Below are 508,053 nucleotides of genomic sequence, written 5' to 3'. Positions count from 1 at the left end.
CAGGAATTTCCGTGAACATCTTGGTGCTTCAACAGCGGTCCTTGTATTCTTTGAATTTTAGTAGGATTTTATAAAGTTCTTGAGAGACTTCGCAAGAGTTTTGTGAACTGTCTTTTTTACAACCATATACTATCAGGTCTATTTTATAAGTCGAGTCGATCAAACACGACTCGACTGGTGTCACTGTCGACCAAAAATTTCACGCGACACGACTCTGCTACTCGAATTTTTTGACAGCTGTCACTCCATGTGACAGGATTACAATGGTAGTCAACGGGTAACTTGCTTTGTTCGACAATGACGAGTCACATGAATAAGTTCGATTCACAAAATAGGCCCCTATAATTCGTTCTACTTAAGCATATACATTTATTTGTAAAAATGAGTCATAAAAATTGTTGGTCTAATTCAAGATATTGTTCGTGACAGGAAACTAATTTTCTGCCAATTACTTTGTTTTCTCAGCAACGCTCAAGTCGACGCTTTGAAGAATTTGTACAATGAATCCTTGCTTGGTGATATTGAAGTCATTTTTTTGTGAGACTCCTAGAAATTCTTGAATACTAAACAAATTAATTGGAAACAACTGGAACTAATATGTAATAAGTACGTAGAGGACCTTCCATGAGAAATGATTAAAAGAATATCTCATGCATTCTCTGGTGGTTCAAGAGATTTTTTGAGGAATTCTTGGAGAAAGCACTGAAAAGTACAAAACTAGTGCATGAAGAAATTCCCGTAGGAATTCTCAGAGGAATCTCTTCAAAGCACATGGTTGAATACCTGAAAAGTTCGTGAAAAATCACGAAGGACTTTTTTTGTGAGTTTTTTTGCTACAATTCTTGTTTACTGGATTACAATAAGAATGAGTCTTCTTTGTAGCAAAAATCAAAATTCACAAATATCACTGATGTTCCGCGAAATAAAACAAAATAACAAATAAATAAAATCAATACAAATCTGTGAAAACTACGATATTTGTGAAATTCATTATTATTGCGACCATCTGTAAAACAAGTGTTTGCTAAGCCCCCACCAGAAAAAAAATCCTAGCTACGCCAATGGTGCTTACACATTGAGAATACTACTGATCTGAAGTAGCGCCTGTTGGTTCCCTGTGTAATAGGGTACTGATATTTATGATAAAAACTTGTTTTTATTAAATAACACTACAAAGCATGTTCTTGCAACTACTTTGGCAAATTTTTCCGCTCAAAAAACGGTTACATCCTTTTTAAATTTTAATTTAGAAAATGGGTTCAAATTTGAACCATTATAATTTCGATCATGTTTGACGGCTTTTTTAACACTAGGATTGTTGCCATCTGACTTTTCGGAGGGAACACGGAAAACAAAATAGACCCAAAATTTGAGTTTGAACCAAGGGGTGTGATAAAATTTCAAAAATCAGAAAAAAATTATTTTTTGCCATAAACCAACGAAAAGCATTCGAAAATTGAGTGTCTGGCCTAAACTTAAGCGTTTGGCACTAAAATTGAGACAGGGCTTCAGAGCTCTATTACAGCTGTTCTTAAAATATCGAAGTAGAATCTGACGGTGGCCAATCATGCTCATGTAAAAGTAACCTAAGTAACGAAAAAAACTTAACAACTACCGAAAAGCTAAACATACCATATAATTTGCAATTGGATTAGATGGACAAATTGATGCGAAGATTTGCGAAAAAGTTACACGTCTTCTCAGTGAGAATCAAACTCACGACTAATTTGAACATCTAGTCACCCTAGAAACGTGTTTCTGGTTACCTCTTTCACTGTTTTGTTTTGATTCTGCGTTCCGTTCCACAGCGTTCCACCTCACTTCACTCCGTTCCATGAGCTAAATGACGTTTGAACCATTTTTAACGATGTGCAAATTAGCGGGGTACAGATTATAAAGTGTTCAGATTTAATGTGGTCAAACGAACGGGGGTACCCGGTATTTAACTGTCCTATTGATTGTACGACATTTCCCAGAAACCCATTCCCCAGAATGACGTTCCCAAGAAAACCATTCCCCAGAATGGAACATTCCTAAGAAAAAAATTATAGGAAATTTTTGGGCTGTCAAAATCCTGGTAAATGGTAAATAGTGAACTCAAATAACTGGAAAATTTAGGGAAAATCAAATTTAAGCTTTTATAGCTCAAATTTTTGTTTTCTTTTTTTAACTACAAAACTTCTTGTTTGTTGCAGTCTTGAGAATCTTCAAATTAATAAATCAAGAAATTCCAGTTCATTACAGCGCCAACTATGGTCGGAAATGTTATTAGAACCGTTTGGACAATTTTCATGTATTTGGATAACTTTCTCCTTACAAATTTCAAGCTCATAAAAACCCCACCTTAGAGTTGATGCATGCTGCTCCGCATCCATCCTCTAATTGATTAAAGTAGTTTGCTGTAAAAAGGAATTATCAAAGACAAAGAAAATTTACTAGTGTTTTTATATTTCATTATTCTTCATAATAACGAACACAATAAACCTAGGCAGAACAGCCAATGTTCAAAAGAAGGGAGAATATGCTATGAAAGCAAAAAAAAACAAATTCCATCAATTTATTTCGTGAATATAAAGAATATTACAGTGATACAAGTCCCCTAAAATACAATTAGAAAGAACGGTCAATTTTAAAAGAAGGCAGAATAACTATGTTCTCTCGCTATCGATGCAAAAACAGACTTGTTTACGGTGTGCGAAGGAATGTGCGCGAAATCATTTCACGCAGAATGTGTTGGACTGACCGAATCGGATGTGTGTGCTTTATCGAGCAACGTCATTTGGCTCTGCAACCCTTGCATGAAAGTGTATTGTCGAATAAGAGAGAGAAGTTCAACAGATGTGGCAACTAATACCGATGCCTCAGATGCCGACTTGCCGCCGAGGACTATTGTGGATGACGTCACCGAGCTGAAGAACACTGTAGCAGATATTGTCTGCACACTGGCAAAGCTCGCCCAGAAGTCTGATTGCCCGTCAACGCACCACTGTTCATCGCCCATCTCATCGTTCAATCTTTTCGATGGGACTAACGAAATAGGCTGCAGCACAAAGCGAAAGGAGAACCTACAGGAAGACGCGGTTCCACTCAATTTTGGGCCCCCTCTAGAGTCGACTACCGAGGTGCTCGACGAAGATGTGTTTGCTCTGTATTTGACTAATATAGACAGATGCACTACCGAAGACGACATCAGCTTAATGATATCGCGACAACTTGGCATTCCGTTGTCTAGCTGCTTGGACGTTGTTAAATTATTGCCAAAATGGAAAAATGTTAACACGCTTGACTACGTGTCATTCAAGATTCGATTGAATAAGAGTTTGAAAGCAACGGCAATGAATTCATCTACCTGGCCAAAAGGAATCAAGTTTAGGGAGTTTGTATGTCGATTGAACGAAACTTGGAAACCTGTATAAAATGTCTGCTTATTGTTATATGAATGTAATTGGCTTGTTATGTGATGAGTAAGAATATGTAAAATGATTTTCAAGATTTGTATGTTTTGTGAATACGGTGTTAATTGATTTTGTTGTTTGTTATTGGATAATGTTGTATAGGTTAAGTTATTCAGTCTGTACGACATAATGTCGAAGACGGTGAATAAATAAATAAATAAATAAATAAAACAAATAATTTTTCGAATAGCTTGGGTAAAGTTTGATCATAAAACATAGTATAACATACATATTTAAGAGCAGTTTATCTTAAACAGTTTTGCTACTTTTTCAAGAATGTCGGTTCCCCGAACGCCAGTTCACCAAATACTCCGTTTTCCCGAATAGCCCAATTCCCCGAAAAGTTTTTAGCTTCCATAATAGCCATAACTTTTTGTGCTCCAAGGTGATGAACGAACCGGTCATCTGATATGCCCAATTATCTGAAGTAATTTCTGAAAAGTTTGTGGAACTCTTGAATTTCTTGAACGACTTCTCCGGAAAATTTATAGGGTGATTCTTGAAAATAAGTTTAATATATATGAAGCTCCTAAAAGTTCATGAGCAATTTCTTTAAGGTGAAACTCCGTTGAATCCGTAAATTTCTGTGTGAAAGTAGTGGTACACAAGAAATATTCTAGTAGCTGGTGGTAATAGTGAAGTTATAATTAATAACACGTCGTTGCCAGTTATCACTTCATCAGTTTGAGTTTTTTTTCGCTTCGACTAAATAATATTGCTTGATGTCGTACTTAATCATCAACATTCCTGCCAGCACTGCAAGCGGTCAGTGGTTCTGCAAAGTTTTAAGTTGTTTTCTTCAGAAATCAACTAGAAAGAGTTCTTTGATAAACAAGTAGGGTAGATGCACCGGTTTTGGCCATACGCCAGTTGTGGCCATAGTGGATTATACACCGTTTTACATAGCCAATCAGCACGAAACCTTATGTGTGCAGTAGATCACATTCATGTGAAAGAGCTACATTCATTTACTTGTCCAAATTGATTCAAAACATAAGAAAAACAATTAATTTTCCTTATAATTTTAACTCCCATAAACCTAATTTGGCCAGGGCACTCCTAATTTGGCCACTCTCATAAGAAATCAATGCAATTGGCCAATTTAGGAACCGAAGTTAAATCTCTGGCCGAAACTGGTTCCGTTGGCCTATATTGACCAACGGGATTTTCAAAGCGAAAAAATGGTTTTGGCTCAGTTTTGATATTTTACACATATAATATGGATTGAAAGCTTGCATTTGACATATTTGTTGTATCAATACGGCTTCCCATTCAGTTTTTATTGACATTTTCTCTTAGGCTGGCCAAAACCGGTGCTTTTACCCTAATGGAAGTAAACTATGTACGATGTTCTGCGTGAAGCGAAAATGATACAATTGTGCGAAAAATTTCCTCCGTTTGCAAGTGAATAAGTGTAAACAAACGTAGCAAAGTGTGCCGCTCGTATTGAAATTAGCATGATTTGTGAAAGTTTGACTAGTTACGAGTTACCAAACTATAAAAATTGTAAGGGAGCAGTGTTCAGATGAACCTTTAGCACAGTACTTCCCAAACTGTGCGCCGCGGCGCCCTGGTGCGCCGTAGCACTTCTTCAGGGGCGCCGCAAGTTAACTCATGATTAAATTTGATATCTTCCCATTATCTTAGAAAACCTCTCAAATTTTCGAGAAAATAAGTACTGGTCAGACTCGTTTAAAGAAAACCGTTCTTCGACGACTTTTAAACAAATTATATCTGTTTTCATCGACTGTCATTGGAACATTCATTGTTGAGAACTTTTGAACTCGTTTTTAGAATTTAAGGCCTACCGCACAGTGTCGTCAAGCATTGTGCTGAGCAATGATACTTCGATTCCCACTTCATCCGGAAAACTTTTCATAAGGAATGTTTTCCGATTGTGTCAACAGAGCGTTGAGTGCTGGTCCGTTGTCTAAAGTGGTGCTTCTTGCAAGAGACAAAATGGTCCACTGGAAGCATTAAACTGTTGGATGCAATTAGGTTGACTATATTTATTTGATTGACTCAAAACACAGCAATTAAGACTAGTTTTGCTCAGATTGTTAGGTTTGTCACCGTAATTGTTGATAAAATGTATACGTATGTATATGTAAAATGTTATATGTATTATATTTATATTAATGTAATATGTAAAATGCTACAAAGGAATAAAAAACAGAGATGTTACCAAGAGGAGCAAAAAAATGAAAATTTAATTAAACATTTACAGCTCAGAAAATACTAATTTTTGAAGACTTGCTTTCCAATTTATTATACGTTAAATGTCCAATCTTATTTTTTATTTGAGTTTTGAGAACTGAAGCTTCTCTATCACGTTTTTTTTTATCCCATTCCTCTCCTCGCACAATTTATAAGTTTCTAAAAAATTTTTGGCGTTTAGGCATTGATTGTAATTTGTTTGTAAAAATTCCATTTATCCCTAAGGATTAATGTAGCAAAATACTCACTTACTAGAACAGAAGTTTCACGAGTTCACATTTTATTTGCAACAGCATATTTGTGTGAGTAAATGTGCGAAGAAATTGGAGTATTCCAATCAGAGTCAAAAAATGTCAAAGAAAATTTATGTTTACACTTTCTATTGGAGATTTTACTTTGGAAAGCATTGGCAACTACAGTAATCGAACATCAAAATGATAAAGTCAGGTCCACTTTTTTTTCAAAGGGCGATGAAATTTACAAATTACGAATATCATTTGAATTGATATTCATTGACATTTGAAGGCCCTGATCCCAATATCGTTTGAAAATTGGCATTAAAAACTAAACACATTTTTGGTTTCAAAGATAACTTTGGAAGTTGTGCTTAGAAAAGGACACAAAATGTCTATAAATTGCAGCGAACATCACTTTGTGTTTATAGTTTTAATTAAGGTGATCAAAGTATTTTAGAAAGATCGTTATGCGAATATAATTTGGCCATCCACGGCAAAACCAAATGGAAGTGGCCAAATTATATACGCGTAACGCACTGTCCAAAATACATAAAACACCCGAATAATCCTCCATCCAATTATTTTAGTGTTGTTCTGTCTATATTGAAAGTATTATACTTCTGGTATAGATAAATACAAAAAAGGTATCTCATGTATAAGAATGTCCTCAGCCTTCAGATTTTAGCTCCGGTGCGCCGCGCCGTTTCCAGAGAATTGCCAAGGGCGCCATGATCTAAGAAAGTTTGGGAACCTCTGCTTTAGCATTTTGGGAGTGATTAATTAAAGGTAAATGAAATAATAACCAAAGACGTGTTTGTTCGAACTGTGTAATATATGGGCGAACAGTTCGTATTTACAGAACCTCGAACAGTTCGCGCGAATATTGAACGAATGTTTTTGAGCGAACGTTCGTGCATTGCGCGCGTAGTGTAATCAAGGCTTTAGATGGTTTGCCTGAGACAAGCAAATACTTAAAAGGTTTTTTTGGACTCAACTTGTATTCGCTTGAGATCCATAATGATGATTTTAATGAAATAACATTTTGAGTGAATTGATGTCGATGTCCAGAATTCATAGCGTCTGGGAATTCAAATCAGTTCGATAAGTTCATTTTTTAACGACAAAAGATGTAATAAGCGGCTAGCTCAGGGCTTAATCCCAAGGTCGGCAGTCACTTACTGAGAGAAGACCCACAACTCCATTTTCAAAGAAACCACCAACGACGTCACAGGAAAATCAAGTCCTCCTTCCTTGAAATGAATTAACGCAACACAATGAAAGCTACGCTTAAACATATTTATTCAGTGAGAGATACATTGATAAAGGGGGGGGGGGGGGTATCGTTGCGGCCGTTCTGCGGTAAGGTGCGATGGGGCCCATGGGCATGCATGAGAGAGAGAGAGAGAGAGAGAACATATATTCTTGCGGTACTTGCCACTCGATGAGTTTGGGAGCGTGGACACAGGATCCAGGCACGTGGTCCCACCGGCTCGGGTCTATTGGCTTGCGGACGGCCGGGGAAGTGCAGCTACGATTCCTGGGTGGTTACCCATCGTGAAGATCCTTGGTTGGTGAACAGAATACCGGCTGTATGGGTTGCGGAGAAACGGATGTCTGGGACGTTGACCACGATGGATTGTGTCTTAGGGTCGGCTGTTTGCGAGTGAGTTCTTCAAGCAGGGTTCTTCAAGGGTGATCCGACGGACCATTCGGGACGTTGGGTCCGTTTCCTCCAGTGACGTCACGAGACTCGTGTGCGGGGTGGCAACTCATCGGATGTTGGGCTGCCTATGAGCGGGGGTAATCCCACCGGGCCTCACAGTAGTCCTCACCTCCACAACTACGGTTGCCACTTCACCGCCACGTGTGACACGACAATAACTAGGGGCTTGTCGGCCACCAGCCTCGAGCTCGCCACCAACCTTCACTACTCCTTTTCCGGCACGGAAGGCTCGTCCTGCCTTCTTCTTCTTATGAATAACTGGGCCACGTGGAGCAACTTCGTTGGCGATACTGGTTATGGAGCGGCCACGAGCCGTGGATCGGAGTTCAAACTTTCCAGGAGCGGCGGGAGACACTTATGGAGATTCCACTCTCGGCGTGCGGCTGGATCCCGGACACTCGAAATCACTCCGGTGTTCGCGGATCAATGGCTTCCTGTTTTTTCGTAATAGGTAATTCCGTTGCGTTTTCTTGACTTTTCGGTTCGGCGTCTCGTTATCAACTAACTGTTCTCCTCCATTCCCCTTGAACGTTCTCTCTCATTTGACCCTCTCATTCTCTCCTCTCTCTCTCAGTGTCCGGAACTAGGGCTGCCAACAGTGGTAATTTTTAGTGGAGACTTGAGGGTGAAATTTTTCAACGAGGGGTGTTTATATTGACCTATCTGCTGATAAAATTAATTTGAATTCTACTAAACTATGCTATGTACAACAAGAAGACCAAAAAAATTAACAAAACCCTAAACTAGCTAAGGCCTTGAGCCTCTTGCTCCAATCGTTAGATTGTTGCCTTTGGAAACGGTAACAAAGACTATATAAAACCAAATTAATTTATTTCCGTTATTTAAAAATGTATTAAAACAATTCTGGGGAATGTCCAATTCTGGGGAATGGGATTCTGGGGATTCTGGGGAAGGGCGTTCTGGGGAATGTCATTCTGGGAAATGTCCTACAACCGTCCTATTGACCACACATATTAATTTTGAATAAAATTAGTGCATCATGTATTTGCATATTGTAACTACTTTGTTTAATATTTTCATGATTGAAAATCAGCAAATAAAAGAAAAATGAAAAACTCATATTTGGGTATTTTTTCCATAATGTCGCTCAAAATAAAATATTCATTTATGGGTTTTCAGAGTTTACCTATTTATGAGTAGAGCCAACTTCACCCATAAAATGAGTGTGTGCACTTTTTTGGCGATTATGGGTAAACTTTACCCATATTTGGGTACACTGATCTTAGCGTGTAGACAACGGACAAGCATGCTCCAGTGACACAGGCGAGAAACTTTCCTGACGAAAAGTTCTAATGGCTGAAGTGGAAATCGAACCCACATCCAATGACACGATGCGCTTAATTGCCTGACGACACTAACAAATGAGAGGTATATTTCAGCTAATCCAAATTTGGGTTATCACACGGAAGAGCCGAATTGAGTCAAAAAAAGTCAAGGGTGGGTTGATTTGTGGCTCAAGGTATGTGCTGATATTGAGTTTTGCTACCCTATACAAACTGTTTGATGATTTTTCTATGCATACAAATATTTAAAGGTATTAATATAGCCCGTAACATTCGGAATTTCCAAACTTACCCTACCATCAGAGCCGTCAAACTCACTTTTCTCGTATCTTAATCTTCCCGGAAAAGCGTCTGCCTATCGGATCCGATCCTGGATTATGGATTTTGAGATATTGTCTCCAGGATTTCTGATACTTCCTGTTGACGGGAGAACTCTTGTGGATCGTGCTGCGTCGGACAAACTCTGCCACATATAGTAAGCGAGTTGGTAGGTCAGCTCCGTTGACGACCGATGGACAACGGATGATTGCTGTCAGTAAATTCTTCAAACATGTCAGATTTAACTGCAACTGAACGATTTTAACATAACCAGTCAATTCGTTCGCTTCATGGATGCTATGAACTTTGTCGGCTGAATACACTTGGGTTTATTCTACGAGTGACGTGAGGTGAGTATTGTCGGTCTCGTATACCGAGGTGACAATTCTCGACTCGAGTGAAGTGACTCTCCATTTGATTTACACAGCGAGTCACTTCACTCGAATCGAAAATTGTCACCTCGCTATACGAGACCGACAATTCTCACCTCACGCCAGGTGTGTGGGTAAGCGTGAGGCAGGACCGAGGATACAGAGATGCAACCACGAACCGAGCAGTCTCTCGATGAATACAAAAAAGCTCTAAGACATCCAAGAACTTGTTGCCATTTTCGCATTCGTATATCGTGTGGCAGGTACGATTATACTTCTATGCCCAAGTCAAGGAAATTTCCATTACGAAAAGATCCTGGACCGACCGGGAACCGAACCCAGACACCTTCAACATGGCTTTGCTTTGTAGCCGCGGCTAAGGAAGGCCCCAAAGATCTACAACATCTTTTAACTGATTTCTTCGATATATTTGAAAGCAGCTTACGTCCAGAGGATTTATGTTGATAAACTTGTTGAGATCAATTTGTGTCAACCAAATACATTTTAAAATATAAATCTTGCAGTGTATAAGCACAATTTGTTACTAATAAAAAGTTTTAAATTCAGTTCATGTTTAGTAACGTACAAGTCATTCAAAACTTTCCCGAGAAATATTTATTAGTGTTACTGATTGTGTGTTTTGAAAGCAGTAGACTCATGTATTTAAGCTGGATCAATTGTTGAGTCCAACGGACGTTCTTATTTTCATCTACTAACTTCCTGAAATATTTAGTCATTGTATCAACGTCAGTAATAAGTTGCATTTTGTTTCTGCATCTCTAATAAAACGGGGAGGGTATCTGCACCTGCATTGCTGAGAACAAGCATTTTGAAAATTGCAGGTTCGCCCGGCACTTTAAGGATAAATATTACAAAAAAGTTTGAAACCCCAATCTCCCATATTTTTCCTTACAATATGGTTGATGAAAATTGAGTTCTTTAAATTTTCATTTATTCCGGTGGTGGCCCAACAACAATATAATTTTTTTTATAAAACTGGTAAGTTTTATACTGGATAAATTTGGAAAAATGATCTAAACACGATACAATTTTCATGTTGTCGATAAGCAATTCCGATCATCTATTACGTTCTTTGATAATGAAATCTGATGAATTGGCAAAAAATTGCAGCTGTTTAGGACGACTTTCACGAATTGACCATCTTCACGAATATTCCGGATTTTCCGGAGAACCAGGTTACTTACCATCGGAGCCAAGTTATTCCCGAGATGTGTGTAACCATCCCCTCACTGAACGGCACCTCTCTGATAAGATTTAGGTAACTGGGCGACGAATCCAATTAAGAACCAGAGCTATTTGGTCAGCTCAGCGTGAAAAACGGGAAAAAACACAGACATATTTGCATCTCCAAAAAACGGGGAGGGTTTTGGCGGGGCGGCACCAACGCAGAAAGTTAGTACAACTATTCCCCTTCACTAAAAGCCAAAAATCTCGAAAATCAGTTGGAGCATTACTGAGAACGAGCATTTTGAAAATTTTAGGTTCGTCCCGGCACTTTGCGGGTTAACTGAAAAGTGGCAAATAGAACGGTTGATTTTATTAAAAAAATCTATCGCCGTGATCATGACCACGAATTGAATTCACCTATTTTGAACAAGGACTCAAATAGACCCACAGAAACATTGAGATTAACAGGATTGACGATTGACCTATGATCCATTTTTTGTATATGCATTTGCGTGTGGCCGAAATCGAACGGGCACTGTAGTATTGTGCATTTCATGAATTATCTAGTTATTGTGATAATCTTTTAAGGGTGATAGTTATTGTGATAATCGTTTCATGTGGTGCACTTTTTCATGCAATTCTCAAAGAGCACAATGATAGAAATTGGAAAATTTTGTCAGTTCTCTTAGGCGAGTATCTCTCGGGTAAATTAGATAGCTGAAGTAGTTTTTTTCTTATGCGCCATAATACTTATGTGGATGAACAATATGATAAATCTTTGTCTAAATTTATTTGTCAAATCATAGAAAAGAAAGTTGATGGAGGACGTTAAACAATTCGGCCGATAGGAGAAGAGTTATTAATACATTGAAGTGCTATTTTTAGCTTCATCATGTAGATTGTAGATATAGTTTAGTGAACTTCTACAAAATCCCCAATTAAAATTAGTTTAAAATGAATTTGTTCATTCATCAACTTTCTTCGTAATATACGAAGTTATAACGTTCTGTAATATATACCAGTACGTAGATGGTTGGTAAATGGCTGGGCATGGCGTTCCATTGGTGCCACGCGTACCTGAAAGAATAAAATAGACCCCTCTGTGCGGTCCTTAGCCTCCTGCCCAGCAACTCCTATCCTTACCTCCTCGCGGCCGGGGAACGAGTAACCTTGGGGAAGATCAGGTAACCAACCCCCGATGGGAACTTTGGTCGTATGCTGATAGGGAAGAGGGGGTTTGCTTTTGCTTTTGCTTCTGCAAACCTGGAGCGTCTGTACTCCATGTTAGGAGCGGCTGATCATCGTCCGAGTGCCAGAGAAGGACTTTAAGCTAAACTGCGCACTATGGCCCTCCGAACATGGGGGAATGGTCCACCGGGCATCTAGGGGGTTGGTGTCAGGCTCTGCAAGCCAGCCGTAAAAAATCAAGCAACGGATAATCAACGAGAGAATACGAACCGATACAATCGGCGAAGACCACAGCGACGTAAAGGGACTAGCGATTGGATGATCGGTACGTGGAACTGTAAATCTCTCAACTTCATCGGAAGCACACGCATACTCGCCGACGTGCTGAAGGACCGCGGATTCGGCATCGTAGCGTTGCAGGAAGTGTGTTGGAAGGGATCAATGGTGCGAACGTTTAGAAGTAACCATACCATCTACCAGAGCTGCGGCAATACACATCAGCTGGGAACAGCTTTTATAGTGATGGGTGATATGCAGAGGCGCGTGATCGAGTGGTGGCCGATCAATGAGAGAATGTGCAAGTTGAGGATCAAAGGCCGGTTCTTCAACTTCAGCATAATAAACGTGCACAGCCCTCACTCCGGAAGCACTGATGATGATAAAGACGCTTTTTACGCGCAGCTCGAACGCGAGTACGACAGCTGCCCAAGCCACGACGTCAAGATCGTCATAGGAGATTTAAACGCTCAGGTTGGCCAGGAGGAGGAGTTCAGACCGACGATTGGAAAGTTCAGCGCCCACCGGCTGACGAACGAGAACGGCCTACGACTGATAGATTTTGCCGCCTCCAAGAACATGGCCATTCGTAGCACCTATTTCCAGCACAGCCTCCCGTATCGGTACACCTGGAGATCACCTCAGCAGACAGAATCGCAAATCGACCACGTTTTGATCGATGGACGGCACTTCTCCGACATAACCGACGTCAGAACTTATCGTGGCGCTAACATTGACTCCGACCACTACCTGGTGATGGTGAAACTGCGCCCAAAACTATCCGTCATCAATGATGTACGGTACCGACGCCCGCCCCGGTACAATCTCGAGCGGCCGAAACAACCGGATGTCGCCAATGCGTACGCGCAGCATCTTGAGGCAGCGTTGCCGGATGAGGGCGAGCTCGATAGGGCCCCTCTTGAGGACCGCTGGAGGACAGTCAAAGCAGCCATTAACGACGCTGCCGAAAGCATTGTCGGATATGTGGAACGGAGCCCAAGAAACGATTGGTTCGACGTGGAGTGCCAGGAGGTTTTAGTGGAGAAGAATGCAGCGCGGGCTGCAATGCTGCAGCATGGTACGCGGCAAAACGTGGAACGATACAGACTGAAGCGGAAACAGCAAACCCGCCTATTCCGGGACAAAAAGCGCCGCCTGGAAGAGGTGGAATGCCAAGAGATGGAGTTGCTGTACCGTTCCCAAGAAACGCGGAAGTTCTATCAGAAACTCAGCACATCTCGCAAAGGCTTCGTGCCGCGAGCTGAGATGTGCCGTTATAAGGATGGGAGCATCTTGACGGACGGACGCGAGGTGATCGAAAGGTGGAAGCAGCACTACGATGAACACCTGAATGGCACAGAGAACACAGGCATAGAAGGTCAGGACAACGAAGGCAATGGCTACGTCAGCACAGCGGACAGCGAAAGAGAAGTTAAGGATGCCATTCAACAACTCAAGAGCAACAAGGCCGCTGGCAAGGATGGTATCGGAGCCGAACTCATCAAGATGGGTCCGGACAGGTTAGCCGCTTGTCTGTATCGGCTGATAGTCAGAATTTGGGAAACGCAACAGCTACCGGAGGAGTGGAAGCAAGGCGTTATATGCCCTATCTACAAAAAGGTCGACAAACTGGAGTGTGAAAATTATCGTGCAATCACCATCCTAAACGCCGCCTACAAAGTGCTATCCCACATTCTCTTCCGTCGTCTATCACCTACAGCAAACGAGTTCGTGGGAAGTTATCAAGCAGGTTTCATCGACGGCCGCTAGACAACGGACCAGATCTTTTCCGTGCCGCAAATCCTCCAGAAATGCCGTGAGTTCCAGCTCCCTACGCACCATTTGTTCATCGATTTCAAGGCGGCATACGATAGTATCGACCGCGTAAAGCTATGGAAAATCATGGACGAGAACAGCTTTCCCGGGAAGCTCACAAGATTGATCAGAGCAACGATGAACGGTGTTCGTTCGAGTCTCGGCATCGACTACGATAAGGCGATGGACTTTTGTGCCTGTTGTTCAATATTGCGCTTGAAGGTGTTATGCGTAGAGCCGGACTTACCAGTCGAGGCACGATTTTCACGAGATCCGGACAATTTGTTTGCTTCGCAGACGACATGGATATTATTGGGAGAAAATTTCAAACGGTGGCAGATTTGTTCACCCGCCTGAAACGCGAAGCAACAAGAGCCGGGCTAATGGTGAATGCGTCGAAAACAAAGTACATGCTGGTTGGCGGAACTGAGCGCGACAGGACCCGCCTAGGAAGCGGTGTTACGATAGACGGAGATACCTTCGAGGTGGTGGACGTGTTCGTCTACCTCGGATCCTTGTTGACGGCTGACAACAATGTTAGTCGGGAAATACGAAGGCGCATCATCAGTGGAAGTCGTGCCTACTATGGGCTCCAGAAGAAACTGCGGTCAAGAAAGATTCACCCCCGCACCAAATGCACGATGTACAAAACGCTCATAAGACCGGTAGTCCTCTATGGGCATGAGGCGTGGACTATGGTCGAGGAGGACTTGCAAGCTCTTGGGGTTTTAGAACGCCGAGTGCTAAGGACGATCTTCGGCGGCGTACAGGAAAATGGCGTGTGGCGGCGAAGGATGAATCACGAGCTCGCTCAACTCTACGGCGAACCCAGTATCGTGAAAGTAGCTAAAGCTGGAAGGATACGCTGGGCAGGGCATGTTGCAAGAATGCCGGACAACAACCCTGTAAAGATGGTGTTCGCTACGAATCCGGTCGGAACAAGAAGGCGTGGGGCGCAGCGAGCTAGGTGGATTGACCAGGTGCACCAGGACCTGGAGAGCGTGGGTCACAGTCGAGGATGGAGAGAAGCGGCCATGAACCGAGTGAATTGGCGAACTATTGTTGGCGAGGTTTTATCAAGATAATTGATGTAAAGCCAAATAACGAACGAACGAGATAGCTCATAACTGGTTTCGCCACCACATAAAAAGATAAATAATTAAAAAAAAATAACTAAATGGGGAATTTGGATACAATGAGCACGGTACCGATTTTCTTATGCAGTTTTCACTTGAAAAAAAGTTATTCCAGTAGTTCGTAATCAGCATTCCGCATATAATTTAAGAAGTCCTATTCAAAGTCTGTCATATGGGGAATTTGGGCAAAATGAGTATGCTAACGATCTGAGCTATCAGTTTTGATAACAGCGATTAATTTCGTATAACACTGTCGCTTCAAAAGAGTTATTTTAACCCTTATCCTCTCTTGATACGTTTTGATCATTCGTAAAGTGACTCAAAAAATCCTATCTCCGGTATTTCTGGAGCGATTTTCAAAATTTTACCACCAATGCAACCGGTCACTTCTCTAGTTTCCATATGTCATACAGAATATGATATTGGCCACATGGTTCCGGAGTTATTCCGGGGTGCAGTGGGGTAGGTTTTTTCCCGGTTTTTTTTACAAATCAAGTATATTGGCGACTATTTGAATCATTTTTGGTCTCATCGGCCACGTTCCGGAAGTCCTCCGGGCACCTGGTCCTCTCAGGAAAGTGGCCTTACATGGACCGGTTATGAAGCAGAGCTTGCGATATATCAATCTTCAAAATTTCACAAATCAATTATATCGGAGACTATTTCAATCGTATTTGGTCATATCGGCCACTATCCGGAAGTCTTTCGGGCACCTGGTCCCTTCAAGAAGGTGGCCATTTATTGGCCGGTTATGAAGCATGGCTTGCGACATATCAATCTTCAAGATTTCACGAATCAATTATATTGGAGACTATTTCAATCGTTTTTGGTCACATTGGCCACGTTCTTGAAGTCCTCCGGGCACCTGATCGCTTCAGGAAAATGGCCATATATGGAGTGGTTATGAAGCAGGGCTTGTGGTATATCAAACTTCCAGATTTTACAAATCAATCAATTTTTACAAACTCATAAACCGTTTCCTTGTATAAAGCATGTGAAAGCATAGCAAATACCTGATAAAACATGGAGTTTGGCAAAAATAAGAATAGTAACAATGCGTCCAGTAAGTTTTTATTTCTGTACTCACTGACTCAGACTGTTATCGTTAAAAAATGGTACGTCAGTAGCTCATATATTAATATAAGAAATCCTATCAATACCTGATAAATTGGGAAATTCAATTAAAACAAGCATGATAACGATCCGTGCGGTCAGTTTTAAAGCATGCATTTCCTTCCTTATACTGTTTTCGCTTAGAAAACGTTTTTTCAATAGCTTTCTAACGGTTCCCCTGCATATAATATAATGAATCGTATGAAAAACCTGATAAAGGGGATAATTTGCGTAAAAATGGGCATGACAATGTTCCGTGCGGTCAGGTCCTACTCTTGAACTCACATATTTTTACTATTATAGTCTAAAAACCGTGATTTCAATAGCTCATACACAGTTTCCCTGTATATAATGTGAGAAATCCTTTAAAAACTAAATAAAAGTGGGAATTTGAATAAAATAGGCATGATAACAATCCGTGCTGGTGGGGATCAGTCGATATGACGTGGGCTGTTTGTGGCAGCTATTAGCGCTTTTTAAATTTGGAAAGAGTACTGCATATTTAGATTTTGCATGGGAATTTGTTAAAAAAAGATAATCTGGCAATACTGTTGTGGTTTTTGATCGTCTTTTGTTTATTGAGTTCTTAATCAGCTCAATATACAGTATTGGACAAAACATTTGCAACTTTTTCGATTTTCCATACAAAATGACCAACTTTGGTAAGCTAGATCTCAGTCATTTATGAATCGATTTGAAATGATTTTCACAAAACATCAGATATACCTTGAATTTTAACATATATTTTTGTATAAATTTTTTCAATCACGAGTTTATAAGTTATAACGGATTAACTAAAATGTAATTTTCGACGAAAAATTCAAAACAATTTATCTCAAAATCTGATAGCTCCACACAAAAATTGTCTTCAGCAAACTTGTTCATCTCGTTAACAGGTATAACTTTGCTGAAGATACCATGAAGCTATTCCTTCAAAATGTTTAGTTATGTCATTTATAAAAATTCGTCAAAAAATTCACTTTAGTCAAACCGTTACTGCTTTTGACCTTGTGATTGTAAAAATCTCTCAAAAATATATGTTAAAATTCAAGTCATGTCTGATGTTCTGCCAAAATTTCATTCAAATCGGTCCATAAATAGCTGAGATATAGCATACCAAAGTTGGTTTTTTTGTATGGAAAATCGAAAAAGTTGCAAATGTTTTGTCCAATACTGTACCTTAATTTAGATAATCGACCAATAAATTTCTCGTTGCGATCAATGATTGCTTGAGATTATATGTGGAAAATGCGGACCTTTTTAATTTCAAAATTCAATCTCTTAAGTTTGTCACATAACAACTTCAAGAGTTAAGTTGTTTCAACTGTAAAATGTCTGATTAACACGTTGGAGTAATTTTTTTTTTTAAATAAAAAATATTCATTTGTTGAAAAATAATTGTCGATTTAAAGTTTAAAAAAAAGTAGATTTGGCAACACTGTATGAACAACAAATACTTTCTAGATGATTTTCGAATGATTTTCTCCAACAGCACCGAATAATATTTTTTCTGGCTTCGTGAAGCCCAAGCAGGACAGTTCGGTTTTGCGTCGTCCGATAAATTTTGCTCACGGTTTCGCGCTTGTTCTCGTCGCTGGAGATTGTTTTTTCCTGTTTTGGAGCGTCTTGCTGGGTAGGTATTTGGGAAGGCACAAGCAAGACGGTTTGTTTTCGGGACGCCAAGAAGTTTTGCTGTCAGTGTCAGTTGAGGATGGATTACCAACTGGTGAGTTCGTTTCATGCTTGTGATAACACATTTTTTCTTGAAAGCGTAACTTTTAAGTTATATTGATACAAACTTTGTATGGTTCGTCACTATAAGTGTCGGCATTATATTTTTTTCTTATACAATTTCAATAAACATATATTTTTCTCTTTTTGACATTACTAAAAATTATCTTTTGAATTGTTCGACATTGTGAATGTTAACGTATTTTTTAAAACTTCTACCATATCGAGACAAAATGCACAGTAATACTCATATGTAATTTTCAAACAAACTATGTATTAGAGTGGTTCAAAAAATCGTTTTTGCTCCACACCGCTCATTCGATCCTAGATCAAATTCTGAGTGTTCTCCCAAAACTGAGACTGCACAAGTCCTTTAAAGTTTTTATGGGAATTACTATGGGTAAAGCAAGCAATTCATTCAATTGTTCATAGTGTTTGCCCATGTGCTCTTGGGGAATAGCAGTGTAGCAATGTTGCCTGTTCAGAAGTTAAATGAGGACTGCTGAAGAATTTGTGACTGGATATAAATCAATAACTAATTACTGAGGCGTCCGATTTGAAAACGGTCTTCGGCAAAGTTGTAGCTGATGAATGTATCTCACAGTATCAATGTAGATCTAATCCCCAAGAACACATGGGCAAACACTATGACCAAATGAATGAATTGGTTGCATTTCTCATAGTAATTCCCATATAAACTGCAAAGGGCTTGTGCAGTCTCAATTTTCATCCAAATGAGCTCAAATTTTGGGAGGACACTCAGAATTTGATCTAGAATCGAATCAGCGGTGTGGAGCAAAAACGATTTTTTGAACCACTCTACTATGTATAGTTCGTCACTACAAGTGTCGGCATTATTCCTGTTTCATATAATTGAAAATATATAAATGTAATTTTCAGTTTTTGTCATTAATAAAAATCTTTTGAATTGTTCGACATTATAGATGTTGACGTATTTTTTAAAGCTTCTACCAAAAACTTCTCGAGACAACAATACAAAACTAGCTTTAAATATAAGTCGTATATTTCCCCCTTGTTCATGGATCGCATCATCGACCAGAGGTGACTCCCAGATCTTTTCCTCCCTCACTAATAAACGCCCTTCCCGTGGTGATTGTGGAGATGCAGAGGTATTCTCGGTCTCTAGAAGCAACAATCATTACACCCTAACATTCCTTCCCCATCCCAACTGACTGTAAGGACTTGGCCGGCGCCGTTATTGATCAATAATATTAGATCTGCTAAAATTGCACTTCGAGAGTAAGCGGAAACTCCCATCCCTTATTCATTTGGATCGCAGTGCAATTCTTACCAGTTCCGATCAATCACGAAGTAGCAACCATTGCTATTCTAAGCGGTTCAAAGCTGTTTGAAGCCTTTTAAGACGTTTCAATCCTTTTGAAGCCGTTTCAAGCTGTTATAAACCGTGTTGAGCCTTTTAAAGCTGCTTTGAGTTTTTTTAGCCTTTTAAGCTGTGTGCGTTTTGTTTGCCATAGGGAAATTTTGTTACAGTGATCGCATGTAATTATGTGAACGGCTGACTTCAATAAACTGTCGATTGATTCAACTCAAAACCAAACCTTCGTTGGATTGAACGTAGCTTTTTAGTTTTATCGTTATAATCTACGGCTATACGTTTGAGTGTTGTTCGTTCTTGTGTCAGAGTAGTAAGTGAACATCTGTATTGTTCTTGTGTTCTTTTGTCGATGAGTAGGTGTATTGTTTGTCTTGTGGAACCGTTCAAAAAGCCATTGGTAACCGAGTGTGTTATCGAGCAAAAGAATGGATTTACACGTTATTCAACAATGCTACGATGAAGAGAATGTACTCATCTATCTCCCAGTGGTGATTGTTTTCATCCTGGTCCATTCATTTGCTTAGAAACAAGGAGCTACACACTCGGTTACCAATGGCTTTTAGGACGAGATCATAGGTATGCAAGAATTTTCCAGTTTCAAAAATGTAGTCAAGTTCCTTTCTACTACCAGTTTTGAGAATCTGTTCAGGATCGGCACGCTCACCTAAGTTTACATCGGACAGGTAATCTTGGTACTAGAAATTTAGGAAAACCCACAAGCACTTCTCTACCAAACTCCGACTTTATTTCCATCACAGGTTTACTACCTTCTATTTACTCCTTTCCTTAACCCACATATTTTTTTTTTTTTTGCTTATTTTATGACGATTCTTAGCATTACAGTGGGATTCCGTTTTTGGCATGCTCCGTTTTTGGCATGCTCCATTTTTGGCACCCCCCGATTTTGGCAACAAAATGGATCCGTTTTTGGCAACATTTTTTAATTCCATCAAAATTAGTAAATTTTTGTAAAAATCATCGTGTTGTTTTTTTGTTTAAATCATTTGAAAAGCAGGTCAGCTTCACGTTGATCGCATTCCAGGCCTCCATCTCAGTCGATATTTCCTGAAATCCTATCAATAACTAGGGATCCCGTATGCTATTATTTACTGCGGGATGGTCTTGTGTTTGCAATATTTCATGAAATTATTGATCTCTAAAAGTATCTCAGCTAGAATTCCAACATATCTCTCAGGCATTCATACTGTGTAGCCAGCCCACTTGAGTCTGTCGGAAATTCATACACGTAACATAAATCATTCTTTCAGATTTGGAACAATCCGTTTGAACAAAGCACAAGCACTGACACAGGACCAAAAAAGACAGTAGCTACTCTCTGAGTGCTTTATGCCACTTAAAATGCGTCAAAAAATGAACAGAATCATTCAACATTGCAAATTTTATGTGATAAAACAAGTGAAATCGTATGGGCCAGAGCAGAAGCCCGTAAGTGAGGATTTCAAATTTATATTTTTGCGATAAAATACGCTGTTTTATAGCACCACCACAAATGCGAGCTTATGTGCAAACATTACTTTATTTTCACTAAAATCATTAAATCATGCGATAAATATGGTTTAGCTGTAACATGGGTGTATATCTATGTAGATCTCTTCGCGTTAATTATTTAGAACTTTGTACCCTCTTCAGTTGAGATTCTGTATGACGTTCGATTTTTTTGAAGATGATGCAACATTCTATAGAAATGGAATTCAGGCTACGACATACTGTGAGAATTTTTACAGGATGCTAGGCCTTTCTAGTGGGCTTCTGATAATTTTCAATGGATTCTTGAAAATACTGAGCAGGATCTGGGGAGTCTAAGCTGACATTAGGGATTTTTGTGGGATCTTGAGGAGGTATAGTTGTTTATAGTGGATGCTTTGTAAATTCTGGCAGAACCCAGCAAACTCTCCGTAGTTTTTAGGGCGTCCTATGATTTTATAGCGGGATATTGTGGATTTTGAGTATTTCTTGCAAAACCCCAAGGATTCTGAATAGGTTCCTAGCAAAACCTTGAGATAGATAGCATTTGCCTAGAAGGTCCTAATAGACTTTTGAGAATTCCTTTGAAACACTTGACTATTTTCAGCAATATCACAGCTGAATCTTATAACTCTAAGCGATATCCTAACAATTCCAGCGAGCTTTTGGGTATATGCCAATTTCTATCGGGATCCCAGACTAAATCCTCCTGAGCATTCTAAGCTGGTTTCTGTGGATTCCTAACGAGCACCTTAAGACTCAATACGGACGCTTGTGGTTTCATAGCGGCATCCTTTTGATTTTGGTTGATTTCATATGGTTGGTTTATAACATATATCAAGCTAAACTTTTAAAACACAATAGAATTTTTTTCAAATTTAAATCATATGAAGCCTATTTATGTATTCTACGAAATGACGGACCTTATGCGATTCGGGTATGGAAAATTCATTAATTGTTGGGGAAAGTAATTGATCTCAGCCCTTTATGTTTGCCCTTTAAACTGAAGTCAATCGTTCAATATGAGATGCTCTACTTTGCTAGAAACATAATTTTGAAGAGGCATTTTCTACTTGCGAATTTGGCAAATTTGACGCTAGAGCTAAGAATGAATGAATGCATTGTATTTCGATATTCTAACATATTTTTGAGGAAATGTCCAGTTCTTGAATAAAGGCCACTTATGCGATTATTGTTTCTACATGGCACTTACATGCAATAGTATAGAGCTCATAGACATTGATTGAAGACTTTAAACCAATGAAAGTGAAACGTCTGACACAATTGAAATTAACTAACTAACCTACGGAAGTTTTCTTCGAAGTGAACCTTTCCGAAGTTTGGCTGTCATATGTTTACGTAGGGATGATGTAACACCATCCTAATGATGTTTTTAAATAAAAAATTCAAATGAAGAAGTGAGAAAAAAGGGTTCCGATTTTGGCACGGTTCCGTTTTTGGCAACTGAAAATTTCGACTTTGTTGCCAAAAACGGAATCCCACTGTATTAAGCTTGAATACTACACTTATTGTTCAAATATTATTTTTGTTGTGGCTATAGCGGTCATGTGACTCAAATGAAAAGGCAGTCTATAGAGTCTAGTACACGACACTGAAGACGCCCTTAGTTGAGGTCGAAATACGCGTATCTGTCAAATGATACAAACTCTATTGGAATTAAATGATATAGTACTAAATTTGTTTCTTCATCATCTACTTAGTCTATAGAAGATTTTTGCGAGGTGGGTAGGCGTCGCAAGGGAGCGACAAGATTAGATTTTTATTAGGTGGTGAAAATTGAGCAAGCCATTTTAAAGTCGGTAAGCATCGAAGCGTCCTGTGTTCTGCATAGCTTCTCTACTGGAGAAGCGTTGACCCAAAGCTTCGAGCCAACCCTTCTCCAGTAGAGATATTCTTCGGAAGGAATTATTTACTGATTAATGCAACATGAGTTATCGATATAACATATGGCATATGTTTAAACCCATGTTCGATAGTGTAATTATTGTATGATACATAATAATATTAATTACCTTGCAGGCATCATAATAAATTAACGTTCGCTCGTCAATTTTATAGCTTCATTGGCGAATGTATTACATTATTGCATCACAGCATCGCGCTACAACCGTGAACCGACCCACAAGACTGCATATTCGACTGATGATCAGACGAGCCCTCTCGTGATCGACCGCGGGCTATCAACTAAGAGTAGGAAAGTTCATAATGATTTTGGGACCTTCGAGACGCAAGTGCACGTTATCACAATTAAGAGATGCATAGTAATAACCGGCGGAGCGCACGCACCTAAACACAACCGGTTAACCTTCAAGCAGTCTGAGTGCGCGGTGGCAATCGACTCCGGCAACGTGAATGGAAATTCGCGCGTTCTTAATTAGACGGCTACTGCTTCGGTGACGAATGATCGATTAGCGGACACAGTTCTAACTGTCTTCTGCTGGCAACTGTAGTTCTCTCTCGAACAAACGGAACCAAATTACAGACTCACCGATGTGACGGCAGAGCGACTCTGTGCTAATATGGAAGTAAGTGTCAATCTCTGGGGTCTGCTCGAGGGAAACTGACGCGAGATGGCGACGACAGCATCGGATGCCGGTAAACCTTGGACTAGATACTTAGTTGCTTTGGGTACGGTAGCTGAGCGGAGCGAGTCTACGCCATAGTTAGTGTGGCTATCGCATCTGGTTACTACCATTCAGGTCGGAAGACTAAATTTACAATCAACATATGAAGTAAAACGATATGAATGATAGACAAATGTGGATTTCTCGAAAAACGTAGCAAAACAAATTTGAAACTGAAAACTAAAAATGAAAACTGAAAACTGGAAACAAAGAGAATCCCTCTCAGAATTCTGAAGAAAATCTTCTCAGAATTCTTAGAGTATCCCTTTCAGGATTCTGAATAAACCACTCTTAGGGTTTTGAGAGGATCCCTCCCGGGATTCTGAAGGAAACCCTCTCAGTAGGAAACACTACTGAGATAATCCTCCTCAGAATTCTGAGAGAATCCTTCTCAAAATTATCCCTGTAAGGATTCTGTAAGAACCCCTGTCAGGATTCTGAGACAATCCCTCTCAGGATTTTGAGAAAAACCCTCTCAGGATTCTGAGAGAATCCCTCTCAGGATATTGAGAGAATCCTTTTAAGGATTTTGAGAGAATCCTTTTCAGGATTCTGAAAGAATTACTCTCAGGATTCTGAGAGAATCTTTCTCAGCATTCCGAGAGATTCCTGCTCAGGGTTTGGAAGAATCTCTCTCAGGATTCTGAGAGAATCCCTCTCAGGATTCTAAGAAAATCCTTCTCAGGATTCTGAAAGAAACCCTCTCAGGATTCTGAGGGTTTTCTCAAAATTCTGAAAGGGTTTACTTTCAGAATCCTGAGAGGGATTCTCTCAAAATCTTGAGAGGGATTCTCTCAGAATCCTCAGGATTCTTAGAGACTCCTTCTCAGGATTCTGAGAGAACCCCTTTTAAGATTCTGAAAGAATCCCTTTAAGGATTCTGAGAGAATCCCTATCTGGATTCTGAGGAAATCCCTCCCAGGATTTTGAGAAAATCCTTCATAGGATTCTGAGAAAATCCCTTTAGGGATTCTGTAAGAACCCCTGCCAGGATTCTGAGACAATCCTTCTTAGGATTTTAAGAAAAACCCTCTCAGGATTCTGAGAGAATCCCTCTCAGGATTCTGAGAGAATCCCTCTCAGGGTTCTTAGAGAATCCCTCCTAGAATTCTGAGACAATTTTTCTCTGGATTCTGAGAGAATACTTCTCAGGATTCTAAGAGAATCACTCTCAGGATTCTAAGAGAATTCCTCTCAATATTTTGAGAGAATACATCTCAGCATTCTGAAAAAAACTCTCTCAGGATTCTGTGAGAATCCCTCTCTGGATTCTAGGATTCTCTCAGAATCCCTCTCAGGATTCTGAGAGAATCCTATTTAGGATTCTTAAAAAAACCCTCTCAGGATTCTGAGAGAATCTCTCTCAGGATTCTGAAGAAAACACTCTCAAGGTTCTGCAAGAGTCCCTCTAAGGATTCTGAGAGCAAATGTTGAAATTCAGCGTGATATAATTTGTGTACCATCCCTTTCTGACTTCCATATTCCGGTCTCCAATTTCCAATTTATGATTTTTAATTTTGATTTCCAACTTCCCAATTTCTAAGTTTTTTTTTGTTTTCAATTCCCGAATACTAAGTGACAAATTGCAGTACTGATTTCCAACTTCCGACTTACTCTTCCCAATTTCCGATTTCCTATTTCTGATTTCTAATTTACGATTTCCAATTTCCGGTTTTCATTTCTGTATTTACAATTCCCAATTTGCTTTTCCAATTTCCAATTTCCAATTTTCGATTGCCGCTTATATTTACGATTTAAAACTTAAACTTTCCGAATTCCAATTTCAAATGCCCAATTTCTAGTTTCAGATTCTTATTTCTGGATTTCAAATTTTCATTTTCTATTTTCTGTTTTCCGATCAAAAATTTTCAATTTCCAATTCCTTGTTTCCAGTTTCCAATTTGCCGATCTTCAAATTGATTTTACAATTTCTAAGTTTTTTCCAATTTCAGGATTCTAAATTCCAATTTTCACTACACAATTTTCAATTTCAAATATCTAATTTTCAATTTCATATTTTCATTTCTGGGTTTACAGTTTCCTATTTCCGATTTCCAATTCCTGATTTTCATCTTTCGGATTCCAATCAGAACTTGTACTGATTGTCAATTTTTGATTTCCTTTTAAAAGAAACCGACACGTTAATGCTTCCAGTGGGAGATTTGCCATTTGAATAAAGCATTATATTTCAGATTTTCAATTTTTAATTTATATTTTCTGATTTCCATATTTCAGTTTCCAATTCCTATTTTTGATTTTTTATTTCGATTTCCAATTTCGACTTTGAATTTTTAAAATTATAATTTTCTTTTTTCATATTACCAACATCCCATTTACAATTTTTTTCTTCCAATTTACAGTTTCCAAATTCCAATTTCAGATTTCCAATTGTTGATTTCTAATGTCTGATTTCCATATTTCGATTTTCGATATCTGATTTGTAATTTTTGATTGCCAACTCCCAATTTTGAATATCTAATTGAAATATCTGGTATTCAATTTCCGTTCAAATACCAATTCCAAGTTTTTTATTTACGATTTTCAATTCTTGATTTCCGATTCCGATTTCTAGTCTTTCCAATTTTCGATTAGCTGTTTTCCATTTTCAATTCTAAATTAATTTTGTAATGTCTCATTTCCAATTTCTAATTTAAATTTCCAATTCGCTAATTTACAGTTTCCGATTACCAACTTTCAATTTTAATTTTCGATTGCCGTTTGTATTGCCGATTTCCTATTTAATTTTACAATTTACAGTTCACCCTTTCCAATTTCCGATTTACACTTTAAGTTTTCCAATTCCAGATTCTCATTTCGGGATTTACACTTTGCGATTTCCATTTTCTGATTTCCATATTTTGATTTTCAATTTTCGATTTCACAAATAATGATCGCCATTCCGTTTGTTATGCCGGATTTACAATTTTCGATTTCCAATAGTGGATTTCTAATGTCTGATTTCCATACTTCGATTTTCAATTTCTGATTTGTTGTTCTAGATTTCCAATTTTCAATTTTGAATGTCTAATCTTTTATATCCGATTTTCAATTTCTGACCATATAAGTAATTTCCAATTCCCGATTTTTCTTATTAACAATCAATTCTTGATTTCCGGTTTCTTATCTTGGATTCTCATTTCCAATTTTTAATTAACTTTTTCCCATTTCCAATTTCCAAATTTCGATTGCCGTTTATGTTGCCGATTTCCAATTCGATTTTACAATTTCTAAGTTTTTTCCAATTTTAGAATTCCAATTGCCAATTTACAGTTTACGATTTCCGATTTCCGACATACACTACCAGATATCCAATTTCAAATGACCGATTTCTGAGTTCAGATTATCATTTATGGATTTCTAATTCCCGATTTCTGATTTCCATATCTTGATTTTCATTTCTGTATTTCCAATTTCTGATTTCCATATTACGATTTCCGATTTTCAATGTCCAGTTCTAATTTCCTATTTCTAATTATTTATGGCCGTTTATATTGGCGATTTCATAAATTGTATTTTACAATTAATAAGTTTTTCCAATTTTCAGGAGTCTAAGTGCCAATTTACAGTTTCCGATTTTCAGTTTCAAATGTCAAGTTTTTAATTTCAGTTTTTCATATCTGGTATTCCAATTTGCGATTTCTGATTGCCATAATTAATTTTTTTTATTTTCATTTCATTATTTCCAATGTCCGATTTATGATTTCAAGATTCCGATTAAAGATTTGCAATTCTGGACTTACAATTTCCGATTACCAACTTCTTACTTCCAATCCAAGTTCACACATTCCAATTTAAGATTTCCTATTTCCGATTTCCATTTTCCAATTTCCATTTTTTTGTTTCCGATTTCCGGTTTATCATTTCGGATTTTCATGTTTTGATTTTAAAAATCTGATTTTGTAAATTCTGATCGCAATTTTTCTCTTATGGATTTCCAATTTTAGATTTCCAATTGTCGATTTCCAATGTCCGATTTCCATATTTCGATTTGAAATTTGAATATATAACAAATATTTTAATATTTGAATATATAATTTGTAATATCCGGTTTTAATACTAACAAATCACAGTTTTTCAAACAATTCCAGTTCTTGATTTTCGATTCAATTTCTTATTTTGGATTTTTCATTTCCAATTTTTGATTTACTGTTCCCCATTTCAAATTTTTAACTCATTTTATCATTTCTTATTTCCAATTTCTAATTTCCAAATTTACAGTTTCAGATTTCCAATTTCCTATGTCCAACTTTCGATTACCGTTTATATTGCCGATTTCCATTTTGTTTTTCTCAATTGCCAAGTTTTTATAATTTCTGAACTCTAAGTGCCAGTTTACAGTTCACGATTTTCAATTTCCGACTTTTACTTTCTGATTTCCAATTTCCGATTTGTAATATTCATGTTTCGATTTCCGATTTTTATTTTTAGATTTCAAATTTATATTTTCTGTTTTCCGTTTTCAAATTTTAAATTTCCAATTTCTAATTGAAAATTTTTAATTTCCAATTTCCAGTTTGCGGATTATGTTTACGATTTCTAATGTTCAATTTTCCATATTTATCCGGTTTTAATTTTTGGAGTTTCAATTTTCATCCATTCAAAATAAAAAAAAAATGAAATATGGAAATCAGACATCGGAAACTGATAATCCAGAAAAAAAAGATCTGAAATAAGAAATTGGAAATCGGAAATCGGAAACTGTAAATTGCCACTTAGAGTTCTGATATTGGAAAAACTTGGAAATCGTGAAATCAAACTGGAAATCGGCAATATAAACGGCAATCCGAAATTAAAAATTGGACATTGATCCATTGATTGGACAATTATCCAATGTCCAATTTTTAATTTCGGATTGCCGTTTATATTGCCGATTTCCAGTTTGATTTCACGATTTCCAAGTTTTTCCAATATCAGAACTCTAAGTGGCAATTTACAGTTTCCGATTTCCGATTTCCAATTTCTTATTTCAGATCTTTTTTTTCTGGATTATCAGTTTCCGATGTCTGATTTCCATATTTCATTTTTTTTTTTAATTTTATATCTGGATTTTCAATGACTGATTTCTGATTTCCAGGTTCCGATTTCCGATCCACAGTTTTAGACTTACAATTTCTAATTTTCAATACCTGATTTATATCTTTCGGTTTCCAATTTACAAATTCTGATTGCCAATTTTTGATTTCCCTTTGTATTACGGATTTTCAATTATCTATTTTTAATTTCTGTTTTCAATTTCTTATTCCAGGTGTTTTTTATTTCGGTTTCCAATTTTCGACTTTGAATTTTCTAATTTCCTTTTTTCAATTTACTTCCGATTTAAAATTTCTTACTTCCAATTTCCAGTTTCCAAATTCCAATTTAAGTTTTCTGTTTCGTTTTTTTAATTTCATCTCTGGATTTGCAATGACTGATTTCTGATTTCCATATAACAATTTCCGATTTCCAATTCCTGATTTTCTTGTGGTTTCAAATTTACAAATCCTGATTGCCAATTTTCAATTTCCTTCTACATTGTGGATTTCCAATTGTCGATTTTAAATTTCTGATTTTCAATTTCTTATTTTTGATTTTTATTTCGATTTCCATTTTTCGACTTTGAATTAACAATTTCTAATTTTCGATTTTAATTTCTAATTTCAATTTGCTGTTCCTTATTTTCAAACTCCGATTTCCAATTTGAAATTTCTTATTTCAGATTTCCAGTCCACAAATTCTTATTGCCAAATTTAGATTTCCAATTACTTTTTTTTATTTCGGAGTTCCAACTTAGGAGTTCCGGTTTCCAATTCCGATGTCTCATTTCTAATTTTCAACTTCCTATTTCAGATTTCCAATTTCTTGCTTTCAATTTATAATTTCCAAATTTCAATTGGCGATCTGCTATTTCCGATTTTACTAATTATGATCACCTGATGGTTCAATCTCCCTTTTTCTATTCCAGATTTCCTGTTTACGATTTCCAATTGTTCAATGTTCGGTTTCCATATTTCAATTTTCAATTTCCAATTGCCATTTTCGGTTCAATTTTTTGTTTACAATTTTAATTTTTGATTTCCAATTTCCAATTTACAAATTTTCATTGCCAAATATTAATTACCAATTTCTATTCTAGATTTCTAGTAGGTATTCGATTTCCAATTTCCGATTTGTGATATGCATACTTCGATTTACAGTTTTTGATTTCTTATATCAGATTTTCAGTTTCTGATTTCAAACGTCCTTTTCTGATTGCCGATTTCCGATTTACAATTTACAATTTCTCACTTCAGATATCGAGTTTCCGATATCCCACTTCCAAATTTCAATTTCCAATTTCTGATTTTCATTTCTGTGTTTTCTATTTCCGATCTCTGATTTCCATTTTTGGATTTCCTATTTCCTATATTTTTAGATTTAAATTTTCCGATTTCAAATTTACGATTCCGATTTCTAATGATCGATTTCCGATTCATTCTTAGCAAATAGTGGCTTCATATGGCTCAAATGGCTTGAAATGGTAAAAAATCTATGAATCGGACAGAAATAGCGTTAAACGGCTAAAATGGCTACACATGGCTTACAATGCAAAAAACATTTTCAGTTTCCAATTTTTTAATTTCTTTTTTCTAATTTCTAATTTTCAATTCACTATTCCCAATACCCAATTCCAGTTGCCAATTTCCAATTTTCGATGTCTAACTTGTATACTTCATTTTACAATTTCTAAATTTTTATTTTCGTTTTTCGACTTTGATTTTACATTTTCTATTTTTTTTCGATTTCGGAACTCTAAGTGCCAATTACAGTTTACGATTCCCAATTTCCGATTTACACATTCTGATTAACACTTTCCCATTTCCATTTCACAATTTCAAATGTCCAATTTCAGATTTTCATTTTTAGATTTCCAATTTCCGTTTTCTGATTTCCATATTTCGATTTTAAGTTTCCAATTTGCAATTTCTGATTTCTAATTCCTGTTATCTGTTTTCCGATTACTTTTTACGATTAATTTCCTATTTCCATTTTTTAATTTCTAATTTCGAATTTTCTATTTTCAATCTCCAACTCCTATTTCCAATTTCAGAATTTAATTTCATATCTCTAATTTTGAATTTCAATTTCAGAATTCTTAGTGCCAATTTACAGTTTTCGATTTTTATTTTACGATTTCAATTTCTGGATTTCCAACTTCTGATTTTTGAATTCCATTTTTCGGTTTATTTCAGGATTTCCGATTTCTGATTTCCATATTTATTTTTCTAATTTAATTTTAGGATTTCCAATTCACGGTTTCCGATTCATGATTTCCATGGTTCGACTTTAAATTTCCGTTTTTAAATTAGAAAATTATGATTGCCAATTTTAGTTTCTGGTTTTTCTATTCCGGGTTCTTAATTTTCGTTTTCTAATTTCTGATATCCAATTTTTATTCCTAGTTTCGATTTACAATTTCCAATTCCTTATGTCTGATTTGATTTTCAATTACCGTTTTGTAATTTTTGATTTCCTAATTTTGCTCTCAAAATTCCGATTTTAATTACCCAATTTGTGATATCCGATTTCCGATTATATAACAAATTTTCAATTTCCAGTCTCTTACTTCCGATTTTCAATTCTTGATATCCGATTTCCAATTTCCATTTTCTGTTATCTGATTTCTATTTTTAAATTTCGTTCAAATTCTCATTATCAATTATCGATTTCCAATTACCATTTTTTTATTCCGGATTTTCCAATTTTGAAATTCTAATCTCCGATCTCTAATATCTGATTTCAATATTTCGATTTCCAATTTTTGATTTTTAATTGCTGATTTCCTAAAACCGATTTCCAATTGTCGATATTCAATTCGCAATTTCCTATTCTAAATTTTAAATTTCCAATTTCTGGATCTCCAATTCCAATTTATTTTTCTGATTGCTTATTTTTGATTAATTATTTCCGATTTTTGATTCCCGATTTTCAATTAACGATTTACAGTATGTATCCAATTTCTAATATCCGATACCAAAATTCAAATTTCCAAATGCCAGTTTTCAATTTCTCATTTCCCATTTTCTTATATTTAATTTCCAATTTCCGATTTTAAAAATTTCAGGTTTTTAATTTCAATTTACAGATTATCATTTCCAATTTCAAATTCCTTTTTTTTTAATTCGAATTCCAAATTCCGATTTCTAATTTTTGAAATTCATACATATTTCAATTTTCAATTTCCGATTCCTAATTTCTGACTTCCTTTTAGGGAATCACAATTGTTAATTTTAAATTTCTAATTTCTGATTTTTAATTTTGGATTTCCTAATTCCTTTTCTGATTGCCAATTCCCTATTGATAATTTTCGATTTTCAATTCCATATTTCCGATTCTTAACGTCCGGTTTCCAATTTTCGAATTACAATCATTGATTTCCAAATTCCAATCTCAAATTTCTTATTGAATTCAAGGTTTCCAATATTAGATTTCCAGTTTACTATTCTCGTTGTCTAATTTTTGATTTGAAATTTCTACTACAATTCTAGAATTTCTACTTGTTGGATTCCAATTTTCAAAATCCAACTTTCGATTTTCAATTTCCATTTCCTGACTACTTATTTCCAATTTCAAATTTTCTATTTCCGATCTCTGGTTGCTAATCTCCTATTTTTAAAATTTCTGCTTCGCAATTTGCGAATACCTATTTCTAATTTATGATGTCCAATTTACAATTGCTAAGGCTTCTAGTTTTGATCTTAAAATTTATAATCCGAGTAACAATTTAAAATTTTGACTTTCCATTATTCATATTGCAATTCCGACATCCACATTTCTGATTTCTTATTTCAAAATTCCTTTTACAGTGTTGTTTAGCCATAACGTCAAGTATGAATGTTAAAAACAAGTTTTTTCCATGCAACTTAGGCAATGAAGTTGGTAATTTTACTACTACGTGTCTCTTATGAGTTTTTCATCTCTTAGAAATCTCTAACAGAATGTAGTCATCAAAGCCTCACCCTGGCAAGTGCATCCAATAAATCACGCACCCCTCAACTAGGGGTCAGCTTTGGAGAGACAAACAAAAAGTGAGCTAACAAGTAAGTTGTAAGTTTCCTAAATAAGCACATTTGCACGATTCTTGAATGAACCGTTCAAACGGACACAAGCAAACACACAGCCAACCAAGATCGACGACATCGATGTCGTTGTGCTGCAACAATCTGGCAGAACGAAAATATTTACCATATTGCACCTTCTCGAAGCTACGTCGGTACTTGCTAAGAGGTATTTACGAGCCAACCCTTCGCGGTTTGTAAAACAGCCACTCGACAAACGATCAATCAACCAGCCCCACCAGCACCTCTCGTAGGGTCATCCCCAATCAGCGCCATCACGCATGCCAATTTCGCTGACGGATGCCACACAACCCCCCTTTGCCATGTTCGTCGCCATTCGAGCAGTTCTCGACGATTCCCACGCGATCGGAGAGGAAAGCTCCCTCGCTCTGCCCTTTCGGAGATTTTGCGCGGTACATCACGCGAACTGGTTCTCTAACTCCGAAGGCGCTACGGCGCTACTGTTACAGAAATGCAGCACTTGCTGCAGCGAGACAAGCAGGCCTTGATCTTGAAACGCTGTTGTTGTTCTAGCAGCTACCTAGATGAGGGACGTGCGAGCAAAACAAAATGCATTTGACGCAGTGCGCAGATCGATCGCAGCAACCCGCAGAAGATCAAGTGGTTCGTCGCTTATTCACGCGTTGAGCTTACTCGTGGTCGGATCGTTGGTTGTTTCGCGGCGCGGTTTTTCGCCTGGCTCGGTTGCGAATCATAGCGGCAGCGTGCTTGCGTTTGGGACGACGGTTGAAACGATGCGTATTGATAAGTTTTTCTGCGTGGCGGCGGTGGGAGGGATCCTTGCGATGGCTGGAGCCGTTTTCGCACTGTTTTGGGGTGATATCCTGGATGCGATTATTGTGAAGGTGCGTTTCAGTTAAGAAGAATGGGAATTAGTGGGCAGGAAGTCGAAGTTGTGTTTATTCAAATGAAAATGCGAAGTGAATGTTCATCGATACGAGAATGTAACTTATTGTGATGAAAGTGCATTCAGAAAAAAGCCGTTAAGTGGAATGAATTGCAGTAATTGCATAGTTGAACAGCTACTATGCATAGATCGTAAGGAACGTAAAATGATAGGTTTTACGACTTCTATGACTGCTATTGAATAGAACCCGTCGGAAAAATTCAAATTTATAATCGTTTGGAGATAGGTGTTGTCTACATGTGCAATCAATCGCAGTGTGCCATGAATAATGAATACCACAAAAACTGCAGTACACTTTCTCGAACTCTCTACCCGATGAAGATCCTGGTTACTGTGATTGATTTCAGTATACTAAATGTTTCTCGTAAGATATCCTACCCTGAGACGAGACTCGCGAAGATGGTCTTCTTTCTCTGTGATTGCTGAGTTTTTTTCTTATTCCACTTTGTGTTTATACCAATTATGCGCATGCTGTTCAAATCCTCACATGAACCTCTAAGCAAAAAATGATTAAGTTTGCATCACATCGAATCATAAATAGCCATTTGAGTGAAATTTCATACCAGCAAACGTAGCAGATATTAGAAATAATTAATCTTCTGCTTAGATTTATCAGCAACTTTGGTAAAACTGCTCCGCCGACTGAGGTTATTAATAACAGTTTACTTTGAACACAATACTTTTCACTTTTTCAGCCATAAAAACGGTGGGCTGCATTTGACGTTTCGTGAGAGGGGAATCTGGGCTACATATGACGTTGATATTTTTCCTCTTCGCGAGTCTCTCTCAGATCCTACCCAAATTGATAATTCCTTCAATAGCAAGTTTGGAAGTGATCTCTGTAACCAGAGTTGAGCCAGATATCCATAGCGGTAAACGTGCAACTATTCAGAAAGACCACGCTGTAGATCGTGGGTTCCAATCTCGCGTGTCGAAGATCTTTTCGGGTTTGAAATTCACCCGATTTCTCAGGACAAAAACTGGTATAGGAAGCTCTCAATAAATAACTGTGGATGTGCTCATAAACACACTAAGCAGAGAATCAGGTTCTATCTTGGTTGGGACTTAACGCTGGAAAGAAGAAGATGATCTCTTGTTGTTTTACAATATTGCTATGTACATTTGAAACGCAAATATCAAATGCGGGAACACCAAACGCAGTAAGATTTTCTACAAGAAATGCGGTGTCAAGGATATTTTTTCTTGCTAGGTCAGCGGTGATTTTGAAAATCGTTGCTAGGTGTCCTTTGATTGTTTTGTGTTACCACATTTGGAGCACATTTAGTCAACATTTGCATTTCAAAAGCAAACAGCAATACATGATTGCAGTTACATGTTTTTACATACCTACAGCTTACTCGGCATGAAGTTCACCTGAAACTTTATCACTTAATGTTTTGCCATACGAAAGTAAAAAAAAGTGTTAAAATACAACGTAATGCACATGGGGGGTACCGTAGCCTCGAGGTTACGCTTTCGCTTCGTAAGCGGAAGGTCATGGGTTCGATTCCCAATCCTCCCTCATTTGGCATAGTAGTGGCCAAGTGCACGGAGTGCCTAAAAAAACGTAATGCATGATTAGACAGGAATGCTTTATTGTGTCATGAGCATAAGCTTGAGCATGAGAATATATGACCGTACAATTCGTAGTTGCTACTCCGTGATTGACCAGAACAATCCAAGTTCCACAGATATTTAATGAATGGGGCTTGTGATTAGCTTACCATTCTTCAATGTGCACAAATCGAGAGCTCAAATTCTTAAAGTTAATAATGGCGCCGGCCACGTCCTTACGGTCATCAGGGATGGACGGTAATGTTAGTTAGACAACCGTTGTTACTAGAGACCGAGTATACCTCTGACTCTATACAATTTTCATGGGAAGGATATTGGGTTAGTGGGATATGGTAGAGATTTGGGAGTCATCAATGTTTGGTGATGTGATCCATGATTTAGTCACATCTAATTGGAGTCGCGGTATAAATCGATAACCACATTTTACGCCGAAAAAGTGTTCATCACTCGCCCACGCAGGAGCAAGCGACGCGATCAATAGATCCATCGGAAGTTTTGTTTCAGAATTACTGATTTTTTCTTCAAGATACAATGCAAGATTTTTTCAAAATTTCAACAAAGCGTTTTCGTAAGTTAACATCAAGAAATTACTTCTTGTAGCTTTTTTTTCGTGAAGATCGCTAAAAAATCTTTCAGTATTTCCTCCAGGAATTCTTCCTGGTTTATAAATAGATGCTATATAAACTTTACTGCCGTTCTACGGATATTTGTTCCGCGGTCCATAAGGTTTACATAGAACATGGGCATAGGCGTAGAAAGAAAGTTATTTTTTTTTTTGGGTTAACAAGTACACGTCAGTTGTACGTGACCTCCCAGCTGGATTGGAAGGAGGTAGTTTCAGCTGCGGTGATTGATATGCGTCTGAAGATGGCCGAAACGTCACGCAAACGATAAATCAATGTTTTATTTGTTCACCGAAAAACATCAATGAAATAGAAAGATGTAGAAAAAAAGTTTAGTTTGATAGTAAAAATTTAATATTCGTCGAAAAAACTCAAATAATCTAGAGGATTTCAAATTTTGCTAGTTTTTATAGAATAACTAAGTCAAAACCATTTTTTAGATACAAGTGCTGCAGACACAGTTTGGAAACAAATAAATTAGCTTCAAAATCATTTAAAAACCTTTGGAATCGGTTAAGTATTCATGAAGTTATGGTCTTCAAAGATGATTTATCAGTAAAATTAGCAAAAATTAGGTAAAAACAACTTTTCACTAAGACTAGTTTTGATTTTAGACAAACTTGGTGTTTAACAAAAATTTTAACAATTCACTTTTCAAGAGGATGGTGCCAGAATTTTAAAACTTCTTGGAGAATAACTTCACAGAAGGTATTTTTCTATAACTTGGAATTACACCTTCAAGGCGCTTGTGCCACCTCTAATTCTTAATATTTCAAATTCAAACTTTGAGGTTTTTTATGTAATTTGAATTCAAAAGAGCACTGGTTTTGAGAACTTTTGAAAATTAAGCCGCACCGTATGATATAAATGACATAAAAATTTCTCTACGCTTTTCTTTATAAACTACTTCAAAATAATTCTTCAAGCATTTCATCCAGAGACATGAGTTTTTCAAAGAGCTCCTATGAAATTCGTTCAAGAGTTTCTTTCAGGAACTTTTCTAAGGATTTTTTTTCCAGGAATATCTCATGCAGATTCTTTTCTTAATATTTTGAAATAATAATTATTTACTTCGGATTCTGCACATCAACTTTTGGTGGTATTCATAGTTAAATGATAGCAAAAGCTAATTAAAGCATTCGATGTATCCTTGGTAAAATTTCCATTTGAATATATGGAGGAATCCCGAGAGAAAATATTAGTGTTCTACATATGTTCAGATTTTCTTTTAAAAATTCGCAGCACCTTTTCTGAGCAGCTTAATATCAGCTAAAACTGTAACTCAAATTATTTTCATTAGCCTGATTTTATAAGTTTTAACATTGTACTTACGATTGATAGTTTAGATTCTAGGACCTCCTGCCACCAGTGTTCAGTGGGAGTGCACTAGATGATATTTTCTGCTGTATAGAGTATTCCAATTAGGTATTTTCCAATAATTGTACATATAAAGGTTTAAGTTACTTACGCTATATTTCAAGAAGGCTAAGTAGACGTTAACCCCTTAGCTCAAGCTCAATTTTTTTTTTTTCACTATTTAAAAATATCATGTTATTTTTAATTCATAGGTCTAGTTAGATAGTTTTAACAATTTACCGGAAATAATGCTTACGGAAACTAATGATTCACACGTTATTTGAATGAGATTAGTTATAAATTCACTATTTAATTTGATTTCTACACCACAAATTGTATTCCACGTTTGCTTTCCAACAGGTTATGTTTTATTTTGATTCTCGTTCCTTTACTTTACGTATCCATCTAAGACAGGTCAAAGTACAAAAACGAAACCAATTGCCTGTCAAAAAAGACCACTTCTCATTGGTCGTTTTGGCAAGAGCCTACTTTCACATCGTTAAGTTGAATTGCAACAGGTCACTTTGTTGCTAGCCCGGCCGTGTTGCTAGTTCATGGATAAACGTTTGCATCAAACGTTTGGAAATTTTGCATGGAATCTTTTTGGTTCAAATCTATTTATATTCGACATTAAGTTCAAAGCATGTGTTCATACAATACTAAAACATATAAAAAATACCTAATTTAGACCAATATGATGGAAATTATGTCAGTTCTCTATAAATATATCATCGGTTTTGAATTTCAACCTGCGTTTAAAAAATATAGCTTCCTCTATTGCAGTAAATGAATGAAGCGTGCAAAAAACAATCAAATTATGCGCCTTGATATTTGAATTTGTTCATAGGATTTTTTCAAAAAGGATACTAGTAACACTGGCAATTGTATCGTCAAGGTGATCGGCTGAAAAACAACGGGGCAGTCTTAGTTGAGCTGTCACGTCCTGTCTTAGGTATCCATCAAAAACGTCCCATCAACAATGTGCATTGTCTGCTAGACTGTCATGGCCTACCCAGCGGTTTTCAGCACAACATAAAAATGGGTTCCTTCACAAATCAATTTGAGATAGGTATAAGAAAAACTTTGAATTCTTGGAGAATATCAAAATATAACATATCAGTGAATCAAATTATCATCAAAATAGACAAAAAACAAACAACAGAGCAAGCTTGCTCACAACCGTTTGTCACAACTGTTGCAGATAAGGACACAATTAAAAGCAGAATTGTCATGACAATCACACAGCGCAATATTGTTGCAACCTTTTCAATTCGCGATTAATCAGTAATTTTAAACACAAAACCAAATTTGTTTTATGGATTCTGTTTGATAATGTGTCAATGTTTACCAACACGGAGGAAGTTCTCGAAAATTGCAATGCGAAGCCCAGAAAATCGCCGCGCACGTGGTGATCGATCTTTGTCATATTCTGTTCAGGTGATGACAAACTCATGTTGCGGAATAAAATTGTTGCAACAGGAATAGGAGGTGACAATGTCTTTGTTGCTGCGTGTTGGGTGACAATTTATTCACTGTAACATATATAAACTCTTTTTGAAATTCTAGGATTATTTTATAAAGGATCTGTTGGAAATGTCCGAAATCTCTATACAAAATATTTGAGGAACTTTTTGGCATTTTAGAATCCAACATGTTTTTTAAGAAATATCTGAAGTAATTCAACGAATAGCACTGCGGAACAAGCAACAGTACACTACTATTGACTTCATTTCAGGGCACTGAATGCATTGCTGTTTTAAGAAATGTTTTGTTTTTACTAGGATAGGACGTGACAGCTCAACTAAGACTGCCCCTTTGTTTTTTCAGTCGGAAACGTTGACGATATAAAAGCCAGTACCTCCAGTATGGGTTTTAAGCAAATCTTGTGAACAAATTCAAATATCAAGGCTCATAATTTGGTTGTTTCTTGCACGTTTCATTCATTTAGTACTATAGAGGGTGCCAGCATTTTCAAAAATCAGCTTCATATTGAAAACCTGCGTTATTTTTGGAGAAAATTGGCGCAATTTCCATTATTTTACTTTAAATTAAGCATTTTTATTACATGAGCTGTTGTGACCAACAACAAGCCACCGGGGTGCATCATACAGCATCACAACGGTGGACGAACAATGCTGAGGCCACAAACACACCATACTGGCAACACTTTACTCACCTGAATTGAACACTCATACATTAATTCATATTCATACCGAAACAAACAGACATCATTGGATATAGCATAGTTATTCAATCAACTTTATACTTACAATCGAGATCATTCCAGATCACAACATTGAAAAAGCATTATTATTGTTCACCTTCGCATTGTATCATTCTCTGACAGTTCCAGAAGATTACAAATAGGTTGTATAACAGTTAAGCCACAACACATTATTCTTAGCAGAGCAATTTCGGAGAAATAATAAAAACGCGTGTTATCGATAGGAATACAAACTTGGAATGAATCTTTCAATGACATTTCTCATGACGCAGTTCAAGGTACAAAGTATTTATCATTTTAGGTATAGCTTACACTGTATAACAAAGAGTAGGTGAATGTGTGTTAATTATTACCCTCAACATCCTGCCCCAATCAGCTACTCCTACCTCAACTCCTATCATATCCCTGAACTTCCGGAACCGTGGTGCCGGTAACCCCTTCGTTAACATATCAGCAGGCTGCTTATCCGTCGGTAGATACTTCAGCATAAGCTTGCTCCTTTTGATCAACTCTCGCACAAAACAATACTGAACCTCTATGTGTTTCTCTGGTTTGCAACCCAAATAGCATTTCGATTCGATCCTGAAACCAACCGCCACCAGCTCAGTAGAATCAGCAGCAACGAACGAAACAGTCTTCGCACTCACATTTGCCTTTTGCGTGATTTTTTCGATGGAGCTGTTTGTCCCCGTGTCTCCGTTTCGCCTCGCTTGGGGCATTGGAACTTCTTGTGCCCGACACCACCACAATTGAAGCATTTGAGCTTACCTTGCTTGCTGGACTTGCCCGAAAACGCGGCCTCGTTGGAATCGGTTTCCATTCGCTGACCGCGCCGCTTCGCTTCGACGTCGAGGTAATTCCGCCGGACGAGATCCATCGTCATCGTCGTAGTGACCGCATCGTAGGACTCCGGCATCGTGATCATCAAGTGGCAGATCACGTCTTCCTCTTCCATTCGAGCACCAGCTCCCTTCTCTTCCCGGACCAAACGGTCGAATCGCAAAAAGTGGTCTTGCAGTGGTTCGCTTTCGTTGTATTTCATCATCAGCAGCTGCTTTTTCAAAAGGAATCGACTGGTAATGCTTTTCCTTTCGAAAATGTTGTGAAGAGCGTCCCAAATCTTCTTCGGAGAATTTTTATCCTTCACATATTCCAAGTTACTGTCGGCAATCGTCTGGATCAACACCGACCGACATTTGTTGTCCTGCTTCACACGGGCATCACGCTTGATCTTCTTGGCAGCTGTTACCTCCTCCGTCTCCGAGTCCAGAATGTTCCAGAAAGCTTCTTCCTCCGCCTCCGTTTCTACGCAGTGCAGCACTTCCAATTGCTGCAGGTACGCCCGTACCCGGAAGCTACAATTGTTGAAGCCACTTCCATCAAACGGCTTAATGCGAAGTGATTTCTCTTTCACCAGCCCCTTCGCCGATTCACGCAAACGAACCGAAAAACAACTTACGAACCGGACCGGAATCAAATCAAAACTTTTCGGATTTTTCCACTGCTATGGCCGTTTCCGCCGCTGGGACCATAACCTCTTAGCAGAACAATTTCGGAGAAATAATAAAAACGCGTGTTGTCGATAGGAATACAAACTTGGAATTAATCTTTTAATGACATTTCTCATGACGCAGTTCAAGGCACAAAGTATTTATCATTTCAGGTATAGCTTACACTGTATAACAAAGAGTAGGTGAATGTGTGTTAATTATTACCCTCAACAATTATTGCATACAACAATACACCACTAGAACATTCTATGCAATTCGATAGGAAAGAGTGGAGTATAAATAGGACACCATTAGCCATAGGAAATCAGTGTTTGGGACGAATGTCCTTCGGGTTAAAGTCCCTTTCAAACAACAACAACAATAGGAAATCAGTCTGAAATAAACCGTGAACTAGAACGTATCTCTCTCGTATTAATTATTCCCTACCGGATCGTATCCGCGGGAACATGAGCATTGTAGGAACACATGCGATAAACTTGACATCAAATATAAATAGATTCGAAACAAAAAGATTTCATGACAAATTTCCAAATCTTTGATAAACATTCTGATGTATGAACAAGCAATACGGTCGGGCTAGCGACAAAGTGGCCTATTGCAGTCGAACTCAACGATGTAAAAGTGGTCTTTTTTGACAGGCGATTGGTTTCGTTTTTGTACTTCGATCTGACACGTCTTGTCTTAGTGCGTAACAAGCAACGACAATTGACTTCATTTCAGGGCGCTGAATGCATTGCTTTTTTAAAAAAAATGTCCTGTATTTGAGATGTTAACTGCTATATATATATATATATATATATATATATATATATATATATATGGGGAGATCCCCCAGTACCGGACACTTAAGCCACTAAATTCATAATTCGAAAACTATTGATTTTATTGGTTCGTGTTACCCATTTATGATGTATATAATCATTTTTATAGTGTACAAAAATAAATTTGAAAATATAAATATGAATTTTGACAATGCATTTTGATGATGTATTTTAGTACCGAATTGATCGATCTTGAAAGGTGGCACCCAATACCGGACACGATCTGGAAATGCCTCGAATTCTGCAAATTCGAACATCATTGAATGTGAACACTATAGGAATAGTTTATAATTACCAATTCAATGCATTTGCAACATTTACAAGAATAATTTGAGTTTTTCTTAGTTTGCAAGATGCCTATCAAATACCTCTTCCATATATGATGAAAAATAGCACATTTTACGATGTTGTTCTGAATGTACATTCTTTTTAATTTTATTGCATGTTTGATACCATGATCGACGGAACCCATGAAAAATGAAAGTATTTTGAGACACTGACGCAATAATTACAAAGAGATCATATAACAAATCAAGCTGTCCGAATCTGAGGGACAGAGGGTGCTTAACGAAAATTGTAATTTGTCCATATTTAGTTCAATTATGGTACAAAATACATTCATACTATCAAACTAGGATTATGTTCGATCATGCTTGCGTGATCCAAAGTATTTTTTCATATTCGAAATAATTACTAAATAGGCTCAAAATTAAGAGAATACGTCAATTTTTTAAAGATTTTCAAACTTTTCAACTTTTTAAAAAAGGCATGCATATTTCAAGGATGTGTTATTCTACGCAAACATTAGTCTACATAATAGCTTTCTTTTCTGCTAATACACCATCTTGATTGGACCATGATTTCTCAATGTTTCGACTTTGCCCGGTATTGGGTGCTGTCCGGCACTGGGGGATCTATATATATCTATATATATATATATATATATATATATATATATATATATATATATATATATATATATATATATATATATATATATATATATATATATATATATATATATATATATATATATATATATATATATATATATATATATATATATATATATATATATATATATATATATATATATATATAAGTGAAGAAGGGTGTCACCCAGACTAAGTTTTAAAAAAAGAACTTATTCGATCTACTGCCTAAAACGAACTGAACCTTTATTCAATTATTGATTACGATCAAACCTCACTACCTACTGCAATGCTTATGCTGTTGCTGTGGAAGAACTGCTAATGCCGCGGGTCCAAAGGGCTGTGGCTTCGTTTAGTGGTCTCGTTCGGTGGTTGTCCACGTAAATGCTACCTATGTTGTCAGGTGATGAAATGCTGATGCTAGACTACTGTTTCCGTTCTACTAGCTGGGCTATCGTCGTCGGTGTGGTGGACGTCGTCGTTGTTGGTGTTGTTGCCGGGAATGATGAAAATGATGATACACCAATAAAGCGATTGGTGTATGGATGATTGTTGAGGATCGGTAAGGGTTCGATCTTAACTACTCCCCCTTTTGGAGACGATTCGTCCCGAATTGTACTGGTCTCAGGTTTAATTTCTGGTTTGCTTTTAGACTCCATGGATGCTCCAATATGAAGAGATATCTGTCTGCGTTTTCTCGAAATCCATGAAAGACCTGCAACGATACTTAGAAGAAAACATACGGTCGACATACTTAGAGATGTGTATGTCTGAATTTTGTGTTCCTTAGTTAATGCTTCAATCCGATGTCTATTATGGATGTGAATTTCTTCTATATTATTCTGGATTTCCAGGGTCTGTTCATTGATATGTAAACCATCTAATGGCATAACAAATGTCGGTTCTGATTTGTTTGCTTCGACATTTGAGAACTTGGTGCCATTTATTATGACAGAGCAATTGTGGAACTCTATCAAATACGTTCCAGATAAGTTTCGTTTTGAAAGACCACAATTCGATTCGATTTCTGTGTTATTGATGTTTTTAGCGACAAGGTAATTGTCCATGATCGCTTTGATCTCCGTTGATTGATAGCATTTTACGAAAGTACAGTTTCCTGATAGTCCTCTTAGTAGGTTTGAGTAGCATAGGTCGCCGGTGATGTCCTCTAGGCTGCTTAGATTGCACAGCCTTGTCCTTTCGATTCGCAGGCAATCCTTCTTGATGAAATATGTTCTGTTGTCGCTTTGCAAAGCAGTATTAGCAGGAAGTTTTAAAATTTTATCTACTACTGGAAGAGGTTCTAGGAAAAAATGTGTGTACATAGCTTTTTCTATTTTTGGAATTGACACAACAAATATTAGTTTTGAATGGTTATAAAATGCTGACAATTCTAAATATTCATAAATTTGATCTAAACTGTTCGTCCTAATGTTTTGTTCTTCTAATATATCTGAAACAAATCCTAACTCTTCAATTGAAAGTATTTGTTTGGGAATAATGTTAGTTCTTGCTAACTGAATTGATTCAAAAATGTCTTCTAAATGTGATTTAAGGTTGTCTAAGTTGTAATTGATTTTCAAAATTTCTCTAAATAATTTAAAGTTTTTGTTGGTTTCGTTTTCAGATCTAGCTGATATAATGTTTTTAGTTATTTCACTCTGTTGTTGATTTAAACGGTTGATAATGGAATTGATTCTATTTTGGAGTTGTAGATTAATTTTAAGCTGTTCGTTGTTTTCGTTAATAAGTCTTTTGTTCTTGATCTGCAGTTCAAAAATATTTTTCGAAATTTGTTCATAGTCGTTATGGTCCATATTTCCTGTAATTCTTTTTATTCCAGTTCCGAGAAAATTAAATAATCCTCTTTTATTTCTTTGCTTTGGCCGAAGATTATTGAATAAACTGTGAACGGTTCCATATTTCGATTCTAAGATTTCAAACATATCAGTAAAATTTGAGAATGTCCGTATTCCTTGGATATTAGCAAGCAATTTTCTAAAAATAGGTTCGTAATTATCCAGTTCTAGGATATGAAACAATCTGTGATTGCCTATTTTTATAAAACTGTTGCCAGTTTCTATGGTTAAAAGACCGGGGTTTTGTTTGAGATTAATGACGTGGATGGATTGTGGTTGGGATAGCTGAGTAAGGAATGTGGTTGTTATCAGGATATTCCAAATAAACGTCATCTAAAAAGAGAAAACAAATGAAAAAACACATTAGAGATTCTGTGGTGTTACTTTCGGATTCGTCGCAGTTTTTCTTTATGCAATTTTCGACTTAGGATATCTTTGTACGTGTGTTTCCGGTTAGATCGTACTCGCACTTGTTGGTAGCGGTCCTTAATTTTCGACTTCACTCCTTGGATGCGGTTGTATGCCAATTCGTTTTGTTTTAGTTTTGGCGGATCCTCTCGCTTCCTGTTGTGGTACAGATTCTGTGAGTTTTGTGTCTTGGTTAGTTGTACTTGAACTTCGTCGTACAACTTGTCACGAAGTTCAACAAGGCGTTCCATTTCTATCGGTCTCTCCTGTCCATTTTTGGCTGCATATAAAATTTCACGTGGTTTCATGTTGGTAGCTGTATGGATGCTGTTATTGTATAAAGAACATGCGATTAAAAATTTTTCTTTGTTTGACACTTCACCGTATTTGTGTTTATTAGCGTTAAAAATTTCGGTTATTGTCGAATGAAATCTTTCGACTATTCCGTTTGTTTGACTGTGGTTCGAAGGAGTAAAATATTGTTGTATATTGAGATCTGAGAGTAGTCCTCGAATTTCGATGGACTTAATTGCTGGTTCGTTATCCGAGACAATCAAGCTTGGAGTGCCGTACAGTGTTATGTATTTTATTATCGCCTTTCGTATATCCGCAATTGATCTTGATTTTATTGGGATTAATGTTCCATACCTTGTGAACTTGTCTACTACAGATAAAAACAAATTTGGTTGAGCGATGTAGATATCTATGTGAATAATTTCAATGGGTTGTTTCGGTATAGGGGTTTCACCAAATTTAATTTTGTAAGGTTTTCTCTCGTATTTTGCTTTATTACAAGTATCACATAGGATGATGTACTTCCTAACTTTCCTTTTCATATTAGGAAAAAAGAATCTCCTTTTTATCTCCTCCAGATTTTCACGAATACCTCTGTGAGCTGTTTCGTGGGTATCCTCGATAATTGAGTTTTGATCTTCTAAGTTTGGTAGATCAATGAGAATTTTTTGTGATATGCAGAGTTTGAAAGTTTTGCATCTACTAAAATAGTTTTTGTATACAATTTGTAAGGATTGTATCACGTTTTCAGGACACATAATGCAGTTTGATCGTCTGGGATCCATGTATTCTTTCAAAATTCGAATTAAAAGTGGTACACCAAATGTTATTTTCGTAATAGTTCTTCGGTACACACGAGGGAAAATTTCTTCGTATGTCTCAGATTCGTTAGGGTCAATTTTTAAAATGATTTGGTTGTGAAAAAAATTTATTGGTTTTTCTGTACATTTGATGAATTCAGAGTCATCTGTATCAGCAGAATGCACTGAACAGTCGTCTGAGTCGGAATCATCTTCGTTCACGTTGATATCATGTGTTATCCTTGATAGAGCATCAGCGACAACGTTTTGCTTACCGGGTCGGTGTTTTATTTCAAAATCATATTCTAATACTGTAGACGCCATTTAACTAGTTTTGTATTGGGTGTTTTGAGGTTTAGTGCGTATGTTAAAGGTTGGTGATCCGTGTATAATGTAAATTTTCTACCAAAAAGGTAGGGTCTAAAATATTGAGTTGCCCATACGATCGCTAATAATTCTTTTTCTATTGCTGAATATCTTTCTTCGGTTTTCGTCAATGTTCTAGACGCATATGCTACGGGTCTGTCTTGTCCAATAGCACCTTGGGATAGAACGGCACCTAGAGCAAAATTACTAGCATCTGTGGTTAGCACGAATGGTTTTTCGAAATTTGGATATTGAAGGATATCGCTTTGAGTTAAAAGTTTTTTGCATGCAACGAATGTTTTTAAAAAAATATCTGTGTGCTCTACGTGTTCGCCTTTCCTCAGTTGAGCAGTGAGAGGTTTTGTTATTCTGGCGAAATCGCGAACGAATCTACGATAATATCCTAAAATACCTAGAAAGCCTCTTAGTTCTTTCTGGTTTTTGGGGATAGGCCAATTTTGAATTGCTTCGATTTTGCTTGGATTTGGTTTAACGCCATTATCTGTCACAATATGGCCTAGAAATGCCACTTCTTTCTTAAGGAATTCACTTTTATCTAGCTGTATTTTGAGGTTTACTTTTTCCAATGCCATAAATATTTTTGTCAAATTTTCAATATGTTCTTGAAGAGAAACAGAAAAAATAATAATGTCATCCATATAAACAAGACAACATTTTCCAATTAGGTCACGGAGTACGTGATCCATGACACGCTGAAAAGTTGCTGGAGCATTTTTCAGTCCAAATGGCATTCTTAAGTATTCGTATAATCCATGTTCTACGGAAAAGGCTGTTTTCTGGATATCATCTGGGTGAACTTCGATCTGGTGAAAGCCAGATGCTAGGTCCAATGTTGTGAAATATTGGCATTTTCCTAGTTTGTCTAATATTTCGGTTATGTTGGGTAGTGGGTATTTGTCATCTATAGTCTTTTCATTAAGTTTTCTATAGTCGACTACTAATCTCCACTTCTGTTGTCCAGATGCATCTAATTTCTTTGGTACGATCCAAATTGGAGAGCACCAAGGAGACGTGCTAGGACGTATGATGCCTTGAGACAGCATATTAGAAACTTGTTTTTGTACCTCCTCTTTATGACAATAGGGGTACCTGTAGCTTTTTGCATGAACGGGTAGATCGTCTTTGGTTTCTATTCTATGTTTAATGACGTTCGTAAAGCTTAGATTGTCACCTTCCAAATAGAAAACACTTGGAAATTTCGAAATCAAATTGATCAATTTTCGCTTCTCTTCTATGTTTAAATGGTCGATTCGAAGCTGATTTTTCAATCTAGGATCTATTGATGTGTTATCAAATACGTATCCAGGTTCATAATTTTCAACTTTTTGCACTACTTCAAAATTATTCAATTCAGAGAAAATGAGTCGATTAGGGCTGATTTTCACTGGAACTTCACAGCAATTTTTCAAAAGAACTGTAGCTTTGTTGTCTTTTGCTGTGTAGAGTGCTGGTAGAATCATTACTTCGTCTGTTAGAGGAAGTGGATGTTCGACGAAAAAGTCGCCATTCGGTACATTCGTTTTTAGAGGTAATGGAATTTCTTCATATGCATTTAGATTGCGACTAAATGAATCGGGGTATTTTCGAAGCATGTTAACTGATGTAGTAGGGAGTTTGAGAGTATTAGATGAGGTTAAAATTTCTGCTTTTAGATTTCTGAGTGATTCGTATCCAATCAGTCCGTCGAAGTATGGATGGAATTTCAAAGCGTAAAAGGTTAGTGGTTGGTTAAACATTTCGATTTCAACACATTTGTTAATGTTGTGTTTCCCATTGATATTTTTGACTCCTGTAGGTGTACAGTTTTTCAGAAAACATGTACTAATTTTGTCAGGATCCACGTAGTTCTTGTTGGCACCAGTGTCAACTAAAAACTTTAGTTCGCCAAATTTAGTTTTCATTTTTATATAGGGTAGAAAATTATTACTGTTCATGTTTCTGGTGTTTCGGGCAATTCCATCTGAAAATTTAAGGCAGTGATTCCCAAAGTGGGCGAATTCGCCCCCCGGGGGGCGATTTTCAGGTCCAGGGGGGCGATAATTTGTAATTCTGAATCTGGGGGGCGAAAATAGTAGAAAGGGGGCGAAAATTTTGTTAGTATTAGGATATTCATCATAGACAAAATGTGAGCTTTATGGCCGTGCGGTTAGTGTCGTCAGGCATTTGGCCATATCTTGCCAAGGAGTGTGGGTTTGATTCCCGCTTCAGTCCGAGAAACTTTTCGTAAGAAAGTGGTACTTCCTATTAATGACTTTACCGTCCACTGGAAGTATTAACGTGTTGGTGTGGTGTCTTAAAATAACTTGGCTAGATAGTCAATCATCATACGTTAGTATTATCCATTCATTGTTTCTACTTCTAAAACACGAATGTGCATCTAAGAATTTTCCCGATCGATAACGTTGATCTCAATAATTCATGGTTACAGATATCATTAGAAGCATTTTTGAAGTAAAGTATGCGAGAGTTCATAATAATCGTCACACTAAGTTTACTTGCACAAGCTTGGCAATGCAAATCTCTGATTTTTAATTTCATCCGAGATTCAGCTTGCAAAATGCTTTCGTTACGAAGGTTACGAAGCATGATTCACTGATACTGGGTTTGTATTTCCTGAGATTGAATAGCAGGATATAGAGCAACATTGCTTCGATTATTGCAGTTTAGTGAAAAGCCTGTAAACTACGGACTTTTGTTAACGTATTTCAGATAGATTTTGTTGATATTAATTAGTAAAGTAATATAATAGATTTGTTGATTTTTTGAAGTCTATAAATGTGATAGTTTTTACATTACTCATTTATATATATATATATATATATATATATATATATATGCGAGTCGAGAACATGTTTATCACATTTTAAGTACAACACCAGTCAACTTTACATTTTGACCAATTTACGGTACACTTATGCCAAGATGTTGATAAAAACTTCAACATAGCATAGCTTTTAATTTAAATATTTAAACTACGTATCGGTGGGCGGCTGCCACACGAATGCGAAAATGGCAATTTTAGCAAAGAAAGGTCTCAGTCAATAACTGTGGAAGTTCTCATTGAACACTAAGCTGAGAAGCAGACTCTGTCCAAGTGAGGGCGTAATGCCAAGAAGAAGAAGAATCTGGGGGGCGATTCTAAAATATGTTGGTCTCAAGGGGGCGAAAGTCAAAAAAGTTTGGGAAACACTGATTTAAGGTATCACCCTCTGGTTCATTAACGGGTTGTTCTTCGGAACTATTATTGATATTAACTTGCTCATAATTAGTTGCATCATATTGGTAACAGTTAGATGGCTCACTATATTGACCGTAGTAATCGATTGGTTCTGTCCAATTTACTTCATGAAAATTTGGTCTATTCATATAATTTACTTTTAAACTTCTCAATGACTGGTCGATTTCCATTGGAGTGGGTTTTGGAGGACGATAGGTTCCGGAAGGAGGTTTACTAAATTGGTTAGGATTTCGGTTGAATGGATTGGATGGGCCAGGTTGTTGTGGTCTTTGAGAATGATTTGGTTGACTGGGAGAAAATGTACGTTGAAATGGTACTTGAGGTTGGAATGGAGAGAACTGTTGAGGGGTGTGCTGTAGTTGTTGTGGACGTTGGATTGGTGCGACGCGTTGGAATGGATTAGTTTGGATTGGGTAACTTGGAAACGAATTTTGTGTTACCGGAGTTTGCTGAAATCTTGAAAATGGGTTTGAAAATTTGTTTTGAAATTTGTTCCTAGTAGGGACAGGTGGGGTATAAGATTTTTGTTTGTGATAATAAAAGTTTCTTTCTTCAATACATCGTCTTAAAGCATCTTTCAACGATGTGGGACATTGAGCACGGATGACAGTGCCTACCGGTTCATTGAGCCCTGCAAGAAACACTTTCAGGCCTATTTCCTGGTAAAATAGATTTTTCGCGGCTCTTACGTCACTGTTGTGTTCGTTTAAATTTAATTGATTTACCATAAGAGACAACATAAAAGTTATTTCCTTATAGAAATCTTCAATCTCCTTATACGCTTGTGTAATTTTAAACAGGTCCTTAGTGAGAGATACTTCATCTCTTTTGTCGCTGTAGTGTGTAATCAGACTGTTTTTAATTTCGTCCCAGTCTGTGCTAGTGCCATAAAATTCTAGAACATTGTCAGCGTCTCCTATAATTTTGGATCTGATGGCAAGAAGCCATACAGTGTAAGCTGGAGTGTTCTTGACTTTTGAAATTTCAGGCATAAGATCATCAATAGATCTTATGAATGAATGTAATTTAATGGGGTTACCATCAAATGGTGGCAACATCCTGATAATTTGTGGGGTCTGAAGGGCTCGCAAGGCGCCTTCTACCGAATTTTGTTGCTGAACAACAGCGGCTTCTTTTGCAATTGATTGTTGGTGCGTAGCGAACGCTTCCAACTCTGCTATTCTAGAGTCGCGTTGTTGCATTATGCCTATTAATTCTCTGATCTGGGTTTCTAACTCCCCGACTTGGATAGTGATCAAGTCGCGGTTCTCGTCAAACTTTGCCATTTTTCACACTTGAAGTCAAAATTGATTAAAAAAAAATCCTTTCAGAAAATGGTAAAAAAAAAATACAGGTGAAGAGAATTTATGTTTTCTAGGATTTTTGTTTTAAATAAAAAAAAAAGCTAAATTAATTATTTTTCTGTCACTGTAATAGATATTTTTTCTTATATTTTGTTATTTTGATCATTCACTTAAATCACTCTGATAATCACTTATATAAAAAAGCTTAATTCTACTTACGGTTTTATCCGATGTTCCCTCGGATGGTTCGATGTCCGATATTCCCTCGGATGGTTCGATGTCTTCTAGCAGGTGTGAAGCTTCGTTAAAGATGATTTTGGTGTCTCGGTGAACCGCCGGTGCACTAGAATCTGTAGTTTAGGTGTTTCCTCCTTTGCTCTTCGGTAAGCCGCCGATGATTTCGGATAAGAACACTTTTCACTACACTTTAACTACTCCACGCTAGAACTGCCGACTGCGCCAGTGAAGAAGGGTGTCACCCAGACTAAGTTTTAAAAAAAGAACTTATTCGATCTACTGCCTAAAACGAACTGAACCTTTATTCAATTATTGATTACGATCAAACCTCACTACCTACTGCAATGCTTATGCTGTTGCTGTGGAAGAACTGCTGATGCCGCGGGTCCAAAGGGCTGTGGCTTCGTTTAGTGGTCTCGTTCGGTGGTTGTCCACGTAAATGCTACCTATGTTGTCAGGTGATGAAATGCTGATGCTAGACTACTGTTTCCGTTCTACTAGCTGGGCTATCGTCGTCGGTGTGGTGGACGTCGTCGTTGTTGGTGTTGTTGCCGGGAATGATGAAAATGATGATACACCAATAAAGCAATTGGTGTATGGATGATTGTTGAGGATCGGTAAGGGTTCGATCTTAACTTATATATATATATATATATATATATATATATATATATATATATATATATATATATATATATATATATATATATATATATATATATATATATATATATATATATATATATATATATATATATATATATATATATATATATATATATATATATATATATATATATATATATATATATATATATATATATATATATATATATATATATATATATATATATATATATATATATATATATATTAGTTTTGCAGTGGTCAAGGAATCGAAAAAGATCATAAAAAGCTACTTAAAGGCTTGAAAATTCTGAAAATTTCCTTAAAGTATTCCTGAAAAAATCCGAAGATAGTATCCAAAAATTCTGTGAGAAAAAATATTAGATTAATTCCTGGAGTAATTGCTTGAGGTTTGGAGATGTTCTTAGTGAAATTCCTGATCGAATCCTGGCATGATTCTTATAGGCAAATATTTTTAAAGCTAAACGATCACTTCGCCATCTGGTGGCCAGTAAAAGAACCTTCAAAAAGGGGGTTTCGATTGAGAATGCACCGTGTGCAACATAGGAAGGCACTTTTTCTCGTAATAGCTATTTTGTAAATGATCAAGGATCACTGAAAAACAAAATGAACTTTTGTTCCTTCAAAAATGTACAGATGCGGTCGGTGTTCATGTACGTTTAGTAAGAGAAAACAGGAAAATTGGTGTTTGGCAACATAGGTTATAAACTTCTGGATTCTTTGTTAGTGGTTAAATTTGTTGTATAATCACGCGTATCGCATAAACAAAGGGTCAAAATAATTATGCCAATGGAAAATAGTTCAATAATTTATTGATTACGACCTAATTTTTGGGTTGAAAAATTGAATTTTGGACGTAAACAAACCTTTTCAGTGACATTTCTCTCCTTCTTCCCAAGCGACCTCTATGATGGTGGCGCATTATATTTGCCTATAGAAATCTGTTGATACTTTCACCACTTTTCTGGTGGAAGTTGGCTCAGAAAGATCTGGAAGAATTCAAATTGGTGAGAGTTCTGCACGAATTCCAGAAGAAAAGGAATCGCTTGAAGAATCTCTCAAAGAGCATTGGAGCAAATTTCAGAGGCATTTATAAGCGAATTTGTTGTATTGGTCCCAGAAACTACACAAAAAACTAATAAAAGAGGTTTCTGGAGAAACCATTAAAAGAATTATGGAGTTATTCATGGCTCAATCAAAAGAGATTTACCGGGGGCCATTTCTAAGAAAAACATTTTTAGATATTACTGAAGATCTCCGAAAAAAAAAACAATTTGATGAATTTTACAAAGAGTGTAAGAAAAAAATCTTGTACCGATTTCTAAAAAAAATGCATTTTCTAAAGAAGAATTTCGGATGATATTCATGTTTGATTTTAAGAGGCAATGCATTAAGGATGAAGTTTTTCTTAAGAGTTGCTGGAAGTTCCCGGACGCTTTCAAAAAGTGTCCAGACGTATCCAAATGGTATCAAAAGGGGGAATTCTAATCGGTTTTCACTGTTTTCTCAGACGTCTATTATGACCAGGATTGAACAAGAGAAACAGAAAAATTCTGAACAGCACCCAAGGTTTTAACTAAAGGTTTCCAATGTTTTTTTGTAAACCACAGGTGTTTCTAATTGGGTTTAAACCGTTCATAAAATGGATCCTAAAATTCACCCATTCCCAATGGTTTACAAAAAAAAACTCAGGAGAGAAGTTCTCAAGGGTTGTTCATTTTTTATAAAAGAGACTCCTACAAGTTTCCTAGAGGGGTTAAAAAATTGCAGTTGATCTTAACTGGTTTCCAAAAATTGCTAATGGTTTGCAATGGCCTTCAAAGTGATTTTAAGATGCTTGGAATACACTAGCAACACCTTGGAAACCCCTAGGATCCTCTGATTACTCCTGGGGATTTTTTTTATTTCCGTACGGGTTTGGGCCGAAAGGTCACAGATTTTCATGAATTTTTTTTTCAATATATGAATAAAAAAAATGAGAAAAATTCAGGGTCGCCTATTTTCCCGGAAAACTCAGTTGGAAATTTTTTGTTTTCCCCTGACACTGTTTTCTTTGAAAAATCATAACTTAAGAACGAAGCATCATAGAAAAAAAGTTTTTTTTTATGAAAATGAAAGCAAATTTTCTCAGGAATAAAAACATATATTAACTGGAAAAAGTTTTCCACAAAATTTTCCACCGTTGAGAAAATTTGTAAAGAAAAGCAGGTAAAACTATGCTCCAACTCGTGGAAAATTTTCAAAAAAATATTTTTGAGAAGATAATTTCATAATCTTTAATCGCTGAAATTTTGAAATGTACTTTTTTTCGTTTTTCAGTTATGGCCAATTTTGTATTTTTCTCTGAAAAATCATAACTCAAGAAAGAAGCATCGTAGAAACAAAGTTTTTTTTTATGAAAATGAAAGCAAATTTTTTCAGGAATAAAAAAAAATATGAACTGGAAACAGTTTTCAACAAAATTTTCCACCGTTGAGAAAATTCGGCAAGAAAAGCAGGAAAAACTATGTTCCAATTAGTAGAAAACTTTCAAAAATATATTTTTGAGAAAGTAATTTCATAAGCTTTAATCACTGAAATTTTTGAAATGTACTTTTTTTCGTTTTGAGTTATGACCAATTTTGTCCATATTTCAATCGAAGCATCGGAAAAACAAAGATTTTTTTTATCAAAGCAATTGCAAATTTTCTAAAACATCTGAAAAAAGATATGGGATTGGTTTAAATGAAGTATAAGTCGGAATGAATGATATTTTTCATGAAAAATTACGCCGCTAAGAGAAACTGAAAAAGCTGTTTCTGCCTCAATTTTTTACTACACTGAAAAGGGATTTCTTCTTTTCTATGGAACAAATAAGATTATTATTTTTTTTTTAAATATTATTTATTCGATTATTCAGTATATAACTTACATTTCCATCTAAATACTATCTATTTTTTCAACCGGGATGATTGTCTTTGGTTGCTAACACCAGAAGATTTTCGTTTCTTTGTATTATTAAGAACAAAGCATGCTGTATTTTCTTGGTTTTCATGTGCATCTGAGAATTCACTAGCAAAAATGCTTCGTTCGTCTTTTGGTATAAATGAATGATATTTTTTTGTTCCAGGAATTGGAACAAGGTTAGAAAATCTTTCCTGAAGAAATTTTTCAGCCTCTGAATGTCTAGAGATGCTACTATTAGAGAGTCAGCAGAAATTAATAACGCCAAACAATTTTTCGACTGGGCTGTGTCGCAAAAGGTGAAAGACCAATTTAAAAAAGATTGGGAATTTATCTATGCAACTGAAAATGACTATTCAGAGGCTGAAAAATTTCTTCAGGAAAGATTTTCTAACCTTGTTCCAATTCCTGGAACAAAAAAATATCATTCATTTATACCAAAAGACGAACGAAGCATTTTTGCTAGTGAATTCTCAGATGCACATGAAAACCAAGAAAATACAGCATGCTTTGTTCTTAATAATACAAAGAAACGAAAATCTTCTGGTGTTAGCAACCAAAGACAAACTTCCCGGTTGAAAAAATAGATAGGGTATGCGTTCCCTTAGTTGTGGGTGTTCCTATAGTTGCGGTAGTGTCGTTTTCACTGATTTTAATACATTAGCCATAGAGCCGACACTGCCAATCGACTTCTTGGCTTGTTGATACACGGAATAGTTGAAAAGAGCGTTCAAATTGCTTCAAAACTGATGAAATATCACTAAAATTGCTAAAACTTTTCTTGCTTGTACCAATAGTTGCGGTAAAGTGTTCCTATAGTGGAGGATCCCATAAGAAAACAACGGAAAACGCAACTATAGGAACACAAATTAAAAATATACCGCAACTAAAGGAACAGTGTACCAATAGTGGAGGTACTATTTTTCACTGACATGCCGTGGATTACTGCGATGAAATCATTTTTCTCATTAAGTCAAAGGTTGTTACTTCCCGTTACAACATTAACATGTACTTGGGGACGGACCTGGTGTAGTGGTTAGAACACACGCCTCTGACGCCGAGGACCTGGGATCGAATCCCATCCCCGAGATAGTCACTAAAATTTTCAGTGACGTCTTCCTTCGGAAGGGAAGTAAAGCCGTTGGTCCCGAGATGAACTAGCCCAGGGCTAAAAATCTCGTTAATAAAGATAGAAATAGAATTAACATGCACATTCATTGCGCTTTTTGAATTTAGGTGGTTAAACGAAGTTCAATCGTGCTTAGTACCTCCACTATTGGTACATCTACCCTAGTATTAAGATGAAAATGTAAGTTATATCTATATAAATAAAAATGGAATGGTGTTTGTATGTCACGGAATGGCTTACGAACGGGTCAACAAGTTTGGATGATTCTTTCTCCATTTTGTTCGACAAGGGTTCTGACGTGTCTGTGTGAATAAAAGTTCCAGGATATTCACCGGGAAAGTCGGGAAAACGAAAGTGAACGGAACTGTCATTTTGTATGGGACGATTTATAACGGCTTTCAACAGCCTAATTGATGGCAAGACAAAGTTTGCCGGGACCACTAGTACTGAATAATTGAATAAATAAAATTTAAAAAAATAAAAATAATCTTATTTGTTAAATAGAAAAGAAAGAATCCCTTTTCAGTGTAATGAAAAATTGAGGCAGAAACAGTTTTTTTTTTTAGTTTTTCTTAGCGGTGTAATTTTTCATGAAAAATATCATCCATTCCGACTTATACTTCATTAAAACTAATCCCATATCTTATTTCAGATGTTTTAGAAAATTTGCAATTGCTTTGATAAAAAAAATCTTTGTTTTCCGATGCTTCGATTGAAATATGGGTTTTCAAAGAAAAGGCTTATATGGTAATTTTCCACAAAATTGGTCATAACTCAAACACGAAAGAAAAAGTACATTTCAAAAATTTCAGCGATTGGAACATAGTTTTTCCGGCTCTTCTTCACGAATTTTCTCAACGGTGGAAAATTTTGTGGAAAACTTTTTCCAGTAAATATTTTTTTTTAATTCTGAGAAAATTTGCTTCCATTTTCATATAAAAAAAACTTTGTTTCTACGATGCTTCGTTCTTGAGTTATGATTTTTCAAAGTAAGTAGTGTCAGGGTAAAACAAAAAAAATTCCTACTGAGTTTTCCGGGAAAATAAGCGACCCTAAATTTTTCTCATTTTTTTATTCATATATTGATGAGCCCTGCCTGTGGAAAAAGTTTAATGAAAATCTGAGACCCTTCGGCCCACTTTGTACGGAAATAAAAAAAAATCCCCAGCAGCGACTCGAATTCAGCCTTAAATAGCTGAATTTTCAAATTTTTGTTATCCCTACTAAAACACGATACAAATGTCCATTTTGCCTGCACTATGTGGGTAAAACGAACATCATGCAATAAACGTGAGCAAAACAAATATTTTTGAAAATGTTTATTGCCTTACCGAAAATATATCCATTAATGATTGTAACCCATTCATGGAGCCATCCTTAGCCGAGTGTTTAGAGTCTGCGGCTACAAAGCAAAGCCATGCTGAAAGTGTGTGGGTTCGATTCCCGGTCTGTCCAGGACCTTTTCGTAATGGAAATTTTTTGACTTCCCTGGGCATAAAGTATCATCGTACCTGCCACACGATATACGAATGCAAAAAATGGCAACATTGGCAAAGAAAGCTCTCAGTTAATAACTGTGGAAGTGCTCATAAGAACACTACGCTGAGAAGCAGGCTCTGTCCCAGAGGGGACGTTATGCCAAGAACAAGAAGAAAAACCCATTCAAAAAGAATTCTGAAAGTATCAGATTTGACATCATATCATAACGATATTCACCTCGCTGAGAAACCTCAACTTTTCCGAGCTCATCGAAATTAGTTTTTTTTTTTTTGGTAAAAGGTGATCATGTTTCCACCCCTGTTCATTTTACTACCCCTTCCCCTAAATTGAGATAAGCAAGCATTTATAAAAAATGATTTATTAACTCCAGAAAAATGAAAATTTATGGATGTTTCTACTATTTGATAGAAAAGATGTTGGTCTATCTGATGCTGGTTAAAAAGGGCTTATAATAATGTACTTCAAAGCGAAAAACACTTCCTTCCTTAGACGGCGCGTTTTGCCTCCAGTTACCCTACTATTTTAGCTGACTATGCCTGTTCTTAAAAGTACCATGGAATTTCAGAGGAAATTACTATGTTTGTAGTTCATCCCATCCACCTTTCTGGTACATTTGACAGAAATCTATTTCGTCAATCTGATTTCGACTACAGACATGGTAAAATCATGCGCATATGTGGAATGCAGAAAACACAGCGTAACAAAAATGGCATTTTTGCGTGTCTCAAGGATCAAATTATGTGTCTCTAGTAGATTTCGGGTTGCTGAATCTGATGCCATTTTCAGAAATGTTTCAGCACGTCACAATTTTTAGCTGCAGGTCGCCAAAGTTGTATAAAACACTGGTTTTATTGATGTTCACATAAAATTTAAAGTATAATTTATCAAACTTGTTTGTGATCTAATCTACCAAGCATGCTATTTTGCCCATAAACGTTCCATTTGGGATATAATTTGGTTGAAAATGCACGATTAAATTTAGATTAGACCAATTTTTTTAACATGCTTGCTGTCTCCATACAAAATTCTTCGTTTTTCTCATATGGGAAAATACAATACTTTTTTTTCTATCTTTATTAACGAGATTTTTAGCCCTCGGCTAGTTCATCTCGGGACCAACGGCTTTACTTCCCTTCCGTCACTGAAAAATTTTTAGTGAATATCTCGGGGATGGGATTTGATCCCAGGTCCTCGGCGTGAGAGGCGAGTGTTCTAACCACTACACCAGGTCCGTCCCCAATACAATACTTTTCAAAACCGTCAATAAATAACTTTTTCACGTCGAAAGTACTATAAACTTTGTTGATAAGTATTGTTGTACATATAAAGTTTGAATTCTGTGGCAAATTAAGCAAATAAATTGCCTTACAAGCTGGCAAACTTGCATGCATGTAGGCTAAAATAGTCATTTTTTGCATTTTCAACAGCCAATTTCAAAAAAAAACTAGACGTGCTATGATATTTTTGAAAACGGCAATAGATTCAGCAACCCTTTATTCAATTAATAGCGGTATTTTGGTGCTTGAGACAAAAACGTGTTCCGCAGTGAAATTGTCGGTGCGAAAGCGTTATTTAACCCTCTTAAATGAAAGTTTCTACTGCACAATTTTATTGCATCGATTGCACATGAAAATTGTGAACCTCATGAAATACCCAACATGATCATATTACCCCCAGCTCTCCTTACGTTCTTAAATATCGCACATTCCTCTCGAAGTAACGCAAATAATTTATCTCACTGCAAATCTAGTTACACCCATTAGCAAAGCTAATTGATCAAACTCAATCGAACGAGCAGCGATCAAGGTGTCATCACGTTAAAACCTTCCTCCGTTAACTTATAGTTATCCACTCGTGTGCGATCTCTCGTGCCCTCGCCTCGAGCCATCGGTATTCAACAATTGGTTGCGCACGCGAACCGAGTGATTCACTAATCGTGTAGAAAGGTGGTCACCTCTCTTGATTGGACTCTCGCCGAGCGCCGCGTGAACCAGAGTCTCGGGCACGTGCTCTCGACGGAAAACAATGTCACGGCTGGGGGTTTCCCCAAACTCTGGGATCTAGTTCAACTGATCGAACTCAATTGTTTATTACTTCCCATCTACAGGAAAAGATCCTCTCGCCGACGTCGAGAGCGTTTAAACTGTGGAGGCGTCCTCCGGTACCGGTGCAGTGGAGAATTACGCTTTTTAACTGGACGAATGCGGAAGCCTTCCTGGCGAACAAGGTCAGCAAGCCGACTTTCTCCGAAGTCGGACCTTTTCTGTACTCAGGTAAGACCTCTGGTGAAACTCAGTGAATTTCATGAAGCTCAAATGGTTCTTCGTTTCGCAGAGATCCTCGAGAAGGTGGATGCTCGGTTTAACACGAAGAACTCCACTATCAGCTACCGCAGGCGTAGTTATTTCGCTCCGGACGACCTCCTGGACGAGACCCTCCTTACGCGCAGCGTTACCAACCTGAACGTAGTGGCCTTAACTGCCGCAAACCGCGGTAAAACGGAAGGCTACGGTGCTGAACGGGGCATATCCTTCGCCCTGTACAACTTGGATCAGAAAGTCCTAGTGACGCAACAAGCGGGCGAACTACTGTTCGACGGCTACCCCGAACCGATGATCCAGGAGATGTTGGACGTTCTGGGGACCACTCCACAGAATGGTCTGGACGTGGAGGACCGTTTCGGCTGGTTCCGAGCTGTCAACGGGTCCAAGAAGTTCCACGGGTTCTTCAACATGAACTCCGGCAAGGAGGACGCCAGCCGGTACGGGTTGATTCGGCAGTGGAACTACAGGGATCGAGCGGTTCGAACTCAAGGTGAGTGTGGACTGTACGAAGGGTTCACCGGGGAGCTGTTTCCGACGAAGATCCGCCACGATCAGACGCTGAGAATTTTTCTGATGGAACTGTGTCGAGCGGTGAGTTTCGAGTTTGAACGAGAAGAAGAGGTTCACGGGGTTCTGGGCTATCGATTTGTGGCGAATGGGCGAACCATGGATGATGTGTGCGTCGAGGATAGGGAGGCGCTTCCAAGAGGCGCGATCAACGTGACGCAATGTAAGGACGGTGCTCCGCTTTTTGCGTCGTTTCCGCATTTCTTGTCGGCAGATGAATATTACAGAGGGGCGATCGAGGGAATGAGTCCAGATGGAGAACGGCATCAGTCGTTTGTGACCATCGAGCCTAAGACCGGGACGGTTCTGAGGTCATCGCTCAAGTTGCAGATCAACGCTTTGCTGCAGCGTTACAACGGCGTAGCGTGAGTTCTAAGGTTAGATGTTCTCTTAGATTTCTGGTTTTAACATATGTTTTCCAATTTTAGATTATACCAAGACGCCCCTCGGTCATTCGTACCCCTGCTGTGGTACTCGAAAAGTTTCGATCTTCCGCTAGAGGAAGCGGTCAAGCTGCGAAGTCTCTTGGATGTTTCCCAACTGGGTTATCTGGGAGGATTTGCGGTGGCCGCGTTCGGGTTGTTGGTGGCGTTATTGGCGATGGGGCTGAGGTGTGCCATTCGGAGCACGCAGAAGAAGAGTAGAGGCGAAGGTCCAAGGCCGGTGGCCAATGGGGACACTCGGGGGGAGTATGAGTTTGTGCAGAACGAGCAGAACAAGGATAAGGATCGAATAAAGTTGTGATGGGTAAAGATGGGTTGTGTTGATTAGTTTGATGACATTAAGGTTTGGAGATTCAGAGGGATTCGTCCCTGTGAAGTCTTCTGAGAAGATTACAATGAAGCTTTTGTGACATCTTTCTCGTCTGAGAAATTCCCTGTTTGGAAGAATCCATTTTAGGATTATGAGAGAATCCCTCTAAGGATTCTGAGAGAATTCCTCCCAAGATTCTGAGGAAATCCCAATTAGGATTCCGAGAGAATTCGTCACAGAATTATGAGAGAATCTCTCTCAGTAATCTGACAGAATCCCTCTTAGGATTCTGAGATAATCCTATAGGGTAAAAGCACTATATTTCGACCCATGAAACCAGCATAGGAGTGGAAAACTTCTAAGAATCCGGCAAAAATTCATAAACTTATATTCAAATTTGGCAATCGAATAAAAAAACATATTATTTGTTCGTGTATAGCTTCCATCAGATGATATTTCATTGTATTTTATGTAAATTGAGGATAAATGACTTTAACTTTTTGTGCTATTTTTCGACCCATGCATGTGCTAATTCTTGACCTGTGTCAAATTGAAACAATATAATCGGTATATTGTATGAGGAAAACACTATTCTACGAAATTTATATCAAGTTTGTGCTTATCTGAAGGAAATTAATTTATTTTTTCTCTATTTGAGAGCGCTTTTATCATTCAATGGTATTGTGGAAAGTTTTAAACATTGATGTATGTGCGAAAATTATCAATTTATTATAGAATATTATTCGATTACTTTTCTTCTTGGAATTTCATCCCAATAGCAACAGAGTATGCTTTCCATTTTAGTAACAAACTTTAAGATAAGAAGTTCCACAGTTGATATTTGATAGAGCTAAGGAAGGCTCATAAATGCCATAAATACTGGTTTTGTATTCCACTCACATCCTTTGAAGATCTCAATGTGGTTCACATGGTACATTTTACATTTAGTTAATTACGAAGCATATTTTCATTTTCATTTTTCATTTTGCAGAATTACGATGCATATTGAGGGGTCTATTTTATAAGTCGAATCGATCAAAATGACTCGACTGGAGTCACTGTCGATCGAAAAATTCGCTCGACTCAGCTCTGTCACTCGAGTTTTTCGACAGTTGTCATTCTATGTGACTGGATTACTATGGGAGTCGACGGGTGACATCTGAAATATGCATGCTTGCTTTGATCGACAATGAATACAGACGAGTCACATGAATCTGCTCGATTTATAAAATAGGCCCCTGAATGTAAAATGTTTCATCATTTGTGGTATTGCTTGATTAAGTTGTGGACTACGATATTATGATTTAAGTGGAGATGAATCGAAGCCAAACCTCAAAATTTCAAGAGCACAAATCTGGAAAACCGAACATCCGTTCGATCTAAAAACTTAATCGATTGGTCACCACCAGCTAGTGATCAACCGATTAACACAGCAAAATATATGTTGAAAATTTCTTTTTATTTCAATGCACATATTTGAAACATCAAAATTAACTGAAATGTCAACGACAAATCGCTTATTTTTTAATCGAATACACTTTAAATTTACACGATCATGTAACATTCATGCGTCTTTAGTTGAAAATCAAACTTGATGCTTTAACAATAAATGAATTTGGTTTACTTTTACTATCTTCTTCTGTTTACGCTACATTGAGGGCCCTATTTTATAAGTCGGGTCGATCAAAATGACTCGACTGGAGTCACTGTCGACTAAAAAATTCGCTCGTCACGGCTCTGTCACTCGAGTTTTTTGACAGTCCTCACTCTATGCGACTGGATTACTATGGCAGTCAACCGGTGACATCTGAAATATGCATGCTTACTTTGATCGACAGTGATCACAGACGAGTCACTTGAATCTACTCGGTTTACAAAATAGACCCCTGAAATTTAAATATTTTTATCTGTGACTCGCTGGTGGTGACCAATCGATTACATTTTCAGCCCAAACGGATGTTTGGTTCTCCAAATCCGTGCTCTTGAAAAATTGAAATTTGGCTTCGATTCATCTTCACCTTAAACGGATGTTTGTTTCTCCAGATTTATGCTCTTGAAAATTTGAGGTTTGGCTTCGATTAATCTTCACATTGAGCACAACCTGTATGACAAAGGAAAAACGACATTCATGGACACTAATCTATTATTCTTTCATTGAAACAATCTAACGTGGAACAAACTGCATTGCATTCTATTGTTGCGATAGGATATAATACAGCAATAGCATATTTTCATTTAAACATGTAACACCATTTTGTATGTTTTAAACATTTCATTCCATTCTATAGAAGTTCAAATGAAAAACTCAAATTCTTCTTTTAGCACTCGACTTTGACGGGTTTTTAGGGTTCGAATTTATTTTTATGGGCTGTTTCGGTATTTTTTTTCTTTCAAATTTTCCTTGATTCGTTTTGCTTCAGCGTGTTCTTGTTTCTTAATTTTTGATTCTCTCCTCCGTTCCATTCTAACAATCTCGCGATTTTATTTATCATACTATACCAATTCACCTGGAGCATCAAGAAACCCTTTAACATACTCCGACTTTGGGACACGTTTCGCTGGCCATCTCCGTCGCTGAAAGCGGAATATCCGCACTTCAAATTCTGTCTTCTCCTCCATTTATCCAGGACGAGAAACGGACTGCAAATGTTAAATTGAATACATTTAATTGCGGAATTCCATAACCGAGTCTTGTTGACTACCTGATTCTGCTGCCGAATATCGGTTTCCTGCGTAGACTTGCCTGTATTGTTCTGAGCGCTGTGATATATGAATCCATATATTTTTGATGAAATTAAAGCAAGATCCGTGAAAACCGTTGAAGCAAACAATTTAACTCTAACAAAGAGGCACCACCTTTATGAACGTTATTTACTTCTAATGAAGGGTCGAAAACTAAAACACATCACCTGCTGAAATCATGGCATGCTTTTTCGACCGGTCGAAAATTGAAACAGGTCTGGTGTTTCAATTTTCGAACAATTTCAAACGCTTTTTAAAATATATTTTCGCTTATAGATGCACTTAAATCTATACAATTTGCCTAAATTTTATCTCTTTTTATCAAACTGTATCTATTAGGCATCGCTGTGATCAGTTTTTATACAGAGTTGAGTTTTTTTTTTCAAATGTGGCAATTTCTCATAAATGAAAGAAAAAAGGACTGATTCAGACACTGAAAAATCAGATCAATCAATTTAGAATCAAAGATTCGTTATATAAATGCAATTTTTATTGGATTATGACTGGTATAACAGTAGGGGGAGATCCCCCAGTGCCGGACAGCACCCAATACCGGACAAAGTCGAAACATTGAGAAATCATGGTCCAATCAAGATGGTGTATTAGTAGAAAAGGAAGCTATTATGTAGACTAATGTTTGCGTAGAATAACACATACTTGAAATATGCATGCCTTTTTAAAAAAGTAGAAAAGTTTGGAAATCTTTAAAAAATTGACGTATCTTCTTAATTTTGAGCCTATTTAGTAATTATTTTGAATATGGAAAAATACTTTGGATCCCGCAAGCATGATCGAACATAAACCTAATTTGATAGTATGAATGTATTTTGTACCATAATTGAAGTAAATATGGACAAATTACAATTTTGGTTAAGCACCTCCTGTCCCTCAGTTTCGGACAGCTTGATTTGTTATATGATATCTTTGTAATTATTGCATCAGTGTCTCAAAATACTTTCATTTTTCATGGGTTCCGTCGACCATGGTATCAAACATGCAATAAAATTAAGAAGAATGAACATTCATAACAACATCGTAAAATGTGCTATTTTTCATCATATATGAAAGAGGTTTTTAATTGGCATCTTGCAAACTAAGAAAAACTCAAATAATTTTTGTTAATGTTGCAATTGCATTGAATTGGTAATTATAAACTATTTCTATAGTGTACACATTCAATGATGTTCAAATTTACAGAATTCGAGGCATTTCCAGACCGTGTCCGGTATTGGGTGCCACCTTTCAAGATCGATCAATTTGGTACTAAAATACATCATCAAAACTCTATGTCAAAATTCATATTTATATTTTCAAATTATTTTTGTACACTATAAAAATGATAATATTTATCATAAATGGGTAACACGAGCCCATCAAATCAATATTTTTCGAATTATGAATTTAGTGGCTTAAGTGTCCGGTACTGGGAGATCTTCCCCTAATGGCATATTCTAGTGGTATACAAATGTTTCAAAATTTTAAATAGTAATTTAAATACCGTCAAACGGGGTAACTTGCAACAATTTTCAACTTCAAAGCTAAATGGATGAAAATTTGGAGGATACAAATGAGACAAAAAAAAAATGGTACCCTAATCGCCACGTAAAGAATACCACGCGGCAATAATTTTGTCAGTAGTTGGTTTTCTGGGATCAGGAGAGACGAAAAATATACATTTTAAATGCTACCCCTGATGTGGGGTAACATGCAACACACGGTGCTACCTAAAGTAAACTATTGAAAACTTAACACGATATAAGTGTTATTATGATCATTTATTAATTGTCTGCAGTGAAAGCATGACAATAATCAGAAATAGGCTACTCTACTCTTAGAAAACTAATTATTATTGATTATGTTATGAGTAATAAATCAATTCCATTGAAAACTTCATTGGCATTGTGTAGGGTGTCCACACGGGGAAATTTTAGCGTATCATAAGTCTTAAAGTTATTGGAAAATCATTGAAACGTTTGCATGCAACTTTTCTACAAGTACAATGGTATTTTGGGTAACACTTCACATAACTTTTTTTTAATACATATTTAAATTGAAGCGACGTATCACAAAGCGTCTTAAAATGGTGTCTGTTGGTTTTTGACAAAACTTTCATCATATTTCATGCAAAACGTTCCCAGTGGCAGATCTACAAGTTAATTTTTATACAAATTTTCAAAATAATTCATTATTTTCATGCAGAAAATAAAACTAAATCTAATAATAATATGATTTATGTAAATTTCCTAATATTTAGTACCAAATGTGTAATGAATTGACTGAGCTGCAAAAATTTTAATGTTGCTCAACAAATGTACGTTCAATTTTGCTTTTTCATGTGTTTCCTATAACAAAAGGCAAGAAATATCAAACAATTGAGATCAAAATTGCTGTTGCAAGTTACCCCACAAGGGTAGTCAAAAACGTTTTTGAATTTTTATAGTGTTTAACCACCAAAACATCAAAGCTTTTATATTGTCAATTTGTACACTTTTAAGTACTGTAACTGATAGTAAATGCCTCGAATGACATATTTCTACCGTTTGTTTTGTACGAGGAACGTTTTTCAGCATTAATTTCATACAATCCAACGTGTAATATGATTTTCACCTCCAGCAAACCAACCAAATAAGAAACAATTATTATTATCTTTATTAGGGAGATTTTCAGCCCAGGGCTAAGAAACAATACATAAACCCTCGTGAAAATCTTCTGTTGTATATCTAAGGTCAAAAAATGGCGGAATAAATTACAATAATTTAACTTAAGGCTGAACGAAACGACAATTCGGTAACATGTCGAAGTGTTGCAAGTTTCACCCCTATTGCAAGTTACCCCGTTTGACGGTAACGTTTGTTCTATCAATGGGTCGAAAACTAGCACTGGGTCGAAAATTAGATCCCTTGCCCTACTGGCTTCTAAGAAATTCCCTCTCTTAAAGAATCCCTTTCAGGATTCTGAGAGAATCGTTCTCAGGATTCAGAGATTTCCCTCTTAGGATTCTGAGAGAATCTCTTTCAGGATTTCAAGAGAATCTCTCTCAGGATTTGGCAGAATCCCTGTCAGGATGATGTTGAAAGAATCTCTGTCAGGGTTCTGACAGAACCTTATCAGGATTCTGAGAAAATTCCTCTCAGGATTCTGATTGATTCCCTCTCAGGAGTTTGGGAGAATCCCTCTCAGAATTCTGAGAGAGTCTCCCTCAGGATTCTGAGAGAATCTCTCTTAGGATTCTGAGAGAATCTCTCTCAGGATTCTGAGAGAATCTCTCTCAGGATTCTGAGAGAATCTCTCTCAGGATTCTGAGAGAATCTCTCTCAGGATTCTGAGAGAATCTCTCTCAGGATTCTGAGAGAATCTCTCTCAGGACTCTGAGAGAATCTCTCTCAGGACTCTTAGAGAATCTCTCTCAGGACTCTCAGGAATCCCTCTCAGGATTCTGAGAGAATCCCCACTCAGGATTCTGAGAGAATCCCCACTCAGGATTCTGAGAGAATCCCCACTCAGGATTCTGAGAGAATCCCTCTCAGGATTCTGAGAAAATACGTTAGAGGATTCTGAGAGAATCAATCTCAATATTCTGAGACAATCCTTCTCAGGATTCTGGAAAAATCTTTCTCAGAATTCTAAGAGAATTACTTTTAAAATTCTGAGAGAATCTAATTCAGGATTCTGGGAGAATCCTGCTTAAAATTCTGAAAGAATTCTGAGAGAACGCTGCTCAGTATTGTGAGAGAATCCTTCTCAGGATTATGGAAAAATACTGCTCAAGATTATTAAAGAATCCTGCTCAGGACTCTGAGAGAATCCTGCTTAGGATTCTGAGCGAATCTTTCTCAGGATTCTGAGAGAGTCCCTCTCAAGATTCTGAGAGAATCCCTCTCAAGATTCTGAGAGAATCCCTCTCAGTATTCTGAGAGAATCCCTCTCAGGATTCTGAGAGAATCCCTCTCAGGATTCTGTAAGAATCTCTCTCAGGATTCTGTGTGAATCCCTCTCAGGATTCTGAGAAAATACCTCTCAATTTTCTGAGTGAATCCCTCTCAGGATTATGAGAAAATACGTTTCAGGATTCTGAGAGAAATAATCGCAATATTCTGAGAGAATCTAACTCAGGATGTTGAGAGAACCCTGCTCAGGATTCTGAAAGAAGTCTGAAAGAACCCTGGCCAGTATTGTGAGAGAATCCTTCTCAGGATTATGGGAGAATCCTGCTGAAGATTCTGAGAGAAAGCCAGTCAGGATTCTGAGAGAACACCTCTCAATATTCTGAAATAATACCTCTCAGAATTCTTAGAGAATCCTGCTCAAGATTATCAAAGAAAAAAAAATCCTCTCAGGATTCCGGGAGAATGCCTTCTCAGGATTCTGAGAGAATCCCTCTCAGGATTCTGAAAGAATATCTCTCAGTATAATGAGAGAATCCCTCTCAAGATTCTGAGAAAATCCCTCTCATGATTCTGAGTGAATACCTCACAGGATTCTGAAAGAATGCCTCTCAGGTTTTGAGAGAATCCTGCTCAGGATTCTGAGAGAATCCCTCTCGTGATTTTGAGAGAATCCCTCTCAGCACGCTAAACATCATCTGCTCAAAAATGAGTGCCGAGTACACAAAATCGGCCTCTCTTCATGCAGCACAGATTCTGTGCAAAGGTTTGTACACAGTTTTGTGCAAACGGTGGTAAACAAACCGAATGAGTGAAATGCGCACAGAGGAGGAACGCTTGGAATGCAGAATTCGCTTCCATGTTTGTTTTGCTTCTGAAAACATTAAAAAAACATTCCGATTTTAAAGTTTTTCAGAGATTTTTTCATTTGATTAGCCGAAAAAATCCCTGAAAACTCCCCATCTTACCAACGGTCAACTGTTTGCTGCCGCGCGGGAGATGACTGACAGTTCCATTTCCATCGATCCGCGCACAGCCAATGGCCAACACATCGGTTACACATAGCATGAGTGCGACTTACACAGAATTTTAACTCAGCCAGAGAGTCCTGCATTGGTTGCCTCATTCTGTGTAGTTTTAACACATGAGCTGCGTTGAGCAGGCTTAGCGTGTGAGAGAAACCCTATCATGATTCTAAGAGAATTACTTCAGGGTTCTGAGAGAATTTCTTCCTTGACTCTGGGAGAAGACCTCTGGATGCGGAAAGAACCCCTTTCAGAATTCTGAGAGAATCCCTCTCATGATTCTGAGAGAATCCCTCTCATGATTCTGAGAGAATCCCTCTCAGGAGTCTGATTTTTGTGTTGGAAATGTTTGTTGATTGCCTTGATGAAGTTCTGCTCGTAACCGCTGTACTTATTTTGTTGTTGTAAAAAGTGAATTTATTTCATGTTATGATTTGTTATGTGGTCAAATGCATCAAGGCAATGCACGAACTCTCCTGAGTGAGTAAATCAATTTCCCCGAGTGAGAAGGTAAAGAAATTTCCCCGAGAGGGTATAGCAATTCTCCCGGGAGGGTAAACCAATTAACTTGAGAGGGTAAAGTAATTCCTCCGAAATGATAAACTAATTCCCCAAGAGGGTAAAGTAATTCCACTGAGTGATTAAATCAATTCCCCCGAGAGGATAAAGTAACTCCCCCGAGAGGGTAGAGTAATTCTCCCGAGAGGTTAAGGTGAACCGTCTTGGAATACAAAGATGGCCGTCAACATGGCCGACGTGTGCCCCTGCTCACGATTTCAAAGGCACTAAACTGGAGAAATAGTTGTCAAACATTTCTGATCTTCTTATTTTAAGCTTTCTGCTAGTGCACAAAGCCAAAATAAAAAGTTTACTGTTGATGGATGCTTTCTTCGCGAGATTTGTGCCTTTGAAGTTTTAGTGCAATCTCAGGAATTGATTCCAAACTGTTTCATCTTAAATGAATTCCTCCGAGAGGTTAGGGTCCTCCCGTAAGGGAGGAATGAGGAATGAGGGGTGTAAAATGAGAAATGTGGATTGCGGAGTAAGGTATAAGGAGTGAAAAATGAGGAATCAGGAGTGAGGGGTTGGCAGTAAGAAATGGAGAGTAAGGAGTGAAGACGGAGACGTGAGAAATGAGGAACGATGATTGAGGAATGAGGAATAAGAAGTGAGGAATGAGCAGTAAGGAATGAGGAGTGAAGAGTGAGGGATGTGGAGTGAGGAGGGAGGAATGAGAACTGATGCGTGAAGAATGAGGAGTGAGGAAAGAGGAATGAGGAATAAGGAGTAATCCCAGGTAACAATTTGATGCTGTTTAAACGTTTTCACAGCTTTTCTAAACCAGCTTTCATTTGAACAAAAGCTGTTCATTGGAGCTACAACCTTTGGTTCAGCTCATAAACATCTAATTTTGGCGATTTTATCCAGCCTGAAGCTTATTTGTGATTCTTTAAATAGCTGAATAAAAGTTGTACATGCGCTTAAAAGAGTTTATTTATTGAGGATTTTGCCCTCTAATAGACTCACACCTAAATAATTTTGTCCACCAAAATATTCTTCCATCATGTTTGCCATATATTGGATGGCGTCGTAGCTAACAAAACCAACAAGTAACTCACATGTAACGCATTATGTTGGATTGTACATTGAATGCAAGGTGCGTGCTTCTATAAAAGTGCCATATAAACTGACGTGTGAGTATTTATTTTTCCACGTTCAAAATGTGCACGAGAATCTATTCTGAACAATGGTTGCATTCGGGCTGAATAAGCTATATACAGCACAAAGTGAAACGCTGGGGATAGCTGTCAAAATTGTGTTTGTGTTGTGTTTATAAGTTTGCTTCCGAAGTTTGATTTTCTAGTTTGCCCACAAAATCGATTGTAATGAAGAAAACTACAGGTAATTATAAAAAATAAGCTCTTTAAGCTTTAAAATACATTTGGTTCTTTGTATTCCAGAGAATAATGGAAGTTTTGCAGTCGTCGAAACGGTGATAAACGGAAAAAAAATATTTCTACCGTTTCTCAGTGGTGGGTCATGGGAAAATTCCTCATGAGGCCTGACAAAAATGCGAGAGCTCTGATCAAAGATCATTCTTCGATTCCCTTCTCTAAATGGCACAAGGTTCCATGCTATTTGAAAAGAAAGTCTATAAGGACTTTCGCAGAAGCTGAGGCTGAGGCAGCGGAAATATCAGGTCACACTGATTCCGACTCACATCAGCAGCCACCTCCGAAAATTTTTCGCACGAAAGGTGCTGCTAAACAAGGATCAAATCCAGATGTGGATTTTAATGAGATGATGATTAATCAAGGTTATTATGTGTACTATGTTGTTTTTAAATCAAATTAACAAATAGTTTGGAGCACAGTGCCATTAAACGAATTTCCGGAACCAGCACCGGAACCAATGTACTCAATGGTCCTAGCCAAGGTCTTGGTGAAATTGTTCTTAATGTGGAAGAGGTAAGAAGTGAAAATACATTTCGTCGTCAAATTGGGTTGCTTCCATCTTATTATCATTTCTATCGTAACTTTTTAAAAGGGCCAATCTAGCATTGAGAGGGTCTCTTTGTTATAATAAATCTTTAAGCCACATTAACCTCTGTTGCGTGTTTTGTATGAAACGCTAGCCAAGGCCATCGTCTTTCGAGAAAAAAATCTAAATAGCTTTAGCATTGCACCGCGTACTCGAGAAAAAGGACAATCTTTTATTGCTACATAATTCCTTTCTCGCTGCACTTTAATTATTTTGCTTACAACATTATGCTGCTACCTACTTCCCAGAATCTACCATTTTTCAGTAATACTTCAATCGATTGATGAGTTCCAGAGAGTAAAAAGGTCATGATAATTCCTCAAAATATCAACAAAATTGCAGTGGGTGTAAATTCGGTGGCATTATGTTGTAGGTGACACGATTATAGATGGTTTATGAATTAAGTTAGCATTTCTTGATAATTTTCTTTTCAAAAGGTAGCTGCAGTTGTATCGTTGCTAATTTATTTTCAATCTGTTTTTCTGACTAATATCACACATATTAAATTTTCATTGAAATTATTTTTTCAGTTTGGCTTGTATCTTCAACTAAACTAGACGTGCGGGCGTGTCGCTTTAGTTTTTTGCAAGTGATTTTAATTGTTTTACCTTGTTTGTAAGCGTACTTAGTGAGTGTTTCTTACGGGGTATTTAGAGAAGATACCACTGATTGTTTTCGTGTCCACGGGATACCGCATAAACCACGCAAAACGAAAGTTGTACGCGTTTCGATAAACGAAAAAATGCCCCCTTGAGCCGGCTAAACGGCAAGGGGGCCTGTGTTGTGCATCAAATAAAAATTGATGACACTCATCTAGTGGCCTAAATCGGTGCAAACTTAGCAAAAAGTTACCTCTTTGACCGAGTTTAACCCCAAAAAGTGTGTGTGCCAACCGTTGCCGTTTCTGGCGAAGAAAGATTTTATTTCTGCAAGCCAGAAGTACGTAGCCGGGGCAAAGCCGGCAGCTATATCTAGTGACAGTGCTTCATACCACCACTCCTCTGGTGACGACCGTGATAAGTTATACCGCTCCCCGGGTCGGGAGATAGTGGAAGATTGAATTTAGTGTGAAATGACCAGTTCGTTCCCCTGGTGATAGCTTCTTCGGAGTAGCTCATCCCCTCCCCGCGGACCCCCCCCCCTCCCTCACACCCCTCGCCATCAAACTCAAAACTCAAAAACCGGCAAGTGACTTTTCGAGTGATTGTTCGTGTGTAAGCCGCTGTTTATTTTTTCAACGAGGAGCATCAAAAAGCGCAGGTTAGTTGGTGGTGGCGGTAGTTTTTTGAGCCGCCATGGCGGCGAGTTCTTCTGGACCACCCCCCACACCTTAGGGGGATGATTCCACGAGTATTTCCAATTTAGGTAGGGTTGATGGCACGTTCGTTGGCGCGACTCTGCCGACATTCATGGACCCGGAAGGAATGTATGGAGAACTACATCTGCTGAGAATTTCAGGAGTCAATGGCCCTTTACCTAACAGGCCATTCCATATTAGGCGATCCGTGGAGAAGTACGTCGGTGGCAAAATAGAAGGTGCCTTTTCCGAGGCTAACAAGGCAAAATATGCACTAAAGGTGAGGAACCTACGGTAGTTCAACCAGTTGCTGACCATGAAGAGTCTCAACGATGGAACAGCGGTCACGGTTACTGAACACCCGACCCTGAATTCAGTTAGGTGCGTCGTCAGCTGTCGAGATGTCATTGATATGCCCGATGATGAGTTTCTTGAAGAACTCAAAGAGCAGGGAATAAAAGAAGTTAGAAGAATCACCCGAAAGAACGGACAGACTCGTGAAAACACACCGGCGATTGTGCTTACATGTCGCGGTACAAATCGACCGGAAGTAATCAAATTTGGCTATGTTCGTTGCCGGACGCGACCGTATTACCCGAGCCCCATGCAGTGCTTTAACTGCTGGTTATTCGGGCACACTAAGTTGCGCTGTCAGGCCAAGTCGGCAATTTGTGGGACTTGTTCCAAAGATCACCCGATGACTGAGAACAAGGAATGCAGTCTTGACCAGTTTTGTAAGACGTGCAACAGTAATGAACACCGGATATCTAGCCGTTCTTGCCCCCTCTGGCAATTTGAGAATTCCATTCAACGAGTGAAAGTTGACCAAGGCATCTCATACCCAGAAGCCCGTAGAATAGTTTAACAGAATCGTAGTGGGAAATCATTCGTCAAAGTTGTAGGGCCTCCTTCCAATGATGCACTCCAACAGACAAATGAAAGAATCGACCAGCAAACTGCTGTTCTTGCTTCGAAAGACGTGGAAATTGCCAATCTCCGCGCAGTTCTTGCAACCCGGCCAACTCCTCCGGCGTCCATCTCTCACGAGATCGAATCCCTGAAAGCAGTCGTCGCCAGTCAAGCGAAGCAAATTCAACTATTAACGGACCAAATCTCTGTCTTCCTGAAGGCTGTAATGCCGGCTGCCAACATATCCGTTTCGACCGCCTCATCAACAACAACCTCTGTGACACCAACTATCCATTCTGTATTAGCAACCTCTGTGCCATCAACCACTGCCCCCGTAACAGCAACCCCAGTACCACCTTCCAATGCCTCCAATTCTCCTAAAGCCGCTACCACCGACGTATCCGCGGTAGTGACCAAATTAGAACTAACAAACCAACAAAACGATACGCTACTGGAAACCGTTTTTACTGATTCCGACAATACTCCTGCGGAACTCAGTCTAAACGATGAGTTCTTCCAAAATGTACGTATAACAAAATCACCTGGAGGCTCTATATGTGCAAAAATTCACTTATAAGATGTTGCGAAACGGCCTTCTACGTACAAAAGTGGAGGCGATATGCGTGCATATATTATGTGATGAGTAATAACATATAATGCGAGTGTATAAATATTCTACCGAACTAACCTGCAATATTATGCGACTTAACTTATGATAACAAATGATGATTTGACAGCTGCTACGGATTGATCCGACATACTTTGTACGTGTGTACGGGACGAAACAAAATGTACAAATGAACTCAGAAAAGAAGTGTTTTATGCGAGGAAACTCATCAATCTGACGAGTTTATCCACGGTGTTTAGCGAGTTTGATGTAATTAGTACGTATAAACGAGTAGTAACGTGAACTTTCATGCGATTTCTGGTTGTCTGGGTCTCCCCTCGAGCCGAAAAATCCGTGCTTTCGCCACATACTCCTAAAACTACCCTTTCTAGGAGTGCGGCCCCTGGAGCTGCTAAGATAAACTCCAATTCGATGAAGACGCGGAATAAGCGAACTATAAGCACGCTATCTCGCAACGATCTCACAACAGCAGAAAAAATCCAAATTTAAAAGCCCCTCGGATAGCTTAGCGACCATTCCCAAGCCACGGTAAGACCATCAACCCTACTTCCTTTTCACACCGCCGCCCCAACTAAACAAGATAACCATCCATACCTCGCCGTCCCGTCACGAGTCCTCCAACGAACAGCGCAGCGCAGAACAAATGGTTTCAGGTCGTCGGGGCGCCGGCGAACCGGAAGCCTTGCCGGGTCGACCCCGGCATCTGGCCGACCGCAATAGTCTGTTCATTTTCCCTGACAATCGGGGCGCCAGCGTACCGGAAGTTTTACCCCAACCGGAATCGCTGGGCCGACTTCGGCGTCTTGGAAGTGATTCAGATGAAGAGCTCCAGCAAAACAATCACCGCTGCCCGGCTATATCCCCTGGTGGCCGAGGCCCCGTTAGTACGGACGTCTCCCACACCGGAACTGACGGACAACCCTCGGCGCTGGGGGGAGACCTGGAAGAGGGAAGTCTGGCACCTACGCCTGCAACCCTGGACGACGTGGGAAGTCAAGACTTGCAAGCAATAGGGACGCGCCGGGCTCTACCCGCTACCCCTATGGACGACGTGGGAAGTGAAGCTATATTAACGCAAGGAATCGTCCAATCACTCAGCCCCAACAACCAGTCCTATCCGGATGACAGAACAGGTCTACTATCGCCTCTTGCCAACCCTTTTTTTTTCCCGCCGTCGGGACACCCCTGCATCTGGTGGGTTCAACTCCTGGACCTGCCTTATGTGGGGCTCTGTCTTGTTCGAGCAACGACAACATCCGTCACCAAACTCCATACGCCAATAGAAGCAACTCCATTCCAGCATTACCAAAGCCGGCAAAGTTCTGCTTACAGTGGTACATCAATGGCTTCTTCAACAACCTAGGTGACCTTGAGATCCTGACAAGCAACGACCCACCTTGGATCCTGGCTCTACAGGAGATCAATCGTGTTACAATCGAACAGCTCAACCGCTCCCTCGGTGGCAAATACATGTGGACTATGAAGCGAATGGGCAATATCCGCCGCTGCGTCGCTCTCGGAGTGCTAAAATCGATTCCGTTCACCATTCTCAACATCGATTCTCAACTACCAGTAGTCGGAGTTAAGCTCCAGGGAAGTCTTCCAATATCTGTAGCTTGCGTCTACCTACCATGTGGTAATGTCCCTGACCTACGTGGGGAGGTAGAAAATTGCATTCATCAACTCCCGGAACCAAGAATGATCGTCGGTGACCTCAACGCACACCACCCTGCCTGGGGTTGCTCTCGCTCTGACGCTAGAGGCAATAGTTTGCTTGACCTCCTGGAGAACAATGACATAGCTATCCTCAATAACGGCTCTCCCACGTAATTCAAAGGGTTTTATTCAACGGCAATCGACGTTTCAGCCGTTACCCGGTCGGAGGTCCAGGGATTCCGTTGGAATGTTAATGCTGACCCTTACGGAAGCGATCACCATCCTATACAAATCTCGGTAGCCGCGGAGGCTCCCACCACAACTAGACGATCCCGCTGGTTATATGACCACGCAGACTGGGCCGCATACAATAACAGCATAAATGCATCTTTCCGCACCCAACAGCCGAGTAGCATATCCGAGTTCTCCACCGTCCTCGCCCAAGCGGCAATGGTTTCAATCCCGAAAACAAGCAATAAGCCTGGCCGGAAGGCACTCCGTTGGTGGTCTCCAGAGGTAAAAAAAGCTATCAAAGCGCGCAGAAAAGCCCTTCGTGCTATCAAAAGAATGGAGCCTGACCACCCTTATCGAGATGTTACGATTGTCAGATATCGTTTTCAGCGCAACGAATGCCGGCAAGTTATACGGGACGCCAAAAGAGCTTGTTGGGAAGACTTTCTCGACAGTATTAACGCTACTCAAACAACAGCTGATCTTTGGGCCATAGTTATTGCCCTTAGTGGCAAACGAATCGCCGCTCCACCCACACTTATTATTGATGGAAACCTTACTGCGGAACCAACGGCTATAGCGAACGGTCTTGGCAAATATTTCGCTAACCTTGCTGCCTTCGACAGCTACGATCCGGAGTTTATCCGACGATCCGGTGTTACGACCGATGATATAGTAAACTTCAACGTACCTGAGAGCAACATCCAACTTTCCATCAACGAACCATTCTTGGTAGACGAACTGCAATACGCTCTAAGCCGAAGTAAAGGAAAGTCCGCCGGTCCTGATGACATTGGCTACCCTATGTTAAAGAGGCTCGACGGATCAGGGAAATTAGTACTGCTAGAGCTGATTAACAACCTGTGGACCGGTAACACTTACCCACCTGAGTGGCGGGAAAGTCTCGTCGTTCCTATCCCGAAACCCGGAAATCAAATGCGGGAAACAGCAAGCTACCGGCCAATCTCCCTCACTTGCTGCCTTTCGAAGGTAGTAGAGAGAATGGTAAACCGCCGACTAACGCACCACCTACAGCAACATGGTCTACTCGACCACCGGCAACACGCCTTCAGGCCGGGGTATGGAACTAATACCTACTTTGCGGCCCTTGGCGAGGTCTTGCAAGAAGCGAAGCATAAGAACCATCACACCGAGATGATCTCGTTGGACATCTCGAAAGCCTTTAACCGGACTTGGACGCCTTTTGTACTAGAAAAGCTGGTCAGCTGGGGCCTTACCGGTCATATTCTGCATTTTATCCGAAACTTGTTGACTAACCGTTGCTTCAGGGTAGCCATTGGAGACACAAAGTCTGCATCCTTTAAGGAGGAAACCGGTGTTCCGCAGGGATCCGTCATATCGGTAACCCTGTTCCTGATTATGATGGATGGCGTTTTCGAGGATCTCCCTCCTGGAGTCCAAATATTTGTATACGCGGACGATATTCTAATAGTAGTGTCTGGACCGACAATTGCAGCTACACGCAGAAAAGCCCAAGCAGCCGTCTCTCGAGTAGCCAAATGGGCTGCCTCCGTTGGTTTCTCCATGTCGGCTCCAAAGAGCATTCGATGCCACATATGGTCATCCGGGCATAGGATCAGTGGGCCTCCGATCGTCATCAACAATCAAGCTATACCTGTTCGTAAGACAGCAAAAGTTCTTGGAGTCATCTTCGACCGCGGCCTGACCTTCAAGCCCCACTGTGAAGCAGTCAGAGCCAACTGTCGTAGCCGCCTGAACCTACTGAAATCTCTCTCGAGACCGCACCGCAGTAACAACCGAGGTATCCGGTTCCGTGTCGCCGCCGCTCTCATTGACAGTCGACTGTTTTATGGTCTAGAAACCACTTTCCTTGCGGTGAACAGATTAATTGAAACACTGTCTCCCATTTATTACCGCTACGTAAGAATAGTTTCGGGTCTTCTACCATCCACTCCAGCCGACGCAGCCTGCGTCGAGGCTGGCCTACTTCCCTTCCGCTACTTGATCACTGCTACACTTTGTACGAAAGCAGCCGCTTTTGCGGAGAGGACCGCTGGAAACGACAGAATCCGCCTCCTAGAAGAGGCCGACATCCTGCTGGACAGCATAGCCGGCGTGACGCTCCCTCCTGTCGCCAAGATCCACTGGTATGGTGACCGTGACTGGCGCCACTCTTCTCTAAAATTCGACAGCAGAATAAAGGACAATTTCAGGGCAGGAGACTCATCAACACGGTTGCGACAATCCGTCGCCGAGCTCCTACGCTCCGATTATACGACAGATGGTTCCCTCTCAACGCATGGGGTTGGAATAGGCATTGCGGATGACGAGCTCGCAGTAAGCTTAGGTCTTACCGAACAGTGTTCAATATTTTCCGCGGAAGCAGCGGCTATTTTTTACGCAGCTACCAAGCCAACTCCCCACCCGATCGTCATAATCACCGACTCAGCAAGTTGCTTCTTCGCTCTCCAATCGGAAGCTCCCCGCCATCCGTGGATTCAGGGGATAATCCGACACGCACCGCCCGGGGTTACTATTATGTGGGTTCCAGGGCACTGTGGCGTTCCCGGTAATAGTAGAGCCGATCACCTTGCAGGTTCCGGCTTTTCCGGCCGCCGGTATACAACAACAGTACCTCTGGCCGATATTCGACGTTGGGGAAAATCAACGATGGCATGGCAGGCTGAGTGGACAAACGCGCGAGGGGCCTACTTGCGGAAAATTAAAGTGTCGATGCTTGGACAGATACCAAGTCAATGAAGGACCAGAAAGTCATCTCCCGGCTGAGAACCGGCCATACGAGGGTCTCCCACGATCTTGGAGGGACACGTTTTCACCGAACCTGCGAGGTCTGCGAAACAAACAACACAGTTGAACACATAGTCTGTGTATGCCCGCTTTACGAAAATTCCAGGCAGATGAACGGGATTTCAGGCAGCATCCGAGAGGCACTCGGAGACGACTCTCGACTGCTTCGATAATATCTTTCATCAAAGAAGCCGGACTGTACTTTAAAATTTAGTTTTCCTTGACACCATGAGTCTGTGTTTTGCGGCAAACCTTGCTTTAATTTACTTTGTGATTCTCAAACACCTCGGATATCGTCCGTTCTGAACTTTTATTTCAATTCATGTTTTGGTAGTCCCGTGACTACCCTTAATTGTTGTGATGCAATCTTTTAATATGTGGCTATTGTCTTTTTAACTGTCCCACGATTAAATAATAACTGTGTTAAGAGCCTAAAATTAATTCAAAATACTTTGTAGTTTTTTCAGGCGAGTCCTTCTGACTCGTCCTGCTTATCAGACTGGGGATGAACCTGCCTACGGTAGAAAATCCCTCAATAAAAAAAGGAAAAAAAAAATATTAAAATTATTTTTGGCGATGGACTTAAAAAAGAAATATTTGCAAAAATCGATGAAATGAAATCAGAAATCATTCAGGAGGTTTCTAACGTGGTCAATAGAACGATGGAAGCACTGATCACTAAGACTGTCGTTGCTATCAATTGTGATTTCGATCAAAAACTTGCTTTACTGCAACCACAGTACATAAAGCAAGAAGATGTTCTTGTTGATTTTCAATTTGATCCCGTATCATCTGCTATTGAGCTGGAAGAGCTGGATAAAAATCTGAGCGATAAAGCATATGCAAAGGATGTGGTAGGTTAATTGAACAAGATTTATTGCAATCTATTGAAAGTTATTTATTTTTTGAACAGATGACTTACATGAGACGACTGTAACGGAATGAATACGTGTTATCAGCTCATCGATCTCTTCTTCAACAAGAAGTTCATGCCAAGAGGAGAGACCGCTAAGTGCTCCATTCAACAATGCAAAAACATTTTGAATGTTTTTTTTTCGCAATTGTCAAAAGTGTCAATGAACACTTTTCTGTGGCAAGGTTGGAAACGTTTTTTAAGAACGCCACAAAAAACGCTAAGAAAACAAGTGAAACCAAAGGCTTACGCCAGTTGTCAATTCATCATCGTGGACGTCGTCTAAATGTTGCAGCGTTTGAGAGGGCTCATTTCAAGCAAGGTATTATTAAAATTTAAATTCTATCTGGAAATTTTCACTAATAAAAACTTTTTCCATATAAATATCTTGTTTCAACTGTATTCTACTTCTAGCCTCTCATAAATCGTACATCACTATATCTGAGAATCAATATGAAATTAAATCATTTTGTCAATTTTGTTCCCCATTGGATACTCTTTCTTATCTCACACGCAACTGCGCCCATGTGTATGCAACCATTTCATCAACCCCTCGTCCAATTGGAACATTTTATACCAATCATCGCCCTCTTTATACCACTCTGACACTCGCACCTCAGCACTGACAGCGCCGTCACTGCTCGCGCACCTGTCATTTTCTCTCTCCCGCACATACACTCGTGCAATTGCATCCTCTCCCATCATCTTGACTGTCCAATCCCTCGGCCGACGCTCTTCCTTCTCGCTCTCCGGTCAGTGCTTATCACCAATGGGAGCAAGCGAGCCGGCAACAACTGTCAGTTGTTTGTTCTCCAGAAAATCTGCACTCTTCACCACCCACACTCTCTCACGCGGCTGCACGTTTCCTCTCCTCGTCCAGTCCAGTCCAGAGAGAGAGCCCACCTCTAGACTAGAACCAACGGGAAAAAGCGAAAATCGATGATTTTGCTCGCGTCGATTCACGGCTACGGACGGACGGATTACAACAGCGCGACGTCGACGACGGTGTCTGGAAGATAGTTTTATTTTCGGGTTCAATCCGTCGTTTGATACTCGTTTCCGGTGAATTGGTTATCACCTGTCGCGAGTGAGTGTCAAGTGATAGTGTGATTGTCGAAATCGGTGTGAAAAATTGGAATTTGTAACGCTCTGCGAAGCAGCAAAGGTGGTGCTCAAGAGCCTGCTGCGATTTGCTGGTGAGCTGCGAAGAAGACGGAGCCCCACGGAAGCAGGGATGCCAGATTCATCTTGAAGGAGAATTTCCATACAATCGATAATAGGGAAATTTGTCCGATGAAGACCTGGCACTCGCTTGAAGTGGAGCTGATTGGATGATTTCCTCCGCGAAAGTCTTATCAGACGAGAAAGGCTCAGCTACGAAAGTCGCAGATAAATCTGGCAACCCGCTGGCTGGCCCACGAATCGTTCCGTCGGTCGATCCGTGCTGCCAATCGCGAGTGTGAGTGTGTGTGCGTGTGAAAAAATGTCGTGAATCAGCAGCAGCAGCACCTTTGGAGAAGAAGAGTTTCTGGCCAAAGTGTTATCCAGTTCAGATGGGTGATTCCGAGGAAGGTTCGTGACCATTTTCAGCATCCGTAATGGGACCTCCCCAAAGGAAGGTCACTGAGTGAAGAAGTACTCTGGAGATTGCTGGAGCTGCGCCCTCTCTTCGGAAGAAAAAGAAGTGATTCTGTGTCCAAAAAAGTGTCTGGAAAACGGTGTTGGATATCATTACTGAGTTTTCCGGGGGAAAAACAAGGAGTCGTCCTCCGGAAGAGGCTAAGAGTGTTCCTATCTGTCAAAGTGCTTCAGAAAACGTGTGTGTTATGAGTGAGCCAAAGCTGTAAATCAGCCGAAGAATTGTTCCAGCGAGGACGAAGAAGCAGCAGTAAGAAGATATACACTTTATATTCGGCAGTAGCTAGGAAGTGCTGGAACCAGCGAGGCTGGCAGGCAGAATGGCGGCGGACCTTACGAGGCCGCCCTTTAGCGAAATCAAACGGCCGGAAGAGGTGGTCAAAATGTCGATGACGGACAATCTCAAGTTCGCCGTCCTGATCGGGCTGATCGAGGTCGGACAGGTCTCGAACCGGGAGGTGGTCAATACCGTGCTGCACCTGGTAAGTTAGGAATCTCGAAAATCACGGCCGAGGCAAGCGTTCGCGCTGTGTGTTATCACAGAATTTCATCATCAGTCGTCGTCTTCGTCGAGTTGGCTTCTGTTATCTACAAAAGCACCGGACGATGTAAGGCTAATTGGAACGAAGCAACAATACACGGAGAAAAGTGCGACGACTACAGCAACAGCAGTGTCTGGGTACCTGTTCCGATAAGCGAAGGTGCCAACGCTGGAAGTCACAGGCGTGTCTAGACAGAGGCTTAGCGAGTTGAAGTCGAATTCAATATGAATTCCCTTCGCTTACTTTGGCAATGAAATGTCCCAGAATTGGAGACCGTTTCTCAATCTATCGAAGACAGGGGAAGGCTCTGCTTTATATCAATTTGATCCTGCTTTGTTGAATTCCAAAGACAAGAACAACTTGGGGTTCGACGTGGCGTAGTTGGCTACACGTATGCTTCATAAGTGGATGGTTATAAATTTGATTTACACCGCCCAAATCAAATTTTTTGTTGTTTGGAAGTGAACTTACAACTGACCCTCTTCTGAATGACCATTATCTCTATTATTCATTACCGTGTTATGTAGGCACAGTACGCTGTACCTATATAACACTGTAATGAACGATAGACCCCTCTTGATTGACGGACAAGGCATACTCTTCGATCAACCGCTGAAAGTAGGGAGTGCAAACAGGAAAAGTCACATCAAGTCCAAAAATAGATCATGCGAATAAGTCATTTACTAGCATTAGCACAGCAGTTGGACAATCCACGTTCAAGTAATATCCTATAGTGAATTGAGCTAAATTTAGAGTAAGCTATCGAAAAACAATGGCTACAGACCATTGACGGATTTTTTCAAAAAAAATCGACTTGAGTTTTTCAAGAACTTCCATCAAACCCAGCAAGGTTTATGACAAAAATCTCTCTGGGATTCTGTCAAGTGGCAAAAATTACTATAATAAATATAATAGTAATTATTATAGCTCGCATGGAATCCACGTATCAGTAATCGTCAGGAATCCACCAATTATCACAGTGATAATTTGCTAAGTATTCTGGTTTGCAACCATTGAACTATCTTAAAAAAAAATATTTGATATTCTAAAGAATTATCTATTATGGGTTATGTCAATATTACAATTTGAACTTTGCATGCAAGGAAACTTCCAGAGATCTCAGCAATTTTCCGTCAAAAATCACATAGTCATCCGAAAATCTTTTCATATGTTTTCTATTAGCTCAATTCTTCATATATCAATAATTAAGGAGATTTCGGCATCAAGAATAATATCCAGAACCCAGCGAAAATCAGCTATCTCATTAAATAACAGCATCTACCTTAGAATACATTGAAGATTTCAGAAGAAAAAGAATAGAGGAATGTTAGTAAAAGTCTCGTATTCTCTTCGGATTAGACTACGATCAAAATTTTCCAAGAATCACACCAAAAACTGTCAACCGATCTCTGAAGAATTTCAATTGAAACTCAACAGAAATCGACAGATCTTACAATAAATATAGTCGACTCTCCACATCTCGATGTTTTACATCTGGATATCTCTCCCTATGTCGATGATTTCATAGGTCCCTTCAGTCTGCATACATTTTCTCTCTCCATATCTCGATGTGTTTCTGTTGATTTCTTGTTCTCAATTTTCTCTCCGTATGTCGATATGACCAATATCAAAGGTTACTAGACCAAAGTTTTGGGATTCAAAACAAATTAGAAGCGCAAAATGACGTCTGTTTGTGTATTACTTTCTTGGCAACGGAATGTTTTTCAATCTAGTATTCATCAAAAATTTGTTCTTTGTCTCGATCTCTCCCTATCTCGATGGTCCCTTCGATATCAAGATGTGGAGAGGCGACTGTATGTTGCTTTGATGCCGTTACTAATCTCTATATCTGTCCGTTGGTGATTTTGTCTGAAAACCGCTTAAGGTGTGTAGACCGAGGTTTAGCGAGTTAATTACGAATCTGATCATTTACTCTGGATGAAAATTTAACTAAAATAAAACGGTCTCAATATATCGAAGATTTCATAAAGATTGTGGATTATTCGACTATCAGTTAGGGAAAAAGTGATAACCAACCAGTGTATTATGATTTCTGTAGAACCTTCCCATTTTTTACCAAACGCCCAACCGCCAATTACGGATACTGGTGATGAATAAGGCCAGTATAGTGTTGATCAAGAAAATTTACGCTAACCTCCTAACACGAAAAATAGCAACATTTATCACAATCGAGCCCTGAAGAAGATCACAACAATTGGATCGGAACGTTGGCAATGATCTAAAAGTATCAACACTTTTTCCTTGACGGAAAACCGAAAAATCCATACTAAAGGTTACAAATACCGATGCCAAAATTTAATAGATTCATACTGCTGGGTATTCTGCTCAAAAACAATCTGATATTTTCGTCGTAAGCGAATGATCATGGGTTCGATTACAGTCACCCCACGCAGTTGAATCACCCACAATTTATGAATCAGCTGACTTCAAAAGACAAAATTATTATCAAACTTGTCACAAAACATCACAGAATTATTTTTACTGATAAGAAACTATGTGTAAAAATAATTCTGTGATGTTTTGTGACAAGTTTGATAATAATTTTGTCTTTTTAAATCAGCTGATTCATAAATTGTGGGTGATTCAACTGCGTGGGGTCACTGTACCACTCCCGGTATGACAACTGTGCCGGGATAACGCGTCAGTGAACAATTGACTCCTCTTGTGCTCTTAGATTTACTAGGGAAAGGTCGATAGAATAATGCATAAAGACTCTGTGTTGGCATCGGGGCAACAGTCAATTGATTCACGTTCTCATGATGTCCTATGGAAAATTGAGCTTAATTTGGAGTGTGTTTTTGAAAAAAAAAAAATTACACAACTTATACAAAGCTCAAGGCATTGTGGTGGATTAATCAGCTAAAATTTAGTTCAAGAAATCCGATTCGAGTTCATCAAGAACTTCTATCGAATCCAGCAGGGTTTATTACGGAATTACGGAAACAACGTAATAACTCCTCCAGAGTCCTCCAATCATTCCAATAAAAATATCTTCAGAACTTCGCCAAACTCGTCAAAGGCGAAACGTCAGTACAATAGGGATAAAATATAAATAATTTCAACGGAATCCACGAGTTTACTCGTTAGAAATCCGCAAATTATCTGTAAAAGTAATTCGCCGGAACCATGACGAACTCGCCAGGGGCAGGAAGCCACCATTGACTCTGAAATATTTTTTAGATACTATTCCATGGTTCCGTAGTTTCACTTCATGAATTATTCCAGGGGTTTCAATACAGATTTTTCAGGGTTTTATGGGTTCTTTTAAGATATTAACTTAGCAAATCAAGTAATGCTCTTGTACTGGCTCGAATGTTTTGAATACATGAATGATAATACTTAACAAGTGCGACTAATAAAATATATGAACATTTTGATGGCAAAAACAAAATTAGCATTAGCATAAAGAAATTTAAAAAAAATCACCTCCTGTCATCTCGTTCTGCAGGCGGGTTGGCCATTTAAAGTTCAAAATAGAATTTAGATTTCGAAAGGACGTTTAAAAAATCAGATCTATATATATAAATAAAAATGGAGTGGTGTTTGTATGTCACGAAAGGGCTCCCGAACGGGTCAACTGATTTGAATGATTATTTTTCCGTTTTGTTCGTCAAGTGTTCCGACGTGTTTGTGTGTAGTTGGTTGGTTTGACTTTATTAACGAGATTTTTAGCCCTGGGCTAGTTCATCTCGGGACCAACGGCTTTACTTCCCTTCCGAAGGAAGTCGTCACTATAACTTTTACGTCATAAGTGACTATGTCGGGGATGGGATTCGAGTGTTTGTGTGTATAAAAATCCCAGGATATTCACCGGGAAAGTCGGAAAACACGAGCGTGAACGGAACTGTCATTTTGTATGGGACGATACATAGCGTTTGTCAACAGCCTACTTGATGGCAAGACGAAGTTTGCCGGGCCCACTAGTAAGTTATATATTTTATACATAAACAAAAATTTGAATTCGGAATTTATTGGGGTACCTAGGGTATCAACCTTTCGATACTTTTCGACGGCTCAAAATACATGATTTTTTTACTAAGTTGCAATGATGGAAAAAAATCGGCTCTAGCGATCAACAACACAGTATTGGAATAATCTAAGAGGGCCGTTACTCTCGCAGCAGCATGATTTGAACACCTCATTACGCGTGCGTAGAGCAGATATATGAAGCATCCGATGCACTGTTTGTCGTGGGACAAAGAGTTTATCGGATGTTGTTACAAGTAGCGATCAACTTGAATCATGCCGCATTCGCGCTATTATTTATCGCTCAACCAAAGTCCGAATGGTTTTAGAATCACAAACAACATATATGGAGGTAGATCATTAAGTAAAAGTGGAAAAATCCTCGAAATAATCAAACTCTTTTTCGCGAACAGTTAATCGCTAGCACACGTGTAACACGATGCATTATTCGCGGAGCGTAGTTTGTTGTGATAACTTGACGACAAAGAGTTAATCGTTGTTGCTATGATCGCATGATAAAGAACAACGCCAGGCTTCATGGATTTTGTCATGATTACTAGATTTCCATCCTTGCTAAGTTGTGATTAAATATCGTGTCAGGAATTATAGAGAGGGGTTTTCATCGTTTTCGGACACTTGGTTTCAACAGCTTCAACAGCAACAAATGGCTGATTTTAGAACCTCTTCTGCTGTTGTCGTATCATGGCTTAAATTTTAGAAATTTTATGATTTTTCATATTAAAGTGAAATGACAGCATCTCATTTCTGACGTTACGTTCCACTAGATCAGAGCTTGCTTCTTAGCAATGTCACATTTTTGACCTGGGAACTTTCTTTAAGGGGAGACCTTTTTTTCTATTGAAATTTATAGCACCTTTATCGTCGATGCTTCGAATAGGTCTCTTGGAGAAATTCCTGCTTATATGTCTTGTGGAATTGAAGGCATATATTACGACAAAGTAATTGGAAACATTCAGGAAGTAATATCCCTCAGTGTGTAATTCTGAATTGTTGTTCTGAATTGTTGTTTATTTTAAGATGTTTTCGGAACATTCTTACAGAATTTCTAAAACACATTGTCTATAATTGCTTGCATAGAAATTCAAAAGGCAATATTTGACTTAATTGTACAAGTTTTTTTTGTGTAACATCGAAGGAGATTTAAATTATTGATAAAACTATTGGTCAAACAACTGTAATCTTAAAAAAATCTATTTGTAATTTTCTTCAAGTGTTAAACTACAATGTTAGACAGCTAGCTAACAACTTTTCATATGGAACGGTTATCAAATTCTAGCAGGAAATTCTATGTGACCTGACGTTCATCCAAAACAATATCCAAGGATTTTCCTGATTGATTCTTAGAATCGTTCATTCAAATAAAGGTCTTGTGATTTCTGGAAGAGCTCCTCCAAGCACACATTATTATTGTTTTGAAGACTCTTTCAGCAATTCTTCTAGTGCTTTCTTTAGATGTAGCTGTGTTCAAGATTATCTTGAAAAGCACCTCCGAAAATTCGTGTCTCTGAAATCATAAAGGAAATTTTTCAAACTACATGTATTCCACATTAGTGCAAATGATACTCTTTTCAGAGTTCAAATCTTTTGAGAAGTTTCTTATTAAATTTCTGGATTGTAAACGAAATTCCTTGCAAAATTCTTGAAGGGCTTGAAGCAACGTTTGGGAAAAATCGTGTACAAATCAATAATTGATTTTCTGGTCTAATCTTTGAAATAATGCCGAAAGAATTTCAAGAGGAACTCCTGTGCGAATCAAATGGTAATATTTTTAAAGAGTGCTGTGATTAATTCTTACTCCTTCTAATATATTTGAGCGGAATCTCAAAAGAGAAGCAATAAATTAGATTTGAGTGCCTTGTACCTTTCAATTCCACCCTAATTAGATCAACACTGGCTCATAGTTTTTTTGTGATACAGAGCCGCTTATCACACTCAAATAAAACCTATATCACGATTGTACAGTATAAATAGTTTAAGTTAAAATATGTTTGTGCCTCCAGTGCTTTAGATATAAACGTTTTCTAGCTTTTGACAAGTTCAAATGGTCAGCGGTAAGTCAGAGTGGATTAAGTTCAACGCTTGGAAAAATGGATTATTCAGTCGTTAGATGCAAAATTACCTCTACTCCATTTCATTTTAATCTGATTTGATGAATGTTGTAAACTGCACGAGATATGCAACTAATTTACTTATGTTGAACAATACAAAACGATAAAAGTATACAGTCAGAGTGGACCAAGTGCTTTTTTTCATAACAACTTAAACGATCAGTGCACTGAGGAATGCAAGAAATTGCAAGATATCCCAAGTGATTTGTCAGATTTTTTAAAATTGAATGGTTTTTCAACTCATCTATCAATATGAATTAATGAATAATACATAATTTGATGCATCTAATTTAGATTTCTGATTATTTACCACATTTGCATAGGTGATCAAAAATTTTCAGCGCAGATAGAGCGGACTAAATGTCAAAAAGCAATGAACTGATTGATGAAAACATTATTTTTAAGTCGATTCCAGAGTCCGATAGAAGTTTTTGGTAGTTATATAATGTCTGTGTGGAATATCCTAGAACTCGCTTAATGGATCAATTTATTTTGGCCGGTACTGAAGATTTTCACTTAGTTCACTCTGATTGAACGCATATTTCAATGTTCCTGGTCTTCAATGCCCTGACCCAACAAAACTTTAGGTTTCCAGTTCTTCTTCTTCTTCTTGGCATTAACGTCCCCACTGGGACAGAGCCGGTTACTCAGCGTAGTGTTCTAATGAGCACTTCCACAGTTATTAACTGTGAGCATTCTTTGCCAAAGCAGCCATTTTCGCATTCGTATATAATGTGGCAGGTACGATTATACTTGAACCCAGACACCTTCAGCATGGCTTTGCTTTGTAGCCGCGGACTCTAACCACTCGGCTAAGGAAGGCCTCTCCAATGACGTCTATTCTTCTTCTTCTTGCTGGCATTACGTCCCAACTGGGACGAAGCCTGCTTCTCAGCTTAGTGTTCTTATGAGCACTTCCACAGTTATTAACTGAGTTTTTTTTGCCAATAGACCATTTTTGCATTTGTATATCGTGTGGCAGGTACGATGATACTCTAGGAGTCGAGAAAGTTTCCAACCCGAAAAGATCCTCGACTGGTGAGATTTGAAACCACGACCCTGAGCTTGGTCTTGGTGAATAGCTGCGCGTTTACCGCTACGGCTATCTGGGCCCCTCCAGACGTCGATTTTATTTACCAAATACCTAGTATCTTCCATAAAGTATTTTCGAGAAATCATATTGGTTTTCTATTTAGAAACCCTGTCAACACTGCGTATTTGTTATAACTAGGGCTAAAGTTCTTGTTTTCATCCATTCTGAAATAAATATGTTTTAATTTTTAAACAACGATCCTTCTTTCTTATGTTTTTCTTTCTACAAACAAATGAAAATTGGTATCAATATCTCTTGTAAACATTTATTCTATATTGCAATCTTAGCACTCGATTGTTGTATGAGAAATCAAAAAAGTTGCAATTGACAAACATTGTCAGACTACGATTCTATTCCGTTAGGCCGAAAGGGTCATTAGGCTTGATGGTTTATTGGGCCGATTGTACTAATGGGTCGTATGGCACATGCATTTTTAGATCGAATAGGTTGTTAGGTCAGGATAATTTGTTTTACTAAGAAGCCCACAATAACCGCCTGTGAAATGTAACTAGATGAACTGGTTGAAATATGTGAAATATGAATGGGTGCCATTTAAAATAATAGTAAGTATGGTCAAATCCTTTTTCAGCCTAACGACCCTTTCAGTCTAACGGCCTGCTCCCGTTTGTAAAGCTCGTAATGACAGAGTATCAAAATATAGAAACTCCACCAGCAACCATCAACATGAACCGGAAAGAAACAAACGGTCTCCAAAATACAAAAAGGTGTTCCAAGAATCAAGAAAGGCTCCAAGAGTTTCAATGACGTTGATCTGAGAGTCTAACTAGAAATAAATCTAAGTTTATTTCTTGAAGTTTCGTGAAAGTTTCATATTGATTTTACGCCAGGTATTACTCTTATGTATATTTCCAGGATTTGCTCCTGAAACTTAATCAAACATTTGTTCAGGCATTTTCTTCGTGTATTCGTCCATTCTTCTCTTACGGATTTCTCAAGGAATTTCTACAAAACTGTTATTTAGAGGATCCTTCAAGTATTCAACCAATAATCCGTTTCAGGTTATCTCCAAATGTGACTCCATGATTCCAGAGATTTTATCAAAAATTTCAAAAACGTCCTCTGGGAATTTCGTCGTTCATCAACTGACGACGACGATATTTCCAAAAATACGTTAGGGAATCTATCAATTCTGATTTTCCAATGCATTTTTGATACATATGTATCATTTAATAGACAAGTTCTATTGTTACAGCATATAATGCGTTTTCCTGAAACCATTTAAAAAACACATGGTCCAGTCTGTCTGAATACCGACCGATTGATTCAGTTATGATTTATATCTCCAGTAATAGCTCTAAAGAATGCTTCAATTATTTCTCAAAGGTATTTCTAGATTATTTTTTCAGTAATTTATGCGTGCTTCGCTAAGGGCCAAACTGTCCGATTCATTTTTCGCGCGCACGGAGTGTTTTTCTTTTCAGATAGCACTTCATTCGCGCGCCATCGGAGTTATTTTATATTCCTGCTTATACCTGTTAACGCTGCGATTGTAATAGTTCAAGGATGGATTACCAATTGGTGAGCTCGTTTCATGCTTATAATAACACATTTGTATCATAACATGTGTTTTTTTATGAATTTGTTGAACAAACTATGCATGGTTCGTCACTTTAAGTGTTGACATAAGCGCTTATTCATGTTTTATAAAATTTCGAGATTCAAACCTTTGAATAGTTCGATGTTTAAGATGTCGACACAATGATAGATAACTTTGTAAACAGAGGTTACATGAATCGCATCACATACCAAGGTGAATACTGATCATGTAGCTTTGAAGCCCTCCCACTAACAAAACTCCTTCCCGTGGCAACCATGAAGATGCAGAGATATACTCGGTCTTTAGTAACAATGGATGTCACACTAACATTCCTTCCCTTCCTCGATGACCGTAAGAACGTGCCCGGCACCGTTATTGACATTACTAATTTCAGAGTCCTCGAAAATGTACATTGAAGATGGTATGCTACTTCCAAGCTACATCTGTTGGTTCCCTGTACAATTTCGATGATTCTTGTCAATAACGGAGTAGCAACTACGAATTGTACGGTCTTCAATACGCATGCTCATGCTCATTATTTTTTCAGTAATTCTTCTTTGAGTTTGTTTATATTTCATCCCGTGTACCATCCACGGGTTTCTTTTGGTAATTCCTAAGAATTAAATCTGTTAAAATAATAAAGCCGTAGTCATAATTTCATTGAAAATTTCATAGAAAAACTGGAAAATCCTGTTATTTCCTGGGACAAGCTTCATTTTTGTGCCGAACCCTGGAAGAGCAAAACGACCGAGAGATGGACACTCTATTCTTCAGATATATTGCTAAAATAATTCTTGAAAAAAATACCAAAGGAATCCCTGGAGAATATCCTTCATGACTTCCTGGAAGCATCTCTTGAAATCCTTGCGAATAATCTCTGGAGAAAAACGTTAAGATGAAATCGATGAAATTACTGGGATTATTTTTTTTAACATTTATTAATAAAAAAATTGCAATAAACCCATGCAGAATTCGTTTCATAGATTACTCAAAATCTTCTAAAGAGACAACACGAGTAATTTCTGGTTGGAGAAACTTCATGCGAGCATTTTTTTTAGAGGATTCGAGAAGAAGTCATTGAAGGAAATCCTGAAATAGTTGGAAAAATTGGTGACAAAAATCAGTGTTAAAACTCCTGAAGTGATTCTTGTGCGATTTTAAGAATAATCCCTTAACAATTTTCATTATGAATCCTGAAATAAACTTTTGTGGATTCTCCTAGAGGAATTCCTTTAGAAATCTTTGAAAGATTTCCTGGAGTTGCTACTGGAGAAATCACTCTAAGAACTTCACGAAATATTCCTCGCTTCTGATGACATCTATAGAAGAATTCCTTGAGAATTCTGAGAATGAATGTGATGTCTCTGAATGTATCTTGATACATTTTTGGAAGAATTCCTGTTGTCTTTTTCTAGGTATCTACGAAGGAATTTTTAAGGAATTTGTCAAGGATACGAAAAATTCTATAGAAATCTCTTGATAGTCAAGCATTCTCATCAGGATTCAGTGCTAAGATTCTTACATGTCCCATCTGGATCTCCTGAGGAAATCTCTCCAGGATTTCAAGCAGAAAATTTTCCTATGATATATAAAGAAATTTGTCAAACTTACTCCACAGTGTTTATTCCAATTACCCTTGCCAACTGATTTTTCAAAAAGGATTCATTCCAAAACTTTTTTTTTAAAGAATTTCTGCAAATAATTTCTCCAAGGATTTCTAGAGAAATTTTCATTCAAAAGTGTCAACAGTATCTTCAAATTTCAACGAATCTGTGCTGTTACTTCAATAGGGCCTATCTAACATGAGCGATTTCTCTTGATCGATCCTTTCTTTTGCTAATAACTTCGCTAAATTAGATAAATCTGTACTATTTCTTGTTAATTAAGCAAGATATAGTGTTTCTTCAATCTACAGCACAAAAATATGGTACGAAAAGAGAATCAGTTATTTTTGCAATAGCGCAAAGAGAGCAACGAAGAAGGGAAATCGATGAATGCAGATAAGCCCCTTTTAAAAAACAACACAGAAATATTTCATTAAATACCTTCATCTTAGTAAAGAGAAAGAAGAAACTGAAACTGTAGCCAACTCTGGGTTTGGGATACACAACTTCCATTCGTATAGAATTAAAAATAAATCCATTATCAGAGATTTCATTTATTTATTCCATATTTCCAATCATGGCATCCCATGCTCGAAGAAAAATACTCCTTAACATTTCAATACTCTGCCTGGAGAATGTATTTTTTGGTGATTTAAACTGAATCCGCGCTAAATTCGTGCAAAAAGTCAAACTCCACTTCAAAATCACGCCAAATTTGTGGAATTGGTCTAATTTGCAATAAATATGAATGCTGATCAACAAAAGGAACCAAAGTTCTTTGTTTATTTCTAATTTAAATATTTCCGAGATAAGCGTATTTTTGCTTGTACAAACCGTATCGAAGTGGATTGTCCAATAAACGATTTGAAGGGTTCCATTTCCATTCATAAAAGAGTTAATTTTCACCCTCCCTTTCGCATGCCATTGGACTGAAAAGCAACTCGATATGTGTTATCATTAGAACGACGGAAAACGACAAACACAGGTAAACTTATGTATTATTCCATTCACCAAAGTAACCACCGCCGCCGGTGCCACCGTCTTCGCACTTTTTATTTTTTTGCCTGTCGTTTATGGCTGGCACCCCGGCAAATGAGGCGCCGCCACATGCGGCCTTACCTATAAGAAGAACAATTCAAAGAAGAAGCTTGTTTCCAATCAGAACGGTGTAAGGTAGCATACGAAACTAGTTTCGTTCTCTGCCTGTTTGTGCACATTCCAGTTACATAAGCCCTATCACAGAAAAGGGGAATCCTTCTGTTATTATTCGATGAGCGTTGTCGACGACGACGACGACGACGCTGGCAACACTGCCATTATCTAATTGTCAGACGCAGGAATCCTATTGGATGAGATGAGGCGGGGCGGCGGCGGCAGCAACGAGTGGCGGAGACTCGATTGTATCGCAAACAATGGGATTCTTCCATTCATCTTAAATTGATTCGCTGCTGTGGAGATTCGAGAGGGAGCTGAGCTTCCCCTTGGAATCGTGGCAGGAGAAGACAATCGGCGACGATGACCATTGATTTGTTGCACGGCATCATCGCACCGAGGTTCAGGTTTTTCGGAAAGTTGGCGAAAACTCATTTTTCAAACAAAGTTTTAAGTTGAAAAACAAAATCTAACATTCATCTGCAATATCATTCGGGGCCCACGTAGCCGTAATGGAATTTCTTAATGGAATTGAGTCCTAAATTTTTTAATGAAATCATGTGTTTATTTGATAATTTGAAAGAGCATGTTACAGCAACTACTTTGACAATTTTTCCCACACAAAAACTGCTGTCATATTTGAACTTTAATTAAAAAAGGTGAACCTTGACACTTTTCATCATGTTTGACGTTCACTTAGTCGACAAAAACGCCACGGGGGTTTTAGTTTTAGCACTGGGGTTGTTCCTATCTGACATTTCGAAAGGGACACGCAAAACAAAATACACCCAAAATTTGAGTTTAAGCCAAGGGGTGTGACAAAATCTCAAAAACCCTAAAAAATGTTTTTTGGGACCTAAACCAACGAAAAACATTTGAAAATTGTGTAAACATGTTTTTCTGGCCGAAACTTAAGCCTTTGGTACTAAAATTGGGACAGGGCTTTAGGACCCTATTTCGAAAGGAACTGTTAATTTCAATATCTTGTTACATCGCAATTTTAATGCATAAAAATTATTAAATATCAGGAATGCAGAATTTTAGCCACGATCTCATAAATGTGGACCACTGTGCGTCGTCTTCGTCGTTACGGAGCAGATTCTGAAACACTTGGACGCCCGAAGCAAACGGAAGAACGTGCCCCTTGTATGTGACTCGCATGATTCTTCAGCGCGGAATCCTTTTTTCGGGGTGACCCCATCGCAGGCAGCCCAGCAGCAGTTTGCAATGCCCTGCCGTTTGACCTCCTCGAATCGATCGAAGCCTGGCAAAGGTGAAGGACGTTCGAGAGAAAATATATATCCTCCCAAAGGACGGCCTATGGTGGCTTTTCGAGGAAAATTGCTACCGCAGGACTTCACGTGCCACGACACCACGTGGGGTTACGTAAATTTGACCACCGCACCGGGGCCAGGTTGCGTGATTGGAAAGTTTCCGTTTAATGAGATGATTTATTTTATGATGGGCACTTTGGTGGGGGATGCGAATGGGCTTTGGACGCGTCGCGATAATTGGAGTCAATCATTTAGAAGCTATGGGAAAATTCTAAACTTTCCCTGAGTCTATAAATATTGAATGTCATCCCTAGAAAAAGCTTCTTTTCAGAAGCTGGAAGAACTTCCATCCAGAATCTGAAACAGTTTCCTTCTAGAAGCTGAAAAAGCTTCAACCACAAGTTAGAAAAGTTTCTCTCAGAAGCTGGAAAAGCTTCTCCCAAGTTTCCTTCTAGAAGCTTGAAAAATTTACTTTTAGAAGCTAGAAAAGCTTCTTTCTTTAAGCTGGAAAAGCTCTAGAAGCTAGAAAAGCTTCTCCCAAAAGCTGGAGAAGCTTCTTTCAAAGGCTGCAAGAGCTTCTCTCAAGAGCTGAAAAAGATTCTCCCAGAAGCTGAAAAAGTTTACTTCCAAAAGCTGCAAAAGCTTCCTTCTGGAAGCTGGGAAAGTTTCTCCCACAAGCTGGAAAATCTTCTTTCAGAAGGTGAAAAATCATGTCCAAGCAGTAAAAACTTTTCCAAGAATCTTCAAGAAGCTGAAAAGCTTCTCTCAGAAGCTGAAAAGCTTCTCCCAGAAGCTGAAAAGCTTCTTCCAGAAGCTGAAAAGCTTCTTCCAGAAGCTGGAAAAGCTTCCTACCAGACGCTGGAAAACCTTCCTTCCAGAAGCTGGAAAGCTTCTTCCGGAAGCTGAAAAGGCTTCCCCTAGAAGCTAGAAAAGCTTCCTTCCAGAAGCTGGTAAACCTTCTTCTGGAATCAGGGAAGGCTTCATTAGAAGCTAGGAAAGCTTCTCCCAAAAGCTGGAAAAGCTTGCTTCCAGAAGCTGAAAAACTTCTCCCTAAAGCTGGAAAAGCTTCACCAAAAACCTGGAAAAGCTCCCTTCCAGAAGTTGGAAAAGCTTCCTTTCAGAAGCTGGAAAGCCATTTTTCCAGAAGCTGGAAAAGCTTCTCCAAGAAGCTGGAAAAGCTGCTATCAAAAGCAAGAAAATCTTAAACAGAAGATGGAAAAGCTTCTCCCAAAAGCTGGAAAGCTTCTCCCAGAAGCTGGAAAAGCTTCTCTCAGAAGTTGGTATAGTTTCTCCCAGAAATTGGAAAAGTTTCTTCCAGAAGGTGGAAAAGCTTTTCTCAGAATCCGGAAAAGCTTCTCCCAGAAGCTTTAAAAGCTTCTCCCAGAATCTGGAAAAGCTTCTCCCAGAAGATTGACAAGCTTCTTTCAGAGGCTGGAAAATTTTCTGCCACAAGCTGGAGAAGCTTCTCCCAGAAGATTGAAAAGCTTCTATCATAAGCAGGAAAATCTTCTCACATAAGATGGAAAAGCTTTTCCCAGATGCCGAGAAAGCTTCTCCCAGAAGCTGGAAAAGCTTCTCCCAGAAGCTGGAAAAGCTTCCCCCAGAATCTGGAAAAGCTTCTCCCAGATGCTGGAAAAGCTTCTCCCAGAAGCTGGAAAAGCTTCCTTTAAGAAGTTTGAAAAGCTTCCTTCCAGAGGCTGAAAAGGCTTCTCCTAGAAGCTGGAAAAGCTTTCTTCCAGAAGCTGCAAAAGGTTCCTTCCAGAAGCTGGAAAAGCTTCTCCCAGAAGCACGAAAATCTTCTTCCAGAAGGTGGAAAAGCTTCCTTGCAAAAGCTTTAAAAGCTTCCTTCCAGATGCTGGAAATGCTTTCTTCCAGAAGCAAAAAAAGCTTCTTTACAGAAGCTGGAAATGCGTCCTCCCAGAACCAGGAAAAGCTTCTCCCAGATGCTGGAAAAACATCTCCCAGAAACAGGAAAAAGCTACCCCCAGAAGCTGGAAAAGCTTCTCCTTAAAGCTGGAAGAGCTTCACCCAGAAGCTGGAAAAGCTTCTCCCAGAAACTGGAAAATTTTCTCCCAGAAGCTGGACAAGCTTTCCCTAGAAGCTGTAAAAGCTTCTCCTGGAAGCTGGAAAAGCTTCTCCCAGAAGTTGAAAAAGCTTCTCCCAGAAGCTGGAACAGCTTCTCCCAGAAGCTGGAACAGCGTCTCCCAGAAGCTGGAAAAGCTTCTTCCAGAAGCTGGCAAAAGCTTCTTCCAGAAGCTGGCAAAAGTTCTCTCAGAAAATTGAAGAGCTTCTCCCAGAAGCTGGAAAAGATTCACGAAAAGCTTCTCCCAGAAGCTGGAAAAGCTTCTCCCAGAAGCTGGAAAAGATTCTTCCAGAAGGTGGAAAAGCTTTCTTCAAGAAGTTTGAAAAGCTTGCTTCCAGAGGCTGAAAAGCATCTTCACAGAAGCTGCAAAAGCTTCCTTCCAGATGCTGGAAAGGCTTCTCCTAGAAGCTGGAAAAGCTTCCTTCCAGAAGTTGGAAAAGCTTCCCTCAAGAATCTGGAAAAGCTTTCTTCCAGAAGCAGGAAAAGCTTCCTTGCAGAGCTGCAGGAAAAGCTTCCTTCCAGAAGCTGCAAAAGCTTTCTCTCAGAAGCAAAAAAGCTTCTTTACAGAAGCTGCAAAAGCTTCTTCCTAGAACCAGGAGAAGCTTCTCCCAGAAGCTGCAGAAGCTTCTCCCAGAAGCTGCAGAAGCTTCTCCCAGAAGCTGCAAAAGCTTCTCCCAGAAGCTGCAAAAGCTTCTCCCAGAAGCTGGAAAAGCTTCTCCCAGAAGCACGAAATGCTTCTCCTAGAAGCTGGAAAAGCTTCTCCCAGAAGCTGAAAAGCTTCTTCCAGAAGGTGGAAAAGCTTTCCTTAAGAAGTTTGAAAAGCTTGCTTCCAAAGGCTTAAAAGCATCCTCACAGAAGCTGGAAAAGCTTCCTTCCAGAAGCTGGAAAAGCTTCCCTCAAGAATCTGAAAAAGCTTTCTCCCAGAAGCAGGAAAAGCTTCCTTGCAGAAGCTTGAAAAGCTTTCTTCCAGAAGCTGGGAAAGCTTTCTCCCAGAAGCAAAAAAAGCTTCTTTACAGAAGATGGAAAAGCTTCTTCCCAGAACCAGGAAAAGCTTCTCCAAGAAACTGGGAAAGCTTCTCTCAGAAACAGGAAAAGCTTCCCTCAGAAGCTGGAAAAGCTTCTCCTAAAAGCTGGAAGAGCTTTTCCCAGAAGCTGGAAAAGCTTCTCCCAGAATCTGGAAAAGCTTCTTTCCAGAAACTGAAAAATCTTTTCCCAGAAGCTGGAAAAGCTTCTCCCAGAAGTTTAAAAAGTTTCTCCCAGAAGCTGGAAAAGCTTCTTCCAGAAGCTGGCAAAAGTTCTCCCAGAATGTACAGGAATCGACTGTGATGGAGGTTATGTTTTTGGGGTTTTCGGCTTTCAGTCTCTAGGGATCATAAACGGATTTCCGTTCTACACCGAAACGTCAGGTGTAGAACGGAAATCCGTTTATGTTCTCCCAGAAGATTGAAAAGCTTCTCCCAGAAGCTGGAAAAGCTTCTTTCAGAAGCTGAAAAGCTTATCCCAGAAGCTGGAAAAGCTTCTCCTAGAAGTTGGACAAGCTTCTCCTAGAAGCAGGAAAAGTTTCGCCCAGAAGATTGAAAAGCTTCTCTCAGAAGCCGGAAAAGCTTCTCTCAGAAGATGGGAAAGCTTCACAAAGAAGTTGGAAAAGTTTCTCCCAGAAGTTGGTATAGTTTCTCCCAGAAATAGGAAAAGTTTTTCCCAGAAGATTGAAAAGCTTCTTTCCAGAAACTGAAAAAGCTCCCGGAAGCTGGAAAAGCTTCTCTCAGAAGCTGGCAAAAGTTTTCCTAAAAGATTGAAAAGCTTCTCCTAGAAGCAGGAAAAGCTTCTTTCAGAAGCTGAAAAGCTTCTCCCAGAAGCTGGAAAAACTTCTCCCAGAAGCTAGAAAAGCTTCTCCCAGAAGATGGGAAAGCGTCACAAAGAAGTTTGAACAGTTTCTCCCAGAAGATTGAAAAGCTTTTCCCAGAATCCGGAAAAGCTTCTCCCAGAAGCTTTAAAAGCTTCTCCCAGAAGCTTTAAAAGCTTCTCCCAGAAGCTGGAAAAGCTTCTCCCAGAAGATTGAAAAGCTTCTTTCAGAGGCTGGAAAATTTTCTGCCACAAGCTGGAGAAGCTTCTCCCAGAAGATTGAAAAGCTTCTCCTAGAAGTCGGAAAAGCTTCTCTCAGAAGCTTGAAAAGATTCTTTCAGAAGCTTGAAAAGATTCTTTCAGAAGCTTGAAAAGATTCTTTCAGAAGCTTGAAAAGATTCTTTCAGAAGCTTGAAAAGATTCTTTCAGAAGCTTGAAAAGATTCTTTCAGAAGCTTGAAAAGATTCTTTCAGAAGCTTGAAAAGCTTCTTTGAGAGGCTGGAAAAGATTCTCCCAGAAGCTGGAAAATCTTCTCCCAGACGCTGGAAAAGCTTCTCCAAAAAAATGGAAAATTCTCTCCCAGTAGCTGGAAAAGCTCTCCCAGAAGCTGGGAAAGTTTCCCAAAGGAAGCTGGGAATGCTTCCGAAAGCAAGCTGGGAAAGCTTCCCGAAGAAAGCTGGAAAATCTTCCAAAAGGATGCTAAAGATGCTTCCCAAAGGATTCTGGAAAATCTTCCCAAAGGAAGCTTGAAAAGCTTCATAAAAGAAGCTGGAAAAGCTTTCCAATGGAAGCTGGAAAAGTTTCCCAAAGGAAATTTGAAAAGCTTCTCAAAGGAAGCCGAAAAAGCTTCCAAAAGGATGCTGGGAAAGCCTCCAAATGGATGCTAAAGAACCTTCCCAAAGGATTCTGGAAAATCTTCCCAAAGGAAGCTGGATAAGCTTTCAAAAGGATGCTGGGAAAGCTTCCAAATGGATGATAAAGAAGCTTCCCAACGGAAGTTGGAAAAGCTTTACAAAGGAAGCTGGAAAAGTTTCCCAAAGGAAGCTGAGAAAGTTTCTAGAGGAAGCTGGAAAAGCTATTCTAAGGAAATTGAAAAGCTTCTCAAAGAAGCTGGAAAAGCTTCCCAAAGGAAGCTGGAAAATCTTTCCAAATGAGGCTGGAAAAACTACCCAAAGGAAGCTTGAAAAACTTCCCAAACATAGCTAGAAAAGTTTCCCAAAGAAGGCTGGAAAAGCTTCCAAAAGTATGCTGGGAAAGCTTCCCAAAGGAAGCTGGAGAAACTTCTTAAAGGAGGCTGAAAAAGCTTCCCAAAGGAAGCTGGTAAAGCTTCCCAAAGGAGGCTGGGAAAACTTCTCAAAGGAAGCTGGGATAGCTTTCCAAAAGAAAGCTACGAAAGTTTCCTAAAGGATGCTGGGATATCTTCCCAAAGGAAGCTGGGAAAACTTCCCAAAGGAGGCTGCAAATCTTAAAGGAAGCTGGAAAAGCTTCCCAAAGGATGCTGAGAAAGCTTCCAAATGGATGCTAAAGAAGCTTCCCACAGAAGGGTGGAAAAGCTTCCCAAAGGAAGCTGGAAAATCTTCCCAAATGAGGCTGGAAAAACTACCCAAAGAAAGGTAGAAAAGTTTCCCAAAGGAGGCTGGAAAAGCTTCCAAAAGGAGGCTGGAAAAACTTCTCAAAGGAAGCTGGGATAGCTTTCCAAAAGAAACCTACGAAAGTTTCCTAAAGGATGCTGGGATATCTTCCCAAAGGAAGCTGGAAAAGCTTCCCAAAGGAGGCTGGAAAAACTTCCCAAAGAAAGCTGGAAAAGCTTCCTAAAGAAAGCTGGGAAAGCTTCCCAAAGAAAGCTGGAAAAGCTTCTCAAAGGAGTCTGGAAAAACTTCTCAAAGGAAGCTGGAAAAGCTTCCAAAGGATGGTGGAAAAGCTTCCAAATGGATGCTAAAGAAGCTTTCCAAAGGAAGCTAGAAAAGCTTCCCAAAGGAAGCTGGGAAAGCTTTTCAATGGAAGCTGGGAAAATTCCCCGTGTAAGCTACTAATGTTCGCATCAATCTATCCAATTTGGATTAGATTTAAATGAACCTGCACTCCCATTGATTCCAAATCCAAAAGAGCATCAAACGTAATGTAATATGATTCAACTGGCGTTTCGTTGAATGTGTTTTCCAATGAATAATTTCGATAGTGTGCCTACATTAGAGGGGGAGCACATCGCTCACGGCACGTCAAATGTTTGTCAAATGAATAATATGTTTGACACCTCGTCCATTATGTCTCACGATGCGCACGAATCCTTAATTGTCAGCTGCATGTGCATTCATATGGAGCACTGTCACATCATTAGCGTGTTCGCAATTTTCAGAACCAACCAACTAGGGAGGGGGATGTTTCTAATGTCAACAGGGTGGGGGAGCGTTTCGTCATCCAGATGGATTTTCGTGAATCGATCTCGAATTCTTATGATAGTTGATAAAAAATTGAATTTAATTCAGTTTTAGGTCTAAGTAATAGAAAACATTGTCCAACTCGCACTTCACCCTAAAAGAGGGCACCGCACAATTTATTCGATAGCATCGCTAATTATGTTAATTATTTTATTTTGAAAACGATGGCACCGTACACGTGTTGGTTCTAATGCAGCAGTATCAACGACATATAGAATAACAAATTCCACAAAGTTTTGCAGAAGTTAGCCATGGAACTGGATCGTGGATCCAATTATTTCCGTTTGTGATGCAGTTTTCCATTTTAGTTGGAATTCGCTAATGAGGTTGGGCGTAATTGTAGGCTATGGCTATTGGTTTTCGGTTTTTCGATTGTAAAGTTTGGCCACAGTGTTGAGTTCTTTGATGTGGCTCAAGCGGAAACGGCAACACTGCGCTGGAAACCATCAATAGGTGAATCAGACACTTCTACAATACTTCTGTGATGCTTCATGTAGATACTTCTATGTAAACTTTGTCTACGGAAATTTTTATTTGTGAGCACTTCCACTGTTATTGACTGAGAGCTTTCTTTGCAAATGTGGCCATTTTCGCATTCGTATATCGTGTGGCAGGTACGATGATACTCTATGCCCAGGGAAGTCAAGGAAATTTCCATTACGAAAAGATCCTGGACCGACCGGGAATCGAACCCAGACACCTTCAGCATGGCTTTGTACCCACGGACTCTAACCACTCGGCTAAGGAAGGCCCCAGCCGAAAGAAGTGTTGCCAGCAAATGATGTGCAATTTCAACAAGTAAAGTTAGTGGATTTTTTCCAAAAATGAATTGTATTCATTTGCTTCGGCCTATTTAGTTCCTCATAAAAAAGGTACGAAGGTTAAAACTCCAGACGTGGAAAACCCTAACCTCAAACAGCACTCAACTTCTTCCTAAGAAAACAAAGATCCTTCCGCACCGAATAACACCATTCCTTCTGCCATTAATTCAAAGGATTATCCTTAATTACAGCAATCTTTTTCGTGCTGGTAATCCACCGGAAAACCTTTTTCCTACCGACCCAACGAAACCAAGCGTAGTCCAACGGAGACGAAAAGGCCAGTCTTCTTTGGGAATCCCTTTTCAGCGCCGAGCTTACATAAAACCGCCATCTTTCAATCCTGGACCTTGTTCCCTTCTTCCCGTCCGCTCCGATGGTTGGTCACAAGATAAACTCCGCACAGCAGAGCTCCGGATAGTAAACATACAATCAGAGGGAAGTCAGTCAATCCCGCTTTATCCCTCGTTGGTTGAATGTCACACGTTTCCACGGGGAAGTTCGACGTCGGAAACTGCTAGCTATCTGGAGAAGTTCTGTTCCAATCGAACGCCCGGAAAGGCTAGATAGATGCTCGGTATAATGTCTGTAGGTCACCAATGGCTGGCTGCGAGAGATGGTAATAATCTCGCAATCAGATTACCTATTCACGGATGAATCGATTCTAATTCAATTTATCGCGTTGCCAGAGGTCGGACGAGAGTTCTATTTATAGGATTCAGAGCAGGCAGGGTGGCCAGGTCATTATTTGCGTCACCGGTAGGATAGATGAATAATCATTAGTACCGTAGTAACAATTTACGTTTTATTGTGGCTTTATAGACCGACTTTTTGGTTTCAAGTCAGTTATAAAATCATAAGAGAACCTCAAATGTTACTTGGGTAGACTCATCGAACCGAAAAAAAAGTGCTGGACAGAAGTTTTTTAATACCATAGTTTTCAGATAGGGCTTTTCAGACATATTGGCTCGCGGAAGACTTTCTATGATTACCATGATTGAGAACCAGTAATTTTCCCAGTATTTCAGAGAATGATGCTAATACAAGCCGATGCCGAACAATTCATTTCCAAGACGTTTTTCACATTATGCAATAAGATTTTGATAAATCTTGACAGTTTATTGGAAATAATGCAATGAAATTATTACTTGTCGTTACCGTCGAACACATTTTCATTTTGATCACAATCATTTATTCTTCGTCTCACAACTAACGGCTCGCTGTGATATACTTAGTAGTAAAAACTGCACTATAACGTTATAATAAAATGTTATACTAGAATATCTAGACCTACGGGCATCTCCATTCTCATGGTATGATGAAATTTATGGATTTTCTCTAAAACTCATTGATGCCATCAAAATACAGTCCAAACATATAAGCATAGTTCCTTTTGACTGAACAATCACGACAGCTGCTTACAGTGCAGCGAAAACACCACAATAGGCCTTTTCACATGAAGTCTCAAATCAGCTGATCGGGAAGCCCTTGTCAGTTCTCGCGTAACAATTCAAAAGGGCCAATCCTCAGATCGCTGACTCTGAGAAAATTCAATTTGAATATTATTCACCACATTTTCAATTCCTATTTTTCAGTATTCAATTCAATCAATGTGATTTCTTGCTAGTTGAGTGACGATTTACTATTACTACACGCTAATAATTGATTTTATTCTGAAAACTGACAAAAATGTGGAAAAAATGGTAAGTTTAAATGCTTGGCCCATTTTCGATTTTCATCAAGGCATGGGCCTTTTTTATTGGCCAAAATAGAATTTTATTAGCGTGCTTGGCCCAAGGCTAGGCCTTTTCGGTTTTCAATGAATGAGCAAGAGAGAGTCATTGGCCTCTCACCATGCTAAGGCCAATGACAGTTTGCGAAATTTCCCGATTGTAGGCCCTCTTGATGGAGCGAGAACCAATCATTGGCCTTTTCGAGTGGGGGCCAATGAATGATTTGGAAAAAAGCGGTTATTGGCCGTTTTGAAAACCGAGTTTATAACGGTAAGTTTTATGATTATGTTGACAATGTTTGCATAGTTTGTGGGTGTTGGGAGATGCTATCGAATGGTATCAAACCCCGATTTGTTTACAATTTGATCATTGGCCCTTTAGAACTGTTATGCGAGAGTTCTTCTATGAAAATGATAGGCCCGTGTTAGCACCGGTCCTCCACCGATGTAAATAAATGCATAGACGGATCTGTCACATGAAAAGGCCTATCAGAGGAAACGTTTTCTACGCCGAACATCACGCACACATTGATGCGCACATTTTTTTCTCACTTCGATGGATTGAAAACATTGTTTACGTTCTCGATTGTAAAAGCGGTCGTCGAGGGAGTTCCTTAAAGTTTCGTGAATTATAATCAGCCCTGTCGTCCTGCTTAGTCGCGCTTAGTCGACGACTAAGAAGCTTTTCTTAGATTTTTTTTACAATTTTCACCCAAATTAATAAAAAATGTAAGCAATGTGATGGAGTTTTGCGAAATCAGATACAATCTAACGCTCTATTGGTGGTAAGCTCCATCGAAGTTAATACGCCAATCGCGTATTACCACTATATAAGACGAATTTAAAATTCCAAGTTGTATCAAAGTCCGGGCGAAAATTAACCAGATCTCATTAAGATTAAGTGCATTTTGAAATGTGACTTTATCCTACTAAGATTGTATACATTTGAACGCCCTGTATGACATCAATAGACATTGCCATGATCTACCAACTACCAGTTAGTAATATAACTATTTTCACATTTGACAATTTCAAACTCTATCAACGTCCTGAAGAAATTTTACCATATCCAATTTGGATCAGATGCATCTTAACGCCCTCTAGGACATCAATAGAAAATTATAAGCTGTATCAACGCCCTGAAGTAATTGATCTTATCTTATGTATGATGAGGTGCATCTTACCGCCCCGTAGGACATCAATAGAAAATTTCTAGTGGTATCAACGCCCTGGAGTTATTTCACCTTACCTATCAATGTCAGGTGCATATGAACATGTATTTGTCTTGTATTGTATTGTCTTGTATGACAGCAAAAGAAATTTGATAACATGTACCAACGCTCTCGAGTAATTTGATTTATTTCACGTAGATCCAGACATATTAACGCCCTGAACAAATTTAACCTTATCTTATTTAAATAACGTGCATCTGAATGCCTTGTATGACATCAAAAAAATTGTCAAGCTGTATCAACGCCCTGGAGTAATTTGACCTTTTCCCATGTAGGTCAGGTGTATATTATGGCCCTCTAACATATCAATTGAATTATTCAAACTGTATCAACGCCCTGAAACAAATTGATCTTATCTTTCGTAGATTAGGTCGTCTCAATGTCCTTTAGAACATCAATTAAAAATTTCAACCTGTATTAACGCCCTAAAAAATAAACTTTATCACATTTTTATCAGGTATATCTCAATGTTCTGTAGGGTGTAGAAATAAATAAGCAATATGTATCAACGCCCTGGAGTAATTTGACCATGCCACATGTTGATCAGCTGCATCTCAACGCCCTCTAGGACATTAAATGAGAATTATAAGCTATATCAAAGCCCTGAAGAAATTTTACTTTATCTTAATAATATCAGGTGCATTTGAAAGCCCTGGTACAACCTTAGGCTGTATCAACGTACTGGAGTAATTTGATATTTTCTCATGTAGATCAGTTGCGCATTGACGCCCTCTATGACATCTATTAAAATTTCCAAGCTTTATCAACGCACTGGAGTAATTTGACCTTGTTTCACGCAGATCAGGTCATCTTGAGGCTCCAGTAAGAATCGATCATTTGTTAAAACTGAGTAAGCAGTTTTCATTCTAATGATCAACAAATCAAGAAAACAAAAAATACCTATGATAAACAGACGTTCTTGTTCTTTTACAATTTTTGTCTGTTCGTGAGAAAATTTCTGTTTCAACTTTGTAAACACCGATTCTAAATAGAACCTCAACGCCCTTTAACAATAGAAAAATCTATGCTGTACCAGAACCCTAGAGCAATAATATGTTATCCTATTTAGATCAGCTGCATCTTAATGCACAGTATGATATCAATCAAATTTGTCAAGCTACATCAACGCTCCGAAGTAAATTGACCTTGTCTCATGTAGATGAGGTGCATCTCAACGCCCTGTTACACAACAATTGAAATGTCCGAGCTGTATCAGCGCCCTCCAATAATATAGTCTCATCTTAAGTAGATTTTGGTGAAACCAGGTGCATCTCAACGCCCTGCAGAATATCAATAAAAAATGTACAAACTATACCAACGTGCTGCAGCGCTGTGGAATAATTTGTTCTTATCTCACGGAGTTTTTTGACGTTGGATAACGTCTTACGGCAACATACTGGGGTACAATTTCGAAAAACGAAAAATCGCTCGCGTCACGAAAAGTGGTTAGATTTTGACTGTTAATAACTTACTAATGCCCGCATAGATTCTAAAGATTTTTGCACCAATCGATTGGAAATGTTTCTACGAATTTATTCCAATAATGAAAACTATTGATTTTCATGACTCAACTATTGAAAAATGGGTAAATATCGAGGCATGTCTTATTTTCCACAGAAAAGCACATTTTTCTTGCTGTTATAAGGTTTTGACGTCTTTGTACCCTAATTTCGGGTGAAATTGATCATTTTTCATGGTTTTTCTTGTCTGTTTTCAATAATGTTGAAAATGTCAAACAACTGAATGCAAGAAAACAACAGCCTCTTTGGCTCATGTGCCAAAATTTTCTAACAAATGTGTTTTTAGTGCTAAAAATCATCCTTTAATTGAAAAATCGGGGAATCCCATTTCGGGGTAAAATTGATCACTTGTCAATGCGACTATTGTTATATTTTGAAACGACTCTACACTCGAATATGAGCTCCCTGAATCCGAAAATGCTTGCTTAATTCTTAATAATGCAATATTTGAAGAAATAATGAATAAATAATTTCAAGAATTGCGATGATAGGCAATTTTCTAAGGAAATCACTGATACCGTAATTTCGGGTGAAATTGATCACTTTTCACGGTTTTTCTTGTCTGATTTCTATAATGTTGACAATTCCAAGTAACTGAATGCAGGAAAACAAGTATGAAGGTGAGCCTCATTGACTCAAGTACCGAAATTTTCTAACAAATGTAATTTTAGTGCTAAATAGGGTGCAGAGTTACTTGGGCACTTCCATGATTCACTTTGGCATGGGGGGGTTTTCTCGGCCGAATCGTCTGAAACTTAGCAAAAAGAAGTGTTTCAATACAACGCATATTGTAGCCAAATATGAGCTTTATAGCTTTTAAAAAACCCCACTGTCGTTGTCGTATTGAATCAAAAGTGCAAGAATAGGATCCGGCTCCCTACTATGTCTAAAATAAAAAATCGGGAGATCTCATTTCGGGGTGATATTGATCACTTATCAATGCCATTATTGTTAGTTTTCAAAACAACTTTACATAATAAATTTAAGCTCCCTGAATCCGAATATGCTTGCCAAATTCTTAACAATACAATATTTATAGAAATAATAAATGTTTAAATTTCAAGAATAACGCAGAAAACGCCTAAATGTATGCAATTTCCTGATGTTTAACAGAAATTCAATTATTTCAACCAAATCAACGAATTGGTACGAGTTTTGATCTTAAGTATCCTCACAAGCTTTCAGAATTATACCATGTCCAAATCCTTGTCTAGAACTACAAGTTTATTGATGTTTGTCAACATTGCACCGTACAAGATTTTGAAATTTTACATTATTTTCATAGAAATGAACATTTTTGAACGCAAAAAACTTCACAACACACAATTTGGACATACTTACGACAAACAACGTTCATTCACTGCAGGTTACATTGATATTTGTGCTCCATTAGGAAGAAATAAAATCGAGTGACACAGTGATCAATTTCACCCGAATTTACGGTACCTAACAGAAATTTAATTATTTCAACCGTATGAGCTAATTGGTACGAGTTTAGAAGATGAAATCGTGCTCGGGGTTATATTTTAAGCATCCTTACAAACATCACTTACTATGAATAGTGCCGTTGTCGTCGCTACCTACATGTAAATGCACACATAGAAGACTGTAAAAATGCTACCGCCGCCCGACCCGGGAACCTAAACATTGTTTGTCATTGATCTCCGTTGAAAACTAATCAATTATAATTGATAAATAAATTAATTAATTAATCAATTTATAGTAATAGATGAAGTGTCTCTGGTTGTAACTCTTTTACGTCGAATGCATTGTTGTGACCCTGAAAAGAGCCGTTTTGTTTGAAATGCTGCAATTCATTTTAAGTGCGTTCTCCACGGATACGACGAATCAGCTGGATGTCCTTCGGCATGATGCTGACACGCTTGGCGTGGATCGCGTACAGGTTGGTATCCTCAAACAAACCGATCAGTTAGGCCACTCGCAGGACGCCGCCTGCAGGACCACGACGGCCGAGCTCTAGAATCGCAGATTTGGCTCTACATTTCCCCGGATACCACGACGAAGCAGAATAAGTTCTTCGTGGTGCGGAACTTCTTCGAGTATCAAAAAGAGATCATGCCAATCATCGTGACTAGCAACTTTAACATCGATTTGAGTAAAGAGGAGAACATGGAGCTACCGGACTTCATGGAGAAGTACCTCAACCTCGAACTGGCTTCGGAACCCACTAAAGCAACTAATCTTAGTGGATCATGCGTGGACCTAACGTTCGACCGAACTATTTGTTTGAGAAGCAAGGGTTACCGCTCATGCTTCTTCTTCCATCGACCGATTCTATCGGTGTTGAAGTGTTAACCGAACCAACCAAATAATAACACACAATGTCCATAATAGATCAGAATGACATGCAACAAATAGTAAAAACAAAAGATTGGATTTTTATCCGTAGAAACCTTTCATAAGTTCGTGACGGTATCAAGCCAGGAAATAGTCTTCTATTATCCAACGTCAACTTGGCGGTTGTATCTCGGAAATAACCTCTTCCTTTTTCTGAGGTCATGAACATGTTAACGTCTTAATATAGTTCAAAATTTTGTGGATATTTTGTTGCATTTCATTCCACAAGGATCTACGTAAGGTTATATTATTTCATGATGCTGATAAGTTCAAAATCGTTGTCCTGCAGGGCGATTATGGTATGCACCTGTAGGTGAATTCAAGCACGAATTTCCTTGAAAGAAAAGCAAATTTTCTTCCTAATGAGTAATAGAAGAAAATTTCGATCTTTGATGAACTTGTTTGACTACAATTCCTTCAATGTGGTTTAAGGATAACCCTTAATTGCTTTGTAGAAACGCAGGAGTCCTCGTTGATCCACATGCAAATAAATGCACGAGTTGTTGAAAGAATATTGAAATTTTGAAGCAGCATTTGCGTTATTTCTGAATTTAATGAAACTAGTTTAACACTTCAGTCGTCGCGCTGTTGTATTTTGTACAACACTGTTGAAAAAAACCTCGCTTTTCGTTCACAACAGTAGCGTGGTGGTACCGACGGTGGCAAACCGCGCGACGACTGGAATGTTAAAAACTAGAAAAAATAGTTATGAATACAGTTATGTTTTTCACGATGTTTATTTTTGAGCGATTGTTTTACGAAAAACGAAGTGAAAAACCTGCGCCAGATTTTTTTTTCTATGTACCGTTTTGTCTCAAATTCCGAACAGACTCATATTCCGAACACTCGGTTTTTATATGGCGATTTGGTTGAAATGTTTCGCTGAAATATGTCACCGAATAACAAGGAAATGGCAGTCAATTGCAATTCAATTTCAACATCTCCAATATAATTTTTACCACGGGAGTAGTGGTGATTCTCTAGTTTGAGACCAGTAAAACAAGCTCAGATAAATTTATTTGCGAAATTATTTATTTGAATATGATTTAATTGTGCTGTTCGGAATTTGAATCAAGGTGTTCGGAATATGAGACAGAATAAACACAGTGTTCGGCATTTGAGTCAAAATGTTGTTCCATACTTTTACGTTAAAACAATACAAAAAATAATCAAATCAACATTATTATTGGTACACCCAACAGCTAACAGTTAGACTTTGCGAAGGAATTAAAATTTACACAAATATCAGCCAATTTATGCCAATCAGATGCATTTGAAGTCACCGTTCTCCTTAAGTGTTCGGAATATGAGTCAAAACGGTATAACAATATTTTAAATTATGATTCGTATGGTCATAAAACCTCGAAGAACATTAAAACTTGTTTCCGTCGTTTTTTCGAATAACGCGGTTTTCTACGCGGTACGTCAACTGACATATTGAAACATTAGTGTATGGGGCAATTGTGCACTCTTGGAATAAATCGCAGTATCCTGTCAAATAAATCACCGAATTTTAACTGTAAACAAAAAAATTACAGATTTTTCTGTGAAGTCATTTATTTTACCGACAACATCCGTGAAATCTACTAGTTTACCGGAAAAAAGCCGTGAAACAAACAAATTTAACAACTACCGAAAGCTAAACATTACATATATTTTTGCAATTGGATTAAATGGACAAATTGATGTGAAGTTTTGCGAAACAGTTACACGTCTTCTCAGTGAGAATCGAACTCACGATTCCCTGATCTTTAGTTAGGGCGCGTTACCCCTACGCCATGAGAGGACTCATGAACGCAGAAGTTAACCTGAATTCGATTTCAGCTCAATAATCACGTGGTCCTTTTTCGCAAAGTGCACCTCTTTCGGAAGAATTAGATGTCCATCCAAACACAACGCTTTCTATATATATCTAATGTCTAGCCCGAGAGCGCATTATTTTTTAGGTATGGAAATAGCACACTACACTAGCCAGCAACTGCGCTGACTGAGGTTTCTATTGTGTGGGCTTCCAATGGGTCGCGACGTTCTCAAACGACCGGTTACGGAACATGAGTCCGTTGCTCGATAAATACTTGTTTTTAATTATGAATCGTGGTTTACGGCTAATCAACCGAGTAGAAGTTTAACAACTACCGAAAGCTAAACATTACATATATTTTAGCAATTGGATTAAATGGAAAAATTGATGTGAAGTTTTGCGAAACAGTTACACGTCTTCTAAGTGAGAATCGAACTCACGACTCCCTTATCTCGGTAGTTGTTAAACTTCCACTCGGCTGGTTAGCCGTAAACCACGATTCATAATTAAAAACAAGTAAACAAATTTACTATAACCCTGTGAAATACTAACGAACAGTTCGGTAACAGCATTATTTTTACCCAACTTCTGTCAAATCGTTTGACAGCCGCTCTGGCAGGTACGAGCTCTTTTTTTTCAGTTTTGGCACATCACTTATAAGCAGTGAAAGCTGGTTTATTGGTAGCAAGCCTGCTTTCTGATTGGTAGGCCAGTAGTTCGATTCCCGGTCGAGCCGTTTCCCAGTTTTTCTTAATGATTTTGTTCAGGGATTTTACAGATCGTTCGGTGATTTTTAACCAAGCCTTTAGCTGTTGCGATTGCGGTATAATTTTACAGTGATCTGTATAAGTGTGTAAGATACACTTATGCAACTTAATACAACATGTAAAAAATTGTGCATGAATCTCAGCACTAACCCCGTTGAGAATTTGTTTTCAGTCGCTTATAATATTTCAATCATGCCTGAAAATGATGAAGTCGTAAAAACATGAATGTTGTTGTAATGATTCTAGAATTAAGAAAAAATGTTTAGAGATCTGACCTTACTCAATATTTCTCTAATCATATCTTATCGTTATTTATTAAAACGTCAGGTGGGAGTTGTGTTTGATCCTTCGACCTTGACGCTTGCTCCTGCGGGAGCGAGCGATGAGGGCAGGATCAAAAATAACGCGCGTCGGTCGCGTAGCAGTTAAAAAGTTCAGTGGTTTGTTAGTAGTGTTTGATCCTTTGATCTTGTCGCTTGCTTCTGTGGGGGCGAGTGACGAACTCTTGTTGGGCGTTCAATGCGTTTATCGAGTAATATCGCAAATCCGATTAGGCGCATTCATTTAAAATTATATATTTATCGTTTACCAAAACGAATAGCTTCCCCATATCCAAACTCCCAGTGTTTTCTAGTGGAAGTGCAGAGGACTCTTCGGCTTCCATAGGATGCTACTGATCTCGAGTAGCGTCTGTTGGTTCCCTGTGTAAATACAGCTGTTCTTGCAATAACGGAGTAGCATCTGCGGGCGGTCAATCATGCTCATGATCGTTTATTAAAACGTCAGGTGGTGGCAAAAATGTTCATACAAACCGGTTCTTAATTTTCAGTAACGAATGATGTTCTTAGCAATTTGAGCTGTGTTTAACAAATGAAACGATAATATCAGTAAATATTTGTCACGTAGCAGCCTTCTAAAAATTATCGAATTATATTTTTGGAACCAGAAGTTCCAAAAAAAAATACAACACGTCAATTCTACTAAATCTTACGCTCATAATTTGCGTTTCACAATTTCCTTATCATGAGAAGTTAGAAACCTGGCTCTGTTTTTGTAGGAACGTTACACCAGAATGAAAGATGATGCCGGTAAGTTTTGTTGTCTGTTGTATGAAACAGTTCCAGCGAGTTATTAAATGTTTTTCCTGTAAAATAATTCGATAATTTCTACTAAATTCAATTCATTAAGAAACTATAACACTTTTTCTGAATTTGAGTACTTCTTGTATAACATTGACATATAGAGATGTCGTACATCTGTTAAAATAGTTTGTGGTAAATTCTCAGACCTAGTTTTTGAACTAAATAATGTTGAAGCTGAGGAGAGAAGCTGTTTCAAATATTGAAGTATCTGCGAAAATTTTCTTATGAAACGCCCCATTAACTCTTGGAAGTAGAAGCGCCCTACGGGTTATAGTAACGCCCCCCTCTAAAAGGGACGACTAAGAAGCTCAAAATTTACGACGACAGGGCTGATTATAATAGTTTAACGGCCTGTGATTGTAATGAAATTCTCTAGTGAAGAAGTACGAAGGTTTTTCATTGTGTAAATTAGTGACCGGGGAAGTAAGTCACACAGAAGGGCGGAAAAAATATGAATTGTAATTCGACGCGGCTCAGTCGATCGCTAATCAGATTTCGCTTGGTACGTCTTCGTCCTACGATTTTGGTGCAAAGTGGATAATTGAAGTGAAGATATTTATTGAAATACAGCAGTTTCATTGCTTTTTTGGTATGCAACTGGACGAACTTTGACAGCATTCACAAAATAACACTTGGAAATTTAACCTATATTGTAGGTAAGCTCGAATATCCGCCGAAGTGGAACATTTTCAGTTTGGTACGACGAATAACAGCGCTTGCGACGATGTAGATCGAAACTCTAGATCGATTTGATATTTTTGTTATATTATTAAACAGTTGATTTTAATCTGAAGATATGCTTACTTTGAATGAGCAAAATGCCCTAGCTCATGTATGAATTGAAACAATTTAGCATTCCAATTGAATTTAATTGGTTTCCTGGTAAATATCTCGAAATAAGATGATGCAAATGACAGAACTGACATCTTCTGGCATTTGATTTAAATTCGAACAACTGACCAAGTGTTGTTAGCGAAAATTATGTTACTTCATTTTCTCTTAATTCTTAGTTGCTCATTTTGTTGTCCACATGGCTCAGTCGTCAATAATTATTGTGGGCTTCGTGGCCATGTGGTTAGCGGCGTCAGTCGTTTAGGTGTATTGTGCCACGAAGCGTGGGTTCGATTCCCACTCCAGTCGGTGGAAAGTTTTCGTCAAACGAAAAATTCATCACTGGTCTACTGGGTGTTCCGTGTTGTCCGTTGCCTAATGTTCGTGATTGTTCAGTCTGTGCAGCCTCTGGCTGAAGACGGTGTAAATTGTCTTTTAATTGGTTTAATTTCTCGTCGAATATTGAATAGCCCATGGTTTTCTAATGGTGATTCAACATTTAGAGAAAAACTAGATCGTTTAACATTTGGCGACTAACGTTACTTGTGATCTAGATTTGAACTCTTAAAAATTGATTGTTGGTAGTATGGATATGTATTCATACTATTTATAGTGTTTTTTAAGCAACAAATTGTAATATTGAAAGAATCTATTACCAAATATCGAAAGACAAAAGGTCGAAGAACAATTTTGTATATAAGCCATAAGGAGCATGATCTGAAAATCGCTGTAAAATATTCATATGATTTTTTTTTTCAAGGATTACATTTATATATTTGTTTATTTCATCATAACCAGACTACAAAAGCTCTAATAATTTGATTTCACATACCTATATTATTTCAGCATTCATTCCAGAATTTTCGCTCACCAATGAAATAAGATTTTTTCTATAAATTCCACCATGGATGACTGATATAATTAAAAGGATTAAGGAAATGAGAACCTAAAAAAGAGAACCTAAGGAAAAGAGAACCTAAAAAAAATGATATAATTAAAAGGATTAAGGAAAAGAGAACCTAAAAAGTATCACCAGAGTTGGAAGATCTTCTCAAAAGATTCTTCAGACAATTTCTCATCTTTTCATTCATTAACAGGAAATTTCATTAGATATTTTTGAGAGTAATTTATTATCCAATAATTTCTTGCATTGTGCCACGATTCCTTCAGGAACAAAGAATTTGCCATTTATGGAAATTCTTTCAAGAAAACACCATTTATGGAAATTCTTTCAAGAATTCATTCAGCACTTTGTCATAGCTAGTGAACAGTTATTTATGAACACTTTCGAAAACATCTTTTTAATTTTTAAAGCAATTTCTTTAGAGTTCCTGGAACTCAGTTCCATATGTTTCTTCCAAGATTTCCTTCAAATATTATTCTTTGCACTTTTTAAGAAATTTTCCAGTTATTTCTTCAAAAATGTTCTCACTAATGGACCTAAAAATTTCTCACGAGAGTCCTCCAGGAAATCCGGGGAAAATATATTTTACCAAGGATTTTTTTCAGCAGTTCTTCTTTTTAAAACTTTGTCACTATTTCAATGCAAATCTTTAAAAAGTCTCTGTTTTTAGAAAAAATCACTAAAATCTCCATTTTGAACCAAAATGATTTCTAACGCCACTATTTTTCCTTTTTTCTCGCTTGTAGAGGATTCACTCATTCTAGAGAAACTTTCAAGAACTCGCTTACTGTCCAGGATTATTTTTTTTTTCAGATTCCTAGAGTAAAAGCTAAAGTAATTTTCTTATGGTTTCTTCGGAGATTTGCTTTTTTTTGGGAAGTATAGCCTATAAATTTTCCACATTGTCTCCTAGGAATTTCTCTAGGAAATCCAACTCTACTTGTTCCAATTATTTCTACAGGGATATTTGGATTTTTCTTCAGATGCTATTCCAGGACCTAACTACAAAATGTTTTCTTCAATTTTTCCACCGAAATCTGTTAAAAATAGAAGAAAATCATACAAAGATGACTACAGTCTTCCAAGATAGACATTCATAGGTTTACTTCAGAGTTTTGGAACAATTTATTAAAGATTTTTTCCGGAAAACCCTGCTAGAATTATAGCGTAAATTTTTTAAAGGACATAGGCTCTCGTTTATCAATAACTGAATCTCATTAAGGCAAGATTCAAATGTCATATTCCATGGTTTCTCGGGATTTCAAGACATCCCATCCCCCCTCTACCACGCTTCTTCCAATACCTTACAGATGCATTGTCACACATTCATAGACCTCTTCTCTCGCAAATGATGGGCGTTATTTTTGAAAGACCCCTAACCTCTTCTGTTGAGTTTTTTTTTATGAAACGCTAGCCAAGTACATTGTTTTTCGATCTATAATGAGAAACTTTCAAAATACTTTTGTTTTGGACTATAATAATCGAAAGAGAGCAAGAGAGTAGACAATCTCTCATTGTTACATAGGCCCTTTTGAAAAGTTACGTGAGAATTCTTCAATGAGTTCCTATACCGATTTTTCCGGTCAATCTGTCAATCCAGGGAATTTTCGAGGAAATTCTTTAAAATATAAAGATATAAAGATTTTTCGAGAAAATCTATAAGGAATTCTTTTGGAGAGCAGGCATACATTTTTCATTTGTCATGATGGCCATTTGGCATAACGGTCTTTTGACAGAATGGCCATTTTGCTCAACCATAATCATATCCTTTCGTTCGAAAGATACCTGTTCTTGATGTAAAAATGTGATGTCAAATGAACGTTATTCTAAATGCCCAAACAGTTTATACCAAATGACCTTATGTCAAATGACTCAGAATTTTCTTGCTTGAATTCCTTAATTAGTTCATATAGAGATTCCTCATTATCCTTGTTAAGTTCCTCCAGAATTTTCTCAAATATTTAATCTACAAATCAGCTCTTTCAAACGTTTTAGAGTAACTTCTCAATTATCTATAGATTATTCAAAATTCAATTTAAGGTTTCATACATACTACAGCAATTTTCCCGATCATCCGCATCCAAGTTTCTTTAGGGATTCCTTGCGATGTTTTTCTGGAAATTCCTACAGACAATCCTACTGGATATTATTGACGGATAAGGTTGACTTTTTTTTCGATAATTATCTCAAGATCTTACCTAGAAAATCCACCGTGGAAATTTATCAAAAAATTCTGGGAAACATTAGAATGGATTCTTAGGAGGAGACTCTAGTTTAACATTTGAAGGAAATTTCTGGTTTAAATTTGAAAGAAATCCCTAACGACAAATTTGGAGAAAATCCTAAGAGATAGATAAAAAACTTTGGACAAATCCCTACTTGAATTCTTAAAGATGCCCTTAACAAAAATTTTAAAGAAAATCCTAGGGAATAAATTCTTGGAGATTCAGGAATTCTTTTTGACAAACTTTTGAGAGAATGTGAAAATTGCTGATAAGATGATGGAGAAGTACCTGGAATAATATCTGAGGTTGTCCCTAAAAACATCCAGATTGTATTTAATTTTGAAAATATTTTGAATGAAACTTATGGAAAAAAAAAACATGACAAAATGCAAACAGCAATACAAGCAGTAATGCTTGGCGTAATGTTACGAGTAATATTTGTCGTAATATGCAGAGATGCTCGATATCAGTTATGTCAGCTGATGGCTGATATAGTAAAATTAATAATATCACTTGCGAGCTATAAATACCACTTTGATTTGACAACCAACAACAATGATGCGACAGAGTATAAAAAATATAAAAAAGGAAGAGGTTATTTCCGAGATACAACCGCCAAGTTGACGTTGGATAATAGAAGACTATTTCCTGGCTTGATACCGTCACGAACTTATGAAAGGTTTCTACGGATAAAAATCCAATCTTTTGTTTTTACTATTTGTTGCATGTCATTCTGATCTATTATGGACATTGTGTGTTATTATTTGGTTGGTTCGGTTAACACTTCAACACCGATAGAATCGGTCGATGGAAGAAGAAGCATGAGCGGTAACCCTTGCTTCTCAAACAAATAGTTCGGTCGAACGTTAGGTCCACGCATGATCCACTAAGATTAGTTGCTTTAGTGGGTTCCGAAGCCAGTTCGAGGTTGAGGTACTTCTCCATGAAGTCCGGTAGCTCCATGTTCTCCTCTTTACTCAAATCGATGTTAAAGTTGCTAGTCACGATGATTGGCATGATCTCTTTTTGATACTCGAAGAAGTTCCGCACCACGAAGAACTTATTCTGCTTCGTCGTGGTATCCGGGGAAATGTAGAGCCAAATCTGCGATTCTAGAGCTCGGCCGTCGTGGTCCTGCAGGCGGCGTCCTGCGAGTGGCCTAACTGATCGGTTTGTTTGAGGATACCAACCTGTACGCGATCCACGCCAAGCGTGTCAGCATCATGCCGAAGGACATCCAGCTGATTCGTCGTATCCGTGGAGAACGCACTTAAAATGAATTGCAGCATTTCAAACAAAACGGCTCTTTTCAGGGTCACAACAATGCATTCGACGTAAAAGAGTTACAACCAGAGACACTTCATCTATTACTATAAATTGATTAATTAATTAATTTATTTATCAATTATAATTGATTAGTTTTCAACGGAGATCAATGACAAACAATGTTTAGGTTCCCGGGTCGGGCGGCGGTAGCATTTTTACAGTCTTCTATGTGTGCATTTACATGTAGGTAGCGACGACAACGGCACTATTCATAGTAAGTGATGTTTGTAAGGATGCTTAAAATATAACCCCGAGCACGATTTCATCTTCTAAACTCGTACCAATTAGCTCATACGGTTGAAATAATTAAATTTCTGTTAGGTACCGTAAATTCGGGTGAAATTGATCACTGTGTCACTCGATTTTATTTCTTCCTAATGGAGCACAAATATCAATGTAACCTGCAGTGAATGAACGTTGTTTGTCGTAAGTATGTCCAAATTGTGTGTTGTGAAGTTTTTTGCGTTCAAAAATGTTCATTTCTATGAAAATAATGTAAAATTTCAAAATCTTGTACGGTGCAATGTTGACAAACATCAATAAACTTGTAGTTCTAGACAAGGATTTGGACATGGTATAATTCTGAAAGCTTGTGAGGATACTTAAGATCAAAACTCGTACCAATTCGTTGATTTGGTTGAAATAATTGAATTTCTGTTAAACATCAGGAAATTGCATACATTTAGGCGTTTTCTGCGTTATTCTTGAAATTTAAACATTTATTATTTCTATAAATATTGTATTGTTAAGAATTTGGCAAGCATATTCGGATTCAGGGAGCTTAAATTTATTATGTAAAGTTGTTTTGAAAACTAACAATAATGGCATTGATAAGTGATCAATATCACCCCGAAATGAGATCTCCCGATTTTTTATTTTAGACATAGTAGGGAGCCGGATCCTATTCTTGCACTTTTGATTCAATACGACAACGACAGTGGGGTTTTTTAAAAGCTATAAAGCTCATATTTGGCTACAATATGCGTTGTATTGAAACACTTCTTTTTGCTAAGTTTCAGACGATTCGGCCGAGAAAACCCCCCCATGCCAAAGTGAATCATGGAAGTGCCCAAGTAACTCTGCACCCTATTTAGCACTAAAATTACATTTGTTAGAAAATTTCGGTACTTGAGTCAATGAGGCTCACCTTCATACTTGTTTTCCTGCATTCAGTTACTTGGAATTGTCAACATTATAGAAATCAGACAAGAAAAACCGTGAAAAGTGATCAATTTCACCCGAAATTACGGTATCAGTGATTTCCTTAGAAAATTGCCTAAATTTAGGAGTTTTCATCGCAATTCTTGAAATTATTTATTCATTATTTCTTCAAATATTGCATTATTAAGAATTAAGCAAGCATTTTCGGATTCAGGGAGCTCATATTCGAGTGTAGAGTCGTTTCAAAATATAACAATAGTCGCATTGACAAGTGATCAATTTTACCCCGAAATGGGATTCCCCGATTTTTCAATTAAAGGATGATTTTTAGCACTAAAAACACATTTGTTAGAAAATTTTGGCACATGAGCCAAAGAGGCTGTTGTTTTCTTGCATTCAGTTGTTTGACATTTTCAACATTATTGAAAACAGACAAGAAAAACCATGAAAAATGATCAATTTCACCCGAAATTAGGGTACAAAGACGTCAAAACCTTATAACAGCAAGAAAAATGTGCTTTTCTGTGGAAAATAAGACATGCCTCGATATTTACCCATTTTTCAATAGTTGAGTCATGAAAATCAATAGTTTTCATTATTGGAATAAATTCGTAGAAACATTTCCAATCGATTGGTGCAAAAATCTTTAGAATCTATGCGGGCATTAGTAAGTTATTAACAGTCAAAATCTAACCACTTTTCGTGACGCGAGCGATTTTTCGTTTTTCGAAATTGTACCCCAGTATGTTGCCGTAAGACGTTATCCAACGTCAAAAAATAGTGATCACGTGGTATTTTCCAAGCTCTCAATGTTTTCCAGCGACCAACACAAAGTTTCAATCCATTTACAGCACTATCAAAAATACCTTACTGATAAATTGCCATTTTATTAGCTTAATTTAAGGCTAAACTTATCCCGTCGATGATATCCATAATCTGATGATGGAGTAGACAGTATAATGTTGATATAATGTAATAGGTGGAATATATATATCCATGTCTGATTGAATTGTCTGAAAAAAATCTTGAATACTCTTACCTCCTTGTTGCAATTTTAATCATTTTTGTTTTTCTCTGCCCCAATGTCACTGGCAAAGTCTTGCAGAAAACACTGAAAAAATATGATAAGCTTCCAGAAAGATTCTCCGAATGATTGGTATTATCTCTGGAGGAATATCTGTTGAAAAATTCTAGGGCTATTAAACTTAGTGACTCACTATACAGACCTGACTCCCTTGATACGGTTAGACAAATTTTAAATAACAATAACTACCCAAAAGCATTAGTTGAAAGGACAATTAAAGAGAGAACTCATAATATGTACAACTCATTGCAGAAAGTAGACGTAACTCTAGAATACAAATTCATATCAACACCTTATGTACCAGGACTAGGAGAAAAAAATAGCTAAATATTTAAGACAATTTAACATTACACTTGCTTTTAAACCTATAGATAAAATTAAAGACCATGTATTTACCAAACTAAAAGACAAAATTGATAAACAAAAACGAACAAATGTAGTATATGAAATCCCTTGTGGAGTGTGTGAATACAAAACATACATTGGTCAAACAAGTCAATTTTTAAGTAAACGATTAGAACAACACAAAAATGATGTTAAAACTAAAAAAATAGGAAGCACTGGATTAGTTCAACATACAATTAACGAAGGACATTGCTTCAATTTTGATAGGACCAAAATACTAAACAAAATACCGAGAACAGACACACGATTAATAGCGGAAACATTCTACATTAAAATTAAAGGAGAAGGGAATACTGTTAATTTACAAAGAGACTCCATCAAGTTCAGGTCCGCATACAATGGTCTGATAGATAAGTTGAAAGTAGGAAAACAAAATGTACAAAACACCAGCATACTCACAACACAAAACGAATGATTGATAAAAACAGAAGTAAACAGGTAGATGGTGGTGTAGGATTTGCTCTATAGCATGTAAGTTTTTAAAACGATTATTTTATAATTTGCTAAAGAAATAAATATTTAAGGAACCGCTGAGGATGACCGAATCCATAAGTAGGTCGAAACGTTCGGTAAATGCTAATTTTTAACTTTAATTTCACCGAAAAAAGCCGATGAAAACATCTACAAAAAAAAAAAAGAAATATATTTACAAATGTCTCAAAAGGCTCTCAGAAGAATCCTTCGAACAATGTCTAGAGAAATAGAATTATTATACAAATGCTAGATAATATATCTGAAAAAATGATGTATGAATTTTAGGTTGCATTATTAGAAAAGTTGAAGTAGAAATACTTTTAAAAACTCCCGGGTGTAATTCTTAAAAGTTTCCATGAAGGTAATTTAAATTTTTGATTATCCTATTTTTTCCAAGGATACGATTACAAAATGGCCAATTTAAGACATAAAATATCAGTTTAACGTTTCAGAACTTGACTCATAATTTGTAATCAATTAAAATGTGTTCTCTAGAGATGTTATGCATACATTAGCAAAATATATACATTACAGTATTCCTCAGACCTTTGTGAGAAAGGAAGCTCTCAAAGTTATTTGTGGCGGTCACGCTCACGCTCACACTCACAATCGAGCAATTCATGAAGAATATTCTCAGCAATTCTTACATTTTTCTTATTGAGTATTTCATAAAATGTTACAGGTTTTGTTGCAAAAAAAAACTACAAAAACTCCCGTAAAATTCCTGGAAGTTGTTCTCAGACTCCTGAACGAATGTTCTAGGAAGCATTTCTGGAAACACTCATCATGGAAAAAATCATTAAATAATCAAGATCGAATATCCTAGAGAATTTTGCCAAAAAAAATCTTGTTGTATAGTATGGCTCATAAAAATGCGAAAATCATAAAAGCATGTTCTATAGAAGTGATTATATGGAAAATTGAAACAAATCAAAAATTTCATTTAATAGTCCACTAGTCTAGTCTATTTAGAATCTGTTTTTCGTTTTGGACAAGATTTTTATCTGTCCACTTCCCCTTACTAGAGGTGATTTTGAAACATGCTTTCGGAGTTTATCATGTACTCATCGAGTTCAATAGCTTTGTGACGGAAGATACTGAAAGGTCAACGACCTGGCGAAATTCTTCACATGCCTTGTCTCTAACATTCGCACTTGTCAAATGATAGAAAGTGTTTCAATCTGAAGCGCTGAACTGTGTTTTCTGAAGAGCCGTTATTTAGATTTTATAAAAGTGTGATAAGCGGCTCTGTAATGCTGACAAACTACGAGTTAGTGTTAATCTAAATTGTCGTTGACCGAATGAACAAATTTATTTTTCAAAAAGTTTGTATTAAACCCGCAAGAAGAAATTGCTTCCAAAACTATGATTTAAGAAAAAATATTCTATAGTTACCATGAAAAACAAGTTCTCAAAAACCTCCTTCAACCTTTCAATTTTGATTGTGCAAAGCTTGTCACCAGAGTACACGACAATCAAAGGCTTTTTTTTAGAATATATCTTTCTCGGGGATACGACTGTGATGATTATGTTGTAGGTTATGGCCTTCAGTCTATTATGCTCAAAAACGGATTTAAAGTTTTCATCCGACGTTTCGGACACATTTATTGTGCCTTTTTCAAGGAATTAACTGTGTTTCGTTTTCTCGTTAACATGCCCACAGCATAGGCAGCATAAGTCAACATACAGAATTTTGCCCGGTCTGGTCTTAACACGGGCGTAGAATAAGAATAAAAGTTGTGATAAATAGGCAACTTTATCGAAGTTCTGCGACCCGGATCGTTTTTCGGAGATTTTTCCAGAAATTCGTCCGGTAATTTTTCCTCTGATTTCTCCAGTTGTAACTCCAGGATACCTTCCAAAGGCTCCTACATATTTTTTTCCAGGAACACCCACAAAGGTTTATTGCAAGGTTTTGGATGAGATTCTTTTATATTTTTTAAGGAGATGCTTCAATCGAAGATTTTTTTTTTCAGATATTTCACTATGGATTCCTCCAGCAGACTAATCCAAAAAATTCTCGAGTATTTTGTACAGTAAAGTTTCCATGAAATCTACAAACAGTGCATTTAGGGCTTCCAGCAGCAATTGATCAAATAATTCCTTCATAATGCAATTATCCAAATAACTCCTTCATTCTTCTAAAATTCCTCAAGAGAATCCAGGTTTTTCCTTTTATTTTTCTTATATCTTAGAAATTCCTTAAAGGAAATACTTGAAGAAAAAATGGATCAAAATCAGAGACATTTCTGGAAGAATATGTATGGAAACGTTGAAAATTCTTCATTGAAATTTAGTTGAAAAACAAGAGGTCAATTCTGGAGGAAATCCCAAGGAACCGTAAATGATGGCTTCGCTACTATTCCTCAAATGTCGTTTCACCGAACGCCAGCTCCCCGAATAGCACATATCCCCAAAAAATGGTTAACACTCACAATTGTCAAAACTCTATTAATGGTTCTTTCGAGTTTCACCGCCATCAGCATTGGCAGTATGTGTTTAGTCGACAAAGACCAAATGTCTCCTTCTTTTGATTGCTTATCGTTCTTTTTAGCTTTTGTTCGTGTCATAGAAAATAGTACACTTTTTCTGGTACATTTTTAAACGGCATCTCTTCTCGGGGAAATGGCATTCGAAGAAAAGAGAATGACCAAATATCTCCTACATTTGATGTTTACCATTCTTTCTTGTTCTCCATGTTATTGTACGTTTTTGAACTTTTCACTTCACTTTTCAAATAAACGGTTAATTCCGTGAAATGTCATTCGGTGAAAAAAGCAAAATCGTATTGGATGACCTAATGCCAGCTAAAATTTCAGAAAGAAACAGTAGAATCTGTAAAAAAAAATCTTATATTAATCGCTGGATGAATATCTGAGGTTATTCCTGGATGTATCCTTAATGGAATTCCAGATTGGATTTCGGAAATATTTTGTGTGAAAATCTTGAAGGGAGGATAGGAGAATAGTAAATACTAAATAATTCCTAGAAATAGTCCTAAACGAAAAATGAGGTGGAAATTCCTGGAAAATCAATGGACAATTTTGAAGGGGACTCAGGACTTTCTTGTGGAATAGCAGGAATAATCTTCAGGGGAAACTCTGCAGTAACTTTTCCAGGTGAGTATTCCTAGAAAAAGTTTTGCTTCAATTCTCGAAGAAGGTCTTGTGTCGTCTCCGTATTGTCTTTGGACAACCGCTTGAATTAATTTCTGATGAAATTCATAAACAAAATTCAAACAAATATCTGTGAGTATTACCAGGCATAATGGTAGGAATCTTTGCAGAAATTGTTGAGAGTGCTCTGAGAGGATGTCAACGAAAAATCTGAAAGCCAAAACCTATAACTTCTGAGAGGAATGTCTGATCTGAAGAATTCTTACAATAACCTTAAACGCTCCGAATATTTTCTAGTCTTGTTTAGTATTTTTTACAAACAAGATCCAATTTTTACACACTCTTGAACTTGAGATCTTCAATATCTTTATATGTAGGGAGCCGGATCCTATTCTTGGCACATTCGATACACTTCCGCAGTGAAGTTTTTTGAAAGCTACAGAGTTCATAGTTAGCCACAATATGCGCCGTACTACAGCGCTTCTTGTTGCTAAGTTCCAGACGATTCGGCCGAAAAAAAAACCCACATGCCAAAGTCAATCAAGGAAGAGCTCAAGTAGCTCTGCACTCTATATATAAATGAATGCTCTTTGAACGCTTAATTAATTCATTATTTTCATCAAAATATTGTTCATTGTTATAACTCTTTTTTGTCTTGTAATTTAACTCTTATGTCTAAGTAACAGGATTTTCAAAACTCAATGATTTTTGGATGAGCTTCGACTGAGGTTATGTTATTGAACCAATGTCGGCTGAGCAGTCTTCAGGGAATTGAAAACGCTAATTTTTGGTTTTTCCCGACGTTTCGGTCCGTTTGGGACCTTTTTCAAGGGTTCAATCACTACGGTTTTCTAGTCAAGATGGCTTTGCTAAACGCTAAAATGTCATGCGGAAATATCGGTATCGATTTAATCCGACCGGTTCTGAACCATCGTGGGGCGGACAATCTCCTACAAGGTCCAAAACGGACCGAAACGTCGGGAAAAATGAAAAATTAGCGTTTTTAATTCCCTGAAGACTGCTCAGCCAACATTGGTTCAAAACTCAATGTTTATGTGCACTTACGAGGGGACCAATGCACTGAGTATTATTTTCTCGATTTCATGCGCTTTCTGAATAGCGCCTAAACCGTTGATTTTAGCGATATAGTTTGTTCGGAGAAGTTTTCACCGATGAATTCTGGTGGAATTTATGAAATAATTTCTAGAGGAAACACTATAAAAATTACAGCTGAAATTCTTGGAGGTTCTCCTAACGGAAATCTTGGAGAACGATCTGGGCGAGTTCTAAATGAAACCCATGGAGAAACTTCTGGTGGAATACTTAGATAAATCCTTGGAGAATTTATGTTGGGGTTTTTTTAATTTTTGAAGAAGTTTCTGCTGGAATTACTGAAGGATTTTTTAGAGAAATCCCTAAAGGAATTCCTTTTTTGAATCCCATGAGGAGCTCTTAATAGAGTCACTGGAGGATATACGGGTGGATTCCTTAATTACTGGTAATACCGTCATGAGGAATATCTCGTAAAATCCCTGGAGGATTTCCTGATAAACCCCACGAATCTCTGGAGATATTCCGCGAAAAATTTCTTTGAAAATTCCTGGAGGAATCGCTTGAGGAATTTCGAGATTATTATTAAAGAAATTCCAGCAGAAATCCCTTGATGAATTCAGCGAGGAATCCGTTGAAAATTTTCGGTGGTAAAATTCCTAAAGGTATTCTCGATAACCCTCGGGAATCATTGGAAGTATTCCGAAAGGAATCCTTTAAGGAATTCCGAGATTAATTCCTTGAGGAATATCGGGAGGCATTGTATGATAAATTCCGGGAGGACTCTCTTGAAGAATCCCTGGAGAAAACTTTTGAAAAGTTCCCTAAAGAAGATTTTCTAATGGGATCCCAAAAGATATTCATGATGGAATACCAGCAGCATTTCATAATGAAATCTCAAAAGTATTCCTAATTGAATCTTAAAAGTATTCCCAATGGGAAAACTACTGATGGAATCCCTGCAGAAACACCCAATGAAATCTATAGGAGAACTTCTGATGAAATCCTTTAGAGAAACTTCTGATGGAATATCGTGGAGGAATTCCTGATGGAAACCTTACGAAAACTCTTGATAGAATTCTTGAAGTAGAATCTCTGGAGGAACTTCCTATAGGATCCCTGGAGGAACTCTTGATAAAATATTTAGAATTCCTGTAGGAATTCCTAGAGTAACTCCTGATGGAGTTCCTAAAGAATCTTTTAAAAGAATCCCTGGAGAAATTCAAGGTGAAATATCTAATGCTAATTAAATCCATGGAGGAACTCCTGATGAACTCCCTTTAAGAACTTCTGATATAATCCCTGAAGGAGTTCCTGATGGAATTTCTGAAGGAATTTCTGATGTAATCTCTGGAGAAATTTCTGATGAAATCCCTGAAAGAAATCCTGATGCATATCCTTTAAGAACTCCTGATGAAATTCCCAGAAGAAATCTGGTGGATGTGGATGCCCTACAGATACTCCTGATAGAATCCCTGGAGGAACTCCTGAAGGAATCCATAGAGGAACTCCTGATGGAATTTATAAAAATGTTTTTGAAGAACTCCTTTTGTAATCCCTAGAAAATGTTCTGATGTAATCCCTAGAGGAACTTCTGATGAAATCCCGTGAGGAATTTCTGGAGAACTTTCAAGAGGACTTCATACAGAAATTATTATTTAAATCACAAGACAAAATCTTGATTAAATTTGTAAAAGAGTTACGAATTTTTTAACACAAAGTACACAAATTTGTATGAAAAAACTCGTTTAAAACAATATTTTCTTATAACTTTTTACTTTAATTTTTAACATTTTTCATGTCTTCTACAAAGTTGTTACACATCTTAAAATGCGTGTTTTTGCTGAGCATCGCACCTCTCTATCTCTTAAAGTAAAAGATTTATCAGTCGAATTCGTTTTAATTAAGCTTATTTGTTTGATAGTAAAAACCCATGCAAAGACGCTTATAGACAAAAGTTTTTATCAAATGCCGAAAGGGGAGATATGGTACTTTCATGATTTGTAAGAGTTGTCTGCGCCATTTTGCGCCGAAGCCAGTTATAAAGGACTAAACTACCCCTTGTAAAAAGAGTAATTCATAAATAACTTTGTTACTTCAAACGATAGAGTGATGATATGTTCAGCAAAAACAGGTTTTTTCATGACAAACAACTTTGTAGGATAAACAAAAAATGTTAAAAATCTTGGAAAAATGTTATGGTAAAAAGTATGATTTTTAGGGGCCATCACATACAACGGTATATATCTCAAAATGTATAAGAGATAGAAAAATCGTGTCTTGGACAAAGTTGTTTCAAATTTCCAATTCTGCAAATTTGCCGAAGACACCATATGTCTATCTAAATGTTTTGAAAAAATAGTTTTTCTATCTCACTGCTAGATATTGATCACAAAACTTTTTTCGTCAAAAGTTGCGCTTTAATATACCAAGAAACTTCTCCGAACAAACTATATCGCTAAAATCAACGGTTTGGGCGCTATTCAAAAAGCGCATGAAATCGAGAAATGCAATGAGCTCTCTAAAGTTGTCAAAAGTTTCCAAAATGAACTTCAAACGCAAGTCCTGGCCACCCTGGTTTTTACTCATAAGTAAAAAGAGAGCTCCGGAACTTTAAAGCATATCATTCCGGTTTTTTTCACCTCAAATAAACCTTCGAATTTAAGCCTTCCAGAGCATCAGTATTCAAAACCGAGCTCCATCGGAGATATCACGTCACGTGATTGCTATCATTTGCTGACAAAGCGCGTTCATCTGTTTGGCTTTCGAGCCTCCATTCACCATCATCACCATACATGGATGCTTCGGACTATTTTGTGTATAGTTATAACTCCGGTGCCGCCTGTGCAAAATGACGGAAGCAGTGACTGAATGATGACAATGATGGTGCGCATCAGCCGAGGCCTGAGATAATATTTCGCAATCAGAGTGAAACGGATTCCGATAGAGTTGGCTAGCAAGACCAAAAGCCTAAAGGATATTCTGCGGAACAATTGCAGAATTTTTTTTTCGGCATGAATGATTCGTTTCGTATCGGGTTGTTCAGATGGAATAGTTGCTAGGAATGGATTGTGACGTTTGAAAAGTTTGACGTTCGAATGTTGCAATGTATGTTAGATGTGTTCGTTCGTTGATGGGTCATTAGAGTTTCATAAACTTTTAGTCACAATGCTAACACTACACTACACTCTTAGTAGCTGCTCAGCAGAAGTTCAGTAGCTTCTCATTAGAGGCTTAGAAGCTTTACAACAGAAGCTCAGTAGCTTCTCATTGGAAGCTCAGAAGGGTCTTACCTATCGCTCATTATTAACTCAGTAGCTTCTCATTAGAAAACCAGTAGCTACTTATTAGATGCTCAGTTGTTTCTCATTAGAAACTCAGTAGTTTCTCAAAAGAAAGTCAGTAGCTTCTCAGCAGAAGCTCAGTAGCTTCTTATGAGAAACTCAGTACCTTCTCATAAGAAACTCAGTAGTTTCTTTGTAGAAACTCAGTTTCTTATCAGCATATACTCAGCAGCAGTCAAACCACCTTGAGCTCTCAAAACTAATAGTCACAGCAATGAAAATAATTAACAAAACAAAAAGTGAGTAGCCCTAGTTGGATCTAAATCCATCATAGTAAAAACAGGCAACATTCCGAAGTTTTTCAGCTATCCTGTGCCTCCAAACATGAATATATTAAAAAACCATCCAATATCGGAAAGAACGTCAAAGTCCTCCCCGTGACCGGGGTTGGCAAACAAATTTCAAATTAGAATTGCTCTTTCCGTTGGTTCGAAATTGTTCGATACCGATGAGCGGGCAAATCCCGAAAAGTTTGATTCCTCCCCAGCTGAAATTAGATGATGACGACGGAAAGGGACTGGAGTGGGGAATGTGACAAACATCATTCTACTCGCACCGAGAGCACCAGGAGCAGGAAGTCCCGAAACACAGACATCAGACAGTAATCGAATTTGCTTATTTTTCGAGGAAAAGTCGCGCGGTCGGATTCCGGTTTCGTTACCCCGGGGCCCCGGGGGGAAGGGAATTGATGAGATTTTGATTTGCGGAAGTCGCAGATTGGTGGCTTCCTGCTCAAAAGCGGTGGATTGAATTTGGAGGTTGGAGCAGAGTTTTTTGGCGAATTCTGTTTAAAAGTCGTTGATTTCAAGCGTTGGATTCAGAAAAATGTTCAAAATTATTTTTTTTTTGACCCTGATGAAGACCCGAACAGTATATCGATACGTCGGTAAATCGATTCGATTGAATTCAGTAAATTGCACTTAGTGACAACATGGAATGCAATCGTTGAATTGACATCCTGATTGCAATTTGTGGGAAATTAGATGCTGAACGGAAAGGACGATCCCTTCTTCGTTTGCTCGATGCCAGTAGATACGATGTACAGCTGCCGCTCTGAGTGGGATTATGTAAATTGCTCTATTTTGTCTCGAATTCTGTTTCTGTGCAGTGCGTGGCCGTCTCGTCGCCATCATCGGGAATCTATCGTGCGGCGTAGGAGTAATGACTTGCAACAAATTTGCCATTATCTTCATTACTGGGGATGATTGCAGAGCAGGATGGCGACCCGCAAGATAATGTCGTATTTTTCCTGCCAATCAATGATGACCGATATTGCACAAATTGTCTACACACACTGAAGGAAAACGCCACATAGTAGTAGGCAGATTATGAAACTCATTAGAATTGTGCTAAGGATTCTGTCAAAAAAAAAATAAGTTATTTCAAAATAGATCTATTCAGGAAAATTGAAACATGAGTTAGTTCAGGAAACTCTCAAGGGATTCCTTCAGATATTTCTCAAAATATGTTTCTTTAAAAAGTCTTCAGCAATTCCTTGGGAAAATCAATTCCAATTATCAATTTCTTGGGATTGTTTCACAAGAAACACCTCCCAAAACATATAACATGTATTCATCATAAGTTTTTGTGTTGTGATTTTTTTCTCGAAAAAGTAAATAAAACATGAAAATGAGTAATTCATTAAGATATTTTTTTATTAATCCCAAATTCTGAGGTATTACCTCCATTATTCGAATAATTTAATGATTTTTCCATTGAAATCCCTTCAAAGATTGCTTTAAAAAAAACTCTTTAAGAAATTTTGATGCATTGCAAAACAAAAAAGATTCATCAAAAAATTTGGCAAGCCAAAAATGCCAAGAACCGCTTGGAAGCTTTTCTTCAGAAGTTTGGAAGCTTCTCCTCAGAAGCTTGGAAGCTTCTCCTCAGAAGCTTTGAAGCTTCTCCTCAGAAGCTTGGAAGCTTCTCCTCTGAGAAGTTTTGAAGCTTCTCCTCAGAAGCTTGGAAGCTTCTCCTCAGAAGTTTGGAAGCTTCTCCTCAGAAGCTTGTAAGCTTTTCCTCAGAAGCTTGGAAGCTTCTAGTCAGCAGCTTGGAAGCTTCTCGTCAGCAGCTTGGAAGCTTCTCGTCAGATACTTGAAAGCTTCTCGTCAGAAGCTTGGAAGCTTCTCGTCAAAAGCTTGGTATTTTCTCGTCAGAACCTTGGTATTTTCTCATCAGAAGCTTGGAAGCTTCTCCTCAGAAGAATGGAAGCTTCTCCTCAGAAGCCTGAAAGCTTCTCCTCAGAAGTCTGGAAGCTTCTCGTTAGACGATTGGAAGCTTCTCCTCAAAAGCATGGAAGCTATTTCCCAGAAGCTTTGAATCGTCTCGTTAGAAGCTTGGAAGCTTTTCCTTAGAAGCCTGGAAGCTTCGCGTTAGAAGCTCGGTAGCTTCTCGTTAGAAAATTGGGAGCTTCTCCTCAGAAGCTTGGTAGCTTGGTCTCTAAAGAGAAGCTTCCAAGCTTCTAACGAGAAGCTTCTAAGCTTCTAACGAGAAGCTTATATGCTTTTAAGGAGAAGCTCCCAAGCTTCCAATGAGAAGCTTTAAAGCTTCTAACTGTTTTAGATATTCCTTCAGGAATTCCGCCAGGAGTATCTTCAAGAATTACCCCAGAAGTTCGTTTAGAAATTCCTTCAGGTGTTCCCTCAGAACTTCCTCCAGGAGTTTCTTCAGGTATTCCTCCAGAAGTTATTTCAGGTATTCCTCTTCGAGTTCCTTCAGGAAATCCTCTAAAAGTTCTTCTAGGTATTTCTCCAAGTGTTGCTCAATGAATTCTTTCAGGAATTCCTTCAGAAGTTCCTTCAGGAATTCTTTCAAGAGTTCCTTCAGGAATTCCTCCATGAGTTCCCAGGAATTTCGCCACGAGTTTCTTCAGTAACACCTCCAATAGTTATTCAATGAATTCTTCCAGGAGTAGCATCAGGAATTTCTTCAAAATATCCTTCAAGAATTCTTCCAAGAGTTCTTTCAGGTATACCTACAGGAGTATCTCCAGAAATCCCTTCAAGAGTTCCATTAGTAATACCTCAAGGAGTTCCTCAAAAGATTCCTCCAGGAGTTCCTACAGGAATTCCTTCAGAAGATCCTCCAGTTATTTTTAGAAGAGTTCTTTTAGGTGTTTTTTCCAGGAGCATCTTTAACAATTCGTCCAGAGTTTCTTCAGTAATACCTCCAGGAATCCTTTCAGAAATTTCTCTAGTAAACCCTTCAGGATTTTCCCCGGGAGTTCTTTTAGGAATTCCTCCAGGATTATTCACAGGAAGTTCACGAGTTCCGTTAGGAATTCCTCCAGGAGTTCCTTCAGGCATTCTTCCAAGAACTCTTTCAGGAATTCCTCCAGTATTATCCCCAGAATTTCTACAAGATTTTCTTCATGAATACCTCCAAGATTTCCTTAGAGAATTTCTCCATAATTTCCTACAGGATTTCGTTCAGAAGTTCCTTCAGGAATTCTTCAAAGAGTTTCTTTCGGATTTTTTCCAGAAGCATCTCGAATAACTCGTCCAGTTTCTCCAGTAATACCACCAGGAACCTTTTCAGAAATTTCTCTAATTTCTACAGAAATTCCCCCAGGAGTTTATTTAGGAGTTTCTCTGGGAAATTCACGAGTTCCCTTACGTATTTCTTCAGGACTTCCTTCAGGCATTCTTCCAAGAGTTCCTTCAGGAATTCCTCTAGGATTGTCCCCATGAATTTCTCCAAGAGTTTCTTCATGAATACTTTCCTTGACTTCCCTGGGCATAAAGTATCATCGTACCTGCCCCAGGATATACGAATACGAAAATGGCAACTTTGGCAAAGAAAGCTCTCAGTTAATAACTGTGGAAGTGCTTATTGAACACTAAGCTGAGAAGCAGGCTTTGTCCCAGTGAGGACGTAATGCCAAGAAGAAGAAGAAGAACCTCAAGAATTCCTTAAGGAATTTCTCCATGATATCCTACAAGAATTCCTTCAGAAGTTCCTCCAGGAATTCTTCCAAGAGTTCTTTCAGGGATTCCTCTAGGAATATGTCAGGAACTACTCCGAGAAATCCTTCAGAAATACCTCCAGAAGTTCCTCAAGGAATTTATTTAGGAGTTCCTTAAGGAATTTTCGAAGAAACTCATGGAGCAATGCCTTAAAGAACTCCTGGAGGAAATTCCGAAGGGATTCCTAGAGAAATTCCTGTAAGGATTCCTGGACGTATTACTGAAAGACCTCCTGGATGAATTATTGGAGATACTCCTGGAAGAGTTAATAAAGAAACTCTTGGAAAAATTCCTGAAGCAACTCCTAGAGGAATATTCGGAGGAATTCTTGAAAAAATATCTGGAGGAACTCCTGGAGTTATCCCAACAGAAACTATTAGGGGAATTCTTGAAGGATCTTCTGGAGGAATCACTGAAGAAACTCCTGGAAGAATTCCTGAAAGAACTCTTGGAAGAATTCAGGAAGGAATTTTTGGAAGAATTTAAGAAGGAACTTCTAAAGAAACTCGTGGAGCAACACCTGGAATAAATCCTGAAGGAATTCGTAAAGGAAATCCTGCAGGAATTCCTGAAGGAGCTCCTGGAGGAGTTCCTTAAAAAAACTCCAGGAGGAAGTCCTGATGGAACTCCTGACGAAATTCCTGAACGATTTTCCGGAGGAATTCCTGAAGATGCTTCTGGTGGAATACCTGAAGAAACGTTTTAAGAAGTTCCTAAAGGAACTTCTTGGTGGAAGCCCTGGAGGTGTTCCAGAAGGAACTCCTGAAGTTACTCCTGATAGAAGTCCTGAAGGAACTCCTGGAGGGTATTCCTCAAGAAGCTCTTGGAAGAATTCCTTAAGGAATTCCTGGAGAAACTCCTGGAGAATATATTGGAGCAACCTCTGGAAAACTTCCTGAAGGATCTCCTGGAAGAATTCCTGAAGGTTTTTTGGATAAATGCCTGAAGGTACTCCTGGAGTAATCCCAGGAGAAACTCTAAGAGGAATTCTTAGAGGAACTCCAGGACGTTTTACTGAAGGAATTTCTCAATCCATTCCTGGAGGTACTCTTGGAAGAATTAGTAAAGGAACTCCTGGAAGAATGCCTGAAGGAATTCATGAAGAAATTCCTCTAGATACTTCTGGAGAAATTCCTTTAGGAACTCCTGGAGGTATTACAGAAGGATTACCTGGAGGAATTCCTGAAGATACTGCTGGAGGATTTACCTGAAGGAACTCCTGAACGAATTTCTGGGGTTATTTCCTTTAGATACTCCTAGAGGAATTCATGAAGGAACTTCTAAAATTCCTGAATGCACTTCTGAAGGAGTTCCTGAAAAAAATCCTGGGGGAAGTCCTGGAGGTATTCCAGAAGGAACTCCTGGAGATACTCCTGGTGGAAGTCCTGAAAAAACTTCTGAATGGTATTCTCTAAGGAACTCCTGGAAGAATTTTTGAAGGAAATTCTTAAGGAATTCTTGAAGGAATTCCTGAAAACAAGCTGGAGCAATTCCTGGAATTCCTGAAAGCTTCTCCTCAGAAGTATGGAATCTTTTCCTCAGAAGCTTGGAAGCTTCTCCTCAGAAGCTTGGAAGCTTCTCCTCAGAAGCTTGAAGCTTCTTCTCTGATTTTTTTAAGCTTCTCCTCAGAAGCTTTGAAGCTTCTTCTCTGAATTTTTTAAGCTTCTCCTCAGAAACTTGGAAGCTTCTATCTGCCTACTCTGTTCTATATCCTGTAGAACATAGTTTCCCAAACTGTGGGTCGCGACCCCCTGGGGGGTCGTGAGTCTGTATTTGGTGGGTCGCGAAAAAAATCCAAAATATTAATTTATTTCCAAGCTTTTTTAAAGTTTCCAAAAACTTTGGCCACTGGCTAGAAATTATTCATCATAGAATCACTAGAATTGTTTCTTCCAGTGATTAGGCATGGGTCAGCCGGCACTATCAAAACTAATCTAAGGCTAAAATATTTGAATAATTATTAAAAAAAAGGGTCTATAATCGAGCTTCCATGAGTCAAAGAGATTATCAGCCCATGGATATAGCGAGTAATGTAACAAATATTTTTAATAAACTGTTTGAGAGGAATATCATAGCACTCTTTTTTTTTAGTGTGATTCACGGTGTCAATATCTCAATTATTATCAAACTTTCATGCTCCATGACTTTATGGTTGGAAGAACATAACATATTCTGTCGAAGAAAATTTCCCATGCATTTGGTATGGGACTGTTTTAGCTGCAAAATTTGCTTTGCTTGTATTTTGTATGTAAAATAACCCTTAAATTTGAAAATATTTCATTTTCTCCGACAGAATATTTTTAAACTTTCAGGGTGTGAAAGAAATTTGCAAGTGCATGCAACAAAGATTATAATAGAAATATTGATCCCGTGTGGTTCCGAGAGCCAATGTTGAGCAATAGGACATCTACTCGTGGAAGTTTCACATAATTGGAAAATTTTAAATTTTGCAAGAATATAATCAGTTCTATATGGAATTTTGATAGATGTCGAGACATTCAAACAATTCATGTTGTTATAAAAGTTTCCTATGTTAATGTTTTCATCTTGTAACGAGAAGGTGCGTGTTAACAAATAGATTTTTATTCACTGTAGTTTCAATCAAGCATAGCGCATGCCAATATCAATTACGTCTTGTGATCATATCCCAATCCGAATTAACAAATAAGTGACATCAGAAGCTACAGTACACAACTTGTCTATGGACAATTTTCCTCTGGTGGGTCGCAAGAAATATGCTTATTGGCTAGGTGGGTCGCGAAACCAAAAAGTTTGGGAACCTATGCTGTAGAATACTCAATTTTCTACGCTCAAAAACTTCAATCGCCAAATCCCTGACTGGTCGTCGCATCTGCGACCAGCTCGTTTGTCAATCATGCACAGCCTTTTCGAAACGGCTGCTGTCCCAATGAAAAAAACACTTTTCTCCCTCAAGCTATCAGCACTCAGCTTTCTTTTCCAATTCAACCGAAGCGCCTTGTACTCCCCACCCCCGTGCTCCTCGCCCCCGTTTTCAAGCGATCTAATCAATAACAAGCACTTCAATTCCCGGACAAGAATCCGAACTGATTTCCATACTTGATTCAACTTTTTTCGCCCGGCGACGAAAAATGTCGGGTCCTACCGGGAAAATCCGTAGCTTTTCAGTGGATGATAATCGAATTTTTCCTCAACTGGAGGGGGATGGGGCGTGACACTGTGTCGTCGTTTTCAGTTGGGATTCGGTTCAAGCCCCATGTACCAAGAAGAGGACATTTTTCTCCAAGAAACAGATAGATAAATGAAAACTCCTGTGAGAGGGTGAGAGGATTGGGTCGCGACAAATGTGGCAGAGCAAACAAAGTTTTTCGGGGGAAAATTAATTTTCATACATGTGATTCTCATTAAATATGGAAAGCGTCTTATAGTCGAGTGCGTGGCTGGTCGGCGAAAACTTAATTTCTGTTTGCAAATTTGTCTGCCGCAAGAAGGGGGCGATGAGTATCGCGTGTTTTGGTTATTTGCAGAGTGGTTTCTTGTTACAAGTTAAGAGTGGTGTAGCCGAAACGAAAAATACCTATTAGGGTGCGTGACAGGTTCACGAGAATGTTTTATATTATAAAATTTATAATAACTTTGCAAAAAAGGATATCTGAAGCTACTGTTCTATAAGAGGAAGAAGCTACCTTTGAATTCTGAGCTTCTGCTGAGAAGCTTCTGAATGTCTGTTAATAATTTTCTAAGTTTTTGCTGAGTTTCTGGTGAGAAGTTTCTGATTTTTTTGTGAGAAGCCTCCGAGCTTCTGAAAAGAAGCTTCTGAGATTCTTTTGATAAGCTTCCGAACTGCTGAGAAACTTCCGAGCTTCTGCAGAGAAGCTTCTAAGCTGAGAAGCTCCTGAGCTTTTTGCTGAGAAGCTCCTGAGTTTCTGCTGCCAAGCTCCTGAGCCTCTGCTGAGAAGCTTCTGAGTTTCTGCTGAGAAGCTCCTGAGTTTCTGCTGAGAAGCTCCTGAGCTTCTGCTTTAAAGCTTCTGAGCTTCTGCTAAGAACCTTCCGAGTTTCTGCTGAGAAGCTTCCGAACTTCTACTGAGAAGCTTCGGAATTTTTTTTTGAGAAGCTTCCGAGCTTCTGCTAGAAGCTTGTGAGCTTCTGCTGGAATCTTCTGAGTTTCTGTCAAGTGCTTCTGTACTTCTACGGATAAGCTACTGCGCTTCTGCTAGAAGTTTCTGAGCTTCTCCTAGAAGCTTCTGCGACATCAGAGAAGATAGTATTAACTAGCAAATTCACAAATCCCGAAGTGATAAACTCGTAAAATCCAAAACATCTGGTTCCTTATGAATTTCCCCTGCAACGAAATGGAAAACCGATTACCGCACAACAGCTAACGATAAGTTGATTCTCCACAATCCAGCTGATGGCTTTGTTTGCCTTCCGTGTGCAACAAACCAAGATAAGCACATCAGATGAGCTACCGCACAACCGACTGGAGCCATCAGCCAGACGGACATCATCCGAACGAAACGATTGCAAACGAACAAAAAAAGTTTAATTAGATTTTGAAAAGAATTCCACAAGATGACAATGAATCCGTACCGGGGTCCACTATGCACCATGCGTCTCCGTTTCGCTTCTCGTTTTGCGGTCTAAATCTCGCGTAACTTTACTAAAGGACCTATCTAACATTGAGAGGCTCTCTTTGTTTACTTTCTCTTTAATCAATAACTGAGTCACATTAACCTATTCTGTTGCAATTTTTGTATTAAACGCTAGTCAAGGAAACTGCCTTTCGATCTGTATTGAAAAACTTTCCAAAAGCTTTAGTATTTCACTGTTATAATCGAAAGAGAGCGAGAGAGGAGAGAATCTCTCATTTGTACATAGGTCCTTTAGTAATGTTAAGCGAGAAATGAGATAATTACCTGGAAGCAGAAGCAGAAGCAGGTGGACGACAGCTCTGCTGAGCTCTGAGCGACGCAACGAAACGTGGAACTTTTCGATGAGTGCTTTCCACCACCCAGACAAGAGTCTGCTGGTCCTTCACTGCTGATTCCGAAGTGGTTTTCCTCGCTTCGTCCCCCAGAATACAGTTGTCCATGGTTAGGGGAATTAATATGTCAAACTCGAACTCGCTCGCTTCACTCTACTCGGGGAGGATTGGCGAGTTGGACGTGTGAATGTGTGGGTGGTTGGGTGGAAATGTGACACGGTGCAGTGCAGCAATACGAGTGGAAAGTCCGCAACCGCAGTCCGCTGCGAGACACAACAGGAGGGCCAGCAAGCTATGGGCTTAAAATAACAATTACATTTACCATATCGTTGTTGGCTGTTGAGAATCGTGTTCTGTGCTGCTGCCTTCCTCGGTAACTTTGGTGCGTGGATTGCTGTCGAACGTGCTCGCTGTAGCATCTACGGAGTGGCCGCACGGTCAATGTGTTACATATTGACTCTGTGAAATTGGCTTTTATTCGAGAGCCGGTGACCGATCAGCTTATTGAATTTTAATAGCTTTCGTCCAGTTACTCACTCTCTCTCTTGCCGAGCTCTTGGTGGACGTACGAAATGCAATTGGGGACTGCTTTCTGCTGTTCTGCTGCAGGGGATGCACAATGTTGTTCTGGGTACTGATGGCGATATGTGTGCATCATAAATAGGATTTACGAGATTGGCGGTTGTGCTAATTACGATGGGCTTTAGAGCTCGTTCTGCGGGATGAACATTCGATGATAGCAGCGAGTGACGATGTTTGGAAACGTGGAACTTCTGTGAAGAGGAAATTTGGGAATCAGGGCATAATAAATTTGATTTCAATCAAATGACTGCTAATCGAAACCATATTCTCTTTTGAAAGGTTTTAGAAAAAGCATTTATACAGATTTTGAAACGTTAGCACATATTCAATTTTGTATGGAATAGCAGAAACTTAGAAGCTTCTAGCAAAAGCTTAGTACTTCTAGTAGAAGCTCAGAGGCTTCTACCAGAAGCTCCGAAGCATCTACCAGAAGATCAGAAGCTTCTACCAGCAGCTCAGAAGCTTCTACCAGAAGCTCAGAAGCTTCTAACAGAAGCTCACAGAAGCTCAGAAGCTACTAGCAGAAGCACAGCACTCCTAGCTGAAGCTCAGAGGCTTCAAGCAAAAAAAAATCTTCATTCAAAAGCTCAAAAGCTTCTACCAGAAGCTCAGAAGCTCTGAAACTTCTACAGAAGCTTAGAATCTCTGAAGCTTCAACCAGAAGCTCAGAAACTTATAGCAAAAGCTCAGATGCTTCTAGCAGAAGCTCAGAAACTTCTAACAGAAGCTCAGAAGCGGAGGTGGGACATTTCGCATAAAGACGTTTGGCATGATGGACATTTGGCATAATCAGAATTACCGTCAAACGGGGTATCTTGCAACAGGGGTGAAACTTGCAACACTTCGACATGTAACCGAATTGTCGTTTCGTTCAGCATTGAGTTAAATTATTATAATTTATTCCGCCGATTATTGACTTTAGGTAAAGAACATCAGATTTTGGTGAAAGTTTGGGTATTGTTTCTTTATTGGTTGGTTCGCTGGAGGGGAAAATCATTTTACACATAGGATTGTATGAATTTAATGCTGAAAAACGTTCCTTGTACCACACAAACGGTAGTAAAATGTCATTCTAGGCATTTGCTATCAGTTACACTACTTAATAGTGTACACATTGACAATTTAAAAATTTTGATAAATGTATGCTTAAACACTATAAAAATTCAAAAACGTTATTGACTACCCTTGTGGGGTAACTTGCAACAGCAATTTTGATCTCAATTGTTTGATATTTCTTGCCGTTTGTCATCGGAAACACATGAAAAGGCAAAATTTAACATATATTTGTTCAGTAACATTAATATGTTTGTACCTCAGTAAATTCAATACACGTTTGGTACTGATTATTGTAAAATTGAAATGAATCGTATTATTCTTACATTAGGTCTAATTTTCTTCGTGAAAATAATGAATAATTTAGAGAATCTGTATAAACATTAACTTACAGATCTGCCATTGGGATCTTTCTGCATGAAATATGATGAAAGTTATGTCAATACACCAACATTCATCATTTTAAGACACTCATATCAATATGTTTTAGTCGCTTTGATATAAATATGTCTGAAAAACTAAGTTATGTTAAGTAAAACCTAAAATATCATTGTATTTGTAGAATAATTGCATTGAAACGTTTCAATGGCTTTCCAATAGCTTTCAAGACATGATATGCTAGAATTTTCCCGTGTGGACACCCTATGCAATTCCAATGGTGTTTTACAACGAATTATTTTAATACTCATAATTCAATCAATACTAATTAGTTTTCTAAAAGAAAAGTAGCCTGTTTCTGATTATTTTCATGCTTTTTCTGCAGAAAATTATTAAATGATCATAATAACACGATATATGGTAAGTTATTAATAGTATACTTTAGGTAGCACTGTGTGTTGCATGTTACCCCACATCAGGGGTAGCATTGAAAATGCATATTTTTCGTCTCTCCTGATCCCAGAAAACTAAATATTGATAAAACTAGTATCGCGTGGTACTCTTTGCGTGGCGATTAGGGTACCGGATGGTTTTTGTCTCATCTGAATCCTCAAATTTTTTATCCATATAGCTTTGAAGTTGAAAATTGTTGCAAGTTACCCCGTTTGACGGTATATGCCTTCATTAAAATGCTACCTGTTCTTGTATGATACTGCTTTATGCGAAATGGGTCATCCTCCTCAGAAGCTACTAGCAGAAGCTCAGTACTTCTAGTAGAAAAAGCTCCATTCAGATGCTCAAAAGCTTCTCAGCAGAAGCTCAAAAGCTTCTCAGCAGAAGCTCAGAATCTTCACAACAGCAGCTCAGAAGCTTCTCAGCAGAAGCTTCTCAACAGAATCGCAGAAGCTCAGTTGAAGTTTGCAAACTACTCGCCAGTAAGTCAGGGGCTTCTCGACAGAATCTAAGTAGCTTCTCAGCAGAAACACATGAGCTTCTCAGCAGAAACACATGAGCTTCTCAACAGAAACACATGAGCTTCTCAACAGAAGCTCAGGAGTTTCTCAGCAGAAGCTCAACAGTTTCTCAGCAGAAGCGCATAAGCTTTTCATCAGAAGCTCAGAAGCTTCTCCTCAGGAGCACAGAAGCTTCTCAGCATACGCTCAGAAGCTTCTCAACAGAAGCTCAGGAACATCTCAGCAAAAACAGAAGCTCAGAAGATTCTCGGAAGAAGCTCAAAAGCTGCTCAGCAAGAGCTCAGAAGCTTCTCAGCAGAGTCTCAGGAGCTGCAGCAGAAGCAAGAACACAATCAGAAGCTTCTAACAGAAGCTCAGAAGCTTCTAGCAGAAGCTCAGAAGCTTCTAGCAGAAGCTCAGAAGCTTCTAGCAGAAACTCAGAAGCTTCTAGCAGAAGCTCAGAAGCTTCTAGCAGAAGCTCAGAAGCTCTTCAGCAGAAGTTCAGAAGATTCTCAGCAGAATTTTTTCCAAAAAAAATCAGCAAAGGTTAATTTCAAAGTTAAAAAAAAATAAATGATTTTTTTCCAAGAATCCCGACTATAATTTCTACGTTATTTCATTCACGGTAACTCCAAAGAATTTCCACAAGAAATCCTCGAGGCGTTATTCGAGAATATCTATTGAGAACTTTTCAAAGAATCCCTAAAACTCGACTCTGTGTTTCATCATTGAGTTCATCTAGACTTTTTTGTAGGAATTCCTTCCAAATTTCATCGAAGGTTAACAACAGCAGTTCTTCCAAACATTAATAAAAATCCGCTTGAAACACTGCAGCATTTTTTTTTTGTTCAGAAAATCCGCCTACACATTATTTAAGAGATTCTGCCCGATGTTTTTCAAGACGTTACTTCAGAAAATGCTGCAGGATATTATTGATTCGTTTTTTTCAATCATCCTAACAATTAAACTAGAAACTCTTCCAAAATTTCCTCAAGGTTCTTCTAGTAACCTTTAGTCATCGAAGGTGACTTAAAATAAATTTGAAATTTGCTTCAGTAATATCTTATGTTTTTAATACTTTTTTTTCTCAAATGTCTGAAAATATCTTTCACATTTCTATGGAGAAATGCCTGGGAAAATTCTTGGAAAAATACTCAAATACTTAATCTTAAAAATCACTGTAGGAGTTCCTAAAGAAATCTCTGATTAATTCCTGGAGATACCCTGAAAATACCCAGTTAAAATCTTAAAGAAATTCTGAAGGACAATTTTTAAGAAATTCCTAGAGGCTTTTTTGGAGAAACTTTTGGTTGAATTTTCGAAGAAGTGCTTAACGGATATCTTGGGGAATGTCCTAGGAAAATCGATGGAAGAATCACTGGATAAAATACTGGAGGACGAAGGGTTTTTTTTAAATATCTGAAAGAATCTTTAAAGAAATTCTTGATGATCTCTGAGTTAATTTCTGTGATTATATTTGACGAAATTTTTTGATGAATTCCTTAGGAAAATTCTGGAAGGTATTCCATGGAAAAAAAATCACTTAATGAACTCCTAAAGAAATAAAGGAGATGAGCTAGCCGCTAAACTAAAGCAAATCTCTAAACTAAAGAAATCTATTCATCTATTTTAACCTGAGGAAATCTTCGGACTAATATCTGAATCTTTGGGAAAATACCTGTAATAATTTCTAATGAAATTTCTTGAGAAAATCTTATAAAAATGCATACAGAAAGTAGTATGAGCAGTATTATTTATCGTAAAGTCACGAGAATTAAAAAAAAAACTCTAAGAGAAATCTTTTATTCGACTGAATGAAGAAAACACAACATATTCATGAAATACAGGTCGATTGAAAGTTCCGTTCGGTTCGCAATGATAATCAGAGCTTTTACAAACGATATAAAAATGATGAAGTCTCCTTATCAAATACAATTCAGTTTAACAGAACTTCAACTTTGATATTGTACCATTTAGAAATAGCATCAACGTGCATTAAAAAAATCTGGTGGCTTGACAATATTGAGTTGGAATTATTCTGTCTTTTTTTATCTATCTGAAATTAGAGTTTTTCTCGAACCTAGAATTATTTTGCAAAACCATGAAATATCAGGGAATTTCATATCTGTGCACAAGCACATGCCCTGTTCTAGCAGAAGCTCAGAACTTCTCAGCAGAAGCTCAAATGCTTCTCAGCAGAAGCTCAAAAGCTGCTCCGCAGAAGCTCAGAAGCTACACAGCAGAAGCTCAGAAGCTTCTCATCAGAAGCTCAGAAGCTTCTCAGCAGAAGCTATGAGGCTTATCAGCAGAAGCACAAAAGCTTATCAGCAGAAGTTCATAGGCTTGTCAACTGAAGCTCAGAAGCTTTTTGGCAGAAGCTCCAAATCTTCTCAGTAGAAACTCAAAAGCTTCTTAACAAAAACTCAGAAGCTTCTCAGCAGAAGCTCAAAAGTATCTCTGCAGAATCTCATAAGCTTCTCATCAAAACTCGGAAGCTGCTCAGCAGAACTTTTAAAACAAAGCCCAGAAACTCAGAGGCTTCTCGGCAGAAGCACTGGAGCATCCCAGCAGAAGCCCAGAAGCTTCTCAGCAGAAGCTCAGAAGCTTCTCAGCAGTAGCTCAAAAGCTTCTCAGCAGAAGCTCAATAGTTTTTCAGCAGAAGTTCAGAGGCTTGTCAACTGAAGCTCAGAAGCTTCTCAACTCAAGCTCACAAGCTCAAAAGCGTCTCAGCATAAGCTCAGAAGCTTCTCAGCAGAAGCTCAGAAGCTTATCCGCAGTAGCTCAGAAGCTTCTCAGTAGAAACTTAAAAGTTCCTCTGCAGAAGCTAAGAAGCTTTTCATTAAAAGCTCAGAAGTTTCTCATCAAAACTCGAAAGCTACTCAGCAGAACTTTTAAAACAAAGCCCAGAAACTCAGAGGCTTCTCAGCAGAAGCACTGAAGCATCCCAGCAGAAGCCCAGGAGCTTCTCAGCAGAAGCCCAGGAGCTTCTCAGCAGAAGCCCAGGAGCTTCTCAGCAGAAGCTCAGAAGCTTCTCAGCAGAAGCTTAGAAGCTTCTCGTAAGAAGCTCAGAAGCTTTTCAGCAGTAGCTCCGAAGCTCCTCAGCAGAAGCTCAGAAGCTTCTCAGCAGAAGCTCAGAAGCTTCTCAACAGATGCTCAGAAGCTTCTGAGGCTTATCAGCTCCCAGCAGAAGCTCAAGAGCTTCTCAGCAGAAGCTCAGAAGCTTCTCAACTGAAGCTCAGAAGCTCAAAAGCTTCTCAGCAGAAGCTCAAAGCTTCTCAGCAGAAGCTCAAAAGCTTCTCAGCAGAAGCTCAGAAGAAGCTCAGAAGCGTCTCAGCAGAAGCTCAAAAGCTTCTCTGCATAAGCTCAGAAGCTTCTCTGCAGAAGCTCAGAAGCTTTTCATTAAAAGCTCAGAAGCTTCTCATCAAAACTCGAAAGCTACTCAGCAGAACTTTTAAAACAAAGCCCAGAAACTCAGAGGCTTCTCAGCAGAAGCAGTGGAGCATCCCAGCAGAAGCCCAGGAGCTTCTCAGCAGAAGCTCAGAAGCTTCTCAGCAAAAGCTCAGAAGCTTCTCGTAAGAAGCTCAGAAGCTTTTCAGCAGTAGCTCAGAAGTTCCTCAGCAGAAACTCAGAAGCTGCTCAGCAGAAGCTCAGAAGCTGCTCAGCAGAAGCTCAGAAGCGTCTCAGCAGAAGCTCAGCAGCTTCTCAGCAGAAGCTCAGAAGCTTCTGAGGCTTATCAGCTCCCAGCAGAATCTCAAGAGATTCTCAGCAGAAGCTCAGAAGCTTCTCAAGTGAAGCTCAGCAGCTCAAAAGCTTCTCAGCAGAAGCTCAGAAGCTTCTCAGCAGAAGCTCAGAAGCTTCTCAGCAGAAGCTCAGAAGCTTCTCAGAAGAAGCTCAGAAGCGTCTCAGCAGAAGCTCAGAAGCTTCTGAGGCTTATCAGCTCCCAGCAGAAGCTCAAGAGCTTCTTAGCAGAAGCTCAGAAGCTTCTCGTAAGAAGCTCAGAACCTTCTCAACTGAAGCTCAGAAGCTCAAAAGCTTCTCAGAAGAAGCTCAGAAGCTTCTCAGCAGAAGCTCAGAAGCTTCTCAGCAGAAGCTCAGAAGCATCTGAGGCTTATCAGCTCCCAGCAGAAGCTCAAGAGCTTCCCAGCAGAAGCTCAGAAGCTTCTCGTAAGAAGCTCAGAAGCTTCTCAACTGAAGCTCAGAAGCTCAAAAGCTTCTCAGCAGAAGCTCAAAGCTTCTCAGCAGAAGCTCAAAAGCTTCTCAGCAGAAGCTCAAAGCTTCTCAGCAGAAGCTCAAAAGCTTCTCAGCAGAAGCTCAAAAGCTTCTCAGCAGAAGCTCAGAAGAAGCTCAGAAGCGTCTCAGCAGAAGCTCAGAAGCGTCTCAACAGAAGCTCAGAAGCTTCTCAGCAGAAGCTCAGAAGCTGCTCAGCAGAAGCTCAGAAGCTTCTCTGCAGAAACTCAGAAGCTTCTCGTGCAGAAGCTAAGGAGCTTCTCTGCAGAAGCTCAGAAGCTTCTCAGCAGCAGCTTTGGAGCTTCTCAGCAGGAGATCAGCAGCTTCTCAGCAAAAGCTCAGAAGCTTCTCAGTAGTTGCTTAGGAGTTACTCACCAGAAGCTTAGAAGCTTCTAGCAGAAGCTCAGAAGCGTCTTAGCAGAAGCTCCGAAGTTTTTTAGTAGAAGTTCCGAAGCTTCTCAGCAGAACCGCAGTAGCCTTTTAGCAGTAGTTCAGAAGCTCCTCAACAAAAGCTATTAGAAGCTACAAACATAAGCCCGTCGGCCTCTCGTAGTAGCTCTGCAGTTTTTCGTGTGAAAACTCTGCAGCTTCTCGTGTAGAAGCTCTGTAACTTCTTTTTCATGAACTTTGCAGCTTTCGTATAGAATGCCTGCAGTTTTTCGTGTAGACCTTTGCAGCTTCTCGTGTAGAAACTCTGAAATTTCCCGAGTAGAAGTTCTTCAGTTTTTCGTATAAAAACTCTGCAGCTGCTCGTGTAGAAGCTTTGCAGCTTCCGTATGAAAGACATGTAGTTTTTCGTGTAGAAGCTCTACAGTTGTTCGTGGATTAGCTCTGCAGCTTCTCATGTAGAAGGCCTGCAGCTTCTCGCTTAGAAGCTCTGCGGTTTATTGTGTTGAAGCTCTGCAGCTTCTGGTGTAGAAACTCTATAGCTTCTAGTGTAGAAGCTCTTCAACTTCTCGTTTAGAAACTTTGCCGCTTCCTGAGTAGAAGTTCTGCAGCTTCTCGTGTAGAAACTCTGTAGCTTCTTTTTCAGAAGCATTGCAGCTTTCGTGTAGAAGGTCTGCAGTTTTTCGTGTAGAAGCTTTGCAGCTTCTGGCGTACAAGCTCTGCTGCTACTCGCGTAGAACCTCTGCAGCTTCTGTTGTAGAAACTCTGAAACTTCCCGAGTAACAGCACTGAAGTTTTTCGTATAAATAGTCTGCAGCTTCTCGTGCCGCTTTCGTCTAAAAGGCCTGCAGCTTCTCGTGTAGAAGTTTTGCTGCTTCTGGTCTGTGGTTTCTCGTGTAGAACCTCTGCAGCGTCTCGTGACGGAACTCTGAAATTTCTCGAGTAGAAGCAATTTTGCGTGTAAAAGCACTGCAGCTTGTCGTGTAGAAGGTTTGCAGCTTCTCGCGTAGAAGGTCTGCAGCTTCTCGCGTAGAAGGTCTGCGGTTTCGCGTGTTGCAGCTCTGCAGCTTCCTTGAGCTTGAGCTTGAGCTTGATTGGCCGCCCGTGGATGCACTCCAGTATCGCCAGATCAGCTGCACTTACACAAGGAACCAACCGAATGACTGCTTGGGACTAACAGGCATCCTCAGTGTATAAGTGCTGATGATCTTCTATTTTTTTAGGCAACAATGGCACCTGCCACGTCAGAATGCAGACCAATGAGGGGAAGGGGGAGGAATTGATGATGCATTGAACTGACTCCCACGTAGACCGTATATTCCACTGCATCCACGTCAGTTCATGCGGGAGTGTATGGATTGGGGGAAAGGCATGGCAGAGAGGTTTGCTTTTGTGGTTAGCAGACTGCCTATGTATCAGGCGTAAGAAAGGCGTGCGCGTGGAAGTAGGAAGCGTTTGGGAAACGGTTTCTTGTCCGTCTCTGGTTCTAGCGTTTGCTATGAACGAATAGTTTGAGCGTGATATATTTAGAATGGAAGATAGAAGCAAGTGAGAGATATACAACTACAAAGTACGAGGAAAGGGACGGGCCTGGGATTGAACCCATGACCTTCTGCATATGAAGCAGAAGCGGTAGCCATCAGACCACCAAACCCGTCTCGTGTTGCAGCTCTGCAGCTTCCTGTGAAAAAACTCTACCGCTTCTCGTGTAAAATTTTTGCAGCTTCTCGTAGAATTTGGAGAGACATAGGAAGTTAGCTCTTTCGTAACTGTGGTCAGCTATCAATTGTGTTCTGTTCTGTGTGTTATGAGTGTATTGGTTGACATACTAATGTATTTGGTACAACTCATTTAGTCATTTAGGAACTCACCTAAAAACCCCAGAATATTTCTGAAAAACATGCAGCGGTTGTTAGATCACTTTACAGAAATATTTGGAAGAAAGCCTGATCAGCTGACAGTGATGAAAAAGAATGATTACTTCCATTGCCGGCCACATCCATGTTTTCTGTTAGAATGAAGATAGAGGATTTTATGTTATGATACCTTTTTAACGAAAAGCCAGCGGCTCACCGACGCCATCATAGACATCATTCAGCCTAATGTCCATCGGTCTAATCTTCAGGCCATTACGCCTCAATGTGATATAATATAGCACATTGATTACGCCTAGCATCGTGTTGATTCCGACGCTTGACAAATCTGGGTCACTATGTTAATTTTCCCATTTGCCTGAAAGTGCCAATATCGTATCCCATACTGTGTCGAAAAGGACATCATTATGGCACTCTAGATGACCACTTTACTGCTAGTTATGAAATCAAACGTTACTCATTGCTCTATATTTTGAATGAAATATACATATACACTTAACGCACAGAACATAAGCAGATTAAGCGTAATCACTGCTCCCAATGGGATAAATTCTTTCCATACTGACAGAGAGAGATTATTTTCTCGAGCACATTCAGGTATCGCAAACTTTCAAGTTCAAACATTTCATTTATCAAAACCACACTGCTCCAATAAACTTTTCCGGATGAAAATTTGGTAACTGATAAAAGTGTAATCTCATCCAACGAGAGATTTGGTATGCAAACTCATTTGTTCCGATTGAATCTATGACAAAAGGTCGAAGGACAAAAGGTCGAATGACAAAAGGTCGAATGACAGAAGGTCGAATGGACAAAAGGTCGAAGGGACAAAAGGTCGAATGGACAAAAGGTCGAATGGACAAAAGGTCGAAGGGACAAAAGGTCGAATGAAAAAAAAAGGTCGAATGGACAAAAGGTCGAATGACGAAAAAGGTCGAATGGACAACAATTGAGGAAGAACAAAAGGCTATACTCTTTAGATAAAAAAGCAAATTATCACAAGCGCTACAGCTAAAATAGACGCAAAAAAACGTGCATATTTTCAGAAAGACCAAATTGAGGGAGGTTCTACTTCAGCTGGTCAACGATCTTTTTGGGGTGTAATTTTGTTAGACTTTTCAGGTCGTAGTGCATCCAGAGTTACTGTGTACGTGCTGTAGCCTTATCTGCAAGAGCCACATTCCTCGCATGCTCACCCGTGCACTGTACATTTTGAGACCTATGCTGGTGTTCCTCGCTTTTTTAGGGTAATTTCTCAATGCGTCTCATGCGCTTCGTCACATACGTTGTTCAAAAACAGCACAATAATTGATGTGAAGACAAAATTTTAAAACGAGAATCGAAATTTTAGCTTCCGGATCGCGCGTCTTCGACCGTACCATGTAGACCATTTAGATACCTGTATAATAAGGTAAAAATAGCTGTAGAGACTCATCGTTACTGAGCAGTTGTTTTACAACTTGGATACCGATGGCGAGCGTAGCACCGAGCATCGCATGTGTTGAATCTACCCTAGCGCGCGCTTTCAGAATATTTGTGAACTTAGCGCAGCACACTACGATTCTGATGCGTTGAAAGGCGATTTGGTTGGAGACTCGTTAGTTCATTTTTGCAATTTCTCATCGTAATAGGCTGTTTTTCATCACGCCAATCTGTCATGAAACGGCCTACTTTCCTGCACTGAAGTATGGAGTGCGGGAATAGTCATTACCTAACTGAAACCAGTGCTGTAATGATTCATTACGCAACGCTTTCTCATTACGCAACTGTTTTGAGTTGCGTAATGAATTATTACCCAACATTTTTTCAGAAATTGTAAAATAAAGGTGAATGCCTTCTGATATAATTTCTGATACCCTCAAGTGGTCTTCTACGAAATTGCAAAAAATGTTGTACGTAACTCGTTGCAGAACTTGATTTTTGCAGCACTCGTCGTAATTATCCTACTCGTCAAGCCTCGTAGGATAAATTGACGACTCGTGCTGTAAAAATCATCATTCTGCAACTTGTTCCGTAAACTACTATTATGTTCTCCTGGTAATTATGTGACTCTAAGTGCATCGAGGTGCATGCCACTCGATGTGCTATGTGTTGGGATGCCGAGTGCTGGAATGCAGTAACTACGGCTGTCATCCAGATTATACTGGAATTATAGCACCTATGGCGTGCCGCCATGAGTTGACTGCATAGCAGAGGGTTCGCTCTGCGGAGGCTGGTTCCCTGTAACAATGCTCAAGACGGCTAGGAGAAGCAGTTTTCCTTGGCTCTTTCTTGTGCATATGTAAAAGTATTGCATCGGTTCGGGTTGCAGATCATATCTTAATAAAAAGCATGATGCATAAATGCAAAAATGATCAAATTATCAGAAAAGCTCTCAGTAAATGCTAGTGTAGCTGAGAAGCAGACTCTACCCTAGTTGGGATCTAATTCCAGAAAGAGGATGATTATTTTTCCCTGATGCTAATTTAAATCAGTCGAAACAAACAGTCAGATAAAACTCTAATGCATAGCCCTAAAACAGTAAAACTTCAAAAGAAGGAAAATCCTTTGCTAGAAGTGCAATTGAAATGCTTATAAACTCTGTAAAGAATGAAGAACAGCCAATATTTATAAGAAGACAACATTTCAATTGAAAAAAAACACGCAAGATGTAAAAGTGAAATCTATAAAGAACAGTTAATAATAAAAGAAGGAATAATCGTCGATACAAGTGTCTACAACAGTATAAAACCACTATAATGTATAACTCCAAAAGAACAGCCAATGTTTCAAAGAAGGACAAATCTCTAATGAAAATGTATCAAATAAAAAGCTAATAATAATTACTTTATGCTTAGGAGTATCAAAATAATAACAATCGACATTCAGAAAATGAATCTTTTGTTTGGAAAATAACAGCATTTATACAAATTATTGCTTCAAACATTAGTTCTGAAGAACAGCTATCATCTAAAAGAAGGAAAAACTTCAGATGAGAAGGGAGGAATTTGTGATTAAAATGTTAGCAACTGAGTGTACGATAATCCTTTCAACAGTACAATTTGGACCTTTCATCCATTCGACCTTTTGTCCATTCGACCTTTTTTTTCATTCGACCTTTTGTCCATTCGACCTTTTGTCCATTCGACCTTTTGTCCATTCCACCTTTTGTCCATTCGACCTTTTGTCCATTCGACCTTTTGTCCATTCGACCTTTTGTCCCTTCGACCTTTTGTCCATTCGACCATCTGTCCTTCGACCTTTTGTCATTCGACCTTCTGTCCTTCGACCTTTTGTCCTACTACCGTTCCGATTGGCATTGCGTTTGATCGTCGCCCAGTTCTCCCCCGTATCAGTCATTACCAGCTAGTTAAGCCGATATGGTTAAACCTTTTGGTTTTGTGGCTTTCGAAATTGGACCACCGAATCCCAGGAATCGAATTTCGTGCTTCCCTCCGAAACGAATATAAAAATATATATAGTTCAATTTGTGAAGGGCTATGGGGATCCCATGGCCGTAGTGGTAAAGGCGCAGTTCTTCAGCTGAGTGTCGCTGGTTCAAATCCCGGCCGGCGATGATCTTTTCGTAATGGAAGCATTAAGCATATTCGTGTTTTCCACTTAAAATTCAAATGAAAAATGGCTGAGAAGCAGGCTTTGTCCCAGTTGGGACGTAATCTCAAAAAAAAAAAAAAGAAAAACATGGAAAAGGCTCACCCTTCCACGCGATTGCACGCGTTTTGGGCGTGGAAAATTCATGCGGTGGGCCATCGCATCGCGGTTTTCTCCGCCTGGACACGAATTTCGGGAGGTATTCGCTCTCTGGCACCTCGATAGAAAGACCACTTTTGTTTGACGTGGACGCAATAACGAACCACAACCGCTCGGGATTGAATATGCAAAAAGCACGCTATCAATTCGCTTTGATTTCGGTGGTGGCGGTGATGGTGGCTTAATCGAACTCGTGGCGATTCCGGTTAAATACAGCAAAGGCTTTTGATTGTGGAACGAAAGTCAAACGCACACACATATATACAAATATAACCGTTTATCTCGTAAATTGGGTGGATCAGTGGTAATTTGCATCGCATGGTTCGCTCTTGGCACAACTTTTGGGCACTGTTAATTCGATAAACGATGGGCACTGATTGTTTTAACAAAGTGAAAAAGAACCACTTTGGTGCAATTCAAGGCATCAATTTCCAGTTTTGTGATCATATTTTCTGTAAGCTTCCAAGTTTCTGCCAGAGAAGCTTCCAAGATTCGATAGAGAAGCCTCTAAACTTCTGCCAGGAGCTTTCAAGCTTCTGTCAGAGAAGCCGCCAAGCTTTTGTCAAAGAAACTTCCAAGCTTTTATGAGAGAAGCTTCCAAGCTTCAGTCAAGGAAGCAACCAAGCTTGTGTGAGAGAAACTTCCAAGCTTCTGTCAGAGAAGCTTCCAAGTTTCCGAAGAGAAGTATCCAAGCTTTTGTCAGAAAATCCCTAAAGCTCCTGTCAGAGAAGCTTTCAAGCCTCTGTGAGAGAAGCTTCTAAGCTTCTGTGAGAGAAGCTTCCAAGCTTCTGTCTGATAAGCTTCCAAGCTTCTATCAGAAAAGCTTCTGTCAGATAAGCCTTCAAGCTTCTGTCAGAGAGGCTTCCAAATTTCCGAATAGAAGTTTCCAAGCTTTTGTCAGAGAATCCTTCAAGCTTCTGCCAGAGAAGCTTCCAAGCTTCTGTGAGAGAAACTTTCAAGCTTCTGTCTGAAAACCTTCAAGCTTTTGTTAGAGAAGCTTCCAAGCTTCTGTCAGAGAAGCTTCCAAGCTTCTGTCAATGAAGCCCTCAAGCTTCTGTCAAAGAAGCTTCCAAGCTTTTGTTAGAGAACTCTTCAAGCTCCTGTCAGAGAAGCTTCCAAGCCTCTGTGAGAGAAGCTTCTGAGCTTCTGTGAAGATGCTTCCTAGTTCAGTGATGAAGCCTTTTGCTTTCAAACATTTTTGACAGAAGTTTACAAGCTCTGACTTTAGAAAAGCTTCCAAGTTCCTTTGCCTATGAAGTAAAAGCTTTTTACTCTCTGAGCTTCTCGGTGTGAAAAACTTTCAAGTTTTTTTAGCTAAGCTCTTACGGTTCTTTGAGAAAGTCCTTTGAATGTTTAAAATGAATTGCAGGTTTGAAGTATTAAATGAATACTTTTGCAAAGGCATAGTTCCCACATCTTCTTAGAAGTTCGTCCATCTTCTGTGAGCATTCTCATCATTTTAATTAAATTACCCTCCCGCAAATTGTCGACGTCCTCCTTCTGATCAATTTCCAGAAAATGTGACTTCCTGTTGTGTGCAAATCAGGTTCAAAGTATTCCAATAATTATTCAAAGCTCGTAGCTCCTCTCGCAAGAGCGGAGACAAGCCTCGATTATCAACTCGGAAAGAGACCACCAAATTTCCATTTGTTTCCCAAGAAAATGATCTCAATCTCATTAAACAGAGTTTCCACAGAAAAAAAAAACGTGTTTAAGACGAAGCAGCTTAGAAACCAACAAACAACTGCGCCATTGCCAGGGTGCTTTCTCTAATGCTGATGCTGCGGAGAGTTGTGTCCTAGTGCCCTTTTCGGGCTAGAAATGTGCAAATATTTAAACAGCAACGAGAAGGAGCCAACATTGGGAAAGGTCCTTCTTCCGAAAGGGGAAGAAGTTATGCTGGTGGTGGTGGTAGGGGAGGTGGCGACAGTCTTAGAGAGCATTTTACGACAAGGCTTGCTTCTTTTTCCACTCATTTTTCAGTTATGGCTCAGGAAGACAATGCTGCTGCAGGGGAAGAGTTTGGGAAGTTTTCTTTATGGGAATTTTTCATCTTGTTGATATAGAAGGAGGAGCATTCTAAGGCTGGTGGACGAGGGATTTTTCTTACCGGAGAAAAGTGGAATTTGTATATTTAAGGAATATTTGAAATGTCACTTTCTAGGTCAAATTTAATAAAGTCGATAGTTTTTTTTTCAAATTTACCTTTATATTTTTTGAATCTAATTTTATGTAAAATAGCGTTTTAAAATGTACTTGGAATTTGTATGGAAATGTTCTAATAGCTCTCAGAAGAATTCACTTTGAGAAATCACTGCTGCCTTTTTCGGTTTCAAGGACTTTTTTCTCCGAAATGTTCCCCATTCTTATCAAAATTTCAATCAGAATCCACATTCGACGTTCCAGCACTACTGTCACATCCCTTCAATAGCTACTTGTTTCCATGGAAAATGCTTTCCTGGAAGCTGATAACGATGACACTTTTCCCTGTCCCAAATGTTCCCCTTCTCAGCAAAACCGAAAAAGTCACTCCGGGTACCTTCCGTGCAAAAATTCGATTTCCCAACTAGACTTTTCCGCAACCATCTGGAGTTGACTTGCCTGGGTACTCCTTCCTCCGCCCCCCCCCCCCCTCCAAAGCCCACACGGTTGGGTTCATTTACATAAATACATGCCTACATGGGCGATGATGGCGGTTGAACCACGAGGAAAGGGGGACCCAAGTACCTGCCGCCAGAAAGAAGGATATTACATTTATTTAAAACGAGCTTGAAAGTTTCTCTTCCCTCTCGGCAAACGTTCGAATCCTGGCACAATGGTTTTATTAGTTAGTTAGTTTTTTTTAGTTAGTTAGTTTTTTTTTTCTATCTATTAGTTTTTTTTTCTATCTTTATTAACAAGATTTTTAGCCCTGGGCTAATTCATCTCGGGACCAACGGCTTTACTTCCCTTCCGAAGGAAGTCGTCACTAAAATTTTTAGTGACTATGTCGGGGATGGGATTCGATCCCAGGTCCTCGGCATGAGAGGCGTCTGTTCTAACCACTACACCAGGTCCGTCCCCTTCAAACTATTAGTATTCTCAGAAGCTACTTCTTAGAAAATTGGAAGCTTCTATTCAAAAATTCGAAACCTTCTCCTAAGAAGCTTGGAAGCTTCTCCTCAGAAACTTGGAAACTTTCTCTCATAAGCTTGGAAGCTTCTTCTCAGAAGTTTGGAAGCATTTTCTCAGAAAAAAAAATCTCAAAATTATCTTCGGTATTTTGGCCACCGCTTTGTATGGATCCCAACCACTATGCTCTGTGTCAACGGGCAGAAGAAGAACAGGGATCCGAGTGGTGTTCGAGGGGTTGTGTTTGCTATGTAAATTTGTATCTCTTTCTGTTTGGCTTTGGAACTGAATTTATAGCCGGATTTACGTCCTTTACATGGTGAGATACAGGCTCTTGCCTCGGCTTTTGGGGGATGCCATTCTTTGTTGGGAAGAGAGGCAAAATGGGTGCAAGGTGGAGAAGGGAAGAGGGTTATAGGATAAATTATTGGTCATTTCGTTGACCAATGACCGGAGAAAATTTCATTGTGTTGACACGAGTCCTCGGTGACAGCAAAACACGCTAAATGGAATTTGTCAGATTTTACGAAATTTTCGGAAGATGCCTGGAGCAAAGTTCGATTAGGAAAACTTTAACAAAGTGTTCTGTTTTGCCATAATTGAATTAACCGTAACCTTTTTTGAAAAAGCGTTAATTCAACTTTTATTGATGTAATATTATGATTTCAGCTTATAAAAATACCTCGGGAGCTTAGAAGCTTCTCAGAAGCTTGGAAGCTTCTACTCAAAAGTTTGGAAGCTTCTCTGAAAGAAGCTTGGAAGCTTATATGACAGAAGCTTTGAAGCTTCTCTGACAGAAGCTGGGAAGCTTCTCTGACAGAAGCATTTAAGCTTCACTGACAGAAGCTTGGAAGCTGCTCTGGCAGAAGCTTGAAAAATTATCTGACAGAAGCTTGGAAGCTTCTCTGATAGAAGCTTGAAAGCTTCTCTGACAGAGGCTTGGAAGCTTCTCCTCAAAAGCTTGGGGCTCTTCTCCTCAGAAGTTTGGAAGTTTCTCTTCAGAAGCTTGGAAACTTTTCTTCAAAAGCTTGGGACTCTTTTCCTCAGAAGCTTGAAACCTTGGACTCTTCTCCTCAGAAATTTGGAAGCTTCTCTTCAGAAGCTAGGAAACTTCTCTTCAAAAGCTTGGGACTCTTTTCCTCAGAAGCTTGGAAACTTCTCCTCAGAAGCTTGGGACTCTTTTCCTCAGAAGCTTGGAAACTTCTCCTCAGAAGCTTGGAAGCTTCTCCTCAGAAGTTTGGAAGCTTCTCCTCAGAAGCTTGGGACTCTTCTCCTCAGAAGTTTGGAAACTTCTCCTCAGAAGCTAGCAAACTTCGCCTCAGAAGCTTCTCCTCAGAAGCTTGGAATCTTCTCCTCAGAAGCTTGGGTCTCTTCAGCTCAGAAGTTTGGAAGCTTCTCCTCAGAAGCTTGGAAACTTCTTCTCAGAAGCTTGGGACTTTTCTTCTCAGAAGCTTGGAAGCTTCTCCTCAGAAGCCTGGAAGCTTCTCCTCAGAAGCTTGGAAGCTTCTCCTCAGAAGCCTGGAAGCTTCTCCTCAGAAGCTTGGAAGCTTTTCCTCTGAAGCTTGGAAGCTTCTTCTCAGAAGCTTGGAAGCTTCATTTCAGAAGCTTGGAAGCTTCTCCTCAGAAACTTGGAAGCTTCTCCTCAGTAGATTGGAAGCTTCTCCTCAGTAGATTGGAAGCTCTTTCTCAGGAGCTTGGAAGCTTCTTCTCAGAAGCTTGGAAGCTTCTTCTCAGAAGCTTGGAAGCTTCTTCTCAGTAGATTGGAAGCTTCTCCTCAGCAAGCATGGGAAACATTCACTCGAATATTGAATTTCTCTCGCTCACATCCACAAGCGGTCAAGAGCGAGATTGCCGTTTCTCCGACCAAGCTGAGTGTTTCAATTTCCAATGCGCTTTATTCTTGTTCGCCGAGCGACAAGTTAGACAAAAACGGCAACAGAATGATTCACTACCAACTCCTTGTGCCGAAGGCATCCGATTGCTGTAGCGAATGACTCTTTACATTCCGATTCCGCACGAGTGGCATTCGTTTTTGAGGGTTTACGGACAAAAAGTCGAAAGACAAAACGTCGAAAGGACAAAATGTCGAAAGACAAAAGGTCGAAAGGACAAAAGGTCGAATATGATTTGCATGGTGGGAAATTTTTCCTTCTTTGAAAAAAGATTTTCGACCTTTTGTCCCTTCTTTTTTGTTCTTCGACCTTTTGTCCTTTCGACCTTTTGTCTTTCGACCTTCTGTCCTTTCGACCTTTTGTCTTTCGACCTTTTGTCATAGATTCGTTTTTGAGAGCTGAAGAGCGTTCACTGACTGGTAACACACAAGGCGAAACGTTTCAGTGAACGCAAAATCTGTACATTTTGCAGGAAGCTTTCAGTGATCGAATGGCGAACGCGTTCTTTCGTGTCTCCAATTTAAGAGAGGATAGGTGCTCTCTCCGCTCCGTATATCTTTTCATTTTCGGTTTATCTCAATCGTTTACGATTTGTCGGGTTTGCGCTCACCCTAGTGGCGTTCGGAAGTCATTGAACATTCGGTGGCAGCAGATACTTTGCAGATATTTTATCGGTAGCGTTCGGGTGAGTGAGTGAATTTTCCCATGCTTGCTCCTCAGTAGATTGGAAGCTTTTTCTCAGAAGCTTGGAAGCTTCTCCTCAGTAGATTGGAAGCTTCTCCTCAGTAGATTGGAAGCTTCTCCTCAGTAGATTGGAAGCTTCTTCTCAGGAGCTTGGAAGCTTCTTCTCAGGAGCTTGGAAGCTTCTTCTCAGGAGCTTGGAAGCTTCTTCTCAGAAGCTTGGAAGCTTCTTCTCAGAAACTTGGAAGCTTCTCCTCAGTAGATTGGAAGCTTCTCCTCAGTAGATTGGAAGCTTCTCCTCAGTAGATTGGAAGCTTTTTCTCAGAAGCTTGGAAGCTTCTTCTCAGAAGCTTGGAAGCTTCTTCTCAGGAGCTTGGAAGCTTCTTCTCAGGAGCTTGGAAGCTTCTTCTCAGAAGCTTGGAAGCTTCTTCTCAGAAGCTTGGAAGCTTCTTCTCAGAAGCTTGGAAGCTTCTTCTCATTAGCTTGGAAACTTCTTCTCAGAAGCTTGGAAGCTTCTTCTCAGAAGCTTGGAAGCTTCTTCTCAGAAGCTTGGAAGCTTCTTCTCAGAAGCTTGGAAGCTTCTTCTCAGAAGCTTGGAAGCTTCTTCTCAGAAGCTTGGAAGCTTCTTCTCAGAAGCTTGGAAGCTTCTTCTCAGAAGCTTGGAAGCTTCTTCTCAGAAGCTTGGAAGCTTCTTCTCAGAAGCTTGGAAGCTTCTCCTCAGAAGCTTGGAAGCTTCTCCTCAGAAGCTTGGAAGTTTTTCCTCAGAAGCTTGGAAGCTTCTCCTCAGAAGCTTGGAAGCTTCTCCTCAGAAGCTTGGAAGCTTCTCCTCAGAAGCTTGGAAGCTTCTCCTCAGAAGCTTGGAAGCTTCTCCTCAGAAGCTTTGAAGCTTCTCCTCAGAAGCTTAGAAGCTTCTCCATAGAAGCTTGGAATATTTTTCACAGAAGCTTGGAAGCTTCTCTGACAGAAGCTTGTAGGCTTCTGTGGCAAAAATTGGAAGCTTCTCTGGCAGTAGCTTGGAAGATACTTCGACAGAAGCTTGGAAGCTTCTCTGACAAAAACTTGGAAGCTACTTTGAAAAAAAAACATCAAAACTTCTCTGGCAGAAGCTTGGAAGCTACTCAGACAGATCAATAAAAGCTTCTCCACAGAAGTTTGGAAGCTTTTCTGACAGAAGCTTAGAAGCCTCTCTGACAGAAGCTTTCTTGACAGTTGCTAGGAAGCCTTTTTGACAGAAGCTTGGAAGCCTCTCTGACAGAAGCTTAGAAGCTTCTTTAACCCTTTGGGGCCTGATTTTTTCCAAGAACTATTATACAGTTTTTTGAACGCCTTTCAATAGTCTTGGTGCTCAAAATGCTAAACATAACAAGAAATGATGACAAATATTTTTTTAGGAGGTGCTAGGTCTTCCAAACTGCTCTTGAGTTCATAACTTGAAGTCTATGCTTGGTTGGTTGTGTTCATCATACAAGGTGATGAACTGTAATCTACCGTATATTCTGAACCTTCTGAGTGTTCAGCAAATATTATCAGATCATTTCGAATATTCTAGATTATCTAACTTGTCGGGATGTTCAGTACATAAGATCTACAACGCGATGAGAGTCAGGATTTAGTGGTAATAAATTAATAACCACGAAACGAAGCACTTGGTGTATTCGACAAAGTTTCCAGTCATAATTAGCGACATCTATTGGGAAGCATCCATAAATTATGTCACGTAAAAATATACTATTTTCAACCCCCCTGCTTTTCACCTTTTGTTTGAGAACAATTTGTGAATACGTCAGTAGAGTCTAAATGCGTAAACGAGTAAAAACACGTTTTGAATATATGTGTTTGTCGACGAATCTTCTTCTTTTTTCTTGGCATATCGTTCCCACTGGGAGGAAGCTGGCTTCTCAGCTTAGTGTTAGTTTAGCACTACCACATTTATTACCTGAGATCTTTCTCAGCTAATGACCTTTTTGCATGGATATATCGTGTGCCAGGCATGCGCCCATACTCTGTGCCCAAGGAAGTCAAGACTCTTTCCTTTACGAAAAGATCCGGTAATCGTCTTACAAATCTCGAGCTCTACTTCTTTTTTGCAATCGTGCAACACGACTATCCGTGTAGAGGCGTCACTACTGTACTGTCACGGACAAACAGACGTAGCACTCTTGAGAAGCTCATGGTACATGCGTTTAACGATGAATTTGAATTTCATTTGACCAACGTGATCGTTCCACCAGAGGCGCTAGTGTTCGACCGCTTTGATTTTTGATAGTGTACACGTTGCTGAATGATGCGAACAAAACTTACAGGCAATTCGTGTAGTAGTGTGCGTGTTAGGCAAACGTCAACTAAAAATCCATCATGGCAGACAGTGCTTCGCGCGGTTCTTGCAACATATGGCAGTCCATACGGAAATGCCCGCACCTTGGCCTTAACCCCGGCCATGAGATTCTGCACAACCTGTGAATCAACCGTTTTTTGCATGTGAACCCATACTTTCTTCAGTTCCTCGACTGTCTTCACTACCTTAGGTCGTTTACACACTTAATTTCCGAAATCGACTTCGGTAAAACGGATTGCCGTGAATCCAACAGCCGAATCTCGGTAAAATATTTGCTGAATCTCGGCAAAACTTTTACCGAATCTCCGAATCTCGGTAACGTTTGCCGAATATCGGTAACAAATTTGGTTTGCCGAGATTCGGTAAAATTTTAACGATATTTCGGTAAAAAGTTTACCGAGATTCGGCAAATTTTTTACCGAAATCTCAGCTGTTGGATTCTCGGCAATCCGTTTGCTGAGGTCGGCAAAATAATTTAACTGTATAAGAAGGTGCTGCTTCATAATTGCCTAGTACTTCTCGATGGAGCGGAGCTCCGGAGTGTTGGAAGGGTTGAACATTTTCGGCACGAAATTGACCTTATTATCCGCATACCACTTCAGCACGTCCTTGGAGTAGTGGCATGAGGCCAAATCCGGCCAGAAGATTGTTGGGACGTTGTGGGCCTTCAGGAGAGGGAGCAGCCGCTTCTGGAGGCACTCTTTCATGTACACTTGTCCGTTCATCGTGTCCTAGGTCACGAAAGGTGCACTCCGCTTCCCGCACGTGCAGATGGCTTGCCAAACCAGGAATTTCTTCGCAAATTTGGACCTCTTCTGAGTGCGGACATGCTCCGGAACGCTGAACTTATCCTTGGCCGTGAAAAACAGGTTGCCGGGGATCTGTTTGAAGTCGGCCTTCACATATGTTTCGTTGTCCATGAAAGTATGGGTTTACATGCAAAAAACGGTTGATTCACAGATTGTGCAGAATCTCATGGCCGGGGTTGAGGCCAAGGTGCGGGCATTTACGTATGGACTGTAAATAAAATACGAGTAAAATGGTAAAATGAAGTTTAATAGTTATTTCTCAATCCCTGAAGTTTTGATGGCAATCGGATGAAAATTCGAATTTTGCGAATCAATTTTATATGTGGCAATTTTATCGTGAACACCCTTTACTCTATGCCCAAGGCAGTCAAGAATATTTTCATTACGAAAAGATCCTGGACCGATCGGGAATCGAACCCGGAACGCTCAGCATGGTCATGATGAATACCCGCGTCTTTACAGCTTCGGCTATGGGGCCCCTATATAACCTGGTAGATTACATAACTGAACTCTATTTAGCGAAAAAAAAAACACTGCCACAAGGGCAGATTTTAAGTTCTGAGCTCCAGGATAGTTTGGAAAAGCTTTTGAGATTCTCAGAGGTCAATAGATTCCGTTTGAGTTGAAAATATTATTATTTGCAGCGTTGCCAGATCTACGGAAATTTCCGTAGATCTACGGAATTGAGCACTTTCTACGAATCCGTTAGATAATTCTACGGAAAATGTATATTTTCTACAGAAAGCTACGGAAATTCTCATTATTCTACGGTAATTTACGGATTTTTCCAACGGAAATCTACGGAATTGCAATACCGGGAATCTCTCCCCCCGCTTATCACTTTTTGTCTACGGAATGATTTCCAAAGAAATCTAGCATCGCTGATTATTTCTAGCGCAAGCAACTACTGCTGTAAATTTCGAGAATTGAGCTTCGGGATAGTCTGAACGTCGTAGAATATCCCAGGACATGAAAAGGCATGTGAAGCAGCGTTTTTATTGACATAATAGGTATGTATTACCAAGTACGAACATCAATTGTATTTACAAAAGGCATTTTAAGCTACTTTTATACTAATTATTCTATTTGTCAGACTTCTGCATGTTCAGGATGTTCTAGGTTGCCTAGTAGGACATTAAGGCATACACCTAAAATTTTTCCCTGACAGGGAAGTATATTTGCAAGGACTTTTCCGAAGACAGTAAATTTTATTCATTGGTTCTTTTAATACAGCCATTTTCCGACTGCGGTCATAAATGACCGTGCCGGCCCCAAAGGGAAAACTTTGATCATTTTAGCGAGAAAAGTTACTGGAACAAGGGTAGACCTGAAGTTCTGAACTCCAGGGAGTTCAGTAAATTGGAGGGCCTGGAATATCACCAACGTTCCTTGAAATAGCCAATTGGTCTGTGAGAAGGTTCAGTGAACATGGTAGATTATATAACTTCACTCAGTTTAGAAGGAAATATTACTGTAAAAATAGTAGACCTGAAGTTCTGAAGTCCTGGGGAAATTTTGAAGGATCTGCAATACCTCAATCGTTCCTTGAAACAGCATATTGATCCATGAGAAGGTTCAGTCAACATAGTAGATTATATAACTTCACTCAGTTTAGAAATAAAAATTACTGGAACAAGGGAAGACCTGTAGTTCTGAACTCCAGGGTAATTTGGAGGGCCTGGAATACTCCAAACGTTCCTTGAAATATCTTTTTGATTCGTGAGAAAGCTCAGTGAACATTAAATAACATCATCGTTTAGTAAGAAAAATTACTAGAACAATTTTAGATCTGAATTTCTGAACTCCGGGGTGATCTGGGTGGCTCGGAATACCCTAAACGTTCCTTGTTAGATTTTATAACTTCACTCAGTTTTGCGAGATAAATTACTTGAACAAGTGCAGACCTGAAGTTCTGAACTCCAGGGTAATTTGGAGGGCCTGGAATATCCCAAACGTTCCTTGAAAGAGCTTATTGATCCATGAGATGGTTTAGTGAGCATGTTAGATTATATAACTTCCCTCAGTTTAGTGAGATAAATTACTGAAACAAATGTTAACCTGAAGTTACGAACACTAAGGTAATTTGGAGGGCCTAGAATACCCCAAACGTTCCTTGAATTAGCCAATGGATCCGTGACAAGGTTCAGTAAACTTGGTAAGTTATATATCTTTACTCAGTTTAGCAAGAAAAAATACTGGAATAAGTGTAGACCTGAAGTTCTGAACTCCAGGGTAATTTGGAGCACCTATAATACCCCAAACGTTCCTTGAAACGTTCCTTGAAATAGCTCTTGAGATTCTCAGAGGTTGGTAGATTCTATTTGAATTTGTAATGTTATTGTTTTTAACCCAAACAATTACTGTTACGGTTGTAGATTTCAAAGAGTGTGCTTCAGGACAGTTTAGACGTCCTAGAACATCCCAGGACATAGCAAAGCAAGTGAAATAGTGTTTTCGTTAAAAGAGTAATTCTGTATTATCTAGCCTGAACATCATTTATGTTCACAAACAGCATTTCACGCTTCGTATGTACTTATAGTTCAATTTTCCAATTTTCAGGATGTTCAGGATGTTCTAGGTTGTCAATTAGGTCATAAAGGCATATACTTCATATTTTTCTCTGATAAAAGAGTATATTTGGGACAGAGAGTGCTTGGAAGAGCCAAAGCAAGACAGTTTGTTTTCAGGACGCCAGGAGTTTGTTTTTGTTTTTAGTTTCGCGCGTTTGCGGGACGCCGGGAGTTTGTGTTTCGTTCTCGTGTGCTTCGGAAAGCCCAAGCAAGACAGTTTGTTCTCGGGACGCCGGGGGTTTGTGTTTCGTTTTCGCGCGTTTTGCTGGGCAGTGCTTCGAAAAGCCCAAGCAAGACAGTTTGTTTTCGGGACGTCGGGAGTTTGTGTTTCGTTCCCGCGCGTTTTGCTGGGCAGAGTTCTGTTTGATCCTTCGACCTTGACGCTTGCTCCTGGGCAGTGCGTCAAGAAAGCCCGACCAGTTTTTTTTTTTATTCTTTTTGGGTCGCGCGCTTATATTTTTTTTTTCCTGAGTGCTTTTTTATAGCCGAGCAAACGAGTGAAGCCGAAAGTGGATTGTGGCTGCTCAGTCAAGGATAACGGATCAATTGGTGAGCTCGTTTCATGCTACTATTTCTAATCTATAAAATATGTATGACTGCACATTCAATCGTTACAATGGTGGGATGTAAATATGATTTTTCAACAAACTATGGATGGTTCGTCACTGTGAGTGTCGACAGAAACTCTGATTCATGATTTATTTATGTTTAACATTTTTTTCAGAACACCTCTTATATACCTTTATTTTTGTAATTAAAAGAACTTTGAATGGTTCGACACTACAAGTGTAGACTTGCGAAAGGTTCACTTTATTCAACAAACTTTGGATGGTTCGCCACTGTAAGTGTCGGCAAAGAATAAGAGTGTTCTATGATGTCCCATCCAATCGAGTTTTTTGTTTCTTTTCAAATGAGTAAAATATAATAACACATGCTTTCGTCCTGACAGCTGTAGGAATGTTACATTTAGGTATTTGTTCAACAAACTTTGAATGGTTCGTCACCTCAAGTGTCGGCATAATTTTCCTCTACATAGAAATTGTTCATATCAAATGAAAATATTATATTTACGTATAAGCCTGTATATATCTCACAAATCATTGTTTATCATGGTCTAATCGCTTATCAAAGTGAATCCTATGACCCAACGATCCTCCCCATTAACAAACATCCCTCCCAGTAACCTTTGTGGAGATGCAGAGGCAAACACGGTCTCCAAAAAGCAAAGGTTACACACTAACATTCCTTCCCCCAATCCCACCTGACTGCAAGGACGTGGCCGGCGCCGTTATTGACTCTGTATAAATAAAGGCACTGAATTATGCACACTGAAGAAGATTATGGCCAATCCCAGCCGAACTTCTAGTTGATTCTTTGTGCATTTTCACTGACTTCGGTCAATCACGGAATAGCAACCATTGATATGTGTAGTCAGTCTAAGCTAAGCTAAGCTAAGATAAAAGAGTATATTTGGGACAACTTTGCCGAAGACAGTATATACATTTGTTCATTGGTTCTTTTTTTACAGCCTTTTTTGTACTGCAGTCATATATGACCGCGCCGGCCCCAAAGGGTTAATAGAAGCTTCGAAAATTCACTAACAGCAGCCTGGAACCTTATCTGGCAGAAGCTTGCAAGCTGGTTAAATAGAAGCATCGAAAATTCTGTCAGTAGCTCAAACGTTTCTCTGGCAGGGGCCTGGAAGCTTCTCTAGCAGATGCCTGGAAACATCTCTGACAGAAGCTTGGAAGCTTTTTTAATAGAAGCTTCGAAAATTCTTTGACAGCAGCTTGGAAGCCTTTCTTACAGAAGTTTGGAAGCTTTTTTAATAGAAACTTCGAAAATTCTCTAAAAGCAACCTGGAAGCTTCTTTGACAGCAGCTTGGAAGCTGCTCTGACAAATGCTTGGAAGCTTATCATTACAGTTTCAATCCAAATCCAAATGTTTTGGAAATATGACATTTCGACTCATTTTGCAATATTCATTTCTTATATCCAAAAACCCTAATCCATTATATCCTCTCCGAAGCCGCATGTCTTCAACCTGATTAAATAATTCCACCCACTTCCGCTGGTTCATCAAAGCCCGTTTCCACCGAATTGAACTCAACTCGTCAAAACCAGTCACGCCACAACGGCGAGGATAGTTCAAGAATCAACCGTGCTCCCACCAGCTCTCTTAATCTTCCAAACTCGTGACAACTCGAGGCTTTTCCTCCTTCTTTCTGTCTCAATCCGTCTTCCGTAAGTAACTGATCCGCACCCTGTCCACAAATCCCTCCAAACTTTGTCATTGGCCCAATGCTTTTTCGCTTTCGCCTCCAGAAAGGCTCTGCGAGCACAGGTATCATCGTGTGTATCGAGCCAACTTTGCTGTGTTTGCGTAGAGCTTTATCTTGACTTTGGGCAAAGCCGAGGCGAAGGCAAAGGATTACCATCAGCGAGCTATTCCTTGCACTTCCTTATCATTAGTTGGCAGGTTGGTCGGTTGGCCCTTCTTTCCCAAAATATGACTGTGAGTGAGAACGTGTTTCGCCAAGATGTCATCCCACAGATCACAATCTCTGTACTGGTTGGTGGCGAGAAACAGCAGAACGCTATCTGTTGGACGTGACGCAGAGTGGCGTCAGCTAGGCGAGCAGACTTCCCTTTCTTCCATTAAGAATGCTACGATAGCAGCAAGGATGAAGACGAAAACGAGTTTTCTGCTTGTTAGTAGTATTGGTAATTTTTTTTTTCTAGGTGGATTTATGTTTTTGTTGTTGTATTGTTTTCTACTGCTTTCTTTTGATATTTCTTCATATCTTTTTGTATTTTCTTATGCATATTTTCGTTTATTCTGTCCTTTTTATTTTTTGTTCGTTTTTTAGTTCTACTTTCATTCCTTCATTTCTTTTTCAGAATTAAGTTCAACATGTTTACTAGACTTAATCTTCAATTATTTTGTATTGATATTCTAATTTTTGTGTTTTGTTTAAACTTTCTTACTGATCTTCCCACCTTTTTGTAATCACCTTGAAACGATTCTGACAGATAGAGTGCGCTGCTCTCTGAAGCGCAAATCTCACTTTAAGTGAATTGTTTTACAAGCTTTAGTCAACGCATATCCTCACAGTAACTCAACCCTGGAAAGTCCAACCGTTCCTGTACGAACATCGTTCGTTTGGAAACACCACAGCAAGCAGAAGCTTCCGATGGCCGAGGCGATGGTTTTAATCAACATTTTACGGTTTTCAATTTCCCCCCTTTTTTCCTGGCAATGGACAAGCTCTTGCGAAGGGCGTAACTTTGCTATCTTCTGCACTACTAGTTATTGACCTATTCATCGTCGTCGTCGATGGCGTCGTCTTTGCCAGCACTTGTGTGTCCAGAAGCCATCCTTCGTGAGGAAGAACGTTATTTTTGGATCGGGGTGAGTGACCCGATCAAAAATTCAAGGATGTTAGTTTTTAAAAATATTCTACATTTGTAAGATTCCAGGTTGCGTTTTAAATTTATCTCAACCTAATATTTTTAAATCGTTGATTTTTTTTTTTTCAAATAATAATTAAACATATTTTTTAATAATCATAGAACGATTTTCAAACGAAATCTGTGCTACATAACATCGAAATGTAAGCCATAACCAATGATAAACTTTTTCTCGGGTACAATCTTTGATCTGATTTGAGCTCACGAACCCGGAAGGGTTTGTGAAGAAGCAGTTTAATCCAAGGAAGTGAACTGGAAAATCGAATGGTAAATATGCGTGTCGATCGAAAGCTGAGATGTAGATGCTGGCCCGAAAGTGTTCTGGGATTTCAGGGGAGTGGGATAACGAAATTGAGAAGTTTAATCCTAATTCTATGTTTGGGATACTTCGATGATTGCGGAAGAAGTGGTCGAAGTCGTTAGGTTCGAATGTTTTCTCGATGAGGATTTGATGATGAAATTCTGTTTGATACTGTTGAATCTTCAACTTGATCTTGCACTAATTGACTTTTCTCTTTTTCATTTCAGGTATGTAATCAGAAACTAAAAAAGTCAACCAATATTTGCAGAAACTATGGATAAATAATGATTCAAGGAGTAATTCAAAATATAATGCGTACTTTGCATCCGCCCATCTTGAAGATAAACTGATTTTTTGTACATCGTGAAGCTTGATCTTAACCTCCCATTCTAAACGTTACATAACTGATAGACAAGATACCAAAATACTCATAAAATTAAAAAAAAAAAAACAGGAGCTTCCATTCTTAAAAGTCACAAAGATATTATTGAATAGACGTTAAAGCTTGGAAACTTCTCTGAAAGAAGCATTAAAGCTTGTATGGCAGAAGCTTGGAAACTTCTCTGATAGAAGCTTGGAAAGTTCTTTGACAGAAGGTTTAGAACAGTTTTATTTACAGAAGATTGGAAACTTCTCGGACAGAAGCATAGAAACTTCTATGGCAGAAGCATAGAATTTTTCCTGACAGAATCTTGGAAGCTTCTCTATTAGAAGCTTGAAAGCTTATGAGACTTAACATTGGAAGCTTCTCTGACAGAAGCTTTGAAGCTTGTTTGAGAGATGCTTGGAAGTTTCTCTGGCAGAAGTTTAGAAGCTTCTCCCATAGAAACATGGAAAATTTTCTCAAAGAAGCATGGAAGCTTCTCCAGTGAAGCTTGAAAGCTTCTCTGTCAGAAGCTTGGATGTTTTTCTGACAAAAGATTAGATGTATTTGTAAATAAAGCTTGAAAGCTTTTCTGACAGAAGCTTGGAAGCTTCTCTGAAAGAAGATTGGAAATTTCATCATCTTGGAATCTCTTCTGACAGAATCTTCTTTGATAAAAACTTGTATACTTCTTTGTCAGAAGCTTGCAAAGCTTGGAAGCTTCACTGACAATAGCTTGGAAGTTTTTCTGACAGTAGTTAAGTAGATTCTCTGACAGATGCTTGGAAGCTTCTCTGACAGTAACATGGAAGCTTCTCTGACAGAAGCTTAAAAGCTTCTCTGACAGAACTTGGAAAGCTTCTCCGACAAAAGCTTGGAAGCTTCTCTTCAGAATTTTGGAAGCTTCTTCGACAGAAGCTTGGAAGCTTTTCTGACAGAAGCTTGAGAAGTTTTTTGACATAAGCTTGGACGCTTCTCTCACAGAAGCTTGAGGGTTCTCTGGCGAAACCTTGGAAGCTTCTCTGAAAGAAGTTTGAAAAGTTTTTTTTCTGATAGAAGCTTGGAAGTTTTTCTGACAAAAGCTTGGAAGCTTCTCTGACAGAAGTTCGAAAGTATCTCCGCCAGTTGCTTGGAAGTTTTCCTGACAGAAGCTTGGAAGTTTCTTTTACAGAAGCTTTTAAGCTTCTCTGACAAATGCTTTTAAGCTCTCTGACAGAAACTTGAAAGCAATTCTGACAGAAGCTTGAAAGCGTTTCTGCTAGAAGTTTGGAAGCTTATTTTACAGAGGCTTGAAAGTTTTTTTGACAGACGATTGGAAGGTTTGCTGATAGATGCTTGAAAGCTTCTCTGAAAGAAGCTTGGAAACTTCTCTGACAGAAGCTTGGAAGCTTCTTTAACACAAGCTTGGAGGCTTCTCTGACAGAAGCTTGGAAGCTTCTCCTCAGATAATTGGAAGCTTCTCCTCAAAAGCTTGGTAGATTCTCCACAGAAGCTTGGAAGCTTCTTAGAAGAAGCTTGAATTCTTCTCCTCATAAGCATTAAAGCTTTTTCACAGAAGCTTCTTTCACCGTAGATTGGAAGCTTCTCAGATAGAAGCTTGGATGCTTTTCGGACAGAAGCTTGGAAGCTTCTCTGAGACAAGCTTGAGGGTTTCTCTGACAGAAGCGTGGAAGCTTCTCAGACAGAAGTTTGGATGCTTTTCTGACAGAAGCTTGAAAGCTTCTCCGACAGATGCTTGGAAGGTTCTAAGATAGAAGCTTGGAAGCTTCTTCTCAAAAGCTTGGAAGCTTCTCCTTGGAAAGCTTGGAAGCTTGGAATATTTTCCACGGAAGTTTGAATTCTTCTTCACAGAAGCACGGAAGCTTTTTCACAGTAGATTGGAAACTTCTCAGACAGAAGCTTGGATGCTTTCAGACAGAAGCTTGGAAGCTTTTCTGACAGATGCTTGGAAACTTCGCTGACAGAAGCTTGAAGGCTTCTCTGACAGATGCTTGGAAGCTTCTCTGACAGCAGCTTGGCTTCTCTGACAGATGCTTGGAAGCTTGGGTGCTTCTCTGACAGAAGCCAGGAAACGTCTCTGACAGAAGCATGGAAGCATCTCTGACAGAAGCTTGGAAATTTCAGACGCTCAGAAGCTTCTCCACAGAAGCTTGGAAGAGGCTTTTACAGAAGGTTGGAAACAACTCTGGCAGAAGCTTGAAAGCTTCTCTAACAGAAGATTGGAGGCTTTTCTGACAGAAGTGTGGAAACTTTTTCTGATAGAAGCTTTTAAGCCTATTATACAGAAACTTGGTATCTTCTCTGACAGAAGCTTGGCAACTTCTCTGGCAGAAGTTTGAAAGCTTCTCTTCCAGAGGTTTGGAAGCTTCTCTGCCTAAAGCTTGGAAGATTCTCTGACAGAAGCTTGGAAGCTTATCTGACTGTAGCTTGAAAGCTTCTTTTCCAGAGGCTTGGAAGCTTCTTTGCCAAAGGCTTGGACGCTTCTCCGACAGAAGCTTGGAAGATTCTCTGACAGAAGCTGGGAAGCTACTCTGACAGTAGCTTGGAAGCTTCTCTGACAGAAACATGGAAGCTTTTCTGATAGAAGTTTGTAAGCTTCTTCCTTAGAAGCATGGAAAGTTCTCATAAAGATGCTTGGAAGCTTCTCCTCAGAAGCTTGGAGGCTTCTCATCAGAAGTTTGGAAAATTCTCCTCAGAAGCTTGGAATCTTCTGTCATAGAATCTTATAAGCTTTTGTCATAGCAGTTTGGGAGCTGCTTTCATAGAAGCTTGGAAGCATGTTTCGTAGAAGCTTGAAATTTGCTTGCACAGATGCTTCTAAACTTCTTGCACAGAAGCTTCTACACAGAAGCTTGAAAGCTTCTTTACAGAAGATTTTAAGCATTATAGCTTGAAAGCTTCTCTGACAGAAGCTTGAAAACTTCTTGAATAAAAGCTGGATATTTTCTCTGGCTGAAGCATGAAAGCTTCTCTGACGGAAGCTTGTAAACTTCTATTTTAGAAGCTTGGACAGTGGAGAGCTGTCCGCCACAATTTCTATGATTTTGAGAAACATTGATCCTCCGAAGTGATGTTTTCAACCCACCTTCATTTGACGGATTTCACGCCAACTCGACAAAGGGATCGGCAGTACCCCTTCAGAATTCAATGAAACTTTCTGGGTGTGAAGACTATGTGAAACTAAGATACTTTACATACTTTGTTTTTTTCAAAATCGATCTAGACTAACATTTGGAAAGGGTCGAAGTTTTTTTTTTACTTTTTTATAAACCCGTATAACTCGAAAACGATAAGACCTACAAAAAAGTGTTGTATGGGGGACTGTCGTGAAATTTCCTGACGTTTTAGAGAAAAAAATTAAAAAAATAAAATCACATTTTCTACACTGAAAAAAAAATATTCAAAACTATAAAGTCGATTTAAAAAACCGGCCATTTCAGATTTTGATTATCCTTAAGCAAAAAGTTTCGTAATTAAATTTACTAAAAGTCGTCCATACATTGCAAATTGGGCATATTTTAGGGAAAAAAGTTTTTGTAACTTAAATTTTTTTAAGTCCCAAACTGAAATTTATTTTTTCAAAGATTTTGTTTTAAACCGTCAAATATGATCGTGTTTTCCAGTGATAAATGAGTTTGAATCAGAAAATAGATTATATTTTATTGAGAATAGTTAAAAACCGGAATTATACAGTGATTATGTTTTAAAATGCAGGCAATCAATGGACTTCTCCTCTGCCTATGAGAAAATCAACTCCGTCTAACAATCCGACGGATTTTTATGGTTTGAAAGGTATCATAACAGTACTGCAAACATTGAAAAGTAACAACCTTATCCATACCCCATTAAATTCTATTCTAGAAAAAGTTTTGTGAAAAAAAAAACTTACTAAACGTACCTGCGTTAAACGCCAGATGAATAAGAAATAATGAATATGTTTGTATTGTTATCTACCTAAAAAAAAGTTGATAAGCTCATAACTCATAATTTTATTTGCAAATAACAGTCTTCTTTTTCACGAAACAAAAAAGACTCCTTAAAACAAGGTTAAATACTGGTAATTAGCGACTTTTCTGAAAATTCTAACGCTGCTCAAGGATATCACTGGAATAATTCCCAATTCTAAATTTATCATAAAAAAGATAATAAATTGGAAAATGTTAGTTTTATTATAATATCAGACCCATGAAACAGTAGCAGTTCAGCTATTTAATAATTTTGTTAAACAAATCAAAAGTTATTTTTAAGTCAGATGGAGCTGCAGCTCATTATAAAAATTAAAGAAAAAATTGCCAGCTTATGTAATTTCAAGAAAATACATGGATTGGAAGCAGAGTGGCACTTTTTTGCCACATCCCACGGCAAAGGCCCCTGTGACGCTATTGGTGGCACTCTCAAGCGAAAGGCAAAAAGAGCAAGTCTTGCAAAATACTATGGAAACACAATCGCAAATCCGCGAGAACTATTCGACCGGCAGTGAAACAAACTGATACATGTATCACCAAATTAAATTTCTGTTATATATCTCATGAACAATATGTTTAAATGTCAGAGGAATTGGTGGAATTGTTTGATAAGGTTAAAACTGTCCCTGGTACCCAACAATATCATTGTTTTATGCCTACTAGTGATACACAAATTGCAGCCAAACGGTATACCAATTCAGAGGATGAACCAAAAATATTCAATTTATTCAGTCAAGCCCAAACATAATGTAAATATTCATGTGCAGATACTACGCTTTAGGATATATAGCAATAATAAAAATAAAAACAAACCACGACTTTTTTCATAAGCATATTAGGCTGATACAAATATTAATTTTCTTTTATGTCCGAGACCACTTGGACGGTACGAGGGGGGGGATAAAAATAAATAAGGAACAAAAAAATAAAAATGAAAAAAAAAGTTATTTTTCGAATTTTTTATTTTTAACGATAGTTGTTAAGCTTTTTCCAATCGTCATCTGGATCATTATTTTACCTGGGTTTTACTCTAAAAATTAAAAAAACCTAACTGATTGTCAAAAAATCGATGAATCTTTTTTTTTCTCCCCTTCAAAATTTTCGGATTTTTGAAGGGGGGGGGGGGGGTGACATAAATGAAAATTAATATTTGTATCAGCCTTATTGAACCTTTCCAGACACCTGTTAAGATTGGCTTTGACCAAGTAAGACATTAAATATTATTGTGATATCTTTCCAACCATAAAAAAAACCCATCGGATTGTTAGACGGAATTGATTTTTTCATAAGCGGTTTGGTGCGAGATCAATTGAATTTAATTTAAAAAAAAAACTCTGTATAATTCCGTTTTATTTCTTTTAACTACTCCCAATAAAACAAATATGATCTATTTTGTGATTAAAACTCATTTATCATTTGAAAATATGATCATACTAGACTATTTAAAGCGAAATAAAAATAAAATAACGACTTTTAGTAAATTTAATTACGAAACTTTTTGCTTAAGGATGATCAAAATCTGAAGTGGCCGTTTTTTTTAATCGACTTTAAAGTTTAGAATCTTTTTTTTTTCAGTGTAGAAAATGTTTTTTTATTTCTTCAATATTTTTTCTAAAACGTCAGGAAATTTCACGACAGTCCCTTATACAACACTTTTTTGTAGGTCTTACCGTTTTTGAGTTATACGGGTTTATAAAAAAAAGTAAAAAAAACTTTGACGCTTTCCAAATGTTAGTCTAGATCGATTTTGAAAAAAAATATGCAAAGTATCTTAGTTTCACATACTTTTGACATCCAGAAAGATTCATTGAATTCGGAAGGGGTGCTGCCAATCGCGTGTTGAGTTGGCGTGAAATTCGTCATTTGGCAAATGCATCATTGAAGTTATTCATCCAATTCTCCTATTCCTGTTTTCACGAAAACATTCAAAACCAACGCCCTTTCGAATTATCCCCTTGGAAAGGGTTCCGAAAGGAACCAAAAGGGGAAATTCGAACCCCCAATCCGGAAGAATTGATGAATTTGTTTGTAGCCAGTTTTCCTCGCCCCTGACAACCCGATACAGTTTAAACACTGCGAGAGTACACTGCAAACAACATATCGATTGAAGTATCCAAGTCGAGCATCCTTCCCCCCGAAAAGCTGCTGGCGGAAAAGGCGTACTGAGTAGCTGCGCAATTGTCTGCCGAGGGGTCCCCCAATGGTCCCCCTCATTCCATCGAATTCCATCGATTTCTCAGAAAATCCGAAAACTTTCTGCGGTCAAAACAAACTTTGGGAATGTTCTTTTCGCTGATGGGAAGCAGCATCCACATTCGGGAGGAGCACAATCTCCTTGAGATAGATAGATACCCTCTGTTACGTTCCAATTGTGCGCGGTGGGTTGCAGCAGCAGTCGGAAGAAAAATCGATAGCTTCGGTGAGGCGTAAAATTGAAAATTTTTACTCTCCTTCTCCTCGGTCGGAACAGGGGGATGCCCGGATGGAAATCCCCCAGGTGCACAGTGGTGTACCACCCATTGGCCAAAACTCGGAAGTCTGTTTTTTCTCTTCCTTAGATTTTCATGGATGAATTCCAAAGTAATCACGATGTATGGTGTTTTTCTTCAATTGTTGTGCAAGACGTATTATGACCGCTTTGTCGAACAAATGGAACCACTGTGCGGCGAATGCTGATGCTGCTGCAACTGGGTGATTGTGTGCATTTTTCCATCGTTGATAGCCTTTTCCCGGCGATTGATACCGTTGTTGGGCGGGACGGGGCTAGGGAAGAGGAGGATGTTTGCTGCCTGCCGGCCCTCAGCAACGGAAGTTCCGGTGAGGAAGACGACGACGGGATCCGCTGCGGGAATCGGTTTGCACAACTCAGAAATGTGTTTGGGTATCAAGTTTACAACAGCGCAGGGCGTATCGCATTCGTGTGGTGTCGATACACATCGCCCATCCAATGGTAGTTGGGGTGCTGAGAGAATTCGCAGTGTCCTTTTTTCTCGATTCGATGGTTTTGAATATTTGAAATGTGGTGGAACAGTTGAATTGGGGATGCGGGAAAAGGGACCACAGCACAGTGCCAATATCCCATAACTAATGAGCTGTAACCGATTTGTTTTGCGTCGGTGGATGAGAATAAGGGGACTAGTTGTCACATTTACGAATCAGTCAGCCGAGTGGGTCGATTGATGTGTGAATTTCAGAAACTGGTGGGATGTGGAAATGTAACGGTTGTCATCGCAGACAAATTGGATTCGAAATCGGTCGTGCAAACTGCAGGATCTTTTCGATGTTTTCCGCACTGTTTCCAAAGATGCGCAAAATATGCAAATGAATATTTTTCACTGCAGTAATATGTTCACTATATAACGCGTTTCGAAGGCTCTTCGGTCTGTGTCCGTCAGCAATAATCGGAAGAAACGATTTGTTCTTGTTCTCTGTGGTGTTACGTCCCAATCGGGACAGAGCCTGCTTCTCAGCTTAGTGTTCTTATGAGCACTGAAACATTTGTCTGTGTTCTGGGGTCAATATGATAAAGTATCATCATTCTGTTGGACAAGCTTGCAAGTTTTTCAATAGCAATTAAATAGACCTATAACCTGTCGATATCCAATCCTACACTTTTTATCTAGAATTTCACCACCCATTGATTATGAAATAACATGAAATGGAAAGAACCTTGATCAGGTGCCGCAGTTTCCCGCCATTCTGATATATTTTTAGAAACCTCCCTCTCAACACCTATTCCATTAGGGACAGCACATTACTCCATTCACCATCGGCAAACACCCATCGAATTCAACGGTCATTTAAATTCATTCAACATTATTACACCAATTTATCCTCATTTGTTGCCATCGTGCTGCCAGGGCTATTCCACCCACCTGCCTTCTTTGCCTAGGTGAAAAACACCCGCACCGGATTGGACGAGATTTTCAGCATCCATTTCGACAACCATTTTTCCGGTAATCCCACTCCTACAATCGTCGTCGTCGTCGTTATCCCTCTAGAGCCAAAGGTTCCCCAAATTCTGCGCTAACCTGCGGAGGATGCTGTCGCAAGGTTAGAGAAAGTCCCCTGTTCGTGGAACAACACGATAAGAAAACGCCATCTCTCTCTATTCCCCTACAGTTTCCAAGTTTTGGCTAGAAAAAGGTGATAAATCACGGCGGCAACAATTGTATTGTGTATTGCGCGTGAAGACCAAGCCTCGTCGTTCTCGTAGAATACCACGTGCTTTCAGGCGAACGGGCGAACGAATGAACATACGCGCTTCAATGGGTGTGATATTGCTTGCATTCGTCCTGCTGTAGCTACCGTTGGGAACAAACATGGGCGAAGCCAGGATTTGCACTAAAGGGGGGCAAGCGAACTACAGAGTTCAGTCACGGATTTTACAGAAAAACGATTATAACACAGTCTCTGCACTTTTTTGCATGAATCATTAAACCATGAAGAATATCCTTCATAGCTATTTTTTTTGCGCAACGTACCTACTGGGGCAGAGCCCGTTTTCAGCGCTTAGTGTTCATATAAGCACATCCACAGTTATTAACTGAGAGTTTTCTTTACCAAAGTTCGCATTTGTATGTCGTGTGGCAGGTACGATGTTACTCTATGCCCAGGGATGTCAAGAAAATTTCCATTACGAAAAGATCGTGGACCGACAGGGAATCGAACCCAGTCACCTTCAGTATAAATCTGATTTTTAGTCGCGGACTTTACCATTAGGCAAAAAAGGACCTGACTCTATTTTATTTTCACAGTAAGCAAAGTGGAGGTTAAATACGGGGTTGCAACCAAACGGTTGGTGGTCTTTTGGCTACCGATTCTGCTTCATGAGCAGAAGGTCATGGGTTCAATCGCAAGCCTGACCCCTTCCTCATACTTTGTACTTGCATCCAAGCATGGCAAACATTCACTCGAATATTGCGTTTCTCTCGCTCACTTCCACAAGCGGTAAAGAGCGAGATTGCCGTTTCCCCAGCCAAGCTGAGTGTTTCAATTTCCAATGCGCTTTATTCTTGTTCGCCCGCCGAGCGACAAGTTAGACAATAACGGCAACAGAATGATTCACTACCGACTCCTTGTGCCGAAGGCATCCGATTGCTGTAGCGAATGATTCTTTACATTCCGATTCCGCACGAGCGGCATTCGTGTTTGAGAGCTGAAGAGCGTTCACTGACTGGGAATACACCAGCATGCTAAGCCTGCTAAACGCAGCGCATGTGTAAAAACTACACAGAATGAGGCAACCAATGCAGGACTCTCTGGCTGAGTGAAAATTCTGTGTAAGTCGCACTCATGCTGTGTGTAGCCGATGTGTTGGCCTTCGGCTGTGCGGGGATCGATGGAAATGGAACTGTCAATCTCTTCCGCGCGGCAGCAAACAGTTGGCCGTTGGTAAGATGGGTAGTTTTCTGTGATTTTTTCAGGCGAAAAGCCGGAAGATGGTCACAAATGCGGAAGTTTTTTCCCCATTTGCTTCCGCTTCGGCTATTCGAATGAAAAAATCTCTGAAAACTTGAAAATTTGAAAGTTTTTTTTTATGTTTTCAGAAGCAAAACAAAAATGGAAGCTAATTCCGCATTCCAAGCGTTCCTCCTCTGTGCGCATTTCACTCATTCGGTTTGTTTACCACCGTTTGCTCAAAACCGTGTACAGCCCCCTTTGCACAGAATCTGTGCTGCATGAAGAGAGGCGGATTTTGTGTACTCGGCACTCATTTCTGAGCGTGACAAGTTTAGCGTGAGGCGAAATGATTCAGTGAACGCAAAATCTGTACATTTCGCAGGAAGCATTCAGTGATTGAATGGCGAACGCGTTCTTTCGTGTCTCCCATTTAAGAGCGGATAGGTCTCTCTCCGCTCCGCATATCTTTTCATTTTCGGTTTATCTCAATCGTTTGCGATTCGTCAGGATTGCGCTCACCCTAGTAGCTTTCGGCAGTCATTGAACATTCGGTGGCTGCAGATACTTTGCAGATATTTTATCGGTAGCGTTCGGGTGAGTGAGTGAATTTTGCTTGCTTGTATCAATCACTTGCTTCCATATTCTACTCTTTTAAACGGTTTCTTCACCTTAAACCTAGTTTAACTGTATGGATAAACGTGGTGTACGACTTAGGCGAAGGTGAAGCAATCGGCCCTTAATCTATCAAACCTAAAATATTCGCACATATCAACTACTAGTACTATCCCTAGGCTTCCATTCTTCCATTATTATTGCACGCTTTTCCTTACGCCTGATACATAGGCAGTGTGCTAACCAAAACGCATGCACGTATAACGCTTTTAATTTTGCACGTGTAAGGCCTTTTGCTGACATCTTATACGTGAGACTTTGTACATACAAGCATCGCATAACGCAAAAGAAGATTTCGTTATACGTACATTTTGGTTGTCTGGGCATGCGGATTTATGTGCATAATTCATAACAGTAATCAGTTTTAATAGATTCTGTGGAACGGGTATCTACGATGCTTGTAATACTTTCGTGATTGATGATTTGGAAAAGTTTTGGCTCTGGCCATATAAAAGCAAGGATGAATTTTGTATGAAGGCTGTAAGTATGTACAACAATTCAATTCCAACGATATTTAATCGTGCAATTGCGATCGGACTATGTCTTCTACAAAAGTGCAAGTCCTATTTTGCATGCTCGATGGATTCAATTGCAAAAAATATTATTTTTATTGAAAATCATAGTACAATTTTGACATCATGTAGCACAAAATAGTTACGTGCTGAAACATTTCAGAGAGCGGTATCGGGTTCAGATATCAAATCTTGAAAATTATTGGAAGAATCCCTGGTTTTGTGGAAATCAATAACACATGCTAGGAAAAATCTTGGGAAATACAACCAAGACTAAAACTCGGAGATGTTCGTGGTGAAATTCTTGGTCGAATTATCCAAAAACTCGTGAAATCATCCTGTAAGAATCATTCGATAGTGTTAACAGTTTTGTTGTTCTTGAAGGAATATCACAGAAATTTTTGCCACCGATACCATCACAAGGACCTTTTCCATGTGAGGTTGGGAAAAAGTGCCATTCTGCTTTAATTTAAAAATCATTTTCATGGTTGCATACATTTTTGAAATTTGACATTAAGCGAATGGCTAGAGATGATAGTATTGGAAAGTCAGCAGAAATTAATAACGCCAAACAATTTTTCGACTGGGCTGTGTCGCAAAAGGTGAAAGACCAATTTGAAAAAGATTGGGAATTTCTCTATGCAACTGCAAATGACTATTCAGAGGGTGAAAAATTTCTTCAGGATAGATTTTCTAACCTTGTTCCAATTCCTGGAACAAAAAAATATCATTCATTTATACCAAAAGACGAACAAAGCATTTTTTCTAGTGAATTCTCAGATGCACATGAAAACCAAGAAAATACAGCATGCTTTGTTCATAATAATACAAAGAAGCGAAAATCTTCTGGTGTTAGCAACCAAAGACAATCTTTCCGGTTGAAAAAATAGATAGTATTAAAATGAAAATGTAAGTTATATACTGAATAATTGAATAAATAAAATTTAAAAAAAAAATAATAATAATCTTTTTTTTTTCCATAGAAAAAAAAGAATCCCTTTTCAGTGTAATGAAAAATTGAGGCAGAAACAGTTTTTTTTTCAGTTTTTCTTAGCAGTGTAATTTTTTATGAAATATATCATCCATTCTGACTTATACTTCATTAAATCAAATCCCATATCTTTTTTTCAGATATTTTAGAAAATTTACAATTGCTTTGATAAAAAATCTTTGTTTTTCCGATGCTTCGATTGAAATATGGGTTTTCAAAGAAAAACGAAAAAAGAGTACATTTCAAAAATTTCAGCGATTAAAGCTTATGAAATTATTGAAATATATATATTTTGAAAGTTTTCCACTATTTGGAACATAGTTTTTCCGGCTTTTCTTTACGAATTTTCTCAACGGTGGAAAATTTTGTAGAAAACTGTTTCCAGTTAATTTTTTTTATTCCTGTAAAATTTGCTTTCATTTTCATAAAAAAAAAAACTTTGTTTCTACGATGCTTCTTTCTCGAGTTATGATTTTTCAAAGAAAATGCTCAAAATAGCACATTTGCACATTTTTTACAAAATTGCCCATAAACGAAAAAAAAGTACATTTCAAAAAATTCAGCGATTAAAGCTTATGAAATTATCTTCTCAAAAATATTTTTTTGAAAATTTTCCACGATATGCTCCAAAAGTTTTTCCGGCTATTCTTTACGAATTTTCTCAACGGTGGAAAATGTTGTGGAAATTATGTTCCAGTTATTTTTTTTTTTCATTCCTGAGAAAATTTGCTTTCATTTTCATAAAAAAAAAACTTTGTTTCTAAAATACTTCGTTCTTGAGTTATGATTTTCCAAAGTAAGTAGTGTCAGAGAAAAACAAAAAAAAATCCAACTGAGTTTTCCGGAAAAATAAGCGACGCTGAATTTTTCTCAATTTTTTTTATTCATATATTGATGAACCCTGCCTGTGGAAAAAGTTTCATGAAAATCTGAGACCCTTTGGCCCACTTTGTACGGAAATAAAAAAATCCCCAATTTTGATATTTTGACGTATGACTACGCCTTTCTTCTCTATACGTTGGAATGAAATACAGTCGACTCTCCACAACTCGATATACTCTATAACTCGATGGATTTTTCGGTCCCTTCAAATTTCCATACATCGTGCTCTCCATAAGTCGATATTTCTATAATTCGACTGATTGATTGGTGGACCCTCAAAATTCTTCAAAAAATATATCATGACGCAATTATAACATATTTTACAAATACACGAGTATAGGAGACAACCTCTGCTAAATTCAAGCCCAGAAGAGGGGAGGGGTCGATTATCGGCTACGCCCATGGGACCAAACGATGATTCGTTTCGGCAGTGTGATGTGTGTGTGTGTGTGTGTGGGTCATCCATCAATCAAATTGATTGCGCCAACCATAACCAACGGGCAATTCGATTTTCGGGACTGGGAGCCCATCTCTCTCTCTCTCCGAAATTGAATCGTCAGGTGCCGAGAAGCGTAATACCGTATGCGATATGGTTGCCAGTATATCTTCAGGGGGATCGATACCCGAGTGAAGGTGAATAACATAGCAATCAAAAGTTTTATCGTCATGAATTCAGTTTGTTATTTTTTGTTATCAATGGAAAGAATCTTGTTATCGAACAATTTTCAGCTGTCAGATCGAGGATGCTTCAAATTTCTGGGATTCTTATTCGATCTCTTTTTACTAATTGATAAAATAATGAGTTATGAATGCGAGAAAATGGATATGTAACCGAAATTATTATCAACTTGTTTCAAATGATAATAAGATTTTGGTATGATATAGAACATTGCTCGGGTACAAGGCCGACCTTGCGGTGGACGATGGTGCCGAATAACCGCAGAAGGGCGGGGAAACCCAATGGACCAAAAACTCGATATGGATGATAATTGAGTCATAATGATGAGGTTGGGTGGAGAGGGGGGTGCATCGGGCAGAAACGGAGGGAAAGTGGCACTTCGAACGTGCGGTTTTGATTGAATTATTGGTTCACTGATTAGCATGTTGGGAGCGATGGAAGCCAGGTGAAAATATTCTGTCTGTCCGTTAGGGAACTGGTACAATTATCAGGTTCGTGGATTTTGGCACCTTGAAGTAGGGTGTTGACTGGTGCTGTTGGGAATTCGATATTTCTTTCATGAAACGTTTCACATTCGATGCTCGAAGCTAGGAGCATTTCAGCCTTACAGCCTGTCAACATGCATCCATCTCAGTTCACGTTTCCCAGTACGAATTATGAAACTTTTTCGCACAAAACACATTCCAGACTTTGTGTGAAGCATTTTTTTTTTCTAGTCTTCGGCTCACTTTCACAATAAAGCTCTGCTCGCTCTGCAATATCAGATTCACTCTGATGCACACGTATCGTTTCTGAGCAATACATGTTGCACACACATATTGCAGTCATAAACTTCAAACTACCGTCAATAGTGTGCAGCAGACTGAATGCTCTAGCTAGGGCGTCAAAAGGACGAAAAAGGCGATAACGATGATGGCGATGTTGCAAAATAGCGGGAAAAATTTTATGCTTTCCTTGCAGCGTAACTTGTATTCGAATGCTTGCTGATCCCTAGAGAAAATAAATATGCCCTGAAACAACTGCATTACTGCACTGCGACCAAGTGTAGTACTAAATTGGACGAATTCTCAAAAAACGAGTTGCTATAAAAAAAAGTTTCAGAGGATAAGTTCTCCCAACATTGTGGTGCTATTTCTGCGGACTCATCGAAATCAATGGACTTGTATGGAAGGATCTTTTTGTTTTGAGCAACAGCTACTGTTTAGTTTGTATATGCTACAACATTCAACAATTGTTCTGGAGTAGTGTGTGGTCTTTTGATTCTCTATGCTCTTTTGGGACGAGCGACGGAATCAAGAGGATTACCAACTGGTGAGCTCGTTTCATGCTTTTGATAACACATTTTTTCGTGGCAATGTACCAGTTCCTGTTAATCACGTAGTACCAATCATTGACAGGTTCAGTCACTCTATGCCAGTCTATGCTATGCTATGATGCTATGACTTCCCGGTTTTTTCTCGGTCTAATTATTTTACGTGAAGATTTTTCCTCCAGAATGAAAACCTTCGTCCTGCGAATCTCGGTCGCTCTCTGCAGTAAAATCAACTCCCAGTGCACGTGGCATATCTAATTTCCATCTGATGACACTAAGTTTTCCGCTAGCTGCTGCTGCTTGATGAGCCAAGCCGCAGTTCTTACTGCAGAAAGAAGACATCATCCCTAGATATCGCTAGCAAAAAAAACTAATTATAACATCCAACTCAACCCAGAAGGATAACGATCTACGGTGTAGTCGGCGTCCAACGCCGCCGCCGCCGTCGAGAATCAACAGAACGCGTCGTCGGGATTCCGGCTAAACACGAACGTTAGAAATCGCTTGCACTCGTCTGTAAAACCCCCAAAACCAGAACTCGATACCGTTCTACTATTTTCGCCTCCATTCAGTAGTGGTCGAGGTAGTGAAATTCAGCATCCTCAGAGAGTGTCTTTGATCTTGTTGGTAGGGACTCCACCAATCTGATATCCGACTGACTAACTGACTATGGTGGTGGCTAGGGCGTAGGGTGCGGCTTATTTTTCGGAAGTTCTTAAAACTCAAAAATCGTGTGCTGTTTAGAATTTAAATCACAAGAAAAGAAAAACCTCAAGGTTTAAGACGCACAAACTTTTGGTATTAAGAACTTCAAAAAAATTAGTCGCACCCTACAATGCTGATGCCGGCGACGACGCCACCCCGTTAGAAGCTGCCAGTGTCGCTTTGAACACGAGTGGAATTTGTGGTTCGTTGGGCACAGATTTCGGTTGCGGCACCAGACGGCGTCAAGTGGCGTATAATTATCAAGTTAAAGAAGCGGAGAGTTTCCAATCCAACGGTTTACGGTTGTTGATTTCGGAGAAAAACTCCGTTAGGTGACAAGTTGAATTTTGGTTAAGCTAAGCGAAAAATAATGAAAATCGATAAGAAATTTAATCCGAGTCACTACCAACTTTGGTAGATATTCCTAATTATTTAGGTTATCCCAATAAATTTATAGCAATCGAATAGGAAGTGATATAATGGGAAAACCCCCTTAAGAATTTTTCATATATGTCTTAAGTGAAATTTCTTCCAGGTTTCGCAATCTTGAACGTAGAGTTGGGTGAGCTCATGGTTCATGCGAGCCGTTCTCTTTCAATCCGCCAAAGATGGTCCAAAGCACCCAGCACTCAAACCCCAAGAACTTTATTAGAACCGATTTCATAGAAAGAGACGAAATAATATTCAGAAGTTCATCGAAGTACTGCTTCCACCTTTCAACAAGTCCAGTCTTACCCGGGGTACTCGTACCCTGACCTGTTCCACAAGGAGGTAGAGATAGGTTTTTTTTAAATAGAATGTTCGCACTTCTAGCAAAGCTAGAAACTTTCACCTAGCCCGGCTATCTGGGGACCTCATGGAATTTTGGCTCTGTGGTTGTCACTCAACGGTATACTGCGGATGCACGTCTCAAGTGTGGTAACAGAGAAGAAAGGGGAGAACAACTCTGTACAACGCCACTTTTCTTTGGCACAAGCCGATAAGTCCGATGTCCCCCTGGAACATCTATCTCTATTCGATCTGGCTGCAATTTGTCTCTTCAACGTCACTCGCATTTTGGGGCCGACCACACGCTTGGGCCATGTGAGACTTTCTATGCTAGATGCTCCTGCGCTTGTCTCTGGACTTAACTGCGCTGCTCGTCATGCTCTTCGGGCGGACCGGTTGGATGCCGAGGTCGGTTTTGCGATTCCGGTTGAGGGGTGACTTCCGGTTCGCAAGCGCCCTGACGACCCAAAGCCAACGATTCGTCGTGATCAATACTACTCGGCGTGGAGCTAGCCTACTCCGACGAAGATTTCCCCGGCGGTGGAAGATCTTCCGAACCGATGATTTCCGGACAGTTGCCGAGGTTGGTCCTGCGATTCCTGTGAAGGAAAACTTCCGGTTCACAGGCGCCCCGACGACCGTTTGCCGGTGCTGTTACGCGATCTACTAAGATAGTCCCCGGCGGGGGATCTAGCCTACTCCTACTCGATGGTGGTCGGTCAGATGTTAGGGTCGGTTCCGCAATTTCGGTTGGAGGATGAATTTCGGTTTGCAGGCGCCTCGACAACTTATTGCCGTAGTTACGCTCGTTCTACTCGGTCTAGCTGCCGACGGAGGATCTAGCCTACTCCGATCGCGCCCGATGGTCTCCTCTTATCAACAGACTGACTTGTCGAGTGCCGAAGTCATCGACTGCTTCCGGTTCATCAGCGCTCCGACCACCCGACATAAGGCGCTGCTCTCTGCGTCTCGTTTCGCTGCTCTGCTTCCAGCGCTGTAAACCAGACATTATTTGCACCACCATGTTAGTCATCATTATCCAAAGATCGGGATTGCTTATCATTCCGTGTACCACACCTTCTACGCTGAAGTACTCACCAAAAGCAGCCGCCACCATGTTTCGTTCTATGTTGAACCTCGGGCAGTCGAAGACAACATGTTCTGGCGTTTATTCAATATCCATACACTAAGGACAAAATGGCGAAGGCGCATGGCCGAATCGATACAGATACTGCTGGAAGCAGCCGTGACCTGACAGGAACTGTGTCAGGTGGAAGTTCACTTCTCCTTACTCCCTGTTTACCAAGCTGATAGATTCAGGATGAGCCAGCGAACGAATTCTTGCCAACTTTACGGCTGCCTGGTTTCTCTTCGCTGATAGCAGTCGATGTCTTCGGACAGGATGATGCAGATCGGAATCGTCCCAGCGATTACGGATGCTGCCTCCGACAATATAGTCATGTACGCGCTCACCATTCGCATGGTGATGAGTCGGAAAGCGCTGTTCAACATCTTCAGATTGGTCTGTAGCGCCGCGTTCCAGGCTGGTGCACCGTATCTTAGTAGCAATGTTGATACGCCAGCCAAAAGACGCCTCTTGCGGCTTCCAGGACTACCTATGTTGGGCATAATTCTTGTGAGCGCATTGCTCGCCTTCGACGCCTTCTCGCATGCATTATCGACGAGACTGTTTAAATTCAGCTGATCGTCTAGCATTACGCCCTGATGTTTCAATGTTCGCTGTGGCATGTCCCCCGACAGTGATCTCGATCTCGCCATACATGACTGCTTTGCAGTTGCTAACTAGTAGCACCTTCGTTTTGTGGTGGGCTATCTTCAGCTTGACTCCCTCCATCTAATCTTCGACCACACCAATTGTCTCCGTTGCCAGCATTTCTACTTCTTCCAGCGTTAGGACGACATCATCGGCGAAGCCGACGATTCCGACCCTTTTGGGTAGTTCCAGCGATAGGACCCCGTCGTATATCGCAATCCACAGAGTTGGAACCAGTATGGAACCTTGTTGGACTCCATCCGTTATCCTTAACTCCTTCGGGCCGGCGTCGCTTTCATACCTCAGTACACGGTTTTGGAAGTAGCTCTTCAAAATCTGGCACAGCTGGCGCTGTTGAACGCGTTCTTCAAATCTATCGTGACACAGTAACGATTCCTAGAGTTTACCGAGTGTATCCAGATAACATATAGGTCTATATGACCCTGGATCTCCGGGCGGTATTCCTGGCTTCGGCAAGAGTACCAGTTTATGAATTTTTCATTTTTCTGGAAATTGCCCTTCGTCTAAGCATTACTGCATAACCTTCCTAACCATATCTGGATACGTAAGGACCGCTGGCGCTGCTTTAAGTGTCACGTTGGGGATTCCGTCCGGACCCGGGGCTTTGTTCAGCTTCAGCGCTTTCATCGCTGAAGATCTGACAAGCTTCGTCATTTCGCCTTTTTGAGGCTTTTGATTTTCGCCATTATCATTTGGTAGGCATCCCCCCAAAGATTAGCATCAGCTGCTCGGCACACCTCTTTAAAGCAGTTAGACTTGCTCAGCTTAATCTCTCGTTTGAAAGTCGCTCTGGCTTGCTGGAACACAATTCTCCGCTCTTCTCGTACTTCTCCTGGCTTTAAAACAGGCAGCACGAAGTGCTTCGACAAAAGCAGAGTGCCTACACGAAGTGCTTCGACAAAAATATCCTTGTCGAAGGCCTTCGTCTTCCACTGCTGCACGATAGTCATGTGAAAAGTTCCATTGAATCAAAGAATTGACCATCTCTATTCAAACAAAAACTATCGCACAATTGTTGCATGGTCACTTTTTTTGTAAACATTGTTTTAAGATTAATTCAATTTGAATATAAATGTACATCGATTGTAATACAATTGTTTTATTTTTTCGTGTTCTTCAAGGTTAATGTATTATTCGCGTTGATTTATTTTTCATTTAATCATATATTATTTCATTGTCAAAATAAAATAAAATACAATAGTTCGCTTGAATATAAGCCATATTCAATATCACAGTTCAAAATTAAATGCACATATCCAAAACCGCATACAAAACTTGTATACAAGCAGTGCTGTAAACATTCGACACTTTGAGCGACGTTCGTTTCGTTGCCATGGTCAGCAGTCACAGCAAGAGCGGTAGAATGAACGTCGACAAACACAAAAAAGTGTCAATTGAATGTCGTCTGATACGAGAAAATTTGCATAAATCATAAGTTTTGCATAGAATTTAGACATCGGAACATAAAAAACATGGATAATTTGATCTTGTCTGTTATGTCGAATGTGACACACATACAGTGAAAGCAGAACAGAAACAAACAACACCATAACGCTTCCTAATGTCGTTCTCGTTTTTGAACCTGGGTTAGTTTTAACCTGACATAAGAATAAAAAAACGTGTTCAGGTTCATCTGTCAAACGTTGTGTTGGTGTGCGTGCCATCACGCGGTACTGTCTTCTTGTCAATTATCAATTTGACCCCGGATTACGGTACTACCTCTTCATGCGTGTAGTTCTCCATCACGTCGTTCACAAAATTGCCCACATGCTTTCGCTTAATTATCTTTTTTCCGAAATAACTGATAAAATCACATTTTTGAAATCCGGGTCAGAATCAGATTTAAATTCTGATTTGCTGCTGAAAAAGAATCGCTCATGAAAATTGTCGCTGATACCTTTCATAAATTTTCTACAACCGTTCCCGTTTTTTTGGTCGATTCCTTGCCGGAATTATTCATGCTTTAGGAAAGGCCAAGAAGTTAGTTGTCGACAGTAAACCAGGCCTAATGATTTGACCGCAGAAGCAGCGAGCGTATCAGCAAGTGCATTTCAGATGTTTTTTTGTTGTTGTTGTCTGAAAACTGTTGTTGATATTACAAACTTGACAATTCGTATGAAGTTGTATTGGTGAACCCAGTCATGAAACCGTGATTTATCACAGTGCGAACCTATCGGTTTTGGGGTTGGAACTAGTGCGAAACTAGGTCCAACCTGAGCGAATAAAAAAAACGTTTTGACAGCAGTTAGGTTGGAACTAGTGCGAACCTAGGTTGGAACTGAACAAAAACGAATTCGACATAACATAGCTATCGTGGTCAGTGGCATTCAATTGACATTTTTCTTTTCGACATTCATTTGATCGCTTGTGTTGTGAATGTTTAAGCGAAGCGCTGCCGAATATCAGCGAAAACGTGTCAACTACCGTGATTGCTTACAACACTGTATACAAGTCGCCTTCTACAAATACTATATCAAATCAATGTTCCTGTCGTCTTTCATTCTATACCACGAAACACGAATAAGCCTAAGATTCAAAGTTCAAGCCGAATCGTTAAAAATAAATTGGAGTCTAAGAATACACGGAACCATACAGGTCATTCAGATGGAATGGTAGCGAAGGAGATAGCGCTTTAATCGATTGTCATTAGTAGTTGACGAGAATCGTTGTCTGAAAAGGTCGTAAAATTACTTCCGTCCACGAAGATGTAAAATCACGCCTTATCTGATGACCTTCAGAACCTCTACTAGTCCATTTCGACTTGGACCATAAAAGAGGCGAGAGTGCGTGAAGAATTTTTATTGGCGCGGTGTGTTTAATTTGGTAATAACTTTGAAATGTGAGAAGTCTTTCAGATTAAATTAAGTGTTACTTTTTTGTTCGTTTCTGTAGTTTAGTAAAGCCTAATTTCAAAAGTTACGTGCGGTCAAGCTAATTTGTGTGTGCGTTTGTGAATAAGAAACGTTGATTGTATTTTTTTTGTTGTGTAAAGGACTTTTGTTAATGCGTCGAAAAGTCAGGCTTTTTATCCAGCATTTGCGTCTAGCGATCTACGGCCCAAGCTAGGCACACCGCATCAACTCGCTAAACGCTACTCTCGACCCTCGCTTCGAATGTTCAAAAGTCCCGGTTTGAGGGGAAAGCCGAAAGGGAACAAACCGTTTCGACAGAGCGCCCTTGACCGATTTCTATTAGTACGTGGGCAGGCCACGTGTGAAGCCACCGCTATCGGTACCGTCGTTAACTGCGTCATCTTTCTTCGACGCATGTAATTTCCAGCGTGCAACACATAATTATCTGGTAAATCCATAACGTCGCAATTCTTTTGCCGCATTTGGAGTGGTAGTCGCAATGTTACTAACGTCAATACGCTAAAACCGGTGTTCTACTTTACCGTTGCATTCTTCGTCCGGCACTGCTTTGCCAGCTCATTTATCACCGATGCTTCTGCTTTGCCAGCGGCATTCAACGCAGCAGCTAAGGATCCGTGAGTAGCAAAAAAAACATTGTTCCCCTACTCCCGATTTCAAAGGCACTAATTTGCCGAAATTATGAACGTACGAAGTTGATCTTCTTATTTCAAACATTGTGTTAGTGCAAAAGACAAAAATATAAATTGAACTGTAGTTTGATGCTTCTTTTACGAGATTTGTGCCTTCAAAGTTTGGCACATTATTGAGTTTTGATTCCAAGCTGTTTTACCTGATCGATAAATGTCGATAGAAGCAGAACAGGAAATACGCACACACACATTATGAATGAAACCTAGATTATAAAATTTGAAAAAGTGCAAGTTGGACGAAAAGTTGGTGCGAAAATTATCAATTTAGGACTGCAACTGCAAGGATGTTGATAATATTTACGGAAAGTTTGAATTAATTAGTATCGGTTGATGTTTTATTAAATTGAACTATTTTTGGGCTCGCGGAGGGTTTGTTTTCTCATTTTAGGTAAACAAACAAACTGTAGAATAGGGATGAAAGAGGATTCTAATTTGAACTAATTCTAGCGATGGATTGATCTTCATGCTAACAGAATGACTTATAAGTACTTATAAGTACGTCCATTTGGGCAATGGACGGTGAAAATTATGAAAAGGATGGACTGGACTATTTACTTAATTCAAAACCAATGAAAACACGGGTATAATCTAATAGGAAATCGTGAGTGAATTCAATTTACTAATTAATCTCATTTAAAGGCACTTAAAATAGAATTACCGTAGGACTTTAAGCGCGTACTAACAAACTAATATGCACATGCATACAATATGCACATGGGAGTATTATGTTTCGTAGTCGTAATTCCCTTTACTTTTGGATTCCTTTGTCTTTGAAGGTATTTTCGTGGAGATTTGCATGGCCGACTGCGATACAATTCAGATCATTCCTTATCACAACATCATGCTTTCTACACCATCACCAGTGCATTGATGGCGATAGATTATGGATATCACTGATGGGCTAAGTTTAGCTTTAAATTAACCAAACGAAATGCCAATTTATCAGTACGATATTCTTGATAGTGCTACAGATGGATTGAAACTGTGGGTTGATCACTGAAAAACATCGATAGCGTGGATAATTACCACGTGATCCCTCATTCTGCAGTGATTATGATCTTGAGTGCGATGTCACATCACTGCTGCACGATTTTCTTTAAAATTTAGTCCTTCAATTCAATAATCGTTTTGGTTGACTAGTCCTTCTTTATCGGCATTAGCTGTTTTCATCCCTCTAAGCGTTTCTGAATACTTCGACCGTCGTCATTTGAGTTATAAATAATCCTTACGTCCATAATTTTGATACTTTTCAAAGCAGCTCTTATAATCCATTTTTGTGATCAATCGTCATCCATCGCTAGAGCCGTTTCCAATTAGATTTCCTGCCTATGCCATGTTGAATGTTGTAAACCTTAGTTACACCACCTAAAAAGATAAAAAAGAACCCTCTCCGAAACCACAAAACAGTTCGTTTTACAAAACAATCGCGCAATACAGGTTATTAAATACTTTCCGTAATATTTTACAGCATTTCAATTTAGTTTCCATACAGTACGAAAACTTCTCCTATGTTTTTACATTTTGTTTTGTTCCTTTTGACGTACGTGTTTAGTTTTATTCCGTTAAGTTGGTAGCGCATGAGTGGGTGAGTCATACTATTCAGGTCATTATTGGCGATCAAAAGTGAGGTTAGATTGCAAAAGTTTTTCAATTTGAAACGAACATTTACGGTTTCCTGTGCCTTAAATTGCAAAAATCTTGTCAGTTAAATGATTGTGGTGCTTTTTCTTCCAAAGTTATCACTAGAAATTTTTATTAAGATGCACTAATCCGTATTCTAGAAGTGCGCCATCTACGCATTTTATCGTTGCGTTAGATCACCAATAAACAATGTCATAATTAGACCAGTAATTGTATTTCAATATTTATTTATTGTTTTTCGTAATTAAACAGTTATCAATATTATTAATATGTTTTCGATTATATGTTTTTCCAAGAAAGATTATATGCAATTGAATTCCTTCGAAGGATCTATTTTATAAATTAAGTAAATTTATAAAGTTCTTCATGGATTATGTTCAATGTAACAGTCACAACTTAAACGTTAGACTCTAGTTGGATCTTATTCTAGTGCTTGATTTAATTGATTCAATGTTGGCCAATATTAAATTGAATTCAAACTGTTTGTCAAGAATAAGCATTATTCTTAATTTTATTGTATGGATTTTGCCTTATTTCCTAAGCATTTTGTGTCACAAAGCTTCTAGTTAAAACGAAGCCAAAAGTCATTTTTAGGATACAAATAAATAAATTATTTAGTAAACAGAGAAATAACCATACAAATTTGCGGATTGTCAATAGAAAAACAAAGAATTTCTGAAAAAAAATGCATCAAATTTACTGTATTTACACGTTCCTGAAAATTTCCCGGAAATTCTCGGGAAATGACCATTTTATTTTCCGTTTCCCGGGTGGCCAAATTCCGGGAATATTGGAAACTCTACAGTTCATGTTGCCCGCCAGCGATGGGCTACACCATGTAATATCGATGATCGATGCTCGTCCGTTTTTCCTAAATGTGCTAACGATACCTTCATTGCACAGCTGGAGATCTAGCTTTGTCAGGGGCTCCAGCAGACTGCAACCTCTGGAATTGGTTGAAGTCTCCTGCAATTAGTACTGGCATCCGACCGACAAGCTCATCGTTCAATTTCTCTAATATCCGCCTGAATTCGTCGAGTCTCCACCTTGGAGGAGCGTTGCAGCTACCTACGTAGACACCATTGACTTTTGCGATCACGAATCCTTCGTTGGTGCTAGAAACCACTTCTTGGATGAGGAACCTAACCTGTATCGTCGCTATTCCCGTGCTGTCCGCCACCCAGCTATAATCGCAACGTCGCACATTGCTTCGTTGTTGACTGCCACAACAGTTGCTGTGCGCTGTAATTATTCAAGTTGATCTGCGTTACCTCCATTACTGTCGTGATGCGATCGCCTTTTCATACGCATGACACTTAAAGCCGCCCGTTACATGGGCGTTTCCTTCCTCCGGTTTACAGAGTAAACACTTTGGTCGCTTCGTGCAATCTTTCCCGAAGTTCCTTTTCTCCCCGTAGTTCCTAAACAACTCGAACCACTACTGATTGCCGCTAGATGTCCGAAGTCCCTGCACTTAAGCACTTCATCGATGGCCTCTCGGCTTGGTAGACGAGTCCTAGTCATCCAATTTTCACCTTTTCCTTCTTACCAAGTTTGTTGTTTGCGGCCACTGGTAGCCAAATCATCGCTAACTGTGTGCCACCATACGACTTTGAAAGTCGGATTGTCATGGCCACATCTCCAATATTGCACTGTGATCGCAACTCCTGATGCAGATCATCATTGGTTGTGATCGCGTCCAGATATCTGCATTCCACCACTGCCTCTTGAGCTAAAGACGAATTCCATCCAGAATGAGCCGAAACAACTAAAAATCGTGCTCGATAGTCTTCGATTTTGATTAAATTTTGCACATGTTTTTGGTATGGTAGAATAAGTGTTTTCCATAGAAAATTTGATCATTTTGACTCAACTGTAACTTTTGAAAATGGCCTATAAATTTTTGCTTGCAACTTATTTGAAAAATTCTAACTCCGAAACTGTTGATTTAGAGAAAAATGTTCTATGAATAAGTTGTAGTGAACCGTTTGGACTATAAGAAAAAATATACACTGAAAAAATATTTTATTTATTTTCATAAAAAAATTAAAAATAAAACTTAAATTTAAAATTACACAAAAACCCCATTTCTAATATTTTTTAAATTTTCACCATAGAATCTTGATAGTAAACAGATGTTTGAGACAAAGTTTCATGATGGAGAAACTTTTAATAAAAAAGTTTTTCTTGGAACAACTTATAGACCATTTTAAAAAATTTGATTTTTTTGTCAAAATAAATACGTTCTGATGATATAGTAAGCATCTTGAAATGATTCTAAGCCATGATGATCATATGGATAATTTCTCTAGAAGTAGCCATTTTCAAATTATATCGAGTTTAATGCAAAAAATATTATTTAAATATTATAATAGGTCATTTTTATTAGTTATTCGCAATTCTCCATCAAGGAAAATGCGTAAGTGGAAAGAAATATGGCCTTTACTCTCAAAAACGTATTATTATTAATGGAGAAACGCAAATAGCTTATCAAAATGGCCTATTTTAATATTTAAATAATATTTTTTGCATTGAACTCGATATAATTTGAAAATGGCTACTTCTAGAGAAATGATTGATATAATCATCGTGGCTAAGACTCATTCCAAGATGCTTACTATATCATCAAAACGTATTTATTTTGACAAAAAAATCAAAATTTTGAAAATCGACCAAAAGTTGTTCTTAGTAAAACTTTTTTTATTAAAAATTTCTCCATCATGAAACTTTGTCTCAAACATCTGTTTACTATCAAGATTCTATGGTGAAAATTTTAAAAATATTAGAAATTGAGTTTTTGTGTAATTTAAAATTTATGTTTTATTTTTGAATTTTTTTTATGAAAATAAATAAAATATTTTTCAGTGTATATTTTTTCTTATAGTCCAAACGGTTCAATACAACTTCTCCATAGAACATTTTTCTCTAAAATCAACAGTTTCGGAGTAAGAATTTTTCATATAAGTTGCATGCAAAAATGTATAGGGCATTTTCAAAAGTTATACTTGAGTCAAAATGATTAATTTTTGTATGGAAAACACTTATTCTACTAGTGATCCTTTATAGAGAGATAAGCGGAAGTAAAATTGAATGATTTGGCAACAGACCAGCAGTGCTGATTTTGCTCGGCGTCGAGAATAATATTGTAACACGGACATGACTTCATCATTGCTAAAGAGTGTATTTTGTTTCGTTATAGATCTTTGAGCTACATATCCAATCTAGTAAACAGCCGAAAAAATCAACAGCTAAAAATCGCATTGACAAAAATTTAAAAAAGAAAAATATTTATATTTTTTAAGTAGATGAAAAAAACAAATTTAATACTTACCATTCAATTCCACTAGAGTTTGTATCCTTTGACAAATACGCGTATTTCGACCTCAACTGTAAGGCCGTCTTCAGTGTCGTGTACTAGACTCGAGTCGAGTCGAGTCGAGTCTAGTACACGACACTGAAGACGGCCTTACAGTTGAGGTCGACATACGCGTATCTGTCAAACGATACAAACTCTTGTGAAATTAAATGGTATAGTACTAAATTCGGTTTTTTCATCTACTTATAGGTATTCTACTAAACAGCTCGAAGATTTATTATTATATTTTTTTGCTTCATGCAAAATTACTTTTACCGAAATAATTGCAAGCGGATTACATTACTCTTCAGGAAAAGTTCAAAACAAACATAACGCATGTTCGTTTGTTCACACTATGACAGCTCTCGCTGCTCGATTGGCTCACACTTTGACAGAAATGTCAGCTTCCGCGAATCTCTCTTATAAAGGATTGCTATATTCTACCATACCAAAAACATGTGCAAGATTTAATCCAAATCAAAGATGGTCGAGCTCTGTGACTGACCGATTTGACATGGAATTCGTCTAAGGCCGAGGGCATAGTAACGCGATGCGTCAAGCAGCGCGTGACGCGTTTTTGTAAGATTTTCAGATAGGCGTTGTGTTACGCGATATATGACATAGTGACGCGTTTTGAATCGCTTGGGGCACAGCTACATAATCGAATATCCGCCAGAAAAATCAAAGAAATAGATGTTTTAGCAAGCCAGCTTAACATTTTTTATCATTAACAACATTTTAACTAAATAAAAATAGAATTCAGGCTGGTCATTAATCACGTACCTACGACTATTTTGACTATTCTCCCATGGTAAGATTTTTGTACGGAAATAAAAAAAATAATGCCGAGTATGACCTATCAACAAACATGGGGGTCTGTCCCATAAAACTTTATCAAAGTTTCAGTCACTTGTAGCTGATGCGCCACTTGGTGTCCCATGATTCTTATTCTTACATCATGCGACCTGCAGTAGTACCAAATTCCACTGAAACCTGTCTCCAGAAATTGTACACGATGGTCCTGCTTCTATACACATACTTCACGATAAGCTTTTTAGCTAACAAAAACTTAAAGTTTTTGCAACGAACGCCATCATAAACAAAATGAAACAGCATCGGACGCGCGTGAAACCACTTCACGGAATGGTTCGACGCGACTGCACGCGCATCGCATCGCGTTCACTTTGTCATGTATACGCGCTGCACCATGCGTTTTGCATTGACGCCTGCCAGAACTGTTCAGACGCAAACGCGTCGCGTTGCGCATCGCTTGACGCGCGGCGTAACTATGCCCTCGGCCTAAAGCTTTTACGCTTGTCTCGTTTACCAACAACTCAGCAATCAACTCCTCTCTTTTTTTCTTTTCACTTCCTTCGCCGTGTTTCTTCCCTCTGTTCTTCTGACTCCTGACGGTTCGCCATTCTTCATCGTTTTCTGCTCCGTTCAGCAGGTAGTTACCCTGCTTTTTTTTCTGTTTTTTCGAGCTCGCTTCTTCTCCTGGCGAGTATCTATCACGCTTCTTCGAAGGCTTGTTGGCAGAGGTAGGTGTTACTGGGCAAGAAGCTAAGGGACTAAGGGTTTAAAATTAGATCCAATACGGTTCTCTAGATTCTCAAAACAAGCCCCCCATCACGTCATCACATCAAACGGAACTTCCGATATAGCGCTATAAAGATTTGATCTCTGCATTTTTCAAAACTCTTCCCCCGGTTGGGACAGCAAAATTCACAGATGTTTTCCACTTTAGAACGACCCTAAATAAAGATCCCATCTTATGCTGTCAACTCCCTCATGTCGGCCGTGAATAATTGATGCACAACAAACCATTTATTTATTCCTATTGCTATCCGGAGCAGGGACAGTCGGGCACTAAAAACTTCCAGCACGAAGTAAACTATGTAGCGTTGTGGCGATGTCCCCGTAAATTTTATGTCATAGGTGGTGTGGAACATGCAATATGGCGAATTTGTAGAAAGTAAAACAAGCTCCGTTCCTCCGGCCTTTATCTCGAACCCTGCCCTGCCTGCTCCGCTCCTTCATCGATGAGTGACGAAAAGTTTACATTATTTCAATCTAACACAACCCCAATCTGCATCAGCAGCCAAATTAACAAGCATTTAATGAAGGGGAACATTTTTTGTTTAATCAGAAAGAAGACAATAAATAATTGGACATAGCAACTATTTTAGCAAAAAAAAAAAAAAAAACAAACAAAATTGCAATATTTTAATTTATAAATTTTTGGTGCTTTATTTTATTTTTCTTAAGAAAATTTCTAATAAGGGATCATCCAAAAATGACGTCCATCATTTAGGGGAGGGGGGGGGTGTGGTCTACAAAAGTGTGACAGTACGTGTAGAAGGTATTGGAAAAAGCGTGACACAGGGGGGAGGGGGGGTCTAGAAATCTCAAAAAACGATGGACGTCATATTTGAATCGTCCCTAAAGTAGTGCTTTTTTAAAGCTTCTTCTTGAAAAGTATTTCATTCTTCATTGCAAAAAAGGCTATTTTTATTGTTTCTTAATTATTGCTTGTTTTGAATTATTTCACTGCCTAATTTTGGATAAATTAGAGATGGTTATCCTTTTCCTAGGGCATGATAATGCTTTCCCCATCCTCTATCCTATTCAGTATAGAGAGATCCTTCGTCATCGTTCTACCCCTTCGGGGTGCAAAATCCTGTTCGTCCTGGATGACGACATATTTTACCGATGATGATGACGACAACGAAGACGACGACGAAGGCACCCATTCAGCCGGGAGTATGTCCTACACCACCGACGACGGAGAGTAAACTGAATTATTTATCAAGCTGGAGGAGCAGCACTCCGTTGACTGTTGAGTTGAGGCATCGATTTTTATTTCCTTCGGGTTGTTACGGGGCAAACTGTGGGGAGAAGTTTGCACCAATCCTTTTCGAGCAGAAAAAAAAAGTGATGTCACAAGGTTTATTCTTCTCTCGATGATTGAGTGATAAAGATGTTTTCATGGAATGAATCACGTTTTTTGTTCAAATATGATAAGCTTTGAGATTTGGATTGCATTTCGATTCGGATCAAATAACGCAATTCCAATCCAAATTGAAGTTGTCGGAAAAATAGATCTGAATATACTGGAACTTCCATTTACATAATGGGACGGGGATACGTAAGTAGAATTTTATTTAAATGGAAACATAAGGTAAATGAAGTTCTCCCTCTCAAAATAGAGTTTTTATGAATTATGATTAATATCAAGTATTGAAAAAAAAGACATGTGTGCCACTGGTTCCTGTGAAGGAAGATACCAATAAGTTTGTATGCGTAAATTGTGGAGGCAACCGTAAGTCTAACTTTTGGAATTGCTCTTCGCGCAAACGAATCGTCGAGGCTCGTACCACGCAGATGAACGGTAACGTTTTTCGTAGCCGGAATTCCCCAGGCAGAATCTCCAACAATTATCATTTTTCTGTTAACGAACGCTTGCTTGATATTCATACTGACCAGGTAAATGATAATCATGCTCATTCACAAGCCATATTTCTTCCGTCGGGTAACCGTTCGAATGGAAATCCTATACCAATGTTGTCATAGGTAATTTCAGCTCCTCCCTTTCAATTTTTTTCCTAGGGGTAACCGTTTAAATTGTTTCAATTCAAATAGAAATAACCATGCTTCTGCAGGCGCAGGTAAATCCCAACAGAAAATATACCTACGTCTAAAATTATAAAGAGAGAGTTTGATCTGGACAATTAACAACATTGGTGCAATGTTCAAAATAACCACTATGCCTGAAGCAGTCTGTGTTGGTGTAAAATTTACAAATAAAATTGTTATTGAATTACGTTTCACTAATAGATTTTTTAAGGACTTTTTTAAGAACTTCACCGGTGGTCCATTTTGTGGTTCAAATTTTTAACAAAAAGAGACCTGTCAAAATGAAATAGACCAGTAAAAATAGACCAAACCAGTAAAATAGACCAAATTACAAGCGTTGTTTCAGTTGTTGTACTTTTCAATAAACTCCCAGGGGAATTCATGGAGAACTCTCCGAATCATGGAGAAATCCTGGGAGCATTCCTGGAGGAACACATGGCGGGATTCTTGTTTGAACTATCAGCGAGATTCATGGAAGAATTTCTGGAGGAATTCTGCAAGAAAAATCTGAGGAATTCCCGCTGTAATTCCCGAAGGAACTACGAAGAGTACTCGGATGAACTCCAAAGAAATTCCCGGATGAATTCCGAAGGATTTCGCGGCGGAACTCCGAAGAAATTCCCGCCGGAGCTCCGAAGAAATGGTGGAGCTCCGGGGACTTTTTTGGAAGAACTACTGAGAAATTCCCGGCTCCAGAGGAATTGAAAGAACTATGAAGGAATTTCCGGAAGAGTTCCTGGAGGATTTCTGGACAAAATTCCATAGAAACTCTAAAGCTGTTCCTAGAGGAACTTTGGATGCGTTTCTGAAGGAACTCCGGAAAAATGCCTGTAGAAACTAAATACAAAATACGAAGGAGTTTTCGGTGGAGCTCCGGAGGAACTCTCCCGGAATTACCGGATGAAATCCAGAGGAATTGCTAGAAGAATTCCAGAGAAGTTTATGCAAGAACTCCAGCGAAGTTTCTGGAAGAATTTTTGGTGGAAATCCGGAAGGAAGTTTCGAAGAATTGCTTGATAAAATACAGTGGAATTTCTGGAAGAACGTAAAAAAAATCTAGGAGGAACTGCGGAGGAGTTCCACGAGGAACCAGATCATCTAAAGACATCTCAAAGAATTTCCAGAGAAACTCTCGAGAAATTGCCCAAGGAACTTCGGAGGATTACCCGGAGATGCATAGAATTTTTAGAAGTAACTCCTGGAAAATTCCTATTCTAACTCCGAACTTGAAAAGAATTACTAAAGGAACTGTGAAGTACTCCTGGAGAAATTCCTTAAAAAATCCAGGAGGAACTGTACAGGAAATCCGAAAAAAATGCCGGTGGAGTTACAGAAGAATTGCCGGAGGAAATCTAAATGAATTCCCGGATTTACTACGAAAAATTCTGTGAGGAAATCTGGAGAAATTTTTGGAAGAACCTCCAAAGGAATTCCTGTGGGGACTTCTGAAGCAATTGCTGGAGGAATTGTGGAATATTTTTTATAGAAACTCCGAAGAAATTCTTGAAGGAACAATGGAGAAAATCCCGGAGGAAATCTCAAGACCAATTTTTGAAGGAAATCCCCTGAGGAATTCCTGGAGAAAATCCCCGGAGGTTATCTTAGGGGATACATCCGAAGGAATCCTTAAACTTCACGGAGCAAATACTCGGAGAAAATCCCCAGAGAAATTCTTGAAGGAAAGCTCCGGATAAATACTCTGGAAGGAATTTCTGTAGAAAATTTTCGGAAGAATTTCTTAATGAAATCCTTAAAAGAATTCCTGGACAAAATGCCCGGAGAAATCTCCGGATCTTCTTCAACTTCTTATTGGCATAACGTCCTCACTGGGACAGAGTCTGTGTTTCAGCTTAATGTTCTTATGACCACTTCCACAGTTGATAACTGAGAGCTTTCTTTGCCAAATTTGCCATTTCCACATTCGTATATCGTGTGGCAGGTACGATTATACTCTAAGCCCAGGGACGATAAGAAAATTTTCAATACGAAAAGATTCTGGACCGATCGGGAATCTTTCAGCATGGCTTTGCTTTGTAGTCGCGGACTCTACCCAATTTCTGCAGCAAATCCTCGCAGGATTTTTTGAAATGAAATCCCCGGAGGAATTCATGGGGAAAATACCCGTTGCAGGAATTTCTAGGATATCTCAGTGGAATTCTTGGAAAACATCTTCGGAAGAATTTCTGGAGCAACCTCCAAAGGAGAGTTTCTTGGAAAAATCCCCGGAATAGTTCCTGGATCAAATCGCCAAAATGTAAAAAGTTTCCAGAGGAGTTCCTGAGGGAAATCAATGGAGGTAGTTTAGGAAAAATTCCTGGTGCAAATTATACAGAAAATCTCCGAAGGATTCTGTGGAGAAAATTTCCGGAGGAATTCCTGTAGGAAATCCCCGGAAGAATTTCTGGATGAAATCTACAGAGGAATTCTTGGGCGAAATCCCCTGAGGGATTACTGGAGAAAATGTTTTACGGACAAAAGGTCGAAAGGACAAAAGGTCGAAAATGGTTTGCTTGGAGGGATTAATTCCCATCTTTGAAAAAAGATTATCGATCTTTTGTTCCTTTTATTTTGTTTTTCGACCTTTTGTTCTTTCGACCTTGTCTTTTGACCTTTTGTCTTACGACCTTTTGTCATAGATTCATTCTTCCAAGGGTTTGGCCCAGGAATTCCTCCAATGATTCAGAGATTTCCTCCAGAGATACTCTCTAGGGATTTCCTCCAGAATTTCCCTGGACAGTTCAACCAGTATTTTTATCAAAAATTTACTCCAGAAATTTCTCCGAGGATTTCCTCCGGTAATTTCAAGAACTTTACTGGGGATTTTCTCCGAATTCCTGGGTTATATTCTTGGAAGCATTCCTGGATGACGAAATCCCTGGAAATCCCCCGAGAAATTATCCGAAGGAGTTCTTAGGGGTGATTCAACGAAGAATTCTTGGAAAAAAATCGCTGAAGGAAACCCAAGGAGGAGTTACAGGAGTAAATCTCCTGAGATACTCCTGGTGCAAGTCCGCAGAGAAATTCCTGGAAGTAATCTCCGGCGATACTTTCTGATAAATCCGCGAAAGAATTTCTCTAGCTTGGAGGAAATCCCCGGAAGAATTTCTGAACGAAATCCCCGGAGGAATTTTATTAGAAACTCCTGGAGAAAATCCCCGAAGGAATTCTTGGAGCTAATCCCCGGAAGAATTGAGGGAGGAAAGCTTCGGAGCAATGTACGGAGAACGTCTTCTGGTGCTTCTGATGGAAATCGTCGGAGCAATTCCTGGAAGAAATCCCCGGAAGAATTTCTGGGCGAAATTTCCAAAGTTTTCCAAGCGAAATTTCCAAAATCCTCGGAGAAAATGCTTAGGATTTCCTGGAGAAAATCCCCGGAGGAATTCCTGGATGAAACCCCCGAAGAAATTACTGGTGCAAATTCCTAAAGGAAACCCCCGGATGAACCCCCGAAGTAATTTCATGATAAAATGCCTGGAGGAATTTCATAATGAAATCCCCGGAGTGATTCCTGGACGAAATCCCTGGAGGAATTTCTGGTAGATGTCCTGTAAGACACATCAGAGGAACATCGGTATAATTCCTGGGAAAGCTGCTGGAGATATCTGTAGGAGGATTTTGTTGGGGAATCCCCAGATGTATTCCGGTAGAAATTCGTGCTCGAATCCATGGACGAATTCCTAAAGGTTTCCCCGGAGAAAGAACCTGATGATTCCGGGAAATGTCTCTGTATGAATTCCTGGAGGATTCCCCGAAGGAATTGCCGAATGAATTTACGGAGATATTGCTGGAAGACGAATAAATATTGTTTAAAAAAGAGCAACGATTGACTATAGTTCCTATTTTTATTTACCTCAAATGAGTAGAAACTAGATACAGTTCAGTGAGAAACATCCGAACTGGTAAACTAAATGCATCAAACCAGTTTTGGAACAGTTCAAATCTTGGTCCAAATCCGACCAAAAATGGACCTCGCAGCTAGCCTGTTCCAAAAAAAATAGACCAGAAAACTGGTATAAAATAAAATTGGAACATTATTTGCAACGCCGGTGCAAGCTCCAATTTTTTACATGGTCCAAAAATTTGGAACCAACCCGTGATTTGGACCACCGGTGAAGATGCCCTAATATTTTGAATTAAAACGATCGTTATTTGAATGGTAAAGAGGACGAGTTGCTTAATTTTCTAACAGCTTAATCATACATATGGCAGATATTTCTGAAACTTTTTTGAAACCTGGATCCAAACTCAAAAGAGATCCAAACTTTTTTGTTCATCGTAATCATCGACTGGATGGGGCATGTGGTGGAGTTTCTCTTATCATTCACAGGCGTACAAAAAAATACTACTTTTTTCGTCAATTAAAACCAAAGTTTTTGATACTTTCATAGCTGCTTATTTGCCTTTTCAATGCACTGGGCAGCAGGTTAATTTTCTTCAAACTGACTTGCGAAAATTGACTAGCAATAAGTTAAAATTGTTTGTCATTAGTGGCTTTAATGCCAAACATCGCACATGGAATAATTCGTAATACAACGGCAGAACATTATTTTATGAGTGCTCTTCAGGATATTTCTCAATTCAATACCCTGATAGCCCTACTTGTTTTTCCTCTTCAAGAAACACTTCTACGATTGATTTGGTCTTAACTGACTCTAGTCATCTTTGTAACCAACTATTTTTACAATTAAACGCTCTTCTCAATTAGAAACCAGAAATTTTGGAAATAAAATTTCTCAATTGAACCCTGATTCTCAGCTCTTTCGGAAATTATCTTAAATTACGAAAAAAAAACAACCCTCAAAGGCCGATTCAGGCATTGAAAAAAGAAAACAAAGTATTACAACTAATTGCATAGCTCAAAAACTTGTTATGCAGTTTGAAAGCGCGCCGCACAATTCTAATTTAGGATTCATTAGTATAGTACAATTCAAATTTAGTTACTCAGGACTTCGAAATCACTCTGAATCAACAAGAGAACGTTTTCGAAAATTCCTGGAAGACTGATTTTGAAGAAGTGAGAACTTTTATGAAAAAAAAAATAAAAATATGAAAGCTCTGGCGATGATTAAATTTTTACATCCTCATCAAGAAACTTGGTTGATATATTTAACAAATGTTTCCAGTTGGAATATATTTCTGACAAATGGAAAAATGCCAAGGTTTTACCAATTTCAAAACTGGACAATTTTGAACAAAATGGTAGTCCATATCAACGAGAATTCAATTTTTGCCAATGAACAGTTCGGATTCCTACATGCACATTCGACTACTCATCAACTTCCACGTATAACAAATTTGATTCGTTTAAAAAATCTGAAAGCTATTCTACTGGTCTTGCTCTTCTAGACATAGAAATAACATTCGAAAGTGTTTGGCATAAAGGCTCGATTGTGAAATAAAAAAAAAACATCGATTGTCCAACATAAATTGTTAGAATCATCCAAAGTTATCTGTCAAATCGTATACTTCAGGTTTATTATCAGAGCTCCAAGTCTGAAAAACTTTCTTTCAGAGCTGCCATCCTCAAGGCAACATTTTGGGATCAATATTATAAAATATGTTAACATCTGAATTACCTGAAAAATTACTAAATGAACTGCTGAAGATATATTCGGGGTATAGTTTGAAGGAAATTCTGGGCAAATACCTGATTGTTTTTTATATGATTTGTAGACAGAATATTGAAAAAAAAAAACACATACCGTGTTATGAACAATAATTTCGTTAGGAATTCCCTATGAAAAAGTCTTAGTAACATTCTCAGAGAAATGTCTAATCAGTTTCTATAAAGAATTAAACTTTTATCTCCTGATTCTTGTTAGGTTTTTCGTTTGTTACAATCAAGTATGGGAAACACTCACTCGATTATTGCGTTCCCTTCGCTCAATTCCACACGTGGTCAAGAGCGAGATTGCCGTTTAATCAACCATGATGGGTGTTTCAATTTTCAATGCGCTTTCTTCTTGTTCGCCGAGCGACAAGTTAGACAAAAACGGCAATAGAAAGATTCACTACCAACTCCGTGTGCCGAAGGCATCCGATTACTGTAGCGAACGGTTATTTACATTCCGATCCCACACGAGCGGCAATCGCGTTTGAGAGCTGATGAGCGCTCTCTGACTGGAAATACACCCGGCGAAATGATTCAGTGAACGCGAAATCTGTACATTCCCCTGAATGCTTTCACTGATAGAATGGCAAACGCGTTCTTTCATGTCTCCCATTTAAGAGCGGATTGGTTCTCTCTCCGCTCCTTGAGTCTTTTGACTTTCAGTGTATCTCAATCGTTTGCGATTCGACTTCCCAATAAATCTGATATCAAATTAAATTGTACAAACTATTCACACAGTTAAATATAGGGCCAAATGCTGATATTATGCTAATAAGCTGTGACGGAAAGTAGCGAACATGTCTATGGCACCGGAACAAATACAAAAAAAAAAAAAAATGCTCGCGAGTGCTGATTTACTCGCATCTATCGTGATCGTGAGTAAACGAAGTTAAAATGATTCGTGAACGTGTTCGAAGTTGTTCAGAGTCAGATTTATGGATTTCAAGGGTTTTTTACTACAAAATTGGTAGTTTCCAGTCGATTTGATGGACATACAGTTGATTTGTCTGTCCATAGAACCATAATAAATCACACCTTGTTCGGTTACTCGTGAGTAAATATCTGCGAACGTTTTGCTATTGCTTTTGGTATGTTCTCCCGAGCAGGCGGTTGCAAATTTACTCACTCCAAGCCTGTTTGCGAGTTTGGCATGTTTCTATTGCGTTGGTTTACACTCGTGAGATGCTTCGTGATGCGAACATTTCCACCACTGCAAATAAGTGGTTCTCTATACAGTCAACCCTCCATGAGTCAATATTGAAGGGACCAATGACTCATGGATATATCGAGTCATGGAACAGCAATGCTATGGAACGCTGTTTGAGGGGACCATCATAGTAACCATGAAATTTGATGTTTAGTATGGTTCCATGAGTCGATATAAATAATGGAACATCGACGCATGGAGGTTTAACTGTATTAGACATATAGTGGTTGGACTCCATGTGCTGAAATGGGTTCTGCGCATATTAACCCCTCTACCGGCAGCTTCATATTTTACCGCAATAAAAATATTCAAAACTCGATAACTTTTTTGTTTTTTGACAGTTTTGCACCATTATTTCACAAGTTCTCAAAAAATTCTTCTAGTTTTACAATCTGTGACAATATTGTTCATTGGTCAACTGGATCCTAAAATACTCCGAAATTCCTTGGGGGACCGAAGCGTAGCTAGAACCCAAGTAAACATCTCAGGTTACAGAATTTATATCGTGTTTAGATATTCACCTTCCGAAAAAATAAATTAATGAGAGTATGTTGTGAAAAAATGAAGCAATTTGGTGCAGCCGTCTTTGAGTAATGAGCATTTATGTGTCTGGTACCGCGCTGGCCAAATAAAGATCTTGAAAACTTCAAAAAACATCATATCGTAATTTCCAGATATCTCCTAGAAAACTTAACCGATTTGTATGATTTTTTCAGAGTAGCTCTGTGTAGCCCACATTTTATTTTTTTGATAAATTGACGCAAAACAAAATGGCCGCCAACGACATTTTATGTGGAGAAAGTCGGTCCCCCAAGGAATATCGGAATATCTTTAAAACCAGATCATCAATGACAGATATCGACATAGATCCTTAAACTAGAAGAGTTTTTTGAGAACTTGTGAAAAAATGGTTCAAAAATATCGAGAAACAAGAAAGTTATCAAGGTTTGAATATTTTTATTGTGGTAAATAATGAAGCTGCCGGTAGAGGGGTTAATGTAATTTTAAAAAAAAAGAAAGAAATCTCTGATTACGGTTTACAAGCGTTCTATTTCTTAAGTATATGAAAGCTCGAATTTAGTACTATACCATTTAATTCCACTAGAGTTTGTATCCTTTAAGAGACACGCGTATTTCGACCTCAATTGTAAAGCCGTCTTCAGTGTCGTGTACTAGACTCGTGACGTGTACTACTTCTTTGTCCTCTTCTTATTTTCTGGTATTACTACCCAATTAGGAATGAGTCTTCTTCATAGCTTGTTCTTTTGAATACTTCCACTACAACTCTTCTGAAGATCATATTGACGTAAAAACAAAAAAATGTACCAAAAAACTGATTTTTTAGGTCCACCCAAATTTAAATCTTTCTGAATTAATTTACTAAGCTCAAATGAAGAGATAGATCAAATGTGTCTTTTGCAATGTTGTTCATATTATCAGTTTCCCAAACAGCAAAAGAACGCAACCAAGAACTTCCTCAAACAAAACAGATTGGTTTGATATAATAACATAAATAAAGACCACTGTTGAGGCACCGCAGTGCCTCAAGCGAGACTTTCTTTCTCGCAAGAAAGAAAAACACACGGGTGGCATTACTTTTCCACTAAGCATTTTACTTATCACTTCACTATTTTACACTTGAGCCTTAGCCAGCTTACTTTACTTCACACTACATTTCCCTACTTGACCGTTAGACGGGTCGAATTATACTGTTCCTCAGTTCTCATTCTAGAATATTCCACTTATTTCTAAACTAAAATGTTCCGTAACAATGAGTGTATCTGGCTGCACTGCCGAGCAGAGTTACTCACTCTATCGGTCGATGTACACCCGCTACTGAGTGCCGTCTGGATGATGTTCACTCCAGCTGATTCGGTTTGCATCATTGCTGCTGGATGTTGTTTACGTTCGATGGATGGCAGTGGGTGGTAAATCGTGCTCTAGACCCTCTTCTTTTTTTTCAAATCTCAATGGATCATTAAAATAACCAAAACGGCCGCTACGGAAAGCATAGATAGCGCCACCGTAGCCTTGTGTGTTTGACAGAACAGCAATGCTGTCACAATGTTACATTCCATATAGTGGTTATCACGCAAAATGGTATGGGTAGATGTGGTTGTGAACCTTAGAGGAAAACAATATGCACTCTGTCTCGGAAAACACCCTGAACTTGGGTGTAAATATTTAAAATTGGGTAATATTTCCACATGCATTTTGATGCGTCTGGAAAGTGTGTGCAAGTTTCGTTGAGAAAAACAAAAACAAACTGTGTATGATGAGCGTATGCAAGTGTTCGTGTGTTCAACTGTCACTAAGCTCTATACAGTGGCGCCTTTGTTTTGATGCGGTGAGCACTTGCAAAAACTACCTTCAATGATCCATTAAGAACTACTTTCCCAAAGACATCACACGTCTAAAATAGACAAGAACAGAGAAAATACTTTTTTCCTGCTAAATTGTCGATTCGAGCCATTGAGGAATGTCAAGTAACGTTCGTTGATCTGAAGTCTTGTGCCTAGCTTCCGTTAGACGTGGAAACTAATTGATTATGATTACATGAGACTTCTCATGGTTGGACCATATTCAGAAATCTCCAAAAGTTCTTTGGTTACGCCTATAGATACGAAGAAGTTTTTGGATAACCGCAAATACAACTACAGCTTGTTCTTTTGCTAGTTTGTGTTTAAACCTAGCCCATTCACGTCTCCAAAGTCACTGGTTACGGGTATAAATTTGAAATTCTATATTCAAAGCAGAACTCCATAACCTCAAATGGACGTTTAACTCAAAATGTAGTAGATCATAACAGATCAATTGCCGAGTTCGTTCTCAATTGATTTCGAAGCACGATCAAAGCAAGTGAAGAAAAACATCGCATCTTTATCGATCGATCATCGGCAATGTTTCGAAAATTGTAACAAACTCGATAAACAGCAGCAGCGAAGAAGAACCTCAAAACGAGAGCAATGATTAAACCTCTTTTTCTCGCTTATTTACCATTGAGGGTAGGTATTATACTGTACTGGCATGATAAACAATCCACGAACATCCTATAGCAATAGTGCCACCCAGGTTTGGAGCTTGTTTAGATGGGTTTTCAAACTCTCACGATGTGTTGCGCATCATGATTATTACAAAGAGCGATAAGTGGAAAATACTCTCAATTTTCTCAGAACTCAATCCCTGAAATTCACGTAAATGTAGGTTTAAATCCACACTCAATCACGATTTTCTTGTTCGGTAATTTTTTATACTGGGTACTACGCTTTGGAAAATTTAACGATCATTGACACACGAGCCAGAATTTTATCCCATTTAACCGCCTGCATTCATACAACACGCATGACATTTATCGTTCGTAGAGGATAACGAACCTTGAACGAAAACAAGACAGACACACACCTACCATTTGGCGTCGATCATTGTGTGTCAACACTTGTAACATTCGCTGACCCACTCTCATTCTGATTAAGAAACAGAGGCGAATATTTTCCATTTTCTTTGCTATATTTGCAATCAAAGATGTGTTCAATGATCCAATAGACTATAATTAGGTTGTTAAAGGCTGCATTACCACAAAATATGGAAGTTATTACAAATTTTATGCAAAACGTAAATCTCCCGATTGGCTCAATACTTTTGCAGTCTGTGAGAGGTGCTGCTCTCGAACGCTCTCGTGCCACGTACCAAACGAATGAGTGAATGTTGCATGCAAGTTTTCCAGCTTGTAAGGTAACACACTGAGGCAAACAAGTGTGTTTCACCTGCTATGTGTGACTTTACCCAGACATGTTCGAATTCTCTAAAATTACTTCAGAATTAAAATCAGTTGAAAGAGCAACGAGTACTCCCCCGCCTGATTATCTTCCGGACTCTGAAAAATTCCGATCGCCTCTGAATACGTTGAAGCCGCTTCCAAAGACTTCTTCGCTTTTTGCGCTTTCATCCCAGCTTGTTTCAGTTGCCAGAATAACCGAAAAGGATGAGCTTAAAATGTTTTTATAAATTTCCTTTTAAATATTTAAAATTGGGTAATATTTCCATATCCATTTTGACGCGACTGGAAAGTGTGTGCAAGTTTCGTTGAGGAAAACAAAAACAAACTGTGTATGATGAGCGTATGCAAGTGTTCGTGTGTTCAACTGTCACTAAGCTCTATACAGTGGCGCCTTTGTTTTGATGCGGTGAGCACTTGGAAAAACTACCTTCAATGATCCATTAACGTAATCATCGTCATCATCAAAACTTCAAAAGCAGTTTTTCTGTTCAAAACTAAACATTATTCGATGAAAATGTGTTCACTGTGTTTCGGTTGGAGAATACAATACAGTGAACACATTTTCCTGAAAACATTCTTGATTTTGAACGAAAAAACTGCTTTTGAAAATTCCGAAATCAATGACGGATCCTGCCCCCTTAAGAACTACTTTCCTAAAGACATCATGCGTCTAAAATCAACAAGAACATAACTCAACCCCTGAAATTCACGTAAATGTAGGTTTAAATCCACACTCAATCACGATTTTCTTGTTCGGTATTTTTTATACTGGGTACCACGCTTTGCAAAATTTAACGATCATTGACGCACGAGCCAGAATTTTATCCCATTTAACCGCCTGCATTCATACAACACGCATGACATTTATCGTTCGTAGAAGATAACGAACCATGAACGAAAAGCAGACAGACACACACCTACCATTTGGCGTCGATCATTGTGTGTCAACACTTGTAACATTCGCTGACCCACTCTCATTCTGATTGAGAAACAGAGGCGAATATTTTACATTTTCTTCGCTATATTTGCAATCAAAGATGTGTTCAATGATCCAATAGACTATAATTAGGTTGTTAAAGGCTGCACTACCACAAAATATGGAAGTTATTACAAATTTTATGCAAAACGTAAATCTCCCGAATGGCTCGATGACTTTTGCAGTCTGTGAGAGGTGCTGCTCTTGAACGCTCTCGTGACACGTACCAAACGAATGAGTGAATGTTTACATTCATAGGACACTCCGACTGTGATATGCCACGAACTGGTATGATTTGCGAACTGTTGCACTCTCCGAATATGGTTCAATCGGCTTATTCAGATCAAAATCCAAACACTGCTGGGTACGAATTGTAAATCATAAAAATTATCGAACTTTCAGCTTTTTGATTGAAAACTTCTGAGGTTCAGTAATAATTTTAACTTTGTACTAAACTACGGTAGCTGTTAGACCCAATTTTGCAACATTACCGAACAGGCCGAAAAGTCAGTAAACACAATTAGGGGCTCCTGAGGTAATATGCACTGCCGGGGCGAAACGCACCTTGTCAATTTCTTCAAAATAAACGAGTTTTGAGAGAAAAACACTTTGCGGATTGATGAAACGTTACAAATTATTGACATCCTAATAATTTGATACATTTTGAAAAACTTAGCAGGGAGATAGAACAATAAATCCGAAAAGCACGATTCTGATGTAACTTTCGCGATCATTTCACGTTTCGAAAGCGATGAATTGAGAATTTGTACCAACTTTTACATAAAACAGATGATCTGAGACTGAGTAAGTTGTTGATGACATGATTTGGCGAAATAACACAATGATTTTTATTTGTCATAACATTTTCTGTTAAGCGCCCGGTTGGGGCAACATGCACTCCATTGGTCGGGGCAGAACGATCCATTCCAAAATAAACTACAATCATAAATGTTAGGTCATTTGAAGTCTTTACTAACGTACTTATTTATGCACTATTGTATTATCTGGTAGACGAAAATCATTCAAAACTCGTGTTTTTACTATAAATTAAATTACGTTTAAAACACGATGCACGCTATGTCTGAACCAGACTATTATAAAAACCTAATGTACGTCGGAATTTTTCTCGCTAGAGATCAGTATTTGATCCATATTTTCATAATCGGAAAGTTTTAAAATATTCTATCGGTGAAATTTTTTCCATACATTTTGTATGGGCTGAAATGCGCCGAAAAACGAGGTTTTCATGGGTTTTAGTATGAAAAATAGCTGAAAAGTGTAAAAAATCAAAATTTCACCGATAGAATATTTTAAAACCTTCCGATTATTGAAATATGGATGATCTCTAGCGAGAAAAAATCCGATGTACATTCGATTTGTATAATCATCTGGGTTTTTTTTTTTTTTAATTTTTTTTTTTATTGAAACAGGATTTGAGTTACAAACTTCTTATTGCTTAACACTACTTAACTTAAGTACATCTTCGATTGTTAACAGTTAGCATATGTTCAAATTTGATCCGAATTCCGAAGCAAAAAATTTTCTGTTGTTCCACCTTTCTTCCCTTATCTCCCATTTGTAATGATGTCATAAACAAAACAAAAGACCATTGATCTTATGTCGGTTGAAATAAATCTCATATTTATGTTTTCCCATATTCCTGCCCAATTGATATTAATGTTTTGCTCTACTTTAGGAGTGCAGTTTTTCAAACTTACAAAATAATTATACAAATGCCTTGTACTGTTATAATTAAATCGTTCTTTCAACATTTTCCCTTCCTGAATCCATTCCCTTGCGTTTTTTGTTAGTCTTTGTGTTTGTGCTTCTCTCATTTCTAGTAAATATTTTTCTTCTACTGTTGTATCACCTCCATCTGGGTTATACAGGATGTTCCTCAAAAATAAAGCTTTAATTTTCGCCTCCGGATCAATCAAATTCAAACCTCCTTTCATGTAATCAAGATACATCTGGTTTCTCTCGATTTTAAAGATAAACCCATTCCATAAAAACTTTCCGCAAATAGATTTGAGCTGCGCTATGTGTTTGTTTAAGGGAGGGAAAATTTGTGCTAAGTACCAAACCTTTGATAGAATAAATATGTTTAAAATCCAACATTTCTGAAACAAATTCAAATTTCTTATGTAATGTCTACTCAATGAGTGTTTTATATTATTTATCACTCTATTATAATTAGTGTTTACCGTCAAATACCAACTTCTACAAAACGTTATTCCTAAAATTTTCAGGCTATCTACTTCTCGAATCTTTTGTGGTCCCATTTTTACTTGATTAAATCTCATATATTCAGATTTACTCAGATTTATTCTTATTTTAGCAAGTATTGCATATTCATCGAATATACTCAAAAGTTGATCAAACTCATCGTCATTTCTAATAATTATGTTAAAGTCGTCAGCGAAAACAATTACTTTTAAAAATTTATCGTAAACTAGAAATCCTGTTATACTTTCTGAAACTCTTCTTATCAATGGTTCAATGTATAAAACAAAAAGAATCATACTTAGGGGACATCCTTGTCTGTTTATCTTGATCTCATTTGTAAGAAATCCATTGATCTGGACTCTGGAAACCGCAATACTGTACACATTTCTAATACATTGAACAATTGTTTGGGGGAAGCCGAACTTCTCCAAAACCTTCCACAAATATTCATGATCAACTCTATCAAAAGCCTTGTTCAAGTCAATACTGACAAGACAACCCTTGAATCGTTTGTTCTCACAAGATTTAGTCAGCATTCGACGAAGATCTTTCAAATTATTCATACAAGATTTGTTTTTCACGCAAGCAGACTGTCCCTCAGAGAGTAGTTTATCTAAAACAGGTGATATTCTTTCCGCAATGATTTTCATAAACAGCTTGTAGTCACAGTTCATTAGAGAAATTGGTCTGTAATCATCTAATGACCTACTGTTACTCCCTTTCTTGGGAACAAGTGTGATAATCCCATCTGAAAAGCCTTTTGGGGGACAAAAGGTGCCAGATAAATAAAGATTGAAAATTTGCAGTAGGTCCTGCTTAATAACATCAAAATTTTTCAAATAAAATTCATAGGTCAATCCATCTGGGCCTGGCGATTTCTTTTTCGAGCAAAGTTTGAGTACCCTTTCCAATTCAATAATTGTAATTGGCCGCGCTAAGTGTTCTCTGTCGTCATCATTCAGTGAGTTGTTAATACTGTTGAGGGGATCATTGATGTTGTTTGGAAATCCTGCACTTTCATCCATTTTGAACCGCTCTGTGTAATATTCGAAAACCTCTTTCTTGAGTTCCCTGATATCCACAATCATGGAACCATCTTTAGATAATTTAAATCCGCTACTGTGCTCTGAACGCTTGATCTGAGCTGCAATTTGATATATATTGATCATCTCTCCCTGTACCAATGTAAATTCATTCATGGTGTTTCCCAAATGCTTCAATCTGTTGGTTTCTATTTCAAGCAACCTAGATTTGATCATTCTAACATTAAGAAGAGTGTCCTCACCGTTATTCTGCTTGTTCATCCATTCATTCAACTTACTTTGAAAGTAGCTTTTTTCTGTAAAAATCCTGCTATTTAGCTCCCAGCTCTTAGTTCTATAAAACTGTTTACACTTAGTTTTAAATATACTATTCCACCATTCGCATTTATTATGTACATACTGATTTCTATGCTTCCAAATCTCGTAGTTATTTTCAAAATCTCGGGCTACATCATCATCCATGAGAATTGTGCTATTTACCTTCCAGTATCCTCTACCTTTGGAAACTATCGTATTTTGACAATTTCCTATTTTCATGGCAATTCCGCAGTGGTCTGAAAAGGGTACCGGAATTGTCTTGAAATCTTTCACACGGTCCATGATATTGACCGATGCATAAAATCTATCAAGCCTGGAAGCTGACGATCCACGATGAAAAGTAAATTCTTTCTTTTTAAGAACCAGCGCTACATCTTTCCATTTGAACGAATCTATGAGGTTTGTAAGCCCCGGGCTATAGTTTTTGTTTTCCCCAACGCAATCAGTCCCATCTACAATACAATTGAAGTCACCACCTACAACATTAGCAGTTATGCCCGCTTTGCCGAGGTGGGGAGCAAGATCATTTAAGAATAAGTTTTCCCGTTCTTTTCTACGGTTCGATCCAGAAAAGCCGTAGATGTTTACGAAATTTATCCCGTTCACTATTACAGAAGATATTCTTCCATCCAAGCTTAGCAACGGCTGTCCCACTTCAAATGTATTTCTAATCAGAATGGCAGTCCCAGAACCATGTTCACTCACATTCACATACGGAATATAAGATGGAACAAAAGAAAAATTCGTAAAGCAAACTTCTTGTTACAATATCACATCAAGGTCATTGTTGAAAATAAAGTCCCGTAACAAGTACCTGTTAACAATCGTTGTAGTACTGTTGAGGTTAATGCTTCCTACATTCATTACATAATTCATTTTATAGTTATATTATTCTAAATTGCTCTCTTTTCAATGTTCTACCACTCTCGCTACCATCTCTTCCATAGTCTCAACCTGACTACTGCTCTCGCTGAACTGTGATGCATCCAATACTCCGGAAACTTCACCTACCTTACATCTCTTTTGTTGTCTCGCTTTATTTCTCGTCGTCACCCCCTTTTCCCCGCATCCGCTTTGTCTATTGCTGTCGATTTGATGATCCGATTCCGTTGTTGAGTGCTCCGATTCAGAATCTTTTCTGCCTTTCTCTTTCCCTGCCTGCTTCCTGCCGCGTTTTGTTTTTACCTTCCATTGCTCGCCCGCTGCTGTGTTGGGAACGCTTGGTGTCTCACTTTCCGATCTTTGTGTGTCACCATCGCCCCGCTCTACACCTCCGCCACATGTAGAAGTGGTGGGAACGCACGGTTGATCGTTCGTCGTTGTGGTTGTATTCTCACTGCTACGCTCGTTGATTCTCTCTTCGCTCTGCATCGCTTGACGTTGAGACAGCGTCATCGTGCCGCCGGGAATGGTTTGTCTCTCTACCTTCTCTTTCGCTTTCGTTGAATGATCCGACGGTGGCGCATGGTAGTTTGCTGCCACCGGCAGTGACGTGAAATGTAGTTGTACGTTTTGATTTTCTCCTGAGTGCGTTGCTGTGCTGCCAACATCTTCATTTGTGCGTGCTGGCTCTCGCTTCTTCGTCCATCTTCCTCCAGCAGTGAGTGCGTCACTGTAGCTCGACGGCCCTGCTGCCTGGAGACGATCGTTCACCGTTTTCCGTTGTGGGCATTCGGCTTTTATGTGATCAGTACTACCACACCGATAACATTTGTTGACCAATCCATCATAAAAAATCCGGGCACGCAAATTCTTGACTAGTACAGTACCGGGAATTTCAACGTTGTCCTTGAGCTCGACGTATACACCTCTTACCGATGTCCAGATTGGAAAACCAGTATCCTCCGCATTTTTTCCCTTACCATCCGAATAACTTTTCCATACTTAGCCATGACCTTTTGAATCTCCAGGTCTTCCACCTCCGGCGGGAGATTGAATAGCCGAATGTATCGTACAATGGCATTTGCCATCGAAAGCTTCACATTAGCACTCTGGTACTTGTTGTAGTGAAACTCCATGACACTGGGCAAACGCATTAGCGCCCGCTGTGCGTCCTCTTCCTTCTTGAATTTAATGATCACCGACATCTCATTTTTCTCTTCATACATCGACAGTAGACTGTCACACTTCAACGCCATTTTTTCCTTCATAAAGGAAAAAATATCCATGTCCGTCGGTTCCGGGTCTCCTCGCTCAAAGCGCAGCCTCAAAGAATTTGTTCTCAGTTCCATATTTGCCATATTTCCTATTCGTAGCCTTCTCACACTACACCTCGACAGCAATAAGCTGAACAATACAACTTTGAAAACACCTTCAGATCTATACTTTTGTGCGCTCACTCTATACACGTCTGATCACAACGAAGTTTGAACACGAACGATCTGGTTCAAACATAGCGTGCGATGGTGCGTCTTGCCTCAATGTTGTGGTGCGTTCTGCCCCAAAAGCGGTGCATCGTACCCCGCATCAATCTTAATTCACGCAAAAGTAGTGTTTGAAAAAAGTTAAAATTTCCAACAATCTAATGTAATGTAATTATGATGAAAATTTGCTCAACGCCACGTAGGGTGAATTCAAACCAACTAGATTCGTGTATTAAAACACTACATACATGATGTTTAGTGTTCATTCGGCACATTTTCCTTAAGTGGTGCATATTACCCCAGGAACCCCTACCGACTATGGACCAATGCACGCGTTCACTCGTTGACGTTTGAGCGGTGCCGTGTTATTTATGCTACCATAGCAACCAGTGAATTCGGCACCGCTCAAACGTCAAATTAGTGAACTCTTGAACGGTTGATGTTTTTTCTGACTTGTCGTCAAAATCAAATCAAAACAAACTGATGCGCATGAGGGAAAGTGTCAAATGAGAATCTCCTGCTGTAGAATCATCCGGCGCTAGGAGACACGTATATGGCAACCAAACTTTTCCTGTACCTGTTTTGCGCTTTCTCGTGGTAAGTAGTCGAAATTTAGTGACAAACTCAACTACTTTAACCTTTCGGTCGTTGCGCGCATTTTTGTAGCGCGAGTAGTCGCGTGGTGTATTTTGTACAACAACCTTGGTTTTGCGAATATCCCAGGAGTCTGACCACTTAGAAGATGACGTCTTCGGCAAAATTGTTCAGTAGCTTAAGTGGTATCATTATAGCCAAAAAACTCAGGATTTTGCCGCTAGTCGGCGCTAGTGAGCGTGAAACTTTTTTTTCTTAGATCTCAGGATCCTGACTGCTTAGAAAAATGGCGTCTTCGGCAAAGTTGTTCGGTAACTCAAGAACTATCATTGGTTGAGCTAGTTGATACAAAATTTTGCCACTTGGCAATTATATCAGGAGCCTGATCACTTAGAAAGATGGCGTCTTCGGCAGAGTTGTTCAGTAGCTCAAATTCTTTCTGTGTTTATACCTTAAAGTTCGAGATTTTGTAAAATAATGATAGCCCTTGAGCTACTGAACTACTTTGCCGAAGACACTATATTTCTAAGTAGTCAGGCTCCTGAGATATCTGCAAACAGAAGTTTCGTGTCCACTAGCGCCGCCTAATGGCAAAACTTTGAATCAACTAGCTCGAAAAATGATAGTCCTTAACTTACTAAACAACTTTGCCGAAGATGACATCCTTCTAAATGGTCAGGATCCTGAAATATCTGCGAAACAAAAGTAAAACTTCCATGGCCACTAGTGCCACCTAGCGGTCAAATTCCGAATTAAATGAGGTATCATCAGATAACGCTTCACCTCCAGAACAACTTTACTGAAGACCCCAAGTTTCTATTTTATATGGATTTTGATATATGACGATTTCAAACTGTTGTTTCCTCGAACCATACATAGTGCGTTCATTATTATGCGACTTCCATGTACATTAGTTTATTTCACCGTATTATACCTGTAAATAAAAACGGTCGAGTATTGTTCTCAATCCTATATACAGTGGCGCCTTTATTTTGATGCGGTGAGCACTTGCAAAAACTACCTTCAATGATCCATAGTGCCGTTATATAGAAGTCTCTTACAAGATATCGTACCTCGCAGCTCCCATTCAAAATATTATCATGTCCAGACAACCGACACCAAAACAGTTAGCTGATTGAAGTAATCACAAATTAACCCTCTTCCGGAAAATGGATTCTCCTCTTTTGAGCACACCTTTTCAATAAAATCAACCCATGGAGAAGGCCAATGCTATTTATGAAAAGAACTCCATTTCAATGGACGAGATTTCTTTCAAAAAGAACTTTTCCACTTCGCAGCCCCGATGCCCGTTTACCTGTAAGGAGCGCAAATGCACCCAGCGAAAAAAAAAACTACTTGAAAAACCATCATAGGTTTTCTTGGTCTATCCATTTCAAGACTAGAAGAACCACGTTTACAGAAGAACTCAAACGAAAGTTTCGCAGCACCAGCAACCGAAAGCTCCTCCATTTGAACTCGTCCCGGTCCATTCGTAATGTTGGTTGGTTCAGCCCATGAAATGGGGTAAAATATGGATCGTTGCCGATACCACCCAGTGGATAGTGCATTGCAAAGCAGTGCACAGTGGTCGCACTCCATACAAGTGCAGATACAGATTCAACAATTCAGAGTTATTAATTTTATTTGATGACTGGTACTGGGGGATCAAAACAGAGAATAATGTACGTTTCTTAGAATGAGATCGATTGAGACAAGTTAAGTCATGACTTTGTACCGTAATTTCAATTTCGGTAGAACAAAATTCAAGAAATTTTAAACATTCTAAAACTTTTATTTCAACTCACATCTCTACAGTTCATGATGTTGAAAAAAAAACAAAATATTCACCTATCGATCTAAAACTTTGGGAAATAATTATTCAATACTGAAGAAATCATGAAAAATTATGAAGGAATTAGCAAACTTCATATATTTAAACTTTTGGCCCGCTTTGGACCACTGTACAGTGGTTGGTCGAAAAATAGCCCTAGAATCCATTTCGCCAATTGGTTGGTCGTACGATTGACCTCTCTACCATTGCGATATGGACAAATTCCCGTATCGACATCGCCGTGGCAGTTGTTTTGAATGCCACAGACTGTTGTATCGGATGGTAATGGTGTTTGGGGTTTGTGTCGTGGAAAACCCATCCAAACGGGCTCTGCTGCAGCGAATGTTTGTTTGACCGGCGTCACAGTTTATCGCATGCCATGGATTAAAGGTGTCGTTTGCTATTTCCAGAATTGGACAAGACTTTTTGCCTTCTGTTGGATAGTTCGGTTCTATCTGCAAAGCCAACTTTAAATGGTTGAAACAAATTGAAGAAATTATTACGGTCATGTTTGTGCTTTTAGTTGGTGATTCACATTCCTTATTTTGCAATCTAAAATATTATCATCTAAGTTTGAAGTTTTTTTTCGAGTAGATGAGATCAAACCGTTCGTGTTAGACCTCAAACGTATAATCTCCCAGTTTTGGTCGGTGTCAATTTCGCTATTCTATTGAAAAACTCGTCAACCAAAATCCAGCCGTCGAAAGATATTAATCTTGGTTCCCAGAGCAACATCCATCACTCACCGATTCCCCTACCTTCAGGCACAGTGGTGCCCTCCCCCCAAACCCAGCATGAACAGCGAGCAACACCAAATCCGAATCGGCTTTCGGAGGAAATCCCCTGTCTAGGTACTTTTCGTAGGAATCCGGAGGCCCCTGCTGTTGCATCGTTGTCGTTTCATTTCGAGTGGACGAAGGTACGGTGCTGCCATCTGGGAAAAGTTTGCTCGATGCGTGAAGCGCCGAAAATTTTACCCGGCAAGGTATAGGAAGCGAAATTTCAAATGCTCATATAAAATTAACTACAATAGTTATTTAAAATCTTTTCAGTATACGTTGATATACTTTTGATGGGCTACATTATAGGCATATAATTTTAAGTTTTATATTTTTTTCTCAATATGCTGCTGATTCTATAGTTGATCAATAGTCTAACCCCGTACACTTTACAGAATTTAATTAAAAAGTGTTTTGAATTTTTTAGAAGCATTTGAAAATTGACTTCCTATGCTTTGCCATGTAAAATAATCGGAGCTTCACGCATAGGGTCAACTGTGGTAATTACCTTCGTAGACGCGATTTCCATCCGTCTACAACAATGTCAACCTTACGCATACTCTCGCACTTATTCGATGGAAAGCGATTCGGTAACAGTACCTTGTCGCCACAGTTGGTGGTGCCGACTCTGTCACGGATCGGTATTTTCGGTGTAAATTGAGAGGTTTGACGAACGGAAGTGTCTCACAATGTAAGCTCTGGATAACTTAGGGGAAATACAGCTTTTTGGTGAATCCGATCCGGAGATTACTCTCTTGCCATTGTCATTTGAGTTTTTATTTTGCTTACCTACCCTATTGTCTAAAATTCCAGCTAATATTAAACTTATTAAGTTTCTGTAGTTTGTGCTAGAAATCACTCATCAAAATACAAAGTGAAAACTCTGTTGAAATCAGAGATAGAATTCTCAGAATGCAAACTTTTACCCGTCAGTAGAATTATGTTAAAATTAAAACATGTCCTCTAGAACGAAAGAAATCCCATTCGAACAATGCCATCCGACGAAATTTGATTTGACATATCCTTCCCAAAAGCAAGAAAAAAAAATAGAGAAATCCCAAGCAACATTTCGAGCCACAACTCTAATTAGCTTTTGCGGTCTACCCTCAATATGTTGCTCCCTTGGTTAGCCAAGCTTTGAAAAATGTTCCCATTGGACGCTCAACTCTGTCCCCATTCTATCATAAACAGCTGCAAAGACCTCTCTTAGCTCCTTCCCACCTTCCCAACTTTGTTCCGTGCCGTTTGTCCCCGCTGCTAGATTTAACCCTTTCAGGACGACTTTTTCTGTGTACACACATTTAACGTACGGATTTGAGTTTTTCTGTTCAGATGTATCATAAAAGTTATAGGAAATGCAAATGTAAATTAAGTATGAGTAGGGGTTCGATTTATTTCGTCGCAAGCGCTATTATTCGTCTTATCAAACTTGAAATGTTCCACTACGGCGGATATTCGAACTTATCTACTGAGCCACACCACATTCTTCTTCCCGCCCCTCTATGCGGGACTTATTTCAACGGGCACTTATTTGCACTATGGAAAGCCTTCGTACATCTTCACTTAAGAGCGGTTCCACAGAAAATGACGACTTTTTTCCCAAATTTCATTTTTATATTTTTTTATTTGGATGAAATTTTGCACATGCTTTCTTTATGCCCAAAAATGCCTTTTTGCATCATCGGTTCGCCATTTTGACTCTAGCCTTACTTTTGAGAAGGGCTTAAGAAAAAATTCCTTAATAATTTTCAAAAAATTATAACATAGAAACGGTTTGTCCGATCAGTTTGGTGTCTTTCGCAAAGTTTTAGGTTATTGATGGGACTATCTGGAAAAAAATATACAGTGTAAAAAAAATGTTGTAATTTTTTATACAGATATGTTCCGTTTTTAACGACACGATCGACAATTTTCAGTTGACAAAAACGGAACCGTGACAAAAACGGAACAATTTTCTTGGAAAAAATATTTTACAAATTTTAAAATAAAATTGCAGTTTTGCCAGGATAATACACAATTTCATCATATAAATGCACAGTATTGCTATTTAGGAGCTGTCAATCGTATAAGTTCGTAAATAAGGTTGATTGCAGACTTTAATTAATCAATATGATTGATTAATGCAATAAATCATTAATAGTTCAAGTTTTCTTGATTAGAATTTCAATGTATGAATCATGTATTATTAAAACGATAATTACATAAATGTGCTTTGCATCATTAGGTAAGTCATATTTGTAAAAATAACTAAAAGAAAGTGGGTCAAGTGGGACTGATTATTGTTTTTATTTTTTCAAGGAAGATTTAACAAGGAACAACTTTTTTTTATCTTTTCATCACCATCCTTTTGCTTCGTCTTTTCTATGGTATTACATCCCAACTGAGAAAGTGTGTTTTTTACAGGTTATTGTTCTTATAAACACTTCCGTAATTATCAATTGAGAGTTTTTTGCCAAGGTACATTTTTCAATTTTTGCCACCCGATTCTCGATCAAATGTGAGGTTATATTGCAAAAGTTTTGCAAAGTTAAATGTATGTTTACGGTTTTCTGTGCTTTGAATTGTCTAAATCTATTCTGTAAAATGGTTATGGTGATTTTTCTTCTTAAGTTATCACTACCAACTTCGAGTGGGATGCACTAATCGCCATGCTAGAACAGCGCCAACTTCACTTTTCAGATCTGCGTTCGATCACGAATAGGCTAGCACTAAACTAAACTAACGTTCAACAGTTTTGTTTATCAAACAATATCGAATAGGTTTATCAAAAACACAAAAGGGTACAAACTCCAGAACAAGCATAACCAAATAAGACCTTTTTGGTTAGAATTTATTTTATGAATAAGCGAATGGCAGTTTTTATAAGCTCTTTATTGAACTGTTGGTCTCCACGTGAAGTGTGTGTGTCTGCTCAAAGATCAAGATTCCAACAAATTTGAGATAGGAACGTGCGTGACGTTGGTCCATCCAGTATCAACAATTTCTCAAATTGTCACCCATTTCAGTCCTTTTCCCTCTTCCTTGATGCAAACTTATAATATGAAGATAGATATTCAATAGATTGTTAAGTTTTGCAGGACCTTTTCCCCTAGCCTTGCAACAGGACCTAATCAATGGCTGTTGCTATATTCTGTGCAATGTTAACGAGTTTGAGAGATAAAAGATAATGTACAAAAAATGACGGGGTCGATTGCCATTGCTAAAACATTCTTGGGTTCATTCTCAGGTACATCTCTTATAACAAAGAACTACATTCTCATTGATATACAGCCATTCCATGAACAACCGATCTAGTGGGTCACCGAATTCCGTGCAAATTTGCTATTTTGTTCCTAATCCGAAATAAGGATACACGTGTTTTTGGATTTTTTGATTAGGGTGACCATTTTCGAAATAAGGTGACCAGAAAAATCGCAATTTTGCTAAATTTTTATTTTTAAAAAGTTATAACTTTTGAACCGTTCGACCGATTTTCAATCTTTTTAGACGAAATGAAAGCTGAAGAATTTCAGGAAAAATATAAAATTTCACAAAAATTGTTTTTACATGAAAAATAATTAATAATTTCCGTTTTTTCGAGTTTTGAAGGCCTTGGGACCAAAGGGGCTATTGCTGTTCTCAGTTTTTCTTGAAAATTCAGAAAATTTTACGTTTACTGTCAAAATTTTCAGCGATCTATGTTTTTTAGTTTTTGAGATATATTTTTTTGAAGATAAAAACACACTGTAGGTCTCGGTGCATTAGATTTTTTATTTAAAAAAAATCATTACTTTCGAACAGCTCAGCCAATTTCCAATCTTTTTATGGAATGAAAGCTTAAGATTTCAACTTTTCAGAAAAAATATAAAACTTTGAAAAAATATTATTTTTACATCAAAATAAATGAAAATTAAAAAAAAAAACAAGATTTTTAAATACTTTTTCATATAAATATTTTTTTTTTCAGATTTTGTCAATTTTGTCTGAAAAGTTGAAATTTAAGCTTTCATTCCATAAAAAAAGATTGGAAATCGGTTGAGCTGTTCAAAAGTTATGATTTTTTTTTGAATAAACGTAAACGTAAAATTTTCTGAATTTTCAAGAAAAAATGAGAACAGCAATAGCCCCTTTTTGGTCCCGAGGCCTTCAAAACACGAAATAAACAGAAATTATCAATTATTTTTCATGTAAAAAAAAAAATAATTTTTGTGAAATTATGTTTTTCCTGAAAAGTCAAAATCTTAAGCTTTCATTTCGTCTAAAAAGATTTGAATTTGAATTTAGCAAAATCGCGATTTTTCTGGTCACCCTATTTCGAAAATGGTCACTCTAATCAGAAAATCCAAAAACACGTATATCTTTATTTTGGATTAGGAACAAAATAGCAAATTTTCACGGAATTCGGTGACCCACTAAGATCGGTTTTTCATGGAATGGCTGTATATGTCTATCACATTCCTATAGAAAATTCTATGATGCCATGTTATATAAGAAAAAGTAGTACAGGTATGTTCCGTTTTTATCACGTTCCGATTTTGTCACGCTCCGATTTTGTCACGTTCCGATTTCGTCAACAAATGATTCCGTTTTAATCAACACAAAAAATGTTTATTTTTTGTATTTTTAAATGCTTGAAATATAAACTTAAAAACTTATTTTGAAGCTATTTAATTGTTTTCCAATATCCTCAGTGCTGAATTTTCGACATTATGTTAGTGTTGATTACCTCATGACCATGATCACCCATGGTAGGTGTCAAGTCATATACGATTTAATAAGGTTTGACTCCTTCCTATCCGCTAATCGATTAAAGTTTTAAAACTTAGCATGGGCTGTTGGACAAGATTGACGCATCTTTCAACAGTCGAGAGTCGCACTGGCCACGTCTTAGCAACCAGGCTGGACAGAACTCAACTGCGATACAAAAATGAGGCGATTTTGATGTTTTACTACAGATCTTGATGATACCACACAGATCCTCAAACGATTCGAGTGGGAGCGCAAAAAAATACGAGGATTTTTTCTGGTACTCTTTTTCTTTTGTTGCTATGCTCATATTTACTCAGACTCTAAAAAAAACTCTTGAGTGTCCCGCCACTCAGTTCTCAGACCACAAAAAATAGATCAAATTTCATCCGCTGCCACCGCAGTTTGATGTAAATTCAGTTTCAAATAAATTTGACAATTATTTAACATCAGATCTCCTGCCTGAAAGTGAAGCAAATCAAAAATACTTTTGTGACGATCTTTGATAGTGAATACGGCAATTACTGCCCAAGAATGGATTTTCTCGAAGTTTTTTTTCTCGTATTCTGATGTGCATTCATAATCTCAACTTCCAAAGTTGGACAACTTGCATATTCTAGATGAAAATTAACCCATATCCGCCCAGCGTCCTAAAAATAGGACAGAAGCCCCGAACGCCCAGCGTCCTATAAATAGGACAGTACTTGTAGTGCAAATATCTTGAAATTAAAAAGGTTTAGGAGAAAACTGTCTTCTGCAAAGTTGATCACAGGACTGCTGACTTCCACTTGGTAACTATTTGAATTCAGAATTAACTCACCAGGTGGCGCACAGACGCCAACAAATGTCGCATTTATAAGCAAAATATGAAACAACTCACCAGCGTACAAATATTTGCTTTGTTTATATCTCAGTACAGCGATGAGATACAAAATTGGTGTCTTCGACAAAGTTGAACAACTATATAATACCTATTTGCATAGAACCTTATAAATTCAGAAAACACTCCCAAGATGGCGCTAGTGTGCCAAAACTTTTTTTGCTTATATCATAGCCCGGTTATGAGATACAAAAATGGTGTCTTCGACAAAGTTGAACAACTAAATAATACCTATTTGCATAGAACCCTATAAATTCGGAAAACACTCCCAAGATGGCGCTAGTGAGCTAAAACTTTTTTTGCTTATATCTTAGCCCAGTTATGAGATACAAAAATGGTGTCTTCGACAAAGTTGAACAACTAAATAATGCCTATTCGCATAGAACCTTATAAATTCGTAAAACACTCCCAAGATGGCGCTAGTGTGCCAAAATTTTATTTGTTTATATCTTAGCCCGGTTATGAGATACAAAATTGGTGTCTTCGACAAAGTTGAACAACTAAATAATACCTATTCGCATAGAACCTTATAAATTCGGAAAACACTCCCAAGATGGCACTAGTGAGCTAAAGCTTTGTTTACTTATATCTTAGTTCAGTTATGAGATACAAAATTGGTGTCTTCGATAAAGTTGATCAACTAAATAAGAACTATTCGCCTAAAACCTTATTTGTTCGGAAAACACTCAAAAGATGACGCTAATGGTCGAACATTTTGATTGTTTATATCTCAGTTCAGTGATTATATACAACGTTGGTGTCTTCGACAAATGTGTTTAACTGAATGAGATCTAGTCACCCGAAAACTTATTGGGAAAACACTCACTAGATGGCGCTAGTGAGCAGAGATTTTATTTGCTTGTATCTCAGTCCAGCTATTAGATACAAAATTGGTGTCTTCGACTAAGTTGATCAACTAAATGAGACATATTCGCCTAAAATCTTTTTAGTTCGTAATACACTCAAGAGATGACGCTAGCGATCGAACATTTTTATTATTTATATATCAGTTCAGTGATGAGATACAACATTGGTGTCTTCGACAAATGTGTTCAACTGAATGAGAACTATTCGCCCAAAAACTTATTAGTTCGAAAAACATTCACTAGATTGCGCTAGTGGGCAAATATTGTAAGTTCAGTTATGAGATACAAATTTGTTGTCTTCGACAATGTTGAACAACTAAATGATACTTAGTCACATAAATCCTTATAACCAGTGCTGTTAAATGTCAAAATTTTGGAAAAATTAAAATGCTTATAGCTCCCTTGCATGCGAAATATCGCATCAGCAAATATTGGCAACCGATAGTAATTCAGAAAAGGTCACCGGGAAAAACATTTTCCGATGACTTTTTCCACTAGGAGCGATGATACTAGCGATATTCAAATGTCAAAGTCACGTGAAATTCATCCCGACTAAGGGTACATTACAAAATTATATCAGCATATGTTATTATGTTATAAGTTGTCTTCGAACATAGGTTGTTACAAACTTTATGCAGGATGTTGTTAAAATAACTAAAATTATAACAAAAAGTGTATGAATAGTAACATAAACATAACAAAATGTGTTTTAATTCTATCAAAAACATATCAAACCAAGTTATAATGTTTGATACAAAGTATCAAAATTATAATACTGTTCGATAAACGATAATATTGTATATTATTGAAATGCATAACTATCTATTCATATTGTTATAAAGTTGTTAAAAATGAACAAAAATATATCTTAAAGGGAAATAAAATACATTATGTTATATTTCTGTTTTATTATGTTCTATGGATAACGGAGCCTAACAAAATTATATCATAATATGATATGCATATCATATTCTGATAAAATGTTATTATATTTTTGTTACAAGCCTCTAGTCGGGATGACATTTAACAGCTCTGCTTATAACACTCACAAGATGGCGCTAGAGGGCAAAGATTTTATTTGCTAATATCTCAGTCAAGTGATTAGATACAAAGTTTGTGTCATGGACAATGTTGAACAACTAAATGAATCCTATTCGCCTATTCTATTAGTTCAGCCAAGACTCACAAGGTGGCGCTAGTGATCCAATATTTTATTTTTTTATATCAGTCCAGCGATGAGACTGAAAAAAATCGAACTCTCGAAATTGGTATCTTCGGCAAAAGTGTTCAACTAAATGGGATTTATTCGCCCAGAAACAGAGTAGTTTGGAAAATTCTCCCAAGGTGGCGCTAGTAGACAAACCTATTATTTGCTTTTATCTCAATCTAGAGATTGGATACGAAGTTAGTGTTTTTGACAAAGTTGGAGAACTGAATGAGACTTATTCGCCTGGAAACTTATTACTTCGGAAATCACCTAAATGGCACTACTGCCCGAGGAGGAACAAATAACTTATGCATACCATATTTTGGTATCATACCAAAATTAGGTATTGTTCAGTTGTTGATACCTCAATTTGGTATTATAATGGTATTGAAAAAATTCTTTAAAACAATTAAAAATACTTCATTGAGGTATTAAACAGCTATTGAGGTCTGCTGGAGGTATTGAACTACTATTGAAAAATTTCACTTTTATATGAAAATCCATCAAGTATTATTGAGGTATTACAGTATTGGTGTTCATAGAATATGCTTGAGATATTAATTGAGGTATTTTACCTCTTATGCAGGGCTCATTCATACCTCATTCAGGTTGTAAGTATTGGAAATTATCTGGTATGGAATACCTTAGTTTGGTATTCAGAAGTTATTTTCTTCTGCTCGGGTGGGCACACATTTTATTCGCTTATATATCAGTTCACTGATTAAATCCAAAGAAAACTATTCGCCTAAAACTTTCTTAGTTCGGAAGTCATTCTCATGATGGCGCTAGTCGGCAAATATTTTATTCGCCTATATTGAAGTCCAGTGATGAAAAATTTGGTATCTTCGAAAACGATGATCAACTAAAGGAGATATTTTCGCAAAAAAACATATTAGCTGGGAATTGCTATTTTGTGCGAAACATCAAGGAAACAAACCAATAAGAAATTGGTCTGCCTAGATCAAAACAATGGTTACTTACTATCGATTCGAGCAACAATCGCTTATTTCGGATGCAATGCTCCTTACATTTTTAGATGAACCTTGACACCATTTAGATCTTTTGATCTTTTGAAGGGAGTGAGAAAGCAAAAACCGTTTGGTCGTAGTTTTGTATGATTGTTTACTTTTTAGAACCAGCGACGCGTTGAGGTAGCAGTAAAGAGCCTTCCTTGCTGAACTCACTCGGATCAAGAATTGTGACATTAGAGCGGGCACGCTTCAGTATGCTCCCCAGGTATTCCGGCCAGCTCTAGTGTCAAAAATCTTGGACCGCGTGGATTCGGTTCTATCGGTGAATGAGACTGTATGCATTAGTGATGCAGTAACTTCAACGTTATAGCCGAATAATGTTGGCTTCAAATATTCACATCTGTAAAGCATGTAATAGTTGGAGTCCAATATTTGACTGTGATTGGACTGAAGGACTAACTTTTGATCAGCACTAACGAAATTCTGATATTGCCAAATATATTTTTCGATCACTGTCAGATCCGAGTCACATTGTATACTAATAACTTGACCCAGAAAAAATATTTTGATAGTTATGTTTTCATTATCAGCTGGCAAGTTTTATATAATCCTTTTGAAGACTATTTTGAAACATCTGTAGGTTTTTTTTTTAAATCAAAATATTTGATGTAAGATTTTTTGTTTTGTTTTTGGTATAAATGGTTTAAGTGTGCATAATTGTACATGTAGATGTATGGAAATGTATGTCTGTCTGTATCTTACTTACGTGGTAGAGCAGAAAATTGAATTGAAGTTACTAAATGATTTAGTTCTGGCATCATCTATCGCCTCTGAAATTTTTATTCTTTATGTTGCAATTTCTTTATCAAGGTACGTCCATAAATTACGTTACACAAAGTTTTGCCATATTCATCCTTCACAATTTTCCTCTGTTTCACACTTTTTGTATGGATTCCAATTTTTATATGGATAGTCACGTTTCTTCCTCTTCTGTACGTGACGTAATTTATGAATTACCCCTTACCAGCAGTTTTTTCCAACTTGTTTACATTGTAATGGGTCAAACTGCATGAAAATATATTTGATTAATCTCGAAAATAAACTTATAGAACAGCTAGATATGGACGACATACTTTCAAGATTTTTTTTGGATCCCCACCATAGACTTGAAATTTTTTGGTGAAATAAGGTTTTATTTATGGGAATACGACTATGAATAACAAAAACGGAGCTGAATTCCAATTGTGAGATACCTTGGGCGTTAACGGGTTAATAAAGTGGAATGTTTTAACAATAACTGGGAAAAGTAAATATAAATCATAACAAAGTAAAAACGCATTTGTCCTCGCTTTTGGCAGGGAATTTCTCAAGAGGCAATAGTTCAGAATTTTATTTTCGAAAACTAGTTAAGAGAATGCAGTCATTTCTTCAAAACTTTCACCAAGAAATATGTCATATATTTTCAGAAAATCCCCCAATGACAACTCCAGTGACTTCTCTGGGAATTCTTTCACAGATTTCTCGAGAGATTCTTATGAAAATTCTCAAAGGGACTCCTCCAGGATTCCACCATGAATTCCTCCTGCTGTTTCTACAAAAAATGCCTATTTTTTCCCCAAAAACTCCTTCAATTATTTCTACATGGGTATTTCTCAAGGAATTTGTGTTGAAATATTCCACCACGATATAATTCAGAGATTTTTTTTCAAAAACTTTCCCAAGGATATCAATATTTCCTTCAAAGATTTCACCTAGACATAGTTCAGACATTTTCTAGAAATTCCCCTACGGGATCCTACAGGGATCTCTCCAAGTACTCCACCTGGAATTCCGCCAGAGTTCTACCAGGGATTCCTCCAGGAACTCCTTCTACAAAGAATATTACTAGGGATTCCTCGTGAGATTTCCGCTGAGATTTTTTAAGGAAATTGTCCATCGATTTTTTCAGTTTCTCCAGAAGTTTCTTTAGGATTTTTTCAAGAATTTTCTATTGGGACATATTGTTAGGAAATAATTCAGAGATATTTTTGAAAACTTCTTTAGGTACTCCAGTGTTTCCTTGAAGGATTTCTTCAATGATTTCACCAAGAAATAATACCGATATTTTCCACAAATTCCTTCAAGGATACATGCAGAAACTTCTCCAGGAATTTCTCCACATATTCGTCCAGAAATTCTTCCGATGATTCTCCAGGGTTCTACCAAGAATTCTGCCAGGATTTCCTTCTGCAATTTATCCAGGAATTTCTTCTAAAATTTCTCCAGGATTTGCTCTAAAAATCCTTCCGGGACTTCTCAAAAAACTTTTCTAGGGTATTGCGCCGCCAAATAATTCAGAGATTCTTTTGAAAACTCCTTCTGGGATTTCAGTATTCCTTTCAAAAATTTTACCTTGACATAGTTCAGATACTTTCCGAAAATTCCTCCAAGGTTTCCTCCAGAGACTCCTTCCAGAATTCTTGCACAGATTTCTTCAAAGATTCTCCCAAAAAATACCAAAAGAACTCCTCCAGAGTTCCATCAGGGAGTCGTGTAATTTCTCGAGCGAATTCTCCACAGATTCCCTCTTGAAACCGTCAAGAAACTCCTTCAGCGATTTTTCAAGGAATTGCTCTAGGCAAATTTCATCGCTTTATAATTTAGAGTTTTTTTTTCGAAAACTCCTCCAGTGATTTCCTTTATTAGATAGATGTTACCTACATAGATATAACCTCGACATAATTCAGTTATTTTCCCGAATATTCTCAAAGGATTCTTTTGAGAATTCTCCCTAGAATTCCTAAAGAATTTCACATAGGATTCCCCCAGAGACTCTTCCAAGATTTACTTCTTCAATTTTACAGGGATTCCTTAAAAGGATATTCCAGGCATTTTTCCTATTTTTTAAGTGATTCTCTTAGGAATTTCTCAAGAATTACCTCAAAGAAATCTCGAGGATTTTTTCTGAGATTATTTTGCCAGGATATAAGAGATTTTTTCGAGAACTTCTCCGGGCAATTCCTTCAAGAATTTACCAAGAATTAATTTCTACAAAACCCATCCAGATTTCCTCCAGAGAATACTTGTCAGAGTGACCAGCGGAAATCGGGAAAACCGGGAAAAAGCCGGGAATTACGAATCAGCGGGAGAAAACCGGGAAATATACGGGAATTTCAATTAGCACCGGGAAAAAAATGTATACCAAGTAATGTTTTAACCAGCAAGATCCATATTTTAGTGGATTTTTACAAAAGTTTCTGAATTCGAATCCCAAGTTAGTCGATCAAATAATTAGCCAGTAAATTAAAAACTTTTAATCAAAGATTTTTTCAGAAATTCCTTCAGGCATAATTTCTGTAATTTTTCTTGAATTGCTCCACGAATTCTTTTAGGAATTAGGATTTTCTCAGGAATTACTCCAGAAGCTTTATCAGGGAGTTCTCAAAGTCATAAATTTCCATATAACGATAAACGCCTAGAGGTATGCAATGCCCTTTAAATGTTCGTAATTCATTCAATTTTGTTTGATTTATGCTCCATTATCAAAGTAACCCCAAAACACAAAACCGACTTTCGATTATATGAAAAATTATATATCCATTCACAATAAATCTTACGACAGTCTATCAACTGCAATCGATAGCTAGGAAGCCAGAACTTGTTTTGAAAACTTTTTTAAAATCTTTGAAGCAACATGCATAAATATTCAAGTTTTCTTCGAAAAAAACTATCTAAGTTACCCCGTTTTACGGTACCTGAGAATGAACTCAAGTATATTTTAGCAATGACAAGGGACATGATCGAGTTCATTTTATTTTGATAAGACTGTCGACCCCGTCATATTATGTACATACAAAATAACTGCGGAAGTGATTATTAGAACACAAAAGAAGAAGAAGCAGAAGGATGAGGATGAACAGTGGAAAGAGAAGTTGTTTCTTGTATAATATTTCTTGAAAAAAAAGTGATCAACTTAACCCACCTCCTTTTAGTTATTTTTACACGTTATGATACAAAGGACATTTTGTTATTAGAGTTTTAATATTCAATATTACATTTATTGAAATTCTAACCAAGAAAACCAAAACAACTAATGATTTATTACAAAATTATATTGATTGATAGCAGTCTACAATCAACTTTTATTACGAATCTATAGGAATAAAAATCTAAATGCTCCTGACAGCTCCTAAACATCAATACTGTGCATTTATATGATGCAAATGTGTATTATCCTGACAAAACTGCTATTTTATTTTCAAATTTGTAAAATATTTTGTCTAAGAAAATTATTCCGTTTTTGTCACGGTTCCGTTTTTATCAACTGAAAATTGCCGATCGTGTTGATAAAAACGGAACATACCTGTAGTCTCTGCAACTATCCTAAGTACGTATTCAACTAATCACAAATTCCAGTTGTTGCTAGCAGGCGTTATAGTACTCCTCAACATCATCAGAGTTCGATGACATACTCTAGAACAGCTTGCTGCTTACCTTTTTACGAGGGAGCGAAAAAATAAGCAAAGATACACCTAAGATTGAGCGAGTAATATGCAGAACAGAGCAAAATTTCATAAAAAAGAATGCCAACACAACTCCGCGAGGTCTATTTTGTTCGGGGTGGACACTCAAGAGTTCTTTTAAAGTGTGAGTAAATGTGAGCATAGCAACAAGAGAGAAAGAGTACCAGAAAAAATACTCATATTTTTTTCACTCTCACTCGAATTGTTTGAGGATCTGTGTTGTATCATCAAGATCTGTATTATAAAATCAAAATCGTCTCATTTTTGTATCGCAGTGGAGTATTGTCAAGCCTGGTTGCTAGGAAGTGGCCAGCCCATGCTAAGTTTGAAAACTCTAATTGATTAGGGGATAGGAAACCTTATCAAATCGTATATGACTTCACACCTACCATGTATCGTGGTGATCAACATTAACATAATGTCGAAAATTCAACCATGAGGCCATTGAAAAACATTTAAATAGCTTAAAAATAAATTTTAGTTTATATTCGAAGCATTTAAAAAAATAAAAATAAAACTTTTTTTGTGTTGATAAAAACGGAATCATTTGTTGACGAAATCGGAACGTGACGAAATCGGAGCGTGACAAAATCGGAACGTGATAAAAACGGAACATACCTGTATTTCAAAAATAAAGCCTAAAAATCAATTTTTGTTTTTTTTTTATTTTTTATATGTTAAAATAGACAAAAAATGAAGTCTTTTGCACTGTGGGTCAAGATGGAGAAATCATGGACAAACAAGTTATGATTTTTTAAAAAAGGTGAATTTTTGAAAATGGTCATAATAAACTTTTTAAATGTTTTTCAACTCGATTTTATTAAAGTACGCATTTTTTGTCTACTCTAAAATATAAAAAAAATCAATAAAACGATTTTTGAGAAAATGGATTTTTAAGCTTAATTTTCGGAATAAAAAAAATATTACAACATTTTTTTTACAGTGTATTTTTTCCAGATAGTTCCAACAATAACCTAAAACTTTGCGAAAGACATCAAACCGATCAGACAAATAGTTTCTGAGTTTTAATTATTTGAAAATTGTTACGACTTTTTTCTTAGGCCCTTCTCAAAAGTAACGCTAGGGTAAAAATGGCAAACCGATGATGCAAATAGGCATTTTTGGGTATAAAGAAAGCATATGCAAAATTTCAGCTTAATAAAAAAATACAAAAGTAAACCGACATTCGAATTCAAATGGAACCGATCTTAAGGATTTCAATCACACGCCGTTAAACTTCTATAATTCACGAAATTTTAAGTGGTTCTCTCTACGACCGCATATAATTAAGAACGTAAAAAATTGTATCTTCTCAAAAATATTTTTTTTTTTTTAATTTTTCACGAGTTGGAGCATAGTTTTTTCGGCTTTTATTTACGAATTTTCTCAACGGTGGAAAATTTTGTGGAAAACTTTTTCCAGTTATTTTTTTTTATTCCTGAGAAAATTTGCTTTCATTTTCATAAAAAACTTTGTTTCTACGATGCTTCGTTCTTGAGTTATGATTTTTCAAAGTAAGTAGTGTCAGAGGAAAACAAAAAAATTCCAACTGAGCTTTCCGGAAAAATAAGCGACCCTGAATTTTTCTCAATTTTTTTTATTAATATATTGATGAGCCCTGCCTGTGGAAAAAGTTTCATGAAAATCTGAGACCCTTCGGCCCACTTTGTACGGAAATAAAAAAAAAATCCCCTGCACTGTGAGAAACTGTCATGATTGATGAGTCAAAATGAATTGTGCCTATACGTTGTTTTTAGATGGCGCCAATCAATTTGGAAGAAAATCCATATAATGCTATACGAATGGAGGGCGGACCTCGTAGATCTAAATATTCTAGAAAAATTTTATTATAACACTGAAGTGTTGTATTTTGACCACTCATTATATCACAATTATTTGTTAGTAACGGGACGAATCAAAACTGATTGCGACCAAAATAAAAATTGATACGACGAATTTAGGCAACGGTAATTATTGATTTCATTGCATTATTTCCAATAAACAATCAAGATTTATAAAAATCTTATTGCACTATGCGAAAGCCGTCTAGGAAACGAATAGTTTGGCATCGGTTTGAATCAGCATCATTCACTGCAATACTGGGAAAATTGCAGGTTTTCACTGATCAAAACTTCATACGATGGATATTAGCACATCATCCTAATCCTTTATTTTTTTGCGGCAGCAACTTCGTCGAAAAAAATATGAATCTAACCTTCTTTATGATAAATATGGAAGCTGGGTCAATATGACCCATCCGTCCAGAAAGGGCTAAATCTACTCAGAAGGACCGCACACATCAGACTCAGCTGAGCAGAAAAAGAGAGTTCCACATCCCATAATCTCGTCCCGTCGCCTTCGTCTTCATCGCCCCAAACCAGGACCCCAACATCTATTTATTCTTTCATCCAACCAACCAACCGTCATGTTCATGAGTCCTTGCTCTTGTATGTGTGTGTGCACGTGTGTATGCGGTGTGACAACAATTACTGTCACACATGCGTTCGCACAGCATCACAGATTCGTCGGGACACGTGTATGCACAAGGAAAGCGATTATTGTTAATCAAAGTGACTTGACATTGTGTGGAAGGAAGGGGGGATGGGGTTCTTGAAGAAGAGGTTTAGGAAACTTGTTTCAGCCAACACAAAGGCTTTTGCCATTTTTCCTTGGCTTTATATATATTGCCGGTCGCAACACAGCTGAAAGAAGACGCTTTTCGCCTGAATGTCGCCCGATTCTTCATCGTCGTCGTCGTCGTCGTCGTCATCGTCTTCATTCAGCGTTTTTGTTTCGCAATGAATGGATGTTAGCCCCCCCTCTTATACCACGTTTCTTCATACAAGATGAGAGGAGCTGTCGCTACTAACTGCTCCTGTTGGCGAGGCGGAAGGATTCTGTTTTGGATAAACGGTTTTTCTTAACCTTTTGTTAAGGGGGTGGAGGTAAGGTGAGTTTTGTGCTCAGCTAAATGGGGGCCTCGTATGTGTGTATGTAGTTTCCATTCAAAACGAGGTTGGAACTGTTATAAACTTAACAAAGTGAGATGCAATTCTTCCAGGCGGTTTGTCGGTTTCCGGTGGGTTGTACGTTGAGTGACGGGGAAAAGGTTGTACAATGAATCTTTTACGTGGCACCTCGCAGTACTTGTTTTTAATTATGAATCGCAGTAGTTTTAGAGGCATTCTCTTAGAAGGCTATAGTGGAGCCAGAACGAACAATGAAGCGATTCAATTAGTAAGGAAAGTTCTTTAATATTTCGATAGGAAATCGCCCTAATAATTTCTTACAAGCTTTCTTAAAGTGTTTGTGTACGAGTGATTTCTCAACTCCATCAAAAGATTCATAGATATTTTTTCCTGCCAACCATCAAGGAACCTTCAATAATTTCTCTAGGTAACAATCAATAACCAAATATATCATTTTTGGGTCTCGCTTTTGAATCCTGTTTGAATCTGAATGTTTCCAGCAAGTCAAACTCTATTTCATAATTCTGCCATCGTCCGTTCTATCAGATTTCATTTCGAGGAATTATGTCTTTTTTTTAATATTCTTTCAAAACCAATCCTCTACATTTTCTGAATTTCATGACGATTCTTAAATATTAAACCTTCTTCTTCTTCTTTCTGACATTACGTCCCCACTGGGACAGAGCCTGCTTCTCAGCTTAGTGTTCTTATGAGCACTTCCACAGTTATTAACTGAGAGCTTTCTATGCCAATGACCATTTTTGCATGTGTATATCGTGTGGCAGGTACGAAGATACTCTATGCCCTGGGAAGTCGATAAAATTTCCAACCCGAAAAGATCCTCGACCGGTGGGATTTGAACCCACGACCCTCAGCTTGGTCTTGCTGAATAGCTGCGCGTTTACCGCTACGGCTATCTGGGCCCCTAAACCTATTTTTAACATAATTTCCAAAGCAGACCTGTCAAACTTGCTGAATTCAGTATATTATACCGATAATTAAACGAAATCTGGAAAATGTCTAAGGAAAAACCTCTCGAGGAAACAGTTCGTTCGGAAAAATGGTTTTCGAAAAAACCATTCGTAGATTTTTTTCAGCTAAGCAGTCAATTTTTATATTGAGAGATATTTTTCAGAAATTCTTGCAACGACATCTTCAGAAAACGCTTCTTTTTCATTCCGAAAATGATTCAAAGCTAGAAAAGAGAGGACCATGGCCATGCAGCAATTACGGCAGTTAATGGTCTACCGTACCGTTTTTGAACGCATCTAACGTAGGGTCCAGTTATTTCGCCAATCGGATGTAGTTTCTTCAGCTACTCGATAAGAGCTTTCAAACGAACATAGTTTTAGGCATTTTGAAAGATATGATTTACACAAACTAAACTGTGTTTCGATATTTTACTATTAAATTGTAGTTTAACTTGTTTAAATAATTGTAGTCATTTTTTTTTTCATAAAATCAATTTCGATAATGTTTGTGGTCACGTAAGGGAATGGGTCGAAAATTAGTGCTCTTCCCATAGTTTTCCGGAAATAAATTCGTCAAAAAATGATGTAAATTTCAAGGGCAATGAAATGTCTGTACCAAACCAATAATTCTCATGAATATTCCAAAATTGATGTGACTAATAACACAAATCTCTTCTTTTTTTTCTTTCCAGGTATGTTATACAAATGGTTCACAAAATCATTTGCAGTGCTGATGTGAAATATCGACAGTTTGGTAAATAACAGAAGTTTCTCAGCGAACTTAATTAGGTAACCTTCAGATATTTTCCCGGCAGATCATCAAGAGAAAATTAAAAGTGAAGGGACTTCTTTGCCGTTCTAAAAATTATGCAGGATTTACTCCAGAAATGCTTCCGAAGTTCGCTTATGGGGATTTTTTTTTTATTTCCGTACAAAGTGGACCGAAGGGTCTCAGATTTTCATGAAACTTTTCCCACAGGCAGAGTTCATCAATATATGAATAACAAAAAAAATTGAGAAAAATTCAGGGTCGCTTATTTTCCCGGAAAACTCAGTTGGATTTTTTTGTTTTCCTCTGACACTACTTACTTTGAAGAATCGTAACTCAAGAACGAAGCATCGTAGAAATAAAGCTTTTTATGAAAATTAAAGCAAATTTTCCCAGGAATAAAAAAAAATATTAACTGGAAAAAGTTTTCCACAAAATTTTTCACCGTTGAGAGAATTCGTAAAGGAAAGCCGGAAAAACTATGCTCCAACTCGTGGAAAATTTTCAAAAACTTATTTTTGAGAAGATAATTTTATCAGCTTTAATCGCTGAAATTTTTGAAATGGTATTTTTTTTTTCGTTTTTGAGTTATGGCCAATTTTGTAAAAAATGTGCAAATGTGCCATTTCGAGCCTTTTCTTTGAAAAATCATAACTCAAGAAAGAAGCATCGTAGAAACAAAGTTTTTTATGAAAATGAAAGCAAATTTTCTCAGAAGTAAAAAAAAATATTAACTGGAAACAGTTTTCCACAAAATTTTCCACCGTTGAGAAAATTCGTAAAGAAAAGCCTGAAAAACAATGTTCCTATTAGTGGAAAACTTTCAAAAATATATTTTTGAGAAGGTAATTTCATAAGCTTTAATCGCTGAAATTTTTGAAATGTACTTTTTTTTCGTTTTTGAGTTATGGCCAATTTAGTGGAAAATGACCATATAAGCCTTCTTTTTGAAAATCCATATTTCAATCGAAGCATCGGAAAAACAAAGATTTTTTATCAAAGCAATTGCAAATTTTCTTAAACATCTGAAAAAAGATATGGGATTGGTTTTAATGAAGTATAAGTCGGAATGGATGATATTTTTCATGAAAAATTACACCGCTAAGAAAAACTGAAAAAAAACTCTTTCTGCCTCAATTTTTCATTACATTGAAAAGGGATTCTTTCTTTTGTATGGAACAAATAAGATTATTATTGTTTTTTTTTTTTTTTAATTTTATTTATTCAATTATTCAGTATATAACTTACTTTTTCATCTTAATACTATCTATTTTTTCTGGTTAATCATAATCATGCACTTCATGCAGATTTTCATCTTTTCCGTAATCCACCGAACTCCATTCGAATGAAACTTGGTCATGAGACCATGGCTAACCGAGCGTAAATTTGTCCTTACTGATTTGTGGCCGTCCAGTCCGAAGGGGTTACAGCATAGCGAATCGTATTCGTAGTATTGAACTTTGTCCATTTCAACAGCTTCGGTAATAACGAGTAATATACAGCTGACAACACTTGCACTTTCTCACCGCTCTTTGTTAATTTTTTGGTAAACTTATGATTCTCAAGCCATTTCAACGCTTCAAACCAGAATTTGTAAATACCTAATTGCCATATTGCCTACCCATTGATTAAATTGTCAATTTTGTAGTTACCCAACAGGTAGCTGGAAAAAATGCTTACATTATGATTGAAGAAATCTCTGTTTCTATGCTGTTTCGTTCAAGTAGTTTTGTTTTTGTTTTTGTTAATTTGAAAATAAGCTTTATAAACTTATGCAGCCATTCCATGAAAAACCGATCTAGTGGGTCTCCGAATTCCGTACAAATTTGCTATTTTGTTCCTTATCCGAAATAAGGATACACGTATTTTTGGATTTTTTGATTAGGGTGACCATTTCCGAAACAAGGTGACCAGAAAAATTGCGATTTTGCAAAATTTTTAATTACAAAAAAATATATCTTTTGAACCGTTTGACCGATTTTCAATCTTTTTGAACGAAATGAAGGCTAAAGATTTTGACTTTTCGGGAAAAATATAAAATTTCACGAAAAATGTGTTTTTTACATGAAAAAGCTCAATAGTTTCCGTTTTTTCGTGTTTTGAAGGCCTCGGGACCAAAGGGGCTACCGCTGTTCTCATTTTTTCTTGAAAGTTCAGAAAATTTTACGTAAACTGTCAAATTTTCAGCGATGTATGTTTTTTAGTTGTTGAGATATATTTTTTTGAAAATAAAAAATCAGTCATTTTTTATCGGCACATACTGTAGGTCTCAGCGCATTAGATTTGTAATGTTTAAAAAAAATTATAACTTTCGAACAGCTTAACCGATTTCCAATCTTTTTGTATGGAATGAAAGCTTAAAATTTCAACTATTCAGACAAAATTGAAAAATCTGATAAAAATATGTTTAAACGTGAAAAAATAAAAAAAATTCTAGTTTTTTTTAGAAATTTTCATATATTTTAATGTGAAAAAATTTGTCCCGAGGCCTTCAAAACACTAAAAAACGGAAACTATTGAGTTTTTTCATGTAAAAAACACAATGTTTGTGAAATTTTATATTTTTTCCAAAAAGTCAAAATCCTTAGCCTTCATTTCGTCCAAAAATATTGAAAATCGGTCAAACGGTTCAAAAGTTATAATTTTTTTTTAAATAAAAAAATTGCAAAATCGCGATTTTTCTGGTCACCCTGTTTCGGAAATGGTCACCCTAATCAAAAAATCCAAAAATACGTGTATCCTTATTTCGGATAAGGAACAAGACAGTAAATTTTCACGGAATTCGGAGACCCACTAGATCGGTTTTTCATGGAATGGCTGTATAAATATATAAATTTGTAAACAGCTCATCTTGGAAACATTTGATCATGTTATAGGAACGAAAAATGAGCGTATTTAAAAAATATTTAGGATTGGATCTTATTGATCGCTCTTTTCAAATATACTTTGTTTGTAAGCTGGAATAGCTAATCGGGTTATCGTTATTTATTTTCCTTAACGGTGCAAAATGTTCTGGGAAATTTTATTCCATTTCAAAAAATCTCAAAGTTTTGAGAAAATTTGATTCCGATTTGACAAAAAAAAAGTTTCTGTGACGCTTTTATCTTCAGTTATGATTTTCGAACGAAAAGACTTGTACGAGAAATCTGGGCATTTTTCACAAAAATAAGACCAAACGCAGAAATTAAAAAGTAGTACATCTTAAAAATTTCAGTGTTGAAATTTATAAAATTCTGTTTTCAAAAATATTTCTTTGAAAATCTTACACGAGTTGGAACATAGTTTTCCCGGCTTTTCTTTGCGAATTTTCTTAATGATGGAAAATTTTGTGGAAAACTTTTTCCAGTTAACATTTTTTTCTATTCCTTTCATTTTCATAAAAAAAACTTTGTTTCTACGATGCTTCTTTCTTGAGCTATGATTTTTCAAAGAAAAGGCTCAAAATGGCACATTTGCACATTTTTTACAAAATTGGCCATAACTCAAAAACAAAAAAAATACCATTTCAAAAATTTCAGCGATTAAAGCTTATGAAATTACCTTCTCAAAAATATTTTTTTTGGAAATTTTCCACGAGTTGGAGCATAGTTTTTCCGAATATAGTTTTTACGAATTTTCTCAACAGTGAAAAATTTTGTTGAAAACTTTTTCCAGTTTTATTTTTATTCCTGAGAAAATTTGCTTTCATTTTCATAAAAAAAACTTTGTTTCTATGATGCTTCGTTCTTGAGTTATGATTTTTCAAAGTAAGTAGTGTCAGGGGAAAACAAAAAAATTCCAACTGAGTTTTCCGGGAAAATAGGCGATCCTGAATTTTTCTCAATTTTTTTTATTCATATATTGATGAGCCCTGCCTGTGGAAAAAGTTTCAAGAAAATCTGAGACTTTTCGGCCCAAACTCGTACGGAAATAAAAACAATCCCCATTTAGGTCCCATAACACCTGTGCAAAATTTCAGCTCGATCGGTGAAACATATTTTAGCGCCAGCCGTTCAAAGTTTGTATGGGATATACTATGGAAAAACTTACTTTTGCAAAGAAAAATCGCCAGAGGTCGACCATCAACCTCTATAAAAATTCTGAACACAGACCTCGATAGGTATTTTGCCGAAGACCGCGAAACAATCCGACACTTGTGAAAAAAGTATGCATTGCCTGATAATTGATAACAAATAAACACAAAATTGTTGTTCTAGTTTGACGAGAATTATTTGCAGTGAGGATTATTTTAGGCATAGTCTCAACGAACTATGTTAAGTTATCAGTTATATGTTTAAATCACATTATTCTAGAAATGTTTTGGAGAAAAAAGTGTACGAAACATACATTTAAATATTGTAAAGCACTACACTTGTTGCATAACGTGAAAATAAACTTTCAATTGTGAAAGAAGAGGCTGACCGGGATACAAGAAAAGTGGCTTCAAATCCGGGCATCATTCTTAAGTACTGTGTTTTACTTTTGTGGACTAATAATTGGAAAGACAATTTAACAGAAGAGCCATTCTATCAGATATCGTTTTTCTAACGCAAACAGATAATTTAATCATCATCGATCAAAATTGTATTCAACTGTTAGATGCAGCTGCTTTTTTATTTCAGCATTGAAAGAAAAAGATACACCAAAAAGCCAATGCTCTTAAATCAAACACCCTTCAAAAATATATCTACCTGTCGGATCAAACCTAGACCACAAATTGAAAAACTTCCCTAATGTCACCACCCCTAGAAAACTGTGTCCCATTCGTTTTGTTGCCCATGGAATTCTTAGAGTGCTCAAAATAAATCCTTTTATCCCATTTTCCCACAAGTAGCTGTCTCCCGCTTGTCTTCATAAACTCTCCACCACAGCTAGCTGTAGTCACTAACAGCAACTGCCAGTGCACTATTTGTGGCAAAACGGGATACACCTGAACAGAGTCAGTCAAGAAGCCCGAGTATTCGAGGAGAAAGGATTCCTCGTCAATCTAGTTGAACAATGCAACTCTTTTACCATCAAGGTGCAATTCGTCCCCACTTCCATTACACAATGGTCGGAACTACCAAAAATGGTTGTGAAATTTTAATTTGCCTTGAAACATATCTTAAGCAGTATAGGTATTCTTACAATCCTTGATTGAAATTACACATAAAATTGAAATTTCTTTGACTTTTATGTCGTCGAATCGGCTAAAGTCGAAAAATTCAAAAAATTGATATGAAAAAAATGTGCAAAATTTATCTATTAGGAATGAATTACTTTCATTTGGTTATAATTATAACGTACAACAATAATCCTTTAAACTCAAGAATTTACATGTAGTTCGAAGTCATTTTTATAATAAATTCATTTAAAAAAATATCCACTCTTCACTGTTTGTTTTGATCAGTGTCTGCAAATAAAGGTTTGAATTTCTTCGATTGAGGCGATAATATTCGTTTTGACCAAACTTTACTTTCGGTTTTGGACACAGTGCATAAGTCCTTCGGGGGTGCTCCTAGTGTTTGTTTGCTCCTCTAGTCAGGGAGCTCAGTAAAAATGCATCCCCACCCTCTTATTTTTGTAGGTACCCAGCGTTGTGTCTGGAAGTCATCGTTACTTTATCGGGGTGAAACGTTCCGAGTGCTGCACAGTAGGAGGTGGGAGCGCAAAAAAAGGAAGCTCCAGGAAACAGCCTGGAAATGGTTTCTTCCAGGGCGCACTTCCATTTGTGTGATTTGTGACTTGTGCAATGTTGCCGTTTGGGATCTCTTTTTGGATAAATCGAATGCTGTAGTCAGTCAGGTGCTAAAGGAATTGTTGGTATACATGTTTGAACAGGTTGGGTCTTTGGTTTCTCGAGTAAATATGATATTTATATTGATAGTTTACTGCAAACGAATAGACCTGAGCAAAAATCGCATTTTACTTTGAGATAATTATATAACGAAGACTTTGGAACTGGATGGATGAATTGGATTTGAATGGATCATTGAAGGTAGTTTTTGCCAGTGCTCACTGCATCAAAACAAAGGCGCCACTGTACATGGGATTTAACATTGTGTAAGGTTTAAGCGCCATTACTCGCTCTCTGAAACGAGAAGATAAGTTGACCCAACCTTATGACACATAAATAGGCCAGATTGCATTGAAAAGAAGCAGTTCAATCGGAACGAACTCACCAAAGCCGTTTGTTTGTCCTAAGGCCGAAAATAGGAGTAGTCTCCGTAAAAAGTTTCAACAAAATGATTTGTTGAAAAATCGAAACCACCTCCTCTGGATGATTCCGCATTTTAATCAACAGCATGGGTGCGTCGTCGATAAAGCTCACACAATGAACAGAGCAAAACTTTTATTTTTTCATTTTGATCTTAAATATTCCTTAACTTTACGTAGCACAATAATCGAGAATGCGGTTTTGTCACTTTTTTAACATTTGTTTTGAAAAAGCACTGACCATCATAATCATTGTTACGGAACGGACGGATGGAGTTTCGAAAACCTCTTTAGACGAACTCGTTTTTGGCGGAGTAAGCTTCAAGCTACAATAAAAAGTTTATTAATTTCATTGTTTTAATTATTTTAGGTTAACTTACAGTTTTTAGTTTTCTTCGTTCGTTTTCCGTCTGTTGTAACTGTTTATTCTTCTGTGTTTTGTGTCTTTCTATAGATAGTACATTTTAGTTTTAAGGAATTCAATTTTAATCCATTATACTTACTATTTTAACGTGTTTGGGGGGAAAATAAGATTTTAACAATAATTGGATAGTTCACGTTCTCGAGTTGTGTTGTTTTGTTAGAGATAGGCTTCAAAGACAGTGTCAAAGAGATGACAGCAACATCTAGTCTGCCGTTGGAGCAGATGTTGATGGGGCGGAACTGAACGCAATAGGTTGCGTCGCGCACATACCCCCACCTGTATTGCTGCCCGAACCTTCAGCTATACCTGGAACTCCAGCGACGTTCAGTATAGCCAACTTGGAAACAGGTCGTTGATGAACTCCCATCGTAGTCTGCACGTCGACTCTCCTAACTCTTCGATCTTTTCCTGGATAAGTTCGTAGTATTCTCCCTCGCGTCCAGCTGTTTCTCTCCTTCTCATTAGCTATCATCACCAAATCTCCAACTTGAACGTTTCGCAACTCTCCAAACCTTTTGGATTGAGGCGATATAACTGGAAGGTACTCCTTCAGCCAACGCCTCCAGAAGTTATCCAGCATTACCTGAATCGAATGCCAACTGGAACGAAGAGCAGCAGTTTCATCTGTAGGCCTCGAAACTGGTTGAACCACCCCGCTGGAGCTCAACAGCAAAAAATGATTGGGCGTTAAAGCCTCGTGTTCTTCGCTCTCCAAGGGTAGGTAGGTCAGGGGGCGTGAGTTCACAAGCGATTCTACCTCAGCAAGCACTGTCGACAAGGTTTCATCATCAGGGTGTCTATCCGTCAGTAAACAGCTTAGACCCTTTTTGACGGATCGTACAAGTCTCTCTCACACGCTTCCCATGAGCGGAGCGTACGGAGGGTTGAACTTCCACTGGGTCCTGTGGTTGGTGATGGTAGAAGCGAGGGTTTTGTTGATGGACTGTATTTGCCTTGCCAATTCACCGCTAACTCCTTGGAAATTAGTTCCTTGATCCGAATAAATCTCCTGAGGAGCCCCTCTCCGTGCAATGAATCTACGAAAAGCCTGTTTACATGATTCTGTGGACAACGACGCCGCAACTTCTAAGTGAACTGCCCTAGTTGTCAAGCAAGTAAACAGGGCTACCTATCGCTTAACATTTGTCCGCCCAAGGCGATCAGTCAAAGGTCCGAAATAATCTAGCCCTACGAAAGTGAAGGCTCTCACATAGGGCGTAAGTCTTGCCAAAGGTAGAGGACCCATTCTCGGAACCTGAGGTACAGATCTATAGACCAAGCACCAATTGCAGCGTTTTGTGGCCTTTCTTACAACAACTCTAAGCTCCGGAACGTGGTATTTTTGTCGTATTTCATTGACCACCGTTTCTCCGTTCGCGTCGCCATATTTTCGGTGATACCAGTTTACCGGTAGCTGTGTAACGTGGTGATCTTTAAGTATGACAACCGAAAATTTGGTATCGTACGAAACGTATGGTGATGCTGCAATTCGTCCATTCTTCCGTATAACTTCTCCTTCACCAATAAACGGCAACAGTTAATAGATACGGCTGATTGTAGAGCCAGACCTTTTGCGTTGGCAATTGCTGTAGAAACGGCGTACATAAGCAACGGTTCTGATAAGCATCTCCCATTTGGAAAATTGTTGAAACTCTACTATCGGCTCTGCCGAAGTTTGGACGTGAATTTGAGCGTTTCTCAGTTTTTCGGTGGTACACTCTATTACGCCTTCCACTGGCCACTGACTTTCGTCCTCGTACAAGAAGGAAGGTCCTTTGAACCATCGGCAGCTTTCGAAGTAGTGAGGACCTTTGTCCCATTTGGTGGCCTCGTCTGCCACATTCTGCTTGGTTGGTACCCACCTCCAGTCTGCAACGTTCGTTTCTTCAAGTATCTCTGTGACGCGAAACGCCACAAACTGTCGATACCGCCTTTGGTCTGACCGAAGCCACGCCAACACCGTTTTTGAATCGCTCCACATGACTCTGCGTCTAATCGGGATAGTATGGTTGTCTACGATGGTCTTCATCAACCGCGCTCCAATTGTAGCCGCCTGAAGTTCTAAGCGGGGTATAGAGAGAGATTTCAACGGAGCCACCTTAGTTTACGCTCCAACTAAACTGCATCGTACCTCTCCTTTGTCGACAATTCTGTAGTAGGCGGCGGTAGCGTACGCACTTTCACTTGCGTCGACGAAGACGTGTAGTTCGAGTGTTTCGTAAGCCTCCTTGCTATATCCTGGGAAGTAGCAGCGGGGGATCTTCACTCTATCGAGCGAACTTAACACTTCCAGCCACTGCTGCCAACGTGGAAGAATTTCAGAGGGACAAATAGGCTCAACACTAGCCTCAAAACCTCCCGTTTAGTAGGGACCACAGCTGCACCAAAAAGGCGTTCCAGATCGCTGTGGAAACTTGTCTTATACGAAAACATGTCTTCGTTGGGTAACCAGACCATTCCCAAAATGCGTTCTTGCTGACTGCCTTTGTCCATCACGAAACTTTTCACCGCTTGAGTGTTCTGGTCCCCGATTTGCCTCAATACTTCCGGAGAGTTCGACAACTAATGCCGTATCTGGAAACCAGCTCTTTCGTGGACAGTTTTCACGTCGGACGCAAGTTGAACCGCTTCGTCGACGCTGTCGACGCTATCCAAATAGTCGTCGACGTAGTGGTTCTCTTTTATCGCAACAGCTGCTTTTGGGAACTCCTCTGCATGTTCTTCGGCGTTGATGTTCTTCGCAAACTGTGTGGAATACGGCGAGCACGTCGATCCAAATATTGCCACATCCATCACAAAAACTTTTGCTGGCTCTGCTGGATTGTCCCGCCACAAACACCTTTGGGCTTGTCGATCTTCTTGTCTGATCTGCACCTGATGGAACATTTCAATAATGTCGGCGCTAATCGCTATTTCTTTTTGTCGATAGCGGCAAAGCACAGTCTGAAGAGGCACTAGTAAATCCGGTCCTTTCAAAAGAACCGAATTGAACGAGACTCCTTGAACAGTGGCGGCCGCATCCCAGACGACGCGCATTTTATCGGGTTTGCGAGGGTTTACGACGATGCCTAATGGCAGGTACCAGACCCGTTTGGAATCCGATTCTTCCAACTCCTGTGGCGTAACTTGATGGGCGTAATCTTTTGCCTGATATTCGGCCATCTGCTGTCGCATTTTCTCGTAAAGGCTGGGTGACTTGACGAGACGATGTTCGAGGCATTTGAGACGACGTTCAGTCATTGGTCGGCTGTTTGGAAAATTGATTTCATCGTATCTCCACAGCAGGCCTGTTTCGTATCTTCCGGAGGGCGTACGAACCGTCGTTGTCCGGAGTATTTCTCGTGCTCGTCTATCATCTACCGACTCAGTTGGATTTGAAGCAGACACTCCAACGCTTTCTGTCGAGAAAAACTGCTTGAGTAAATCATTGAGGTTGTCGTCATAAGAACGGGTAGAAACGTGGAGTACTCTATTGGGTTGAGCGTGATCTACGGAGCCGGAACGGCCAAACACAACCCAACCCAGCCTGGTTTTGGTGGCTACAGGTTCATTGGTCTTTCCTTCACGTTGTTTCAGCGAAGTCTTCACTTTGGTATTATCGAGGCCGATGAGGATACCTGGAACACCGTCACGGTAACTCATGACAGGTAATCCACGCAGATGAGGAAAACGGCATTCCAGTTCTTTGAAGTGAATCGATTGTCGAGGAAGGTCCAGGCTTTCCACTGTCTGTACGCCTCTCAGTGGAAACTGTTTGCTCTGCCCTACTCCAGAAATGTGGAATTGAACTTTCCTGGAATTTTCTTCGGTTCGCTTGACACCATTGGTCCGTTGCATGCACAAAGATGATACAGTACCCTCCACACCGAGTTGCTCAATCAGCGACTTCTCCACCAACGTTGAGGAACGCAAATATTTCGACGGATTTGCCGTTGGCGTGTAACATGACCGGAATGATTCTTAACAAAACTTTGTTGTGACAGTGTTGATGAACAGAAACCACACCTGTTACAGCGCTAGCAGATGCAGTAGACTCTTGCTCCTGCGTTGGGTTTCCGGGATGCAGAAGTTTATGATGACGTTGTTGACATCCTTCGGCACCACACAACGATGCTTTGCAAGGCCACTTGCCGTGTGGGTAGAGACATTTTTTGCAAAGGTGAAGTTCTTGCGCGATCTTCCATCGGTTCTCCAGTGTTTTGGATTTGAAAGACGTACAGTCCTTCGGTTTGTGACCACTTATCTTGCAAACCATGCATGGCTTGTCACTGACCCTTGTTGACTTGTTAACGTACGCTTTCGTCGACATAGGCTTGCGTTCCCCTTGACTCTTGCTGCCGTAGCCTTCCGATGTATGGGCATTTACATGAGCTTTACTCTTCGGTTTCTCCGATTTATCCATCGCCGGCGTCACTCGACTCGCTGCATCCACAATGACGTTCATATAATCCGAAAATGCTCGCAAATCGGCTCTTGCGACGCGCTGGGTGTACATTCAACGGATGGAGCAGAAAACAGTTGACCGCTTTCCTTGCTTCTCCCTTGAGACAGCGTAGAAGCCTCATGAGATTCTCTGACTCACTGTACCCGCAGATTCTCGTTGACATCTCGTAGCTGCTCCAAAATAATGGCCACTCAGCCGGATTCCCCGAAAAAGAGGGAAGCTCCTTGGGGACGACGTGGCGTGCTGCCAGCTGCTGTGCAGTCGGATTGTTGAACGATTGAGCATCGAAACTTGATGAAGGTCCAGAATACCCTGCGCCAGTTCTTTCTGCGTGTTGAAACGGTGGATTGCTGAAGCCTTGCATTGGATTCACCGAAGTAGCGTTGATCGCCGCTGGGTAGACTCCTGACGCTGAATTCATCCCCATAGGGTTCACTGATACTGAACCGGCCCCTGGATGAAAATGTGTTGGTTGCCATAAGTTTTCTAATCTTGAATTGACCACTGGGGCCGAGTATATCGTTCCAGTGTTGTAACGGTTGCCGATAAGTGGAGCTGAATTCACCGTTCTTTTACTAACACCCGCGTACAACGTAGTTGGAATACCGGTAGTATGACTGACGGTAGGACCGATCGGATCACCCACGAACGATTGGACGTTTGACAGAGGAGGGAAAAGAGGAGCAGAGGAACCCATTGGAAGAGAGAATATTGGGCCCTGATTGCTCGATACGCTCAGCATTGGAGCACTGTTAGTGTGTAGCAGTCTTACAGGCATTTGATTTGCTTTTGTAATGGATGGGAGTGTTATGGTGCCGCTCGATGCCCTATATTGAGTTGGCGCAACTCTGTCTACTGTTTGAGAACCACTAGCTACAACGTTAGAACTAAGATGGTACAATTGATCGTTTGCATTCGAATTCAATGTGGATGTAACTACACCCTGACATGCCCTACTACCTTAGTTTGTATCGGTGACGATTCTAACGTGTCTATTTGGTGTACTTACCGGAGCCGAACCAGACCTTACATTCAAACCTTGTTCGACTTCCAGTGGGTTGCCTGTGCTGTTCGTCGGATCGATTTCCACCGAATAGGTACGATTATGGGGATCCTCGTGAGTGACATCGACATCATCTGGTTGGTTCCGTTGACTCGCAGCTAACGGTGCCACGAAGGGAGTGGATTGATATGTTGGTAGTAATGGCGCGGCACTCGTCGATGGACCTAGGTTGGTACTGGAAAACGGTGAAATCATATTCATTAACTCGCTTGGTAGCTGATTCAAGTAGCAAATCGAACTTGCGCGTTATATACACCTTCTCCAGCTCAATCTTGTCAACGATTGCCTTCTTTGTTTGGGGGAAAAATAAGATTTTAACAATAATTGGATAGTTCACGTTCTCGTGTTGAAATTTTGTGTTGTTTTGTTAGAGATAGGCTTCAAAGACAGTGTCAAAGAGATGACAGCAATATCTAGTCTGCCGTTGGAGCAGATGTTGATGGGGCGGTACTGAACGCAATAGGCTGCGTCGCGCACAATCATATCTCCTAACGATGACAACTGATCGGCGTTAAGTCAGAGGGGACCAAGTACAAAACTTGGAAAAATTGGATTATTCTCTCATTAGATGAGAAATTACCTTACCTCCGATTCACTTTGATCAGATTTTGAATATGCTGTATACTGCGAGAAATATGTAACAAATTTACTTTGGATGATCAATGAAAATCGATAAAAGGTGCATTCAGAGTGGACCAAGTACTTATTACCATATCAACTAAAATGATCAGCGCGCCAAGAAATGCGAGGAAATGAAAAAAAATTCAAGAGATTTATCAGATTTCTCGACATGGAATGATTTTCTACTTATCCATCAATAGAAATTTAAAAATATTTCTCAATTTGATGCATTTGATTTTGATTTTTGGCCATTTACCATATTTGGATGGGTGGTCAGAAATTGCAACAATTTATGTGCAGACAGAGCGGACCAAGTGTTGAAAAGCAATATATTGATTGATTATCGCAGTTTTTGAGTCAATTTCAGAGTTCGATAGAAGTTTATGGTAGTTCTGTGGTGTATGTATAGAATGTACAGGGTGTCCGCAAATTATCCGAACAGCATAATATTGGAAAGATGATCTTGCATTGAAAACAATGAAAAATCAATGTCCATGTACCTTTCATGATATATCTATATGTTAACACAAAATACAACTTTAAAAAATTTCGAATTGATTGCTTGTTACTGAGATAGGCAAATTTATTTTTTTCGGAGACGTTTTTCCCGAGGGCCGCTAGTCATACTGGAGATGTGTTATCCCTAAAACCTAGAAGAGATGAATCCAAATGTCCTATTATTATTTGAAGTAATCTACAGGTTAGTGGCTTCAAGTTAGACTGGAAATAGAAAATTGTACGGTTCAAATCGAGTGAGTTCTATGGACATTTCTCTTCCGCCATGAAGCTCGGAAAACAGCTCCCTTTAAGACACCTTAATAGATTTGGTTTCGTTTTGCAATTATTTGAAATCGTAAATGTGTCAAACTTACTTCTTAAGAATATAATAAGCCAAGGTTAAAAACCATGCAAGGATATTGAGTTTATTGTGTTTGATTGTATAGAGCCAGGTCTTCAAAGTTTGTACGGATAATTTGCGGACACCCTGTACTAGAACCCGCATATTGGACCAGTATATTTTGGTCGGTACTTAAGATTTTCACTTGGTCCACTCTGACTGAACACATATTTGAATATTTTTGGCCTTCAGTACTCTGACTCTGCAAAACCTTAATTTTAAAGCTGGCACTGATTTCGGTATTGACGATATGGATTATTGAATAATTTTCGATACTGATGTTGAAAGGTCTTGATAATCTGTTTTTCATAGAGATATGCACCCAGTTTGACCATGCAAGCATTGAATGATTGTTATTTTCCTAGAAATTGTTCAGTCAGAGTGGACCAAGTACACATAGTCCATCAGAAAATCGTTCTATCAGAGGTTTGGATTATGATTTTTCATGATAACTACTTCACATTATATTCTTTAAAAGTAACACAAAGATGTGTAGAAATATTGAACCAAATTTTGAACGAGTTCAAAAATTACAGAGCGTTAGACTTTAAATCCATTTTTCTGAAAATATGAAAAATGTCACTTGGTCCACTCTGACTTGACGCCGACCAACTATGCTTTATCATTGGGTTTTAACAGAATCACACTTTTCACTGGGGAAAAAAAAACTATCCGGGTGGCATAGTACCGGCCGAACCACCAGAGCTCAATATTCTGCAGAGGAATCACGAAAAATCTACCACGCAGAACGCCACAAGTCATGTTTGAATTCAATTTTCGCGCATATAAAATACTTCTACCATTTTACAAAACATTTGTAAGAACATTTGCAATTGCAGTAGCACCATCAGGCAATTCAATTTTCACATTATTCAATTTGAAAATTCGCGGAACTGAAATTCTCAAAGAACAACATAGCAAGTGTCGCTGAACATAAAACATGCATTAATATTGGCAAATAATAGCTTGTAACCCTTGGTGGTACAGTGGTAAGATGTCAGAATTCTAATCCAGAGGTCCCGAGTTCGAGGCTTGCTGGTAACATTTTTTTTTATTTTCATCCAAGTTTTGTGGCATCGTATATCTGATCGCAGAAAGTCTGAAAAAGTCGTGCCAAGTACGCATATAGCCTTCACTTTGGTAGGTATATGGTGGCCAATGGAAATACGCTTAAACGCGCGTAAGGCTTCCCTCTTAGATTCGACTGCTTTATTCCTGGTGTCATCCGTCCACCAGTGTAGAGCCTTCCTGCCCGGTCGATTGCTTGTCCGAGGTATGGATGATTCCGCGGCATTGTGGATCACTATTCACAACGTTATTAAGGACAATAGGGTCATGTTCCTCAAAAATATTTAGTAGGGCAACTCCTCTGGTATCGATACGCTGCCCGCCCCAAATAGGTTGCTGAGCTTTCAAATCGCCCACAAGAATGCTAGTTCCGGGTATCCCTTCGAGGATTCGATTAATCCGCTCACGGAGGATAGGACGGGTTCCGCAAGGGAGATGGATGTTCAAAACGGAAATCCTGATAGGCCCGTTGAGGCGTATTCCGACAAAGGGTAGGTCCCAGTCGAGCCTGAGGACCTCAAAAGGGCTGGACGTCAATAAACCTTGGGCAACTGAGTGTCTCAAAATACTGCCACAGTGCATAGCAGGGCTGTTAAAAATTTAAAAATGTTTGAGAATCCAATCTCCCATATATTCCTTACCATCCTTACCGTAAATATTGTGTTATGTGATATTTTCAGCTTTCTAGGTGGTGATTTAAAGGTGGCCCAAAGACAATGTAGGTTTATATGGAAATTTCAATGGAGAAATTTTGAGATATGTTCCAAACACACTAATACTGTAATGTAAGTACAAAATTATTATCCCATAGTAAAAACTCATTCTTCAAACCATAATAAAGAAATTTGCTGGAGCATATGGGAGATTGGATTTTCAAACGTTTTTAAGGACTGTTCATTTTATAAAGTGGACACCTTGTGCATGCTGTATCTTTTTAATTTATCAATGAAATTTCAATCGGTTTTCTGCATATCGTTTGACTAGTATTGTACAATGTTGTGATAATAAAAATTCTCCAAAATTAATTAAATTTCACACGAATATGGAACAACGATAAGAACGGTCACTTTGTCACGTTGTTCCATATTCGTGTGAAATTTAATTAATTTTGGAGAATTTTTATTATCACAACATTGTACAATACTAGTCAACACGAATATGGTTTTTGGAGGTTATCAAAATCAATGATTGTTAGAAATTGGCTGGAAAATTCGACAATTTATATTTTTTATTTTCAAAAAGAACTTGTTCTTCGAAAGTATCATCAACTAGAAGCCTGATGGAAAAAATCAAGTTATTTTTGGAACAACAATTTTACAGATATAATAACATCATTTTCCCTCTATATTTTTAGAGAAAACCATTTTAAAATTGAAGGGGATCGGTATGAGTAGAATTTTTTGGTTAAAAGTACGTCCTGACGGAAGTTTTAATATAGTATTAATATGAAAAATGATTTACGCCTTCATAGAGTTACTTATTAAGTCCCCAGGTGACATTTAAAGCACAATAGATACACAATTGCTTTATTCTTAGAAGACCTTTCAAAGTACAAACCAGACCAGAGTTTGAACACGCTTTTTACTTTCCTCTTTTGCTGGGAGTGAAAGGATGGTGTATCAGCAAATTTGGCCATAAATGGGTGCATCACTAAAGCTACCTAATGTCAGAGAATGGTGGAATATAGTTGATTTTTTTTAAAACTATACCTTTTGTAGAATAGTAAAGGATACAAACATACAATATGTTCATAAAAATAAGGATTTTTGTTTTGCGAAAAATAATGTTAAACTTTGACGAACTGCTTTTCTTAGGAGTTTTTGGAAAAATTATTTGGCTCTTCAACCAAAAGCATTTTCTGAGATCTTATAGTTTAATAGTATTGTAGAATAATAGTTGAACGTTGCACAGAAAACCGATTACGATTTTATCAATAAATAAAAAAGATATAGCAAAAACAAAGTGTCCACTTTATAAAATGAACAGTCCTTAAAATTTTAATCGCCCTAGTGCATCACGGTGGAGTATCATGAACTACAAGTTCAAGGTTTGCTTGGTTATTATAGAAACCAATTATGTTCCATTGAAGGAGAAAGGTTATTGGGTTTGGCAGAGTTGGCGTAGGAAGAGAAGTCCGGGAAATCGATGAGCTTCCGCTGGAGTTTGAAGACTTGGTTGTTTTGGCATTAGTTTGGAGTATGAGGGCTTGACTTCCCACGTTATCCATTGGGATAGCAAGTAAAGCCCAACGCTCCTCGATTACTTGGAAAACTTCACCTCCCATGTCATCAAATTATTAGGCTCAGAGGCATGATAGCCCTCTCAAAGAGAAGATTGGTAATCTAAAAAAAACATCGGTAATCCTTCAGAAGAGAGATTGATAATCTTCCAACATAAAGATGAGTGATCTTCCAATCGAAGCATAATAATAATAATCTAATAACGATAATCCCCAAAATCCAAAAGATTGGTGAAATTCCAATAGAAAAGATATTAATCTTTCAGTAGGAAGTTTTGAAGAGCTTCCTTAAAAAAATGGTAACTTCCAATAAGAAGATTGGTAATCTTCCAGGGAATACTGGCAATCTCCAAGGTATGATTGATAATCTCCAAAGGAAATATTGCTTTCTGACAGAAGCAGAAGCTTCCAACGTCCCAAAAAGCTGAAATCAAACTTCACCCCGATGATTGGTGCCACAATCTATGACGGTGCGTGTTATGGTCCGATTCAATCCTGCTTATCCTCTACTTCATGAAGGTCCTTCACCCACCAAAAAAATATTCTCACGTGGATCAAATAAGATGTTCATGATGAAATATCTGACCGGTTCAGGTGATTTCCGTTTTATTACTTCGGTTGAAGCTGCCACTCATCGTTTATTCGGGACGCCGCCGCCACCCTGTCACGTACTTTCGTACTAGGTATGTGTTCACGGCTACTCGTATGAATAAATATTTTCCGGCCTCATGTGCGTCTTTTATGTGCGAGAGACCCGTTTTTCCGGCTCCGGGAAAATTGGTGGCTCGGGACGCAATAAAATATGATTTATTGAGATAAATCCTGACGTTTCCGTACGGAGAGCGAGTACGCAGTACGCAATGTGCTGGTAAGGTTCTTCACTTTTTTTTTATTGCTGTCGTATTTAATAATTTCCGTTGGGGGTCTTGTATGGTGATGGAAGAAGATGGATGAATGGCGATAAAAGTTCCACCCATCTCAACATCTCCCTCTGATTGGCTGTGATTATCCTCCAGTCAGTCCGAGAGTGGTCGGCTGCTTTTGATTTACTTTAGGCTATGGGTAACCACAAAAACACAGAAGCTCCAAACTCCGAGTTCCGAAGTCAGATTTGTGATGAATAGTTAGGCTCCTTTGGATCGGCAGTGATGGGAAAATCCGTTGTGGTTAAGTACGGAAAATGGATTTAGTAACTTTTCGGGAGGGGGGTAACCAACCGCACAAGTCCAGATGAGGAAACAGATGGGATCATAAATTATGGGTCTGCTCTGCCGGGGAATATGGGCTGCATTGAGACGAGCTTGATGGTACGGAAACATCTCCGAAGCACAGTTTTTCGAAGAACCATAATGCAAACTTTGCCAGCAGCATCGAATTATGAAAGTTACGGAAGTTAATTTAAAATTGTAAGATACTTGCCGAGAGTGCAACAATTTATGAGCTTGTCGAGAATTACTTAGTTTGGTTGATCGCATTAAGTGTAATGCATTTTTGATTCTTTGTACACAACGATTATTGAAACAAATAACTAATCTAATTTTCAGGAGCACACATCCTGCTCTAGCTCTGCTCTAGCTCTGCTCAGATCTAGCTCTGCTCAGATCTAGCTCTGCTCTGGCACTGCTCTAGCTCTAGAAAATGAAGAAAATAAGTACACAAATCATAAGTTTTCGCTACTAAATTTCCACAAATCAATACTATCTCGTAACTCACTTCAGAACTATTCCAGATGGTACCGTAGCTCAAAACTCATCTCTTGTCTGCATGAACACAGGAAACCGATAGGAGCTCGTTCCACATCACGAAACACCAGCGCACTCGCAATTGAATTGTAACTTTCTGCCGAACTTTCACAATAAATTTCAATTATGCTTCTTGCGAACTTGTATCTTCTGCCGTCAGTGCAGTCGCGTTGCAAATTTCCACCAGGAAAAAACGCATCCTTCGTCCTGAGTTAGTGGCCACCTAGCCACATTAAGGTGCACCGAAGCCACGGAATCGTCTTCCTCTTGACGGCGACGACGAAGACGCAGCTGCTATCGAAGCAACTCTAAACATCCGTAATTTATTGCAACCATCCACGCCCTGCTAGTTAGTGTTGCGTTAGTGTGGTAACGACTTTGACCACACCCGCCGCGATTCCCTAATTTATCACCGGTTGGAGTCCGCCATTTTGCACAAATGATATTTATTCAGCGATGGTTTTGCAACCGAGGCTGAGTACTTCCGAACGGTGGTTGAGTATATTCAAATTATTTCGCGAGTCACTTGAGTGTGAATTCGTGGAAATTTGCCGATTCGGAAACCACCGGGAGCTTTTGCCTCACATTGCTTCTGGTACCGGTGAAACGCTGGATATTCATTGAAATCCCTAGCGGAAACAAAAAAGTTCGATGAACTAATCCTTGGGTACGTTTTGAAAATTGGAAAAGTTTTGGAACCCAATTTCCAATCTTCCTTGGAAGATTTCCAATTTTCCCTGGAAGATGTCCAATCTTCCTTTGGAAGATTGACAATCTTCCCTTGGTAGATTAACAATCTTCCCTTGGAAGATTATCAATCTTCCCTGGAAGATAAACAATTCTCCCTGGAAGATTATCGATCTTCCCTGGCAAATTGACATTTTTTGCTGGAAGATTATCATCTTCCAGGGAGATTACAAAGATAAACAATCTTCCATGGAAGATAGAAATCTTCCCTTGAAGATTACCAAACTTTTTTTGAAAGATTACCAATTTTCTAGTCCAATCCAATAAGAAAATCCAAACCACACCACTGGTGAATTAATCCTAGCCACGTTTTTTGTACCACAGGTTTGTTTCTCACCAAACTCAATTTCGATCATCCGGGGTTTATATTTTTGAGGTTAGGTCTTTTTTTCTGTTCTCATCTCCGCTGGGCACTTCACCGTGTGCCACCGTGGCAACAGAATATAGCCAGGTGAATACGGATTTCGAGCCCCGCACCATCAAAAACCTCGTCCTTCCAGGGATGCATGGAACAGATGGAACGGATGGCGAAAATGTGCAAATAATTTGCTTATGTTTATACCATTCGAAAGCATGCTTCGAATTTTGAAGATTGGGTTGTTTCTGGGGATCGTGGCTGGCAGCAACGATGAAAAATGGAGTTGGAATTCCGGGCATTGGCCGAAAGAAAAGTGGACCGGATAGCGGCCAGCAAAGGTGATGAAAAATTCGAAATGGAAAATCCGGGGCTGGGTAACGTCAGTTTTTATTTTCCATTTTATGCTTTATGATTTGTGCGAAGTTCGCAACGAATCCTGGAACATGTTTTTTCGCGTGCTTTTGTGAAACATTTTTCATTTGAAGGATATACCTGAAGCATGGGAGCTTATGTTCTAGTTCACTAGAAAACCCATGAAACTTTGGATTTCCTGAAAACCAATTAAACACTTCAAACTTTCTGGAATCCCTTGGGATTCTTTGAAAATACTTTAAGAGAATTTAACAACTTCTCTAAAGAGCCTCTAGAAACCACTGGAAACAATTAAAATCGTCACTGTTCCGCTAGTAACCAACTGCACTGTAGATTCGCTGCATACAAGTTGTGTGATTCAAGCTTGTACGCAAGTTATACAGTGCAAGTTGTATGTTGTGTGATACGACGAAACGTCAAATGTATGTTGTTGTGGTTTGATCATTGTTTCGTATCCGTACTTCTGTTGGTGTCTGGACAAAACTAAAAAGTAATTTGTAAAGTATTTTACGATGAGTTTAAAAATAGTTATTTATGCAACAAGATGCAAAATGATGATTTTTTCAGCACGAGTCGTACATTTATCCTTCGAGGCTTTCCGAGTTGGATAAATACGACAAGTGCTGAAAAAATCGAGTTTTGCAACGAGTTGCATACAACATTTTTTGCAATTACGAAAACTACTGTTACAGTAAGATTATATCTAAAAGCATAAATGTTCTTCACGTGAACCCACATGGACGGACATCCATGCGTAGTAACAACTCATTATATTTCAATCAGGTAGGCTGTGATATAGTTGAATGGCTGTCGCAATTTTTTACACTATCAAGGTTCCATAGCTGAATCAGTATTCTAAGACAGACCAGGTAAGACACCGAATACAATTTTCTATCCAAATTATGCAGACATGCTACGTATGTTGAGCTGCTTAAGTGCTTACACGAACCGCGAGATGCTGCCGTCTTTTGGAGGAAAGTAAATAGTGAAACACTGACTCTACTGCCCCCTCTACATTCGCATGGCGAGCCTTTTCCCATTCAGAATCCCTGAGTCATCTAGAAATCCAGAGCAATTCGTTGAATGGCTTACGGAGGCACTCAGATATAATTTTGCCAATACCCAAAACAGAACTGAGAAGTGCTACTTTTCAGCACTGATTATTTTGGTAGGAAAAGTAGGCCGTTATGACGTTTATTCTGTCGATTAAAAAATAAGCTGATATGGAACGGAATTGCAAAAAATGTATTTTAGTTTCGAGTAACTGTCGAGCACAATACTGGAGAACTTATTGAGATGAATTCTCGTTGCAACAGTCACCGTAGAAAAAAAGGTGTTCTTATAGGTTATCAAAGTTTTCAGAAATTTCCAATAGGACTGCAGCATATCTATCTATACTAAAACCTCTAGGAAATTCCTTGTGAACCACTGGAAATCCGCGGTTTTTCTAGAATGTTTCCACTGATTACCTACGCGCTTTTAAGGCTTAGTAACCCGTCATTCGTTTTGGCAGCCATGTTGATTTTACAGCTTGTAGTTTAACAGTGATAAAGCTCAGTCATCATAGGTATTATTGGTTCAGAAAATAATCACTACTTGCGATTACATGCATAAATAATGCTGATAATTTTTCAGCTATATCAGTGTACAACCAAGTGATTTTCATTAAGGCTGTGAATCGTTTCTCTCCAGTTCGTTAATCTATTAGTTAAAATTTGACATTCTGATAGTTATTTTCCCCTCAAATGGTTAAATTGAACTTCGCGGTCGACCCATTTGAGCTTTGACAGTCGAGTAGTTATTTCAGAACAAAGTTGACAGATGGTTAGTTATTCTCAAATTCACGGGAGCAGAAAATAACTTGCGAACTGTCAAGTTTAACCATGCTTCAGAGCAGGGTTATTTCTAACCGGAGCTGTCAAATTTTAACTAAAAGCTAAACGAATCGGTGAAACGGTTCACAACCTAAATCGCAATCGTGAGACGAATTAACCACAATCATCGAAACCCAGTACCACGGTAAAAAGAAGCAAGGTACAGTCATCTCTCCCTTACTCGATATTGAAGGGGCCATCGAGTTAGGGAGGTATCGAGTTACAGAACACAAAACCAATGCAACTGCGATCCAAATCCAAGGGACCATCGAGTTTGCCATGAAAATCAACTTTTACTATGCTGCCGTTATACGCATAATTGTCCCATGTTACTTTTTGTTCATTTTGACTTTTTGTCATCAAACAGTTTATTTTTACGTATACTTTTAGAAAACACTTACCAAAAATTATCTTTGTTCGGAAACTCAATGAAAAGCAAGCCAAGTCAATTTGTCCCATTGTTGAATTTCCACACATAACTGTCCCACTACTATATTTCTACGCATAACTGTCACACTATTCAATTCGCTGCGCTAATCTCGAACAAAATATCGAGTTGTCAGTTTTGAATTAGCTGGTGTTTGGGAAAATCGTTTTGAACACCTTCTTGCGTTGGCTTTACATCCCATGTGGACCACAACCTGTTTTATGTGAATAACTGAAATAATCCCGCTTGAAGACTCAGTAACCACTTTAATTTCGAGTCCATGTCTTGCGACAAATTAACTTCATGGTTCAGCAAACCAAATCTAAATAAAAACAGTTCGACCATTTTTGGATGACTTGGCCACATGCTGGGTTGTTCCAAATACCGGTTCACTGGTGGAAGTGGCCATTATATTGGCGAATCTGAAACTTGGCTTGCAACATATCAATTTTCATGAATTTTAAACTTAAGTCTACAGGTGGTTCAAATGAATTTGAATGTCTTCACCACATGCCGGATTGTTCTGAATTCCCGGTTCCCTGGGGAAATGGCCTCTAAACAGTTGGTTCTGAAACCTTGCTGGCAACATCAAACTTCATATATTCACAAATTAAGGCTAAAGAAGAGTAATTCAAAGGTTTCTGGATGACTTGATAACATGCCAGGTTGTTTTGGATACCTTGTTCCCCAGAGGAAGTGGCCATTTTATTGGCGGTCTTGTGACCTATTTTGCGACATATCAAACTTGATGAAGTCAAAGTCAAGTCAAAAGAAGAAGAGGATGACCTGGCCACATACCGTAATTTCGGGTGAAATTGATCATTTTCCACGGTTTTTCTGATCTGATTTCTGAAATGTTATCAATGCCATACAACTACATGCAGGAAAACAAGTACGACGATAAACCTCATTGGCTCATGTACCAAAATTTTCTTACAAACGTTATTTTAGTGCTTAAAATAATCACTAAAATAAAAAATCGGTAGTGTCTAATTCGGGGTGAAATTGATCACTTGTCAATGTGATTATTGTTAGTTTTGAAATAAACTCTACATACTTAATTTGAGCCTCCTGAATACCAATATGCCTGCCAAATTCTTAACAAGACAATATTCATGAAAATAATCGTCAATTAAATTTCAAGAATACCTCGGAAAACGCCTAAATGTAGGCAATTTCCAAAGGAATTTTCTAACATGCAGCCGAAATTCAACTATTTCAACAAAATTAGCGAATTAGTACGAATTTTGATGGTAAAATTGGGTTTGGGGATATATGTTAAGCATCCTCACAAACTTTCAGGCTGACACCATGTTCAAATCCTCGTCTAGAACTAGAAGTTTATGGTTGTCTATCAATATGACACAAAACATGATTCTGGAATTTTACATTATTTTCATAGAAATAAGCATTATTTGACGCAAAACCCTTCACTACACACATTTTGACAATATCTAAGACAAACAACGTTCATTTACTATAGATTGTATTGATTTTTGTGCACTATTAGTAAGATTTAAAATCGCATGACGCGGTGATCAATCTCACCCTACTGATCAATTTCACCCGAATTTACGGTACTGGGTTATTCCGCATAGTTGGCTCTTCGGTGCAAGTATGGGCTTCGTGGCCGTTCGGTTAGTGTTATCAAGCATTTAGCCGCATAAGGTCAAGGAGTGTGGGTTCGATTCCCGCTTCAGCCCGGAAAACTTTTCGTTAGAAACGTATTTCGACTGTGCCACTAGGCGTTGCATGCTAGTCTGTTGTCTAGTGTGGTGCTTCCTTCAAAGGACATAACCATCCACTGGAAGCATATTACCGTGTCCGTGTCTTTCAAATATGTTGGTGGTTCTAAAGCCTAATTTGCGATGTATCAAATATCATGATATTGCAAAGAAATGTCAAATCGTGTGTAGATTTGGGTCGTGAATTTTGAGTTAAATATTTACTCCGCAGAATAACCTTGAATTCGCAGAAGAGTTTCTGTCAAGCCTGCAGCTGGAAGAGTCGATTTAGGAATTTGTTACATCTTATAAACTCTCTAACTTACTCATCCACTCTTTCTTTCACTAACTCGTACATTTTCTCATTATCACACATACTGAAAACTTTGCTTTCCATCCTGAACTAAAAAATCTTTTTTTTCACTTCCCCACACGTGGCTCCGTTTGGCACATGTCACTTGAGCCTTCAATAGGTGCCTTAATATAGTCTTGAGGATATACGTCCTCTACATTCGGTACAATCTATATGTAAGAACGGTCATCTACAGCAGTATGCTTAGCACATAATTGGTCACTACTATCAGTGGGACTGTTATGCGTAGAAATTCAACAAAAACCCCGTATTTCTAGGCATAACAGTCCCACTTTGAATTTCGTAGCTTAATTTTCTTTATTCCCATAATACAAACTCTTGACTCTAATAAACACGCTTTTCTTTATACTATTGTGAAGATTTTAATTTAATATTCCACACACCTGGTCAATACGAGGCCTAAATATGTTAAAATCTTTAAACGCGTTTTTCTCAATTGCATATTTTGGAACATGGGACAATTATGCGTATAACGGCAGTATGGTTCTCTAACTCGATATCGAGATACAGAATATCGAGTAAGGGAAAGTTAACTGTATTATACTCCGAAAAATGGCATTTGGCAGTGACGTCATTCCTATCGCAAACTCGAACGAGTGCAAAAGAAAGCAAGGCCTGCTCTCCTTTACTATCCTGAATGTCCCATGCTTGACGATAGGAATGACGATACATGTTTTGATGGAAAATCGTTGTTTACACGTGGGAATAGCCTACCTTGTTGTGTATACCGTGCCCAGTACATACTTCAATGACGGCCTATTTCGCCTCAATTAGTTTCCCGGGCAGCCGAAGGAGTTATCAGAGATTGCCATGGGTTAAGAATACGCTGTAAAATCTCTTATTTCTTCATTGCTGAAAATAAACTACAGTCGACTCTCTACATCTCGATATCGAAGGAACCATCGAGATAGGGGAAGATCGAGACAAAGAATAAACTTTTAATGCATACTAGATTGAAAATCACTCATTTACCAGGAAAATTAAAAACAAACAAACGTCGCTTCGTGTTCGCAAATTGCTTTGAATCACTAATATGTAGGCTAGTAGCCATTGATAATGGGCATATCGACATACGGAGAGAAAATATCAGAAATGAAAAACCCATCGTGAAATGGAGAGTGAATATGTATGCAGATTGGAGGGACCGAAGAATTATCGACTTAGAGAGAGATATCGAGATGAGGGGAGTCGACTGTAGCTGATGAGCTCGCTTTTTCTATATAGATTTGCAGTGTGAAACTTTAGATCAATTCTTAAGAGACAGCTCAGCGAAAAAAATACTGGAATAGTTTGAGCTCATGTCTTACTTACTGTCCGTCTAATCGGAATTGCTTAAGGTTAGTCAATGGGCTTCCTAGGGGATACCAGTGGTTATCAAAGACGTTTTCAAGAGGAATCCAGGGTTTCTAGAAGCCTGGGCGACTCAAAAAGTGCTACGGTGATACCTAGCTGCTTTTAAAGGTTTTGCATTGATTTACAGAGGTTTTTAGTGGCTTTCGGGATTAAGGATTTCCAGAGGTACCCTGAAAGTAGCCTGAAATGTTTATGTAGTTACTCAATGGTTACCAAGGGTGTCCAAAGCGTTCCCCACAAGCTAACAGTGGTTCTCAGCGGTTTCCAAGGAGTTACTGGAAGTGTCATAGATCTACCCTGTAGTTTTTAAGGGTTTTCTAGGGGAGAATTTCTAAGGGTCCTAGATGTTCTTATGGATCTCTTAAGTGTTTTCATACCCAAGAGGTTCCCAAGGATTACAGCGGTAAATCCATTGGATGATGATAGTAGAGGATTTTAGAGACTCTCAAGGAGTTACAAAAGATAAGCGTTTTTCAGAAGTTTCAAAGGGGATATCAGCGGATCTAATTTCCATGCAGTCTTTTCAAACCTCTTGGAAACCTTTTGGAAACCACTGGAATTTCTCGAGAATCTCTCAAAACTCCTTGGAAATCTCTTGTAACCTAATATCAATTTCTTAAGCGTCAATCAGTTATCCATAAATCATTTAAAAAACATCTTAGCATCCTCTTGAGACACTCTGAATAACTCAAGAGATGTTCTTAGAGTCCTTAAAAAATCCGTAGAACGAACCTAGAAACGCCAAGAAACGCCATTAAAATTGCTGATAACAGCTTGAATACCCTGAAGAGCTCTTTGAGACCCTCTTGGAAATTTCTGGGTACGTCCCATGGGAATGTTTTAAAAGTCCATCACTTGGGCTCTTCGAGTACCATTGGAAACCCTTTGCTGACTTTTCAAAATCCACTTGATGAGTTTAGGACTATTATTTCAGGATATTCTTTAAGATACACTTGAAATCTCTATGGAGTTTCTGGTAATCTCTTAAGAATCACATGGAAAGCCTTGGGAAGTTTGAGAACTGCTTCTAGCGCTTATCTACCTTAGGGATCTCATGGGAACCGCAGAGGACCTCTAGGAACTACTTGGAAGTCTTCGTAAAAATCTACAGTACTTCTTGAGTAACGCTGGAAACGCTTCAAGAAACCCAAAGAAGTTCAGGAAAACTCCTTCAAGAGCTTCTGAAAACTCATTGAAAATTATTGGGAGACTTTGAGAAGTCTTGGAATCAATTCTATGCCTTATGATTTGTGCGAAGCATCGAATCTTGGAACATGTTTTTCGTAACTTCCACGTACTTGTTCACTAAAATCCCATGAAAACTTTATTGGATCTTCTAAGCATTAATTAGAAATCTTTTGGGAACGCTTTGAACAATCTTACCGTTGAAAACTGTTACAATTGAACGAAAAAAAGTGTTTTCAAGAGTTACGGTTTTCAGAAGTTTTCGACAGGATTGATGCGCCATATTCAAATCTCACGAGAAGCCTCTTGGAAGCTCTAGCAAATCCCTTCGGGAACTAACTGGAATCTGTCTAAGCGGATTTGTTTAGGAATGTCAAGGCGACTCCAACAGGATGCCATCAAAAATGTTCTCAAGAGGTCAGTAGAGCACCCCATGGAGGATTATAAAATTTGTCGGGAGTTTCCAGGGATTTTCACAGGATTCGTATTGATTTACAGAGGTTGTGAGTGGTATTCGGGATTGAAGAGTTTCCAGAGGTACCCTAAGAGTAACCCAAGTTATTTAAGAGGCTACCAAATGGTTACCAAGGGTGTACTAAGCGTTCTCCATAGATCCAGGGCACCAAAAGAGTTTTTAGATATATTCCAATAGTTCACAAAGCTTCTTATGGATTTCTAAAGAGCTACTAGAAGTATCCTAGAGATACCCTGGAGTTTCTAATGGTATTCAAAAAGTTCCAATTAGGTAATCAACTGATTTCTAAAGGATAGGGTCCCCATGTTTTCTTGGGGGACTCTCAAGAGTTCTCATATCCAAAGAGTTCTCAAAAAAATCCTATGCATATCTTAGCAATTCTCAGCGGTAGACCCATTGGCAGTTGATAGCAGAGGATTTAAGAGGCTTTGACGAATTTGTAGTTGCTTGCCAGTAGTTTTTGAGCGGTTTTTTGAAAAGTTTTCAGATGTTCCCAAGGTGATCTAGTAATTTGCATGGGCTTCTAAGCAGTTTTAAACATTTTTGAATGGGATGTCAGCCTAACTTATTTCCATGGAATGTCTCTTAGAATCTCCTGGAAATCTCTTGAGAATAACTGAAAATTCTCGGTAACCCCTGGAAGATCCTGTACCCTGTGAGAATCTTGCTTAGGATTCTGTGAGATAGGACTCCAGCGTATCTGTCCATTTTGAAACCTCTACGAAATTCCTTGGAAACCACTGAAAACCATCGGGTGTTCTAGAAGATTAACAATGATTTCATGAGGGCTTCTGATTAGTTACCCGTGGAGCAGAAATAGTTTTCAGAAGTTACCATTGGTGTAGGATACGCTGGAGAATTTCTTATTGCTGTAAAACTTGTACGGGAACCTGGCTATTATTTTCTTGCTAAAAAAACTAATTGATGAGATGATGATCTCGCATCAGAGCATCGTTTTTCCTTTTGAGAAATGCTGTGTGTCGCTCCGCATCAATTCATAGAAGGCAGCTTAGCAATAACAATAATTGATAAGTTTGGAGTAATGTCGTTAACTAAAATTGTTCATTACTGAGCCATGAAACACTGGTAAAGTAATGTAACAAATCTGTCTAAGCAAAATAGCTTAAGGTTAGTCAAAGGGGATAACAGTGGTTATCAAAGACGTTTGCAAGGGAAATTAAGGGCTTCCCAGCGAGATCCTGGATGCCTGGAGGATTATAAAAGTTTTTCGAAGGTTTCCAGTGGCTTTCAAAGGTTTCGTATTGATTTACAGAGGTTGTCAGTAGTTTTCGGGATTTAGGGTTTCCAGAGGTACCCTAAGAGTAACCAAATATGTTTAGGACGATACCAAATTGTTACGAAGGGTGTGCATCGCGTTCCCCATGGATCAAGTGCACCAAAAGAGTTTCAAGATTTACCTTCAATAGTTCGCAAAGGTTCTTATGGATTTCTAACATGATCCTAGAAAAGTTTCTAGGGGTTTCAAAGAGTTACCATTGGGTTATGAACTGATTCCTAGAGTCTTAGAGATTTTCAGAGGGTCCTCAGGTATTTATTTATTTATTTATTTATTTATTTATTTCCATACCAATACATGTAGAGTAAGGTTATTACCTTTTTTAATTCTACATTCAGAAAAAAAAAACAATATATATGTGACGAATTCATTTCTTAACTTACAACTATTGCAAAAACAAGTTATTAGTTCTAGATACAATTCAAACTACTGGTTACTTGTGTTCAACCATGAGATGCACCCCCTGCGAAACTCGTTGATAGATCGCGAAATTTTTATTTGAGCCGGAATCTGGTTCCAATAAACAATGCCACGCACGAATAAAGTATTTCTGTAGTATGAAGTTCTAACGCGCGATATACGGAAATTCCTCTCACGGATACTACGAAAAGGTTGGAGTTTTTCGTGCAAATATATAGGTTTTGATGTGTTGATGATTTTGTACAATGTTATGAAACAACGAAATTTCACAAAATTAGAAAAAGAGCATCCAAGCAATTGCGGTTGAAGGTGTGAAACACTAGAGTACGACGACAAATTGAATATCCATCTAATACAGCAATTCACAGCTACGCGGAGTCTGCCGAGAGACCGAGAAGAGGCGTTAAGCAAAAACTCGCTCCCGTACATTAAATGAGGCAGTAATAAGGTTTTGAATAATTTAAGTTTAGTTGTTGTTGGTAAAAAATTAGCTGTCAGTTTAAGATGACGAAGTCCGTTATAGACTTTTCTGCACTGAGAATTGATATGGCTGTCCCATTCTAAGTTGCTTTGGAAAATTACACCCAAGTTAGATATTTTGTCAACGTACTTCATAGGAACATTGTTCAAGAATATGGAGGGTGGTGAAACCGTGTTGTTGCGAGATCGAGTCATGAACAGAACTTGTGATTTTTCTGGATTCAAGGGTAAAAGGTTACGCTCAGACCACCGGTAAATATTCCTCAAATCTAGATTTATCAAGCGAGCAATTTCAGATATTGACAATCTATTGGAACATAAATAAATTTGCACGTCATCTGCAAAAATATGCATTTTACAGAATTCTATTACATTTGGAAGGTCATTTATAAAAAGGGAAAATAATATTGGACCTAAAACGGACCCCTGTGGAACTCCTGAAACAATATTGACAAATTCAGAATACTTATCGTCAACAGCAACTGCTTGTTTACGATTATGGAGATATGAACGAATGAGTGAAACTGCTGATCGAGAAAAACAAAATTGGTTTGATAATTTCTGTAGCAACTTAGAATGGGATACTCTATCAAACGCCTTCGAGAAGTCTAGTAACAACAAAAGCCCAGTTCCATATTTGTCGATTTCTTGATGTATGTCATCATGAACAGATAGTAGAGTTGTTGTAGTGCTATGGTTACTGCGAAAACCCGATTGCCGCGAGTAAAGTACGTCATTGTTATCTAGGAAGGTTTGAATCTGAGATTTAATGATTTTTTCGAAAGCTTTGGACAACGAACTCAAAATACTAATCGGTCGTAAATTACTTAAATCACCACTACCAGTCTTTTTTGGAATAGGAATAACCTTAGCCATTTTCCAAGCATTAGGAAACTTCGATGTACTAATAATCAGATTGAAAATATACGTTAACTGCGTTATTATATGGGGAAGAATAATTTTGACGAATTTCAATGGAACCTCATCGAAACCCACGGCATTAGATGTAATAGAATCAATTGCGTTTATGACCTCAAATGTTGTTACTTCATGAAAGCGTAATCCATGAGAGTTTTCAGGAAAAACTGTAACAGTTGACGAGGCTTCTGAAAAATTACTAGCAAAATAATCATTGATTTCATCACAAGTATTTATAGGCTGCACTGCTGACTTAGAACTTGATGTAACATTGAGTTGCTTGAGTCTACGCCAAAGGTCTTTGCTGGAGACAGAACTGTTAACCGTTTGTGAAACATATCTTATTTTAGCTAATTTTATTTTATGATTGACTCGATTGCGTAAGCGCTTGTACTGATCGTGATTATATTGACTTCTTTCAGACACCCATAAGCGATAGGCTAAATCTCTTTCAATGATGGCGAATTGGATTTCATTGTTAAACCAACCATTTTGGTTTCTGGGTTTATGAATTTTTAGTGGAACAAAAGAGTTATGAAGCTGAGTCAAATGGAAATTGAAAAAGTCTAACGCTGTATCGGAATCCGTAATGGAATATAAATGATCCCAATCAATGGAATACAAAGCATCATTCAATGATGCGTAATCTATTTGACCATAATTTCTAAATGTCCGGTAGCTTGTCACATTTGAACGAGAGATGTTTAAAGAAGCGAAAATCATATCGTGTTTTGAAAAACCAGCTGCAGCTACTTGATTGAATTTGACGACAAAGTCAGGGATATTTGTAATAAACAGATCTATCAATGAGCAGCCACCAGGGTGAAAGTGGGTTGGTTCTCTGTTGATCAAATGCATGTCAAAGTTATCCATAACGCTTTGAAATCTACTAGTTCTTGCATTAATAACATTCATGTCAATATTAAAGTCACCCACAAGCACGACGTTTTGATAATGGAGGGAGAGTTCTGCCATTTTCTGCTCAATAATTTCTGAACAGTCATTTCTTGGTGGATTATAAACAACACCTAATAAGAATTTGTTATGGTTAAAAGAAACTTCTGCAAACACGTATTCTGTGACATCACCCTCATCAGCATCAGATAGATCAGATGCTGCTATAACGCGGCATCTCAAATCGTTTTTACAGTAGACAGATATGCCTCCACCACGAGCATACGACCGATCATTTCTAATTACCCTGTAACCTTCAACAGCAACCATTTCATCCGATATATTCGAAGTTAACCACGTTTCTGTCACACATATGATGTCAATATTACTGTTTTCAAAGCATATTTTAAATTCATCAAGCTTGTTAAGTTGCCGTGCGCAAAGGCTTTGCACATTGGTATGACATATATTAAGTTTATCGGAAAGCAGAGCAGTACGCATAACGACTTTGGGAATGCAAGAGAATACTCCATCCGTGCGTACACTGTTTACGTTCCCGTTATCCAGCATCAATGAAGAATGTTATGTACGAGCTCGAGAAAGAATGCATCCCAATCAACACAAAGTAACCAGTTGTAGTAACTAGAAGTGAATGATACACTAAGGAATAATACAAAGTCATTTCTGCACCTAAAGCCTAAATCAAATGAACAAAATTGCACTTGATTCAAAGAGAACGATTGAATGATCAACTATTAGCACACAGCCATCAGCAGTTTGCTCCAATTAAGCTTTAAAGAAGTAAGATAACACGGGAAAGCGAGGATAAGAAAACGGAAAAGTTGGGTTGTAAATATGGAATAGCAAAAAAGAAGAGTCAGGATGTTTGTTTTCGGTAGATCAGATTGCGTCGACGACTGCCCGGCCGCAAACAAAGTCCACACGATCCGGCTTCCAGCGATCCTTTAGACGCCTATCCGACAGCTTGATCCATAAAACAGTTGTGTTACCAATGGTGAGTGTTTGGTAACCGTGGTAATTCTTTCGGTTCACATGAGATATTCTTGACGGTTTGCGTGTCTTTGTCGCGACGATTTGGTGAGTGAATGGGATAGAAGGTGTAAAGCACAGCCGGTGTATTTGAAGGTTCTCTCGAGTATCCACCGAAGTGTAAACCGCACAATCCTCATGCACACAGAGTGGACTCCTTTGAAAAGATTCAACACGCTCTTCATCTGCCAGTCCGCTTGCTTGATCATAGACAACAGAAGAATGATCGAACGATGAAGCTGCTGATGTATTACTCGATGCCTGCAGATTCCTTTTTAAATCAGCCATTGATCTGCCAATTCTTTTCTGCAACTGCTCATGCCCTTCACGAAGCACTCGAAATATTTTCGACAGAAAATCTGGATTCATCTCGACGAAAGTTTGATAAAGTTCACGTAATAAGGCTGATACAAATATTAATTTTCTTTTATGTCACCCCCCCCTTCAAAAATCCTGAAATTTGGAAGGGGAGAAAAAAAAAGAAACATCAATTTTTTGACATCAATTAGGTTTTTTAAATTTTTAAAGTAAAAAACAGATAAAATAATGATCTAGAGGACTATTAAAAAAAGTTTAACAACTATTGTCACAAATAAAAATTCGAAAAAAAAAACTTTTTTTCATTTTTATTTTTTTGTTCCTTATTTATTTTTATCCCCCCCCTCGTACCTTCCAAGTGGTCTCGGACATAAAAGAAAATTAATATTTGTATCAGCCTAAGCACGGATTAATAACGATTAATGCCGGCGAGAGTTCTGAGTACCAATTGTTTGTATAGGTACAATTGCTATTGTTCGAAAAGGCGTTCACTCATGAGGCTGGAAAACGTACCAGTTAGATTACGCAAAAAACACAGAATCAACCATTTAAAATTTATGTTTTCCAAGCTTGTTTAAGCTATTTGCCAGTTGGCTACACAATCGATGTCAACAAGATAATTGATCCGGGACAAAACAGCACCAATTTCTCGTTTGAATCACGCGAACAAATTTCACTCACTCGCGACCATCCCTTCAGAAACTCAGAAAAATCCCTGATGATTTCTCAACTGATTTCATATCCATAAGGTTCTCAAAAAAAACCTAACTGATTCTCAGCGCTTAACCTATTTGGAATAGATAATAAAGGATTTGAGAGGCTATCAAGAAGCTCTGTATGATTGCTGGAAGTTTTCGAGCAGTTTATGAATGGTTTTCAGATATACTGAAGTAATTATTGGCATGGGATTCCTAAGAAGTTTTCAAAATTTTCAAAGGGGATGTCAGCGTAACTTATGTCCATGGAAAGCCTCTTGAAACCATTTGAAAATCACTTTAGAACCACTGCAAATTCTCTGAAATCCCTCAAAACGACTTGGAAATCTCTGGTAATTCGGTGGCAAGTTCTAAAGCACCCCTGTGAAATCCTGTAATCGTTTCAAAACTTGGGCAGAACCTCTTGAGAACCTCTGAATAACTCTTGAGAAATTCTTTCAAACCCCCAAAGATCTGTGAAAATGTGAACGCCAAGAAAATTATGAAAAATTCTGCACTTTACTCAATACCTTGGAAACACTAGAGACGTAATGGATCTCTTTGGGTATGCTTGAAAGTTCGTCACTTGGGCTCTTCGAGTACCGCTGGAATCCCCCGCTTTGCTAATTTTTCAAAATTCGCTTGAGGACTTCGAGACTTTGATTTCGGGAAATCCTTTAAAATCCACTCGAATGCTCTATGAAGTCACTGGTAACTTTTTAAGAATCTCATGAAAACACTCTAAAACTCCTGAAAACTATTAGCACCGCTTAAATAACACTTAGGAAATCTCTCGAGAACCGCAGAGAACCCCATAGATTTCCCAAAGTCCCTGAGCTTTGTAGTCTTCGTGAATCTCTACAATACTTCTTGAGTAACGCTGGAAACGCTTAGGGAACCCCAAAGAAATTCCGAACAATCCATCAAGAGCTCCTGAAAACTTTTTTAAATTTACTGCGTTTAAGCGTTAAAGAGTTTTTTAGGAGTCCCGAAATGCTTGGATGAACTAATATTCTTTGAGAATCCTGTTCGGGATTCTGTGAAAACTCTTTCAGGATTCTGTGAGAATCCCGTTAATTATTCTGTAGGAATTCGGTTCAGGAATCTGTGAGAATCCTACTCATAATTCTGTAAGAATCCTTCTCAGGTTTCTGTGAGAATCCTGCTCAGGATTCTAAGAAAAACGTGCTCAGGATTTTGAGAGAATCCTGCTCAACTCTGAGACTATCCTGTTTAGTAGTCTGTGAGAATCATGTTCAGAATTCTGAGAGAATCTTGTTAAGGATTCTGAGAGAATCATGTTCAAGATTCTGTTCAGGAGTCTGTAAGAATCCTGTTAAAGATTCTATGAGAATTCTGCACAGGATTCTGAGAAAATCCTGTTCAGGATTGTTAGAAAATCCTGCTCAGGATTCTGAGAGAATCCTGTTCGGGATTCTGAGAGAATTTTGCTCAGGATTCTGAGAGAATCATGTTCAGGATTCTAAAAAAAATCGTACTCAGGATTCAAAAAGAATTCTGCTTAGGATTCTGTGAGAATTCAATGAGAATTCTGCCTAGGATTATGAAAGAATCCTGCTCAGAATTCTGAGAGAACCCTGCTCAAGATTTTGTAAGAATCCTGCTCATGATTCTGTGAGAATGCTGTTCAGGAGTCTAAGAGAATCATGTTCAGGAGTCTGTAAGAATCCTGTTAAAGATTCTATGAGAATCGTGTTCAGGATTCTGAGAGAATCCTGCACAGTATTCTGAGAAAATCCTGTTCAGGATTCTGAGAAAATCATTCTCAGGATTCTGAGAGAATCATGCTCAGGACTCTGAGAGAATCTTGCTTATGATTCTGAAAGAATCTTGCTCAGGATTCTGAGAGAATCATGCTCAGGATTCTAAAAAAATCCTACTCACAATTCTGTGAGAATCCTGCTCAGGATTCTGAGAGAATCCTGCTCAGGATTCTGAGGGAATCCCGCTCAGGATTCTGAGAGAATTCTACTCAGGATTCACAGAGAATCCTACTCAGGATTCTGAGAGAATCTTACTGAGGATTCTGTGAGAATCCTGTTCAGTATTCTGAGGGAATCATGTTCAGGAGTCCGTAAGAATCCTGTTGAAGATTATGTGAGAATCCTGTTCATAATTCTGAGAGAATCTTGCACAGTATTCTGAGAAAATCCTACTGAGGATTCTGAAAAAAATCATGCTCAGGATTTTGAAAGAATCCTGCTAAGGGTTCTGAGAGAATCCTGCTCAGGATTATGAGAAAATCCTACAGAAGATTCTGAGAGAATCATGTTCAGGATTCTGTGAGAATCCTGTTCATTATTCTGTAGGAATCCAGTTCAGGAATCTGTGAAAACCCTGATCAGGATTCGGTGACTAATAGGAAATAAGGAAATAGAAAAATTTGCAAGAGTTTTATAGTTGATGAAACATTTCCCTATTTCGAAATAATGCATCCCATCCCGATCCTGATAGCACTCAGCTACCGCTTTAATGAATCTTAAATTTCGCTTCGACCACAAAATTAATGACCCACAATTGCACCTCGTTTTTCGCGGTACAACTCCCACGAAATGCATCGACCTGAGTGCACTTAAGGCCTCCGTGGCCATCGCCTCGCCTCAACCCCTGTGTGAGTGTAGAATCGAAGGCTCAAAAGCTTTTCCCGTGCGCCCACTTACAGTATGGTCTAAGAAAAACATGAAAATTTTTCAAACTTGAATTAGCACACACATATAAGATAAGTTTAATTGTATTCATAGGTGAAGGTATTTTCAGATTACTGTTGTATATTCCAACATAACTACGTAATGTATTATATTTTTTAAGTATAAGTTTTTCGAGGGACCTTCCTATGCCGAGTGGTTCTTGGCACAATGCTGAAGGTGTCAGGATTCGATTCCCGGTCAGTCCAGGATCGTTTCGTAATGTAAATTTCCTTGACTTCCCTGGACATAGAGTATCATTGACCTGCCATACGATATACGAAAGCAAAAATGGCAACTTTGGCAAAGAAAGTTCTCAGTTAATATCTTTGGAACTGAGAAACAGGCTCCGACCCAGTGAGGACGTAATGCCAAGAAGAAGTACATTTTTGTCTTTTTTTTCACTAACTTTTTTAATGTACTAGAGCAAGCAAATTTGAAGTTCGAATTCATTTTCCATACAAAAACTACCATAAATCAAGTTATGGTCCTTTTCGCATTTTTTACAATCCATACTGTATACTGCTGCAACAAGCTACAGTGAAGGAAAAGCCTCGACATGAAATTTCAGACACATCCCCAAACCGCACAAGGCTGCGGCTGGTTGACTGGGGGTGCTGCTGAAACATAGTCCAGAAGTGCATTTCCGTCGGACCAACTACCTACTAGGCCCACAACGAACGACTGCTACTACTACAGCGTGGCCATCGTGGCAGTCAAGTGGCATCTCGCCAGCACCACCACCACACGGGGAACCAACCACTACTGGCTGGCTGGCGAAATTCCACTCTTGTTTTCGAGTGGTTGGTGTTTTCCCGATGTGCTGCTGCTGTGCTTCGGGACGGAATGCTGCGGTTTTCCCGATGCAACTGCGGAGGCAAGTGTCCGGAAAGTTTCCAGAATTTGTTGTTTGTGGCATAAGAATACACATCTAGAAAATTTACTGAAACTTTTTGAATTATCTAAGATTTCCAATGGCTAAAATTTAAAAAACAAGATTTAAACACTCAAATTAAATTTAAAAATTGTTCTTTTAAATATCAAAAACTTGTAATCTTATAAATTTTTGAATGATTAAAATTCATAAATTTTTAGGATAATAAAAAGTTTTAAAAATCCTGAGCAGGATATTTACATGATCTTTAACAGGATTCTCACAGAATCCTGAGCAGAATTCTATCAGAATCCTGAGTAGGATTCACTCAAAATTCAATACACATTCTCTCAGAATTCTGAGCAAAATTCTCTCAGAATCCTGAGAAGTAATCTCACAGAATTCCAATCAAGATTCTCTCAGAATCCTGAGCATTATTCTCACAATATCCTGAGCAGGATTCTCTCCAAATCTTGGACAGGATTCTCTCAGATTCATGAGCAGGATTCTCACAGATTCTCCTGGACAGGATTATCACAGAAATCTGAGCAGGATTCTCAAAAAATCCTGAACAGGATTCTCAAACAGTCTTCAAAAAATCACACTCCAAGAGCTGCTGAGATTTAAAAACTGCGGGTCGAGATCGATTGCGCGCGCTTATTACGTTTCAATCCGAGCATGCATTGAATCATGCGTTTTGTATGAAAGGATTGAATCCCAGGATTCAATCCTTGATTGATAAGTGTTATCGAAATATATCGAGTCATCCATGATAATGCTTCAAACATTCGTGGGAAAATTGTCTTTGACAGCACACACGGGATGCGCTTGAGGCTTGGTAATCATTCTTGAAGATTTTTTTTATAGTTTTGATGCTCAGATTTTTTGTTTGTTCCAGTTAGCTGTCAGATGGCATTTGTTCGTGTACGGTGAAGTATATTGTGTGATCTTAGCTATACAATTTGACAAGTTTTTTTTTTCGATTTATTACAGAGAGTTCTGTTCCCGTAAATCGATCGGTCATTGCTTCTACAGTGTCTATGGAGCTAATATTATTCGGAATTGGATTGCAGACTACAATGTCGTGATGATTTGTTACATGTAAAATATGCTTATTGTAAAAACAGAAATCTCAATGCTCAATGTGATTATTACAAATAAAAGAAAATTAAAAGTGGCACAACTTCTACATTCTTCTCCGCGCTATGGCCACATTCCCTATTTTTATCATTATGCTTAAAATTCAGTTTTAGGTTTTGTATCAGAAACTAAAACATAATGGAGTTATATGTACATGTTTTATGACATTTATATGATTTTCTCACAACAAATCTTACTACGCGAAAAGCAGAGTTGGTAAGAGAGTGAGAGTGGTATTGGATTTAGCAACCCCAAATTAACTGGAGGCATATAATTTGTTCTTTGAGATACGCAAAAATGGTAATTTTGTTCCGCTGTGTTGTTAGCGACTAGCCTCAACTGGCGTGCGCAATGTGGTTGCCCTATTGAATGTGAGATGTAGCTAAGATGGATAACTTTGTATGATGAAAACGGCAAGTCTAGATGTTACTTCTTGAAAATTCATGCAATTCAATTCGAATTTTATGGAAAATCTTCTTAAATTCACTTGTCCAAACGAATGATTGCTGCTGGTCATTTCGTTTACACATTTTGGCCACCACTTTAAATCTTACATGAATTATCCAAGAAAACTAGCTATTTGACTAATTTTAATTTGATATTTTTTTTTGCGAATTTATACCTACGCCAAAACGCGCACTCTTCTCACAGAAGTCTGAACAGGATTTTATCAGAATTCTGGACACGATTCTCACAAAACCCTGAACAGGATTTTTACAGAATCCTGAGCATTGTTCTCATAGAATCCTTAGAGGGATTCCCACAGAAAGTTGAGCAGGATTCTTACAGTATCCTGAACAGGATTCCTTCAGAATGTTACAGAATCCTGGACAGAATTCTCGACAGGATTCTTACAGAATCTTGGACAGGATTCCTACATAATCCTGGACAGGATTCCTACAGATTTTCACAGAAAGCTGAACGGGATTTTCACAGTCCTGAACAATATGCTCACATAATCTTGAACAGGATTCTCACATAACCTTGAAAACAATTTTCACAGAAAAGTTCTTAGAGGATTACAATTATTCTAAAAGAACTGAACGTGCTTCTGAAGGTTCCATATTGATTACTGTAGTTTTGCAGAGGTTTACAAAAGATTTTCTTGAACTTCTGAGTACTCATTATGATATGAAATAAGTCATCATTACACCTCATTGTCAAGATTATTATGTCTTCAAGCGTGAGAAGTGATTTCTTGATTGTTTTCAAATGCAGCTTTTTACTCAGAACATGAGTCTTTCTGTTCAATAAGGAATAAAGCACGGAAATGCCAGTTCATCCAAGAATCCCAAGGATTTTTTAAAGAGCTTCATTAGGTTTTCAACGCTTTAAGCGTTTAGTTCCTAAAGTATCCCAATAGTTTTCAAAGAGTTTCCTAAAGTTCTTGAAAGAATTTTCTGAATTTATATGGGGTTTTCAAAGCGTTTTCAGTGGTACTCAAGAAGTACTGTAGAGATTGACAGATACTCGCAAACTGTTACCGGGTATTTTAGGGGAATCCATGGAGTTCTTCGCGATTCCTATGAGATTTCCTAAAGGTTATTGAGTGTTACCAAAAGTTTTCCAGCGTTCCCAAGGGTTCTCAAGTGGTTACCAGAAACCCCATAGAGATTTCAAACGGGCCTTAAAGGATTCCCCGAAATCAAAATCTAGTCCTTAAGTGGATTTTAAAAATAGGCAAAGAGTTCGCAGTGGTTCTCGAAGAGGCCAAGCGATGGATTTTCAAACATTCTCAAAGAGCTCCATTATGCCCCACGTGTTACCAAATCATTAAAAAAATTCAAAATTTGTTGATTTTCTTGGCGTTTCTAGCAGAAGAAAGCTTCCTCAGATATTTAAGGGTTTCAAAGGACAGCTCTAGGGTTATTCAGAGGATCTCAAAAGGTTCTGCACAAGTTTTGTAAAGATTCCAGAATTTCCCAGTGGTTCTTAAGAAATTGCCACCAGCTTATCAAAGGTTCCCAAGATTTTTTTAAAGGGTTCTCGAAAATTTCCAGGGGTTCTCAAGAGATTTTCAAATAGTTCTAAGAGGCTTTCGATGGACATAACTTATGCTGACATCTAATTTGAAAATTTCAAAACTGCTCGGGAAGTCCAGGCAAAATACTAGAACACCTAGGGTACATCTGAAAAACTTTCAAAAACCGCTCGGAAACTACTGGCAATCAACTGGGATTTCTTGATAGCCACTTAAATCCTCTGCTATCAACTCCTAATAGGTCTACTGCTATAATATGCATAGCAATCCTTTGAGAACTTTTTGGATATGAAAACACTTGAGAGTGGGGGACGGACCTGGTGTAGTGGTTAGAATACTCGCCTCTCACGCCGAGGACCTGGGATCGAATCCCATCCCCGACATAGTCACTTATGACGTAGAAAGTTATAGTGACGACTTCCTTCGGAAGGGAAGTAAAGCCGTTGGTCCCGAGATGAACTAGCCCAGGGCTAAAAATCTCGTTAATAAAGTCAAACCAACCAACCATACATGGGAACTCTATGGAAACCTCTAAGAACCTTTATGAATCAGTTGATCATCACATGAGAACTTTTGAATTACCTTTAGAAACTCCAGGAAGGATACTTCTAGTAACTTCCTAAAAATCCGGAAGAACCTTTGCGAACTATTAGGATGCATCTGAAGACTCCTTTCGTGCCTCGATCCATGGAGAACGCTTTTGTAGACTCTTAGTAAATATCTGGTAATCTCCTAAACGTCTCAGGTTACACTTAGAGTACATCTGGAACCCCTTAATCCCGAAAACTACTGGAATCCTCTGTAAATCAACAGGAAACCTTTGAAAGCCACTGGAAACCCCCGAAAATTTTATAATCCTCCAGGCCTCTGTGAACTCCATGGGAAGCTTTACTGACCCCTTGAGAACATTTTTGATGGCCTTGGAATCTCCTTGACATCCCTAAACAAATCTGCTTAGACAGATCCCAGTTGGTTCCCAAGGGATTTGCTAGAGGTGTCAAGAGGCTCCTCGTGAGATTTAGATACGCAGCAATCCTATCGGAAACCTTTGAAAACCAAGACCCTTGAGAATACTTTTTTTCTTACAATTGAATTTTTTGATACAATTGATCAGTTTTCAAAACTAAGATTGTTCAAAGCGTTCCCAGTGGTTTCTAAAGGCTTCTCATAGAAGTTGTGAGAACTTGGAAGCTCTCAAGGTGTTTTTTGTATTACAAGTTTTGAAGTGATTTCGAAAACATTTCTAATTAATCGTTAGAAGATCCAATAGAGTTTTCATTGGATTCTAGTGAACAAGTACGTAGAAGCTACAAAAACATATTTCAGGATTTGCTGCTTCGAACAAATCATAAATCATAAAATTGAACCCAAGACTTCCTAAAGTATTTCAATAATTATCAAAGAGTTTTTGGGAGCTCTTGAAATAGTTTTCTGAATTTCTTTAGGGTTCTCAAAGCGTTTTAAGCAGTATTCAAAAAGCACTGTAGATATTGGCAGAGACCCACAAGATGTTCCCAGAGGCTTCCGGGGAATTCATGGATCCTCTGCGGTTCCCATGAGATTCCGTAAGGGTTATTGAGCGTTGCCAGAAGTTCTCAAGCACGCTTAAGGGTTTCGCTGAGATTCTCAAGAGATTACTCGATACTCTAAGAGCCCAAGCGATGGACTTCCAAGCATTCCCAAAGAGATCATTATCCAATATCTTAGAAATTTCCAAGAGGGTCTCGAAGAGCTTTACAGGGTATTCAAGCAGTTATCAGCAATTTTAATGGTTTTTATTGGTGTTTCTAGTTTTTTTTCGGATTTTTAGAGGATTCCAAGGATATTTCGAATGTTATTCAGAGGGTCCCAGAGTATCTTCAAAAGTTTTTAAAATTATTCCTGGATTTTTCAGGGGTTCTTAAGAAATCGACATTAGTTTACAAGTGATTTCCAAGAAGGGAGAGATTGCCAAGAACTGCCAGTGGTTCCCAAGATATTTCCAAGAGGTTTGTAAAGACCTGAGAATACTTGTCCAGAATTTCCTTGGGAAATTCTCCTGAATTTCCTTGGGAAATTCTCCTGAATTTCCTTGGGAAATTCTCCTGAATTTCCTTGGGAAATTCTCCTGAATTTCCTTGGGAATTCTCCTGAATTTCCTTGGGAAATTCTCCTGAATTTCCTTGGGAAATTCTCCTGAATTTCCATGGGAAATTCTCCTGAATTTCCTTGGGAAATTCTCCTGAATTTCCTTGGGAAATTCTCCTGAATTTCCTTGGGAAATTCTCCTGAATTTCCTTGGGAAATTCTCCTGAATTTCCTTGGGAAATTCTCCTGAATTTCCTTGGGAAATTCTCCTGAATTTCCTTGGGAAATTCTCCTGAATTTCCTTGGGAAATTCTCCTGAATTTCCTTGGGAAATTCTCCTGAATTTCCTTGGGAAATTCTCCTGAATTTCCTTGGGAAATTCTCCTGAATTTCCTTGGGAAATTCTGCTGAATTTCCTTGGGAAATTCTCCTGAATTTCCTTGGGAAATTCTCCTGAATTTCCTTGGGAAATTCTCCTGAATTTCCTTGGAAAATTCTCCTGAATTTCCTTGGGAAATTCTCCTAAATTTCCTTGGGAAATTCTCCTGAATTTCCTGGAGAAGTTCTCCTGAATTTCCTTGGGAAATTCTCCTGAATTTCCTTGGGAAATTCTCCTGAATTTCCTTGGGAAATTCTCCTGAATTTCCTTGGGAAATTCTCCTGAATTTCCTTGGGAAATTCTCCTGAATTTCCTTGGGCATTTCTCCTGATATTCCATGGGAAATTCTCCTGATATTCCATGGGAAATTCTCCTTAATTTCCTTGGGAAGTTCTCCTGAATTTCCTTGGAAAATTCTCCTGAATTTCCTTGGGAAATTCTCCTAAATTTCCTTGGGAAATTCTCCTGAATTTCCTGGAGAAGTTCTCCTGAATTTCCTTGGGAAATTCTCCTGAATTTCCTTGGGAAATTCTCCTGAATTTCCTTGGGAAATTCTCCTGAATTTCCTTGGGAAATTCTCCTGAATTTCCTTGGGAAATTCTCCTGAATTTCCTTGGGAAATTCTCCTGAATTTCCTTGGGAAATTCTCCTGAATTTCCTAGGGAAATTCTTCTGAATTTCCTTGGGAAATTCTCCTGAATTTCCTTGGAAAATTCTCCTGAATTTCCTTGGGAAATTCTCCTGAATTTCCTTGGGAAATTCTCCTGAATTTTCTTGGGAAATTCTCCTGAATTTCCTTGGGAAATTCTCCTTAATTTCCTTGGGAAGTTCTCCTGAATTTCCTTGGAAAATTCTCCTGAATTTCCTTGGGAAATTCTCCTGAATTTCCTTGGGAAATTCTCCTGAATTTCCTTGGGAAATTCTCCTGAATTTCCTTGGGAAATTCTCCTGAATTTCCTTGGGAAATTCTCCTGAATTTCCTTGGGAAATTCTCCTGAATTTCCTTGGGAAATTCTCCTGAATTTCCTTGGGAAATTCTCCTGAATTTCCATGGGAAATTCTCCTGAATTTCCTTGGGAAATTCTCCTGAATTTCCTTGGGAAATTCTCCTGAATTTCCTTGGGAAATTCTCCTGAATTTCCTTGGGAAATTCTCCTGAATTTCCTGGAGAAGTTCTCCTGAATTTCCTTCGGAAATTCTCCAGAAATTCCTTGGGAAATTCTCCAGAAATTCCTTGGGAAATTCTCCAGAAGTTCCTTGGGAAATTCTCCAGAAATTCCTTGGGAAATTCTCCTGAATTTTCTTGGGAAATTCTCCTGAATTTCAGAAGCGTTTCCCTTGTAAATTCAGGAGTAAATGGAAAGTAAAGTAAATGGAAATTCAGGAAAAATTTTCCTTGGAAATCCAGGAGAATTTCCCTTGGAAATTTGGGAGAACTTTCCTTGAAAATTCAGGAGAACTTTCCTTGAAAATTCAGGAGAATTTCCCATGGAAATTCAAGAAAATTTCCCATGGAAGTTCAAGAGAATTCTCCATGGAAATTCAAGAGAATTTCCCATGGAAATTCAGGAGAATTTCCTATGGAAATTCAGGAGAATTTCCCATGGAAATTCAGGAGAATTTCCATTGTAAATTCAGAAGAATTTTCCTTGGAAATTCAGAAGAATTTCTCATGTAAATTTAGAAAAATTTCCTTTGAAAATTCAGAAGAATTTTCCTTGAAAAAAAAACAGAAGAATTTGCCTTGGAATTGCAAAGAATTTCCCTTGGAAATTCAGAAGAATTTCCCTCGGAATTTCAAAAAAATTTCCCTTGAAAATTCAGAAGAATTTTCCTTGCAAAAAAAACAGAAGAATTTCCCTCGGAATTTCAAGAGGATTTTCCTCGGAAATTCAAAAGAATTTCAGGAGAAAGTTTAGTACAATTTCCCTTGAAAATTCAGTAGAATTTCCCTTGGAAATTCAGTAGATTCAGGAGAATTTCACGAGGAAATTCAGGAGAATTACCCAAAGAAATTAATTAAAATGTCCTACCAAATATCAGTAGAGTTTTCCAAGGAAATTCAGTAGAATTTCCCAAGGAAATTCAGTAGAATATCTCAAGGAAATTCATGAGAATTTCCCAAGGAAATTCAGCACAATTTCCCAAGGAAATTCAGAAGAATTCCCTATTGAAATTCTGAAGAATTTCTCATGAAATTTATGTACAATTTCCCATGGAAATTCAGCTCAATTTCCTATGGAAATTCAGTTGAAGTTTCCCACGGAAATTCAGCAGAATTTTCTTTGGAAATTCAGTAGAATTTCCATGGAAATTCAGTAGAATTTCCTATGGAAATTTTGTAGAAGTCCCCATTGAAATTCTGCAGAACTTCCATTGAAATTCAGTTAAATTTTCCATGGAAATTCCGTACAATTTCCCATGGACCTTCAGTTGAATTTCACATGGAAATTCAGTCGAATTGTCCTTTGAAATTCAGTCAAATTTTGCTTGGAAAAGTCAATCTACATTCCTAAAAATTGCAATTGGTAATAATGGAATGGTAGTAATGGAACCCATATGAGATCCGATGTGTATGTAGCACATTGAAAAGAATTGCGACCAAATTCGATTCGCGTCTCAAACGGGAACGGAAGGCATCGCATGAACCATATTCCTCAAGAAGCTGTCACTTTTCCGGAAACAGACAGCGGAAGAACAAAGTAATCCCATACAAAGAAATCGCTTCCCGAGCGTGTGAGCATGTGAGTCGCGTTTCTTCCTACACAGAGGAAAGGGAAGGCTTTTCGGGTGTCAGTCAATTCCGGATAACTGCCTGTCGGGAATGATAGGAACGATTGTTGATTCGGCTGAAGAACAACGATATCGGTTTCTGTTTATGTAGCGTAGCACATACAGCTCTCGAGTAAGTTTCGCTCCTGCTGTTCGTCACCATAATCATCTTCAACTTTCCATAAACCCCTCTTGTACAGGTGAATCGATTCTGAGCCACTTGGTGCTCGCTTTCGCCGCTGTGGGGTTTCTTCGCTTAGTTCATAAACGAAACCCGTTCTGAACAGCCAGCGCGCCATGGCGAAGATTGCCCCAGAAGGGACATTCTGAGCCACGTTTTGTGTTCTTCCACGAGGACGATGGTAGCGACGAAGCCAATTTGATTGTTATGTTTCCAGTCAACGGCATCAACTGCCATCGACAGCCATTCGAGAGCCTTAACTGAGCGAACCGACAAGGGACTTAATGAATGGCCAGTTGAACTCCTGTACCACCTGAAAGATGCAATAAATGGGAATCCTTTGGTCCTTTGTAGAGCTTGGCGCCTCCTCCTGCTTCTTTATGAAAGAACAATGACGACGGTCGGTAAGAGAGAGGTTCTAAAGTACACCGCACACAACTTGGGCTCTCATCTCGGCAGCGAAAACCCCCTTGAGAAGGTGGGAAAGGTGCATGTATCGTTTCGACGACTCCTCGCTAGGAAAGGTATTATGTAATCAAGTTGAGTGTTCCGAGCGAACAAGTTACCGTTTTGGGGCCAAGAGCTAGCGAGCAGCAAAGAGGATCAGAAATTGACAAGGTGCTTCCTCGGCATCAGTCATTACGTGGTTGAGGTTTTCGATTGTTGAAGCCACTCACCTGAAAGGAGACAGAATGGGGAATTGAACATAAGTAACGTGTTGTTTGAAGATTTGTTCGATGAAATTTATTGTTATGCAGAAACAATCGAAAACCTTATGATTAGAACTTATACACAATGTCGAGCATGTTTGTTTGTTAGCAATATTTCATAAAATTTTGTACAATTTCCGTAAAATATAGTTCAATTTTGAATAATCATGGGCAATTTCACACAGCTTCGCTGAATTTTATCAATACATTTGCAAGTTTATACTTTTTGATACAGTTCTGTGCAATTTTGTACAACGTTTTACAATTTTGTAAAATTTTGTACAATTTTTGATTAAATCTTTGGAAAATTGTTTTGAATTTTCTTGGTAAATTCTCCTGAATTTTCTCGGGAAATGCTCCTGCATTTTCTCGGGAAATTTTCCTGAATTTTCCGCGGAAAATTCTCCTGAATTCCCAAGGGAAATTCTCCTTAATTTCCTTGGGAAATTCTTCTGAATTTGCTTGGGAAATTCTCATGAATTTCCTTGGGAAATTCTCCTTAATTTCCTTGAGAAATTCTTCTGAATTTGCTTGGGACATTCTCATGAATTTCCTTGGGAAATTCTCCTGAATTTCCTTGGGAAATTCTCCTGAATTTCCTTGGGAAATTCTCCTGAATTTCCTTGGGAAATTCTCCTGAATTTCCTTGGGAAATTCTCCTGAATTTCCTTGGGAAATTCTCCTGAATTTCCTTGAGAAATTCTCCTGAATTTCCTTGGGAAATTCTCCTTAATTTCCTTGGGAAATTCTCCTGAATTTCCTTGGAAAATTCTCCTGAATTTCCTTGGGAAATTCTCCTTAATTTCCTTGGGAAATTCTCCTTAATTTCATTGAGAAATTCTTCTGAATTTGCTTGGGAAATTCTCCTAAATTCTCAAGGCAAATTCTCCTAAATTCTCAAGGCAAATTCTACTGAATTTTCTTGGGAAATTCTCCTTAATTTCCTTGGGAAATTCTCCTTAATTTCCTTGAGAAATTCTTCTGAATTTGCTTGGGAAATTCTCCTGAATTTCCTTGGGAAATTCTCCTTAATTTCCTTGGGAAATTCTCCTTAATTTCCTTGGGAAATTCTCCTTAATTTCCTTGGGAAATTCTCCTGAATTTACTCGGGAAATTCTCCTTAATTTCCTTGGGAAATTCTCCTGAATTTCCTTGGGAAATTCTCCTGAATTTCCTTGGGAAATTCTCCTGAATTTCCTTGGGAAATTCTCCTGAATTTCCTTGGGAAATTCTCCTGAATTTCCTTGGGAAATTCTCCTGAATTTCCTTGGGAAATTCTCCTGAATTTCCTTGGGAAATTCTCCTGAATTTCCTTGGGAAATTCTCCTGAATTTCCTTGGGAAATTCTCCTGAATTTCCTTGGGAAATTCCCCTGAATTTTCTTGGGAAATTCTACTTAATTTCCTTGGGAAATTCTCCTTAATTTCCTTGGGAAATTCTTCTTAATTTCCTTGGAAAATTCTCCTGAATTTTCTCGGGAAATTCTCCTGAATTTCCTCGGGAAATTCTCCTGAATTTCCTCGGGAAATTCTCCTGAATTTCCTCGGGAAATTCTCCTGAATTTCCTCAGGAAATTCTCCTGAATTCCTCGGGAAATTCTCCTGAATTTCCTCAGGAAATTCTCCTTAATTTCCTTGGGAAATTCTTCTTAATTTCCTTGGAAAATTCTCCTGAATTTCCTCGGGAAATTCTCCTGAATTTCCTCGGGAAATTCTCCTGAATTTCCTCGGGAAATTCTCCTGAATTTCCTCGGGAAATTCTCCTGAATTTCCTCGGGAAATTCTCCTGAATTTCCTCGGGAAATTCTCCTGAATTTCCTCGGGAAATTCTCCTGAATTTCCTCGGGAAATTCTCCTGAATTTCCTCGGGAAATTCTCCTGAATTTCCTCGGGAAATTCTCCTGAATTTCCTCGGGAAATTCTCCTGAATTTCCTCGGGAAATTCTCCTGAATTTCCTCGGGAAATTCTCCTGAATTTCCTCGGGAAATTCTCCTGATTTCCTCGGGAAATTCTCCGATTCCTCGGAATTCCTGAATTTCCTCGGGAAATTCTCCTGAATTTCCTCGGGAAATTCTCCTGAATTTCCTCGGGAAATTCTCCTGAATTTCCTCGGGAAATTCTCCTGAATTTCCTCGGGAAATTCTCCTGAATTTCCTCGGGAAATTCTCCTGAATTTCCTCGGGAAATTCTCCTGAATTTCCTCGGGAAATTCTCCTGAATTTCCTCGGGAAATTCTCCTGAATTTCCTCGGGAAATTCTCCTGAATTTCCTCGGGAAATTCTCCTGAATTTCCTCGGGAAATTCTCCTGAATTTCCTCGGGAAATTCTCCTGAATTTCCTCGGGAAATTCTCCTGAATTTCCTCGGGAAATTCTCCTGAATTTCCTCGGGAAATTCTCCTGAATTTCCTCGGGAAATTCTCCTGAATTTCCTCGGGAAATTCTCCTGAATTTCCTCGGGAAATTCTCCTGAATTTCCTCGGGAAATTCTCCTGAATTTCCTCGGGAAATTCTCCTGAATTTCCTCGGGAAATTCTCCTGAATTTCCTCGGGAAATTCTCCTGAATTTCTCGGGAAATTCTCCTGAATTTCCTCGGATCCGGGAAATCTCCTGAATTTCCTCGGGAAATTCTCCTGAATTTCCTCGGGAAAATTCCTCCTGAATTTCCTCGGGAAATTCTCCTGAATTTCCTCGGGAAATTCTCCCTGAATTTCCTCGGGAAATTCTCCTGAAATTTCCTCGGGAAATTCTCCTGAATTTTCCTCGGGAAATTCTCCTGAAATTTCCTCGGGAAATTCTCCTGAATTTCCTCGGGAATCCGATTCTCCTGAATTCCTCGGGAAATTTCTCCTGAATTTCCTCGGGAAATTCTCCTGAATTTCTCGGGAAATTCTCCTGAATTTCCTCGGGAAATTCTCCTGAATTTACCTCGGAAATTCTCCTGAATTTCCTCGGGAAATTCTCCTGAATTTCCTCGGGAAATTCTCCTGATTTCCTCGGGAAATTCTCCTGAGTTTCCTCGGGAAATTCTCCTGAGTTTCCTCGGGAAATTCTCCTGAATTTTCTCGGGAAATTCTCCTGAATTTTCTCTGGAAATTTCCCTGAATTTCCTCGGGAAATTCTCCTGAATTTCCTCGGGAAATTCTCCTGAATTTCCTCGGGAAATTCTCCTGAATTTCCTCGGGAAATTCTCCTGAATTTCCTCGGGAAATTCTCCTGAATTTCCTCGGGAAATTCTCCTGAATTTCCTCGGGAAATTCTCCTGAATTTCCTCGGGAAATTCTCCTGAATTTCCTCGGGAAATTCTCCTGAATTTCCTCAGGAAATTCTCCTGAATTTCCTCAGGAAATTCTCCTGAATTTCCTCGGAAAATTCTCCTGAATTTCCTCGGGAAATTCTCCTGAATTTCCTCGGGAAATTCTCCTGAATTTCCTCGAGAAATTCTCCTGAATTTCCTCGGGAAATTTTCCTGAATTTCCTCGGGAAATTCTCCTGAATTTCCTCGAGAAATTCTCCTGAATTTCCTCGGGAAATTCTCCTGAATTTCCTCGGGAAATTCTTCTGAGTTTCCTCGGGAAATTCTCCTGAATTTCCTCGGGAAATTCTTCTGAGTTTCCTCGGGAAATTCTCCTGAGTTTCCTCGGGAAATTCTCCTGAATTTCTTCGGGAAATTCCCCTGAATTTCCTCGGGGAATTCTCCTGAATTTCCTCGGGAAATTCTCCTGAATTTCCTCGGGAAATTGTCCTGATTTTCCAAAAAAAAATCTCCTGAATTTCCAAGGGAAATTCTCCTGAATTTTCAAGGGAAAATTATTCTCTTAAATTTCGACGGGAAATGCTCCTGAATTTCCCCGGATAGCGTCCTGAATTTCTTGGGAAATTGTCCTTTGTCCTGAATTTACTCGGAAAAAAACTCCTGAATTTCCTCGGGAAATTCACCTGAGTTTCCAAGGGAAATTATCCTGAATTTCCACGATAATTATCCCTAATTTCCTCGGGAAATTCTCTTGAAATTCCTCTGGAAAATTGCCTGAATTTCCCCGGGAATTTGCCTGAATTTCGTCGGGAAATTCGCCTGAATTTCCTCGAGAAATTCGTCTGAAATTTGTCGGGAAATTCCCCTGAATTATCTCGGGAAATTGCCCTGAATTTCCTTGGAAAACCCCCTAGAATTTCCTCTAGAGATTCCCCTGAATTTTCTCGGAAAATTCCCCTGAATTTCCTCTGGAAATTTCCCTAATTTTCCTCTGGAAATTTCCCTAATTTTCCTCGGGAAATTCCCCTGAATTTCCTCGGGAAAGTCAACTGAATTTCCTCGGGAAATTCCCCTGAATTTCCTCGGGAAATTTCCCTGAATTTCCTCGGGAAATTCCCCTGAATTTCCTCGGGAAATTCCCCTGAATTTCTATGTGAAATTTTTTTTGCGAAATTCTTCCCTAGGAAATTAGGGAAATGAATATGAAATTTAATAAAAAAAATCTGTGTAATTTTATACGAATATACTATCCCATTCTTAAGGAAAACCATGGATTTTTCAAGGATATTTCTGTGGAATATTAGAGGAAAATTATTTTGAATTGTCAAGGAAAATTCTTTGGAATTTTCCAGGAATATACTCTGGAGTTTTAAAGGAAAATGCTCTCTGGAGTTCTCTGGAATTTTGAAGGAAAATTTTTTGGTGTTTTCAACGAAAATTCTCTGGAGTTCTCGAGGAAAAATCTTAAAAGTTTTCAAGGAAAATTCTCTGAAGCTTTCAATGAAAATTCTTTGGAATTTTCATGGAAAATATTTTGGAATTTTCATGGCAAATTCTCTGGAGTTGTGAAGAAAAGTTTTCTGGAATGTTCATGGAAAATTTTCTGTTGTTTTCATTGAAAATTTTCTGCAGTTCTCAAGGAAAAATCTTTGGAGGCGCTTTTAACGAAAACACTCTGGAGTTTTCAATGCAAGTTCTCTGCAGTACACAGGAAAAATTGTCCTCACGTTCAGCTCCTTCTGTGACATTTCAAAGGAAATTTCTGTGGGATTCAAAAATAAATCTGAGGAACTTAAAAAAATCTGTGGAATTCTCAGGGAAAATTCTATGAAATTTTATAGACTTTTTTCTTAAATTTTCAAGGAAAATTCTCTGGAGTTTCCAGAGAAGCTCACTGGAAGTTTCAAGGAAAATTTCCTGGAGTTTTTAATAAAAATTATTTGGAGTTTTCAAGCCAAATTTTCTGAAGTTTTGAGAGAAACTGTTCTGAGTTTTCAAGGAAAACTCTCTGGAGTTTTCATGGAAAATTCTCTGGAACTTTCAAACAAAATTTTTGATATTTTGAAGGAAAATTCATTGGAGTTTTCATGAAAAATTTTCTGGTGTTTTCAAGGAAAAATTTCTTAAGTTTCATGGAAAATTCTCTAAAGCTTTCAAGCAAAAGTTTCTGGAGTTTTGAGGGGAAATCCTCTAGAACTTTCAAGATAAATTTTCTGAACTTTCCACAAAAAAAATTTCAAGGAAAATTATTCGAAATTTTCAAAGAACATTCCAATCGGACTTCCTCTACGGAGACTCTCTGGAATTTCTGACGAAAACTCTTCTGAATTTAGAACTGTTTTTTTCTTCGGAATGATAAATAAAGCATAGGGATTAACGTAGAAATCAGCATTTTATACAAAATATTGATTGTTAATTTGGAAATTTGTCCTTATTTATCGAATGTAATTTGGCCACATTGTCTAGAGTGTTTAAGAAAAATTCTTTGGAGTTTTTAAGGAAAATTCTCTGGACTTTTCACAAAAAAATCTTCGGAGTTTTGAAAGAAAACTCTTTGGAGCGTACTAAATAAATTTTCTTGAGTTTTTAAGGGAAATTCATTGCAACTTTCAAGAAAAATTCTCTTAAATTTTCAACAAAAATTCTTGGCAACTTTCAAGAAAAACTCCGGAATTGAATTTTTTTTCTAGTAAAATATTTTGCTGTATTTATATTTATTCGAAATTTTGAAAAAAAAACTGCCTGTAGATATCAAGAAAAACTCTCTTGAATTTGTTTGTTTTTGTGTTTTTTTTTTTCCAATAATGATTTGTGGTTTTACGGTTAGCCTGCCGAGTGGAAGTTTAACAATTACCGAAAAACTAAACATTACATATACCTTGCTATTGGATTAAATTGACAAATTGATGTAAAATTTTGCGTCTTTCGGTGAGAATTCACTAGTTCACTAGATAGGGCGCGTTACTCCTACTCCACAAGAGGACTCATGGACTTTTGAATTACCAAGGAAAATTCTTTGGAATTTTTAAGAAAAATTCTCTCATATTTCCAATCAAATTTTGTAAATGTTTCAAGGAAAGCTATTCGAAATTTCTAATGAACATTCCATCCAGATTTCTTAAGGAAAATCTCTGAAATTTCTGATGAAAACTCTTCTGAATTTAAAACTAAATTTTTCTTCGAAATGGTAAATAATCATAGGAGTTTACTTAGAAATCAGCATTTTACTCTAAATTCCGATTGATATTTTTTTACAATTTTCGTGCAGAATTCAAATTCTTATCTTTCGAAGGAATTTGTTATTTGACCACATTGCCAATAGTGTTCAGAGAAGACACTTTAGAGTTCTCAAGGAAAATTCTCTGGAGTTTTCCAAAAAAAAATCAAAATTCTGTGAAATCTACAAGAAAAAATTTTTAATTGTGGTTTTTCGAAAAAAAAAACTCTTCGGCACTTCCAAGATATTTTTTTTTAATTTTCAAAGAAAATTCTCTCAAGTTTAAAGGGAGTATTCTCTGCAACTTTTAAGGAAAATGCTTTGAAAGTTCCATGTGAAATTTTCAAAAGTTTGCAAGGAGAATTCTCTGGAGTTTCAAGGAACATTCTTTTGAATTTTCAAGGAAAATTCTTTGCAACTTCAAGGAAAATTGTTTGGAATTTTTAGGGAAAATTTTCTGGGATTTACAAGGAAAATTATCTGGATATTTTTGTGTTTATATAAGTCTGATATATTGCAAAAGAAAAATCTCTGGAATTTTGAAGGCATTTCGTCCGAGATTTCAAAGAAAACTCTGTTGATTACCAAGGAAAAAATCTCTGGATTTCCCAAGGAAAACTATTCGGAATTTCCAAAGAACATTCTCCAGACTTCTAAAAAAAAAAATCTCGGGAATTTCTGAGAAAAACTAAACATTTCTTACTAAATGGTCAGTAAATCGCAGTTATTATCGTATAAATCAGCAAATAATACAAAACTTCGTTTGATAATTTTCACAATTTTTGCGTGGAATTCAAATTCTTATCTTCGAAGGAAATTCGTCTTTATTCATAGAGTGTAATTTGACCACATATCCGAAGCAAAACTGTTCCCAGCTCCAATGGGAAATTGTCCTCAACTTCCAAACAGATATTGCTTACTATTTAATAGGAAACATTTCCACAATTTCCGAAAGGACATTTTTTACAATTTACAAAAAGAAATTCTTCACAATTTTTGAAATTGTCCAAAAACTCCCAAAGGAAATCGTCCACAATTTCAAAAATAAAATTGTAAAATTGTAGGTTCCCAATTTCCAAGAAAAAATACTTACAATTCTCAAGGTAAATTGTCTACAATTTGAAATGTGAAATTGCCCCCAATTTCCAATAGGAAATTCTTCATACAACAAGCTCGTAATGGAAAATTCAAAAGTGCCGTCCAACATATTTAGGAATATGTGATCCACAAAAATATAAGAAGAAGGGGGAGTCTCGAAATCCAGAATAACTATGAACGTCATGTTAAATTTTCCCTAATAGAAATCACCTACAATTTCCAAAAAAGGATTGTTCTCTTGTTTGTTGAAAAATAATCAGCTCCCTGCTATTTATTCGTTAAGCTTAATAGATTCTGTTCGCTAACCTTATGTAATTCACTATTCTAAATCGTCCCTTTCATTATATCCAGTAAATCAGCCCCCACAAAAATCCTTGTCATCGCATCCTTTCGTCAAGTAGAAGCAAACACAAAAAACAGCAAATCTGAACTCCTATGATGCAGCAATTCCTCCCACGTGAAAAAACCGGAACGAGCAAAAAAAAAAGCCTAATTCAAAACTCCTGCACAACAACGCAAATCCTCGCAAGCTTATTATCTTATCATATCAACCCTATAAGCCCTCGGGGGAGAAGACTCCTAGCACGCATAGTTGAAACCACCTGTCGTACCCGACATTACTGTCGAAAGTTGTTTTTCGGTAATTTCCATACACGCTATTGCTGTTTGTTGCTGCTGTTGGTGATGATCATCATAATCATCATCGTCATCACCAAGCAAAACTCTATCCAGACGTAAGGATTTTGTTTTCCACGTTGATGGTGTAAATTTATGCTGGTTTTCTGGCCTGTGGAAATGGAAGAGGGTGCCGAAACTCGGTTTGAAAGCAAGGGAATCTTCATTGCGTGATACGTGTGAGTGTGAAAATGAATGCAGCAGCAAAATATCAGTGAGGGAAGTAAGCTGTCAAAAATTTTGTTTGCTTGCGATGGTACGTAACAGATGATAAAAATGATTGAGCAAAGCGGTTAGCCGATGTCGAGCATAGGGTTTTAAAAATGTGGGGAAAATAAGTCGAACTTTTTTTTTTATCTGTTCAAAATGTCCTTGGAAATTGGAGACAATTTCCCTTGTAAATGGGAGACAATTTCCCTGGAGACATTTTTCCCTGGAAATTGGAGACATTTTGCCTTGGAAATTGGAGAAAATTTTCCTTGGAAATTGGAGACAATTTCCCTCGGAAATTGGAGACAATTTCCCTTGGAAATTGAAGACATTTTCCCATGAAAATTGTAGATAATTACTCTTGGAAATTGAAAACAATTTCCCTAGAAAATTGGAGAAAATTTTCCTTGGAAATTGAAGACAATTTCCCTTGAAAATTGGAGACAATTTCCCTTGAAAATTGGAGACAATTTCCCTTGGAAATTGGAGACAACTTCCCAAGGAAATTGGAGACATCTTCCCAAGGAAATTGGAGACAATTTCCCTTGGAAATTGGAGATAATATCCCTCGGAAATTGGAGACAATTTCCCTGGAAAATTGCACACAATTTCCTTGTAAATTGAAGACAATTTCCTTGGAAATTGAAGACAATTTCTCTTCGAAATTGAAGACAATTTCTTTTAGAAATTGGAGACATTTTCCATAGAAATTGGGAGACAATATTTCCCTAGAATCTTTGAAATTGGAGACAATATTTCCCTGGAAACTGGAGACAATTTTCTTCGAAATTGTAGACAATTTCTCTTTTAAATTGTAGACAATTTCTTTTTTAAATTGTAGACAATTTCTCTTCGAAATTGGAGACAATTTCCCTTGGAAATTGGAGACAATTTCTTTTTGAAAATGGAGACATTTTTCTTGGAAATTGGAGACAATTTCCCTTGGAAATTGGAGATAATTTCCCTTGGAAATTGGAGACAATTTCCCTTGAAAATTGGAGACAATTTCCCTTGAAAATTGGAGACAATTTCTCTTGGAAATTGAGTAAAATTTCCCTAGAAAAGTGGAAACAATTTTCCTTGGAAATTGGAGACAATTTCCCTTGAAAATTGGAGATAATTTCTCTTGGAAATTGAGTACAATTTCCCTCAAAAATTGGAGAAAATTTTCTTGGAAATTGGATACATTTTCCCTTGAAAATTGGAGACAATTTCCCTTGCAAATTGTAGACTATTTCTCTAGGAAATTGGAAACAATTTCCTTTGGAAATTGGAGACAATTTCCCTTGAAAATTGTAGACGATTTCCCTTGAAAATTGGAATCAATTTCTCTTGGATATTTGAGACAATTTCCTTAGGAAATTGGAGATAGTTTCCCTTGAAAACAGGACACAATTTCCCTTGGAAATTTTAAACAATTTTCTTTGGAAATTGGAGACAATTTTCCTTGATAATTGGAGACAATTTCCCTAAAAAATTGGAGATAATTGCCCTTGGAAATTGAAGACAATTTCCCTTGAAAATTGGAGACAATTTCCCTTGGAAATTGGAGACAACTTCCCAAGGAAATTGGAGACATCTTCCCAAGGAAATTGGAGACAATTTCCCTTGGAAATTGGAGATAATATCCCTCGGAAATTGGAGACAATTTCCCTGGAAAATTGCACACAATTTCCTTGGAAATTGAAGACAATTTCCTTGGAAATTGAAGACAATTTCCTTGGAAATTGAAGACAATTTCCTTGGAAATTGAAGACAATTTCTCTTCGAAATTGAAGACAATTTCTTTTAGAAATTGGAGACATTTTCCATAGAAATTGGGAGACAATATTTCCCTGGAATCTTTGAAATTGGAGACAATATTTCCCTGGAAACTGGAGACAATTTTCTTCGAAATTGTAGACAATTTCTCTTTTAAATTGTAGACAATTTCTTTTTTAAATTGTAGACAATTTCTCTTCGAAATTGGAGACAATTTCCCTTGGAAATTGGAGACAATTTCTTTTTGAAAATGGAGACATTTTTCTTGGAAATTGGAGACAATTTCCCTTGGAAATTGGAGATAATTTCCCTTGGAAATTGGAGACAATTTCCCTTGAAAATTGGAGACAATTTCCCTTGAAAATTGGAGACAATTTCTCTTGGAAATTGAGTAAAATTTCCCTAGAAAAGTGGAAACAATTTTCCTTGGAAATTGGAGACAATTTCCCTTGAAAATTGGAGATAATTTCTCTTGGAAACTGAGTACAATTTCCCTCGAAAATTGGAGAAAATTTTCTTGGAAATTGGATACATTTTCCCTTGAAAATTGGAGACAATTTCCCTTGCAAATTGTAGACTATTTCTCTAGGAAATTGGAAACAATTTCCTTTGGAAACTGGAGACAATTTCCCTTGAAAATTGTAGACAATTTCCCTTGAAAATTGGAATCAGTTTCTCTTGGATATTTGAGACAATTTCCTTAGGAAATTGGAGATAGTTTCCCTTGAAAACAGGACACAATTTCCCTTGGAAATTTTAAACAATTTTCTTTGGAAATTGGAGACAATTTTCCTTGATAATTGGAGACAATTTCCCTAAAAAATTGGAGATAATTGCCCTTGGAAATTGAAGGCAATTTCCCTTGGAAAGTGGAGACAATTTCCCTGGAAAATTGAAGACAATTTCCTTGGAAAGTTGCACACAATTTCCTTTAGAAATTGGAGACAATTTCCTAAGGAAATTGGAGACAATTTCCTAAGGAAGTTCGAGACAATTTCCTAAGGAAATTGGAGACAATTTCCCTTGGAAATTGAAGACAATTTCTCTTCGAAATTGAAGACAATTTCTTTTAGAAATCAGAGACATTTTCCATAGAAATTGGGAGACAAGTTTTCTTTGAAATTGGAGACAATTTCTCTTGGAAATTGGAGACAATTGCCCTTGGGACTTGGAGACAATTTGCCTTGAAAATTGTAGACCATTTCTCTAGGAAATTGGAAACATTACCCTTGGAAATTTGAGACAATTTTCTCTTGGAAATTGGAAATTGGAGACAATTTCCCTTGGAAATTGGAGACAATTTCCCTTGAAAATTGGAGACAATTTCTCTTGGAAATTGAGTAAAATTTCCCTAGAAAAGAGGAAACAATTTTCCTTGGAAATTGGAGACAATTTCCCTTGAAAATTGGAGATAATTTCTCTTGGAAATTGAGTACAATTTCCCTCAAAAATTGGAGAAAATTTTCTTGGAAATTGGATACATTTTCCCTTGAAAATTGGAGACAATTTCCCTTGCAAATTGTAGACTATTTCTCTAGGAAATTGGAAACAATTTCCTTTGGAAATTGGAGACAATTTCCCTTGAAAATTGTAGACAATTTCCCTTGAAAATTGGAATCAATTTCTCTTGGATATTTGAGACAATTTCCTTAGGAAATTGGAGATAGTTTCCCTTGAAAACAGGACACAATTTCCCTTGGAAATTTTAAACAAGTTTCTTTGGAAATTGGAGACAATTTTCCTTGATAATTGGAGACAATTTCCCTACAAAAATTGGAGATAATTGCCCTTGGAAATTGAAGACAATTTCCCTTGAAAATTGGAGACAATTTCCCTTGGAAATTGGAGACAACTTCCCAAGGAAATTGGAGACATCTTCCCAAGGAAATTGGAGACAATTTCCCTTGGAAATTGGAGATAATATCCCTCGGAAATTGGAGACAATTTCCCTGGAAAATTGCACACAATTTCCTTGGAAATTGAAGACAATTTCCTTGGAAATTGAAGACAATTTCCTTGGAAATTGAAGACAATTTCTCTTCGAAATTGAAGACAATTTCTTTTAGAAATTGGAGACATTTTCCATAGAAATTGGGAGACAATATTTCCCTGGAATCTTTGAAATTGGAGACAATATTTCCCTGGAAACTGGAGACAATTTTCTTCGAAATTGTAGACAATTTCTCTTTTAAATTGTAGACAATTTCTTTTTTAAATTGTAGACAATTTCTCTTCGAAATTGGAGACAATTTCCCTTGGAAATTGGAGACAATTTCTTTTTGAAAATGGAGACATTTTTCTTGGAAATTGGAGACAATTTCCCTTGGAAATTGGAGATAATTTCCCTTGGAAATTGGAGACCCTTGAAAATTGGAGACAATTTCCCTTGAAAATTGGAGACAATTTCTCTTGGAAATTGAGTAAAATTTCCCTAGAAAAGTGGAAACAATTTTCCTTGGAAATTGGAGACAATTTCCCTTGAAAATTGGAGATAATTTCTCTTGGAAATTGAGTACAATTTCCCTCGAAAATTGGAGAAAATTTTCTTGGAAATTGGATACATTTTCCCTTGAAAATTGGAGACAATTTCCCTTGCAAATTGTAGACTATTTCTCTAGGAAATTGGAAACAATTTCCTTTGGAAATTGGAGACAATTTCCCTTGAAAATTGTAGACAATTTCCCTTGAAAATTGGAATCAATTTCTCTTGGATATTTGAGACAATTTCCTTAGGAAATTGGAGATAGTTTCCCTTGAAAACAGGACACAATTTCCCTTGGAAATTTTAAACAATTTTCTTTGAAGACAATTTCTTTTAGAAATCAGAGACATTTTCCATAGAAATTGGGAGACAAGTTTTCTTTGAAATTGGAGACAATTTCTCTTGGAAATTGGAGACAATTGCCCTTGGGACTTGGAGACAATTTGCCTTGAAAATTGTAGACCATTTCTCTAGGAAATTGGAAACATTACCCTTGGAAATTTGAGACAATTTTCTCTTGGAAATTGGAAATTGGAGACAATTTCCCTTGGAAATCGGAGACAATTTCCCTTGGAAATTGGAGACAATTTCCCTTGGAAATTGGAGACAATTTCCCTTGGAAATTGTAGACTATTTCCCTTGGAAATTGGAGACAATTTCCCTTGGAAGTTGGAGACAATTTCCCTTGGAAATTGGAGACAATTTCCCTAGGAAATTGGAGACAATTTCCCTAAAAAAATGAAGATAATTGCCCTTGGAAATTGGAGACAATTTCCCTAAAAAATGGAGACAATTTCCCTTGGAAATTGGAGACAATTTCCCTAGGAAATTGGAGACAATTTCCCTTGGAAATTGGAGACAATTTCCCTAAAAAAATGGAGATAATTGCCCTTGGAAATTGGAGACAATTTCCCTAAAAAGTTGGAGATAATTGCCCTTGGAAATTGAAGACAATTTCCCTTGGAAAGTGGAGACAATTTCCCTGGAAAATTGCACACAATTTCCTTGGAAATTGAAGACAATTTCTCTTCGAAATTGAAGACAATTTCTTTTAGAAATTGGAGACATTTTCCATAGAAATTGGGAGACAATATTTCCCTGGAAACTGGAGACAATTTTCTTCGAAATTGTAGATAATTTCTCTTTTAAATTGTAGGCAATTTCTCTTCGAAATTGGAGACAATTTTCCTTGGAAATTGGAGACAATTTCTTTTTGAAAATGGAGACATTTTTCTTGGAAATTGTAGACAATTTCCCTTGGAAATTGGAGACAATTTCCCTTGGAAATTGGAGACAATTTCCCTTGGAAATTGGAGACAATTTCCCTTGGAAATTGGAGATAATTTCCCTTGGAAATTGGAGACAATTTCCCTTGGAAATTGGAGCCAATTTACATTGCAAAATTGGAGAAAATTTCCCTTAAAAATTGAGGACAATTTCTCTTCCTTATTTAGTTTTCCTGGGAAATTTTGGACATTATATTTTAGACATTACATAATCTTGAACCAGCTCCCCAATTCAAATTTCCTAGCAAGAGCAGAAAATCACAATTAGTTCAATCTCTCACCGAGCAGGACTCTGCTGATGACGCGATAATTTAAGTCATTAGGGATTTAATGAATCAGTGAGTTATTTCCTTTCCTGACTGCTGATGACGGACGACACGCTCTAAGGTAAGAAACCTTCACCCTCCGCTCAACAAGACATCAATTGATGTCGCGCTCAGTGCTGAAGCTGGGCGAATCCAGAACCAAGATTTGGAGAACTGTTGCGGCATGAGGAAACTCCATTGTCACTTTCACCTCCACGCGGCCGGTTCATTAATCTCGTTAATTACATCGGTTCGTTTTGATAGGAGGGGAAGGGGCATTCTTCTTGAGATGGGCGATTTTTCAACCTCCTGCGCGAGGGAAAGCTGGGATGAAAAACTTGAAGTGATTACGCCGTATCCTAGTGGAGGGGGAAAGTTCTAATTATTCGCCTCGCCGATCGTCATGTGCGATAACATCCAGTTGACACGCCGAAGCACCCAGGGAGCACAATCTTCCAAGAGCTACTTGTTTGTCTGTCGCAAATTACCTTTGGGGAAAGGAGCTCGATATTTCACCGGAATCTTCGAAACGTTTTTTTCGAGTGACGGTGCGTGATTAATTACAATTAATCGTGTGAGTTGTATGTTTGATTGTTAATTGCGTGAATACCTTTCGTTGCGTTCGGAGACAGGATGGCTTAGGGCGATAGCTAACGACGATGTGTAATTAAAATTGCCAATCTAAGTTTTAGGAAGCCAAGGGAAATCATTTAAAACATCCAAGGGAATTGAACTCCACAATTGCCTGGAAATTTAGAACTTGGATGAATTTTCCATTAATAGTCAACCTGAAAATTTGGTAGAATTTCCTTTGTTATAATTTTCCTAAGAAATTCTTTTAAACATTTCTTCAAAAATATTTGATTCGAAATTTAATTTAAAAAAATGCAATGGAAGTTCAACAGTATTTAACTGAGAAATTCAACATTTTTATTAGAAATTTCACACAATTTCCCATGGAAACTCGATACAATGTTCCCTAGAAATTCGACGGAATTCCCTTTAAAAATTTTGGAATATTTTCCTTAGGAGATTCGGTACAGTTTCCTTGCAAATTCGGGAGAACCACCCTTAAAAATTTGAAAGAATTACCCTTGGACAGTCAGAAGAGTTTCACTTGCAAATTCTGGCAATTTACCTTTGAATGAAGCTCGTCTGGGAATTCAAAAGATTTTCCACAAAAAATTCGATTGTGTTTCTCTTGGGAATTCGAAAGGAAAGAAAAATACGAATATATTTACTCTGGAAATTATGATGACTTTCGTCTGAAAATGCTTATGAATTCTCTATAGATACTCAAATACATTTCCTTTAAATATTCAAATGACGAATCATTCAGCGTCCACAAAAATTTATTTATATTCTAAAGAATTTCTTCAAAAATTTCAAGAGTGTTTTCTGCGAAAATTTAAAATTGTTTTCACTGGATATTCGAGAGAAATGCCAAAGAATTTTCTTCAGAAATTCCAATGAATTATGCCTGAATATTCAAAAGTTTTTTAGTTGCAAATTGAACGGAATTGTCCATTTATGTTAGACAGAAATTTCCTTGGAAATTGGTCTAGTTTTCCTTGAAGACTGTACAAAATTTCCTTTGGAATTGCTACGGAAATTCTCTTGAGAATAGGATAGAATGTCCCTTGCAACTTCGAATGAATTTTCATTGGATTTTGGATAGAATTTTCCTTGATAATTCGACGAAAGTTTTCTAGAAAAATCAGTAGAATTCCACTTGAAAACTCGACAGAAATTTCCTTGATAGTTTACCAGAATTTACTTTGAAAACCTGACACAATTTGCCTTAAACTTTCTTTGAACAGAATTTCCGTTATAATTTTCCTTGAAAACTTGATAGATATTTTCTTGAAAATACGACTGGATTCTCCTTGAAAATTCGACAGAATTTTCTTTAATGTTCAACAATTCCTTGAAAATTCAAAATAATTTTCCTTAATAATTCAAATGAATTTCCCTCATAATTCAAATGAATTTCCCTTATCATTCAATAGAATTTTCTCTGAAAATTCGATACAATTTTCCTTGAAAATTTGAAAGAATTTTCTTTGAAAATTTGAAAGAATTTTCTTTGAAAATTTGAAAGAATTTTCCTTGAAAATTCAATAGAATTTTCCTTGAAAATTTGAAAGAATTTTCCTTGAATATTATATAGAATTTTCCTTGAAAATTCGATAGATTTTTTTTTTAAATTTGACAGAATTTTCCTTGAAAATTCGATAGAATTCTTTTTGGAAATTTTACATAATTTTCCTTTAAAATTCGATAAAATTTTCCTTGAAAATCGAAAACATTTTCCCTGAAAATTTGATAAGATTTTCCCCAAAAATTCTATAGAATTCTCCCTAAAAATTCGATAGAATTTTTCCTGAAAATTCGAGATGATTTTCCTTAAAAATTCGATAAAATTCTCCTTGAAAATTTGATAGTAGTTTCCTTGAAAATGTGCCAGAATTTTCTTTGAAAATGCGCCAGAACTTTCCTTGAAAATTCGCCAGAATTTTCTTTGAAAATTCGATAGTATTTTTCTTGAAAGTTCGATAGAATTTTTCTTGAAAGTTCGACAGAATTTTCCATGAAAATTTTAAACAATTTTCCATGAAAATTTTAAACAATTTTCCTTGAAATTTCGATAGAATTTGCCTTAAAAATGCGACAGAATTTGCCTTGAAAATTCGACAGAATTTTTCTTGAAAATTCGACTGAATTTGACAGAACTTGACAGAATTTTCCTTTAAAATTTTCGTTTAAAATTAGACCATTTTTTCAATATTTGACAGAATTGTCCTTGGAAATTCAATAGAGTTTTCCTTGAAAAGTTGACCGAATTTTCCTTGTAAATTCGACAGAATTTTCCTCGAAAATTCCTTGAAAATTCGACAGAATTTGCCTTGGAAATTCAACAGAATTTTCCTTGAATCTCCGATAGAATTTTTCTTGAAAATTCGACAGAATTTTCTCTGAAAATTCGACAGAATTTTCCATGAAAATTCGACAGAATTTTCCATGAAAATTCGACAGAATTTTCCATGAAAATTCGACAGAATTTTCCATGAAAATTCGACAGAATTTTCCATGAAAATTTGACAGAATTTTCCTTGAAAATTCAACAGACTTTTCCTCGAAAATTCGACAGATTTTTTTTTTAAGTTTGACAGAACTATCCTTAAACATTCGAAAGAATTTTCCTTGAAAATGCGACAGAATATTCCTTGAAAATTCGACAGAATTCTCCTTAAAAATTTAACAGAATTTTCTTTGATAATTCGACAGACTTTTCCACGAAAATTTATTAAAATTTTCCTTGAAAGTTCGACAGAGTTATCCCCAAAAATTCGACAGAGTTATCCCCAAAAATTCAACAGAATTTTTCTTGAAAATTCGTCAGAATTTTCCTTGAAAATTCGACAGAATTTTCCTTGAAAATTCGACAGAATTTTCCTTGAAAATTCGACAGAATTTTCCTTGAAAATTCGACAGAATTTTCCTTGAAAAGTCGACAGAATTTTCCTTGAAAATTCAACAAAATTTTCCTCGAAAATTCGACAGAATTTTCCTTTATAATTTTACAGAATTTTCCTTGAAAATTCGATAGAATTTTCCTTGAAAATTTAACAGAATTTTGTTTCAAAACTTGACAGTATTTTCCTTTAAAATTCAATAGAATTCCTTGAAAGTTGTTTTTCTTGGAAATTCGACAGAATTTCTCCTCGAAAATTAGACAGAATTTTCCTTGAAAATTCGACAGAATTTTCTTGAAATTTTGACAGAATTCCCTTGAAAGTTCGACAGAACTTCCCTTGAAAATTCGACAGAATTTTCCTTGAAAATTCGACAGAATTTTCCTTGAAAATTCGACAGAATTTTCCTTGAAAATTCGACAGAATTTTCCTTGAAAATTCGTCAGAATTTTCCTTGAAAATTCAACAGAATTTTTCTTGAAAATTCGACAGAATTTTCCTAGAAAATTCGAGAGAATTTTCCTAGAAAATTCGAGAGAATTTTCCTAGAAAATTCGAGAGAATTTTCCTAGAAAATTCGAGAGAATTTTCCTAGAAAATTCGAGAGAATTTTCCTAGAAAATTCGACAGAATTTTCCTTGAAAATTCGACAGAATTTTCCTTGAAAATTCGATAGAATTTTCCTTGAAAATTCGACAGAATTTTCCTTGAAAATTCGACAGAATTTTCCTTGAAAATTCGACAGAATTTTCCTTGAAAATTCGACAGAATTTTCCTTGAAAATTCGACAGAATTTTCCTTGAAAATTCGACAAAATTTTCCTTGAAAATTCTACAGAATTCTCCTTGAAAATTTGACAGAATTTTTCTTGAAAATTCGACTGAATTTGACAGAATTTTCCTTGAAAATTCAAAAGAATTTTCATGAAAATTTGACAAAAATCTTCTTTTCTTCTTCCCTGAAAATTTGACAGAATTTTCCATGAAAAATCGATAGGATTTTCCTTGAAAATTCGACAGAATTTTTCTTGACAGATTGACAAAATTTTCCTTGAAAACTTGACAACATTTTCCTTGAAAATTCGATAGAATCTTCCTTGAAAGTTCTACAGAATTTTCCTTGAAAGTTCGACAGAATTTCCATTGAATGTTCGACAGAAATTTCATTGAAAGTTCGACAAAATTTTCCTCGAAAAGTCGACAGAGATTTTCTTTGCAAATCCGTCAAAATTTTCCTCGAAATTTAACAGAATTGTTCTTGAAAATTCGACAGAAATTTCCTTAAAACACTCAAGAAATTATCTTTCGAAATTCGAATGAATTTTCCATGAAAACTTGACAGAATTTTTCTTAAAAAAATGACAGAATTTCAACAGAATTTTTCTTGAAAATTTTACAGAAGTTTTCTTGAAAATTCAACAGAAATTTCCCTTGCAAATCTGACAAAATTCTCCTTAAATATTCGACAGAATTTTCCTTGAAACTTCAACAGAATTTACATTTAAAATTCGACAGAAATTTACTTTGCAATTCTGACAAAATTTTCCTCGAAAAGCGGCAGAATTTACCTTGAAAAATTTGTCCTTGAATAATAAATAAATCGATAAAATTTTCCTCGAAAATTTGACAGAATTTTCCTGGAAAATGTGACAGAATTTTCCTTGAAAATTCGACCGAAACTTCTATGAAAATTTGTTGGAATAGATTTCGAATTCAATATAATTTTCCTTGTAAATTTGGCAGATTTTTTCTTGAATATTTGACAAAATTTTTTGACAAAATTCTTTCAAAATTCCAAATAATTTTCCCTAATAATTCTGGCCAATTTTCCTCGAAAATTTATTCAAAATTCCACAGATTTTTCCTTGTTTTTCTTGAAAAAGCTGCAGAATTTTTCTTGAAAATCCAACAAAATTTAGTTGAAAATACGACATGTGTGTTATGTGTTTTGAAATTTCGATTAAATTTTCATTGAAAATTGGACAGAATTATCAGGGAAAATTATTTGGAATTTCGATAAAATTTTCTTCGGAATTCGAAAAAAAATTTTACCTGAAAATTTGATTTTTTTTTTTTTTTTAGAATTCAGAGGCGTGAAATTTCAACAGAATTAGACAAAGGTTTCCTTGAAAATTCGACATATGTTTCCTAGAACATGCGACTGCATTTTCCTAGAAAATTTGAAAGAATTTTTCTAGAATATTCGACAAAGTTTTCTTCCGAAATTCGATAATAGTTTATTTAAAAATTTGTCAAAAATTTCCTTGAAAGTTCAACAGAATGAAATTCGACAAAAATTTTCTTGATTATTCGACCGAATCTTTTTTGAAAATTGGACAATATTTCTGACAGAAAAAATTCGACTGATTTTCCGTTCAAATTCAACAGAACTTCGCTGGGTTATTCTACATATTTCTCTCTATGAAATATCACTAATATGACTCTCTATGAAATATGACTAAGCTAGGTTTCCATTCGGAATTTTAATGCATTTTCTCGGAAATTTTTATGTAGTTTTCTTGAATGTTCGCATGGATTTGTTCTAAAAAATTCATTGTAGGTTGAAATTTTATCGGATTTGCAGAGGAAATTGTTTGGGGAAAATTTCCAAAGTAAATTTTGCCGAAACTTCAGGAAAATTCCATCGATTTCACCAAAAAAATTGTGATGAGTTATGAGTTTTTTTTTAATATCAAATATATTCTTTTTTATAAACGATTTTTCCATTTTTTGTTTAACATACAGACTTTCTTTTGAAATTTTGATTATTTATTTTTTAATAGAACATTTTGAAAAAAATGGTTTAATTTTCCTTGAAATTTTGTGAGAATAATAGACAATTTGCCCTTTAGGCTAATAAAACTTCTCTCAGAAATTCTAATTTATTCCCTTAATTTCTAATGAAATTATTTTGATAATTATAATAAATTTATATTGAGTTCGGCTGAAAACCTTTCGAATGAATACAAAAAAATGGTTTGGAGACATACATCAATGATTGAAATTATTTTTAAAATAATAGCGAATTATTCTCAAAATTGATTCCTTTGAGCAGCGTACGAGGTAAAAAATTTATTATAACGCGCGGAAGAACTTCTCACTATGCCAGTTCACTCCTAGTTAGAGGTATATCTTTATGGAATAATTTACCATCGCATATTCAAAATACGAATTCATCCTTAGGGTTTAAGAAAACATGTTTACAATTCTTTAATCATGAATAGATATTAATTTTCGTAGAAAGTTTTTTTTAATGTGTCATCTCATACTATTAATCTACGCTTAACAGAAAAGACTATGTCTTTTTGAAATGAATTTCTTATCGATGCTGCGTTTTCGAATATTGTTCAAAGTTTAGAATGGACATGCGATTTACGTCAGTTAGGACAAATTTTATTAGACAATATTAGTCCAGAAATTTGGAAGATTTCTTCTTGGCAAATAAGGATGAACTTCAGTTAAAACTTGATTTTTTTGTGTTTGAAATTCAAATTCCTCCCCTATGTATATTTATCTATTAACATCTCTCTTTGGCTCTGCTGTAAACGTTGATGCTTTTTGGACAATCTGGAAGAAATTAAATAATAAGGTGGTTAATTTTGAGTGTTTAAAAATTTCAAATGCCTTTTTATTTGCTAATGAGCTTTACCTTCAACAATTTGATTGCTTCTTTAATTTTGATTTAAGCTTTTCTTCTTACACCTGTTTACCCAATCCCCCTCAAAAAGTCGGAAGAGTGTTTTTCATTTATTTTTCAGCGATTGAACCGGACTCTGTTCAAGATTGATGCTCATTTTTAAGTTTTTTTTATCAGATTCGTCGACTTAAAATTATTATGCAAATGAGTTTAGTGAACATGTTTGAGCAGGAATATAAATTTTTGATTATACTCAAAAAAAAAATTACCTAAAATACTACGAAAAATTAGATTTTTTTTACCTTTTTGCCTGTAACTCCAAATTCAAAGCGATGACACATAGTTTTTTCGTCTTGAAATTGGTTGTGAAACCCAATTATTACACTGAAAATTTATTTTACTTCGAAAACCACACGGAAACATATTTCCTAAGCTTGTTGGTCTGTACATCAAAATTGAAGGCTATGACCTGTAGTTTTTTCGGCATAAATTTGAACAAAGAAGTTAAGTGAACATGTTTAAGTAGAAAAAAAATGATTGGTTTACACTCAAAATTTATTTTACCTCAAAAAAAACTACACAAAACACGTATATCCTGACCTTGTTCGCCTGTAAATCAGTATTGAAGGTATGGTTCAGTATTGGACAAAACATTTGCAACTTTTTCGATTTTCCATACAAAATGACCAACTTCGGTAAACTATATCTCAGTTATTTATGGACCGATTTGAATGAAATTTTCACAGAATATCAGACATTACTTGAATTTTAACATATATTTTTGAGTGATTTTTCCAATCACAAGTTGAAAAGCAGTAACGGTTTGACTAAAGTGAATTTTTTGACGATTTTTTATAATTGACATAACTAAACATATTGAAGGAATAGCTTCATGGTATTTTCAGCAAAGTTGTAGATTTTGACGAGATGAATAAGTTTGCTGAAGACAGTTTTTGATTTTGAGATAGAAAGTTTTGAATTTTTCGTCGAAAATTACACTTTAGTCAAACCGTTATTACTTATAAACTCGTGATTGGAAATTTTTTTCAAAAAATATATGTTAAAATTCAAGTTATATCTGATGTTCTGTGAAAGTTTCATTCGAATCGGTCCATAAATAACTGAGATCTAGCTTACCAAAGTTGGACATTTTGTATGGAAAATCAAAAAAGTTGCAAATGTTTTGTCCAATACTGTATGTATTTTTTTCGGCCAGAATTTACTTGTACAAATGACGTAAACATTTTTTAGTAGAAATAGAAATATTTATTACACTTAAATTTTGGTTTACCTGAAATACTACTAAAAACCCTAATTTTTTGATCCATTTACATGTTAATGGCGATTCAAAGCTGGGTCATGAAATTTTCTCAATATAAATTTACTTTTAGAAGTCAAGTGAACATGGTTGTAAATAAAAATAAGTTTTTGACAACACTCAAAATTTATTTTACATAAAAAACATCAGTTTGCATACCTATAAATTGCATATATATATTTTTTTTTTGAAACAGAACTAATCTTTTTGAAAAAATAGCCTTTGCTTCAACAACAATAGGCAATCATCCTATTGTTGTTGAAGCAAAATTACATAGTGCAAATCTTCCATCAGAATTTCACCACATTTTAGAACCCCATTGCCAAAACTCCCTCAGTAAATATTGGCCCTAACTCGGTGTGTGTGTGTTTATTAGGCGTCTAAGGGCGCCGCCAAAAGCATAGCGAGCGGATCCATTTCGCTTGAAACAATGATCCAACCGCGGATCGTTCCTCGTTTAATAAGCGCTAAGTGGGCTGAAATGAGTTTACCAAGCTTTCGTGCACGGGAGTTTTCGGAAGGGATGAAAACGCTTCGTTTCGTAACTTGGAAACGGCGCTAGAGAAAGGAATATTTGCTTCCACATTCAGCCTCTGTTTGAGGTTCTCTCACATGGAGGAGGCGAATGATGGAAACGTGTTCCCTTCAACTAACGGTTTTTGATACCTAGCAACCCCCCCCCCCACACCCCAATTGAGAATCTAAAAAGCACCAGAATTAGCTTTCTCTGCATTGAATGGTGAGTTTTGACTCCAGCCAAAGGGAAATTAATTATGCGGAATTTCTTTTGAGAAACACACTGTTGACAGTCACTTCACAACTTCACTTGGCAAATTCGTAAGATCAAGGCGAAAGCGTTTCCTCGAAAGAAGCTGTTCACTTTATGTTAATGAAGCATGTGGCTCCAAGTGTTGCTGATCAGAGTTAGAAGTGCACCAGTATTTCTCAAAAATGTGCAAAATCGACGTCAGTTGGCTACAAAGGTAACTTTAGTCGGTTAAGACCAAATCAATCGAAGAAGAGCTTCTATAAGATGAAAAACAAGTAGGGCTATCAGGGTATTGAATTGAGAAATATCCTGAACAGCACTCATCAGATATTATTCTGCCGGTGGAATTGCATTGCGAATTGTTCTATGACCGATGTTTGGCATTAAAGTCACCAATTACAAAAAAAATGTCTTATATCGAGTCAATTTCCCCAAGTCAGTTTGAAGCGAATTATCTTGCTGCCCAGTGCATTGAAAACGCAAATAGGCAGCTATGAAAGTATATTTACCAAGCTGTGATTCGATAGAAACACCCGAAGTTTCAAAAACTTTGATTTCAAATGACAAAAAAAAGTTGGCGTTGTATACGCCTATGAATGATAGCAACTTCACCACATGCTCCGTCCAGGCGATCATTACTCTTTACCATTCAAAGAACGAGCATTCCAATTTAAAATATTTGGATCCATTAGCGAAACGTAATCCGAAACAAGGGGTCAATAGGTATACAAAGTTGTATTGCTTTAGTTTTGGTTAGATATTTTAAGATAGAACGCTTAATTATTGAAGTTTTAGAATATTCTTGGTGTTTGGAAACCCCTGCCCGGAATACGTAACACCAAGCGCATCTTCCTCCTCCAGAAAGAGCAAACACTGCCCCTTGACCTCTTGAGATGCGTGGCACTCGATAAGTTCAAATTACTCGCTAGCCCGGCTGGACTGGGATCGGGCTGGGCAACACAAGTGCCTACGACATAACCTTTGGTAATTTTGTCTCTGTTACGACCCGAGCAGGAACTCATGAGTAACACTTGTTTATTGGTATTATATTGTTAGATCGTTATTAGGTATTGTGCAATAGTCCGAGTACTTCCCAAACCACAATTTGGTATTAAAATGGTTTTAAAAATAATGTACTCCACCTTGTACAATTTTCAGGTGCACAAATCTAAAGAACCAGACAACCGTTTATGCTGAAAATTTAACTAATTGGTCACTTGCTGGTGGTGAACAATCGATCAAATTTTCAGCACGTACGGTTATCAGGTTCTCTAGATTTGTACTCTTGAAAATTCGAGGTTTGGCTTCAATGCATCTTCACCTTAAAACGATCGAAAATACCTCAGCGAAGTCTTAGAAAGCCATTGAGGTCTGCTTGAGGAATTGAATTACCATTGAAAAATGTTACTTCTATATGAAACTTTATCATGTGTTAATGAGATATGGCAATACCGGATCCAATTATCTGCTTGGTATTTATAGAAAATGCATGAGATATTCCTTCCTTAGCCGAGTGGTTAGAGTCCGCGGCTACAAGGCAAAGCCATGCTGATGGTGTCTGGGTTCGATTCCCGGTCAGTCCAGGATCTTTTCGTAATGGAAATTTCCTTGACTTTCCTGGGCATAGAGTATAATCGTACCTGCCATACGATATACGAATGCGCAAATGGCAAATTTGGCAAAGTAAGCTCTCAGTTAATAACTGTGGAAGTGCTCATAAGAACACTCTGTCCCAGTGAGGACGTTAATGTCAAGAAGAAGAAGAAGCATGAGATATTATTAGAGGTTTTATATCTCTCATGTAGGGCTCTTTCAATTGGCGTATTGAAAATTGCAATTTTCTTCTGCTCGGGAAGGCAGGGAGCAAGTCACGCAAAGCGAAACTCAACACCGACGGACGACGGTGTCATCATCTTCCGACCTGGCGGTTGTGTCTATTTTGCGTTGGTGGCAATGTGCCGTGTTTAGTTAGATTGGAGCTTGGAGCAGGCTTAGCCCTCGAGCTCTGAAGAGCTTTTAAGGTGACGGAGCGATAAGATGATAAGGGAAAAAACTGGACGAAAGAAGCATGGCAGCATCATTTAATTATGAACTGGAGCCGGTCGGTTATGCTAGTACAAAAGATAATTTATTCAACAATATTTTTTTTATCAGTGAATGTCTAGTCCAAACAACTTCGGATGTATGGCAAAGTTTATGAAGCTATCCCACAATGTACAATATATCGATAAACAAATTTTCATGTAGTTGACAACACTACTTAAACAGAATTAAAATTAACTCAATATTCATAATTCAATTTGGATTCTATACGGAATTTTCATTTTTATGCAATTAACAAATTATTTGGTAGCAGGCAACACTGCTCAAAATGAATCGATAAAGCTCCAATAGTTCGGACATCCAGCAAGATTTCTAAGTCGAATCCAAGTTGAGTAAGATATTCAAGTGGAAAGCAAAGTTGAAGATTACGTTTAGTGTCAACCACTATGTTTCAAATAGCTCGTAGCAAAACATAGTATCCCGAATACACGACAAGAGAACAACAAAAGTAGCAAATCCTCTGCGATGTTGGAGTAAATCCCCATCATTTCATGACGTTTCAAATATGGAAAACAGCTTTTCTAGTGTCTGAAAACACAGCTCAAATGTTCTCCCCGAGCATAGTCTACGATTAATGCCCGTTGAGAACCCGGCTTTACGGCATCAGCGAAGCAAACAAATTAACTGGATATTGTGAAATCCGTATATTCGGCAAACCTGGCTCACTACATTACGTCCTCTAATGTAATTTCTACCAACAGTCGGTAGTCGAACGAATTGAAGTGTTTTTTTTTCAACATCTTTACTCAATTCTACATAACTTCCATAGTCCATGGAGAGTTGTTTGACCTCGACCATGATCCTCCATAGTTCTATGCCCTCAGACCCTTATCGAGCCGGAACCACTTTACGGTATTTCTTCGGGGAGGGACCAGTGCACATAGCACAACACGTGTAGCAGAAGTAGCCTTCTCCCAGCCGACTTGAACAATGTTACAAGGGACCAGTCTCTGCAGGGCTAATCCTCTGCAGCTAACTCTTGGTCGGTGCGCCATAGGCGCTGCAATTCTAACATAATGTGAGTGACAGCCGTAGTTACTGCATTCCAGCACTCGGCATCCGCACACATTCTCTCTATAATATTGTCGGGGGACGTGTCCCCTCCGCATGTAGTGAGCATGCGACCTCTCACAACAATGAAACGGGGGCAATCGAACACGACATGCTCCGTTGTTTCCTCCACACCAGCACAATTGGGGCACGCAGGAGATTCTGAGTGCCCGAACCTATGCAGGTATTGTCTATAGCAACCATGTCCTGACAGAAACAGCGTCAGGTAGAAGTTCACTTCCCCATGGTTTCTACTATACCAATCTGACACATTTGGTATTAGCCGATGGGTCCATCTACCCTTAGTGGAGTTATCCCATTCCTGCTGCCAGCTTCTGAGCGTTTCCTCTTTACACGTGTCTTAGTGCTCATAAGAACACTAAGCTGAGAAGCAGGCTCTGTCCCAATAGGGACGTAACGTCAGAAAGAAGAAGACCAGTCCTCCATACCTTTGAAATGGATAGCGCCACGCTTACCAGTAGCTTGCGTTTGCTGGCAATTACAGCAGAGCTGTTAGACATCATCCTCGAAAACGCCGCTATAGCCGTAGATGCCCTTTTACAGGCATATTCAACGTGGCTAGCGAAGCTGAGCTTGTCATCGATCATTACCCCAAGATGCCTAAGGGATCGCTTGGACTCTATGGTGCAATCATCTACCGAGATAAGCGCCCGTTGCTCGGACTTGCGGTTGTTGACCACCTCAGTCTTGTGACGGGTCAGTTTTAGTTTCCTAGACTTCATCCATTCCTCAACTAGGGAAATAGTTTGCGCTGCTGTCAACTCCGCTTCCTCCATCGATTCACCATAGACCACTAGGGTGATATCGTCGGCGAAGCCAACAATCTTAACACCCGTCGGAAGGGGCAGCCTCAGTACGTCATCGTACATCGCATTCCATAACAGCGGGCCCAGGATTGAACCTTGAGGTACTCCCGCGGTAATTCGAACGCTTTTCTGCCCCTCCTCTGTGTCATACAGTAGAATCCTACCATCAAAATAGCTTTCTAGTTCTGCGGTCAATACTGTCGTGTGCCGCTTCAAAATTAATGTGTTGCTTAGATACCTGATATTCCTAATTTTTTTTGAAGAACTTGCCGTACTGTAAAGATTTGTCCTATTGCAAGTCACGATTGATGGTAGTCAACGGAACATAATCTGAATTTATTCTTTGAAGGCGGCATTTATAATTGTGATTGCTCGAAAGTTCCCACATTTCAGCTTCTAGTAGCTATACTGTCTTGAGTTTTTGAACGGCATCCTTAACGATCCTCAAAATCGGAACTGGTTGATTGCTGTTGCCCAACGTTCCTACGCAGTCTTTTCTCCTGCTGCCTTATACCTCCATATTCGCACCGATCAAATCTCGCATACTCTGAGATAACGCCCTAAAGGCCATTGGTAGCTACGTGTGTAGCTCGTTGTTTCTGAGCAAATGAAAGAATAATCATCCAAACCAACATCACGGGCAGGTAGATAATTTTTTTTTAATTTCTTTTTTAGTATCATTCCAAACATTACATTCATTTCTTATATCTAGGTGTTCTGTGTTATTTGACAACACTATCATCCTAATTTGGTAAAACAAATTTAAGATTAAACTTACATTTTGTTAACAACATATTACATTTCATTTGCCGTAGCAGTTCAGTTTTTTTACAGGTGAGTTGATTTCACCTGCTTATAAGAGAAAAAAAACGTTTTTAATATACTTAACCTAACTTAACCTAAACATATAACGCATTAATCGTGGCAATAGAAGATTGTAACGATTTTTGCCTGAAATTATTAATGATTGTATTTGACATTTGTTCCAATGTTTCAACATTGGATATTCTATGTAACTCATTGGTACTATACCAGGGAGGAAGCCTCAGAATCATTTTCAAAATTTTATTTTGAATTCTCTGCAGAGCTTTCTTCCTGGTATTACAACAGCTAGTCCATATTGGTACAGCATACAAAATGGCTGGCCTGAAAATTTGTTTGAATATCAACAGCTTGTTCTTAAGACAAAGTTTTTATTTTCTATTAATAAGGGGATAGAGACATTTTACATATTTGTTACATTTGGCTTGAATGCCCTCAATGTGATTTTTGAAAGTTAAATTCTTATCTAGCATGAGCCCTAGATACTTAACTTCATCTGACCAATTTATTGGAACCCCTCTCATCGTGACAACATGTCTACTTGAAGGTTTCAAATAAAGAGCTTTTGGTTTATGTGGGAATATTATTAGTTGAGTTTTGGAAGCATTAGGAGAAATCTTCCATTTTTGCAAGTATGAAGAAAAAATATCCAAACTTTTTTGCAATCGACTACAGATGACACGCAGGCTTCGTCCTTTGGCGGAGAGGCCTGTGTCATCCGCAAACAAAGATTTTTGACATCCCTGAGGTAGTTCAGGTAAGTCAGATGTGAAAATATTGTATAATATTGGTCCCAAAATGCTGCCTTGAGGAACACCAGCTCTTACAGGAAGTCCTTCAGTTCTGGAGTTCTGATAATTAACCTGAAGTGTACGATTTGACAGATAACTTTGAATTATTCTAACAATGTATGTTGGAAAATTAAAGTTTTTTAATTTTACAATCAAACCTTCATGCCAAACACTGTCGAATGCTTTTTCTATGTCTAGAAGAGCAAGACCAGTAGAATAGCCTTCAGATTTGTTGGAACGGATCAAATTTGTTACACGTAAAAGTTGATGAGTGGTCGAATGTCCATGGCGGAATCCGAACTGTTCATTGGCAAAAATTGAATTTTCGTTGATGTGGGCCATCATTCTGTTCAAAATAACCTTTTCAAAAAGTTTACTGATGGAGGAAAGCAAACTGATTGGACGATAGCTAGAAGCTTCTGCAGGATTTTTGTCTGGTTTTAAAATTGGAACAACCTTAGCATTTTTCCATCTGTCAGGAAAATATGCTAATTGAAAACATTTGTTAAATATATCAACTAAAAATGATAAGCTACTTTCTGGAAGTTTCTTGATGAGGATGTAGAAAATTCCATCATCGCAAGGAGCTTTCATGTTTTTGAATTTTTTAATAATAGTTCTCACTTCTTCCAAATCAGTCTCCCAGGCATTTTCGAAAACGTTCTCTTGATTGAGAATATTTTCGAACTCCTGAGTAACTTCATTTTCAATTGGACTAGTAAGTCCTAAATTAAAATTGTGCGCACTTTCAAACTGCGCAGCAAGTTTTTGAGCTTTTTCGCAATTAGTTAGTAATAATTTGTTTTCCTCTTTCAATGCCGGTATTGGCTTCTGAGGTTTTTTCAAGATTTTCGATAATTTCCAAAAGGGCTTAGAGCCAGGGTCCAATTGAGAAATTTTATTTTCAAAATTTTTGTTTCTTAATTGAGCAAAACGTTTCTTGATTTCTTTCTGCAAATCCTGCCATATAATTTTCATAGCAGGATCGCGAGTGCGTTGAAATTGCCTTCTCCTCACGTTTTTAAGACGGATCAAGAGTTTAAGATCATCGTCTATAATCACGGATTCAAATTTTACTTCCCATTTTGGAATTGCAATGCTCCGGGCTTCAACAATGGAATTTGTTAAAGTTTCAAGAGCATTGTCAATATCAAGTTTAGTTTCTAAAGAAATGTTAACATCAAGATTGGAGTCAACATACGTTTTATATATATTCCAGTCGGCTCGTAAATAATTGAAAGTGGAGCTGATAGGATTGAGAATCGCTTCTTGGGATATTTGAAATGTAACAGGGACATGATCAGAATCAAAATCAGCATGAGTAATCAGTTGGCTACAAAGATGACTAGAGTCGGTTAAGACCAAATCAATCGTAGATGGATTTCTAGAAGAGGAAAAACATGTAGGGCTATCAGGGTATTGAATTGAGAAATATCCTGAAGAGCACTCATCAAATAAAATTCTGCCGTTGGAATTACTTTGAGAATTATTCCATGACCGATGTTTGGCATTAAAGTCACCAATGACAAAAAATTTTGACTTATTGCGAGTCAATTTACGCAAGTCAGTTTGGAGCAAATTAACTTGCTGCCCAGAGCATTGAAAAGGCAAATAGGCAGCTATGAAAGTATATTTACCAAACTGTGTTTCAACAGAAACACCTAAAGTTTCAAAAACTTTAGTTTCAAATGATGAAAACAGTTGATGTTTTATACGCCTATGAATGATGATTGCAACTCCCCCACATGCCCCATCAAGTCGATCATTACGATAAACAAAAAAGTTAGGATCTCTTTTGAGTTTAGATCCAGGTTTTAAATACGTTTCAGTAATAACTGCTATATGCACGTTATTAACCGTAAGAAAATTAAACAGCTCGTCCTCTTTACCATTCAGAGAACGAGCATTCCAATTTAAAATATTTAAATTATTATTTGGATCCATTAGAAAAACGTAATCCAATAACAATTTGATTAGTAAATTTTACACCAACTTGGACTGCTTCAGTCATAGTGGTGGCTTTGAACATTGCATCAATCATTAGATTCAATTGTTCAGTTAGAAACTTAAAATCAGAGGCAGACATATCATGTGATTCCTCATTGGAATTTCCGGTAGACGAAGAAGCGGAGTTACCTGTGGCTGTAGGGTTTTTTCCATTTGATTTGAAACAAGTAGAATGGGTACCCATGGATCGAACAGGGAAGGAGTTCGAATTTCCTGCTACGATATCGGCAAAGGATTTACCGTGGGTAGATACATTCGAAATAGAAAGATTCGAACGGCTACCCGACGGATTAAAATTAGTTTGTGAATGAGCATGATTATGATCTTCCTGATGGGTATGATTCATGATCAAGCGATCGTTAACTGAAAAATGAGCATTGTTCGATACTCTACCAGGCAAATTCCGGAAACGACCGTTATCGTAACGGATATTATCTTTCATCTGCCTGGCACGAGCCTCAATGACCTTTTTGCGTGAAGGACAATTCCAAAAATTGGACTTATGGTTAGCCCCGCAATTACAACATATGAATTTGGTGGTATCTTCCTTCACTGGACAGACGTCTTTGGCGTGAGAAGAACCTCCGCAAATCATGCATTTAGCATCCATGTGACAATTTTTTGTACCATGATCCCACTTTTGGCACCGACGGCACTGAGTGGGGTTTTGGTAATTTTCTCCAGGTTTCTGGAAATGTTCCCATGTCACACGGACATCAAACAAAAGTTTTGCTTTTTCTAAAGCTTTAATATTATTTAGTTCTTTTTTGTTAAAGTGAACTAAATAAAATTCTTGAGAAAGCCCTTTCCGAACAATGCCAGATTGGGTTCTCTTTTTCATAATGATTACTTGGACTGGGGAAAATACAAGTAAATCATTTATTCCATTTTTGATCTCTTCAGGTGATTTATAGTCACTTGAGAGACCTTTCAAGACAACTTTGAACAAACGTTCAGTTTTGTCGTCATAAGTAAAAAATTTGTGCTTCTTCTCTTCAAGATGTTTGAGAAGAAGCTCACGATCTTTAAGAGTTTCCGGCAAAACGCGACAGTCTCCTTTCTTTGCGATTTGGAAGGAAACCTTGATTCCCCTAATGGAGTTCAAGATCTCTTGCCTAAATCCCCCAAATTCGGAACAACTGACCACGATAGGCGGCACTCTTTGCTTCCTCACTTGAATCAAAGAGCCTGGGATAGAGGCTGCTTCGATTTGGTGTTCGGAAAATTTGTCTAGAGCATCGAACTGATTGCTCATTTCGATACAATTATTCATTTCACCCTTGGAAGAAAGTTTGCATTCCGGGGAAACGTCCTTTCTTCCATTCTTGCCACGTGTAGTGACAGTTTTAAAACCCACTTTTTTGGAAGGAAGTAGTGAATTCAGAGATTCACCCTTCCTTTTGTTTGTTGTTGATACCATGTTTAATTAATAAACGAAAGAAGACGTGACCTTCGAAAGGTTTTTTCCCAAGACGGTGTCCAAGAAGGATTACCACCGCTAGCTTTCGCCAACGGGTCCAACGAAAAATCGAAGGCACGGGTCCAAACAAGGATCGTAAAGGGATCAATAGTAGAAAAAATAGTACTGAAAAGTACTGTTTTAGTAGCACTGAAAAGTACCGTTTTTAATTTTAGCACTGAAAAGTACTGTTTTTGTAGCACTGAAAAGTACTGTTTTATTGCTTTAGGTAGTTTTTAAGAAAACTTCCAAGAGCAGAGAGAATTCGTGTACGCACAGCACGAAGGTACGATGCGCACTGGCAGGTAGATAATGATCCTTTCTTCCCCATAGCGTTGTTGAACAACATGAAAATCCATTCAAATGCTCAGAAACAACGAGCTACACACATGGTTACCAATGGCTTTTAGGGCGAGATCAGAAGTTATGCGAGAAATGTTTGACGTAGTGCAGCTACAAATCTTCGACCATCTTACGTTCGTCTAACCAAAAACCCTCTTTTTTTATCCCTGCTAATTTTGGCTCGTGGCAAGTAGTCTTATACAGATGCGTTAAACTTAAAAAAAATGCGTTTCTTGAGTGCAGTGTGGTACAGCCGAATGTCATTTGGCCGAAACATTTGACCATTTACTACTATTACATGGTAGTACACCCCAACCTCTTTTTACGACCGTTATAGGAGGGTCATAAAAACATCAAGGTTATAAAATGCAACATCTAGATGTGTAAATAATGATCCGAGATATTCGGCAAAGTTGAAGCATTGATTAAGAACTTTCCAAAATAGCCATATAAGCTTACATATTATGATAATACAGTGAAACCTCCATGAGTCGATATTGAAGGGACCATCATGAAAATATCGAGTCATGGAACAGCAATCCTTTGGAAAGCTGTTTGAAGGGACCATCAAAGTAACCATGAAATTTTGTTTCCAGTATGGTTCCATGAGTCGATATCGAGTCATGGAACATCGACTCATGGAGGGATCACTGTAGATGGCAACACTGCTAGATGGTTATCAAAATGGCCAATTATATAGGGGTGTTATATGCAGATACAAATCAATTTTAAAGAGAACGACCAAGGAAGTGTTGCCTGACATAAGTCAAATGTTCAAGCGGCCGGCAACACTGTTTAAGAACAACTAACTATTATACTTGTTTTAATTATGAATCGTGGTTTACGGCCAACCAGCCGAGTGGAAGTTTAACAACTACCGAAAAGCTAAACATTACATATAATTTGCAATTGGATTAGATGGACAAATTGATGTGAAGATTTGCGAAAAAGTTACACGTCTTCTCAGTGAGAATCGAACTCACGACTCCCCGATCTCTAGTTGGGGCGCGTTAACCACTACGCCATGAGAGGACTCATGAACGCAGAAGTTAACCTGAATTCGATTTCAGCTCAATAATCACGTGGTCCTCTTTCGCAAAGTGCACCTCTTTCGGAAGAATTAGATGCCCATCCAAACACAACGCTTTCTATATATATCCAATGCCTAGCCCGAGAGCGCATTGTTTTTTAGATATAGGAATAGCACACTACACTAGCCAGCAACTGCGCTGGCTGAGGTTTCTATTGTGTGGGCTTCCAATGGGTCGCGACGTTCTCAAACGACCGGTTACGGAACATGAGTCCGTTGCTCGATAAATACTTGTTTTAATTATGAATCGTGGTTTACGGCCAACCAGCCGAGTGGAAGTTTAACAACTACCGAAAAGCTAAACATTACATATAATTTGCAATTGGATTAGATGGACAAATTGATGTGAAGATTTGCGAAAAAGTTACACGTCTTCTCAGTGAGAATCGAACTCACGACTCCCCGATCTCTAGTTGGGGCGCGTTAACCACTACGCCATGAGAGGACTCATGAACGCAGAAGTTAACCTGAATTCGATTTCAGCTCAATAATCACGTGGTCCTCTTTCGCAAAGTGCACCTCTTTCGGAAGAATTAGATGCCCATCCAAACACAACGCTTTCTATATATATCCAATGCCTAGCCCGAGAGCGCATTGTTTTTTAGATATAGGAATAGCACACTACACTAGCCAGCAACTGCGCTGGCTGAGGTTTCTATTGTGTGGGCTTCCAATGGGTCGCGACGTTCTCAAACGACCGGTTACGGAACATGAGTCCGTTGCTCGATAAATACTTGTTTTAATTATGAATCGTAAACCACGATTCATAATTAAAACAAGTATTTATCGAGCAACGGACTCATGTTCCGTAACCGGTCGTTTGAGAACGTCGCGACCCATTGGAAGCCCACACAATAGAAACCTCAGCCAGCGCAGTTGCTGGCTAGTGTAGTGTGCTATTCCTATATCTAAAAAACAATGCGCTCTCGGGCTAGGCATTGGATATATATAGAAAGCGTTGTGTTTGGATGGGCATCTAATTCTTCCGAAAGAGGTGCACTTTGCGAAAGAGGACCACGTGATTATTGAGCTGAAATCGAATTCAGGTTAACTTCTGCGTTCATGAGTCCTCTCATGGCGTAGTGGTTAACGCGCCCCAACTAGAGATCGGGGAGTCGTGAGTTCGATTCTCACTGAGAAGACGTGTAACTTTTTCGCAAATCTTCACATCAATTTGTCCATCTAATCCAATTGCAAATTATATGTAATGTTTAGCTTTTCGGTAGTTGTTAAACTAACTATTGTTTTGCGGATATCTCAGGATCCTGACCACTTAGAAAGATGGCATATTCGGCAATGTTGTTCAGTAGCTCAAGGGCTATCATTATTCTAGTCAAGAGATTCGATATTCAGCCACCAGGCGGCGCTAGTGAGCATGAATCTTTTGTTTTGCCACTATCTCAGGACCCTGACCACTTACACTTCGGCAAAGTTGTTCAGTAAGTCAAGGAGTATCGAGCAACTCTTTTTAATGTATTCGAATCATCTGAGCAGAATCTCAATAGAGAAACAAACAAGTAGATTGGAGTACCTTGTACCTTTTAATTCCGCCCTAATTGCTTATCTCTAACAGATACGCGTATTTCTACTACCACTTGCAGTCTTCTTCAATGTCAGTAACTCGTATAAATTTGTGTAGTTATGATTATCCCTATTCTATTTTTCATCACGACATGTCAGGTATACACCGGTTGAAACTTTTCTAGGTAGATTAATGTTTATAGGTTCTTATCTGGCGTTAGTATTTTAGGTAGGGAGATGCGACAATTTCTTTAATGGATACGAGTACCGTAAATTCGGGTGAAATTGATCACTGTGTCACACGATTTTATTTCCCTCTAATAGAGCACAGAAATCAATGCAACCTATGTAAATGAACGTTGTTTGTCTTAACTATTGTCGAATCACATGTTGTGAAGCTTTTTTTTGTTAAGGAATGTTTATTTCTATGAAAATAATAGAAAATTCCGTAATCGTGTTCTGTGTGGTATTGACAGACATCCATAAACTTATAGTTTTAAACAAGGATTTGGACATGGTGTCAACCTGAAAATTGTAAGGATGCTTGAAATATATCCCTTAAACGAATTTTATCATCAAAATTCGTACCAATTTGTCCATTTTGTTGTAATGATTGAATTTGTTATAGATATCAGAAGATTCTTTCGGGAATTGCCTACATTTAGGCGTTTTCTGTGGTACTGTTGCAAATTAATTGTTTATTATTTCCATAAATTTTGTATTGTTAAGAATTTGGCAAGCATATTTGAATTCAGAAGGCCCCAATTTAATTAGTGAAGATGTTTTCATAACTAATAATAATTGTTTTGACAGGTGATCAATTTCACCCCGAAATGGAATTCCTTGATTTTTTATTTTAGAGGCGATTTTCAGCACTAAAATCACAACTGTATGAAAATTTGAGTATATAAACCAATCAGGTTCACCGTCGTACTTGTTTTTCTGCATTAAGTTGTTTGGAATTGGCAACATCATAGAAAACAGACATGAAAAACAGTGAAAAGTGATCAATTTCACCCGAAATTACGGTAACTGACACTGAAGAACACTGCAAGTGGTAGGCGAAAAACGCGTATCTGTCAAAGATAAGCAATTGGGACGGAATTAAAAGGTACAAGGTACTCCAATCTACGTTTTTTTTTCTAGTATGGAGCAAGTTGATTCAAAACTTGGTCACCAGGAGGCATTCGTGTGCATCAAACTGGCGTATTTGGCAAAGTTATTCAGTATCTCCAGGACTATCATTATCCCATCCAAGAGATTCTTGCTATCGTGCGGCATCAGTAAACGTGAAACTATTATTTGTTTTTAATTTTGAATCGTGGTTTATGGCTAACCAGCCGATTGGAAGTTTAACAACTACCGAAAAGCTAAACATTACATATAATTTGCAATTGGATTAAATTGACAAATTGATGTGAAGATTTGCGAAAAAGTTACACGTCCTCTCAGTGAGAATCGAACTCACGACTCCCTGATCTGATCATTTATACACATTTTATAACGCCAAAATGGTAATTTTTTACAAACATTACATTACATTTTTCTCAATAAGAACATTTAAGCAAGCGTAAGAGTTTTAGCTGTTTGTCTGTTGTATGGGTATGTATGTCAATTTTGAGTTCTGTTTGATCCTTCGACCTTGACGCTTGCTCCTGGGCAGTGCGTCAAGAAAGCCCGAGCAGTCGTCAGTTTTTTTTCCTTCTCGGGTCGCGCGCCTATTTTTTCTGAGTGCTTTTATATAGCCGAGCAAACGAGTGAAGCTGCAAGTAGATTATGGCTTCTCAGTCAAGGATGACGGATTAATTGGTGAGCTCGTTTCATGCTACTATTTCTAATCTATAAAATATGTATGACTGCACATTCAATCGTTACAACGATGGGACGTAAATATGATTTTTCAACAAACTATGAATGGTTCGTCACTGTGAGTGTCGAATTAAACTCTGATTCATGAATTATTCATGTTTAACTTGTTTTCTCTTTCAAAATTGTAATTAAAAAAAACTTTGAATTGTTCGACACTACAAGTGTAGACTTGCAAAGGTTCACTTTTTTTTAATTTCTTTATTAGTATCATTCCAAACATTACATTCATTATTTCTTATATCTAGGTGTTCTGTGTTATTAGACAACACTATCATCCTAATTTGGTAAAACAAATCTAAGATTTTATTAACATTTTGTTAACAACATATTACATTTCATTTGCCGTAGCAGTTCAGATTTTTTACAGGTGAGTAGATTTCACCTGCTTATAAGAGAAAAAAAACGTTTTTAATATACTTAACCTAGACATATAACGCATTAATCGTGGCAATAGAAGATTGTAACGATTTTTGCCTGAAATTATTGATTATTTTATTTGACATTTGTTCCAATGTTTCAACATTGGATATTATATGTAACTCATTGGTACTATACCAGGGAGGAAGCCTCAGAATCATTTTCAAAATTTTATTTTGAATTCTCTGCAGAGCTTTCTTCCTGGTATTACACCAGCTAGTCAATATTGGTACAGCATACAACATGGCTGGCCTGAAAATTTGTTTGAATATCGAAAGCTTGTTCTTAAGACAAAGTTTTGATTTCCTATTAATAAGTGGATAGAGACATTTTACATATTTGTTAGATTTGGCTTGACTGCCCTCAATGTGATTTTTGAAAGTTAAATTCTTATCTAGCATGAGCCCTAGATACTTAACTTCATCTGACCAATTTATTGGAACCTCTCTCAGCGTGACAACATGTCTACTTGAAGGTTTCAAATAAAGAGCTTTTGGTTTATGTGGGAATATTATTAGTTGAGTTTTGGAAGCATTAGGAGAAATCTTCCATTTTTGCAAGTATGAAGAAAAAATATCCAAACTTTTTTGCAATCGACTACAGATGACACGCAGGCTTCGTCCTTTGGCGGAGAGGCCTGTGCCATCCGCAAACAAAGATTTTTGACATCCCTGAGGTAACTCAGGTAAGTCAGATGTGAAAATATTGTATAATATTGGTCCCAAAATGCTGCCTTGAGGAACACCAGCTCTTACAGGAAGTCTTTCAGATCTGGAGTTCTGATAATTAACCTGAAGTGTACGATTTGACAGATAACTTTGAATTATTCTAACAATGTATGTTGGAAAATTAAAGTTTTTCAATTTTACGATCAAACCTTCATGCCAAACACTGTCGAATGCTCTTTCTATATCTAGAAAAGCAAGACCAGTAGAATAGCCTTCAGATTTGTTGGAACGGATCAAATTTGTTACACGTAAGAGTTGATGAGTGGTCGAATGTCCATGGCAAAATCCGAACTGTTCATTGGCAAAAATTGAATTTTCGTTGATGTGGGCCATCATTCTGTTCAAAATAACCTTTTTCAAAAAGTTTACTGCTGGAGGAAAGCAAACTGATTGGACGATAGCTAGAAGCTTCTGCTGGATTTTTGTCTGGTTTTAAAATTGGTACAACCTTAGCATTTTTCCATTTGTCAGGAAAATATGCTAATTGAAAACATTTGTTGAATATATCAACTACAAATGATAAGCTACTTCGAAAGGTTCAGTTAATTCAACAAACTTTGGATGGTCCGCCACTGTAAGTGTCGGCATAAGAATAAGAGTATTCTATAATGTTCCAGCCAAACGAGTTTTTTGTTTCTTTTCAAAAAAGTAAAAAATAATAACACATGCTTTCGTCCTGACATCTGTAGGAATGTTACATTTAGGTATTTGTTCAACAAACTTTGAATGGTTCGTCACCTCCAGTGTTGGCATAATTTTCCTCTACATAGAAATTGTTCATATCAAATGAAAATATGTATTATATTTACATATAAGCATGTTTATATCTCACAAATAATTATTTATCATGGTCTAATCCAGGCCTGCCCAACGTACGGCCCGCGACCTCATTGTGTTCGGCCCGCGGAGGGCTCGAAGATTCTTCTCATACATTCTACCATGATGGCCCGTTGGCTATTCTACCAACCCGAAGTTAAATAGAACATATCAAGACTAACCATTTTAATTTACAATTTAGTTTCAAGCTAACATATTAGCTCGGTAATTGTTTAAATTTTGGATAGTTTGGGTTCTTGATTTTAGAGTCTGGGCATTTTGCAGCTTGATTTAAGCACTGTCGATTGCAGTTTTTAAAAGGTTAAAATGGTTCTTCTAAATCTGACTTGAGGTAATGATTTGAAGTTGATAAGAAAAAACACAAATATAAGATAAATATTATTGTGATTACTACAAAAATGTTTCTACCGTGCTTTCTTTCAACATTCAATGAATGAAGCCTGAACATAACTCATTACCAAAAGGATAAATTTTCAAACAAAATTTCACTAAACCAAAGGCTCAAATTTTCACAGAACTTAGGAAGCAAATTTTACCAACACCTGAGCGTGATTTGGAACGTAATTTCTAAAATCTCAAGCAAAAAAATGGTAGAGTTTTGAACAGCTTTGTTTTTAAATACTGGTAAGCATTCAAAACGTTTTCAAGAAAGGATACCGGAATGATTATTGGGCGAGATTCTGAAGGAATCCTAGACACGATTCTTGTAAAATCCTGAAAATTCCAACCAAGATTTTCGTAAAAGTTTGTTCAGGGTTTTTATAACATTCCGGGCCATTCTGATAATACTAGGTCGGGTTCTGACAGAATTCAGAGTATGATTTTATAAAATCATGGGCATTATAATTCTCACAGGGTTTTGAAATTTATGGAGTAGATCTTTCAAAATATGCTGGAATAGTTTATTTCGTAATTTTGAAAGAGGTTTGCACAATATCTAACAGGATGTTTCAATTGTTTTTCGTTTTTTTTTTAAATGAAATTTGCATCATTCGCTGATTTTTGTCATATTTCTTGAGCTTCGTTTACTAACTTTTGTCACACTTTTAATATTCATTTTTGGAATCCTCACCATAGACTTAGAGATAGAGAACATTACGAGTGATAACAATTTCGGAACTTAAGGCAAGAATACATCGAACCCAAATAACAAATTTTCATCAGCACAAATATAGGGAACTAAACTAAATTCGAACTGAAAATTTGGTAGAATTGTCATCTGCTGGTGGTGACCAGTCGATAAAATTTTCATCAAACTATTGTCTAGTTTTCAAGATTTGTGCTTATAAAAATCCGAGGTTTGGTTTTGTCCAGGGCAGACAATCGTCACCGTCAAATGGAAAAAGTCGACGACGAAACTAAAAGAAGCATCGTCATCGTCACACAACCAGCGTCGGATGACGATTTGCCACAGAGATCCGATCACATAGACTCGGCGTCATGACAAACAAATACGATTCCTTCATTATGGGCGAATCTTCGTTCGGGAATATTTAGCCGACTAAAAATATGAATCGTGTCTTCGACAGATTAAGAGCATTTTTTTTTAAATAAAACAAAAACAAAACACGTCTGAAATCGAACAAACTATCTTTGAATCGTCAACTCCACGCGCTTACCAACAGAGCTATTGTAGAATCATGAGGAGAGCGGGTTTACAAGCAATTATATGATGGCATTCGTTGGTTGGTGCAAAGCAAGCGAATATATAGTAAACGCCTTCTTCTTGAGAGTACGGGTAGCGAACGGAATGAAGACAAAGCTGTTCGTTGACGATTTTGGGTTGACGTTCGTCGATGACGAGACGATGACCTGCCAGAGTTATTATAGTGGATTACGATGTCTTTTTTTATTTCGTCACCGTACAGTGACGAATCTGACGATTGTCAGCCCTGGTATTGTCAGACTTCATACATATACATATATTTGAGCGTCCAAAAACGTGGCCCGCCACTAAAATTTTCTTCTGCGATTTGGCCCGTGGTTCAAAATGGTTGGGCAGGCCTGGTCTAATCGCTTATCAAAGTGAATCCTGTGACCCAACGATCCTCCCCATTAACAAACATCCCTCCCAGTAACATTTGTGGAGATGCAGAGGCAAACACGGTCTCCAAATAGCAAAGGTTACACACTAACATTCCTTCCCCCAATCCCACCTGACTGCATGGACGTGGCCGGCGCCGTTATTGACCCTGTATAAATAGAGACATTGAATTATGCACACTGAAGAAGATTATGGCCAATCCCAGCCGAACTTCTAGTTGATTCTTTGTGCATTTTCACTGACTTCGGTCAATCACGGAATAGCAACCATTGATATGTGTACTCAGTCTAAGCTAAGCTAAGCTAAGCTGTATGGGTATGTATGTCAGTTGTGATGGCCCATATTGGTCAAACCAAAAAAGTTTTAAGTTAACTCTAAAATTTGTTCATTTGGATCTGCAGAAGCAACTGTGAAAATTTTAATGACAACTCCAAGAGGAGGCTAAACGAGCTCCAATTTTGTATGGAAAAAATCGGCAGAATATATTGGAGAAACAGTTCCAAATTTCCGTGTAGAAATAAAAAAAAGGTTTACTTTGGGAAACCGTAGTTTGGGTTTCCCCTTGGAACTGTGTGTTTTTTTAAGAGACTATCCAACATTGTGTGCCAGGAGTGCTCATTAGCCTGGGACACGCCCAGTGAACCACGTATCGTATAAGAATGTGCATCCAAAATCATATATTCATGCGTCCAAAATCAGAATCACACAAGATGCCATATTAAGCGTTATCAATGTCAATACAAGTTGTATATAAATCCCCAATACGATTCATAAACGACAATCTGTGTTGACAACAAAACATGTCGTGAATAGTGCAACATAGAATCGCGTTATGTTATATAAACTGACAGATCATATATCAATCCAGAAAGCATCGTATGAAATCGCAATAACTTAGCAAAAATTGCCATCCAAATTTGGCATCTGCTGACGATGGGCCTCAAAGAACAACAAAGTATGTGTCGCTGCACATGAAACATGTATTAATATTGGCAAAAATTCAACCATTGGATATGCAACCCTTGGTGGTACAGTGGATAGGTGCCTGATTCCTGATCCAGGGGTCCCGCGTTCGAGACTTGCTGGAAACTATTTTTTTATTTTCATCCAAATTTTGTGGCATCGTATATCTGATCGCAGAAAGTCCGAAAAAGTCGTGCCAAGTACGCATATAGCCTCCACTTTGGTAAGTATATAGCCTTTTCGTGCATTCTATACGATTGAATTGATTCATATAGAATGATGTATAACAAAAGTTATACCAATCAAAATGTTGACTGGGCGGTTATATGAAAAATTTAGATTCTCGCTCCAGTTCACTTTTTGAATTGCATTTAGGTCCCATAACAACTGTGCAAAATTTCAGCTCGATCGAAGAAACTATATTTTAGCGCCAGCCGTTCAAAGTTTGTATGGGATTTACTATGGGAAAACTTACTTTTGCAAAGAAAAATCGCCAGAGGCCGCCCATTGACCTCTATAAAAATTCTGAACACCAATCTCGATAGGTTTTTCTACGATGAACAACATTGCCGAAGACCGCAAAGCAATATAGTTTCTCCGATCGAGCTGAAATTTTGCACAGTTGTTATGGGACCTAAAAGCAATCCAAAAAGTGGACTGGAGCGAGAATCTAAATTTTGTCCCACACTAGTGCTCATGCCGGAGTATACTGCATTTCATATCATTAATTTGATCAAGTATGTTGGCCGCATGAAATAATCAAAATGCTCCTTACGATATCCTGGAGATTTCTTATAAGATCCTATGGTCTTATAGTGGGTTTTTGAGAATTTTCAGAGCGGATTATTGAAGATGCTGAGTGAAATCTGAGTATTTCTAGGGTTGAGGTCTCTTTCGGGTTTCTGAGAATATATGGTTAGTTATTGCGGTTGCTGTGCGAAATGTGACGATTCTCAGTAAACTGCTAAGATTTCAAAGCCGTCCTGTGAATTTCCAGCGGAATACTGTGGATTTTAAGTGGAATTTTGAATATTTTAGGTGGTATCTTGAGGATTCTGTATAGGTTTCCAGAAGAATTTGGGGTTATTTTTCTGCCGTGAATCGCAAGTCAGTCCCATCTGTAATAAGTGGGTATTGAGAAAATGGACTGTGAAATTTTCAAACTCGTTTTCCATACGAATATTCAAAAAATTCCAGAGGATTGGAACATGTTCACATCTTAATGAAACTTTCACAGTTTGCTCTTTACTACAATATCCTTCCGAGAAAAATATAAAAAAGGACAAAATACGGTTTATTTTTGTGTGCCACGCTGCAAAAATCTGTAGTGGGACTGATATGCGATTACTTTTCATTATGGGACAATTTGACTTACTGTTTTTTTTATTATTTTTTCTGAACAAATAATATTATCTCATTAGTGCAACTGAAAGAGCATTGAAAGATATATTGAAAACTGAACTCAACTCAATTTTGACGAAAATGGAGATGGAACTGACTACGATTCACGGCAGTATACTTTGGAGAATTTTCAGCAATATCGCGGTGGAATCTTAGAATACCCCTCAATATTCCTAGCTCTTGGGCAGATGTTAATTCATGCTGAATATTAATCAGTTCTTAGCAAGATCCTGTAGATTCCTAGCGAACTACTCCATGTACTAGCGGGTCCCTGTGGATTCTTAAAGACCCTCTAAAGATTCATATTAGGGTATGGGGGTATCATAGCAAAATTTGGCGAATTTAGAAAATATGGTTGATTTAAAAAATATAAGCTCAACTTCGAAAACACAGTTAAGCTGATTACAAACTAAAGTGATAAGAAGTTTATTTGTGTATTGTACGAAATCAAGAGCCACTGTTATGGATCATGAGGGTTTCATGCAGCTTGAGGGCAGCATGTTGAGCACCACTGTTCTATGCCATTTTGTAACTATTAATCTTAGAAAACTTAGTCAATATACTGCGAATTTCTGTGTAGATCAATTGATTTCAGCTGTTTCTGTGCGCTCTTTTGACTGTAGTCAATCATTCGATATGAGATGCCTTACTGTGCAAGAAATATAATTTTGAAGAGCCATTTCCAAATAACCGCTAGGGCTCCAGAGATAAGCTGATTTTATGGGTTTATTAAATGAGAAAAAAAGTTCAATTCTGTACCATTCCAAAGTCTAGCCTTCATTTGGTTCCATGAGCATGATATAACAATATCCTTATGATATTTTTGAGATAAAAAAATAGGTTCCGTTTTTGGCAACAAAAATTTTTGACTTCGTTGCCATAAACGGAATTCCACTGTATCTCATGAGTTCTGTTTGATCATCGACCTTGATGATTGCTCCTTGGCAGTGCGTCAAGAAAGCCCGAGCAGTCGTCAGTTGTTTTCCCTCTCGGGTCGTGCGCCTATTTTCTCTGAGTGCTTTTATATAGCCGAGCAAACGAGTTATGCTGAATGTGGATTGTTGCTGCTCAGTCAAGGATGACGGATCAATTGGTGAGCTCGTTTCATGCTACTATTTCTAATCTATAAAATATGTATGACTGCACATTTAATCGATACAACGGTAGGACGTAAATATGATTTTTCAACAAACTATGAATGGTTCGCCACTGTGAGTGTCGACATAAACTCTAATTCATGAATTATTTATGTTTAACATTTTTTTGTTTACAAAACACCCCTTTCTTTTTATCTTTATTTTTGTAATTATAAAAAAACTTTGAATGGTTCGACACTACAAGTGTAGACTTGCGAAAGGTTCACTTTATTCAACAAACTTTGGATGGTTCGCCACCTCAAGTATCGGCATAATTTTCCTTTACATAGAATTGTTCATATCAAATTGTTCATATCAAATGAAAATATTATATTTTCATAAAAGCATATTTATATTTGACAAAAAACTATTTATCATGGTCTAATCACTTATCAAAGTGAATCCTTTGACCCAACGATCCTCCCCATTAACAAACATCCTTCCCAGTAACCTTTGTGGAGATGCAGAGGCAAACACGGTCTCCAAATAGCAAAGGTTACACACTAACATTCCTTCCCCCAATCCCACCTGACTGCAAGGACGTGGCCGGCGCCGTTATTGACCCTGTATAAATAGAGGCACTGAATTATGCACACTGAAGAAGATTATGGCCAATCCCAGCCGAACTTCTAGTTGATTCTTTGTGCATTTTCACTGACTTCGGTCAATCACGGAATAGCAACCATTGATATGTGTAGTCAGTCTAAGTTAAGCTAAGCTAAGCTATAAACGGAACTCCACTGTATCTCAAGATCCTTATAACTTAGAAAGATGGCACCTTCGGTAATGTTGTTAGCTTAGACTTTCATTGTTCGAGTTAGTTAAAATAAAATTTTGCCAGCAGGCGATGCTAGTGAGCACGAAACTTTTGCTTTGCAGATATCTCAAAAACCTGACCACTTAGAAAAATTCAGCTAAGTTATTCAGTATGTCAAGGACTATCATCGTTCGAGCCGGATGATTTAAATTGTGCCACCAGGTGGTATTAGGTCTACTGGCTAAAATATTAATACAGTCGAAGCTTATTATAGCGACATCGCAAGGGACCGTCGTAATAGAGAAAAGTCGCTATAGAGAATAGCTATATCATCAATATAATTTTCAAGGGACTGAAAAATGTCGCTATGGAGAGCTTTTGTCGCTATAAAAGTTGTTGTTATAACGAGCTTCGACTGTAGTTTATAACCAAGTTAACAACGTTTATGCTCACTATCGCCGCCTCGAGTGTTTAGGCTCAAATAAAGATTGCCTTTGAGCTCGCCATCGAAGACGCCATCTTTCTAAGTGAACAGGATGACAAGAAATCTGCAAAAAAAAGTCTCATGATCACTAGTGCTACCTGGATTCAAAGAAAACATCAAACGAAAAGTTTTGTCACCAAAGGGCAATATTTCAAATTTGATGGCCAAAATAATGACAAACCTTGAGCTACTCAATAACTTTGCCAAATACCCCATATATCTTAATGATCCTGAGATATCCTCAAAACAAAATAAAATCATACTCACTATCTCTTGTCGGCATCACCACGTTCGTTTTATATTACAAGAAGCGTGGTTTGCATATCAGAGATACCTAAAAGTTTGGAGAAAGGATCCTGGAAGCCAGTGTGAATTCTGCGATTTCAGAATGGATCCTGAGATTTCATGATGCATAATGGGATTCCAGTGTGGATCTTGGGATTGTAGTGTAGATCGTAGGATTTCAGTCTGGATCCTGGGGTTAGAAATGTGGATCGTAGAATTACAGTGTGGAACTTGGGATTCCAATGTATATACTAGGCCTCTTAGTGCAGATAATGGGATTACAGTGTGAATATGGGATTGTAACGTGGGTCATGGAATACCAGGCGGAACCTGAAATTTCAGAGAAGATCTTGAGATTCCAGTGTGAAACCTTATATTTTAAAGGATCTTGAGCAAGATGAATCCTGGGATTCCAGTGCGGATCCTAGGATCCCGGTGTAAATTCTCGATTTTTCCGGTGTAAATTCTCTGATTTTTCAGCTTAATAAATTATCAATCATTTACCAATGTTTCCTGGGTCCAATATGAATCCTGGATGATTTCCGGTGTGGATTTTGAGATACTATGGGGGATTTTGAGTTTCCAGTGTGGATCTATGGATTCCAGTGTGAATCCGGGGATTACAGTACGAATCCTGGATTTGTAGTGTGGATTTTGATATTCCAGTGAAGATTCTGTTGAGGATTTCAGTGAGGTTTGGATCAAATCTAAATCGAAAATAATCAAGTATTTTTGTATTTTCAATATTTTGCGTGTATATTCTAAATGAAGAAGACAAAAACGCTTTGAAGCTGGCGTTTTTTTTTTTTGGAAATCTGGAAATTTCGAGTAGAATCTGATGATCTATTGAAAAATAAAACGAATTTCGGAAAAAAAACCTAGGATTCGCTGAGAAACCTTGTGATTATATTCTATTCTATTCTAAATGCTTGTGCACTGCCAATGAAAAGCATCCTGGAAATAGGGAAAGCGTACCAGTTATGGCCATAGTGGTTCCCTATTTGGCCATATGCAAAATTCGGATACCTTCCACATTTTAATTTTATTTGAATGTATCAACATCAAGATATAAGCTATATCTTACTGCTAAAACACAAAAAAACTTCAAAATGTTAAGACATTCAAATTATTACGTATTGCGAAATAGGGAACCACTATGGCCATAACTGGTGCACCTACCCTACCTGAACCTTGTTCTGATATTTTCTTGTCAGTATTAATATTTGCAGCATATCAATGATATGATACAGACATAAAAATGGCCAGGCCCACTGTGCAGACTTGGGTTTGAAGATAATTAAAAAATGCGGCGATTAGATTATTCACGTATGAATAACGTAATAGAAGAAAATTTTCAAACTTTAGGAAGAAGAAACGGGGACAACCGTATCAACCGTTCCATTTCGGGGATGAAGATAAAATCGTTGGGAGTGGCTGTGCTAAGAATGTTAATGCACACTCCGTTCGCGGTCTTTTTCCGTTTCCTGGGAAGGGACTCGGGTATTTTTCCCTCATGTCCTGGCTGTAAAACCTAGACTATAGCGCCATTACTCGCTCTCTGAAACGAAAAGAAAACTCATTCTGACCTCTCTCCCGCAGCAGTCATAGGTAATCAAGAAATTTACATTACTTGTGATTAGCGTTTCTTTTTTCTTAAGTTTATTGACAAGTTTACAATTGGTATTTGATTACACAGTCAACCCTCCATGAGTCGATGTTCCATTACTCGATATCGACACATGGAACCATACTAAATTCAAAAAATCATGCTTACTATGATGGTCCCCTCGAACAGCTTTCCAAGGAATACCTGTTCCATGACTCGATATTTCCATGAGTCGATGGTCCTTTCAATATCGACTCATGGAGGCTTGACTGTATTTCTTTAGGCGGATTTATATCTACTTCGTTTTACCAAAAACTAAAGAAACACATGGACTCGTTTTTGGGGGGTAAAAGGAAAAATATAGATGAGCAGGAACGAACTCACCAAATGACTTCATTGTCGTAAGTTTCCTAAGCAATTCTCCCAATAGGCGAGTTTTTAATAATGGTTTCTTCAAAGTTTTCGTCGACATCAGAGTTCATGTTTTTAACAATTTGATAACTAAAGTGACACATATAAAAGGATTTATCAGCTAAACCGTTTAACTGCCATTAGTCAAAAGTTGCAAAATTCTCAAAATAACGTGTGAACACAACACAATAAAAAACAGCCGAGAACATTGGAAACGATCGTTCGACAATTTACTAGGATTTCCTCACAATTTATCTTGGTTATACACGCCATCGAATGATTACGCGTCACACACACATATTCTGTCTAAATCAATACTTCCTTACACCACAATTGTAACAATCGAATTGTCATAACCTTTTTTCCTAGTCGACTTTCTGTTGCGATCACAGCACAAACGGGTCTCATGAAACGTTGAATGTACCATCCGGCATTACCAGTGAAATCACCAACTGAATTGTAAAAACAGAAGCTTGAAAACACGCATCATAAAACACTACCGATCGCATCTAAGTTCACAACAATTAACATATTACATACATGAAATATCCACCATTGCAAAAAAACAATTTTCTTCGAAACACTTGCCGGGTGGCATAGAACTTTCTTAGCCAAAGTTGCCATTTTCGCATCTGCATATCGTGTAACAGATACGATGATACTCTATCCCCAGGGTAGTCAAGGAAATTTCCATTACGAAAAGATCCTGGACCGACCGGGAATCGAACCCAGACACCTTCAGCATGGCTTTGTTTTTTGAACGCGGAATCTTACCGCTCGGCTAAGGAAGACCCCATTTTCCACATCTATCTTGTTTGATATTTTCCGTCCGATTGTACCGTACCTATGTACATCTTGGGATGCAACAGTAACAAGCTCAAAAACATTCCATTTATAACTTTCTCCGAGCAGCGGCCAATGACTTCCTCGACGTAATGGGCAAACTGATTAAATAAACAAATTTATTTCTACGTCCCAAAACAACTTCCACCGTCCTCTGGATCTGGATGACCCGGAAATGCAACAACTCGTTGTTGCACATCTCGGTGCATCCGTCTCAGGTTCTTGTCCTATAGGAGCGCCAAGAAGTTTTCCGAAATGGAATTTAATCCATTTGCTCCGAGCTGCTCCTAGCTAGCAGGAGCAGCCGCCCACACCGAGTTTCTCATTTTAACTTGATATCTGCTTCCTCCGGTTTTGAGCCAACCACTTCCACTACTGTTCTGTGGGTAAATAAATGCAAAGCACAAGCTTTGCATCGACCCGTTTATGAAACGTTAGTGTAGCAACGGAAGGACATCCCGAAAAAGAAAAAAATCTTTTGGAATCACATCCATTTTCATCCAATGTTCAATGATAAACAGTCAAATTTACGATTAAATTGTTACCTAGTAGATTAGGTTTTTCTTCTTCTTCTTCTTCTTCCTGGCATTACGTCCCCACTGGGACAGAGCCTGCTTCTCAGCTTATGTGTTCTTATGAGCACTTCCACAGTTATTAACTGAGAGCTTACTGTGCCAATGACCATTTTTGCATGCGTATATCGTGTGGCAGGTACGAAGATACTCTATGCCCAGGGAAGTCGAGAAAATTTCCAACCCGAAAAGATCCTCGACCGGTGGGATTCGAACCCACGACCCTCAGCTTGGTCTTGCTGAATAGCTGCGCGTTTACCGCTACGGCTATCTGGGCCCCTCTATTGAATCTAAATACATTTTTTGTATCTTTTTAAATGTTGGAATGCTCCTTCTTTGAATGGTAAAGAGGACGAGCTGTTCAATTTTCTAACAGCCAATAACATACATCCAGATTTTTTTGTTTATCGTAATGATCGACTGGATGGAACATGTGGTGGAGTTTCCATCATCATTCATAGACGTATAAAACATCAACTTTTTTTTAATATATAATTTCCACTCGGGCTCTTAAGTCATAATGTGTCATTCATTTATGGTGAACATTTCTCATTTTACCACAACGGCCATGGCCAACAGCAATCACAATAATGACTACCATTGCAAACGAGCAGCAGCAGTGGCGACCGAAAGGATATCGCAGTAGTATAGTTTCGGTGTCATTTCTTCCGGAGTCAGTTGCAGTTAACATCCAGCATCCTTACGAGTCAGAACCCTAACCTCAGTTTTTTCCTTCTCTCTCTCTGTGCATCCTTACAGCTGGTTGGCGGCGAGTTCGACATGGAGCTGAACTTTGTCGTCCAGGACGCCCAGAACGTGAAACACATGCTGGAGCTGTTGGACCACTGTCCGGCCAATCTGCAGGCCGAGGTGTGGAGCGTGTTCATCGCTATCTTGAAGAAGAGCGTCCGCAATCTGCAGGCCTGCACGGAAATTGGGCTGATCGAGCACGTGCTGGCGCGGCTGCCGAGGGCCGAACCCATCGTTGCCGGTAAGATATATGTGTTTCTAATGGTTGTGCTACATTTCCCTGAATGTCGGTTTCCCGAATATCCCATTTCCCCGAAAAGCTCTTGACTTCCATGAATGTCATGAACTTTGAGGAACTTCATTTGATTGCTTATCGTTCTGCTAGTTTAACACCCTGTAACTGAAAACTATGTTTTTATCTTTTTGACCTGCCTCACTGTTTGAGGAAAAGGGTCATTCGGGGAAATGACATTCGAGGAAAAGTAGCACCTTCACTTCTAATAGTTACGATTCCTCACATTAACTTCCATTGAATCCCACAGACCTTCTCATCGAGATGCTCGGTGTCCTTGCGAGCTACAGCATCACAGTAAAGGAGCTGAAGCTGCTGTTTGGAGCGATGAAGGCCATCAACGGCAAGTGGCCACGGCATTCGGCCAAACTCCTGAACGTGCTCAAGCAGATGCCCCATCGGAATGGGCCCGATGTGTTCTTCAGCTTTCCCGGCCGGAAGGGATCGGTAAGTGTTTGATTAAATTTCGAAAGGTTTAGTACAAATTCGTACAGATTTGTAGGATATTTGTATCAGATTTCTCTTTGAAAAACAATTATCGAAGGAACTTGGTAGTTTTTGAAAGTGTGGTCTTTTGACTTATCCACCAATGAACTGAATTCATTCGGTCCAAGAATTTTTCACTTGCTCTTGTGTCACAATCCTTGGACTCAAATTATTGATCGAAAGCCAAAATGACTTGGCCCTATTTTTTCTCTTTCTTTTTAAAATCAGTAAACAGCAAGCCCAGTAAAATTCAAAATCTTCTAAGGATTGCACCAATTATTCCTTTATGAATAATCTCTTGATTCTTTCTGTGATGTCTTTGAAAAGTATGAAAAATACCTCAATTTGGCAATCCTTTTTTAATTCATACTAGAAAATCAAGGCAACTTCTCTCCGGTTCTTACAGAAATTGCTCCTGGCATTAATGTGATAATGTGAGATTTTTTGGCGAATTCAAAATTGTAATGTGGGTATTACTTCGGGAAGTTTTTATGCGATTCTTTTAGAAATGATTCCAAAGCTCTTGTGGGAACTCCCGATTCGCACTTCAGCGAAAACACCCGCGAAAGATAGAGTTTCGGATTGCACACGCGACGAATACTGGTGATACGGTCACTATGTAGAATTTATTAATTACAACGGTAATTAATTAGAAACTAGATTTGATTGTATGGACTGTATTTCTACGTATCAAAAGGGACGCACGATTCACAGATCGTAACCGATTATCTCGACGGTCGATTTATAACTAACTTGCTTCTAATCTATCGAAGCGGGGAGAGCGAATCTTCGTATCGAGTAGCGATACGGGTTGTGTGAAACCTATGTATGGTCACTCAACTAACCGATCTCAGTTATTACAGTGGTGTACAAAATTATAATCAAACTTATATCTAACATACCGCCCGCCTTGAGTTCACTCAATTCAAATATCAAACTTATTATAACAATTCAAGAATAGAACATCTTTCCCAAACCCAATTTCTTGTAACTCTCGATCTGATCTCCTTATTGAACTATGTGTAGACCGTTCTTGCCCGTTCGTCAAACTGATTCGCGAAACTCGTTCGATGTCTTCCGATTATGCCGTCAGGTCTCCAATGCACGCTGTTGCTCTACAGTGCTTCCTGTCGCTAGATTTTCCACCATACGCTGTCGAAGAATGAAACGGCTTGATTCCAAAATAGTTGTAAGTTGTAAGGACATAACTTATCTTGCGCCCCCCGGCGATAGCGGATGAAATCTCCGACCTTGCCAAAGTGTGCCCCATGGGGGCAGGTAAACAACGGCGATGTGGCTGGCGCACTGGATTTGAAGACACCGTAGAGGAATTCTGTCGAATAGAAAGACCGATTGGGTTCCGAACAACCATTGAGGGTTGAAAAACATAACTTTTAGGGCGGCCCCTGGCGAATACGGCAAGAATGTACCGTTTGCTGCCAATTGTGCCCCTATTGGGGCCATACTTAGCTGTATTTCCTGATTTTGATCCGTAGGAGGATAATTGCTGGATGACGATGGTTAGAGTTGAGAAATTGATCCTGATGAGAGGGAAATCGATTGGCTTCCGAAATGATTCTGATTAAAACTAAACGTAACTTCAATTGTGGCCCCTGGCATGAACGACGTGGATTGTCGTAAAGCGCCAATATTGCCCCATATGGGGCCGTACTTAGCTGATTGGATCTCCATTGATCACCAGAAGCGATGAATTACAATGCTGTGGTTGGATCCAGATCTGCTAAAGAATAACAACGCATTGGATCCGAAGTAGAAATTCAATTTTGTTTAACGTAACTCAGGTGTCGGCCCCCTCGGCAGGTGTAGCTATACGCTACGAAAGCCAATGGTTGCCCCCAATGGGGGCGTTGAACACTTTGCTGACAGACGAAAAGGATGCTCAGGAGTCGTACCGTGGAGAACTGTCAAAGGAAAGCCAATCAGTTCGTTTCCGATTACAAAAAGATGAAATACATAACTTGGGGATAGCCCCCTGGCGAAAAGCGGCGAAAATATCCCGCAAGCTGCCAAAGTGCCCCAATGGGGGCAATAATACTTATTGTTGAACTGCATTTGGCCTCTCCTCGACGTTTTGTTGGTTATCTTGCAAGGGAAGAATGCAGATCTTCGAAATGGCTCGGCGAAATGAGCCATTCTTCGTACGTGCGGTGACAACCCTCGTGTTCCCGTCTGGACCAGGATGAATTTCCGTAATTCTTCCAAGCTTCCACTTGAGTGGTGGAATATTATCCTCTTTCAAGAGTATCATTGTTCCGACACCTAGGTTGGTTCTTTGCCGTGTCCACTTGTTTCGACTCTGCAGGGTCGACAGGTAGTCTGTAGACCATCGCTTCCAAATCAGCTGACTGTAACTTTGGACACGCTGCCATCTACTAAGTCTTCCTTCTGGTATCTCGCTGAGACTGGGTTCAGTTACCGCAGTAAGTGGACGTTGAATGAGGAAGTGCCCTGGAGTTAGAACGTCCAAGTCACGCGGATCATTGCTCAACGGAGTAAGTGGTCTTGAGTTGAGGCATGCTTCAATCTGCGTAACAACGGTGTAGAATTCATCAAACTTCAGCATCCTATTTCCAATCACTCTCCGCATATGCCCTTTCAGCGATTTAACTGCGGCCTCCCAAAGACCGCCAAAATTGGGTGACCTGGCAGGTATAAACTTGAATTCGATCAAGTCTCGAACTGCGTCGGATGACACACGTTCCTGGAACTGTTGACGTTGGAACAATCGATGCAACTCATTCAACTCTCTTCGAGCACCGACAAAATTTGTAGCGTTGTCGCATAGTATTATATCAGGCCTCCCACGCCTAGCTACGAATCGCCTGAGCGCAGCAAGAAATGCTTCGCTTGTGAGATCCATCACGATTTCTATATGTACTGCTTTGCAGACCAAGCATACAAACAGGCACACATAGCATTTTATAGGTGCTCCTTTTCGAGTGGCCGGTCGCAGCTCAAAAGGGCCACAGTAATCAACGCCTACACGTTGAAAGGCAGGTGCTGGAGATACTCTTTCCAACGGCAGATCTCCCATTAGTTGTTCATGAGCAAGTGGCTTGGCTTTAAAGCACTTCACGCACTCATGCATGACCTTCCTGGCCAGGTTTCTAACGCAAAGCGGCCAGAATCTCTCTCGAACGCAAGCTATCATTAGTTGCGGTCCTCCATGCAGTAATCTATGGTGATAATCGATCAAGATAAGCTTCGTAAGTGGATGATGGCTATCCAAAATCATGGGATGCCTACGGCTTCGTGACACCGGAGCGTTTCCGAGCCGCCCGCCTACGCAGAGTAAACCATCGATCATAACAGGATGCAGACTGTGCAGCTTCGACGATGGTCTTACTTCATTCTTAGCTGCAATATCTGACAAATCCAACGGAAAACATTCCGATTGGGCCAGCTGTACTAAGGCCAGCAAGGCTGAGTCATGCTCTTTTGCTGATAGTAATCCAGACATTCTCCGTCGTCTATTCCTCGGTGGACAATTGAAGGAAAAGCGACGAATCCAAGCGGTCAGACGAACCAGAGTTAACAGAGACGACCGAAGCATATACACGTCACTAGGAGGCAACGCTTGAAGAACTGCAGAAACCAGTGGTCTTTCCTCCAGGACCACTGAATCGAATTGTTGATCTGGCACTGACATATTTTTTGGCCAGTATCCGATGTCCTTTTTTAACCATTCTGGTCCACTCCACCAGAGAGAATTGTTTGAAATTTGTGATGGCGTTGCTCCTCTTGATATTATATCAGCTGGATTTTCAATTCCTGGCACGTGATTCCACACTCCACCCTTCGTGGCGTGTTGTATCTCAGATACACGGTTTCCTACGAAGGCTTGCCACCTTGACGGATGCGAGGAGATCCAACATTTCACAATGGTCGAATCGGTCCAAAAGAATGCTACGGCTGCAATTTCTAGGCTGCTAGCAACGGACTCATACAGATGGGCTAACAGTAGCGCTGCAGACAACTCCAGACGAGGCGTGGATTGCTTCTTCTTCCTTTTGCTGAGGTCTTCTAGAGGTGCAACCTTTGACTTCGCCATCACCAGATTGACTGCTATTTCTCCATCTCTACTGACACATCGAAGGTAGATGGTTGCTCCGTAAGCCTTGTCGCTAGCAACCATCACCAAATCACTGAGATTCCTTCTAAATTCTAGCCACCTTGTGCGAAGATCATCACTTAGTAACTCATCGCACGAGTATTTCGCTTGCCAAAGCTCTTGTAGGAAAAGTTTTCCTTGGACTATCACTGGTCTAACTAGACCGTAAGGATCGAAGAGGCGTGCTATTTCCGACAGTACAACACGATAGGTAACAGGACCTTCAGGTCTCCAACTAGGAACTCTGATCCACAACGTATCCGTAGCTGGCTCCCACGTGAGACCCAATGTCTTCACTGTAGCCTTTTCATCCAATTCAAAAACTACGCGGTCATCTCGTAGATCAGAAGGAATTTCTGACAAAACTTCCGGTGTGTTGGTATTCCACTTCCTGAGATTGAAGCCTGATCCTTTCAGTAGCTCTCGAACATCTTTACATACTTGTTTTCCTTCTTCAATTGTGTGGAAACCAGCCAACATGTCATCTACATAAAAACTCTTCTTGACCACTGCTGCAGCCGCTGGATAGCGATCCACTCCATCCTCGGCACATTTGTTTAAACATCTAGTGGCAAGATATGGCGCAGATGATGTACCGTATGTTACAGTGGTGAGCTGGTATGTTCGTAACTGCTCCTGAGCAGAATCCCTCCAGTATATCTTGTGTAGAAGCTGATCCGATGGATGCTGCCAAATCATTCGGTACATTTTCTCTGCATCTCCTACAACGGCGTATCTGAACAGACGAAACCGCATCAAGATGCTCCGTAGGTCGTCCTGGACAACAGGTCCCACCATCAGCACATCATTTAAAGAAACACCAGAATCCGTTGGACAGGATGCATCGAAAACAACTCTAAGTTTCGAAGTGGTGCTGTCTGGTTTCAGGACAGCATGATGTGGAATGTAGTATTCCTGACCATGTTCTTCCTTTTCCGTGAGCACCTCTTTCATATGGCCCATTTGAAGATACTCATACATAAACGCCGTATACATGGCCTTCAACTCAAGGTTGGCATCAAGCCGCTTTTCCATAGACAAATAGCGTTTCTTTGCTATAGTCTTGGAACACCCTAGTCTCTCCAACACGTGCTTCTTCTTCGGTAACTGCACCCGATATTTTCCATCTGGATCTCTAGTGGTTGTCTCCTCGAAGAAGGTTTCACAGGCAGACTCCTCGATGGAAAGGCAATTCTTTGTGCGGCAAGCTTCCAACTCCCAAAACCTTGCAAGTTCGTCGAAAATTTCTTCTGTAGTTACAGACGATGAAGCTACTGCGCTGTAGCTGACCACAGATTTTTCAGGCAACTCTCCAGCGACAATCCACCCTAGCTCCGTATTATGTAGAATCGGACCTGAGCTAGAAAGTTTCAACTGTTCAGTCAGCAGCAACTCGTAGAAGACAGCTACTCCAAGAATCACATCAATGGATCCTGGTTCGTTGAAGGCTGGATCCGCAAGACATATTCCTGAAGACAGATTCCACGACGAAGTATCGATGTGTTGCTGCGGCAGATTTGATGTAATCTTCGGTAGTACCAGGAACTTGACTTCACCGGACACGTACGACGAATTACACGACAAAACTATTGCTAATACAGCTTGTTTAGCAACAGAATGGCAACCACCAACTCCATCCACCGACAAATTTTCCCGAAGTCTTCGGAAATTCAACCGTTGAGAGAGATTCTCAGTCATGAGACAGACCTGAGATCCGTTGTCTAACAATGCGCGTGCAAGCACGGTATTCCCATGATGATCACCGAGCTTCACGATAGCAGTGGATAATAAGGCAGTGTTTGAATGGTGGTGTGTTTGGGAAGGTGTAGCAGTGTGGTGTACAGTAGAAGAATTGGTGGGAGGTGGTTAGCATGGATTTTGCGAAGATGTACTTGGAGTTGGTGTAGTCTGTGGTTGTTGAGAATGGATGGATTGCTGAGAATTAGAGTTCGCGGCTTGAGGTCCTTTAGTGTGCTTCTGGGAGGAGGGCTGATTCACATTCTGCCCCTGGTTCGCAGGACTATAGTAAGGATGCAGCAGATTGTGATGCCGCTGTCCACATTTACCACACGATGACCTCGAGCAATCCGCAACGAAATGACCAGATCGTAAGCAATTTAGGCACAGTCCAAGTTTTCGCGCAAGCACCTTTCTATCGACGATCTTCATTTTTCCAAAGCTGGAGCACTTCCACGTTATGTGGGCCGCTATTGCATACAACGCAATTTTTGTTTGACACTGTAGCATGAACAATTGGGGTTTTCGAAGGTTTCTTGAAGTCACACATCCTTCACGCTGACGTCGATTGTAGAATCGAACAATGGTTCTCCAGGAAGTTCACCATCGCTGTATATGATGGAATATTTTTCGAACTATGGTGTGTTTCCCATAAACGAAGTGTATCGTCGTCTAGCTTCTGGGAAATCATGAAAGCTAGCAGCGTACTCCACTGGGCAGGATCCTTACCCAATTTCTCTAATTGCTGAAGGTTGATTTTGAATGTCATCAATAAATGATGGAGACCTTGGAAGCTCTCACACTTCATGGGAGCAACAGTGAGCAATGCCTTCAAATGTTCCTGGGCGATGAGCTTATGGTTTTCAAATTTTGACTCCAGTATGCCCCAGGCAAGTGCATAGTTAGCAGCAGTAATTTGAATTTGGTTGATCTCACAAAGAGCATCATCTTTCAGCGATGTGCGTAGATAATTAAACTTATCTATCGCACTGAGTTGGTTGTTATCGTGTATCAGTGATCTGAAGTTGTCCCGAAAGTTCATCCATTCTGCCAGCCTTCCTGAAAACTTTGGTAACTTCAATTCAGGATATCTCGTCCGTGATGACTGGTAAGTTTGGGCTTCATCTTTTCGGTCCGCAACAACCTCCGTAGATTCACTGATCTTCGAAAGAAGCGCCTGCTTCAGCCGAAAATATTTATTTTCAAATTCTTTGAAAATCTCTTCATTTTCTCTCCGGCGAGCCTCAGCCATGGCAGCTTGCGCCGAAGTTTCCCCATCAGCAGCCTTCTCCGGGTCTTGGCCAATATCCAGATCATCGGTCAGCACTTCAATGTTCACTCGTAATTCACAGTATTTGTCATACACGTCGTCTAGTTTCTTCATTCGTAAATTAACTGCACTTTTATCCCGATCTTCCTGGTACGTCGACAGAAACTCCTCGATATTCTCCAAAGATATCCACGCATGTCGCTCCTGCTTCACCAGTTGCCTCAGTTCTGGTATCGGCATCGTTGTTGATTAATTTTCACGCACTGTGAATCACCACAACTACAAATCACTCCCGGGACCTCAAGCGACCGAACGATTGACTGTTGACAGACCAAATATACTACCAAATGGTAAATTCTGAGTGAAAGTAAGCAATATCAAAGCGCAATAAATTTTCAAACCGGAGAATCACAAACAACTTCTCCACAGGATGCTACTGACGTGTACAATATCGCATGCATTTAATATTCAATTAGTGCCTAAATTTTCTCTACCGCTCGTAGAGCTTTGGTATAGCTGGTAAGAGGAATGAAGCCAGACTAAACCACCTCAACCACACAATCTCACGCACACTGTACTTATCTGACTTCCTGTTATTGACTCCAGCCGTCCTGGGTTTGGGTAACGATGGTGATGTCCACAGCAGACGAACCAGATCCTCCCCGGGTCCCCACTGCGATCACGCGTGCGTATATCCAAACACCGTCCAACAGCAACAATCAGCAGATAGAGTTTCGGATTGCACACGCGACGAATACTGGTGATACGGTCACTATGTAGAATTTATTAATTACAACGGTAATTAATTAGAAACTAGATTTGATTGTATGGACTGTATTTCTACGTATCAAAAGGGACGCACGATTCACAGATCGTAACCGATTATCTCGACGGTCGATTTATAACTAACTTGCTTCTAATCTATCGAAGCGGGGAGAGCGAATCTTCGTATCGAGTAGCGATACGGGTTGTGTGAAACCTATGTATGGTCACTCAACTAACCGATCTCAGTTATTACAGTGGTGTACAAAATTATAATCAAACTTATATCTTACAGCTCTCTCTACGAAATCATCCAGAAATTCCTATATGGCTATTACTAGCAGTTTAGCAACAACATCTTTTGGGAATATACAGAATTTTATAAAAATTGTTCTCTTTTTCCCTTCTACAGTAGTGTTTTCTTTTTTTCGAAAGTTTTTCAAGATTTTTTTTTTCGTGTGCTTTGAATTTGATCAAAAGGACATCTCTATGAGTTTCTCTAGAAATATAACATGAAATTGCATCACGTAATGTTTCAAACATTATCTTAGTTACTTTCTGGAATTAGAACAGGAATTACAGAGATTATTTTAGGTATTTACTAAAAACATGAACTCTAATCGCAGTACTTAAAATTATTCATGGCTTTCGTGTCAGGATCAGTGCTGTTAAATGTCAATATTATGAAAAAAATAAAATGCTTATAGCACCCTCCCATGCAAAATATCTCACCAGTAAGTTTTGCCAACCGATAGTAATTCGGGAAAGATCACCGGGAAAAAACATTTTCCGATGATTTTTCCCATGGGGAAGAATTATATTAGCAATATTCAATTGTCAAAGTCACGTTAAATTCATGATATTTAACAGCACTGGTTAGGATTATGATATTATGTAGCGTTATTACATAAATGTATCCAATAATGAAAAAAGAGCATCTAGAAGCTTTTTGAGCAATTCCCTCAGTTATTCTTGTTGGATTCCACATGGGAAAGCATTGAGAAATCATAGAAATAATTCCTGAATCAGTTGCAGAACTCCAGACATAGGAGTAAATCCGTAAAAGAGTTTCTTAGGAAATTGCTGTCGAGAAATTAACAGATTTTTTTCTAGGGATACATGCAGAAATGATCCTATAATCTTTCCCCGAATACTATACCTCGAATATCATCATACCCTGAATATTATTTCCCCGAATTATCTTGCCACCAAAATATCCAAAATGAGGAATCGACAAATGAACGCCATGTAGGAATTTCATTGAATAACGAATTGAGATTAAGTACGGCTTCTCTCGTTCATTGGAGGTTATTCTAGATCAAATTGTCTAACCCATATGACAAGAAGAATTTAATGTTCCGGTAATAGAAAACTTCTTATCTTAAGGACTACTACCACTTCAAATTAAACTTTACTCAATGATACTATAACAAAGGTTCTATAGCCAGAAAGCCGCTCGCCCGAATATGATATTCTACTAGATTTGGTTTTGAATGTATGTTTCTGTTATCATAGATTTATCCTTCTTTCAAACATCAGCTATTCGGATAAAGGCCAATCCGAATTCGAACTAAAATCTTAACCGATTTTGTGAGGGTGGTTATATTTACGGCAAATTCATATTTCAAACTAATGGTAATGTTGATATTACTGCATGTATTTTATTTTTATATTGTTGAAGAAAATGTGAGTTCATAATATTCTGGAATGGCTCTATACAAATGCAATTCTAGTCGTATTTATCGGCTTGATTTCTAATATAACTCAAACAGTAACGTCACATTCGGGGTAATGGTTTCCGGAGTACTGATTTTCGAGAAGATGGTTTTTCGGGGTAATGGTATTCGGTAAAGTATTATAGGACCGCTGAAATTATTCCGGATCTCAGGGTTGGCATCAACTCACACAATACGCGCAAAGAACAGACAGAGGCGCGGAAAGTGTATAGACACGAACTCAAAAAGGGCACTCAGCAGGGAAGAGAGTATGAGCGATGCTGACGGAGTGTTTTGCAAAAACATGCTTAAAACACAATTTGACACTTCTTACCTGACAACAATAATTATGTGTGCAACAAGTTGCAAAATGATGATTTTTTCAGCACGAGTTGTACATTTATAAAACGAGGCTTGCCAAGTTGGATAAATACAACGAGTGCTGAAAAAATCGAACTTTGCCACGAGTAGCATACAACATTTTTTGCTATTACGAAAAATTCTGCTTAAGCTGGATCATTACCAAAAGCACAAACATTTCAATAGAAACCACTCGGGCATATATCCATAGTGGTTTCTACGCTCGTGTACATACACGTTACATGTCACCAACACTACTTAGGGAGTGCTGGTGGAAAATATAAACAAAGATCAACTGTTCCTAGTGTAGGGATTGAGAGAGGTACTAGAGAAGATAAAAACTAAGCAGAAGGGCATATAGTTTGAGTAACAAGGAAAACCTGAGCAAACGGGAAGAGAAGAATGACACGTCAGTCTTGTAAAGTGTTTCGAGCGATGAAGTTGCGCTAGAATTGCTCCTGTGGCAATTCGGCTGATTGAGACACTAACTTTGTATATGTCGGTTCCTCCTTCCGGACACTACAATGGCACAGTTGGTAAGTGTATTGTGCGCTCCCAAACATTTGAAGCCCCGGCCTGGAACGGAAGACAGAACGACTTGAGTCGATGCTGATTGCTGTTTTTTCGTTCAGGGTGAGTCGTCATATTTTCGGCACTAAACGGAGGACATGTTGTGTTAATTGTTGATTTTATGCTAGATTGCTGTGATGGAGTTGCGATAAAAGTATTTTAAAATTTGTTTTGTTGCTTGAGTGAATTTAAATGTTTGATAAGATTTTACTTTATTTTATGTTTATGAATGACACAGCGTAATGTAAATAACTAACTTGAAACACAATCAGAAAACAGTATTGTGACAGCGACAGTGAAATACTTCAAGGGAATGCATCAATTCTCCTGAGAGGGTAAAGCAATTCCCCCGAGAGGGTAAAGTAATTCCCCTGAGAGGGTAAATCTGTGAGGAGTGACGAATATGGAATGAGGAGCAAGAAATGAGAAATGAGGAGTGAGGAATGCGAAGAGAGGAATGAGATGTGAGAAGTGAGGAAAATCTAATGAGGAATGAGATGCGATGAATCAGAAGTAAGAAATGAGGTGAGGTGTGAAGGATGAGGAGAGAGGAATGAGGAGCGAGAGTGAGCAGTGAAGAACGAGGAATGAAGAGTGAGAAGTTATAAATTAGGAGTTAGGAATGACGAATGAAGAAGGAAGAATGAGGAATGGGAGATGAGGAGTGAGGAATGAGGAGTGAGAAATGAGAAATGAAGAATGATAAATGAGAAGTTAGGAATGAGGAAAGAGGAGTGAAGAATGGGGAATGAAGTGTAAGAAATGAGCAATGAGAAATGAGGAATGAAGAGTGAGTAATGAGGAATGAAGAATGAGCAATGAAAAGTAAGGAACGAGGAATAAGAGATGAGGAATGGGGAGTGAGAAGTGAGGAATGAGGAATAAGATGTGAAGAGTGAGAATTGAGGAGCGAGGAGTGAAGAATGAGGAATGAGAAATGAGAGGTGATGAATGAAAAGTGAGGAATGAGTAATGAGGAATGAAGAATGAGCAATGAGGAGTATGAAACGAGAAATAAGAGATGAGGAATGAGGTGTGATGAATTAGAAGTTAGAAATGAGGTGAGGTGTGAAGGATGAAGAATGAGGAATGAAGAGTGAGAAATGAAGAGTATGAAATGAAGAATGAGAAATGAGAAGAGAGGAGTGAAGAATGAGGATTGAGGAATATGAAATGAGAAGTGAGGGATCAGAAGTAAGAAATGAGGAGTGAGGAAAGAGGAGTGAGAAATGAGGAATGAGGAATGATAAATTAGGAGTGAAGAATTAGGAAAATCAAACGGCAGTATTTTCCACCAGCAAATTTCCGCATATGTTTGTGACACCGCTCGGCAAGAGCTCAATGTGTAATATCATTTCTGTATTTTTCAATCGCGTAGGATGCGATATAGTAGTATCTACGAATTTCACCAATTTTCTAGTTTACATCATACAGACCCATATTCTCTATTGGAGGACAGAACAGGTAAGACAGTACAGTAGCGGGTTCTGTTGCCACCTTTACGAATGCTGGACGATCCGTTCCCAAACCAGTATTGTGAGATTGGTCAAACGCTTTGCAAAATGCTCTTTGCCAAAAATAGATTTTTTTCTCGGTATCCATGCAAGATATCCTGCTTCGGAAGTAGGGCGCATCAGAGAACCGAATGCACCGAATGGTATCTCGCATAGATTTTGGAAACAATTCAACTTCGGTGAAAAACCACCAGTCTTGCATCTGGATCGCACATCAGATTGATTCTATATCTATGGCAGAATCTTCTTCTTTTTCTTTCTGGCGTCACGTCCCCACTGGGACAAAGCCTGCTTCTCAGCTTAGTGTTCTTATGAGCACTTCCACAGTTATTAACTGAGAGCTTACTATGCCAATGACCATTTTTGCATGTGTATATCGTGTGGCAGATACGAAGATACTCTATGCCCTGGGAAGTCGAGAATATTTCCAACCCGAAAAGATCCTCGACCGGTGGGATTCGAACCCACGACCCTCAGCTTGGTCTTGTTGAATAGCTGCGCGTTTACCACTACGGCTATCTGGGCCCCATCTATGGCAGAATACACTGGGATATTTAGCAGACGTCACCTAAACAATACTGAAAAGTGCTACTTTTCAGCACCGAAACCAGTGCTGAAAAGTAGCACTTTTCAGCATTGTTTTTTTTTGTAGCAGACAATGGCCTTGTGCATCTTATCAATGAAAAGTGTATTGATTTGCAAAGGAATCGCAAAAAGGTATTTTTGGAATCGGACCAACGAGAAGATGACGGAAATTGATGTCCTAGACGCCATTTTAGACTTCAGGTTTGTGAAAATCACTTCAAACCGACGCGATATGGATATTTTTAGAACGGGACCGACGATTACAATACAAAAATCGATGTCAATTTCACATATCGGAAGTCGCCACCTTGGATTTCAAAATGGCGTCTTGGACATCGATCGCCGCCATCTGTTCGTCGGTCACTTTCGAAAAATTCAGCGAAATTTTCCAATAGTAGATCTCCCCATTTAGTAGGCACTCCATGAACCACTCAAAATGTATATTAATCATTTTAAAACACTTTGTGTTGAAGGATGCATTACACCTGAGAGAGAGGAGACAGCTCACTGACAGTTGGCATGTTTTCTTACCTTCTTTCTTTATTTCTTGGGTTGTGCACAACGGTCAGATGAACTTAGTTTGGTCAAAATCATATTCACTACTTGTACAACAATTGGTGAATATGAAATAGGATATGAATATGAGAAAAATTAGAAGCAGTTTGGTAATACACAACTACATATAGATTTTAAAACTTTTTAAAACGTGAAATCATCGAAAAACACTTATGCATTTTAATTACGTTTACTTGGCTTTTTCGAATTTCTTGAAGAATTTCTCCGGAAATTCTTTTAGTGGTATCTGCAGGATATGAAAACTCCTCAAATTTCTTTTAAAATTCATTCAACACCTCTCGAATTCGCCCATTTTAGTGTCTAAAGAGATTTCTAGAAATTTTAGCTGGAATTCTTAGAAAGGTTCCCCTTTAAGTTTCTTCATTGCTTTCTTGAACTCATATATGAAGAAAGATATTATTGATTCCTTGAGTATCTCTTCAATGATCTATAAAGAATAGTAGTAGGAATCCCTGGAGGCAATATTAAACATAATTTATAAAAGAAGCTCTACAAAAAATTGCTATAACTGGAAGAGTTCCGGACAAAATTCTGCATTGATGATCATGAGAGAATGCCTTTTGAATCTTTCTAAGAATCCCTTGCAGGTTTCTCGAAAATCTTTGGAAAATTCTTGTAGAAATCGAATTACTTAAAATGTTTTTAAGAATAATTCCTCAAGAGACCTAACAAGGTAATCCTGATGTATTGTGTTGGAATTACTGAATTTTTGTTATTCGCTGGATCATTTATTATTATAGCTATAGTTTTAGGAGATTCTTCGAATTAACATTTGGTAATGGATACTGTGTGAATGCTTTTTGAATCTATTCCATACTATTGAAATCTAATGATATAAATAACTCAGGGCCTAATGGAGATTATATTATGATCTTACAAAAAATTATTTCAAAATAGCAAAATTTTGATGTCATGTTTTAAACAACTCTACTTTCCATTGCAACAGGCCGTCGTACTACCACCTCTAGCGAAATGGCCTTACGAAAGCGGGTTCACCTTCACCACGTGGTTCCGGCTGGATCCAATCAACTCGGTCAATATCGAACGCGAGAAGCCCTACCTATACTGGTAAGTTTCGTAGTCAAACGGCTCATATTTAAAAATTAACGGAAACTTTTCCATTCCACACAGCTTCAAAACGTCCAAGGGCGTCGGCTACACGGCGCACTTCGTCGGCAACTGCCTGGTGCTGACGTCGATGAAGGTCAAGGGCAAGGGTTTCCAGCACTGCGTCAAGTACGAGTTCCAACCGCGCAAGTGGTACATGATCGCCATCGTGTACATCTACAACCGCTGGACCAAGAGTGAGATCAAGTGCCTGGTCAACGGTCAGCTCGCGTCCAGCACCGAGATGGCCTGGTTCGTGTCGACCAACGATGTGAGTATCCAGGTCTACCACGGTTCTTCGGATAGATTTGTATTGATTGTCGTATCCTCAACAGCCCTTCGACAAGTGCTACATCGGTGCCACGCCGGAACTAGACGAAGAGCGGGTATTCTGCGGCCAAATGGCCGCAATCTACCTGTTTAGCGAGGCCCTGACGACGCAGCAGATCTGCGCCATGCATCGGTTAGGTCCCGGCTACAAGGTAAGTGTTCTCGAACCCTTCAAACCCCGATCGATCTTACAACGATTCCCCTTCAGTCCCAGTTCCGGTTCGACAACGAGTGCTACCTGAACCTGCCGGACAACCACAAGCGGGTGAGTTTCGAGGCAGCCGCGATCGGAGGTGGTGGCAGCGGCGGACTCGGCGGCCCTTCCGCCGTTGCATCCTCCGGCGCCCTATCGTCCCTCTCGCCGACGCCCCCGGCTCCGATCGAATCCAACATCCATCGGAACTTGGTGGCCAACGCTGCCGCCAAATCAGCCCTGACCACGGGGACCGCCGCCGCCGCCGGCACCACTGGCAACACTGCCGCTAGTGGTGCTTCGGGCGGTTCCGGTCCGGCTACTGCTGGAACTGCCGCCGGTTCCAGCGGTGCTGCGGTCGCCACTCTGGGCGGTGGCAGCGGCATTATGCTAGACGCTTCCGGCGAACCGTTTGATTTTGGCTCTGTAAGCATGCTTTTTGTGTTACTTTATTTTCGGTTTACGTTTAGTTTTAAGGTTATGTTCATACTTTTCCTCCCTGAGTTACACTGTGCAGTTGACTCCTGTGCTGTCCCGGGCTTCAAGACATTCAGACAATCAGGTTGAAAAAACGTGTTCTTAGCTTGTATGTGTGCGATTGGAACGCGAATATGAGTGTTTGTGTGAGTAATACATGCCAAACGTTTAAGTTATCGCACCAGTTATGGTCATATAGATTCCATTATTGATAATTCTTTAATCGTTTTACCAAGTAATTTATGATAAGTATGTTCTACTGTATGAATGTGTGATGTGAAAGCGAACATAGCTAAGTGGAATAAAACATTTATCCCTATATCATAGCTTGCATGACGTTATTATTACAATTCAGTGAATTTTAGTTCTATTATGCTTATATTATGAACCAACAATGACTAGAATGGAAACAAGGACTGTTGAAAAGAAATAAATTTAATCACAGCTTTATGGAAAAATACAACAACATGTAACAAGAATGACTGTTTGCTGAATGACCATTCCAATCTTCCTCTGGAAAAATCCCAATCTTCCTCTGGAAAAAGCTCAATCTTGTCTTGGAAAGATTCCAATCTTTCTCTAGGAAGGTCCCAATATACCTCTGGGAAGATCCCAATCTTCCTCTGCCAAAATTCCAATCTTCCTCTGGGACGATTCCAATCTTCCTCTGGAAAAATCCCAATCTTCCTCTGGGAAGATTCCAATCTTCCTCTGAGAAGATCCCAATCTTCCTCTGGGTAAATTTCAATTTTTCTCTGGGAAGATTCCAATCTTCCTCTGGAAAGGTCCCAATCTTCCTCTGGGAAAATTCGAGTCTTCCTCTGGGAAGATTTCAATCTTCCTCTGGGAACATTCCAATCTTCATCTGGTAAGATTCCAATCTTCCTCTGGGAAGATCCCAATCTTCCTCTAGGAAGATCCCAATCTTCCTCTGAGAAGATCCCAATCTTCCTCTGGGAAGATCCCAATCATCAGCATGGAAGATCCCTATCTTCCTCTGAGAAGATCCCAATCTTTCTCTGGGAAGATCCCAATCGTCATCTGAGAAGATCCCAAACTTCCTCTGAGAAGAACACAATCTTTCTCTGGGAAGATCCCAATCGTCATCTGTGAAGATCCCCAACTTCCACTGGGAAGATCCCAATCTTCCTCTGAAAAGATCCCAATCTTCCTCGGAGAAGATCCCAATCTTCCTCTGAGAAATTCCCAATCTTCCTCTGAGAAATTCCCAATCTTCCTCTGGGAAGATCCCAATCTTCCTTTGTGAAGATCCCAGTCTTCCTCTGGTAAGATTACAGTCTTCCTCTGAGAAGATTCCAATCTTCCTTTAGGAAGATCCCAATCTACCTTTGGAAAGATCCCAATCTTCCTCTGGGAAGATCCCAATCTTCCACTGAGAAGATCCCAATCTTCCTCTGGGAAGATCCCAATCATCCGCATGAAAGATCCCAATCTTCCGCATGGAACATCCCAATCTTCCTCTGAGATGATCTTAATCTTCCTCTGGGAAGATTCCAATCTTCCTCTGGGAAGATTCCAATCTTCCTCTGGGAAGAATCCAATCTTCCTCTGGGAAGATTCCAATCTTTCTCTGGGAAGATTCCAATCTTCCTCTGGGAAGATCCCAATCTTCCTCTGAGAAGAACACAATCTTTCTCTGGGAAGATCCCAATCGTCATCTGTGAAGATCCCCAACTTCCACTGGGAAGATCCCAATCTTCCTCTGAAAAGATCCCAATCTTCCTCGGAGAAGATCCCAATCTTCCTCTGAGAAATTCCCAATCTTCCTCTGAGAAATTCCCAATCTTCCTCTGGGAAGATCCCAATCTTCCTTTGTGAAGATCCCAGTCTTCCTCTGGTAAGATTACAGTCTTCCTCTGAGAAGATTCCAATCTTCCTTTAGGAAGATCCCAATCTACCTTTGGAAAGATCCCAATCTTCCTCTGGGAAGATCCCAATCTTCCACTGAGAAGATCCCAATCTTCCTCTGGGAAGATCCCAATCATCCGCATGAAAGATCCCAATCTTCCGCATGGAACATCCCAATCTTCCTCTGAGATGATCTTAATCTTCCTCTGGGAAGATTCCAATCTTCCTCTGGGAAGATTCCAATCTTCCTCTGGGAAGAATCCAATCTTCCTCTGGGAAGATTCCAATCTTTCTCTGGGAAGATTCCAATCTTCCTCTGGGAAGATTCCAATCTTCCTCTGGGAAGATTCCAATCTTCCTCTGGGAAGATCCCAATCTTCCTCTGGGAAGATCCCAATCTTCCTCTGAGAAGATCCCAATCTTCCTCTGGGAAGATTCCAATCTTCCTCTGGGAAGATTCCAATCTTCCTCTGGGAAGATTCCAATCTTCCTCTGGGAAGATTCCAATCTTCCTCTGGGAAGATTCCAATCTTCCTCTGGGAAGATTCCAATCTTCATCTGGGAAGATCCCAATCTTCCTCTGGGAAGATCCCAATCTTCCTCTGGGAAGATCCCAATCTTCCTCTGGGAAGATCCCAATCTTCCTCTGGGAAGATCCCAATCTTCCTCTGGGAAGATCCCAATCTTCCTCTGGGAAGATCCCAATCTTCCTCTGGGAAGATCCCAATCTTCCTCTGGGAAGATCCCAATCTTCCTCTGGGAAGATCCCAATCTTCCTCTGGAAAGATCCCAATCTTCCTCTGGGAAGATCCCAATTTTCCTCTGGGAAGATCCCAATCTTCCTCTGGGAAGATCCCAATCTTCATCTGGGAAGATTCCAATCTTCCTCTGGGAAGATTCCAATCTTCCGCTGGGAAGATTCCAATCTTCCTCTGGGAAGATTCCAATCTTCCTCTGGGAAGATTCCAATCTTCCTCTGGGAAGATTCCAATCTTCCTCTAAGAAGATCCCAATCTTCCTCTGGGAAGATCCCAATATTCCTCTGGGAAGATCCCAATCTTCCTTTGGGAAGATTCCAATCTTCCTCTGGGAAGATCCCAATCTTCCTCTGGGAAGATCCCAATCTTCCTCTGGGAAGATCCCAATCTTCCTCTGGGAAGATCCCAATCTTCCTCTGAGAAGATTCCAATCTTCCTCTGGGAAAATTTCAATCTTCCTCTGGGAAGATTCCAATCGTCCTCTGGGAAGATTCCAATCTTCCTCCGGGAAGATTTCTATCTTATTCTGGGAAGATCCCAATCTTCCTCTGGGAAGATCCCAATCTTCCTCTGGGAAGATTCCAATCTTCCTCTGGGAAGATTCCAATCTTCCTCTGGGAAGATTCCAATCTTCCTCTGGGAAGATTCCAATCTTCCTCTGGGAAGATTCCAATCTTCCTCTGGGAAGATTCCAATCTTCCTCTGAGAAATTCCCAATCTTCCTCTGGGAAGATTCCAATCTTCCTCTGGGAAGATTCCAATCTTCCTCTGGGAAGATTCCAATCTTCCTCTGGGAAGATTCCAATCTTCCTCTGGGAAGATTCCAATCTTCCTCTGGGAAGATCCCAATCTTCCTCTGGGAAGATCCCAATCTTCCTCTGGGAAGATCCCAATCTTCCTCTGGGAAGATCCCAATCTTCCTCTGGAAAGATCCCAATCTTCCTCTGGGAAGATCCCAATCTTCCTCTGGGAAGATCCCAATCTTCCTCTGGGAAGATCCCAATCTTCCTCTGGGAAGATCCCAATCTTCCTCTGGGAAGATCCCAATCTTCCTCTGGGAAGATCCCAATCTTCCTCTGGGAAGATCCCAATCTTCATCTGGGAAGATTCCAATCTTCCTCTGGGAAGATTCCAATCTTCCTCTGGGAAGATTCCAATCTTCCTCTGGGAAGATTCCAATCTTCCTCTGGGAAGATTCCAATCTTCCTCTGGGAAGATTCCAATCTTCCTCTGGGAAGATTCCAATCTTCCTCTGGGAAGATTCCAATCTTCCTCTGGGAAGATTCCAATCTTCCTCTGGGAAGATTCCAATCGTCCTCTGGGAAGATTCCAATCGTCCTCTGGGAAGATTCCAATCTTCCTCTGGGAAGATTTCTATCTTATTCTGGGAAGATCCCAATCTTCCTCTGAGAAATTCCCAATCTTCCTCTGGGAAGATCCCAATCTTCCTCTGGGAAGATCCCAATCTTCATCTGGGAAGATTCCAATCTTCCTCTGGGAAGATTCCAATCTTCCGCTGGGAAGATTCCAATCTTCCTCTGGGAAGATTCCAATCTTCCTCTGGGAAGATTCCAATCTTCCTCTGGGAAGATTCCAATCTTCCTCTAAGAAGATCCCAATCTTCCTCTGGGAAGATCCCAATATTCCTCTGGGAAGATCCCAATCTTCCTTTGGGAAGATTCCAATCTTCCTCTGGGAAGATCCCAATCTTCCTCTGGGAAGATCCCAATCTTCCTCTGGGAAGATCCCAATCTTCCTCTGAGAAGATTCCAATCTTCCTCTGGGAAAATTTCAATCTTCCTCTGGGAAGATTCCAATCGTCCTCTGGGAAGATTCCAATCTTCCTCTGGGAAGATTTCTATCTTGTTCTGGGAAGATCCCAATCTTCCTCTGAGAAATTCCCAATCTTCCTCTGGGAAGATCCCAATCTTCCTCTGGGAAGATCCCAATCTTCATCTGGGAAGATTCCAATCTTCCTCTGGGAAGATTCCAATCTTCCTCTGGAAAGATTCCAATCTTCCTCTGGGAAAATTCCAATCTTCCTCTGGGAAGATTCCAATCGTCCTCTGGGAAGATTCCAATCTTCCTCTGGGAAGATTCCAATCGTCCTCTGGGAAGATTCCAATCGTCCTCTGGGAAGATTCCAATCTTCCTCTGGGAAGATTTCTATCTTATTCTGGGAAGATCCCAATCTTCCTCTGAGAAATTCCCAATCTTCCTCTGGGAAGATCCCAATCTTCCTCTGGGAAGATCCCAATCTTCATCTGGGAAGATTCCAATCTTCCTCTGGGAAGATTCCAATCTTCCTCTGGAAAGATTCCAATCTTCCTCTGGGAAGATTCCAATCTTCCTCTGGGAAGATTCCAATCTTCCTCTGGGAAGATTCCAATCTTCCTCTAAGAAGATCCCAATCTTCCTCTGGGAAGATCCCAATCTTCCTTTGGGAAGATTCCAATCTTCCTCTGGGAAGATCCCAATCTTCCTCTGGGAAGATCCCAATCTTCATCTGGGAAGATTCCAATCTTCCTCTGGGAAGATTCCAATCTTCCTCTGGAAAGATTCCAATCTTCCTCTGGGAAAATTCCAATCTTCCTCTGGGAAGATTCCAATCGTCCTCTGGGAAGATTCCAATCTTCCTCTGGGAAGATTCCAATCGTCCTCTGGGAAGATTCCAATCGTCCTCTGGGAAGATTCCAATCTTCCTCTGGGAAGATTTCTATCTTATTCTGGGAAGATCCCAATCTTCCTCTGAGAAATTCCCAATCTTCCTCTGGGAAGATCCCAATCTTCCTCTGGGAAGATCCCAATCTTCATCTGGGAAGATTCCAATCTTCCTCTGGGAAGATTCCAATCTTCCGCTGGGAAGATTCCAATCTTCCTCTGGGAAGATTCCAATCTTCCTCTGGGAAGATTCCAATCTTCCTCTGGGAAGATTCCAATCTTCCTCTAAGAAGATCCCAATCTTCCTCTGGGAAGATCCCAATATTCCTCTGGGAAGATCCCAATCTTCCTTTGGGAAGATTCCAATCTTCCTCTGGGAAGATCCCAATCTTCCTCTGGGAAGATCCCAATCTTCCTCTGGGAAGATCCCAATCTTCCTCTGGGAAGATCCCAATCTTCCTCTGAGAAGATTCCAATCTTCCTCTGGGAAAATTTCAATCTTCCTCTGGGAAGATTCCAATCGTCCTCTGGGAAGATTCCAATCTTCCTCCGGGAAGATTTCTATCTTATTCTGGGAAGATCCCAATCTTCCTCTGGGAAGATCCCAATCTTCCTCTGGGAAGATTCCAATCTTCCTCTGGGAAGATTCCAATCTTCCTCTGGGAAGATTCCAATCTTCCTCTGGGAAGATTCCAATCTTCCTCTGGGAAGATTCCAATCTTCCTCTGGGAAGATTCCAATCTTCCTCTGGGAAGATTCCAATCTTCCTCTGAGAAATTCCCAATCTTCCTCTGGGAAGATTCCAATCTTCCTCTGGGAAGATTCCAATCTTCCTCTGGGAAGATTCCAATCTTCCTCTGGGAAGATTCCAATCTTCCTCTGGGAAGATTCCAATCTTCCTCTGGGAAGATCCCAATCTTCCTCTGGGAAGATCCCAATCTTCCTCTGGGAAGATCCCAATCTTCCTCTGGGAAGATCCCAATCTTCCTCTGGAAAGATCCCAATCTTCCTCTGGGAAGATCCCAATCTTCCTCTGGGAAGATCCCAATCTTCCTCTGGGAAGATCCCAATCTTCCTCTGGGAAGATCCCAATCTTCCTCTGGGAAGATCCCAATCTTCCTCTGGGAAGATCCCAATCTTCATCTGGGAAGATTCCAATCTTCCTCTGGGAAGATTCCAATCTTCCTCTGGGAAGATTCCAATCTTCCTCTGGGAAGATTCCAATCTTCCTCTGGGAAGATTCCAATCTTCCTCTGGGAAGATTCCAATCTTCCTCTGGGAAGATTCCAATCTTCCTCTGGGAAGATTCCAATCGTCCTCTGGGAAGATTCCAATCGTCCTCTGGGAAGATTCCAATCTTCCTCTGGGAAGATTTCTATCTTATTCTGGGAAGATCCCAATCTTCCTCTGAGAAATTCCCAATCTTCCTCTGGGAAGATCCCAATCTTCCTCTGGGAAGATCCCAATCTTCATCTGGGAAGATTCCAATCTTCCTCTGGGAAGATTCCAATCTTCCGCTGGGAAGATTCCAATCTTCCTCTGGGAAGATTCCAATCTTCCTCTGGGAAGATTCCAATCTTCCTCTAAGAAGATCCCAATCTTCCTCTAAGAAGATCCCAATCTTCCTCTGGGAAGATCCCAATATTCCTCTGGGAAGATCCCAATCTTCCTTTGGGAAGATTCCAATCTTCCTCTGGGAAGATCCCAATCTTCCTCTGGGAAGATCCCAATCTTCCTCTGGGAAGATCCCAATCTTCCTCTGAGAAGATTCCAATCTTCCTCTGGGAAAATTTCAATCTTCCTCTGGGAAGATTCCAATCGTCCTCTGGGAAGATTCCAATCTTCCTCTGGGAAGATTTCTATCTTGTTCTGGGAAGATCCCAATCTTCCTCTGAGAAATTCCCAATCTTCCTCTGGGAAGATCCCAATCTTCCTCTGGGAAGATCCCAATCTTCATCTGGGAAGATTCCAATCTTCCTCTGGGAAGATCCCAATCTTCCTCTGAGAAGATTCCAATCTTCCTCTGGGAAAATTTCAATCTTCCTCTGGGAAGATTCCAATCGTCCTCTGGGAAGATTCCAATCTTCCTCTGGGAAGATTCCAATCGTCCTCTGGGAAGATTCCAATCGTCCTCTGGGAAGATTCCAATCTTCCTCTGGGAAGATTTCTATCTTATTCTGGGAAGATCCCAATCTTCCTCTGAGAAATTCCCAATCTTCCTCTGGGAAGATCCCAATCTTCCTCTGGGAAGATCCCAATCTTCATCTGGGAAGATTCCAATCTTCCTCTGGGAAGATTCCAATCTTCCTCTGGAAAGATTCCAATCTTCCTCTGGGAAGATTCCAATCTTCCTCTGGGAAGATTCCAATCTTCCTCTGGGAAGTTTCCAATCTTCCTCTGGGAAGATTCCAATCTTCCTCTGGGAAGATTCCAATCTTCCTCTGGGAAGATTCCAATCTTCCTCTGGGAAGATTCCAATCTTCCTCTGGGAAGATCCCAATCTTCCTCTGGGAAGATCCCAATCTTCCTCTGGGAAGATCCCAATCTTCCTCTGGGAAGATCCCAATCTTCCTCTGGGAAGATCCCAATCTTCCTCTGGGAAGATCCCAATCTTCATCTGGTAAGATTCCAATCTTCCTCTGGGAAGATTCCAATCTTCCGCTGGGAAGATTCCAATCTTCCTCTGGGAAGATTCCAATCTTCCTCTGGGAAGATTCCAATCTTCCTCTGAGAAGATCCCAATCTTCCTCTGGGAAGATCCCAATATTCCTCTGGGAAGATCCCAATCTTCCTTTGGGAAGATTCCAATCTTCCTCTAAGAAGATCCCAATCTTCCTCTGGGAAGATCCCAATCTTCCTCTGGGAAGATCCCAATCTTCCTCTGAGAAGATTCCAATCTTCCTCTGGGAAAATTTCAATCTTCCTTTGGGAAGATTCCAATCGTCCTCTGGGAAGATTCCAATCGTCCTCTGGGAAGATTCCAATCTTCCTCTGGGAAGATTTCTATCTTATTCTGGGAAGATCCCAATCTTCCTCTGGGAAGATCCCATTCTTCCTCTGGGAAGATTCCAATCTTCCTTTGGGAAGATTCCAATCTTCTTCTAGGAAGATTCCAATCGTCCTCTGGGAAGATTACAATCTTCCTCTGGGAAGATTTCTATCTTATTCTGGGAAGATCCCAATCTTCCTCTGGGAAGATTCAAATCTTCCTATGGGAAGATTCCAATCTTCCTCTGGAAAGATTTCCATCTTCCTCTGCGAATATTCCAATCTTTCTCTGAGAAGATTCCAATCTTCCTCTGATAAAGCCCAATCTACCTCTGATAAAGATCAATCTTCCTCTGGGAAGATCCCAATTTCCTCTGAGAAGATTCCAATCTTCCTCTGGGAAGATTCCAATCTTCCTCTGGGAAGATCCCAATCTTCCTCTGAGAAGATCCCAATCTTCCTCTGAGAAGATCCCAATCTTCCTCTGGGAAGATCCCAATCTTCCTCTGGGAAGATCCCAATCTTCCTCTGGGAAGATCCCAATCTTCCTCTGGGAAGATCCCAATCTTCCTCTGGGAAGATCCCAATCTTCCTCTGGGAAGATCCCAATCTTCCTCTGGGAAGATCCCAATCTTCCTCTGGGAAGATCCCAATCTTCCTCTGGGAAGATCCCAATCTTCCTCTGGGAAGATCCCAATCTTCCTCTGAGAAGATCCCAATCTTCCTCTGAGAAGATCCCAATCTTCCTCTGGGAAGATCCCAATATTCCTCTGGGAAGATCCCAATCTTCCTCTGGGAAGATCCCAATCTTCCTCTGGGAAGATCCCAATCTTCCTCTGGGAAGATCCCAATCTTCCTCTGGGAAGATCCCAATCTTCCTCTGGGTAGATCCCAATCTTCCTCTGGGAAGATCCCAATCTTCCTCTGGGAAGATCCCAATCTTCCTCTGGGAAGATCCCAATCTTCCTCTGAGAAGATCCCAATCTTCCTCTGGGAAAATTCCAATCTTCCTTTGGGAAGATTCCAATCGTCCTCTGGGAAGATTCCAATCGTCCTCTGGGAAGATTCCAAACTTCCTCTGGGAAGATTTCTATCTTATTCTGGGAAGATCCCAATCTTCCTCTGGGAAGATCCCAATCTTCCTCTGGGAAGATCCCAATCTTCCTCTGGGAAGATCCCAATCTTCCTCTGGGAAGATCCCAATCTTCCTCTGGGAAGATCCCAATCTTCCTCTGAGAAGATTCCAATCTTCCTTTGGGAAGATTCCAATCTTCTTCTAGGAAGATTCCAATCGTCCTCTGGGAAGATCCCAATCTTCCTCTGGGAAGATTTCTATCTTATTCTGGGAAGATCCCAATCTTCCTCTGGGAAGATTCAAATCTTCCTATGGGAAGATTCCAATCTTCCTCTGGAAAGATTCCCATCTTCCTCTGCGAATATTCCAATCTTTCTCTGAGAAGATTCCAATCTTCCTCTGGGAAAATTCCAATCTTCCTTTGGGAAGATTCCAATCTTCCTCTGGTAAGATCCCAAACATCCTCTGGGAAGATCCCAATCTTCCTCTGATAAAGCCCAATCTTCCTCTGGGAAGATCCCAATCTTCCTCTGAGAAGATTCCAATCTTCCTCTGGGAAAATTCCAATCTTCCTCTGGGAAGATCCCAATCTTCCTCTGAGAAGATTCCAATCTTTCTCTGAGAAGATCCCAATCTTCCTCTGAGAAGATTCCAATCTTTCTCTGAGAAGATTCCAATCTTCCTCTGGGAAAATTCCAATCTTCCTTTGGGATGATTCCAATCTTCCACTGGTAAGATCCCAAACTTCTTCTGGGAAGATCCCAATCTTACTCTGATAAAGCCCAATCTTCCTCTGGGAAGATCCCAATCTTCCTCTGAGAAGATTCCAATCTTCCTCTGGGAAGATTCCAATCTTCCTTTCGGAGGATTCCAATACTTCTCTGGGAAGATTCTAATCTTCCTCTGAAGAGATTCCAATCTTCCTCTGGGAAGATTCCAAACGTACTCTGGAAAGATTCCAATCTTCCTCTGGGAAGATTCCAATCGTCCTCTGGGAAGATTTCAATCTTCCTCTGGGAAGATTTATATCTTATTCTGGAAAGATTCCAATCTTCCTCTGCGAATATTCCAATCTTTCTCTGAGAAGATTCCAATCTTCGTTTGGGAAGATTTCTATCTTCCTCTGGGAAGATCCCAATCTTCCTCTGGGAAGATCCCAATCTTCCTCTGGGAAGATCCCAATCTTCCTCTGGGAAGATCCCAATCTTCCTCTGGGAAAATGCCAATCTTCCTCTGAGAAGATTCCAATCTTCTTCTGGGAAAATTCCAATCTTCCTTTGGGAAGATTCCCATCTTTCTCTGGAAAGATTCCAATCTTCCTCTGGGAAGATTTCTATCTTATTTTGAGAAGAACCCAATCTTCCTATGGGAAAATTCCAATCTTTTTCTGGAAAGATCCCAATCTTCCTCTGGGAAGATCCCAATCTTCCTCTGAGAAGATTCCAATCTTCCTCTGGGAAAATTCCAATCTTCCTTTGGGAAGATTCCAATCTTCCTCTGGGAAGATTCCAAACGTACTCTGGGAAGATTCCAATCTTCCTCTGGGAAGATTTAAATCGTCCTCTGGGAAGATTCCAATCTTCCTCTGGGAAGATTTCTATCTTACTCTGGAAAGATTCCAATCTTCCTCTGCGAATATTCCAATCTTATTCTGAGAAGATTCCAATCTTCCTCTGGGAAAATTCCAATCTTCCTTTGGGAAGATTCCAATCTTCCTCTGGTAAGATCCCAATCTTCCTCTGGGAAAATTCCAATATTACTTTGGGAAGATTCCAATCTTCCTCTGGGAAGATTTCAATCTTCCTCTGGGAAGATTTCAATCTTCCTCTGGGAAGATTCCAATCTTCCTCTGGGAAGATTCCAATCTTCCTCTGGGAAGATTCCAATCTTCCTCTGGGAAGATTCCAATCTTCCTCTGGGAAGATTCCAATCTTCCTCTGGGAAGATTCCAATCTTCCTCTGGGAAGATTCCAATCTTCCTCTGAGAAGCTTCCAATCTTCCTCTGGGAAGATCCCAATCGTCCTCTGGGAAGATCCCAATCTTCCTTCAGGAAAATATCAATCTTCCTTCAGGAAAAAATCAATCTTCCTTTAGTTAGATCCCATTCTTCCACTGGGAACATCCCAATCTTTCTACGGGAAGATCCCTATCTTCCTCCGGGAAGGTCCAATCTTCCTCTGGGAAGATCTCAATCTTTCTTTAGGAAAATCTCAATCTTCCTTTAAGAAAATCCAAATTTTCCTTTAGTTAGATCCCATTCTTCCACTAGGAAGATTCCAATCTTTCTACGGGAAGATCCCTATCTTCCTCCGGGAAGATCCCAATCTTTCTCTGGAAAGATCCCAATCTTCCTTTAGGAAAATCTCAGTCTTCCTTTAAGAAAATCCAAATTTTCCTTTAGTTAGATCCCATTCTTCCACTGGGAACATCCCAATCTTTCTACGGGAAGATCCCTATCTTCCTCCGGGAAGGTCCAATCTTCCTCTGGGAAGATCTCAATCTTTCTTTAGGAAAATCTCAATCTTCCTTTAAGAAAATCCAAATTTTCCTTTAGTTAGATCCCATTCTTCCACTAGGAAGATTCCAATCTTTCTACGGGAAGATCCATATCTTCCTCCGGGAAGATCCCAATCTTTCTCTGGAAAGATCCCAATCTTCCTTTAGGAAAATCTCAGTCTTCCTTTAGTTAGATCCCATTCTTCTTCTGAGAAGATCTCAATCTTCCTCTGGGATGATTCCAATCTTCTTCTAGGAGGGTTTCAATCTTCCTTTGGGAAGATTCCAATCTTCCTCTGGGGAGATCCCAATTTTCCTCTGGAAAGATGCAATCCTCCTCTTGGAAGATTCCAATCTTCTTCTGGGAAGATTCCAATCTTCCTTTGGGAAGATTCCAATTTTCCTCTGGGAAGATCCCAATCTTCCTCTGGGAAGATCCCAATCTTCCTCCAAGAAGATTCCAATCTTCCTCTGGAAAGATGCCAATCTTTCTCCGGGAAGATCTTATGTTATTAAAAATGAATTAAAACTTTAAAGTTTTGACAGACAATGCCAATGCAGTTATGGTAGAAGAATAGTTTTGAATTGGCCTAAAATGGAACTAGAATAACAATTGAACCTTAATGGAAAAGCAAACAAAAATGGAAGGCCATACCCGAGTAACACACATGTTATAATTGTGTATTATCAACTTAAATATGACTATTTTTGATCATATATAAGTTTATAATACACAATTATAACATGTGTGTTGCTGGGGTAATTAATTTATATTTTAGTTACCTTAGCATGAAGCAAAGTAGAAATCCTTGCGGAATGATCTTGTGTAATTTAGTGTTAGTCAATGTATGAGTGGTCATAGTTTTAGATATGATTTCTGTTTCCAATTCAACTTTTACTAATCCCACTCCGATTCACCATAGGTACTGTACGACGGCAAACTGTCCAGTGCTATCGTGTTCATGTACAATCCGGTGGCCACCGATGGCCAACTGTGTCTGCAATCAGCCCCCAAGGGCAACCTGTCCTACTTTGTACATACGCCCCATTCGCTCATGCTTCAGGTGAGTCATATAATCGGCTAATTCCGCACTCATATGAATTAATACGATTTTTTTGTGATTTCTCAGGATGTCAAAGCCGTAGTTACGCACTCGATTCACTGTACGCTCAATTCGATCGGCGGCATCCAGGTCCTGTTTCCGCTGTTCTCCCAACTGGATATGCCCTACGAGGGTACTGATGTCAAAAAGGATCCAACTCTGTGGTGAGTTGATTTACGAAAATAATTGATGAAGTGAAAATTCTAATAGTTTTCATCGGTCTTTTTCCTACAGTGCAAAGTTGCTTGGATTCATCTGCGAACTGGTTGAGAGTTCGCAAACCGTTCAACAGCATATGATTCAGGTAAGTGCTAAATGAGAATATGGAAATTTCGTCTCATGAGTACCTTTCATCTCATGGTACCTTCCACAGAATCGTGGTTTCCTGGTGATTTCGTTCATGTTGCAACGCTCGTCCCGGGATCATCTGACGTCCGAAGTGCTCGGATCGTTCCTCAGTCTGACCAAGTATCTGGTCACGTGCCTCTCGGCCAATTCGGATCTGCTGCTGAAACAGGTTTGTATCGCTTTATGCAGTGCTAGCATACTTACACAGGGTTGGGCCTCGTCTTCTGAATTCTACGCAACACCATCCCCCCGTTTTTGAAGAGTAGAACCGAAGAAGACACTCACCATTATCCGATAGGGAAGTTCTAAGAGATTGCCCCTAACCCCCCTAGCTGGACGCTATTCTCTTCGTAGGATAGGGAATGTCGGTCTCTTCTTTTATTTTCCGAATATCCACGCGTTAGAAAACGACTAGATGAACACGTCACACGTCACAGGCACGTAGAATGCAAGCAGTCTTCTACATACACTGGAAAGAAAAAGGTCATGCACGTTTTTGGCTTGAATCGCGTAGAAAATCCTTCGGTGACGGATGATACAGTAAACTCTGTGCTATGGAATAACACGAACCCAACAATAGAACATCATTTGCACTATCATACACTCAATGTAAATAGTCACTAAACTGTATTCTGGTCATCATCAGCAACAAAATATGACAGTGACAGCTGATGACGTTTCAGCTACTGTTGCACTGTTTGCTTACTAACTAATCGAACAATTTGAAACAATGTACTATTGCGAACCATGTGAGGAATCATATCACCGTTCGAACTGGCAACTCATTCAAACGTCAAAATCAATGTTGCCAATTTGATGATCCTACCACCATTTCAAACGTAAACATAATAAACTCAAATAGCACAAAAACCAATTCAACCAGGATAACATAATATTCCACAACAAGCGACCACTCAACCCACGCACGAATCTCAAAATAAAACAAAATCCCTCGTGGAGAGCTTCATCAAAGCTCCCCTCAGTATATTTTCCCGGAACCGACAAGTGTAACTCCCACACTTTACCCCAACCGGTTTAACTCAACACAAAAAGATTGTTTTTCGTTTTCGCATTTTGCGAAACCATTCGAACGGAAATATTCCACTTCCCCAACCCCCAGTACAAAGTGCGTTCGACAGCCCCTAATCTGTGGGAATCTGATTTTTGGGGCTTTTGTTTTGGTATCCGTTGTTTTCGTTCTGTCATTAGTTTAGTTTTCCGTTTCAATCAAAATCAGTTTGTTGCCTTGCGAGGATATTTTTGGAAGTTCATTCTCAGAAACATGGATGTGGGTTGACGAAATCCTTCTCAAATGCGAACCTGTTAAGTCAAGCGACTCATTTGCTGAGTCCTTTTTTGGGACTGTTTGGTAGAAGAATTCCAACAATTGGAAACACTATTTAGAAGTAAGTTCAATTGATTGATACATTTTTGTTTGTTCTGGTTCTTGAAACATCTTATGGTGCCCACAGATGACTCAGACCGTTTGACCAACATTGACTCCGACCCCAAGTTAGTCAAACCAATTTGTGGCCGGTTGACGAACTGTCAGAATTTCTTGCACCAACATTATTCACCATATTTAAAGTAATCTCTGCTCATATAGTGCAGATGTGATTATTAGAGTGGGGCAAATTTTGAAATTTTGGCTCCCTTATGCTCAAACGATTTTAATTGTGGTAAATAGCAGCCTTCCAAAGTTTGAAGTGATTCGGTAGAAATTTGACTGTGCACACGCCTTTTGAAGTTTATATGGAGATTACTATGGAAAACGCCAACCTTTTGTGTTCAGACCTATATCTCTTCGTCATAATATTTTATGGGAAACTGAACAAACTCTTCTCATGTCAAATAATTCCAGCTACAACTTTGCCAAAGACCACATTTTGATCGGATGTCAGGAAAAATTGTTATTCATCATCATAAAGTGGGTTTGTCTTCAGTTCAGTACCAACTATTCGGCAGGCAACAGTGGTGCTGCTGGAGGGAAGAACAGATCAAAGTAATGCAGGCTACTATGTTCTACAGCAAAAAAGCAGTGTTGCTCTGAAAGTAATTGAATGATTATGTCAGCATGGTTTAGACTTTGGAATCAAGGATAACAAATTATCCTTACGTCCCAACAAAATGTGGTCTTCGGCAAAGTTGTAGCTGGGAAGATTTTACATCGGAAGAGTGTGTTCACTTTTTTATATATTATTATGACGAGCAGATAGAGGACTGAACACAAAAGGTTTGCTTTTTCCATAGTAATTTCCATATAAATTTCAAATGGCGTGTGCACAGTAAAATTTCTTCCAAATCACTTCAAATTGTGGGAGAATGATTTTCTTCATAATTGACACCGTTTAAGCATAGGGGAGCAAAAATTTCAAAATTTGCATCAGTCTAGTGATTATGCATCCGGAATAGAGGATGTTTTCGATTGTTCCGTAAATGTGATGCAGTAGAAAAAACATCAGATTAATATTGTAGTGGCTCATCTTGAAACATCGATATTTGATCATTAGAAAAATGTAGGGAGCTGGAGTCAGACAAAGGTTTACAAAGTGACAAAACAAGAAAGTAACCAAGTGGAAATTCTTTATCCCACTTAAATCTATTTTTTTTTGCTAGGAGAATTCCCGAAGGCAATAGTGGAATTTATTGTTGAATTTTGCGATGTTACAAGGACTGTTTAGGTAAATTACTTCAAAATATCCTCCGACTTTCCCTAGTGATTCCTCTTGGGATTTATCCAGGAATTTCTAAAAGGGATCCTACACGATTCGCTATACAGAAACTCATCCAGAGATTCCTTCATGAATTCTCCTAATAATTTCACCAGAGGTTTACTCCAGAAAATCCTACACGGATTCCGCCAGGAGTTAACATCAGAGATTTCTTCAGCAATTCCACAAAAAAAAATCGCCAGGAATTCTTCTAATTACTCCAGGGACTCCACGAAAAAATACGACAGAGGTTTCAAAAATTATTCAAGGTATTCCTCCTTTAGAAAATCTTTAAAAAAATCAACCTGGAATTCATCCAGAAAATCCTTCAGTGATATAAGATTCCTCGAGAAATTCTTCTAAGAATTATTCTTAAAAATCGACCTGAAATTTGTCCAGAGATACCTCCAAAAATTCTTTAAGAAACTCCAGCAGAAATTCCTTCTGGGATGCTGCAAAACTTTCTATGGAATTCTTAATAGGAAAAAAAAAATTAAAAAAAACATAGGAGATTATTCTACAAATTTCTTTAAGAATTCCCTAAAGGTTTCCTGTTTTGGCAATTCGTCTTAAAAATCAACCAGGTACTTCTTCAGGGATGCCTCGAGAAATTTCTTCAGGGATTCTTCCAGAATTTTCCGCAGGAATTATGCCAAGAACTCCTGATCATCACAGATTCCCTTACGATTTCTTCCAAACACCTGGGCCCAGATAGCCATAGTGGTAAACGCGCAGCTATTCAGCAAGTCCAAGCTGAGGGTCGTGGGTTCGAATCCCACCGGTCGAGGATCTTTTCGGGTTGGAAATTTTCTCGATTTCCCAGGTCATAGAGTATCTTCGTACCTGCCACACGATATACACATGCCAAAATGGTCATTGGCACAGTAAGCTCTCAGTTAATAACTGTGGAAGTGCTCATAAGAACACTAAGCTGAGGAGCAGGCTCTGTCCCAGTGAGGACGTAATGCCAGAAAGAAGAAGAAGACCAGGAATTAATACACTAATTCAACCAGGATTTCCTCAGTGAAATCCTCCAGCCATCCAGCCATCCTAGGGTTCATGCACAAATTATGTCACGCTCCAAAGGGGGGGAGGGAGTCAAGTCAAGCGTGACAAGCCTTACAAAAATTTTGACGGACCTATACAAAAAAAACGTGACAAATCTATCAGTAATTCCTTCAGAAATTCTTCACGAAAATCCTTGAGAAAATCCCGTAGAGATTACTTCTGCAAATTTTGCAGCAAATTCCACAGAGATTTCTCAAGAAAATCCTTCAAGAATTCCAAAACAAATCCCTTAAGATATTTTTTTATTTCAGAAATTCTTCCAATGATTCCATCAGGAATTCTTTCTAAAAATTCTTCAGGGTATTCCTCCAGAAAGTCTTCCAGGGATTCCATCCTTAGTTATTTCAGGAGTTTTACCAGAAGCTTCTTATTGATTCCTTCATGAATTCAACTTATACATAATCTTCCAGGGATTCCTTCAGGAAATATTCTAAGGATTCATCCAGAATTTTCTGCAGAAATTACGCCAGGGAGTCCTAAGGAAGTTATCATCGGAGGTTCGTTGAGAAATTTTACTGAGAGTTCATCAAGGAAATCCCAGTTCTCCTTCAGAAAATCAACCAGAGATTCTTTCATGGATTACTTGAGACATTACATCAGAAATTCCTTCAAAGATTCCTCCAGAAATTATCATCAGAGATTAATCCAAAAAAATATGTATAATTTGACTACCGAGCTTCTTCATAAATGAAAAAAAATCTTCTGGTCTCCAGAAAATCTACTAGGCATTCCTTTAAATTTTGAGAACCTTGAGAATTCTTCAAAAAATCTTACAGGGATTCCTTTAGAAAGTCCTCTAAGTATTCTCCCAGAAATTCTACAACAAATTCTCACAAAAAAAAATTCATTTGATTTCTTCAGGTGTTGATAAGAATACCTCTAAAAAATCGTACAGAGATTCTTCCACTACTTCTTCTTCAGAAAGTTTTCAAAGAATTCCTTTAAAAGTTCCTTCAGCAAGTCCTCAATAACTTCTTCTAGCAATATCTCTAGAATATCTAAAACGAAATCCTTCAGGTGGGTTTCCATAAACTCCTCTACGAATTCGTAATACGTAACATTAGTAGATGAACAATAGTTAAAAGCTAAGCCAAGAGCTATTTGTTCAAATCATATTCAATAATATTTTTCATTGAATTACTTCAGACATTTCTTCAAGGATATCCTCAGACATTCCTCTAGATATTTCTTCAGGAAATCATCCTCGTGAATAAGTTCATTTAGTGATTGCCAAATTAATTACTGGAAATACTCGAGAAAGAATTGCATGAATTTCTGGTACAGAAAAATGTTTATTGCTCTAGGTTGCTTATGAATCCACAAAAATAATTTGTTCTGCTGTTGTTTCTTGCTATGCAAGAAAATATTCTGTCTGAACAAAAAAAAAATGCCAAACATTTTGAAATTTGACAAGTTGTTGGTTTAACAGCACCACAGACGGTACGATCTGTTTGTCAAACATTTGGCTCCGCACACTTGTGCTTTAAGCTAAATCAAACTCGTTTGATTTAGGCCGAGCGATGCTCCAACCATCAAATCAGTTTCACAAACTGTCAAATTGGCGCGCCATGCAGCATCACACACGGTCAAACATAGCACCAACCTGAGGGCGGAGTCAATGTTGGTCAAACAATCTGAGTCGTCTGTCGGCTGCATCAGGTAGTTAAGAACATATACGAAATTTCTATAAATATACTTTCATCATGTTATTATGCCAACAAATCAAGTTCGAAAACTTAACTTTTGATTTAAAAACACCACTTTTTCATATTCCTTAGAACCAGTGCAAATTTGGGTTTAATTGATTTTTTTTTTGTTGGCTTAATTAACGTGAATTTCATTACTTTGAGCCAGTTCTTCATGCGTTTCAGCATTCATAATTTGTCTGATCGATAACTCATTCTTAGCGAGATGGCTGTTCCAATGACTGGCCAATGTACCTTCTCATGATCTCATTTCCAATGCTTCCTTCAAGAATTCTACCAGAAAAATCCAGCAGAAATTTATTTGAGATTTCCTCCAGCGAATTCCTAAACCGATTATTTTGGGATTCTTTTCCTGCGATTCTACCGAAAATTCCTAGGTATTCATACCAAAAAAATACCATAGCAATTCCTTCCATCAAGAATTCCTCCTATCCAAAATCTTCTTGTGACTTTTCCAGTTATTTCCCTAGAAATTCCTCCAGAGAATCCTCCAGAAAATCTTTTAGCTATTTATCAATGCATTCTTCTAGGGATTGTTTCGTTTGGAGTTTCTCTAGAAATTCCTACAGAAATATCTACAGAGATTTATTCCAGGATTCTGCTCAGAATTTCTACGAGAATTCATCAAGGAATTCCTCCAAGGATTCCACTGGGAAGCCTTCAGAGATTTCACAAACAATACTGCACAATAATTCACCAAAACTTCCTCCATGGAACACCACCTGCAGTTCCTCTAGAGATTTCACTTGCATTTTTTTAGAGATTCCTCCGGATGATTCTCTTTGGATTTTTTCAGGGGATTTTCAATAAACTCTTTTTAAATTTTCTCCATTGTTTCCTCCAAAGATTGTTCCTTGCATCCCCAAATGGACCCTAAAAGGCATTTCTCTTGAAATTTATTTAGAAATTACTTCAATAATCTACTAGAAATTCCTCCGAGCATTCCATCAGTTCCTCCAGGAATTCTTTTCACAAATTTTTGCAAGAATTTCTACAGAGAATTCACCAAGAATAACTCCTAAGAACTTCTTCGGGGATTGCTTTAAAAGTTCTTCCAGGAATATATTTAGGAATTTCTCTAGTGAATTCTCTGTGAATTTCTCCAGCGATTTCTATTATGATTCCTCCAATCTCTGAATCAACTCCTAATGGAATCCCTGGAGGAACTCCTGCTTTAATCCCTAAAAGAACTTCTAATGTAATACCTACATGAATTCCTAATGGGATCCCTATAGGAACTCCTGGTGAAATCCTTGGAAGAATTCCTGATAATATGCTTGGCGGAACTCCTCATCAGATCCCTAGAAGAAATCTTGATGGGTTCTCTTGAGAAACTCTTGATATAATCTCTAGAGCAATTCCAGGGGCAATATCTGAAGAAACTCCTGATGTAATCCCAAGAGGAGTTTCTGGAAAAAATCCCTGTAGTAATTCCAGGTGAAATTTCTGAAGGAACTCTAGGAGGAATCCCTAGAATAATTCCTTTTGTAATCCCTAGATGAAATTCAGATGTAATCCCTGGAGGAACTCGTAATGGAATCCCTGAAGAAATTCGTAATTGAATCCCTAGAGGAACTCCTGATGGAATCCCTAGAGGAACTCTTGTTGAAATTCCTAGAAGACCCCCTGTTGAAACACTTCAAGGAACTCTCGAAAAAATCCGTAGATAAACTCTTGATAGAATCCCTGGAAAAATTACAGGTGGCATCTCTAAAGGAACTCATAATGGAATCCCTGGAGAAACTCTTGATGTAATCCCAAAAAAAAAACTCCTAATATAATCCTTAGAAGAACTCCTGATGTAAGAAATTCTGATGTAATCCCTGGAGGAGTTCCAGATGGAATCTCGGAAGAAACTTTTGGTGCAATATCCATAGAAACTCCTGATGTAATCCCTGGAAGAACTCTTGATGAAATCCCTAAAAGAATTACTAATGTAATCCCTAGAAGAACATCTGATGTAAACCCTGGTGGAGTTTCAGGTTGAATTTCTGAAGGAATTTCTGATGAAATCCCTAGAGGAACTCCTGAAAGAATCCTGGAGGGATTCGAGATGTAATCACTGAAGTAACCCCTGACGGAATCCATGGAGAAACTTCTGATGGATTTGTTAGAGGAACTCCTGATGGAATCCCTAGAAGAACTTCTGATGGAATCCCTAGAAGAATTTTCGATTAAATCCATTCATTTATCGATCCTGTTAAGGGTACTTTAAGACCATTGTATGGAGAGTCGTAGAAGGAATCTTCCGTGGAAATGAATTGGGGCCGTATTAAGTTTGTCAATGCAAAGATAAGAAGACAAAATGCTGATGCAAGGTATTTAGCAAAGTTTAAGAATATTTCGAAGGGGCTCCAGAATGGCCATTCGTAACTCCAAATTCTGAATGGCAACATTGCTTAACCGTAATCAAAAAAGCTGTGTAAATTATATTTGAAGGTTTTGTGTTGTAGGCGTTGCTTGACACACAACCTAACGATAAATGTAGGTGGCAGCACTGTTTAAACATAATAGAGAAAAGCTCAGAATCCCAAATTCCCAAAAAGGTAAAATCGAGTGTTCAGCAGTGCAGCAAATGTCCAGTTTTACCCTGTTTTATGAAGGGTACACAATTATTCATCAGCTGGCAACACTGCTTCAGTAAAATCGTGAAGGTTAACCTTTCGGATCTGCTGTAAGAAATTCAAGGCAAATTTTCACCAAAGTTTTTAGTTGAAGTTAAGTTTTATTTATTGATTTACGGAAAGCGATAAACAATCGTTGTTGACGCTTGGAAAACTGTTCAAACAGAACAAAGAAAATCTAACTATCCATAATTCTCAACAATATAGTAAAATATAACACGTTTTGCAAAATTGGAGTGATCTTCAGTATATTATCTAGTCTAGATTCTAGCTTTAATTGCCTTCCAAGGGACATTTTTACATTATCTAGACATTAAAAATAATTATCTCAAATTCAAAATTTGACATTTATTGCAACAAAATATTTGTAACAAATTCCTAAAGATTGCTCACAGATGCCTTGGAGGATACTTCCACAATCCTTGGAGGATGCTTCCAGAATCCTTGAAGGCATTGTAAGAACCTTAGAAGTTCTTCTCTGAAACTTTAAAAAACGCTTCCAGCATCCTTTGAAGACACTTTTTTGGAAAATGCTTTCATGAGGTTTTCAGGACCTTTCCAAGATGTTTTTAGAACCCTTCCTGGATGCTTCGTGAATATTAAAAAGTTATGCTTCCAGAACCGTCGAAAAATTCTATCATTTTTGTAAGGTGGTACAAAAATCTTAAAAAAAAAAACTTCCAGACTATTGCAGGATGTTTCCAGAGTCCTTCCTAGATGCTTCCCAATCTTTTAGATATAGAGGATGGCTACTTAAAAATGGTCTCTGAATCTATAAAGTATGCTTACATATATATTAGAGGATGCCTTCAGAAATCTTGGAGGTTCTTTCCCGAATTCTTAGGAAATGTTTAATTCATTCAAAATGCTTCCAGGACCTTCTGAGAATTCTTCCACAATCCTTATAGGACTCCAGAATCCATCCCAATAAGAATTCCTCCAGATTGCTCCCAGAATCCTTGGAGGAATCGTGGAGGAATGTTCCAGAAGCATTGAAGGATGCCTCTAAAAACCTAGTAGATTCTCCTCAGCATTCTTAGAAAATGCTCTCAGAATCCTAAAACAAATGAGTTTTCAGAGGATAAAGCCTGTCCACGTTAAATTTCGGACACCCAAATAATGGCAGCAAAAAAAAGTTACTCATAATTCAACAAAAACAATTGTTTATTTCAGAATAAAAGAGTTATATCTACAAAATAAACAGTTGACAAGGATGTTAATCCTTCTTTCTGTAAAATTCTCGAACTTTCTGTGGTACACCCGCCATCCGTGTCCGAAATTTATCGTGGACAGGCTTTACTTCCAGAATCCATAAAACAATCGACTCCAGAGACTGGATAGGTGTATGCAGTCTACCGTACACAGAAAAAAATCCGTTCTCGCATCCGTGAACTCGTCAACAAGCAAAAATACACCGATCATGTTTGTGTGAACGCGTTGCCTAGTTCTGGGAACGTTCATGTAAACATGATGGTAGTTTGCTGTGTATTTTTGACAGTTCACGTTTTCCAGAAGTGTTTTTTGAGCGTGTATCAACTAGCTACATTTTAAGTTTAGTTGAAGGCGATCCACAAATTGTCTGAAGGATAGCAAAACCAGCAACTTTGGGCCAATCATAAAGCTGCTATAATTCATTAGCAGGGGTTGAATTGTGAGAAATCTGAATATCATGATCCGCAACACATCATGAGAGTCTGTTTATCGTGTACTGTTACAACTTTGATTATATGTTCGTGTTTGACGTTTACACACTACTGCCATCTGTTGGCCCGTCGGCCAAACACACCGATTTTAGCATCGGGCGTACATGTCCTCGGGACTATCATTTTGATCGAGATTTGTTCTAAGTGTTACGTCTGAGACCAAGCTGAGGGTCGTGGGTTCGAATCCCACAGGTCGAGGATCTTTTCGGGTTGGAAATTTTCTCGACTCCCAGGGCATAGAGTATCTTCGTACCTGCCACACGATATACACATGCCAAATTGGTCACTGGCATAGTAAGCTCTCAGTTAATAACTGTGGAAGTGCTCATAAGAACACTAAGCTGAGAAGCAGGCTCTGTCCCAGTGGGGACGTAACGCCAAAAAGAAGAAGTTACGTCTGTTTGTCTGTGGTTTTATCATCGCTTTCTATTTGTGACTCTTCTTCGCAGCTGGTATTTATCAAGCTTGTTACAACTTGCGAAACATTGCCGATCATGGACCGATACAGAATTGGAAGAACAATACTGCCGTGAATCGCAAGTCAGTCCCATCTGCATTTTCGGCAAAATTGAGTCGAGTTTAGTTTTCAACATCTCTTCACTCAGGCAAATGGACTATCGATAAACATAGGAACCCCTTATGAAAATTCGCCACAAGAAATCGGGTTGAAATTCATAAATTTGCCTTATGAAACCAGAATTTGTAAACAAAAAACGTGTATGCGGCAACCTGGAATCGAACCAAGAACCTTGCGATCGATAGGCCCGAGCGTACACCACGCGCCTATCGACGCCTTGAAGTGGAGTGATGTTAAAACGATATATAAAGCGTTCGTATTGCAATAATCGTTCCACCTTTCATAAGGCAAAATGTATGAAATTTGGTAGTCCAGTTCGCTGCGTGTTCCAATGCTCTTTCAGCTGCACTAATGAAATAATATGATTTGTTCGGAAAAATTAGAAAAAAAAAACAGCAAGTCAAATTGTCCCATAATGGAAAGTAATCGCATATCAGTCCCACTACAGACTTTCGCACCATGGAACACAAAAATGTAACTTGTTTTGATGATCTTTATATTTTTCTCGGAGAGATATCGTATTGAAAAGCAAGTTGTGAAAGTTTCATAAGGATTGGAACATGTTACAATCCTCTGGAAATTTTGAAATGTTCGTGTGGAAAACGAGTTTGAAAACTTCACAGCCCATTTTCTCAATGCCTACTTTTTACAGATGGGACTGACTTGCGATTCACGGCAGACTATAAGTAGTAGACAGTATTTGAGGTTCTAATATAATCCTGGTATAAAACTACAAGAAAATATTCTTCGTAAGGCAACCGTACCATTTTTTTTTGTTTTGTTTTACACTTTTATTTTTACTAAAAAAGGGATTAGACTTTATAATTGTTAAGCTGGCTCAACTCTAGTATCCAGAATACTCCAATGCTAGGACACTGTATAGTGTACAACACCATCAAACATATAAAACAATGATCTGATTAACACAGTATAAAACTTTAATAACGACCATTGTTATCCACTTATAAATATTCATCAAATTGTTGACCGTTGTTGTTTTATCGCTTTTGAATGTATGTGTGTGCTATATTTAGCTTGCTGCATCCTTTTATTTGTGCACGATTTGTTTCACCCTCTCGTCTCTCTGCATCCTCTTCCATCCTCTTTCTGTTTACGTTGTGGAACTGTGCTCCGTAGTTTTTTTTTCGTTTCAGTCACCCGCATTATTCATTCAAAAGTTACAAATTCCACCATGAATGGCGCATTGTTGCGGTTGCCTGGTTTCATGAGCCTTTTATTTCTCTAGTTTTATTGCCCGGTGCATCACAACAGCATCATATTCCATGAATGGCACTTCATAACAAACGCTCGCTGAATGGTCCGAGAGGAATCATAATTTAATCCCATCATTCGAATAAACAGCTTCATATCCGAATCAATAATTGAAGTTTTTGAACTACCACCACCAACCATATTACTAACCTCGTCTAAAACCGACAACAGATCGGACGAAATCCTCTGGCTGCGTAGCTTCGAATTTGAATTATCTGAACACTTGAACCCCCAAAAAGCATATTTTCATCAGATGAAGTAAAATCAAAACTCTCCGGCCGGAAGCCGGTTCGACATCAGCGACACTAACCACCAGGGCTGGTGGCGACTGAGGGTGTGAAAAATAGAAACTTTAGAGACCACATTAAAGCAAAATACCGAAAAGAGATTGAACAGGAATCAAAATGAGAACAATCAGGAACCAACAAAAATGAGATTTAAAAAGACCCAATGAATACGCCAAGAGCATTAGTAGTTTAACAACAAGTTGCAGAAAAATTATTTTTACAGCACGAGTCGTACATTTATTCTACGAGGCTTGTCGAGTTGGAAAATTACGACGAGTGCTGTAAAAATCAAGTTCTGCAACGAGTTGCGTACAACATTTTTTGCAATTTTGTGAAAGCCCACTTGAATATATCAGAAATCATATTAGGTTGCGTTTATCATTACTTTGCATTTTCAGAAAATTGTTGTGTAATGGTACATTACGCAATTCAAGACATTTGCGTAATGAGTTATTACGCAACTGAAATCAGTTGATACCGTTCTATGACAGATTGTGGTAATGAAAAATAGCCTATTATGATGAGAAATTGCAAAATAATTATTTATGCAACGAGTTGCAAAATGATGATTTTTTCAGCACGAGTTGTACATTTATCCAACGAGGCAAAACCGAAAATAGTGCTGAAAAGTAGCACTTTTCAGCACTGTTTCTTTTGGTAGCAAAAGTAGGCCGGTATGTTGATCAACTTCTCAATGAAAAGTTGATTGATTTACAACGGAATTGCAAAATATGTTTTATGAATACCAGCGGTCCCGGCAAACTTCGTCTTGTCATCAAGTAGACTTTTGTGAAACGTCAAGTAATCCTCGTACGAAATGACACATTAGTCTTCTCCCGTTTTCTCGATTATTCCGCTGACTTTCCTATACTTTTTCCTCGTCGGATCCCCTGTCGAGTGCAACAGTGGAAAATTAACGTCAATCCGTTCATCCGTTCTCAAGCCATTTTGTGACATATAAACAGCCCTCCATTTCTATTTATATATATATAGACAGAAGATAGAAGATTATACTAAAAAGTTTTTTCTCAAAGATTCTCAAATAATCCAACCAGACATTTTTTAGTGGACAATTCTCTGAGTTACGTAGGCGGTATGTATTAGACACCTCCTTAAACCATTTCAAGTATTTGTTTTGGAGTTTTCCAAAGATACCATGTGGGGTTTTTCAGCGATTAATGTTTGATTTTTTCGAGAATACCTTTCTGATTTTATATATACAGCCATTCCATGAAAAACCGATCTAGTGGGTCTCCGAATTCCGTGCAAATTTGCTATTTTGTTCCTTATCCAAAATAAGGATACACGTATTTTTGGATTTTTTGATTAGGGTGACCATTTCCGAAATAGGGTGACCAGAAAAATCGCGATTTTGCAAAATATTTATTTAAAAAAAATTATAACTTTTGAACCGTTTTTCAATCTTTTTGGACGAAATGAAGGCTAAAGATTTTGACTTTTCGGGAAAAATATAAAATTTCACAAAAATTTTCGACCAAATGTACTTTCGACCAAATGTCATTCGACCAAACGTCATTCGACCAAATGTCAATCGACGAAATGTCTTAAAGCCGCAAAGGGGCTATTGCTGCTCTCATTTTTTCTTAAAAGTTCAGAAAATTTTACGTAAACTGTCAAATTTTCAGCGATGTATGTTTTTTAGTTTTTGAGATATATTTTTTTGAAAATAAAAAATCGGTCATTTTTCATCGGCACACACTGTAGATCTCAGCGCATTAGATTTGTAATGCTTAATAAAAATCATAACTTTTGAACAGCTCAACCGATTTCCAATCTTTTTTTATGGAATGAAAGCTTAAAATTTCAACTATTCAGACGCACTAATGCGCTGAGATCTACAGTGTGTGCCGATAAAAAATGACTGATTTTTTATTTTCAAAAAAAAAATATATTTCTCAAAAACTAAAAAACATACATCGCTGAAAATTTGACAGTTTACGTAAAATTTTCTGAACTTTTAAGAAAAAATGAGAGCAGCAATAGCCCCTTTGCGGCTTTAAGACATTTCGTCGATTGACATTTGGTCGAATGACGTTTGGTCGAATGACATTTGGTCGAAAGTACATTTGGTCGAAAGGACATTTAGTCGAATGGACATTTGGTCGAATGGACATTTGGTCGAATTGCTTTGGAACATTTATTTTTGTAGAATAACGTTTAGTTGATCGGAAATTTGTTTGAAATCTTATTTCCAAATGGTTTATTGAAAGATCACTTGGTAAAATTGATTATTTTCTAAGTTTTTTTTAAAGTTTGTATGATAACGTATTCTTTTAAATAATCTGAATCATTAACTTTGCTGAATAAAAATGTGGTATTTTTGTAGTCTTATTTAAAATTTCATAATAACTTGAAGTTATGCCAAAATCTAGGATTATGATGATTATTCGAATGAACTTTTTAGAAGTAGTTTTTTGTACATTTACTAAAATATTTAGCGCTAGTGAATTTGTTATTCTTTGAAAATATCATCATTCTAAAAAGAACTGCTCAACGAGTTATTTCATTACTCAACGATGTGAACAAAATGTTTTTATTATTTATTTTTCTTTTGAAATGTCATCGTTCTTCATAATGAATTGCTGATCTTCATCTGATGGAAGAATTCGGAGAGTGTGATCGGGATCTTTCTTTGAATTTCGGGTCTTGCAGGTTACGGACGTGGGTAAGATTTTGAATGCAGAAATCAGAGTTTAACACTTCAGTCGTCGCGTTGTTGTATTTTGTACAACACTGCAGAAAAAACCTCGCTTTTCGTTCACAAATGCAGCGCGGTGGTTATGACGGTGGCACACCGTAACGAAAACCTTTATGGCGAAGTGAATGATAAATGTCGGTAACTCTACTTATGGTCAATTGGATTTTTGTGACTTCCAGCTTAATAACATTCCTCAAGCAAATATATGGCTTTGCTGACAGTGTTGATGTCCTCGGGTGAATAACTGAGTTAGCAGTAGAAGCTTTGAATTATTAAAAATGAAAACGATGCTAATTCTATGTTTCGGGAATGGGAAGACGAGTTGACTGAGGTGACATAAGTTGCTTCCATTTAAGATCAGCTTAGCTCGAATCATAGAACATCAGAACATGCCTGAACGAAAAAGCAGCATGAAACGTCAAAAACGCAAGAGGTTGATCAATATGTTGGGAGAGCGTTCATCAAATTGAATAACAAAACCTTTTAATCACTCTTGTATTGGCGACAAAATGCTACTCTCGACGATAGTCAGACTAAACTTAAAACTTTGGTGTCATATAATTTAGATTCGACCACTACCCATTCCATAAAATATCGATTCGACTAAATATCATATTTTTTCTGTTGTAAAGGTATAGTTACAACCAAATGTCCATTCGACGAAATGTCCGTTCGACCAAATGTACTTTCGATCAAACGTCATTCGACTAAATGTCATTCGACCAAATGTCTTTCGACCAAATGTCATAGATTCCCCCTTTGCTCCTCTTGAGATTATTTGCACATACTTCCAGAGAGTCCATCTGAAACTTTTACATGAACTTTGCTAAGAAATCCTAAAAAACACCAGAAGGAGTTCTGAAAGGAATTAATATCAGAATTGCTCCAGAATTTCAGAAGTAACATTTTGTGAATTTCAAGAATCTCTTTCCTTAAATTCTTTATGGTATCGTCAAAATATAAATTTCAAGAAATATCGCTGGATTAATTTTTCTTAAAGTTTCTGCAGTAAAGAAAATGTCAATATAAATTTTGAAAGAAATAAAGGAAAACAAAATTCAAAAAATGCCAGAAATTGAACTTTTGTAACAAATTACTTAATTATTCTCCAAAAACAAAACTTTTTATCTAAATTTGAATAAAATAGAACAACATTCATTCCTAAAATCCCATTACTAATTTCTTGAGGAACTTCTTAAGGATTCCTCAGTAGAATTTCAGGAAAACTTGTTGGATGAGCTGCCGTTCTAAATACGCATAATTGTCCCGCGTTTCATAAGATTTGCATAAAACATGGGACAAGTAAGCGTAGAAGGGCAGCGTAATCATTGAGAAGTCCGTAGGGAAATTCCTAAATTTACACCAGTAGAACTTTTGAGATATTTCTCCTGAATGAATCCGACAAGACGCGTATTCTTTACAAATTCAATATAGTTGGCGATTCTTCGAAAAATGTTACCTAGAGAAATTCTTGAAAGTATTCTCGGTGAAATTTTTCAAAGATTCATGTTGAAATAGTTCACAAATTTTCGCAAGAATTGCTGACATTTTTTTATAAATATATCCGGAATGTTCTTGATATTTATTGCTAAAAGCTTCATCAATTGATTTATCGTCCTAACATGAAGACTTTAAAATTATTATAGGCTCTAATATATTTGTGTTGTGTTCTTACTCTACAGAAGAATAAGTTTCAGAAATCCTGAATGCTCTGAAAACTCTTGAAAGGAGCAAAATAAGTAGAATTTCTGGAAAATTCTCTATTTGACTTTTTTTAGATTTCTCGAGGTTATCTCTGGATGTTTTTTTTCTAGTGATAGGTTCCATTTCATCACGATTTTCTGGAGATATTTTTCAAGGCAGATGTTCGGATCAAGGCAGCAGCACAAACGATTTTTGTAAATCGGCCTTTTTAATTTGGCAGATCAAACTGTAATTGTAAATAAATTTTATGCTTCAGTGTGCACAAATTTAGTGCGTTACACATCACATCTTACAGTATTTTCCGGCGGTGTACAGTGTTAACTACATGTCTTAAACAGTTTGTGAGTCCGTTATCTGTCGATCGTATATCTCATTTCTAATCGTTTGAGGCTAACTAGAAGAATTTTTGTTTCATTGGTTCTGTTTCTAACTGTAGTTTTCAAACTTACTGGTGATTGACTCCAATTTCTTGTTTAATACAATACCTCTTACCTACAATTTTTCTTGAGTATCTACTTGTCCACAAACCAAACTATTTTTACCTTCTATTAATAATTTACCGCGAACTTGCAGGCATTCAACTAAATCTAACTTTTCGTTTCTTATCTATGTTCTTTTTTACACCTGCGACAGTCCTACTATCTGTCATCTCTCCTTGTCCTTCTTTATCACCTGTCGCTGTCATCTATCGCTCACGGCTCACGTCTCACCGAGGCGGCAGGGCTGCCAGAACAGAAGGGAAGTTAATTCATGGAGCAATTCAAAACAATTTGCAAAATATCTTAAGATACAATCTCTAAGCGTCATTTAAAAGGTATTGTTAATATTAAACTAAATTTCGGTTGTATTTCCTGGGACAAGTGCGACAGAGAACACTTGGTGATTATCTGAAATTTCCTTCAGGTTACTTCAGGTATTTCCTGAGGAATTAATCCAGATTTCTCCAAAGATTGTTTCTTGCATTTCTCAAAAATGTCCTCAGTTCTCCTCCAGGAATGTAGAAAACAACTAGGAATGACCTTCAGTGGTTTCTTGAATTTTACAATGGAATTTCTTTGGAAGCTCATACAACGATTGTTTCGTGGCTTTTTCTAGGATGTTTCGTATCTTTTCCTAGATGTTCATTGAGGAATTCTTTAATAATTTACCCAGTAATTTATTTAAGGGCGTAGTCAGGGAGGAGAGGGAAAAAAGAATTCAAAATTATCAAGTTTGCTACAAAAATGTTAAAATATTTCTAAGAAATTTAAAAAATTGTTTTCAGTATTAATATTTATATAAAATTGCATCATGATAAGCTTATTTTAATAATACTTGGAGTCCACCTTAAAATCAGACCTCTGCCAAAGAACTTCCCAAGAAGCGTTCAAAGAATTTAAAACTGAAAAAAATTATTTATTCAACAATTTTTGGAATTCATTTAAAAACAAGGCTTTTGCAGAAAACCCTATCAAAAATAGTTCGTAGATTTTATCAACAATTCGCAACATATTCTGCGATAATCTATGTTAAAACCCAAAAAGTTCCAAGGATCTGGAATTCCTCGAAGAATACGTCAAAGAATTTGTTTAAAAAAAAGCTCCACATATTTCTGTTGGGATTCTTCAAGATGTTTTTCGTTTGATTCTATAAAAGATTTCTTCAATAATCACTCTGGTGTTTTTTTTTCCGAATTCATTCCTCGGAGTACCTCCAATCTCTCCAGCAAATCGTCAGCAACAACTCAACATATCTTTTGGGAATGCTTCTTTGGAATCTTGTCAGAATTTTTTTCATAACACAAAGAGTTGCTTCATGAATTGTTCCAGTAATTCTAGCAAAGAATAAACTATAGGAAGTTTATAAGGATTCCTTCTAATATTCGTCTAGAATGATAACCTCGTGAATTCCACCGCATATTTTTTAAATTTTGTTCACTATATCACTACTTGAACTCGGTCAAAGATTACAACAGGAATTCCATTAAAAAATAATATATTTTTAGAGATCACTTCAAAAGTCTACTATTTCTTGTAATTTGTTTACATTTGTTTTCTTAAGATATCTTTGAAATACTGAAGATATCTAAATAAAACCACTGTACAAAATTTTCTCAACATATTCCTTTAGAAATTTTATTTACTATAAAAATATATCTGAAGCATATGGCATTGATTTGTCTAGGAATTAATCCTGTAAGTTCCCTAGGAAAAAGTATAATGATTTGTCTCAGGATTTCTTCAAACAAACTGGAATACTTCCAAAACTACATAGATAATTATTCTATAGATACTTCCAGGATTTCATCCAATGCTTCCTTTATCACTTTAATTCACTTATGAATACTTACCTCTAAGAACACCACCAAAAATTCATCTGCAGAATTGAAAGAAATTTCTCAACATATTACTTCTTGGATACTTCTGGAGGAATTGATTTAAACTATATTCAACGGAATTCTGGGAAGCACTCCTGAGGAATTAATTTTTACTATTTTGAAGGAGATAGATTCATAGATCTTCTATTGGAAATAGAGCCTTTTTAAAAACTCGCAATAAAGTAGCCCCTAAATCCTCAAATTAGCATTACCAGTCCTGTCGCCAACCGACCGAGCGAGGAAATCCTCTTCCGGGCATCCGTCCACAAGCAGATGTGGCTGGGGGTGGCGTCATAAATATTTATGAGATATCCGAACATAACACCAACGTAGGAAAATTGCAAACACAAGCTTCTCGTCATCACTTTGAGTCTGAATTGAGGGCTTTTGGATATGGGAGCCATAAGCAGCCTCCCGCTATCCCCAATGAGCCTTTCGTTCGTTCGTACTTTATAAAGCACCAAAGCATGTGATGGTGATGATCGAAACTGGTTCTGACTGACGACTGTCAGAGAATGGGTCCTCTCGAATAAACCTAACACCCTTTTTTCGAAAGTGTCATCACAGTTTTGGCTCGGATGCAATCGTAGGAATGTGTTGGAAGTGACAAAAGTTTCTTTACTCAATCATAAATTTAGCAGTATTGTTCTACGGTTTTACTTTGGGTTGTTGAAGAGATTTTCATGATGAAAGATGCTTCAAAGGAATTTCCCTTGGAAATTCATCAGAATTTCTTTTGGAATTCTGTTGAATTTCCTTGAGAAATTCTGTTGAATTTCCTAGGGAAATTCTGTTGAATTTCCAAGTAAAATTCTGTTGAATTTCCAAGTGAAATTCTGTTGAATTTCCTAGGGAAATTCTGTTGAATTTCGTAGGGAAATTCTGATGATTTTCCGAGGGAAATTCCAATGATTTTCCGAGAGAAATTCTGATGAATTTCCAGGTGAAATTCTGATGCATTTCCAGGGGAAATTCTGATAAATTTCCAGGGAAAATTCTGATGAATTTCCAGGGAAAATTTTGATGAATTTCCAAGGGAAATTCTGATGAATTTCCAGGGAAAATTCTAATGAATTTCCTTGGAAAATTCTGATAAATTTCCTGGGAAAATTCTGATGAATTTCCAAGGAAATGTCTGAAGAATTTCCAAGGAAAATTCTGATGAATTTCCAGGAGAATTTATTGATGAATCTCCAAGGGAAAATCTGATGAATTTCCAAGGGAAAATCTGATGAATTTCCAAGGGAAAATCTGATGAATTTCCAAGGGAAAATCTGGTGTATTTCCAAGGGAAGTTCTGATGAATTTCCGAGGGAAATTCTGATGAATTTCCGAGGGAAATTCTGATGAATTTCCAAGGGAAATTCTGATGAATTTCCAAGAGAAATTCTGATGAATTTCCAAGGGAAATTCTGATGAATTTCCAAGGGAAATTCTGATGAGTTTCCAAGGGAAATTCTGATGAATTTCCAAGGGAAATTCTGATGAATTTCCAAGGGAAATTCTGATGAATTTCCAAGGGAAATTCTGATGAATTTCCAAGGGAAATTCTGATGAATTTCCAAGGGAAATTCTGATGAATTTCCAAGGGAAATTCTGATGAATTTCCAAGGGAAATTCTGATGAATTTCCAAGGGAAATTCTGATGAATTTCCGGGAAAGTTTTGATGAATTTCCAGGGAACATTCTGATGAATTTCCAGGGAAAATTCTGATGAATTTCCAGGGGAAATTCTGATGAATTTCAAGGGAAAATTCTGATGAATTTCCAGAGAAAATTTTGATGAATTTTCAGGGGAAATTTTGATGAATTTCCAGGGAAAATTCTGATGAATTTCCAGGAGAATTTATTGATGAATCTCCAAGGGAAAATCTGATGAATTTCCGAGGGAAAATCTGATGAATTTCCTGGAGAAATTCTGATGAATTTCCAGGGAAAATTCTGATGAATTTCCAGGAAAAATTCTGATGAATTTCCAGAGGAAATTATGATGAATTTTCAGGGGAAATTCTGATGAATTTTCAGGGGAAATTCTGATGAATTTCCAAGGGAAATTCTGATGAATTTCTAGGGGAAATTTTTAAGAATTTCCAAGGGAAAATCTGATGTATTTCCAAGGGAAGTTCTGATGAATTTCCAATGGAAATTCTGATGAACTTCCAATGGAAATTCTGATGAATTTCCAAGGGAAATTTTGATGAATTTCCAGGGGAAGTTTTGATGAATTTCCAGGGAACATTCTGATGAATTTCCAGAGAAAATTTTGATGAATTTTCATGGGAAATTTTGATGAATTTCCAGGGAAAATTCTGATGAATTTCCAAGGAAATTCCTGATGAATTTCCAGGGAAAATTCTAGTCAATTTCCAGGGAAAATTCTGATGAATTTCCTGGAGAAATTCTGATGAATTTCCAGGGAAAATTCTGATGAATTTCCAGGAAAAATTCTGATGAATTTCCAGGGGAAATTCTGATGAATTTTCAGGGGAAATTCTGATGAATTTTCAGGGGAAATTCTGATGAATTTTCAGGGGAAATTCATCTGAATTTCTAAGGGAAATTCTGATGAATTTTCAGGGGAAATTCTGATGAATTTTCAGGGGAAATTCATCTGAATTTCCAAGGGAAATTCTGATGAATTTCTAGGGGAAATTCTGATGAATTTCCAAGGAAAATTCTGATAAATTTCCTAGGGAAGTTCTGTTGAATTTCCAAGGGAAATTCTGTTGAATTTCCAAGGGAAATTCTGTTGAATTTCCAAAGGAAATTCTGTTGGATTACCTAGGGAAATTCTGTTAAATTTCCTAGAGAAATTTTGTTGAATTTCCAACGGAAATCTTGTTGAATTTCCAAGGGAAATTATGTTGAATTACCGAGAAAAGTTGAATTTCCTAAGAAAATTCTTCTGAATTTCCAAGAAACATTCTGTTGAATTTTCAAGGAAATTTCCAAAGGAAATTTTGTTGAATTCCCAAGGGAAATGCTGTTGAATTTCCAAGGAAAATTCTGTTGTATTTTCATTTTAAATTATTTTTTTATTTAAATATTTTATGAATTGTTATTTGTTATCCCTTGAGAAATTGTAATCCTGATTAGCAGAGAAAGATGTTTTCCCTCTTTCCAAAATCTATCTGCTTTACTAACATTTGAGCTGATTAAATGCTGATGAAAAAGTGCCACCATCACGAAAAAATACGATCATTATCAGAACAAAATTGTTGGTGCTTGGCAAACAAGAGGGCTTAATTTTCACATCGTTCGCCGAATATTTGACTACCCGACAAATGGAGAACAGGGGAGATTTACGCAGAAAATTCCACCACATTACCACCACTATCGATGTTGACCAAAAGCCCAATTTTAAAAACCGCATAAACCCGTATCGGATCCGAAACCGGTGACCGGATTGCACAACCACCGGGCGCAATCATCTCGGAAACAGTTCATCAACTTTATTGTTATTATTCATTATGAGAGCCATGTCATCAACAACTTCATCACACATCTATCGTCATCAAACGACGCTTCCTTTATAATAAACATCATCATCATCATCACCGCCGAATAGTGTCACTGCTTGAGGGATTTGGAACTGAATTTCCTCATTAAATATGCTGCCGTAATCACACCATCATGGCACGGTCGCCATGTACCGTCATATGTATAGCGTGGTCGCCATTTCATCACATGGTGACCGTGATCCTGTCGCATATGAAAAACAATTCCACATCCAGTGACCGGTCGTACTCAGTAAAATTGCACAACTAACTTCCGAAACGAGCTCCGAAATGGGCCATTGGGCAGTAAAGTGAGTGCAGGGAAAACAATTCCAACCTGACTTGAACTCCACACCTCCCGTGCGCCATTGTTGTACTTCCGGGCAAAGCACTGGGTGAAAAATGCTGAATAAAACAAATTCTGTTGCATCATCATCATCACTGTCCTGGTAATGATTGCCATCATGGTGATGACCGAGGCTATCAACGCTTTGTACCTTCCAACTTTCGCCATTCGGACAAGTGTTCTACAAATTGACGCAGGAATTCGAGGAAAAGGATTTTTTGCGCTCTCGCTTTGGTTTAATAGCTGGAGGATGCGAGCATGACCCGAGATGGAAGAAACAAGAGTATAACAGAATATGTTTCAAGGATGCTACAAAGTAACAAAATTACTGCAGAATATGTTACTGTTCATAACTTAGGATATTATTTACAATAAAATTACAAATGCAGTGTTATTAGCTGCTGTTGATAAAAATGTGTCATAATCTTGGTATGTGATTCTGATCGGGAATGTTACGCTTGAGTTCCATCGTCAGCCGGAGAAACCGTCGCAACAATGTTTCGGGTGCAGAAAAAATTTTCCGACGCAATATTTATGGCTCATTGCAACAACGCCCGCCGCCAGTTGGATGCGATCCGAGTTATTAATTCAGCTGCTCGATTCAACGACTCCCTGGTGGAAGCCGCGACAGCTTTGGTGACAATTCAAGAATGGCGGAGGCCAAGCAGGTGTGAGGAGGCACGACGCTTGATGAAATATTATTTATAATTCATTTGTGAAATGCGCGAATGTGGTCTTATCGTGGGCGATGAATCTCGGAAAGCAAAATTAATTAGCTCTCGATTGCTGTTTTCCTGTGACCAATCAATCGGAGGTCTTTTAATAAATTGAAGGCCACATACAACAGAAAGTTAAAAAAAAAATTGATGCAATACCAAAAGATATTATATAGATATAGAACTTGATACTTGAACGAATTGCTCTTTGAAAAATCAAGATTTGTCTTCGGAAATTAGATAGATTTTTTTTGGAAATTCGATGGAAATGTTCAATTTGAATTTCCTTTTTAGAAATTACCTTTGGAGGTTCGATTTTTGTTTGACAAATCCATTTAGGTAAATTGACTTAAGTTCGAACTAGATATAATATAGAAAAACCATTTTCGACAAAGTTGTTTCAAGGGCTGACACGTGGTGATCATTCAGTTTCGTTAGTTTTGCAAATTTTTCAGTAGTCTAGCCACTTGGAAAGTTGACATCTTCGGCAGAGTTGTTCAGTAGCTCAAAGGTTTTTTTTATTTGAACCATGAGATTCGATATTTTTCCAGAAGATGACGCTAGTGATTGTGAAACTTTTGTTTTGCAGATATCTCAGAATCCTGACCCCTTAGCAAAATTTTGAATCAACTATATCGAACAATGATAGCCCTTGAGCTACTGAACAACTTCGCAGAAGACGCCACGTTTAGAAGTGGACAGGCTTCTGAGATATCTGCAAAACAAAAGTAAAAATTTCATGCCAACTAGCGCCACCTAGCGGTCAAATATTGAATTGAATAATGTACCATCAGATGGCGATACTACAATTCCAGAACAACTTTGCTAAAGACCCCGAGTTTCCAAATTATCTGGATATGAGATATACCGGCCGCTTTTAAATTTGACAGAACTTCCCTTGAAAATTCGAAAGAAATTTCTCTTGTTAAATAAATGAGAATTTTCCTGATAAATTCAATGGAATATTCGTTGGAAATTTAACGCTGTTAGCCTCGAAAATTAAAAAGTGACTTTTAGAATTTCTCTTCGAAAAAATAACTGAATGAAAATTTCCTTGAAAATTTGACTTGGAATTTTCACAGAATTTCACTTGGAATTCTTCTCAATTTTCAAAATTTTGCCTCTGAAAATCATTTAAAAATCTAAAATATCGGAATGTTCTTCATGTATGAATCTTTGGAGAAATCTTTGAACGATTAACTGAAAATATTATCAGAGGAATTCCTGGAAGAATCCAGATGAAGCTTTTGGAAACATTCCACAAAAACTTCTATATGGATTCAAACCTGGGGTTATCTAAGCAATATTACTTAAGGCTGAATCTTACTGCGAGCTTCTATAGCAATTCTTTGTGAATTTTGAAAAATGTGTTATAAGAATTTTAAAATTTAATGGAATATCTTGATAAAATTCTAGACAAATTTTCAGAGAAAACTTTTATTTGAATTGTGGAAAATTTCATAGAAAACTATAATGATGACATAATGATATCCTTAAGAGAAACTTTGCATCACATTCCGCTCGCTTGAAACTGTTAGGAAGCGTCTGTTTCATGGAAACTTTTGAAATCCCGTGGAAAACTTGTGGTATTCGTGGAAAATTTATAAGCAATCCCTGGAAACTCCTGACAATGGTTTGAGTTTACTGGAAATCATTTGGAAACTTCTGTAGACCTGTGGAGGCACGTGCAAACAACTAGGAATAGGGTCCTAAAATTTATGATAAAATCTTCTTGTTGTTAAATAACACGATAGAGCTTGTTCTTGCTACTAATTTAGCAAATTTTGCCGCTCAAATAACGACTAGTTATATCTTATATAATTTGAATTTTTCAAATAGGTCCAATTTCGAACTATAACACTTTTGATCACGCTTAATGGACAAAAATCCGGATCATTTCGGAAGGGACACGGAAGAGTTTGAACCAAAGAATGGGACAAAATATAAAAAAGGTGAAAATTTTTTGGATTTATGCCAACGAAAAACATTTGAAAATTGAGTAAAAATGTGTTTCTTGTCCAAACTTAAGACTTTAGGACCCTATTCCTTGAGGACCCTTTGCGAGCATCTCGGAAAACCTTGAGAAACAACAAAACACCTCTTGGTACCTTTCAGATATCGTGTTAAAACATATGCAAACAATTTAAAACCCCTCGCGAACTATTAAAAGTCCTAGGAAACTTCGAAAATTCATTGGGGACCTCTAAAAACCTCCTGTAAATCTCTGAGAAACCTTAAACTCCCACTTGTAACCTCAATAAACTGTTTGTGATCAAATTGGAGGCATCACCGAGGACTACGATTACCAAGACCAGGAGACCCCTTCTGAACCCAACTTCAGAAAACGTTTTTGAAAACTCCTAAGATCATCTTATGGAAGCTCACGAAAATCTCCAGGATTCATTTGCAATTTTGTGAATATCCCTTGGTAATCTTGAAGAGGTGCTTTAAAAATCCTTGGAAGCCCTTTAGAACCCGCCAGCAGACTCTTGAAATAACGTGCTTACCTTATAGGAACCTTTGAGACTTTCTGAAGACCTCTAGTAGCCTTTAGTAACTCCTTGGAAAGCCATGAGAACTCATTACAACAATTCTAAATTCCTGGAAATACTTCTGGGGACTTCTTCTGAAAAGCCTTATGCAATAGTTTTCCAAACAGTGTGTCGTAGCTCTCAGGGCAATCGTTTAATTCGATGAAAAAATATGTTATTGATACTTCAATAAAATGTCCTTTGAAACTTCAACAGATTGTTCTATCAAAATACGGCCGAATTTCTCGAAATATTCGAAAGAAATATCCTCGAAAAATCATCAGAATTTCTCTCGTAAATTAAACACAATTCCCAACATAAATTCGACAGAATTACGATTACAAATTTAAAATAATTTCTTTTGAAAATTATTTTAAATTTGTATTTGTTCTCCATGATTTCAGCAGAATTTTCCTCAGAAATTCACATAGTTTCCTTAGGAAATTTGACCGAATCTCTCAGTAATCCAACAGCTTTTTGGGTAATTCAACAAAATTCCTCTTGAAAATTAAAACTATTGCTTTTGTGAGCTCCATAGAATTTTTCTTGGAATTTAAACAGGATTTTCAATGGAAATACCATGAAAATTCGGTGGAATTTTCAAAGGAAATTCAATAGATTCCTTCTACTAAATTTCGAAGCTCTCCACATTTAAACTCGAATAATTTCTCTTGGGAGGGTTTCGGGTCATTTGGCCGAATGCCGTTTGGCCGCAATTGCAAACAATAGTGAACTACTGTTAGCATGCATTTGTGATGAATTTCAAAGAACAGTTTATTCTTCACGAAACATAAATCATCATTGATATACAGCTCTTTAGTGTTAGTTCAAGGAACAGTCAATGCTGAGAGAAGAACATTCTAAATGAAAGCAATTATTCATTTCTCTGCTAGCAGTAATTGCTGCTATCATAAATTTTTGAATTGCGTTCGTAGTCAGCTTTTGACAGTTACTAAAACGGTTTACGACTTGTTCGTCTTTCTGTAGCATTGATTTGCTTCAATCCTTCTGATAGTACTTAGTAAATAAATTAATTTCTTCAATCACAAATTTGGCTTCTTCTTTTCGCAATGGAGAAACAGATAGCTTATTTCAGCCATTCCATGAAAAACCGATCTAGTGGGTCTCCGAACTCCGTGCAAATTTGCTATTTTGTTCCTTATCCAAAATAAGGATACACGTATTTTTGGATTTTTTGATTAGGGTGACCATTTCCGAAATAGGGTGACCATAAAAATCGCGATTTTGCAAAAGTTTTATTTCTAAAAAAATTATAACTTTTGCACCGTTTGACCGATTTTCAATCTTTTTGGACGAAATAGTTTCCGTTTTTTCGTGTTTTGAAGGCCTCGGGACCAAAGGGGCTATTGATGCTCTCATTTTTTCTTAAAAGTTCAGAAAATTTTACGTATACTGTCAAATTTTCAGCGATGTATGGTTTTTAGTTTTTGAGATATATTTTTTTGAAAATAAAAAATCAGTCATTTTTCATCGGCACACACTGTAGATCTCAGCGCATTAGATTTGTAATGTTTAAAAACAATCATAACTTTTGAACAGCTCAACCGATTTCTAATCTTTTTTATGGAATGAAAGCTTAAGGTCTCAACTTTTCAGAAAAAAAGCCATTGACTATGAAAAATATTAAAATATGAAAGAACAGCCCATGATCGAAAGTTATTAAAAAAAATAAGCTTAATTATTGCAATAGTAATGAAAGTTGAAAGAATAGCCTAACGCCGGAAAAAGCAAAAATTTCTTATGAAATTATCAAAAACATTTCAATTTACTCGATTCCCAGGGCATAGAGTATCTTCGTACCTGCCACACGATATACACATGCAAAAAAGGTCAATCGGCAGAGAAAGCTCTCAGTTAATAACTGTGGAAGTGCTCATAAGAACACTAATCTGAGAAGCAGGCTTTGTCCTAGTTGGGACGTAATGCCAGAAAGAAGAAGAAGATATTTAGGAACTTTCCAAAAATCTACGGAAAGTTTATCCTAGAATTCGATGGAACATTTATTACACATTCACTTGAGGACACACATCCTTGAGGAAATTAGCAATCCCTTTTACTCATTCAGATAACACTGAATCAACAATTTCACGCCGCAATACTCGGTTCGTGGCCGCATCTCTCCATCCTCGGTTCTGCCCCACGCTCGCCAAATCGATACGCACTTGATCCGCCCACCTAGCTCGCTGCACTCCACGCCTTCTTGTACCAACCGAATCCGAAGCGAACACCATTTTTGCAGGGTTGCTGTCCGGCATTCTTGCAACATGCCCTGCCCATCGTATCCTTCCAGCTTTGGTCACCTTCTGGATACTGGGTTCGCCGTAGAGTTGGGCGAGCTCGTGGTTCATCCTTCGCCGCCACACACCGTTCTCCTGCACACCGCCGAAGATCGTCCTAAGCACCCGACGTTCGAAGACTCCAAGTGCTTGCAGGTCCTCCTCGAGCATCGTCCACGTTTCATGCCCGTAGAGGACTACCGGCCTTATGAGCGTTTTGTACATGGTACATTTGGTGCGGGCGTGAATCTTTTTTGACCGCAGCTTCTTCTGGAGGCCATAGTAGGCCCGAATTCCACTGATGATGCGCCTCCGTATTTCACGGCTAACGTTATTGTCAGCCGTCAGCAAGGATCCAAGGTAGACGAACTCATTGACCACCTCGAAAGTATCCCCGTCTATCGTAACACTGCTACCTAGGCGAGCCCTGTCGCGCTCGGCCCCACCAGCTAGCATGTACTTTGTCTTGGCCGCATTCACCACCAGTCAAACTTTTGCTGCCTCGCGTTTCAGGCGGGTGTACAGGTCTGCCACCTTTTCAAATGTTCGGCCGACGATGTCCATATCATCCGCGAAGCAAACAAATTGACTGGATCTCGTAAAAATCGTATCCCGGCTGTTAAGCCCGGCTCTCCGCATAACACCTTCTGGCGCAATATTGAACAACAGGCACGAAAGTCCATCACTTTGTCGTAGTCCCCGGTGGGATCCAAACGAACTGGAGTGTTCGCCTGAAACCTTCACACAATTTTGCACACCTTCCATCGTCGCTCTTATCAGTCTCGTGAGCTTCCCGGGAAAGCTGTTCTCGTCCATGATTTTCCATAGCTCTACGCGGTCGATACTGTCGTATGCCGCCTTGAAATCGATGAAAAGTCGATGCGTTGGGACCTGGTACACACGTCATTTTTGGAGGATTTGCCGTACAGTACAGATCTGGTCCGTTGTCGATCGGCCGTCAACGAAGCCGGCTTGATAACTTCCCACGAACTTGTTTACTACAGGTGACAGACGACGGAAGATGATCTGGGATAATCCTTTGTAGGCCGCATTTAGAATTTAGCTCCTCCGGTAGCTGTTCTGTTTCCCAGATTGTGCCTAGCAGCCGGTGCCGACAAATGTTCAGCCTTTCCGGACCTATCTATATGAGTTCAGCTCCGATACCATCCTTACCAGCAGCTTTATTGTTCTTGAGCTGGTGAATGGCATCCTTAACCTCCCTCAAATTGGGGGCTGGTTGGTTTCCATCTTCCGCAGTACCGACGAAGGCATTTCCTCCGTTGTCCCGTCCTTCATTGCCTGTGCTCTCAGCGCCATTCAGGTGCTCGTCGAAGTGCTGCTTCCACCTTTTGATCACCTCACGCTCGTCCGTCAAAATGCTCCCATCCTTATCCCTGCACATCTCGGCTCGCGGCACGAAGCCGTTGCGGGATGCGTTGAGCTTCTGATAGAACTTACGTGTTTCTTGAGACCGGTACAGCTGTTCCATCTCCTCGCACTCCGTCTCCTACAGGCGGCGTTTTTTCTCGCGAAAGAAGCGGGTCTGCTGTTGCCGTTTCCGTATATAGCGTTCCACGTTCTGCCGGGTCCCTTGCTGCAGCACTCCTCGTCGAACCAATTGTTCCGTCGACTCCGTCCCACGTACCCGACGTTGCTCTCAGCTGCATCGTTGATGGCTGCTTTTACTGTTCTCCAGCAGTCCTCAAGAGGGGCTTCGTCCAGCTCACCCTCTTCCGGTAATGCAGCCTCGAGTTGCTGCGCGTATGCCGCTGCGACATCCGGTTGCTTGAGCCGCTCTAGGTCATACCGGGGCGGCCGTCGGTACCGTACGTAGTTAACGACGGAGAGTTTTGGGCGCAGTTTGATCATCATCAGATAGTGGTCAGAGTCGATGTTAGCGCCACGATAGGTCCTGACGTCGATAATGTCAGAGAAGTGCCGACCATCAATCAGAACATGGTCGATTTGCGATTCTGTCTGCTGTGGTGATCTCCAGGTGTATCGCTATGGAAGGCTGTGCTGGAAGTAGGTGCTACAAATTGCCATATTCTTGGAGGCGGCAAAACCAATTAGTCGTAGGCCGTTTTCGTTCATCAGCCGGTAGGCGCTGAACTTTCCAATCGTCGGTCTGAATTCCTCCTCCTGGCCAACCTGAGCGTTTAGATCTCCTATGATGATTTTGACGTCGTCGTGGCTTGGGCAGCTGTCGTACTCTCGTTCGAGCTGCGCGTAAAAAGCGTCTTTATCATCATCAGTGCTTCCGGAGTGAGGGCTGTGCACGTTTATTATGCTGAAGTTGAAGAACCGGCCTTTGATCCTCAACTTGCACATTCTCTCGTTGACCACCCGATCACGCGCCTCTGCATATCACCCATCACTATAAAAGCTGTTCCCAGCTCGTGTGTGTGTTGCCGCAGCTCTGGTAGATGGTATGGTTACCTCTAAACGTTCGCACCATTGATCCCTTCCAACACACTTCCTGCAACGCTACGATGCCGAATCCGCGGTCCTTCAGCACGTCGGCGAGAATGCGTGTGCTCCCGATGAAGTTGAGAGATTTACAGTTCCACGTACCGAGCTTCCAATCTATAGTCCCTTTACGTCGCTGTGGTCTTCGCCGATTGTTCCGGTTCGTATTCTCTCGTTGATTATTCGTTGCTTGATTTTTTACGGCTGGCTTGCAGAGCCTGACACCAACCCCCTAAATGTTCGGAGGACCATAGTGCACAGTTTAGCTTAGAGTCCTTCTCTGGCACTCGGACGATGATCAGCCGCCCCTGACATGGGGAGCAGACGCTGTTGTGAGCCGCTCCTAACATGGAGTACAGACGCTCAAGGTTTGCAGAAGCAAAAGCAAACGCCTCCTTCCCTGTCTGCATACGACCAAAGTTCCCACCGGGGGTTGGTTACCCGATCTTCCCCAAGGTTACTCGTACCACGGCCAGTACCACGAAGAGGTAGGGATAGGAGTTGCTGGGCAAGAGGCTAAGGACCGCACAGAGGGGTCTATTTTATTCCTTCATTTACGCGAGGTACCAATGGTACGCTATGCCCAGTCATTTACCCGCCCTTTTACTCTATTTTTACTTAATTTTGTGCCGATTTTTTTCAAGAAGTGTTCCGGAATCCTACCAAGAATATGCTAAAAATTTGTTATGAATATTATATCATAAATTATATCTCTTTTTTCGAAGAACTCCACAATGTACTCCTTAAAGTATTCTACAGGAAATATTTCAACTCTCTGTATTATTTCAAATACTTTCTACAAATCCCCTAGGATTTTTTCACAAATTTCATCAAAACGGCCCCAATAAGGTGTATTACAAAAGTTTCTACTATAATAAATCAAGGAAACTCAAAAATTCACCCAATATTTGTTTACGTTGTGTCTATCAGATTTTTTTTTCAGATTTTTAGGGAAAAGAAATTTTCAAGGTATCTTCTACAGAAATTCACTCAAATTATTGAGATAAAAATTGGATCCATTGTGTACTTTTTGGTATAATCATTGACAAATTGATATTACAATTTATTTTTTGTTGAAGAATTCTATTCTTGGAGAAATTGGTGGATTAATATCTGAATTTGAAGTGAGGTCATATTCTTGATGGATTTAAGAAGACATTGATGGATCTCATTAATTTACTAACCCTTTCTTGGAATCCAATGATCCATTATAAGTAGGAAATTTTACGGAAATGTGTAAGATTTCCGTAGTTTGGAAGACAGCTAGAAAAACGAAATATTTTCTTCAAATGTTCCTGGTAGAATCAATAAAAAAATTAATAGATAATTAACTCAAGATAATTATGAGCGGTTCCACGCCGTTTCGCAAACCCGATTATTTTTGTATTTTTTGAATCGCCTGAAAATTTGCATACAGATTGTTTATGACCAAAAATGCCATTATGCACCTTCAGACCGCCATTTTGAACCTCGCCTTATTTTTGAGAAGGGCGTATCGGAAATTGCATGGCAAATCTTTAAAAAACTGTAACTCGAAAACGGTTTGTCCGATCGATTTGAGATCTTCTACAAAGTTGTAGGTATTGCTTAGGACTTGGAGAAAAATATGCATGGTAAAAAAAGTTACAGATTATTTCTTATTTCAAAAACAAAATTTTAAAATCGATTTTCTTCAGAAACGCAGTTTCGATTTTTTTTATTTTTGGATATGGTTGGTTGGTTTGACTTTATTAACGAGATTTTTAGCCCTGGGCTAGTTCATCTCGGGACCAACGGCTTTACTTCCCTTCCGAAGGAAGTCGTCACTATAACTTTTTACGTCATAAGTGACTATGTCGGGGATGGGATTCGATCCCAGGTCCTCGGCGTGAGAGGCGAGTGTTCTAACCACTACACCAGGTCCGTCCCCAATTTTTTTTTTTTTTTTTGATATGTTTTAGGGGACAACTTATGTGATTTATTGCACAATGTTTCAAAATGGAAGAATTATGGACAAAAAAGTTATAATTTTTTTTTGTAAATTACAGATTTTGAAAAAAAATCGAAATAGAGGAAAACAATAATTTTTTAAGTGATTATTTGAAAGTACAGAAAAATTGCAATCGAAAAGTACTTAAGTATTCCGGACACTCTACTTTGTATGGGAAACATTTCACACGAAATGTTTCAATTTTTGCCGTTCAAAAGTTCTCACTTTTGAGGCTCGTTTTGATCAAAATTTTCCAAAGATATCTATGAAAATTTATAATATTCAACTGCCTTAGATACCTTTTTGGTGGTTTGCCAATTTCAAATAATGATTTGACTTTTCTATCTATGATTTTTATGAGCTGTCCGGAATTCGAATCGAAGTGTCCGGAATATGAAGCAAAAGTAAGGAAACGTCCGGAATAAGAATCATGAAAAGTCCTCATATTTCTATTTATTTAAAATTATTCATGTAGCGTAACCAAAATCTTTACCCATCATTCGAAAGTTAAGTGTTTTGAAAGGTCGATAGCGCCGAGGAATCATACAGATTAATTTTTGTTTATGCTTCATGATGGGTTATTCTTCATTGAGGCCTTAAGTGTCCGTAATATGAATCAAAACGATACTCATATTTATAAGAAATTTTCAAATAAAAAAAGAAAAATAGGCCCTTTTCAAGCATATTTCGTGTTTCTCCATTTCAGAAAAACATTATTTTGATTGAGCGAATCGTAGCTAAATCGTTTATCGTTTGATCAAAACATTTATGCTTAAGTATTGAAAAAAGAATGCACGGTAAAAAATATAAACGATATTTTCAAATGAAAATTTGAAGCTAATAGTTCTTAAAAACCGCAACACAAGCTAAACAGTCATTAGAAGGAACAAGTAAATCTCGTACATCCTTCGGGCTAAGTAATGTAGCAAAAGAAATTGTAGTAAACTTTTACGAAGATGATGAAACTAGCCGAGAGATGCCTGGCCAACGTGATTATGTTTCTGTAATGAGAGACGGAAAGCGGCTGGCAATTCAAAAAAGGTTAATGATGACTACATTAAGAGAGTCGTTTAATTGATTTACTGAATTACATAGTGGTGTTCAAATAGGATTTTCATCTTTTGCAAAATTGAGACCGAAGAATTGTAAATAGTTAACTAGCTCTGGAACACATAATGTGTGCGTATGTACTATTCACGAAAATGTTAATTTGATAATCCATAGTTTAAAGAAATATAATTTACTGCATTACGTTGTTGTGAAAAATGTTCAGATTCTAATACCATTGAGAATGGCATTGACGAATTACAATTTGAACAGTGGGTCACAACCGACAGGTGTGATATTGAAACTTTTTTAAAGCAGCCTGATGAATTTGTATCATATTTTACTCGTAAATTGGAGAAACTAATACCTCATGATTTCATCAAAAAATAGCAAGCTACATTTTTAAATAACACTAAAAACAATTTGATAGAAGGTAAATTTGTGGTAGTTTGCGATTTTTCGGAAAACTACACATTTATTCTTTAAGATGAAGTTCAAAGCCATCATTGGAATGCTCAGCAAGCTACTTTGCATCCGTTTGTAATATATTAACGTCAAGATGGCAAAGTCAATCATTTAAGTTTTGTTGTAATTTCAGAAGAATTGCGCCACCATTCTGTATCTGTCAACTTATTCATATCTAAAATGATAGATTTTTTGCGATTGGATCACAAATTAACTGTCAACAAGATATATTTTATGTCTGACGGAGCTGCATCACAGTATAAAAATAGAAAGAACTTTTCAACTCTTTGGCAATTTAAAATCAAATATGATATAGAAGTTGAATGGCATTTTTTTGCAACATCACATGGAAAAGGGCCATGCGATGCCATAGGAGGGACACTAAAACGTGGCTACCCGACTAAGGGTACATAACAAAATTATATCAGCATATGTTATTATGTTATAAGGTTTTTTCGAACATAGGTTGTTACAAACTTGATGCAGGATGTTGTTAAAATAACTAAAATTATAACAAAAAGTGTATGAATAGTAACATAAACATAACAAAATGTGTTTCAATTCTATCAAAAACATATCAAACCAAGTTATAATGTTTGATATAAAGTATCAAAATTATAATACTGTTCGATATACGATAACATTGTATTTTATTGAAATGCATAGCTATCTATTTATTTTGTTATAAAGTTGTTAAAAATGAATAAAAAAATATCTTAAAGGGAAATAAAACACATTATGTTATATTTCTGTTTTATTATGTTCTATGGATAACAAAGCCTAACAAAATTATATCATAATATGATATGCATATCATATTCTGATAAAATTTTATTATATTTTTGTTACAAGCCTCTAGTCGGGTACCAGAGCCAGTCTTGCCAAAGAACGTGAACATCCGATAAAAAATGCTAATGAACTATATGACTGGGCTCAAAATCGGAATGAAGAGCAGCATACACAAATCTTCTTTTGTTATTCAACTACTGAGGAATATGATACCATTGCACAAGAATTTAACCAACTATTTTCAAGTGCAAAAACAGTTCAAGGCACTCAGAAATATCACTCGTTTATCCCTATCTTTGAAACACAAATTGAAGTTAGACAATTTTCGATGATATAATTAAGAAATAAAATTGAAGTACATATATACATAAAAAAAAAACAAAAAAAATTAAGAAACAATAAAAAACAACTCCTCCATGGTTGTACGATCTTGCCGCAATGAGAGGGCTTTACCCATTAGCCGGGCTTAGCCCTGGGGACCAAAGGTACACCGTTGTGATAGAATCACATTTTTAATACCACGTTTAGATTTACCGTGTATATCTCGGAAGTGATGCATCTCAGCTAAATTTTACTTGAGTATTTTTTGATAGAAATTTTTCATATTTAAAAATATATAGTAATTTTTTGTACTCAAAAAACGCACCAAAAATATCGTTTTACATAAATTCGTTTTATTTATTTTTTTAAATAATTTATTTTTTATCCAAAAATTTTCCGTTTTAAGGCATTGTGCAAGAAATTACAAACAATATGCTGCAAAACATATCCAAAAATTAAAAACATCAATTTTGCGGTTTTTAAGAACAATGAACTTAAAATTTTCATTTGAAAATTTCGTGTATATTTTTTTACCGTGCATACTTTTTTAAATACTTTAGTATATAGGTTTTGATCAAACAATAAATAATTCAGCTACGATTCACTCAATCAAAATAAAATGTTTCTGGAATGGAGAAACACGAAATATGTTTGAAAAGAGCCTATTTTACTTTTTTTATTTGAAAATTTTATATAAATATGAGTATATCTCGAAATTGATGCAACCTAGAAAAAATTTACTGAAGTACTTTTCGATTGCAATTTTTTTGTACTTTCAAATAATCACATACAAAATTATTGTTTTCCTCTATTTCGATTTTTTTTCCAATCTGTAATTTTTAAAAAAATCATAACTTTTTTGTCCATAATTCTTCTATTTTGAAACATTGTGCAATAAATCACATAAGTTGTCCCCTAAAACATATCCAAAAATAAAAAAAAATCGAAACTGCGTTTCTGGAGAAAATTGATTTTAAAATTTTGTTTTTGAAATAAAAAAAATCTGTCATTATTTTTACCGTGCATATTTTTCTCCATATAGTCCTAAGCAATACCTACAACTTTGTAGAAGATCTCAAATCGATCGGACAAACCGTTTTCGAGTTACAGTTTTTTAAAGATTTGCTATGCATTTTCCGATACGCCCTTCTCAAAAATAAGGCGAGGTTCAAAATGGCGGTCTGAAGGTGCAAAATGGCATTTTTGGTCATAATCAATCTGCATGCAAATTTTCAGGCGATTCAAAAAATACAAAAATCAAATTTAAAAAAAAAATCGTCGTTTTCGGTGGAATTGCTCTTATAGAGACGAAATTTGTAGTAGAATCTGTAAAAACATATGAAGACAAAAAAAATCTGTGAGATTCCCTTATAAAAATATAAAAAAATATCTGCAAGAATCACTAGAGTAATTCCTGAATGAATTACCTCTCCATGACAAAATGCTAGCTACACTAATGTGAACTTCCCTCGGAAAATGAAACCAATTTTCCTCGACAATCCGACAGAATTTTCCTCGTAATTTCAAAAGAACTTCCCGTGGAAATTCGACACAATTTCGGAAAATCAAAATCCCATGAAGATTTGAAAGAATTCGATTGAATTGCTCATGTAATTTCCTCTAGGTAAATCGGAAGAATTTATTTTGGAAATTGGACATAATTCCTCCAAAAAAATAACAGAATTATCCCTGAAAATTTATCAAAATATCCCCACAAGAATCAACAGGTAATTGGGAACGCAAATGTTGTTGAAAATATAAGCTAAACATGGTTTACTCAATCAAACTTTTTCAATAAAAAAATGCATTAGAAATTGATCAACTATGGTATCCGATGTAAAATAATCAAATAATATTCCAAATGTTTTAGGAGTTTCAATATACGAACATCTTGCTAAAGCTCATTCCCCAAGCGCCCTTCAATCCGACTCAAGGGGCTAAAAAAAAACTCGATTTACCTATCCGTAGAGAAAAGGAAACCACTCGAGAACCGATTCCATTTCAGGCGGCCAGTGACCCATTTATTTTCCATTTTCTCCGCATTTTCCCGTCGGTGGATTGAAATGAATCCACCCTCCACCACCCGGGAGGGAAACGAGACCCCGAAAGTGATGCTTTCATACGTAACAGGCAGCCAAATTAACAAGCGTTTAAATAGAATGAAACAATTAAAAATAAGCAATAGTTTAATAATTTTTAGCAATAAAACAATTCAAAATAACACTTAAAATGTATTTCCTACCAGTAAACTGATAAAAATAAAATGATAAATTGAAAATCAGCAAAAAAAAACAATCGTAAGATATTCCTCTAAAAATTGCAATTTTATATCAATTGCAGTGGAATGGTGTTTGTATGTCACGAGTTGGCTTGAGTACGGGCTATCGCAATTTAAAAATTCGCTGTCAGTTATGTCCATGAAGTGCTCCGACATGCTCGTATGTTTTAAAAGCACGGGAAAATCAATCCGAAAAACGAGAATTTTGGGAACTGTCACTTTGTATGGGACTTTTTTACAAAACGTGAAATTTGTATTACTCTTCTATTCAACCTTCAATTCTATTCAATAATAACAAAAAATATTTTTCACAAACATGTCACAACTCGTGTATGAAGCAAAAATGAAAGAATTGTGAAAATCCGTAGACCCGTTCTCAAGCATTTTCGTGACATACAAACACCATTCCATTTCTATTTATATAGATTTTCAGTTTTTTTTTTTTTGGATAAACTGTTGGTGGTCATCCTTTTCCTTAGGCATGATAACATTTCCCCCATACACCAAATAATCCATTTATGTGGACACCCAGAATCCACCTCCCGCCCGGAAGGATTGAAGTTCGGGTCGCGGTGCGGTTGACACAATTTTTCCCAACGGTTCGGTTTGTTCATTTTGGTTCGGCCTAAAATTTTTAGGATCCGATTGGCGAAAGGAGAGTGTTTGTGATTAATTGATTAAATGACACATTTTTTTTCGTTCTTGTCGAGAGCAACCTTAGCCGTGGCAACAGAGAGCCTTTTTCCGGTTCCATGGGAAAATGTGTCATAAATTTCCAACGCGGAGGGTGAAATGCGCGGCTACAGGACGGTGTACGGTTTCATTAATCTTGTCTGAGTTTGATCGTTTTTTTTTTTCGCTCTGGGGTGGCAAAAAATATGGGAAGCAATATTTATTGGTTCCCTATTTGCATGGGATTCGCGGAAGTGGATTACGATTTTTTTTTCTCCATCGGTGAACAAATTGTGTTTGATAAGGATTCGTTGTCGGTTGTATTTACAATCCGGTGAAGTTTGAACCTTTAATATTGCATCTAATTTAAATTTTATGATTTGAGCTTTAATTGCTTGATACCACTTTTTAATTTTTTGATGAAGTTACGATTAGATTTGAAGGTATAATTCCAAAAATTCAAGATAATTCAAACATGGTTTGAGTTACTTCGAACTCTGACTTTGGGCGCAAAAACTGCTTAATCGTAACAAAGGGATCAAAATAGTTTATTATCTAGGATTGTTGCACTAACCGAATATCCAAGGAAACTTCAACCGAATTTCCAAGGGAAATTCCGAACCGGATTTGGTTGAATTTCCCTTGGAAATTCGATTGAAATTTCCTTGGAAATTCAGTTGAATTTCCCATGAAAATTCGGGTGAATTTCCCATGGAAATTCGGTTGAATTTCACAAGCAATTTCGGTTGAATTTCAATTTCCAAGGGAAATTCAATTGAATTTTCAAGGGAAATCCAATCAAATTTTCAAGAGAAATACAATCGAATTTCCAAGGAAAATTCAAACGAATTTCCAAGAGAAATTCAATCGAATTTTTAGTCGAGTATCCAAGGGAAATTCAGTCGAATATCCAAGAGAAATTCAGTCGAATATCCAAGGGAAATTCAACCGGATTTCCTAGGGAAATTCACCGAAGGGAAATTCAACCAAATTTCCAAGGGCAATTCAATATAATTTCTAAGGGAAATTCGATCGAATTTCCAAGGAAAATTCAATCGAATTTCCAAGGAAAATTCAATCGAATTTCCACGGGAAATTCAATCGAATTTCCACGGGAAATTCAATCGAATTTCCAAAGAAAATTCAATCGAATTTCCAAGGAAAATTCAATCGAATTTCCAAAGGAAATTCATCCGAATTTCCAAGGGAAATTCATCCGAATTTCCAAGGGAAATTCATCCGAATTTCCAAGGGAAATTCATCCGAATTTCCAAGGGAAATTCATCCGAATTTCCAAGGGAAATTCATCCGAATTTCCAAGGGAAATTCATCCGAATTTCCAAGGGAAATTCATCCGAATTTCCAAGGGAAATTCATCCGAATTTCCAAGGGAAATTCATCCGAATTTCCAAGGGAAATTCATCCGAATTTCCAAGGGAAATTCATCCGAATTTCCAAGGGAAATTCATCCGAATTTCCAAGGGAAATTCATCCGAATTTCCAAGGGAAATTCATCCGAATTTCCAAGGGAAATTCATCCGAATTTCCAAGGGAAATTCATCCGAATTTCCAAGGAAAATTCATCCGAATTTCCAAGGGAAATTCAACCGACTTTCCAAGGGAAATTCAACCGAATTTCCGAGGGAAATTCAACCGAATTTCCGAGGGAAATTCAACCGAATTTTCAAGGGAAATTCAACCGAATTTTCAAGGGGAATTCATCCCAATTACCAAGGGAAATTCATCCGAATTTCCAAGGGAAATTCATCCGAATTTCCAAGGGAAATTCATCCGAATTTCCAAGGCAAATTCATCCAAATTTCCAAGGGAAATTCATCCGAATTTCCAAGGGAAATTCAGCCGAATTTCCAAGGGAAATTCAGCCGAATTTCCAAGGGAAATTCAGCCTAATTTCCAAGGAAAATTCATCCGAATTTCCAAGGGAAATTCAGCCGAATTTCCAAGGGAAATTCAGCCGAATTTCCAAGGGAAATTCAGCCGAATTTCCAAGGGAAATTCAGCTGAATTTCCAAGGGAAATTCAGCCGAATTTCCAAGTGAAATTCAGCCGAATTTCTAAGGGAAATTCATCCGAATTTCCAAGGGAAATTCAGCCGAATTTCCAAGGGAAATTCATCCGAATTTCCAAGGAAAATTCATCCGAATTTCCAAGGGAAATTCATCCGAATTTCCAAGGGAAATTCATCCGAATTTCCAAGGGAAATTCATCCGAACTTCCAAGGGAAATTCATCCGAATTTCCAAGGGAAATTCATCCGAATTTCCAAGGGAAATTCATCCGAATTTCCAAGGGAAATTCATCCGAATTTCCAAGGGAAATTCATCCGAATTTCCAAGGGAAATTCCGATTTCCAGGAATATCCGAATTTCCAAGGGAAATTCATCCGAATTTCCAAGGGAAATTCATCCGAATTTCCAAGGGAAATTCATCCGAATTTCCAAGGGAAATTCATCCGAATTTCCAAGGGAAATTCATCCGAATTTCCAAGGGAAATTCATCCGAATTTCCAAGGGAAATTCATCCGAATTTCCAAGGGAAATTCAACCGACTTTCCAAGGGAAATTCAACCGAATTTCCGAGGGAAATTCAACCGAATTTCCGAGGGAAATTCAACCGAATTTTCAAGGGAAATTCAACCGAATTTTCAAGGGGAATTCATCCCAATTACCAAGGGAAATTCATCCGAATTTCCAAGGGAAATTCATCCGAATTTCCAAGGGAAATTCATCCGAATTTCCAAGGGAAATTCATCCGAATTTCCAAGGCAAATTCATCCAAATTTCCAAGGGAAATTCATCCGAATTTCCAAGGAAAATTCATCCGAATTTCCAAGGGAAATTCATCCGAATTTCCAAGGGAAATTCATCCGAATTTCCAAGGGAAATTCATCCGAATTTCCAAGGGAAATTCATCCGAATTTCCAAGCGAAATTCATCCGAATTTCCAAGGGAAATTCATCCGAATTTCCAAGGGAAATTCATCCGAATTTCCAAGGGAAATTCATCCGAATTTCCAAGGGAAATTCATCCGAATTTCCAAGGGAAATTCAACCGACTTTCCAAGGGAAATTCAACCGAATTTCCGAGGGAAATTCAACCGAATTTCCGAGGGAAATTCAACCGAATTTTCAAGGGAAATTCAACCGAATTTTCAAGGGGAATTCATCCCAATTACCAAGGGAAATTCATCCGAATTTCCAAGGGAAATTCATCCGAATTTCCAAGGGAAATTCATCCGAATTTCCAAGGCAAATTCATCCAAATTTCCAAGGGAAATTCATCCGAATTTCCAAGGGAAATTCAGCCGAATTTCCAAGGGAAATTCAGCCGAATTTCCAAGGGAAATTCAGCCTAATTTCCAAGGGAAATTCATCCGAATTTCCAAGGGAAATTCAGCCGAATTTCCAAGGGAAATTCAGCTGAATTTCCAAGGGAAATTCAGCCGAATTTCCAAGTGAAATTCAGCCGAATTTCTAAGGGAAATTCATCCGAATTTCCAAGGGAAATTCAGCCGAATTTCCAAGGGAAATTCATCCGAATTTCCAAGGAAAATTCATCCGAATTTCCAAGGGAAATTCATCCGAATTTCCAAGGGAAATTCATCCGAATTTCCAAGGGAAATTCATCCGAATTTCCAAGGGAAATTCATCCGAATTTCCAAGGGAAATTCATCCGAATTTCCAAGGGAAATTCATCCGAATTTCCAAGGGAAATTCATCCGAATTTCCAAGGAAAATTCAACCGACTTTCCAAGGGAAATTCAACCGAATTTCCGAGGGAAATTCAACCGAATTTCCGAGGGAAATTCAACCGAATTTTCAAGGGAAATTCAACCGAATTTTCAAGGGGAATTCATCCCAATTACCAAGGGAAATTCATCCGAATTTCCAAGGGAAATTCATCCGAATTTCCAAGGGAAATTCATCCGAATTTCCAAGGCAAATTCATCCAAATTTCCAAGGAAAATTCATCCGAATTTCCAAGGGAAATTCAACCGACTTTCCAAGGGAAATTCAACCGAATTTCCGAGGGAAATTCAACCGAATTTCCGAGGGAAATTCAACCGAATTTTCAAGGGAAATTCAACCGAATTTTCAAGGGGAATTCATCCCAATTACCAAGGGAAATTCATCCGAATTTCCAAGTGAAATTCAGCCGAATTTCTAAGGGAAATTCATCCGAATTTCCAAGGGAAATTCAGCCGAATTTCCAAGGGAAATTCATCCGAATTTCCAAGGAAATCATCATTCCAGGAATTCATCCGAATTTCCAAGGGAAATTCATCCGAATTTCCAAGGGAAATTCATCCGAATTTCCAAGGGAAATTCATCCGAATTTCCAAGGGAAATTCATCCGAATTTCCAAGGGAAATTCATCCAGGAATTTCCGATTCAAGGGAAATTCATCCGAATTTCCAAGGGAAATTCATCCGAATTTCCAAGGGAAATTCATCCGAATTTCCAAGGGAAATTCATCCGAATTTCCAAGGGAAATTCATCCGAATTTCCAAGGGAAATTCATCCGAATTTCCAAGGGAAATTCATCCGAATTTCCAAGGAAAATTCATCCGAATTTCCAAGGGAAATTCAACCGACTTTCCAAGGGAAATTCAACCGAATTTCCGAGGGAAATTCAACCGAATTTCCGAGGGAAATTCAACCGAATTTTCAAGGGAAATTCAACCGAATTTTCAAGGGGAATTCATCCCAATAACCAAGGGAAATTCATCCGAATTTCCAAGGGAAATTCATCCGAATTTCCAAGGGAAATTCAGCCGAATTTCCAAGGGAAATTCAGCCGAATTTCCAAGGGAAATTCAGATGAATTTCCAAGGGAAATTCAGCCGAATTTCCAAGTGAAATTCAGCCGAATTTCTAAGGGAAATTCATCCGAATTTCCAAGGGAAATTCATCCGAATTTCCAAGGGAAACTCAACCGAATTTCCAAGGGAAACTCAACCGAATTTCCAAGGGAAACTCAACCGAATTTCCAAGGGAAATTCAGCCGAATTTCCAAGTGAAATTCATCCGAATTTCTAAGTGAAATTCAGCCGAATTTCTAAGGGAAATTCATCCGAATTTCCAAGGGAAATTCAGCCGAATTTCCAAGGGAAATTCAGCCGAATTTCCAAGGGAAATTCAACCGAATTTCCAAGGGAAATTCAACCGAATTTCCAAGGGAAATTCAACCGAATTTCCAAGGGAAATTCAACCGAATTTCCAAGGGAAATTCAACCGAATTTCCAAGGGAAATTCAACCGGCTTTTCCAAGGGAAATTCAACCGAATTTCCAAGGGAAATTCAACCGAATTTCCAAGGGAAATTCAACCGAATTTCCAAGGGAAATTCAACCGAATTTCCAAGGGAAATTCAACCGAATTTCCAAGGGAAATTCTACCGAATTTCCAAGGGAAATTCTACCGAATTTCCAAGGGAAATTCTACCGAATTTCCAAGGGAAATTCTACCGAATTTCCAAGGGAAATTCAACCGAATTTCCAAGGGAAATTCAACCGAATTACCAAGGGAAATTCAACCGAATTTCCAAGGGAAATTCAACCGAATTTCCAAGGGAAATTCAACCGAATTTCCAAGGGAAATTCAACCGAATTTCCAAGGGAAATTCAACCGAATTTCCAAGGGAAATTCAACCGGCTTTTCCAAGGGAAATTCAACCGAATTTCCAAGGGAAATTCATCCGAATTTCCAAGGGAAATTCAGCCGAATTTCCAAGGGAAATTCAGCCGAATTTCCAAGTGAAATTCATCCGAATTTCTAAGTGAAATTCAGCCGAATTTCCAAGCGAAATTCTAAGGGAAATTCATCCGAATTTCCAAGGCAAACTCAACCGAATTTCCAAGGGAAATTCAACCGAATTTTCAAGGGAAATTCAACCGAATTTCCAAGGGAAATTCAACCGAATTTCCAAGGGAAATTCAACCGAATTTCCAAGGGAAATTCAACCGAATTTCCAAGGGAAATTCAACCGAATTTCCAAGGGAAATTCAACCGGCTTTTCCAAGGGAAATTCAACCGAATTTCCAAGGGAAATTCAACCGAATTTCCAAGGGAAATTCAACCGAATTTCCAAGGGAAATTCAACCGAATTTCCAAGGGAAATTCAACCGAATTTCCAAGGGAAATTCAACCGAATTTCCAAGGGAAATTCAACCGAATTTCCAAGGGAAATTCAACCGAATTTCCAAGGGAAATTCATCCCAATTTCCAAGGGAAATTCATCCCAATTTCCAAGGGAAATTCATCCGAATTTCCAAGGGAAATTCAGCCGAATTTCCAAGTGAAATTCAGCCGAATTTCTAAGTGAAATTCAGCCGAATTTCTAAGTGAAAATCAGCCGAATTTCCAAGTGAAATTCAGCCGAATTTCCAAGTGAAATTCAGCCGAATTTCCAAGGGAAGTTCATCCGAATTTCCAAGGGAAATTCAGCCGAATTTCCAAGGGAAATTCAGCCGAATTTCCAAGGGAAATTCAGCCGAATTTCCAAGGGTAATTCAGCCGAATTTCCAAGGGAAATTCAGCCGAATTTCCAAATGAAATTCAGCCGAATTTCCAAGGGAAATTCAGCCGAATTTCCAAGGGAAATTCAACCGAATTTCCAAGGGAAATTCAACCGAATTTCCAAAGGAAATTCATCCGAATTTCCAAGGGAAATTCATCCGAATTTCCAAGGGAAATTCATCCATATTTCCAAGGGAAATTCATCCATATTTCCAAGGGAAATTCAACCGAATTTTCAAGGGAAATTCAACCGAATTTCCAAGGGAAATTCAACCGAATTTCCAAGGGAAATTCAACCAAATTTCCAAGGGAAATTCAACCGAATTTCCAAGGGAAATTCATCCGAATTTCCAAGGGAAATTCAACCGGCTTTTCCAAGGGAAATTCAACCGAATTTCCAAGGCAAATTCAACCGAATTTCCAAGGGAAATTCAACCGAATTTCCAAGGGAAATTCAACCGAATTTCCAAGGGAAATTCAACCGAATTTCCAAGGGAAATTCAACCGAATTTCCAAGGGAAATTCAACCGAATTTCCAAGGGAAATTCATCCCAATTTCCAAGGGAAATTCATCCCAATTTCCAAGGGAAATTCATCCGAATTTCCAAGGGAAATTCAGCCGAATTTCCAAGTGAAATTCAGCCGAATTTCTAAGTGAAATTCAGCCGAATTTCTAAGTGAAAATCAGCCGAATTTCCAAGTGAAATTCAGCCGAATTTCCAAGGGAAGTTCATCCGAATTTCCAAGGGAAATTCATCCGAATTTCCAAGGGAAATTCAGCCGAATTTCACAAGGGAAATTCAGCCGAATTTCCAAATGAAATTCAGCCGAATTTCCAAGGGAAATTCAGCCGAATTTCCAAGGGAAATTCAGCCGAATTTCCAAGGGTAATTCAGCCGAATTTCCAAGGGAAATTCAGCCGAATTTCCAAATGAAATTCAGCCGAATTTCCAAGGGAAATTCAGCCGAATTTCCAAGGGAAATTCAACCGAATTTCCAAGGGAAATTCAACCGAATTTCCAAAGGAAATTCATCCGAATTTCCAAGGGAAATTCATCCGAATTTCCAAGGGAAATTCATCCATATTTCCAAGGGAAATTCATCCATATTTCCAAGGGAAATTCATCCATATTTCCAAGGGAAATTCATCCGAATTTCCAAGGGAATTCAGCCGAATTTCCAAGGCAAATTCAGCCGAATTACCAAGTAAAATTCATCCGAATTTCCAAGGGAAATTCAGCCGAATTTCCAAATGAAATTCAGCCGAATTTCCAAGGGAAATTCAGCCGAATTTCCAAGGGAAATTCAACCGAATTTCCAAGGGAAATTCAACCGAATTTCCAAAGGAAATTCATCCGAATTTCCAAGGGAAATTCATCCGAATTTCCAAGGGAAATTCATCCATATTTCCAAGGGAAATTCATCCATATTTCCAAGGGAAATTCATCCATATTTCCAAGGGAAATTCATCCATATTTCCAAGGGAAATTCAACCGAATTTCCAAGGGAAATTCAACCGAATTTCCAAGGGAAATTCAACCGGCTTTTCCAAGGGAAATTCAACCGAATTTCCAAGGGAAATTCAACCGAATTTCCAAGGGAAATTCAACCGAATTTCCAAGGGAAATTCAACCGAATTTCCAAGGGAAATTCAACCGAATTTCCAAGGGAAATTCAACCGAATTTCCAAGGGAAATTCAACCGAATTTCCAAGGGAAATTCAACCGAATTTCCAAGGGAAATTCAACCGAATTTCCAAGGGAAATTCATCCCAATTTCCAAGGGAAATTCATCCCAATTTCCAAGGGAAATTCATCCGAATTTCCAAGGGAAATTCAGCCGAATTTCCAAGTGAAATTCAGCCGAATTTCTAAGTGAAATTCAGCCGAATTTCTAAGTGAAAATCAGCCGAATTTCCAAGTGAAATTCAGCCGAATTTCCAAGTGAAATTCAGCCGAATTTCCAAGGGAAGTTCATCCGAATTTCCAAGGGAAATTCAGCCGAATTTCCAAGGGAAATTCAGCCGAATTTCCAAGGGTAATTCAGCCGAATTTCCAAGGGAAATTCAGCCGAATTTCCAAATGAAATTCAGCCGAATTTCCAAGGGAAATTCAGCCGAATTTCCAAGGGAAATTCAGCCGAATTTCCAAGGGAAATTCAACCGAATTTCCAAAGGAAATTCATCCGAATTTCCAAGGGAAATTCATCCGAATTTCCAAGGGAAATTCATCCATATTTCCAAGGGAAATTCATCCATATTTCCAAGGGAAATTCAACCGAATTTTCAAGGGAAATTCAACCGAATTTCCAAGGGAAATTCAACCGAATTTCCAAGGGAAATTCAACCGAATTTCCAAGGGAAATTCAACCGAATTTCCAAGGGAAATTCAACCGAATTTCCAAGGGAAATTCAACCGAATTTCCAAGGGAAATTCAACCGAATTTCCAAGGGAAATTCAACCGAATTTCCAAGGGAAATTCAACCGAATTTCCAAGGGAAATTCATCCGAATTTCCAAGGGAAATTCAACCGGCTTTTCCAAGGGAAATTCAACCGGCTTTTCCAAGGGAAATTCAACCGAATTTCCAAGGGAAATTCAACCGAATTTCCAAGGGAAATTCAACCGAATTTCCAAGGGAAATTCAACCGAATTTCCAAGGGAAATTCATCCCAATTTCCAAGGGAAATTCATCCCAATTTCCAAGGGAAATTCATCCGAATTTCCAAGGGAAATTCAGCCGAATTTCCAAGTGAAATTCAGCCGAATTTCTAAGTGAAATTCAGCCGAATTTCTAAGTGAAAATCAGCCGAATTTCCAAGTGAAATTCAGCCGAATTTCCAAGGGAAGTTCATCCGAATTTCCAAGGGAAATTCATCCGAATTTCCAAGGGAAATTCAGCCGAATTTCACAAGGGAAATTCAGCCGAATTTCCAAATGAAATTCAGCCGAATTTCCAAGGGAAATTCAGCCGAATTTCCAAGGGAAATTCAGCCGAATTTCCAAGGGTAATTCAGCCGAATTTCCAAGGGAAATTCAGCCGAATTTCCAAATGAAATTCAGCCGAATTTCCAAGGGAAATTCAGCCGAATTTCCAAGGGAAATTCAACCGAATTTCCAAGGGAAATTCAACCGAATTTCCAAAGGAAATTCATCCGAATTTCCAAGGGAAATTCATCCGAATTTCCAAGGGAAATTCATCCATATTTCCAAGGGAAATTCATCCATATTTCCAAGGGAAATTCATCCATATTTCCAAGGGAAATTCATCCGAATTTCCAAGGGAATTCAGCCGAATTTCCAAGGCAAATTCAGCCGAATTACCAAGTAAAATTCATCCGAATTTCCAAGAGAAATTCATCCGAATTTCCAAGGGAAATTCATCTGAATTTCCAAGGGAAATTCATCCGAATTTCCAAGGGAAATTCATCCGAATTTCCAAGGGAAATTCATCCGAATTTCCAAGGGAAATTCATCCGAATTTCCAAGGGAAATTCATCCGAATTTCCAAGGGAAATTCAACCGAATTTCCAAGGGAAATTCAACCGAATTTCCAAGGGAAATTCAACCGAATTTCCAAGGGAAATTCAACCGAATTTCCAAGGGAAATTCAACCGAATTTCCAAGGGAAATTCAACCGAATTTCCAAGGGAAATTCAACCGAATTTCCAAGGGAAATTCAACCGAATTTCCAAGGGAAATTCAACCGAATTTCCAAGGGAAATTCAACCGAATTTCCAAGGGAAATTCAACCGAATTTCCAAGGGAAATTCAACCGAATTTCCAAGGGAAATTCAACCGAATTTCCAAGGGAAATTCAACCGAATTTCCAAGGGAAATTCAACCGAATTTCCAAGGGAAATTCAATTCAACCGAATTTCCAAGGGAAATTCAACCGAATTTCCGAGGGAAATTCAACCGAATTTCCGAGGGAAATTCAACCGAATTTCCGAGGGAAATTCAACCGAATTTCCGAGGGAAATTCAACCGAATTTCCGAGGGAAATTCAACCGAATTTCCGAGGGAAATTCAACCGAATTTCCAAGGGAAATTCAACCGAATTTCCGAGGGAAATTCAACCGAATTTCCGAGGGAAATTCAACCGAATTTCCGAGGGAAATTCAACCGAATTTTCAAGGGAAATTCAACCGAATTTTCAAGGGGAATTCATCCCAATTACCAAGGGAAATTCATCCCAATTACCAAGGGAAATTCATCCAAATTTCTAAGGGGCCGTCCATAAATGACGTAGCATTTTTTCACTGATTTTTTACACCCCCCTCCCCCCTCGTAGCATTTCGTCACAAATACGGGTACTCCCCCTTGGAAAATACGTAGCATATCGAGCACCCCCCCCCCCCTCTTTATATTTTTTTTCTGACTGGGTTGAAACAAAAACAAATAAATTCAGAAGTTCTATACAAAGTTTGATATTAATTACTGACTGAAATGTAAGGATAATCCAATCTAACAGTTTGTTATACAGAGCGCTCAAAAGTAAATAGTTTTAAATAAACATTTTCCTATTTAAGTTACATAATTTTGGTTTCCAGTTTCATATAGGCTAAATTATATTACTTTTGCTAATGTTACCATGAAAAAAAAAGTTTACTATAAAAAATGTGAAATAAAATGTTTGATTAGATTGATGAAACTCGTTACTGTCGAGTTAGGGTGCAATATATTTTATAATATATTGAACAGATATTTTGTTATAATTCAGGATTGTTTTTTAGTTATTTTAGTTAGGAAATAGGTTTCAATGAAGGTACATAAAGATACATAAAGATACGATTATTATACAAAATATTCATATCCATTAATATTTCAGCTGAACTTCATTATCGTATCCATACTGAAATTATCTTGCACAACCTATAATGAAACAGTTAAATAATAAAAATTGTTCAAATTACCGAGTTATTAGAAAATTTAACGATAGGGCAATTTTTACTATTCTTGTGATATGAATGTTTTGAAGCTCATTTTATAACCCAAGTTTATAAGTAAAAAAAAAGAAGGTTGATAAACAACAATTGCATGCCATTTTTTTCAGCGCCTCTGTTTTTACCGACTTGTTTCAAAATGCTACGTCCACTAGCTAGGACCCCTCCCTCCCCCTCGTCACACTTCGTCACAAATTCGTGAAGAACCCCCTCCCCCCCTAAAAAGCTACGTCATTTATGGACGAACCCTAAGGGAAATTCATCCGATTTTCCAAGGGAAATTCATCCGAATTTCCAAGGGAAATTCATCCGAATTTCCAAGGGAAATTCATCCGAATTTCCAAGGGAAATTCATCCGAACTTCCACGAGAAATTCATCCGAATTTCCAAGAGAAGTTCATCCAAATTTCCAAAGGAAATTCATCCGAAATTCCAAGAGAAATTCATCCAAATTTCCAAGAAAATTTCATCCGAATTTCCAAGGGAAATTCATCCGAATTTCCAAGGGAAATTCATCCGAATTTCCAAGGGAAATTCATCCGAATTTCCAAGGGAAATTCATCCGAATTTCCAAGGGAAATTCATCCGAATTTCCAAGGGAAATTCATCCAAATTTCCAAGGGAAATTCATCCGAACTTCCACGAGAAATTCATCCGAATTTCCAAGAGAAGTTCATCCAAATTTCCAAGGAAAATTCATCCGAATTTCCAAGGGAAATTTATCCGAATTTCCAAGAGAAATTCATCCGAATTTCCAAGGGGGATTCATCCCAATTACCAAGGAAAATTAATCCCAATTACCAAGGAAAATTAATCACAATTTCCAAGGGAAATTCATCCCAATTTCAAAGGGGAATTCATCCCAATTTCCAATGGGAAATTCATCCCGATTTCCAAGGGAAATTCATTCGAATTTTCAATGGAAATTCAACCGAATTTCTAAGAAAAATTCAATCGTATTTACAAGGCAAATTCAACCGAATTTCTAAGGGAAATTCAACCGAATTTTCAAAGGACATTCAACAAAAGTTGAAAATTCAACTTAATTTCCAATGGAAATTCAACCGAATTTTCTAATGATAATGCAATCGAATTTTCGAGGGAAGTCTAATCGAGTTTCCAAGAGAAATTCAATTAAATGCCCAAGAAAATTCAACCGAGTGAGATCCATGAGAAATTCAACAAAATTCGTAAGGGAAATCCAACAAATTTTTCAAGGAAAAATGAACCGAATTTCCATAGAAAATTGAACCGAATTTAAACAGTATTTCCAAGGAAAATTTAACAAAATTTCCAAGGAAATTTAAATTAAATTTCCACGGGAAAGTCAATCGGATTTTCCCCAGAAAGTCAATCGAATTTCCACGGGATATTCAACTAACTGTTCAAGGGAAATCCAACAAAATGTTCAAGGGAAATCCAACTAAATGGCCAAGAAATTTCCAACCGAATTTCTACTCTACAAAAATTATTTTAAAATTCCTACAAAAACTCTTACAAATTTCCAAGGAAAAATCTTTCGATTTCCGAAAATTTTAAATTTTCGAGGGTAATTCTACAGATTTTATAAAAGAAAACAGTACTCGAAGTAAAATTTCGTAAGTCTAATTCCTCAGAAAATGTTTAAAAGCTTTCTCCAACAGTGAAATTCAATTTAAAAAATTATTTTTTTCATTACATCAAAATTTTGTTTATTTTTTACTTATTCGAAACAAGTATACTAAACACCCATGTTCATCTTTATGTCTCTGTTACGGCCTGTAAGCTAATAAAATTCGATTCCCACCCGAAAATAACGCGCACCGGTGAACAAATTACGAGATTACTTACAGCGAATTGCATACCTTGCAGGCGTATTTATTTTTCATTTCGATGCTTTTGCCTACCTAACGGGCGTAAAAATATCGGAAATTTCAGCCATTTGTTGTACCCAACCATCATCATTAATATCATCATCATCGTGCATGTTATTACACCTCATTACACATCTTAGCTAGAAGTGCATGTTCGTTTACAGCTTTCGTGGTTCTATAATGCTTTAGTCTGCACGTACGTGTCGTTTGGTTGATTTCCCCCGTTTATTTGAAGGAATTCAAAGCAAAGCAAAAATCTCTCGACTTCCCCCCTGTTTAGATTACGATTACCCCCGTTGTTCCTAGAATGATCGTTTATGATTTACACCGTTCGTTAAAATTCCATAAATAAATCCTTGCTGCATGCCAGAGAGTACTATCGGCCTGTGGCAGGACAGATGAAAATCAAAGTTAAAATGAAGCTCTTCTGTTTCTCTTTCCTCACCTGGCAGCTGCTGGACCACGTGCTGTTCAACCCGTCGCTCTGGATCTACACGCCGGCCACCGTCCAGGCCCGGCTCTACGCCTACCTGGCGACGGAGTTCCTCTCGGACACCCAGATCTACAGCAACGTGCGGCGGGTCAGCACCGTCCTGCAGACGGTCCACACGCTCAAGTTCTACTACTGGGTCGTCAATCCCCGGGCAAAATCGGGAATTACCCCGAAGGGCTTGGATGGGCCGCGACCGGCCCAGAAGGATATCCTGGCCATCAGGGCTTACATACTGCTGTTCCTGAAACAGCTCATCATGATCGGCAACGGTGTCAAGGACGATGAACTGCAAAGCATTCTGAACTACCTGATGACGATGCACGAGGACGAGAACCTTCACGACGTGCTGCAGATGCTGATATCGCTCATGTCCGAGCACCCCAGTTCGATGGTCCCGGCGTTCGACGTCAAGCACGGCGTCCGAACCATCTTCAAGCTGCTGGCCGCCGAGAGTCAACTGATACGGCTGCAGGCGCTGAAGCTGCTCGGGTTCTTCCTGTCCCGCAGCACGCACAAGTAAGTATTTTCTAGTGTCATTAGGTAAGATGGTATATGTACTAACAGCTCATGTTCCTAGACGCAAGTACGATGTGATGTCACCACACAACCTGTACACCCTACTGGCAGAGCGACTGCTCCTGTACGAGGAATCTCTCTCCCTACCGACCTACAACGTTCTGTACGAGATCATGACCGAGCACATCTCGCAGCAGATCCTGTACGCCAAGCATCCGGAACCGGAGAGCCACTACCGCCTGGAGAACCCGATGATCCTCAAGGTGGTCGCCACCCTGATCCGGCAGTCCAAGCAGAGCGAACAGCTGCTCGAAGTGAAGAAGCTGTTCCTGTCCGACATGACGCTGCTGTGCAACAACAACCGCGAGAACCGAAGGACCGTACTGCAGATGAGCGTCTGGCAGGAGTGGCTCATTGCCATGGCGTACATCCATCCGAAGAACTCCGAAGAGCAGAAGCTGTCCGACATGGTGTACTCGCTGTTCCGGATGCTGCTGCATCACGCCATCAAGTACGAGTACGGCGGATGGCGCGTTTGGGTGGATACACTGGCGATCGTCCACTCGAAGGTTTCCTATGAGGAGTTCAAGCTGCAGTTTGCGCAGATGTACGAACACTACGAGAAGCATAGGACGGATAACATTACGGATCCGGCGTTGAGACAGCAGAGGCCGATTAGTACGATAAGCGGATGGGAGCGTGGGGCGGGAGGAGATCGAGGCGGAGGAGGGGACGATGGGGGAGGGCAGGTGAAAGGGGAAGTAGCGTCACTGGAAGCAACGAAGAAGTGTATCTGTGAACCGGAGGAAGCTGAAAACGTTAAGGGGAAGGTCAGGGAAGTGATAGAAAATGGTGAGGAGGAGGAAGAGGAAGATGATGAAGAGGAGGAAGAAGAAGAAATGGAGGAGGAGCAAGGCGAAGAAGAGATGGAAGACGAAGAGGAAGATTTATCACAGAGCGAACTGAAAAAGGCTATGGAGATCGGATCGCTCAAGGACAGTCAAAACGTGTCGAAGCAAGTGGTGGAAAATATTGTAGAGGAGATAATCAGCAAGTCGGAGAGTATGCTGAAGGAAACAGATGAGCTGCAAAGGGACAATGTCGAACAGACAACGTCGTCTCCGGTGATCAAGGACGAGGAAATCGAACTAGCTGTGAACGAAGTCGTACAGGGAGTGCTGTCACTTAAGACATCCAGTGCAACGACAACTGGAAGTGCCGGTGAAGACGCGTTGAACAACAATGGAAGCAGCGACGCTGACGATGTCATGCAGAAGACTGATAGCATAGCAGCAAGTGCAATAACTAGTGGTAATAGCAACAATTTAAACAATAATAATCTAAGTAGCAATAGTGATGGAGAAGGCCAGGAAGAACCTAGTGAAGAACAGGTCAAAGCCTTGATCTCCAGCATTGTGAACGAAATGGTGGATAACAGTCTCAAAGCGATCGGCAGCACAACGGACGCCAATGAAAATAGCCTTCCTGCGGAGCCTGAGCCAATGGATCGGAGTGATATCGAAGCGCAGGTCAAGGAAGTCGTCGATTCCATCATCACCGAAGCGGTTCTGAAAGCTGAACAGATTTCCACTCCGGAGCCTGATCAGGATGATCAGGATCTGGAACAGATGAGTACGGAGTCTAGTCCGGAGAAGCTCGGCACGGTATCAGCAGAAATTTCTAAAATTGAGTCTCGCTCTGAGAGCAAAGAGGAGCTGGAGGAGGAAGATCATCATGAAGATGATGAAGAAGACGAAGACAGCGAAGTTCCGGACACTCCGGTGACCGTTGCAACCGTCATAATGAAGGACGCAGTTACACAGAGTCAACCAGCTGCAGTGCCGTCGGTTGCGACGAAGAATTCACCCGTTTACTACGACACTCCGGCAGCACCGGGCAGCTCTACGGGCTCCAGCAAACAGCAACGCTCGAAGTCCACCTCAGCCCGTCCAATGTTCTCACCGGGACCCACTCGGCCTCCGTTCCGGATTCCCGAGTTCAAGTGGTCCTACATCCATCAGCGGCTACTTTCGGATGTCCTGTTCTCCCTGGAGACCGACATCCAGGTGTGGCGTTCGCACTCCACCAAAAGTGTCCTCGACTTCGTCAACTCTGCCGAAAATGCAATCTTCGTAGTTAACACCGTTCATCTGATCTCGCAGCTTGCGGACAATCTGATCATTGCGTGCGGTGGACTGCTGCCACTTCTCGCTAGTGCCACCTCTCCAAATGTGAGTATTTATCTAAAGAATCCCTTTCAGTTCTGATTTTGACCTTATCTATCTTCCACAGTCCGAACTGGACGTTCTAGAGCCGACCCAAGGCATGCCACTGGACGTGGCCGTATCGTTCCTGCAGCGTCTGGTCAACATGGCGGACGTGTTGATCTTCGCCAGCAGTCTCAACTTCGGCGAGCTGGAAGCCGAGAAGAACATGTCCAGCGGTGGGATCCTCCGGCAGTGCCTCCGACTGGTGTGCACCTGCGCCGTTCGGAACTGCCTCGAGTGCAAGGAACGAACCCGGGGTCTCTACAACGGCATGTCCCTGAAGGACATTCCCGGAGGGGCGCACCTGCAAGCGTTGATCCGCGGCGCACAGACCACCTCCAAGACAATCATCGAATCGCTGTCCGGACCGATGAGCCCGGTCAAGGACCCGGAGAAGCTGCTGCAGGACATGGACATCAACCGGTTGCGGGCGGTTATCTACCGGGACGTGGTAAGTGTGTGTGTGTAGTGTTAGGCGCATGCGGAGTTCAAACCGGGCGTCGCAATTTGAATTTTGTGCAACGGCAGCCCGGTTCCCAGTATCCCCCCTTCCCTCTTGGTAACCCGAATAAAAAGTCATGCGTGCGAGACTAGATAGGATAATGAACCTCACAGCGATTTTTGACAGTTCCCGATCTAGTCTCCGCAGCACTATGTGAGATTTTGATCTCCTGACCGATCATCAAAATCCAAACGTAACGGTGACAGTTTTTATTCGGGAAGGACTATCGGAAGGACCCCTAATGTTTCATCTAAAGAAACGTCTGTTCCAGGAGGAGACCAAGCAGGCCCAGTTCCTCTCGCTGGCCATCGTCTACTTCATTTCGGTGTTGATGGTGTCCAAGTACCGAGACATCCTGGAACCGCCGCCGGAGCTGCAGATCCACCGCAACTCGTCGCCGGTGATGCAACGCCAAACGCCCACCCAAGGTAAGTCCTTACAGTTACCATGCCTTTTCCTCGGTAGACCTTTGTAGATTGCCTCTTTCTCTCTTCGTTCTCTAAGTTTCCACCGTTGAAACGAGTTCTAAGTTCTTTCGCGTACTTATTTATTCATTGCTGTATCTATCGCTGTTTGAAGACCCGAGTAATTTGGTCTTCAAAGCCTTTGTAGCAGTTGTGATCCAACGATCATGGGTGCGAATCCCTCGATGAGTTCTATAAATCCAAGCTGTATTTCAATTTAGTTCAGTGCTCTCGTCCCCAGAAGACTGGCAGCTCTGGGAGCTCTGGTGAACAATCCAAGCGTTGCCAGATTACTTCCTCTGCATCAGACAGCGTTGCCAGTCTTTCTGAATCCTTATTTTAGCTTCTTTATTCTTCGCGTTCGGTGTATTCCTTTGTATTCTTTCTATTGATTTCATTGCAGTAAAGCTTCTCCTTCTTTCCTAAGCCAAAATGAGAAAATTTGCACTTTCATAAGATACCTATTTTCTTTCGATATTGAATTGATGGGAAATGAGTGAAATGAACCAACCTTTCTAACGACGTAATCATCGTCTATCGCCGTAGTCGTTGAGGGAAAGAAACAACTTTGCTAAGGTACTAACATAATGCACCACTACTAATGGCGAACTGGGAATTTCCCTGATGGGAATTCTGCGCGGCCGCCCATAACGATTACGGGCTTATAAATATAGAGATGCCGTTTCGTATAGTCCATCGCCGGGGAAGGTGAATAGTTTATTGGTTTTGTACACAGACACTAGGAACGAATGTGATACCGGGGAGTGATAAAGCGAAACTTTGCGCAATGACACCGCTGGGAAAAAACGGGAAGCGATACCGAACGATGAGCAACGTGTTGCGGAATGTTTAAATGTGAGAAATTTGCAACAGAAGTTTGAGAATGTAGAACTATTGTGTCAAAATCAAAGATGCTAAGCAAGGACTATTTTCGTCAAATTTACCTTTAACTTTTTCTTCTAAAGATAGTTGCTCGTTGAACTGCATTTAACAATTGTATAAAATTTGCAGTTTTCCCATTTTTCATCATTTCTACCCTTCGGACAAATTTGTGCATTTGGACAAATCTACTGTAAAAATCATCTTAGAACTGTTCACAACTTTTAAGAATCATTTAGACAAGATTAAAAAATCCAAAATATCCTGCGAAAATCAGGACCATGATTTCTTACACCTCATACATTTTTTTTTTATTTTATACAAAAAATCTTACTTGGCGTGTAAAAAACCACCAAAAATACTTTACGTAATCAATGGCCAGTCCCTTACTTTAAAATATAACTTTATTGTTTAAGGGTTTTTTTACTTTTTCTAAAACATGTGCCTTGAATCTTCTTCTTCTTCTTGGCATTAACCTCCCCACTGGGACAGGGCCTGCTTCTCAGCTTAGTGTTCTTATGAGCATGGAAGTCAAGGAAATTTCCATTACGAAAAGATCCTGGACCGACCGGGATTTGAACCCAGACACCTTCAGCATGGCTTTGCTTTGTAGCCGCGGACTCTAACCACTCGGCTAAGGAAGGCCCCCCAAGACCTCTACATCTACTTACACCTCAAACATTTTTTTTAATTTCATACAAAAAAATCATGCTTGGCGTGTAGAAACCATCAAAAATGCTTTGCGTAACTAATGGACAGTCCCTTACTTTAAAACATAACTTTTTTGTTTAAGGGTTTTTTTTTACTTTTTCTAAAACATATGCCTTGAATGTTGTTTGTTTTTTTATTAATTACATTTTACACTATAAATGCATTTGGGTCAACGCCTTATTCCACATTGCGCTATAAACATCAATTATAATATTTAGTGCTCCCCCGCTAATTTGAACAATGCCTCATGCAATTTTTTGGTGGTTCAGTTTGAAGTTACTATAAGCATAACGTAAAAACGTGTTTCTGGTAAGCTCATTGGTTGGTTGCTTCGATTCGGCGTCCCGTTTCACAAAGTTAGAGTAAGGTTGAGCAAAAGTTCGACCTTAATGATATGATCATAATTTCCAGAAAAACAATAGCAGTTGAAAAGAAACAAATACCTTCCACATATTTCCTATAATTTTGCTGAACGAATTTGTGTCAAAATATTTACCCACTTTTAGTTACCGTGATTTCGGGTGAAATTGACAATTTTTCACAGTTTTTCTTGTCTGCTTTTTATAATGATGATGACACCAAGAAATTAATTGCATGAAAACAAGTACTATGGTGAGCCTGTCCAAAAACATAATTTTAGTGCTAAAAATCATCTCTAAAATAAAAAAAAATTGGGGGATTCCATTTCGGGGTGAAATTGATTGATGCGATGAACGTTTATTTTCAAAACAACTTTACATACTGAATTGGATGGATGGATCTGAATGGATCCAAATATGTTGGCCAAATTCTTAACATTACAATACATATTTATAGAAATAATGAACAGTTATTTCAAGAATTATGCGGAAAACGCCTAAATGTAGGCAATTTCCTAAGGAATTTCCAGATATCTAGCAGAAATTCTGTTATTTCAACCGAATGAGCAAATTGGTACGAATTTTGATGATAGAATCAGGTTTGAGGATATATTTTAAACATCCTCACAAATTTTCAGATTTAAACCATGTTCAAATCCTTGTTAAGAAGTAGAATTTTGAGGATGTTTATCAATACTACATCCTACATAATTTAGATATTTTACATTATTTTCATAGAAAAAAAAACTTTCTTTAGCATAAGCATCAAGCATTTCGCACAAATTTGTAGGTTGTACAGTCCTAGACCATTGTATGAGAGTTGCCTCCTTCCCGTTCGTTACCAATGTCAGAAATTTGGGACTAACCTCTAACTCTTAGATTGACGCATCCTCCAACGATCGAGAGCTGTGCTGGACACTTCCTTGCGAAAGCTGGAGAATGGGAACTACTTAAGGAAGATGCAGATAACTCTACGATCTCCCGTATGTGTTACGGGATGTTGTGGAATGTTGATGGAAAGAGTAGTGCCATGGGATACGTTTGGAAGACGTTCTGGCCGACAAACATAATATTTACGCATTGCAATCATGCGCTGCTGATAAGAACAAACTCACCAAATTCCTCTTTCGAAGCTCCTCTGTAATCTGCCGCAATTCACAAAGTGAGATCCAAACACTTCCGCAGTCGTTCGTTCAGCTGATCGAAGTCGATGTTTGCCATTTTTCTTTTCCACAGTATTTTATTTTAAGGCGATCCAAACACGTATCAAATAGGAAGGAAAAAAGCTGATATTCTCACCGGCCAAATTAGAAATAAGGAGCCGAGATAAAACGTGGCAGCAAAAACAAAATACATCAACTCGCGCGCACAGCCTACTACCTACCTTTTCAAATCTTCTACTTCCCAAGACAATTCCTAAAATCCACTATTTTCTATTTTTTTGAAAATTAAAAGACCTTTTTGAGCGACCGATTTCATCAAACACTCGATTTTCACTATCTTCAGAGAAAAAAACTTTCTTCAACGCAAAAACTTCACAACACACAATTTGACAATTGACTGTTTAACGATAAACTTGCGACGATCGACGCGCCACCATATTTCATATAACGGAGGTTATTAGAACTAACTTGGAGGTGATGATTTCGAGGTTATTTGGCAAATTGGAGGTTAAAATTCCCTCCAAACACTAGCGATTTTGCGGTGGGATGTTGACGTTTGATGACGAATAGCTGCGACAAACAACGTCCATATACTGAAGGTTACATTGATATTTGCGGTCCATTAGGAAGAAATAAAATCGTGTGACACTGTGATCAACTTCATACGAACTTACAGTATAACAGTTTTTAAATTGATTGCCTAAAACGAACTTCGCTCCACCGGTGGGGCAAGAGTTCGAATCTAGTGTAGGGCAAAAATTCGCTTGTCGAAACTGAGTTTTTGGATTGTTATGAATCTTATGCCGTTTTCAGAATCGTTCCAGCACGTCACAGATCGCCAAAGTTGTATAAAACACTGATTCCATTATTGTTTACATGAATTTCAAAGTATAATTTATCAAGCTTTTTAATGATCCAACCCACCATTTTTCTTGTATGGTAAAATACAATACTTTTCGAAACCATCAAAAATCAACATTATGAACATTGTTGATAAGTATTGTTCAACATATGATGTTTGAATTATGTGACAAATTAAGCAAATAAATTGCCATACAAGCTGATGGACTTGCATACAAGTTGGCTGAAATTGCCAAATTTTGCATTTTCAACATCCAATATCTCAAAAACGTCAAATTCGTGAACTCGTGCATGCGTTCACTATTTGACGTTAAAACGGTGCCGTGTCATTTACGTGATCATAGCAACGAGTGAATTCGGCACCGCTCAAACGTCAAATTAGTGAACTAGTGCATTGGTCCATTGATGATTGTTGCTAATTCATCTCACGATTTAGAATCAAAGAAAACTAGTTGGTTTCGCACTGACAGCTGAAAAAGTATCAGCATACTTCATGCATGTTACCGCGTACAGTGATACTTTTTCAAGTTAATGTAAACTCAATGTAATTATTCGTCAATTTCCGGTGAGTTTCTAGTCCAAGATTCTTGGTCTTTTTTCAAGTATTTTTTTAGGAAATTTTCAGACAACTTTTATCAATGTATGGAATTGCTTGCAGATTACTGAGGACATTTTCTGGGCAGTATCTTTGAAGATTTTTTCGGTACAACCTCCGATGAAATTTCTAGATAAATCTCCAGAACCGATTTTAGAATTCCCTCATGGATTGCTTTGGCAAATTCTCTAGAGATTGCCTCTAAAGTTTCAAAGGATTCCTTCAGAACTAAGAGTAGAATTTGTACTTTTCTCATTCTTTTGCAAATTGGGTCCTAAAATGTTTAATGAATTCTCGTTTTTATTCAATAATACAAAAGAGCATGTTCTTGCAACTACTTTAGCAAGTTTTCCCGCTCAAATAACGGCTATATCATTTTTTAACTTCAATTTTAAAAATGGTTCCAAATATCAACCTTGACACTTGTGATCTTGTTTGACATTCACTTTTTCGACAAAAATGCCACAGGGCATATAGTTTTAACACTGGGGTTGTTCCTATCTGACATTTCGGAAGGGTCACGGAAAACAAAATATACCCAAAATTCGAGTTTAAACCAAGGTGTGTGACAAAATCTCAAAAATCATAAAAAAAAATGTTTTTTGTACTTAAACCAATGAAAATCATTTAAAAATTGAGTAAACATGTGTTTCTGCCCTAAACTTAAGCGTTTGGTAATAAAATTGAGACAGGGCTTTAGGACCCTATTACACCAGATTCACGAATTTATCTGTAATTTGTATAGTATAAATTTATGGTTACTATTTACTACATGATTTTGCTCTAGCAATGGTAACTATAAATCCTTCTCATTTCTTCCGAATTCTGCACGAGACTACTCCCGGAATATCCATCCACATGAGTACGGATAGGAATTATACTTTGAAAAACTCCAACATCTCAAATGGAATAACCGCTTAGAACATATTTTTTTTCCAGTAAACCCCTACCTTGAATCTATTTAAATTTTCAATTTATGTAGAGTTACTGCAGAAATTTTAGCAATCAACTTTGTCAAATTTCTATTCGCACATGGGTTTTTTGTTCGGCCTTGCAGTTTCAAAAGTAATAAAGTAGACGAATATATTCTATGCTCGACGTTTCAATGGTCGATGCCATCACGTTCAAGAAAGATGTTATAGACCACTGAAACGTCGGATATAGAATATATTCGCCTTGTTCATTGCTTCTAAGACTGCATTGACGAACGACTCGAAATGCGAAACACGTCGATCGAAATTATCAGATTCTACCAGATATGAATTCCAACAGGCATTACTCTAGAAATTGTGCTTGAAAATGTCTACCAAAAATTAAAGAGAAATGAAGGAAATTCCTAGCACGATAATAATTTCCTAGATTCAAAGTCAAATCCTATCCTTTTCAAAGTCTAAAAATGTATCCATCTGTTCAGTCAAAAACTTCGTAGAGGTCCTTCAGAAAGGGTTTTATAAATTCCTACAGAAAGCTCTCCAAGGATTCCCCCAATATTAATGAGGTTACGATTCCGTCAAAACTTCTCCTAAAAATCCCATACAATTGTTTCATAGATTATTTCCAGTATTGCTCCAGGTTTTTCCTTGGAACATTCTCAAACAAATCCTGTGGAAACTGTGTCATCTCCATTCTAGTCCAACTATAAATGCCAACGCCTCATTCTAATTGTTTTATATTCGACTTTGACGTTTGCGCGATACTACAGTTGTTTTCAGAATAATACAAGTGAAGGCCTATTTTCATACAAAACGCTCAACTTTGGTAACTTCGTTTCCCTACAAGCAATCGGGATGAAATTTTGTCAGGGAACTATACTAATTACTATACTTTTAAAGCATCAGGTCAAACTGCTCAAAATAACAGTAGATTAAAGCATTATCGAGCGTTGCTCAAATCACCCTAATTAGCTTTGCCGAAAAACCATGTTTAGATATATTCTACTCTGTAAGCAGATCCTTGTGAAATGAAGAAAATTCCTAGCACGAAAAAACGATTTGAAATCAAATACTATCCATTTTAAAGCCGAAAAAAGTGTTCATCAGTTCTGTCAGAAACTTCGTAAGGATCCATCAGAAATGGCTTTATACATTCCTACATAAAGCACTACATGGATTCCCCCAAATTGATGAGGTATGGATTCCAAGAAATCATAAACGAGTTCTCCAGAGTGTTTCATAGATTATTTCATGTATTGCTCCAAATTTTTCATTGGAACTTTCTCAAAAAAAAAAAAAAAAATCCTGTGAAAATTGTGTTAGAAATTATACAAAGATATTCTCTAGGACTTCGTTCAGAATCTAATTCAAGAATTTCTGGACATTTTGATAAAATTATACCCATCATTTTCAACAAGTACCTGCCTTGTACCTTGATGGCTACAGAGTAGCGTGATTGTCGGGCGTATTGTAGAGCTCCATCTTCGTCGGTCTTGGGCGAAACTTCTCCAGTTTAGGGTTTAGGGTCGCCAGGTCCTCTTCCACTGCGTACAACCAGCGTATTCGTGGTCTTCCCCGAAGCCGCCGACCTCTACCTGGTTCCCTGCTGAATATTATTTTCGCAATTCTTTCTTCCGACATTCGCACTAAGTGACCAGCCCACTGAAGTCTGCCGTATTTTACACGATTGATAATATTCGCATCTTTGTACACTTGATACAACTCGTGATTCATGCGTCTGCGCCACACACCATTTTCGAGTTTCCCACCGAGTATTGTCCGCAGCACTTTACGCTCGATCTCCTAATCTCCAAATAGCACCCTCAAGTGCAATGTTGAACAGTAAATTCGAAAGTGCGTCTCCCTGTTTCAATCCGTCTAACGTCACGAACGAGGTTGACACCTCGTCTGCGATCCGAACACTTGATTTCGAACCATCCAGCATAGCACGTATCAGCCTAATTAGTTTCGCCGGAAAACCATTTTCAGACATTATCTGCCAAAGCTCATTTCTTTTCACTGAGTCGTACGCCGCCTTGAACTCAATAAACAGATGGTGAGTCTGCAAGTTATACTCCCGGAATTTGTCTAGGATCATTCGCAAGCTAAACATCTGGTCCGTTGTTGAACGGCCCTCACGAAAACCAGCTTGGTATTCGTCGACGAAGGACTCCTCGAGCGGTCTCAGTCTGTTAAACAGGATACGCGACAGAATTTTGACACTCCAGTCTGTGTCCTTTCTTGTAGATAGGGCGGATGAGGCCATCCAACCAGCCGGTGGGCAATTCTTCGTCCTCCCATACCTTCAGAAGTACTCGGTGGATCGACTGGTAAAGCTACTCGCTTCCGTGCTTGAGAAGCTTTCCCAGCAGCCTTACAGTTCTTCAGCTCGCTGATAGCCTTTTTAACCTCTCCTATGGTCGGTGGGTCCACAGCTTGATCGTCATCATCTATGTTCATCCTGTTCCTCGCTACATTTCCATTCCCACCGTTCAACAATTGCTGAAAGTGCTCCTTCCACCTGGCAGCCACCGCCGTTTTATCGGTCAACAAATTCCCTTCTCGGTCATTGCACATGGCGGGCACTGGTACGGTATTGTGCCGCGCACCATTGACCGTTGCATAAAATCTCCGCATATCATTCCGGTTCATGCTTTCTTGTGCGTCAGCTACCACACTTTCTTCGTGCTGCCTTTTCTTTCTGCGGTGGATTCGCTTTTCTTCGGCTCTCGCTGCCCTGTACCGCTCTCTGTTCTGTCGGGTACCGGCCACAAGCATACGGCTTCTGGCGACATTCTTCAGTTCTGTCACCCTCTGGCACTCTTCATCGAACCAGTCGTTCCGTCTTCGTCGTTGACCAGTGCCGATCACTTCCCGCGCCGTTGTTGTCACAGCTTCGTGGATAGGGTCCCACAGGCTGTCGACGTCTCCAGCAACGTTGACTCTTCCCAACTTCTCGTCTAGTTGCTGACGGTACTGCGCAGCTACCCCATCAGTCGACAAGCGTTGTATATTGAAGCGTAGCGTTCTGTGTGTTGCGGAACTCGTGACGCTGGATAACCGCGCCCGAATTTTAGCTACAACGAGATAATGGTCCGAGTCGATATTAGGGCCTCGGAAGGTCCTGACATCAATGACGTCTGAGAAATGTCGCCCATCAACCAGCACGTGGTCTATTTGGGAGCAGGCATCTCCACTCGGGTATCGCCAGGTGTGTTTGCGGATATTCTTTCGTGCGAAGTAGGTACTGCTGATTGCCATCCCTCTAGCAGCAGCGAAGGTTACTAGCCGCAGGCCATTATCATTGGTAACGGAATGAAGCCTTTGGGGGCTGTTTGGGCACATCAGGAGTTAATCATCAATGTTAACTTCCTTTTCCCGATCAGCCTAGATAGCCGTGTAGTGTCGGTAGCGGTTGTTTCAATTGGCTAAGAATTAACACTACGGACTGCCTGTTCCGGTGGTAAAAGTCCACCTAACAGGTGACCCCTAATTCATGTGGCTTTAAGCTTACCGTGCCTAAGAATGAATGGTTAGGGGGGTCTAAATAAAACCTAACCGCAAACGGAGCCTGTGGAGTACCAGGGCGCCCTCTACAGTATTATGCCCTTCCTGTGCTACCCGGAGCAATGGTGCAGGTGACCTTGTGTTTCTCCGAGATAATCGGCTGCCCTTCTTCAGTCTCAAGCCTGAGGCTAAATAAGGGTGGGATTATTAATACGTTGTAATTTAGTTTAAAATTTCCACCTCCATGGGTTCGCATTATGCGTATTACACAGTGTAGTCTGTGCTTTTCGCCTTTGGCGACTTTTAAGAGATACCGATCTGATTTTTCACTGCTGGTCTTTTTAGTTCTGAGATTGCGAAAAGCTTAATCCTGCCTAGTTTGGGTAGTGGCTACGGTTAGGATAGCTTTGTTAGACCAATCTTCAGCATAAAATATCAGCAATGATCAATCTTTGTAGACTCATGCAAATGCTACAGCTCAAATGGCGCTTGTTCAAAAACCTTACTTTTGTGAACTTTTATCTAGGTAACCTTGTGGACCCAGTTTTTGCTACTTTCAGAAAAATGAAATGGCAAACTCGCGTGCCATGCCTCGTGCATGCGTGCTCGTAAATAGCGCTATCGTTGCTACACTCATTTCTGAGTTAACAACCAGAGATGTATGTGCTGTCACAATTGATGTTTCTGTTGGTGACCTCAATAGGAAATACGTCTTTCGTTATGAGGTGTATTTACCACATGATGAACCATCCCAATGGATGATTTCAAACGAGTTGTTCACTGCCTATGAAAAGGCCTTCTGCTCCGTGTGGGCAGTGATGCTGATACTCATCACATCATCTGGAGCAGATCAGCTATCAATTTGAGAAGCTCCAGTCTGATAAAGTGCTTAAGTAGTTCAAATCTTGGATTACTTATTTTAGGGAATCGTCCAACCTTCATGGTATCTGCTAGAGAAGAAGTGTTAGACATTATACTCTGCTCGAACAGAATCAGTCACAAGTTGACGAATTGGCATGTATCAGATGATGAATCATTATCTGATCATCGCTACATACACTGGGAATTGGTTGTGACCAAATTCCATGGATTCTCTCCGTCCATTGGAAATCCTAGTATTTCGGATGTTTCCACTTCCGGTGAGTTGGGACACAATTGTCCTTGCTTCGAGTGATCTCATAATTGCTTGTCACTTTGCTTATAGGTAAATTTTCTACACAACTCCCTTTACAGGAGTAGTGGACGTCTGGCTGTTTGTAAAGTATGTCAGATAGTCAGGCTGCTATAAAAGCTCTTGCTTCGGCCAACTCAAGGTCGAAGCTTGTTATCGCATGTCGAACTCAAATTGAGGAACTGAATTCAGTCAACTCTGTAAACCTTGTATGGGTACCTGGCCATTCTTCCATCGCTGGAAATGAATTGGCTGATGAGCTAGCTCGCGATGGAGCATCGCATGACTTCATTGGCCCTGAGCCGGCTATTCCAATTTCGAAGTGCTGGGTGAAGCTTCAGATTAATTCTAAAGCTGCAACTCAGCACAAGCAATATTGGAATAGTTTGGAGTCGTGTCGTCAAACAAAATTGTACATAACTGAGCCATCTCCAAGGGTGGCGAAGTATTTAACAAATCTGTCAAAGCAGAATTGCAGTCTCTTTGTCAGAGCGTTGACAGGCCACTGCCGACTCAACTATCACATGGCAAATATTCAGCGTGTTGACTCATTTGTGTGTGATAGTTGTGACTCCGATTATGGAACTTCGTGTCACCTGATATGCAACTGTCCAGTTTATGCGCAAATGCGTTTCCAATTATTTGGTAAACATTTATTAGGTGAAACTGAATTCAGAAGGACTTTCTGTTATTCTTAACCCGCTGTGGTAATGAGCTATAGGCTCTCTTTACGCTCATGCGTTTTGTAGTGCCCTTTTTAGGGCGCTGTTCGAACCCATTGTGGTATGGAGCTACATGCTCTCATTTCGCTTATGCGATCTTCCTTCTTCACTCCTATTTCCTCCTATCTTTCCCTTCCCTTTCCTCTCCCATCGGGTAGATGATGAAATAGGCTCAAATATGGCGATGGCACAAATCTCCCAAATGGCGGGGAACGTGCCTTTGGAGCCGGCCTTCTGATACCTGATACCTGATGGTCGGTGGGTCCACAGCTTGATCGTCATCATCTATGTTCATCCTGTTCCTCGCTACATTTCCATTCCCACCGTTCAACAATTGCTGAAAGTGCTCCTTCCACCTGGCAGCCACCGCCGTTTTATCGGTCAACAAATTCCCTTCTCGGTCATTGCACATGGCGGGCACTGGTACGGTATTGTGCCGCGCACCATTGACCGTTGCATAAAATCTCCGCATATCATTCCGGTTCATGCTTTCTTGTGCGTCAGCTACCACACTTTCTTCGTGCTGCCTTTTCTTTCTGCGGTGGATTCGCTTTTCTTCGGCTCTCGCTGCCCTGTACCGCTCTCTGTTCTGTCGGGTACCGGCCACAAGCATACGGCTTCTGGCGACATTCTTCAGTTCTGTCACCCTCTGGCACTCTTCATCGAACCAGTCGTTCCGTCTTCGTCGTTGACCAGTGCCGATCACTTCCCGCGCCGTTGTTGTCACAGCTTCGTGGATAGGGTCCCACAGGCTGTCGACGTCTCCAGCAACGTTGACTCTTCCCAACTTCTCGTCTAGTTGCTGACGGTACTGCGCAGCTACCCCATCAGTCGACAAGCGTTGTATATTGAAGCGTAGCGTTCTGTGTGTTGCGGAACTCGTGACGCTGGATAACCGCGCCCGAATTTTAGCTACAACGAGATAATGGTCCGAGTCGATATTAGGGCCTCGGAAGGTCCTGACATCAATGACGTCTGAGAAATGTCGCCCATCAACCAGCACGTGGTCTATTTGGGAGCAGGCATCTCCACTCGGGTATCGCCAGGTGTGTTTGCGGATATTCTTTCGTGCGAAGTAGGTACTGCTGATTGCCATCCCTCTAGCAGCAGCGAAGGTTACTAGCCGCAGGCCATTATCATTGGTAACGGAATGAAGCCTTTCCGTTCCAATGACGGGTCGGAAGAAATCTTCTTTCCCGATCTGCGCATTTGCGTTGCCGATGACTATCTTGACATCTTGTTTTGGGCACTCTCCGTAAGCCTTATCCAGGCTCTCATAGAACTCATCCTTCATGTCATCGGGCTTATCGTTCGTTGGCGCATATATGCTGATCAGGCTGTAGTTGAAGAACTTGCCCCTCATTCTCAACACACAGATTCGGTCGCTTACCGGTTTCCACCGAATAATTCGCTTCATCTGCTTCCCAATCACTATGAAGCCAACCCCATGTTCTGCTCTGTTGCCACCGCTGTAGTAGATGTGGTACTTGAATGAAGTGTTGGCGATGGGGTCCACCGCTCGGAATTCGCGTTCTCCGGTTCTCGGCCAGCGTATTTCCTGGATAGCTGCCACGTTCACGCCGATATTCCGCAGTTCACGAGCCAGGAGCCCAACACGCGCGGGTTCATTCAAAACTTTCCAATCGTTGTCCTTTATTCGTTGCCGGGTCTGTTGCCGTAAGATCAATCCGTTTGCTCTATTTTTGCCTTTCTTGGTTGGTGAAGAGTCTTCGATAGGCTACCTAACCAGGGTTGCGCTACCTACATCGTGCTAGAAGAGCTGCCTCCTCGATGTTGACACGATACAGCATCGTCCGCTTGTTCTTTACATGATGACCACGGTCATAGCCATCACAACCATCCACCTTTATCAGGGCTTTGGACCTGTAGCTCTGGTTCTCAATAGTTTCAAGTTCTTTCGGACATGCAACTATGGTGAGCCGTCATGCGCTAGCGGTGTCCGCTAAACCAACAATATTTATTTTCTTTATCACCCTCAGTGTCAAGACTGCTATTCAACGAGATGGACCGAGAGTGGAACATTGAAGAATGCCTGCTGTCACTGACATTGACTTCTTTCCTTTATATGTACGTCCCGTCTCGTACATCAAGGCTCTGCATGCAGTGGAAGTAGATTTTCTAGATTAGGCACAGATAGCCGGAGACCTGCAATCAGTGAAACGGTATTGAATGCGTTCTTCATTTCGGAATGTGCTGTCGGTCATGTCTTCTTATTTATATCGACGCCTTCTCTGCATTCTAGAGCACCGTCCAATTCTGTATTTGAAAGAGACCTTACTTTATCGGAAACCCGTCTTGCGGTTCTCAGCACGCCTCCTTGTACTGTGACAAACAACGCGTAGCGTGCTAAGCGTCTTGGTGCACCAATAAACTGGGCGCCATCTAATTTTTGGAACGTGGCATTGTGTTGCCACAATCCGTCACCATTCTTCTTGAGGCCGCCGATATCCGCTATAGAACCAACGTGCCGAAACGAATAGTACCTTGGCATACTTCTCGCACTTCCACTTGCAAGTTATCCTTCCAAATGTTACCGCAGAGTTTCATTCGTCGATTCGGTTGCGGATCCCTTGGTGGCCACCATAGTTGTGATGCTAGCTAGCTCTCTACTTCATGTTCGCCGTAAGTGAAGAATTGTAGAACGTGACTCTCTTCCGTTTCTCCTGAAATGTGCTATGGGCGCCTTCATTGTACAATCGTACATCTATCGAACTTCCTGCAGTGCATGGATAAGTTAGCTGTTGCACACCACAGCCTAGGAATTGAAGTCTCCTGTCCGATTAACTAGTAAGATAACCAATTCAACTTGGAGGTGCGTAAGATCTGTATACAAAGACATCGTTGAATTTGGCGAACACGAAGTCTTCATTTTTCTTTGTCGAGGCAGAGGACTTCTGCTACATCTTCAACCACATAGGAATTTCCGCAAGCATTACTTAAAAAAATTGACTTGAACATCTCTACAAAATTACAGGAAATTATCAATTGTAATTGTAATTGCTCGATCCACACCCTGGCAGACCACCGTCTGCCAATCTTGACACGAGCTGAAGTGAGGACCTACAAAGCCTCCCCAGTTAACATGTTCTATATCGTTTGGCACACCGGGATCTGGTATCCCAAACGGTATTGGTGCTACTACCATAGGTGGGGAAACCACAAGGTGACCCGTCGGCGTATAGACCTATCAGTCTACTAGATACGACGGGCAAGTTATTGGAGAGGTTTATTCTCAACAGGCTAGTACCGTATACGGAGGGTGCGGACGGCCTGTCCAACAACCAGTTTGGATTCAGGAAAGCTAAATCTACTCTGGACGCTATCCAGACTGTCGTTCAGACAGCTGAGATGGCAATCGAGCAAAAAAAGGAGCGGCATCCATTACTGCGCGGTTGTCACTCTGGATGTGAAGAATGCGTTCAACAGCACAAGCTGCGAAGCGATAGCCCACGCACTTCACCGCCTCAAGGTATCGGTGCAGTTGTGTAAGCTTCAAGAAAGCTATTTTGATGGTAGGATTCTACTGTATGACACAGCGGAGGGGCAGAAAAGCGTCCGAATTACCGCGGGAGTACCTCAAGGTTCAATCCTGGGCCCGCTGTTATGGAATGCGATGTACAATGACGTACTGAGGCTGCCCCTTCCGACGGGTGTTAAGATTGTTGGCTTCGCCGACGATATCACCCTAGTAGGGTTGAAAGCAGCGCACTCTATCTCCATAGTTGAGCAATGGATAAAGTCTAGGAAACTAGGACTGGCCTGTCACAAGACTGAGGTGGTGGTGGTCAACAACCGCCAGTCCGAGCAACGGGTGCTTATCTCGGTAGCTACCGGTAGGTGATTGCACCATAGAATCTAAGCGATTCCTTAGGCATCTTGGGGTAATGATCGATGACAAGCGCAGCTTCGCGCTACCTACGTTGAATTTGCCTGTAAATGGGCATCTACGGCTATAGCGTCGCTTTTGAAGATGATGTCAAAAATAAAGTAACTGAAGTCACTTTTTCAGAAAAATGGTCACTTAATTTACTATTTCTTTGATCTGATTATAATGAAATTTAAGGCTGGGTCAGCTTTTCAAACACAAACAGGAAAAAATATATATTTGTTATTATAAAGACAAATATAGTGTGATTTGGAAATCAAATTATCAAGAAAGCTAGGGATTCCTACTTAATCTTTTTGAAGAATTCAGGTAAATATTTGAAAGACATTTCCAACGGAAAACGCAAAAAATCTCTGGGAAAAGTTTTGGAGAAGATTCTAGCAATGCTAAGGAGACGTCTAAAGATTAGAATAAGTTTTAGCGATAATCAGGACCAATATCTGACACACCTGTTGAATAGATTACTAGTGAACTTTCTGAAGTAATCTGCGTCTATAGATGTTATTCCAAACATGCCTTCTGAAAGAACCTTATCAAAACTCCTCCGGAAGTTGAACCAGAGAAGGTTAGGAATAACAACAAAAATCAAAGAGAACTTGTTCAGGACTTCAAAAACGAGAGATATTTCAGAAATTACATTTAAAATTTCAACAAATAAGCTGTACATTTTTCCATCGATTAAGCCCTAACACTTTTTTCCACGTCTTTGATCCACTATTTCAAGACAAGATGGTTGAACATTGTTTGAGAATCCTCGTCATGACATACTGACACTTCCTTACATACTTTCCAAGAAACTCACGACTCGTCAGGGCACGAACACGATTGTTCCGTCCCAACGTCACAAGAAGCAATTTGAGAAGCGCTGGCAGCAGGCAGCAGCGGAATATTCCATCATCAACATCCTTGCATTGTGCTACCCGGTTTGCAGCATCAGCGAAAAATACCCCAAAGGACAATTTGCGTCCCTTTTCTGTTCATTTCATTGCCATCCATCTAGCCAGCTAGGTATAGCGTGAACGCATCAACCAAACAGATTGCACCACCACTAGCACAACCTTCATCATCATCATCATCATCATCATCATCGAACCCACTGCAGCATCTTCCAGGCAGTGGAAATTTCCATCATTCCCCACACCGTTGCGCATGCAAGACTTTGTTTACCTGCAGCCTATATAAGCAGCTTGCATGCGCAAGAACATCATCAGTTTCAATCAGTTTCGATTCAGTTTAGTATCAGTTTTCTTTGAAGCATTGTAACATCAAGTTGAGAATACAGAAAGTAATCAAGTGAAGCAAATCATCTTTTCCTCCTCCACCAGTGGAAGCCAAACAAGCCTTCCGTGAAGGCTTGAGTCAGCAGAAGTCACATTCCAGTTGAGCTATCGGTCCTGTGCCCTGTTGCACCAAGCAACAGGTTAGCGGACGATCAACAGATCGTCCGTTCAAGCTCAACAGAGCAAAACCCCGTTGCACGACGCAACAACGATATTCGATCAATTTCCCCATCCCGAACCAAACTAAAGATGCAAAACTATGCGCTTTGACGTACTTTCTCTTTTCATCTTTCGTTTGCCTGTAATGCAAGTGGGCGGACAAATATGTATGTCTATGTTGAGAGCGCTGAGAGCACGGAGCAGCATCAAATTGTGCTTGCATATGTTGCATGGCGTGCAGAGCAAGGCACGTGTCAAGCGTTATAATAAAACCGAGATAAGAACGAAAAAGAATATGAGAAAAGGATCACACTATGGGCGATAAAGTGGCCAAGGGTGGCCAGTGAAAAGTCAATTTCAAATTCCCGGTTTTTCCCGGTATTTCAAAAACATTCCCGGTTTAATGATATGCTAAAAAACATTCCAATTGCAAATTATATGTAATGTTTAGCTTTTCGGTAGTTGTTAAACTTCCACTCGGCTGGTCAGCCGTAAACCACGATTCATAATTAAAAACAAGTAACATTATTGAGAATTGTTTTACCATTTCAAACGACTTTCAAGTACGAGTTTTTTGGTCATAAACCAAAGCATTTCTATTAGGGAACGGAAATCAGATATTTTGCTGCGCATTCAAATTTTCTGGGCTTATACTGATTATGCTAAATTCCAGTTTGATCGTGAGATATCGTTTTAATCTTACGACGGTCATTTTAAGTAATCGTGGAATTTGTTATGAAAAAGTTCATTGTTAAAAAAGTTTGACCCTTGTTTATATGATAGGATTGAGTCAATCTTTGAATGACCATTTAGGTCACAGATTTGGTAGACATAAACATAATTTATCAATTGTTCAACATTTCTTTCCATGGTCATCAGCATATAATTTTTCGTTATGTTTTATCCCCACAAATCTAGAACATTTTCTCAGGGCAATTATTTCTGATAAAAATAACAGTCATAATTCTGAAATGAATTAGAATTTTATACTATTTTTACCAAGCTTAAACAAGAAGCGAATGGCAAATCTTCAATGAATATTATAGGTTGTAAACGCATTTAATTTGATCTTAGTGAATTGCAAGCTTGCTTAGAGAAATTTATAACACCCAAACATTGTAGTTTTTAACATAAAATACTTCATGAAACTATATAAAAACTTTTCGCAAGATGTTTCTTCTATACTGGCTTACTATTTACTGGATTAGAGCAAGTGGTAACATTTGTATAAAGAATATGTTCTTGACTTTGTTGACTAACTTGGGGTTCGAATTCAGAAGCTTTTGTATAAATCCACTAAAGTATAGATCGAGCTGATTAAAACATTACGTGGAATGCAAAATATTCCCGGTGCTAATTGACATTCCCGAAATTCCCGGTTTTCCCGATTTCCCGGTGCGCTGGTCACCCTGAATCTAAGAACTGACTGTTTCTTTTACATCAGTACAAAATCAACACTTCTATGAGGGTATTTCTGAAATATAAAAGCAAGATCTTTTGTAGTTTCATTGATACAGTATGTCAAAGTTAGAGTTTTTAAGAAAAATGAAGAATTCAATATCTATACACGGTATAATTTGAATGGAATATAATGCATAATCGTAATATTTGATATAAATATTTATATACTGTTCGAAAGCTTATAAAAAAGCTATCTAGGAAAGACAAAATTAAATAAAAAATTGTTTTTTAGTTCGGGTAAATGTAAGGATTACACTGCAAAAAATATATTCGAGTTTTTATTAAAATTTTACACATCCCATACTTTCTTGTTCCAAGTTGTCCCAGGCCAAAATTCATTCCCAAGGGTACTTTAAGATGTAAACTTAATTGTAGCGAACAATTTAGCTGCACATATTTGCACTTTTTTTCATATAGAGCTTTTTACTTTTTCCAGTATTTTTAACAATAATTCTTAGATAACAGCTAAAGACTTTTTCAGAAAATAATTGAATATTGAATATAACTATGTGAGTTCTAATATTTATAATGGTTTTCTCAGCATTGGCTCATATGCATATTAGTATCACAACTCATTATTTCACTATAGGCTCTTTCCAAAAGCTTGTCTCGAAAACTTGTTTTTTGAAAACAAATCATAAAAAATTTGCTTTACATAACTTATGCATTTCACATGATAAGGAAACTATATTTTTGGCCGCTAGTCTATATGGAAACTGGTTATTTTTTATCTGATCCGTTGTGTGATTGTTGATCGAATGAACCGACTCTCGCCAAAAAAGAGCCACGGGTCACTCATTCAATTGAGTGATTCGATTCTTTTGAACGGCTCCGATTCATTGTGCCCATCTCTAGTGGACACCCTTATGGGGCAGTATGGACACTTTAACATTTATATGAAAATTGTCACGCGATCATTTACAAGCCCTAGAAAAATAAAATACACATTCAGGAAACCACAGTAGTAGGTCACTATGCCACTATAAAATAATAAAAGCCAATTTACGACATTTTTCGTAGTGATCCTTTCAATGTTGCCTCTAGAGTTGTTTCAATCGACAGTTGACGACTTTGAACCGATTTTTGGTTCTGTATCATATTAATCGCATTAAACGCTTAATATTTTGAATAGTTTTGTATTTGAAGTTTTTTTTCTTTCTCTTTAAAGTGCCAACTTTACTGTGTCACCTAATGTCCATTTTGCCCCAACAATAAAAGACATGTTCATAAAAGTTTTTCAATGTTTTGAAGCAACAGAAAAAATCAACTACATTTTCAATTACAGAAGATTTGATCAAAAGCTACATTATCAGTCAACTGGACTGCAAGTTCGTCTCTGAAACCTTATTTGCTGAGTCGTGAATGTTATAATTTTCGAACCCAATAAATTCAAGGTCTATCTTTCGATTTAAAATCAACGTTTAAAACCATTTTTCATAAGTTTTAGTGGATAACTTACCCTTTCCACAGGCAACTGAAATATTGTTTGCATCTAAAGTGTAAAATTATTCGCATATGCGAAAATACTGGTGGTGTCCAATGTCCATTCTACCCCGGGTGTTCATACTGCCCCCGGTACCCCTAAATATAACGAAGAATACATGGAAAAGTTTCGAAAGTAGTCACAAACTTACTATACTTTATGGCAGTGCTGAGCAGTTCCACGCCGTTTCGCAAACCCGATTATTTTTGTATTTTTTGAATCGTCTGAAAATTTGCATACAGATTCTTTATGACCAAAAATGCCATTATGCACTTTCAGACCGTCATTTTGAACCTCGCCTTATTTTTGAGAAGGGCGTATCGGAAAATGCATGGCAAATCTTTAAAAAACTGTAACTCGAAAACGGTTTGTCCGATCGATTTGAGATCTTCTACAAAGTTGTAGGTATTGCTTAGGACTATACGGAGAAAAATATGCACGGTAAAAAAAGTTACAGATTATTTTTTATTTCAAAAACAAAATTTTAAAATCGATTTTCTCCAGAAACGCAGTTTTGATTTTTTTTATTTTTGGATATGTTTTAGGGGACAACTTATGTGCCCTTCATCAATTTTGGGGTTTTTAAGAACAATGAACTTCAAATTTTCATTTGAAAATTTCGTTTATATTTTTTTACCGTGCATACTTTTTAAATATTTAAGTATATAGGTTTTGATCAAACAATAAACAATTCAGCTACGATTCACTCAATCAAAATAAAACATTTCTGGAATGGAGAAACACGAAATACAGTCATCTCTCCCTTACTCGATATTCTGTATCTCGATATTTCCCCTAACTCGATGGAATGCGCGGTCCCTTCAATCTAGCATGCTTTGATACCTCTGTAAGTCGATACCTCTCTAACTCGATGTTCCCTAACTCGATGCTATCTGTTTCAGTTTTCCAAGTAAGTTTACCTCTCTAACTCGATATTTTCATGAAAAGTTCCAAATGTCCTCCAAACGTTAATAAATTTCATGAATTTGAATATTATGATTATATTGATAGTAAAATTAAGGTTTATTGCCAATTTCTGGGAACTTAAATTTTCAATTTTTGCTGATCGGTAAAAAAAAATCACATTGGTAAATGTGGTAAAATTGTATTGTTTTTCACGTTAAAATAACTATTCTGAATGTATTTTGTCAAAATAATAAAAAGTTTGTAATTTGAAAAATATGTGTTCTGTATCTTGATACCTCCCTAACTCGATGGTCCCTTCAATATCGAGTAAGGGAGAGTTAACTGTATGTTTGAAAAGGGCCTATTTTACTTTTTTTTATTTGAAAATTTTATACAAATATGAGTATATCTCGAAATTGATGCAACCTAAATAAAAAATTACTTAAGTACTTTTCGATTGAAATTTTTCTGTACTTTCAAATAATCACATAAAAAAATATTGTTTTCCTCTCTATTTCGATTTTTTTTCAAAATCTATAAAATTTTAAAAAATCATAACTTTTTCTTCCATTTTTAAACAATGTGCAATAAATCCCATAAGTTGTCCCCTAAAACATATCCAAAAATAAAAAAAAATCGAAACTGCGTTTCTGGTTAAAATTGATTTTAAAATTTTGTTTTTGAAATTAAAAATAATCTGTAACTTTTTTTACCGTGCATATTTTTCTCCGTATAGTCCTAAGCAATACCTACAACTTTGTAGAAGATCTCAAATCGATCGGACAAACCGTTTTCGAGTTACAGTTTTTTAAAGATTTGCTATGCATTTTCCGATACGCCCTTCTCAAAAATAAGGCGAGGTTCAAAATGGCGGTCTGAAGATGCAAAATGGCATTTTTGGTCATAAAGAATCTGTATGCAAATTTTCAGGCGATTCAAAATATACAAAAATTAAATTTAAAAAAAAAAATCGTCATGTTCGGTGGAATTGCTCTGCTTCCACTGTCCACCGCTCATCAGTTTCGCGCTACCCATGATAGACTTGGTACACACTTAATACTCTACTGCGTCTTTACTTCACGCAATACATTCTGTAGATGTATAATATATATGCGGGATATTATGATTTATCACTTCATTCTTCTTAATTCTTAATGTTATAGTAGCATGTTCACATATCAGATAACACCCACCTAGAACGATGTCAGCATGGGTTTGTTCAACCCGTCTACCAGCAGCCTCAATTTTTTACCATAATAAAAATTTCAAATCGCTATAACTTTTTTTGCTTCTCAATATGTATGCACCATTTTTTCACTTGTTCTAAAATAACTCTTTTATTTTTAGAATCTTTGTCAATATTGATCGATGGTCATCTGGTTTTGAAGATATTCCGATGCTACTTGTGGGATTGTCATTCCCATATAAATATTCTTTGGCCGTTATTTTGTTTTTAGTCAATTTATCAAAAAAATAAAATATGGGCTATACAATGTTAGGTAATAAGGAGCATCGCTGAAAAAATCATACAAATCGGTTGAGTTACCTCCAAGAAATCTGAAAATTACGATATAGTTTTTGAAGTGTTCCTATGGCCAGAGTGGTACCACAAACAAAAATGGTCATATCTTAAAAACGGTTGCACCAAATCGCTTCATTTTTCACATCAGAGCTTCATCAGAGTGAGAAAAATTCCGAAAAGTGAATAATCAAACACAAAAAAAAAACTGTAGCTTAAGATATTGTGAGTACAGACGACCAATGATTAAAATCGACACAGATTCTAAAAGTAGAAGAGAACTTTTTTAGAACTTGTGAAAAAATAGTGCAAAAATATTGAAAAACAAATAAAGTTATTGCGATGTGAATATATTTTTGTTGTAAAAATATTATGCTGATAGTAGCGGGGTTAATAACCATGCATTAAAGTATGCATAGCCATGAAAAGACTGAACGTTTTTTTTCTGAAGATTAGTGATCGCAAACTCTCTTTAGAATGAGTTTTATATTTCTGTAAAACCCTTTTCCCCCTTTGTTACGTGTCTCGCTAAAACTGTAACCCAATTCCTGGAGGCGGAAAAGAATGTTCATCCCTATAGAGATTCGCCTAAAATTCATGAGGTATGGATTCTGAAATAATTGAAAAGTTTTTCAGATATTTCTCTAGGACCCGATCCAACAAAAACAGTTTAGTATTATTTTTAAGGATTACTGAAAGTGATGTTGACTTGATAGATTTAAGAGATAAAAGATCTGGAGATCCGGAACTGGCATTGGCATGTCATATTTAGCTTTGGTAATATCTAATCAATAACAGCGAAATATTCATTAAATCCAGAAAGATCAAATTTTGCTATGGTTCATAAATTGGGTGAATAAAAAAATGATATTATCCTTAGATTTTTTATGGTTAAGTTCTTCGTTTTTTATTGTCAGTACTTTGCTTATGCTTTGGAATATTCTCCAGAATTTACCTAAAAAACTTCTGGACGTTTTTCACCTAGGATGTTTTACAAGAAAGCTTCACAAAATTCTCAAAGAATTATTCATGGATTCGACTAGTTAGAAATCGAAGGTATTTTAATTTTATATTTTTGCCACGATGATAGTTTATACAAAGGGCGATAAAGATTTTTGTTATCTTAACCAGAGACCTAAGGACTGCCTTTGCTTTCGAAACGCTTGGAGAAATTTTAATGAATCAAATTTTCAAGTTATCTATTTTTAAGTTCCAACTTTGATTCTAGAACCGCGCCAGTTTATTTAACTTAGTGGAATTTAGCCAAATTTAGACCAACCATTAAACGTAAATCTTCATTTCACACCAATATCAGTAATAATCATTTCTTTCGACACCCGAGAGAATACACTTCCGATATGAGAATCGCCCAAGATCAGCACCCGAAACGATGGCTCTATCAAGGCGTCAAAGTTAATTAACCACCATAGCCGCCGCTCATTCTTTTCTGTTCTGCTCCCAATCCATTTCCCATCGAGCTTCACGCATCCGAGGCGAACCTGAATAGATCTAAATGGATTCGAAAATTATGGCACTCATTATCCATTTGGCCTCATAAGACAACGCCAGAATCCCGCACCACTATCGACGTAGACAAGGTCAATCTTGCTTTTTTGCCTCATCCCAAGGGGCTATTTCTTGCACGTGCGAAGAAAAACGGCCTGCGGATTTGGAGGAGGGAGTAAGGGTAACAGCCCCAGAAGCCAACCGATTGCACACAAAATCTAATCCAAGGCAGTCAGGCGGAGTAATACAAATGGCCGACGCATTTATATCCTCTGGATGACCGCCCGGCAATTAATGACGACACGTCGTCGATGTGGGTGGGCGGATGGCCGACCGACTTTCTTTGTTTGACTTTATGGGGGAAGCTTCATCATCGGTAGCCCCGCCCCCTACATTAGCGCCAGACGCTCGTTGGCTGCGTGGTGCCTTGTTTCACAGAGGTTTCTTTGGAACTGAACAATCTAGGAGAAACCGAGCGATTTTCTTCTATTAGTATCTTTAATCAAAAAGATATAACAAAATCTGTGATTAAAGTTATATTAGAGGAATTGATATATGCTTTTGACAGACGCGAAGACGAGTTATTGAAGTTATAGGCTAGTTATTAATTTCTCAACCAGCAGCATCATAGTTTTCATCACAAAAATTTATTTAATTGGCAATAACTTCCCTTTTTTATATTTTTCCACCATTTTTATTCAAGCTCTTAAATAACACTTCTAAGTTAAGGTAATTGAGACGATTTTCACCATTGGTCATCTGGTTTCGAAGGTATTTCGATGTTCCTTGAGGGACCATCACTTCTCATATTGACTGCCAATTTATTACTAGTCACTCACAAGACGCGACGCGATTTCTAGTCCATTTATCACTAAATAAAATATGGACTATACAATGTCAGTAATAAGGAGCTTCTCTTGAAAAACTATAAAGATCGATTGACTTGTCTCCAAGACATCCGACAATTACAATATGATGTTTGAACGGTTGCACCAACTTGCTTTAAGACTCTCATGACAATGACAATGAAATAACCAAGCATCAAAAAAACTCTGTAGCCGTAAATAATTCAACGTGGATTTAGAACATTTCCGGAACCAGATGACCAATGATTAAAATCGACATACATAGATCCCATATATGGAATTTTTTGAAAACTGATTCTGCCGGTAGAGGGGTTATAATATAGGAATTGTAGTAAATGCCCTAACCACTGTATGACATCATCGCAAATCGAGTGCTAAACCATATTGTCTAGAAAACATCCGGTTTGGAACGAAGATGACGATTCATACTGTTGTATTATATCTTGCCACATCCTCGTATTTTTCTCAAACGTCCCAAAAGCGAACGCAATGCCAATTTTCCCCTAGAGTAGCGAACAGCTAACAGTAAAACAGCCGATAAGCCAAGGGAACAAACACTGAATAATTTATGACGGTGAGTGTATCCTAATTTTCTCACTGAACCGTAGATAATGCTATTTGATAGGTAGTCTGATCTACGGAATGGCGTAAAAGTCCAAACATTGAATAAATGTTCATTTATGCTGTGTATGGGGTTGACGACCCTTATCCTCGCAAATTACTATACGATCCCAGAAGTGAAATTATTTAAATATTTACCTCGTGCTGTATTGGCTGGCGAAGATTCATGCCAGAGTAGAGCTACGGTCTTTGGTAATACCAGAAAGTGCAACGTCCTATTGTCATCCTTCGCTGCGTACCAACAGCCAACTCGTGACCTACCATGAAGTCAATTGGGTTAATTCTACGAGTGGCGTGAGGTGACAATTGTCGGTGTCGTATGGCGAGGTGACAATTCTCGACTCGAGTGAAGTGACTCGCCGTGCAAATCAAATGGACAGTCACTTCACTCGAGTCGAGAATTGTCACCTCGCCATACGACACCGACAATTGTCACCTCACGCCAGTCGTAGAATAAACCCAAATGACTTCTATCTGATTCTCTGCTGAACATTGTTTTCGCAATTTGTTTCAAACATTCGCCATTAGTGACCAGCCCACTGTAGTCTTTCGTATTTGATGCTTGATGGATCACAATATGTTACGTTAAATCTACGCCGAACCCTTCTTCACTAGGCTCGATTCCGAGCGAATCGCTTCCAGTCGCCCTGTTCTTGAAGTAACATAGATTTCTATAATTATTCTTTTTCTGTCGTTACGTCCCAACTGTGAAGAGCTTGCTGCTTAGCCTAGAGTTTCGCATAGCTTTACTTAGATGAGGAACCAGTACATATCAATATTTGACATTATTATTATATTCCACCGTCTTCGTCTACGACGTACAGACTGTCTTAAAGTTAATTAAAATTTGATTAACCTAAATTTTTAATCCTAGTTTTGAACATCGTTTTCGACAAATTAAAATCAAACTGATCACTAACGTCATTGAAAGCTTTAACACACAAACTAAAAGAGTTATTTTGACCATAAGCAGTCCTGTGATAAGGAATTGTCAAGAAAGAGGAACTACGGAATCGCCGTGGAGGAACGTTGAAAGAGACTTCACCGAGAAGAGTAGGACAGTCGAGGTTGCCGCATATGATGTCAAAGATAAACAATTGCTGCAGCTGGGTCCTCCTTGCCGACAGAGTTTCCAAATTGATGAGTCGGCAGCGGTCTGGGTAATGAGGAAGATTTGTAGGATCAATCCACGGTAGGTGGCACAATGCAAAATGCACAAATTTCTTCTGAACACGTTCAATCCTCAACGTTTGCGTCACATGGTATGGTGACCACACGGGAGCTGCGTACTCTAGTATGCTCCGGACTAGTGCACAAAATAGGGATTTCAGCGCGTAGATGTCGGTGAAGTACGAGGCGTGTCGTCTAACGAATCCCAACGCTGACCAAGCCTTAGCAGTGATAATTGCGACGTGTTCGTTAAATCTGATTTTTAAGTCGATTGTAACTCCGAGATCGCAGATTGATTGAACGCGTTTAATTACGGCAGACCCTGCGGTATATTCATGCCTGTATTGATGATTGCGCCGAGTGAAAGATATCACTTTGCATTTGTTGCTATTGATTCGCATTCCGTTGTCACTGCACCACACAATAATGGCGTCGACGTCCGCTTGCATAGCTATGCAGTCCAAAGCAGAGTGAATTACCCGATATAGCTTAAGATCGTCTGCGAAGGATAAATTGCAAGACGAGAGCAGCTGATACAGATCGTTCACAAAAATTATGAAGATCAGCGGGCCGAGGACGCTTCCTTGCGGTACTCCCGAAGTTATTTCGAACGCGCTAGAGCTTGCGGAATTGACGGTCACGTATGCCGTTCGATTGGAGGGATACGAAAACAGCCATTGAGTTGTCCATCCTGGAAATCCGAGGTGCGACATCTTTTCGACGTTTAAAAGATGCGGTACAGTGTCGAAAGCCTTCGCCAAATCTATGTAGATTGAATCTACCTGCTGTTTCGCTTCCACCTCGCGAGATAATGCGGTGACATAACACATGAGGTTCGTTGTAGTCGATCTATTCCTCATGAACCCGTGCTGACTATTCGATATGATCGGCAATGCAGCGTTGTACAGGATGTTGTACATGAGCTTCACGAGCGCCTTACTCAAGCAGCATAACAGCGTAATACCTCGGTAGTTTTCAACACGATTACGGCTGCCAGATTTGTGGATTGGTACAATAATAGCATTTTTCCACGGGCAAGGAAATTTCCTCTCGGCGAGAGATCGATTGAAGACATCCGTGATTGGACCTGCGAGTGTGGACGCGTATCGTTTAAACAACAACGGGAGAAGATTGTCGTCTCCAGAACCCTTCTTGACGTCGAGGTCGTTCAAGGCCTGCGAAACTTCTTCTATTGAAAATTGAGGTAATGGGATGCTAATGTCGAACGAGGGTATGTTCTGGAATCTGTCATGGCGGGGCACCGGAGAGACTTGAGTAAAGACGCTTTCAAAGAACGCTGCGAACAAGTCGACTGCTTCAGAATTTGTGCTGGCTGAATGTCCTGAATACTCTACGTTTGCAGGAATGCAGTTGTTAGAGCGCTGGCGTTTGATGAAGGACGAGGGGTTATGTTTAGGATTGGATTCGAGCGATATAGGCATTGTGGGTGGCAAGAAGCAGCGTGTTGTAACGGATCTCTACATCACGGAGATGACTTTAGTTGGCAGCAGATCTGGACGAGAAGTATCAGGTCCTGCTCTTTCGGAGGACATTGCGAAGGTTTCGTAGCTCTGTGGTCTTCCATGGCTTATTGTAGACGGAGTTAGTAGCGCGATGCTTACGAGGAACATATTCTAGGATTACCTGCTTTAGTTTGTTGTAGAATGTCGTGAGAGCATAATCCACCGAACTGTCTGGATGGATCTCCCAGCTGATAGAGGATAGAGCAGCATTTAAAACGTCGAAGTTGCAGCGCAGGAAGTTAAAGCCAATGTCTTCAGATTGGTCGTCAGAGACATCGGGAAAGTTTGTGCTAAGAAGCACGACGAACGGCATATGATGTGTGTCCACTGCTAAAAGTGGGAGTGGTGGTTCGACTAGATCGAGGTGCTCCGGTAAATTAACAAAGATTAGTTCACGATGCTGTTCATCTGCTGGAGACCGTGTGCAATAGTGGCCTCGACGAGTGCCAGCTCTTGCTCAGTGGAAGCATTTGAAGGAAGGTAGCCGTTGAAATCTTCGTCCAATTGCCAGCGGAGATTTGGAATATTGAAATCGCCTAGCAGCAGGAAAATATCTGACTCCGACATGGACTCCGTAATTTGCTGAATGACTGATGAGCAAGCGGAGTACAGATCAGGTCCAGAATTTGGCGGAAGGTATATTGTACAGATGATCAGCCAACAACCTTGCAACCTTCCTGACGTAGGAAGCTTCACTATCGGGGTTCGATTTGTTGCTAGGACTGGCCCAGACGCGTTCTTTTCGCGTGAGGGTGCTTGAAACCAGCCTTGCGATGTAGAGGGCTGACGCTGCTTGGATGACGATGAGTTGCCATTAACTGCGAGTTGGAAGACCCCTTCACCACACCCACGTACAGGACTGGGACGACTGTCGGTCGTTGGCTGTAAACGCTGAACTGCTGTGGGGGGTTCTGGGGCTTCCATGTTACTGGATGTTGTGCGTCCCAGTATAGGGCCGATTGAAGATGAATACCGTTGTGAAGCAAATGGCATGCTGAAACTGGTGAACGGATCAAGAATCGAACGGCATACGCTTAAATCAAACTTGCCTGTGTTAACGGCTCGGAAGAGCCCTCCCCCAGTCCCAGACACAGGGCCGGGACGACTGATGAGCGGTGGCTGCTGAGGCGCGACTGTGCTGGGTGGGTGAAGGCCTTCCATAATACCAGCTACAGTGCGTCCCGGTGTCAATGAGGCATCGTCCGGTTGTTTGAGGATAAGGCCAGAATTGGATGTGACTGACACCAGCCGTGTGTGTTCGGCACTCATTGCAGTCTGGCTGGATGAACAGGTCTCAAAGAAGCCGTCTACGCTGCATCGCGGATTGTGCTCAGCTCTTCTATCAAGTTCAGTACCCTGTGGGTGGCTGCATGCTGCACGACTGTTGAAGGGACTTGTTGGGCTCGTTCTATATCTGCGTGAGGAATTTCTGCAAGCGGGAAGGGATTTAGGGAACGAAAAAGAACTAATGTCATAATACTTGCCTGGACAAGCAAGGTGGATAGCCCCGTCGCCGGTCCCGAACACAGGAACGGAACGACTTTGACGGCAGGAACAAGCAGCAATACTGGAACATCTGCAGGGCTCGGCTGTGTCGGGTCGCTTAGGGGCATCCATCGTGCTTTTTGACATGCGTTCCGTTGTTAGCAAACTGGAGTGTGAATTTATTTAAAATACCCTTTGGCCAGATGGAAGAATCCAGAGCAGTATCTCTCAGGTCTTTGTTAATGCCAACTTTGAACGAGATGAACGCAAATTGTTTCAAATCGGCGTCCTTGCGCACGAGCTTTCGAACAACAACCTCGTCTTTGATCTGTAGACAGGTTTTGACTAGCTCTGAAATATCCGCTTCGGTTACATTTCGAGCAATCCTAGACAAGTATATCCAGAATTTCTCAGCTGGTTTCGCAATGGTCTCGACAATAATATTATCCGCCTTAACTGACTTCGTGCCGCTGAGCAGCTTGACATCTGGACGAGATTTTGATGTATCCCGTGTAGCAGCCTCACGAGTTCGTTTTATACTTGGCCATGGTCGGTTTCGATAGAACCCAGAAGATTCAACAGGTTGTTTCTTCTCAGCAAGTGACTTGGTTAGTTCCTTGGTTTCACGAAGTTCAGTCATCAATTCTTCTAGTGAGACCTTGATTAAATCGGAAATTTCACAGACGACATCAGCAGTCGACTTTATGGGATTGTCCTTTACATGTTGCAGCTGATCAATGCATTTGTCGCAGAACCATATCACATTTTTGTGCTCGTTCACAAATTCCATATCCTGCCTTTTGAGACCGACGCATTTGATGTGAACTGCTTGGTTGCAAAGACGGCATTGTAAAAACTAGATTGTTTTCACCTGCTTGGCGCAATGATAACATTTTGAATCCATACTGCTGGTGTTAGATGATAGAGGGACGGGATCCGAAAAGAAAGCTTTGCTGGATATGTGTCACCGACCAATAGGTGGCGCTGGGTTCAATTCAGATGATGATGACGTCACGTGAGGAGAAGATCAACACTTTATTTAGGACAAACGATTCACTAGCGATATAGTTTTTGGCACTAAATAAGCACTTTACACGAGAAACATCCACTCGCAGGTAGTTGAACTAGCAGTTGGAGTATAAACAACTAGAGAAAAGTACGCTTCACGATTTGTTTCGAAACCGCACTAGGGGAATTTACACATCAAAACAATAGCGATGATAACGCGACTACAATACGAAGCAGAGGTCCACAAACCATATAGCAGAAATAGTCTCGGCTCCTAGCCGACTTAAACATTGCATAGCTGGTAGTAAAAAGTGGTACCGAAAAAAGTTATTTTAGAAATAAGTGACTTCCGATTCTCGAAAAAGTGACTATAAGTGACATGAAAATCCAATCGTAATTAGTTTTATTTCAGTTCTACTACACTGTTTTACGATGAAGAAGGGAATACCAAATTTGGATTTTTTTATTGTACCGTAAAACGGGGTAACTTTGATATTTTTTTTTTCGAAGAAAACTTCAATATTTATGCATTCTGTTCCCAAGAATTAAATTTTAAAAACTTCATATTTTAAAAACAAGTACTGACATCCTAGCTATTAATTGCACTTGATAGATTGCCAAAAGATTTATTCTGAATGGATATATTATTTTTCATATAATCAAAAGTCGGTTTTCTGTTTTGGGGTAACTTTGATAATGGAGTATAAATCGAACAAAATTGAATGAATTACGGAACATTTATAGGGCGTTGCATACCTCTAGGTGTTTACTGCTATATGGAAATCTCTGACTTGGATTACAAAAATAGTCCCAGTTTGTAAAAATGGTTTTCACTAAGAGATTTAAAACCGAATTCATGTTCTACTATACCTAGGCTGTCAAGGATAAGTGACGAACTTATTATGACATCATCAAATAGTGATCGTACAACAGATTGTTTGTAAGTGTTGCAAAAATGCTAAAATCTTATATATTTTTAATATTTGCATATAAATCCTCAAATGCACTTGATTCCAACGAAAATAGCTTTGACATGAAGTGTCACACTAATACTCTTAACTTTTGCATTCATTTTGCTTAACTGATTAACAGAAACTTCGTCACTTCGTTTGAAATGTTGTGGGTCTCGCACTATCAAAGTTACCCGCATTATCAAAGTTACCCCGTTTTACGGTACTACCAAAATATCAAGATATTGCCAACATTTTTTTAACCGTTCGATTGTTGCGCGATTTTTTGTAACGCGAGTAGTCGCGCGTTGTACTTTGTACAACACGCTTGGTTTTGCGAATATCCCAGGTGCCTGACCACTCATAAAGATGACAGTGAGCATGAAACATTTGTTTTTCAGATCTCAGGAGCTTGACCACTTAGAAAGATGGCATCTCCGGCAAAGTTGTTCAGTAGCTCAAATGCTTTCGTTGTTTAATCCTTGAAGTTCGTGATTAGATAAAATAATGTAGATCGTTGTGCTACCCATCAACTTTGTCGAAGATGCCATCTGCCTAATAGGTCAGGATCCTGAAGTATTCGCAAAACAAAAGTTTCATGCTCACTAGCGCCGCATGGTGGCAAAATTTTGAATCAACTATCTCGAAAAATGATATTCCTTAGCTTACTGAACAACTTTGCCGAAGATGCCATCCTTTTAAGGCTAAGTGGCCCGTCATTCGTTTCGGCAACAATGATGACTTTTCAGCTTGCATTTTAAAGTGATAGAACTCAGCTTTGATAAGAGAGTACACAAGTGGAGGCGATATACGTACATGCATCATAAAGCTGTATGCAAAATGTACGTATATCGCCTCCACATTTGTACTTTTATACCCTATTATATACGATTGTGTGTTTACTGGGTAGCGGTCAAATTCCGAAATAAATGAGGTACCATCAGATAGCGCTCCACCTCCAGAATATTTTTACTGAAGACCTCATGTTTCGAAATTATCTGGATTTTTAGATATACCGATTTAAAATTGCGGTCTACTTATTATTATGCGACTTCTATGTACATTTGTTGATTTTACTGCATTATAAAGAGCCATACTGTAAACAAAAACTGTTGAGTATTGTTCTTAAGAAGATTCTTGAGGAATACATTTTGGTTTGGTGTCGATAGATGTCTTTGTTACAACATGATAGCATATGAATCACAACTGTTGTACAAAGTACAACAGCGCGACAGCCCGAAGGTTAAACAGAAAAGTTCATGTAATGTTGGTAGCGGAATCATTCCTTGGCCGTTTCTTGTCCTACAGGCCTTTCCATGTATGAAAGCGACAGAAATTGGTGCTACTACCAAAGGCGGGGAAACCACCAGGTGACCCGTCGGCGTATGGACCTATCTGTCTGCTAGATACGGATAGCTGCGCGTATTATGCAAAAGTTGAAGAATCGACCTTCGATAACTCAAGAAAAGCTGTACCGGGTACTCCCGTTGGTTTGACCTCATTTAATCTGAACACTTTTTAGTTTGTACCCCGCTAATTTGCACATCGTTCAGATCAAAAATGGTTCAAACGCCATTTAGCTTATGAAACGGAGTAAAGTGGGAACGCAGAATCAAAACAAAACAGTGGAAGAGGCACGGTTCTAGGGTGACTAGATGTTCAAATTAAAAATGAACCCCGATGGTTTGCATGAGGTACCGTTCAAATTAGCGGGGGTGCACGGTACTTCCACAGGGAACCAACAGACGCTACTCGGGATCAGTAGCATCCTCAATGTGTTAGAACAGACCAATCAACAGTATAATGTACATTCCGAATTCATTGGCATTACTGTGTCCTACGAGCAACATGAAACACGACTAAAGGACAATAGAAGTAATCCATAAAATGTCAGAAATTATTATAATTCTTGTATGTAATCTAACTATGCTTGATGAAATAAATAAAAATCCGTAAACTTAAAATTGGTGCACCCATTATTATAACAAACTAAAGGCGCCGCTGGTTGCATCCGAATGTAGGTCAATTTGGGGATGGCAGGGAAATGTTGACGTTTTACTTACTTTATGGAAGCCGAGGAGTCCTCTGCACTTCCACAAGAAAACACTGGGAGTTTTGATATGGGAATGGATTCGTTTTGTTAACGATAAAGATATAATTTGAAATTGATACGTGAGCATATACACGGATGACTGATACCGATACTGCCTGATTTTGTTGCTCGCTCCACAAGAGCATACAACAGATTCAACGGATCAAACACTATTTGCAAGCGACACAATTGATGGACCAAAAATTTCTCGATACTCGGTTTTACTCATAAAAACTGTTCCTGGCTCAAATGTGTTTCAGAGACTATTGGACTTATTCTACGAAAGGAAGGAGAGGAGGTGAGAAAAATGTCGATCTTGTATAGAGATGACAATAACTACTCGACTTGAATGGGCCTCTTCGTGCAAATAAAACGTAGACTAACCTCGATTCGAATGAGGTCACCTGTACCTATTGTAACCTCGTTATAAGACACCGATATCTTTTTTCTCATTTCGCTCGTAAAATACGCCCATTTATTAGATTTAGATGGTGGGATTACGGCTAAACCTTCTATCAGTTATTTCACAGTAGCTTCTAGTGGACCGAGGGAATGACAAATCTGAGGGAAAACTGTACTTATTTTGAGCTCACAATCAGCTTCATTCAACCAAATGGTAAAAATGCGCTAGCTTACCAGCTTTGTGCTAGATAAATGTTTAGAAAATTAAAGGAGTAGACGCAGAGCTGCTTCATCGACTAAATGATTATCTACCATTATGTTATCCTGGTGCAATACATAGTGGCCATTTAGACTCTAACTATGAAATAATAGAAGTAATTTCAGTTCAATACAACTAAGGACACTAAGATCATGACACTACTAGGTGGGATACGCGTATTACGCAAAAAATACTATAACAGGGGAGTTGGAATCCATTCTCTCATTCCTTTCATCTAAAATTTGGCTTCAAACCGTGATGCTTTTTGTCCGCAATCTTGATTTGCCCATCGTTTCTTTTGTTCAGTTTTTTGTTTCTGGTTGATTAGGTGTGTAATTAGTTGCGTGTTTTCTGTGCTCTTATCCTATATCACTCTCAAAGCTGTTCGTATTGTAATTTCGATCTTTCATACCGCTAAATAAACCTAATCGAAAATAAATGCAAATCCCTCTTCCCTTTCTCGTTCTTTTTCTTTTTCACTTTTACTCCAATGGTTTTTATCTCTACCGCTGCGCGCGCTTATCCCTTATCACAACCTATGTTAACTAAAAAAACACCATCAACGTATTGGTCAACGTGGAAAACCCAAAAACCATCGCTAACGAACCATGTTTATCACGTGCTCCTTTGCGTATCGCTACTAACCAAAAAAAAAAACACACACACCAATACACTGCCACAACTTCAACCATCACTAACACACACGAAACTCGAAATAAAAAAAACACGCCGCCACGCAGACTCGAGCAATCGTCCACTGTTCCCGCAATGGTCGCACCACGTCTATCCACAGTTCCTACCGGGTTCGCATCCCAGCCACCAATCGACGGCAATGGCCACCGGAGGGCCGGCTTCTTCATCGGTGGCCACCGCTGCTGCTGCCTCAGGTCAAGCCTCGCAACTGATGAGCTCCTCCTCTTTGGCAGTGCACAGCGGAGGATCATCGGTCCCGAATGCGGCCAACCTGCAGATGATGCACCACGGAAGTAACAACACCATCACTTCTTCGTCCTCTCAGACGACCTCTTCGTCGTCGTCTTCGTCGATCGGTCTGATGAATGGGACCAGCAATAATAACAATAGTGGACCCGCTATGAATGGGCCCATAGGTTCTATGGTCGCGTACAATGGTAACGGTAACAGCAATGGTTATCCCAACGATATCGTCGGTTGTTACAACCCAGTGACAGGGCATCATCACCATCAGCAGCAAGTGCAACATAACCTCACCAATAACAATTCGCTGACGACGCTCAACTCGGGCTCGTACGGTCAGTCGCATCTCCGCGGTCGGACCGGGGGGCTCAACAACGGGCTCGTCGGTCACAATGCCCTCGGGTCGGCCGGAGGCAAACTGGGGAAAGGACTTAATAACGGTGATAACCATATCTATCATTGTAACGGTATGACAGGTATCGTGTTTTGTTCTGGGCACCTTTGAATTCCAACTTGAACTATTGACAGTTGTTCCTCTTTTGTGACAGATGAGTGATTCTGAGCCGAAACCATGCTGCCATCGATGCATATCGTTAGAATGCGAATATTTTGTTCACTAGAATAAGCTTTAATCAGAAGAGAAGCGTTTTGGTTAACTTAGATTGGTGGGCCCTTCGTGAGTCAGCAAGCTCAACAGTTTGCGAAAAAGCCCATTTTGTATACATCTTAGGTTTTTCCTCTCGTGGTATGTCTCATTCACTCCTTAAAATACATAGGAAATTCAGCGGAATCGTTTAGAAAAAGGAAGTAGCTTTATTTTGAAGCTAAAAAATGACGGTCATTTTTTATTTAAATGCCACGAAATTCAACATCGAAAAATCCTTTTTTCAACAACAGAACTGAACAAAAAAAGGTAATTTTCGCTAATTTGAGTTAACCAAAAAATTTCCTTCTAGTTTTAACTTCATCTGCCGGACAGTACCATAAAATTTGAATTCTAACGATATATGCCAATGGCGACCTAGTTTCAGAGACAATTACTCATATGTTCTTTTTCTTTTTTCTATTTATGTTTGTCGTCTATGTCCGAACTATGATTGTGTTGTGCGAATTCCATCCGCAAAACCGAGCACACTTTTGTTCCACTCCTGAGTTGTTTTTGTCTTTCAGTTCGTTCGATATCGATTTGCGTTTCGATGGTCCCCTTGGCGTTATGTTTTTGCGTGCGCTGTTCTTCGTTTTTTGGTTTTATTTCGTTTTTCGATTGATTTGAGTTTAGGCTATGTTTGTACACTCAACCACCAATACTGTTACAACTGTGATCACACGAACACGCTCACCTGACTCCTCTCCCTTCATATTGTTCTCTTGTCACTGTCGCGGTGCATCATGCACACTAGCGCACAAATTCCCTAGAAGTCGATGCAAACTCACACACAGGCACCCCTTTGCACAATAATCTTGTTTTAAGTAGTTATTTCTTATTTTAGTACTGTAAAAACGTTTCTTTTCCTTAAATTTATTGTTTAGAATCCCACATCCAACGAAACTAGCCAACTAAAATGGATTTTACTGCCATTTTGTTTTATAGGAAACCGCTCGCTCCAAGATGGCGACTACGAGGTGATTGTGGTGGACGAGAACAACTCCTCCGTGATAGCGGACAACGATTCGCACTCGAGCGGCCCACTGTCGATCAAGGTGAGTTTGAATGACCTTTTCTACCTAACTATAATCTTACAATTTCAAATTTAATATTTAATACTGATTATGGTTCGATGTTTTCAAAAGTCGGTAGGCTTTGGCGTTAAAAATTGTTGTAAATGCATGTAGATCGAATTGTAGATTCGGTTTCTTCTTTCGGCATTCGGAAATGAGTTGCGTTATTGTGTTAGGCTCTGCCTGCTAGAAGAGTGATCTCGCCAAGATCCAACGAAAAAGGGAAGGAGTCTGGTGTCACTCTTTTCGCAATCGACGAATTGATTTGTTCAACAATATTATAGTTAATCATGGCAATTGCATATCATACTTATCTTTATACTGAACGACAACCATTCTCTCGGTTATTTCAGATTTGTCTCGAAATAGTTATTTATGCAACAAGTTGCAAAATGAAGATTGTTTCGCCACGAGTCGTATATTTATCCAACGAGACTTTCCGAGTTGGATAATTACGACGAGTGCTGTAAAAATCGAGTTATGCAACGAGTTACGTACATCATTTTTTGCAAGTTCTTAGAAGACCGCATGAGGGTATCAGAAATCGCATCACGATGCATTCACCTTTATATTGCAATTTCTGAAAATTGTTCTGTACTTATTCACTACGCAACTCACAACAGTTGCGTAATGAAAAAGCGTTGTGCAATAGTCATTACGTAGCTGATTTCAGTTGCGTAATGACTCTTACTTCACTGCATAATTTAGTGCAGGAAAGCATGCCGTTTTATGACAGATTGGCGTGATGAAAAACGGCCTATTACGATGGGAAATTGCAAAAACTAGCTTTTATCCTTCCTGATGCTGTTGGTGGGAAAAGTAGGCAACGGAATTGCATAGTTTTTTATTTTTTTAATTTTTCGAGAGGCGTTTCACGAAATTGCAAAATATGTAATATTTTGTTTTCCATCACGTGGATCTGTCACTTGACAGCCAAATGCACAAAAGTATACAATTGCTTTTATTCTAAGAGTGGCGTGATGTGACGATTCTCGGTGTCGTATAGCAAAGTGACAATTCTCGACTCGAGTGAAGTGACTCTCCATTTGATATGCACAGCGAGTCACTTCACTCGAGTCGAGAATTGTCACCTCGCTGTACGATACCGATAATTGTCACCTCACGCCACTCGTAGAATTAACCCAAGTGTCGTACGAATCATTACGCAACGATTTTCAATGCGCAACTCTTTTGTAGGCTAAAAACTGTAAAGCAGAATGGAGCAGCAACAAACTATAATAACTGCAAAATAAATAAGAAAAAAACAGGACGATACGAACAAGGAAAAAGATTGAAAAAACAGCAAAATAAACTGGCAAGAAAAGTTGAAAACAGAAGCAAAAGGAATAGCAAACAAAGTGTCATAAAAGACAAACTAAAACGACTAAAAAGAAACGAAAAAATAGTAAAAAAGGATGTAACTTCAACAATTTACAAAAACGTAACAACAAAGCAAGGACAGCATAAACTGCAATAAAAAGCTAGAAAGATTGAAAAACGCCAAAATAAACTAAATAGGCAATAAATGTAAAAAAAAGCACAAAAACCTAAAAAGATTGAGATAAACGTTTAAGAAATTGGAAAAACCGGCTATAATAGGCAATAAAACGATATAAACTGCAAGTGAACTGCAACTGCAACCAGTGCAAGCAAAAATATTGGATTGATAAAAGGCAAAACCACAGCAAAAAAGTAAAACACGCTATATGTAAAGAAGGCTGGACAGAAAACAAGTAAAAAACAGTAAGTAGGAGTCCTGTATGGGCGGACAGTCTCTGTACCCAGACACTAGACGTTTTTCAAAATTAACGGAAAAACAGGTTTGAAATTATTTTAACACTTCAGTCGTCGCGCTGTTGTATATTGTACAACACTGCTGGAAAAAACCTCGCTATTCGTTCACAACAGCAGCGAGGTGATTCTGACGGTGGCAAACCGCGCGACGACCGGAAGGTTAATACCGCCAAGCTCTTCTTCTGTGATAGGTTGATCGCAGAAAAATATAAAAGGTACGATGCTTTATATTACACGTTAAATGAACCCCATGCTTTTGTAGGTTATATAAAAAATTTTAAACAATTTTCAAAAAAAAAAGTTTCAAAAGTCTTAGGTTTAAGCTAAAAATAAATGTTGATTTCCGAGCTACGAAAAAATAAAGGCGGGATTTAGTATAAGAGGGTTAAAACAATAATCAATTGATATGAATCATGGAAAACAATATATATATTCATATTGCAGTATTGATTCGAATCTTCATAAATTACCGTAAATTCGGGTGAAATTGATCAGTAGGGTGAAATTGATCACTGTGTCACACGATTTTATTTCCCTCATATAGAGCACAGAAATCAATGCAACCTATGTAAATGAACGTTGTTTGTCTTAACTATTGTCGAATTGCATGTTGTGAAGCTTTTTGTGTTAAAAAATGTTTATTTCTATGAAAATAATAGAAAATTCCATAATCGTGTTCAGTGTGGTATTGGCAGACATCAATAAACTTATAGTTTTAAACAAGGATTTGGACATGGTATCAACCTGAAAATTAGTAAGGATACTTGAAATATATCCCCAAAACGAATTTCATCATCAAAATTCGTACCAATTTGTTCATTTTGTTGTAATAATTGAATTGTTTATAGATATCAGAAGATTCCTTCGGAAATTGCCTACATTTAGGCGTTTTCTGCGGTATTGTTGTAACTTAATTGTTTATTATTTCCATAAATTTTGCATTGTTATGAATTTGGCAAGCATATTTGGATTCAGGGGGCCCAAATTAAATAAGTAAAGTTGTTTTCAAAACTAACAATGATTGTTTTGACAGGTGATCAATTTCACCCCGAAATGGAATTCCTTGATTTATTATTTTAGAGACGATTTTCAGCACTAAAATCACAACTGTATGAAAATTTGAGTATATAAACCAATGAGGCTGACCATCGTACTTGTTTTCCTGCATTAAGTTATTTGGAATTGGCAACATCATAGAAAACAGACATGAAAAACAGTGAAAAGTGATCAATTTCACCCGAAATTACGGTAGTTCACTTGTACGAGCTCAGTGAATTTATTGTCTGGAAAAATAGAACACCTCAAAATTAATGCGAATTTGTGCATATGCTTTCAAAATGAAAGTTTGAAGGTTTAACAGCCACCAGAGCCACATATATTTTTTTTTCGATTGTTCAATCGTAACCCTTTCGATTAGTAACAACATTCACAACAAAAATAATGAACTTTTTTATTTCCAAATTTGAAACCAAAATGTATCCGAGCATACAGGACCTCTATCTTATCACAGCAAAAAAATTACTTGGTAAAAAACGACAAAAACCATCAGAAAAATGTGGTAGAAGCAAGTTTAAATATATCTTTTTCTTCTTGGCATTAACGCTGGCTACTCAGCGTAGTGTTCTAAGTGCACTTTCACAGTTATTAGCTGAGAGCTTTCTTTGCCATAGTTGCCATTTTTGCATTCGTATATCGTGTGGCAAGTACGATGATACTCTATGCCCAGGGAAATCAAGGAAATTTCCATTACGAAAAGATCCTGGACCGACCGGGAATCGAACCCAGGCACCTTCAGCATAGCTTTGCTTTGTAGCCGCGGACTCTAACCACTCGGCTAAGGAAGTTTAAATATATATGAAACGTTAAATACAAGTCAAAATAACGCAAAACACATAAAAATGCCACGTCGTTAAAACTTAAAACAACAGCAAAATAAGATAAAAAAAATGGAAACGGTAAATAACGGTCATATGAACCCGAGTGAACGGCTAAAAAAGGATAGTAATAGTAAAAAACGACAAAATAGGCAAAAACGGCAAGAACACGTCATAAAAAGGAAAAGTGACAAATTAAAGCTGAAAACGTAAAATACGACGAAAATAGCTAAGCACAATAAACTCATAAACAAAAGAAGCAAAAAATGTTGGAAAAATAATAAAAAAGAGGAAAAAAAATGTCGGGAAAGTAATAAAATTGAAACATGCAGAGACAAGCAAAAAACAAAAAAAAACACACAAATAGGGCAAAACCGTCGTCCACAAATAACGTAAGAGATCATAATTTTCCAATTTCAGCATTACATAGTAAATGAATATTTGCGTACAATTTGATTAAAAAACGACAACACAAACAATTTAGGTAAAACGGCAAAAAATAGCGAAACAGAGGGAAGAAATCAGTAGAGAATAGCCAAACTGTCAAACTGGCGTTTGCCTGTTGAAGAAAACGATAAAATAAATCGAAAACGGTTGGTATGATATAGAAAAACATAAACTGAGAGGAAAAATATGTAGTAATACCATGATAGATCTGTAGTATTCATCTTCATCAGTGGCGCGGGAAGTGGGTAGGGTAGGTAGGACATGTACTACGCACAAAAACACCTGGGTAGGACAGTCAAAGGATTGTTACTACCCTAGGAGATCTTTCAAAGATTTCTAAAGAATTTCTTACGAGTTTTTTTTTTCGGAGTTTTTGAAAAAAAAAACAATAGTTTAAGGTTTCTTTTTTTTAAGAAATCCTGCAAGAATTCCTTCGACTGTTCATGATGATTCCTTCATTCCACGTTTCCTCCCAGAAACCCAAAATTCCTTGAGAGTTTCTTCGAAAAAATCTACTCCTTCCATGGAATTTCTTCAGCACATCATCCATGTATTACTCCTGCAGTTTTTCCAAAAAAAATCTTCAAAAGTTTATCAAAAAATACTCAAGCAATCTTCAAAAGCTTATTTAAGTTTTCACACCAATCAATCCTACAGAATTTTTTTTGTATAACTCTTCCGATCATTCCTACAAAAATTTCTTTAGAGATTCTGTCCAATGATTTTCAAGAAATTTATTTAAAAAACCCTATGGATACTTTCCCGATTCGATTGATTTTTTTCTCTTAACACTTCCTCGAGAGGCCAGGAGTTATTTCCCCCTCTTATTTCATTAAGAGTGACTTTAAAACTTACACAAGTTCGTCAGAGGATACTTTAGGATTATCTTAAGAAATACCTCATTTGTTTATTTTCAAAATAAATCGAAATTTTCAGAATTTCAAAATTTCCTTTACATTTCCCTGGAAGAATTCATAGAAAAAAAACTTTCAAGAATTACTTGAGAAACTCACAAAGAATTACTGGAGGAATTTCAGTAGAAATCTTGAAAGTAATCTCTGGATCAATTTCTGAGGGTATCTTTAGAGAAATCGCTAGTTGAAATCTTATATTAATCCTGGAAGACAACTTTATAGGGAACCCCTTTTATTTCCGGCGAAGTTAAAGATTAAATTTGGGAACATCTTAGAAGCTATGTTAGGGAAATCGATGGATAAATCACTGGATAAAATCTTGGAGGAATAAGAACTTTCTTGAAAAAAAAATCAAGGAATTGAGATGATTTCTGAAATAATGTTAATTTAATTTCTGTGATTCTCCTTGGAAGAATCCAGGATGAAATTCTAAAATATCATAAAAAAAAATCGTGGGAACATTAGAATTTCCTCAACTTAACTCATCTAAAACTGACCAAAATGTCACTTAAACCCTTTTCTGTTTTTAGCCTTTGAAATATAGTAACTTTAATTCCCAGCCTAGGTTTTCATAGGGTTCAAATTTTTCTTAGCTTCACTGCACACGAAAGCTTGCGAACGTGTGTCCTACCCATAGTTTTGAATGTGGACGCGCCTCTGATCTTCATTGTGATGAATAATACTAAATTTTATATCCTGCAAATCTATCTTCTATACAAATATAAATGGAATGGTGTTTGTATGTCACGAAATGGCTTACGAACGGGTCAACGGAATTGGAACATAGACAATAATATGCATCTATAATCTCTAATATCGAGATATGCTCATAGATATAACACGGTGCTCCCCTGACCGTTATTATCAGAAAAAAATCTCCATCAAATCTGTGCTCATCAGTCGTTTTCTATAGCTAAGCTGCATGTCTGGACAAGATTTAAAAAAAACGTAGGGCCCGTTTTTAAGTTACGCCCTTTTGATTGTTTAAGTTCACAAATTCGAAGGAAATCTGAAATATTTGAACGGGTTTTCATTAGCCGTGACTACCAGAAGTAATATACCATCAAAATGTGGTAATTAGTTGCTTTATTTATTTATTTGTAACTTATGGGTGGAGTTTTGAATGAGAAAATCAATAAAATTTTGAGTTACGCCCTTTTGGACGTATAATAATTAAAAACACTAATTTTAAATAGAATAATTAGGCATTCTAATACCATTAAGCATGTTCAAATGTTTTCAATGGCACATTGCATTTACATGCAGCAAAAGTGTTTCACCATTAACTGATTTTTCATAGGCTCAAGTGCTGTAAGGCATTACGAAGCCAATTATGTACCACATACAAACAGACGTAACAACTAGTACAACTATCAATTTAAATCATAATCACGTGAACATTTACGCCAATACTAAAAATACTTCATTTGGCCAACCGCGAATTAGGTGGCGGTAGTGAGCAAACGTCAAACTCGACCAAAAGTGATGCGAGCGCCACGATTGGCACGTCGGCCAACTACAAAATATTTGAATAGGGCGCTATTCTGCTGTGTTATGAAAAAAAAAATAGTGTTACGTATGTTTGTCTGTGTATGTATGAACTGCTATAGCTCAACTAACTATCCCCTCGGCTTTTCCGGCTAACTTTGTACTACCCCAGAACATAAACTTCAATTGCCGAGTAATGTAGTATTGACCAAACTATGTCACTCAAGACCACTGTCAATACTTATGTTATCATTTATAGCATTTTTCACAAATTCATTTAGATTTTTCACAAATCTACAACTTTACATATATGTTCTCTGGTCTTTTCGATTACACAAACACGTAAAAGTCCTAGATAAATACTATAGTAAAACCATTATTTTGCTTGTCCACCTTAACAATCAAAACTCTCTTGAGATAATTCTATAACTTAACCTCGAATTTTATTTCCCCGAATATCATTAATCCAAGTGTCATCACACTGAACGCACTATTACGCTGAATGTTATTGACCGGAATATATAAATACTTTGAAATGCCCCGTGATAATGGAATTCGAAGTAATACCATTCAACGAACTGGAACTCGATGTGATGGTCTTCAGGTTTATAGTATTTGGGGTAATGGAATTCAGATTTAAAAAAAGATCAATAACATATGGTGAAAACAGAGTTCTTCATGAATTCTGCGTAAATCCCAGTTTAGGTTACCGAAAAATTGTAAATTGTTCTGTTGCCCTGTTGGTTACTTGCTGGTCTACTAATCATAACATGGTTTGAATCCTACACAAACTAAAGATTTCTATGTAAAGAATCACCAGCTGCTATAACCCTGCACAAACAAAAATCATACTTTGGGCGCAACCCAAACTTTCCCAAGCTGACGAAGACAAAATAATTGAAATTAAGCTCTGTAAGTGCTGCGATTTGAAATTCCATTAAACAAAATGATAACGGATGCTCTAAACTTTGCATTATTTTCTTTCATTTTGTATCGCTGTTTTCTCTAAATTTTGTTCTACTACTGCTACCCATAACGCCTACTATTTGTATGAAGTATTCGGAGCCTGTACGGATTTCGGCCCCCCACTGTACGTATACATGCGTTTCGTTACACAACATGTACCAATGATTTTCATGAAAACTAATCTAAATCGTAAGTACATGGGTTCACCAAACTAGCCAGAATATTGTGCTACAAAAACTAATTTGGTTAAATTGTGAAATTAGCTCCGTAATGCCTTATAGCACTTGAGCCTAAGTAAAATCAGCTAATTGTGAAACACTTTGGCGTCATATTAGCACAATGTGTCATTGAAAACATTTGAACATGATTAACGATGTTAGAATGCCTGATAATTCTATTTCACATTAGTGTTTTTAATGATTACACCTCCAAAAGGGTGTAACTCCAAATTTTGTGGGTTTTCTCATTCCAAACTTCGCCCATGAGTTACAAATAACTATATAAAACAACTTTGATTCAAATTATAGCAATATATTTATTCTGATAATCACGGCGAATGAAACCCCATTTAAATATTTAAGATTTTCTTTGAAATTGTGGACTTATACAATCAAAAGGGCGTAACTTCAAAACGGGCCCTACGATTTTTTTAAAATTTTGCCCAGACATGCAGCTTAGCTATAGAACACGACTGGTGAGAGCAGATTTGATGGAGATTTTTTTCTGATAATAACGGTCAGGGGAGCACAAAAATTAAAATAACATTTTAAAGCCTGCTTCTCAACTTGGAATAAGCATCTTATGAGCAATTAAACATTTGGTAATAGAAAGGTTACTTGTCATTTGACCATTTTGGCACAAACCATTGAGTAGTTGCGGAAAATTATCCTCCAGAATGATTAATGAGAGTTAGTCTTATAATCCGATGATTTGATTTACCATATTTTCATTATTTCTTCAGATCTTCTTCTTCTTCTTTCTGGCGTTACGTCCCCACTGGGACAGAGCCTGCTTCTCAGCTTAGTGTTCTTATGAGCACTTCCACAGTTATTCACAGAGAGCTTACTATGCCAATGACCATTTTTGCATGCGTATATCGTGTGGCAGGTACGAAGATACTCTATGCCCTGGGAAGTCGAGAAAATTTCCAACCCGAAAAGATCCTCGACCGGTGGGATTCGAACCCACGACCCTCAGCTTGGTCATGCTGAATAGCTGCGCGTTTACCGCTACGGCTATCTGGGCCCTATTTCTTCAGATATATGACAAAATAAAACGACGAAATACAGTGGGATTCCGTTTTTGGCACCCCTCGATTTTGGCAACAAAAACGATCCGTTTTTGGCAACATTTTTTAGAACAATTAAAATTTGTAATAATTCTGTAGATATAGTTGTGTCTTTAGGTTTAGTCATCTAAAAAGCAAGCCAGCATTATGCCTACCGCATTCCGGAGTTCAATTTTCGTCGATATTTCCTCGAATGGCGCCAAGTGATAGAGCTCCCGCAACGTATTATGGAAAATGATAAATTTTGTTGAAGTCAATATTCTGTTCCGAAAAATATCATATTTTTGTGTTCAGCTTTGATTGTAGTTAATCATTTGATATGAATGGCAAACTATGGAAGAAACATAATTTTGAAAAGCAATTTCCAAATTACCTAGTTTTGTCTTTGTTCAATACATTAGAAAAATCATTCAATTTTGTAACATCTAGAAGTTTTTTCGTAAATACGTTCCTAATGAAATGTATTGTACCTATATCTGTATTCTTACACTATTTTAAAGAATTGACCAGTTCTTGAATAAAAGTCACTTATGTAATTTTTGTTTTTACATGGTATACTTAAAGTTTATCCTACTAGACGGGGTTGGTGGTCTAATGGCTACCGCTTCTGCTCCGTAAGCAGAAGGTCATGGGTTCAATCCCAGGCCCGTCCTTTTCTCGTACTTTGTAGTTGTAGGGGCAATATGAACATACGGGACAATATGATTCACCCCTGGATTTGACCTCAAAAACAGTGTTTTAATGTCTAGTGTCATTATGATCTGCTAGAGATCTGCTTGAAATAGTCACCATAATAAAAACCGTAGGAATATTCGTTTCAACACTTGAAATATTGTCAAAAGCTTATAATTTTGGCAGTTTTCAATTAAGACTACTAGACAATTATATTTATCATTCTGGTAAAGTTTACCATTCCACTGAAACTTCTGATAATACTGATCATTTTGTGCGCGAAATTGGATTTGTTCGTAAATACAATTATTGGAATATAGAATATTATTTAGAAACTTAAGGGGCGGGGCAAAATGAGTCACCTAGATTTAAGCAAAACAAACGTTGTATTGAACATAAAAATGCATTGCCTAAATATACTAGATTTTGTTTTTACTGCATAGTCATCTTGTTGCACCATTACAAATGGAAAACTTTGCTAGAAAATGGATTAAACCAAGTGTTGCAATTTAATACTAGAATTACATGGCCTGTTTACTATGTGTTATGGATTTACAGGGCTGTTACAAAAATCTTAAAATCGTATCCGCGAAAATCGCGACTTTAGAAATTCGATCCGCGCCTAGGAACTCCAATCCGCGCCTAAAAAAATCTGTTTCATTTCATTGACATATTTACTGCTCATTATAAAAAATGCGTAAACGTGCTTGATCAAAAATAGTTTTTAATGGTACTAAGTGATTATTTGCGCCTAATCTTAAAGTATCTACAATTGAGCAAGACAAGTTGGTATACGGATTTCTATCAACACTTAAGGGTAGAGTTACATTATAACATATATTTAATTTACTTCAGTTGGCAGGAAAAAAGGTAAAAAGCGGGAAATCCAATAATTCAAGTTTTTCATGGAGAAAATCGTATTCAACAATTTCACTCGAAATTAATTTGTCATCAACATTTCAATATATTTATTATAGAAAATCGTGCAATTTAATAAATGGTAGTGTCACTACCAGCAGAGAGGAGGCCTAGTTTGCAACTATACTTAGCACAATTCGATATGATCTTTGCATACAATAGGAGATGCAAAATGTAGTTATTCATGATAAATTAAAAAGTAGAACATAAAGTAATTTTAAATTGTCAATTAGAAGCATAGAAAACCTAAAATTGCTATTTAAATTTAGATTTTTCTCTCATCTAACTTTATACTATATTTTAATTGGTGATGTTATCGAGAGCTATTTTTTTTATGATATGAGGACAGTTAAACAATAAGATTGAAATGCATGCCATTCATTGTATGAAAACTGTTTTTATTTTTATAAAACTTCAAGGCTTAATACTCAATAATATGAGGTAAAATACAAGATTATTGTGATAATTTAATATTTTTAACAAATTTCTGTTTTTATGGGAATTTTTACATTTGTGTTTTTTTTAGTAATATTCATTAGTCATTGACAGTATATTGGACTATACATTTAAAACTCTCTCGACATTGATCATAAAATGTCCAACCCTACAGGCCAGATCTGAGCAGCCTATAAATCAATTTTGATGGAATTTAAAAAAAATAAAAATGAAACAATTAAATTTTATAAAAATTGGTTTGTAAACTACTCAGTTTAATTATGCGGAGCTTACTATTTTGCACAAAAGTACTAAAAATTATCATACCGATTATCATACAAAGTTTTCAAATTTGGAATGCTGTAACTTTGTTTTCCTATGAGCAAAACGCATGAAATTTTGACAGAGAACTCTAGCTATCTCTTCAATTTCATTACCACAAAATTCGTCATAATACTGCACACTTTGAAAAAACTAATATTACGCACGTAACGTAAATTTGATGACATTAATTCTAAAAAAATACGTCATTCTTGTAAAATACGTCCAATGTGACTGAAAATTGTTGTGATTCGAATAATATTTAGTCCATTGTGACGGAAAATTACGTCATTTGTGACTAAGATTCACGTCATTTTACTTGCTTCAATATGTCTGGAACATATGACGTAAATTTCAAAGATTTTTTGTAAATGTTTGATTGAAAAGTTAAGCACCAGGTGAAATCGCTCAAAATAATAGTAGTTTAGATATCATGATACTCTACGAAAGTGTGGTGGGAACCCCTGTTATGGGAAAACCTATAGGACAGGGGTTAACAACACACCTTTTCAGGGTCGTTTCAGATGGTGCTCCCGGACAATCTTACCGTGAATATTTGGTGGCAAGGCGGACAAATACAAAACAAAATGGCGGAAACAAGATTTTCTTTACGCAATAAATTAACGAATATACAGTCAGAGTTTAGCAGGCCTTACATAATTATTTATTAATTTAACTAATCAATGCAAAAGACTTTGGTTAACCATTTATTTCACAAACTTTTGAGCGCTCACCGTTGCGGCCGATCGTTGGGTTGGTCGACATGCTGGTTCTCTGGATCTCCTTGTGGGCATTCCTTCTGGGCTTCTTCCTTTTCTTCTTCTCAATCTTCTTTTAGTGTTCTTCTTCTCTTCTTCGGGCTTAACAATTCGATTCACATCGCGAATCCCACACTTAACAAGGGATCGAACGAACCGAGACGACCAGGCCAGTGTAACGTAAGGCCACTGTTCCACAGTCCGGGGAGCGGTACCGAAAAGTGCACTAATGTCTTCTAGTGGTCTTCGTCAAGCGAGCATGCACCTGTTTGAACGGACAGAATCACTTCTCATTGTTCGTCACTCATATTGTCCGTTCGACTACTATAATGTTCACACTGCAGCGTTCAAAGTCCACCACGGCTCGCTTGACCACAGCGTACGGTTTTGGTAACCAAGGACTAGCGCGACTAGAACTAACTTTTAAATTTGGTGCTTTCGTCTAATCGTTCGTGGTGTGTCCTTTAATTAACCCGCACAAACTTTTTAACGTGTTTAGGTGTTTAGTTATATAAGTTTTAACTTGTTGATTTTACACCGTTTAAATTATAGTAATTAGGTTTTTAACTTCGCGCAATAATACGCACTTGGAACTTATCGCGGTTAAATTAGCGTTCTAACTCGCGGGTCGTCACTAACGTCGCTCCTCCGGACTTCGATAATAAAAAAGAGACTTGACCCTAGTTGGTGGAGTCTTTTTATAGCCCATGACGATTTCGCATATTTCACGGTCAAAGTCCAGACGATGATCATGATGATGACGGAGACACGAAGAACGACGAATGATGACCGACGGAGACTTACACTCTAAAGGGGCTTGATTGATATCTTATACTAAATTACACTCTCACTCCGACAAAACTGGCTGCATGCTTAGCCATAACAGAATTCAAAATCCCTAACACTTGTTTCCGCATATTTTAATATTTTGTGAATAAATATGTTAATATGAAAAATAAAATAAAATAAACAATCTAAATAAGTAAATGTATATGAAAATTAAATATGTTAAATAAATAAATAAATGTGTATATATAGGAATAAATAATAAAAAAAATAACGAAAAGTGAATAATTAAATAAATAGATAAATAATTACTTTATAAACAAATAAATAGCTAAATGAATAAATAAATAAATAAATAAATAAATAATTAAATAAATAAATAAATAAATAAATAAATAAATTACTATCGGAGTGAGCAAAATAAACAAATTAAAATTATTCTAAGAAGACATCAACCAAGGAGCTACTAAATATGAAATAAACGTCACTCAAACATCAATAAATGATGGAGACAGACATTTATTTCAAATTTAGACATTTACTTTTTAATACGGCACATTACATAAATAACAAAATCTTTGAGCTAAACTTCTAACTGGCCTTTCCAACAAATATTTTATTGTGACCTAAAAGTGAGCGGTCACAATCAGCTGCATTATACTTTTTTAATTTTTTTCTTCATTCATCGGTATTCAACAGTTTTTTCCAAAGTTACATTGATCCATTTCTTATTACAAAATTATTGCTGATCAAAAATTTATCAAGAAAAACTACTATTGTTTTGAGCGATTTCACCAGGTGCTAACTTTTTAACTTGTGTGTTGTGGTGGTGATTTAATCGTTGCATTGGTTTTCAAAGCAGATCATAAAACGGTTTTATGGTGATCAGCTTAAACTGCAAGAGGTTTCATTAAGTTATATTTACATCAAATATTGCAATAAATATACATACATTTTTTTAGTGCTGTTTTCCATTAACTTCAAGTAATTTGTATCTTCTAGATTAAAAAAAAGACATTTACACCGTCTTAAGCACATTGACTGCACAGACTGAACAATCACTAACATTAGGCAACGGACAACACGAAACACCCAGTAGCCTGACGATGATTTTTTCGTTTGACAATACTTTACTGACAACACTCCTAATTTGACTGCGGGGCTATCTATTGTTTTGAACTTTTCTATCGATCCTAAGATTTCATAAGGCCGACAGTCAGCCATAGTGTCCGAATATTATCCGTACAAACTTTGAAGGCATGCATTTATGTAATCAAGTTGTAATCAAGCAGCGCCATTTTAGATTTTTAACGGAAGAGAAATGTCCTTCAAACTCACATGATTTGAACGGTATAATTTTATATTTAAAGTTTATCCTCAAGTCAAGAACCTATAGATCGCCGTCAATAGAATAGAATTTTAGATGTGTCATTAAGAATTTAGGGCGGAACTATCTCTTGATTGAACACCGACCCTCGAGCGACGACTCCTTTTTTATCTCTGAACAGTATATTTGATATCATACTAACTGAACTTTACTGCTCTCAAGGAGAAGATTTGGATTTTCTGTTTTAAATAGAAATTTCCTAATTATAAAATCACGACTGTTTGTATATAATTGTAATTTTTGTCGCATCATTTGGGAAATCCGCGATTTTCGCGACAGAATTTTACCCACCCGCGATTTTCGCGCTTGGCTGACCGAATCCGCTACAAATCCGCGAAAATCGCGAAATCCGCGAGAATCGCGAAATTCGCGCCTGTTGTAACAGCCCTGGATTTATCAAAAATAAGCCGCCAGAATTATTAATTTGAAGCAAGGCTAGAATTTTCTTTCTAATATTTTACATTTTATCATTCGCTCTTCTCTATATTGTTTTAAATAAAAAAAAAACATACGATTAAATGAGGTGGCTCATAATGCCTCATATGAGCACACGCAGAAAGACATGGTTTTCAAAAACTTTCCCAAGTTGTTGTCCTAAGTTGATGTTTACATTAATTATCGACATAAGATGGAAGAAAACATATTATAGTACAAGTCACTAACATTTAAACGATAGTTTTTGCTGTTTTTCTATGCATTCCATGACGTTTTCCTTAGGCGGCCCATATTGCCCCGATCACCCCTATATCTCTAGAACGCTAGAACCAGAGACGGACAAGTTTCCCTAACGCTTCCATTCTTCCACGCGCATGCCTTTCCTTACGCCTGATACATAGGCAGTTTGCTAACCACAAAAGCAAACCTCTCTGCCATTCCTTTCCCCCAGTCCATACACTCCCGCATGAACTGGCGTAGATGCAGTCGGACTCCACGGTCTACAGTGGACCAGTATAAGTGCAACATCATTTCCTCCCCCTTCCCCACATTGATCTGCATTCTGACGTGGCAGGGCCATTGTTGCCTCAAAATAGAAGATCACCAGCACTTATACACTGAGGGTGTCTGTTAGTCCCGAGCAGTCATTCGCTTGGTTCCTTGTGTAAGTGCAGCTGATCTGGCGATACTGGAGTAGCATCCACGGGCGGCCAATGAAGCTCAAGCTCAAGGTATACTTAAAGCTTATCCTACGGAAATCCACTTCGAACAGGGACTGTTAGGAAGTTTGACCATTATTTCGTTCTATAGTGATGATGGTACAACGTTCAAATTATATTCTTGAAATTAAAAAAAATAGGTTCTGATTTTGGCACGGTTCCGTTTTTGGCAACTGAAAATTTCGACTTTGTTGCCAAAAACGGAATCCCACTGTAGTACTTTTGTCACTTCAATAGATTACAGCAAATCAAAGGTAAGTTGTTTCGAAAAATATCCAAGTTTCAAACCTCAATACCATCTACGCTGCAGAAGGTAGTTGCAACGTTACAAAAGAAACATTAGGTTGGGCGTCTATAGTGACAGAAAGGCATAAATCCCAAAGAGACGAACAGTATTTGAGAGCAAATAGCATTAAACGGCAAATAAAAATCTTAGAAACAGCAAAAACGCAAAAAATCAGCAAAATGCAATGCAGCTGTGATGAAATCACAGCCAAAAAAACGGCTAGAACGAAAACAAACGCGAAAAAACAACAACTACGATGAAATTGGCAAAAAACGGCAGAAAAGAGGTAAATACTGTAGAAGAAAGGCTAAAACGCATAAAACAGTGAAAAACTCTAAATAACACAAACACACAAAAAGGCCACGGCATAAACCGGATAAACGACAAAGCAAAAAGATAAAAAAAAATCCAAACGACAGATAACGGAAAACAGGTAAGAACAAACAATTCGAAAAAGCGGAAGAGATGAAATGCAGTGGCGAAGGCTAAAATAAATAATAATAAAATATCAAAAACGACTGGAAAACCCTAAAAATTGTTGAAATAAAACAACCAGGCTATTCCTCTACACCGCAGGCTACTGACTGATATCGCTACCACCAGCTCCTCTCTTTTATTTCATGTCTGAGTATCTCCACTACAGGGTGTGTGATGTACCTGCTCTCCAACACTCCTCCTCATCACACATCCTTCGAAACCGCACATCTACCAGCGAGCTTTCTGTCCTTCAAGCTCCTCGTGGCACCGAGCTCCTCCTAGCTACCGAACTCCTCCGAAGCTCCTCCTAGTCAGCTGCACCATCATCCTCTTGGTTAACCACACCGTTCTCTAAGCTCTTCTTGACTTCCGAGTTCTTCCAGCGCTTCCGAGCTCGTCCTCTCCGACCAGTCAGTAGCCTGCGGTGTGGAGCAGAAGCCTTGTTTTGTAGTCGTTTTTATTTCAACAAAAATGACAAGAAAACAGCAAAATAATTCAATAAATTAAGGTAATTGAAGGAAACCATGAATATCAGTAAACAACAGCGAAAACTGTCACAGGCAAACATTTTTAACTTACTTAAGGCGAAGTAGGCCGTCATAGAAATTTGTACGCGTCGTTGATGATTGTTTCTAATTCATCCCACGATTTCGAATCAAAGAAAATCAGTTGGTTTTGCACTGACACAGCTGAAAAAGTATCAGTATACTTTATACATGTTAGCGCGTACAGTGATACTTTTTCAAGTCAATATTCGTGATCAAACGTCAACATCCCACCGCAAAATCGCTAGTGTTTGGAGGTGATTTTAACCTCCAACTTGCCAAATAACCTCCAAATCATCACCTCCAAGTTTGTTCTAATACCCTCCGTTATATGAAATATGGTGGCGGGTCGATCGTCACAAGTTTATCGTTAAACAGTCAATAAACTATCAAGACTGAGTTTTATCACTTTGAAATGCAAGCTGAAAAGTCATCATTGTTGCCAAAACGAATGACGGGCTACTAAGCCTTAAACAGGGAAACACTCAGGAAAATGCAAAGAAAATCAAAAGAACAGAAGAGGCAATAAACGCCAAAGAACGGCGTTTTCTGTGGTTTATATGGCAACTTCAAGTTCAAATTGAAAATTACCTTGGCAAAATTGATACATTGAATTGGATTAGAATTGGTTTGAATTTGATTTAACAAGAAGACAAGAATACACGCAGACAAGCAGACAATCCAAATCCAATTATATCCAATTATATCCGAATTAAATCCAAATTTAATTCAAATGCAATCCGAATCCATTTCTAATCACAATCCAATAAAAATCCAATCAAAAATCAATCCAAATCTAATCTTTAGCGTGTGGCACAGTACAACGATATTCTATGACCTGGGAAATCGAGAAAACTTTAAACTCGCTTTCAACAAGCTGATAGTCCTAACATTCGTACAGAACATTCAAGTACTTATATGGAGAATAGCTTTGCAATTATATGCGTTTCCGTCATGTCATGTCATGTCATGTCATGTCTGAGCTCTAGCAGTACACCTTAACCTTCCGGCGCACATTCCCTGGCAAATTTGGTCCAGTATGGTCCATTCGGAACCGGTTCCTGGAGTCCCGGGAGGTGGCCAATCTGGACAATTCGATTAAATTACTAAGATTTGAACCCCAAAACCAGATGAATTGTGTCCAATTCTTGACGATTTTTTATGTTTGGATGTATTTTGCCAAAAGAATGAATGGATGGTTGTTCTGGTTCTTTTGGAGCACCGGAATGGCCACCGGGAAACCCGTAATATGGGACCACTAAGTTTTAGCACCAAAAGTAGGCATGCGACGGCTCAATCTTCATGATTTTGAATCCCTGTGACTCTTCTAATTCAATTATTGATGAATGACCACTTTGGTTCTTCTGGCCCACCGAAATAACCCAGGAATGGCCACCGGAGATACCCGTTTTGTGAGACATTTCAGTTTTTGTGTCAAAACTAGGCATGCGACGGCTCATTCTTCATGATTCTGGATTCCTGTGACTCTTCTAGTTCAATTTTAGATGAATGACCACTCTGGCTCATTGATACCACGAAATAACCCAGGAATGGCCACCGGAGATGCCCGTATTTTGGGTCATTTTAGTTTTTGTACCAAAACTAGGCATGCGACGGCTCATTCTTCAGGATTTTGGATACATGTGACTCTTCTAGTCCAATCATTGATGAATGACCACTTTGGTTCTTCTGGCCTACCGAAATAACCAAGGAATGGCCACCGGAGATACCCGTATTGTGGAACATTTTAGTTTTCGTACAAAAACTAGGCATGCGACGACTCAATCTTCACGATTTGAAAACCTGTGACTCTTATAGTTCAATTATTGATGAATGCCAACTTTGATTCTTCTGGCCCACCGAAATAACCCAGGAATGGCCACCGGAGATGCCCGTATTGTGGGTCATTTTAGTTTTTGTACCAACACTAGGCATGCGACGGCTCATTCTTCATGATTTTAAATACCTGTGACTCTACTATTTCAATTATTGTTGAATGAATGGATGGTTTTTCTGGCCTACCAAAATAACCAGGAATGGCCACCGGAGATACCCGTATTGTGGAGCATTTCAGTTTTTGTACCAAAACTTGGCATGCGACGGCTCATTCTTCAGGATTTTGGATACCTGTGACTCTTCTAGTCCAATCATTGATGAATGACCACTTTGGTTCTTCTGGCCTACCGAAATAACCCAGGAATGGCCACCAGAGATACCCGTTTTGTGAGACATTTCAGTTTTTGTGCCAAAACTAGGCATGCGACGGCTCATTCTTCAAGATTCTGGATACCTGCGACTCTTCTAGTTCAATTTTAGATGAATGACCACTCTGGCTCATTGTTACTACGAAATAACCAAGGAATGGCCACCGGAGATACCCGTTTTGTGTGTCAATTCAGTTTTTGTACCAAAACTAGGCATGCGACGGCTCATTCTTCATGATTTTGAATACCTGTTACTTTTCTAGTTCAATTATTGATGAATGACCACTTTGGTTCTTCTGGCCCACCGAAATAACCCAGGAATGGTCACCGGAGATACTCGTTTTGTGTGATAATTGAGTTTTTGTACCAAAACTAGGCATGTGACGGCTCATTCTTCATGATTTTAAAAACCTGTGACTATTGTAGTTCTATTATTTATGAATGACCACTTTGGTTCTTCTGACCCAAAGTGAATGGCCACCGGAGATACCCGTTTTGTGTGTCATTTCAGTTTTTGTACCAAAACTAGGCATGCGACGGCTTATTCTTAATGATTCTGGATTCCTGAGACTCTTCTAGTTCAATTATTGATGAATGACCACTCTGGCTCATTGTTATCACAAAATAACCCAGGAATGACCACCGGAGATACCCGTATTTTGGGACATTTCAGTTTTTGTACCAAAACAAGGCATGCGACGGTTCATTCGTCATGATTCTGGATACCTGTGACTCTACTAGTTCAATTTTAGATGAATGACCACTCTGGCTCATTGCTACCACGAAATAACCTAGGAATGGCCACCGGAGATACCCGTATTGTGGGACATTTCAGTTTGTGTACCAGAACCAGGCAGACAACGGCTCAATCTTCATGATTTTTAATACCTGTGACTCTTCTGGTTCAATTAGGCAGCGTCCATTAATTACGCAACGCTAAAATTGGAAATTTTCGACCCCCTTTCCCCCCCCCCGTAAACCCTTTTTGTATGAAAAATTTAAAATTTTTGTATGAGTCGTAACGCTTGAGCCTACCCCCCCTCCCCCTAGAGCGTTACGTAATTTGTGGATGCCGCCTTATAGATGAATGATCACTCTAGTTGATTGTGGCCGAGAATAAAACCTGAAGTTTGTAGACACAAAAGTCAATTTGGACATATTGATTTGTAAAATTTGTGAAAAATAATGGAATCGTTCCGGTGAGCTTCGATCTCACGACCCCCAATATGGTAGACTGGGCGCGTTAATCAACTACGTCATAGAACGGGTAACGATTCTACAGCGTCGTTGGCCAACCTGAAACCTGAGGACCTGAGTGGTCATTTACTTATTATTGTGTGTGACAAGTCACATGCCCGAAAAATCAGGAAGGTTGAGCCGTCGAATATCTTGCTATGGTACAAAAACTATTGTACCCCACGATACAAGTTTTTTCTGTGGACATTCCTGGGTTAGTTCAGCGACAGCAAAGGACTAGACTAGCCATCAGTCCTTTATTGTGTGAGATAGATCACATGCTCAGAAAACTAGGAAAATTGAGCCGTCACATGTCTAGTTTTGGAACAAAATCTGAAATGTCTCACAATAGAGCTAAATTCTTCTTCTTGGCATTAACGTCCTCACTGGGACAGAGCCTGCTTCTCAGCTAGTGTTCATATGAGCACTTCTACAGTTATTAACTGAGGGCTTTCTTTGCCTAAGTTGCCATTTTCGCATTCGTATATCGTGTGGTAGGAACGATGATACTCTATGGCCGACCGGAAATCGAACCCAGACACCTTCAGCATGGCTTTGCTTTGTAGCCGCGGACTTTAACCACTCGGCTAGGAAGGCCCCATAGAGATAGAGATAACACCGGTGGTCATTCGATAGTAACAATTATCCAGAGTGGTCTTTAACTTATAATTGAGTCACAGGTATTATAAATCATGAAGACTAAGCCATCGCATGCCTTGTATCAGTATAACAACTTAAATATCGCACAGTATGGGTATCTAAGCTGTAATTCTTGGTTATTGTGGTAATAAAATATAACCAAAGTCGTAATTTATTTATAATTGAACTAGAAAAGTCACAGGTATTCAAAAACATGAAGATTGAGCCGTCGCATACCTAGTTTTTGTACAAAAACAGAAATGTCCCACAATACGGATATCTCTATTGGCTATTCCTGAATTATTTCGGTGGTCCCGAAGAGTCAGTGCTTATTCAGCTATACAGTACTGACCTGATTTTATCAGCCCCCGATTTTGTCTGCCACCGATTTTGTCAACCTATTTCAAATTCGTCAAAACATTGTTTTCGTCATGTAAACGTAAACGTAGTGTTACATTGAAACTGATGATGGTGTTTGATGTCATGCACACATGGTCGTAGCCATAGGGGGCAATGACAATGCCCCCTCCCCTCTGGACGATAGAAAATATGTACTTCGGGAATTAATCTTGTGTTTAAATTCTGCAGCACTCGTATTTACTTGTCTGTAAAATTTCTGAAGTAATTCTATAAAAAATCTTCAAAACACTTCTGTATGAATTTTAAACTACATTTTAGGAAAATTTATGTGGAAAACTCCGGACGGAACATTCTTTGAATTATACTTAGAGAAATTTCAAGAAATGTTTCTAGGCAATTATTGCTGCTATTTTGAAGAAGTATCTAAAAATTTCGGTGTTTTGGGACAAATTCTTAAAAAATTTAACGTTCATATATAACTAGGAATTCAGATTGGTCCCTTTTGTCTTACTGGCCATAACAAAATTGCTGATCAAACGGACCACAACGAATCGGATCTTCAGCTTTTTTTCCAATAATTATTTCTCCACGAATTAAAATGGTCCCGTTACTCAACACTAAAACAACCGATTTCGTCAGGTTTCTCATTTTGTCAGCCAAAAATTTATCGAGGGGCTGACGAAATCGGGTCCTTTCTGTAATTGAATTAGAAGAGTCACAGGTATTCAAAATCACAAAGAATGAGCCGTCGCATGCCTAGTTTTGGCACAAAAAATTATATATCCCACAATACGGGTATCTCCAGTCGTCATTCCTGGGTTATTTCGGTGGGCCAGAAGAACCAAAGTGGTTCATCAATAATTGAACTAGCAGAGTCACAGGTATTCAAAATCATGAAGAATGAGCCGTCGCATGCCTAGTTTTGGTACAAAAACTAAAATGACCCAAAATACGGGCATCTCCGGTGGCCATTCCTGGGTTATTTCGTGGTATCAATGAGCCAGAGTGGTCATTCATCTAAAATTGAACTAGAAGAGTCACAGGAATCCAGAATCATGAAGAATGAGCCGTCGCATGCCTAGTTTTGACACAAAAACTGAAATGTCTCACAAAACGGGTATCTCCGGTGGCCATTCCTGGGTTATTTCGGTGGGCCAGAAGAACCAAAGTGGTCATTCATCAATAATTGAATTAGAAGAGTCACAGGGATTCAAAATCATGAAGATTGAGCCGTCGCATGCCTACTTTTGGTGCTAAAACTTAGTGGTCCCATATTACGGGTTTCCCGGTGGCCATTCCGGTGCTCCAAAAGAACCAGAACAACCATCCATTCATTCTTTTGGCAAAATACATCCAAACATAAAAAATCGTCAAGAATTGGACACAATTCATCTGGTTTTGGGGTTCAAATCTTAGTAATTTAATCGAATTGTCCAGATTGGCCACCTCCCGGGACTCCAGGAACCGGTTCCGAATGGACCATACTGGACCAAATTTGCCAGGGAATGTGCGCCGGTAATTGGTTCCTTATTACAGAAAAAAATTATGCCAAAATATCCATCAACCGAATAGTACCGATGTGAACTACATATACAGAACTGCGATGGGAACTTACTTTTCGGATGTTCCGGGTTTCCGGAACCGGGTATGGATAACTAAGTGATTTGAGAATCTGTATTCCCAGTCCACGTGAATACCTATTCAACAAAATGAGAACGGTTCAGATTGCTTGTTTAGTTACGAAACTACAGGTCGTCAAAGTAAAGGTCTCTAAAGGGACTTTTTTCAGATGTAGCAGGTACCCGGTGGCCACAGTGACCAAATCCGGATCTCCGGGAGGGTTCCTGAAACTAGACATGTGTGCCCTTCATTTAAGCCCAACAGAACTAAATTCGGTCAACACACTGATTTTTGCGAGCTGTTTGAATTTTCGGGTCGAAAACGACCCTAAGTCACAATTTGTAACTTTTTTTATGGAAGCTCCCCTAGGGGTCATTCAAAACTTTTGTTTCCCAAAAACAAAATTTGCCACAAAAAAATAATTGTCAGAAAGTTTCAAATTGCTAGGTTATTTTAATCAAAAGTTACATTGATTTGAATTTTGAAATGGGTCGAAAAAGACCCAAGGTTCTTACTAAGGTTAAATATAGCATGGTTGATGTAACTGGACACATACAGCAGAAAGAGAAAAGAGAAAAAAATCATTTTTTTAACAGAAATACGGTAAGACCAAAGTAATTTAAATTGACTACTTGTTACAACATTTTACAAAAATATATTGTTGAACGCGTATCTGCTGAAAAGCAAAGACATTGTTGAATATTGTTGAACAAATCAATTCAATAGGTATTTTCATAAATATAATTATATGGTTAAACTAATTATTTTAGATAAAACTGTTAATCAATTCTACTTGATTTGCTCTCTGTAACTGCATGATTACTTTTAATTTTCTTCTAACTTCTCCTAACTATGACGGGTTTGTATAAACAAAACAAAAAATCACTCAAAACGCCAATCGAAGGCTGCCACATCTCGCCGGGCATCATCGGTTTATGGGTCTCCGACGTCGCCCAAGAGCGACCTCCTCCACGGTAACGACAATGGTAACAGCAACAACACTCCCACTAACACCAGGTATCCGGCCACTACTACTACCATCACTACCACTAGCATAAGTAAAATTGCCGATCAGCCTCTTTCGCCGGCAAAAACTCCTTCGAAACAACCCAAGGTATGCAATGCTTTAACCGTTTGTGTTGATTTTCGTCGTTCGCTTGTTGCTTCCTAGATTTCTCTGGTAGAATGTCGCTTGCCAATCACCGTATGTGTCTTCCGTATTACTCACAGCTTCCCCCATCCGATCACGCATCAACGTTTCGTTCACCTCGATCACCGATAGGATCAAATTCACCAGCGTGAACCTTCACTTTTCCATATGATCTTCGTTAACGTATCTCCCAATTTCTTCCACAGAGCGTCGATTCAGATGCCGCATCGCTCAATCTCAACTCCACGGAAAACGATGCCCCGGAGGTGGAAACCTCCAGCGAGATCATGGCCGACGACAACAAGCCGACCAACTCCAACGACGAAAGCTGGACCGACGTCAACCTGAACGACGAAGGTCCCACGGAGAACACGATCGTGCCTCCTGGAGGCAAATCGATGATGCGTGGCGCCGACATCTCCGGGCAAACCAACCCAGCTGGACAGCTGTCCGGAATGGGACCGGGTGATCACTCGAACAAACTTGAATCGGACATTTCGGTGGTTCGTGTCCCGGATAACTACCAATCGTCAGCAGCGGCCGCACGAGGACGCCCGGAAGATCTGAACTTGAAGGCTCCGTTTGTTGGGCAGATCCCCATGGCGATTCCCTCGAGGGAAGCTAGTTTGACTCAAAAATTGGAGATCGCGTTGGGTCCGGTTTGTCCCTTACTACGCGAAATAATGGTAGATTTTGCTCCATTCTTGTCCAAGACCCTGGTCGGATCGCACGGTCAGGAACTACTCATGGAAGGCAAGGGATTGACCACCTTCAAAAATAGTCACTCGGTCGTTGAGCTTGTGATGTTGCTGTGCTCGCAAGAGTGGCAAAACAGCTTGCAGAAGCATGCCGGATTGGCGTTCATCGAGTTGATCAACGAAGGTCGACTGCTGTCGCACGCGATGAAGGACCACATCGTCCGAGTCGCCAACGAAGCTGAATTCATCCTCAACCGAATGCGTGCCGACGATGTGCTGAAGCATGCGGACTTCGAATCCCAGTGCGCTCAGACGCTGCTGGAGCGTCGCGAAGAAGAACGAATGTGCGATCACTTGATCACGGCTGCCCGAAGGCGGGACAACGTGATCGCCAGCCGACTGCTGGAGAAGGTTAGGAACATTATGGGTAATCGCCACGGAGCGTGGGGTGATAGCAGTGGAGCCTACCAGAAGCAGATCTTCTGGAAGCTGGATGCCTGGGAAGATGACGCCCGGCGAAGGAAACGAATGGTTCAGAATCCCCGAGGATCGAGTCATCCTCAAGCTACCCTGAAAGCATCCCTGGAGAACGGCGCAGGCGAAGAGGGCAGAGAACCCTCACGGGAGGAAATCTACTCGCAGATTGCGGTACCGCGATCGCAACAACCCGATCTTTTGGACGATTCGGAGTTGTTGATCGAAGATCGTGAACTGGACCTGGACCTAACCGGTCCGGTTAACATAAGCACCAAGGCGAAGCTCATTGCGCCTGGTTTGGTAGCACCCGGAACGATGTCAATTACCTCGACGGAGATGTACTTCGAAGTGGACGAGGAAAACCCCGAGTTCCAAGGCATCGACCAGGAAGTCCTGAAATACTGTGATCATCTGCACGGCAAATGGTACTTCTCGGAGATTCGCGCCATCTTCTCCCGTCGATACCTGCTACAAAACGTGGCTCTGGAGATATTCCTTGCCAGCAGGACTTCGATTCTGTTTGCATTCCCCGATCAACACACGGTCAAGAAGGTGATCAAGGCTTTGCCGCGGGTTGGCGTCGGCATCAAGTATGGCATTCCGCAGACTCGTCGCGCATCGATGATGTCTCCACGCCAGTTGATGCGTAATTCCAATATGACCCAGAAATGGCAACGCCGAGAAATATCCAACTTTGAGTATCTGATGTTCCTGAATACGATCGCCGGTCGGACCTATAACGACCTCAACCAGTACCCGGTGTTCCCTTGGGTGCTGACCAACTACGAATCCCGGGAACTGGACCTCAGCCAACCATCCAACTATCGTGATCTGTCGAAACCAATCGGAGCCCTCAATCCTTCTCGACGAGAGTACTTCGAGGAGCGATATGAAAGCTGGGACACCCCTGGAATCCCTCCGTTCCACTATGGCACCCACTACTCCACATCGGCGTTTGTGCTAAATTGGTTGATTCGGATGGAACCCTTCACAACGATGTTTCTGGCGTTACAGGATGGAAAATTCGATCACCCCGATCGTTTGTTCTCCTCAATCGCCCTGTCGTGGAAAAACTGTCAACGCGACACCTCGGACGTCAAAGAACTCATTCCCGAATGGTACTTCCTGCCGGAGATGTTCTACAATTCGTCTGACTACCGACTTGGACAAAGGGAAGACGGCAACCTGGTCAACGATGTCGAACTGCCGCCTTGGGCGAAGACTCCCGAAGAATTTGTCCGTATCAACCGGATGGCTTTGGAGTCCGAATTCGTTTCCTGTCAATTACACCAGTGGATCGACCTGATCTTCGGCTACAAGCAACGCGGACCGGAAGCGATGCGTGCCACCAACGTATTCTACTATCTAACCTACGAAGGCAGCGTCGACCTGGACACGATAACCGATCCCGTAACGCGCGAAGCTATCGAAAACCAGATCAAGAACTTCGGTCAAACGCCGAGCCTGTTGCTGATGGAGCCGCATCCTCCGAGGAGCTCGGCCATGCATCTATCGCCGATGATGTTCAACACAATGCCCGACGACGTCTGCATGTCCCTGAAGTTCCACCTGAACTCGCCGATCATCCACATCTCGGCCAACACGTACCCGCAACTGCCACTGCCTTCGGTTGTGACTGTCACGGCTGGCCATCAATTCGCGGTCAACCGCTGGAACTGCCAGTACACCGCCAGCATCCAGAGCCCCAGCTATGCCGAATCGTCCCAAAATGTCAACACCAATCTGCCTCTGACGATGGATCCCCTGCTATGTAAGGACTCTCGTGATCTAAGAATTTCACTGAATAACTCGCTTTTTCCACCTCTAGCACAAATCAACGGCCACAACAACAGCCAACAGCAGAACCGGCGCCATCTGGGGGACAACTTCAGCCAAAAGCTGCGCATCAAGTCGAACTGCTACGTCACCACGGTGGACAGTCGGTTCCTGATTGCGTGCGGCTTCTGGGACAACAGTTTCCGCGTGTTCTCGACGGAAACGGCCAAGATCGTCCAGATCATCTTCGGTCACTTCGACGTGGTGACGTGTCTGTCGCGATCGGAGTGCAACATCACCTCCGATTGCTACATTGCGTCCGGATCGGCCGATTGCACCATCCTGCTGTGGCACTGGAACGCCCGAACGCAGAGCATCGTCGGCGAAGGAGAGGTGAGTTGTGAGAGGTTGGACGACACATAACGTGAAGTCATTCATCTATAATTTCTTACAGATACCAACGCCTCGGGCAACGTTGACCGGACACGAAACGTCCGTAACATCGGTTGTGATTAGCGCAGAGCTGGGTCTGGTGGTTTCCGGATCAATAAGTGAGTATCCTTAAGTGAGATCCCGAACATAACAGATATTGAACGATTCCTCTTCTTCAGACGGACCGGTACTGGTCCACACGACGTTCGGCGATCTGCTGCGTTCGCTGGAAGCTCCGACGGATTTCATCTCGCCGGAGAACATCACCCTCTCGCGGGAAGGTTTCATCGTCGTCAACTACGACGAAGGAAACGTGGCCGCGTACACGATCAATGGCAAGCTGCTGCGGCACGAATCCCACAACGACAATCTACAGGTGTGTCGGAACCGTCCGCTAAGTCACGTGGACTATGTTTCATGGTTGAAATTCTTTTCAGTGTATGCTCCTATCGCGGGACGGAGAATATCTGATGACTGCTGGAAACAAAGGAATCGTCGAGGTTTGGCGCACCTTCAATCTGGCCCCACTGTATGCTTTCCCGGCATGTAATAGTGGAATCCGATCGCTGGCGTTGACGCACGATCAAAAGTGAGTAAAATTTTCTTGGTCTTTTTGTCGTACTTTATTGCTGTTGAACGATCAACGAATTGATTCCAAATAATGGTTCTAAGTGCAGGCCTACTCGAGTTTTTTCGATGTATGAATTCCCTCTGATGGAAGGATATGAGTTATGAAAAGGGTCTGCGTGGACTGTTGGAATTTGAATTTGAAACGTGTAACTTTCTTAGTTATTAGGTCACCAAGTGGCTCTATAGTTTAGTTGGCAAAGCACTCGTCTAACTCACAAGAGTCGTGGGTTCGAATCCCACATGAGCACGAAGTTTCTCATAAATTCACTTATATTTATCCAACTTTACCACGCGTAAGTTGTAGAGTTGATTAATTTAAAAACCATGCGGATTGGATTACCAAACAACTCAACATATGTGTCAATGCCGGAAATTGAAGTTTTCAGAAAATCCGACCTGAAATGTTCCTATGAATTATTTTTTTGTTTGCGTTTACTGTTTGTATTACTGTATGTATGTTTCCAAATTATTTCCAGAAATTCAAATTGAAACCGATTCAGGTATTTGCCTAGAAAATACATTAATGAAATTTTAATGATTCTTAGGAATTCCTCCATGAAATAAGTTCAATACACCTCCAAGAATCCTACCTGGATTTTTAGGGATAATCCCAGAAGTTACTCCAAATACTCTACTATGAATTTCTTTAGAAATTCATCCAAAGATATTAACACATATATTGAAATGGTTATTAAATTTCGGCATGGTCATTAAATCAATTAACTTCTCACGCGTGGTAAAGATGGATAAATTGTGAGTGAAATTATGAAAAAATCCACGTGCTAGCATACAAGAGTCCTGTGTTCGAATCCCAGCCGAGCACGTGGATTTTTTTCATAATTTCACCCATAATTTATCCATCTTTACCGCGCGTAATGAGCTAATTAATTTGATCATCCAAAGATACTGTCACAATGTTTCTCAAGAAAATCTTGGAGTACAGTCAATGATTTTACAATCCTAGTAATTTTGCTAGGATTTCGTTCAAGCTACATTGATTTTCAATGAACTTGAGACAAATTGTATCAGATAAATACTATAAAATAGTTACAATGATATAATTACAGCTAATCAGATTGATCCAACAGTCAACTAACTGTTTCAATAGTAAAACTATTGATAAACAATAAATTTAATATAAACATTTTTTTTTAACTATTTGGCCCATATTCAAAACGAAATAGCCGATGAATGTCGTGGAAAATAGAGAGTTAAAGAACTCAAGCAATTGTTTGTCCAGAGATGCCTCCACTGATTTTTTAGCGTTTCCTCAAGAATTTTCGTTCAGTTTTTCGAAGAATTTCTCCAAGGATGCCTTTAGAAACAACTCTAGAGATTCTTTCCATATTTGGTTCAGAAAGTCTATCGGAAATTTTACAAGGAGTTTCTCAGAAAAATTCTCAAATAATTAATCTAGGATTTTTCCTAAGGAATCGTCATGGACATTTCTCAAGACATTATGGGAAAAATCCTTGAAAAAACAGAGAATAGAGCTGAAACAAATTCTATAGTACTCTTTGATGAAACTCATGTAGAAATTCCTGGTAAACTCTTGCGAAAATCTCTGAAAAACTCCTTAACTTCTGAGGAAGTCTTGGGGTTTTTTCTACATGACTTGCTAAAATAATTATTTAAAAAATATCATTGCATCGCTGGATAAAACACTACAGATTTACTTGTTTTTAATTATGAATCGTGGTTTACGGCTAACCAGCCGAGTGGAAGTTTAACAACTACCGAAAAGCTAAACATTACATATAATTTGCAATTGGATTAGATGGACAAATTGATGTGAAGATTTGCGAAAAAGTTACACGTCTTCTCAGTGAGAATCGAACTCACGACTCCCCGATCTCTAGTTAGGGCGCGTTACCACTACGCCATGAGAGGACTCATGAACGCAGAAGTTAACCTGAATTCGATTTCAGCTCAATAATCACGTGGTCCTTTTTCGCAAAGCGCACCTCTTTCGGAAGAATTAGATGTCCATCCAAACACAACGCTTTCTATATATTTCCAATGCCTAACCCGAGAGCGCATTGTTTTTTAGATATAGGAATAGCACAGGTTTCCATTGAGTGGGCTTCCCAACTAGAGATCGGGGAGTCGTGAGTTCGATTCTCACTGAGAAGACGTGTAAATTTTTCGCAAATCTTCAAATCAATTTGTCCATCTAATCCAATTGCAAATTATATGTAATGTTTAGCTTTTCGGTACTACATATTTTTTCTGTAGGCATTTCTTGAAAAAAAACGTCGAGCAAAATCTCTGAAGGAATTTGTGTGTCGTCGGAATAATAGCTGTAGTATACGGAGGTGTGAAACCTAAATTTAATTTTTGAAGAATCGAAGGATGTTTGAAAAATTACTCCGGAATTGTTTCGAAGAACTGCATGAATAATTCGAGGATGGAGAAGTTTTATATAAATTTTAGGAGGAACTTAATGATGAATCACTGGTCGATTTTTTAAGGTAGGTATTCCAGGAATACTTGTTAAAATATTTACAGTAATAACTTCTGAGAAAAAATGACCAGTTCCTGAGATAAGCAGTATATGAATTCACGAAGTAATTTATATAAAAAAGGGTTGGAGAAATAAGTGAATGAATCGACGTAGGAACGCCTTAAGGAATTCTTGTAGGGGTTCCTGGAAAACCTTTTAACGAATTTCTTGTAAGTCCTTGGGGGTTCTCTTAGAAGAAAACAACTCCTACTTATTTGGGAGATTTGCTAGAGTAACAACTGTATAAAAAAAATATGGATAGCTGGAATTGGTGAATAAATCTCTAGAGGAAACTCTGGAACAGCATTTTGAACATGTTCAGAGTAATCTCTGTGCAAATTCCTGGTTAGGTATTTTGTATCGGAGTTCACTAGAGAGAGATGGAAACTATATTTACTTTCAAAACCATTTCAATCAAAAAAGAGACTTTAGAAACCTTCCATTAAAAACATAGACTTTTTAAAAGCATGCATTCAAATAGAGACCAAGTCTCTAAAAAGAGACCTGCATCCAGCCCTGCAGTTCATACGGGGATTTCCGCTAAGCTTTCCGAAAAATCTTCCTAGGATTCATTGGAAAGTATCGTTAGGAATTCCAAGCATGCAAATTAAAAAAAAAACAGCTCAACGATACTCTCTGAGAATTCTTTCAAGAAATCCTCCTGAACTTTCCTCAGAAATTGCAGTTTTTCCAGAAGAATTCTTTCAAGATTTCCTTTGGCAAGGCTGATATGTAGCAACTAACTGTCTAAAATAGGAACCTTTTTAATTTATCTAAGAATATTTCCAGAAATTACTCCCTTGATTGCTCCATACAAGATTCTTTGAACCAAATCTCATGCTTCCATGAACTTTACCCACCATTTGATGTTCAAGACTACAAGAACACAACTTCATATTTTTATAGGATTTCCTTCTCGATTGTCATTCTGGGTTTCATTTGAAATTCAATTTCACAAAGACCTCATAATAAGCTCCTGCTGAAGAGATTTCTAAAAATAATTTCTAAAGAATCTGGATGACTTCTTGATGAAGCAAGTTGATGCAGTAGCTTATAACTGCTCAGTCAGGGATGTATGATGAATTTGGTGAACTCGTTTCATGCTTCTATTTCCATTGTACAGTTTTGTCTCAAATTTCGAATATGACTTAAATTCCGAACAGTAGTCATTTCAGAAGTAAGAATTCATGTTTTCACAAGTTTTGAATGTAAAGGACTTGAATCATAAAAGCATTGATCATCCTGTGAAGAAAATTAAGTGTTTTTTTTTTTTAAATCGCTATAAAAAGTAGAGAATATGAGTCATGTACGAAATGGTGCAATAATGGGACATATTATGATAACAATAGGAATGTTGCTTTTATTTTTGATAAAGATTCCCGTTATCTTGAGAGACTTACAGGTGACTTTTTGAACTGATTATTCCTGGTCAATAACGGAGTAGCAACTACGAATTGTCCGGTTATCAATGTTCATGCCAATGATCAGTTAGGAGCAGGTGACATCTATTAAAATAATTTGTAATCTATCATCCCAGCTTTCGCTATCTTCGGAATACTGAGTTCGCCGTAGAGATGAGCGAATCCATTATTGAGAGTGATGATCATCAGTGAGATCATACAAAAGCAGTAATAAAATACAAGGATCTGAACGAATCACGAGTAAAAGAAGACCTAAAGTGCGCACTAATTGTGCAATAGCCAGTCTTCTCTGTATAAATAAGGATTGGAAGTATTCCCACAAAAATTGTTTTGAAACAGCATTTCAAACATTATCAAAGTATTTCTCCAGAATATCCTCAAAGAATGCTTCTAGAATTTCTTCGAGCAGTTTTTTTTAAATTTAATAACATTTCTTCTTTTTGTTTTCTTCGTCTACAGAGCCTATTTGTCAGCTTAGTGTTCTAAGAGCACTTACACTATTTTTAGCTACGATCTAGTTGCCATTTTCGTATTCGTATATCGTGTATGAGACACGATGATACACAATAACCAAAAATTCTTGAACAATTTTCACAAGGAATTCCCAGAAGAAGCCCAGTATTTTACGTTTGGTGACGTTTCTATGAGAAACTCTAAAGATTCTGCGATATTTCTATATTTACAAGAAAAAATCTTTAAAATTCTAGAAAAAATCAATATATAAGAAATAACTCAAGTTTTCCCAAAGAATTTCTAGACTAAATATACTCTTGAAGGAAAACATTTTCAAGTCCTTCTCATATATTTTTTTTGAGAAATCACTTGATATTTTTTGAAGAGATTTATTGTGATATCCCGAAAGGACGGGTATCACTAAATTCAATTTTTTTTTCTAGAAACAGAGTCTCAACCTCAAAATGGTAGCTTAGGATGTCATAAACAAACTGGTAGGTATATGTGAGGAACCCTCAAAATCGACGTTTAGAGGTTGTCCCGTTGAGATTTTTGAAAAAAAAATGCGGTTTACGTAACTACATAAAAATCATGTATCAAAAAATAATTTTATTAATATTAATTAATATTATTTGAAAATCTTTTAGCGCCTAAAATATCTGATAAAATCATTTATGCTGTTTTGTACGAAAAATGCACAAACTGTTTTTTTAATCCTTCGAAAGTTGTGACTTTTTTGTACAGTACATTCTTATTTAAAATAATCAAAAGCAGGTATCAAACTTAACGCTAGTATAATTCTTAACCTATGAAAAGATGAGAAATTTTGTAAAGAAAAACTTTATCTTTATGGAATTTGAGAGAAATATCAGGAAAAAAATATTTTAACTCAGGAAGGAATCACTAAATGAATTAGCGAAGAACTGAATTAAATAATTTGTAGATGCGTCCTTAGACTAATTCATAGTTAAATTCTCGAACAAACCTTAAAAAGTAAGAGAAATTCTCAATATAATCCCTACACTGAAACAAGCGTTGAAGTAATGGAAACCATGAACAAGTTTTTACATTTACTATTCCAATCACGATTGAGGTATCAAGAACGCTTTTTATTTGCGTTTTGGTCCCTCCCGATCCAACCGCATCGATAGCCGAGCGGTAAGCGTTCGCGCTTGACAATCGCAAGATCCTCGGTTCGATTCTGGCTTGCTGCAAGTTTTTAACCATGATCAGTGAATCAATTTGTCATCAAAACAGACGAAAAACAAACAACAAAGCAAGCTCGCTCACAACCGTTTGTCCCAATTGTTGCTGATAAGGATACAATCAAAAGCAAAATTGTCATGAAAAAAATACTGGAGAGATCTTAAGGGCAATACAAGAAAAAAAAATCGAATTTTTGGGTGAATCTCTGGAGTAACTTCTAGAAGAATTCCTTGAACAATACTTGAAGATGTCTTTAGTTCAGAAAATAAATAATTGAAGTACCATCAGTGCAATAGTACCCGCTAAGATAAGTTTATACAAAGTAAATTTGAAAACTTTAACCGCTATACGGTTCAAATCGACAAATTAGATTTGTGAACACATCTAATTATCTTACTTTTTAAACTCGTGAGCGAACTGGTAGAATTGATGAACAAAATTCGGAAATTTATGAGCAAATTTCTAGAAAATCTTTTGACATACTGAGGAGTTGTCCTCAGATGAACTCCTGGAAATTTATGTGGCGATTTATCGTCTGGAATGATTCCTGAGAAAATGTTTGGAGAAACTGCTGTGAATCTTCAAAGGAATCCCTAAATGTTATCCTGAAAGAATTCGTGGAGGTATCAAAGAGGCCAGACACAAACTGAACAGAAATCAGAAAACACCTTAGTTTCAATTCTTTAGAGAATTCAACTAAAGATGTCTAGTCTGATGGTATCTCTAATTTTTTTGGAAGTTTTTCATGATGTTATGCAAAGTATCATTTTATAGAATTGATTTCTTTAACAAGTTTCATCAAAACGCATTCCAGGAACTGTGAAGATTTCTCCAGCAGATCTTTCAGAAATTTTATATTGGTTTCCTCAAAACAGAAATCTCTCTAGAATTAGAACTCAGGATGCCTTCAAGAATTCAACCAGTAATTTTGTACCTTCAAATGAACTCCCTAGAGAGATTTTTGTTTAGAAATCTTCAACATAAAACTCAATAATTTCTCTAAGGATGTTTACTTACTTACTTCGACATTACTCCAGAGATTTCTAAAGATTTCCTCTAAAATTTTCGATCAAAATTTCTTTGACATTTGAAGCAAAAACTTGTCTTGGAATATCATCATAAATTACTACGTTAATTCATCCCAAGATTCTTCAAGAAATGTTTCATCTTTCATGCATTTCCCAGAAATCCACAAAGAATTTATCCAGGAATTAGTGCAGGGACCGATTCTTTGACAGGACTGGTAGCGGCCAGATAGCGAAATAATAGTCACTTTCGACCAAAATGATCGAAATAGTGACTAAAAGTGATATCAAAGTACAAAAAAATCATTCCTTATAGCCACGGATATCAATTACCGTTTTGATTCATATTACGGTCACTTAAGGCCTTAGTGAAGTATAACCCAGCTTGGACCATACAAAATAAATCATTCTGTATGATTTTTTAGCATTATCGAGCATCGGAAGCCCTTAACTTCCGGATGGTGGGTAAAGAATACGCGTCCGCAACTTGAATAAATTTAAATAAAGCAAAACGTGTGGCCTTTTCATGATTCTTATTCCGGACGCTCCCTCACTTTTGCCTCATATTCCGGACGCTTTGATTCGAATTACGGACAGCTCATGATAATCATTAATGGAACAATCAAATCATCAATTAAAATCGTTCAACCACTTAAGAGACGTCTAAGGTAGTTGAGTATTATAAATTTGCAATGATATTCATGGAAAAAACCTAATATAACGAGCCTCGAAAATGAGAACTTTTGGACGGCGAAAATTAAAATATTTCGTGTGAAATGTTTCCCATACAAACAAGAGTGTCCGGAATTTGAAGCTGTCCGTAATATGAATCAAAACGGTAATTTACAACTGGTGTAAAATTAAGAATATAGTAAACTACATAATTTGGGATATTTCTCAACAGGTGTCTGACCGGGATAAGACTAGATTACCACAAACATGGCGCATTGGGGATTCAACTCCACATTTTTACCATATTTACATTAAAGCATGGCTACTCCAATGAGAATATATACCGAGGTGAGGAAAAGACTATTAGTGTGCATGCCATCCGTGTACGGTGCAAAATGTTTCACCACTACAAGCGAGCGGGCTCCCATAAGAAGCCATGTAAATTAGTGACGTAGTTATTTTTGTTTACGTTTTTTCTCTTTACTAATACACAGCCATTGCTTCTTCTTCCACACCTTAGTATATATTCTCATTGTGGCTACTCTTTTAAATAAAAAAAAAAAATAAGAAAACTATGTATTAGCACCGGCAACCCGACATACCACTCTATTTCTCCTACCGTTTACACGCTACATACGGAGATTCCGTTATTTTTGACAATGAGCGTTCGACTTCGTGGATGGGGAATCGGCCCGTTACTTGGATTACCGTCGTCTTTGTATACTTCCACGACAGATCTTGTGCGGCGTCACAATGATTGAGGTACAGCTGCGTTATCTTCATCATAAATACTGCCCTGCCTTCGCCTTCTGATATTTGGAGCATTTATAGCCACTCGTCGTATGGTCGTTACCATCCTCCGCTTTACACAGCACCGCACCTAGGTGTCTTCAGACAGTCCCTGTCAACGTTTCCTGCAATGTCCGGACCTGTCCGGGCCTTTGCAGTCCATTGCCTGGTCGCTTAAATCCATGCATCTGAAGCATCTCTCCACCGAATTTGTCTCCCGAGGGATCAGTTTCAGCGGGCAGACCGACCATCCCACCTTGATCGTCGCTATTTGCATACTCCCATACGCTTTCCTCAGCCGGATGGATTGCGGTGCTTCTTCCAGGTTGCATTGAGACAACAGTGCACCCCTCGTGTCGTCTTCTGTTGCCATCTCGTCCAGTTCTCTACATTCGATCACTGCCTCCTGGGATAAGGCTCTCACACTTGCCTCGTTGCTCAACGACTTCGCTGCCCATACTCGCAATACAGTCCCATTAGGAAAATCATGATGTCGCGAAAAACGCTTCTAAACATAAAACCAACATTTTCGTTTTGCCGCTGCTGGCAGTAGTAAATGCTGGTGGCATTTCTCAATATACTATCATTGCAATGTGCCAAAACCGTAAACAATTAAAATTTAGTAAAAGTGATTGTATTTTCCCTATCAAAATTAGTGGAATTGCAGATGGGACTAGTTATCCGAGTATTTTTCTCACTAAACGCTTGAATACCCGCATACTAGTCCCATTACTTGGGATTCGCTTACTTTGTTATCTTGCACCTTGACACATTGTTGTTCAAGTTTACAATCGATTACAATGTACTTTTCGTTTTGCAGCTTTCAGTTATCAACTATATTCAATAGTAACAATGTTGAAGTTCTTAAGTTGAACAGTGGTGATAATGTTTGAGAAAATGGTGAAGATTTTCCTGAGTTCAAATTAACTGTTGCGGTCGGCTCTATGGAAGGCTTGCTGAAATCGCAGCACATGACGGGTGGAGGATTTAAAAATATCAAAGAAACATTAGTCTAACATGCTTTGGGCAACTTGATGAAGGTAAATGGCGGTTCTCAAGATATAGATAATCAAGATGCGTGCATTTGGTGTTGCAGACACTTAGCTTGACCATGTGAACACTGTCGTTAGTGCTAGCGACGATGTGCGTAATCTTGCGGCGGCCAAACAAGCTTCTCACTCCTCGCTGTTGGACTTCAGCCTGCCGGAGATTCTGATTATGATAGGCCGCAGGGCGATTGTGAATGGAGCAGTAAAATAGTCTCAGGAAAACTATTTTGCTTTACATTAGTTTACATGCAGATGTGGTGTTACTAATGATCGAAAAACAAAAAAGTCGTTGTGGTAAAACCTTTTTTAAACAAAAATAAGAGTTTCACTGGATTATAGATAATTTATACCTTCCTGATTTGTTTAATTGTTTCTATAAGGAAATGAAAATCCCTATGCAAGCTTTCAGAATTCATCATAGGAATAGGTTTACTTTAATTTCTTCATAATCATCGAATGGGACTGATATGCGGGTACTTTCAATATGGGACGCACATGGTTTGGTATTTTTTCACATTTCGTCCATACAAAGTTATAATTTGGAGCATAATTTTAGAAAATACACTTAAAATGAATACTATTCATGGAGCTAACTAAAAAGTGGCAAAAAATCAAATGGGACTGTTATGCGAGTATGGGCAGTTCGCGACAGACCAAACTCTTGATCGATGGATCTTTTTTTGAGCTCAGAGAGCAGGGTGAGAACCGGGCGCAACCAGAAAGGAGATACTGGATGCGCCTCGTTTTCACCCAGCTCCTTCAGCGCTAGATCCTCCCTCACTCTCCTGAGAATTTCCGCGTAGGGTGTCAGTTGCCTCAATGACAAGAGCATCGCCTTGAGCCTCTCACGAGGTAACCGTCGCTTTTCTTTCTTCTTCGGTTCCTTTCTTTTTCTATTCCTCTCCTTGCGTGCTGCATTCTTCTCCTTTTGGCCTTTCACGGTGCACCATTCGGGTGGTCGGATTGCTTCTAGGCGTCTCCTGTGAACCGGCTGTTGCATTCACCGAGTAGAGATGGTCGGGTCTCGGGTTTTCAAACCCGAAACCCGACCCGAACCCGAACCCGACGGGTTCGGGTCGGGTTCGGGTTTGAAAATTTTCATTTTTTCGGGTTCGGGTTCGGGTCGGGTTTGAAGGTTAAAAAAATAACGGGTACGGGTCGGGTTCGGGCTTGAAAAAAGTCGGGTTTAGCCGGGTTTGGGACGGGTTTGTGGATAATTGTTCACAAAGTAACAACCGGAAAGCATCCCTATGCATCAGAAACGATGAATTTATCATCTTTTCGAACTCGGGTTCTATTCGGGTTTTTCTTAGAAAACATTCTCGGGTTTCGGGTCGGGCTCGGGTTTGAACAGCGAAAATTTTTCGGGTTCGGGTCGGGTCCGGGTTTACTTCTAAATTTTTGTCTCGGGTTCGGGTCGGGTCCGGGTTTGAAGGAATAAAATAAGTCGGGTACGGGTCGGGTTCGGGTTTGAAAAATGTGAAACCCGACCATCTCTATCACCGAGATCAATGCCTTTTCTGCTTTTTCCGCTCTCACCCGCAACTCCTTCTGTCCGTGTTCTGCGGCTGTAACGGCGAACTTGATGCTCGTGACCAGTTGAACCTGAGATGGACATTGTTTTTGGTCTTGACGAACTCATAGAGTTTGTTGACCTTCCTCTTTACTCCGAAAACTGCGACTTCTCCACTAGATAGGTACATGACTAGATGCTAAGGCTTAGGATAAGCTATGCAATTGATACAGATGTTGATTTGAGATCTCATAGTATACCGATTAAAGAAACTGTGCCAGAAATAGATACAGTTGACTTTCGTATTAATTGAGCCATTTCAATCAATACGTTATAAACAATTCTCATTCTTCGGCCGGTGGATAGTTAATTATCCAATAGCCGGTCTTAGCTCCTACTTCTACTCCTGAGCATTGAAAGCTTCTTGCAGATATCGTGGCTTGGACAGTGCGATCATCGCTGTTTTCAAAGCGATGTTGTGTGCATTTATTAAGAAAAAGTAACGACCTTCGATCTACAACCTGCAAATTATTCTTCAGTTGATCATTTAGTCCTACACTAAGGATGCGTCTCGAAGATTTTAATACAAATACTTCATAGTACTTCATATAGAACTCATATGAAAATCATACGGTCTTATTAGTAACGAATCATTAAACAATCATTTAAACAAGATTTTCGAAGCGTCGAATCAGGCACTCCCTGATCTCGACTTTCATGATTCGATTTCATATAGATGTATGGCTCACGTAGGTAAAATATGTTCTGCGTGTTTACAATTCTATTTGATGATACTTATAGTTTTTTTTTAATCTAACTCTGATCCATATCTACGTGCTATCCACAACTGTTGGGTGAATGTATCAATATCTTCAGTATAGTTCTAAGTCCTTCACCAACTGTGAATGATACCGTTTTCGCCATATTCCCAAGGAACGTCGTAATGTAGAAGTAATCTCAAAGTGTATTATTGAATTATACCAGCATAACTGCAGACGATTATAGTATGTTACAACATGAACGACAAAGGTAGCTAACCATCGTTCTCTCCATCTTCTTCCAGGTACCTCCTAGCGGGTCTGGCCACCGGTTCCATCATCGTGTTCCACATCGACTTCAACCGTTGGCACCACGAGTACCAGCAGCGCTATTGAAACTCGTCTCTTCGGTACGTCTCGATCACGAGCCAGGGCGAAGCCGAACTTCAATACCAACGTCATCGGCAGACGAATCGCAACCAAACTGGCAACAGTGACGGCAGTGATCGGGACTCACTGGTTGTCGTTTTCTGAGCAGATGAAGAGAATTATAGAAAGAGGCCAAAATCTTTTTTTTATTCTTGTTCAAGTAAGAAGTTGTTACTTATTTAGTAGGTATGACGAAGAGAAACCGCTACGCTGAATGCTGAAGCGTACGGGTTGCATAGATTTAGGGGAGGAAAAGCTTTTAACGGTTCAACTAGCGGGCTTGAAATTATGGGAAATGCTAAGCAAAAATTCTTAAGAAAAAATGTTGATACACTTCTAGATTGTAAGCAGAGTTCTACTATACCGATAGAGATTGATGAGTATGGTGAAAAAGAGAACCGAAAGTTGGAGAACAATGCCAAATTTGATGTATTCAAAATCACATTAACACAGGATAACACACACCCACACTCTTTTAATCACATAGTAATCGGAAGAACGGTTCAAGCGAAACAAGGAAGCAGCTTTCATCAATACGAAACCAAAAGACACACGTGCGCGCAAGATGGCGCGCACATCGTATGCCAAATGTAAATTAGAATCCAACTGAAAAAGAAGACAATTTTAAAACAATTTGTGAAACACTGCGGAAGAAACCGACTCCGACGAGAGATAGAGGAGACGATGCAAAAAAAGGGGAAGATCGCGTCGAAAGCAGATTTTAAGCTTAATAAGGTGTGAATTAAAATGGTTCTTCTGAGGTTATCCGTCCGCAAATATTTACATAGACCTTGACCGTAAATCTAGCAGCACTGAACCGCAACCGCAGCACTTTTAAAATGCCACTCCTGAAGCGCTAGTTTTTGCACGATCTAACAGTGACAGTGTGACAGAGACAGAGCGATGCTGCGATCAACGCAGCGAATACTTAGTATACATAGCAGAACGGAGGAAGAGTTTAAGAAAACATAACTAACATATAAAATATTCACGTGCCAAGCATTTTTTGAAAAATTCCTGCCCAGATTTAACATTTAACGTGAGAGTAACAACGTAACGAAACTGTAATTAAAACAACACACAATTATAGCTGAAACAGCAATGTGCAACAAGCTAGCGAGCTTTCGCTTACCGGTTGATTTAACTGGCGAAAATCGCCGCGCAACACTGCAAACATAACGGACGGAACAACTGGCAACACTGAAAATCCATTGTGTGGAAGCAAACTTCAGATAGAGACAGACAGAGTGCGTAAATTTCCGTCCAAATCTAGCTTGCTTTTTGTTATAGAAATAACACACAGGCACACGCGCACCATCACTCACACATCCTTAAATGTATGTTCGCAAAAATTAACACTAAAGTGAAGTAAATTTTCGTCAATCACACGTCGATAACGAACACCACACAATTGTTTGTAACTCAATTACTTTACCATGAGAACGTTAACGAGAAGAAGCCGCAAAGTAGGCGGTGCATTCCAACCGTTCGACAAACGCTTTTATGCAAATCGGATGAATTTTTCCATCACTGGTTTCCACGCCTACTTCTCCGGAATGCCCAAGTACTTAACGAAAGAATTATACCTTGAAAGACTAGTCGCAACCCACACTCGTATTTACGACAAACAGATTTCGTCCAAAATTTTCCCCTACTTTTCTTATTCTTATGCGTAAAACATTCCTGTTATTTGTGTCGAAAAAATTGCTCATTCCGACCCCTCCTAGCGATACAATTATGAGTGAAAAAAAAAACTGACTTAGACTGAATTGATGAAGACAACGCCCGGAATACTTTTGGAGCAACTATTCCGTTGTTGATAGTGAGATGGAAAAGAGGCGAAATTTAACCGTTTCTTTTCGAAAACCCAGTACTTAATTATTCGTATTTTTTTTTTTCGTCACAACTGTGTACTTAAGCCGCACGATTTTAGTCCCTAAGTTGGTGTTGGTGTAGCTTTTATCCCTTATTAGATTAGACGAGCCGAAAAACAGAATGGCTGACACGTTTTTGATGTGGCAATTTAGCTAGACTATTTAATGAGATATAAAACACTTTAAGAAAAATCGCTTGATTATGTTTGAAGGATTGGTTAGTACATTTGCTATTTCATCGCACCGCCACAATTGAACGCAATGCCAGTTGTAGAACCTAAGCATAACATTTAGCTGCGAGCACCGGCAAGTAGTAGTTTACGATATACTTTAAAAGACAGAAACTAGTTAAAACTTAGAATCCTACTAGATAAAAAAGTACGAGATAGCCACTTTAACCCCATTCCCTTTCAAGTTGTTTAAACTGCGCATTATTTTATCGACTATCATAAAAAAAAGTGTTTTAAACAGAACAAAACCATCTAGTTGGGCGTTTTAGATAACTTAAACTAAAAAGAAAACGCTTCATAAAACAAACGCTTCAAAGTACGGTTAGCCCAAGTGCGCGATGTTTTCAATAAAAATTACAGTTTTATAAGGACAAAACTACGCAGAATACACCCTCCCCGCCAAGCAAATTACGTAGTGTAAACCGCACACACAAATCTTTAACCTTAGTTTTAAAACTAACGACAACAAAACCAACAACAACAGCCAGTCTTAGTCTTGTGTAATATTCTAATGCAAAAGTAAAAGTGAAGAAAATGTGAAAAAATCAACGCTACAGTTAGTACAGCAAAGACACACCGAGAATTTACATAATTAAAACACGAGAATCCGCATTCACACGTACAGGTGCGCTAACAGCAGTTCTAAAAAAAAACAAGAAGAGAATAACACACATACACCTTTAAATTTAATGGAAATGAAAACTAGCAAAGTAATAAGAATATATTTTGTGACACATTATTGATAAACGCAAAGAAAAAAAAAAACAAAACACAAACACACAAACATAAGTCTATTCGATGAAAAAAGAAGCTAGATAAAGAAGAAAGCATACATAGAATACATGTGCTTATTCTGCGCGGCGTGTGAGGTGACACGAGTCGAATGAGGTGACAATTGTCGACTCGCTCCCATTTGATTAACATTAGTCGTCTCACGTCACTCGCGGTGAGAGCGAGTCGTCTCGACTCACACGCCGCGCAGAATAAACACAACAGTCAACCACACTGACACACATAACTGATACAGTCACACATACATTAGTACAGAAGCGATAAGAAATTTAAAGAATAAAACAACAGATAAGATTGCATTTGAACAAGTAAGTATTGAGCAAGTACTTAAGAGAAAGTAATATTATCCATAGCAAACTAGAGAGCGGGAAAGAGAGAAGTCAGCAGAAACCCCTTAAAGAGATAGAGAAAAACAGCAAAAAATAAAATCTAAGTTTGGCGAAGCTGCTAATGCAGAACGGAGCAAAACTGGTGAGTCAGAGATGAGGGGAGAAAAATCAAAGAAGCATTGTTACTAAGCCCAATTTATTGTACAATAAATTAATTAAAATTAACTACGGTAGCAGTTGATGATCCGAACTTATCCCATATCTTTGTTATATCACATTGAAAACTTATGTGACAATCTCGGGAAGGTATGCTAGCAAGACACTCTAAATTGATTTGTATCATGGCTGGATTTTCATCGACGAATGTGCAGGTTGGAAAGGAAAACTTCTTTTGATCATTCTTAAGAACGAAAGGCCTTCATTTTAGAACAAACAATATGTAATGGCCTATGGCAGGGCTTCCCAACGGGTGGTCCGCGGACCTTTAGGACAACTCTTCAGCCATTGAAAATAAAGGTCCAAACGCAATGATAGCGGAACGGAAACGGAAAGCGGAACCGGTTCGCCAGCATAAACTATGGCATGCTTGTCGACTCAATGTTGGTTCACTTTCATTTGGTGACAACTTTGGTTGGTTTTATTCTACGAGTTTTGTCTGGCGTGAGGTGAGAATTGTATAGGTTTCGTATAGCGAGGTGACTTTATTTCTGGGCGAACCTGCTTCCTTTGCCGTTCCGCTATCATTGCATTTGGGCCTTAAGTGTCATTCACCCTCATTCTTGTTGACGGCGGATCAAACTTTCGATCAAATCCTATTCATTCGAATCCATGGTCCATTTGATTTTGCTGGCGTAAACTGGAATGCGAAGCGACTTTCGATCAAAAGTTCTTTCAAACGTAAACAAGAATAGGGGTGATTATTCTTGATTGATGAATAAATATGAGGAAACTTTAACTTAGTTTGTTATAAAATAGCATTTTAACTATGATGGAGATTGTTGTGTAGTAATATACTTAGGGTAGAGTGCCTATAAACAGTGATTTTCAGAGTGACGTCATGTTCCAATTTTGAAAGGTCTCCTGCTTGATTGGAACGTGGATTTGTATGACAGTTCGCCGCTGATCCAATTTTGACATTGATGCCACTCTTATCTAAATCCACTCTGACTTCGGGATGTTTTTCCTACGCTAGCTTTACAGTAAGTGTGCTGGCGAGAACGTGAACATATACTATCCCAAACCACTGGACCTAAACTGAAGGAATAAGATCTGTTTGTTGAAATCGAGGGATAAGAGTTCAGTTTGGGAGAATTGAGGACATTTTATTGATGCATCATAAATTTTAGTTAAAATTTAATTTTTATTTACATCCGCAAATACTAATAAATTTGTTTGGTGTCAATCTTATGATAAGAGATTTAATTATTAGTTCTTGCTATATCCTCAAAAAGCTCCTCGAGAATCTTTCTAATATCGGTTGGATTCAAGACATTTAAAATTCTCTACTGTCTATTCAAACCACTCGCGGAATCCTTTCGAATCTATCTCAATTGATGTGTTGTTATATTCCCCAAATTGGTTTTGGTGAGCGAATTTGATGGATAGCGCCGAAAATTGTTGTTGCATTTGATTCATCGAATGCAGCACGGTTGTTGAACGCGTGCACGAAAAAAAACTAACATGATTGAACACTAAGAAAAAAAAGTCACCGAATAACTAAAGTTCATGCATTAATAAATATTTTCTATCATTTTTCAATTTATTCTGGGATTCTTTCGGAAGTTCATCTAAGATTAAAAATTGAATCACTTTAGGATCCATCAAGAAATTACACAGCTCTCTGGGATACTTCTGAAAATCCTCCTGAGATTCTTCAGAAAATCTCACTGAGATTGTTCCTGGAACCCCTAATCAAATCGTCCGAAAAAATCTCTGGAATTATCCCCAATTTCTCTGAAGTTCTTCTGGTAATTATCATGAAATTCCTTATATAAAATCCTTCTGAAATTTATCAGGAGATCCCTCTGTAGTTCTTTCATAAACTTATCTCGAGCTGTTCCTTTATCCTTTAGGCTGATACAAATTTTAATTTTCTTTTATGTCACCCCCCCTTCAATAATCCGAAAATTTTGAAGGGGAGAAAAAAAAAGATTCATCATTTCTTTGACATCATTTAGGTTTTTTTTTCAATTTTTGATGTAAAACACAAGTAAAATAATGATCCAGAGGACGTTTGAAAAAAGTTTAACAACTATCGTTAAAAATAAAAATTGGAAAAAAAACTTTTTTTTCATTTTTATTTTTTTGTTTCTTATTTATTTTTATCCCCCCCCCCCCTCGAACCTTTCAAGTGGTCTCGGACATAAAAGAAATTTAATATTTGTATCAGACTTATGGATTTTACTTCTGGAATTCCTCTTGCAATTTCTTTATGGTACTACATAAAATCTTTCAGAGAATCTTCCATGAATCCCTGTGAGATTCTCCCAAAAACCGCTACTGGGATTCTTCCGGAAATCTTTCAGAAATAATAGTTTCTTTAAGAAATCCTTCTGAAACTATTATAGTTGTATCTTTGATCACTCTGTGAAATTGTTCCGAAAACTGCTCAGAAATTGTGTGGAAATTCTTCTGGTTTTTTTTCTAGAAATCCTTCTTCCATTCTAACCGAAATCATGTTAAAGTTTTTCCAGAAATTTTCCTGGGTAACATATCGAATATCCGTTTGAAATTATGACATTCTGATACAATCTCCCTGCGATTCTTCGGAAAATGTTCATAGTTTTTTGATTTATTAGTAAATTTCCATTTTGATTTATTAGTTAAGCTTCAGAAAATCACTCTTGAATTTAAATGGAAATCTTTAAAAAAAATTCCTGGCAGTTCTCTGGGACTCTTAAAAATATCCCTGAGATTCTTACGGAAATCTTTTTAAAACTCTTATAAAAGTTACTCTGAGATAGTTCGGGAAATACCGTTTGAAATTCTTCCGTAAATCTCTCTGGAGTTCTTCCGGACATTGCTCTGAAATACCGGAAAGTTTTCAGGAATTCTTCCGGCTGTCTTAGTGAATTCTTCCAATAACCCTGTCAATTTCCTGAAAATCTTACATGAATTCTTCCAAAATATCTTAATAACTTCTGGGATTCTTTCGGATATCACTATGAAATACATCCAAAATTCCATTTGTAATTCTTTCATAAATCTTCATGGGACACTCTTAAAATTTTTACGGAAATCCTTAAGTAATTCTTCCAAAAATCCTCCTAAAATTCATTCAGAAATCTCTTTGTGATTCTTTCGCAAATTATCCCGGAGATCTTTCTACGTTCCCAAAAAAATCCTATTTTCAGGTGAATTCCAGAAAGATATTCGAAAAAGTCCTAGAATTAATGTCTGAGGAATCCCAATGGTATTTTCAGAAGAATACCAGAACGATTCACGGTAGAATCCCAGGAAAACTTCCGATAGCATCCTTGAATGATACCTGGATGATATGGTATTTCCTGATGAACGTCAGAAGCTTTACGGAAGAACAGGAATAGTTCCCCCCGAAAAAAATCCGGAAGAACCTTTGAAAGATATTATGAAACCTTCCAGCAAGTTTGTTCGCGCGCTAACTTATTACAGTTTTCGGACACGTATTAAAAACTAGAGAAACTTTCACACACTACGGTACCTACGATGGTATGGTTCCGCAGAATGAAACGGACCAAGAGAATGCGTGCGAAAAAATGAGATAACAACAGATACCGTAGTGTGGAACTTATTTGGTCGCTCACTTTTGACCTTTTCTGTCCTGCTTGACCATATGCCGGCCGCCTTGGAATCCCTAGATTTCAAACTTTCCCTTTCTAACTCCCAGATGTTTTCAAAATTGCCTTAAAACTATCGAAATTTTCAGTTCCTTATATACTACACTGTACTGCTCTGCTGGCTGGTACTGCTGACCCATATATTGCGACGATGTTAGCCACCGAGTTGACCTTGGCCTATATACCAACGGTCTCGATGCTGGCAGCCTGCTTGTGGATCAGTGTTGGATGGACGATCGATGATTTTGTTGTTTTCCTCGGTGAAGATATAATATCGTGAAGTAAGATTTTGTAAAACCGGAACAACTTACCTGGCAGACAATTTGTTTTGTCTGAACTTGTTCCATTTGATATTTTGCTGTCTGCCAGGTTGCTGTCTCTGGTAATCGTTCTTCGCTTTGCTGCAGGTAGGAGCGGAATTGCATTTTGGACACCGCTCAATTTGGTGCAATTTCCACCTCGACGACTTGATGACTTGTTTACGCTGACTTCTAATGCATTGATGAGCTTCTTCAGAGACTACGACGATGCTTGGACTATGCTTTGACTTGATGATGTTGACGATTTGACTGGGACAGACTCTTGATGATGACTGCATAATGCGACGATAATGAATTTCAACTTCGATGACGATAGCTTGGTCCCGTTGAACGATTTGGGTTGATGACTTCTCTGGACTCTTGGTAATGACGATTTGGACGAGACGTTACGACGCTTCAGTGAACTCCGACTACTTGGCTGATTTAGGAAGTTTTCTTGGACGTTTTGACTTCGACTTGGTGATGATGAACGGATGATTTGGTGGGAACGGATGCTGAGGCAATCCGCGTCCCGTGTAACGCTGGTGGTCTCTGAATAAAATGAGAGGGTGCTTTTTGAAATGTAATGCTGAAAACGAAAACGACTTGCCTGAACGGAGGCCCTAAGGCCTCCGATGGACGCCCGAGCGGCGCCGACGGTCTCTCTGAATGACGATAGTAGATTCATATTGCCCTGTTGCTTGATAACGTTGATAATCTTCGGTGTTGATGCTCTCCGTGGCGGTTACGATTCTGGATCCTTGATACTGTGACGGTCCATAGGTTGGCCATACCCGTGGACAATCATAGCTTGAACCCAGGAGGTTGAATTGCGCACTTCTTCCTCTGAATGCGACGGCAGACTCGTACCTCGGAAGATCAAACGTGGTTTGAAGCTTTAGTTGCAAGACAAAACTGAATACCACCAATGCTTTATCTAGCGGTATGCTAGACTGACTAGACGGACTGGATGCAACGATGCACATGCAACTATCACCAACGAACACGACACATATTACCTCGATATCGGTAGATTGAACGCGGGACGACTCATAAATTGTATTTGAGTGTCTGCGGCTTTGGTTAACCCAAAACGGAAGGAGGTTTGTCTGGAGAAAAATGATCGGATTACTTTTTCGAAAGTTTAACAAATACATAACTTAACTGGGAATGCGGAGGCCTTCCGACCTCCGCCGTTGGAGGAGTCCTAGTTCTCCCCTTCAGCAGACGATAGATTATCTCGTATTGGCAGCACACAGATCTTGGAGATCGCTCGCTGGTAACTGCCATCTTTGGTCCGAACGGTGACAACTCTGATGTTGCCGTCAGAACCTGGGTGAACCTCTGTCACACGTGCTAACTGCCACTTCAGTGGTGGCAAATTTTCCTCCTTTATGACAACCATAGTGCCAACGCCAATGTTGTCCTTCTGTCGCGTCCATTTCGTCCGATTGTGGAGGTTGGACAGATACTGATCCGACCATTTCTTCCACAACCTCTGGTTGAAATCCAACATCTTTTGCCAAGCCGAAAGTCTGTTTTCCGGAACTTCGCCAAGATCAGGTCCCGGAATGGCCGTCAGCGGCCGCTGGATTAAAAAGTGTCCAGGGGTGAGGGCTTCAAAATCGTCCGGATCATTGCTGACAGGGGTCAGCGGTCTGAAATTAAGGATTGACTCTGCTTGAGCCAGCACCGTCAGCATGTTGTCGTATTCCAGACTGCGCGTGCCAATCGTTCGTTTGAACAGAGTCTTGAACGATTTCACCGCTGATTCCCACAGTCCACCGAAGTTCGGTGAGCGGGCTGGAATGAACCGGAACTCGATTCTGTCTTCGATCGTATGTAGTAGAACTGCTTCTGTGAATTGTTGACTTGCGAAAAGCTGCGCAAGCTCATCCAGCTTTCGTCGTGCGCCAACGAAGTTTGTCGCGTTATCGCACATTATCAGCGACGGTTTGCCGCGGCGTGCGGTGAAGCGTTGCAATGTCGCTAAGAATGCCTGCGTCGACAGATCTGCTGCTAGCTCCAAATGCACAGCTTTGGTAACTAGGCACACGTATACTGCCACGAAGCACTTGACCGGACGAGCTCGGCGCTGCGGATAGACCACGTAAAACGGTCCGCAGTAGTCGACTCCTACCTTCTGGAACGGGAAGCATGGCCTGACTCTTTCGGGGGGCAGATCAGCCATCAGTTGCTCCTGGATTTTGGGTTTCACACGAAAGCACTGGACACATTCGTGGACAACCTGTCTTGTGAGATTTCTGACGCTCGTTGGCCAAAACTGCTCTCGAACTGCTGATACCATCTGTTGCTGACCGGCGTGGAGATATTTGCGATGGTAGTGGACTACGACGATTTTTGTGAAGGGATGCCGGTGGTCGAGAATGTAAGGATGCTTCCTACTATCTGCCACTGCCGCGTTTTTCAACCGGCCGCCAACGCACAATACACCCCCGACGAGTTGGGGATATAGCGCCGATATTCTTGACGAATCCTGTACCTGACCGTGTTTGGCAAGGTCTGAGAACTCTTGCGGGAAACTTTCCCGCGGAGACAGCTTTACCAGCTCCCTAATCGCGTCTTCATATTCCTGGAAAGTGACGCTGCCTACTTTCCTACATGATCGATTTGCCGGTGACGTATTCCATTTGAATCGTCGAATGTAAACGGTCAGTCGAACTAGATCTACTAGCGACGAGCGAAGACCGAATATCTCACTTGGGGAAACCGCCGGGAGGGCCGCGACGATGGACTTTTCCTCCAGATCTACCTTAGCGAACTCGCTCTCGTCGATTTGCGCCGAACTGGGCCAGTAATGTTCGTCCGATATCAACCATTTCGGCCCGTGAAACCAACGAGAATCGTACTGAAGCTGCGCTGGACTCATGCCTCGAGAAATGATATCCGCAGGGTTGTCTTCACCGGCGACGTGATTCCACACACTACCCTTTGTAATGTGCTGGAGACGCGATTTGCCACGAACTGCTTCCACCTCGAAGGCGGCGATGAAAGCCAGCATACGACGATGGTCGAGTCCAGAAACGACATTTGGTGGCAACGGTGATGTTCTTAGCGACTTTCTCGTATAAGTGTGCTAGAAGTAGTGCCGACGACAACTCTAGCCGAGGGATGGATAGCGACTTCTTGTTTTTCTTCAAATTCTCGAGCGGAGCTACTAGGTTAGCAGGTGTACCATTACACTCCCATCTGCAGCTATGGTGCGGACGTACACGCATGCGCCATACGCCTTGTTCGACGCGTCGCAGAAGCCGTGGAGTTCTACCGCTTCGGTACTGCAACTCGTTCCAACCCATCGTGGAACAGCGATTCCGTCTAAGCCGGTCAAATTCCGTCTATAGTCACGCCACTGGTCTTGTAACTGCGGGCTTAGCGGTTCATCCCACTCGCAGTCGTGCTTCCAGAGGTCCTGCAGGAAGATTTTCGCTTGGATGATTACTGGACCTACCAGTCCTAATGGGTCGAACAAACGAGACGCATCCGAAAGAACACAACGCTTTGTTATCGCTGTGGACTCATTCCACGCTGGCGAACTGAATCGGAAGCAATCCGTGCTAGGTTCCCAGGTTAAACCTAACGTTTTGACTGCGGTACTCGATGAATCCAGTTCTAGAATCGATCGTTCGTCTCTCAAATCCTCCGGCACCGCTGACAGCAATTCCTTGCTGTTAGAATTCCACTTTCGCAAGGAGAATCCTGCCGATTGAAGCAGATCATTCATCTGACTGACAAGGCGCTTCCCTTCTTCGATGTCGTCTACGCCAGACAGCATGTCATCGACGTAAAAGTCCTTCTTGAGGACCTTAGCAGCAGCAGGATGCGACTCTTCACCTTCCTCTGACAGACGCTGCAGACACTTCGTGGCTAAGTAGGGGGCGGACGCTGTACCGTAGGTGACTGTGGTGAGTGCGAAAGTACGAATTGATTCCGAGGGACTGTCTCTCCAAACGATTCTTTGCAGCTGGTGGTCTGCTGCATTCATGAGTACCATACGGTACATTTTTGCGACGTCTCCTACGAGGGCAAATCGGTGGGTACGGAATCGTAGTGTGATGTCCACTATCATGTCCTGAACGACGGGGCCTACCATTAGGGCATCATTCAACGAAACTCCGGCGGACGTTTTGCAGGATGCGTCGAATACGACACGCAGCTTTGTCGTCCTGCTGTCCGGCTTCAGAACAGCGTGATGAGGCAAGTAATACGACGGGGCACTCGTGTCTTCCTCGGAAACCTCTCTCATATGGCCCATAGCCAGATATTCGCGCATGAACTCTGCGTACTGCTTCTTCAGTTCTGGATTCATGACGAATCGTCGCTCGACCCCCAAGAAACGCTTGATTGCTGTCGACCGAGAATCGCCTAGCTGCTGGATCAACCTCTCTTTCTTCGGCAGCGTGACTACGTATCTCCCTTCGTCGTCTCTGTATGTCGTCCTATCGAAGAACTCCTCGACGGATAGCGTGCTGGTTGACTGGCAAGTCTCTACTTCCCAGAACCGCGATAGCTGGTCTTGAATTTCCGCCGTTGAGCAGACGTGAACAAGGGAGTACGATGCCGCTGGACCCTCTGGAATACGACCAGAAACAATCCATCCGAATACGGTGTCTTGTAGAGTTGGGCCTTCGTCGGTTGCTCTCCGCCTTTCCTCCTTCAGCAGCTCCATGTAAAATTCTGCTCCGATGATGACGTCTATCGGTCCCATCTCGAAGAAATTGGGATCCGCAAGAAGCGTTGAATTCGGCAGATTCCACGCAGCTGTATTGATACTGACGGTAGACAGCGACACGGTCAGCTTCGGAAGCACATGGAAGGACATCTCTTCGACGAATGATGAAATATTCGGCGATCTCGGACCCACTACGGCAGTGAGCAGCCTTGTTGACACTGCTTGCGACAATCCAATGCCTTGAATCGACAGATAGACTGGCGTTTCGTCTAGCTTGAGCTTACTAGCGAAATTCTTTGAAAGAATGATGTTTTGTGTCGGTGTAATTGGGAGAGCTACATGTGTTTGGCTTGTGGTGGCGTGTTCTGTGGCTGGCTGAGTGTGTGAGTCTTGGGTGTTGGCAGTGTTAGCGGTCCGAGTCTGTTGGTTCGGTGTTGGCGGCTTGGATTGTGGCTGTCTAGATTGTTGGTTGACTGTCGGGGAAACAAGGAAAAACAACAAACCGACAAATTCCAGCGAAACCGAGACCAAACAAGACTTTGGTGACCCCTGGTGTAGGGGTTAGAACATACGCCTCTCACGCCGAGGACCTGGGATCGAATCCCATCCCCGACATAGTAATTTATAACGTAAGAGTTATAGTGACGACTTCCTTCGGAAGGGAAGTAAAGCCGTTGGTCCCGAGATGAACTAGCCCAGGGTTAAAAATCTCGTTAATAAAGATAAAAAAAAAAAAAACTTTATTCACGCGAACAGAAAAACTTTATTAAGCAAACGGACGAGGTGTAGTTCTCGCGGCGGTATATTTACTTCTGCCTATCTATTTCAATTATTACTATGTGCGGACCAGCTGATCCACGATCGAGAAGCGATCGGGTAGAGAAACTTTCACACACTACGGTACCTACGATGGTATGGTTCCGCAGAATGAAACGGACCAAGAGAATGCATGCGAAAAAATGAGATAACAACAGATACCGTAGTGTGGAACTTATTTGGTCGCTCACTTTTGACCCTTTCTGTCCTGCTTGACCAAAGTTTTCCGGAAGAAATCCAGGAGTATTCCAGAAGAATTTCCGGAAGAATCCTAGGGAAATAAAAAATAAATAATCGCACGGAGATTTCATGAAAAATCCAAGAGGAATGCCCAGAAGCGTCGTAGAAGTAATTCCGAACTAATGAAGCAATCTTCGAAAAAAAAATGGTAGGAAGTATTCAGAGGATCCTCAGAAAGATTTCCGAAAGAATCTCATCTCATAATTCGGCGAAAGATTCATCCAAAGATTTCCGGATGAATTCCAACAGGATTTTCGGAGGAGTCCCAGAAGATTCGAGGGTACTTCCGAAAATCCTTCTGGAATTCTTCTGAAATGCCTCTGTATTTTTATTTGTCAATACAGAGGCATTTCAGAAGAATTCCAGAAGGATTTTCGGAAGTACCCCCGAAAGATATCCGAAAGTTTTCCTAAGGGATTTCCGAAAACGTCTCAGACGATTTCTGTTAGAATTCAGATGTATTCTCGTAAGAAGTATTACTGGAAAAATCTAAGAATATTTTTTGGAAGCATCTCGGAGTTCAGAGGAATTCCAGAAAAATTTCTATTTTCTAGGACTTTGATGAGATTTTTAACTGATGTATAATCCCCCTGATTAGTGGCATAATGAACCACCGGGGCGAAATGGACACCCCCTCAATCTCTGAGAATATTCATACTTCATCAAAAGTTCATACACTACATGAAATCTGTATTGCATTTGAAATGTTTGACGGTAAAAAAGTTTACGTTTTGCTTCAATTGTCCTTTGAAATTTGACTAAGTTTTTCTCTGCTTCAAATTGGCATATAAGCAAGGGGTAGTGGCTTCATGACACCCAAGCAGGACAGTTCGCTTTTGCGTCGTCCGATTGATTTTGCTGACAATTCGCGCGTGCTTTCGTCGCCGGAGAATTTTTTTTTCCCTGTTTTGGAGCGTCTTGCTGGGTAGGTATTTGGGAAGGCCCAAGCAAGACGGTTTGTTTTCTGGACGCCAAGAAGTTTTGCTGTCAGTGTCAGTTTTGTGTTCAGTCGAGAATGGATTACCAACTGATGAGTTCGTTTCATGCTTATGATAACACATTTTTTCTTGAAAGCGTAACTTTTATGTAATGGTCCCGGCAAACTTCGTCTTGCCATCAAGTAGGCTGTTGAAAAACGCCATGGAACGCTCCGTGCAAAATGGAAGTTCCGTTCACTCCTGTTTTTTCAACTTTCCCATTAAATATCCCTTACTTTTTATATACACAAACACGCCGGAACACTTCAGGAACATAACTATAGAAGAATAATTCTAATCCGTCGAGCCGTTCTCAAGCCATTTCGTGACATACAAACACCACTCCATTTTTATTTATATAGATAGATTAAAACAAACTTTGTATTTCAATATACATACATTTATCTCTTTTTGACATTATTAAAAATTATCTTTTGAATAGTTCGACATTGTGAATGTTGACGTATTTTCTAAAACTTCTACCATATCGAGACAAAATCCACAGTAATACTCATATGTAATTTTCAAACAAACTATGTATGGTTCGTCACTACAAGTGTCGGCATTATTCCTGTTTCATATAATTTAAAATATATACATGTAATTTTCAGTTTTCGTCATTAATAAAAACGTCTTTTGAATTGTTCGACATTATAGATGATGACGTATTTTTTCCAAAAACTTCTCGAGACAAAAATACAAAACTAGCTTTAAATATAAGTCGTATATTTCCCCCTTGTCCATGGATCCCATCACCGACCAGAGGTGACTCCCAGATCTTTTCCTCCCTCACTAATAAACACCCTTCCCGTGGTGATTGTGTAGATGCAGAGGTATTCTCGGTCTCTAGAAGCAACAATCATTACACCCTAACATTCCTTCCCCATCCCAACTGACTGTAAGGACTTGGCCGGCGCCGTTATTGATCAATAATATTAGATCTGCTAAAATTGCACTTCGAGAGTAAGCGGAAACTCCCATCCTTTATTCATTTGGATCGTAGTGCAATTCTTACCAGTTCCGATCAATCACGGAGTAGCAACCATTGACATGTGCAGTCAGTCTATGCTATGCTATGCTTCATTTATTTAGTTAACATCTACACAGATAACACTGAATCAACAATTTCACGCCACAATACTCGGTTCGTGGCCGCATCTCTCCATCCTCGGTTCTGCCCCACGCTCGCCAAATCGATACGAACTTGATCCGCCCACCTAGCTCGCTGCGCTCCACGCCTTCTTGTACCAACGGGATCCGAAGCGAACACCATCTTTGCAGGGTTGCTGTCCGGCATTCTTGCAACATGCCCTGCCCATCGTATCCTTCCAGCTTTGGCCACCTTCTGGATACTGGGTTCGCCGTAGAGTTGGGCGAGCTCGTGGTTCATCCTTCGCCGCCACACACCGTTCTCCTGCACACCGCCGAAGATCGTCCTAAGCACCCGACGTTCGAAGACTCCAAGTGCTTGCAAGTCCTCCTCGAGCATCGTCCACGTTTCATGCCCGTAGAGGACTACCGGCCTTATGAGCGTTTTGTACATGGTACATTTGGTACGGGCGTGAATCTTTTTTGACCGCAGCTTCTTCTGGAGGCCATAGTAGGCCCGACTTCCACTGATGATGCGCCTCCGTATTTCACGGCTAACGTTATTGTCAGCCGTCAGCAAGGATCCAAGGTAGACGAACTCGTCGACCACCTCGAACGTATCCCCGTCTAACGTAACACTGCTAACTAGGCGAGCCCTAACGCGCTCGGCCCCACCAGCTAG

General features: G+C 38.7%; 2 protein-coding genes across 18 annotated transcripts; both read left to right on the top strand.

Annotated features, from left to right (window-relative positions):
- The first annotated feature begins 33,219 nt into the window (after positions 1–33,219).
- LOC5569550 (protein peste) lies at positions 33,220–60,994 on the top strand. Its single transcript, XM_021839471.1, has 4 exons — positions 33,220–33,498; positions 59,457–59,622; positions 59,684–60,605; positions 60,669–60,994. The coding sequence occupies exons 1-4, from the start codon at positions 33,388–33,390 to the stop codon at positions 60,982–60,984; spliced, it is 1,515 nt and encodes a 504-aa protein (XP_021695163.1). The 5' UTR covers positions 33,220–33,387; the 3' UTR covers positions 60,985–60,994.
- A 19,494-nt stretch (positions 60,995–80,488) lies between these two features.
- On the top strand, positions 80,489–495,670 carry LOC5565116 (neurobeachin). Of its 17 annotated transcripts, none has more exons than XR_002499236.1 (25): positions 80,489–81,729; positions 331,424–331,655; positions 331,957–332,153; positions 346,360–346,481; positions 346,545–346,791; positions 346,856–347,002; positions 347,059–347,469; positions 360,292–360,432; positions 360,499–360,635; positions 360,706–360,775; positions 360,845–360,988; positions 412,699–413,285; positions 413,347–415,516; positions 415,578–416,003; positions 416,311–416,482; positions 450,756–451,427; positions 452,543–452,652; positions 476,144–476,353; positions 476,596–479,335; positions 479,393–479,733; positions 479,795–479,891; positions 479,952–480,148; positions 480,210–480,361; positions 492,097–495,168; positions 495,321–495,670. XR_002499236.1 is itself a non-coding variant. In XM_021839344.1 (25 exons), the coding sequence occupies exons 2-25, from the start codon at positions 81,568–81,570 to the stop codon at positions 492,185–492,187; spliced, it is 9,975 nt and encodes a 3,324-aa protein (XP_021695036.1). In that variant the 5' UTR covers positions 80,489–80,805; positions 81,110–81,567; the 3' UTR covers positions 492,188–495,670. The 17 variants fall into 17 exon arrangements, 16 of the variants coding, with proteins under 16 accessions (XP_021695036.1, XP_021695026.1, XP_021695086.1 ...); XM_021839344.1 differs by having other exon boundaries at positions 80,489–80,805; positions 81,110–81,729; positions 492,097–495,670; XM_021839334.1 differs by having other exon boundaries at positions 80,489–80,805; positions 81,107–81,729; positions 492,097–495,670.
- The last annotated feature ends 12,383 nt before the right edge of the window (positions 495,671–508,053 follow it).

This window comes from Aedes aegypti, chromosome 1 (assembly GCF_002204515.2).
Source record: "Aedes aegypti strain LVP_AGWG chromosome 1, AaegL5.0 Primary Assembly, whole genome shotgun sequence".
NCBI classification, from domain to species: domain Eukaryota; kingdom Metazoa; phylum Arthropoda; class Insecta; order Diptera; family Culicidae; genus Aedes; species Aedes aegypti.
The sequence above is the reverse complement of the archived record's forward strand: the minus strand, read 5'-3'. Positions and strand labels throughout refer to the sequence as shown.

Coding starts and splice junctions, on each gene's coding strand:
- LOC5569550 (XM_021839471.1), top strand. CDS start 33,388: ATGCGTATTGATAAGTTTTTCTGCGTGGCGGCGGTGGGAGGGATCCTT. Junction 59,623..59,683: donor CGGACCTTTTCTGTACTCAG/GTAAGACCTCTG, acceptor TTCGTTTCGCAG/AGATCCTCGAGAAGGTGGAT. Junction 60,606..60,668: donor CAGCGTTACAACGGCGTAGC/GTGAGTTCTAAG, acceptor TTCCAATTTTAG/ATTATACCAAGACGCCCCTC.
- LOC5565116 (XM_021839344.1), top strand. CDS start 81,568: ATGGCGGCGGACCTTACGAGGCCGCCCTTTAGCGAAATCAAACGGCCG. Junction 360,776..360,844: donor TTCAACAGCATATGATTCAG/GTAAGTGCTAAA, acceptor TACCTTCCACAG/AATCGTGGTTTCCTGGTGAT. Junction 415,517..415,577: donor CTAGTGCCACCTCTCCAAAT/GTGAGTATTTAT, acceptor TATCTTCCACAG/TCCGAACTGGACGTTCTAGA.